We start from the raw sequence: 570,850 nt of genomic DNA on the forward strand, positions 1-570,850 counted from the left end.
GCGGATGGCACCGTGATTCAGAAATGCCACAGGCCCTTCTCCGGGGTGTGGCAGCCTCCCCAAATTCCACGCGGTCTTGGATCGAGAACTGAGGTAGCTTCTTTTCTTCTGGCCTTGCTCCCCTCTCTTACTGTCTCTCCCTTCCGCTTCCCCAGCCCCGGCCATCTCAGATCAGTTATGTCAAGCATTCCCAGCAATCAATTCTTTGACCCTCAGTTTCCTCATCTGGAAAATGGGAATAATAATCCAGTGCTGCTGTGAGGGTTAAATGCCTGGCATGCTGCCTACCACATAAATCTTGGTTGGGTAAATGGTGGGTACACGTCCATTTTCCTTTCTTTTTACCTCCTTCCCACTTGACCCAACAAGTATCTAGAAAGCACCTACCTTAGAGGCCAGGCTGGCTTCTTGGATGAGTGACCGGGGCTGTTCCACCAGCCTCGTGCTCAGATGGGCCTGGAGCTCGGCTTAAGTTTCCGCCATCACCGTCTTGACCTTCTCGGTGTGTCTGAGCACAGGCCCTGCGAATTATTTAGCTGGTCCTGCCGCGGCGTCTGGCATGTCACTGTTTGATTGGATGGCCTGATGGTCAAAACAAGCCACTGAGTCCACATGTTAAAACCAGGAGAGTTCCCATAAAACCCTGGCCTATTTTGGAAAATAAGAACATCTTGCTAACGTGGGTCCATGATCTCAAACGCCATCAACAATGGGCTGCAGCTGGGTGGGGGCTTCTTCCTGCTTCAGCCCATCCGTCCTGGGGCTCATTTATGGTGTGTCTGTGATGGAGGCTGGGGGTCTAGGCTTTGCAGCCAGGTCTGTTTTCAGCTATTTGATCTTGGACAAGGAGCTCTTTGCCTCAGTTTTCCAGCTGTAAGATGGAGACGATGATGATAATGATGATGATGAAGATAATGAAGATAATTCCTCTCAGGGATGTGAAGATCATCCTAGCTAATATTTGTAAAGCATCTAGAACAGATGGTGTTGTTACTGCTATTCTCTCTCTCTTTTTTTTTTTTTACCCTCGCCCGGCAGCCAGGGATCAAACCGGCGCTGCAGAGGCTGCGGGCAGCCTCGCAACCCAGCGCTCAACCCCTGCGCCACCAGGGAGGCATAACTGCTATTCTCTTATTTTGCCTGGTGCAGAGGCAGACCCAGGTCTGAAGGCTGCCCTTCCAGGAGCTGGAAGCTGGGCCTGTGGTAGCTGGCTGTGAGGTCACTTCCTGCTGCCGTCTGCAGCAACATCCCTTGTCATGGTTCACTTTCTCTCCCTCTCTTTGCCATGTCGCTCTTCATGGCTTGGCTCTGCTTTCTACTAGTTATGGGCATCATTTAGAGGAAAGGGTCTTCTGCTCCTTAAATAGGCCACATCATTCCTGCCTCAGGGCCTTTGCAGTTGCTGCAATTCTGCCTGGAGTACTCTTCCCTTGTATATTTGCTTGACTATCTTCTCATGCTGGTCCAACTCAAATGTCATCTCCCCAGAGATGCCTTCCCTGAGCACCCTAAGAAAAGTGGCCCCTGCTCTGTTCCCTTCAGTCACATAAATCCACCTAGATTGTTTTCTTCCCAGAACTTGTTTGTTATCTCTCCTAGAGGGCCTGGTTTGCCTTAATCATCACTGGATCCTAGCACCTAGACCACAACTCTGCACCTGCTTAATCATTACTGGTTGAATGAATGAATGCCTGAACTTATTAGCGCTTCATGATTACCTGTCAAACAGGACAGGAAGGGAAGAGATAGCTCAAGGTAACATAGTCAAGAGGGCGGGAAGAGAGGTAGGACCCAGGTTTTTTGCTTCAAGCTTCCTGTGATCCCCAGGTAGGAACAGGATAGAACATATAGACCTTTGGACCTACCCAGCTACTCAGAAGGGGTCAAGTGTGGAATAAAGGCCCAGGGAACAGCTTCTGGGAATGGTAAGAGGGAGCCAGCCAGGCAGTTGGGAGGAGGGACTGTTTACAGGAGCTAGCAGCCGTCTCCATGACAACCGGACAGCCTACAGCTTCCTGCGTCACGGAGGAAGAGGGTTTGTGCTTGACTGGGATACAGTGAGGACAAGGGGGGTGGGGGCTGACTGGAGAGTGGGCACCCTGAACAGCCATTTCTGGGGGAAGGCAGATCTCATTTCTGAGAGCTGCCTGAAGTCTGGAAGGGCCTGGTGATACTAAATAAGTTTATGTGCATGTGCGTGTGTTTGTGTGTGTAAGCATCTGTGTGGGGCCAGGGGTCTGGTTTGATTCATGGCTTTGCCTTGTCTGCACTGTGGCATCTTGTGCAAGTGAATTGACCTCTCAGGGCCTTAACTTTCCTCCCATGTGAGTTAGGAACAGACAGACAGAGTACTTTAGGGGCAATGAAAAGAGATGACATCCTTATAACTTAGATTGTACCTTGTGTTGTTACTAAGCTCTTGAAATCAACTTGCATCTGACTCTAGGTTGCTTTCCTGCTGGGATGGGGGAAATATAGTCTCAACCATACTTAGGGATCCCTATTTCCTTGACTTTTCCCATTCAATTAGCAAATATTATTTTGAGCACACACTGTGTGCCAGGCAATGTTCTGGAGGCTGGGAACACAGCAGCGTACAAAGCAGACAAAGATCTCTGCCTGCATAGAACTGACATGCTTGCAGCGTAGATAGACATTAAATATGATAGAAGTTAAAATACCCATTATGTCAGATGGTTACAAGTGTTAAGGAGAAAAACAAGACAAGGTATGGGATACAGACTCTGGAGGGAGGTTGCAATTCTTGGTAGCAGTAGGAGGGGAGGGTGTCAGAATTTCACTGAGAAAGTAATCTCTGAACATAATTTGAAGGAGGTTATGTGGTTATTGATGTAAGAATACCCCAGGCAGTAGGAACAGCAAATGCAAAGGTCCTGTGGCAGGAAAGTGAGCATGTATGAGACTGTACTGTGTGGTTGTATTTCCTGGCATGTCTGCATGTGTGGTGTATGGTGTTTTTACCACTTTCGGTGCTATATGGGTGGTTATGTATCTGTGTGGGAATGGAGATGCGTATTCATGTTTGCTCATACATAGGGCTGCTGTGTCTTAGCTTGAATACTTTAGGGGGTGTTGTTTATGCAGATAACAATGGAATAGGACTTCTGGAATTGTGCAGTGCTGTGCCCTGTGCATCCATGTAGGTAAATGTAAATAGACATGTCTGTGAATATGTCCATAAATGTGTGTGTCTGGGCATTTGGATATAAGCAATAATGTTAGCATTTTGTTTATCATGGATTTTGCATTACTGTTTCTTTTTAAAAATTTGGTTTTGATTGCTCCATTTCTCCCATGACCTTTTCCTTATTCCCCCTCCCCTGTCCCCCCATCCTGGCCCTGCTCTGCCCCAGGGATGGAAAGCAAAAGCAGAGGAGGTTTGCCTGAGGTGAGGGAAGCCTTTGCTTCTGGTTTCTTCCAGCATCTGTGCTCATCAGCCCATGACCAGAATCCAAACCCAATTCAAGCACCTTTTGTTCCTCTAAGACAAGATTTATTGAGTGCTGACTGCTTGCCAGGGACTTGCATACATTATATTTTTTTATCCTTACAAACATCCTCTTGGACAGATATTTGTTCATTCGATTGAACATATATTTATTTAACACCATCTGGTATTCTGGCTGGTCCAGCGTTGGTTCCTTATTTTTCTGCTAACAGTTCCCCGGTTTTCCTTTGGGGAACCTAACCTCTCCTCTTCACAGTCCAAGTGGTTCAGTCTGGGCTTTCTGTACCCCTCCCCATAGCTCCAGGCATGTGTATGTGATCTGGGTGGCCCAATCAGCATAATCCATCCAATCCATCCCTCTGGCTCTAGAGGTTTGTTATAGGATGAGTATATGATCCAAATTGATCCAATCAGAGTGAATCTAGGGCTTTTGCTGCCCTGTTGGAAAAAAGAAGCTATCTTTCAACCAAGATTTGTAGCTGTAAGAATGAGGTAATTCTAAATCTCCTAGTAAGGGTTCATGGGATAGAGAAAAGGAAAAAAAAAATATTGAACCATCATTACATCTATAAAGCCCCTGGATCAAGCCATTACTGAAGCTATTAACCTAAGACTTTCTAGTTCAAAAAGTTCACAATAATAAAAAAAAAAAATAGGGCCTCCCTGGTGGCCAGGTGGTTGCGCGCAACTTTGTGAAGCTGTCTGCAGCATCTGCAGTGCTGGTTCGATCCCCAGATATTGAATAAACATCTGTGGAGTGAGAGGGCATCTGAAATCCTGTGTTTGGGCCATACATACATTATCTCTTTTAATTCAGAGCTGAAACTGTGGAGAAAGACCTGACCTTCAGGGAGGGAGGCAAGTGACCTGACCAAGGTCACACAATAGGTCAGTAGTTGGAGCTTGGATTTGAATCCATATCTCCTGATTCTTCCATTACAGAGTCTGAGCTCTGGACACGAGAGTCTGAAGGGGTAATAAACAAAAGATCCAACTCCATTTTTGACCATTGTTTTATTGTGACCTTGATCAAGTAATTTCTGCAATATGAGCCTCTGTTTCCCCATCTGTAAAATGGGGGGAACAGCAGTGCCTTCCCCATCAGATTGTCATGAGGGCTAGATGAGATCAACTGTGTAAGTGAAGTGCTTAGAACAGGGCTGGGCAGGTCGCAGAGAACACGAGCTATTATTATGATAACTTTCCTCCCTGCATGCAGCTGGCATGCTCCCTGCCTCACTGCTGGTCCCAGGCTCCCAGAGGCCCTTGGGTGGTGCCTCCATCCATCTCCTGCCAGGCGGAGACCTGGCTCACTTACCCGGGAAGCGGGCACTTAAGGAGTCGTTCCCCTAGTTTCTCTTTTAATTTTCATTACATAAATTTCACATTTCCTGGAATAGAGATCTTGAACGGCTGAACTCATTTGGAAATCAAGTCAGCAAAGGACCTCATTTATATTAATGGGCCCAGAATCTGGCTAGTGAGGAGGCGAGACAAGGATGGATGGTAGAGATTCCCAGGGTGAGCCGTGCCGGGCTGAGCTCGGACGCCGTCTTGGATGAGCAATGCCTCTCGATTTAGGCTGGGACCATTTTCTTTATGTGGGAGGCTTCTGGATGCAAGGACTGTGCAGATTCCTGGGTTAGACCCTCCAACGGCTGCCCACTGCCCTCAGAGTCAATTCTATGCTGTTCATTCACCCTGCCTGACAAGCTGCTGCCTGTTGGAGCCCGTTGACTTCTCCCGCTCCTGCCCACTTACCTGCCCACTTACCTGCTCACTCTCCTGCTCACTTACCCCTCTCCAGCCATGCTGACCTTGGGAGTGCACCTGCCTCAGGGCTTTTGCACTTGTTATGCCCTTGCCTGAAAGGCTGTTCTCCCAGTTCTTCCCGAGGCTACTCTGTTAATCAGATCTTGTCTCACCATCACCACCTCTGGGACACCTTCCCTGTCCATCTGGAGTAACACTCCCCTGTCACCCTGTATCAATACCAGCTTCATTCTCTCACAGCACTAAGCAGTAAGTAGACTTCACCTTCTTCGGTACTTATTTGTCAATTTATTGGTGCTTCTTTGATGAGACTGTAAATCCCACGAGTGCGCAGTCCATGTCTATTGTGTTCACCTTTGTCTCCCTAGGACCTGGCACAGAAAAGGTGCGCAATAAATATCTGTGAAGTGAATGCCTTGATAATTCACACCCTTTTTGAGTGCCTACCCATGCCAAACTCTGCGCTGGGTGCTTTAACACAGTAAGACATGTTGTCCTCGTGGAGTTCACAGTCTCGGGCTGAGAGGGGCAACCTACAGTAACTAATACTTACTGACAATGAGGACTTGACAAGCGACAGCTCACTGAGTCCTCACTACAGCCCTTAGAGTTAGCTGTCACTACTTCCAGGTCACGAGGTGAAATAGCTTGTTCCTGGTCACACAGCTAGAAAGTAGAAGAGCCAGGATTTGAACCCAGGCCTTCTGGTTGCACTAGTGCTGGGTTAACCAGCACTGAGGTCAGAGGAAGTTAGACCCTGGTGCTATGGGGCTGCAGAGGGGTGAGTGGAGGAGGCTGCAGGAGGCCAGAAAAAACCCCTTCCCCTGCCTGGATCAGCATAGCCTCCTTGAAGCTGTGGTGCCTTAGTCATATCTAGAATTCATTTCGTTTTAACTTTACATTATAGTTTAAGAGTTTTTAGTCTTTACTCTCCCCATGTCATCCACAGCTCAAATGCTAAGCAGTGCATTATTCCAGTGAGGGACAGGCTGTTCACTTTGGTTGGGCTGTTGTGCTCTTGCTGGTTTTTTTTTTTTTTAAAGATTTATTTTATTTATTTATGCATACAAGAACTGGTGTGTAGGCCAGAGGTGTGGGGGGCAAGAGGACTCACCAGAGACAGAGTGGGGAGCAGAACAGGTGGGTCTACTGAAATACACTGCTGAGGGGAGCAGTGGGGAGACAAGAGAGGTCTGCTGCGCCATGTGGGTCAGCATCCTGGCCAGGGACCAAACTCATGCCACAGTGGCTGATGATGGTTTGATAGCGCTGAGACTTTAACCCCTGCGCCACCAGGGAGGCCCTGCTCTTGCTGTTTTGCGGTTCTCCTCACGCTGCCAGGAGAGCTCCTTGAGCTTAGTGGAGTGAGGAAGAGCTTACAACTTTGGCTCTGGACCTGCGTGAGAACCTCAGCTACTCCCCTTGGCTCCAAGGGTTCTATTTGCCTGGACAAGGGACAAGGGTTTCCAAAGTCACTAAAGTGGTTACACAATAGATAACTGATGGCCTTGTCCCCTCTCCCCCCTTCACGCCTTGGTGCCAGGTGAGACATAGGTCCCCAGCCCCATGGGGCACTGAACTGACGTTCTCCCCAGCTCAGCATGTCCTTGGAAATGAAGCTGGTTTAAGAAAAGAAGGAAATGTGATATTTCAACAGGCAACTAGTCACAGCGGTTGCCCCTGGAGAGGGAAAGTAGGTGTCTGAAGGATGGGGTGCCTACCCTTTCAAACCTTCCCAACTAGAACCCCATGAAATGATTACCTAGTAAATAAATAAACATTTTCAAAAAACTTAGAAGAAGAAAATGGATTATTTTCACCTTTGTGTCTGTGGACTAAGTTTTATACAATGTATTCATTTTCTCTGTTCACCTCAATAGGGTGGGAAGTAGTTATTATTGCCCTAAGGAAATGGGGGGCTGGTAGCGAGGCAGTGTCTGGTCACACAGTGAATTAGTACCAGAATTGAGGCTCCAATCCAGGCATCTTCACCCACCAGGTGCCTCTTTCTTCACCAGCACCAAGGTGTAGAATGAGTGGGTACATACATAGTGTAGTTTACACATCACACTGGTGTCCTATGGTCTGGGTTCAAAGCCTCACTCAGTCACCTGCCTACTGTGTGACCTAGGTAGCTCATGAAAGCTCTGAGGTCTCAGTTCCGTGGTCATCGGCCTCCATTATGGCTGCCAGGTCACTGCCTGGTATTTACTTCACTGTGTTGTCCTCTTGCGTGGTGAATTGGGCTGTCCTGTGTGACCAAGAGGTTATTGTAGATGTGAGAGTGTGTGTGACTTCCAAGGCTGGATAATAAAAAGACAACGTGACCATGGCATATTATTCAGCCTTTAAAAGGAAGGAAATTCTGATACAGATTACAACATGGACCTTGAGGATGTGACACTCGAGGGAAACAAGCAAGCCACAGAAAGATAAACACCCTATGACCCCATTGATACGAGGTACTGAGAAGAATCAAATTCACAGAGATAGAAAGTTGACTGGTATTTGTTGGGGGAGGCATTGGGGTGGGAGGAGAGTGGGAAATTATTGTTAACGGGTTTTAATTTTGCAAGATGGAAAAGTTCTAGAGATGGGAGGTGGTGATGGCTTCTCAACAACGTGAATGCCTTTAATACCTCTGAACTGTACATTTAAAAATGGCTACAGATGGCAAAGATGATGTTATGCATATTTTGCCAAAATGAAAAAACTTGGGGGACATAAACACATTGTAGCATTTCTTCCTCTTGGATCACTCACTCTGGGCGGTAAGCCGTAGGCCATATTGTAAGGATATGAAAGAAACGCTGTAGAGGGATTCCTGTGGTGAAGAAACAAGGCCTTCCGCCATTTTCTCTGCCTCATGGCTACAGACATGTGAGAGAAGCAATCTTCCAGCCCCACTCAAGCCTTCAGATGAGACAGCAGCCCTGGTTGACATCCTCATCAGAGAGTCACTTTCAGAACCATCCAGCTAAGCCACTTCCAAATCCAGAGCCACGGAGAGTGTATAAGATAATAAATGTTTCTTGTTATTTTAAGTCATTGAGTATGGCAGTAATTTGTTATACAGAAAATAGCTAATGAATACAGTTTCTCATCTGTAAAATAAGGATGGTGATAATCTCCCAGGTTGTTGATGGTGTTAATTTCACAGGTTGTTTGATGATTATCACAATGATAATTTCATAGGTTGTATTTCATAGGGTTGTTGCTAAGAATTAATCTCAATGCCTGTGAAGTATTTGGAACAGTGCGTTGCACACAATAAATGCTCAATAAATGTTGACTGGTATAATTTTTATGTTCCTCTGATTTCTGGCATTGTGAAGTGCTCAACCTGGACAGTTGATCTCCATTCAGGGGCAGACATAGGGTCTAGGTTGCTGTGGGAATAATAATGGTGGTCACAACAAAACCTGCCATTATGGATCATGGGCTGCATGCCAGACCTTGGGCTAAGTAAGCTCTGCATCTCTGTTGAAGCTGTCCAGCAGCCCTGCACAGTAGATGCTATTAGTTCCCCCTTTCAGATCAGAAAACCAGGATTCAGGGAGTGAAAATGACTTGCCCTGGGTCAAACAGCAAGGAAATGGTGTAGCTAGAATTTGAACTCAGGTTCTTCAGACCCCAAGTTTCTTCTCTGAACCTCTAGACTGAGCTGTGGCTTAAAAGCCCATGTTTCCCTTTTACAACTTCCTATTTATTAGCATGGGGTTCATTGCCCATCAAATTATCTGCTCCTTCTTGTCTCACCTGCAGTGTCAAATTCCCTTCCCTTTGGAAGACAGGAGAGTAGATTCTCTTAGAAGTTTTGCTTTTCTGATTCTAATATCTTCTCCCAGACTCTCTCTTTTGATACTCAGGGATGGAAATGAGAAAAATCACACACACACACACACACACACACACACACACACAGAGAGAGAAGCACAAAAATACCTTCTTGGCATTGGTTTCCCACAGTGACTCTTTAGAGAGGGTTGAATTAGCCCCAAACCTTTGCAGAGCGGAACCTCTAAATGCCTCCAGTTGGCTCTTCATGATCAGCTCTGCTAATATTTGGGGTGAGGACGCATGTCCAGGTCACGTCCCCAGACAGGCAATGAGCTCAGGACTGGGGCATCGCCACACCTGCTCCTCTCCCGGAGGAGGGGGAACAGTTGCACAGTCACTGACAGCACGGCCTTTTTTGAGCTTGGGTCTGTGTGATATTCATGAGGGCAGGAAAGAAGACAGGGGCCAAGCCAAGGCTGATGGGAGTCTGAGGGGAAGGAGAGAAGGAAGTGTGCTCCTGAAATGTGGCAGTGCCTGTGCCAGGCCTGCTTCCCTTAGGCTATTGCTTCTCAGAAGTTTTGTTTTTATTTTATACATTTTTTACATCATTTTTCATTTTTGCACAATGTATGCATTTTCATCTTGGTTATATTCCCCATACAATTCCTACCCCCCTTGTTTTGATCCTACTCCCTCCTCCCCCACAATAGTGTGTCTCTGGTTTATAGTTGTTTGTTGATTTTGATTTTTACTTTATTATAATTAGGTTTTTTCCTGGTCCCTTATTTAGGTTTTCTAAATTCCTGCTATGAGTGAGCACATTGTGGAGATTCCTTAACCTGTAAAGATGGAGCTTCCACATGACCCAGCAATTCCACTCCTAGGTATTTACCCAAAGGACAGAGAAACATTAATTCAAAAGGGCACCTTCACCCCTATGTTCATAGCAGCACTATTTACAGTAGCTAACCTATGCAAACAAACCAAATGGCCACAGATAGATGACTGGCTTCTCAGATGTTTTTGACTAAGACTTGTAGACCTGTGAAGTGTGCTTGCATGCACACACACACACGCATGCACCTACTGAAAGTTTCACAAATCTGTGTTCACCTTATATGAGCCATACATGCTGATCTAGTCTAGTCTAGTCTACTCCATTATAGATTGTTCTTTCAATGAAGAAATGCTAGTTTGTCAACTACTAAAAAGATGAAATGTTGTCAATTACATAACATGGACAGAACTTTTATCATTAGAATCTTAAAAGATTTTAACTTTGGGGTTACATTTTGGCTCTTCCATATGTGCACATGTTGCATTCACCCTCCACCAAACCACCTGTGCCAACACCCCCTCTTTGGTCCCACCTCCACCCCTCCCCCCATTCATTCTGGTAACCTTTAAGTTCTTTCACCAAGTCCAAGATTTATTCCTGCTGTGTTTTGCCTGTGTGCGTTTTTTGGTTATTTATATTCCACAGGTGAGCACAATCATGAACAGACTTTGGGGGAAGTGATGGTGTCTGATTTCTGAGACTGGGTCACAGAAACATGCTTCTTTGCTCTAACTCAAATCACTGACACTGGGGAGCTGTCTTCCTCCGACAATGACAAGCCAGTGGAGAGGTCCACATGGTAAGGAATGAGCTTTCTGAGCTCTGTTAGAGCAGGTCCTCCACCCCCAGTCAAGTCTTCAGATGATGGCAACTGAGGTCTTAATTCTTGATTGCAACCTCACAACCTCACAACAACAACCTCACAAGCAGCTGAGGTCTTAATTCTTGATTGCAACCTTAATAAGAACCACTCTGTTAAAGATGCTCAAGAACACCTGACCCACCATGCAATGAGGTGATACATCTTTCAAGCTGCTAAGTTTTCGGGTAATTTGTTACTCAGCGATAGATAACTATTACCAAAATCATCAAGCCCCATCAACCAAGGCCAAGATCACAAAAGGTTAGCCTATGGCTATTGTCTGCCCACAGAAAGGTTTCATTGAGTCATAATAGGACTAAAAGCAAATTAGAATTAGTTACTAACATCTAACAGTTGGGCTATTTCCCTACAAATCCAGATTTCTGACTTCTCTTAAAAACTCAGTAGATCTGGGTCTACATTGCTGTGCGCAATGACCAATTGGACAGGTAGTGTGTTCTTCAGTTGGCCATACTCGTGACCACTCCCTTATGTCTCTTAGTAGATTGCCTTATTCATTTATGTTACCTGCTTGGCTCCTGCAGGCATTTGAAGTTATAACTTCTATTGTGAGACATTCTTATGAGTGAGAGCTATTAAGGTCATTAAGGTATTAAGGACTCTCTAGGCATGGTTGACATGCGAACCAAGTGACCGGACTTTGACCCATGAACACAGCAAGGGTTGGGTTACCTCTGCTTGCATATTGGAGTGACAAATCAGTTCTATTTTCATGCCCCCTCTCTTTCAGGCGAAGAGCAACAGCTAGTGCTGACCTTCCAGGTTCCCAGGCTCCCAGATTCATGCTCTCTTACAGATCTTCATGCTCCTACCTCCCTGTGCCCTCCAGAAAATAAAACAAACTCTGCCAGGCTTGTTTTCTCCATACCTTTTTATTGAACTCTGCAGACTTCATTAAGGGACCATTTGCTTAGAAATTCTTAAACATTTGGACGTATTTTACAAGACAGGACAGCAGCTGGAGGTCACAATGTCATCTTATCACATGCATAAAAAGACACTCTTTTTTTGTTGTTTGTTTCTGTGTGTGTGTGTATGCACAATGCTCATTTTCACCTTTACAGGAAGGACTAGAGACATGAACTGACCAGAGAAGAACAGGACCCACGAATGTGACCCAGGGAAAAGAGAGACTAAGGACATTGGTCATTTATGGCTAATGTGATTGGCTTGGCCCCCATCATGGGTGGGGTGATCAGAATGGCTTTGCTGGCAGAAAAGCCCCAACTTCACACTGTGGGTTCCTGGGAGAGACAGAGGGTCTTAGCTCATGGGACTGGAGCGCATGCTGCCTTGGAGGGGGCTGGGCTCAGAAAAAAAGGAACACCGTGGACTCTAAAAGCCAGAGGACAGGCTGGCTCTCTTTTCCAGCTGGATTCCCATGGCTCAGGGAATGCGATCCAGTTTCAGATGTCAGCTCCACATCCCTGCCCCTAGCAAGTCCCAGACCAGGAGAAACCCTTACTCCAGACTCTTGGCTTAACCCATTGGAAAGCCACTTCGTGGTCTCCCCATAGGTTCCGTGTGAGCTAAACTAGAACATGAGGCTGAAAAGGTAGGGTGGGAGAGTAGGAAGAAGGTTGGGGGTGCCCCAGGACCCCCTAGAAGGGTAGCTCTGAGAAGGTTGTGGCCTTAGGGCAGACAAGTGTCAACTTTGGATGAGATCTTGGCTCCAGAATGAGTCAAAGATGGTCTTGGTGTGGCTGTTACCGGCTTCAATGGGAAGAGCTTCCCATTTCGCCTTCCTTCAGTTATCCAGACCTCAGGTCTTGTAAGAACTAATGAACTCCCCTATTCATTCACACATTCACTCATCCACTTGATCGCTCAGTAGTCAATCATTTGCAAGGTTACTCACTCAAAGAAACAGGTTAGGTGAACGCCATGTGCCAATGGCATACAATGGGGGATAACCCTGAGTTTCTGGTACACTGAATGGTGTTTCCAGCCCTTGACCTTGGATTGAAACTAGGTTGGGACTGGACAGCAAAGGGGCCAGCTGCCCAGCCCAGCAGCTGCTGACCTACTTCTTCCCCACCCGTCATGCACTACGCCGAGTTTAAATGTCAAGCGCATCTAGAGAAAATCCCAAACTGCAGTGAAGACCCTTGGGGAGGCCTATATCCTTTGGGCGTCTTCTGTGATTACCTGTTTCTCTCCAACCTGGACTAGCTCAGGGAGGCAGGGAGACGGGTATTATGCACAACTCGCGAGAGTGACCACAGAGGCCAGAGCTGGGAGTCACCTGCTTTCCCAGAATTGTCATGTCATTGCAATCACTCACTTGGGCTATTCCTGCAGGACAGAGCATCACAGGGAGATTTGGAAACTGGGTTTTTGTTTTGTTTTGGTTCTGGAGGAAGGCAAATGCTCAGTCTATCCCTCCAAACCTATTGCTGTAGTAAAACCACCTGCAATTGCCTGGACTTGGGGTTGCTCTGAGGATAGAGTGCCACCTGCTTCGAACCCACCAAACACTGTTGCGGGGAGAGTTAAGAACTTTTTTGTCAAATGCTTTCCTTAGGGATTTCAGTGTCCAGGTCCCCTCTGGAAGGAGCTCTAGGTGTGGCTGATGGCCGGGATCCCTCCTGGGGTAGCCAAAGACTTGTTTTGCTGTAAAACTCAGTCACTTCTTTTTGGGCCTTTCTGAACTTACTTCACTGGGTGGAGACGTTACCAAGGTCTTGAGTGGGTTTCCTGTTTTATTTGCCAGAAAAAAAAAGCCCTTTGGAAATGGTGCAATTTGCTATTGCCTGGGCAGTTTGTTCATTAGGCAGCTGGCTCGTGAGTAAAGGATAATTGTGTCTCTTGTACTGAAAGCATCGGGCCTGTGAGGGCACGGGGTCTGGCAGGAGGGCCGAAGCACCGTGAGATGGCCAGCCAGAGACAGGATGGCTCCTTGGCTGGCCTGGGGGAAGGTAACCAGTGTGGCTCCTATTAGGGCACTAGGGAAGGGTTTATTGGGTGGTCAAAAGGGCCATTTAAAGTGTCCAGGATGAGGAACAGAGAGGAGAAGGGTGACCGGCTGCCAGTTTCCTTTCTGACATCCCCTCTGAAAATTCCAAATCTTAGAATTTGAGTTCCTATTAACTGCGCTCCTTGCCTTTGCGTCAGGGGGCTTACATCTGTGCCCAAGTATTCAGTACACACACACACACACACACACACACACGCACGCACGCACGCACGCACGCATGCATACACATGCCACAACAGAAAGAGAGAGAGAGAGAATGAGAGGATTTCCCTGGTTGTTCAGTCCAGCTGCATGCAAAGCCAAGCTCCCTCTGCAACATCCACTTCCTATACCTTCCAGACTCCCTCTACACACTGGTGGTGTCAGGGAACCCATGACCAACATGACATCACGTTCCATGGTGAGGCGGCCCCACCTCTTAGACGTGCTTCCTTCCTTTGAACTGAATGGACTCCTTGCCCATCACATGTGAAAGAAACATCCTAAGCCTTGCAAGCAGCTGGTTTCTTTTGCAGATAAACTGCCCCCACACCACCCCATCCTGGGTAGCTTTGGATCTTTGCAAGAAAAATGGGGAGTTAGAGGTGAAGATGAGGTGTGGCTTGATGATCAGAGCTCCTTCCAAATCTATTTCTTCAAGTTGGCATTTTGGGGCTTTCAGGAGAAATTCCAGGTTAAGATTGTGTCAGGGAGAGTGGATGGAAACCCAAATTATACATTCCTTCTAGATGAAAACAGTCACAGGCAAGCAAGCGTGTTTGCTAATCTGGGCATCAGACCTAGCAAACCACTGGGAGACAATTTTTATGTTGTTCTTGTGCAAAAGTTAAACAAAAATTCTCATTTGTTTTATTTGGCTCTGCTTCAACCATATTACCAGGAATTTGGGGGTGGGAGAAATAAGATTAGGGTCTTGGTTCACAATAATAAATTCATACTTGGGTTGGTTTCCTCTTGAGGTGGAGCCAATGGGATGCCATGTGGGGGTCCTGATTTGGTTCCTGTGTCTGATCTGGGCAGAAGCCAGAGCCCAGTGAGGCAGAGGGGATCGGAACCCCCCACGTAAATGCAAGCAGGAGATTCTCTGTCTTGTCTTCACCCTCCTGCATGCGTTGATGGATGGAGAACCCCTCTCTGCTGAAGATCCTGTTGCATGAGGTGTCCTCTGCCTGTCCAAGGTTGGAAAATGCCTGGTGGAATTAATTATCAGGACGGTCCAGAAACTCCCCAAGGCCTGGAGTGGTGGAAGATGGAAAAGTACTGCGGCCCCTGCGTACATTCTGGCTGCACAGAGCCAAGCAGTTGGGAAGGGAAGGGGGATGAGATGGCAGATTCTGGACACGTCTTCTTGGGGTTTGGCTGGGTGTCTGGCCACTGCTTTTTGGTGAGCTGTTGGAAATGGACTGACATGAGGAACTGATGAAAGGTTGATGAGATCTGAGGCCCAGCATGTTCTACCAGGTTTGCAAGAACCTGAAAATACTCTGGCCTTCAGGGCCTATTAATGTCACAGGGCAGGGGGCGCTGGGCCAGCCGAGAGAGGCTCGGGTGTGTTTTGGACCTTGGAAATGCCAGCGGGAAGTTTGCTTCCATGAGATCTTCGGTTGTGAGATCGCTGGGGATGAGAAAATCAGCCCCCTTACAGCCCCAGCGAGGTGTAGGGAAGGCACTGAATAGGCCCCCATCCTAACCCGATTTCCAGGGCCTGTGTCCCTGGTCCCGCTCCTGCATCTGAGCCTTGGATTCTTAGAACAAGTAGGAGAAACACACAAACAGAACAAGGAAGGGGACAGTGCCAGCAGACGCAAGGCCTACGGTCAGGAAACACCTGCCTGAGAGAGGCAGGCCCCCAAGCTCCCCCCTCCACCCCCCACGTTCCAAATATCAGAATCAAAAGGAGGAGGAGAAAAAACAGCTCAAGGGGCAATAGGAAAAAATGAAAAGGACCAGAATATACCAGCTGTGATCATGACCAACAATAAAACTCCTAAGATGTTATTCTGTATTACAAAAGAAGAAATTAGACTCAATGCCCTATTATAAATTTGCTAAAAATACATATATTTATATTGTATCTAAACAGAAAAATAGACTATTCTGAGATGCATGGACATTCTATGACGTAGTCACGCATCCGATAGTTCTAGAGCCAGAAAAATGGCAACAGAAAATGCAGAGGTAACTCTTATTTCTGGGTGTCGTCAGGGCTGGTTAGGGTCCCCCTGGCTGAGTGAATGCATTTGGATGCTGTCATGTAAGTAGTGAGAGGCGAGGAAACTTCAGCTCAGGGCTGGCTGGAAGCTCTCTGCTGGCCTGCTAGAGGACTCAGAAGAGCCCCTTCGTCTTCCTGCCAACTTTGAAGCCACAGAAGTCCTTTTCCAGAGGATGGTGTTCTGGAGGTGTTTGAGCACGCTCTCATTTGATTCAAAGTTATGCGACTGGAGACTGGAGCCTGGGGTTATATTACTTAGGACGAGTTGACAGAGAAATATGGAAAGGAGAAAGAGAGAGACCTGGCTTTAGCGACCCTTGTCTGTGGTGACTTAAAATCTTCCCGTGTCCAGACACTCCAGCCACGATTTGGAGCAAGACAAAAATAGACAATAGTTAACAAACATCAATGCCGCATCACTGATTTACAGAAGAGAATACTGTTTGTTTTTTTCTCCTTAGAAATGTGGATCCGATGAGGAGAGAGGGCAGGAACGAGGCTACAGTTACTAAGACACAGTGGAGGAGAAGCTGAGTCAGTCTGAAGACGCCTTGGTCGTCAGCAGTCCTCAGGGGAGGGTGGGCTGTAAGAAGTGGTCCCCTCAGGATTTTTGCTCTTTCTCCTCTGCTGCTGCTTCTTTCTCAACCCCCGATGCTTTTAGGAAGGGGCTTCATGGGCACAAATGTGCTCTCCTCTTAAATCTTTCCCCATGAAGTGTGCTTAAGATAAAATCCTTAAAGAAGGCACTGAGAAATCCACTGCACCGAAGCCCTGTGGTTTTTTTCTTCACCCAAAGATGAAAAGGTGGAGAAAGTGTCTTTTCTATAGCTTGCCCACCTCTCTCTGCTGGTCACACTCTCCCCTGGTGCTCAGGACACAGAGGCCCCGGGCCCCTCATCCTTTCTGGTAATGGTGGAAGTTGGAACTCAAGTCGGACCCGATGAGCTTCGCTGAATTCATTCCAGGGGCCAGGGATGGCTCCACCGCCAGCCTCTCATTCTATTTCTTTGGGTTGACTTGTGTTTTTTCTGCTTTCGCTGGTTCAGGAATGGTTGGGACATGGACCACCAAGTCAAAGCAGTATTTGCCTCCAAACCATGGCTTTCTTCTTCTCTATCAAGACCCAGCTATCAAGCTTAGCATCTCAGTGGAGACTCTTGGGGAGATTTCCCAGTGCACGTCCTGGGAGGGCGTTCACACGTTAAAAATCTGGGTATGTTCCTTTTTGGCAGGTGGGGGCCTGGGAAAACTTAGAATACTCTATTTGGAATGGGGCACAGGGTAAAAGCTATTTTCCCATGATACATACACAAGTAAAAGAAAAAGCCAAAACAAAACACAATACTTTCTAAGCATAGTATATGCTGAGTTTCAATTATTCTGTTTCTATAAGAACTCTATAGGACTCTGGCTATTAAGCCTGAAAGGTAGGTTCTCAATGATACTTCTGAATTCGTCCTTCAAAAGTGACTCAGTGAAATGCTACTTTAAGGTCAGACAAAAATACACGAGAAATGAAGGGCGAGGTCCCGCATGACCACACAAGGCAGAAAGGGCTTTGGTTACAAGGAGAGTTGCACCAATTGGTTATTGTTAAAAAAAAAAAAAGAAAGAAAGAAAGAAATCATTTCCAATCTGTACACTGCTCGTCTGCTTCAACCAACAAATGAAATGCTTTGATTTGAAGAAGGGGTGGTGAGTTCCTTCTCGCTATATATGGCTATATTTAAACATATTCACTTTCCTGATATGTAAAATAGACTATATTATTATTATTATTATTATTAATTTTTACAGATAGCATCAGCTCTAAAAATATCTGAATCGGAAATCACAACTACTGACTTTTTATCAAAAAGCTTTTGTTTTCCCTGAATTGTCACATTTGTGCTGATGGTGGATGGAAATGGCAATGAAAACAGAGAAGAGACACGGGAGAGGCCCGGGATGGACTGTCCCCTGGCCATTCCTCGCAGACCCCAGCTCGAGCCGTGCGCTCAGCCAAGTGCCCCGGAGGCGCTCGCTGCTGCTGCCTCTCGGGTGCCACTGGCCCAGGATGACCTCACGCTGTCCCTGCTTCCTACAGGCCCTTGCGTTTGCCGTGAGAGCCATCTGAAGACACCTCCAGAGAAGCAACCTACTTCGGAGCTCATTTTCCCCCTTGGTGGGATCTGTGATCCTCTGTGATGCTGAGAAGCAGTAGGAAGTGGGCGGGTGTAGGCAGCAGTGCATTTTAAGGGTGGTGGAAGGACCCCATGTCATTACACCCATGACAGCTGGCCCAGCCTCTGGCCACAGTACAGAGGGTGGGCAGAGAGACTTGGTGATAACTGTGAACCCACAGGTGGTGGTACTAACAGGCAGACCAACAACATATGGTATGAAGAACAGGCGAATCCAACCGTGTTTTGTTCCTTCAGGAAGACATATGCCTGTCACTGTGTCGAGGATCAACACGTCTACACTACTGTACTCGGGACATCATCCATCAACATTGTATTAAGAGAATGACATCGTTCCATTGTGCTAAAGACAGGCAGATCAATAACGTGCCAGCTCTACTGACAGATGGGCCCATGGCATACCATCGGGCTCAGCAGTGGCTCAACCTGATGTCACTGAACTGAGGAATGGCCAACAGCTTGTGCCATTGGACTGAAATCAGACAGGCCCACACCAGGTCACCAAGTTAGGATGGGCAGGACCAACGCTGGGGCCGCTCATGATGCACACAAATACTTATTGCTTTTGTCTGTACTGGCTGCATTGATGGCTGCAGAAAGGAGAGCTGAGCTTGCAGTACAGACAGTGACACTGAACACACACCAACAGCTGGTTGACAAGAAAGAGAACAGAGTAAAACACCCAACCGTCTACTGCAGTCTGCTGAGATGTTTCCTGTACACGGGACTGTATGAGAGGCCCCCTGCAAGGGCCAAGGACTCTTCCCGAAGCTTCTTATGGGAAGCTTCTGGGGCAGGGAAGGAGACTCTGAACGGCGGCCAGCGATACCAGCACAGCCTCCCTCACGTGGCCAACACAGGCACACAGCGACAACCTAACGGTAGCTCCAACAAGTGGCCCCCGGGAAATAGAGCTTGTTTTAAAGTGCAAGATGTTGACACTGTCCCTGGTAGAACCTATTTTTGAAAAACATAAAGTGCTTTTTATTTTAACTTTTTTTTAAACTTGAATACCACAGAAACAAAAAAGAATTTCTATTATAGTAGATGCTGTCCCTGCCACCGCAGGCAGTGTTCAAAAGTCTGAACTGGGCATTGCAATTGGGGATTTCTTTTTTCCTTTTGTTTTTGCAGGTAAAAATAAATCAGATTTTATTCTGTTCTTCAGGAACATACAGTCTCTTTGAATAAGCTATATCTTTTGCATATTTGACACTTGCATATCTTTTGAGTCTACACTAGCGATGTACAGAAAGTGTTTTCCTCTTACCATCCTAAAACAGTGCTCAGAGTTCATACTGCCTGCTGAGCGCCCACCTTCTGAACCCTTCCCAGATTGCCGGGGGCAATTAGAATCGAGTACAAGTGGTGCAACTCACCCTGATGATATCTCAAAATAAAATCTCAGCTACTACGGAATACTGAAGTCAATGAAGACATTTGAGCAATAAGGGCTGTGAGCTGGGATCGTGGCTTATGGCGCAGAGATTTCCCCATGACACAAGCATTCCCTGGAGCCTTCCGGGAGTGGGTTCGACCCAGAAGGTGATGGCAGGAGTTCCTAGAGGCATCCAGGCAACACCCAGTACCAATCGGTCAACCCCCTCTTTCAACAAACACAAGCCACTGTTCCAGCGTTCTTCTCCAGCTGAAGCCGGGAGGGGTGGAGATATTCCCCTGCGAGGCTGTGACGGAGAGCCAGAAGCAAAGACTGGGAGCAGGTGGTCTCGGTTATGTCTAGAATGTGGAAGTGGTGGCTGTGAGACCTGCTCATGTCATCTCCCAAAGAGGGCAGTAGAGTTGTGACAAGGAGGTGCCATATCCGATGACTCGGCCAGCTTCATTCTGGTGGACCTGTCCTTGGCTCTCAAGGTTCTGGGGAGCCTTCTTTGGAGTCTCTCTTCTTTCTGGGGGCTTGGCAGAGCCTTTCTGTTTCAGAGTTCATGCAGAAAAGCTCTGTGGCAGGTAAGCTGAACAGCATCCCTCTCTGGACCTCACCACGAGTCTCTCCACCACGTTGGGGAGCTCAGATGCCCTGATCTCGTGTGCTTCCATGCGCTCCTCCCCCGGGCAACACGCGGACATCGGGGGAGATGTGGTTCTCGAGTTTGCACTTTTCCTGACCACTGGGGCCTTTTCCAGTCAATGCTTCTGTAGAATAAATACAGTTCTGCCTTAAGAACTTAGGGGAGGTGGGCAAGGGGGAGCTTTCAAAGTGGTTCTTCTCTGATCTTGTCCCAACGCTGAACTTGGGACTGGCACTCCCGTGGAGGCTCTTGGGAGGGCTGGAGTCCACACTATAGAGCACCTGCCCCTCATCATCTGTGTCCGCGTCAATGTACTGGTGGATACCTGCTTCGAAGTTGAACGCTATTGCTGTGTGTTTCTCAGGCGACCGGGGGGGTGTCCTAGCACTTGCTGTGGTATAGATGGAGGATTCTGGACTCAGCACAGGCCTGTCCAAGAGTGTGGCACACTCCAGTCCAGCAACAGCAGCTGCAGCACCCCCCCGGTTCCTAAGAGGGTCGTGGTACATCCCCAGAACGGGGACCAGTGGACTGGGATCACCCTCCATGAAGTTGACTTTAAGTGCTCGGAGCTTCAAGGGGTTGTTGGTCTTCATGGAACTCTTGGGGCTTTCAATGAGGAAAGCAGAGTGGTGGCTGGCCTCGGGGATGGGATTAGCCTCCACAAATCTCCCACCGCTGGCGCCCAGAGCTCCCTGCCAGCCTATCTCTGGGGCTGTCCTGCCCCCAGTCTTGCTGGGGAGGGATGCCAAAGGGCTATGGGAGAATTTGGTGGCATCAGGGAAGTCTGTGGCACAGCTAATGAAGCTGTCAATGCTCGACATGCTTCGCATGTCAATGACCCCTTCTGTACGAGTGGGCAGAGGGGCGATGGGGCTGGGGATGCTCTCCATTTCAAGTTCTTCCTTTGGTTTGCTCTGTGTTGCTGACTCCTTGGTATTGAGGATGGGTTGAGATTGGGTCTTGGCCATCTTATTGTACATGTCTTCCAGCTGCTGGACGTTCAGGTGCTGAGGACTGGAAGATGATCTGGCCTTTTCAGGAGATCCCTGCTCCTTGGTTTCAAAGGACTTACTTGAGCTGGTTTCTGACAGTGTCCTCTTTGTCCATTTCCATTTGTTGGGAGACAAGTGGTTATCTTGCACTTTGTCCTTCTTACCCATATTTTCTCCATTTTTCTCCACCACGATGTCCATCATTTCAATGCTTCGGGCAAAAGCATCCTTCATGTTCATGGATACGATGCTACCATTTCTCTTGGCTCTCTCGAGCGCCTCCCTCCGTTTGATTGCTTTCTCTTGCCGCTTCTGCTCCTTGTAGAACTCAGAGAAGTTATTGACAATGATGGGGATGGGAAGAGCAATCACCAGGACCCCAGCGATGCAGCACAGTCCCCCCACAATTTTCCCTAAGAGAGTCTTGGGGTAGATGTCGCCATACCCAACGGTCGTCATGGTGATGGTGGCCCACCAGAAAGAGGCTGGAATGCTTTTGAACTTGGTGTCATCCTCATCTTTCTCAGCAAAGAAGACCAGGCTGGAGAAAATCATGATGCCCATGGCGAGGAAGAGGATGAGCAAGCCTAGTTCATTGTAGCTCCTGCGTAGGGTAAAGCCCAAGGACTGGAGGCCAGTGGAGTGGCGTGCTAGCTTAAGGATGCGGAGGATACGCATGATGCGGAAGATTTGGACCACACGGCGAACATTCTGGAACTGCAGCACACTCTTGTTGGATTCAGTGAGGAAGATGGTAACGTAGTATGGTAGAATGGCCAACAAGTCAATGGCATTGAGTGGGCCCTTGAAGAACTTCCATTTCTTGGGTGAGGAGAGGAATCGCAGCAGGTACTCCATGGTGAACCAGGCAATGCACACAGCCTCCACATGGGCGAGCTGGGGGTTGTCTGTGGTCTGGCCAAACTCATCAAGGCTCTGAAGCTCCGGCAGCGTGTTGAGTGACAGGGCAATGGTGGAGAGGACGATAAACATGATGGAAATTATGGCAAGGATCTGTGAGGAGAAGAGAGTAGGATTTAGTTCTCAGTCACCAAACAGATGGTCACCTTAATACTCTGGGTCTACAGGACGCTCTTCAAGACATAAGAGCATTTTCACTTCCTGCTAACCACTTAATAACTGGATGTTTGAGCTAAAAAATATTGTTTAAATCCATTTATTGTACAGATGTGGAAACAGAGGTTGAGAGGAGTGAAATGATTTAAAGATAATCACCTAGTTCAGGGGTGCGCAAACTTTTTCTATAAAGGGCTGGATAGTAGGTATTTTAGACTTTGGAGCCCATGAGTTCTTCATGGCAACCACTTAACAGCAGTGGTGGCATGAAGCAGCCTTGATAATACCTGAGCAGAAAGGTGTAACTGTGTTTCAATAAAACTTTACTTACAAAATAGGTAGTTGACTGAAATTGCCCTGTGAGCCATCATTTGCTGACTAGTAACTGATACAGGGGGGAGGCACTGTTTTCTGGAAGATGATACTCATGATCACAAAAATCATTACCTTTTAGGCAGGAATTGTTCTTAGTATGTTATTTATCTTTTTTTAAAGATTGACTTATGCATATAAGAACTGGGACATAGGCCAGAGATGTGGGGGGTTGGGAGAGAGGATTCACCAGAGGCAAAGTGGGGAGCAGAACAAGCAGATCTACTGAAATACACTGCTGAGGGGAGCAGAGGGCAAGACAGGAGAGGTCTGCTGTGCCATGTGGGTAGCTCCCTTGCTGGGGATCGAACTCATGCTTTAGTACCTGGTGATAGCTTGTTAGCGCTAAGACTTTAACCCCTGCACCACGAGGGAGGCCCTCTTCTTTATCTTTATCTCATTCTTATAACAATCCCATTAAGGGCCATATCTCTATTGAACAGATGAGGAAAACTTGGGCTTCCAAAGCTAGTACGTGGCAAGGCTGGGATTTTCACCCAAGTCTGTCTGACCCCAGAGCACAAGATACTAAACTGCGTTAGAATCAGATGACAACTTGGAACCTTTTGCTGGACAAATAAGATTTTGCAGGCTATTTCCAGGGAGGCAGAGGCATCTTGGACCCATGTTCTTAATTCCCAATTGGAACTTCATGCTTTTGAGTCTCAGGATCATGACTTCACTAACTTTGAGTCCCCTGGATCAAGAAGAGAGCTTGGCTCAGAGAAAAGGCTTACTTGGGTGTTTGCAGAAATGAATGGAGCCTCATGGACTAGCCTGCAGCTTATGCAGAAATGCAAGTGGTTGTAATATATTGCTCTGGAGGTCTGCTCTCACAACAACAAATCCAATCACATCACTTGGAAATTAATAAATTTCCAAGGTTCTTAAAGACAAAATCTAAACCCCTAAACTTGTCTATTAGCCTTCTCCCTGCCCTACCCCAACATCTGTTCTCTTCCCAGACTTGCCCCAGCCCTTCTGCTGCCCTTGCTGGGGCTGGGCTGGCCACCAGGCTGCTATCATTTAATGCTGACTGTTGTTGATTGGCCCAGAGATGGACAGAGAATCCAAGCTAGGCTCAGTCAACCCACATCTGAAAATCTGAGTTCAGGCACCTAGAGGTCGTTAGTGGGTGACGGGACCTCTGAATTCAATGATCAAGTACAGTCTAGACTTGAACCATCAGGGCTGGCTACTCCAGCCTCTGGGTTTCTTCATTGTCTTGCCAAACCTTGGGATACTAAATACCCTATTTACAGGTATATGTGTGTGTGTGTGTGTGTGTGTGAGCACACGCGCGTGTGTATGTGTGTGTGCGAATGTGTCCACCACTGCCCAGAATCTCAGAGCTTGGGGTGAGGATAGGCAGGGGTCAGTTCTGAGCTAGATCTCTGCAGCCCCCAACCCCTAGCCCAGGCTGGTGACCCAAGGCTCTTGTGGCCGTAGCTCTGTGAACTGCAGGGGAAGGGGCAGGGTTCAGTTTTCAAAATGGCAACTTTATCATCTTCTACCTGGAGGCACCATGCTAGGCACTAGAGATGCCACAGATAGTAAAGACTGTGGTGTCTCTCTAGGCCAGCTCAGAAAATGGAAAGAAGCATCTGATGATGCAGGTTTCCCCCCCATCTGGATTGTTCTACCAGCTTGATTTTTTGCTATTGTCATGTCTGCCTTATCTCATGTCTTTAAAAAAAGACTTCTGAGTTTTATTTTCTTGATTTTTTGAGCACTGGAAAACAAGAATTTTGTAAATGTTTTATAAGATGATCTAATATGTGCAGAATGACATCTAATTTATATGTTTTTAGTCACCATAATCAAAGACCCAGCCAGGGTCTCTGTGAACCCACCATCCAGGTGGAGAATCAGAGGGCATTATGATAACACTGGCACGGGCTGTGGGTCCCTCATCCAGAAAGAACCAAAATTATTTTGCATCCCTTTGCAAAATTATATTAAGAAATCGTATGATCTCTAAACAAATGATCGGTTCCTTCTGCTCCATTTGGACATCATGTAGTAAGTGTTCTTTTGCTTCTTGTCCCACTCTTGCTTTAATAGTAACCACCCCCAAAAGCAAAAACCCACTCACCTACTTTGTTTTATTTTAGCCTTATCCTAAGAAACAATACTTGCAAAACTACTGGTTTTGCTTCTAGGGATACATGTATCAAATACTCATTAAAATAAATAGTAGTTATTGGGACAGAACATGGCGGCATACTTGGGGAACTCCCACATGAGGGTCGGCGGGGAGGTCCTGGAGGTAGGTCTAGCTTTGTTATTTCCTGGGTGGCTGTGGGCATTGAAGCTTCCATCTCCTTATTTGTAAAATGGAGATATACTGGTCGTTTTTAACTGGGATGATTTTGAGTCCCATGTCAATTTCTGTGGAAATTTTTGGTTATCAAAACTTGGAGGTGGGGTGTTTGTCACTGGTATCTGGAGGGGGGAGGCCAGGGATGTTGCTAAACATTCTACAATGCTCAGGACGGCCCCTACAATGGATTGCTTAGCCCACATGTCAACAACACCTAACTTGTGCTGCCTGGGATACACCAACAGTCAGGCCCCCACAGGTTGTAGAACAGAAGGAAAGGAGATTACACATGAAGAGCCACTAGCCCAGGATGAGGCACAGGGTGGGTATGACTTCATGAGATGGCCAACCAGGCCTTGGGTCCCCACTCCGGCCAGCCTGAGAAGAGCAAATTCCTGGGGAGTTTGTTTCTTTAAGAACTGGGCACGCCCATTTCTCCCAGAGGCTGGCAGGGGAAGCCTGCTCCAGTTTCTAACCCGGACAACTCCAGGGAAGGCCCACATAATTGATGTTCTGCCAACAGACCCATGAATAATGTACCCTGCTATTGTACGGTCCTTGGGGCCTGTTATTCTAAGGCGGGTACCCTCTCCATACGGGAGAATATGTCTTTCTCTCCTTCTCTCAGCCTGTGGATGTCCAGGAAAGAAGGAGAGGTGGGCAGAGGCCTCACTGGATCTGGGGGGGGTGGGAGCCCACTGTTCAGACTTGTGTTGGGAGGGTCGGAGCTCACCCACTCTTCTCCCTGAGGTGCTGGTGTCAAATAGGGAGAGGGCCAAGCTGCAGAGGGTCTCGGGCCCGCTCACGGGACTCTGTCCTCCAGGGCAGGGGGCTTTAGAGTCAGGGTCATGCTTCCTGGCTGGGGAAATGTCCTGAGCTGAATCCTCTGTGCCTCAGTTTCCTCATCTGTAAGTTGGGGGAGAGTTGTTCATTGCATTGCAGGGTTGCAGTGAGAATTGAATGCGCTCACTAAAGGCCCATGGGCACCTTTTATTGCTTCTGTTACTCCACAGCCCTACGTTCTTTATCTGCTGGTTCAGGTTTGGCTTGGGCGTGAGCCTCCTGCTGTTCCTCCTGGTTCTATGGCCAGGGACAAATCAGTCCCGCTGAGCAACATCCCTGGCCTCCCATTTCCTTATCTTTAAAATGGGGGTGAAAGTAATGGAGCCTTTACCACACAATAGTCACTTAATAATTTTGTTAGTAAATTACTATTTGGCAATTTCTTGTCATTCCTACTTCTAGGTCTAGTCTGTCTGCTTTGGGAGGCCCAGGGCCAGCGCTGGGGCTCTCACTGGCCGGCAAAGGCAGCAGGCATCTTCTAAACAGCTTTGAGCCCAAATGAACAGTGTTGATCTGGTGTCTGGGATGGGGTACTCCAGAGGTGGGGCAGCAGTTGACACCCTGAGACCTCTTGGCCTGTGCTCAGGTCCCCAACAGGGTCCCTGTATTCCTAGCTTTCCCCAGATCTAAGTCCAGCTGCATTTGGGCAGGATTCAGGAACCTGGGGAGCAGAGCAGGAGCCAGGACCAGGAGCTTGGTATTGTCTCATTTCCTTCCCAGCAAGGAGGTTCTGGATCCTGGAAGCCCACCTGTCTGCAGGGAGAAGACTTCGGTCCTCCTGGAGAAGAGGGGACCAAAGTCCCCTCTTGGCAAGTGGGGGAGCCCAGGGTGGGACTTAGGGGTGCTGGAGCCAGGCCTTCCTCATCCTCATTGTTGGCTCTGGTGGTTATTGCAGGATGCCCACTGTTGGTTCCAGCAATACAGTGTTATTTCCTCCGCACACTCCCAGCTCTTCCACGTACATGGAAGAGGTGCAGAATACCCGAGCAGGAAGGGCCCAAGCTCTGCTCTGGAAAGATGGAGAGACTTAAGCAGAGAGGGATGGCCCTCATCCACAGCCACACAGCATGTGAGGACAACTCTGCAGGGTGACACTAGACACTCTGGCAAGCTGAGCACTGCCCTTGGTGTGTAGGGCTCGCAAACTTGCTTCTCACACACAGGCACTTTCACGCAGTGTTCATCACAACGGCCGGAAAATGGACTCAACCCAAATGTCCGTCAACTGATGATGGGTAAACAAACTGTGGTCTAGTCATACAATAGGGTTCATGCATAAAAAGAAAAAATATACCCACGTCACAATGTGGATGAATCTTGACAACATGGTACTAAGTGAAAGAAGTCAGGTCTGAAAGGTCACGTGTCTATTCCACTTACGAGAAATGTCTAGATAAGACAAATCTGCAGAGCAGAAGGCAGATGAGCGGTTTCCAGGGTGGGGATAGGGATTCAGTTAATGGGCACGCGGGATCTCCCTGAGATGATGAAATAGTCTAAGACTGAGCTAGGATATGGTTGTACAACTTGTCAAATCACTGATTACATACTGGAAATAGGTAAGTCATATGAAATGTAGAATAGACCTCACTAAAGTTGTAGAAAAAGTTGCTTTCCTCAATTCCACTCCTAGGTATTTACCCAAAGGACACAGAAACATCAATTCCAAAGAGCACCTGCACTCCTATGTTTATAGCAGCACTGTTTACAATAGCTAAGCTTTGGAAACAACCCAAATGCCCAAAAATAGATGACTGGATCAAGAAGATGTGGTACATATATACCATGGAATATTACTCAGCATTCAAAAAAGATAAACACATGCAATTTGCAGCAACATGGATGGCACTGGAAGGGATCATGCTCAGCGAAATAAGCCAAAAAGAAAAAGAAAAATACCGGATGGTCTCACTCATAGCAGGAATCTAGAAAACTTAAATAAGGGACCAGGAAAATGAATATAAGAAAGTGAAAATCAAAATCAACAAAAAACTATGAACCAGAGACACTTTTTGGGGGGTGGGGGGCGGGAGGGGAAGGATTAGGGTCAGAATGGGGCGTTTGCAATTGTATGGGGGAATATAAAAATAAAATTTAATATTTAAAAAAAAAAAAAGGAATAGAGAAAATTAAAAAAAAATAAACATATGGTATCAGAATTTTGTGGTATATTTCATGGTGAGTTTACCAATTGTTTTTTTTTTATTTGTTGCCATTTCTTTACTTATGATGTTATAACTGATTAGATTTTTAAAGAGTGTAATTGATTTCATTTGAAAATAATAAATGTAAATTCTTTATTTTTTTTTCAATCTTCAAAAAAAAAAAAAAAAAACAGTTGCTTTCCATAAAGGGTATCCTGTTGCCTTTAATCCTCACAACCACACAGGAGAGAAGCTGAAATTTGAGTAAACTACAGCCCAGCTGGAAACCCTGCCATGGTCCCCAAGTCCAATTCCTTTGCATGTGGTTGCATATTTTTATTGGGCCATTACTAAGTGTTATTCCAGTTACTGGAGATGCAGCATAAGAAAGCTAATTTCCCTAGTGTCAAGGAGCTGGTAGGAAGAGACAGACATAAACTAGTAAAGAAGCAAGATGATATCAAATATGTTATGTGCTACATGCTACTGAGAACAATCCAGGGGATCAGCAGAGTGGCACTGGGGGTGTCCACATGAGCTTAAGTGGTCAAGAGAGGCTCTCTCAGGAGCTGTCCTCATGACTGATACTTAAAGATGAAGAATGTTATGGAAGCTCTGCACATTCCAGGAAGAAGCCATGGCATGTGCAAAGGCCCTGAGGTGAATGAACTTGGTATATTAAGCAACAGAAAGGAGCTTTGCATGATTGGGGTGGCGTGAGAAAGGAGTAAGTGGGAGGAGATGAGACCACAGAGATAGAAGGACCTGATGAAGCATGACAAGAAGCTTGGATTTTATATTAAGACACCTTCCTTCTCTCTCCAAACCATTCCCCCCATAGCTCACTGCATATTGCATATTGAGTCTTGGCAAAACTATTTAGAGTTCCCAAGCCCACCACCATGGTGACGCATGTTTCCAGATTCTTACTCTTCCCTCTGTCTGCAGTGTCATTACTCTCTCACTTCTCCTGGCTTATTCCTACTGCCTGTCTGGGCCTCCGCTCAGAGGCCACTTGCTCCCACGAGCCCTCTCTGACCCCCAGCTCTGGCTGGGTCATGCCCTGGGTGCCCCGTGCGCTTGAGCTTCTCCCATCACAGCACTGATCTGGCTGAACTGGAAATGTTTCCCCTCTAGGTCTGCAGTGGGAAGTCAGCCCCATGAGAGGCTGGGCTAGGTCTGTCTTGTTCACTGGTGTATCCCTAGATCCAGAAACATTTCCTGACAAAGACCAGATGCTCCCTAAATGGATGATCAATGAATGAACAAGTAAATGAAGGCTCAGACAACAAAGTGACTTTTCTAGGGCTGCACAAGTTGGAAGCAATAGATCTGGGACTCAATTTCAGGTCTGTGGGTCTCCCCAAGACCATTTCAAGGATGTGGCTGGAGGTGGTTTCTGGACCAGTAAGCCTTTCGCTCTTTTTATGGTGCTTCTGCTTCCCCTAGCTTTAAGAGGGGATTACAGCTGGGAGTTTTAATTAGAAGGGTCACTGGTCCAGATCCGATTAAGGGAATTGGGAACAGGCTGAATAGTTTTGCCCCCTCCCCTACAGGTGGGGACCCCTGGAGGGGGATTATTGTGAAATTGGAGCCCAGAGCCTGCAAGGGGTGCTCCTGGGCAGGAATGCGGGGATCCTGTGCTTGGGCAGCAAAGCATGAAGACAGAGGTTTTCACCAAGAGAGCGCAGGAGTCATAAAGCAGGAAATGGGGAGCAGGGGCGCTGCTGGGCGTATTAGGCATTATGAACTGGAGGCCTTGGGGCCGAGCATCTTATTTTTACTTATCTGTACAAGTTTCAAGATTGTGAGATGTCACATAAAAATCCAGATGTTCAGATTCCCTTGGAAACTCAGATAAGCATCTACACTGAGCCTTCATTCCTGATGGCTGAAGGAGCACCTTCCTTTTAGATAGGGCACAGCCTCCCCAGTTAGCCATCAGGTCCTTCACTGCTTTCATTATCTGTCAGGTCTCTGTAGGCAGGCACTGGGTTTGCAATTCTGGACCTACCTGATGCTATACTGAAGACTTACCAACCTGCTTCTGCATTTGAAAAGCTTTCCAGACAAGATCTGCATCTAACTGCTCAAGACAGGAACCCAGGGGTCACACTTGCCACACTCTGCCCCATCCTTTGACCCTATATCCAACCCATCACCATGTTTTGTCAATTCTGGGCTCACAAACAGCTTTGGATCTTTCTCCACTGTAAGCCATCATCCTGCCCCAAGTCACCTGTTATCGGACCACACAAACAAACCTCTTTCTGATCTCCCTAAAGTAACTCTGGTTCACTGGTATCTGTGATATCTATTTTTCTTTTCTTCCACTATAGAGTTATAGCTATATTAGTTTTTTTTTTTTTTTTTTTTTTTGCACTAATAGAGTTTTAGCACACTACCACCAAGAATAAAGACTACATCTCCCAGCTTCCCTTGCAGGTAGATGTGGCCATGTGACTCCTTCTTGTTGGCTGGAAGGAAAATGTGTTGGACAGAGCTGGAGTAATTATCTTGGATCCCAGACTTCGACTGACCACTTACTAAAAAAGTTTACCAACTCCTGGTCTGCCTCATAATTTCTACCTTGTTTAAGCCACATATTTCAGGGTCCTCTTACAGTTGTTAGTCAATACCCTGCTTAACTCTCCAGTCTCATCTTGTTCCACATTCCCCTTTGCTCTCTCTTCTCAGGTACATTAACCTTCCATATGTCCCTTCTAGTCTCCACCATCCTTCTTGCCACAGGGCCTTTGCACATGCTGTTCTTTTTGCTTTTCCCTCCATTATGTCTGGCTAACTCTTACTTATCCTTCTTTGTCAGCTCAAGCATAACTTCCTCAGGGAAGCCACCCCTGACCTCCCAGACCAGGTCAAATCACATCATAGTACAACATCACTGTTTTCATAATGCTGCCCAAGTTGCAATTTTGCAATTATATTCACCTCTGTAGCATGTAAGCAACTTGAGGGCAGGGGTTGATTTTTCTCCATCTTGAATCCTTAGATCTCATAATAGGTGCTCAATAAATATTTGTGGAACAAAGTCTCTCATTTTGTCCCATTAATAATCTGCAGGTTGTGCTGTATCCATCCCCCCACTTTATAAATGGGGAAACTGAGGCCTAAAAAAAACAATACCCAAGGGTGGCCTAAACAGGATTTAATTCCTTGCCAGGTAGACTCTGAAGTCCTTTGTCTTAGAACACCTGAGGACTTCCTTATCCCAGTGTTCTGGGGTCTGGGTTTTTTTTTTTTTTTTTATATTGTACCTCACTTGACCCATCGCCCTTTGGTGATCTGACTCCCCTGGGTTCAGCACCCTTTTCCTAACAGGTCAACTAAGTTCCCATAAGATTTGTCAAAGCAGAAATTCTGGGAGCTGTTAGCATTACAACCTCTTGCCCATCTAAAGATAATGGGATCAGGGGGAATTGACTTTGATTTTTGCAGAGCGGGAGTCTGGGGTTCGGGGCATGAGACAATGCCCTTCCTGCCTGAGTGATCCCTGTTCCCTTATATTTGTTGAGGGCCTGAGGGGCTGAGGGAGGAACTGTTTGTGGTGACTGTGATGAATGGCCTGGGTTCATCCCTGCTGCACAGAGCAGTGCAGTGAATAAAAAATGAGAAGAATAGGAGACATTAGGCAAGGACAGTGCCCACAGGTTCTGCTGAGCCACAAACTTAACCCCTTAACCCCTGAGTCTGGAAGCACAGGCAGTGCAGACGATATTCTAAGGGCTTGGCCAAGGTGGCTGGGGTAGCTAAGGAGCTGAAGATCTTAGTGTGGTGCTGGGATTGGGTACCATTTTCTGGGTAATGTCAGAATGATGGCTCCATGATTGGGCGTTCCTGACAATAACCAGATTTGCTGGTTAATGTCCAATATACATTTAGAAAGAGGCATTTGGGTAGCTTAACAATAGCTCTTTCTCATCCAGTATTTTAGCCTCACTTGAAATTTCATATTGAAGTGAAATAGGTGTGTGTGGGAGGTTGAGAGACCTACTTTCTAAATCTGGCTGGGCACCCTTAGGTAGGGAGGTATCTTCACATCTCTGGCCTTTCTCATGTAACATCCGCTGAGAATATGTTGGGGTTCTAGCATAGTTCCCTTCCAAACAGCGACTCAGGGATCCAGTGGCTCTATCTTCTCAGTATGTGGCCTCCAGGAAATGAAGGGACAGCATGGAGAACTGACACTCGCCTGTACCCAGAAGTGACTCGTCATTTTCTCTCAGATAGCGATCTATACCTGGCATCCCTTGTGAAGATTTGTACATGCTCTGAAACCTCTAAAATGCTCATAACGGGCTAAGGAACTGATCTTCAACATGGGTATGTACACAATAGGGTGGACTGGGGTGCAGAAATAAATGACCCTCATCTGATGAATAAGTTCCCCAGACCTGCTACACTACATGGTACCAGAGTCAATCACACTGCTTTGTGCATTAAAACATTCGTTAAGAGGGTGGATCTCATGGTGAGTGCTCATCCCACAATAAAATTAAAATAAAAAGACCGGACTAGATAAAACAAAAAGCATTCACGGCAGACAAAAAGAAAGAAATTACTGGCAAATTAACTTTTCAACATAGGAAAAAAAGAAATCAAATTTTACTGATATTTAGTCCATTAAGAAATGTTGACATCCTGCTCATTCCCCTCATCACACAGCCCTGGGGATGGAGAAGTGCCTTGAGGGAATATGGGGGTCTCAACTCCCTTGCGTTTGCAAGGGTCTCCTCACATCTCTGTATGATTGCAGTAATGCAGTATATTTATGCCTGGTGTGAAGAGACATCTAGCACTAACTGCTGTGCAGTTGTTTTCTTCCTGGATGCACAAGAGGACTCTATTTCCTCTCTGCAGAACCATGTGCCTACTTGTGGCCAATGGCCATGCTTGGAGCAGTTGTATATCACTTTCGGCTGGACACATTTAAGAGTGGGTGTGAGTTCTTCACACTTTTCCTCTCCCCCAGCAAGAATGGGAGTCTCGTGTTGAGATGATGGAGTTAAAAGATGCCTGAGTCACCATGTGGAGGAGAGCTGTCCTGGATTGCTACTGGGTCCTTCCTGGTAATCACAAGTAAGAACTTTTGATGTGTAAAGTCGTGAGTTTGTATTTGTTTGTTATTACAGTATAGTGTAGTATATTCTGGCTCATTCATCTGGTTGAGTTGAAAATTCTATCCTTTGGTTTTAACCAAACTAGTCCTTGCAGACAGACACGTGGCTTACAAAGGTCACTACAAAGAAACAAACTTGGAAGTAGTATTAGTAGTGCAGGCACAGGTAAACATCAAGACAATAGTGAAACTGAGCCTCCTCCAGGTATGAACCCCCTAAATGGTGACAGCATGTAGTTAAAAACAATGATGATCTCATCAGATCTGACAAGAAGTTGACCCAAGAAAGGGTCACCTTGATCAGAAAGACTCTTTGTAATGTGGATTTTCATCTACTTTCTTTTACAATAAAAGCATAAAGGTCTCTTTTCACTCATCAAAACAAGAAGAAAGCAGAATAAATGAATTGAAAAAAGAGCGAACAAACTTCCAGGAAGAAGGAGACACCAGAAATTGTTGGTTAGGAACATAGACCCGCATTTTAATCCTAGTTTCCTGATTTTCCGGCTGTGAGACCTTGAACACATTACTTAACCTCTCTGAGTTTTAATTTCCTCATCTGTGCAGGGAGAGGAGTCACCATGGTTACTACCTCACAAAGGATTCAGTGAGACGACGTAGGTGGTGACTGACACATGATGATGATCCAGTGACTCACGTGTTTTAAAATTAGGAGGAGACTTCAGCTCAATATAAGAACTTTCTACTGGTGGGAGCTGGTACAATGAGCTGTTACTACTTTTCATTGGTGGGAGGTTGATTAGAAGGGTGGGGTCAGCAAGATGTGGGTTCAGATCTTGCCCTGGAACAATATTCACTGTACCCCTTACACATTATGTACCCCTGTGTAAATTTACACAAGGAACTTCATCTCTCTGAGTCTCAGTTTCCTCATCTATAAAAAGGAATAATAATACCTACATGGTCAGGTTTTTATAAAGATTAACTTCATTCATTCATTCTTCCAGGTGATGTGCCAGGTGCTATTTTAGGTTGTGAGGATGTGACAGTGAACAGACGAGATCAAAATTCCAGCTTGTGTGCAGCTGACTGTCTTGTACAGGGAAGGGAGACACAGTGAACAATAACAAGTCAACAGGATACTTGGGGGTAACATGAATAGTGAAGAAGTGAAGCAGATCAGTAAGAAAGAGAATGACTATGAGATGTGTTTACTTTAGCTAAGGTTGTCATGGAAGGTCTCATGGTGGAGGTGACATTTGAACTTAGACCTGATAAAAAGGAGCTGGTCATGTGAACACCAGTCGGGAAAACATTCAAGGCATGGGAACTGAAAGTGCAAAAGCCCTGAGGTGGGAAGACATTGGGCCAGGAAGGTTGAAGTAGAGCGAGTAAGGGGAGAATAAGAGGAGATGAGGTGACACAGTAACAGGCCACACACACTGAGGGTAGAAGACCCAGTGATTAGCATCTGACTCCCTTCTTCATGCTCCATTAAGGACTTGCTTTAGGACATAAGGACAATGATTCTCGTGTCCCAGAAGCATTTCTCAGATATTCAGATGAAATCACTCATGGCGGAAAAGCAACGGGTTCTTGGTTCAACTTTTGAAGGGGAGACTGTCTCATCAAAGTGCAGGGAAATAATCTGCACTAAATGGAGAAGGAAAGAAATGAAATGGCCTGGAACTCTGGGCATGGAATTCTGAGCTTTGGACTTGTGACTCTTGGGAACTTCTCTCTGTGACCTCCATCCCCTCAATTCTTGGGACTCAGTGGTGACTTCTCCATGGGCCCTAGGCTACTTTGAAGAAAACTATGTATACCAGAGACTGCAAGGTATTAACTTTCTTTTCTTTCAAATTAAAAGAATCCTGATTTTCAATAGACTAATATGGCTTCTTAGCTTAAAGATTAGTTTTCCTAGCCTTTCCTGTGGCTAGGTGGAGTTATGGGTTTGTATCTGGCCAATAAGATGGAAGTAGAAGTGTTGCAAGAGACCCTAGAAACCTCCAAGAACAAAGGCATAGCCTTTAAACTGGGGAAGGCTGACTCCTTTTTCCAGATATTCCTTCATTCTGGTACCAGGAAGATCATGTGATGGCTGGAACACTGGCAGTCATGAAGAGCCATGAGGCTAAAAGACACACTTGAAAATGGTAGCACAAAAAGGTAAAATGAGCCCAGCTAGGGCCAACACAACTTTGTAGAACTACCATACCAACCCTGGACTATGTAATCTGCACTGCTGAGAGACATGCCCTTCTCTCTCTCTCTGGGTCTCTGTTTCAGGAGCCAGGCCTAGACTCTAAGCAAGGTAAGAGTGGTTGGCCTAGTAACGCTACAGTATGTACATTATTATTTATACATTCCTAGCAGCTCATGCTGCATTTGGAGTCAAGCCCAGTCTCTCCCCCACTGTAAAAATCCCATAGCAGTGGGTCCTGATTGTCCCGAAGAAAGTCTGCCTTACCATCTTTAATGAGTGTCACTGTATTTTTTTTCTTGACACTTCCCTTTTTGGGATCCTCTGTGGCCTCTTATTTTCCTGTTACAAAAGAGGAGTCAACAGAGCCTGTGACACCTTCTTATTTGCTATCCCTAGGCCGGGAGAGCCCTTCCCCACCCCCTCTTCCCACACACAGTTCTCTTTTTTCCCTCTTTCAGGATTCAGCAGAAACCTCACTCCTTAGAGAAGCCGTCTCTACTTTCCCAGACTGAATTCAGTGCCCTTCTGCTATGTTCCTCCGCCCTTTTATTGCCCTGTCATGAGGTTCTTGGAGGAGGAATCATTTGGGTTGGGCGTTGAAGGCTAGAGATAGACTCCAGCTGGCAGAGATGGGGCGAGGAGGGGTTGTGGGAAGAGGTAACTACAGTTGCAAAGGCTTGGGAGTGGAGAATGACTGTCAGCCCAGTTTGGGATAAGTGGGCATAGAAAAGAGAAGGCTGGCAAGCATGGCAGTTACTGCTTACTGAGCACCTACTGTATGCCATGTCACAAGGTACTCAGCAACCCCAGGAGGTAGGTCCTCTTATCATGTTTTTCAGAGGACCACTCTGAAACTTAGAGTAGCTAAATAACTTGTCAACAGTAGAATTAGGATGGAACGCAGGCCTGCCTACCTCTGGGATGGGTTTGCTGGGTCAGCTTGATATTTAGCATTCCAGGAGGGAGAAGACAAAAGCCAGCTGTTCATTGAGCAAGTCCTGAGAACTGGGCATAGCCCATTACCTTATTTGATACTTATAATTACCCAGGAAGTGGGTATATTGTGGTGGATGTTTTTAGACTGTCTAGCACTTTTTTGGGGGGGAGTTGACCCTCTTTTACTCTCATGTATTGAGTGAAATTGATCTTATTCCCCAGTCCAAGAGGGATCACTATGAGACCCAAGCTGAACAGTTAGGAGAATCCATCTCCCTGGCCACAGCAATTGATTTAGTAGAGTGGGCATGACTCAAGTTGGTCAATCAAGTTTCATCCTGGGACTTTTTCCTGGAATTATTAGCATAGAAGTATTCTCTTTGATCAGGAGCTGCTGAGTTCATAGGATGTCAATGTGAAAGGGCCAGAGAGTCATCTGCAGTCTTTTGGAAAGCATCTGTGCAAGAATAGAGCCAATGCAGAGGGACTCTGTGCCAAGAGACCAAGGCAGATTTCTGGTGACATTAATTGAACACCTGGATACAGCCATTTCTGAAGCTGGTACTCTGAGCTTTCCAATAATATGAATCAATCAATAGTCTATTTTGACGAGGCCAATTTGGACTGTGTTTCAGACACTTGCAAATACAAGGTGACTTGGATAACAAAATTCTCTTCTCACTCAGGTGAGATAACTGAGATCCATAGTGGTAAATGACTTGCCCAGGACCTTACCAGCAGGAAGTGACTGAATCATACTGCAATATCACATAGAAAGTACCTGCACCACCAGATCCTCCAGAAATGCTTATAAGAGCTCTTAACTCTTAGTTTGGAAACTCTTTATCTTTTGGGTCATGCAAGTGAATTCTAAAGAAAGGTTGAGCCCAGGCAGGTATAGTCATGTCATCTCTCGGAACCTCAGTTTCCCTCATCTGTAAAATGGGGGTCATAACAGTCCCCACCACACAGGTGTTTGAGAGGCAGCAATAAAATCATGGGTGGAACATGTGAACCCCAGGGCCCGGCACTTGGTGCCAGTGAAGAGTGTGTGGCCATGGCAAGTATGAGCTGAGGCCACCCAACTCCCAGCTGGAGGGCTCCACCTATCCAAGGCAGTGAAGTATTTGCCAACATGTATTTCCCCTATGAGTCCAGATTTCCGGCTTCTCAAGAAAGATCTGAAACCCTAGCTACTCTGGGCCCATGATTCTCTGTGGCATCCCCCACTGGACCTGAGTAGCTGCCAGTCCTGGCCTGCACTCTCTTAAAGTTTCAGTCACAGCCTGGGTGGGTTGTTTATGAGGCCTGCTTGGCTTCTGCAGGGATCTGGGTTTGCAAGCCTTGGAATAAATCACTGGAAGTGTGGCCAGCGATGAGGGAAAGTCTTAAACAGCGCCAGAGAAACAGTCATGGCTTCCCTGGGAAGTGCTGGGCCGCAGCTGGGCCCTTGGGTGCTGTGATTCAGGGATGCAGGGATGGAATCCCGGCCTGCTCTCATTCCTCCTCCATCTGTAACGTGGCCTGTAGGGAAACTGGGCTGTTTCTTCCATAGAACCTCTAGCTGCATCTTTCTCCCCTGCTTCCTGACTTGTCTGAAGCACTCTCCCATTCTCTACCACCCACTCTGCTACCTCTCAAGAAAACTAAGTGATGAGATTTTAAAAAATGAGGTAGGAAGGGGTGCCTACTTTAGCTTAAGTGGCCTAGGAGGGCCTTTCTGAGGAGGCAGGTTCTGAGCGGAGATCTAAGGGATGTAAAAGAGCTCGGCATGTGAAGATCTGGGGCCAGGGTGATGTAGGAAGAGGTAACAGCAAGTACAAAGGTCCTGAAGCAAAGAAGAGATTGTCAAGTAAGAGGAAGAGAAAGGAGAGCAGTGTATCTGGAGTTGGGAGGAAAATGAGGGGTGTTAGAGATGAGGTCGAAGAGAGAAGTGAGAACCACAGGAGCCACAGAGGGCTTCTCAGCAGACCAGTGACAGGGCCTAAGGTAGGTTTCCAGATCCTCTGGCTGCATTTGCTAACAGTTATAAGGCAATTGGAATAGAAGCAGGAATCTAACTGAGGATGCCTGGCAGGTATCCAGGTGAGAGTGACTGAGAACAGAGAAGACAGATTTGAGGCATATTTTGGAAATGAAACTAACCAAATTGCTGATGGCTCAGGTGTGTGGGGTGAATGAAAGAAGAATCAAGGAGGAACCCCAGGTTTTGTCCTGAGCAACAAGAAGGGTAGTAGCGGTTCTTCCTGAGACAAGGACTGGTGTCCCAGGCGCTGGAGATAGAAAAGTGACAAAGATGGTCCTTACTTTGATGGAGCTTGTAGAGGGGAGGGCAGGCAATCAGTGAGCCAATAAAGATTTTAAAATTCACATCAGCCTAAAGCAGAGGATGGAGAAGGAGGGGAAGTAAATCCACGGGTCAGCAGGTGAGAGGCAATGGGGAGCTATGGGAGCCTTTTGAGCAGCAGCAGAATATTCACTTAGTCATTCAATAAACATTTATGCAGAAAAGCTCTTTTCCAGACAGTGAAGCTCTCACAACCAGCTGTGGGTTACAGGTGGCGGGTAAGTATCAGGCTTTTCTGCCCTCCCACCATTAGGATGGATGATGGATCCCTGCGGTCCTGAATGCATGCCTGATGGCGGGCACCTGGAGTGGGGTGTGGGCATGTGTAAGTGGGTACACCTGGGCTGAGAGACTGAACTTATAAAGGCAGCATCACGGGGGCGCCAGGAGGAGCAGAACCACGAGAAGAGCAGAGAGCAGGAAAGCCCTAAAAGAGTGAAGACTTGCTGGGGGCTGGGAGGCCTGCCAGCCTCCTGGCCTCCCAGCACCCCTGACCCCCAGCACCCCTGCCTGCAATGTACTTGGTAAATCCCAATAAAAGTCTGCAAAAGCCACTGAGGGCTCCAGGACTCTCTCCTCCTCTACCCCGTCTGCTCGGATCATAGAAACCTGCCCTGTACCCATTCCTGCCACAACACAGGGCACAGACCATCTTCCTGGGAACAGGGTGTGAATCAAGGAACTCTCAACTGCTGACCGTGGGTCCACCAAGGGTCTGCCAAGTACCAGGTATCTTTGACCTCTGCCATCTTTGCAGGGATTGCCCTCTGAACTACCCCACCTGCCCCTTGCCTTGCACATCTCCTTGCATTGAAAACACCACCCTGGCCAGCTGCAGCTTCACAAGTGATCATGTAATCCAGATTGGTCCAGTCAGCAAATACTCTCCCGCTCACAGTGATTGGCTGAGGAATAGGCATGTGATGCAAGATGGACCAATGAGAGTGAATCCTGGAACTTTGGCTTAACTACTGGGGAGGAAAGGTTCTCTTTTGAGGGGGGCTGTCTTGCTGGGAGATTGCAAGCTTAGAAGAGTGCAGAGTTTATCTGCAGGTGAAGTCCACCCAGAGGAAGGCAAAAGATAGCAAGAGACTGAGTTGCAGGGACAACTTGCGGTGATATGGTCCGAGGGCCTGTGTGTCCAGGACAGACGTCAAAGCCACTGCTGTACTTTCAAGTTGTTTGAATCAATAAGTCACCCCTCCTCCCTTTTAGCCCCCTCTAGCTTAAGCCAATTTGAATTGGATTTCTGTCATTTGCAACTAAAATCAGAACATTTTTTTCCATCTTGGAAAGGCATCCATTCCCTTCCATCCTGCTACCAACAGTACATGCGTACTCCTGTCATGACTACAACCATCACCGCCATCACCATCACAATTACCACTTTCACTAATTTTTCTATTTCCACTGTGAGCACAAGGACTATGAACATGAGGCCACTATAGCACCTATGATTGATGCTGTTGCTACCACTATTACCTTTATTAATGTCACACTCCCAATCTGTAAACATGTCCCCAGTTTACAAAGCACTTTCATTATCTACACTGGGCATTGTTAGTTCCATGGTAGGGGTAAGGAAACTGAGGTCTGCTAAGGCGATGGAATCTGCCAATGGCAATGCTGTCATAGGCAATGCTGCTCAGACTTCTATTCATTCATTTACTCACCTACGCATTCATTTTTTTTTCCGCTTTCATTTTTGAAGAAATGTCATCGAGTGCCTTGTGTGTGAGGATGGGCTCCACTAGGTGCACAGATCTAGACCCTGCTCTCACTGAGCTGCTAGTTTGCTGGGCTCCAGGACAGTCCCGGGCTCCAGAACATTCCCAGGCTCCAGAAGAAGCCTGGTCAGGTTCATTCTCTAGTGTGAGAACCTATAGCGGGAGAACTCAGTTTGCGGGCAGAATGGAAGGACTTCTGCTTTCATCTGCGCTGCCTTGGCTAATGGACTCAGCCTCTGAACCTTTCTCCCCAACCAGATGGTAAATTCTGTGTGTGTGGGGGGGGGCGTTACTTCCCTGTTTCTGCCACACTGCCTAACTTGCCACAGTGCCTAACATGCCAACTGCTTCACATGTCACAGTGCCTAACATGACACACTGCCTAACATGACACACTGCCTCACATGTTACAGTGTCTAACATGCCACAGTGCCTAACATGCCACAGTGCCTAACATGCCACAGTGCCTCACATGTTACAGTGCCTCACATGTTACAGTGCCTAACATGCCACACTGCCTAACAAGTCAGCTGCCTATCATGCCACAGCGCCTAACATGGTACAATGGGCATCTCACCCAGTAAATGCTTTGCAATGGGCTGGTTCTCGGAGGTAGAACTAGGCCTTCCTTCCATCTCTCCATCAATCCACCGAACTTCCCACCCAGTCATTTCCTTCCCTACCCCTCCCTCCCTCCCTCCCTCCTTGGATCAGCCATTTCCCTCCCACCCTCTCTCCTTTCTCCTTCTTTCCACCCATCCAGCCAGCCTCTACTTTCCTCATTCCTCCCTCCCATGATTCCTCCTCCTTCCACTCAGTCTCCATTTTTAAATGAATCCATTTCTATCCACTTATCCAGCATCCAACATCCTTCAGTCTGCTAGCATCCATCCAGCCTTTCTTCTCTCTCTTCCTGCATTTGTTTTCATCTTTCTTTTAATCAATTATTTATTCAGCCTTCAAGCATGTCTGGCCCCGTGTCAGCTGCCACAGATGAAACAACCACCTTTGATCCTCTCCTCAAAGAGAATCCATTGGAGCAGAACAGTGGTCTTTTCGGACCCCTTTTCTTGTCCTTATCGTCTGTCTCCTGCATCCTTCAAGGACCCCAATCTGGCACTCAATGCACTCCCTGCTCTTCAGCCATTGTTTTTTCTTGCCTGTGTTTGGAATTGATCCTAGAGTTCCAGCTCACAGACAGGCAGAGGCATAAACACAACCTCGTTCTCTGGCTGTTCTCGGAGCTGTCAGTCCTGCCTTCAGAGAACACAGCCTGGGCAGGGCCAAAACTATGTACAAAACAGCGCTGTGTGAGTGTCCGCAGTCCACTGGCATCATCGGGGGTGTAATGAAAAGATGATCTAATACTGTGAGCCCAAAGGATCCTTCCAGGTTCAAATCCTTCCTGTCCCTCATTCTGAACTAGGAAGCTGGGAACATCCCAGAGAGGGGAGAACCACCTCAGGTACCAGGCCAGCCTGAGGCACAACCAGAACTGGCCTCCTGTTTCTTGCCTGACTCTCTGGGCCCCTGCCTGTCTCCTTGGGCAATGAACGATTAATCCAACCTCCAGATTTTAGCCCCTGCTATGCCTTCTCTGAGGTTCCCTTCCTAGAAGGTTAACATTTTCTGAGCGCTTAGCAATTTGCAAGGAACTTGTAAGATTGAAAAACAAACAAAAAACCCTGGTTCTCTCAGCCACTTTTTGAGGTACTCTGAATTCCTACAGGACTTCTTATCTTCCCTGACAACGCCCTCGCTTCCTCTTAAAACCCTTCCTTCCGGTCCTGAACAATGCACTGTCCCTTGCCCTAGAAGTCAGCCAAGGGTGGAAAACTCAGTTGTCTACAAGGCAAGGCAGGAAGTGTGAACCACTGAAGCCAGCTGCATGTAAAACTGTCCCTCACCCCTCAGAATAGTTGAAGGTACTAGGGGTCACCTCTCTCCACGTCTGGGAGGGTGAGCTGGCAGGGGTGGGGTATGCAAAAGAGAGGTGGCCCAAGGATAGCCTCATTTTCCAACTTCTCTAGAGAAACAAATCTTTGAGTGAAATCTCCCAAATTGTTAATGTTGCAAACTAATTAAAATATGTAAATGCAGTCAGTTCAGATCGCTCCATCCCCCCTTCACAACCTCATCTGGTAGCTGGTTCCCTCCTCCCCCACAAAGTGCCACCAAAGAGCTCAGCTCCCAGAAGAGCTTATGGCTTTGAATACAAATGACATAATAATAACAGTAGCAGTTACAACAAATTGGAAATCCAAACATTCAAATTACCCCTAGGAGATATTGTTACTGTCATTTTTATAGATAGAGAAAAGGAGAGGCTGGAAGAGGTTAAGCAACTTGCCTAAGGTCACACAGCTAGACACAACCTGTGTTTTAGCCCAGGCCTCTGTGACTCCAAACGTGGTCTGGCCCAGAGGTGGTGGCAGTGCCCTCTGGGAGGCTTTTTGAAAATGTGAGGGTGGGCAGGTGATTCCGGTTGTCACAGTGATGGCGGGGGCAGAGGGAGGGGCTGGTGGCACTCAGTGGGTGGTACCCAAGATGGGACGTCCTGTGACGCACAACCAGTCCTGCGTCACCAAGTCTTGTCCAGCCCCCAATGCCAATGGCATCTCCAGTAAGGGCAGCCAATATTGAGTGCCAGCTGTTTGCCGAGGACTTCAGATCTGGCAGCCACGTGAGGTCAGTGCTATTAGCATCCTCATTTTATAGATGGGAAAGTGGCAGCAGGGCACAGACTCCATGAAAAAAATTAGGGGACAAAATTTAAAGGACTCCCCCAAAACTCAGTCATCAAGAGAAGCAGTATTTTAATGCAATATTTAAAAATCAACCTTCATGCCCAAAAAAGAAACCTACATGGATGAACACGATATCTAAATTTTAAATAAGGACAGCCTCAGTAACATGGTTGTGCTGAGCCTTACTGGAGTCTGAGGGAAAAGGACAACTGAGTCACACGGATCCTGGATTTTTGGGCCTCCCTACTCCCCCTAATCCTGCCCCTGAGTGGCAGAGTGGGGTTCAAATCCAAGGCCTGCTAATGGTAGCCCGCCTCTCCATCACTGGTCTCAATGAGACTGGGAGTGGGGAGGCCAGTCTTCCACCCTCAACTCGCCAGGCCCTGATTGTGACTGGTTAAATTATAGGCCCAGAAAGCCATGGTTTGTAAAGCGGAAGACAGACAGGCCTTTAATTAGAGCCGGCCGGGTGGGAGGCTGGCTGGCTAATACTAAGTTCTGTAATAAGCGCTGTATTTTTGAATTTGCTGGCTCGATCACACACATTCTGGAGGCCTCTGGAAACCTGTTCATAGAATATAGGGTAAACAGCTATTTCTACCCCGAGAGAAGGAAAATGACTTTGCAGCAGGGCGACTATAATGAGGGCCCCGAAGTAGCAGATCTGGGGCAAACCCGTGCCACCAATGACCCGCATGGCAGCTCTGGGTAAGTCTCAGCCCTCTCTGAACTTGTGTTTTCTCATCTCCAGCCTGGGTATGGGGACTCCAACCCTGCAGGTGGCAAGGGAGATTAGAAATAAAACACTGTAGGGTCATATTCCGCAAGGGTTCCGTGCCAAGGATAACCATGCCATAAGATGAAAACCTTGACTTTTAAATTGTAAGGGCTTGAAATCTAGAAGTTCAAATACCAAGGAATGATGCACTTGACATCAGAAGTGGTCTCTCTTGGAGGCAGGGAGGTACCTGTTGAATGGGGCAGATGGTTGGGGAAAGGTAGAAAGGTGAGGGAGCAAATAAAGAATTTTCCTCTTTCTATTTTCTTCCTTCTCAAGCAGGAACAATTCAGTTCTTGCCAGTTAGATACTTAGTTAAGAAACTTTGTTCGAACTCAAAGTCTTTGGTCCATGCTCGGGATGGTTCTAGTTTTAAGAAGCAACCGGCAGGGATTCCAGACTTCACGAACTGCCAGTTTCTGGCTGTGACCACATGTGAGAGCTGGCTAGTGTCCACACCGCTAGTCTGGAGTGGCTGAGAATCCACAGTGGATTGCAGACTTCTTGGGTGTTCTCCGGCAGGCAGGGGAGTCGGCAGCCTGGTTTGGACTGGCCAGGAGTTCATTTGGGCCGGCAGCCTCTTCACTTCCAAGGAAGATCACCAAGGTCATGTGCAAATTGGAAAAAAAAAATGACAAGAGACCTTGCTGATGGCAGTGCAAATAAACAAGCCATTAGCTCGAGAATGGAAGATTCACAGACAGTAGCGAGCTCAGGGCAGCTGCTCAGGGGCTGTTAGCTAGGGGAGGATCCAGTGATTCTCAGCTGGGTGGTAGTGCCCAGGGCATGGGCTGGAAATTGGTGAGGATGCCTTGAGGATGGGCATTCCAGGGTGGGGTGTGTGTGTGTGTGTGGAGACCAACAATGCACGAGACAGCTCTGCTTATCATTCCCCAAGCCTGCACTCTGACTCTTCTACCAAGTTTCTAATATATCCCGAATTTTCTAGAAATGTACCCATTGGATGAAGCAGGGGGAAGAACTGTACTTGCTTCTGTTCAGAACTTTCCCAAGAACTCCTCACCATTCGGGAATATTGCGCAGCTGACGCGGGCGCTGCTTGTGAGGCGGGTGCTGCTGGTGGGGCCGGAGCCCCAGGCACACCTGTGGCTGTTTTTGTTGCTTCACCTCCCTGTGCTTCTATGTATAGAGTGAGCACCTGGCCCTTCCATGGTATTTTTCTGGCGTCGTTGTCGTGACCAGGCTTCTGCATATAAATTTAATATAAAGTACTTTTCTTTTCAGTCTCCTTTCTACTAAAGTTAGGGCTTTACATTGATTTGGGGGGTTGTGTATTGAGGGAAGGTATATTGTCTAGGAGTGTTGGGGTGAGGATCTGAGGGGCAGCCAGCCGAACCAGAACACCCAGCTGGGTGGTCTTGGGCAAGTGTTGTCACCACTTTGGGCCTGTTTCCTCATCTATAAAACGGGGAGTCACAGGGAGGTGTTGTGAAAGTGCAGGCAATTAGAAGGCCCCTAGCCTGGGGGGCCCACAGTTGGTGCTTAGTAAACCCAGTTTACTAAACCCACTTCACAGCTGCTCCCCAAGAGCTAGAGAAGAAGAGTTAACACACACGTTGGTTTGTCCCAGACGCCGCTCTTCAGCACAGGGCCCAGGACAGAGTAAATATTTTATGCTCTGAGGGCAATGGGTCCACCAGCGCGCACAGGCAGCCAGAGTCAGAGAGAAACCAGCAGGGAGGAGAGGGCTGTTTCAGGAAAGCTTCATGACACTGAGATGTGAATTTCATGCACTTTTCACACGTCATGAAATGATATACATATTTCTGATATTTGCAATGACCTAAAAATGTAAAACCCACTTTAAGCTTCCAGGCCATCGAAGAATAAGGAATTTTTGTCCAAAAAAAAAAAGGGCTCGATGTGGCCTGGGGGCCTGGTTGTTGACCCTGTTCTCCACACTTGGTACCTACTCACTCTCGGGACCCTTACGAGATAGGAGTATTATTGTGACCCTATTTTGGGGTGAGGAAATGGAGGCTCAAGGAGATAAGACCCTGTTCAGGGTCCGTTTGGTCTCTGCGGTGAGAGGTGATGGTCAGTCTTGAACTTGGACGGAGCTGGGTTCAGAGCCGGTGGTCAATTGCCATGTGCACCCGCCTGGTGGAGGCCACACACGTCTCAGGAATATACACACATTTCAAGAGCCAGCAACCTCTCCTTATTGAGTGAGAAGAAGCAACTGATATTGTTTAAGCCATTGCTGTTTGGATCTCTATCATAACAGCCAGATCCGTGGCCTAAGAGTGACTAGGGGGCATGCTAAGTAGGTGGTCAGTCATGGCCTTCCTGGGAGATGTTCGAGCAAAGATCTCCCTGTGGGAAGAAACTGCCATGAGAAGAAGCCCAGGCAGAGAGCACTGTGGGGAGCACTGCAGAGGCAGGAGACATTGCAGGGCCCTGGGGTGGGAGGACCCCTCAAGGGCTACCACAGCGTCCCATCAACACCCCATCAACAGGCTGTGCTGTGGCCATCCATGGGCTCTCCTCTTGTGGCAAGTGGCTCGATCTCTCTGAGCCTCAGTGTTCTTATCCAAGAAATGGGATAAGGCTCTCTATAGGGCTTTTGTGAGAACTGATTTAGTTCATGCATGTAAGGTTTTTGGATGGTGCCTGGTGCATAATGGTGGTCAATGAATGGTGGAACTGTTCCCTGCTTTCTCTGAAAAGAGTTTGCTTCCTAACTGCATGCTTCTCAAGGTCAGAGGGGAGCCTCACTGAGAATGTGCAAGAGTGAATTAGAAATTTTTTTATCTTTCACACTGTTCTTACCTCGTTTTCTACTCCATCCATCCATTCATCCACCCACTTGCCATATATTATTCACCTATTACCCAACCATGTATCACCCATTCATCCATTCAACCATCTACTCACACACTTGTTATCCATCCATCCATCCATCCATCCATTCATCCATCCATCCATCCATTCATCCATCCATCCATTCTGCTAGCCAGTCAGCCAGCCAGCAAGCATTTATGGAGAGCTTGTGCCACACTATAGAGATGCAGAAACGAAATAAACTCAGTCTGTGCCCTTGAGGAATCCAAGGTTTCTTAGGCAGGATAAGCACCTAAGTTGCCTTATAAAACATGACAGAGATAAGAGTTTGAATTTCCAGTCTGCCACTTTTGTAGTATGACCTTGAGATAGTGAGTTACCTCCCTCAACCTTAACTTTCTCACCTGCTGAACAGAAGTGATAATCTCTACTTCCGAAGATTAGATGAATTCAGAAAGATAAAGTCCTTTTAGCAGGGCTTGACACATATGAAATAAAGTTGCTATTTTTCTACGTGGAAATCAGGAAGGTTTCTTAGAGTCTTCTGGGCTTGACATAAAAGGACAGAAAGAACCTGGAGACGTGAGAGGAGAGAGGAAGGGAATGCAAGGCCGAGGGCACAGAGAGAGCAAAGGTAGACAGGCAGGGAGATCTGGGACCAATGGAAAAGGAGTGGCCTGGTTTCCCTTCTTCACTGATCTTGGGGTACCTGGGTCAGAGAACTGAAAGAGGGGCATGGTCTCTTAGGTGTGAGGGCCTGTGGTCCAGGTGATCCAGATGGCCACAGGCAGCAGAACTGGGTCTTGGGAATTGATCTCTGCCACAAGGTGGGCTCCCCAGCACACCCCACCATCTGGCTGCTAGACCAGGCTCGAGGGAGGAGGCTTGTTTTGACACTGAGATGTCTCCTGGGCCTCTTAGACGTAACAAGGCCAACCTGACCCCTTACTACCTACTCCTTACTTGGTTTTTCTTGTTTTGGCAAATGGAGCCTCTGTCCTCCCAGACTCTCAGGCCACAAACCTGACACCCCACCTCAACTGCTCTTTAACTGTCAGCAATTCCAGCAGGCCCCACCTTTAAAACGGACGCAGAGTCTGATCATTCCTCCACCCCTCCATGGCCACCACCCTGGTCCAGGCCATTTACATGACTTGCAAAGTCTATTGCAGTGGCCTCCTGATTGGTATCCTTGCCTCTTCCCTCACCCTAACAGTCCATTCTCCATTCAGGCTGTTTTTTTAAAAGCATTGATTCCTCAGTGCCTATCTGGTCTGGCCTGGGCTGCCTCTCCCACCTCACCTTCACTCCCTTGCTTACACAGTGTACACTGGTCTCCCTGCTGCTTCTCTAATATCGCAAACTTATCCGACCTCAGGCCTTTGCGTGTGCAGGAAATGCTTCTCCCTAGGTCTCTGCAGGTCCCTTTTCTTCTCTCTCATCAGATTTCAGCTCAGATTTCACTTCTAAGGAGAGGCCCTGCTTGGCACCTTGGTAAAGTAGTCTCCCTCCCCACTATCCCATACTCTCTCAGGGCTTTTAAAGCACTAATCATTTCATTTTTGACTTGTTAATGTTTCCTGCCTTAGAATGTAGGTCCCGAAGGGGGCAGGGGCTGTGTCTTTCTTGATTCCTTATGCATCCTCACTTCCCAGGTACATAGTAGGTGCTCAATAAATGTTTGTTGGATAAATGAATACACTGGCCTTCCCTAAGTGGAGAATTGAGGTTCGTTCCAGAATCAGACGCATGGGAGCATTTTGAAACATCTGAGCAGTGAGGCTCCTAAAGATTGACAGAGCCTTCCCCGCCCCCCACCCCAGCCCCAGCCCATTGCAACTTGGGCAGGATTCAGCCCTCAGACACGTGGCCCTGGTGCAGCAGAACCAAGGATGAGACTCAGGCCTCTGCATCTCAGCTGGGGGCATGTTTTGGGTCACGGGCTCATAGAATCTTCCCCACAGGTTCCAGAGTCTGTACACTCTGCTCCACTGGCTGCCCCTCCTCACAGATGCCCTCTCTCTGGCCTGGATCCTGCCAGGCCCTGGCTGCCCAGAGCCCTCATTACACCATTAGCAGCCAGATGATTATCCCCCAACCTCCTGCAGATTCTAGGTAGGGGGCTGCCTGCTCAGGCCTTATCACGCTTGTTCGCTTGCTGGCTTGCTCACTTGGGTGTGCAGTTCAGCTTGATGGGGTGGCACCTTCTTTCACTGAGCCTTAGTCTCCTATTTGTAAAATGGGACAAGACCAACTGACATCGCAGGGAAATAAACAGGAAATCTTTTCTTGCTTGGCAGCCGCAGTCTGAACACCTAAGGTAAGAACTCCCCCAAGCGCCTTAATTGTAGCTTTCAAGCTCTAGACTGGGGCTGGAGAAAGACGCTTTGACAAACAACCTAGAGAGGCCCCCCCCTGCCCCCCATAAATGCTCTGCCCACGAAGCAGAATCTCATAATAAAGCGCTCTGACATTTTTGTTCTTATTTTCTCAATGGTGGTTGTGACCCACTTAATTGATTTTATGACCCTCCGTTTGAAAAGCACCGTCAACTCATTTAAACCTCAATAATTCTCCAAGAGTGGAACTAGGAAAACCCCCATTTTACAGGTCAGGAAAGGGCTTCAAAGAGTAATGTTTGCCAGAGTGAGAGATGGAGCTTAGGGACCAAGTCAGCCCTGTCTTTTTAACCTAGTAGGCAGTGCTGTCTGTCCCTTTAGGACCCGCCTGCAGGGAAGCTGGCGGGGTGGGGGGAACAGAGAAACCTTTCCAGGATCCCCAGGCAACTTTCCTTCCTAGGCCCCAGGCAACTCCTCTTTGGGTTTCCTTAAGTAAGATGTCAGGTTAGTAAAAACAGTTTCCGCAGTTTAATTAAAATAAGGAGCTGAGCCAGAGGAAGGGGTGGGGCCGCCTAGAGCCCTAGAGCGGGGAGGGCGGAAGATTCTGTTTTTCTAGGAAGAGGTGGGGAGGGAGGGAGGGAAGGCCAGTGCGGGAGAGAACCTGATCGGAGAGGAGGGAAAGGAAGGCAAGCAGAAAGGTGACAGTAGGGAGGAGAGACAGCGAAAGGAGGAGGCAGAGGAAGAAGGAGAGAGGGGGAAAAGGGAGTGGGGAGAGTCTGCAGGACACTTCTGATAATGTTTCTTTTGGTTCTTATCCCATTCTTGCCTCCTCTCACTCCTCCCCCAGAGAACCCCAGATATCGGTCTATAACCCTTTGCTTGCAGCCTTCTATGGTTCCCCAGTGCCTCTGGAATGAACCCAGGATCCCTAGTTGGGCCCCCAAGGCCTGGCAGGCTCCTCTCTCTTCTCCACACCCCTCCTCCCTCCCTGCAGACCTCTGACCCCTCTTCACTCTGTTCCTGCTGCCACTCTGGGGCTGTGTGATCGAGCTACCTCCTCTGCTCCAGCTAGCTCCAGCTCAGCCCTCAGGGTCTCTGTAAATATCACACTGGATACAAGACTGAACCCCACCGCAACACCCCCTTCCTGAGCTCACAGTTCAGAGGGGAGATGCATCACATGCAAGAAAATGAATATAAGGATTGAGTATTTAAGGCAGGGATGGGTATCAGGTGCAAGAGCAAACTACTGACCTGTGGAGCCAGGCCCGAGCAGGCTTTCCCAGCATTTTCCTGTTGAATTGCCTTCCAGATCTACAGGGGGGCACACCCCTAGGAGCAGTGAAGCATCTTCCTGAAGCCCATTAGGGGGCAGAGCCCACAGGCAGGCAGTCTGGCTTAGAAACTACTAGGTTTTCTAGTGGCTCCAAAAATCGAGGACAGGAGCAGGGTGTATAGGTGGGAGGCGGGGAAGGAGTAGGGACCACTTGAGATTTGGTGGCCTGAGAAGGTGATATTTGACTTGAGACAGACAGAAAGGCTGGCCACATAAAAATGGAGGCAAGAGTGTTCCAGGATGGGGAATTCTGAACCCAATCACCTTAGTCCAAGTTCCTATCCTTCCTAAAATGGGCTTGGCCCAGACCAGAGCCAAGTGCACTGAAGCCTCTGTGGGTTCTAGCTCAGTGACAGGGCCCTGGGCTCTTTCTCCCTGTTTGTAACTTTGGGGAAGGATTGAGGGATCCAGGAAGGGAGGGGACACAAGTCTTTCCAGCAACCAGCAATCAGGGAGGGCTGTGGGTCTCAGAACATAATGTCTTTTCAATTGTCACAGATGTGGCTTTCTTCATTTACTCCCTCCTGCTTCACCACAGCCCACTTGCCCCCTGAAGTCCTCACTAACCTCACCTCTTCTTCTTTGCCTCTCACATGTTCTGCTCCAGGTACAAGATCCTTCTTGTTCTTCTAATATGCTAAGCTCATTTCTGCCCCAGGACCTTTGCATTGCAGTCCCCTCTGTCTGGAATGTTCTTCCCCATTGGGTGATGGTTGCTCTTAATCAGGTCTTAGCTTCCAGGAAGGGATTGTAGGTTTGTAAAAGGGGGACTATTCTGCCCATACCTCACAATCCTTAAGGGTCTAAAACAAGAGTTTTTGTGATGTAACATTATTCACTACACACGGTTTATGAGATGATAAAATTTGTAAACAACCTCAGTGTCCATCAATGGGAAAAGTTAAATCAAAAGTGGGTCATTCATGTAGTGGAATATTATACAGCTATAAAAAAGAATGAGGTGGTTTACTATGCATAAATAGGGAATCATTCCTTTGCACGAAGAAAACCAAGAACAGTATGTATAACCAGCTCCTGTTTCAATAAAACGAAGACAAAAGACTATACACATACAAGGATTTGAACTGACTTATATGTGAATATATTCTTTCTAGAAGGAATCAGAAACCATTGACAACAGTGGCTGCCTCTGGGGAGGAGGACTAGGGACAGGGGTGGGGAAAGAACTTCCCTGTGTGCCCTTTTAAACACTTTGACTTTCATATTAGGAAAATATATTACCTATTCAAAACACTGACATTTAATATTTTTAGAATTTTGACCTTATCCTTAAATGGTCTAAGTATACAAACAGGGACACAGCAATAGTGGTGAAAAAAGACTGCATTCATCAAACCATGCTACCCTTACACCCCATTACTGGCTTGCTCCTACAGAATACCAGCTATTTAAAATATAAAGAGATAAACAGATAAAACAAATCTTGTGGCTACATGGTGAGTCTCATGCTCATATTGTATTGTAATTTCATGCATGAATATGCTCAATTTCTTATTTTTAATATACCATCACTTTAGGTAAGTCTTAATTTAAAAAAAAAAAGCTTAATATTTTGGAGGTTGCAAAAATAGAAGTCTCACAGGTTTCTCTTGACCTAAAAGCACCCGGTCCCAGTTGTCCTCAGAGAGAGACCCAGGAGGCTCAGAGGACAGGCATAGCCCAAGTTAGCTGCTCCCAGGGGACCAAAGAGGTCACCAAGCTGGGTGGAGAGGCAGGGCCAGGCGTAAGTAACTCAGGGAATGAGGCTCCCGGTGAAGCTGGTCTCACCATGAATTAGGGGCTGTGTGGTTTTAAACTGCTGCTTCTGGAAACAGCACCTCACAGTGCTTAGCTAGAAGCCCCACCTTGTTTGTACCAACTTAGGCTATTAAGCCACTGTGTTGAAGCGAGAGATGCTGGTTTAGCTCGGGTTGTGGCCTGCCCTGAACAAGGTCAAAGTTCCCCAACTGCCCACTGATGGGAGAAACCACCAAGGGCGCTGCTCACCATCTACAAGTGCTTCACCTGCGCGCGACCCCCTGCGCTGCCTTCAAAGCTCAGTCTGCATCTCACCTCATTCTCACAACCATCCTCGGAAGTAGCCAGGCTGATTTCATAATTCCCACTTTACAGTAGGGAACTGGAGAGTCAGACTGGGCAAGGACTTGCCAGAGCCCAGCGGAGAGTGTTATACATGCTGGGGGTCCCCAGACCAGAACTATCTGTGAGACAGGCCACCTGGGGGAAGCCAGGGTGGGCCCACCTTGGAGCCATGGTCCCCGGCACCTGGATGCAGGGGCTCATTCTTGCCAGATGGGTAGAGCACTAGGAGGGGCCAGAGACTGTCCTGCTAGGCCTGAGAGGGATGTTCAGCACCAGCACAGGGAATCTCAGAATATCTAATGATCAGCGAGACTAGTCAGTCTGCCTTTAAGAGGTATCTGGAACTTGCCTACCTCTCACTGCCTCTACAAACATCTCCTCTACAAAGGTCACCATCCTTTTCTGCCTAGACTGTACCAACCATCTCCTTGTTCTCTTCCTGCTTCTATTCTGGTCCCCAACAGTAAAACACAGTCCATCCTCCACATTTGTCCAGGGGATTCCATTAGAACCCAAGCCACATCACATCATTCTTTGCTCAAAACACACCCACGACTCCCAGTGCATTAAGAGAACAAAAAACAAAAAGCTTACAATGGCCCACGAGGCCCTGCATGGCCTGGCCCCTCCTGACCCCTCTAACCTCTGCTTCTATTCCTCCCCTCAATTATTCCACTGCAGTTACGCTGGCCTTGGCCTCACATTATATGTCCATCTTCTTTCTTCACTTCTGTCAGGTCTCAGCTCAAACAAATGTCACCTGTCCAGAACCACTTTCCCTGATCACTGTACTTCAAATGACACCTCTCCTCCATCAATACCTGTCCTCTTCCTCCTGACATGTTACATCTGTGAGCACAGACTACATTTTTAATTATCTTTTTTTTTATTAGTTATAGAATTCCAGTTTCATGCACAATGGGGTCTTACTCTTTTTTCTTGATTGCTGTATCCTCAGCACCTATCAAGGTGCTGGTATACCCGTAGATATTAAGAAAAGCTTTGCTGAAGACAAATGAATGAATGAATTCCAGGTCTCCAAACAGACTCTTCAGGATTCTGGCTAGCTCAATGGGCTCTGAATTACTTCCTGGATCTTTTTCTCCAGGAAATGCAAACTCAGCTTCCCACTGGGCTTGGGCAGTTTATCTGCTGGCCATAAGTCCAGCTACTGCAGGGACAATACATGTTCAGTGTGTCTTTATGATTGGAGGGACAGCACACTCAGGGCCATCAAATAAACACAAAGAGAACTTCTGGGAGCCAAGGTAGAGTGAAAGCTTGCTCCAAATTCATGTGACACCCACATGCAGAGAGGAAACAGGGATTGATTCTTCATAAACAGCAAATGAGATTTTATACCAAGTTGGCTTTCCTTGGGGTTTTCAGGAAACCATTACTATGCAGAAAACAATCATTCATAATAATGCTAGTGAGTGTTAACTGAACAGCTATAATGGACAAGGCACTGTAGAGTCATCACCTGCATTGTCTTCCTCCTCACAACATTCTTGAACAACATCTCTGCCTACCAACAAAGGAAACTGAGGCTCAGAGAGGTGATTTGCTTGAATCCAAGGAAGATCCTCAAAAGTCACTGGCACAGGAATTTGCTGCCTAAGCAGCCTGCAGATAAGCACTGACTCACTGATCAGGGCCTGACAAAAATAAGGACTTTAGGCCACACAAGTGACAAAGGTGACCAGCCATGCAGCACCCTGAGTGTAGGCGGGGTGATGACTCATTGAATACTGTGTGTTCCTGAAAGACACCTAGAGAGCTCTGGCCATCTTCTCCCAAAAGCTGGGGTGGGGACCTCCTTCACACTTGGCCCACAAGGCAAAATGAATTTGGCCCAAACTAACTTTGGCCAATATGAGTGGAAGGAATGTCTTGTTCTGGAATGAGCTCTCATGGTTTACTAGTCCTATGGAGCATTTTTCTCCAAAATGGGTGACATGCCAAGAATTTGTAGGTCACGTGAGTCGTAAAACTTCACCCCCACATTCTTCCCCACTCCTCCTTCAAGAGGTGAGGGTTAAGTTCCTTCCTCTTGAATTTGGGCTCTGCAATTGCTTGCATGGTATCACGTAGATCATGGCAGAAATGAGGCCAGGCCAGTTTCAGGCCCCAGATCTTGAGAAACTGGCATCTTTCATTAGCTGCTTCTGAGCAGGATCCGTGTTTTTGGAACCCAGAAGTCATGCTGTGCGGAAGCTCAAGCTACCTCATAGAGAGGAACTGAAACCCGGAACAACTCTCTGGCCTGTGAGTGAACCCCAGTTGAGCCATCCCAACTGAGCCAAGCTAGCACACACCATGAACAGAGCAGAAACGAACTACCCCCTGTCCCCCGCCCCCTGCAGACACTGCAGATTCAGGAACAACAACAGCAGCGTCTGATTTAGTTTCAAGCCCCTTGATTTTGGGGTTACTCAGTGAATTAGTGGTTTGCTACGCTGCAGCAAACCAGATACCTTCCCAAATTGGGAGGACTGTCTGGGGTCCTGCAGGAAGCCAAAATCTAGGTGTAGGACTTAATAATAACAGAGAGACCTGGTTATTTGAAGGGAGGCTCATAAATCAGGCTAGAAAGCTTCTTTGGCTGACTTCCCCCATCTCTCCCCAGTCTCATTATTAACCAGAATAGCTAAGAACAAGCTTGGATTCTTCTCTTTTTGAGAATGAATCCTCTGTTAATCAAACAGACCTCCAGAGCCTCAAGCCTCTGTGGTCAGGGATAAAGGTGGCAAAGGTGGAGAACAGAAGGTTTCCCTTAATTCAAGATTTTAGATATTTTTCATGGAACGTGGAATTATCTGGTAGCTACAGTCCTATTTGGAATATCAAAGGGTATGAGACTGCTATATAGGAAAGCACCAGAAGCCTCTCCCTCGGCTCTTTTCTTTCATTTATTGTGTGGGGCTGCCATGGAGATGGATCTGGGAAGACGTGGGGGAAGCTCAGCCTATGCAATCTTTGTGAATACCTCTTTTTCTAGGGCTTGGACTAGCTCCACGGAAGTGGGTTTACTTGCTTTTCAAAGAAGTGGTTTTATCATGTGACTTCAACAGTGTCTAAAGCTCCATCTGCCAAACTGTCCCTCTCTCTTATTTTAAGTTAGCTAGAACACCCCAAATGGCCATAACAAGAGGATAAAACCCAAGGAATGCCAATACAATGCTCTGGATAATAAGAGTCAATGTCTGCTGTCATGGACAGCACCCAAAAAGCTCTTATCAGCATTGTCTTGGGAAATTCTCTTGGGAACCCTGTGGAGGTAAATGGATCCCATACAGAAGATTATCACTATCCTTGATGGAATACCCATAAAAAAGAACATTATGATCCTTCAGGATATTTGCACAATGGAATATTACGCAGCAATGAAAATGAATGGAATACAGACACACGGTACACCATGGATGAACCTCAAAAACATGATGCTAAGTGGAAGAAGCTAGGCGCAAAAACCACATGCATGATTCCATTTCTACAAAATGTCCAGAAGAGACAAATCCATAGAGATGAATGTAGATCTGTGGGTGCCTGGGGCAGGGTTTGGCAGTGGGGAGTGAATGCAAGTAGGCACAAGGTTTCTTTTGGGAATGTTCTAAAACGGGTTTAGAGTGATGGCTATGTGTCTCTGTAAATTTTCTAAACATTATTGAACAATTAAAATGAATGGACTTTATGGTATATAAATTATTCCTAAGTAAAACTCTTAATAAAAAATAAAGAACTGTGTGAAGTCAGAGGAAGGAGATGGGAGTAAGGACTGAGATTGTTATTTATTTATTTCTCTTAGAACTTTTTTTAATGTAGGTAACACTAAGCTCCTTCCAGTCAGGTATCACCACCGTAGTGCACCCACCACCAAATCCCCCATAGTCCACCACCACTGTCCACTGTCCTCAGTCCCTGGGGCTCAGGGTGTGCAGGCATCATGAGGCAGAGGAGATAAATTGATATGTCCTGGTCAGAAAAGACAGAAGCTGTGATTTCCTTAGTCACCCAACTGGGGTTAAGTCGTGGAGCAGAAAGCCTCTGACTTCCTACACGTGCAAAAGAGAGTCTATTATCAGAGGGATAAGAGCTGAGAATAATAATGATAATGCCTAACACTTATTAAGTGCTTATTCTGTGAAGATACTGTGTGAAGTATTTTATACGTATAAACTCACTGGCTCCCCCCAGTTTACACATGCGCTGGAAGAATAGTCTTCCCAGGCCTCTCAATGTCTGCAAGTCTTTCAAGCAAGAGACGCCAATCGTTTTGGTCTGTCTGCTCAAGGGGGCCTGCCGAGCAAACCAGCAGAGGGAAGAGCTGTTTCCTAACCAGTAGCAAATGTCTACCACTGGAACAAAGGCTGGGCAGGTTCCCAGCAGCCCCTTCTAAGCCTGGGGGTTTCTTGAGCCTGGGGATCCTTAGGCAGTGAGTTAGCATCGCTCCGGTGCTTGGAGACAGTGACTCCATCAAGCAGGAAGCTCATGCAGCTGCTGTGTGTGAGGAATGAAGTCCTTTGCCTCTGAACCAAGGGTCTCCCATCTCCCATGGCAGGATCCCGTGTTAACTTGCAAGCAAGTGAAACCTCAGACCCTCCACTGTTCTTGCACAACACCCATTTTACGGATGAGACTCAGAGGTCCAGAGACCTGAAGTGTCTCGTTGAAGGTCACACAGTTATCAAGTGACAAAGCCAGGATGGAAACCCATAGAGCCTGGGAAAAGCAGGAGATAGGAGCTGGGATTGTAGAGGCAACAGCTGGGAATGATGGGAGCGGAAGGCCCCCAAGATACACAGAAGGTCGTGCCTCTCAGCCTCCCAACCGCACACACCCCCAGATGCTGCCTATCCCCACATCCGGCTGCTGGGGCTGAACAGCCAATTTGGGACGGCCGCGATATATTTAACGGTGAGTCACGCTCTCCCCCAGCAATCAGCAGTGGCAGGCTCGGGAGGATGCAGGGAGCATCTCTGGGAATCCAGGCCTGAGGGTCGCCATGGCAACCCCACCCAACTCGCTTGCCAGCAGCTGGGATGCCAGCGCCTGAATCTAGGCAGAAAATAGTCTCATAGGCCGAGTGCGGCCGAGGACAGGAGCAGGCCTGTCACAGGCCATAGCCAGTGGGTTCACCGGGAGCAGCTGGGGTAGGTGGGGATTGTGGGGACTTGGGGATAAGGAAATTTCAAAGGCTTGCTGTTCAGCTTAGAGTCCCCCATGGGAGCCTGGCACCCTGCCTTGCTGGGATGAGGGTACTTAATGGGTATTTTGGTGACTGCCATCTTTTCTACCTTGGCTCCTCTCAGTTGGTCTGTCTCTTTCATACAGATTCTCTCTCATGGAGACCCCTCTCCATCTGAGGCTTCTAGCCAAGTGCCATTACAGCAGCTAAAAACTGTTGGCAACTAGGGGCTGTGAACCACAGACCCATCTCCCAGGATCATTGTGAAGATGTAAAAACCTAGGATGAGTCAGCCACCCATAAGACAATTCCAGTGAAAGCAGTTTGGAATCTATTCATTCATTCATCAATTTGTCCCCTCAGTGTTCATTCTGAATTAAATCAGGGTTCTACAGGCCCTGTATAATTCAGAACTTGGCTCTCTCTCTTCTCACTGTCTCACCATCTCTAACTGCAATCGAGCCCACCAGCCTGGTGTTTTTCTAACATATACAGCACTTTCCTGCCCCAGGGCCTTTGCACCTGTTCTTCTTTCTACCTGGAAAGTTCTTTCCTCAAATAGCCACAACGTCACTCCCTTTAGGTCTCTATGCAAATCTCATCTCCTCAGAGAGACACCCCCAAGACCACTCTAGGAGAAAGCACCCACTCCAGTCTCTGGGATAAGGCCAAATACATAGCATTGATGACATAGACTGTGGCTTAGAGTCTTCTATTTGTATCAAGGAGAGGAAAATTAAAAATGGGTGACCTGTACATTGAACCCGGCTCACAGATGTTTCATTTGCTCTACATATTTTTCAAGAAATTAAATTCATTGCTAGCATTGATAACATTTGGGGCATTTCATTTTAAAACCCCAAACTTTAACTGCTCTTGAAAAACTGGCTGATCAAGACACGCATTCCTGCCTGTGTAACACAACCAGTGGGCTGAGTGGCGGCCGCCTGGTCAGGCAGGGAGCAGACATTCGTGCACTTGGTCCGTTTCACTTATTTCATTTATGTGGTTGGGTTCGTGTTTGTGCTCACCACCTTGGGCCTCCAGGCCGAGGTGTCTAAGGGCGTTTGATTTGGGATGGAGGGAGAGAGCAGTGGTGAAGAGCCAGCAGGTGGGGGTGTAATCCTTGCCTGTTTCTCCCATCTCGGCTTCAGTCTCTGCATGTATAACATCACAGAGCCTCAGAGAGTTGCCTGCAAGTTGAGCAAAATAATGCACCGGTAAAATGCTTGATACAGAGCCTAGAAAAGAGGACACACCTGCTTAGCAGGCATGAAGGAAGGAAAGCCATTTGCTGCCTTTGATGGCGGTCACCCCTGGCAGCTCGCAGGTCTCTTTCTCAGAGGTGGGTGGACTAGGAAGGGCTATTCTGTTGCCATTCACTTTATGTCAGAGCAGGAAAGATGCGAGACAAAGCTTCCAGTCCTCTTGTTCATTTCTCAGATGAGAAACCCAAGACCCAGAGAGGCTAAGTCTGCACAGAGGGTGTGTAGCCATTCTTCCCCTGGATATTTGCATCCCAGTGAAATTTGTTTAAAGTTGGAATTGGGGCCTCCCTGGTGGCCTAGGGGTTAAGTCTCAGCACTAGTACAGCCTGAGTTCCAACCCCGGCCAGGGAGCTGACCCACATGGCACAGCAGACCTCTCCTGTCTCCCGCATTCCCCTCGCAGTGTATTTTAGTAGATCCTGTTCTGCTCCCTACTCTGTCATTGGTGAATCCTCTCCCTTCCTCCCCTGCACCTCTGGCCTACACCCCAGTTCTTCTACGCATAAATAAATACATAAATCTTAAAAAAAAAAAAAGTTGGAATTGGGCTGAGTGTGGACAAGGGATTTGGGGATCGTGGTGGACACCAGTGGTTTCCGGACGCTCACCACCTTCTCACTGTTTATCTGTAACTGTCTCCTGGTATCCTTCCATGAACCATCCCTCCCCGACCCCCAGGGAATGGTTGAGGTGCCAGCACGTGGCCCAGCCCTGGCTGATGAGAACCTTTCGTTGGTGACCACAGCGCCTGGCACAGGGCTGGGCCTCGCGAGCAGCCAGGCCAGTGAGAGGCAAGTGGGGTGCTCAGAAGTCCTGGCACCCACTGACTCTGTGCTGACTGGATGCCAGCCTGCGTGTCACAGACATCTTTGCTATCTGACAGTGAAGCCACACAAAGGAGAAAAGGTAAGAAGACGGAAGGACGGAAGCCTCACAACATGGTCGGAGCACCTAGATTTAGTGGGGCCTGGAGAGGCGCACCCTGCCCCCATCCCACCCTCCTCTTCCCTCAACTTTTTTGCTTCAACCAGTAAGAACTGAGTTCCTGGACCAATTCAGGCATTCTAGGTGGAGGCACTGGATAAGCAAAGGTCTGCAGGAGAGCGTAGGACTAGTTCTTGGCCTGCCCAGGAGTAGCCTGGAAAGGGAAGAGGCCAGGACTGGAGAGCCTTGAATGCCTTTCTAAGTCACTCCAACTTTTTCTGGGGGTAGTGGGGAGCCACAGAGGACTTTGGAGCAAGGAAAGGGCAGTGGTCTGGGGAAGTGAGGTGAAGATCACCCTCAATAGCAAGTCTGGTTCAGGGTTTTCTCGGGGCCACATCCCAGTCTGGGGTGCATGCAGGGATGAGTGGAGTGTCGTCTTCCACCAACACCCTGTGCTCCCAGCTCCCCCCTCTGACTATCTTCTAATAACAGTGTTTTCAATACAGACGTTCTGGGTCCCCTACCGCGGATCACTCAGCCACCCTTCCAAAGAGCAAACAAAAAGCGGTGTTTTTCCGTGTCTATTTTAGGCTGCTGCCTACATCTTTGTTCTTTGTGAGGAACACACACTCCCGGGGGGCCCCTTTCTCAGCTGTGGCCCGGCAGCCAGGTCTGGACCACCAGGCTGGATTCTGTGATGGGAAAGAACTGGCAGATGTGATGGAATCATGCCAGTTAGGCCGGAAGCTCATGGGGTGTGGGTACCATTAAGCTCCAGAGATGTGCAGGTGAAGAAGAAGATAGTTCGTCTTTGCTTGTTCTGAGTAGCTAGGAGAAGCCCACCCTAGCCCCCCAAATGTGCTGCCTGGAGTTCAGAAGTCACCAGGCATTGGATGGTGCATTTGTGCCCATTTTACTGGCAGGCTAGAGGAGAGAAGGGACTCTAATGTCCTTGGGTGCATCCAGCCCATCCATTTTACAGGTGGTAAAACTGAGGCCTGAGAAGGAAGCACAGTTTGCTCAAGATTATATAGATGTTGGCCCCAATATGACCAAAAAGAATGAAAAATCTCATTGGACATGGATTTGTCTCCATCTCCAGCATGTAACATAGCACCTGGCAAATAACAGGACCTTGGTAGATAGATGCTAAATGAATAAATAACAACTTGAGCTGTTTTCAGATTTTGCACACAGTTCTCACATTCTCTTATTTTGACTGCTGTGATTGTCGTTCAAGTCAGGAATGGAATGCATTTCATTTTGCAGGTGAGGAAATGGAGGTTCAGGGTCAGCCACCCGCCTGAGACCACACAGCTTAGAAGTGGCAGAGGCAGGCTTTGGATCCACAACATCTTACTGTGGACTGGGCATCCCTTAGAGTCTTCAGGTGCAGGATGGGAACTTGGAAATGCTCAGTCAGGAGGTAAAAGGCTTGATCCACAAGAACAGCCCTAACCTGAATTAAACCACAGATTCTGGGGGAGTAGGGAGACCAAAAAAGCAGCTCCTTAAAATGTTAAGCAGAATTGCCATTCTACCCAACAATCCCACCCCTAGGTAGATACCCAAAAGAAATAAAAATCTATGTCTAACCTGAAAACTTGTATATGAATGTTCAGAGCAGCATTAATCACAGTTGTGATTAATTTAATCACAAAGTAATGTAATTTAAAAAAGTGGAAACAATCCAAATGTCCATCAACTTGATAAAGCATGGTGTACCCGCACTATGGAATATTATTCACCCATAAAAAAGGGAGTACTGACACAGGGAGTACTGACACAGGCTACAACATGGATGAGCCATGAAAACATCAAGCTAAGTAAAAGAAATCAGTCACCCAAGACCACATAATTCCATTTCTATGAAATGTTCAGAAGAGGCAAATCAATCTATAGAGACAGAGTAGATGAGAGGTTGCCAGGGGCTGGGAGGAGGGTGGAATGGTAATGTGCATGGGGCTTCTTTGGGGGATGATGAAACTGTTCTAAAATTAGATTGTGGCAACAGCTGCCCAATTCTGTGAATAAAATAAAACCACTGAGCTGTACATTTGAAATGGATGAATTTTTTGCTATGTGAATTACATCTCAACCAAACAAACAAATAAACAAGAGAAGCATTTTCATGACAAAGAAATTTTAGATGGGGGAACATACAAATGAAGAAGTGGCCCCAGCAATGGGAAGCCCCATGCTGTCTTCCTGTATGTCTCAGGAAGGATTTCCCAAGACAAGATTTCAACCTTAAGTCCTAAGGATTTGTCTGAGGGCTTATTCCCAGAGAGTTCAGAATATAAAGGACACCTACTCCCGATAGTCTTCCCAGATATCCTAGCCAGTAATGAGAAAAGGGACTGAGAATAATCACTGGGTACCACTCAGTGTCCAGCTGTTCTATTTGTGATAGCTCACTGAAGCTTGCTTAGTGTAAGGGAGTGTCCTCACCCCCCCTTCTCCAGGCAAAGAAATATTGGCTCAGAGAGGGAAAATGCCTTGCCTAAGGCCACACGGCCAGTATGTGAATCTCAAAGCTAACTTATAATGCAGCTGAGATTCTGGACTGGCCCAGATGGGAACCTGGGGCCATTTGCTAGGGGACCCAGGAAAGTTCCTTGCTTTCTGTGGGGCTTGGTTTTCCTATTTATCCCATGAAATCCCAGCTTACTTCTTCATTGCCCTGGTGGGGGCTTCAGCCAGGGCATGCCCACCTGCCACTGATATAAGGATGCTCCACATTTCATCTGAACAGAGACAGACATCTTTTCTCAGGCCCCTCCCCCTGAATTCTAGGCCAGGTGTGTGCCTTTTTCCTCATCTCCATCCTTGTAGTGCCCAGCCTGCTGCTTGTGTGTTGTGAGTTCTGGAACCACTTCTCAAATAACCCTGATAGGCCCAATAGGAGTCAAGGAAGAAGATAAGTTTGCTGTTTTGTGAAGCATCTGCACAATGTGATTTCCCCAGCTTTTTCTCCTTAGCACTAAGTGAGATGCTTTTGGGGGTCTTCCCTTTACTTCTGAAGCTTTAGGATTAGCTTTGGAATTTGTGGACCTGAGAATTTTCTACCAAGTGCACAGGCAAGCCTGCAAACACATGCCCTTTCATGTCTCCATCAATCGATCCATCCAATTCCCCATGGATGGGGAAGGGATGCATCCATTTACGTCACCCATCCATTTACTTCATTAAAAAAATATTTACTGAGGGGCTACTATATACCAAGCATTGTGTGGTACTATCTGTTGCACACACTGGGTACAATAGAAGAAAAGATAAAATAAGTCCCTTGTCCTCAAGGAGCTCACAGTGTAGTGGAGGAGAATAGATCTTAGTAGACACACAAAATATCAATATAAATTGGAATGAATATTACCAAAGAGAAAAGTTCAGAATAATAAAGAGATTTAATTTTCATTGAGAAAGAGGGCTGTCTGAGGAAGTTGGCATGTAAGATAAGGTATGATTTATGACTTACGAGGAAAGCTATTGGCTTAAGAGGTAGAAATGCTGAAAAAAGAAAACTTAACAAGTTGGGGATTTATTATTGCATATAACAAGAAGTTCTGAGACAGGGTTACCCCATCATTTGAGGACTCAATAAATCCTCGAGGATCCAAGTTCTCTATCATCTGCTCTACCATCCTCAGAGGATGGGTTCCTTTCCCAGGGTGGCTAACCTCATGGACCCAAGATGGCTGCCACACTCTAGCCATCACATGGAGATGTGACCATACCCAGGAGCAGGAATATTATCCTCTCATCCTCTTATCACTTTCTAACATGGAGGAACCATCCCAGAAACTCCCCAGCAGATGTGATGGGTGGTATCACATGTTGATGCCCAAACCACCACCACTGGCAAAAGGAGTGGGGCTGCCTTGGTTGTCTCAAACTAGCAGTTCTCACCTAGAGGTGATTTTTCCCTCCAGGCGAAATTTGAGACATTGTTGGGGTGTGTGTGTGTGTGTACATGTGGGTGCACACATTTGGGTACACACACATGCATGTACATGCATGTTATTGGCATCTAAAAGATCAGGGATGTTGCTAAATATTGGGCAAAACCTTGTCGTTGGGGATAGCCCCAGACAACAGAAATATACAGATGTCAATAGTGTTAAAGTTGAGAAACCCCACCCTTAGAACAGAGCTGAGGGGGCATCAGGTGGAAGGGGGTTTGGAGAATTGATTAGGGATGGTGTCTTGGAGGCTGTAATAGCTCAGCTGAGTCTAGAAAGATGGACAGTGGCTACACTAAGCCAGGAGTCAAGCTAACCATCTGGCCATGTGGATGAGTAGAAATTCAATGACTCCCTTGATTTTTTCCGCCTCTTGCAGGGGGATGTAAGCCCACGTGGGCAGGGACCTCACCTGTCCTACTTATTTTTTTTATTCCCATTCCCAGTTCAGTGTCTGTTGCCAGTAGTTGCTCAAATTGTCATCAGTAAAGGATAAGTGAATGGAGTGGGGGAGACCCACTCTGACAGTGAAACCCCAACTCTGGAAGTTCCTGGGCCCCATATAGAGTGAATGATTCTAGAGTAAACCTGGGCGGGACAGTCAGCACCAGCAATCTTCCAAAAATGGTTCCACCCCATCATCAGACAGATGGGGAGATCGAGGCAGAGAGAAGGGGAGATGGTACTCCAAGGTCACTCAGCTAGTCGGGGACACATGCAGGCCAGAACCCACGTGCCCACTCCTAAACCAAAGTATCAACACCAACTGGCAGATTTGGAACAATCCTTTAGAGACATATGATCTGCCTGATCATAATTTCTAGTTCCTGAATCCAAGTCTATTTTGGGAGTTTGGGCACTCCCTACCTCTCATCTACTTACAAAGCTGTCTTCCTGGATTCACTTTCTTCATGACCCCAAAAGGGCACCGAGAGAGGCTGCCATTTTGCCAGTGAGGAGAGTCGTGCTCAGAATACAAAATGGCTGCCTAATTGGCCAACCAAGATGGCTGGCTCATGACAAGTTTGGTTTGGCCCGCACTGTTCTTAAAAAATATTTGTCTGCATTCTTTGCCAACAGTAACAATAATTGGGACAGCATGCCTATAATCCCAATTTCTCACTTTTCCTAGATAATCAGAAGGTTTGTCAAACCTGTGTCCATTTATATGGCAGCCATTTACTGGAGCTGGGTTGTGGGGGTATCCCTTCAGGATACAAGCACCCTATCCCACCCCAGCGCCCTCCTGCATGTACAGACCCGTCTGGCCCAGAGGTGTTCTGAGACTGCAACCCATCACAGCCGATGGGGCATGAGTGTGAGTGGGTGCCCTGAGGCAGGACGCTCTCCCCCTCTCTTGGAAAGAAGCATGGCCGGTGACCATGGCAACGTGCTGCCTTTTGTAACACATCTTCCACCTGAAATGGAGAGATGACAAGTACGTCTTTCTTCTCAGCTCAGGCACCATCAGCTCCTGGTGCCCCCAAGCCTGATATCCAGAAGAAAGGTGGGGAGTGTGATCTTTCTTCTCCAACTGGGTCCCAGATGCAGATGCCCCGAACACCCCATGTGTTCAGCCAACCCAGAGATGCGACATTGGGAAGGGCTGACTGAGGTTCCATCTTATATAAAAAGACCAGAAAAGGTTTGATTAGAGATAGAGGAAGGCGTGGGTATCTGCCACAGGGGGCTGCTTCTGGGCAAATGTACACATTCCCTGATGCCTCCCCCCATGGACCCACCCTGCAGCTCCACGCAGTCACCTTCCCTGGGCCATGACCCCAGTGCATCAGCCCTGCCCTGGCGCTGACAAAGCCAGCAGGAAAGAAGGCAATGAACTGGAGAGCCATCCAGAAAGAAGGCGCTGCCTCGTGCAATTTCCCTTTGAAAGGAAGAGGCTTCCTCAGAACAGCAGAAATCGGAAGCCTCATTGAGAAGAGAGGCACAGAGAGGAGTGCCAATTAGCACCCAGGTCCCCTCCTGGGAGTGTCAACCATAAATATTAATGGCCATAATCATCTGGTATTAGTCATAATGCCTTGTAAATTAAGGTCATTTCACTGGGAGTAAATAGCAGAGTTAACGGCAGCAAAAGGTAACAGCGCCGCTGGCTGTGAGCCAGGTGTGGCCTGGTGGCGTGTCAGAAGAGACAGGTCCGCTCGTGAAGTAGGCCGCGGCGCGGAGGGCAGGCGGGGCGAGGGGGCGGCTCCCACGCAGGGCCAGAGAGCAGCATCAGGCAACTGAAGTGTGGGAAGATTGAGCGCCCGGGGGGAGGTGAGGGGCCAGGGAGCGGGGGTTTGGGGAGCAGAGGTTACAAAGAGGGGTGACAGGGGAAGCAGGAGGCAAGTAGGGGGCTGGGGGAAGCAGGAAGAGCTGGTGTCAGGAGCGGGAGGGAGGGTGTCTTAGGAGAAGCAGGGGGTGATCAGAGATCAAGGGTCTCGGGGAGGCAGTGGGGGTTCTGAGGGGGGTAGGAAGGGGCTTGTCAGGGGAGGTAGGGGCAGGAGTTCAAGGCTTGGGCTGAGAGCTGCCGCCATCTCCCACAGCAGGCCTGGGTGACTTTGTCATGTGAAGCAGCCTCTGCTCTCCCCCCCTGCCCCTTCTCTCCAACCTCCTCTTCTCCTCCTGCCAGGCCCAGCTTCTCTGGGAGGCACCAGACTTCTCGGAGCCCCTCCCCGATGCTTGAATTTATTTTATAATTAGAAGGAAAAGAAAGAACTTGCAGATCACAGAAAATGTTTGGGTATGTGATATCACTACACTTGCCTTGCTCCCAATGCAGCCATGAAATGAAAGGTTTGGATTTTCTGTGGAGAGAGACAACGGGCCGGGCCCACGTATGGCACAACATGGAGGCTTTCCCTCCGCGCCTCCCACTGTCCTCCTCCTCCCGCTGTGCTCTCCAGCCCCCACCTCCTCTCCCTCTTCCCTCTCCTCCTACTACCCAGAGGATGGCAGGCAATCAGCACTGGCGCCGGGTATGGAGTCTCAGCTTCATCCTCTGCAAAACAGGCGAGTGATGATGAAAGCTTTCTAACAGAGTACTTCTCCAGCACCCCTTCCCTGCCTTCCTGGAGCTTCTGGGATCCTGGGAGACCGTGCGATTTGTTTGAAGATCTCAATGGACAAAGTCCCTGATAACGTGCCCCCCACAATCTCTACCCCCCCCACCCCGCTGCCACCTCCCCTTGCTAAATACGCCATCAAGCCCTAGCTCCCAACTTCATGGGCTCTCATTTCCTCTAAAGGGTAAATGCTTTCCTTGAGCATCTGAGAACATTCACAAGGCACTTGATTAGACTAGACAGATCAAATAATGCCTCTAAATTTCAACACAAAGCATGCATTATGGCTGGCTCGGGTGAGGGAGGGGTTCCCAGCTCCCAGCTCCCTGTCGTTCAGGACAGGATATATATTTGAGACCCAGTGCAAGATGAAAATGGGCCCCCTGGTTCAGAAATTATGAATTTCAAGTCAGTGACAGGACAGCATGAAACAAAGTGGGGGGCCCTTCTGAGCGGGGAGTACAGTGCTGCCTGCCGCATAGCTGGCGTACAGATGAAATGCCCGCTAGCTTGAGGGTCCATCAGTGTTTCAGCGTGGAAGGCTGCTCACCCCGATCCACATCCCTCCCCCAACTTTGCCGACCTCACCTTTTACACACCCCTTCAGTCACTGTGCCAATATGTTAGGGGGAAAAGGATGTCCTAACAAATACACTGGCCTCCCACTGTTCTTAGAATCTACCGAATGCACCCCAGTACCTTTGCACTTGTTGCTTTCACTTCTGGAAAGCCTCACTGCAGTTTTTCATGTGACTCCTTATTTTGAAGGGTTTATATTCAAGGATCAAAAAGCATGTGCATGGGGGGAGCATGATCTGTCTTCTTGGTGAAAAAGGGGTTTCTCTGACAACCTGACAACCTCAAACTGGTACAGTCACGAGCCACATAACAGCTTTATCGCATATATGACACTGGACTCTCTAAACAGTTTGGGTGGATGGTGGCCTGTACCATCGGTTTGAGTAATTATGTTTTAGGACATTAGCACAACAATGCATTCACTTAACAGTGCAGTTCTCAGACTGCATCTGTCGCTAAGCCGCACGTGGTTGTATTACGGGGGGAATATGGTGCAGCCACTTTGGAAAACAGTGTGGCAGTTCCTCAGAAGGCAAAACAGAATTAGCATTCCTAGGTAGACAGCCAAGAGAAATGAAAACAGGTCCACACCAGAACTTGTACACAAATGTCCATAGCACCATTATTTATAATAACCAAAAGTGGAAAACAACACAAACATCCACAATTGAAATATTATTGGGTCATAAAAAGGAATGAGGGACCTCCCTGGTGACGCAGGGGTTAAAGACACAGTGCCATCAAACTATCGGCAGCCACCGCAGCACAAGTTCAATCCCTGGCCAGAGAGATACCCACATGGCACAGCAGACCTCTCCTGCCTCGCCCACTGCTCCCCTCAGCAGTGTATTTCACATGATCTGCCTGTTCTGCTCCCCACTCTATCTCTGGTGAATCCTCTCATCTCCTGCACCTGTAGCCTACACCCCAGTTCTTGTATGCATAAATAAATAAATCTTTAAGAAAAAAAATAAATGAAGTACACAGGCCTCAACATGGGTGAGCCCTGAAACGTGATGCTAAAGGAGAGAAACCAGTCTCACAGGCCTGTATTGTAAGGCTCCATGTGTATGAAATGTGCAGAATAGGCAGATAGACGGAGATTCACTTAGTGGTTACCGAGGGCTGGGGTGGGGTGGGGAAAGAGGAGTGAGTGCCCACGGGTGTGGGGTTTCTTTTGGAGTGATAAAATGCTCTAAAATTGATGCTGGCAATGATTGCATCACTCTCTATCAACTAACACCCATTAAGTGTACACCTTAAATGTGTGGATTATCCGGCCTGATAAATTACCAAAGTTGCTGCCCTGTGGATGAATATCTGTAAGGACCTACATGAGTCAGGTGAGCAAAACAAAGCCCTGCTCAGGAAGCTAACCAGGAGGCGACAAGGGGACAAGTGAGACTAATTTGATTCTGAGTGACAAGAAAAATCAAGAGGGAAGGGAAGAGAGTGTTGAGCCAGAGGGCTTTGGATGGTGAGGGAGAGGTGTGGCTCAGAAAGGCCACTCTGAGGAGATGACATTACATCACAGGCCTAAATAAAGAGGTAGAGGGAACCTCATCTATCTGGGGGGAGAGCAGCAGGAGAAGCAGCTGTGTTAAGGCCCTGGGGCGGGAGACACAAGTCAATGGGGCTGGAGCCCCAGGAACCAGAGGCAGCGTGAGGTCAGAGAACTGGATCATGGTGGCCTGGTCAGCCATGCTGAGAACTGTGGCTTCATCTGAGTGAGGTGGGAGCTTGGGAGGATTTTGAGCAGACAAGGGGTTTTTCACAGGATCCCTCTAGCGGCCAATGTCGGTGGCCTGGGGTGGAGGCAGGCAGGATGGAAGTCAGGAGCCCAGGCTATGGTGATAATCAGGTGAGAGAGAGAGGGGCCCTCAGCCCGAGGGTGGAAGTGGAGGTGTGGAGAAGGGGTCAGGTGATGGGGTGTGGTTTACAGTCCTTTCCAGTCTACTGGAAGCTCCCCACAGCCTGGAGAGGAAGAGTCCTACTTAATGAACAGTCTGAACATCTCATAATCTCCAAGGTCAACACCCGATCAACCCACAGCTCCTAGCCAGAACTCAGAAAACTCCCATGGACTCAGCATTCTTTCTGCCTCATGCCCCATGTCCAAGTATCCTGACCCTGTCTGGGTCCACTGCCTATTTCTTTAAGAAACCCAATCCGCCAAATATTTTATCATTCTGACAGATTTAACTGGAGACTCAGCTTCTTCATCTATCAAATTGGGGGCAATAATAGCAGGCGCCCTGAACGACTGTTGTTGGAACTAAATGAGTATATAAATCTAAGTACATAAAATCACTTAGAACAGTGTCTCCTACGTGTTTGGCGTTCAATAAATGCTGGCTGCTATTACTATATGACTGAAACATGATGCTAAAGGAGAGAAACCAGTCTCGCAGGCCTGTAAGGTTCCTTGTATATGAAACCTTAGTAGTTGTTGTAGTTGTAGGTAAGGTAGTTGTTGGTAAGGGTGGTGGGATTATTTGTTGGGTGGTGGGGGGAGAGAGGGTGGTGTCATATCTTCAGCAGCACTGACCCAGAGCTCATTCTCTTCCCTCACCCACTCCCACCAGCAAATTTCTCTCTTTGTCTCACATAGCACAAACTTACTCCCTTTCCAGGAAGCACTGGTCCCAGCCACCCACATCCCACAAGACTCACTCATTTCAAAAAGTCTATCAGAAGCCATCCCCAATAGCACTGGGCCCCTGGGAGGAAGTCTCCTGGTTGCTGCTGAAAGCATACAATTATTTGAATACCAAATGATACAAGTTTATTATTACATATCCTGGAGGAAACAGAAACCCAGGAAGATGAAGAAATATGCCCAAGGTCACAAAATTGAGATGTGGCAGAGTTGGGAATCTAATCCACATCTGATGCCAAGCCAAGTGATTAAAGAAAGACAACCAGTTCTACTGAGAACCCTAGGATGTTTCAGGCATTTTATATGCATTGTCTCTTAAAAATTGTGTTTTTGCACAATTATGCTTTTTTTTTAAATAAGAAAAGGTAATGCATGCATATGGTTTGAAAACCAAAAAGGTACAAATGGGTATACAGGTAAAAGGGGTATGTCCCTTCTGTCTCTGTTCCCTGTCACCCAGCTCCCCTAAGCAGAGGAAAACCCTGTTCCCAGTTTTTTATGGATCCTTCCAGACATGGGAATGGCAGACCCCGCTTGCTTACCCAATATCCACCCTCTACCTTATTATTAACAGGACCTCAATTTTGTTCAGATGACAATGCACCTAGATAAAAACACTCATGTTCCTGGACTCCCTTGCAGCTAGGAGCAGCCATTTCAGCAATGAGAAGCAGCTGGAAGTCTCTGGGCAGGACATTCACTCCCTCCCTGCGCGGCCCCTCTCCCCCACCAAAGACAAAGCATCTGGAAGAGAAGGTTTTTGTCTTATGATTTTCCCTTTGCCCTTTAGCTTTTTTTTTCTTTTTTTCCTGGAGATAGAGCAGCCATCTTAGGACTGTGAGGATATAACCACATATTCAGGATGGGAAAGCAGGCAGTGGGAAGAAGGAAGGTGTCTGACTTCCCAAACAGCTATCCCAGCACTGGGATATCCAGCTCCAGGCTTGTGTTTGTTCAAGCCATTGTTTGTTGAATTTTTGATTCTTGCAGCTGCAGGCTTTCCTAGATGGTGTATTGTACATACGCAAGCGTTGGTATTGATCTATATTCTTTCTTTCCTGCAAAAAAGGTAGCATGTACTACACCCACTCTTCAGGATCTTACTTCTTGCCTGAACGATATGTTTTGGAGGTTGTTAGACATCAGTATACGCAGAGCTGCCCAGCACTTTGTGTGACTACATCAGGGACTTTGTACAGATGCCCAGAGATCCTCCAATCAGCCCTCTCTTCATCCACATTTGCATTGTTCTCAATTTTTTGCCATTGCAAACAATCCTGCAAAGAGTATCCAGGTACATATTTCATTTCCCACATACAAAACCACAAGAGTAGAATTGCTGAATGACAGCTCAGGTACTTTTAGATATTCCTAGATGTTGTCACATTGCCCTGCAAAGAGGTTCAGTTGATTTGCATCCTACCAGCAGTGTGCTGAGGACCCACACGTCGCCTCCAATCCCTTCAACAGCAACATATGGTTATGCCCACTAGGCTCAGGGAATTGTACGTGGCCTGCCCAAGGTCATGGCAGTGAACTGCTGGAACTGGGACTTGAACCAGGGTCTGTCCATTGTCAAAGCCATGCTTATAAACACTTGCATGACACTGCTCCAGGCAGGCTGGATTCCAGAGATGCTCGGCAAGAGGGAAGAGTGAATAGGATCCAGCTGCTGGTCTGGGCCTGATGCGGGCTCTGGGAGGCTCTGTGAGAGAGCCCTGTGTGACCTGAGCTGGATTCCAGCTCATACCTGTCGCTACCTTTCTGTGTAAGCAAGTCCTGCACCTCTCTGGGCCTCAGTTTCCCCATCTGTGAAATGGATGGTTTGGAGTTTTTCATGCTGAATTTCTTGAAAACCCCTATGTTGAGTGTCTCCTGGGAACAGTTTTTCAGCAGTCCCCCCAAATAGAAACAGGCAGCTGAGCAATTTTTCTTCCATTCTTTTTTTCATTTTTAAGATTTATTTATTTATTTATTTATTTATACAAGCACTGGGTACAGTCAGAAGCGCGGGAGGGTGAGAGAATTCACCAGAGCCAGAGGGGAGAGCAGAGCAGGCAGACTGATGAAATACACTGCTGAGGGGAGCAGCGGGCGGCAGGAGAGGTGTGCGCGCCACGCGGGACCCTCCTCCAGTGGCCGGGGAGCAGCCGGGGATTGAACCGGTGCTGCAGAGGCTACGGGCAGCTTCGCAACCCAGTGCTCAACCGCTGCGCCACTGGGGAGGCCCTTTCCTCCATTCTTGACCAAGCAGAGGTCAACAGTATCCAGGGGTTTCTATTTCTGTCTGTGGACTGTGGTCACACTCCCTGGGGGAGGTGGGGCTGCGGGAGCAGAAGCGGCCTGGCTGCCCGGTTCTTTCCAGAGCACACTCTCCCCAGCTCTCTCCGACACCAAGTTCTGGGCAGAGATTCCAACCATGGCTTCACATGCTGAGAGCCTGCCATAGGTCAGGCACTTTCCACGGTGCCTTGCAAATAGAATCTCAAAGAGAGAGACTGTTCCCTGCACCCCCACCATCACCCCTTATAGCCTCTTGCCCTTTTCTCTCTCCCTCCCAAACCCCTTTAACCTCAGAGCCCTCACAGTGTTTACTTATGTCCACCAGTTTTGGTAACTATTTTACTTTATCAAATTGTCTGCTATGGAAATGTCTGTATTTATCTTTGTTGTTTTGACCTCATTTATTACACACAATTCCCTCAAGTTCCCTCCACTGTGTTGAAAATGGCTGCATTTCACTTCTTTCTGGCTGAATAGTAATCTATATCTTGGTTGTATCACTTCTTCTTGATCCATTCATCTACAGATGGACATTTAGTTGGCTTCCCTGGACTAGCTAGCATCAATAGTGCTGCAGAGACGGACTATTCCTTTTTCCATTTTACATATAAGGAAAAAGAGGCACAGAGTGGTTAAATAACCTGCCCAAGGTCACTCAGCCAGTAAGTGGCAGGCCAGGGTTTGGCCCCAGAAAGTCTGGTGCCAGAATCTGTGCCTTTAATCTAGTTTTTCCACCACAGCACTGTAAACATATGAGGCTGGATCATTCTTTGTCATGAGGTAGCATCCTTTGCCTCTGCCCACCCCCCAAATTGTGACCATCAACAATGTTCCAGACATTGTCAAGTATCCCCAGGGGTCAAAACTGTGCTGTCTTAACGGTAGCTCTGGAGGAATGGGTTGTGGGTCCATCTGGGGTCTCTTACCCACTTAAGCCCAGCTCAAGCTCCTGGGAGGCACTGCAAAAGGTGGAGAGAACTTACCAGAGGACCACGCCCTGTGCAGGTGGGTGATGGGAAAACAGTGAGTGGCACACTTGGGACATGCAGTGGGTTTGGAGTGAGCTGTGTGACCTTGGGCAGGTGACTTAACCTCTCTGAGAATCAGTCTTCTCAGCCAAAATCAGAGACAACCACTTATAGAGCTCAAGTGTGAAGCTTAAATAAGGTTTATGACAGGTGAGGGGAAACAAAAATCAGAAACTACCACGTAGGGTCTTTAGTAAATGATGGTATGTCCACGGTAGGGTCTTTAGTAAATGATGGTATGTCCACGGTATAGACAATTAGCCATTAAAATGAACGAGGTAAATGCATTTAGGCTGATGTGGAAAGATCTCTAAGATTTATTAATTTATTAATAGTTAAAAAGAAAGGTACAGAACAGTATGTATGAAATAATCCCATTGCATTAGGAAAAAGCATTGATTGCAAATCCTTATTGCAAACCTACTATTTGCCAGGCACTGTTCTAAGCAGTAGGGATACAGTAGTGAACAAAAGAGACCAAAATCCCTATTTCCCTGGAGCTGACGGAAGGCGAGTATGATTATACAAACACATGAAGATTACATAAGGATGTACAAGAAAATGGTTTTCCTGAGCGTGGCGATGTGGGGGTGAGATGCCTATCTTTCCATTGTAAACTCTTCGGTATTGTTTGCATTAGCCTTTATCATGTGCGTGCATTCATTTTAATGATCAGTTTTAAAAAGATTGCATCAAAAAAAAAATGAGAGGGAGGCAAAGCACAGTGCCTGGCCTGCTGTAAATAAGCCTGCAAAACTGTAAATCCTGTCACCTATTCAGGAACTGGCTCTTGAGCACCTACTAGGAGCAGGTACCTACTATGTGCTGGGGACACAGGGGGGAGCGAGAAGGGTTAGACATTGGTCCCCAGGGAACATATATTATAGTTAGGGTTACACAGACATTGGAGAAGGCGCTTCCACTGTCACTAGTGTTACAACGATGACATCTGGGGGACTGTGCAGGCGTCAGGACCTAAGAGGAGAGGCCTACAGGTCAGGGGAGTTGGCCAGGGATAACTACAGAGCGGATACTATTTTTATTCCCATTCTAGACAAGCAAGCCAAGGCCCAGAGAGGATGAGTAACTTGCCCCAGGTCACACAATGAGAAGCAGAAGCAGCAATGAAACTCAGGTAGTCTGCTATCTGGTTAACCGCACCTGTAACTACCTCCTATATGACTTTCTTCTCCTCTCCCCAACTATGAGGGGCATTCCTCTGCCTCCAGTCCACCCCCTTGTCACAGCTGAATCCTGATCCTGGTCACACCTTGAGCTTGAACTTGGTCTCATAGGCACAGCCATCTCTAAAAGCTACTGTCCACTGTCCAGGGATCCCCAGAGCTCCCCAGACCTTTGTAGTAGTTTCCCACTACTGATGCAAGGAATGTCTAGTTTGCCATCTCCTAGAGTCAATCTGGGAGGACCTGGGGAGTCCCAAGAAAGACTAGGAAAGCATGAGTTAAAGCTAATTCCTGGGAGAGTCCTTTCCATCCAAAAGCTCCCAAAACTCCTCTTCTTACTTCCTGACCATTTCCCCTGCTCATGCATAGATTTATCCTGAAATAAAATTCATCAGCAGAATTGTGTCTTTAAGGAAGGGAGGTCAGACAGCCTCCCAACAGCGGGGCCAAATTCTATTATCGGGGAAGTGACTCCAGCAGGAAAGGGCTGTGCCCTCTCCCTCCCTGCAAAGATTACTCACCCTCCCCTGGATGGCTTCCTTCTGAGGGGCTGGGGCGTGCTGACAAAGGGAGTCTGTCCTCCCAGGGGGTGGCTATCTGTCCCTCAGATGGCCTGGGTCAGCCCTGGGCCTGGAAATCCACCCTAGTGACTGAGCAACAAGGTGGAAGGATTTGAAAAGGGTCCCCCAAGGTGCTTGCAAGGGTGACAGGAACACACGGTTCATCCTGCCTTCCCCACTCCCACGGAGTGCAAACATTTGAAATCGAGAAGACAGAACAGATGCTGAGTTTTCTAGCCAGTTCCCCTCCCTCCTCTGGCAGGGAAAGAACTTTAGCTCCTCTGGGTTGGCCCGTGGAGGGGGAGAGAAGCATGGCTGCCGACGTGGGTGTTCCAGATGAGCATCCCACATGCCCTACCACTGCTTGGGACAGCCTGTGGTGCCCTGCTTGGGAGCCAAGAGACAAATATCCAGCAAGCCAGTTGGAGAGACATGGAGGTGGTGAAACAGCCCTTCAAGTTGTCAACCATCTTGTCAGCCAGACCCAGGCAAACGGTCAGTCAGCCACTCACCCATTTGATCAGGTATACAGTCAGACAACAGTCAGACAGATGGACAGTGGGTCAGGCAGGCAGTCAGACAAGAAGATGAACAGAGTTTCTATCATCATCCATTATTCAGATAACATATACCCAGCAGACAGAGAGACCACCAACCAGCTTGCCAGTCAGGTGTGGAGACAGCTAGTCAGCAGTCAGAGAGGAGATGGAGAGAGAGGTTCAGTCATCCTCACCCTGGAAAACAGACAGCCAGACAGACTGTCAGCCAATCAGACAGACAAGCAGACATCAGTCAGCCATTTTGCCACTGGGCAGACACCCAGGGAGCCAGACTGATGGTCAATCAGCCATCCGTTTAGCTGAGGTTGTGACAAAGTAGTCAGTCAGTTATGCATTTACTTATTCAGATAAAGCAATTGCTCAGTCAGACACGGAGACAGACAGATAGACAGCGGATCGCTCATTCAGTAAGACACTGGACGAGTCAGCCAGACACCCAGGTGGACAGACAGACACAGGCAGACAGTGAATCAGCCAGCTGGTCAGCCTGACTGGGTGTCAGGCTGTTGGGTGGCCATCAGGGTATCAGGAGGGCGGTCGGCCACCTCAGCAGTCCCTCAGACACTGGGTTGTCCAACCATGATGTGCAGTGGGTGAGACACACTCAGTGACCCAGTGGCCAGTGACCCAGCTGGCCATACAATGATATCCAGGGTGGGCAGAGTCTGGACGGCTGTGCGGGGTGTTGGAAAAAGGCCCTGCGCTCACAGACTAACAGGGAGTCTGACCCTGACCCAGCCCCAAGTAATCAGGGAAAGGTGCCAGGGAGAGGAGGGGGGAGGACCAGGCTCAGCAGGAAAGAACAAAGCATTCTGTGTGGGCCAGCTGCTCAGGGGACCCCCCCCAGATTTGCAGCAGCTCTCCCATTGGGGTTTCTTCTGCCCCTAACCCAGTTCACTTTAGCTGTGGGGATGGGGTCCATGCACATTCCTGAGCCTGTTTACCCTCATCCAGCCACCCCCAGGGTGGAGCTCCCCCCTTCCTCCCTCTGAAGCACATCTAACACACTGCTGGGCCTAGGAATACCCCAAAGGCCCACTACTTAACCGCAGGGCAAAGGAAGGGGTATGTGTGGTGGGGGTGGGGGAATGGTGTGTGGAGTCACTTGCTCAGCCCCCTCCTTTTTCCCAACTCTGCCAAGTTCTCCCTTCCTCCCTCCTCCTCTGGAGCTGGGAGCCAGGAGGCCCTCCCAGGCCACTTCCCATTTTGGGAATCAGGCTGAGAACTATGCAAGGAGACAGAAATAATTCCTTTTTCGAGCCTGTCCAGGGCCACAGCAGCCCAAACATTGGCACGAAACCAGTGCTGGGGAGGGGCCTAAGTGGGGGCTGTTGAGGGTGGGGCTGAGCCCTGGGGCCCCAGGAGACAAAGACCGGGTGTCAGCAGAACCTGGAAAATTCAGAGGCTCCCAGTAGGGGAGTGCCAGGCTAGAAAAGGGGGGGGGGTTGGAGATGAGGAGCAGAGAGACACAAACAGCAGACAGATATAGAAGGGAAGAGCCAGAAAAAAGCCACAGAGATTCTATCAGCAAAGACAACCTGAAAAATAGTCCATTTCTGGAAATCAAGGGGTCTCCGCTACCTACCTCCAAAGACCACACCCCTCCTACAGGCAGACAGGGTGCCGGATCTACCCAAGGACCACCCAAGTAAGAGATGTTGGTTGGGAAGCGCCCAGCACACAGTAGGTACACAATAAATGCAAATGTCCTTCTGAGTGGACTTCACACAGAGTGAGCTTCTCACCCTTGCTCATGCTGCTAATCTTGACCCTGAGCAAGCCACCTTGGCCTCACAATCCACCCTGTAAAATGGGGGCAGCGACAGAACCCACTTTCCAGGAGCTGAAGGGAATAAATGTCAAGAGGGGGAAGAACACCTGCACGCAGTAGGTGCACAATGCATCTAGTTGGTCCTACCTTGTCTTTTCTATCCCCCTAGATGAGTGGGGTCTTATGGGCACTCAGCCAAAGGCAGACCTCAGCCCACATTTTTTCACCTCTATTGCCAACCAGCCTCTCCTCTCTGAACCTCAGTTTTCCCTTGTGTGAAATGATGGTGAGGGCCAGAGATGGCCCCAAGAGCCCTTTCATCGCTGTTATCACGAGTCTGGTACGCTATGACATCATGCCCAGCAGCACTCCACAGAGACCCCAGCCAATCAGCCACTGCACCCCAGAAGTTCAGGGCATCCCCTAGCACACTGACTGCTCAGAGATGGAGGTGCGTCCAAAATCAGGTCAATGGGATTGATTACTGGGACTTTGCTGGATGCGGGGAGCTACTTTCCTTCCAGATGGCGGGGTGTGCGCAGGTGAAGCCTTGAAGGCTTTGTGGACTCGGGTGAGTGGGAGTCCAAGAGCGAAACTGAACCACAAAGAAGGGTGAGCCGAGGGAGTCCTGGACATGGCTGTTTGGGATGCCACCCCCACCCTGCGGCACAGCCACCCAGATTTTTCAGTTACATGGTCCAATAAACACCCTTCATTGCTTCGGCCAGTTTGGTTTGGCTTCTGTTTCTTGCCCCCGAATGTGCCCTTACAGACAGAGCTCCTTTACCAAAGCCTTTTTGCCGATTTTAATCCTTGTGTGACCACTCTGAAGTCACTACTGTCTTCCCATTTGAGAGGGGAGGAAACTGAAGCTCAGAGAAGGGAAGTGATTTGCCCCAAATCAAGGAGCCAGAAACAGCGGAGCTGGGATTTGAACCTGCAAATGTCTATGTTCCTTTAATCCACCTCTGAGCAAGAGAGAGGGAGAAAGCAGGGACAGCTGTGCCCCCAACTCAGTAAGAACTGTTCCAGGGACAATAGTTAGAGAGTGCCTGGCAAGTCTCAGATCATCAGAACCTGCAAGTTACTTCGAGATCACCCAGCTGAACCCCCTCAAGCTCCTCTGTGTATGGGAGGGACTCAGGGAGCAGGAGGGGTGGGGAGCCAGGGCCCCAGGGCCAAGGGCTCATCTCCTCGGGGCTTCCTTCTGGTACAAATCCTCCTACCCTGTTGGGGAATGAAGTCAGGCCTCCACTATGGAGACAGGTGGCTTGGGTGAGACTGACCTTAGCCTTAGGTCCAGGCCTGACCAATCAGAGCTATGCATTCCTCTGGCAATAACCATGGGCTGCATTTTTGTTCCGACCCAATCAAGCCAGTTAGAGTGACCCCTGGACTAGGGGGTGTCTAGGGTGAAAGCGGAGCCCCCCAGTTCTCACCAAGCTAGGTTTTTAGCTCAGAGGACATGCTCCAGGTTTAGAGCTGGTGGCAGACCACAGCGGTCAGCACAAGTTTAATTGTCTGGTTCATTTTCATGGCTTTCACTTTTAAACATGCGTTCCATTTGGGGGTAACCAACTCAACCCAGTTTGCTGGAAACTCCTGATTTTAAAACTGAAAAGTTTAGTGTCCAGGGAACCACCTGAGTCCCAAGCAAACAGAAACAGGCCCAACTGATCCCCATACTTCAATTTCTGACTATCAGATATTGGTTTTCCTTAATGGTAGGTCTTTAAAAAAATAAACTCACTTAGAAAATCAAAATCAACAAAAAACTACGAACCAGAGACACTTTTAAGGGGGCGGGGGTGGGAGGGGAGAGATTGGGGTCAGAATGGGGGGGCTGCAATTGTATGGGGAATATAAAAATAAAATTTATTATTAAAAAAAAATAAATAAACTCACTTAGATTTTAATAGGGAGTTGTTGAAGGGGAAGTAGCAAAAGAATAGTCTCTTTAGCAAAAGGAAATGGTAAAAAAAAAAAAAAAAAAAAATCCTGAAAGTTGATGTGAGCACCTGGGAGTGTCGGAGCCACACAGAGCTTGCAAGTCTGAGTCAAGGTCAGGAGTCTGTCACTTCCTGGTTGTTTGGTCCTGGACAAGATGCTCACCCTCTCTGACCTCCCCACACCCCCAGCTCCCAAGGCCGTGGGCAGGACAGAGGCAGGGCTGGAGTAAGCTGGCAGGCTCTCTTCACACCCTTGAAGTGTGGGCTCCTCCCAGTGTAAAACCTGCAGGCAAGAGCAAGCAGCTTACAAACCCAGGGAGGCCCGTCATCGCCCTGCTGTCTTGGCTGATGGGGCCTTGTCTGCAAATTAGCCACCATTCAGTTGCGACGCCCTTTAGAGATGCTAATTGCCTGGTGCCCGTGAGTCCCCACCCCTCCCTGGCACTGGCAGCTGGCTGTCGATCCCCTGCCATTACTGTCTGATAACAGGGCTTGATTTGCCTGCACAGCAGGGCCCTGGCACACCATTCGCATGTCAACATGGCCGGTGTGTGGGGTGTGGTCCACTGATGCCAGCGCATGTAGCGCCCAGGTGCCCAGAAGACTCCCCACTGTGGGCTCAAGTGCATCCTCACATGGCCTGGGCAGCCCCCGAGGGTGGGAAGGAATCAGCACACATGGGTGGGGGAACCACTCAGAAGCCTGCTCAGAAAGCCGCAGACAGGTACACATAGGGCTGTGTGCACACAGATGTGCTACCTGGGCTGCTTTGAGGCTTAAATGACAGCTGCCTGATGACAGATATCTGGAAGGCACCCAGAATGGTGAGCAAGTGTGCACAGCCACAGACACTGGTGCAGAAGTATGTGGGGCTTGTGGACATGCTCGGGAGCTGTCAGTGCCCTGAGGTCGGTATTCAGAGCAGCTCAGCCTCTCTGGCTCCAAGGGCTAAAGGGGGTACAGGGGCTCCCTGCAGTGGGTGCAGACCATCAGGAAGCCCTGTCCACATCTCCTGCAGTCCTTCTGCTGAATGACCTCAAACAAGTGCTTAAAATCTTAGTTTTCTACTCTGTAAAATGGGATAATGTTCACCCCAGAATAATCGTCCCCTGAATTGACCCCTTACTATGTGCTGGGCACTATTCTAGGGTACAAGTCCTAACCCACTCTCTCCCTCCAGCAACCTTAGACTCTAGATACAGTTACCACTCCCTTCTGGGTAAGGAACCTGAGGCACAGAGAGGTCCAGCAGCTGCCCAAAGTCACACAGCACCTGGAAGAGTGTGTGGCACATGCTCAGCACCCTGTAAATATTTTGCAAAAAATGAACATGGGGGGAGCTGGGAGGAATCACCCACTGCCTTCCTTTCCTGTTGGGGGACCTTAGCTCTAGGGGGGCCATGATTTGTCCAAGGTCACGCTGCACCTTAGCATCGCTGAGTCGATGGTTTTCTCCCTGGCTGGCTCACCTCCCCTTCCAGACCTGAGAAGGCCAAAAGATTGGGAGCCCCTGAGGCACTCTCAAAGGCCACATTAATGGGGGGTTGGCCCGGAGCCGCTCCAACTTCATTACGCCGGCCAAGGTCAGCGGGGAAGGCTGCCAGCTAAACCTCAGAAAACGCCGGCTGAGGGGAAACAAGGCCCATCTTGCCAGGGCTTTCGCGTTGGGGACGGGGAGCATTCCTGGCAGAGAGGGCGGGAGGCCTCTAAAAGCCCGCTGCGAACAGACGTTTGGCCTGTGGGCTGCTCTGGCCATTGTCCCCATTAAGTCAGCAGAAGCAGCAGAATCTTCAGCCCAGCAGGACGGTGGGGAGGGGCCTGGCCTGCCCTGGGACGCGGGGTCAATGAGAGCCTTGAAGCAGAGGGAAGTGGGTGAAGGTGGCGATGCCCTAGATGGACAGGTGTGTCACTTGCAGTTGTCAGTCCCTGGCATGTACCTGTGTGCGGCTCCAAGTGTTACCCACGCTGATTGCTTCCCGTGGGCACTGTTGGGCGGGTGTCCCCAGCAGTGGGCCCTGGAGGAGGAGACCCGCAGAGGACGCGCCTGGAGGAGGCTCCAGGGAAGGAGGCAGGGCCTGGCTGGCGGGAGCTGAGTCGTGGTCTGGTAGGACCCAGGCTTGGCCGAGCCCACGGGGCATGCTGGAGTGTGAGCTGTACCCTGCGTTGCTCTTGCCCTCAGGAAGGTGAACTTTGCACCCTGTCTCTGTGCGTTCTCGGTTCCCAGCTGCCTGGCGCAGGAGGGTGCTGCTGTAGGGTGTCTTGTCCTGGGCAGGTGACTCCCAGGTGTCAAGGGCAATTGTGGGAGGGGGTGTTGTGGAAACGGGCTGGTACTCAGCCTGTGAGGTGAGGGGGTGCCAGCTCAGGAGAGGGCTGTGGGTGAGCACCTGCAGCATCTACCGCACTGGTACGGACTCATCACCTCCACTCCCGACTTAGGGCAACCATGGAGGGGAGACCAGGAAAGTCTGGCTTGACCTGAGGATTAGTTTCCAGCCCCTCCATAGGGCCCCGCAGGTCACTGAATCCTGCATGTGGAAAACGAACAATAAAGAACTAAACGGCCCTGCCCTGCCACACAGCGAGGTGAACAGAGCACGGGTGACCTGTCACACTGGCGGGACCTGGAGTCCGGCTGGGAGGAAGAATGTCAGGTGGAAGTTTTCAGATGCTCTGAGCTGACGTGCCGGCTGCGGAGGCCTCCCTGAGAGAAGACAGGATGGAGATGGTGGGAAGACCGGGCTGAGAGGATGGAGTTACAAGGTGATGAAAGACAAGAGGCCTGGCCAGGCCTCAGGGGATGCCCCGGGACAGCCTTGGGAGAACTTGAGATCCGCTCTTGTGAAGGTTGGGGGTGGGGGGCAGGAGATGTGAGACAGCAGGTCCTCGGGAAGGTGAGGTCCTGGCTTGCAGCCTGCCCCCAGCTGAGGAAGCTACAGGCCCTTCAGCCACGACAGGGACATTGCCCGGGCATCTCGTCAAGGTAACCCTTCTCCTCAGTGCGCAGAACTCTACAGTGACCAGAGCAAAGCACTTATCACTCAGCATAGAGGTGGGGGAGACAAGGACTAAATTCTACACAGGGGGAAACTGAGGCTCAGTCCGGAGACTTCATTCATTAACAAATGTTGGTTAAGCACCTACTGTGTGCCAGGCACTAATTCAGGCCCTGGGGATACTTCAGTAGCAAAACAGAAACCACAGCTCACATGGAGCATCTACTCAAGTGGCTCAGGAGCAGGGCAGGGAAGAAAGTAATAAATGTTATGGAAAAATGAATATCAGGAAGGAGGCTGAGTGGTGGGCGGGGCTTCTGTTCGACAATGATGCTCTGAGGAGGGAAGGGAACACCAGTTGGGCAGTGAGGCAGGTTGAGCTTTCGAATCCCAGCCCCACCAAGTACTGTCAGAGGCTTGGGCAAATACCTGTCCTTGCTGAGCCTCCATTTCCCACCTGTAAAGAGGAGGCTGCTGTGAGGAGGGCAAGGCTGTGTGGCTGGATCTCTGGACAAGGACTTGCATGGCGGGCTCTCTGCATCAGCCGCAAGCTTTTCAAGTGCACTTGGAGGACCATCTTCATTCATCAGAATCAACTGAAGTCCTTGCTGGAATGCAGATCCAGGGCCTGGGGGTAGACCTGGGAATCTGAATTCTGCTGGGGTTTGAGAGCCCTTGACTGAGGGCTCGGGTGTGGGATTAAGGAGTCTGTGGCTGGACTCTGAAGAGACCCACAGGTCTCAGACCCAGAGTGGAAGATCACACAGCTCAGCAATGCGCTCCCTGTATGCAGATGAGGAACCTAAGACCAGAGAAGCTGAGTGACTTGCCTGAGGTCACACAGCTGGCAAGAAGCAGAGCTGGCTCTGGGACAGTTGCCAGATGGACAGAGAAGTAACAGCCAGTACAGGTAACAAGCAGATAGTGAGGGCAGGATCCCCGTGAGAGTTGGATTTCATCCTGGAAATTGGATCCTTCTGGACTGCGAGATGCAGGTGGCTTTCCTGAGCATTTGAGAGAGTTAAATGACCTCCTTGGACTCCTGCTGGGATAATTCCTTGGAGAAACAGGTGCCTGCTCTCCAATGCATGCTCACCAGCCCTCTGCCCCACATCTGCCAGTGGGTCCAGTGGACCTGCTGAACCCGTGTGTCTCAGAGTAAGACACACAACTGGGTGCACCGCAATCTGGATTTCTCAACCTTCATGCTCACTGAATCTCCCTGGGAGCTTTGAAAAATACCATTCTCTGGGTCCCACCCCCAGACAATCTGATTCATTTGGCGGGTGGCCTGGCAATGGGGTTTCTCAAAGACCCTTCGAAGGCTGTCATGCGCAGTCAAGACAGGTCTCCCCACATGGACACAGGCAGCCATTCAGCCTGAGAAAGTGCTAGCCTTTTCCATCCTCCTTGAAACCCTCACTCTCCCTTAAGGGGAAAGTCCCTGTTTGAAGCTAATGGGATTTCAACACCTCTCTAACACACCTACGCCTCCCCTTTTAACCCAAAGAGAGCAGGTGTCAGCTTCCAGCATCTGACTGGAATTTCATAACAAGATTTATGGCAAATGGTACCAGATTCTTCATGGTAGCAAATTTCCTCTTAAAACAAACTGATTTCCGTAAAGTAAATGGATTAATGTAAAGAAGAAAATAGTATTCCCCCCATCTGAAATGTTGCTTTCCACACCCACAGGTAACCATGATCTGAACACATTATGCATAATGGGAGAGATCACATTATTTCTATTATGGCACAGTGTTCTATTTGATGATTAGTTATTGCTGTTCATCTCTTACCTAGTTTATAAATTAAACTTTATCATAGATGTGTGTGACAGGGAAAAGGACAGGGAAAATAGGGTTCAGTACTATCTGCAGTTCCAGGCACCCACTGAGGGTCTTGGAACATACCTCCCATGGGTAAGGAAGACCACTGTATTAAGCAAATCCCATTCCACATATTGCCCCTGGGCTGGGGGTAATCTCTGCCCCTGGCTGGTCCCCTCCCTTCTGCCCTTCTCTGGCTGAGGGGATTGTTTCAGAGATGAGCACATAACCCAAGTTTCGCGGCCCCCGCCATCTCATTCAGAGAAGGGACCTTCTCTGGAACAGCCAGGGAAGATGGCCTCTCTTTCTGTTGGCTTTGCGCTAGAGGATGGAGCTTGGGGAAAATGTTATCTCCCCCAGGCTGCAGGCATCAAGGTGCAGAGCAGGGACTTGAACCACGTCCCCCTGCTCCCAAAGGTAGCTAGGCTTCCAAGTCAAGTCAACCCTATTTCTGGCAAATTTGCTGGGCTCCTTCATTTGAAAACCTCCCTCAGAACTTCTGTTTTCTGAGTTTGGAGGCTTCATATGTGACATTTACTTAAGGAAAATTCAATACCACTCTATAAAATAAAACCCAAGCAACTACCTCTAAAAAGCAAGAGAAGATGCTGTAATTGTCATTCACCATGCTCTGGGCACCAGGGAAGATACTGCAGTTAACAAAGAACTGGTGCCTTTGTTGCTTTCATTTCTGGGTAATAAGAACCTTCTGGTTGGAGCTTCAGCTGGACATTGCAGACGCTCACCCACTCCCCATCCAAAGGAATATGATGTTTGTTTTCTGCCAACTGTGATGAAGCTCTAAATTCACCCATCCATTTATCCAAGCCATTCTACATAGTGCTTTTACCAGGTAGCCGCAACCATAGGTACAGAAGAGACAGGTAAACATGGCATACAGGCCTCACATTCGGGGAGCTGGAGTGCCACACATGGTGGGGGAAGGCAGGTTACTATCAGATAACCACTTAAACAGATGTGAAATGACAATGGGAACAAGGGCCAGCAGAGAGGTACACAGAACTCAGAAAACCATAACTGGGGGGATTTGACTTATTCAGAAATTGAGGAAGGCTTCCTGGAGGAGGTGACTTTTGATCTGGGCACTTCAGGATGAACAGGTACTACCTGAGTGAAGGACAGAGGAAAAGCACTCCAGGCGGAAGGAACAGTGTGCAAAGGCAGGGAAAAAAAGTATGAGATCGGTGTGGCTGTACACGGGGAGCTTTGAGATCAGGGCAGAAGAGGCAGTTAGAGAGGTAGGGGGCTTGGATGTACTGAGCCTTGCAGGCCACTGGGAGATTTACACCTTCCAGCAAATGAAGTGGTAACGCCCACCCCCCTCCTCCTCCTTGCTTTACACCAGAAAGATATGCAGAAGAAAATCACTGCCCCTATGATTTCTGCAATTTAAAAAAATACAACAAAACATCCCCACAGTTAGGGCTGTTTAATAACTAGGGGAGGCTGAGTTACTTAAGGAGAAAAGGGAGAAGAACATGGGGAAAGAGCAAAAAGAGTAAGGCCAGAAAGCTGGGACTAAAAGGAAGAAGCCCTTTCGGGGAGGGATGGGGCAAGGAGAGCTGTGCTGGCTGGACCCGGGGCTCTGGGACAGGCGCCTGGGCTCACCATGGCCCTCCACCTCTTCTGCGTCCTGGGAGGTATTACCCCACCTCTCTGTGGCTCATTTTCCTCCTCCGCAAAATGACCGAACCTTCCTCTTAGGACACTGATCTGGGAGAGCTAACATCTGTAACATTTGGGGTATGAGCAGCAGCCATGTATGAGACAAACGGGCCCAGGGCGGCCTGGGCTCAGTCTGCACTGTTGGAGGGTGAGAAGTAATGAGGGGACAGATGACCCCCAGGGATGGGGTAGTGTGGCTCAGGCGTGGGGGGCAGCTAAGCCATTTCCCCGGGATACCCAGAGTCCTCTTCCCTTGAGTGAGAATGTCTGTATCTTGGAGGAAGGTCTAGGTTCTGATTTATTTCTGAGTGAAAGGGAAGGGGCTGTGACCACCTGCCTCATAAGGAACCTTCAGTTCAGGAAAGATTATTCCCACAGTGATGACCTTTGGAATCCAAAAATAGTGCCAAGGAGGTCTGAGGCTACATTTCAGAGGAAATACGAGGGCCCAGAATGAGTTCCAGAAGGACAGCAAGTTTGGGAAGTGAAGGGAAAGGTATTTAAACAGAGTCACAAAGGGTGGTTGAGGAGGCGAAGGGGGTTTGGGAGGGATAGCAAGTTTTTCCCAAATGACACAGCATGTGCAAAGGCCCTGAGGCTTGGCTTGAACTGGTATTTTGAGGATCTGAGAAAGGAGATAAGAACCACAGGATCTGTGTGTAATTCAAAGATGGGGCGGTCCTTCTCATGGGGCCTTCGTGGTCAGATAAACACTTCAGAAGTTACCTTGAGAGCAATGAAAAGTCGCAAAGGAGTTCACGCCTTTCTCTACAGCCACGTCCCCTCACCCCCCTCCAAGATTCTGTTCAGAGCTGAAGGGGCAGTCACTTATTCATTCATTCATTCACCTATTTATTCAACAAAAGTTTATTCAGCAATTCTATGGCAGGCATGGGGTTAGCAGTGGATGATAGAATTAAGTCCCTCTCTACTATTCTACTAGGACTTATACGGCAGTGGATGAGAAAAATAAGAGCCAGATAAACGCATAACACCCCAGGTGGAAAAATGTGGATAAGGAGAGACAGAGGGGTGTAGCATGAAGGCTGGGGGAGATGGGAGGCTATGTTCTAACCATTTTCTAGGGACGTGACCCAGCAAATCATCTCTGCCAACCCCTTCCCACTGAGTGTCCAATATTTGCACCATTGTGAGTAGACTTTAAAGATGACTTTTTCACACCTCTCCACCCCATGATCAATGAAGCTGGCCCTCAGCTGGCACCAATGGTGCATTTGTGGTGACCACAGTGACCAAACCTCTCACTGCCTCAAGTGCGTGCCAGCCGCTCACCTCCCGCTGGGTAGCCACAAGACCTTGGCACCTGGCTCTGCCCCTTGCCTGACACCATTTGCCTTTCTCTGGATAACAGGTTGGGGAGAGCATCCAGGTGCCCCAGGAGGTTGGCAGGGCTTCCTCCCTGGGCTTGCTCCAGGTCAGCCAGTAAGAGGGTTTAGACACAGTTGACAGCGGGCTCCAGGGCCCTTGGCAGAGTTGGGACATGGGGGCCACTCTTTAGTGGCCGCTAGGATCATGTCAGCTTTCCTGGCACCTCCTGAGTGGATGGGTGTCAGAAACAGGAAGAAAAAGAAGCAGAATCCCACTTCTAAATGGGGGCCTGGAGGGCTTTCTGTGGTTTGCATTTCTTCAGGTGCTGCTGTCGGGCAGGGGGCAGCTGAAAGATGAAGCTGATGCCAATCACATAATAGAGGCAAGACCCCTGAAGTGACTGGAGAGCAAATGTTTCGACTCCAGATACCCACGTTCTGACGGTGCCTGCCAGCTTCCTATTATGAACGCCACCAAACTGTCTTGACCTTGAACCTCAGCATTCCAGCTCTGAACATGAGTTCCAACCTGGAACATCAGCATTCCAACCTTGCCTGCTAGAGTTTCCACCGTGAGTAGAGACACTCTAGCCACGTACTCCCTGGGTCCAGGTACGGGTTCGAGGATTCTGACTGCAGACAGACGGTGGGCTTCTGATCTTGAACCTCAGAGCTGTGACCTTGAATGGCGGAGCTCCAACACTGAACACCATGGCAGTGATTTTAAAATGCAGAATTCCAACCTTGAACACCAGACTTTCAATCCCAGGCACCCCAATCTCTATCGAGAATTTCTGAACCCCCAAACATTCTACCCTGAATTTGTAGAGCTGATATTACTTCACAAGACTATAAAATTTGATTCTACACAGTAAGCACCTCCTGGGCCCACAGCCCCGAGAAATAAACCAAATGCACGGATGACGAGGTAAGTGAAGGGTGGAAATAACAGTCCGGATAATACAAACACTTGGCTGAGTACTTCACGTCTTTCATCTCATCCCCTGCACCACCCTGGGGAATTCGTTATTCCCATTTTACAGATGAGGAACCTGAGGTTCAGAGTCATCTGGTTTGCTGACTCTAAATCTAGTGCCTGTTCTAACTGTTCCAGTCACATTTTCCTCCTGTTCTTGTTGGATGTCGAGTAGGCAAGCGGATCCTCTTAGCTAATAAGTTCAGGATTTGCCCATTAACTTCCCTAACTTGAATTGGTATCCACAAGGGATGAGCTGTCTTAAGTTTTGGAGCCAAGTTCCACCTGCATGGGGCATTCAGTGACGCTGGCCGCTCTGTTCTGTGCTTGACGGCAGGAGAAAGGAAAGGGGTGGGGGGCTTTGTGGCTTCTGCCACCCTTTCCTTCCAGACGGGAAGACCTCTGAGGCAAGAAATGACTCCCCCTCAGCTGCCATTTTTAGTCCTCTAAGGATCTATGCTATAAGGGTCAAAAAGTAGAGCCCCAAAGGCTGAATCTGGTCCCCAGACGTGTTCTAGCGTTTGGTCTATTCAATTTTTTTTTAAATTTTTTAAAATTATTTGTCAACATTTAAAAATTGGAATATCTCACATGAAAATAAAAATTTCTGGCTGGGCCCAGAACCTAGCCTACGACTGAATATCAGCTGCCTCCTCAGATGGAGATGCATGCCTTGAGTTTGCCACAGTCTCCACTACTCCCTCCTGCTTCCTTGACACTAAGGCTGAATGTAACTGGCTTCCTCCCTGAACTTGCCTTACTGCAGCTCTTCCATATGGCTTCTCCACCACCTATGTGGCCCCTGTAGCCATCTGAGTTTGAGATGGGCCCCCCATTGTCCCTAGACAGGGAGCTTGGGGAGGCACTTTTTCCTTGACAGATTCTCTGGGACTGAGGGGCCTTTCTCTCTACCCATAGGATATCTGACTCATTCCTCACAGTGGGCAGGGTTGGTGACTTTAGAACACAGGTTGGCAAAATTTTCCTGTAAATGCCATTGTTACCGAGAGCAGCCACAGATGACAGGTGAATCCACGGGGCAGCTGTTCCCACAGGACTTTCTACACACAGCAGACAGCTCACTCCCTGGGCTCTAGAAACAAATGTGAGTAAGCTATGATGAGGGCTTTGAGAACTTCCTGCTTTAGTTGGGGTCATAATACACATTCAGAAGAAACCAGACTGTAAGAGGGAGCATGTGAAACGGTACAGGAGAGACAGAACCAGTGAGCTGGTAAGAGAGCGATCAGTTCACACACAGCTCGGGAAGGAGAGTCATGAAGTCCAGGTTCTCAGAAGGAGCCATCCACGCTGAGAGGCCCTGGTCAAATCCACTTCCTTCTTTCCTTCACATCTTACACCTTGAGATGACTCTTTCATTTAATTTGTGTTTGATGCCCACCTCCCTCTAGCACGCCGTAAACTTCGTGATGATTCTGGGTTACTTTTGCCAGTTTCCATTCATTCTCCCCTCTCATGGTACCAGTACTTCATTTTTCTCTGGGGATCCATCTCTTTCCCTTTCTCTGTCTCATCCCAGCTCCAGCCAGACCAACCTGTGACCCAGACCAACCTATGCCATTGGCTCAGGGGTGGGCAAATGAAAATCATCCCTGAGATTTGGCTGGAACTACTGGGAAAGAGACTGGCTTTTTTTCCTCCAGGAGGGATGCCTGGAGTTACTGGAACTTTCTAGCCTGCTAAGAAGTCAACATAGAAGAGAATGTAGAGTCATTGAAGACCAAGTTTTAATGACATATTTAAGTCCCTGGATCCAGCCCTACCTGAACCCTTAACTAACACAGGACTTTTCAATCACATTTTTTGCTTAAGTCTGTTTGAGTTGCATGTTTGTCACCTGAAACCAAAAGAATCCTAATAGTTACACAAGTGCTTTCCAAGCACCCCACGGGGTGACTGGCATAAAGAAATATGCAATAAGTGTTTGCCACACAAAAACACTGAAGCAGGACCTCAAAACATGCACATATATCCACACAAAGGGATAAGGACCAGAGAAGCCCAGAAAGGAAGTTACCTTTGAAACCAAAGGGATTGTTCCCAAGAACAGGAGGGAGTGACTAAATCCAATTTGTGGTCACTATTTCAAGGAACAATAAAGGATGTATAAATATATCCATGGTATAGGAGAGAAGAGAAAATTGATCTGTTCAAAAAGACACGATAATCCTGGACATGATAAGCAAATGAAATATCATCTCATCTCCACGTTCCTTTGCTTCTCACATGCCCCTGGCAGGGCAATCATGTCTTTTTGGAACAACTGGGTCTACAAGTATTCCAAGAAGCAGAGCTGGCCAAGGTCAAGGACCCCAAGGATCACAAAGTCCTTGGAAAGCCTTAGGAGTGGGCCTTATGTAGCAATTAGTGAAATATGATGGTCTATTTTTTTTTTTTTAGTTTCTTTTTTTTTTTTGTAGAGGCATGTTTATTTATTTATTTGTTTGTTTGTTTGTTTCTTTGTTTGTTTATACATGCACTGGGTACAGTCAGAAGCACAGGAGGGTGAGAGAATTCACCAGAGCCAGAGCGGGGAGCAGAGCAGGCAGAAGACCGAAGTACACTGCTGAGGGGAGCAGCGGGCGGCAGGAGAGGTCTGCGCACCATGTGGGACCCTCCTCTGGTGGCCGGGTTGCAGCCGGGGAATGAACCGTCGCCGCAGAGGCCGCGGGCAGCATCGCAACCCAGCGCTCAACCGCTGCACCACCGGGGAGGCCAATGATGGTCTACTTTTAGAAGCTGCTTGTGTCCGGGTCCATTACCTATGGATGTGAGTGATGGCGTGGAGCTGGCAAATGCAACATCACTCTCTCAAAGACGGTGTCCACCTGCCAGGCCATGTGGGCAGTGCTGGTGGAGGCCAGCCTTGTTGCAGAGCAAAAGTGAGGCCATCGGGGCAGGGTCTAATGTAACTGTTTCTCCTCATTGTGAAGGGAAAATAAGTGGTCACTTCTCCTTGGCCCAGGAAGTGTGGGGATGGTAGCAGGCACATAGAGACAAGGAAAGTGGCAGGAAATGGGGGTTAGACCTGGTAGACCCTTGAGATCCCCCCTGATCAGTTGTCACACGATCGTGCAAGTTTGCTCATTGACTCACTCAACAAATGTTTGCTAGCGCTTCTCTGCAATAACAGCTAATGTGGATGGAACACATCACTGTGTGCCAGGCACTGCTCTGAGTGCTTCATGTAGGATTGCCACAACCTCCCTGGTAGCTGTGAGGCTCCCCAATTTGATGGATCAAGAACCTTGAGTTCAATGCGGTTAAGTCATTCCCTGAAGGGGACACAGCTCAAAAGTGTCTGAGCGGGGACGAACCCAAGAAGTTGGGCTTCGGAGCCTGTTCTCTTGAGCATTCCAGTCCCTGGGGGCCTGGCATCCACAGAACAATCCACAAGCTGACCTCACAGTATTTCGAGAGACGAGGCTATGAACATCAGCTCTCTGGAGCATAGAGGAGGGAGCTGTCAGTGCTGCCTGAAGGGGGTGTGGGTGGTGGAGGAAGGGAGAAACTGGGCCTGGAAGGGTGCAAGGAGAGAGGCTGCAGGCAGACTAGAGGAAGAAGGGGGTGCAAGGCAGAGGAATCAGCTTGGGCAAAGATATAGAGCAGGAGCAGGGAAGGAAGGGGAATTTGGGAAAAGCAGAAAGGTGGGTGGAGTGTGAGTGGAGTATAATGAGGAGGAAGAGAGGCAGGTGGAGAGGTTGGCTGGGTCTTGATGGTCAGGCTAAGGAAGTTGGGCTTCGCCCTGGGGCAGTGGGAACCATGGGAAGGTTTGGGGAAGGGGATGAGTAACAGGATTATATTGCACTTGAGAAAGAGGACTCTGGGTCCCTGCAGGGGACAGAATGGAGGGAGGAGGTTGGAGACAGGGAGGCCAGTGTGGAGGCTCAGAGACTCAGAGGACAGGTCAAAGTTCAACAATGAAAGATAAAGTCATCAATGTCCGACTGTGCTCCAGCCACACAGGCCACCTGGTTGCTCCTGGTCGACCCCAGGGCTTTAGCATGTGCTATGTTCTCCACCAGGAATACTGCCCCCCTAGGCTGACATGCCTTCTTCTCTCCACTCCTGCAGGTCTCTGCTTAATTGGTTCATCCTAGTAGGGCCTTTTCTGACACTCTGGTAAAACCCTGAGCTCTCCCTCCCTTTCCCTGTTGACCTTTCTTCCCAGCCCCTGTCATCAACCCCAATATCACATACTTATTTGATCTTATCATTTCATTCATAAGTTCTTAAGTATGTATCTCCAAAAGTAAAGTTTTTAAACATAATCGCAACAGCATTATCACACCTAAAAAACAGCGTTAATTCCTTAAGAACACCAAATACTCAGTCACTGTTCAATTTCCTGTCTCATGATTTTTCTCTGACAGTTATTTTGCTCCAGTCAGTATCCCTATTTATTTTTTGAATGTCCCACTCTCTCCACACTCCTGTCACATCAGTACCATGGGGGCTCATGTCTTTGTTTAGCTCCCAGGCCAATGCTCAGCACACAGTAGGTGCTCAATAAATCTCACCGAATGAATAAACATAACCAATCATAACAATAACAGTTGTGATTGACCTTGTGGGTATTATAGGCTTCTTGTTATTTACGATATTATCTCATCTAATCCTTACTTCCTCTTTAAGAGTTAGGGGCTATGATAGAGCCCATTTTACAGATGGGGGAACTGAGCCACCTCGTTCAAGGACTCATGGCTAGAAAGTGGCCAGTGTCCCATCACACAGACCAATAACTGTGGCTGCAGGTGGAGGCTGAGCCACGTCCGGGAACGGCTCCACATCCCACATATATCTCCAATCCAGCCACTTTTCCTTGACTCCCCAGCCATCACCCTCTTCCAAGGCATCATCTCCTCTTGCCTGAAATACTGCAACATCCTTCTGACAGCCATTCATGCTCTATTTCGCTAATGCCCACTCTCCATGCAGCGTTTAGTGGGTGGAAGCCAGGGATGCTGCTAAAACAATGCCCAGGGCAGGCCGCACAACAAAGAATGATCCATCCTCAAATGTCAATAGTGTTGAGCTTGAGAAATCGACTCTGGTTGAAAAACCAGGAACATTTTGCATCCAGAGATTAAAACCCCGAGACATGGACGAGAGTCGGACTTCTAGAAATGTGTTAATAATAATCATGAAAGTCCCAAAGTTTGCAAACAAATTCCTTTTTTCATCAATTGGTATGTATTCTGTTATTTCTAGGATAACATCGTTCATTCATTCAACATTTGTTGAGCGCCCACACTTTGGCAGGCACTGTTCTAGGCACTGGGGACACAACAGTGAACAAAACTTGCCCTTTGAAGCTTGTATCCAAGTGGGGAAGAGAAAAAGTCATTGTGTAATTAATTGTTTGCTGTGAATGGCGGAGCAAAATTAAGCAAGACAGGAACAGGGAGTACTGGGGGAACGATTTTACATAGGATATCATTTGACATTTGAGCTGAGATCTGGGTGGTGAGTCTTATCTACGGGAAGATTGTGCTGGGCAGAAGGAATAGCATGTGCAAAGGCCCTGAGGTAGGAGAACACCTGGTGTGTCTGAAGAAAAGCAGAGCTACTCCCGTGGGTGGAATGGAGTGATGGAGTGGGAGAGTGGTAGGAAAGGATGCTGGAAGGGTGCGGGGGGAGGGTGAGACGATGCCAGACATGGGCCCTGTAGGTGGGTGGGAGGTGAGAACTTTGGCTTGTTCTCTGAGACAGAACCATGAAGGATTTTGAGCAGGGATAGCGAGCTGTCCGACTTACAGAAGTTCCCTTGGCTTTGTGTGGAGGACAGACTGAGGATGGAGAGTGGAAGCAGCAGATGGGAAGATTCCTGGAATGGTTGAGCTGGGAGAAGGGGGGGGGCCTGGGTCAGGGAGGGGTGGGGAGAAGCGGTCACATCCTGGACATGTGTCACTCACCCTTGAGTTTCACTGTCTCACTGCCTTTCAAGCTTTCATGAGCGCAAGAGGATGTTGGGGTGAAGCTGGGTATGTCAGAAACTGCTTGCTATCCTGCCAGCAATTACAGTAACAATTGTCCCCAGCAAGGGGCACAGGCTCCATGCTTGTTAGGGTTCAGACCCCACCACCCAGGGCCATCCTCAAGACTGGCTTCCTGCCTCCGCCCCCCACTATGAGTCAAAATCACCCACTCTTACTTCACAGAACTTACAAAGATGAACGCAACATGGGTGTAAGATTTAAACAAAAGAGCTAAAAGTACAAAACTCTTAGAAGAAAACAACAGGGGAAGCTTCGTGGCATTAGACTTGCACAGTGATTTCTTGCATATGACCACAAAAGTAGAAATAGACAAATTGGACTTCATCAAAATAAAAAAAAACGGCTGCAAAGTGAAAAGGCAACCTGTGGAATGGGAGTACTTACAAATTATTTATTTGATAAGGGATTGATATCCAGGATACATAAAGAGCTCATACCACAAGGAACCCAATTAGAAAATGGGCAAATTACTTGACCAGACATTTCTCCAAAAAAGACATGCGCGTGGCCAATCAAGAGAGGGAAAGGTACTCAACATCACTCATCATTAGAGAAACGCAAATGGGAGCCCCAACTAGCTACCACCTCACACCCACAATGAGGTTACAATCAACAACGAAAACCAGAAAATAGCAAGAGCTGGCGAGGATGCGCGGAACTCTGATTCCGCGTGCTGGGTGGGAATGCAGTCACCGCAAAACTGCGTGGAGGTGGCTCAAAGACCTGAAAAATAGAATTGTCTCTTGTCCAGCAATCCTGCTATTGGCCATAGACCCCAAAGCTTTTAAAGCAAGATCTGGAAGAGCTATTTGTACACCCGTGTTCATAGCAGCGTTGTGCACAGCAGCCAAAATGTAGAAGCCATCCAAGCTTCCACAGACAAATGAATGGAAAATCCAGAAGTGGAGCATAGGTGCATATGGCGACGTATTATTCAGCCTTAAAAAGGAAGGAAATTCTGTCACCTGATACAAAACAAAGGAAACTGGAGGACATTGTATTAAGTGAAGTAAGACAGACAAAAGGACAGAGACTGAAGGATTCCACTTGCCTGAAGTCCCTAGAACAGTCAAACCCACTTAAAATTCTGTTTTGCAGGATAAAATTGTCGTGGAGATTGATTGCACACTGATGTGAGTATACGTAGCACCCATGTGAATATACTGATGTAAATTAGGTAGACTGAATGGTACACTGAAAAGTAGTTAAAATGGTGAATTTTATGTCATGTAGTATTTTAGCACAAATGAAAGACGCCATCCCCCAGGGGCTCTGTTTCGGAAGTGAGGTTCCGTCATGCATGTTTTTCAAAGGTCAGAAGATCGGTAAGAGCAGCTGGGGTTGAGCACTGCTGCCCTATTTGATTCTCACTTCCTGTCTCTTGGAGGTGAGGAGCCTCCTGCAGCTCGCCAGCCAGGAAGCGGGGGTGGTGGGGCCGATCTCAGGCCTGCATCAAGGAATATGCCAGGCATTAGTCTTATTTGTTATTTATGTCACCAGGGGAAATGTTTCAGGAGAATTGGTGCTCAGGATATTAACAAGGCTGGCTCCCTGGCTGCTTCCACTCCCGTTCCCCGGGGGCTGGCTGTACAGCTCCCTCCCCAGAGCACCTGGGCAGGCCACTTCTAACAGAGGTGCCAGAAATCAAGCCTCTCCCACCTCAGGGAGACAGCAGGGCCTCATCGACTAAATGATCTGTTAAAATAACACTCAGGTAATTGCAGCCTTTGGAGACAAGTTTCCATGGATCTGGAGCCAGGACCAAGTCAGGTGGGAGACAGGAACACAGGAACACGGGTCTCACCTCCCAGCTTTTCAGGTTCCGCAACAAGAAAAGGGGAAGCTGGGATGGTGTCCAGGAATCATGCTCCCTTCCCCAGGGTCATTGGCACCGCAGAGGCCAATGTCAGGGAGCCTCTGCCGGCTGTGTGACTGGGGGCCAGTTACTTCACCTCTCTGGGCCTCGTTTCCAGGGCTGTCAGATGGGGATAATCCTGCACGGTGACTGTGGGAACGAATGGACCAGACCACTGTGCCAGGCGCCCGCACAGTGAACACCAGACAGCCAGGGGTGCTGCCACTGTTGCTATTTTCCCAGGAGCTGGAGCTGTGGCTGCCTGAGTCCAGACAGACCTAGAATATCTTTTAAGATGATCCCTGTAGGATCTTTGTTGTAAGATGCCTCTTAGCCCATAATTCAATATCGAGACACTGATTAAATGAGGTTTCCCACAGATCTTTGCGATCCAGAACCAGATTCTGAACAAGGATCAGAGTACAGGTGGATTAGGTGTGAAATGAATGATCCCAGAAAATACTGATCAGGAGGAGGGGAGGGACACTAGCTCCGGTCCTGGGTCCTGGCTGGACTTCCCTGTGCAGCTGCAGCCTCTGTGCGGCTGCAAAGAGCTATAGGGTTTGGCAGCAGGGGCTGGGCTGGTGGAGCTGAAATACTAAGGGCTGAGAAGGTCCCCATGGCAGGGACTCTCTCGTGCTTCAGGGTTGGTCTGGCCCTGCCCCACTGGCCCGATGAGCAAGTTCCTTAAGCTCACCTCATAATTAGCATGTTTCTTTTTATATGAATAATAGCTTTGAAGAGGAGCTTATTTATCTGGCAGGATTGTCAGGAGGATTAAAGGAGGCAAAGACAATTAAAAACAAAAACAAAACCCCATAACGGTTATTGAGGGCTTTCTCCACGCCAGAACTACTCCAAGTGCTCTGTGTGAATTAACTCACTTAATTCCATAGTGATTCAGTGAGGCAGGCGCTGCTACTGGCCCATTTTATGAAAGAAGGCACTGCGATGTAGAGATAGACACAGAGTGGTGCAGTGGCTTCTTCTCAAATCACGTGGTTAATGGGGAGAACCAGTGTTTGAACTTGGGGATCTAGCTCTCAAATCATCTGACCGCTATCACATTCAGGAAGTACACAGAGTGCTGGGTATGGAGTTGGTGCTTAATGCATGCTCGGTCTCTTCCAGTTAATTAAACTTTGGCCAAACCGCTCATTTGGCCGGCACTTTTGCATTGTAAGCACGTTTCACATTCTCCAGCCTCTTGTAACCTTTCAGAACCCCTGAGTGACTAGCTGCCAAAGTCCCATCCTGGCCAAGCATCCTGGAACAATGGAAGATCCCCAACCCTTGATGAGGGCAAGAGAGGGACCGAAAGACCTAGAAAAGGTCCCTGATCTTTCCCCAACTGTTATGTGGCCCAGGAGTTTGCTGCAGCAGCGCTATGCTTTCCTTTATCAAAGCAGGATACAGGATCGGGAAGCAGGGCTTCAACACTTAACATGCACTGGCACACTGATTCATAGGGGCAACCCATGGAGGTGGGCTGCGGTGTCATCCTCATTGACAGATTAGGAAAGAGAAGTTATAGGAGGTGAAATCATTTGCCCAAAGTCTAGAGCTGGGAAATAATAGGGCTGGGACTCAAACTAGGTCTATGTGAGCCACCGCAGGATTCTGGATCTTTGGCATTTCATCTCCCAGGAATAGGTACAAGCACCCAGGATCATAGACCGGGGACCAGCAAAGTTTCTCCAGAAGACTCAGAGCACAGAAGGGGCCCCATGTGTTCTGAGCTGGTTTCCCTTGATTTTCTCAATGTAATACATGAATCCCCCTGACTCAGGGCAAGGAAGCGGAAGCATTGTCACATCAGAAGCGTGAAATCCCAAAGGGAGAAACGCAGTGACCCTGCACTCAGCAACACTGTAGAAGACATGGCCAGCCAGGGGAGTAATAAATTCAGCAATAACACCAAGAATGGCCATTGTCATGACCAGTGACCATGTGCTGAGCTCTTTATGCAGATGTGTGATAACCCCATTTTCTAGATGGGGAAACTGAGACTCAGAAAAGGAACTTACCCAAGGTCATATTCCTGGTGGGCCAAGATGGACTTGAGAAATGAACCGTATCTGTCGGACTCCAAAGGACACGCTTTCATATTATAACAGCAATAACAATAATAACGATTCGTATTTACAAAATACTTTCCATTGGAAATGGCATCGCCTTCTGAAATCTCACTGAATCATCAACACGGTGCCAAGAGGCTGGCTCTTATCACTCAGCAGACAAGTTCCCTGGAGCTCAGGGAGCTTGAACCATCTGCCTAGGATCGAGGATGAAGAAACTCAGGCTTGGGGTCCAGACCAACCTAGGCTCAAACCCTGACTCTGCCATTTTCATCCGTTGACAAATATTTACTGCGCACTTAGCTGTGTGAGCTTAGGCAAGTGCCTTCACTGCTCGGAACCTCCATTTCCTCTCCATAGAAAAGTCTTAAGACCACTCATAAAACCCACGCCCTCCCTGTCTGAAAATGCCAGCCACCCGCCTTCCAGGGCTTCCTTGCAGCTAGTGCAGGAGCACAGGACCTGCTCCAGGATTTAAGAAAAGTCTGTTCAGGGTTCCTGGGAAAGTGGGAGAGAGTGGGGTGTAGGAGGAAATGCCCCTTTCCACCGGCTGGACACCACGTGTCTACATTAGAAGACTGGAACTGTGGCGCCATCGTGTAATAGGAGGCGTCCAGCCTGAACCCCAGCCACCTGCAGGAGCTGGAGGAGGGGAAAGAAGAAAACAGCCTGGAATCTTGGAGGTAGCCTTGAGCCATTAACAGAAACCTTGGAAAGTCCTGTTAAATTGAAACTGAGGGAAATGGTCAGACCGTAAGAGCACAAAGGAGAGCAAAAAGAGGATCTAAACTCTCTGAGACGCGCTCTCACGGGGACAGCAGGGCCCAGAGGTGTATGGGCTAAGGCTGAGCTGAGCGCCAAGGCCAGCTGGGAGCCGGAAGACACAAATATAGAGGAGGGGGCTGCCTAGAGGCGAGGGGCCCCCAGCAGAAATCCAAAACTGCAGTTAACTGAAGAAAAACCTCTTCATCCTTCATGTATGAAGTGTCCAGGGACGAGCCAAGAACTTCAGCCAAGTCCGCATTTCTTTGCCCTTTGCCTGCTTCTCAGCCCAAAAAATTTAACTCCTTTGTTCTCAGCCAGCCCTGGTTGGAAAAAACCTCGATGCCCTCATTCCTTTTCTTAACGGGGGAGGCAGGTTTGCATTTCCCTCCTGCCTCCTTGTCCACAGACGGACGATGAAGCTGACTTCTTTTCTCAAAAGACATGACGTCATTCTCTGATCTAGCGACCCCATGGCTTGGTAACAATGTGAGACAATGCATCTTCCTCCTTAGAGAAGCAATTGCATGTTTTCTATTCTGTTACTTGCAGCCCAAACTAGCAAATACCTGTTGAGATAGCTGAAGGAATTGCAATGAGATGGTGGATACCAAGTACTGCTAACCCATGCCTGGCACCACAAACAGCAGCTACTTTGGACATTAGGAAATTATCACAGGGTTTTATCCCTGAGACTGTTTCAGGGAACACACAAATTCTGGCCTGGCACATCAGTTCCCTCTCTTTCCTACCAAGATCAATCTGCAGAGTCTTCAGAGAAAGCAGAAGCCCAGTGGTAGCCCAGCACCCCCACCCTTGTCACTCAGGCGGGGCTGACCCAGGCTTCCAAACAAGAATCTATCACGCTGCCTTTTGCCTAATGGATTTTGATTTCCACTCCCCTGGCAGTGAAGGCAAGGGCCTGCGCTTTGGTTTGTCTCTGAGTTGCCATCAATTATTAACAGCGGCAGCTCAGTCTCCCATACCGCAAAAGAAGTGTCTGCTGCAAGCCAGCCCACCAGCCACAGAGAAAGGACTCTGTCCTTAATTTTTTTAATAATAAGCCCTATCTTCTAGAAGCTATATGGCTAGGATTTCATGATCCTGCAAGATGGACTTTTTAATCTCAATTTTACAGGTGGACGGCCAGAGCCTGGAGAGGTGAAGAACTTGCTAGGATCAGAGGTGCGGAGGTAGTGGTGCCAGGCCGAAGCTGGGTCTCTTAAAACATAAGCAATATGGCCATTTCTGTATCTCACAACCACCCAGAAGTGATCCTCTATTTGACTCTCTCACTGTGTGACCTCTAAGAAATTTCCACAGGCAAGGCTGGTCTGACTTGACATTTAAGTTGGGGGGGGGGGATTCGAGCAGGGTGGGCGAAGTGCAGGTGACAGAAAGGGAGAGAGGACGGGAACTGGGTCGCAGGTGGGCAGCGAGAAAGGAGTGGCAGATCTTTGAACCCTGAAACACCAGCTGACTGATCCATCCTTCACTCCACATCATTATTTGGAGCATCTCCGCACCAGGCATGGTGCTGGGAATAGAGCAGTGCATGCAGCTCCGACACTCACTCTTGTGGGGGAGAAGCAGAGAAACACAAGGAGGCAAATAGAATCTCAGATGGTTCGTAAGCTTATTCGGGAAAGATGCTGCACGATGCATTAGAGAGGATGGAGAAGGAGGCTACTTTAGACAGAGGTCAGGAAAGATCTCTCTGAGGAGGAGAAATGTAGGAAGGAACCTGCTCAAATGAGGAATGAGGCTAAATGGCTAGTCCTGGGGCAATCTGGGGAAGAGCATTCCAGGCAGTAGGAAGAGCAAGTGCAAAGGTCCTGAGGCAGGATAAAACCTGAACTGTTCAGGGAACAGCAAGGAGACCAGTAGGTGTCCTGAGTGAACCAGAGGAAGCAGATGTGCTCAAAGAGGTCATGGGGGCTGGGTTCAGCAGGAACTGATATAACACGGTGAAGGGTTTGAATTTTATTCTGAGTGTGATGAGAAACCTCTGGAGGATTTTAAGTAGATGAATAATGGGATCCAATTTACATTTTGAAAAGCTCACTCTGGCTGCTATGTGGGCAATGGATTGCAGGGGGCAAAAGCGGAATGGAAGCAGGGAGACTGGGAGGAAGCTGTGCCACTTATCATTGTAGAAAGAACAGGGTCTTCAAAATCACACGTGGGTTTGAATTTCTGGATGTGCCTGTTTGCCTGCTGTGTGACCTTAGACAATTTACTTAACTTCTCTGAGCTTCCCTGTTTGTGATAGGTGGGATAATAACAGAGTTGGGGTAATTCTGTTACATCCACACACAGTAAGCGTTTGATCGAAGGCAGTCAGGATTTCACACTGAGGCCCAGTGAGCCTGCCTGCCTCCCTGTTCCAGCTCTGGCTGCAGAATATCCTCGACCATCCATCTGCCAGGAATGTGAGCCGGCAGCTGGAGCTTGGGATCATGAAGAGGTCATGAAACTCGTCCCTGGAAACGGATTAACCCAAGAGATGAAGCTGTTTATTCCCAAATAACGCCTTTTGCAAGCCTGAGTTCCCTCGCCCTGCTGCCAGACAAATCCCTTTGCCAGCTTCTTCTCTAGCAGGGGGACCTCCCCTTCCCTGCCCCTCACTCTCAAGTCTTAGAGACAGGACAGGGAAGAGGGAAAAGCATGTTTGGCCATAACAGGAGGTATGCATGGGAGGAACCTGTGTCAGGCCTGGAAATAGTAAAATAAGTCTGTTGATCCTCTAAGCCGGTTAAGGGTAAGTGACTCTGAGTTAAGAGGGAGGCTTTTTAGACACAAAACCTGGGACAGGATTATGGCCAGAGGTAGCGCACAGCCTCGGAAGAGGAAAACAGGCTTAGGAATCTCTTCATCCTCTTTAGGGTTGACAGGGAAGAGAGAAAACACTTGGACCTCCCTCCACGCTCCTACTAGCCACCTGCTCCTGCATCTGCTCTCAGGGGCCTCTCCTTGGGCAGCCAGATCTAGGGAAAGGACCCCCACAAAGTCTCCTTCAGACCCAGCCCTTCAGGGGGGCCTTGAGCGAGGCCTTGAGCCTTTCAGGGGGGCCTTGAGCTGATACATCAGGACCTGTTTGTGGGCTTCTTCACACCCCTACTTTGACCACGAACACATTTACATGTCCCCCCACCTCCTCCCTGCCTGCTTTAGGCCAAGTGACTGTCAGAGAGGGAGTTATCTTTCCCAGCATGGTCTTCCTGGATTTGGACACACCTCTCTCTCTGGCTCGCCCTGGGCCCACACGATCTTTGTTTATAGTGCTGAGTAGTTGTCCTTTACTCTACGCCTGGCTTGCTGGGCTGTGAAGACAGGCCCCCATCTCTCTGAGGCATCCCTGAATCCCAGCCTGTCACAGAGAATTTGCTCATCAACCTGGGACCTCCTGCCTGGCCTGCCCCAGCCCCACCCCTGCCCCAGCCCAGGCCTTCCCAGCCCCTTGCAGCTTGTGTCTTTGCCCATCAGAGCACAGACCTCCCTGGCCTGTGAACCTGTCCTGCCTCCTTCTTCTGCTTCCCTTCTCACGTTGTCTCGTTTTTCTCTCCTATTTTGAAATTCGCATCCTCTTCTCAGCCAAAGCATTTTTATAAGCTGCACCAAACCATTCTTGGAAGAAACTCACCACATAAATACAGAAAGAACAAACCAGGGGGGACCCTACGCCCACTGGCATCCACAGCCTGCTGCCAGCGACAGGCGAGCACACTCCCCCCGCCCCCCAAGTCCCTTTATATACTTATGTTATGTTAAATACTTATGTTAAAGCTGCCTGCAGTACCTCAGTGTCCTCCAGGCATGTCTGTAAGCTGTTTTCATCCCTTCCTCGGGGCAAAGTGAGGGTATAAATATAGGGATAAGCATTAAAATCCCAGGGTGACGCACCTCCAGCCCAGGCAGGGACTCCACAAGGAAGCCTCATGTAGAACAGACCAAACTCAACCCTGCTCCAGCTCTGCAAGACTTCGAGTCCCTACTCGCTCTTTCCTATTGTCCAGTGTCCATGCTCTTCCGGTGGGTTTGGTTTTTTTTTTTAAGTTTGTGTGGATTCTTTTCTTTGGGGCCACAAAGTGTTGGATAATAAAAGCACGGGATGATCACTGCCACCTAGGGAAAGTCTGGAGTTGGTTCTCACCTCCCAGGACTGGTCATAGCTACTCCCCCTTCCTGGTCTTCATCTTTGGGAACTAAGTGAGTCCCCCAGCCATGGGGCGCACAATCTGGGCACGCAGACAGTGCCCCCAGCCCCCAGATTCCAGACTCACCTTGGCAGCCACAGAGGAGTTGGGCTTCTCCAGCAGGTCCCAGAGCTTCTTCCTCTTCTCGGCGCAGCACGTGTTATCGAACTCCTCGCCCTCGCGCTCGCGGAGGGTCTCGGCCTCACGCTTGAGCTCCTCGTTCATCTGCTCCTTCTTCTGGTGGTAGCGGGCCTGGCAGCAGGACTCCAGGTAGATCTCGTCGATGCCCCAGTAGTCGAGCTCCTGGCTGAAGCTGAGCGCACACATCTCCTCCATCATGTGCAGCCGCCCGGTGCGGTAGAAGTTGAGGATGGAGGTGAAGGCCCCGGGATGGCGGTCAAAGAAATACTCGTTGTCGTCGAGGCTGTAGTCGTCGCACACCTCGAGCAGCGAGTCGTGAGTGTTGCAGTCGCGGAGCTTGCCCAGCCGCGTGCGCGGCAGGCGGTCCAGGGTGCGCCACAGGACCTCGTGCGCCAGCCCCCCGACGTTGAGGCGCACGCGCCTGGAGCACGCCTTGCTGCGCACGATCTCCATGGGCTCGGGCGGCAGCGAGCTGGTGGAGCGGGAGCCATGCTTCGTCATGCCCGCCGGCATCGCTGGTCCGGCCGCCCCCGCCCCCCGCCCCCCCAGGCCGCTGTCACTGGACGGCGAGGCTGGCCGCCGCGGGGGAGGGGGGCAGGGAGCGCTGTGGGCAGCTGGGGGTGCAGGGGCCCGCGCGGGCGCTCCTCACGGCCGTTTTCTCACCTCCATCCCGAGGGCTGCGAGGCAGAAAGCAGACGCAGGTCAGCAAGCGGGGACCTGGGGGGCGCCCCGCCCCACCTCGCTGGGGCCCCAGATGGCCCTGACCTTCCCCAGCTTAAGCGGCTCAGGTGGGGCCGAGAGGCCGGGCGCTGTCCTCTCCGCTGGTGCTGAAGTCCTGCCCGCCCCGCGGATGGGAGGAGGGGCCGCCCCTGGGGAGCAGTGAGGGCCCCCAAGGAGCGCCCGGGGGCCCGGGAGGCCCCACCCCGGCCTTCCAGGGCCAGGCCCGACCCTGCCGCTCGGGGCGCTGTCCGCCCCCCTCGAGTGCTGAAACTCGCTTCTCTCTGGGTCTCCCCACCAAGTCCAGAACCAGCCCCCGCAATAGCCAAAGAGGGGTGCTCCCTGGAAAACTTTTTTTTTTCTAAAAAAGACTTCTCATCTGTTCCTCCTCTCACTCCAAGAGAATTAGGATTTGAGGGCGGGGGGTGGGTGGGTGGCAGTGATGTCCCAAGATTTGCAGGAAATCTTGGGGGGTTCAGTGCCAACCTGTCGGGGGTCACCACAGATGGGGGGGTCACGACAGCCTGGCTGTCCTGGAGCGACCCCTCTCCCCTGGCTGCGGGTGCATCCCCGGAGGTGCTTCCGTGAGGAGGTGCGCTCAGAGGACGCCAGGCCACGCTCCGCGCGGGGTCCCGCCCTCCCTCTGCACCTGCCACCCCAGCGCAGGGGGGGCGCGCAGGGTCTTGAGGGTCCACCAGCTTTAGCCTCCCCTCGTTTGTTCCCCGCCCCTTCTCCTCCTCCTCCTCGCCTCCCTTCCTCCTCCTCTTCCTCCCCCCGCCCCCTCTTTGCCGCTCTCCTGCGATGGCTTTTTATAACTCTGGGTTCTGCGCCTTTCCCGGGGCTCGGAAGGGAAGGGGTGGGGGAGGTGGGAGGCGGGGAAACGAGCTGAATTTTCTGGCCTTTTCAAAATGTGCCCTCCTCCGCCGCGCACTGGTGATTTCCGGGGCTCCCCTAAGCCCCCCTGCTTGCGAGGCTCACGCCCTCTCCCCTCGCTCGGGATGAGGGAGCGCGCGCGCCCCAGGCCCCAGCCCTCACCCCACCTCCCCGCCCCCCGCCCGGGGCTGGAGCGGCGGAGCCCACAGGCCGAGGCGCGGCCGGCGAGCCTCTCGCCCGTGTCCCCCTGCGCCCCCCTCGCCGACCGCGCGCCCCAACACTCACCCCCAGGACGGCCGCCTCCCGGGGCCGGGGACCGCGCATCGCCGCGGCTGCCCGGGCGCCCCCGCCCGCGGGCAGCGGCGTCCCCGGGGCGGGCTGGGCCCGGCCTAGCCGGGCGGGCAGGCGACGCGCGGGGGCTGCAGGCACCGCGGGGCTGGGGTGAGCTTCGATGTTGGGGGAACGGGCGGCCGCTGGAGGCGCGGGCGGCAGGACCGCGGTCGGGCGGCGCCTCCTGCTCCACCTCCTCCGGCTCCGGCTCCGGCTCCGGCTCGCGCTCCCGCGGCGGCGGCTGCTTGGGCGAGATCAACAAGTCGGGGCTGAGCTTCGGCTCCGCGCTCGCTGCGATTCTGTCCCGCACTTCGGGGCGCCGGGAGCTGGGCACCGAGGCGGGACGGCGCCACCTGCGGGCCGCGAGCGCGCGCGGCTTAACTCCTGCGTGCCCGGCCCGGCCTGCTGGCGAGGCCCGCTGGGAGTTGGGGCGAAGGGGGAGCACCTGGCGCTTGGCCCTCCTCACCCGGCTACGTCCACGGCCTGTCTGGCAATCCCACCTTCTTCGGTTGTGTCCACACGTGGGTTGAGTGCCAGCACGCGGGCGTCTGAGATACGGCCATTAACCAAATCGACGCAAACTTTGGGGCCCTGGTGGAGCTGGTTGGAGACAGACCACAAACATGAAAGTCAAAGAATATGTCGGCGATAAGCGCTGGGGGATGATGAAGCAGAGGAGAGCCGAGGAGGCAGGCGTGGGAGTGGGAGCAGATTGCAATTTTAAATACCTCTTGATTTCCTGAGCTTCCGTAGTAGATTCAAAAATCAAATTCTAGAATGGAATGCCAGATTCGAGTGGGAAAAGGTGGACAGTGAATACCTCAGCAAAGACATGCGATTTGGCAATGGGGATCATTGATGGAAAGAAAAATAAGGCGAGGTGAGGAGAGAGAGTGAGGGGCGAGCTGGTTGATGTAGCCTGATGATTCATTCATTCAAGCTGGACAGCTGGTGATGGGGAACCCCCTGTGTGCCAGACCCTGCGCCAGGCGCAGAAGGGCCATCCTCCCTGGAGTAGCCTGTCCAGTGGGGGAGACAGAACCAATCAAATAATCTCCAGAAATGAATACAGAACAGAAGAATTAACTGAGAAAACAAACCCCCCCGGGATGCATAGTTGGACCCCATGTTTACTCCTTCATTTCTTCATATATATATATTTACTGCAGGATAAGTAAATTGGTGCTGGTGAGTCGCCTGTTCTGGAGGAGAAGTACTGTGAACAGGCCACGGGGTCCCAAGGTAAGGACCTTCTCCTCTCTGGTCCTTTTCTTCATTTCATTAAATCAAAGGATTCATTTCTACAGAGTGGCACATAATCTGCATTTTCAATCTGTTCACTTCTCGTCACCTCCATCATAATCCTTGTCCAAGTTGTCGTCACCGCAGGTAGAAGCCAAAGGTTCTCTCCCAATGCACAGGACAGACCCCCACAACAAACTATTCTCCAGCCCAGATTGCAAATAGAGTCAAGGTTGAGAAATTCTAAGTCAATTTAACAGAAGACAACTATGTGATGTTCTGAAGAAGGAGGTGCAGGCACGGGAAGCCAAATAGAGCAGATTCCCAGGTGAAAATGAACTTGAGAAGGGGTGTTGGAAAAGGGAATGGGACCAAATATCTTAATCCAGGCCACCTGGCCCCTCCTAGCCCAATCACTGGCAATGGGATCTTTCCCATAGGGATGGGCCCATCACTGCACTTACAACAGTGAAATTTGTTTAACAAGGAAGAAGTGGAGATTGAGGCTGGGTAGGCCACCAACAGTGTTTTCACAATGATCCCACAGTGCCCCACACGAGGCCAGATACAGAGTAAACTGCTCGAAAAATGCTTGCTGAATGAATGAATAAATACTGACTACATATAAGAATAAAGAATGAATAAATTACATATAAGAATAAAAAATGAATAAATAAATAAGAATAATGACTACATATAAGAAATTCATATATAAGACACACCTCTGATTTCAGGAGTTTCCAATCTCTTGGTTGGACTGGAGGCAGAGTAGACAGAAATTAACTCTCTTATTTCCCTCTGCCCTGGCTCCAGTCCACACTCTCAAGTCGCCTAACTGATTTTTGTAAATATTTTTTAAAAGAAATGGCTAGTATGTGCAGAGTTCAGTCCTCTGGACAATCCCTTACGTTAAACAGCGGAAGTCACAAGCTGGTGACCTGCAGACCCATGTTGTTTGACCATCACGATTTTTTAAAAATTGACTTAATATTTAAATGTTAAAAAAAATCTGGATTTCTGGCTTTTCTTGAAAAAGTAGAGAAATTGATGAATACTGCGCCCATTCCTGTAAAACACAGCAATCATGCACAGAATAGTGGCTCCCCTTAAGTCATAGCTGGCCCCATTAGGTAGGATGTGCTCTCCAGTTTGCTATGGTCTCTCATTCTCCCTCAGGTCCCCACTCAAGTCACTTTTTCATTTACGTTACTAGTGTGGGCTTGGCAAAAATGTAGGCCTGTGCTTCTTGCATACAAAGGCCAAGGAAGTCCAAAGAGGCATCTTGTCTCTGTATCCCCAGGCTCTGCACAGTGCCCAATTTTTAAAATTCCCCAAATAAAAAGACTGTATGTTATTTGAAAGCATCTGGCCTTCATTTCTTAGAATATTCTGTCTTCGTGACAGAGATACTATTTAGAAATAAAGTCAATACAGGGGAAAATAGACCCCAGAGATTGAGATACTGAATCTTGCCTATGTCATTAGAGCTCCTGGATCTAGCCATGCCTGAAGCCAGTAACTATGGGTTTTCCCATTAAGTAAGCTAGTAAATAGGGCCCCCTTTTTATTTAAACCTAAGCCAGACAGAGTTGTCACTTTGTCATTTATCTACAAAAGAACCCATCTGATGTAATTGTCTCTTCACTAACCAGAAGCTCACTATCTCCTTACAATATACATGAAAAACTGGGCAAAAGAAAATGAACGTACTTGAAGCAGGGCAAAACAAATAGTAAAACTCAAACGTTCTATTAAGGAGCCTCCTCAATAAGAGTTCAAGTGTAGCCATTTCATTTTACAGTTGGAAAAACAAAAAAGCTTGTTGAGGGACACAACACCCCATGGTTAGGCAGCAAGTGAGCACCAGCACCAGGACCCCCCAGCCGCCCAGGCTGAAAACCTTTCAGAATGTCTTCTGTGCGCACGCCTTTTAGCATACCTCCAGTTGACAGGGGTTGAGATTTTTCCCTGAGGCTAAGTGAGGTCAAGTTGGCCCAATATGTCCATGTAAATACAAGTGAATTCCCCTCTAAATTGTGCTGGCAAGAGATGTGTCCATTTGAAGTCAGATTTTTTTCTTGGATTCCAGAATACCAGCCATCATTTATTTATGATCCCACTGAGTGTCCTGCTCAGGTTTCTCAGCCCTCCTGGGCACTCTACAGGACTAATTAATCCCCTCTTCCCTCTTGCCCACAGACGTCTGGGAAGGAATAATTGCTTTATGAGGGTGCTTGGGGGGGTACCCCAAGACTCGAGGGAAACCATATACATCTCAGAATGGCTGTGACTCAGGGTTACTCTGAGTGGATGTTGCTCTTTGCCTTGGCCTTGTCTAGGATTTTTCTCCCAGCTTGGACTTTCATTTTCTAGGCCCTTCCTCTTTTGATTTACCCAATCATAATAGTAATAATAATAATAATATAATCATGAGCAAAATGGGGTTTCTGGCATAATGTACCTCACAGGGCTGCTGGAAGGACTAATGAGATCATACACATAAAGTGTTTAGCACCATGCCTAAGGCTGGTATTTACTCACTATTGTTGATTGTGCATTTACTAAACACCAGGCACTGTGCTAAAGGTTTTGCCTGTGACTGACTTCACTTAAGATTCTTTCTAACTCTCTCATTTTTGGGCTGAAGATTCTGATATAAAAACCTATTAGCTATTGTATGATCCTTGAGTGACCAGATGTCTGACTCCAGTGCCTGGTCTATATACAAGTCTGATTACCTTTATCAAACCTTGGGGGGTTTCCTGGTCCACATTCCAGGTAAATGGGTAAACCTAGTTTTCTGATCAATGCAAACATTTAAATTTTGTTTCCATTTTTTACCCATCCCCTACCCACCAATTCAACCACTGATGCCTTCATCCATATACTCAGCCATGAACTGTTCAACTACATAGCCACCTATTTATCTACCTACTCACCTCTCAATTCATGTACTCTCTCATCCATTTTTCTTTACATTCATTTACACATTCCACCCACACCCATCTTTCCACGCACATTTACCCTCCTGCTCATTTAACCGTCCATCTACCCTCTGACTCTCCAACCACCCATCTGTTTATCTATTCACCTACCCATGCATCTACCTGCTCATCCATGTGCTCACTCAATCATGCATCAACCCCAAATATTCATATTTCTGTCCAACACTTGCCTATTTATTTCTCCATCCATCCATCTGTCCATGAATCTACCCATTCACCCAGCCATCCCTATACATCTGCCACCTAACATTTGGAGTATTTACTATATAGAAAGTTTGGACTGTTTTCTATATTAAATGTTTGGTGCTAACCCTTGGCATATATCCCTGCACTCCATTCCAAGGGAGGAAACGTTGGTGCCGCCAGAGGGTCCCACAGAGGGAAGGAGGTGAACTTCATATAGTCCAGTGAACTTGTTCATGGCCCAGGCTTTGCCAGAGCCACTGACTCCCAGGATGAGGACTGAGGCTTGGAGTTCCAGCAAGCAATTAGAAGTAAACTCATATTTCTTCCCCACAGAGAAGTCTGGGTACTCCAAGATGCAATGGAAAAGGAGCAAGTCAGCGAAAGGAGGAAATAAAAGCCACAGAGATCAACAGCTAATTAATTGATGCTCCTAAGATAATATTCATTAAAGTCCAGCTCCCCTGCCCTTTGGGGACTGATGTCTTCCCTACCTCCTGTCCATTGCCCTTGACCACCCCTTCCCGATCTCATCTGCCTCCTTTCTTGTCTCCCTCCCCAGTTTTATCCTTCCTCTAATCCAGCTACCTGAGTAGACTTTTAAAGGCACAAGTCTCACCAAGTCTCTCCTGCTTCCCATCCTCATGACTCCTCATCGTCCAGGATAAAGGACTCCCCCAAGACTCTCCCAAGACCAGCAAAAGACCATTCACTCACTTTGCACATATTTCCTGAACACCTGCTAGGCACCGAGCTCATGTTGCATGCTGGGAACGCAGCCTTGGTGGAACTCGCATTCTAATGGAGACATAAACAGAGACATTGAAAAAGAATCTAGTGTGATCTTTGCTGTGAGGGATAAAAGCAAAAGTAGGAGGGGGCAACGAAGACTCACGTGAATGGTAAACCAGGGTAATCAAGCCATGAAATTGTGGGGAAGGGCTTTCTGACTAAAGGTAGAAGGGGAAGGAGGTACAAAGGCCCTGGGGCAGGAGGGAGAGTTGACAGAGATGAAGACGGCAGTGTGGCCAGGGTGGAGTGTGTGAAGGCAAGAGTGGGCGGAGAAAGGGCAGAAGGAAAAAATAGAGGTAAGAGAGAGAAATCATGTAGGTGAGGCCTGTGGGGAGATGTTTGGATTTTATGTCAAGAGTGTTGAAGGGTTTTAAACAAAGGAGGAGTTGATCTAATTTTTACCTTTAGGATGTAAAAGACTGGAGAAGTCTCAGTTTCTGCTCTAGCCTCAGAACTTCCAAGCTGAGGACAATGGCTGAGAAACGCCCTCCTTGTAGGGAAGATACTGCCCCTCCAGTGCTAGGCTTGCTAAGGGCTCCTCCCGTATGGGCTTGGAAGCCTCTACCCATCACTCCCTCTAGGTAGATGGGAGACAACTGATAACCTTTTTTTGGAAAGAGTTGCCAGAATTCTAGATTTTTCCTTCCTTTGCATACAAGTTCTCCTATATATAAACCTAGGATTGCGGGCACAGAAATTTGACTGACCCTGGTCCTCTCTATTTCCCAGCATCATCATCACCTACTGCTGCATCCCTGTATTTCAGGCAAAGACTTACCATTCTCTGGCCCAATAGTAGCTGGTACCCACCTCCTGGCCATCCCTGTTGTATAGTCCCTTTCTCACTGAGTCCAAGCCCAGCCTTGAGACTCCCGTCTACTGCAGAATGTGCCAGAAGTGAGGCCAACTCCAGACCTGAGCCAGCAGAAAGCTGCACAGCTTCCACTTTTGGCTTTGGGGAGCCCTGAACCACCTACAGTCTTTCCCACTACCCTGCTGGAGAGGCCACAAGGAGAGTGAGACGCCCCAAAATTACTCAGAATGAGAGAGCAGATGCCACCCGTCCTGGCTTTGCTGTCCCATCTGACATGTGACCGTGGCTACTTGAAAGGCCCTAGGTGAGACCAGAAAACCCACCCAGCTGAGCCCCATCAACCCACAAAAGCATAAGAAATAATAAAATAATTTTTTAGTTGAAGCAGCATAGTATGATAGCATTCTATAAGTAAAATCATTTTGTTTGAAGCCACAGCATGTTGGGGTTCTTTGTTACACAGCAATAGGTCATGGACACAGGGTCTTCGCTCCTGCAGTTCTGCTGCTTAGAATGCACCCCAATCATTTTCCCACAAGGTGGACTCCTACCCACCTTTCTAAACCCAGATCCAGTGTCACTGCCTCCCCATGATCTTGGCTCGTTTCTCTTTCTTTTTGGAAACTCTATTATGAAGCTAATTTAAAATGCCAGCTGCGTTACTTTGAGATGTCTGTCACTCCCAACCAGGCCTAATCCCACCCATTGTACCTCCACAAGCCTCACAGATGAGGAAAACAGTGGGAGGGACATTATTTTCACTCAAAGTTTCGAGAGACAAACCAATTTCCTCTTTTTAATTTTCCCCAAAGTTAATTTAATTGATTCTGCTCCTTTTTTATATTAGAACAAATGCATACTTGGCGAAGGAGAAAGAACATGCAGTGAATTTTGAAGAGATGGAGTCGTGACCACTTCTCCAAGGTCCTCTAGGGGCGCCCCCCCCTCGGAAAGATCCTGAACAGAGATAGGGCCCGGGGCCAGCTCTCGGGCCCCCCTGAAGCACAAGCCCTTCACTCTGACCCCAGTTTCTTCCTCTGAAAATGGAGACAATGATAGATGACTTGGGGGTTGGCTGGGAGCGTGACTTGATTCTGTTCATGAAAGGACAGAGGCCCCAGGGTCAGTGCACAGTAGGGTATGGTGGGGGGGTCCCTCCTCAGGCACAGACCTTGCCACTCCCAACCGACCAACCGTGGACTCTCGCTCCCAATCACACTCAGAGGCAGTTCCACAAACAAGATGGTTTAATATATTTCGCACATTTCCACTTGTTAATATTATATGAAAATAAAACTCTTTGATAAAAGAGAGAGGCATAACAATTGCTGCTACTCACAAAACACCGTCTTTATTGAAAACAAAAGCAAAATCGATGACTTTGAACAAGACACTTCAACTCTCAGAGTCTGGTTCCCAACCCGCAGGCAGAGCAGGTGGGAGGAGATGGCCTGGCAGTTCCAGAGCCAGGCGTGGGGCCCAGTGGACCCCGGGGAGAGCATCTCACTCCCTCTCTCTCCCTCTCACCGGGGACAGTCAGCCAGGACACCCTGGGTGGTACCCGCCTGGCTTAAACGCCACTGAACGCTGGCCTGTTGCATTTTGTCACCGAGATGACAGCCTGGAGGCCCCTCCCCAGCGGATTTCGTTTTCACAGCTACTTTCTATTTTTGGCAGCGAGTGATACATGTTGTCAGTTACTGGCAGCAAAAAAAAGTTCTCTTTCTAAACAAATTTACGTTGAAAAAACGAGTCTGTTTAAAGGAAAATGCCTGGTAAACAACACTACAAAATAGAACCCCCCAAATATAAGGGATGGTGAGGGAACACGTCTGCAGGGCAAACTAAGAGCGCTTCTAAGGTAAGTCCTGCAATTTTGTGATGCTAAAGGAAGGCATGAATACAATGGCACGGGTGCCTCCCCAACTAACCTGTAGTAGGAGTTCACTCCCTTGGCCCCCACTTTTCTCCATAGCTTATATTGCTTCAAAGAAGAAAGAAAAGTAATAAAGGTGAAAACAAGGGGTGGGGGGGTGGGTAATCATGGTCTCCGAAGCTGTACTTCAATATCTCCAGTCCCAGCCCAAGTTGCCTGGTGGAAGAATCGTCTCTTCCTAATGACCATAAGGGGCCGCCTTAAAAAGGAATTGGCACTTCTGTGAATGGAGGTGAGACTCTAATCTCGTGGCCCAGGAGCCCTGACTAGGAAGGGGACATCCCGAGGGCTCCCCGCAGCACACCAGGGAGGCAGCCATGACCAGCGATCTTCCTGCAGCTATATCTGCAGCCTTCCCCCTTCCCTTCGGAGCCAGGATGAGGCAGCAGAGGGTTGCCATGGAAACCGGCTCCATCCTCCCAATGGAGGCTGCCAGCCCTGATTTCCCGCAGAGTTAAGAAGCAGGCAGCAGCGGGGGTCACCCAGGCGTGAAGATGGGTTTCCCTGGGGATATCCCGCCTCCTGCCAATCACAGTCTGTCTGGGAATCCTGGGGGTGCCTGGAGGCTGAGGCCCAGGGAAGCCCCTAAGCCCTCCTGCTGCTCTGAGAAGAGACTAGTCCCTGGAACATTCAGAGATCTTCTCTCTTCTCCCTCCAGCCTAAGCTACAAGGACCTAGCGATGTGTGTGCCTGCGTCTCATGAGATCACCCACCCATGGGTGCCTCTAGCTCTGTCAGCTCTCCGAAGCCAAACAGAACTGCCTCTCCACTCCCAGCCCCTGAGCCCAAGCACTGTGGTGTTAGCGTGCGGCCAGTTCTACCATCTCGGCAGCTGTGCCAACCTCGGGCAAGTTGCTTTACCCCTCTGGGCCCATTTCTTCTCTACAGTGAGGACACAGTCATCCTCTCTTTACAGAGATGCTGTGAGAAGTAGAAATACTACGTCCGCTGTGCCTGTCACGGCCTGTAGTGGGTCCTCCATTGATGGGCTCTAACATCAAAACCAGCGCTTCCCGTCACAATAAAGGTTTCAACGCAATTTCTCTCTGAGCTGGTTTCTTTTTCTAAAGCGAGATGCCAAGACATGTTTTCACCATTAGTCTGCGTGTTCAAAGGTGGTGCACCCGGAAAGGGACAGACCACCGGTCTGAGGACCCATCAGCAGGGTCCCCCCACCTTCCACAATAGCACATCTAAGAGTTACAACGAGGCTCTCAAAGTCAAATGGCTTCAGGGCCCAGAGGGTACTGTGCATAGGGGAGCAGCCCAGCGGAGGCCCAGGGGTCGGGGCACCTGTCCACGGAATGGAGGCAGCGCTTCTCAGCTCTCGCCAATGGCTGCCCCTGGCACTAGGTTTTGCAAATGCTCAAGAGAAGCTGGACATTTTGAACTAACTCTCTTAAAGAGGATATAACAACTAATTTTTTTAAAGTGTATGCCGACAAAAGCAGGGCTGCAGGCTGGACGTGCCCGCAGCTAGAGCTTCTGAGCTAGAAAACAGGAAACCAACGCCTCCTCCTTCCTTCGCTTGACCAGTGCAAGCCGTCCTGGTGCTTCCTAACATGACCGGTCCCGTCAGGCTGGTCTCTGCTTAAGTCTCAGCCCTGGGGAAATCCACTCTCTGGTGCGCCTAACTCGAACAGAGAACCCTCCCGCTCCCAGCCCAGCGTCGGGAGGAAGCTGGTGTCTGCACGGCAGATGCACCAGCCCCGGGAAATCCCACCTGCATTTTCTCAAGCATCAGTGAGAATGAGGCTGAGGGAGGTGCCCGCGAAAGGGGCATCCAGAAGGCCAGATGAGATGGGGCGTCTTTGCTTAATAATTCGGAAGCAGAGCTTATTTCAAGGGACATGCTGCCAGGTGGGATGGGCCTTTCTGGGGTACAGCATCTGCGCCAGCTGGTTCTGGCCTGGAGCCCACCATGAAGGACCTGGAAGGAGCCTCTCCGGAGCTGGGGCACAGGAGCGAGGGCTCTTATCCTGCCATGTCTGCCTAGATTTTGTGGGTTTCATAAGGTGAGAAGACTGAGGTGAGCTGGAAGCAGAAGAAGCCTCACTTTGGGCATAAATCCTTGCGGTGGCCAGTCCACAGAGCGTCTGGTGTCTTTTCTTTGTTCACTTTCTCTTCACCCCCCTACCTCCTCTCCCCCCCACAGCCTCCTGACTCAGCCTTGCAGGAAAAAAAGCAGGGAAGCAGTGAGGCCGGCACCAAGGGTGTTAAAGCTCTGCCCCCAGGCCAAATGCGGACACTGAGCCTAGAGCTGCGGGGCGTCAGGCTGGCTGGAGTGGGCCTGGCCTTCCCATCGGCCTTAGCGAAGGCGGTAGCGGATGGTCACGTCATGTTCCGGCTGCATCAGCCCGAAGCCGTACCTGCTGAGGTCAAACTCAGGGACCTCCGCATCTGGGTGGGTCAGCTCCAGGTCCAAGTGCGTCAGCACCAGCAACACAAATCTACAGAAGGCAGAAGAAGAGAGGGTGTGGGGGGCTGATCCAGAATTGGTCAGGAAGCTCATGGCTTCCTCCTGATCCTGATTCCGATACTCACTCTGGGGAGGGTGGGCCAAGGAGAGAGCAGGACACAGGAGTCCACAGCTCCCCAGAGGTCCAAGTTGTCCCCACATGTGCTAGACCCCCAACATGCTAGCCCCCTGTGGGTAGTCCCCCCACTGGTTCTGGCTGGCAGTGCCAATTGTACACCAAAGCATTCCAGAGCAGCCTGCCAGCTCTTTCTTCTGCCCCTTAGCTATGCGGGCCTCACGTGGAGCTGGGGAAGTGGGGAGATGGAAAGTGGGAGACGGAGACAGCATGACTGTTGAGTTTCTGCATGAGGGGGAGGAGCTCCCCAAACCCACAGGCGAGTAAACCTCTGATATTCCAAGGCGCTGAGACTTGGGGGTGGTTTGTTACAGCAGCATAGCCTGGCCTCTCCTGATTAGACGGACACCCCCCCTCCAAACTCAGGGCACCCTTGCATCTGTCGCTGTCAAGGCTGCTGCTAACTCGCAGGTGTCTTTGTGGGATGAGAACAGGCACCTTCCCTGGAGACATTTTCCTGGTGTCTGTGGGGAAACTGTCAGAATAGACTGACCTTGCAAGAAAAGCTGTCTTCACTGCCATCTTCTGGAAAACTGCTAACAAGCATCTACTGTGTGCATGATGTAATCGCTCTGTGTCCCACCGCCACCCCCCGCAGAGACCCAGCAGCACTGAGCACCCGGCAGGGTTCTTGAGTCTGAGGACAGAGTGAAGCCGTGCCCTGGACACTGAACTGGGTGTAGAGCTGGGCTCTGCTCCTTCAGGGTGCGTGCATCTCGGTTTCCCCATCTGCTCAAAGGGGCAGGATGGGTGCCTGCCAGCTCTGAAGCTGGAGGGTGCTGGAGGGTGAGCTTATATGGGAGGGGGGCTCTGCACATGCCTGGATTTGGTCCTGGCATCTCCATTTACCGGGGGCATGACCATGGCACAAGACTTGACCTCTTTCGAGTCAGTATTAGGGGGACCCTCTACCCAGCAGTCATCATGGTCATTAAGTGAAATGAAAGTGACAAGAAATTAGCTGATTTATTGCAGCACTAGCTGCCCGACACATGCAAGCACCCATTTCTCTTTTCCTCTGTCCCCAGGTGTTGTGAGGTAGGCGCCAGGGTCAGGGCCCCCTCACGTTTGTTTTGGACACTGAGTGGGGTCCAGCGTGACTGATATTATCAGGGTCTGGAGAAGCTGAGCAAAAGTTCGCATTTTCTTCTGTGTAATTTCACCTACAAAAACACAGGAGAAAGTGAACCCTGGGCCTGGCTGAACTGAGCTGTGCAGGGACCCACAAAACACACAAATACACCCTCATCTCTGCCCAAGGGACCTCAGCACCAGGCAATGGTGGGAGGGGGGTGAGCCACACCTGCCCATGAGGTGTCAGGCTCCAGGTAGCCCTCCCTACACCCGCCTCAGTGGCAGCCACAGCCCTTCCGGCACCACTTACACAGCAAACACCATCCAGGTCGTTGTCAAAGCAAAGCCCCGTATTTACTGTAGTACGTTGGTCTTTCTTACATGTTTTACGTTCGTAAGCCTGTGCTAGCATTTTTTTCCTAGTTATCTTTTTTTTATGTGTCACAGGTATCTGTGAGGTCTAGTCCTATTTCCCCTGAAACCTCTGCAGTTTAAAAAAAAAGTACTTGGGGTGATTTCACCCAGCACAGTGATTTTTAGAACATACAAGGAGCATGAGAGAGAGAGAGCTGGCTGTGTGATGGTCCCCGTTTCACCACCGTGAAAACTGAAGCCACGAGGTTAGTGGAATGTGCACGTTACTGTTTGCGTGTAAATTAATAACAAACAATGTTTACTAAATGCCTACAATGTACTAGGTTGTGGGTTAAGTACTAAGAAAGAGCCGATTCATTTGTCCTGACACCCCTGCAAGGCAATGATAATTGGCACCGCCATTTTACAGTTGCTGAAGTAGAGGAGGTCACTCATCTTTTGATTATGCAGGGGCTGCACAGAAGGACAGAGCAAATGTCATAACCCCTGCCTGTCCATCTGTGATCCTGGGTCCAAGATCTTGGGGTCCAGGGAAGAAAACTTATGGGGTGTTCCATCCCACCAATGTTAAAATAGCCAAGGTGGGGACACTGATGGTCAGCCATGCCTGCCGTGGGGCTTGGTACATGCACAGGAGCTGCAGACAGAGAGCTGAGCGCTGCAGGGGCTGTCAGTGTTTGGCATTCTGGGTGTTTAGGATTTGGGCACCAGGAATGGAGAGAAAAACCTGTTGCCAGATTTGATCATTTCAAAAGAAATCAGAATCTGGCTTTTCGTGTGAGCACTTCTGATTTTTAAAAGATAGCATCCATTTAAAACAACACAAATCATAGATCTGTGGGCAAACTGCCCATGGGCCCACCCTGTGAGTTTGGAGACAGGCCTGAGCCTTTCTCCTGCCTGAGCCCCTCCAGCTCCTGGGAGGGCTGTGCCAACCAGATGGCTGGGGGGCCTTGTCCCCCCAACACACTCACTGTTTGATGCTGCTGATGGCGTAGCCCCGGCCCAGGCACTGGTTGTGGCCTGCACCCCAAGGCAAGCTGTAATTCTTCAGTCTCTTCCCGTCCTTGTAAAAGTCTTTCTTCTCTGATCCATCGGGGTTCAGGAATCGGTTGTATTTAAATACCTGAAACGGGAATAGGGCCCATTTCTGACTTCCTGCCTCCCCAGACATGCGCGCACCAAGAAACATGTTCGTTCATCACCGTCTGGCTTATAAGAGGGAAACTGGAGCCAAGGGGAGGGTCAGCAGCTGGGGAATGGGCTAGAAAACGGTGACCACTATCTAGAAAAGGCTGAGGCTGGTCTGTGAGTGCCAACACGGGGAGAGCTTTTCAGATTGGTACTGAGCGAGAAAAAGCCAGCGTTGGACTAGCATGCATTGCTTGATCCCAGAGACACACCCACCCACCTACTGCGTGTGTGTGAATGTGTCCAGGTGGGTCTGTAAAAGCAAGAGAATGACTTAAAGGCTGGACTCCAAACCAATAACAGGGAGTATTGTGGGACTGGAGAGGAAGGGAAACGGAGAAAAAAATTTACTTTTAAATAGAGATGTGTATGTTATCGCGTAGATCTATTTTACTTTCATCATTTAAAATCAAAGAAATTAAAATTATTTTTTAAAAAAGAGAATGCCAACTTCCTTGGTTTACACTGTAGAGTGTTAAGGTGAGGATGCATTTTAGCACAGGGTTTGGCACAAAGTAGGTGCTGAAAGGTGGGTGGAAAATAAGGTAAATGGACTAATAAACAGACGGAAAGAGGGACTGATGGATGAATGGCTAGATGGGCAGAGAGGTGCATGGATGGATGGTTGGGTGGCTGGGTGGCTGGGTGGGGGGATGGGTGTGTGCATATAGCACAGGGCCTGACACACAGTATGCACCCAAATCTGTTAGAAATTGTGAACATTTGTCCTATCTCAAAGTTCAGGGAGAAGGAAAAGTATCGAGAAGTTGACATGATAGCATTCTGAAAAAAGGAAAATTGCTCAGCTATCACTTACGAAGCACTCAGGGCGTGCCAGGCACTCACAAGGGACACCTGCCTTATTGGGATCTCATTTAATCTTCCTAATGATCCTGGAGTAGCATTATTATGAGGCTCTTTTCACAGGGGAGGAAGCAGGCAGGGAGGTGAAGTGATCTGGTGACGCAGCAGAGAGCAGAGCTGGGCTCCCCTTCAGACCAGGCTGGTCCCGGGGGCTGGCATGCATTTACCTCTGGGTCCGTATAGATTTCCGGATCCTTCTGGGGACTCAGGAAGGGAAAGAGGAGGAGGCGGTCGCCCCGTCGCAGGGTGAACTCCCGCCCGTCAGCCATGGGCATGGCCAGGTCCACCACGACCTCTCGGGTGATGAAGGGCACGGCCGTGAGCCTGAGGGTCTCGCTCAGCACGCTGTCTGCACGGGACGGGCACAGGCAGGGTCGGCCGCTGTCCCCCCACCTACTCGAGTGCCACCCCGTCCTTATTTTACAGGGAGGGTGGGAGGCTCAGCAGGGTTACACCACCTGCCCACATGGCAAGAGTGGCTGAGAAAGGCCAGAGAATAAGGATGAGGTGGTCACTTCCAGCTCTCAGAGACCTCGGACACAAGGGTTTGGGTGTGGCCCAGAAGTTATGAGGGGAGGTGGGAGTCAGGAAGATGTCCGAGCCAGCCATCCACAGCAGTTGTTTCTGCCTTTCCAGCATACACGCCCCTTCTGGAAACAGTTCCTGACTTCGCTAACACCCCCCACCCCACTCTGAGGGGGTGGGCTGTTGATTTTACCCCCAGCTCCTAGAATTGGATAGTGATGGCAAGTGAGAGCACCTCCACCTTCTGAAGCCCGCAATTGGTTCAAAATGGGCATATGACCCAAAGAGTCATATGAGACTTTGGGTAGGAAAATCAGGGCTGTGGGTCAGATGCTGCAGAGAAGTGCACCTCACTGGGCAGAGAGCTCGGCAGCTGCAGGTGTTGGCAGCCGTCATGCCAGCCAGAGTCTGGAGCCAACTTGGCGAAATGGGGCCGAAAGACAGTGACAGGCTGGAGTCCTGATGCCATTGTTAAAGCACCTTGATCCAGCTGTGCCTGAAGCCACACAGCTTCTGAACCTTTGGAAGTATGAGTTCCATCCCCAAATAAAGTCACTTTTCTGCTCCAGCCAGTTTTAAGTTCAGTTTTCTGCCACTTGTAACCAAAATGTCCCACTGAGACCTTAAATCATGGGCAGCTGAGACAGGGGCCTGGAGATAGATGTTGGGGCTGAGAGAGGAGGCTCAGGGAGACCCTGGGCCAGAGGGCACTGTTGGACTCTGGATGATGGGCACCCATGTTGGGAGGGCTTAGGGGGTCCATGATGACAGAGTCGGCGGGCTCTCTCAAGGGGCTGGCAGCTTACCAAGCACGGGCATGCTGTCCAAGACCTTCTGCGGGAGGGCACTCATCTGCGAGGCAGGCTGCTCCTGCTGCAACAGGAAATGCTCCACCTCTCCACGGACAGCAGCCAGGGCCTCAGGAGTCTTGAGCAGGAAGAGCAGGAGCCAGAAGGCAGCAGGGCCCATGTTCCCCTGCCATGAGAAGCAGGCCCGTTATCACATCAACAAGGCAAACCTGGGGCGTGAGCCACGGACACAGTCCCGGTGAAGGCACTGGGCCAGGAGGTTCCCACCCCAGCCAACATCCAGGCATCATCCAAGTCTAGCTGCAGCCTCAGGATGCAGACAAATCTGCTTTGTGGCTTTGGCCCAATGCCCACTTCCAGGCCTCTCCAGGCATCCCTGACCTTGAGCAAAATCGCTGATCTGAGATCATCCAGGTCATCTTCAGAGCTAATCAGTGGAAAAGCATCATGGTAGGAACAAAGGATGACAATTAGGATTATCGACTGTATCCTGCCCCCAATCCTTTACTCTTCTCTGCTACCACATCCTTGCCAAGTGGCTTTGTGCTTCCTCCCATTAGGGAGGCTCAGCATATTTCCCCACACCCTTGAATTTGGGCTCAGCCACTGACTTGCGTAGGCCAATTGAGAGAGGTGAAATGAACAGGCCAGCGGTTCTAAATCTAGGCCATCAGGGACTGTGTGTGTGTGTGTGTGTGTGTGTGTGTGTGTGTGTTACTCCTTGTCTGGCTAGCCTACCTGTACCTAGAGGAGGCTAGGAAACACATGGAGCAGAGTTGAGGGGTCCAGCTGAGCCCAGTCTCCCCAGCTGACTTCCAGTGGACCCATAGAGGTGTGAGTTAAGTTCTTGACAGTGTATGCCACTGAGTTTCTGTAGTTACTACATAGCAATAGGCAAACTGGCACAACATATGAATATCTGCCTTCAGATATATACACATTCTGCATGTATAAAGCAAAGCAGCAGTAATCAAAGATGGCGGTGATTTCTTGAACAAAAATAGCTTAAAACTCTCAAAAGTGAAATTATTTTATTTTTTCCAAAAGTGAAATTATAAAGAAAATAGATGGAATTTCTTCCTCTGAGACGTCTGCCTTGGCAGAGCATTTTAATAGTCAGGCATGTGGCTAAAATGCATATGGAGTACCCTTAACTGAGCTCCAGACATGGGTGGAAAGCCCATAAGCCTTGGTGTAGGGGAAGATTTTTGTCTATCACGAGTGACTATCCAATCGCAATGTGGAATATTAGTCATCCAATGTTTACCCAGTCGTTCTATCACTGACGTAATTACACACAGACAAAAGGGCATTTGCACAAGGATATTTGTCAAAGTGCTGACGTAACAGCCGAAGACGGGAAGCTACCTCCACAGCTATTGAGATCAATGAGAGAAATAACGATCCATCGTCATTTATAAGATGATGATACAGGGAGTTGTTAAAAATAAGCCGTCTCTGGGCTTCCTGTTGGGGATGGTACCCAAGAGGCACTGACGCATGCAGATGGCAAGAGGCACAGCGGGGGTCGGGGTGCAACCATTGCGTTTGCGCTTAGAGGGATTTTCATGAAAAATCACAGATCCCATCTCTAGAAGGAGACAGAAGAAGCAGCAATGGAGGCTGCCTCTGGGCAGAAGCTGGGAGCACAGAGGGTGGGACAGGGGCTTTCTCTGCATCTGTCCTTTTTTTTTTTTTTTAAGATTTATTTATTTATGCATACAAAAGCTGGGGTACAGGCCAGAGGTATGAGGGGTGAGAGGATTCACCAGAGACAGAGTGGGGAGCAGAACAGGCAGACTGACTGAAATACACTGCTGAGGGGAGCAGCAGGCAAGTCAGGAGAGGTCTGCTGCGCCATGTGGGTAGCTCCCTGGCCTGCTAGGGGATCGAACTCATGCTGCAGTGGCTACGGACAGCCTCATAGGTTGTGTCTTAACCCCTTGCGCCACCAGGGAGGCCCCTGCCTCTGTCCTTTTTTTAAAAGGAATTTTTTTATGTGGATGCACTATTGTAACATGAAACAAAGTAAATGATTTTTACAACAATCTCCAATGGTGTGGGGAAATGCCGAACACAACATTAAGTAAAACAAAGATTTAGATTTTAAAATCAGCATGATTTTCATCACAGATAAAAAAAAAAAAAAAAAGGTAACAGAGGGTAAAAAAGCACCATTGCATGAAGGATGGTGAGGCGGTTTCTGACTTTTTCTTTAGCTTCTGTGAATTCAAGGCTAAGGAGGTACCACATTCCCTTGTGCCAGCCGCCCATCAAGCAGGCCCCAGTATGGCACTTTTTACTGACGAAAAGGAAAAAGAAGCATTTGCTAGTCCCGACCCACTGCCCAGCACCTGTGCCCGGGGCCCCGGGCAGCCTAGGAGGTAGCCCACAGATTCCTGGATGGGACAGGACAGAGTGGGTTCAACTCCCAGCTCCCCACTTTCTGTGACTGTGAACAAGTCAATCCCCCCACTGGGTCTCAGAATCTCCCTCTTGGTCAAATGGGGCGGCTATTAGGACCCACTGAGACCCCAAGCCAGTGAACCTCACATGTTGGGCTCAGAGATGGGCTCCCTCTCCCACCAGCTCGCCCAGTTTTGAGAACAGGTGAATGCCTCAGACTGCGACTTCCCCGGCACCTCCAGCCCGGTGGATGTAAGCAAGGTCACCTGCTGTTCATCACTTAAATAGCCAGGGGGATGGAGGCCATAAATAATTCAGCTTTGGGTTAACTCAGTGCCAGGGCCATTTTATCTTGCTGGATGGTTAGATGGGGGGTGACCGCTCATTAATTACAAAGCAGGAGGCTACTCCCTTCTCTCTGCTTTCAGGAAAAGCCGTGGCAAGTTAGGGAGGGCACAAAGGCCGCCCTGGCCCATTTGCAGAGATGTGTGTGTGTGTATGTGTGCACCACCCAGTGACCATAGAAACCCTGAACTCCCTACCCTGGGGTGAACTTCCTCAAGTGGGAATTTGACTCAGTTAACCCAGGAGGCTGTTTCAATGGAACCTCATTCCCTTCACAGAAGCCAAAGGCCATGACAGAGCAGTGCCTGTCCAGCCTACCTTCTCAGCGCGTGGAGGTACTGGCGTCCAGGAGGCACGCTATGTGCCAGACTCGCATGTGCCATCCTGTGGCATCTTCCCCGCAGGTGGGCGACACCTGCAGCCCGGCCTGCCCCTCGCCCACCCCCTCACCTTTGGGTAACAGCACCCGATTTTGCTTTTGAGAACTACCTCCACTTCACTCCAAGTCCATGAGAGTCTTCTGGGGCTGACCCACCCCCTCCAGATCTCCATGAGACCCTCCGGCCCCTCAGCCGTGATGGGCTCCAGGGACACGTGGCATGTGTGCTAGAATTTGCAGGACAGGAGGCTCCCCACCTTGCACTGACAAATTGTCAGGCTCCCCTGGTGGGCCCCACTACCGCCTGGGGAAGCACATCTGGGGCTGGAGCCATCAGAGAAGAAAAAAGAGCTGAGGGATTAATTATATTTCTTTTCATTTTTTACAATTAAATAAAGTGTTTAAGGGAATTAAAAAAAAAATACCTGAAGAAGACAAATAGCACCTCAGTGAGGGAAATCTGAATAAAGTATGGCCTTTTAATTCATAGCAATGACCCATGCTAATTTATTGCTTTTGATAAACGTGCAGCTGTTAAGCAAGAAGTGAACACTAGGAAAAGCCGGAGGATGGGGCTTGGGGAGAGGCCCAGGGCTCAGCCCTTTCCATTCACCCTCCCCGTGGTGCCCAGGTCAGCGGGTTCATGGCCATCTCCACGCTGGCAACTCTCAATCCTCTGTCTCCAGCCGGAACTTAACCCCCAACACCAGACTCTTCTTTGCTCCAGGGTCCCGCCCCAGTCTCCACCTTAAATTCACGTGTCCAACTCAAAATCAAACTCCTGATTTTCTCCCCCCAAAACTTCCTCCTTCCACCGCCTTCTCTGTCTGTTTACAGCAACTTCATCCTTCCCGTTGCTCGGGACCAAACCTGGAGTCATCTTTGATGAAGCATCTCCCAATATCCCACCCAACAGCAACTCCAGCTGCTCTGCTGGAAGTAGGCCCCGAATGCCCTCCGTGTGTTCCCTCCCCGGCCCAGCACCAGCCTCTCTTGCCTGGATATTGCAGTGGCCTCTCGCCTGGCCTCCCTGCCTCCACTTCCACCACTTCAGTCCCTTCTCAGCTGTGCCCTCCCAAGCCAAGGGAGGACCGTGTTGTTCTCTGCCCAGAGAGCCCTCAAAGGGATCCCATCTCAGAGCAAAAGCCAAAGTCTTCCCCAGCCTGCAGGGCCCTGTGTGGTCTGGCACCTGTTGCCTTCCTGCCTTCACTCTCAGCCCCACCTCAGGGCCTTTGCACTTGCTGCCACCCTGCGGGGCCACCCTCATTCGATCTATTTACAGATCCACTCATCGCTTCCTTCCAGTTTCTGCTCAATGTCACCTTCCTGGTGAGGCCTTCCTTGGCCAGCCTGCATAAAGTAGCCCTTTCCCATGGCCCTCTGCCATTCCCTCCCTGCTTTAGTAATTCTCCATAGGACTTACTACTTCTAATATATTTGATGTGCTGTCACGCATCACTTGATGGCAGGGACGCCTTCGGAGGAACGCATGGCTAGGCGGCTACATCGCTGTGTCCATCACAGAGTGTAATGCACAAACCTGGCCGGTCCAGCCCCCTGCACACCTAGCTGGTAAGGTGCAGCCCGGTGGGGCCACCACCTTCTGTGCAGCCTGCTGTTGCCCACACCGCGTTAAGCAACGCGTGATTGTGATTATTTATTTACTGATTGTCTTCTGCTGCCACAGTGTCAGCTCTATAAGGCTTGCTCACTGCTCTGTCCCCAGCTCCAGGGTGGAGCCTGGCACTGGGGCCTCACTCCATCTGCACTGAGGGCGCTGTTGAGTCAGGGTAGCCTGCCAAGCATGGTTAGGGATTTCGCCTGTCCCACTTCTTTCATCCCTACGACGGCATCCTGAGTAAACCGAGGCATGGGCAAGTTAAAACTAAAGGACTAACTTGCCAGGAAGTGGCAAAATCAGGACTCAGATCCAGGCCACAGAGCCTGTGCTGAAACGACTGGTCACCCAGGTGTTGGCCCTGCTCTCTGGACTCAGGCTCCGAAGGGCCGCCCCACCTGCCCGAACTCTGGACACTGCCAATGACTTGACCTCAGAGATGCCACCCCAGCTCCCGCCCCTCCCACCCCCAAAGCTGTTCCTTGGATATTTTGCCACTTGAGCCCCCAGGCCAGCGTCCAGATCAGCTGACAGGTCACTTCCACAAGGGATTTGGGGGACAGTCTGGAGCTCCAAGTCTCTGCCCATAAATATGTTATTAGGCACTAATGGGGCCCCAACTGCTAATTAAACCCAGCCCCCACCCCATACCAGCCTCTGCCTGCAAGAGCAGTTAATGGATCTGAGAGAAAACCAAAAATAAGTTCAAGTCGATGGGAGAGGAATTACCCAGAAATGTCGGCCTGTGCAACTGTCATGACTCAGGTGAGGCCAAGAGAAGGAGGAAGCCCCCGGGCGGGAACCAGGCCTGGAGACAAGCCTCCTCACACCTGCTTTCTCTCCCCCAAACACTGATCCACTACCAAGGGAAGGTGAGGCCTTCCCTCTGTTTCCAGAATCGATCTATTCCATGGCTTCCACCGGACACGCTACCACTGTCTCCCCACTGGTGACCCTGCTTCTGCCCTTGCCCCTCAGGTCCTGTCCCTCCTCTCCTTGGAATCCTTGCAGGGCTCCCGCCTCACCAGAGAAAGACCCCAAGTCCTTACTGCTGGACCCACAAGTGATCTCGGCCCTTAGTCTTACTTCCTCTCCTCATGCTGCTCTGGTATCCTGCTCCTTGCTGAAACCAACCTCAGGGCCTTTGCACTTGCTGTTTCCTCTGCATGGAATATTGAATGCCTCACATCTTCCCCAAGTCCACAAAACTAGCTTCTTCTTGTCCTCCAGGCCTCAAACATCTCCTCCACAGAGAAGCCCGAACCATCCTGGCTAGCATAGACCCCAGAATCTTTCTCTGCACCACCCTGTTTTATACCCTGCATATCCCCATCGAAAATGACCTTGTATTTGTTTCCTTGACTTCTGCTCCACCCCCCGCCCCCATCCTGACTGAAACATAAGCAACAGGGTCTTTGCAACAAAGCAACATAGGCAGCAGTGAAGCAGAGTCTTGATGTAATTTTCAAGCAATGCTTCAAAATAACTGGTCTGCACATTTTAATGTCAGGATCTCTAAAGGCACAGAATCAGTTCCATATTAGAGAAAACTAAAAAGGCGGAGGGACTAAAGGCACCGTCGATCCTGGATTGGATGCTGGACCAAGCTGAACCATAAAGGACGTTACTGGGACAACAGGCAAAATGGGAATAAGGGCGGCACATCAGATAATGCTCCTGCATCTGGGGTAATTGTCCTGAATCTGATGGTTGCGTTGTGGTCACCTAAGAGAAAATTCTTGCTCCTAGGAGAGGCCTGCCGGAGTAATTAGGGGTAAAGAGTCATGATGTCTGCAGCTAATTTCACATGGGTCAATAAAATAATACAGTAGGAGAGAGGGAGACAGAGCAAGCAAATGTGGCAAAAGGTTAAAATTTGAGCAATCAAGGTGAAGTGTACATATGAGTTCATTCAACCATTCCTGCATTTTTCTAGGTTGACATTTTTCCAAATTTAAAAAAGAATATTGCAGGAGTGTTCCTGGACGTATGCTGTTGACAGCTGAAAACGCCTGGACTGGGCCCTGGAAGCACTTGCCAATGCACACCCGTGCACACACATGGACTCCTGCACACACTCGTGCATGCACACTCATGAGCCTGTGCGTGCCAACAACACACTCAGATGCACACCTCCCATCCCCACACCCACACTTGCAGGTGCCGCCAGCCCGCTGCGCCCACCTGCGTGGCCCAGAGCTGTAGCACCAGCGCCCGAGCCTGCATCTCCTCCGACGCGCCCATCTCCTCCAGGTGCAGCAGGTAGCTGTCCAGCCAGCTGCTCCTGTGCGCCCGGGTGGCCAGCCTGGCCGGGGCCAGCAGCTTCCACAGGCGACCCTTGGCCCTGCACACATGGTCCTTATCTCCTGCAGGGACAGAGCACAGAGGTGGGGGTTACAGGTCCATCCCCGGCCCTGACCTCCCATGAGGCCGAGAATGCTGAGTGTCACGGCAGAGGGGTGGGAGCTCCGATGGGAAAGAAGCAACTGGGACAGGCCCCACCACCAGGTGACTCCAGCAAGAGCCATTTGTATGCTGGCTCCCTTGTGACCTCTCACCCCCAGGAGAAGGAGCAGGGCCTTGTCTGGTTTAGTCCCAGGGCCTGACTCACAGCAGGTGCTCAGCTAATACGTGTGGAATGTACGGTGTTGTTTTACGGCAGGAGCGAGCATAGGAAACAGCTAGTGGACTCAACATGGCTTCACTCAGGAGAACCCAGAAGCAGCAGGGGACATCAGGAGGGTCTGGGGTCTCTAAGACCTCCAGGGAAGCAAGGAAAGTCCATGAGGGAGGAGCACCAGTAAGAGTTTGTGAGAATTCGAGCAAAAGTGGGGTGGCCCCTGCCTAGCCCCCACAGATACATCCTTCAGCCCGCTGAGAAGGCAGCCAGCCTGGCCAGGGAGCTGAGGCTTTCGGAAGCTGGAAATCCAGCTGTTCATGGGGAATCTTTGACTTTGTCAAGGTTAGCAGTTAGTAAATGTTTATCACTGCAGAGGTAACAAAAGCATCTCTGCAGGTCAACGGTGCTTAAGGTCACTGGGTCTCAATCCCCAGGAAATAGACAATGTCGTCTGTCCTCAGGGCAGACAGCAGGAGGTGGGCCTGTCTTTATGGCCGGCCAGAGGGGCCCACAGGCCCTGACTTCAGGGAAGATATGCGTGTGCTGATGTCCTGTGGTGCTAATGCTCAGGACGATGCAGTGTTGATATAGATAGATATTCACAAATACAAGATTTGCTTTTTCCAGAATCACTTTGGGAAAGCGGGAGTTCCTTTGGATTACTAATTCAAAGTACCAGAAACTGCCGCATTGATTTTTTGAACCACAAAGCCGTGTTTGCAAAGGATCCAGCGGTTCTTACACCGCCACACAGTCCAGTGTATCTGACAGCATGAACAATGCAGGCTCAGCTTCTTTGTCTTAAGAATATTAGGGACAGTGCTAAATAATATGCTTTTCTTCAACCTCCTAATAGTTTTTTGGGTGACATGCTTCTCAGTTTAAAGTGATGAGCCCCTGAAAAACATTATTTTCCTGTTGCCCAATTTTTCAGGCACTGGACAATCCTCCTGGAATGCCCAGGTCCCACCTGAGATCTTGTCAGACCTCTCGGGAGGCCCTGCCTGCAGAGATCATAAGCAGGTGAGTGTGGGTACAGGAAGTGTGGAAGCCACTGCAGTGAGGTGATGTCTGGATGCATCCAGGAGCCATGTGAGGAGACAGCTAAAATGGGAGGTGGAACGTGGATTCTGAAATGACTGGCATTCTCTGAGGCCTGACAGTACAATTGACCATCATTGTAAACACGACTTTTAAGGAAGACTTTAAAAAGCAATGCAATATGAAAAAACAGTCAGAATGGGAGAAAGTATTTGCAAATCATATATCTGATAAGTGTCCAGTAACTTGAATATATAAAGAATGCCTAGAACTCAACAACAAAACAACCCAATTAAAAAAAAATGTTCAAAGAACTTGAACAGATACTTCTCCAAAAGAGATATACAAATGACCAATAAATACAAAGCATCGTTAATCACCAGAGAAATGCAAGTCAGATTCACAATAAGATATAACTTCATACCCATTAGGATGGCTAGTATAAAAAAGTGAAATAACACATTTTAAGAAAAAACAACACATCCAATGTTCAGCACCTTTTTGGTAAGAGGATTTTATCCCCATAGCAGTATGCTGCAATCTGTTTTACAGCTGCACACTTTTCCTTTCTATGAACACATAATTCATTTCATCAATCCCTCCTGGCGGACATTTAGGTGGCTTCTAGCATTTGCTACTTCAAGCTATGTGGCAAGGAAATATCTTTGTGTATCTGTAGATATGTGCAAGCATTTCTATAGGATAAATTCCTAGAGGTGGAAGTACAGGGTTAAAGGAACATGCATTTTATATTTTCATAGGTTCTGCCAATGTTTTCTTCCAAAGAGGCTACAAGGCTTCACCCACCCCTCAACAAAATCATAAGTCTCTTTGCCCCCCAGACTCTGGTTCCAAGATGAGAAACCTTTCCTAACACCGCCACCTGCTGCCCACACTGGGAAATGCTGCCTTCCTACACCCAGCCATGCTGCTCCCTGAGAGTCCCTGAGTCGGGGCTCTGCATCTACCCAGACTCCCCTGGAGGAAAGGCTAACAGGGAAACCACTGTCTCCTGGAGAAGCAGTCGCAGCTGTGATGTTTCAGGTGCTCCAGGCACAGGATCTTGCAATCAGATAGACCAAGTTTCCATTTTGCTGATTCTGCCACCTACCACGTGGTCTATGACAAACCTGTCGGAGCCTCAGTTTCCCTGCCTGCAAAATGAGCACAGTAATACCAACTTTCCAGCACTGATGGCAGGACTCAATGACTGGATGAACTGCCTCTAAAAAGACATTAGGAGACACGAGTAGGCAACTCACAAAGAGAAAAAGCAAATGGCTGAAACAACAACAAAAAAGTTTCCTCACAGCTGTCAGGGAAATGCCCATAAGCCAGAGGCCCTTTTTTGCCCATCATACTGGCAAGGATTTAAAGGCTGATAACTGCATGTTGACAATGTTGTGGGAAAATGCAAATTAAAACAAATTACCCCGCCTCTGCCCATCAGATTGGCAAACAAGTGGAAAGACTGATAACATCTGGCAGGGAAGGAGCAGATGCTGCCTTGGGGAGGCAGAGGAACTCCTCCGTGGTTGGACAAGATGCAGCAGCACACAATAAAAATTTTAATGGTTATGCCCTTTGATCTGACAAACCCACTTCTAGGAAACTGTCAAAGAAAAATAAAATCAGCAGATGGTAAAAGTCATACAAGAGCAAGGAAATACTATACTAGCCACACACTCAAAAGAAAACAGTTATACAAATTTATTGGCGAGGAGGGCTAAAGACAGACAGGGAAGGGCAAGAGAGTCATCTGAATTTGTTAGTTTTCTACCCTTCCACTTTGCTAGATTCTCTCCTGTGTGAATTACTTTTTTCATTGATTTTTCTAGGATTTTCCAAGTATAGTATCAGATCCTCTACAGATAGGAATATTTATGTTTTCCTTACCCATTATTATACCAGCTTCAACTTTCTCTTATTTAATTGCATTGGCTAATGCCTCTAGAAAATATATGTTCTGACAGGAGAGAAAGTACAGCTATGCGAGGTTTAAAAAACACAACATGCAAAAAGGAAATAAAATCCTTTTTTCATAACTATACACAGACATGCTCCTGATGTACATACTCATCTCTGCAGAGTATCCCTATAAGATGCTTGACGGGATATGTGTCATGGTGTTAGCACTGGTTTCCATAGGAAACTGTAATAATTGTAAGCAGGAATGTTTCTTAATTTAAACAATCAAATGCATTTAAGTTTTGTTTTAACATATAAATAAAGGAAAAGAAATGAAGAGCTATTGTGAGCATGTTAAGAGACAACTCTTAACCTGGTAGCTGGCACATAGGAAGTGCTCAACTAACAAGCTCTTCTCATATTTCCTCTTTAGTCCTAATGGTCACCTCTAAGAAGATCAGACTGTTCTCCCAGTTTACAGATGAGGGCACTAAGGCACAGAGAGAATACAGAGCACAGGCCTGAAAACTAAGAGATGTGAGAGCATGGGTGGACCACAGACGCAGGTAAGAATGTGCATGACAGGCCCAAACTGGGGAATGGAGAAATTGTATTATAGAGCCATGCATCGTTTAATGACGGGGACATGTTCTGAGAAAGACATTGTTAGGCAATTTCATCTTGAGACCATCATAAAAGGGAAACCCACAAACCCAGAAGGTACAGTGCATTGCACACCAAGGCTGTGTCCATCGTGGGCTGAAAAGTCTATGCAATGCATGACTGTATTCCCCTGATGAAATATTATACAGCAATGAAAAACAACAAACTTTGATACACACAGCAATCTGGATGAATCTCACAATTATGAAGTTGAGTGAAAGAAACCAGACACAAAAGGGCACACACTGTATGATTCTATTTATATGATGTTCGAGAACAAGTAAAATGAATCTAAGGTCAAAATAACCCATTCAGTGGCCACCTCTGGAGGGTGGATATTAGCTTGGAAGGGGCATGAAATACCTCTGCTTAAAAGCACACATTTAGGACCTGTGTGCTTCTGTGTATGTAAATTATACCTCAGTCAAAAAAGAAATACCAATCCTTAAAAATAGAAAATAATTATTAGAGAAGTACACTACTCTGTGTGTGTGTGTGTGTGTGAGAGTGTGTATGTGTGTCTTTAGAGAAGGCTCTGGCAGGATATAGTCCAATCTAGTAATAAGGGTGACCTCTGCGAGGAGTGTGGTGAGGTGGGGGTGGAGGAAAAGTAAAGAATTCTTATTGTTTCTTCTGAAATATTCTACAGTGCTCGAATTTCTTACAACCAACTTTAACTACTGGTAAACAATTTAAAAAATTAAAATCTTAAAACACAAAATTGAACACACACGTCCCCAGACCCCACTCCAGCTCTTATGACTCAAAATCTCCACCGGAGCCCTCGTCTTGGCCCAAGCTCGGCCGCCCACTGCTTGCCTGGCCTCAGAGTCGGGTCTTACTGGCCCGGGGCCGTGCAGTGTCCTTCCTCCCAGGGCCTGTGCCCTTCACTTGAACTTGGACTCCTTCCCCGTCCCCTCCGCCCCCGCCCCCAGCACCCACCAGTGCCCCAGGGTGCTCACCCACAGACAGGGAGCCGCGCGCCAGCTTGGGGAGCAGCAGGTCGAGCTGGCGGAAGGTGTGGAAGACGTCGGCCGAATGCACGCGGTCCTGGGCCTGGCTCTGGGGGGTGCGTGGCAGGGCCTCGACTCCGTACAGGGTCAGGTAGCCAGCTCTGGGGGCAGCAAACAGCAGGTCAGGGTCCCCCTCGGACACTTAGGCAAAACTCCTCGTGGCAACTGGCTTTGCTTTTCCTATTCCGTGCCCCAGTCTCTTCCAAGCTGGGGAGTGCAGGCCCTTGTGGGGTGGACACGTGAGCACGGGAGACAGACAACACAAGAGACACCAGGGCACGAGCATGACATCGGCTGGTGCCCGGAGGTACAAGAAACAGGAAGTGGAGCCCAGGAGGGGTAAGAGGGGATGCTGACTGTGAAGTGGGAACCAGAGGGATGGAGGCCAGCATAGGGAGATCAAAGGGAGGGAATCCAAGGCAGAGGAAGGGCAAGTGCAGTGCTGACATGTGCAGCGAGGAAGGCCATGGAGTGATGAAGAACAGCAAGGAGGCTGTGATGCCGAGCAGAGTGGGGTGGGGGTGGAGGGGCAGTGGGAGAGGTGGGAGGCAGGAGGAGCAGTCAGGGCAGGCTCCCTGGAGGAGGCAGCATCTGAGCAGAGGCCTGCTGGATGAGGTCTGGCAGCAGGCATAGCTAGAGTTGAGGGAGCAACCAGGGCTTGAACAGAGAGCTGCCTGAGATCACCTGCCCAGTGCTGGAGCTGGCATGTGAGGCAACAGGACAGAGCAGATTTGGAGTTGGCAGGGCACACAGGGCAGGACAGGGCAGGACAAGGGGTGCAATGGTGAGAAGGTTGACCTGAGGGACCCTGAGGATCTGAGCAGGAGAGGGACAGGGCCTGCAGGGCCAGGAGGAAGGATGAGACACAGGAGCCAGTGTGTACCCTTGCTGAGACACACCCACACGACTCTCACATTGACATGCACACGCAGGAATGGTCCCGAGAGAATGTTTTTACCACCAGCCACTTTTGAATGTTCCAGGGGCCCAGCCCCACTGGCCTCAGTCCTGAAGGGAAAACCACAGGTTTTCACTTTTTCCATGTTGGGGGAGGGACGGGGCCTGTGCAGAGAGAGGCCACGGACACCCTGATCCGTCCCTGCTGAGCAAATCTTAGACCCTGACTCTCCCAGGAGAGGAATTTACCAAGGAGAGGGTGGAGGCAGGAATGAGGGAGCGTGGAGGCCGAAAGAGGCCTGTCCCATCCCCATACTGCCCAGCATCCCTCAGCGCAAAGGCAGAGTAGAGCTGCAGTGAAGGTCGGGTTTTATCTGGTCAGTAGAGTTTTCCTAAAGACATGCTGAACCTACCTACCAACTTCTGGGGAATGTATACACAACCTGGATGACCCCCTACATCTTGAAAAAACCGGGAACTGGGCCACCCAGGCCTCCCAGGCCCACCTACTGAGCCGGGCCAGAAGCTGCCCCACGGAGACGGCCGTGAGCTGGCCGGGCCACCCAGTGCCCGCCGGGCCCTGTGGTCTGTGTGACGTGGTCAACATTTGTCATCCTACTTGCACTGTTTCTTTTCCCGCACACATATTTCTACCAAAAATAGGCAATGAAAAACAAGCCAAAAATAAACCCAAAGCCAAGAAGCTCACGAGGTTTTACAGCGGACCTGAAGGCCCTTCCTGTGCCACCTCCACATCAAAGTTACACGCAGCCAGCTGGAGACAGACACGTGCGAGCACACACAGGCCCTGTAGGTGGCGCTAGGGGCCATAAAGACAAACACAACTGGCCTAGGACCAGGCAGGGAGAGAAGGCTCCGCATTAAATGGGTGCCAGGAAAGGCCTCTCTGAGGAGGTGACCCTGGAGACGAGACTAGAATAATATGAAGGGGGAGTTGTGCAGATATGTAAGGAACATCATTCTTGGGCAAGGGAACTGAAGCTGCAAAGGCCTCGAGGTGGGAATGTACCTGGCCTGGTAGGGGGGCAGCGAGGAGGCTCCAGTGTGATGAGAGGGGAGAGAGTGAGGGGCACAGTGGACGGGGATGAGGGCAGAGGGGTTCTTCTGGGCACTACTAGTGTCTAACCCAGGCCCAGAGTGCTGGGGTCCCCTCAGGAGAGTGGGGGCTGCATGGGCTCACCTGAGCAGGAAGCTGTAGGAGAAATCCAGGAGACCCATCTCTTGCCAGCCACTGCCCGCCTCTGTGGTGTCACCCAGCAGGACAGTGCAGAGGTTGGTATACATGGCTTCCGTCAGCGCCTGGAGGTCTCTGTGGAGGAGAGTCCTGGGCAGGGAACAAAGGCTGAGTGAGAAAGCAGCTTCCAAAGGGAGATGTGCCCACTCAGGGCGCCTCCTTTGGAAGACTGGCTTAGGTAAGGTGACCTTATTAAATGGTTAGCAGTGGTTACCATTTGCTAGGTTGCGCACAATCATCTTCCAACAGCTCTTTCAACACCCATTTCAGTGGTGGAGAAACGCAGGGACAGAGAGGAAAGTGACCTGCCAGTGATACGGTTGGGACTGACACCTTGACCTGTTCGACTCCAGAGCCTGAACTCCTAACATGGCAGAAGCCCCTCCTGGGCATGTGAGCTTGAATAAGGACCACAGACTCCTGCATGAGGGACGACGAAGAGGTCAACACTTTCTCCCTGAGACCCAGAGTTAGGGAGGCCTGTTTGGAGAGTTAAAGTGTCCCCTGGCCAAGCACTGCTAGCCAGTAGCTGGACATGAGGAACAGGGAATCTGCTGTGGCCTGTCTCACCCTGGGTGCTTAGGGATCTGGGGAGAGAACCAGTTGTGGGAGAGTGTGTGGCTGAAGCATGGCGCCTCCAAATACAGTCAGCCTTGAGTCATGACTAAGCTCTAATCAGAAGTCAAGAAAGGTAGGCTCTCACAGCCAAGGTTAAGGCCCCGCTGCTGGCGGGGAGGGGAGCCCCTCCGCAACCTGCACAGGGTCCTAGGCTGGAAAGGGTCCGCCACAGCAAGCTGACAGGGTCCACGGAGCGGTGCAGCGTTGTTCAACAGCGACACCGTGTGGCAGCAACAGAGCTGGTGTTCTGCTCAGACTTCCGGTTCCGTCTCCACCTGTCTAGATCCCTTTAGATTGAGTAAGCCTTAGGGTTCCTGGACAATTCCAAGGGAGAACCTCTAGAGGGATTCCCTGAGCTTCTAAGTAATAGGAGCTTTTGGATGCTCAAGTTGGGTAAAAACAGACATGACGCATGAGAAATAATGGGTGTGCTAAATGTGTTCACGTGTCCTCCCATTGATCTAAGTGCTCCTTGTAATTCAGAGCCTGCATTGCTCCCCAGCTGTTACCTGGGTTCTCTGAACTCTGAGCCCCAGTGTCCTCACCTGTAAAGTGAGTGTCCTCACCTGCATCGCTCCGCAGGACAAGTCACCTGGGTTCTCTGAGCTCTGAGCCCCAGTGTCCTCACCTGTAAAGTGGCGCTATGAGCTACTGGTCCTCCAGTATGGTGAAGACTAACGAGAGCATCCTGATGCCGGCAGAGTACAGACTCAGATCACCCCACCCACCTCCTGTCGATTCACAGATGAGGGAACAGAGGCTTAGAGAGGGGAAGTGATTTGTCCAAAGTCACAAAGCTAGGATATGATGGAGCTGGGATTTGAGTGAGTGTCTGGCTGTCTGAAAGCCTGGTCTTTCCTACTAAAATCAGAGCTGCCCCTCAAAAGCCACGAGCTCTTCTTCCGCCCAGTTCTTTTTGGATTGTTTGTGTTTCACTTTGTTTTCTTTAAACAAAATGTCTTTACTGGACACTGGCTGTGGAGACCAGCACGGCCTCCTGGGGCTTGGGCTACGCAGGTAGAAGCCTGGCCCACCCCCAGGTGTCATCTTCAGCTACTCACGGTTTCATCTTGGCCTTCTCATCACTAGGGTTGTAATGTGGAAGCTGCACGTCGAAGATCCGCTCCATGAGGAAGACGGCGTAGGCGTGGAAGTCCAGCTTGGTGCGTGGCTCCCACACCACGGCGTCATAGGAATGTGGGTCCAGGAGGACAGTGACATACCTGCCCCCCACCAGCACCTGTGTGAAGTTGCAGGGATGGAGTCAGGGGTACTGTGATGAATGGCTCTTGGGGTTCCTGGGCTTCCTCTGCACCAGGTGCCAGCCCCCCCAGGCATCTAAAGGACAATGTTCTCGCATCTATCCTCACAACCACCTGTGAGGTAGGAGCACCGTCTGTCCACACACAGCTGAAAAGTGAGGCTTCAAAAAGGCATATAATGTGTCCAAGTCACATAGCTGAGAAGAGGCAGAGCTAGGACAGGAATTCAGGGTTTTCTTGAACTACCAAACTCTTTGGCACTTACCATTGCTCTCCGAATGATTTAAATATCTCGGCAGTCAGGAACCTGCCCACACAAGACAGCAGGTGGATGCTGGGTGTGTCTGTGATATTGTGATTCACAGGAAATATATACTTAGTCATTCAGAAGATCAAAATATATTTCTTATATATATATTTGGTTTTCATCCAGGGTCCTGGTTCACATCTTCCCAAAACCTTGGGATTTCATAAGTGTTATAAGTGATAATGGTGTCTATTCTTATACTAATGATAGTAAACTTTGGAAAACACTAAGGGTTGGGGGTTAGATACCTGGGACACCAACTTGAATAAAGGGCTGGAACTTCCAGCCCCACTTTGCTGACCTGAGTATAGAAGGGGTAGATGACTGAATGTTGGGTGGATCGTGACGGATGGATGGAAAAGTAGATCTATAAATGGAAGGATGGGATCAGTGGAAATTGAATATATGATGGAATAATTGATGGAAATTGGATGGATGTTAGTTACATGAGTGGAAAAACTCCGGGTAAATTTAGGTAGATAGATGAGAGAGATGATGGCTAAAAGGAGGGATAGATAGTTGAAAGCTAGATGCATGAGTGGACAGGCGGTGGTTTGATGAAAATGGAATCTATGAATGAATGTTGAGTGGATATAGGATGGAAGGATGCTGCTTAGATATCGGGTAGACAGGCAGGAGAACAGATGTTAGTTGAATGTACGCATGGGATAGATGGAGGTTAAATGAATGGATAGAGGTCAACTGCATGGATAGACAAGTATCGAATGTTGGGAAGATGCACAATGTTGGGAAGATGCCAGAGGAATAATGAAGGGTTGGGTGTTAGATAAGCATTGGCTGTATAGTTGGAGGGACCGATGGACAAGAAGTTGGTTGAACCACAGCACAGATGTTGGATGGGCAGGGTCGTATATACAAATGTTGTAGGAGTCAGTAAACAATAGGTCTGACAGGCCCAGTTGCTCATCCCCACCCATCCCTAGAGGCACAAGAAGTACTTACAGTAAAAATGTCCCCATGCTTCTCTTTCATCCTAGTGAGGAAGCTGGCAGCATCTCTTCCAAACTCCAAGGCATGGCCCAGCCAAGGGATAGTGCCCAGGTCCAGGGGAGGCTCGCCTGGTCGCCTGCAGAAGGCACAGAACTTAATACCATTTGATAAAACAGGGAAAAGGATAAAGAGTATGGGGCATGGGTGTGATTTTTAGATGGTGAGGGTAGGACAGACTTCCCTGAGGACACACTGGAGCAAGGGGTGTGGGGAGAGAAGGAGCCATTTGGATATCTGGAAGAAGAGTCTTTCAGAAAAGGGAACAATTGCAAAGGCCCTGTGGTTGGATCATGCCTGGGTTGGATCATGCCTGGGTTGGATCATGCCTTCTTCAAAGCCCTGGAAGAAGTCAGTGTGATTAGATTGGAGGGAGCAAGAATAAGTAGAGAAAGTTGGTGTTAGAGAGATAAGGCTCTCTTGCTCTTTCTCCCTCTTTTTCTTTTTCTCTCTTTGATTTATTTCTCTTCAGTCTTTAATCATTTTGGAACTCAGGGATTTCTGCCACATGTCAATACACCAGGCTATAATGAAATTACCTTTTGTTTATTCAGACAATTCCTACTTAAGAGGAAGTAGAATAGTTAAAAGCATCTTCAGAGGCTAGAAAATGTAACATTTTGTTTTAATTAATAACAAAATCTTTAAAATTTTTCATTCTTATTTGCCTATTTTGATAATAGGCAGAGATAAATCCCTAGAAGACGGATTTTAACTAGTCTCTTCCATAAAATATAACTGTAAAAGTTCCAAATGAAGATATTTCAGGGGGTGTGGGAATGGAAAAAGAATAAGGAAATGAATTAATATATCTTCAAATTGGACATGGTTTAATACTGTCATTTATCATCAAGTGTCCTGGAATAATTTAAATTCCACTGATTTTTTTTTTTATGTTGGTTTCCAAGTTTTTTTTTTCTTAAGATTTATTTATTTGTTTGTTTGTTTATACAAGCACTGGGTACAGTCAGAAGCGCGGGAGGGTGAGAGAATTCACCAGAGCCAGAGCGGGGAGCAGAGCAGGCAGAAGGACCGAAGTACCCTGCTGAGGGGAGCAGCGGGCGGCAGGAGAGGTCTGCGCGCCATGTGGGACCCTCCTCCGGTGGCCGGGGAGCAGCCGGGGATCGAACCGGCACCGCAGAGGCTGCGGGCAGCTTCGCAACCCAGCACTCAACCACTGCGCCACCGGGGAGGCCCGGTTTCCAAGTTTTTTATGTTCGTCACAGTTGGGAAGCAGGTTGTATATATCCCTGACTATATAGAAAAGATAGGCTAAGAATGACAGTTACATACAAGACCATCCAGCCTCATGGGTTAGCTGAGCTAACAGACGGGCGTGGCTCTCATCCAAGTGTGTGATGATTTGCTACCCAACTGAGATAGCCAGTGCACGCCAACGTCCATTGCACTTAGCCTGGGCCCTGCCCTTGATATCAAAACACTCATCTCATCCTCCCCCCACCTGCTGGGGGAAGGGCTGTGAGCTTAGGAGAGCGACATCAGGACCACCCAGTGATCCTCTCAATATCGTGGGGATGGTGCTCTTAGCAGGTGCCTGGTTGGTCCCTAAAACCAGGCGAGCACCCCTGTCTTAGAACGATTAGAATCTCATGGGGGGCAGCGAGGTCCCAGTCTATGCTGAACGAGGGGAAGGTCCCAGCTCCTCTACTCGCGTGGACTAGCCCCTCATTCACCAACTTAAACCACAAAGGAGGCATTGTAACGGGGTGGTCCCCAGAAAAGGGGAAGGTTCCAGGAGGGAGGGTGGAGCTGAGCAGGAAGAGAAGAGGCTGCAGAGGAGACTGAGGAAGAAAGAAAGCAGGATGCAAAGCCAGAAGGAGACCTGGAGGAGGCGCATGGAGCCAAGAGACAAGTGAAAAAACTGCGCTTGTCTTTTGGTCATGGACTGGGTGACACAGATGTGGGTGAGACCCGTGGGGAGGTGACTATGGCGGTTTTTGTCTTGATTTTGGTTTTGCTTGTCTCCTTCCAGATTTGTCTGGTTGTTTCTGATGCTTTTCTGTGGGTCCCCACTGGAGGATGCTTTAGACTTGGGGCAGGCTTTGGGGCGCTTTGGGCCAATCCTGCTTGGGTGGACTTTTACCCACGAGGGATAGGTAATTTTGGGTACTTGATTGAAAAACTATATTCTTTGCCTTTCCTGTATTGTTTCCTAATTGTATTAAAGTTCCTTTTCATTAAAATTTCATGTTTTGTGTTGATGCGGTGGATGGCAGAACCTACTTAGAGCAGGCAGGTTTGCGGGGTCTGGGCTGCCCCTCTCCCTGCCCTGGAACAGCATCACTCTGGGTGCGGGAGCTAAAACTACAGCAGTAGACACGGCAGACAAGGCCCCTGACTCCTTAGGGGCCCACCCACTACTAAGAAGATGAGAACCAGAAAGTGAGAAGTAAAGAAAATAAATGAGACACAGGTGGACGATGGGAAGACGTGCCGAGACTGAGTGGACCATTCTCCAAGGAGGCCAGTCGGCTGGCCGGCGAGCACTGGGAGAGCTCTGGCACTTAGTCACCGGGGAAAGCAAGTGGAAACCACAGTGTGGTGGCGCCCACCCCCATGAAGATGCCAGAACTAACCAGAAGAAAGAGAAAGAAGTGTTAGCAAGGAGGTGGGGAAATTGGGAGCCTCCTACGTTTCTGCTGGGGATGTAAAATGGTGCAGCTGCTTTGGACACTAGCCTGGAGTTCCTCGAAAGGATAATGACTTACGATGAGACCAGGCAGTGGACCCCAAAGGATTGAAAATGTATGTTCGGACATAGACTTGTTCACAGTAGCGTCTAGCCACAGCGGAACCCGCGTGATAATCATACAGTGGAATATTACATGGTCACAAAAAGGAACGAAGTTCTGCTTCAGGCTGCTTCAGGTCCCCAGAGATCACCTATGGTGGGATCAGGGATGGTAGGTGTCAGACACAGCCTGGAGTTTTCTAAATGTTCCCTTGCTTGGTAATAATGGCTAAGTCCATTTTACATCGGAGGAAACTGAGGCACATGGGGCTGTCACTTTCTTTAGGCTCACCGGTGTGGATCTGGGTTCTCACCCAGTAGAGTCCACACTCACTGAAGCTACCCTGGCCCCAGTCACCCCAAGTGGATGTTTGCATCCCAACTTTGCAAATGAGGAAATACACAAAGAGGCTGCAGCAAGTTGCTCAAAAGCAGAACCTGATATTCTACCTCCCCCGCCATCTTTGCAAGGGGCTGGTGGGTGGGGGAACTGGGGCTTCCTTTCTTTGCCCTCTGTGCTGAATGGTGCCAGAGCTCCCCAGCGAGCCAGCTTTCATCTTTCTCCAGAAAACTCCCGAGGAGGCGCAGACAAAGGCAGGAAGCCGGGAGCCCAGGCACTGACCCTGGACTCTCCCAGGCTGAGGCCCGAATCCTGCAAGGACCCAGGCCACATTCCAGGGTGACTCAGCAAAGTTGGCTCTGTGTGGAGCCTGGGGTCTCTAGCCTCACACTGACACTATTTTGAGGCCCTTCTAGAGCTACGGGGCAGGGACGCAAGGCCACCATCCCCAGCTCCTGCCCACGTGCCAATTGTCACTTGCTCTTCCTGGTTCAGATACCAAGTCACCTATTCAGATTCTACCCCTGGAGTTTTAGTGCCCATCGTGTGGGGTCCCACCGAAGTGCCTGTTCCTCTTCATCTACCCCACTGCCAATGCCACCACCTGCCCAGCCTCTTAACAGAGGCTGGCGAAGGCAGTTTGGGATGGAGGCATCACAGGACCAGAAACTGGAGCTGAGGGTAGAGATGATGAAGCTATAGAAATGAAAAGCCCTCGAGCCTGGCTGGGATGTAGGGGTGTGGGACTTTCAGCCGTTACAAAGGCCTGCTATAAAAAACAGCCAGAGGCCTGGACCAGAGATGGGTGTATGGAGATTGAGGACTATTCTAGAGAATCACCAGTCCTTACAGATCAACCTGAACATACCCTAGAAGTAATTAATTTCACAATACGTAACAATTCCAGCTGGGCGCCTTTCCAAAAGAATGCTCTAGTACAATTTCTGTCCTGGTAAAATGCAGCTCTCCCCCTAGGACACGGGCCTGGGGCTACATAGGTGCCTTTTTCCTTCTGCTTTTCCTAACAAACCTGCCCTTTTAAAATGTACCCTGGGGAAACTCACCACCTGTGGCTGAAAGGGGAACTCTGCTGTAACTTTTCTCAGAGGAAACCCCACGAACTCTGCACACTGAACCCCATACCTCATCTGAAGGACATCACTTTCTTCTCCCAATCGACGCTTTGCTAATCAGGGGAGAGCAGCAAGGGCGGTAACCCACCGTTGTGCCCCTTTAAGTATCGCACCTCTGCTGGATGGGGTGAGGGCAGGGACTGGGTGACCCCTCACCTAGAACACTGCCTGGCACAGAGTAGGTGCCTCATAAATGTGTCAGATGAGTGAACCATGCACAGCTGCTCGATGAGCAGCACCCCTCGGGGTTGCTAAGAGGGTTAAGGGACTGGTCCAGGTCACATCCCTGTCCAACTCAGCTTAAGGCCTCAGTCCTGCAGCAGCCACACAACCCAAAGAGGATGAGCGATGCCAGTTGAAGAGTAGGGAGCCTGGGAGACCAGCTGAGCACAGACGGGAAAGCAAGGCCCCAAAGGGGGATGTTCCTAATCGTCAGTCTCAAGGGCACAGAAGTCAGAGTTCAAATCCCCAGCAGCAGGCCTAGCGGCTCACTGCCCCTCCCAGAGGGAATGCACTCATGGGTATCCGGTATGGAGCCAGGCTTCAAAATCCCAGCCATAGTTGCAGAAATTTGAATTTGCCCTGCGAATGAGAGCCCATTAAGAATTATTTTTTTTAGTCTCAGACAGGATCAGAGAATTGTGATCTCTTTGGATGTACATTCCGAGACATGCAGCGGTGAGATGTTATGACAGCTGTCATTTCAAAGACAATTAACTGTCAAATCAAGGTGATAGGTCCAGGGAGTGTTCTTACACTATTCTTTTCTGTATAATTAAAGTCATTTTTTAAATTAAAGAAACATCAGTTACATTTACATAGCAGGTAATTTGATCATATAAAACCCCTTGCAAAATCACTGGACACCAAGGAATATCCTGTGGGCTCTGAGGTGAAGGAGGCTGACACAAGGGGGCCCGAGGCAACACAAGGGAAGGTGGTGGTGGGGGAACTAGAAAAAAAAAGTCATAGGTAAAGAGTTGCTGATTGAGGGCCTTCCTGGTGGCGCAAGGGGTTAAAATGCAGCACTATGAAGCTATTGGCAGCCACTGCGGCCTGTGTTCTATCCCCGACATGGCACAGCAGACCTCTCCTGTCTCCCCGCTGCTCCCCTCAGCAGCGTATTTCGGTAGAACCACCAGTTCTGCTCCCCACTCTGTCTCTGGTAAATCATCTCACCCCACCCCCACACCTCTGACCTACACCCCAGTTCTTGTATGCGTAAATAAATTAAATACATCTTTAAAAAAAAATGAGTTGCTGATTGAAGTGCTAAAGGTTGCTTTGTTTTGTTTTTTAACTGGGAAAATCATGGCACTGGCTAGACATGGAGTGTCATTTCTGCAGCCAATAGGTAGTCCCTTAGCCTTTCTAACCTTGGCCATGAGATGGGGTGATGGACATTCCACCGGGGTGGGCAGGAGAAAGGAATGAGCCAGGGCAGGTGCAGGGTGTGGCTCTGACCCAAGCTTCAGGTCACTGTTTACACAGCATCAGCACCATCCACCCAGTTTCCAACACTCGATTTTTGTCCTTCTCGAGCATCTGCCGGTAGTAACTGCACGTCTAACTTTCTTAACATATTGTCCTAAGACCTTTCAGCATTCAGATCACAGATATAATGTGTGTGGGGACCCAGAATTCATTTTTCCTGGGAACTGAATATTCTTACAGCCCAGACTTACACCGCAGGCCGACCCTGGGGAGGTTGCTGGGCCTTGCTGAGTCTCGATTTCCTTCTCTAGAAAATGGGAGTAACAAGAGTTACCTAAGTTGGGGCTCCCAGGGTATCTCCCCAGGTCCACACAAATGCCCCTCAGCTGTCAGTGACCCCCCTACATCCACACTTCTCTCCAATACCCCCTAGTCGAACCTCCTGCATTGCCCAAGGCTATTAAAAAAAACTCTCTCAAAGATAAGTTAGCTCTCTGGATCCAAGGCCAAAAAAAAAAAAAATTAGCTAAAGCAACATAAAACTGGCATCTTTTCTAATCCAACAGCTCACTCTCATCTATGATCATCACCCCCATTTTAAAGATTGAGGAACTGAGGCGGAGAGTGATTGTTCATATTCTGAAGGGCTTGGAATTGCCATATATGGAGTGAATGCGGGGCCCTGCTCCCAGAAGTCACGCATTTATGGCCGTCCCAGCAACCCCATCCCTCCCAAAGAAAAGCGCAGGCCAGGAGGCTTCCACAGGAAGGCCGCAGAGCACATTGTCTGAATTCGCAAAAACACTGGAAACAACCTAAAAATCTATCAATGGGAACAGGAATAAAAAGGGGAAAATCCTACTGCTTTGTCATACTACAAAATACTACAGAGGACGGGAAGAGGGAATTAAGCTCTGTGAGCAAGGAGGATGAGGTCAACATTAAAATCCGCGATGAAAATAGCAAAGGCCCAGTCTGAAAACATCTCTATACAGAGTGTCTGTCCCCCACACCTGACAGGTTAGGAAAAATAATTCATTTCTCCATAGGGAAATTTCTTTCTTGCCATTTTCATTTTCTTTGCAGGCAAATGACTGAATGCATGGTTTTTCTTTCCACCTGGAAAGGTGTCTAGAGGTTGAAGAAAAACATAGCGAGCTTATGATTTCGAAGTTGAACCAACATGTTATTTAAAAATAAAAATGTCCCCGATGTTTCTGGAATTTCCAGGCACTGATTTACACACACACACACACACACACACACACACACACACATAGACTACCCTATTATCTACTTGTCTGTGTAAGCAAGAGTGATTAAGAGTGATTTTAAAAGCAGCTGGAAGACCGAGGAGGTATTACCACTAGCAGGAACGCAGGGCCTGGACCGGGGCCTGGAACAGAGAGAGGACACTAATGGAAAAACATGAAATTCAAATCAAGCCTGGAGTTTGGTTAATAGTAACAAACTTGTGCTGGAGTTTGGGTTTTGACCATGAAAATGTGAAGGTTAACAACAGCAGAAACTGGACGAAGGGTATTTGGGGACCCTTTGTATGTCACTGCGACTTTTCTGCAAACCTAAAAGTGGTGGAAATCAACGAGTGCACTTAAAAAAAAAAAAATCTGGAAGGTTTCCTTCAAACTGATGAACAGCAGAGGCCAGGAATTGTGAGGAAGGGTGGGTTAAAAGTCTTATCTAAAACTGGATAAATATTTGTTTGAAGTGAAAAGAATTCCGTTATTCCTGTGCAATTCAAATTCATTTACAAATATTTTATAAAAGAAACAGACTCCTGCCAATCTCCTTGACTGAAGCGTATGAGTTTTACTTTTCCCCCTAAATCGCTGTTACATTTTCTCCTAAATCTCAGATTCTCATGAGAGCGGGACCACCTTGGGCACTGGGAGGTTGAGACCTTCTCCAGGCGCCCCCCCAACCGCACCCCCTGCCCAGGCTGTGGGGCCTCAGGGGAGGGAGACCCCTGAAGGTGGACACGCCCAGCCCACCGCGCCCCCTCCTCCAGGTGGGCGCAGGACTGATCAGAGGGCGACACGCAGCGCCTCCGCCTGCCCCAGCTTCAACCCTCCCACCTGCGCAATGGGTGGGCCTGACACCTCCTTGGTGCTGGAGCCAGGTGGAGGCTGAAGATCCAGAGAGGAGGTTTTCTCACCCGGCAGAAAAGGGGGTGGGGGTGTCACCACGCCCCTCGGACCTGCTTGGCAAGTTCCTCCCTTCGCGCGCTCGGGGCCAGGCCTCAGCCCGCGCCCCTGAGGGTGTGCGCAGGGGGTGGTCAGACCCGGGGGCCCAGCCAGAGCCTGCGACTCCCCAAGCCCTTCCCTTGAGATTTCTTTGCAGGGGCTGCTCACCCTCCCCGGGTGCAGTGGGGGGGCCCCGCGGGCGCCCCTTCTTCGAGGCGCCTGGACTCCCACCTCCAAGGGAGGCTCGCCGGGCCGGGGCGCTGGGAAGGGTCCCCTCCGGCCGGGGACTGCGGGCCCCGCGCCCCCGGCGCGCAGCCCCGGCGCGCAGGAGCGGAGACGCCCCCTTTGTCTAGCGGGGCGCAGCGCCCGGCGCGGGATCGGGGGTGGCGGTCGGCGCCGGGCGGGAAGGGGGGACACTCACCGCGAGCGCCGGCGGCTGAGCAGCAGCAGGAGCAGCAGCGCGGCCAGGAGGCCGAGGACCAGCGCCCAGGACATGCCGGCGAGGCGGGCGGCGGGCGGCTCGAGCGTCCCGCGGCCCCAGGTGCCTCCCGCCCGGCGCCTCCCTCCGCCCCCGGCTCCCGGCCCCGCCCGCCCAGGGGCGGCGCAGACCCGGGGTCCCCAGGGGTCGAGGAGGGGCTCCGGGAGACACCCCTCCCCTTGGCTGGACCCGACGGTCCCCACCCCTGGGCCGGGAAGGGGGTGGAAAATGGGAGATGAGAGACGCGGCTTGGGGGGGGGGGTGTGAGGAAGGAGCAGGGGTGTTGCGGGGTGCGGGAAGGGGAGAAACTGCAGGAGCTGGGGGGGGGTGTCGGGGGAGGGGATGGGGTTGGGGAGCAGGAGGATGGGGGTCGGTGAGGTGGGGGGTGAGGGTTGCTTCCCAGCACCTTCCACCCAAACTCTCACCACCCGACCCCTTCTCAGCCCCGACCCCCGCATTGGAAGCCGAGAGTTTTCTGTCCGGCGGGGCACTGGGCTGGGTGGGGTCCGCTGGACTCGACTATGGGGCGGGAGTCAGCGCCACCAGGAGTAGCTCTGAGTCCCCAGGAGCTCAGCCGGAAGGCACAGGCCAATGCGGGCCAAGCACCCACACCTGGAGCATTTAGGGGTGCAGTTGTGTGGGGCCTCAGGTGCCAGCCGCCAGCGCTGGTGACTCTGCAGGAGACCCCTCCTGGGTGCTGGGGAGGGCCTGGGCTCCGATGGGAAGGCCTTGACCTCATTCCAGGTCTGTTTCCCCCTCCCCACACCCTATACCCCTTTATCCTCTCTGGAAAGCCGGGAAGAGGAGACAGTTACCCTTCACTTCTGAGCTTGTGAGAATTAGTGAGAGCTCAGCAACAGGAGCAACTTCAGTGCTGGGCAGTAAGCTCTGTCAGGCACTGGGTGGCTGGGGCCTCCTCCCTCATCTCTCCACAGTCCTGTCTCCACAGAGAACTAAGTCAGATCATGGAACTAAATCCTCCATCTCCCCTCGCTCAGAGCACAGCCTTGTCCATGCCAGATCCCACAAGAACCAGCGTGATCTGCTCTTCCGCCTTCCCCATTTCATATCACCCCATCCTCTCCTACACCCCCTCTGCTCCAGGCACACTCATCTCCTGTCCTGTCCCAAATATGCCAACCTCAGGGCCTTTGCACTTGCTATTTGCCATTGCTGGGGCTGCTCTTCTCTCAGGGACTCAGGCAGCTGGCTCTTCCTATCAGATCTCTTTTCTCTCTGTCTCTGTTCAGTTGTCACCTCCTCAAAGAAGCCTTCCCTGACCACTATAGCGGTCATGCCATCACGCTCTATTGTCTTAAGCTTTTCCCCCCTGACAATGCCTCTTGCTATCATGTTAGAGACTCATTTATTTGACTGTTTAATGTTGGCTCACAAGGCAGCTGGATGACTCTCACATGGCCTCAGCGGGTTCAGAACATCAAGAGGCAAAAAGACTTTCCTAAACCTCTTGTTTATTTATTCAACTTAGCCGCTGGCAAAGCCAACAATCCCAAAAAGGCTATATAACAGGCCTGGAGGGTTTTCCAAATTTGGGGGGCCCTGTGGAGCTGCCTTCTGGCAGTGGGGTTCACAGCCTGACTTAGCCAGCACTAAACTGTGTGAACCTGGACAATCTGCTCTGTCTCCCTGAGCCCAGTGCCCCCCAACGGGAGGAGATGAAGCTGAGGAGCAAATGACCCAAACCACACCCCTCGTCCACAAGTGAGCCAGGTGGCAGGGAGCTGCTTCTTCGGTTCAACCTCTCACCCGTGTGTGATCAGGACGAGGTCTCAGTTTTCTCATTTGAAAAATGGGAACAAAAGTTGCTTCTTGACAGGCTGCTGTGAGGACTGAATTCAACGATGAGGGAGCGAAATCACCAGCTCACACGTCAGGTGCTCCATAAATGCCAGCTCTTCTACCCCACCCCCGTTTGAGTGCAGACTGGCATCACCTCACTTCAAATCCCTCCCAAATAGCATATCCCTCTTTCCCCCTCAACCCAGGGAAAAACGCACGCCAGGGAAGGAGCCCACCAAGAGAGAGGATGTGTCAGGGCCCCTGTCTTCTAACAGAACGGATTTTGTTGCTAACAGAACGGATTTGTTCCAGAATCCGGTGCAGTTGGGAAGGCCAGCCCATTTCCCAAGGAATGAACCACTGCTGGTTGGAGCCAGCCAGAGCAACCTCTCTTTGTGGGCATGGTCCAGACAAGGCTGAGCAGATCTTCTGGATATGTGTGGGGCACTTAGGGAGATTTTTGCCCTCCCTATTTGCCTCCTCTTCTCTGGGGGCCATTGTGTGAGAATGTGATGGGTGGGGGGAGGGGGGAGAGAAGCTGAGGAAAATTGCACAGCCCCAAATCTAGCCCCAACTGGATGGCTACAGAGTAGCCCTCCCCGGATCCACCTACCTCTAAACTTCTTGTTTCGTGAGATAATCAAATATGTGTGTGAGTCAGATATTCTCTCACATGCAGCCAAAAAACATGTCTGGTTAAGATGACCTTCCACTTACGGACTGTGGTGAGGACAATATGACCTAATAATGCGTCCCAAGCACCTTACAATACTGGCTCATGGTGAGCATTCAGGACTATGACTTCATCTTATTATTTTTATTACAGCTCTAGCTTTCCACATTATCGTGCTTCTAGGGCGTCCAGCTCTCTGGCTATAGCATCTTGCAGGCATGGGCAGGCTCTGAAAAGTAGCCCAAATTCCTAACTCCCTTGACCTTGGGGACTGACAGGGCCCCGCTGAAATGAGGGCTGGTATGGCCTCAGGAACAAAGATGACAATGAGCCCAAAGGGATTCCTCCAATTGTGATGGATGAAAGGGCTGGAATATATAAGAACTTGAAAGCTAAGTTCAAATCCCCATGTGCCCATTACCTGCCCATGACCCTAAACAAGTGACATCATCTCCCTGAGCCTCACTGACCTTATCTGTGCAGTGGGCATATGCAAATAGTGCACAGCCAGGGGGAGTCCACAGCCAGGCTCTCCCCCAACCTCTAGGTCTTCATCTGGGAAGTGAAGCCACATGTCAGAACTCTCTGGAAATTCCTTCTTCATTTAAATCTGGCAGGGGCTTCCACCCAGTGTCATGCAGACCCATGGACCCCTGTAGGAGTCTCACTGTGTCCTGATGTCACTGTCCAGTACAGAATTTTCTTTGTATGGGTTAAATACAGAATAGGCTACTTTTTACATATTGAGCTTTGGTTTTCTCATCTACACAAGGGGAGAGTTCAAGATCATGTCTAGCGCATCTGGCTTTTCATAAAAGGATGAAGTTCAATATTTCCAGCACAGGATCAAGAAGATGTGGTACATCTACACCATGGAATATTACTCAGCATTCAAAAAAGATAAACACATGCAATTTGCAGCAACATGGATGGCGCTGGAAGGGATCATGCTCAGCGACATAAGCCAGAAAGAAAAAGAAAAAGACCGGATGGTCTCACTCATAGCAGGAATCTAGAAAACCTAAACAAGGGACCAGGAAAAAGAATAACTATAAGAAAGTGAAAATCAAAATCAACAAACAACTATGAACCAGAGACACTCTATGGGGGGTGGGGGGCAGGGAGGGGAGGGATTGGGGTCAGAATAAGGGGGTCGCAATTTTATGGGGAATATAAAAATTAAAAAAAAAATTATATATATATAAAAAATATTTCCAGCACACACTAGCCGAGTGTATACTTACTGTACTTGTGGTAGCCTCTTTATCGAGACTTTTAGAGAAAGAAGGCAAACTTCCCCATTTGGTCATTTTCACACCAGAGTAGAAAAAAAACATATGTGGATCAGAGGTGAAGGGAGGAAGGAATATAAACAGGCTTCATTGGTTATGGAAAGAATATTTCCCCGGAATGGATCACAAAGCAGAACCTGATATAATGTTGTCTATAGGAGACTCACTTAAAGCGAAGTGATTGAGAAAGATTAAATATGATAGGGGGAAAATATATAGGAGGCAAATGCAATCAAAATGAAGAAAAGAAGAAGGAGCTGTGATCTTCTGTGAGCTGGAAGCAGAGTGAGAAAGTGTTTAACCAGATGTGTTCTTTATAGCGCTCAGGGCACACTTGCCATTGAGAGAGCAAGCTGTGAGTGTCCCTGCACCAGGAACACAAAGAGGCAGGACAAGGAGATTTTAAGTCATTCTCTCTGCCCTTGAAATAGCAAAGGACAGAAGACTATTGGAGGGCAAACAACACAAGACACAGTCACGAACGCTGACCATATTTTAGGCTGCAGAGAAAGGCTCAGTGATTTTTTTTTTTTTAAAAAGATAAAGCACTACAGATAATAGCCTCTTATCGCAGGGGAATAAAAATTAGAAAGAAATCATAAAATAATTGAAGAGGGCCCATTCAGCTAGAAATTTAAAAAAGAGCTATCACTTACCTTTTTCATTAAAGAAGAGAGAAAACCAATGTTGAAGAATTCTTAAAATAATGATAATAGAAATGCTACATATCAAAACCTAGGGACTGAAATGAAAAGCGTGTTCAGCCATAAATATTATCAACTTTACATAGCACAAAAATATAGAAAAAATAAAGCATTTTGTTCAAAAATTTCACGAAAAGGAATTACTGAACAAAATAAGCTGAATGGAAACAAAAGTAGTGAATATGAATAACGCAAGATCAATGCGTATAAAACACCAACAAACAGACTAATAAGTCCCCAAAATTGATTCTTTTGATGATGGCAGAGAATGGAGGAAACGACAATAAAATAAAACCACTAACTAAATAATTCAGAAAAAAACAGACAGTGTGTGTATATAATAAGAATCATGAAAGAAGTAACCACAGAAAAAGAGAAATGTAAAAGGATCTCAAGGGTCCTCTTCACTCACCTCTCCATAATTAAAATGGAGAATCTGAATGAAAGGCTGTGTTTTCAGGTAAACAAATTTATCATGTTTGGTTTCAGAACATGTTTGGTTTCTCCAACTTTAATGGACATACAAATTACCTGAAGATCTTATTACAATTCAGATTCTGGTTCTGGGATTTTGCCCAAGACCCCAACTTTTAGATTTTTTTTTTAATTTATACAAGAACTGGGGTATAATTAGAGGCGTGGGAGGGTAAGAGGATTCTCACAGAGCGGGGAGCAGAACAGGCAGACGGACTGAAGACACGGCTGAGGGGAGCTGCGGGCAAGACAGGAGAGGTCTGCTGCACCATGTGGGTATCTCCCTGGCTGGCCGGGAATCAAACCCTGTGCAGCAGAGGCTGTGGACAGCTTCAAAGCACTGCACTCAAACTGCTGCGCCACCAGGGAGGCCAAGACCCCAACTTTTACAAAACTTCCTGATGGTGCTACTGCTTCTCCGGATGGGTGAGAAAAGCATACAGAAATGGTGGTGGTTGTCAAAGATCTGCCCACTAGAAATACCTAATGCAGGGAGCTTCACTGGGAAGTCCTATACAATTTTTAAAGAGTAAATCACAAATGTCTACATATTCCATTTTTATAAAGGTGCTGTGGTGTAAAAACTTGGGCTCCAGAGTCAGACTGTGTGGACTCAAAGCCTAGCACCCCCCAATTAAATACTGTGTGACCTTAGGCAAGTTTCTTACTCACTCTGTGCCTCAGTTTTCCTATGTGTCAAATGGAGATGATCATAGAAGCCATCTTATAGGGTGGTTATGAGGATGGAAAGAGTTAACATCTAGAAGTACTGGAAGTGCTAGATAAATGTGAGTTGTCAACTTTCTTATCACAACCCTCCATCCTTCCTCTTCGAATAACAAACACTTCGAAGGGGAATAGAAGCAGTTTCCCTCCCTTTGGTCAAGTAAAATGTTTCCTTCTTTGGTGATCAGAGGAAATGCAGCAGTGATTCCTGAACTGGGAGGATACTAGGGTCACCTTTGTCCCTGCCTGGAGAGATCCTATCTGAGAATGAAACCAACTCATAGGCCAGAATCAAGAAATAGAGAAAAACTGATTTCTTAATGGGTACTCTGAATCCCTGGATCCAGTCATGCCTGAAGCTAGCTTGTTCCTGACCACATTAACCATTACATTCTCTTTTTTTCTTAAACCAATTTGGGTGGAGATTTTGTCCCTTGCAATTGCAAAAGTACTTTAAAAAAAAAAGCATATGAAAATACCTGTTCCATATTTGACGCTTAGTAGGTGAAACCTATTGTTACATTCTACCTTGCAATACTTCCTGAACAAGGTGTTATAGGGCAGCCCCGATACAAAACGGGGTGCCTGACTGTGGGTCCTCACCCGCGCGCTTAAAAGGACTTATCAATGCTCTCCTGCAGGCACACGCGAAAGGTTCATAAAAGGTTTATTGACAAGGGAAGGGGAAATGAGGAAATGTACAGCTCAGGGAGAAAAGTGGGAGACAAAGTCTTAAATGAGTCCTACCCGATCCGCCGATCAGGAACCCCAAATGGTGCTCTGAGAGCTGGCCGCCAGCCAGGAGCCGTGAAGCCGGGAGGCGAGCGAGAGAGCGAGAGAGCGAGAGAGCGAGAGAGTGAGAGAGGCCCCAAGGCCCACGTGTTTGGCTTTTATACCCAACCTGGCTGCTTAACTCCGCCCTCAGGTCCCAGCCACCTTCCCTTTGGTGGTGACGGGGTTTGTCTTTCCCAATGTCCTGATGGCTTTGGTCTGGAGTGGGGGTGGCGTCCACAAAGCCTGTATGGGATTAGCTCAGAACATCCTTTCCCCCTAACAAAGGGACCCCACATTTTCCACTTTGCACTGGGTTTCACAAATTATATAACTGGTCCTGATAGTGTTAGCGTCATTTCCAGATGAGAAAACTAAGGCTCAGAGAGGGAAAGCAAGTAGTCCAAAGTCACACAGAAAGAAAGGAATAGAGCCAGGAACCAAATTCTGATTCCAAGGCCCAAGTTCTCAAGATCTTTGTGCCAGAGCCTGGATAATTCTCTGTGTTTGGGTGGTACTTTACAGTTTACAAAGTCCTGCCTTACACGCTAGTGTTTATCATTTGATCCTCACACCAACTTAACTTTTTTTATTCATTTATCTACTCACACTGACTTTAGAAGCAATGGTTCCTCAGAGCCAAACAGAAACGAACTGTTTAATTTAAGCAAAAAAGAAAAAAGGGAAGCATGTTGGAAGGTGAAGTTGACCGGCTGGCACTTGGAAAGGACAGAAACAGGTCAGCCCAGGGGCCCGGGAAGCAGGAGCAAAGGGTAGAGGGAGGGGGATCCAAAGGGCCGGGACTTCAGAGCACCATTTCATCTGAACATTTGTTCCCCCAAGTTCCTGGTTTCCTCAAGAGAGAATCTGACTGGCCGAGTCTGGGTCATGTGCCACCCGCCACCATGGGTGGACACCCCAAAAAAGGTGGGAAAGGTGACCCCCCAAAAGAGAATCAAAGCATTGGGTGGGAGGCCTGGGGGGTGGGGTTGGCCACACGCACAAGTTACAGGTGAGGAAAGGAAGCCAAGAGAGGGGCGAGGAGGGTCAAAGCCACAGAGCCCAGGGGTGGTGGACCCTGGACCTCAGTCTTCCCTTCCGGGGCGACCAGCAGGCAGGGGAGCAAGAGGGCACAGGCTCTGGAGGAATGAATGACTGCTCCTGTGGATGCAGCGACCCAGACGAGGCCTCCGGGGGGCAGGAAACAGCTTCAGACTGAGCTGCATTCAGGGGTGAGGCCTCCTCCTTCCCATCCTGCAGTCATGGACAGAACCCCCTTCACATCCTGCCAGCCCCTCAGCTCCGGCCCTGTGTTTTTTAAGAAAAACCAAAAAAAGAAAGTCTGTTTTTCCAAGTTGGAAAACGCTGTATGGACCAGATAAAAGACGCCAAGGTCTGGCAGCAGCCCAAGGATGGCTGGTGGCAGGTCTGGCTGCTCCTTTTTGCACACGAATCTGAAGGTGCCATTTATACGGGTACTACCGGGGTCGCAGAGGGTGGCAGACGTCCTCACTTTGAATTTGATAGGTAAAATAACAAGAGCCTTTAGTGTTTTCCACAGAGGTTGTCTAGTGCGATGACTGGAGCAAATGGTTTGCTGGAGCCGGAGGACCAGGGTTCAAATCCCAGCTCTGCCACTTACTGTGTGGCCTCAGGCAAGTCATTTAACCTCTCTGGACCTCAGTCTTTCCTGGGTAAGCACAGGTCACTGGTGTCTGATGAGTAGTAAATACCACAAACAGCTCTGCCTCTGTTCGCTGTCCCTGACCTGATGTTGCCATGACCCCTTCACAAAAGACAAAAGCTGTTTGGGGAGAGGAGACAAGAGTGGGTGTTTGGGTCACCCCAGAGACAGAGCTGGGGCTGAGGGCCAGTTTCTGTATGTCCTAGTACTCCCCGTGGGGTGTCAAGGCCGCCCTTAGCAGCCCTTACATACACCAGCTCAGCAGACCCGGCCAAAGGAGACTCTCCCGCATTCTGTAGCAAAAGCCGAGGGGCTGCCTCAGGTGGGCCTTATTTACAGTCAGATGCAGATTCCTTTCCAAACCCTTGCTCCACTGGCTAGGCCTGGGTCCTGCCCACACCTGGAGCGGGAGGTGGAGACTGGGCCCGTTTCGCTGCCTGATGCTCCACTGGTCTTTGCAAAGTGGGTTTAGTCCACACTCTCTGGATCGGGCCGGGCTTGAAACTGGCTCTGGCCAGGAGAATGCAGGGGCTGGTGCTGTGCCTGTCCCCACCCACACCCCCAGAGCTTGCAGTTTCTACTCTCCCTGCACCCTCCATAACCACCGTGAGAACAAGCCTGAGGTAGTCCAAGGAGTGTGAGAAACCACGGGAAAGAGCAGAGGCTGCTCTGGACCAACTAACAGTCAGCGCCCAAACCCCAAATGGGAGCGTGCCCAGCCAAGGTCAACAGGGCCTAACCCCACTGCCCACAGTCAAGCACCCATGCCCGAGACCAGCTGAGACCCAGAGTTCCCGGGATGACATTGACTTGTGAGCAATAATAAATACTTACTATTTTAAGTCATTCAGAGTTCTGGAGCCTGAAGGTCATTTTCTCAGGGGAGAAACTTACATGTTCCCTCTGGAGCCTCTAGGAGAGAGTCATTCCTCACCTCGCCCACCTATGGGTGGCATCAGGCATTCCTTGGCTTGTTGACACTTCCGTCATCTCACCTCTAACTCGCCTTGCCCTCTCCCTTCTGTGTGTCTGCCTGTTCTTCCTCAGTTTCCTCTTATGATAACACAGGTGTTGGCATTTTGAGCCCAGCTGGATACTCCAGGATAATCTCTTGACCTCAAAATCTTCAACTGAATGACATCCACAAAAACTTTACCTTATAAGGTGATACTCATAGGTTCCAGGGATGAGCACCTGATATCTTGGAGGTCGACCAGTTAGCCCACTGTGCCTCAGTTTCCTTACTGTAAAATGAGTAGCCCCCTCACTGGGTTACTATGAGGACTGAAGACATTGAGCTCATCAAAGGGGGATCAGCACATGAGGAGAGCTTTGTCAGTGTTGGCCTTTACTATGATGAAGAGTCTTTGGTCCATGACTCAAATTCCCACAAAGACAGTGTCCTCTTCCCTGTTCTGTTCCCCACTGTCTTCCCAGCACCTGCCATGGGAACTTGCACATAGTAGGTGCTTAGTAAATATTCACTGCCTGCCACAGATGACTGTGTGGCTCTAGGCAATCGTTTCTCCCCTCTAGACCTCCGTGTCCTCTTGCCTCCATGAAGGGCAGCTGGTAGTGAAAGTACATTTGTCTCTGGTAGAAAGCTCCCGGTTCAGGGCCCGACTACAGCTACTTTCTCTCTGAGTCATCAGATTTCTCAACTTGAGGCCAAGTGTCTAAATATTATGAGCAAGCTAGTAGGAGATAAGGTGGGGGAACACTGACTTAGTCAAAGTAAGTGTAGCCAAGGCGCTAGGGCTGAACTTCCCTGGAACTTTCCAGCAACATGACCTAGTACTTAGTCCCTGCCAGGAAAACAGGCTTTTGACCCGAAACCAAGCCTTCTCTACCCGACTCTGTTTGCAGAGCCAGCATCCAATCAAATCTTTGCAGTCCACGTGGAGAAACCGAGGCCCAAGGACAATGAAGGCCATGCCCAAGGTCATATTCTGTGACCTCTGCCCGATGAAGCAGAGACCCAGCAGTTTTAACTTCCTGCTTAGCACATGCAGGAACCAACCAAGCAAAGGGAGAGGAAGGCTGCAGGCAGGGATGCAGCATGTGCAAATGCCCAGGGGTGAGAGGCCCAACACAAACAAAAAATTAGGGTGAGAAAGAAAGGACTTTGCACGCAATTCTGAGATAATTATCTCTACAATCGAGATAACCTTCATATTTTTTTCACAGGTTCTTCTAAGGATTAAGTAAGAGAATGTGCATAACCAGCTCAAGACAGATCTAGAACTTACTTAGTGTTGGGGAAATGCCAATTATTGGGCTGCAGTAGTGTGAAGGGGGCCACGGAGGGAGGGAATGAGCAGGGAGGCGGGAGACCAGTGAGGAGACCACTGCAGGACTCCAGGCCAGGGGCTGAGGCAGGGCTATGGAAGTGGGGACCAGCAAAGTGTTCTCCTTGCACAAACCAGGGGAGACCATTCAAGGATGCTACACTGTGGAAGATGCCTGGAGTTGTGCTCAGGGATGGTCTGGGGTCGGGGTCAGCAGAGAGGTGACAATGATCCTCTGGTAGCAGCCATGGCGAGCACATGCCAGACCCCACGGTCTTGATTTACACGGCAACCCTACGTTGGAGGGGGTGTCACTGTAACCAGAGGTTTCTCAACCTCAACACTTGAAACGGGTACTGGATAATTCTTTGCTGTGGGGCTGTGCGGTGCCCTGTACCCACTCGATGCTTCCAGTACCTTCCCCAACATGACAGCAAATGTCGCCCAGGGGGCAAAATCACTCCCGCTTAAGACCTGCTGTTGGAGCCTCATTTTAGAGGGGGCAAGGGGGGAACTCAGAGAGCCAAGGTCCCTTTCCCGCGATCACATAGCTAAGAAGCAGCAGGGTTCAAATGCCGGCCACACAGAGCCCCAGATGTTACTCTCTGCCATGAAGGAGGCCAGGCCTTTGCGGTGGCAGCCCCAGCTGTCCACATGGAGGGGCTTCGGACAGCAGCGTAGACCAAAGGGGCAGCCGCGTAAGGAGGGGAGCTGGGCTAGCTTCAACTGCACGCTTATTGGAGTGGCTTTGGAGCAGGGGTGGAGATTCCTCACTGAACACCATCACCACCATCGAGCCTCCTCTAGGGGCCCCCAGAGCCTGCAGGAAGGACCAAGATGACGCCATGGGGAGAAGCTGTGAAGCTCCAACATGGTTGCCAAAAGCCTCCCCAAAACACCTCCTAAGACCTTCAGGCTAAATATTTATGCTGTGAATTCTCTTTTCCTTCCTGTGTGGGCAGATGAAGGTTTAGAGCTGGGTCCAGGAGATTTGGGGAGACAGATTAATTCTTCTTTGCAGAAGGGTCAAGGCCAGAGGCCGGTTGTCCGGAGAAAGTAGTTGGAGGCCTGGAGTGTCTGACCCCTGGGCTTGGGGGCAGAGCCCTCCAGAGCAGACCCAGTGCCAACCAAGTCCTATTCCGAAGGGGGGCGTGGAATTCCCAAAGGTTTTTGCTTTCTTAGATGCGGAGTAAAATGATATGTTTCTCTTGCCCAGTTCTGATGTTTTTAAACATGGCAGTTGGAGGTGAGGGAACAATTAAGTAAGAAAAAAAAAAATCTTGCCCAGAGGAAAAACCACATTTCTTGACTCCTAAATGCTTTGTTTATACAGATAGTTTCTATAAAAATCCTGTTTCTGAGCCATTAAGGAAGATGGGTTCTTCTAAGGATTAACTGGGCCTCCTGGGGGAGCCTGGTCACTCAAGTGGAGTCAGTTTCAGTGCAGCGGGCTCTGCTCTCCATCCAGAGTGACCGGTCCCCCTGGCGGGCTCTTCTCCAGGTGATGGGGAACAGTGAGGCCCCACTGCCCAGCTTGTTCCTGCTGCCTGGGGCTTAAGTGTCTCCACCCCAAACCCCGGGGTGGGTTGACCCCAGGGCTTGAAAATCCTGGGGCTGAGTGTCATGCACATTTCTGGTAGGAAATGGTGTTGACTAGAGCGATCCGGCCCTGCTTCCTGCCAATGTGCATCCACTCTTGATGCACAGAGGATAAAACATGCTTCTGGATGTTTTTAAACCCAAACTGGTTCTTCTCAATCTTCAATGTGCCTCAGAAACACCTGACAGGTCTTGTCCAAATGCTGACTCAGTGGGGGCGGATCCTGAGAGTCTGCTTTCCCAATAGGCCCCCAGGCCTGCTCTTGGGGTGGCCAGGCCTGAGCACGCAGCATGCCACTTGGGGCTGTGGCCAGAGATGAGCCTCGTCATTGGTAGCTGAGCCCCTGAGCTTGCTGCTGTCCCCAGACCTCTGCTCCTGCCACCCCTGCCCTCCCTCTCTGCTAGGCCTCGCTGTGAGCGCCTGGCCCTCTCAGAGGGCACCTCCACCCCTGGTGTTTGCCCCCCTTAGGAATTCAGAAAAGGTTTGAACTGAAAAGACCTTTGAAATAATCTTGTTCCATTCTCTTTAGAGCTCCTAGGTGCTTTTGTGGCTAGAACTAAAATCCCAACTTAACCCATTAAAGTAAAATTAGTTAATGAACTAGTTCATTAATTATTGACTTGTGGAAATGAAAATCCAAAAGTACTTTTCAAAGGCAAGTTTGTATCATCAAAAACTGGAAGCAGGGCCTCCCTGGTGGCGCAGGCAGTTGAGCGCAGCACTGTGAAGCTGTCCGCAGCCTCTGCAGCGCAGGTTCCATCCCGGCCAGCCAGGGAGATTCCCACATGGCGTGGCAGACCTCTCCTGTCTCGCCTGCTGCTCCCCTCAGCAGTGTATTTCATCAGTCTGCCTGTTCTCTTCCCTGGGCTGTCTCTGGTGAATCCTCTCACACTCTGGCGCATCTGGACTGTACCCTGTTTCTTGTATAAATAAATAATCTTTAAAAAAAAAAAACTGGAAGCAATCTAATGTCAGGCAGGAGGACCGTTGTTCATACTCTGGAATATTACACTGCTGTCAAGAAGAGTGTGGAGGTTGCTCTGCTGACCTGAAAATCTCCACGATTTATTATTAAGTGGGAAGAGCAGGCACAAAATGATATTTATAACAATGTAATTTTAAAAAGCCACTAATAAAAGCCACTAATAAAAAAGCACACTAATAAAAAATATTTTCTACAATTCTGTATTAATACATGTGACTGCGTAGACTAAGGCAGGATTTCTCCACAGGGACACGATTGACATTTGGGGCTGGTAATTCTTTGTTGGGGGGCTCTCCTGTGCTTTAAAGGATATTTAGCAGCATCACCAGCCAATTAGATGCCAATAGCTCGCCACTCCCCTCTGTGGCAACTAAAAATGCCACCAGACATTGCCCCATGTGTCCTGGGGGCCAAATTACTCCTGGTTGAGAGCCGCTGGAGGATGATTTAGAAGATCCCATTCCAAAGAGGTCAGATCAGCCACCTCTGGATGAACATGGAGGGTTTTCATTCATTACTGATTCCTTCATCTATTTCACACATGTTTATTAAATACCTACTAGGTGCCAGACACTGTTAGGTGCTAGGGATGTGGCAGGAAAGAAAATCCCTGCTCTTGTGGGGCTGGGGTGGGCTGGGCTGTTGTGGGGACTTCACAGCCTCACGCATAATATTCTAACTTTTCAGAGAGTGGATGTGTTGAATGGTTTTAAAATTCTTTATAAACTCTGCGTTAGTTCAACCTGGCTCCCCGCAGCTGGGAGAGCCTTCAGGGAATGCACTCCGGTGCCTGGTGGGGAGCTGGCCTCAACCCCTCCCTCCTTCCCAAATCCCCCCAGCTTCAGACAATAAACTCCTTGACAGATACCCTCAGCTGGCCACATGCACACAGTTCGCGGGGTCTAGTCCTGCGGAGTCCTCCCTCTGCCTTTGCGGGCTCCTCCAGTCCCTTGTCGTCCAGTTCGTCCAGCCACCATCCGTCCGTCCATCCATCTGTCCATCCAGCCACCCATCATCCACCTGTCCACCAGCCAGCCAGCCACCCACCCGACCTTCACTGCAGCTCTACTCTGCCCTTGCACTGAGGGATGCCAGGCAGTGTGGGGGCTGGACAGGTCTCTCTCGGCCCCCACGCTCCCTCATTCCTGCCTCCACCCTCTCCTTGGGAAATTCCTCTCCTGGGAGAGTCAGGGTCTAAGATTTGCTCAGCAGGGACGGATCAGGGCGTCCGTGGCCTCTCTCTGCACAGGCCCCGGTCCCTCCCCCAGCGGAAGTAGTGAAAACCTGTGGTTTCCCTCCGGGACTGAGGCCAGTGGGGCTGGGCCCCTGGAGCATTCAAAAGTGACTGGTGGTAAAAGTATTTTCTGGGGGAGCATTTGGGTGGGAGCAGGGAGGGAACGGGAGAGACAGAGGAGGAGGCAGACAACACACGTCGTGAGGTGGGGGAGGAAAGACAGAGACTCACAGACACCCAGGCTGCGTGAGAGGGACAGAGCCAGAGAGAGAAAGACGCAAGCAGACAGAAACAAATAGGCATGGAGGAAGGCAGGACAGAGAAACAAGAGCGGGCCAGGAATCCGCCAGGGATGGTGAGAGCCTGCGCTGCGGCCTGCCCGCCCAGCCGCAGACCTCCCGAGATGCCCACTGCCCTCAGGATGAGCCCAACCGCCTCCACCCTCAACGGGGGCCCCCACTGTGTCCCCTCTTGACCCTCCTGCCCCTCTCCCCACGCTGCAGCTCCAGCAGCCCCCTGAGCAGGCCACAGTCTTCCCTACCTCCAAGCCTTTACCCAGGCCCTGCCTCCCCTGGAGCCCCTCTCCTCTTCCCCTGCTCCCCTGAAGACCTTGACTCAAACCCTGCCTCCCCCAGGAAGCCCGCCCTGATTCTGTCACCAAGACCAGGTGCCTCCTTGGGGGTCCTGGAGCTTCTGGGCTTCCTTCCCCAACCTGGCTTCTGTGTGTGGGATTGTCAGTGCCTGTGTTTGTCTCCCCACTTGTATGGCAGCTCCAGAGAACAGGGTCCAGGGCCATCCTGTCCCCCGCTGTGCCCCAGGGCCAGGGACATAGGGGCATGAGGGAATGAGGGGAAACTCGAATAGGGGTGCCTTTTCTGGGAAGCTCAGGGCATGTGTTCTTGGGAGAGAGGCGGAAAGAAGGGGGTGAGACAAAGAGACAATGTTCAACAGAGGGGGCACTTACAACCTATGGGGTACAGTGTCTAGTGGGTCAGGCAAGGTTTCCCGCCCCCCAAACCCTTGAGGCCATGCGGAGGTGGCCGCAGGGCACACCCAGCAGGAAAATGGCAGCTTTGCGGTATTCGGGCAGAAGCGGCAGGGGTCCTGCTCCCCTTCAGCAGGGACACTGGAGGCCGGTGACTTCAGGGACCTTTGGCTTCTACCTCCTCTTCTTCCTCCTCAAACACCCCTGTACCCCCAGGCTGGCTGGGTTCAACCAGGGCCTGAGAGCTGCACGGCGGCCCTACGCAGCCCTGCTCTGGTGGAGAATTCCTTTGGGGTGCACCCAACCTCCCCAGGCCTCCAGGGATGGACACACTGGTCTGTGCAGCTCTTCGCTCTCACCACAGCCTGCATCCCTGAACTCCAGTGGCCCAGGCGCCTGCGATCTGTCATTCATGTCACGCTGCCGCTGCACCCGGTATGGTGGACACTTGTGTCATCTCAATTTTACAGACTGGGAAACTGAGGCACATGTCGGTTAATCCCATATCCAAGGTCATGCAGCGGGGAAGCAGCAGGGCTGGGAATTGCACCCAGGAAGCCTGGCTCCAGAGCTACAAGTCACCTCCTCCTCGCGGACAGCTAGCTCTCAGAGCAGGCCCGGCGCCTCCCAGCCCTCTGTGAGGTGTCCTCAGGGGGCACGAGCAGAGGACAGGAGACAGTTCCCCAGGCCCCCCAACCTGGTCCCTTACCCCCTGTGTGCCCACCCCTCTCCTGGCTGAACATGGACCAGTCCAGGTCTCTGATGGCTCACTTTGGCTCCAGAACCACAGCATCAGCCCACAAGATTCTGGTTCAGGTTGGCTCTGGTTCTGGTTCAGGCCAGGAGGGGGCCCATGGTAAGAATTCAAGAAATTTTAGGCAAAACCCATCTGGATCAATTATCAATTGATCTGTCGGTTGCGACTCAGATGCAGACCCCACCACTGACTCTGACCTGAGCAAACCACATTCCCTCCCTGAGCTCTCCTTTCCTCCCCTATAAGGGGGTGCTGTGAGGCTGCTAACTCCCTTCTGCATGCAAGGAACCCTCAGAGAAGGTCTGCTTCATGAATGGATGGGGTCAGAGCCGGGATCGGTAAGTCAAGGGCTCCAGCAGTCCTGGCAAGAATCAGAGATGAGCGAGAGGGCTGGGTGGGGACTGTAGTAGCTATTACTCAACTGCAGTCGCCAGCTGCCAGATCTTCTATTTCTCAAGAAAAGCCAGAAATCTAGAAATTTCCAAACTTTTAAGTGTTGACAACTAATTGAAAACTCTTAAACACATCTGTGGGCAGGATGTGGCTGCACGTTGTCGGTTTGAGATCCTTGATTAAAATGATCTCTTGGGCCTCCATGGTGACGCAGGCAGTTGAGTGCAGCGCTGTGAAGCTGTCCGCAGCCTCTGCAGTGCCAGTTCTATCCCCACCAGCCATGGAGCAACCCACATGGCACGGCAGACCTCTCCTGTCTTGCCTGCTGCTCCCCTCAGCAGTGTATTTCATCAGTCTGCCTGTTCTGCTCCCCACTGTCTCTGGTGAATCCTCTCACCCCCCAACCCCGCACCTCAGGCCTGTACCCCTGTTCTTGTATAAATAAAATAAACTTTAAAAAATAAAATAAAATGATCTATTGTACCTCAGATGTAGAGATGGAGCCCAGAGGGGTCAGTTACCCAGCCCAGAGCACGGGGAGAGGAGGTAAGATGGCAACCTTCTCCCACTTCTGCCCCCTCTCAGTTATCTAAGCTCTGGTCACAGGCTGGGTTGTTGGGCCCTGAGCCCAAGAGAGGGAGGGTAGCTGTCTCCTTGCAGGTCTGGAAATTCCAGGGAGAGCGAGAGGGTGTGCTACCCCTGCCCACAGTGTCTGGACCGGGCCATAGCAGGCACCAAGATGCAAAGAATCATTCCTAGCAACAGGCTGGCCTTGGAGGCAAGAGGTGGGAGGGCGTGAGGTGGGCACATTCCTCCCTCACTTCAGCAAGTGGAGAGGAAACCACAGTAGCCAGCCTGGGCAGAACTGGGAAAGGGAAAGGCCTTGATTCGGTTCCTCCTTGGAGAAGCATGCTCCGCCGTTGAGGCTGGGACCTCTGGCCCAGCACATCTCTCGTGGAGCGACTCCACTGTCACCAGAGCTCATTTGACCTCCCCTCCCCCATGATAGTCCTGACTCCAATCTCTTTCTCTTTCCACCCCTCTCCCCACTCTGCCCCAGTCACAATGGCTTGAACACACCAGGCAGCTCCCACCGCAGGGCCTTTGCACTTGCTGCTCCCGCCAACTGGAGTACTTGGCCCCTCTCCCCATATGGCTCAGGTCCTCACCTCCTTCAGGCATCGTTAGATGTCGCTTCAGTGACGCCCTCCCTGCTTGTTCACCCTGCTTAATATTGCAAACCACCCCAACATTCCCTATCTTCCATCTGGTTTCTTGCCACAGCAAATCGTCTCGTTGTGGCAGCCCAGACGGCACAAAGGTTCTCTCACAGCTCCAGAGATAGAAGGTCAAACCCTCCCCGTAGGCTAGAACCAAGGTGCGGGCTGCGTTCCTTCGGAAGGTCAGGAGAGAATATTGCCTGGCCTTGTCGGGTTTCTGTGGGCTGCCCGCGTGCCTGGGCTCCATCCTCCATGTCCAAAGCAGTGTGTCCGGTCTCTCGTCCCTCTGTCCCTGACCCTCCTCCTCCCTCCTGGACTTAAAATTTCCCTTGTAACTACATGGGGTCCCCCAGATAAGCCAGGACCATCTCCCCAACTCCAGGTCAGCTGATGAGTATCCTTAATTCCCCTTTGGAGCTTCACAGCTTCCAGGGGTTAGGAGTGGACATTTTAGGGTGAGGGTGGGCATTATCCAAGTTCACACACATACCATTAAGTGGCTCAAGGGGGTGTGAATCACTACACTTGTAATTTGCCATCTTGTGCCAGTGCCTGGTGCTGGTGACTGGGATGGGTGGGCGGGGCAGAATGTAGTGGCTGAAGGGGAGGGAGGCATGAGAGGAGATTCGGGAGTCCCCCCTCTCACTGATAAGGAGATCGGATGCACACCCGATATGCTGAGGGCTGATGACCCAATAGGCCATGGTCTTACCACACTGACCAGCTGCTTCCCGCAAAGAGAGGGGGGCGTGGGTGGCTCCCTCCCTCGTCACTTAGCTCAGCCCATTCCTGGAAGACACCAAGCTTCTCATTTCTCTGACAGGCCCCAGGCTCGTGGATCAAAGAAAGGCTAGCCCCACCCCTGAACCCTGTCTATGTGTCCCCCCAAAACCCCAGGAACTTCCTTCCCTGTGCCAGGCCATGCCAGGCTGTGCTTTCAGACACCTGCCCAGGCCTGGTCTCCCTGTCTGGGGGCAGCTGCAGGCGGGGGTCCAGCAGGGACCGAATTAGTCACATAGCAGCCCGGCTCTCGCTGCCCCAGTCCGGTGTCTTTCAACTTCAAAGGAGGCAGGCGCGGGGCCCAGGTTTCCTCATGTCTGAAAAATGTTCCACCCAAAGGACGTGAGCAAAAGGCCTGCTGGAAAGGAAGCAGAAAGAAGTGACTTCTCAGCCGGGGGAGAGATGCTCAGCCACAGCTAGCCGTAGGCAGAGCTCTCGGAAACTGACGTCGAGGCAAAGAAGTGAGAACAGATGGAAAACTCCTCTGGACGTTTAAAACACCGCTGCAGAAAACGCTACTACTCGTTTGACGGAAACACACGCGCACCCAGGGACCTGCATCAGGGCTTGGGCATCCGGGATGGAGGGGAAAAATTAAAATAAAATAAAATGAGGGGGACCCTGCCACAAGCCAACGGCAGCAAGTTAACTCAGCACGCAAAAGCTGCCCCCCCTCCATTCTCAAGGTCAAAAGGTCAGACCTGCGGTCATCCAGCAGAGGGACGATAAAAATCTGGAAGTGTAACATCATGTCAGCGAGGCTGTGGGAGAATAAATCGGGATCATCGCTACAGGGTGCAAGTGAGGAGTGAAATGTACAAAGCTGCCAGTAAATCTAATTTCCAGGGATTTCTTCCAGACACACACACACACACACACACACACACACACACACACAGATGTTGACGTGAAAGGCAATGATCACAGTATTATTTGTGGAGTGGGGGTTCACTGCTGTGAAGTTGGGGGGAAGCGATGATGACGATAACATTAATGATAACAATTTGCAGCGCATTTTGCATGTGTTAAATCATTGAATCCCCAAATTCCCACAACCACACGCCACACAGGTACTGCCATTCCCATCTCACAGAGGAGACAATTTAGACCCGGGGAAGCCAAGCGACTTCTCCGAGGTCACACAGCTTGTGTAAAATGAAGAAGGCGGGACAGCCACTGAGCCATAAGAAGCTCCCTTCAGCCCAGAGCCCTAAATCCAACGTCCACCTCTCCTGCCTCCAACGCCCGGTCACTAGCAGCAGTGCTGCTCCCCTCCCTCCCGCACACACCCAGCTTCCCTGTTCTGCCCTCTTCAACCCTTCTCCATGCAGAGAGCAGAGTTTCAGCTGGGGATAACAGCGACCACAGCGATTTCATTTATTGAGCTCCTGCTGTGTGCCAGGCTTCGCTCCATGAGCTTTACACGTGCTGCGGCATGTTTCTTAAAACCACCCGCTTTGTCATCAACATTTTACAAGGAGGAAATTGGGATTTCGAGAAGGCAAGGAAATTCCCTAGCTCACAGAGCATCTTAAGCAAGACCCTATCAAATGAAAATGGCAGACCCGGAACCAAATCAGCTTCAGCCAGAAAGGGAATAGAGAAATAGATCTGAAAAAAATAGATAGATAAATAGATCTGAAAAAGCAGGGGCTGTATAGGCTTCAGGTACAGTTGGATCCAGATGCTAAGAGGCTGTAATGCCCCAGGTTCTTGTTTCTACTTTCACCCTACCTGGGCTCTCCTCACCAGGCCACCAGGCTTCCCCCAGCAGCTTCAGCCTTCATCCCACCAGCTCAGCAAACCCAGAGAAAAGAGAACAACTCTTCCCAAGTCCTCCAGAACAGGGTCTAGAGCAATGCTGCTGAAACTTGAATGAGCACGGGAATTCCCGGGGCCCTGTTACAATGTAGGCTCTAGCGCAGTGGGTAGGGTGTGGACTGAGATGCCGCTTTTCTAGCAAGCTTCCAGTGCTGCTGGTGTGTGGCTGTGTTGTGGAGGCCTTTGCAAAAAGCAAACTGAGAGCTTGCCATTTCTCTCCATTAAAAAGCCTCCTGGCCACACCTAAAACCCAGTGCTGTGCCCAGCACTCTGCATCTGCTAATTCATCCATCACAAGTACAGCAGAGGTAGAAACGGTCGTGAACCCCATTTATCTGCCAGAGACTGTCCCAAGGTCACACAGCCCAGAAGCAGGGGAGCTGGCATCTGACCCCAGGGGTCGCCTCTCCAGAGGGAGGAGCACCAGTCCCCACACCGTCCCTGGGGGTGGCCCTAGCGGTCTCTCCCGCCACCAAACGCTGCAGGAACAGTCCCCTGGATGTGTGTTTGTAAGCATATCTGTGGGACAGATTCCCGGAGGTGAAGTTACTGCAACAAAAGATGGGTGTGCGTTTCCGTTCCTGTCGGGCGCCACCGAGTCAGTGAGATTGCTCATTCCTGCATCCAGGCCAGCCCTGGGTGTTGCCTCTTTGTCAGCCTGGTGAGTGAGAGTTGCCCTTCCTTACGGTCCTAGGGAGGTCGTGGTCACTGGGGAGGGAGTTCGATCCCAGCCTCAGGCAAGGAGCTTCCCTCCTAGATGGGCAGCCTGGCAGTGCCCAGGGTAGCTGGCCTCTGGGCATCCAGACGTAGGCCAGGACACGGCCCCATGTCTGCATCAGCCCAGCCACTCGGCCTCTCCAGTCAGGGGCTGGCTGTCTCCTCCCAAATTCACGGGTTAAAGTCCCACTCACAGCACCTCGGAGTATGAGGGTGTGTGGAGACTAAAGGAGGGGTCAGGGCGAGCCTAATCCAGTCTGACCTGCTCAGGCACAGAACAACAGCCATATCGTAGGACAAGCAGGCCCAGAATGGAGTCGCTTATGCTGGGCCTCAAGCCATCAAACGGAGTCTTAATTACAGTCTTGACTCTCCCAGAAATGGAGTTGAACACTGGTGGGTCGGGAGCGCTGCCCAGCACAAGCGAGGCCGTCTGTGCCCAGGCCAACTCACCAGTCCTTGGATGAAGCTGACCGCATCTTTAGCATTGGCTCAGTTGAGTTTTGTTTTTTTTTTTTTTAACAATGTGAAGCAGCAGCAAGAGGGTGGCCGACGGCGAGACATAGAGACCTCAGGAGAAACCAAATTCGTGACTCCTTGAGCTTGGACTTGCAGCGTCCAGAACAGTGAGGAGGTTTTCTGATGCTTAAGCCACCCAGTCTGTGGCCTGCTGTCATGGCGGCTCTCAAAAACTAGCTTCTTTCTCGACATGCCACAGAAAGTCCCAGGAAGGTGCCCACTGACCCGGCTTATGCCACCTTCTATCTGCCACCAGGGCCGTGGCCACGGGATGCTGAGCACCGACTGGCCAGGTCTGGTGGGTGTCCAGCCCAGCCCAGCCCTCTGGGTCCAGTTACCCTGGTGTATCTAGTTATAAATCCAAACTCACTGCCGGTGAGGACAGGCCCTTGGGCACATCTCAAAGGTCGATGTTTACCAACCTGAGCTCAGGTTCATACATCCAGGTCAGAGACTTTTCTAATTTCCCTGTTGTGGAGAGTAAAAGTCTTCAAGGGACCTTAAGGCTCAGTCTCCATTCCCTGCAGAGGACAGTGAAATACACACCCCCAAGGAATGCTGCGTTATAGAGGGACATGGCAAATTGCAGAAAAACCTTTGTTTACCTTATCCAGGTGATCACAGTTGACATCGTGAACAAATGATAAAAGTCAAAAGTTACTAACCATGAACAGCTGTGCCTCCTGAGAACATGCACCTAGAAGGACCAGCATCATTTCTGTGGTTCCTGACAAAAGTCTGTCACCAAGTGTAGGGTAAGGAAAAATATCAGGCTTTTCTGCCCTCCCGCCATCAGGATAGATGAGGGAACCCTGTGATCCTGAATGCATGCCTGATGGCGGGCACCTGGAGTGGGTACACCTGGGCTAAGACTGTGCTTTTAAGGGCGGCGTCACGGGGACGCCAGATGAAGCTGAAGCAGAAGCCAAAGAGAAGCCGAGAAGCAGCAGAAGCCAGAATAGAAGCCGAGAGAGAAGCAAGAGAAGCAGAAGCCGAGAGAAGGCCGGAGAGCCCACAGAGTGAAGACCTGCTGGGGGCTGGGAGGCCTGCCAGCCTCCCGGCCCCCCAGCATCCCTGCCTGCCACATACCCGCTGAACCCCAATAAAAACCTGCAAAACCACTGAGGACTCTGACTCCTCCTTTACCCGGTCTGCTGGATCAGAAAACCTGCACTGTGTCCCTTCCTGACCTTATACCAAGTGTCAACATTAAGAAATATCAGAGAGACCCAAACAGGACAGTCAATTGGGGGGGGCGCAGCAGCTTCTCTAAAACGGGGGAGAGGCAGCTCTCCAGCCCCCTATCACTCTGCAGGTGTCTCTTTCACACACCTTTTCCCTTTGCAAAGCAGCAGCGGCAGCTCTCTCACCTGTGCCTGTGTGGGTGCCTCTCTTTTATTTCTCCTTTTCCTAGTAAGCCTGTCCTTTTAAAATGTAATACAAATAAAAATAAATAAATAAATAGAACTGGGGGACGCTAGCTCCAGAACAGAGCAAGAGGTAGCAAATGTAGCAAATGTGATTGGTAAATCCAGGTCAAGGGTTTTATTAAGGTTCATTATACTGTTCTTGCAATTTTTATTTATTTCAAAATAAGTCTTTTCAAAAGCCTGGAGGCGCCCACCGGTGGTAGATAAATCTCTATGGCCTTTCTCGACCTAATGCTTCATGCAGTTTCCAGTTTCTCTTTGTCACACCTGAGAGTTTCCCTGCCATTCTGTGAGCTCAGCCACCCATCCCAGGCTGCTCACCAGCTTGACCCACAGGGCCCCTTTATGTCCTGGTGGTGCTTTGGGGGCAGGAATGTGTCTGTGTCTCTTGCCCCTGTGGTCTGGGCCCTGGCATGGGCTCAGGGATCTGCAGTGTTTGTTGAATGAATAAACAACCTGTGGGTTCAAATCACAGCTCTCATTCTCCTGTGGGGATGCCACATCACTCGCTTTATGTGAACTCCCTGTGTCTGAGACTCCAGGTGAAGAAACAGAACTGGCCGCTGCCCCCAGAAGCCCCCGTGGGAGCCAAGATCTGCTCACAGCCCCTCCTTCCTTCCCGCCTGCCGTCTGGGCCATCACTGTGTGGACGGTTTTGTCACCTCTGTGATATCCAGGGACACTGTATTTTGTCCTGCCCATTTTCCAAAGTATTGGTATTGACGTCACGATGCCCTCTGACATCATCACGTCATCATGTGTATTGGTGCATTTCATGCGTGACTCGTGACAAAGAGCTGCATAAGTTATACATATGCTCGTCTCGAAAAGTCCAATTCCACCCTCACAGGCGATGACTTTCTTTAAAAAGGTGCTAACTTTTAAATCTCTTTCCACTTCCATTGCCCCCCACCCCACCCCGCCCCGGATCCCTTCCTTCCTCACAGTTTATCTGGGGCAGAACCTGGGCGGGAGGGCTGGTGTTTTGGTTCAACACGCTCTATTTCCTGCAAAATGGCAGCCAGGTCCAGAGGCTCAAGCAGGGGTATTGGGAGGAGTGAGGACAAGAGGAATGTCCGGCCTGGCAGGGCCACCCCCAAACACAGTGGCTGAGGCTGTTTGGGGCGTCCACGCGGTCTGACCACAGCTCGGTCAGGCGAGACATTCCGTCTCGATGGTCCCTCCTGGCTTCTCGCCCCGACTCAGACCCGGTCACCCCACCTCAGGAAAATTCCAGAGCCTCGGCCAGCTCGTCTCAGTGGGAGCTGGCGGCAGAGAGGCCTGTAATTTTAGCTAGTCCTCTTCCCTGAAATTATTTCTCATCTGGAAATGGTTTTCCAGACCCTGCCCAGGAAAGAGTTGGTGGCACAGGGAACATTTTTCTATTCAAAACAAAAAAGTAAGACCAAGCCCTGAAGGCAGAATCGCTGCAGCCCAGGGTCTGGAGGCCTGGCTGAGCGCCAGCTGTATGCACTGCCTCGAAGCCACCGCCCAGGAGGAGCAGGGGGTGAGAGGGACAGTCGAGGCTCAACTCCCAGGGCCCCCTACCCTCGGCAGGGGTGCCAGGTCTGGACGCAGGACCTGGGAGGAGAGGATGCCCTGAGCAGAACGACTGGGCCCCGCGGCCTGTGGCTGCTCCGCCACCAGGAAACTCAAGGTCCTTGGCTGTTCTGGGTCACATGGGCTTTGGGGTCACCCCAGACGGGGGCTCTCTAGCAGCTGCTCTGTCTCAAGGAAAATAGTTCTCTTCTCTCTGGGCAATTCAGCCCACCGCTCTGAACCTCAACTTCCCTGTCTGTAAAAGTGGGCTGCCGAGATCTCTTTGAGGTTCCTGCACAACCTGTGTCTGACCCCAGTGCTCTGCCCCTTCCCCCAAGTCTCAGCCAACGGAGCCCCAACTCTGCCTCATTCTGCCATTTTAGCCAGATTTTGCTATTGGGGTCCCCTGAGCCACCCCAGGACCTTTGTACACACTGCCCCTTCGGTCTAAAGTGTCCTTTTGCTTCCACCTGGGCATCTATTGCTTCTCCCTAAAAAATCAGGTGGATGGCCTGCCCTGACCCCCCAAACTCCCCCTGAGGCTGGGTGCAGCCTCACCCAGCTAGCTCCCCAGCTCCCTGGCATTTCCTGATTCTCTGACAGGAGGCGTCAGAGAATGTTTTAAACAAACGATGGCTCCGGTACAGTGCACCCCTGTGGGTGCAAGTGTCTATGGGCCTTTCTTAGCACCAGATACATGGAAGCAGGTAGGGCCCCGGGGAGACCACACAGATGTCTAACACAGTCACAGCGCATGATGTGAAGGCAGGAGATCCGCCTCCACAGGCCCAACACCAAGGGGAATCACTGCCCCTGGCTGGTGACCTCACCTGTCCAGCTCTGAGTAATGGGGCAGTAACGACCCTGCCTCCTTCTGGCCGTCACGGAGTTCAGTGGCTTAACATTTGTGCAAGCTCTTAGAACAGTGCCTGGAGGAGCGTAAGTGCCTGGTGCAGGGCAGAGAAAGGTCATCTCCTGTGAGGACGGGGCCTCTCATCCTGGGGCCTCTCATCCTGGACCATGATGAGGCAAACCAGATGCACAGGAGCAACATTTAAGGAACTGCTGATGGCAGTGCAGACCCTGGTCCTGCAGCCAGCGCCATCTCAGAGCTCCGCTCGCCCCCTGCTGGTCTCTCGGCAGAATGACAGCCCTTCCCTTGGGACTCCCTCTGGTCCAGGACCCTGTGATCCCACCCCAGTGCCCTCCGGATGGACACCTCACCAGCCTCCAGGTTCAGATCCTGCCTCTGCCCTTGTGAGAGCCTCAGTTTCTCCACAGGTATACTGGGCAGGAGAGTGTGCTTTACAGTGCACGGCAAACACTAGACATTCCTCAAACATCCATGGCCTTCCCACTACACCAGTAATTAATGAGCACCTACTATGTACAAGAAACTAAAGAGATGATAGAGATATGAGTCCTCCCCTTCAGGGTCTGAGGGGAGGGCAGGGGAGGAGGAAGGGGCTGGAAATGCTGACTGAAGTAGGACACTGTCCCCAGAGCACCTACTGAATGCCACATACTGCTCTAAACACTTGTGGGTTAATACTCTGATAACACAATGATGTGGGCGCTATTTTCATTCTGGTTAGGAAGCTATTCTGGTTAGGTTGCTCAGCCCTGAGAGAGGTGAACTAGGGCCCAGGAAGTTCTGTTGCAAACCTGGGAGGGGGGAGTGGTATGGACCCATCCATTCACTCAGCAAATATTTGTTGCACACCTACTGTGTGTCAGGCTCATTGAAAGGCTGCAAAGACATCAGTGACCAGACAGACAGGGCCCCTGCACCCAGGGAGCTGTTCACATGGAGGAGATAGATAAAAAAGATAAATAAGTAAAGATTATGTCATTTGGTGATTCTTGCTGTGTATTAAAAAAAAATTACAACAGAGGGCAGAAGGGGGAGAAGTCACACAGGAGTGTGTTTCGATTTTAAAGAGCGGTCAGGGGACGGCAGGCCATTCAGGAGTATTGACTTTCACTGTGCATGAAGTGGAAATGAGGGGGTGCCTGCACAGAGGCTGGGAGGGAGGAGCTGCCCTTGGGCCCGGGAAGGCTGTGGGGTGGAAGGTTGGGGCAAGGTTAGGAGTTTGGTTTTAGATGTCCTTTCTGCGTTGCCTGTCAGTGTGGATGTGACATTTGGGTCTATCCTAATAAAACACCTCTCTGTTCACCTGTCACACCGTGAGCCAGAGGTGAGGGGGTGATGCCTTTAGTGGTCTTCTTACACCAACCCTGGGGGGCCATTTCTGGTCTGGGAGCCTCCCGGGGCTACCGCAGTTCCCGCCGCTGCCAGCAGGTGGCGCCAGAGCACAGCGAGCCTGTTCAAGGCTGGGCCTCTGGTGGGGGATGTTCTGTGCATCACAGGTAGTTGAGTTTAGCAGCACCTCCGGCTTCCATTCACTCCATGTCGGTGACATGCGCCCTCGGCGCCCCTACCCCCACCCCCAGACCCCAGTGGGACAATCTAACTGGTCTTCAGACATTGCCAAGCGTCCCTGGGTTGGAAACTCTCCGGAGCCCTCACCTGGATGCTTGCTCAACCACTGAGCACCCGCGGGTGGGGTCCAGAGACCAGAGGACCAGCAGGCATCACAGCCAAGACAGAGCTGGCCCCCATCCACGGCCAGGCAGCCACTCGGGGAACACCAAGAGTCGATCAAATCCATCCACCCCGTGGGAGAGGAGAGTCCGGGGTTCTGTCCTGAATTTGCATTTATTAGCTCTGGGACCTTGGCAAGTCGCAGCAGCTCCCCGAGGCTCAGCTTCCACAAGATGTGGAATTAGCTAGGAAGGCGTCAATTTCAGAACCAGGCGCCTTCCTGGGGGCCAAGATCTGGCCTTGGTGAGGCCACTGTCCCTCCAGGAACCCCCCGACTCGGACATCCAGTGTATAATCACTCACCAGGGACTCCGGCTCTCCCAGCGCCTCCCTGCCCAGATTTTCTCGCTATCATCGCCTGACATATTAATCATTTTACTCATTTCTCTGGTTTGTCATCAGGTTCCCAGCTCAAGAACATTAACTCCTCAAGGGCAGAGACTTTTGTCAAAGTTATTCTCTGCGGTGTCTCCAGTGCCACAGCGAAGCCTGGCACACAGTAGGAGCTCTGTTAGGTTGGGTGAATAAATCCCTTCTTCCATTTTTGCCCTCATGGGGTCATTTTCCAAAAGGCAGTCTGAGGGAGCGTGTGAAATGTCACATCAGATTGTGTCCCTTGGAATTCTTCTCAGAGTAAAAGCTGAAGTTCTCCCCATGGCCTATACATCCCTGCATGACCTACCTCCCACCAGGCTCGTCTCTCTGACCTCACTGCCCCCCACTCTTCTCTCAGCCACTCTGTGCCAGGCGCACTGGCCGCCTCAGGGTTTCTCATATACACGGGCATCTTCCTGCCTCAGGACATTTGCACTTGCTGTTCCTTCTGTCTGGAGCTCCCTTTCATCCAGGTGTCTGCTCAAATGTCACCCCCTCAGAGAGACCCCCCCTTGCAAATGTGCTTTTCCCAGTTACCTGCATATTTTCATAGCACAAATCAATCACTAGCAGAAAAGATCTTGCTGAAATAGCAGCTTCTTGTTGTTGGTCTCACACCAGGCAGATAGTTCTTGCACTCTTGGAGCTCAAGGTCCAGTAGAGGGATGTCAGCAAGAGCTTCTTGGAAGTGGTGACATCTGAGCTGTTGAAGAACGGGAAGTTGTGGGAGGAATTGAGGAAAGGTGTTTCCTGGCAGAGGGAATAGTAAGTGCAAAGGCCCAAAGGCTGCTCAACCCCCAGAACCTGCCTCAGAGCAGGTACATCTAGGCAGGCCCTACTCTGTCAGCCCTTGGGTTCCAGGCCAGACACAGGTGCCAGATGGGAGGCCCTCAATCACCAGAAGTTTCTCTTACGGACAGAGGCTGGGCTAGACCTGGCTACAGCCTTACGGAAAGGGCCCCAGGCAGCCCAAACAAGCAGACTCCTTCCTGTCAGCTCCCAGGAAGCTCTGTCTGGGAACAACTGACAGGCTGGAGCTTCCCAGGAGACTCATGTTTCCTGGGATGGGGGATAGAAAGACAGGCGGCCTGTTTACACGACCCGTTTACACGGCCATGTAAGGGAGTTCCCAGGGCTCCGCTCTGCACCCAGCCCTGCCCTGGCAGCTGAGTGAGCTTGGCCACAGCGCACTCTGAGCAGCCAGAGCTGTCCCCCAGGGAGTGGAAAATAGCACAGAGGTGGTAGCCTGGGCCATGGCGCCTGGGGAGGCCCAAGGGAGCCAGCTGCACCCAGATAAGCCAGAGCAGGTGGGCTGAGATAAGAGTGTGGACTTCGGCCGGCCGGTTGATAGGGAACTTGAAAGGCTTGGGAATCGAGGGTTAAGCTGGCCTTCCTGGGAAAGCTGGCACACCCCGAATAGCCAGTGCCACTCGGCAGTGGCGACCTTCATGGCTCTGTCCTCGGCAGATGGCCAAGTGTGCCCATACCCTTTCTGTTCCCTGGGCAGTTCCAGCCACCTCTGCCTGAGCCAAATGCCCCACCCAGGACTCTGAATGACAAGCTGCCCCAGATCTGCCCTCCTCCGCTTGCTGTGTGGTCTTGAGCAAGCCTCCTGCCCTCTCTGGCCCCCGTTGATTGATCCCATCTGCCTCTGATTGATCCCATCACCAGTCCACGGTGCCCCACCCTTGGTTCTGTGTGGAATCCCGACCAGTTGCTGACACTGAGACCAGGCTGGAGGGCCTAGGGCAGGACAGAGAGATGCAGGCAGTCAGGAACCCCTGCAGACCCCATAGCCCAGGCTCTATGGGTGTGGCCAAGGTTAAATCTGCCTTGTCAGACCCAGGGGCCCATGCCACACCCAGATAGCAGGGCCCTCGAAGAGACTCCAATGCCACAACTTGACTTGCACAAGAGAGAGCAGGGAGGACGCAGCAGTGCATTGAGCGAGCGCTTACTGTGTGCTGGACACAGCTCCTTTAATCTTCATCACAGTCCGTGGAATGAGGATGGTGATACCCAATTTGCAGAAGAGAAAATAAAGACGCAGAGCATTGGCGTTCTTGCTGAGTCTCCAGCCAGGAGTCGCAGTTGGACGGGAGTGGATGGTTCAGGACATGTCTTGGGGAGGAACACAATGGAGGCATCCAGAACGGTGCCTAGCTTGGGTGTCACCAAGGAGCAGAGACCGGAGGCTGGGGGAGGGCATGGGGGGCCAGGATCAAGTCCAGGTCTGTCTCATTCCAGAGCCCCTTTATTGGGCCTGGTGCCCCAGAATCTAAAGCTCTGACTTTCTCCCCAAAAGCACAGCCCTCTGGACTGTGCCCCCAGGGGCTGGGTGCAAACCTGAGCACAGGGCAGGGTTGGTCAGCGTGGCAAGATGGACCTGGGGGATCCTCGTGGCCCCCACCGGACAGGCCAGGATGACCACAAACTGAGGGCTGCTGGCCGTCAAAACTGCCTCCCCACTGGGGTCTGCTCCCTCCCACCCAGGAGCAGGCCACCTCAACATACAAGTCACTGTGGGCCAAGAATTTGGGGTCTCCGCTGATGATTGATTCTTAAATAGATGGGACTGGGAAGGGAGAATCTGGCTTGGAAAAATCTCCACTGTGAATCTTGATTTTGTTACTTTCCAGCTCCGACTAGAACAAGTTGCCTGCCCCTCATTTCCTCACTGAACTTCCTCATCTGTAAAAGTGAGTACAAAAAGAAGCAAAAAAATGGGCCAAAGTGTTTCTGCATAAGAGGGACTGGTGACCACTCTGTCGAAAGTGGGGGTTCAGGGTTTGTCCTGAGGCTGTTGGCTTGGCAAGCTCACTGCCGTATGCTGTGTGTTTACCTGGAGCGATTTTGGAAGCACTGCAATGATGCGGAGGTACCCAGGCAGCCCCCTGTGTCCTGAACCCTTGATGGAAGCAGCTACCCGACCCCGAGCACCAGGACAGCACCCCTGCCTGATAGGCGTTCCCGGTGTGGCAGATGTAATACTGCCTCCTGAGCCGGCCCCCGTGATGCTACAGCGGAGCGGGGGTGAGCCTGATGCTGAGGATCGCTCAGTGGTGATTCCTCTTCACCATCACCTGCGAATCAGCTGTAAGGACAAACTGTTAAGGGGTTATTTATGTCCCTGGTGTAGTGAGTTCTGCTAGCTGCTGGCAGAAAACGGCCCTGGGAGGGTAGGAGCTGGGCAGCTCGCTCCTCAGAGCTCAGCCTGTGCCATCGTCCATCATCACACCACAGGCAAAGCTCTGCTCCGCCAGCTCACCCTGGCGCTCAGCCCCTGCTGCTGGGCACAGCGCTGGGAGAGGCCGCTGGGTTTACTGCCAGGACAGTGGGTGGGTGGCTTGGTGAAGAAGTCAAATAAAAAAGTGCCCCCACTTTGCAGGGAGGCTGGGAGTAAGGAGAGGGGGCGGGGTGGGGTGGGATATGAATCTTCTGTTCTTGATTCCAGAAAGAACAGGGACCAGAACTCCAGAGCCTGGGGACATCACTTTACTTCTCCGGGACTCCAGTTCCTTTACAGTCAGATAAAGACAAATTAGGTACCACCCTGGATAGTCCATTTCTTTGGAAGGACACATTGAAAAGCAAGAAACCTACGCAGACTCACACGCTCGCTCCCTCCCTGTATTTCAGCACCATCTTTTTTTAAAAAAAAATTATTTATTTATGCATGCAAAAACTGGGGTATAGACCAGAGGTGCGAGGGGCTAGAGGATTCACCAGAGACAGAGCGGGGACAGAACAGGTGGATCTACTGAAATACACTGCTGAGGGGAGCAGCGAGCGAAACAGGAGAGGTCTGCTGTGCCATGTGGGTCAGCTCCCTGGCTTGGGGTCAAACTCATGCTGCAGTGGCTGGTGATAGCTTGACAGCACTGTCTTTAACCCCTGCACCACCAAAGAGGCCCCTTCAGCACCATCTTCTGCAGACACTGCTGTGGAGGATGAGGAGAGCTGACTCTTGCCTCTAGAAATTTACGGTGTAGATGAGGAAGAATAGATATTGAGCCAATAAATGAACAAGTAGATTTGTCTGGCGATGTGGAGAAAAATTACAAAGAACTGGATGGCCACCTATTTCAGGGTCAGATAGTAAATTATCTTAGACTTTGAGATCCTTTATCTGTATCACAGCTCCTCCCCTCCTCAGTTTGGCCATTGTAACTGGAAACAGACAAGAGGAAAATGAATGGGCGTGGCTATGTTTCGATAAAACTTTATTGACAAAAACAGACAGCTGCCGGCCCACAGTTCCCAGCTCCTGAATCAGGCTGAAAATTAATAGGACTATCAATGGTGAAAGAGGATCACAGAACAAGGAGCCCAAGAAAAAATTAAACCAACAGTGTGTCCTGGCTGGGTTCATCACTGTGCAACGCATCTCAGCAGTGACACGGAAGGAAATCAAGAGGAAAATGGGCCAACAAGCCAGGCTCTGTCAACACAAAGGAAATAGCAACAGAGAAGTCTGGTCACACGGAATATGAGAAAAGAGCCCAACCGGCAGAGACGGGCACCCACAGGAAGGACATGCTGATGACAACGCTCAACTGTACCTTCTCTGATCCTGGCATGTGGTGAAAGAGAGGCACCAACCAGGAGTGGAGCAATGGGACACGATGTTTGACATCCTGCCTGAACAGATGCACAAAACCAGAATGGAAATAAAACGGGTTTTTGGTTTTTAAGATAATTTAAGAATTAATTCAACAAATATTTAAACAGAGCCCGTGATGTCAGGGGTCACTGAGCTGTATAGTGACCATCATGCCGGTTCCTATTGGAGAGGGTTGTTGAGTAGGAAGTCATTATTTTTTTTATTTACTTATTTATTTTTATTAATTTATGCATACAAGAACTGGGGTGTAGGCCAGAGGTGCAAGGGATAAGAGGATTCACCAGAGACAGAGAACAGAACAGGCAGATTGACTGAAATCCACTGCTGAGGGGAGCAGCGGACGAGACAGGAGAGGTCTGCCTCACCGTGTGAGTCAGCTCCCTGGCTGGGGAACGAACTCATGCTGACAATAGCTTGATAGTGCTGAGACTTTAACCCCTGTGCCACCAGGGAGGCCCAGAATGTCATGACTTTTAATTGTGATGAAGCACACGTCATATTTACTATCTTAACTATTTTTATATGCGCCAGTCAGTACTGTTTTGTTTCCTGTCACTTTTGGGTTTTTTTTTTTTTTTTTTGAGGTTAGCATTGGTCAACAATACCGTGTATGAGTTAAGAAAACAGGTTCTCACATCCTCAAATGGATGTCACCACACCACCCCCTCCACCAAATTATAGTTGGATCGCGTGAAGTAGGCTGTTGTGCGGCTAATCTCCAGAACTTTCTCACTTACAAACATGAAATTCTACGTTCGTTGAACACCACTGCTCCATTTCCCCTCCCCGCCAATCCCTCACACCACCATTCTACTTTTTATGATTTGACTCCTCTAGGTACTTCATACAAATAAAGTCTGCAGCGTTTCTTTTTGTGACTGACATGTCACTTTGTCATCCATGGTGCAGCCTATGTCAGAATACCCTTCCTTTTCAAGACTGAAGAATACCCCATTATGTGTACCCCCTTGTATGGGCCATTCATGCATGCATCAATAGATACTTGGGTGACTTTTACCTTCTGGTTATTGTGAATAAAGCTTTGAACACATGGGTGTGCAAATATCTCTTGGAGACTCTGTTTTCAACTCTTTGGGATGTATACACAGCAGCAGCATGGCAGGGCCACAGGCAATCTCCCCCCAACCCCTGGTGATTTTCATCTGAGGAAGCTAATGACAGATAAGAGGTCTACCAGAAACCCTAAGGCAAAAGATCAGGAGTAATTACAATTTATGGGTTTTTTTAAAAACATGCATGTACCTATTTCCCTACATACACATGTAGGTATGTAGGTACACGTACAGACACTAGCCAAACTGCTGACATTAGATGGGAGATTTAACTTTTTGTCAGTGATCATGTGCTTGTGTATTACTTTTATAATAAAAATACTTGTGAATTGTGTCGGTGGACAAAAGTTATAGAATAGCACATGTGTAAAAAAGCGAGATCATAGGTAGCCTGGGGTTCAGAGCCTTTACCTTGGTGTGCACATCCCAGCTGCCTCTGCGTGTAAGTTTCGTGACCTCAGGCAAGAGGTGGCTTCCTTCCTAGGTGCAGAGCAGGGTGACTGTTCTGGCCACAGGGTCATCTGGCCAGCAGCGGGTCAGCAGTGGCTGTGGACAGCTTCATAGTTTTGCCTTAACCACTTGTCTGGATAATTTTGGTTGTCAAACAAGGAGGGACAGGGGCGCGGCTGCTGACATCTCGGGGGTGGAGGCCAAGGTCACACTCACAGGATCTCAACCCATCCCGGGACCAGGTATTAGCCAGCCTCCTGAGTAAGAGGCTGAGAACCGTGGTCTGGAGAAAGGGGTGAGGTTTTTCCTGGAGTGCAGCCCGCCTGGGGAGTGGAGGCTCTGTCAGCACAGCCACAGGCACAGAACGAGTGCTCAGTAAGTGGGAACTACTATTTTTAGGATTGGACTTCTCCAAATTTAAACAAAATTTTGAGTGGGGAGGAAGCGGTAGTACCGGGAATTGAGGGCACGGAAATCCAGTTCAGGGGACCTGCTGGAAGGGAGACGAGATTTTAGCAACACTGGTCGTGTGAGGATGGTGAGAAGGGCAGGTGGAGAGCCCCTAATTCCTCCTGGGCTGTTGGGTTTCTGATTATTCCTTGGCTGTCGTGTACTCAGCTCTTTCTGCTGGACATCTCCCTGCAATTGGAAACCACACACAGCTTCCTCTTATGGGGAACCCAACCCCAAGCCCTCCCTGGGTTTCACAGTCTTGCTCAGTGACCAGCCTTCTCTTAACCTCTCCCTGTGAAACTCAAGCATCGCCTCCTCTCACGGATACGTCATTTCCTCCTTTCTTGGCCTATGCAGTTTCTTTTTTTTTTTTTTTAAAGATTTATTTATTGGGCCTCCCCTGGTGGCGCAGGCGGTTGAGCGCAGCGCTGTAAAGCTGTCTGCAGCCTCTGCAGCGCTGGTTCAATCCCAGCTGGCCTGCGAGGTTGACCAGCACATGGCGAGGCAGACCTGCCTTGTCGTGTCTGCTGCTCCCCTCAACAGTGTATTTCAGTCAGTCTGCCTGTTCTGTTGCCCGCTCCGTCTCTGGTGGATCCTCTCACTCTCCTGCGCATCTGGCCTGTACCCCAGTTCTTGTATAAATAATCTTTAGAAAAAAAGATTTATTTATGCATACAAGAGCAGGGGTGCAGGCAAGAGATTCGGGGGTGGGGGGAGGTGAGAGGAGTCATCAGAGTGGGGAGCAGAACAGGCAGCAGGCATGAGGGGAGCAGCTGAGGGGAGCAGCAGGCATGACAGGAGAGGTCTGCTGTCCTGAGAGTCAGCAGTGGCTGCAGACAGCTTTGTAGCTACGTCTGAACCACTTGCGCCACCAGGGAGGCCCTCAGTTTTTTTTCCCACCCACTCAGCACTGAGGCCCTTCTCGTGACCAGAGCCCTCACCCTGCTGGCCACTCCTCTGCTCATTTGCAGTTGGCCATCTCTTTGGTCATTTTTCTTGACATTTTTGTCCTGTTCACTCCTGTTCTCCTCCACCCCTTCTGGCCACCTGCCCACCCCCATCCCCCTTCTCAACTATTTCAAATAGAGTTCCCGGAGGCCACCTTCTCTCTGTGCTCTCCGGTCTGTGCATCATACCCCCACCCCGCCAATGTATCTTCCCTTATCTCCTGCACCCCAATACTTGCAGATCTACCATGGTCCTCACCATCCCTTTGAGTCCTCAACCCAGAATGTGGACAACTGCTTGGTTTTCCCCAAATTCCCTGAATTTAACGTGTTCACCGGTGACAGCAGAGCCTTCCCCAAGAACCTGGTGCGGGTTCAGTGTGCCCACCTCAGGGAGCGCGCTGCCACCCGTGCAAGCGGGAGCTCATGGCTCCGAGGATAAAACCCACTCACCTTGGCTTACAAGGCCCTGCACTGCCCTGTCCATCTCCACAGCCTGGCAGGGGCCCCGTGCCACTTTGCCCTGTTCCAGCCTTACTGGCTTTCTGTTCCAGCAGCTCACCAGGTGCCCTGGCGAGTCTCCCCTCAGCTCACCCACCACCTGCAGGGACTCGCCCGTCGCCTGCAGGCTCTTCTCTACAGCACTTATGGTTGAAATCTTAATCTCACCCTGACGGAGGTGGAAGAGGTGAGCGGAGAAAAGGACAGTCAGCTTTATGAGGCCACTGACCTTGTCTCATTTCACGAACACCCGTAGCAACTGGGCACAGAAACTCAAGCTCAGTAAAAATCTGGATCAGGCAGACAGCAAACTCTGGAATAGCCCCAGATGACCTTCTCGAGCCACTGCTGACACTCACCCTCCCCTTGCCCAGGCATCTTATTCAACTCAAGGGGCATCGCCTGGACCAACTCTTGAGAGAAAACCCAAGTGTGGGTGGATGCACAGTGGGTTTCAGTGCTTCAGTGACGCCGGCTGAGCTGTCCACTCGCTGGCCTGGTTGTGGGGCCGGGTGGCTCGCATCCTCTCAGGAACCACCCGAGGTCAGGGCAAAGTAGAAGCTGCTCGGAGGGACCGCCCAGGACCTGAACTCCCACGAGAAAGGAAAGACCCCAAGAAGTCAAAGAAGTCAAACTGTACCAGACAGAGGCGACCACCAAGGTTTGGTTCTTGAGTATGTATTTTTTACTGAAAAAATCATTCATAAATTAACATACAAAAATGTACAAACACATGAGAAATAATGTAATGACAAAGGACTATTCCTGTGAAAAGTGTTTTTTAAAACATTTTGATTTCAGTGCAAAAATGTACCCCAGGCACCTCTTAAAACATAATACCAAGCTCAAAACAAACGTAGTGATGGGAGTAAGCTAGCTACGTTCAGTGCCATCATCGAAGAGATCGTGGATGCATCAGTACGTACGGCTGTGGCTCAGCTATTCGTGTCTGTGGTAGAGGAGCTCTAACAAGAGTCCCTGTAATGTCAAAATGAGTATTTTTGCAAATAACTCTCTTCCCCAAGAAATAGGCTGAAACGAGACACTTGGCCCTGCACACAGCAATCAAAGCCGAGATTGCCTGAAGGGTCAACCAGCAGTAGCCTCAACGAATTTCTGCCGCCCAAATACGCACAAGGTCACATTTGGTTCTTATTATTCCTTTTCTTGCCTTTAACGTGAGAATTTCACGCTATTAATAGCACAAGGGCCTGGTTGTGTTTTTAATGTTGATATTTCTCACACGATACCCAGCTTGGTGGGTAACAAACAGTGCACGTTACTGCATTTCACGCTGACGATGAACTTATTTATGGGACCCTACTTCTTCAAGCAGCAGAGAGCGCTTTGCTTTTGGCCTCAAATCAGCATTTTCTCCTTAGAATCGGCTGAACCTTTGGCCGACATCTCATCCTTAGTGGTAAATGTTAATAAAAAGCATCAAATGAGACCACGCAGCAGCAATTTCCTATAACCTATCACCTGTAACCAGAACTCGGTCTGCAAACTCTTGCCAATGAGAGTTGCGTCACGCTGAGAGCAGGCCCCAGCCTTCAGTGACGAGAGGACAGGACAATGACAGGGCCAGCTGAGGCAGGGTGGGCGGGGAGGGTTATTGCTTCGTGCACCATACATCCAAGGAAACCAATGAGCTTGTGTGTGTGCTGTTCCCCATGGAGGTCCTTTAAAGCATGAAATGCTCAAGATTCTTTTAAAACCTATGATACAACTTACCAGCATTTTCAAGGGCAGGAGCCTGCTCTCTCATATGAGCTGATAAGAGCTTTGCAAGGTAACTGGTTTTCTAAATACCATTCTACTCTTCAAAAGAACAAAAACAGAAACAACAAATAGGGCCTGGCCAATCACTCCCACAGCTCGTGGGGATCATATGTCCACGGAACCAACACATGCAGCGGAAAAAACCCCAACCCACACACATATACACAAATACCCGCTGCACACGCATCCATGTAAACCATGAAATTAAGAAAGTCGAAGGCAAACAAGGCAATTAAAAAAAATATGAAGTACTCTTCAGAAAGTCCTCCTAATCACAATATATAAATATGTTTTATGGAGGAGGAAAAAAAACTGGCTTTTTTTTTTTTTTTCCAGAATTCGGCAGAAGCCAAGAGGGACGCTGCATGAAGGGAACTGTCTTAAGGAAAAACAGGCACAAATTCAAATGCAGTTTCGTTTAGAATGTGACTTCAAAAAGCACACGGGGGCGTGAGCGGAGCACTCAGCTCCCACGGCCCACGGCCCGGTCGCCTCCCGGCTGATCTGTCTCACCCGGCTCCCGGCGGCCACGGCACGCTGGCCCCCAGCTTCATTCTTCATGATTCAATTGCTCACTATTTCTATGTAGAACTGATAATGTCAACAAAGACTATTTCTAGGAATCAATGAAGCCAGTTGGTAATTTAGGCACAGGTTTTGGAGAGTGTGGCCGAGTTCCATAAGGGGGAAAGAGAAAAAGAAAGAAGAAACCAAGAGCTCCTGTCTTCATAAAGATGACAGGACAAAAAAATAAATCAAGTCCAATGACCCAGGGGTGTGTGCGGTGAGCCCCCCGGGGAGTCTGCTTCAAGCGGGAGGGCAGCGAGCTGGAAAGCAGCAGCCTCCTTTCAGCAAAGGGCTGGGGTCACAGAGCCTGCGCCCAGCAGGGAGGGAGGGGAGTCCGGAGCAGAGTCAAGAAGACTCCAGGAGAGGGGCTGGAGGAGGGGCGAGGCGGTGCCAAGGACGCAGACCGGGCCCCTCTCTTCTTGCGAGACACGTTCCGCACTCCACTCCCTTCCAAAGTGACAGCAGTGGTGGAGATGATGTTCTTCTGTTGTGTTTTAACTGAGTTCCTGAATTTGCCAACCAAACGCAAGTGATCTAATGTATAAATCCTCAGTTTGAATTGGAGCCAGCTATAAAATTAAATTTAAAAAAGGCATTTTACATGGCTTATTTACAATTATACTTCTTCAAGAAGTGATTGTTATGTGTCTATGTATCTTCCCCAGTCCCTCCCGCTCCACCCTCCATCCCCACCCAAAGCAGGTAATTTTGTTTGTTTTAAATGAAACCAAAGATGTGGAACACCAAGATGTAGACGAATGGTGCGTGGAGTTTCATCTGCTTTTCCTGAAACACAGCTGCCCTGTGGTGGGTCTGCCTCTTCGCCCTGAGGCCAAGAAGCCCCCGCGGCAGGACCGCGGCAGACCCCGGGTCTGGGCTGAAGGTGGTGGCTGAGATGGGACACTGGGGCCGGAGACGGTGGGAACAGAGCAGCAGGACGACGTCCGTCTCGTGAAAGTAGAAAGCCAGTCCTGATGGGGACATTCCCGAGCTCACTCCTGGGCCCGGGCCCGGCGGGCCAGGCGTCTTGTGCGTGTATGCTTCACATTTGCCCCTTGAACCCTGTGATCCTTCATTAGACGCTGTATTTCCATTTTCCTCCTGGGGAGAGCCCCACGACCCCTCATCAGGCTGCTTTCTGGGTGGCGGTGGGCAAAGTGGACACACACCCTCTCCCCATCTCAGTACTCGGTCACCTGAGCCAGCTCGGGTGTCAAGTTGACGGTAATGTTTTTATACAAGGCGTCGTACGTGACGTTTGCAAAGTAGTTCAAGTTGTTGAGGCCGTCCACCCCTTGCCGTTCCTTGGACTTCCTCAGCAGCGCATACCTGTTTAAGCAGAGAACAGAGGGGTGGCCCTGAGTGAAGTCTGAGCTCAGGGCAGACAGGACGGTGCCGAGACACATAGGCCCCACCCAAGGTGGCGCTTCTGGGCCAGGGGATGGCAACTGGCCCATCCAGCTACTCCTGGTCAAACGCTGTTATTATTACGAACTCCTGCCCCATGCCAGGCACTTTACTTATTATTTCATTTCATGTGAACCAACAAGGAACGAGAGGCTGGCGAGGCTAGAGGACAAGTCCGAGGTGGGTGAGTGGCAGGTAAGAGAACAGGTCGGGCGAGGACGTCAGGGTCTATGCGCCTCTCCTGGAAGACAGGGCCCAGGTCATCAGAAGCAACTGTTGAGAGAACAGTCTCCCCCAAGCTCCCCCGCGCAAAAGACAGAAAGAGCCACATTCCCGCAGAGGCAGGCTCGTCCCTGGACTGGTCCTCACTTATCGAGAGGGCAAGAAGGCAACCGCAGCTGCACAGACAGGAGCACAGGGACCCTGTTCCAGAACCAGAGTTTGCAGGACGGTACCAACACTGTCTGGTCCTGTCAATGCAAGTCACAGCACTTTTATCCAAGAGGACTTTCCTCTAATACAGGCTGCAGAAGACTATAAAGGCTCACATAGAGTGTTCCGTAAAAGATCTTAATGATCAAGTTTTTCACCAGTGGTCTAATTTCACCCCAAATGTCTACCCTCTCCACGAAAAAAATAAAAGAGTTTCTAGAGCAGGACCTTGGAGTGGGCAGGGGCTGGAGTCAGGGCTGTACCATCTCTAGGACACCTGGAAATGCACAGAGACATTTGCAAGAGGAGTGAACAGATGCACCAACCTTCCGAGAAACTGGACTTCCCCTCGATGGTGATGAGGGATGGACTTGTATTTCCCTGTGTCACCCTCCGGCCGGCTCACAGAATAGCCTGCGTTCTGTACTCTGTCCGGGACAAAGGGAGAGAGATCAAGTCCCGCAGAGGGCCATGCCCTGACAGCACACGCAGGCTCACGCTCACCAAGAAGTGCAGCCAGAGCCTTCCCAACTCACCCCAGGGCAGTTTTGACTCAGCCGCTAACTTAATCAAGATTCTAACTACGAAACCCAATGGGCGACGTACACTGCCTTCTGGGGGCTTGGGGCTGAGTGACCACCTCCGAGGCCTGTTCCGCTCCATTTGCACTAGAGCAGCCGACGTCCCCACCCGGCAGCTGCGCATGATTCAGCCCTTTTTGCTGCCTGCCCTTGGGATCGTAGCTAAGATCACTTTAAAGCCATTCTCACGCTACTCTAAGGGATGTTTGGGACATCGTGTTTGGGATCTCAGCAGAAGCGATGGAAGAGCTAAGAACAACTGCACCTATTCAAATTGCCTGTTGTCTGGATAAATTCAGAGTTTTAGAAAAGAAACCTGTAATATCTAAGGCCTTGAGAAAAAAGAAATACAAAAATTCTTGAGACCAAGGTCTGATGCAGGGGAGTGACCCTGCTCTGTCACCTGCCGGGCCTATCGAAAACACTTCTCCCTGATGGAAGCGCCTGTCCCTCACGCTGACTATGAAGAAAGTGAGCAGCTAGAGCCATGGGCTTCCCAGAATTTGGAGTTGTAAGAGGTTTGTTCTGAACATGTTGAAAATTTACCCAGGTTTGCTGGAAACTGGACAGGGCCCTAAGAAATAAGACCTAACCCTAACCCTAAGTAAAGTTTATAGTGGGTTTTATTTTAAAAATGTGGGAGAATATTATTTCAACATCCTCCCCTAGAGTCCAAATTTAACTCGTCTTATATATAACATATATATGTAAAATGCTTACTGTGTGCCTGGAAACGTGTGGGGTCTGGGAAACCAGTCATAGCCCCTGACTCCCCGTGGTCCCCCCTGGCTGGGCTGTGAGGTGTCCTGGGAGAGGGCAAGTGGATTCAAGGACCCGAAAAGAGTGTATGGAGAAGCTGTTCATCCTCATCTGGCTCCTAAGAATCCCAATGAAAAGGGTGAGATGCCATTTTTACCCATCAGATTAAGAAAGAATTGTCTGGCACTGCTCTGTCCAATGCCGTGGCCACAAGCCAAGTGTGGCTACCGCAGGGTGCGGTGCAGCAACCGTGTAAAAGGCTGATCTTATGTAATGTTGGTGATAGTTTAAGAAAATGCTAACAGCACGTTGGGGAGGGGATCTTTTTGCAATCAGTTTTTGAAGGAAAATTTGGCAAGAACTATCAACATTTAAAAGTGCAATTACTTCTTGTCTCTGCGGCTGCACAACTAGGAATAAATCTACAGAAATATTTCAGACGTGACCAGAGGATACGGTAAACAGTACCTGTTCCACAGGTCGTCATCTTCACCACCCCAACCCCAGAAAGCATTAGGAAAGCCATTGATTTTCCGAAACTGTTCCACTGTCAGGCCACTCACTCCGCCAAAGAACTCGGCATAAGGAAGCCTGAGAAGAGATGTATAGCATCCGTCATCCGTGTATTAAGGATGAACCCCCCCACTCCCCCTGCCCCCCACAAAAAAAAAAAAAACCAAAACAGGCATTCATCTTTATTGGAGAACTAAGTCTTAAGGAAAATAGATCTGTGTGCTACTATCTGAACCATCTGAAATGGCTTCCCCATGCGACCTGAGCAGTAATTCAACTTTCTTCTAATAGATTTTTTTAAATTTTTATTTTATTTTAAGATTTATTTATTTATTTAGTTAGTTAGTTAGTTAGTTATACAAGCACTGGGTACAGTCAGAAGCATGGGAGGGTAAGAGAATTCACGGGAGCCAGAGCGGGGAGCAGAACAGGCAGAAGGACCAAAGTACACTGCTGAAGGGAGCAGCAGGCACGGCAGGAAAGGTCTGCGCGCCATGTGGGACCCTCGCTGGCGGCCAGGGAACGAACGGGTGCTGCAGAGGCTGCGGGCAGCTTTGCAGCCCAGTGCTCAACTGCTGTGCCACCAGGGGAGGCCCTCTTCTAATAGATTTTTTAATAGCTTTATTGACACATAACTGACAAACAATTCATCCACTTAAAAGTGTGTAATTCAATGGTTTTTAGTATATTCATGGAGTTGTGCAAACATGACTGCAATCAATTTTAATACAATTCATCACCCCTCAAAAGCAGCCTCATGCCCATTAGCAGTGACTCCCCACTTCTCCTGTAACCTCAACCTTGCAGAACTACTATGTTTACTTCTATCCCTATAGATTTATCTATTCTAGACATTTGATATCAACGGAATCATACTTTTTAAGTGGTCTTTCATGACTAGAGAAAGAGTTTTTAGCATAAAGTTTTCAAGATTAATCCAGGTTGTCACATATGTCAACACCTGATTGTTTTTTATTGCCAAATAATATTCCATTGTATGGACAAACTACATTGTGTCTATCCCTCCTTCAGCTGGCGGCCATCTGGGTCAGAGCTAATTGGATTTGGCCATCTTCGCATCTCTCACTATCCGTTAGGACTTAACCTCTTTAATTAGGAATAGATGATACTCACAGATACATATACTTATCCAATTTAGTTGCAAAGTGCCTTGGCATCTGTCCACAGCCGTAATAGTTACGGTCACTTTCTGGTATATGATCCACATCATGAAAAATCAGACAGTCCCAGTCCAGGTCTTTCATGGCTTCTTGAAACCCAACATTGAAAAGCATGGCTCGGTTAAAGGGTTGGGTGCCAACCTAAAAGAAGTAGAACTTATTTTTAGAGGTTCATTTGAAGCAACATCTTGGCCACCTTCGCCTTGCCTGAAGCAGAGCTACTGAAACCGTTGGCGTGAGATCACTGGGCCAGAGCGAGATCAGCCCAGCGCCACTCACCACAGACTTCAAGTCACTTGACCTCTGGACTCAATTTCTTTAGAAATAAGAGGGGTGACAAAGATAAGGCCAAGCTCCTCTCTCCAAGGCTATCATAAAGGCAGATGTTAGGTCACACAGCAGCACGCAGAAGAGAGCCCAGCCCCGTCGGGGAGAAAGAACACCATGTTACATGACTCACAGCTCCTTATCTTATGGGGAATTTCCTGGGTCTAGAGCCTAACGACACCATCCACATAGCACTAGCAAAAGCAACATACAAGAGGCCTTTGTCCACAGGTGGAAAAAAAAAAAAGTTCCATCCTGGGTGAGAATCTACCAATCTTGAGCAGCATCTCAAACCATGAACCAAAAATGCTCTCTGCTTCTCTTCCCACCTGGGGTGACTCAGTTGTAAGGTTCCAGTTTGGCTCTTCACACCCAAGATGGATTAGCTTGAAACATTCGAAACTGCTGTCTCAGAAGAGAAAGAGGGAAGAAAGAGCCACTCACCTGCTCCACCACATAAAACGCAAACCGCAGGCGCTGGCGCTGAAGCATGGGGATCAGGTGTCTGAGCAGGACAGGGAGGTGCTCGTGGCGGTTCCGGAAGGGGACGAGGATCGCCACCTGGGGGAGATCACAGACAAGAAGTCACCAGATTAGTCCCCTCAGTGTTTGCTTTGTAGCAAGACAGTCCTGCAAAATGGGCTATCAGCTGCTGGGGGGTTCAGGCTGCCTGGTCCCGGCTTCCTCTAAATGAAGGCCTGTGTGGGCAAGTTGATCTGGATGTAAATGGGCTTGGTTCTGCCACGCACCACGCCTTGCACACAGTGGGCCTGCCACGCACCACGCCTTGCACACAGTGGGCCTGCCACACGCAATCACTCTAGACCACAACGAGAGACAGACCTTTGACACTGCTACCCAGAACACAAATATCCAGATACAGGATGGATGTATCCAGAGAACCAGGCATCGTACCCATCCACACAACAGAAGTAAGCTTCACCCTCAGCACTTCCTCTGTGACAGACAGGCCTACCTGGTCTAACTGCACTTCACAGGTGCTGTGCTCTGTATAGACGCAAGGTCTGCGGCCACCCACACGAAGCAAGGCCATCGGCACCATTCTCCCAACAGCATGAGCTCACTTCCTGTCCCTGTGTCCCATTTAATTAGGACACCTACGCTGTTTATTTGGACAGGCTGCCCCTGCAGCACAGTTAACAGATGACAGTGTAGTGTAAACATAACTCTGTTATGCACTGAGAAACCAAAAATCCGCGTGACTTGCTCTACCGTGATACTCGCTTTATTGGGGTATTCGGGAACCAGCCCACAGCCTCTCTGAGGGGTGCCTATAGATGTTTATTTCCTAACGTTGGTCACTACAATGACTTTCTATCCTGGTAGTGGCTGCCCTAGATCTGTTGTCCCAGATCTGCTATCATCATTGCTGTCCACAGCATCTCGCAGGCTGGTACAAAACAAGCATGTCAATAAAGACTTGCTGGAATATTGGGCTTCAGTCATTGCTAAAAGCTTGATCCACACCAGCAATGCTTCCTGATTACAGTCACACATGGGAACATGAAACAATTAGGTGTGAGGCTAGACAATGCCACTTTCCACTCTGCCAAACTCAGTGGCAAACAGGGCACGAAGCATGGAATTTATGAAGTTGGCTCCTGCAAATGTGTCGTGGGAGACCTACCACCCCCCCACCCCTGGCCTTCTTGAGCCAATATTCCTGCAAGGACAACAAAAGCCTCCTACTCTCATCAGAATGATGCAAATGTCTGTGGCCGTGAAGAGTCCTTAGAGAAGCCCACTCCTCCGAAATGCTCCCCTCAAATGCACTCACTGCACCAGGCAGGACAAATCAGAAAGTGCCATGTTGGTGCTGGAGTCCCACCCGCCTCAGAATCCCACAGTGGCTGGGAATGATAGCCAGTGCCCGGCAGGCTGCCCAGCACCTGGGGTCCGTCCGACCCCACACCCTACCTTCCAGCGAGGCAGGCAGTCAGAAGGCTTCCAGTGACCGCCAAGCTTGATGGCTGGGTCTTTGGAGAAGAGTTCATGAATGTCATCCATTCCGATTTCACTCATGTTTATATCTATTGGGCCCTCTGAGCAGAGATAGGAGGGGAAAAAGAGTTAAAGGCCAGAAAACGATGACTCCTTTCTTTATGTCCAGGGTAGTGGCTGCTGGAGCAGTTCAATCTTTGCCAGTGGCTGTGGGTGGGGGCCCCCTCCCCTGCTTTCCAGCTCACTGCAGTTCAGTTTATCACTGTTACTGGGTAAAGCAGCAAATCAAGAAACCAAGACTTGAGCTTCATTTTTGCCAAGGCTGCAGAAAGAAATGGGGACTAAGTAAAACAGCAGCTGAATCCAGAGGGGAAGGCAGAGAGCAGCTGCCCAGGGCCTGGCCTGGGCAGTCGAGGCAAGTATAGACAGGGTGTTCCAACCAACTTATCAGCGACCCTGACTGTGACGTCTGAGCTGCAGACATGCGTCATCGCTGCTTCACTCAGGAAGTGGAGCTATCTAAATGCCCAGCAGCAAAGAAAAAGTGTAGCTGTTCACTGTCATTGCTTTAGATTACACCTGGCATTCCAGGAAAGAAAAGGAAAAATAGAGAAAGAAAACGTGAGAATTTTAAATACCACGCCGTTAAGAAACCAACTTCTCCATAGTAAACAAGTTAGAATCAGTGTGAGATTTACACTGAAAGACAAAACCGTCTGCCGAGACTTTCTCTAGGACATCCTAATAGGCTCCAAATCACACCGGCGGGGGCAGGTGCAAAGGAAAGAGGGGCAATGTGGGAAACAGGCCTCTGTGGACAGGCTGGGCAGGAGCGAGGCCATAGCGGCTCCATGATCCTGGTCTCCAATGTCGGAGGGTTTTGGAATCAAGAACACGCTCCCTTTTACTTTACTCAAGTTAGAAGCCAGAGCTCCAAGCCGAGGCGTGCGAGCGAGGGGAATACTCACTCATGGAAGGGAGCCTTTCAGGGCAGGTATGGTTTGCGAAGTAGGTGAAGTCTTCAGGGAGAAAGGTTGTGGTTTGTAGGAAGGTTTCACTGTGGTTCAAGTCAAGAGGGTAATCTGGAGAGGGAAGAGAAAAGGCAGTTCAGACGGGCACTCGCAGGGTTCTTAGACAGTTCACAGGGGACCTGGGCTCAGACCCGCTCTTTAACATAGCTACAAATCCGAACCCACAACGACGACGTTTGTTGTGAACCAGATGATACTATTTCAGTCCCCATTTCTGCTTACTGGTATCACAGCCCTTTATGTCCTCAGTTTAGAGTAAATTGATTCTACTGTACAATTAAAAAAGGCATCCCTCCCCCATTTTCCACCAAGTTTTACAGGGAAAAATGAGAAACTCAACACCAGGCCCTCCTCTCCACTTCCCCTCGTGCATTCACAGGCACCAGGTGCTCCCTCAAGTCCATCTTCTCAAGGCTGCCCAGCGATGCCCCCGCTTCCCTTTGTACCCCCTGAGCCTGTGCTCCTCAGGGAGGCAGGAGGGAGCATCCCTGTACTCAGTCCAGTCTCTCCCCCTTTTTGTCACTCAGTGGAGAACGTTCTCCAAGTAGCTTCCTGAGAAGGCGGGATGGAAAACTGATCTTGGGACCTTGTGTCTCCAGTTGTTTCTGTTCCTCCTCACCTCATTGACAGTTTGACTGGTTTACAGAATTCTAGGCTGGAAATAATGGTCCTCAGAATTGTGAAGGTGCTGTCCACAGCCTCCTGGAGCCAGCATGCCTGTCGTGTCTGAAGTCATTCCAATTCCCGACCTTTGTAAAAGCTGACTACTAATTTCTTTCTGGAAGTGAAAAGGCCTTTTTCTGTTTGAGAAATTTCACACTGGTGTGCCTTGCTGGAAGTCTACTCGATCACTCAGTGGGTGTTTAAAATCTGAAAGTCCATGTCCCGTTCTGGAACTTTTCTTTGGGGGAGGGGAGGTATGGCGGTGATTTCCTCCCTTCTGCATTCGCGCTCTTTCTGAAGAACAGAGAACGTGACCTAGGGATGCTGGTCCTCCTTCCATCCCGCCATTTTCCTGCAGTACCTTCCAAGAGGTTTCCCCAATTTTACCCAGATCTTCTTCTAATGATCTTTTCTGTATCATATACTTTGACTGTCCAACAAGAGCCCCCTTTATTTTCGTATGTTCACTTCTTATTTCGGGTTTGTGCTCCTTCTTCTTTCCCCTTGGGAATACAGGTGATGGTCCTTTTAAGTTTTCTTCTCCTAGCATAGTCTGTTCTTCCAGGTTGTTGCTTCTTGTTTGTGTTGACCTGCAGCACCATGTGACGCATGGTCATATGCTAATTAGCTAACTGGAAGGGTCTGGACTGTAGGGTATTCTGGCCAGAAGTCTGGTTTGTTGGATCAGATTGGTCAGAAGTCTATGCAAATCTCCTTCCAGAACAGGACTGTTCTGGATGTAAGCATCCTGCAACCAAGGAGGAAAAAGGGGCAGAAGACACCCTAATCTAAGCCAGGTCCCCCCAAACTGAGGGACCCTCTGTTTTAGCCTCTCTGGAGGTTATCAAGTCTCCAGTTCTTTGTCAGGATGGGAACGGGGATTTGGGCATCTGAGCATCTAATGGCTTTTTAAGTAGCTTTCAGCCCAACTTAGATGCCACATTTATTCTTATCTCCAAAAGTACCTGATATTGCTAATTCTTAAACTTCTGGGAGATTCAGCATATAAATTAAGGTGGTTGTTGGTTTTTCCTGCTAGGACACGAACAGTTTTCCCGAGTCTATTAAATCCTTACTACTGGTCTACCTGCCTTCCAACTTCCAAAGTTGTTGCTGTGGCCTCTCCTTTCTTCTCGTCCCTAAGGGTTCATGCCATTAAATACACACACACTCTCTTTCTCTCTCTCCTCACTGTCATTTTAGTGGCATTTTAGGAGTATGAAGCAGACTATAATGGGAAGGGGCCCCCAAACTCCTGGCTGGTTTTTAACAGATGGAGACAAAGGACTGAGCCCCCACGTGGATAACTCATAGGAGGCTGGTGCGTGCTGGCCGAGCTGCAGTGAACTCTGTGGTAGGGATCTTTCTGTGCTACTGCACTATTTTTCAGAGTATTGAAATCTCCCACCAAACCTTCTGGATGCATGCTAATTCGAAGAAAATTAAAGCATCCTATTTGCATCACTCTGTACCCTGGAATTCAAGAATCTTCAACTCAGGTTTTTGTTTTTTTTTTTAACTCTTTTATTATTTTTATTATAAAGGCTACATTCATTTACAACACTACATGATTTAGAGTTATAAAATCACAGCCCTCAGTTACATGTTACCACAACACCCCCATCACCGCCAAGGTACCGACGGTCTTCCCCCATAGCCCACTGAGCAGGATCCCCACTTTGCTCTTTCCTTTTTTGTAAAGGATTCACTGAACCAGCCATTTGGTTCTTGGAGTTCAGTGAATCCTTTTATACAGACACGTGGCGAACAGTCTGCAAGTTCTCAGAAAACAAACCTCAACGAACAGCAACTTGGAGAATTTCAAGTCTCCTAAGGGGAGAGGGAAGAACAGCCAAGAACACCCTAAAGAACACTAAGAGTACATTTGCATTTATGTAAAGACGGAAGGAAACTAAGTCAACAGGAACCATAAAAGTGGAAACTGCATTTAAATTGGCCCGAATGCAGTTCACACATGCAAACCTGTCTAAAGTTGAGCCTTTTCTGAAGGTATTAACACTTCAACAAGCTATGTCAAGAACCGACAATGCTCACTGTTACTCTGGACAGTTCTGATTTTTCTTAATATTAGTGTGCATATAAATGTATCATACAAATAGTGCTTCATATACATTTTTAATACATAAATGATTCTCTAAGAAAAAAATCAAAAGTTTCATGTGTACTAAAGACGTTTATGTTGTGTGTGAGGAGGGAGTGAGAAGCTGGTGGAAAACAGCATCATGGTAATTGCATTTGCCTAGAAAATAAGAAATTTCCAAAGGGTCACCATAAGCATTTTCATAAGCAAATCAACAAAAACAGAAGAGAAAAATAATTCTGGGGCAGTGACTGAACCAAGCCTTAGAGGTATACTCTGAACAGGAAGTAAGGAGGAAAAAATGCAGGAAATGAAACAAGACCCTTTCTAACCTAAATCATGCTGCTTTTGGGGGGGGGGGGTTAGTTTGAAGGCTCTGATAAATTCCTTTCTAAGTTCTTCAAACACTGATTTAATAATAAACCGTAACACCTAGCATGAATCAAAACAAAATGCAATTTATCTTTTCCTTCCGATTACTAAATTAATAATGACTCTTCTAAAAAATCTTTCAAACAGCTCCTAAGTAGAAATCCTACATAACCTCACCCTATTACTTGGGAGGGGGTAAAAAACCAATTTCCTCAGGTTTCACTCTTTACGTAAAAATGTAAATAAAATCTGCTGTCTCCATATCAATGGAAACCCATGGAAAGGGCAGAAGAGACCCTCCGTGAAGACTCACGACCAGTAAGACTGCCTGGTGACTGCGGATCCTAGTTCTCCAGCTGCCTAGCAAGGGTTTATGCCACACTCTCTCCTAGAGCTGCAACACCCACCTCTTACTTTTCTGAGGCATGTATCTGTTATGGGACAGGGAGAGGGGCAGCCCAAACCCCGCAAACCTGCCTATTTTAAATGGGTTCTGCCATCCGCTGCATCAACACAAAACATATGAGACTTTAATGGGAAGGAACTTTAATAAAACTCGGAAACAATACAGGTAAGGCAAAGAGTCTAGTTTTTAAATGAAGCACCCAAAGTGACCCATCCCCTCGTGGGTAAAAGTCCATCCATATGGGATCGGCCCAGAACAAGGCCCCAAAGCCTGCCACAAGTCTAAAGCATTTCTCAGTGGGGACCCACAGAAAAGGGTCAGAAACAACCAGACAAGCCCGGAAGGAAAAGAGCAAAATCAACATCAAGATAAAAGCTGCCATTGTCACCTCCCCACGGGTCTCACCTACATCTGTGTCACCCAGTCCACGACCAAAAGACAAGGCAGTTTCTTCACATGTGTCTAGGCTCCATGCGCCTCCTCCAGGTCTCCTGGCTCCATCCTGCTTCCTCCTTCCTCAGTCTCTTCTGCCTCTTCTCCTCTCCCTGCTCAGCTCCACCCTCCCTTGGGTGGGGCAGGGAACCTCCCCCTTTCCTGGGGACCACCCTGTTACATATCTGCTGAATGAGGGAACTGCTGAGAGAAAAAGAAACTTACTGACCTTCCATGGCTGATTTTCCCATTTAATGTAAATCTAATCTACTTCAAATCAGGATCTATTCTTCCACAAGGGACACAGAGCAGCAAAGAAAGTGGCTGCTCTTATATTTATGAAACAGGAGCCCACAGACTCCCCACCAACAATCAGACGGCCACGGACTCCACTGGTCTCCTGTGCTGACACTTCTGTCTACCAGCTGCTGATAGTTTGACATTACACTGCTCGGCATCCTTGACCCATGAGAATCTCATCTGGGAAGCTTTTAAAAATCCTAATGCCCAAGTCACACCCCGGACATCTGGGGGTGCAGGCAGTGGTATTTTTTTAAAGTGTCCTCCCACCCCTCGCCACCAGGGATGCCAAGGTGCAGCTACTCCAATGGCTACTCCATGGCTACTCCAATGCAAGTGCTCCAAATGTGGGTGAGAGAGACTGGAAAGTGGGGACCATAGATTCCAGCGGGGGGGGGGGACCTCCTTCTCCTCCCATTTGAGAAAAGACCAAACATTGCCTCTCTGCTTGAAAAATGTGGAAATTTGTAAATATGAGAAAGATATCGCAGGGGCAGGTATGTATAAAACAAAGACTAGGCATTCCTGTGAGTTAACACGGACGCACGCATGTCTACCTGCCGAGAGCAGATGGAGACAGCAGTGAGCATCACAAGAGGCGGAGGCTGAGAACATCTACCCTCCGACCACACCACCTACCTTGCTGCAAGGACTTCATCCATCTTACTTTCCTGTCACAACAGGTCTGCTTTGAAGGCTGTGACAAGTGAACATTTTCTGGAGTGTGTGATGAGGGGGAACTGGGGTGCGACCGTGTGCGCAGGAGGTGTGTGTGCACGCGTGCACAGGGGTAAGAGAGCGCCTCTGGTTAGCACTGACTAGGTATAATGGCACCTGGAAAGTCTTATTTAAGGATGAGAAGCACCAGCACTCAGCCACTCACCTCATCTATAAACTAAGGGGCTGGACCTGATGGATCCAGAGAATTTTCTCTGAATGCCAGCACGCCTTTGGGTGCCCGACCCCCTGCAAGTGTTTTCGGGCTTCACAATCACTCACAATAATAACTTTCAGGGACAACAAGAAGCTTCTCCAAGTCATCACTTCAGGCTTTAGGCACTTTAGACTCACAGTCCTGATCCCCAAAAGCAGATTCTTAATAAACAATCAGCACTTCAGCTTTCAAGGAAAGAGAAGGCAAGCAGGACAGAAGCATCGAGGCGGGGGGAGGCTCTTCTTCCAGGGCTGGTCCATCTGGCTATCAGCATCTTCAGGCCAAAAAACACCTCGACTCTGCTTGGCAGAGAACTGATTTGAAATGGATAAATATGATGGGCTCTTCATCAGAGATGCTTCCCAATGAAGTAATTCTTTAGTCACCAAGGATGTGCCAACAACACAAAAGCCAATCAAGATGGTGAGTAATCTCAAAATTATGCTGCAATACTTAAAATGTGTTTTCTTGTTAGAACTATTCACTCACACCCTCAAAAAGCATTTACTGCGAGCATCCTACATGCCAAGCAGTGCACAAGGCGCTGGAGACACGGAAAAGACAGAGGCCGTGAGGGTATTGTAGGGGCTTGGGGGGCAGGTACCGTGGCAGAAAATCAGCAGATCCCAGTGCCCCCACCGCACCCAGTGCTCTGTGCCCAGACCCATTCACCCCTAAAGCGGGACACAGTAGCTGCCTTACTGAGTTCTCCTGAGGATGCCAGGAGATAATGCAAGTAACACAGTCCCCAAAGGCAGAGGCTTCCCCATTGAGGGAAACAGACACATTAACAATGAAGGGAATGAGTAATTACTCCATGGGGGTGGGGGGCGTGGTATGGACAGGGGATGCCAATGAAGAACTACTTTGGCTATGGTAATTCCAGAATAAACGCAGGCAAAGTAGTCAAAAGATAATGGGTCATTGGATACGCCTCCCACGGGTGCGCAACTGGCTTCTGTGCTCTGTTTGCAGAGATGACAACCCCTCAGGGAATTTGTGCACTCCTGGGAGCAGAACTTCCAGGGGTGTAGGGATGGTGTCCTGCCATGCACCCCTCTGACTTCTGAGAGAGAACAGTCTTATCTTACTGAATGCCCAGAAAGATGTTCTAGCCTCATCAAGGACATGCGGACCGCGGAGTCAGGCCACTGCAGTCGTCACGAGCAGCTCACAGGGCCCCCAGCTCCCACAGTTCGGCCAGGGGTAGGTGCGCGGCAGTCAAAGCCAGGTGACCGAGCCACCACGACTCTCCCAAGATAGTGTTCAACACATGTGAAAGTGGAAGTAACATAAAGTCCTGTCCACCCAACTGAGCCACATGCGATGCGAGTGAGATGAGGAATAGTCTGCAAAACCTGTCCCCACATGGGTGAGGAAGTTCAAGTGTGCTCGGCCCTCCCCAGGATTTGGGGAACCGAGGAAGTCCTCGCAAGGTCCCGTGCAGAGCATAGAAGGCTTGTCTGGGAGCTAAAAAAGCTCAGAAGAGCCCATGTTTGCTCTGCAAACATGAACAAAGGAAGTCCGCCTCTAGGGCGCTCACCCCTTGCGCTGCTAAGCCGGCAGGCAGAGGAGAACAAGATGGTCAGTTCTTTGAAGGATTTCACTTCCCTTTGAGATCCCGAACAGCACAGAATAATTCTCATTTGCCGGTACTTGCAAAGCAAATTCAGATTCTGCAGTGAGCTTCAATCTTTGAACTTACTACAGAGTAAGAGCAGACTGATTTGGGCAAAAGAGTATTTAAAAATACATGCATAGTTTATTATTCTAGGGTGGGTGACATCAGCAAGGAGTCAGTGAAGTGCTTTACTCCTCAGTAAAAGGAATAAGAAGCAAATTGTGAATGCCTAGCAAGATGAAATCTCAAAGACCATCCCAAGTCAGATGGCAGAAGTCTCATGGCGGTCCCATTTAACCGTCTGGAAATAAATCCCTATATTCAGTTTTGGAAAAGTTAAAAAGAGAGGGCCTCCCTTGGTGGCGCAGGTGGTTGAGCGCAGCACTATGAAGCTGTCCACAGCCTCTGCAGCACGGGTTTGATCCCAGCCGGCCGGGGAGCTACCCACATGGCACGGCAGACCTCTCCTGTCTTGCCCGGTGCTCCCCTCAGCAGTGTATTTCAGTTGGTCTGCCTCTTCTGTTCCCTGCTCTGTCTCTGGTGAATCCTCTCACCCTCCCATGCATCTGGCCTGTACCCCGGTTCTTGTATGCATTAATAAATAAATCTTAAAAAAAAAAAGTTATAAAGAGAGAGATAAAGTGAGAAAGACAGACATAAAAAAAGACAGCCTTCTCTCAAAGGTAAAGAACTTGCCATGAATATAGTCTTTTATAAAAACATTAAAAATCACATTTCAGGAACAAGCTCTTATCTGACCTCTGTGCTTTTTTCCTTTTTTATACAACTAGTGCTAAGAAGATAATAAAAGCCACGGGTGAAAGTTTCAAAGGCTGAAGCAGAAATGTCCTCCCCTGTGTCCATCACGCTGTGACTGTCACTGCCATGTTCAGCTGAATCATCTGAAAAGTTTTCTTCAAAGCTGAGAGTCTGACCATCAGACCCAGGCATGCAGCTGGGACTAAACCGCAGGAGGAACCGCCCCGGCGGGAAGGGAAGCCAGGGAAACTTCCAGGAGCTCTGATCTGTAGACTGTCCCTGACCATTCGATTGAGATGGGGGGAGAGTTGTTCAGTTTCTCTAGAGCACAAACAACCAGGTAAACAAGGCCCACTGGGTTGAACAAAGTCAGGAAAGGGTCGGAGCAGCTCCTCCTGTGTGTCCCCCAGGGCTAGATTAATCCCAGGGGAGTGGCACCAGCTCCACCACCATCACATGTAACTCAAAAAACAGCAAACAAGCCCCATAAAATAAAAGTAACAGGGCCTCTCCGGTGGCGCAGCGGTTGAGTGCTGGGCTGCGAAGCTGCCCGCAGCCTCTGCAGCACCGGTTCAATCCCCGGCCGCTGGGCGAGGGTCCCACACGGCGCACACACCTCTCCTGCCGCCCGCTGCTCCCCTCAGCAGTGTATTTCATCAGTAGTCCGCCTGCTCTGTTCCCCGCTCTGGCTCTGGTGAATTCTCTCACCCTCCCGTGCTTCTGACTGTACCCAGTGCTTGTATAAATAAATAAATCTTTAAATAAAATAAAATAAAATAAAAGTAACACATTGATCCAGTTGGATACAAATTATTTCCAGAACAGCTTTTGGTGATCCTGTTTTTGCTGGTTCCCAAATAGAGGCTTAATCTGCTTTGAGGGGGTTCACTACTCCAAAAAAAGAGGTTTTGAAAAATACTCCTAAACTCCCCCTCCCTGAAAAGTATGAGGAGTGAAATGGAGTCAGCTAGTCACCCTAAAATACTGTTAGCAGGAGGGAAGGAGGGGTGAGGGTTAAAATAAGGGGGGTGGGAATTGTATGGGGAATATAACCAAGATGAAAATGCACACATTGTGCAAAAATGAAAAATGATGTAAAAATATATAATATAAAAGAAAATAATATACTGTTAGCAAACACACAAGGACTGGATTTGCCAGAGCTTCTACTTCAGTAGTGAGACTAGCCAAGCCTTCCCTCTTTTTTTCCCTCAAAAATAATTACTCAAACCAAATTTACCACTCCTGGGAGGAGAAATTCTAATCAGACCACCTCTTTACTAAAAATATACCTGAGTCATTGACGCTGCTGTTCCTTTTGGCGTAGGCACTCCGAACCACCTGCTCGTACACCTGAGCACCTATTGTCCTCATGTTGTCCCGGATTAGGATGCCCTGTGCTTGCATCATGAAGAGGTAGGTGTTCACTGCAGAGGACAGAAAGGAAGGGAAAGAGGTGAATTAAAAAACAATCACTAAAACACAAGTAACTTTGTTTTCCATATGGGGGCCAATGTTTTCTGGACACCAACATCCCTGGGGTAGCAAATGGACTCAGGGAAATTTCTGCACTTGTCAGTAGTTTTAGGAAAACCATGAATTTACTTCTATTAGGTCTTTGATACCCAGTCTATGTGCCATCACTGTGATTATCGGAAAGAACTTTACAGATCAATGAAAAAAAATTTTTTTAAAGATTTATTTATTCATTTACATAAGAACCAGGGTACAGGCCAGATGCGCGAGAGGGTGAAAGGATTCACCAGAGACAGAGTGGGGAACAGAACAGGCAGACCAACTGAAATACACTGCTGAGGGGAGCAGCGGGGAGACAGGAGAGGTCTGCGCGCCATGTGGGACCCTCGCTGGCCAGCCAGGATCGAACCGGCACTGCAGAGGCTGCAGACAGCTTCACAGTGCGGCGCTCAACCGCCTGCGCCACCAAGGGAGGCTCACAATGAAAATATTTTTAAGAAGACTTCTGCTCTAAGACCTCCTCCTTGGTGTCCATGGCTTACTCAGTGAAAGGAAACCAATGGCCGCTCCACCTGCTGGGGACACAAATCTAGATCTGGTGGACCTATTGACTAAGGCTGCAGCTGCTTTTCTTTGGGGGGTGTTGGAAAGTAAAAGAAGATCAAGAATATCAACAGAACTCACTACCCACCCAGCTCAGCCCCAAAGCCAAAAGCAAAGAGAAGCAGCGGGTGGCATGACGCTGGCGGGAGCTGCTACAACACTTAAGGAATGTTTGTTTGGGTTGGTCCAGCACTGTTGTCTTTGGAGTGACCTCCAGTTGGATTTTCTGGAAGTCTCTCTATGATTCAAAGTAGGAGATCTCAAATAGATCAAAATATAATTCTTGTATTCTACTTCCACTCTCAAATACTCTCATCTATTTCCAAGCAAGCTTAAGGTTTTAAAAACAGCTTCCGAAGCAGCCACACTAAATTACTCACTTTTTCTCTCACTGTAAAAGAGGGATGACTTACAGGAGGGACGCATTCACCAATCTTATCTCTGGTATACACTAGGGATCACCTGAACACTTGGCTGACCTCCAGCCAAGCCTGGGCAGGTACATGACTGTGACCTGGGACGCTCCTGCAGACTTAACAGACTCAGCCTTGGGCTGTCCGTTCTGGCTCTCCAACAAGACAGGTTTTGTAGACACTGTTTCCTCATTATTATCACACTGTCCTGCACATGATGGGCAGTGAACAGACTAAATGGATGAAGCTCAGAAGTCAGTTTGCTTCAAGCTCTGTGTCTGGGACTTACACTGGGGCCGGGTGTGGGAATGGAAACAAACCAAACGGCACGACTGTCCGTGATGGAAACCCGGGAGGCCGATGTTCAACAGGGACATTAATTATCTTTCAAAAAATTTCAAATCATCTTGTCAAATCATCATGGTAGAGGCCAAGTCATAAAATAATTAACAAAAAACATCAATGGTCAGAATGCTTTCAGGAACGAGACAGGCGTTTCCAATGACGCCTTGCCTGGACCGGGAGGCGGCCACACACTTAACTTCCGGCACTGTCAAAAAATGACCAGGTACAGTGTTTAGTCTCTGTAACCAGAACAGGTTACCAAAAAAGAAAGCATCAAATCCTTTGCAAAGTGTCAATCTGGGAAGCCACTGAAAACAAGAGCTCTTTTCTATTTCGAGCGGACAGCACAGCCCCTATCACAGCAGACAGTCCGGAAGTCTCTGCAGAACATAAGAGTTGAATTTTGTCCAATATCAAATTTCTAATGTGGTTCCATGGTATTATCATCATTTGCTATTTTGATCACACATATACGGAGATTATACATAAATGCTCTGAAATCTTCATCCCACCCCCAAGGTGCTACTAAGTCAGTTGTCTTCAGTAATATTGTGATACTGTGATTTATAAGATTCAGATGACCAAAATATATCTCTTATATATATCTGATCTGGACCCACGGTTCCTGGCTCACAAAAGCCTTGGGTTTCCCTAAGTTGAGAGTGGTAAGACATGTCTCTTGCTATGTGAATGAGATGACTTCGGGGGGAAGTACCTAAGGATGGGGTCTGGCTACCAGGGAATTAATCATGGGATTAAGATGGGTCTCCCACCCCCCCGTCCCCCATTAAGAACTTTCAGATCTCCCCCAATTACCAATGGCCAATGATTTAATCAAATGTGCCTGGGTACTGAGGCCCCCATTAAAAATCAAGAGGAGGCCCTTCTGAGAGATTCCAGGAGGGTGGACACATGGAGATTTGGGGCAAATGGCACTCCTGAAGGAGTGGAATAATAATAATAATAATAATAATAATAATAATATCTTGTCCAAGCATCTCCCAACTGGCAGTTCCTGAAAATACCTCATGGGTAAATGGGTTTCCTGAGTTCATAGTCTTCCAGCAAACTAAATGAACCTGAGGAGGAGGTCGTGGGAGCCGAGGTTGGTCAGAGCGCAGGCAGTAGCTGGGGCTGGAGACTGGCGTCTGAAGTGGAGGCGGAGGGGGCCCTAGGAGACCCAGCCCTTAGCCCGTGGAGCCATCGCTACCTTCTGGTAGATGGTGTCCACACTGGGCTGAACTGAGCTGAACCCGTGATACCTGCTGGTGTCCAAGAACGGCTTGTGTGGGGAAGTCTCCACCACACTCACCCAAAAAACCCCAAATATTTGTTGACTGCTGTGTAAGAGCTACTAGTGGGGCACTGCAAAGAATACATTACCGAGTCTTACAGTTTACACCATACTTCATTGTCCACACCGCAGGGGGCACTGTTGCTTAGTCCCACCTTGAAAAACTTTCTTTCCGAGACAGTCCACCAATCCTCCATGCCAACTACAGGGTTCCTTAGGAGATGTCGCAAACACTTCCCTGCAAACAGCCGGAGAGACTGCTTCCTAGGCCTCACCCCTCGAGTCGCCAGTCTGTACACCTGGGAGTTGGGATGAATCTATAGCTGCAGCAAGCCTGCAGGTGAGGCCAATGGGCTGGTCTGAGGCCCACATTTCCAGAAACACTGCCCTAGGGAACCTCAGCTTCACAGTAAGTAAGAATATTAGGTAACATTTATTGAGCACGTAATCACATAATTCTTTATTTCATTTACTCCTCATAATTATCCTACGAGGCAAGTAACGCTATCCAATTTATAGTAACGTCTAGGCTATGGTTTCTTCGCACAGCTTCACAAAGGTCAGCTGAGGGCTGGTTTTAAATCACATGTACCTGTGTTCTTAACCACCAGGTGGTAAGACCACGTGCACTGTGTTCCAGCTATAACCTCTCCCTCAAAGATTTCATGCACCCACAAGGTTTAAATGATTCTCACAGAAAGATAGCTCTCAAATCTTCATCTCCTCTGCAAAATTGCCAGATGGCTCTTTCTTAATTACAGATTTATCCATGCCGCTCTTGCTCAAAAGCCTTCTATGTCCCTTGCCTTCTTCACCTACGGTCTCTGCTCTCCCAGGTTCTGCCAGACAAATCTTATTAACCCTCCAAACTCCCTAATCACATCTCCAGCCATCCCCTTCTCAAATTCCTGCAGTACTGTTACTGATTATCAAGAATTTGGCTTTTGTTTCTATTTTGTCTTAGTATGCTAACAATTATCTCACGTTAGTCTTATCATTCAACTAATAAATTTACACTGATACTAATGCTGTTTCTAATTCTCCACAGGAACTCTGACAATGTTGCAAAAAATAAATAAAAGGCTGAGGAAATAAAAAATAGTCAAACAAAAGAAAATCATCACCAATTCATAAACTCGGGTTTGGATGAGATTTTCGAAAACACTGCAATATCACTGAATGTTTCCACACCACTGAAAAACTTTATGCCTTCCAAGAACACAGCCAACTTCCATTCTGCTTTGGGTTGGGCCCAAAATGTTTTCCAGTCACTCTGTTTCACTGGTTCCCATCTTGTCCCTTGACAGAACAGTCAAATCGTTTCCCACACATCAGCATTTTCAACCCTTCCACCTTCACACCTCTATCCCACCTAATTCCCCCCCACCCCAGCTAGACAGCTTCCTTTCTTCGTGTACCACCCAAGTATCATCACAGCTCCCCTCGCCATCCTGGCTGCTGTCCTCTGCACTGGCCGATGATCCACACTGGAGAACGGGCAGCGAGCGCCATGCTGACAGCATGGTCCAGGCAGCAGTGGTGGCCCAGAGACAAGCAGGACCAGCAGCCCTGACACCCCGACATCCCTCCCTGCCCCTGTTACCAAGGTACTATTCCTCAAGCCCACTCTTGGAGACCCACATGCATAGCATTACCATGGATATTAATAACAGAATTGAAGACTCCATTCCTGGTAAATAAGCAGTATTAGCTGAATGTTGTGGGTATAACTAGCAGTCACACCCTGTTATTGATTCATTCTAAACTTGCAGGAGACAAAATCCTCTTAATCTTCGTAGATATGTTGCTGCTAAGCTGCCCTTCTGTTCTGCGCTCATGCAGCTGGTTATACAGATCAAACTGCAGGACCTTACAAGTATCGCTATGACAAGCCTCGTTACTAAGTTTAGCTCATGGCTCTGGCTGAAACAGGAAGGGTATATGCACACATACATTGCTTTCCATCTCAAGTGCCTCATTTAAAATTCACATGTCTGTGAAGCAGATATCTTGATTTACTATTTTAGGTAAGAAAGTCTTTCAGAGGTCATTTACTCAAGGTCACCTGGTTAGGGAAGTCAAAAGAGAGGCGTGAGGTTGGGTGTTCCCTAACATTTTGATAAGTTTTAATTTGAAAAGCAGTGCTTTCCAGTCCTATGGTTCCTGACCAACAGTGGCTGAATCACAGCTGAAAGCCAAACGTCAGTGGGTACATGGCTGTTCAAGCCTCCATTGCGTCACCCCGCACCCGCTGGGCACCTACCTCCCTGTGTGAGTTTTTACACACAAAACTAGGCCTCAGTGGCCCAAGGCAGGACATGCTACAGGCACAAAATGATGAGGGTAGTAAAAAGTAAAACATTTACTTTACTTTAAAGTCAGGTTCACCAATCACTTCTTTACACTTTCAGGAGCAATCGTAATCACTACCCAGCCCCAGTATCTACGTTGAGGAATCACTTATGTCTATAACGCAGATGAGAAAAATAAGCCTCATCCAGTTTACCCAAATGGAAATTTCCACCCAGACGCCAGAGTTAACAGCCGTGGGCCATGGTTTTAAAGGGAGGGTTTCCGGGAGCAAAATGTTAGGTCTCCTACCCTCTGGTCACCTCTCAGTCACACAGCAGAGTACTTTTTCCCTCTTGTCCCTTAATAGGAAGACATCCTCTCCCCGTCCATTAGCATTCCAGTCAGCCTCCATGTCTCTCTGAATCAAGTAACACAATTTTTCCCTTGAACACAAACATTTATAAATGACTGACTCATAAAAATGCCTCACTAGATAATGAAATCTGACATTGCAGATTAGGAGCAAAATAATTTGACACAATGAACCCAAAAGGAGAAGACAGAAACAAAGGTTTTATAAGGTCCTACTTTTTTATCTGACCATGTGTATTCTCACCATTTGCTGCAGTTACTTGGTAAGCAACAGGGAATTTAGTAAAAAATGCTATTCCTTTCCTGGCCACTCATTAAATCGCCCCCCACACACATACACAACCTCTTCTATTTTCCTTTTTAACATGCTTGTTTCTCCTGTCTGTTGTCAGCTCCCTCAGGAGAATGTGAGCCCAGGAGGGCAAGGACTGCTGTTTGCTTCCTTCAACGCTGTGTCCCCCACCCCACCCTACCCGAAGAACAGGACACAGAAGATGCATAATAAATATTTGAATAAATGAGTTATCTACGTCAGGACAATAAACAATTGAGTATTCTGAACTCAGCTGTGTCAAAGGAGGTCAGAATATGGGATTTCAAGACTGTCTCTAAATGCTGCACTACCCCGATCCTTTATGAGAGGAAACCAAAATGTTCTGAGTTAGCCGGTGTCCCTAAGAAAAGCTTAGCAGTTCCTTTTTACTGTTTGAGTAGAGCTGCCCAAATAGGTTACTTCTTCCCAAAATATGTTCTCATACTGATACTCTTATTCCTCACAAAGTTATTCAGTTGTTTGTGTTTTTTTTAACATTCCTAATATAATGCATAATTTTATTGAAAATCTTGTGCAACATAATTCATAATAGGAATAGCAACCAATGGAGATTGGAGGGACACATGGGTGGAGTACTATGAGGCAATAAAAAATGACCAATCAAATAGCTCCAAACTGGAAAGAAGCCAAAAGTCCGTCCATACTAGAATAAAAAAAAATTTGTAGTGTTGACTGAAAAGTCTCAAAAATAGTTACAGAATTTATTAAATCATCAGAGCAAGGATTCAAACTCAGGAAGCATCTGACAGATATTCCCTGTGAGAAGTGTCCCAGCAATCACATTTGAGTTTAGTTTACACAGATAGGACAAGGAGTAATTTTTCTCAGGAGGGATGGGAATTCTGGATTTCATCCATAGGCTCAGCTCTTTCCTGTTACCTAGGCCTGAAGAAGTACTGACGACATCTAGTTCAGAGGGCAGATGCTGGGACTGAAACACTTCCCTGATTTGGAAGGACACACTGAGATGTCACGCTAGGCACCCGTTATTTAAATCTTCTTTATCTGGCTACTTGGTTATTAGTGGGGGCTGAAAGGCTGGCAGCACATTCCTCCATGGCTGCTTCACCTGCTACCAGCTGGCAGCACATTCCTCCATGGCTGCTTCACAGAAGAGGAAGTGAGCCAGTTCTGACTTAGCCCATGCAGATGGTTCTGTTATCCTGCCTTCTAGGCCAGGGCTGGGGTTATTACCAGAACATTCACAGCATGTTCACAGAAGCTACTGGATTGAAAGGGGGTGTCTGGTTTTCTTTCTCTCTTGACCTGGGTATTGGTCATTTTGTAAAAATGAAAAAAATGTACCTATTGTGCATGTTCTACTTCAATAAAATTTACAAACCGCACCCCCCCAAGGAAAACCAATGAAGTTATTTCCAGAACATATTATTAAATAAAAAGGTTTTTAAAACAAAAAGGGGGGGATAAAGAGCAATTTTGTGATCTGTTACTTATGGTTTAAGAAATAAGGTGAAATGTTATATATATTTATATATATACATATACATATTTTATAAAAAGAAACACTGGAAAGGTGAACAGCTGAAACATGGAATATATACCTATTATTAGCAGGAAGTGCTCCTGCTCTACAGATAAAAAGACAACTGTAAATAGCATTCAGCACTGCTGTCTTTCATGGAGGAGCCAGCAAAGAATCTCCTAACTAGTCACGTCAGCCAGGGAGCACAGGAGAGCAGCTTCAGAAACATCGTGAGGACGAAAGTCAGCAAGCCACTCTGAGGAAGGCAAAGGGGCATAAAGCAGGAAAACGCATCTGAGGAGCTACAGGCACGTCGCATGGCTGCAGCGGAGAATATGTGTAGCAAAACAACAACAAAATACTGTGAGAAGAGGCTAGAAGGATAGAGGAGGGAAAGGTCACAAGGGCTTTCTGTGCTGTACTCGGGGGCCTCCCGTTAAAAAATTCATGATCCAGGATCACATGTCAGGTGGGCCAACTCATAGGTATCATCAACAAGTAAATTCTCCCAAACTCAAAACTCATGGCTCCAGATGAAGGACTGAGCTTTTTAGAAGCTGACTTCAGTTCTTTAGAAGGAAGAACTTCTTGGGATGGCCCGAATAAGGTTCTGTATGAGGAGCCCCACATGCTCACTGCAAGCTGCATGTCCAAATCTTACCCAAGGCAAGGATGTGTCTCCACATGAAGCAGCAGGAGGAAAGTAACAAGGCTGCTGACCAGAGCAAGCAGATGGAGCAGAGGGGAGATGTCAAGGAACACAGCGGGCTTCTCAAGACAACCTTATAGCCAGGAGAGGGGCTGGGCCAGGCAGTCAGCAGGGGGCTGGCTCAGTGTTCAGGGGGCTGTCAGAGCAGGGTCGTCCCCTGGACTTACACATATCGGGTATCTTTGTTCTGAACACCCCCACAGACCAGACCACCTGTGATTGAGAATACGTCAAGTTTATTACAGGAAACTGGTATCAAATCTACGAATCAAGGTTTATACCTCATTCACATGCCTGTGCTTTCGAAATAAAATGAAGAATGGGGGAGAGGGAGAGGATACAGGGGAACAGAAGCAGAAAAGGAATAAACACCAGAAAATGGGAAGGTTGTGTGGTCTTCCCCCCACATATAAGGTATATATGTAAGATACGATCAAAATTAGGGGAAAACAAATAACAGGAACGTGTCAGGAATGGCTTGCTATGCTAGAATAGCTGCAAAAACAGCACTACCTTTGGACTAATATTTTCTGAGAAAAAAACAGAATCTGAAAAATAATTCATCTCACCCTTCAAATCAGAGTTCATTAGAGTTTACCACTTTGCACAGCAGGTGTTCTATGCAGTATGAACCCACTTACTCTGCTATAAAGAGATGGAGTCTTGCATCCCTGTGTGCCAGTGCCTTTCCAAGTACCCATATACACTATCTCATTTCACCCCAAAATAAACCGAGAGGCAGGACATCACCCTCATTTTATAAAGAAGTAGACAGTGGTTTGGATAAGTAACGTTGACAGTGTGGAGCCAAGATTCTGCAACCTGTCTTTGTCTGTAGGGTTCAATTTTTTCTGAAATGCTTCATCACCTCTCTGGCTGTCGACACCTAGGAAATCCTTGAATCCAGGTCTCCCACACTTTGCTTCCTGATTGCTTTATCTGGATCATCACTGTCAATATCACATACACGACTGGCTTCTAACATTCCACTTCAGCAGTGGGTGCCAGGTTCATAATCAGGGCATCCCCCAAAATTTTATTAAGTTTCCAAAGATAAATTTGAAGTCTTGATGTGAATTCTGAATTTTTACACTCAGCTCTGCTTAAAATGTTGGATACTTTTGCTACACATGGAGAGATTAAAATTTAAGGTTGTGGGTGCACAATGACACACATTTAAGGGGGGGAAGCTGTTTTTATTTTTAAGATGCATAGAATTTTTTGACAATAAAATTTACACCCTTTGACACATCTATTTAAATATTCTGGAGCAACTGTGTGAGAATTTTCACACAAAAAGTGCTTAAAGAAACTCTGTGTGGGTGTGTATGTGGGGCGGGGGGAGGGGGGAGTTAGTTAAGAGAGTAAAGAATTCCAAAATTTATTTTGGTGGGAAAACTTCATATGATGAATCTTTTGCTTTTCCACTCCTGCCCATTTGGGGCAGAAAAATGACCCAAGTTACGTTTCCCACCCCCTCCAATTATTATTCCCAGCTACTAAGGGAAGAAAATAAACACAAAGTGGTAAAAATTAACAACTACTAAGCACCTGGCAAACATTTCCACAGACCTGTTAGTTTATGATCTGTTAAATGATTAAACTACATGAGGTTAGAAATAAAAATGTGGTTGAAACAGATACTGACCAGCTGAATAACCCATGGTGACCACTTAGCGAATCTGAGCTTCAATTTTGTTTCTCCAAATACTCTCAGTAGCATCACCACTGCACTAACTTGAATGATGGGTCAGAGAAAACTGTAAATTACTTTTCTGGTGCTGCTTGCAGAAAGCCTCATCTACCCAGCTCTGCCCTGGGAGTAAAGTCCGGTGGCTGAAGACATGTCACTGATGAGAAAAGTGCTGGAGACGCAGACCAGCAGAGCAACACAGGCAGGTCCTGCTGCCCTCTTGGGCCCAACCTTCTCCAGCTCCAACTCTCCCAACCTTCCCCTCTCCCCACATGATTTCAGCCTCCTGCAGCTGCAGATGCCTTTCCTCTGAAGGAATACTCTGGCAACACCTTCATGCTAAGCTTAAGGGCACTTTTCATGGCTTTTCCAGATCCCGACACAGCGCTGTATGGGGCTCTTTCCCCGCCAGACAAAAACGCTTGTCCACCACCCCTGTAATCTGAGCGTGTCTGTCCCAGCAGCCTACAAGCTCCTTAGCAGTACAGACTGTCTCTATTCTTTTTTCCCCCCATCTACAAAGTCTGATAAATAGTAGGCACTTAGCTATTTATTAAATTAATGAATTAAAGCTCAGCACACAGCATGCTGTTAACTGCCATTTGCTGGAGCTGTCTTACTTTCTCAAGTCAGAAGCATACTGGTTTTTCTTTCTGTAGCGACACAAAACAGATTCTATAAGGCAGAAAAGAGGATAGAGAAACGGATACTTTCCTAACTGTGCTGGTCTAAGTGTAAATTGTTATAAGCCTTTGGGAAAATCATCTGCAAATTCAAGAAAACCATGAAAATGTTCACACACTTTGATCTAGCAACTTCAAGAAAACTATTCCAAATATGAGGGCTTTCTATGTGCGAAGTTCTTCATTGTGTCTAACAGCAAAACTTGAGAAGCAACTCAAAATTAATAAAATAACAAATAAATTAACTAGCACATACACTTGAAAGAATCTTATAGACCTTTAAAGACAAAAAGCTATGAATGTGAACAATCATAGCCCGTTTAGACCAACACCCGCAGCATGAAAACAGTTCTGTGTGATAGTGATTACTGCTGAAAAATCAGCACAAGCACGAGACCAAAAATACGCGTGCACACACACACATGCACACACACACAACTATAGAGCAAGCAAGGTATCAGTAATCTGGGTTGACTTTTTTCCATCTTTTTTCTGTTTCTCCAGTTTTCTTTACATTAAAAAGACATATGTAATAGGGAAATAGCAGAGTGCCGCGGACCAGCAGCAGCAGAGGGTTCTGCCGGCCAGACTGCAGCTCTAAAGCAATAGTCAACACCAACCCGCACTCTGTTCTGGAAAGGTGACCAGTGATGCTCCACATTCTCCTCACGCCCTCCCGGCCCTGAAGCCCAGAGGAGCGTCTTAGCAGCAGAAGGCCTAGAGATCCAGGCAGCAAGCGCCAAGAGGGCCCGTGTGTGGCACGAGGACAACACGATGGCTGGGGTAAGAGCCTCTCGAGAGTCTCCCTCCTAAGGAAAAAACGGGGAGGAGGTGAACTTCTGGACCCCAGAGGCCAACAAGTTTGACCCGAGTCCTGTGCCTGGCGGATGCAGCCGCGTCTGGACCACGGCATTAGTGACCGTCTTCTCAGTCCTTGACACCCTACCCCAACACACCGGGAACCCACAAAAACCATCCAGCTCTTGGTATATTACAAAAAGGTTTCCAAAAAAAAAAACATTAGTTTATATTCCCACTGAATGTTTTCAAAATATAAATTACATGGTACTGAATGTGCTTTATAAACGATACAGCCCCTGGAAATTCTCAGTCCTCTCCCTTCCCTTGGACCTGGAGAAGCACTAGACTGCAAAGTCTCTTTCAACCCCAAACCCCATAATTATAAAATTCATTGTTTTCTCTTCAACGGGCTCACATACACTTCAGATGAACACTCGTCCGCCCGCCCTGCCCTCCCAGGCCGCAGGAGTAGGGCTTCACTGCCCTGCACCGGGGGCCTTCCTTTCCAGAAGGGCGATCTTCAGCACTCAGTCCCCTTTCTTGATAAAGTGGGGAGTGAAACCTTAATTAGGTGGAAAAGCACATTCTGGGAGCCCCTCCCCCTGTGCAAATGAAAGCCAGCAATGACCCTGCAGCCTGCTGGAAAGAACATGCGTCTCAAAAGAGTTTCTCATTTCTAGATTTCCTCTTACTCTCTTCCATTCAATGTGAAAACCACATTTTAATTTTTGTCTCTTTGGTCTCCATTGTTAAATTCCTCTTGATTGGTGATGATTTAAAAGAATGTAATTATCTAACAGAATCGAACTTCCTCAACTCTGAAATGCTATCTGCCAACAACTTCATTTCTTCTATGCCTTTGCAAATATGTAACGTAAGATTTTAGCATGAAACTGGAAATTGTCTAAATGACTCCTGAGACTGATAATAAAAAGGTCGGTAATGCTGTGAGGGAACAGGTACCTCATACCTTGCTGACAGGCACATAATAGGTGTTAAGGGACAGAGGGCAATTTGGCAAATACAGAGCAGAGAGAAAAGCTCATGCTCTCTAACCACAGAGCTCCCACTTTCAGGTATTCATCCCAAAGAAGTAACAGGACAAATAAGCATGTTCAAGGATGTTCACCTTATAAAAGCAAAATTGCAAACCTATCTAAATGTGAGGCCTAAGGTGCTGGGGAGAAAAGCATGAAAGACATCTCGTGAAAAATGATTTCATTTTAAATGTCACTATTGCGTGCCAGTGTATACAGAACATCGCAGTCCACGATCAACTGGCCTGGAGCTTCAGAAAGTTACCCCAGTGGGGAGTGTGGAGGGTGGAAAGACAGCAGCTGACTCTCTGTGATGGGGGCAGAGCACAGCTATAGATCGCTAAGACATGAGCCCCACTGTGGAGATTTTTATATGGACGAGATAGGAGATTTCTTAAGAAAATACTCTTTTCTCGGTTGCAATAATGGCATTGTGACTATACAGGAAAATATCCTTCTTTTAAAAAAAGATGTAAGCTTATTATATTAAGAGGTCTTGACCTTTATTTACAATTTAATTTCACAAGGCTCTGGGAAAAGAATAAAACAGAGTTAAAGCAAAATGATAATAACTGTTGACCCTTGCAAGATAATGAGTTCCGTGTGTTATTCTAACTTTCTGTATATTTGAATTTTTTCATAATAAAAAATTGGGAGAGAAGTTTGATTTGCGGTGTAAATGGGCCAGAAAATACAGTACAGGTTAATACCCTACTAATGTCCCCCTGGGAAGCAGAAGCAGAAGCAGTGGCTTTTCTTTGCTTCAAAGTCTTTACTTTGCTTTTGGAAGCAAGAATTGCATTTACTCATTACTTATAATTTCATAGAAGAGCTTAAGAGAAATTAAAAATAAATCTTCCTGTTATTTTCTCACCTAGTCCTTGAATGGCTTTTCTGTTTTCAAGGTCAAGTTCAAACTCCTCATGCTTAGCATGACTTAGAAGAGGCCATAAAGCCTAGAACCCGTCTCTGCAATTTCAGATCTTTCCACTCCCCAACTCCAGTCACCACGACAGCAGCAGAGATTGTTTGGAGCCGCCAACATAGCAGACAGAGATGCTCCTATTTTCAGAATGTAAATACAAAACCCCCGAGATTTAGAAAAAGAAAAACTCACGGGAAAAAACCACCACCACCACAACAAAAGCATGAGCTGAGAATGAAAAGGGAGGGGAGAGAAGAGTCCAGTGAAGCTCACACCCAGCTGGACTCCCCTTGGCCCTTACACGCAGCACCCTAGGGCTGGCTGCTCTGGGGTGCTCTTCAATTACATCCATGGGTTCAACCAAAGAAATATGACTAATTCCTGACACTGGCCTTACTCTCAGACTAAAAACATTTCCTAGGCCTACACACCCCTAGAATTGAAAAAACTGAGGCAATCAAGAGCTAACACTCAGGAAACCCAAAGGCCTTAGAATACTGACCCTTTCTAGACACCCATATAGCACTGAAATACTACAAAATTAAATTAGGGTGTTTCGTAATAGATTATGCACTTTATTTTTAAATATTAACAAGCTTGCCAGAGGGAATAAGTTTATCAAGGGACAGGAATCCTAACAGAGTTCCTATTTCACTCAGAGGCCAATTAACATGTCCCACCCCATCCATCAACTCTCTAGACACTCACCTTGGCTTATGACCCTGTGGATTTGTCTGCAGATGCTTCTGCCCGATAAGCTATTAAAATCAATACACTAAGGGTTCAGCGTATGGGAAGGCAAAACCTGAACTAGTCTAACTACCCAAGCAAATCTAATGTGACTGTGTTGCTTGGCCTCTTTTGGTGTCTGAAAATCCAAAACCTAACGTGGCTATTTGATTTTCAGCCTCTCTTCTCACCTTGCTTTTCCTTTCTCACAGTTATTTTTAAAATCAGCAAATGCTTAACATTCGTAAACTGTCAGTATCCATCTGTGCTTTTCACAATTAGATCACTGTTAAAAAGGAGTGAAATTCTCAGCTCTAGACTTCAACAACGATCTGGCAAATCATGAAAGGCTGAGTGACTTCATCCGTAGGGCAAGGTCACTGCACTTGCTCTGGGGCCATCCTAAAATAAATGGAATTCTTGAACTCTAAACTACGGAGCCCCTGAGTCTTCAGGTTGAGAGTTTTATTATTGCCTCTTCCCTCCATCCACCCAAGTCCAGCCCCAGCCTCTCCACCACAGGGATTGGCATGTCTGAATCCCAGCCCACTGATAGGGTAACTGATAAATGACGAAGGGATTAAAATATTATCAGACAAAAAGTGACTTTTTAAAAAATGTTACAGGAAAGCTGTGAACTACGTAATAAAAGAAAGAGGAAAAGGCCACGTGGTTTCAACTCTAACCTTCTACCCCAACAGCCCTTCTAAAGTGAAGTCACAGAAAGATTTTCTTCTCTTCAAGTGTCTTGTGCTAATTTGTGGTCACAGCACCACACTCGAGAAGAGGTGGCTCACAGCAGGTCACCAATACTAAGTAAATTTATGAGATTATTCTGCATTTGAGCTAAATCATTTATGCTGGGAGCAGCAATAATAGCAGAGATGAATTAAGCTACCGACTGAAGACTACTCACCTTGTCCAAAAAGAGAGAGAGAGAGAGAGAGAGAGAGAGAGAGAGAGAGAGAGAGAGTGAATAAGCACCTTCATGAGCCGGCTCAAACACCTGCCAGTCATCTCTCCCTTACAAATCTTCTTGCTTTACGGGCAACACTTTCTGTGCTCCTGGGCAACTGAGCCATGGCTGTGAGTGTGGGAAGGCCACATGGTACCAGGGTTAGAACAGGTGCACGCACAGTGAGCAGGCAGCCAGCTGGAGGGAGGAGGGCCCAGCCAGAGAGGATCAGTGAAAGGCCTGTCCCCGCCGCCCTGGGGGAGTGGGGAGGAGAAACTACAAGCAGTAGTTTTCGGTTCTTTCGAGAACATGGTTAAGTAACTTCCTGCTCTGGGAGGATACTGACCAGGACTGCTGCTCTTGGGGGGGGAGGGGGGATATGGAAGGGGAATCAGCCTGAGAGCAGAGAATTCTGCATTCTTCTGCTTGCAGAAAGACATACTCACTCCAGACTTGTGGGACTGGAGGTGTGTTGCCTATCTTTTACAGCGTGCAACGGTTTTGATGACTTCTTTGCTCCTTGGGGTATTTCTGTAGTCATTTCAGAAGAACCCTAGCATATTAGCCAGAGAACTACAACTTTCTAGTGGCACTTGGCGTGTAGAGACCAGAAAGGAAACCACCAGTTTCACAGATAACCATAACTACACTACTTTGTGCAAAGACGGTCCACACGCAACTAAAATACAAGTTCATCTTGAATTATGAAAAGTCTTAAAATAATCTCCTCCCACAAGTCTGGTCCTAAAACACCGCCACAGACCCTGCGTCTGGGGAGATGCTCTATCATCTCCTCCCGCCCCCGCGGCCCCCTCAGCACCACGCCTCTGCTCCAGCTCCCTCACTGCAGCATTTCCAGGACGACACAGTTCTTTAATCCACTGACAACTTCAGCGCTGCGAAGGCATCCTAGGATTTTTATTTTTCGCCCTTTCACACCGGTTGGCCTGTGAACACACAGATCTCTGATCCCAAGTGCAAAGTGTAAACACTTGCTAGTGATTATGTTTTTGCTGCTAATGCTGTTTTTAACCACACCTTTCTTCTGCTTGCATGATGGATCTTTGAACTTCAAATGTGTCTTTTTTAAACAGCCTATGTGTGGGTTTGCTGAAGAATCTCTTATTTGGGGATGGGAAGCAAGGGTGGAGGGGGCCCACTGGACTGTGGTAAAGGACCAGGGGTGCTCTGGGTGGTGAGGGTGGTGTGGTGGGGGTGGCGTGGTGATAACACACCCAAACAGGTCTGGACTTACTCCCTTTAATCACATACGGTGCTGTAAACCAGTGTCGCCTCAATAAAAAAGAAAAAAATCCACCCACAAGTAGTATATACAGATGTTGATTTATAATCATGAACACCTAAGACCTACCTATGTAATGTTATGTTATTTCAATTAAAAAGAAATTTTATTTGGATTATTATGTGGATTGTTTACTACAATCACATTTAATATAATTACTGAATACTTTTATGAAATGTACTTGCTTTCTCTAGAGTGCCTGCTGTAAATATGCCTAGGGTATACTATTTGGAGTATGGCTCTTTGGAAAATGTTACATAAACTGTGATTTTTGGTGTAACAAGTTACCACATTCCATGACCTCAGGCTTTTGTATGTGACAGTCCCTAAGCAGCATGCTAAATCACATCAAAATAAAGACTTCTTTCATTCTATTTGGTCTATTTCTGATTTCTGAAGCAGAACTCTCTGCTTAGAATAGTGGGAATTGCTTTTTTTATTACACAGCTGAATGATAAAGCAGAAAATATAGCCAGAAATTAAGAGTCACACTCTCCATAATTATTACATATGGATTTGGCTAATGTGATTGGTGGAAATATCTTCTTAAGTCAAGAGCGTAAGACATTTTCCACCTTAGGACACAAAATAAACAAAGTTTATTTCTTCAGAGTAGAGGAGAATGGCAGGGCAGAGAATAGATGATGCTGGAAATGAGCCCAGATCTCACACCTTCCTGACATGCCAACCACTTTCAGTCTGGGGCTCCTGGGCCAAAATAAGAGATGAAGGTCAAAATTGGTCACTAATTTCCCAAAGACAGTCCAAGAAAAACAAGACAGAAAACAGAAACACACCTGGAACTCAAAGAGAACTGAGTGCATGTCCAGGACAGGTGGATAATAATTTGGCTGGACAAGAGCTGAGGTCCTTTCTTGAGTCACTTACTGTCTGTTCCAAGAATGCAGAGGCCCTGAGTGGATACACCTACTGGTGTGGGTATTGCCTCTGAAGGGCAAGATTTATAATCAGCTGGCCATGAGGCCTTTGAGGGAAAACCCTACCAGTGCATGCTTGATAAGAGATATAACCACTGAACCCTGGACACGGGCTAAGAGCTCACCTGGTCTCTGGGAGGAAAATGTGAGACAGATCCACAATGACACACTCCTCTCAAACTTCCTCCTTGTGCAAGACTTAAATCAAGAAAAAAATTAAAAGTTATGGGGTGTCATTTGATTTTAATGACTTAGGTAGTATTACTTCCACTGTATAGAAAAGTAAGCTGAGAATCGATCATTACCTTGGCATTACTTAAAAGCTCCCTACTAAGCTTGCTACTGAAACCCTGGCGATGCCTGGCCTCTATGTACACTTCACTACAGACATTGTTACTGCAGTTACTGCTAACAGAGGACAAGTAAAGTCCTCAGGGTTCCTGGAGCCCAAAGCAATGCCTCTTCCAATCTCCCAGATAGAGTGTCTATTTAATCTTATGCCCACTAGATTACATAAAAAGGGAAAACAGAAAAATCTGACAACCTAGGGACCAAACCCAAAGCCAACCACGATTCAAAAGGAGAGAATAATGGACACTTAGATCTTTTTCCACTTTCAAGCTGCTTTTTGGCGCTGCTGGGATGACTCAGTGAATTATGGGGAGTGACCAGGAGGGCCTACTGGAAAGTAAATGAGATGAGTACTGAAAATAACCTCTTGCCTCTATTTTTCTTTTCCTCAGTTTTTTAACATGATGAGGTTTTTAGGGGGGGTTGGTGTTTGTTTCATTTTTTTCCCCCACAGCTGGTCCTGCACTGACTTCAAAACGTTTCACTCTATCCCTCAACATTCTCTATCACCACAGTTAAGAACATCACTGAATCCTGCTGAGGAGACCTCGCAGTGGCTAAACAAACACCTTGCTCAAGTACTGACTGCTTGGGGGACTTAACTCCTGAACCTCAGAGAAGACCCAGGGTTTCCCTCAGTGCCCATCACTGCCATAAACCGGGCTGTGATGAAGCAAAGAACAAACAGGTTGTTTAGGAGATGGGACAGACAACACCACTGCTGCCCAGAAGAGGGAGACCAGCACTACAGGGCTTACCTCTAAACTCAGCTGTCCGCCAAGTGAGCAAGCTGTAAGACTTATGCTCCCCAAATACCTCTCACCCCATTTCCAGAAGTAGCTCTCTATTCTAACCCAATTGCTATCTTCAAGCTGCACACTTCTCAGGTTTTCTATGCAATTTCAAATAAAACAAGCTTATTCTTTGATTAAAAATGCCATTTAGTATCAGAAAATCCAGCAAATCACGTTAGCTAGAAAGCAAATCACTCAGCTACTTACAATCACTGTCATCATTTTGCTAGTAGCAAAAGTAAGAGGACTGCAAGAGCCACTTGGACAAATTCACAGGGCTTCCAGAACACAGACCATGAGGATGCTGGAATACAGGCTTTGTTACGGAAGCCTCCTGCAGCAAGGCATCTCTCTTAGATAAAGACTCATTACAAAAGGTTTCTATTAATTATTTAAAGAAGTTTAAACAATAATAAAAGTATTGATACATCCTACAACATGGATGAATCTTGAAAAATTATGCTAAGTAAAATAAGCCACATGAAAGCAGAAACAGTGCATGATTCCACTATATGAGGTGCCTAGAACATGCAAATTCAGAGACAGAAGAAAGTTGAATGGGGAAAGGAGTGGGGGACTGTGGTTTTATGGGTACAGAGATTCTGCTTGGGGTGATGAAAATTCTGGAAATGAACGGTGGTGATGGCTGCACAGAATTATGAATATACTTACTGTCACTAGATTGTACACGTAACGTTATCGAGTTAGAGCTTAATAAGATGACGGGGGCCAGTAATAAGCTTAACCCAAGGGGCCTGATGGTTCTGGACTTAATCCATTTGAGTCTCGCTACATGCAGCGATGAGCAGAATCATCATGAAAGTGTCAAAACCATCCAGACAAAGCTACTCTCACTCTTCTCTCGGCCACATTCAAGACCTGAAATACCAGCTAAAGATGCCAAGTGTTCAGCCCAGCCCTGACTTCAACCCCAGAACAGTGGTCTCTGTACCAACTGCATCCTCCACCTCTCCACCTGGCTGGCTAACAGATTGTCTCAAACCAAATCACTGGCCCTCCCGCCCCAAAACTGCTCTACCTAGCCATCTTCCTGTCCTGGTTAACTTCCTGTCCTGGTAACTGCCCCGGTCCTCATCATTTTCAGACATTCTCAACCAGGAGCCAGCGGCATCCTTTTAACACAGCTCTCAGATGACCCCACTCCCTTCAACTCAAACTCCTCCAGGGAAATCTCACCACACTCAGCGTAAAAGTCACTCTGGACAGTGGCCCACAGGCTCTAAATCAGGATGTAGCAAACTTTAAGTGCCAAATCCTGCCCACTACCTGTTTTTTAAACAAGTATTACTGGAAGACGGCCACAGCCACCTATTTATGGATGGTCTGTGGCTGCTTCAGAGCCACAAGCTCTCCACCAGCTGTGAATTGCTGGAAAGTGTCTGCAGGGCCTAACTTGTTCATGGCTGGCTCTTTTAAAAGGAGGTTCAACTACCCCTCCTCTAAATGAGTGCACCTCCTCATCTCTTTTCACTCTGAACCCACTTATTCTGCTCCAACCAAAACCAGCCTCACTACTGTTTGATGGACACCGCAAACAAGCCCCCACCTGAGGGCTCCAGCCAGGCTGCTCTCCCCCAACAACTGCAGATGCAGCACTGCTCAGTAAATACAATTTTGATGTAACAATACTAATATAAATGAAATCAACCCAGAAACAAACATTAGTTTATATTTTAAAAAGCTTAGAAAAATAAGCCCCATGCTGCTTAGTAATACTTTATATTCCTTTGTAAGGGAAAACAGAGAAATTATAAAGAAGAGTGAAATAAATTGTACGCAGCAGAAATTTTTTTTTTAAAGATTTATTTATTTATTTATTTATTTATTTATTTATTTATTTATTTATTTATTTATACAAGCACTGGGTATAATCAGAAGCGCGGGAGGGTGAGAGAATTCACCAGAGCCAGAGCGGGGAACAGAACAGGCAGACTGACGAAATACACTGCTGAGGGGAGCAGCGGGCGGCAGGAGAGGTCTGCGCGCCACGTGGGACCCTCCTCTGGTGGCTGGGGAGCAGCCGGTGATCGAACTGGCGCTGCAGAGGCTGCAGGCAGCTTCGCAACCCAGCGCTCAACCGCTGCTCCACCAGGGAGGCCCCCGCAGCAGAAATTTTTAACTAAGAAAGACAGATGAGTTATGTTAGAGAGAAACTGTTTCGCGTTCCCAGGGAGTCAGGATGAGAAGTCTAACTGTGTGCACATCAGGTGTCTGACCTATCTGTGGTCTTCTGGTTTTCCGCTTAATCTCTTTAAACTGCAAATTAATTGCCAGGTAAATGGTACGGTGACTGAAAGTTATCAACTCTGAAGAACCACCCAGGGTTAAAACCTAGTCGGCTGCAAATCCTTGGACAAATTCCTGAACCATTCATTGCTCAATCTCCTCATTCATAAAAATGGGGATAACACTTCCCCTCTCTCATTTTGGATAAAATAAGTTAATATTTGTAAGACACCAAGAAAAAAGCTTGCACATAATATTTTCATTTAAAGGTTTGTTATTTTTATTTAAATATTTTTTATTGTCATTCACATTAAAAGCTTCTCTTGAAACACTGGCCATTCCCCAACAATGGGCATACAGCCCCGCCTGACTCAGTCACCAGGCGCTGTACACCTGCAGGCTGTCTTTTTGTCACACAGCACAATCACCTTAGCTGGCTGATCCTTCCGGGGGTGGCCCAGCCTTTACCGCTTGTTTATGCCCTCTGATCTAAGTGAAAAAGGAAAATACTTCATAAAATCAGAATCTCATTGCTTCCACAATAAGAAGTTGCTTTTATATTCATTAGCATATTGATCTAACCATCTGTCAACATGTGTCTATTATGTTAAGCAATGGGTATCTAAAAACATCAAAATGGGTGGGAATACATAAAAATTTTATGAATTAATGAGTGAATAAATGAGAAGATAAGTAAGTACATAAATAAATATAGCTTGCTGGTTCAGAGCGTGGCCTTCAGAATAAGACTACCTGGACTTACATGCTTTTATTTAGACTCTCTTTACCTCAATTTCCTGACTTAGAAAATTAGGAAAACACCTAACCTCATTGGGTTAAGAAGGTAAACAACACATGTTCAGTTCTAAGAACAGGACTTGGCATTGGTTAGCACTAACTCACATGTTGGTTCAGAGTGCATTTAATAATGAAAGAGAAAAAAAGTTGGTCTCTGAACTGAAGGAGGCCACATACCAGGAATATAAGTGTGCAAATCAGTAAATGCTGTGCACCATTACTGGTGCTCGATAACGGAAATCACACGTGTGTGGAGACTTACATGACACAATGAAACGTCACCTGTTCAAAAGGTTCTACCCTCACCTGGCAAGAGACAGAAAGGAAGCACAAAGGGTAGGGTGTATTAGCCTTTCAGCTCAGACCAAGGTCTGAGTCTGGACCAGCTCAGCTGTGTGCTCTTGGGCTCCTAACTGAACTCTTACGTCATGTGAAGGTTAGAATGAACAAATGTCAACCCCAGAAACAAGTGATTGCAACAGAGTGGGCCTCCAGCCAGTCAGTTATTCTTTAAAAAAAAAAAAAAAAAAAGATTTATTTATTTATAGAAGAACCGGGGTACAGGCCAGATGTGCAGGAGGGTGAGAGGTCTCACCAGAGACAGAGCAGGGAACAGAACAGGCAGAATGACCAAAATACACTGCTGAGGGAAGCAGCAGGCAAGACAGGAGAGGTCTACCAAGTCATGTGGGGTCCTCGCTGGCCGGCTGGGATTGAACCCGCACTGCAGAGGCTGGGGACAGCTTCACAGTACGGCGCTCAACCACCTGCGCCACCAGGGGAGGCCCCAGTTATTCTTTTATTTTATTTTTTTAATAAACACTTGCACTTTTTTAAAGATTTATTTATTCATACAAGAACTGGGGTACAGGCCAGAGGTGTGGGGGTGTGAGAGGATTCACCAGAGACAGAGCAGGGAACAGAACAGGAAGAATAAGTGAAATACACTGCTGAGGGGAGCAGCGGGTGAGACAGGAGAGGTCTGCTGCGCCATGTGGGTAGCTCCCTGGCCAGGGATCAAACTCATGCTGCAGTGGCTGCGGACAAATTCATAGGTTGCATCTTAACCCCGTGCGCCACCGGGAGGCCCCAGTTATTATTTTTATAAATTTTTCTTTTAGAATAATTTTAGATGTATTAAAAAAATTGTGAAGATAGTACAAAGAGTTCCCGTAGAGTTATTTTTATCCCTATTATTATTCTGATTGTGAAAAAGGTAAGTTTCTAAGTTAGCTTTAATACCTACAACGACAACAGCGAAGGCTGTGACTCTGGGAAGAGGCTGATTTAAGCACGGAGACACCCCACATCACATGGGTGACCCAATGGGACGAGGTTGCGGAGATGTCTTCATTTACAGTCAAACGTGACAAGAGGCTGTAATGGGTGCAGTGGGCACCCTCTCAACTCATACCATAAGCCCAACAGCTTCAGAAAGTCCTGGTTTTCTCCCAGGAGAGAACATATTCACCCGTCACAACACAGTATTTCCTGACCAACCAGAAAACGAAGAACTCCAGCCCAGAAAGAAGGGCAGCTGCCGAGCTCCTGAAGGGCGGAGGGGCCATCCAGAAGGCAGAGGGCTGGCAACGGCTGGGGGGAGTGGGGGGGGGCGGTCAGAGAGGGTGCTGGCTCCCAGCTGCGATCTTAATGCTCAGCCAATCATGCAACAATTCATTACCTGTCCTTCCCTCGTAGCTGCTTGACTCTGAGCAGCTGCTGGTCATGAAGGTAATGTGAAAATATCATTTAAAATTTTACAAAATAGGGCCTCCCTGGTGGTACAAGGGGTTAAGACGCAACCTATGAAGCAATCCGAACTTCTGCAGCACGAGTTCGATCCCCCGCCGGCCAGGGAGCTACCCCACATGGCGCGGCAGACCTCTCCTGTCTCCCCGCTGCTCCCCTCAGCAGTGTTTTTCAGTCAGTCTGCCTGTTCTGTTCCCTTCTCTGTCTCTGGTGGATCCTCTCACCCCCCACATCTCTGGCCTGTACCCCAGCTCCTGTATGCATAAATAAATAAATAAATAAAATTTTACGAAATAGAAACCAAGGACTAGAGAGAGACTTATCCAGACAACCTCTAGAAAAGTGAAAAAACAGCAGCTATTGTGCCAGAAAACAAACTCAATTCATACTAACATTCAGGGCAAGTCTTTTCTTCTTTTTTCAGACCCACTTTTAAGAGCTCTCAGAAATCTCATGTCATAGACCTCTCTAAAGTTTTTAAAACCTTATTCTTTGAGGGTTAAAAAAAAAAAAAGCATCCTCAGACGGAAGCTTCAGAGTCAGACGGAAAGACTGCCAGGAGACAGGGCACCAGACAAGCGGCAGCACTAGTGCTGCAGAGGGACACTGGTCCTGAGCTTCTCTGACTCAGCACCTGAAAGGCACGATGGGAAGGGAGCACCATAAAGAAGCCATGTATTATTAATAAGAACCTTGGCATCAAAGCAGAATGATTAGGAAAATGTCTGCCGAGTAAGAGAAAGCATACCAAGCCCTGAAATCATTTTTGGCAGTGTCGTACCATTCAGAAATGTCTGCGCAAGTCATTTTTTGTCTAAGTTGTCTTTTTCTCTTTTAACCCTTAGTTTATAGCCCAAGTTCTGATCAGCTGCTGTCCTTCCCACATTTAGTTTCAAATGGTTATTTATGTTCTCGGGGTGGATTTCTGTGTTAAGCTGCTCTAGTCAGCTTAATTCAGTCACAGTAACCACTGACAGGAACGGCCCTGCTCTGCAGAAGCCCAGAGAGACACGGCAGCGGCTAGAGCAGGTACCAGCAACTGGAATCAAGACTGTCTTCTCCACCCAGACCGTGAACGAGTGACCTAAGTTCCCAATTCACACCAGGCACACTGATGGTGGAAAAGCCCATCTGCTCTCAAAACCATTTCAGGTCACTCCCCCCACCCCACCTTTCCACCCCCATCCCCACCATCTACCATCAAAGGATCAGGCAAGAATGAAGCTGCAAAATAGTCCAATGGTGAAAAACAATGACTTGAGTAACTCAAAATCCAATTCCACTTCTCGGGTAATGTATCAGGTTAGGAAGAGGAATCCCTCCCCTTAGTGGTTCTCAACCAGAGGTGAGTCCCCTGGGGGGACATCTGGAACGATCTAGAGACTGTTTGGGTTGTCATTACTGAGGGAGATGGGTGTTTTTGGCATCTAGTTGGTAAAAGACCAGGGATGTAGCTAAAAACATTTTATAGAGTCCACAGGATAATTCCCAACAACAAAGAATTACCCAGCCCCAAACTGTGAAACTCTGCCTCAGACAAATCATCTAACTTCTCTCTACTTTTTGTGCTAATACTTTCAAGTTTACCATGGTGTTATGAGACAAAAAGCATAGCTGTAATGTGTAAGTAAGTTTATACTGGCTGGTTCATTTTTAGGTGAATAAATAGATCGTGTTTCTTTTCAATTCCCTTTGGACTGAACATTTCTTCCCTGATAAGTGGAGCAAACACTAACACCTTTCCACAACATAAAGAACAAAAAAACACATGAGCAAGATTTGTACCGAGTAGCTTTTGCTTCTGCCCAGGCCTGAGCTGCTTGCTGCAGACCAGGGGTCCCCTCAGAGAACAACCGAAGACTTCAGAGGGCAACTGAGGCAACCAGGACTTGAAGGGCCAACATCCTAGAGAAGGGCAAACCCCGAGGAGTGAACCCACACACTGCAGCTGGTTTGCCCCTCGGGGCATTTGCTGATTCTGAACACCAACAACAAGGCTGAGGAAGCAGGCAAGAGGTCTGGGCACAGGGCTGGAGCCACTGCTAAGGGGCAGAGAAACCAACGGAGCTTTTGGCAGAATCTCAGGACCGAACAAACAAAAATAGAGACAGAAGGGGTCAGGATCCTCGTGAAAAGAACTGAGCCAGTTTTTCCTCTTCAGAGACTCGTGGGATCCCAAAGCTCTGTAGGTCAGGAGGCTAAGGAACCAGGCGGAAAGCCTCTAAAGAGCACAGCAGAGTCTGCATCAACCGCAAGGGTTGGGGGGAGGGGGGGGTCCTGGTGAAGCCCCAGGGTCTCATTCAGATCTCCCCCAGAGCCTTCCCCCTTAGAGTACAGGCAAACCTGACGTAGATGGAGCCTTACCAAAACCACAGCCTAGCTTTGGTCAGTTCAGTCCCTGATTAAATGGGATCAGTCCCCATCCTGTTTGCCTGGCAAACTGAGTAAGCCCTCTCCAGAGGAAGATAAAATCTAAGGGGCCGCCCTGGTGGCGCAGGGGGTTAAGACGCAACCTATGAAGCTGTCCACAGCCTCTGCAACATGAGTTCCACCCCCAGCCAGGGAGCAACTCACATGGCGCAGCAGACCTCTCCTGACTCGCCCGCTGCTCCCCTCAGCAGTGAATTTTAATCAATCTGCCTGTTCTGTTCCCCACTCTCTCTGGTGGGTCCTCTCACTCCCCACACCTCTGGCCTGTACCCCAGTTCTTGTATGTATAAATGGATGAATCTTAAAAAAAAAAAAAAAAATCTAGGGCTGCTACAGGTTTTTATACACAGGATCCATCTTTCAATCAAAGCTAGCAGACATGCCAGGAAGACAGGATCAAATGACTGAGTATCAAAAGAACAGAGTACACAGGCCAACGGGGGATGCAGATATTACAGTCATCATTCATGAGCTTTAAAATAACTACACTTAAGAAAACAGAAGAGAAAATAAAGTCAAAAGACGGAGAGAAAATGGATAACCATTCTGTAACAATGGAATCTAGTTTTTTTCAAATATCAAATAAATGAGTTTCAGAAATATGGTAATTGAAATGAATTTAACAGACTAGAATTTGGAGAGTAAAGAGAATAGGAAAATAAAGTTTTACCAAGTGTCTTGTCTTACCAAGTATCCTGGCAAAATCGTGTGCATTCAATACTGTGTGTATCAATGAGTGCAGCTGTTACCTCTTTGCCAATACTCTGTCACACATCTATTCACTCATCAGTCACCCTGTTCTTTCACGCATTTCCAAAGAAACTGCAGAAATCACTATAATGTCCTCTAAATATTTCAGTGTATAATGCATTCATAAGAAATGATGTTTACATAAATTGTCCACCTTTTGATGTAAATTTCACAAGAGAAAGTGTTACATTTGCTGAGTTTTGACAAGTGCATGCACACTTGTGTAAACCAAATCCTTATCAAGATGTGAAAACAACCATCTCCCATGGAGGTATTCCTTAAGGCCCTTCCCCCAATCACTCCCTCTTTTTAAGTATTTATTTATGCATACAAGAACCGGGGTGTAGACCAGAGGTGGAGGTGGGGGATGAGAGGATTCACCGAGACAGAGTGGGGAGCAGAACAGGCGGACCTACTGAAATACACTGTTGAGGGGAGCAGCGGGGAGACAGGAGAGGTCTGCTGCACCATGTGGGTCAGCTCCCTGGCTGGGGATGGAACTCATGTTGCAGTGGCTGCTGATAGCTTGATAGCACTGAGTCTTTAACCCCTAATCCACCAGGGAGGCCCCACAAGTATTATTTTTAACCGACTCTTTTTCTGTTGCTTTTTGAACACTCTAAGTCTTTTTGAACAATCTTTAAGTCTCTGATGTAAAAAGTCAATCTCACAAAAATAGTATTTAAAAAGGATAAGCATTTTAATTATAAAATAGTAAATGAAAGCCCATCCCTGAAGTTAAACTTAATTTGCTTATGTATGTACAGTAGGAAAAAAATTCCTAAGACCCATCTTTTAATATAATACTTAGTTCTACAGCAGTCACAATGAGTTATTTAACAACTATTTTAGTTCCTTTTATGAATTTAGAGAAGCAAAATATTCTAGGGAAGAACCCTCACCCTCAGATCTCAGCTTCACCTATAGTATCACTTGAGCATTTGGCTTTCTTTTCTGCTGATGACCAAACGGAATCCTATCTTGGCGAGAATGGATGGCTCTCTCATCAACTGTAGTTACCTGGCTTTATCCAGCATCCAGTTAATTCAAGACAAATGGGCAAACTAGGCCTGCACTCTGGTCCTAGAGTACCATTCAGCAGAAAGCAGATAAGAACTGTAAGTGATCGAAAGGGTGCTTGTTGAAATGGACAAAACTTCCTTGAGGATTAAACAAGTTGTTACTGTTTTAATTTCTAAGATATATCTAGATGGGAAAGTGTAAGTCAGTATGATTCTGATCCACTTTGAAGGTGCAGCACAATTAGGGGGCTCCTGGTGGTCTGCACTGCCACTAGTTTCTCAAGCCACTGCTACTACTGATATAAAACACACTCCAAACAAAGAGTCTCCTAGACGACAAAGTCATATTGTCTTACAGCACTGAAAATCTAGATGACTAACGTCTTCAGTTGGTGTTCATACAACAGGAGCACAGTTATGTTTCTGAAAAAGAACAATGCAGAAAGCACTAAAATATTAATAGCGAATTCTTTTTAGATTATTAGGTTTTAGTCTGCCTTTGTTTTCTTTATGCTTTGCTGTATTTTCCAAATTTTATACACTGAATATATTACTTTTATAATCCAGAATAAGAGTATTAGAGAAAACAAACAGTGCCGACCTGTAATGATCTCCATCACCCCTGGGCTATGGGGGACAGTGCCCTTTGCACCTGTTTCATTCTTCCTGCACTCCCCAAAGATGCACATAACCTGCTTCTCCCAGTAACACTGTAACATCCACTCCCCCTCCTGTGTAAGGACAGCAGAGAGTAATTCAACTGTCTTAAACCGATGTCCTCTATAATCACGCTTTCTCGCTAGCCTCTGCACAGTCTCACCTGCCAAGTTCTTTAATTATCCACCGTAGTGCACATTACATCTGTGTATGTTGAATAGGCTCTTTCTATTTATACACATGCCTCCCTCTGCCTCAGCCCAGCCCAAAAAAAATGTTCTGGTATCATCATATCCTCATCATCATCCAATGCCAACTTTATAAGAATCCCCGATAAACCTCTGACCATCTTTGGCATAACAATAACCTCAGTTCTATTGCCTGGGGTTCTATATTGCCTGGAGACTAACAAAATCCTTTAACAGCTCTAAGATTCCATTTCACCATTTGTAAAACACAGTGGCTGCTCTAGCAATCTTGAATTTCTCCCCCTACTCTTTCATGTTGTGATTCTTGAGTTCCTGTTATATACCAGATAGGTGAACTAGTCCTGAAAAATCTATCTAAGACTATAATCTCCCAATAACAGAGCATCACTGATAGTAGGCTGACATTTACTGGGTATGTTCGCCATTGCTATGGACCTTGCTGGCCAGCACTTCACTAAGAGGTGGAAGCTATTATCATCCCAGGGGAGGAACTTGAAGTAGGAACAGAATGGTTCAGTAACTTGCCAGGAGTCACAAAACCAGCAAATGCAGAGCTGAGAATGAGCCCAGAGCGCATGGTGGTTTGGAACTCCCAGCTGCAGGCAACTTCCCTTTGTCCTATATAGAGCACAGCACAGTATAGCAGAACTTGATTGTAAAGTTCTGTAAGCCAGCAGTGGGAGGGAGAATGGAGGGGAAATGGATAGGGTGGGTAAGTAGGTAAGAGATCAGAGAAAGAGGGAAAGAAAGCAGCCTTCTACGAACTTCTGGTTTCTAGGAGTCTGGGAGTTCTGAGCATGAATATCCTTACTCTTCTCACGGTTATGCATTAGTTATGCATTATCAAGAGACAAGCTTACTTTCTTCACCACTTTCAAAAAGTCTAGCTGACAGTGTGTTTACGCTCAGACATGATTAGCTCAGCTCTGCAGTTAGAGGACCGCAAATGAGCTCCAGGAGCCAGTCTGACTCCAGGGCAGGCTTGCAGCTTTGCATAAAGAACAATTCTGCATGAGGAGCAGCCTGGGGGAAGTTCTCCAGTCCCAGACAGCTCCCCACATATGCCTAACACAAGTCACTGGGAAAGCTGATGTGAAAATAATCTCTGCACCTGGAAAGTAACTCCATCCACTTTCAACAATTAGCCACATCACTCCAGCCATTAAAAAAAAAAAAAAACAGCACAACTGCCAAGCAGTGAGCTCAGAAGAGACTTAAACTGTTCTTCCTTAAAAAGCATCAGCCAACAGAAGTATACTTTAAGATCTTAATTTTCACATAAGTTTCCAAAGTTAAGAAGTTTTGATCCTCCTACTTCACAGTGTCCTTTCTTTCCCAAAAAAGGAATTGTGCCCAGATCAGAAAAGAAATGGGCATAGCTGGGCTTCCCGCCTGCCACCCCCCGGGGCCCACTCCGGTAATACAGTCATTCAAAAGCCAGTGTGTCTGGACAACAGCATCTATTTTTCTTCTTCCAACACTTTTCAGAAGAGTTTCCCCTTCCTCTTCCTAAATCAAAAGGAATCAAAATCAATGACTTTAAAAAAAAAAACAAAAACACTTGATCTAATCGATTTGATCCTCCTACATTAAGGGACCAGGGAGTGACTTACTCAAGAGCCTAGACTCGGATAAAAAAGCTCAAATTCCATCTCTACCCCTTTATAAGTCATGTGACTCTGAACAAATGAACCTGTTCAAGCTTTGGCTTCCTCATCTGTAAGAGGTGTATATCTCAGCACTGGAATTTCGTTAACGAAATAACTCATGGGGGCCTCCCTGGTGGCGCAGGCGGTTGAGCACCACACTGTGAAGCTGTCTGCAGCCTCTGCAGCACGAGTTCGATCCCCGCCAGCCAGGCGAGAATCCATCATGGTGCAGCAGACAGACCTCTCCTGTCTCGCCCGCTGCTCCCCTCAGCAGTGTATTTCAGTCAGTCTGCCTGTCCTGTTCCCCGCTCTGTCTCTGGTGAATCCTCTCACCTTCTCACACATCTGGCCTGTACCCCAGTTCTTGTATAAATAAATCTTTAAAAAAAAAAATAGGATAACGCATGGGAAACCCTTACAGGTAAGCTCAGCTGAAGGAGGTGACCACATCAGGCATGCAGACAGCAGGACGGGCTATGAGCTGGAAGGGGAGAAGGACATTTCAGACTGAGACAGTCACTGCCAGGAAACAGGCCTTTCCAAACACGAGTCATAGGAATGACTGAAGAGTCGGAAACGGTCATCATCATTATGTGAGCTGAACCTTTCACTCTGTCACGCTCTGGCCAGCTAAAAATGTGCAGGCCATAAGAAGAAATCAGTATTATCTTTGCATCAAGAGACACAGAAAACAGTCTAAGAAGGATTTCTGCTAGGTAGGTACAGCGACTGTATTTGCAGAATGCAAAACTAGGTGGCATGGTCAGAACAAATAATCTTCCCCCCAAAATATCAACATACTTCTCAAAGAGTTTATATACAGTCCCTTTATCTTCACCTTTTCTTCCCAAACAATTTAGCCCTAAAGCCACTAGGTGGGGCCAAGTTAGGTAGTTGTCAGTGTCAGAGACAGAAAGGTGACCGGGTGTCTGAGCAGAGGATGAGGGCTATCCACCAGGGTGGGGTTCCAGAGTCCGAGCAGGGGTGAGAGGAGATCTGCATGGGGTGGGGGGTGGGGGAAGGTGGAGGGGAGAGGCAGCCTGGTACAGGCTGTGGGCGCACAAGCTGGGTGAGGGGCGAACTGAGCTATGTTACAGTGAGATGGATGCCCAAACAAGGACCGGGGACAGAGCAGCGCAGTCAATGATCAAATAAGTAAAAATATCAAGGAAAATGCAGCTAGGGGTCTCACTGTCAAAGAAAGGAGTTACACATATGGAAGAGGAGGAAACTGAAACGAGCCCTGGGACGTTGGATTTAAATTGGTATTGAACTCAAAGTCCTCCGTGATACACACGCGGATGTGGACAGACGCGTCTGTGTGACATCAGCGGGAGAAGCCACCTGCGTAGAAGCCACAGCACTACACCATGAGAAGGCTGGGAAGTGGCAACACTTCAACAGCACCCAGATCCTGGCGCCTAAATGTCCACTCCACTAGAAAGACCCACAGTTCTCTAGGGAAACAGCTAAGACCAGGAAAGCACAGAATATGCCTAGAACCCCTGGCCATACCAGGAAGGAAGAAGTGTTCAAGAATGATGGGACATGTCAACAGGACAGATGTCTGGGCAGGGGGACCGGCTGACCTCATCAGCACAACTGAGCGTGAAAATAATGATCAAGAAAGTTTAGTTAAAGCCAGAAGGCAATCGATAAAAACAGATTTTGAAAATTACAAAGCTTGGGGCCATACTGATAGTGATAAACAAACAGAAACATACACACATTGGACCACATCTCATAAACAAGACACTGACACAGTTTTAAAGTACCTCCCCATCAAATACTGATTAAAAAAGGGACAAAAGTTACTTTATGGTAGAAAAATCCTGAATTAAGTGATAAACACCATCAGAAAGGGACAGAGCACAACCCTGTGTCACCTGAGACAATTTGTTAGGAGGATATGACATCACTTCTGTGACTTTGCTGCCAAAGACCAGAACCTGAAACTAAAAACTCAAAAGTGAGGAACACGCTACAAAATAGCTGCCTGGTGACCTCAAAGCTGAGTCCAGAGAGCTGAGGAGGAGGAAGACGAGGAAGACTAAAGTAACCACTGTAATAAACACAGTGGCTGATTCTGAATTGGGTTATTTTTGACATAAAGGACAATATTGGGCCACTGACAACTCTGTAATCGGGGTGGGAATTTAGGATGGTCATAAGGTCAACTATTCATGTTAACATCTTACCTTTAGTGGGCGAGTTGTTCTTTGGCATCATGTCACCAAATGGTTCAAGGAAAAGTCACTGTGCTATACTTGGCAACTTTCCTACTAACTTCAAGGTTTCAAAACATTTTAAAAACCATTTTTCAAGTTTCACCTATTTATACAAACTACATCATATTCTGTCTTCTAGATGTATGTGTCTTTTTCTTTGAAAATGAACTTCTGTTTCAATACAATCCATCTATCCGGCAACAGTACGAGCATAACCAAAATTCCACATTTGTTTCTGTGCAGCTACACCCAGCTGAGCAAACACACACCTATACCCACACCTCAAACATGTACCGGCCCAGTCCGTTCCCTGGGCAAACATACACGACAGTATCACACCTCAGTGCCACTTCAGATAGCCCCTCCTCCACCTGCACAATAAATCACAAATGACGATATTTCTGATGCCCATCTCCAAAGCAAACGTCAAGTCTTTTTCAAAGTAAACCACCCAGGGCCTCCCCTGGTGGCGCAGCGGTTGAGCGCTGGGTTGCAAAGCTGCCCGCAGCCTCTGCAGCGCCGGTTCGATCCCCGGCCATCAGCAGCGAGGGTCCCACATGGCGCGCAGACCTCTCTTGCCGCGCCTGCTGCTCCCCTCAGCAGTATATTTCATCGGTCTGCATGTTCTGTTCCCCGCTCTGGCTCTGCTGAATTCTCTCACCCTCCCGCACTTCTGACTGTACCCAGTGCTTGTATGTATGTATGTATGTATGTATGAATAAATAAATAAATATCTTTAAAAAAAAAAAAGTAAACCACCCAATTTATGGTTTTTCATAACCACTAAACCTGAGTAAAAACTGTGCTACTGTTTTCATTGGGCTCTTTATTTTCAATGTGTCCCTAATAAAGTTTGTGAGTGTTGGGTCCCTAACCCCACTGTCTCCATAAGATCAATGACTTTTACTCAACAATTTTATATCCTGTGGTCATTTTAGGAACACTTATGTCATTGCAGAATTAACTGTATTTAGAATTGCCTTTACAGAAAAGAATAAATGGCACATCATGGAATTCTCATTGTGTGTGTGTATACCAAAAAAAAAAAAAGGTGGAAAGAGAAAAGGCCACATTTGGTTTCAACCTAAGTATTTCCAAAACTCAGAAGCAAAGGACCCCCTTGAGTTTTTGTTATGTCAAATATTTCCAGGATGGATCTTCCAAGGTTAGGAAGCACAGGTCAGTCTGGAGAAAGCCACACAAAGTAACTTTAACCTCATATTTAATTCCTTTTAACTAGAGATTTAGATGGCAAGCTGTGTCTCACAGTTATAGCCAAAAAAGCAAAGGAAATAATTGTGTGTGTGTTGGGGGGTGGGGGGGGTGGGTCTCTCGAGTCCAGGGTGGGTCTCTCGAGTCCAGGGTGGCTCAGTCTATCATCTTTGGTCCCAGATCTGATCCACCTCTGAATAGCTCCTCAATCATTCAAAGTTTACTTGCTAAACTAGAGAAAAAACACCAGACTGCAGGAAACCATCACAAAGTAAAAACAGGTTTCTGAGAAAGGTTTTACTTCAACTTTGTACGATTCTACCAAAGAAAGAGACAGGTCAACTATTACACTTCCACATTCAATTAGCCACCAAGTAAATGTTACCACATTTAAAGAAATTTAAAGTTCTTCTATTTAATTTTACTAATAGTATTCAGGAATAAGATTGACTTGAAATGACAGGAGCTAGAATTCCCCATCATGTTTTCCATATATAGGTAAAGACAGCAAGTATGTTTTCTTCCTCTCAAGAGTCCCTTGCCAGAATAATCGCACATCAAGGTACTATTTTGTGAGAGAAACACAGAACCAGGAAAAGGTTTTACAGCAAAGAGATTGTCAAAGGTTATTCAAGCACAAACACAGCATTTAGTAAATTGCTGCCACCCTGCTAAAATCAATTTTCTCAGCCTAGCAATTCCTAAGGTACAAATTTTTCAAATATCTCTGTGTATAAAGATGAGAGGGAAACAATGAAATGAAAACACTTGTGATGAAAAGATGATTATGAATAAATTATTGTAATTTCCTTTTATCATTCTTAAAGTTGATTTAATAGTTTAAAAATATTGTTCAACAGAACAAGGGTGGTAACATTTGTTAGATTCTAATTAAACATGATTCATTCTGGAATGCTTCTGATGACACAGCTTACATAAATAATCTACTGCTGCGTTTTTTCAAAATTCACAATGAGAAGACTCAGTTTTTCACACATGCAATATGACCTGAAACGAGCCCTTCAATCTATAGACCGTTTCGTTATTGCACTTATAAAAATTAAAAAATTAACACTCCTGATAACACTAAACTTAAATTGACATTGTTGTGATTTTAATTTGTGGCTACTGGGAAATGTTACTAAACACAAACCATGGCATCCACACCAAAACAAGTGCTAAAAGAGGAATTTTCGCCATTTTTGCCGTTGTCAGCTTTGTTCTTGGCTTTGGTCAAAGCTGATGTAAATAGTTACAAAAATTAATGACAGATTCTCAGACAAAAAGGCCAAGGGACAGGAAAGAAGACAGGTGCACACACGCTGCAGTAATTGTCTGCTCCCAGGACGCCCGGGCGACTTCAGCTTCCCCCGCTCAGCACCTGCTCCTCATGCTCAGCCCAACCTTCCAGGTAACTCTGCCACCTGGGAGGTTCATCCTTTGCAAATATATTCACCCTTGTTCCCCCACCGCTAAATTTCAAAGGCTCCAATGAAGGATGGGATCATGGAAATAAAGAAATCCTCTGGAAACTTCACTGTCATCAGCTGCTTTGCAGGTCAGCTCACCTGAGCTGCTAGCACCAGCCACAGGGGTTCGAGTCTGTGAAAGGGGAAGAGGGCATGTTTCTGCTGAGAACCTAACTGGGACCAAGCCTTGCAAGCATCTGACAAACATTCGCTCTTTTAATCCTCACAATAATCCTGTGTTTATATACAGTTTGTCTTCCCTTCTTATATATTAAGATCCTGCTATCATTTAGGTAAAAGGATCAGCAGGTGCCTAAACAAAAATGGGATTCGATTATCCAAAAGCTTTAAAGTCTGGGCCATTAATCAACCTAAGCTTCCTGGGCTTGCGCTTGGTTTTACTTGGGTGAGGAAGCCTATGGGCCCTTTCACCTTATAGTATCATAAATATAAAGGCCACATGAAAAAATTACCTTTATTCATGGGGGTCAATTACAGAATTCACCCCACTTTTGTGTACGTCTGAAATTTTCTGTAATAAAACAAATAAGGGCAACATTATCTTAAAGCCCACCCAAATGGCAGTTAATTTCCTCTAGTTAATTTCCTCTAGAGCCAAATGAAATATAAATAAAACCAAGTCCTCTCATTCACACAAGTCTTAAGACTTCTGAACACATTACCAGCATTAAAAAAAAAAAGTCGGTATATGCCAAGGCAGCATTGTAACACAGAATCCAGTCAACACTCAAGCTTTCGTTGAAAAAAACCATCATGGCAACAGCGGCAGGAGGCAATCGGCTTCCAAGCCAGTAGCGGGGATGCCCAGGAGTAGCTGTTGATTGAAAACAGACTCACTTCCCAAGGCACCCACATGGACCTCCATTTTCAGAAAGTGTTTCTTCCTCATCTCTGCTTGGAAGAAGTAAAATATAAAATGATCTCTCATTTCCTAAGCAAAAACTGCCTCTCAAATTAAAGGCTGGGAAGCATATTGGAGACATAGTGCCATCGCTTTCATCACGGGGTAAGAGAGTAAATGTCTGTTCATGAGTTTCTTTAAAATCCTCTCCTGTCTGAAACATCTGTAATTAAAATATGTACACTATCATTCCTGACAATGAGGGAATGTTAACACCAGCTGAAACTGACCCTTAATTAAACATGTCCATCCAGGAGTATAAAAATCACTTAAAACTGATTTTTTTTAATTAAAAGTGAAACTATGCTCCCCAGCTGAAGATTTAATAAGTAACAACTATGGGCCTCCCTGGTGGCACAAAGGGTTAAGATGAAACCTATGAAGGTATCCACAGCCACTGCAGCGTGGGTTCAATCCCCAGCCAGGGCGCAGCAGACCTCTCCTGACTCGCCTGCAGCTCCAATCAGCAGTAAATTTCAGTACATCTGCCTATTCTGTTCCCCACTGTCTCTCACGCGCCCCCCCCCACACACACACCTCTGGCCTGTACCTCAGTTCTTATATGCATAAATAAAATAAATCTTAAAAAAAAAGTAACAGCTATGGTCACTGCACCCCCTAAACCTAGCACACTACATGGGTGTAATCAGAGGTTAAATTAATAGAGTTAGCTCTCAGAAAATAGCCAAGTGCAAAGTCAAGTTTATAATTCTTCCTTTATCACGGGTCCCAAGATAGAGAAATTTTCTAAATACCCACCTGTCTTGAATCACTACCATTATCACTCACATTGAGATAAATATATCTAAAGTCCAACTGATACCAGGAAAAACAAGTCAAATTGCCTAAGTTTACCAAGTCAGAATTACAGAAGTCCAGCAGTTTACACAGGAGGTTTTCCTATTTCCTCATTCTTGAGCACTCTCTTCATTTTCTGATAATGAAGGAAACAGGGAAGAAAAAAAATCCTGTGCTCACATCACACGCCTTCTTAGTCATCCCAGCTGCCTGTCACTGAGCCTATGCTGTGGACCGGGAGGCATGGGGAAACAGAATACTCTAGTGAATAAAGAATTATTAATATTTAAAGAATCTCAAAATTAAAAAAATCAATGCCAAACAGAGTCAGGCCTCTGATTCTTTACTCTAACCAGCACCACTCATTAAATAGCAAAATATAAAAGGTGCTGGTTAATAGAGATTTGAGGCCCATACTATGCCATGAAATGTATTTTCCCAATGTTGAAAATCATTTTAATTCTGTATGGGAAAAAAAAAATGAATCCAGTGTTTCAACTATGCTCACCATAATTATCGTCTAAATTTCTCTTCATATCATATATTTAAACCAGTAAACTAGATAGTCTGCAACACCAAAAATCTGGTGTCCCAACATCTAGACCTGTCTTAGTGCATTTTCAGAGAACTGCAATTAGCAAGAGAAAACATTTAAACTGAGGTTATATCTCAGTCCTATAGAACAAAATAATCCACAGACAGAAACATCAATGAGATGTGGACAGTCCTCCTGTCATCAGCAGTGGGCACAGGACTCTTCAAATACTTGAAATATTTGTTGGAATTATCAGAGCATGTCAAGGTTAGCAAACAGACCAATCCTTTTAAATTAAGACAAATGATCGGAAATCAAGAAACCAGCATCAAACTTAACAGATGCAAGATAAGCCAAAAGGCCTTGGATCCTGATTTCTCAAAAACCAAATCAGTAATAGCTTGTATAAGAAATGCCCACAATAGCTCATAAAGACCTTAAGGGCAAAAAGGTGATGGGCACCCTACAGACAGCAAAAGTTAAGAGGTAATAATTATTATTAAGAGGTAATAATTATGTGAAAGCACAAACCAAAGGAAAAAATAAGCCAATTGGACTTCGTTAAAATTAAAAACCTCTAGGTACCAAAGAACACTATCAAGAAAGTGAAAAACCCCATGGAACGGGAGAAAATACTTCCAAATCATGTATCTGGTAACGGTTTGATATTCACAATATATACACAACCCCTATCAACGCAAAAAGAGACAAAAGTGGGCAAAGGGCCTGAATAGCCATTTCTCAAAATAAGATACACAAAAGGGCAATAAACATTCGAGATGTTCAACGTTATTAGTCATAAAGAAAATGCAAAGCAAAACCACAGTTATCATTTCAACACCTGCTATTTGTCTTTCTGAAGGCTGTACATTAAAAAAAAAAAAAAAAAAAAAAAAAAAAAAAAAACAGAAAACAGCAAGTGCTGGCCAGTATGTGGACAAACTAGACTACCACATTTGCTGGTGGGAATTAAAATGGTACAGCAGGGGAATGGAAACATCTGGCAGTTCCTAAAAAAAGTTCAATGGGATTACCATCCCACCCAGCAATTCCACTCTTCAGTACAGACCCAGTACTTGGCTATTTTCACAACAGCGTTACTCACAGTAGCCAAAAGGTGGAAACAATCAAGGCGTTCTTCAACAAATGAATAAAGACAATGTGGTTCTATGCATACAGAGCAAAATTATTCAGTCATGCAAAGAATATAATTCTGACACATGCTACTACATAGATGGACCTTGAAGACGTCAAGTTAAGTGAAGTAAGCCAAATAGGACAAATACTGTAAAACTCCATTCACATAAAGTATCCAAATTCAGAGAGTAAATTAAAGGTCACCAGGGGTGGTGAGAGGAAGAACAGGAGTCATTGCTTAATGGACAGTTTCTTTTTGAAATGATGAAAAATGTTGGAAATAGTGGTGATGGTTGTGTAAGACAGAACATATTCAATGCCACTGAACTGCACACTTAAATTACTAAAAAACACTACAAACTTTATATTATGCATTTTAGTATATTAAAAAAACAGCAAGAACAAAGGTAGAATTCGTTTGGGGCAAAATGACCTCAAAGTCCCTTGAAATCAGGATGAAGAGAAGTAGCATTCCTTCCCCTAGAGTAAATGCAGTACAGCCATGAAGAGGCTGGCTCATCCAGATAACAGATTTTTTTATTCATTTCATCAAATATTTAAGTGCATACGATAGGCACTAACCTGGGTATGCGGATGTGATTAAAATGGGTTTCTCTTAGTTAGGAAACAAAATGTTTTTATTTAAAATACACAGATTCTGAGCCTCCCCGGTGGTGCAAATGGTTAAGCATCAGCACTGTGAAGCTATCCACAGGAGCCCTGGTTGGCCAGGGAGTTAACCTCATGGTGCAGCAGACCTCTCCTGTCTCTCCCGCTGCCCCCCTCAGCAGTGTATTTCAGTAGATCCACCTGTTCTCCTCCCCACTCTGTCTCTGGTGAATCCTCTCACCCCCTGCACCTCTGACCTGTATCCCAGTTCTTGTATGCATAAAAAAATAAATATTTTAAAAAATAATAAATAAAATACACAGATTCCAAAAAAGCACATCAGGAACGCTAAAGCCAGTCGACTATCACCTTTGGTCCATCTGGTTTAACTTCCCTAAACTGGCAATTTTATCATTTTTTCGGATCTGGAATAAAGGACTTTGCTTGAACTACACAAACATGGCCACAACACAGCACCTAGGAAAATTTTCTTTTCTGCCCTTACAAGTCTATGATCTACCCGTCAGAAAATACACATCAGTACATGAATTCCAGTTTGGTGCCTAAAAGCAGGACTCCTCAGAATGCAGTGAACAGTTCTAAAAGGAAAAATTAATCCTGTTTTTCCAATTTTAGGTGGTTTAACTCATAAGAACTAGCAAAAAGTTTAAATGCCTATTAATCATACTTTTAGGAGCACCTGAAGGGTGAAGAGGAACAGTTCCTTCTTCTTTACTGATACTTTTTATAGTTCTTTAATAAAAAACAATTAGCAGTTGTGCTCAGAGTATATCCTAGGTTAAGCTTTCAGACAATATGGAGCTCTCCTGTAAAGCTGACTTCCTGGATCTGATCCTCCACAACCTTTTTCATCATCATAATCTGGCAATTAAGGGTCTCCAAGAACTGTTCATAATTGATGACAGTAACTAAGGTAACTCAAGCAATGGCCAGGTTCCCTTCCAGGGGAGGCAAAGTGCGTGGGTCTGTCTGTAACCTGGAAGAGGAGCAATATCCAATAATTGCTTACTCAAACTGAGAAAAGGGAGGTAAGAAGGGGAATTTGAGAAGAGACAGGGCTTTAAATTATTCAGTGTGATTTCCATGCTTGGGGAAACACTTACTCCATGGGACCCGCAGGAGGTATGAATGTTCTTCAGCAGAAAGCCACAATATAAAAAGAATTACTGGGTAAAAATACAATATTCATTTTCATTTAACATCCAATTACCTAGAGGATTGAGGATGGGGCAGGAGTTAATGAGTCCAGGGCTCTCTTTCATGCTTAAAAGCAAAAGTGTGAAGCTGGAGGAAGGAACTGACTTAGCAGATTAAAACTTAAAAGGATTACCCAGAGGACAAAAAAGAGAAGGGAGAAAAAGGGGCTGGGGGGGAGTTGGATGGTCTTAACATCTCAAAGATCATTCCATAAAATTCTTTTAGTTTTTTTTCCTTTGAGCAAGTAACACAGCTTTTTTTTTTTTTTTTTCTCCTTTCTTTATCAGGATGATACCAAAGATCGGCTTCAGTATAGAAATCCGAAGGCCTCTTTTTATGGCAAACGCCCTAAAACAACAGCACCGTGCAGTGTGAACATCTCCATTCACCCCAAGGAGTGAAATTTGAAGTCTGTTGACTACACCCAAACACTTCACCATCCCAACATCAGCACAGAGCGATGGCCCAGTATCTCTTTAAGGGTAGGAGCGCAACTGAATTGGGAAATCTGAATTTTTGAAAGTGGGGTGTCTTTACTGGACAGAAGTCACTATTCCTTCTACTTCAGGGTTCAACTCTCACGTTCTCGCAATTACGGAGCTTGTAGATGTGAGAGGGACACTATATTCTGCACTACAGTTCAATTTAGTCTGTTTACAAATGAGAAAACTGAAGAAGTTTATAACCAGCTACTGGTCAAGTCAGAATGGAGCCCTAATCCTCCCAGGTCTCAGTTCAGTCCAATATGAGAACAAGAGGACACCTCCCAAGGTGGTAAGTACAATCATAAACATGGGGCTTTGTGTCAAGCTCTGTGCTAAGCCCTTTTACATGCACTTAATTCTCACAACAACCCTGAGGACAGCAGCCTCCATCTGGCGTGTAAAAAAAACCTGAAAATAATTCGCCACCAGGTCAGGGTTGATTCATGCCCAAGTTTGGCTGATTTCTAAGCTGATGACCACTCCGATTTTACATCCTTCCCAGGGCCTACAGGGACCTGCTTGGTCTGCCCCCTCCCACCTTTGTGAAGTCATCTACCTATCTCCGATCACTCCCACAAATCCAATCAATCTTCCCTCAAGCTCATCCCTGCCTGGAGCCTTACCTGTACTGGGTGCCTCCCTACCCCACCCAGGAGACAAGCAAGGGAGTGATTTGATGCCCTCAAGTCAAATATCACCTCTTCAACTAGGCTTTTAACCATTCTGAAACAGACTCAGTCGCTCCTACCAGGAGATCTGAAACTCTCCTGGGTGCGCTGTCTCTCCATTACAATTAAAGCACCACAAAGGCAAAAACCTCCCCCCAGAATGAAAGCACTGTGACAGAAATTTCCCGCCTTCTTCATTTCTAGACTGCCCAATACCCAAGAGTATCTGACAAGAGCAAGCATTCAAGTAATCTATGGGAATAAATGAAGACGGCCTATATCTGAACAGGCCGTATCACGAAGGGCCAGAAAGTATAATACAATTTAGCCACGGGTTATACTATCTTCTGTTTTTCCTCTGGTTGTTTCTTGTGATTAATCCTGTCTTTTGAACCATATATCTCAGGGGTATCTTATAATTCACAACTTCGGACAAGTTAATAGTTATTCAACCTGGGTATATCTATAAAATGGAAGCAGTCATGGAAAGTCTGGAATTCATCTATTTTCCATATGACGGATAGATACTCAGATATTTTATTAACCCACATCTTAAATCCTTTAATTTTTTCAGTTTTCTATGAAGGTACACGTAGTGTGACAAGGATGGCAGGCCTGTATTTGGCTACTATTAGAAACTAAGGAATAATTGCCCTTTTTCTGATCGCACACAAGACCTGCCTCCCCAAAGGACAGCTCCTTTAACTTCTTCTAAGCCAACACCCAATCTGTTTGCTTCTGATTATCCTCTATCTTGGCCCAAGTTAACCTACAGTTTTCTCTAATTCACAGGTCTCAGCAGCATTACATGTTACTTACTTCTAGCCTTCTAGCACTGCTAAAGTTTTGTTTGCTGTATAGACAGCTTCGATGTGCCCAGCTATCTTCCACCATCCGACACACTGCAAAATTAGGGAAGCAAGTCAGTGGCATTCTGGCCTTGTACAGGCTTGGAATTTCTACTCTTCTGAAGAGCTGCTAAGAGTCACGGCAACAGAGACTCTCCTTCCAGGTTATTTATTACACACAGCTCCCACTGGCCTGTCAAGCTCAGGGGGTCTATGTCAGGATGAAAGCAGAATCATCCAGTGCCCAGATCAGTAATGGAAACTGTGAACCAAAAGTCTGTCCAAGACTTGCAATTTTCACTGCTGAAGACATTTCTATTCCCAACACAAAAGCCTGGTTTCCAATCCAGCAAGACTTAGCAGAGAGGATATGAACCATCCCCAAAGTTCCAGTCAAAAGGGGTGCCGTTAAGTTTTATAACTTCAACCTGTTTTCCAAATATGGTTTCTTTCTACGAAGATCAACATGACGCAATACTCAAGGAAATTATCTGAGAGCACACAGGTGAGAATGGGGAGGGAGCTGTCTTTAACAGTATGAGGCTTTTTAATATTCTAAAATTAAAAAGCCCACTTTCATCATATGTATTTCATCTCAAAAAAGTTCAGAAGTGCACTGAAGTATTTAGAGAGCATTGAGTGAATTATCAACTTTCTATATGTAAAATCATCCTGCTAAAGTTTGGTTAAGATGTAGTTCTCATCTTTCAAAGTTTTGTAGGTGTTTTGTTTTGCCAAGTATAAGATCAGAGAATCAAGTGACTTGCTCAAAGTCATTTGGTCAAATAGGGTGAGATTAGAATTACTGATTTCCTGCCTTCCAAGCTCAGCCAGCAAGCAAACTTTTCTTAGTACTAAGCAGACCAAAAGGGAAAAATCACTCCCCATTTTCTTCAGTAATCAGACGACAAAAGAAAATTAGTGCAAATGATAGAATTTCATCAATGCTTAGACTATTAATTCTAACCATGCACAGGAACTTCTCTCAAATGGTGTTTTTAACGATTTGCAAAAAGTCCACAGCCTCTACACAACCTAAGCATATGATGGCACCATAAAATTAAGATGTTTTAAATCAACATTTCATATCTACATCTATAAATAGTTAGCTTCTGTTATTCTGAAAGACCTAATCAGACTGGAATACAGATGTACCCTGAGCTCTTAGACTTGAAATAAAGGATCATAAATAAGTTCAAAGATTTCTTCATGTCCCTGAACAGGAAGAGTTCAACAGTGCAGGTGAAACAATGATTAACCCTTTGCACTCCGAACCATTCTGGACATTGGCTACCAATGTCCCCTGAGAGGGGACAGCGGAGTGCAAAGGGTTAAATAAACTAGAATCACTCAGGCTATGGAGAGAGGGTCAGATCACAGAGGCAGGTATGCACGTTTATCACTTTCTTCCTTTTTCAAATCCACCACCCCTCTCATACTCTACCCCATCCTTTTCATTTCTACTTTCAAACTGCTGATATAAAACACTACTTTTGAATTAATAACTAAAACATTTTCCAGTGGTGAGAAACATCGTCAAACACACACACCCCCCCAAATGTCACTGCATTGGGATGTGGAAATTAAAAGTAGCTGTGCGCACTTAGCACTTGTTATCTTGTTACAAAGCCACTATATTCACATTCAGTAATTTTCCTCACATCCACTTTTCCAGATCATATGGTAACAGCACTCCCATTTCTGATGACCCTCAAGTCCAGGAAAGTTTTCCTTTTCTCTTAGAAATGATGGATCACCATATGAAGAACTGGCATCAGATCTCAAAAATACTAATAAGTTCATGGATAAGTTGAAATTGTGGCTAGATTATATTACACTGAACACTTTCAAATTATAACGAATGTGATTTTTCTCTTATCTCAAAATTCAAGTCTACCTATTTCTAAATATAGTTCTAACATACACTTGGAGCGATGACCTCTTTTGCTCAAGAAAAACGTGGCCACGGGGTATACAAATCAAAAGCAAGGACTGGAAAAAATTAAACCTGGAAGGAAACACAAGTCTGACATTTTCCATTATGCCAGAAAACAGAATTGTCATTAGGAAATGTATTAGACTAAGCTCTATCAAATTGCCAATACACAACTGTTTTTGACCAGCAAAAGTGGTAATTTCATACGGTTCAACCTAATATTATTTTAGAATAAGCTCATTTTCAGAATTGCCTCAAATAAGGTCTTCCCATCCCCAAGCACATAAAACTCTATTTCTCTAGACTGCCTTAACCTTTTGAAAAGGTTTGCCATCCCACCATCCAAAGCTGGCCACTTGAAAAATGAAGTTCATTAATAGGAAAGCTAAGATAAATAAAACCACCAATTGCTGAATGCAACTGCACTTGCATAACCCTAAAACTACTCCAAATCCTTTTTACTGCTTCCCTCTCCCACTAACAGAAGGTGAATGGTAAGTAGCTCTCCCTTTAGAAGACGTACATCGAAGGAGAAACTAACACAAACCTGAGTGCTTTGCATCCTTTTCAGCTATTAGTGATACAGGAATCTAAGCATGGTAGTGGCCCATGGCTTCACACTGGGGCTCTACTGACCTAAAAACCTACCGTTGAGGAATTTTCATGAAGTTGATAAGTTCCATGAATGTTGGCGAATCTGGCTTCCAGCCTTTATAATCAAATGGGTGATTACTATCCCAATGGGACACACTTTTCCATCTAGATATGGCTGATTTGTGTACCCACACCAGAAATAACCTGTCACTTCCACAAAAGGGCACCAAGATTGCCTCCAGGTTCAAACCCATCATTTCACACCCATTTTTATTACAGCCTAATATCCAATTTGCTAATGAACTCTTTTCCTCAATTCCACTAATTCCTCACCTGTTCTTGTTCTACCAAAAGTCCTATCCTTTTATCATCTACACATTCCATCCATCAGACCACATAACTGTATCCACCTAGAGAGATGCTTTTTCTAAGACACCTCATAAACCGTTAGGTCAATTGGATTCACCTGTTCAATCTTCCTGCAGCTACTTCCCAGTACAAATCATCAATATTAACCAGTAAGTAAAATATGCTCAAATCACACACCCCCACAAGAGAGGATCTGGTCTCTCTGGAAACTTCTCTCTTCCGCTAGTTCAGTGTGGGCTGGTCCATGAGGATGGCACTAGCATTAGCACAGTCCATTTCCCTACAGTTAACCGTCCTCTCTGCCCTAACATCTAAATAACTCACAATTAGTAGGGCAGAATTTACTCTCCTGGCCCCAGACCCAATAGCATCTTCTAATAATTTTTCATCCTAAACAGTTTTTCTCTAGAACCCCTTGGTGATGCCAAGTCAGGCAAACAAATTCCTTAAATCTTCCACTTACTCCCCTTTCTCTAAAGTTACAGAAAAAACTGCTATTTTTTAAGTCCCTCTATGCATCAGGTACAGTGGTAAGTGCTTAAAAAGGAAACATACCTACTTCCTTCCTTAAAGCCCTGTGAGGTCAGCATTAGCATCCCCATTTCACAGGGGAGAAAGCTGAGGCTTAGGAACTTGTTCAAGGTCAAAAAGGGCAAGGAGCTGCCTCCAAGTCCGACTTCAGTGTCCTCCACCGTGTCACCCTCAGGCTGCTGCTCCTCGGATCTCCCAGCCCGGGATGCGGGTTCCGAGGTCTTGAAAAGGCCCAGCCCGGGCAGGGTTCGGCGCGGGGGGACTGTCTTCCCACCAAAGGACAAGCCCGGGGAGGAGCGACTGTCCCCCACCCTCCTCGGGCTCCCCCTGGCCACTGGCACCGTTTCCAAGGCCCTTATCAAGGCCCCTCTCTTAGGGTCCATTTAAATTCCCCCTCTGGTCCCCAGAGCGGCCCGCAGACCCCGCAGGGCCCGACTACCCGGGCCGGGGAGGGCGGGCGCAGACGGGGGGCGGGAGGGACCGGGCGACCCGCGCCCCAAGTCCTCATTCAAGAATAAACCGAGGCTCACCCCGAAGGGGGAGAGTCTGGGGTCGGGGCTGGCGGAGACGAGGGTGTGTCCTGGGGGCGGGGTGGGGGCGCGGAGGGGCGGCGGCGCGGGACGGCCCAGGGCTTGCAGATGGCGGGGTGGGGGGTCCCCTCCGGGCGGGGGGGGCCCCCTGGGGGGAAAGGCCCCGGGCACGCGGCGGGCGCGACCGTGCGCGGCGGGCGAGGCCGGGGGTGCAGCGGGAAAGTGGAGGGAAGCGAGCGGGGGAGGGCGCAGGAAAAGGGGGGTCGCCAGGGCGGGCGCGCGGGGGGCGGGCGCGGGGCCGGGGCAGCCCCGAGGGCCGCGGGTTCTCGCGCCAGCGGCGGGAGCGGGGAGCCCCGCGGGGGGAGGGGCGCCGGGGCGGCCGCGGCGGGCCCCGGGGCGGGGGTCCGGCGCGCAGGGGCGGCGGGGGCGCCGCGGGGGGCGGGGCGCGCGGGGCGCCCCCGGGCCGGGCCGGGCCGGGCCGGGCGTCGGGGGTCGGGACCCGCCCGGCCGGCGCGGCGCGGGGTGGCGGCGGCGGGGTCTCCGCGGGGTCTCCGCGGGGCGGGCGCGGGCGGGGGCGCGGGCCGGGTCCTACCTATGCCGGGCGCCACATAGACGAAGTAGAGCAGCGAGGACGACAGCGAGAAGAAGAAGAGCGCGGCGAGCAGCGAGCGGCGCGGCAGCCGCAGCAGCCCCCGGCGGACGCGCATGCTGCCCGGGCCGCGCGGGCGCCGGCCTCCCCGCCGCTCCCTCGCCGCCGCTGGGCCTCGGCCGCCGCCTCCCGGGCCTCGCCGGCCGCCGCTCGCCGCCGCCGCCTCGCAGCTCCAGCCGCCGGCCGCCGCGGGCCGGGCCACAGGAAGCGGGCGCGGGCCGGAGCGGCCCCGAGCGAGCGCTGCGGCGGGGGCGGGGCGGGGCGGGGCGGGGCGCGGCGGGGCGGCGAGGGGCGGGGCGAGGGGCGAGGGGGCGGGGCGGGGGCGGGGCCAGCGCCGCCGCGCTCGGGCGGCGGAGACCCGCGCGCGCGCGTTCGCCTCGCGACCCCGCCCGGCCCCCGCCGCGGAGCGCGGGCCCCCAGGGACCGTCGCCAAATGGCGACCGCCCGTCTCCCGCCTCGGCCACCGCCCAGGGCGGCCTGAGGGGAGCGTCGCTCAAGTCACGCTCGGCTTCGGGCTGGGGCGCCCCCAACCCCGCGCCTGGGGGCGTTTTTGCCGCTGCTCGCCCGCTGCGGCAGAGGAGCGCGGGTTGCGGGCTCGGGGGCGCCCGCGCCCGTTCACTCAGCCGCTCACGGCCGTCCAGACGCCGTTCCCGGCGCTGAGGGTGCTACAGAGCAGACAGGAGCTTTGTCTTGTTGGAACTTAAACAAACCAGCTCATAATAGCGGAGTCCGAAATGTAACGCGGACACAATGAGACGGGCGCGTGACGGAGGAAGGCCCCCCTCAGCGAGCGGCGGGCGCTGAGGCCTGGAAGGGTGAACGGCAGGTGCAAAGGCACTGAGGTTAAGAGAGCGAGAAGAGGCCTCCCTGGTGGCGCAAGGGGTTAGGACGCAACCTGTGAAGCTGTCCGCAGCCACTGCAGCACGGGTTCGATCCCCCGCCAAGCAGGGAGCTACCCCCATGGTGCAGCAGACCTCTCCTGGCTCCCCTCAGCTGAAATCCTCAGCAGTGTATTTCAGTCAATCTGCCTGTTCTGCTCCCCACTCTGTCTCTGGTGAATCCTCTCACCTCCCTGCCACACACACACAGAGCTCTGGCCTAGACTCCAGTTCTTGTATATTAATAAATAAAATAAATTTTTAAAAAATAATAAAAATAAAACCCTACAGGGAAGGCTTCTCAACTAGGACCTCCCTGGTGGCACAAGAGATTAAGACGCAACCTATGAAGCTATCTGCAGCCACTGCAGCACGAGTTCGATCCCCCGCCAGGGAGCTACCCACATGGCACAGCAGACCTCTCCTGACTCGCCCGCTGCTCCCCTCAGCAGTGTGTTCCAGTCAGTCTGCCTGTTCTGTTCCCCGCTGTGTCTCTGGTGAATCCTCTCACCCCCTGCGCCTCTGGCCTGTACCCCAGCTCTTGTGTGCATGAATAAATAAATATTAAAGAGAGAGAGGGAGAGAGAAAGAAGAGGCTTAAGCAACCAGCAATTTCTATTCAGACAGATGCGGACTCAAACCCCGTTTTGGCAGGACTCAAACCCCGTTTTGGCCGCAACTGGCTGCCTGACCTTGGGCAAGTCACTTGCAACCCCTCTGGGCGTCTAGTCATTGCCTAAAACATATTGCCCACCCACCTACTCCACATCACACTCCACATCGATGTGACACGGAGGGAGACAGCACAGGTGAGGCCCTGGATCAGAACTCCCAAATAGTTGGAACAGTCTGACCCGCAGCTACTTTTCCTCTGGCCCACAATGTCCCTTCCCCACCATGTCCTTGACAACATTTTCAAACATTCAGAAAATCTGAAAGAATAGTGGAAGGAACGCCTGTACATTTACCACCTAGGTTCAGCCATAATTATCATTTTTCCAGGTTTATTGCTATATATTCATATGCACACTTTATTTTTCTGAATCACTTGAAAGTAAATTGCTGCCTTGTTCATGCCTTAATATTCAACATCAACCCTAAGAAAAATTACTTTCCCCTATACAATAACATTATCACACCTAAGAAAATGAACAATCATACCACGGTATCCTGTAATAGTCAGTCCACGCCCAAATTGCCCCTTTTGTTTAAGGAATCTTTTATAGCTGTTTTTCCCCACAGTATCAAATCAGGATTTACATATTGCATTTGATGTTATTTTCACAGTATCTTTTTATCTACAACAGCTCTGTGACCTTTTTTTTTTCATCATTTGCCCTAATATTTTGTTTAAATCATTTTTAAGTCTATAGGGAAGTTGGAAGAATGAACACCCATATAACACCCCCTTGCAATGTTTTGTTTCACTGAACTAGTACTAAGTAAATTGGATTTCCATGTGGAAAATGGATTTTCCACCCCTTCCTTGCACTTTTCACAAAATCATTTCAAGAGAGATGGTAAATCCAAATGATATGAACATAAACAAAGAAAAGCTTTTAGACAAAATCGTAGAATATCCTCATGCCCTTGGGATAGGCAAAAATTCGTCAAACACCAGCCAAAAGGGAAAAATTTGATAAATTGGGCTACTTTAAAATAAGAATTTCTCTTCATCAAAAGATACCATTGAGGGAAGCGATACTTCACACCATAAGAGAAGAAACAGAAGTATATCACTGACAAAGAACTCATATCCGAATATTATTTTAAAAGAACAATACAGATTTAAGGAAGAAACAAACAAAAACAAGCAAAAGACTGGCTGAAAGTCTTTCAGAAAAGATCTCCAAATGACCAATAAATACAGAAAAAAGGGTCTTGCCTCTTTAGTCTCCACAAAACGCAAATCAAAACCACACCAGGGGCCTCCTTGGTGGCACAAGGTTTAAGACGCAACCTATGAAACTATCCGCAGCCACTGCAGCACGAGTTCCATCCGGCCAGGGAGCTACCCACATGGCGCAGCAGACCTCTCCTGTCTCCCCGCTGCTCCCCTCAGCAGTGTACTTGGGTCAGTCTGCCTGTTCTGTTCCACACTCTTTCTCTGGTGAATCCTCTCACCCCCTGCGCCTCTGGCCTGTACCCCAGCTCTTGTATGCATAAACAAATAAATCTTTTAAAACAAAAACAAAACCCACACCTCCATTACTGTCTGTGGGCCCCAAGTTCCAAAGAAGGACGAAGGGAAGGAGCGCGTGGGGCCCAGCCTTGAGGAAGTCCAGCTTTGAGTAGAGAAGCGCCACAGACTTCCTAGAAGAGGGCGAGCTAAAGGGGGTGCTCTGGAAGCCAAGGGAGGGGGCCTCTCAGCCTTGTGACAGAGGCCAGTGGTGGTTCCTCATGGTGTTATGTGCACCTTTTGGAACCACTTGCTCCCTCCTGCCACCCCTATAAAATTGACTCATAGGACTGACCTCTCATAGCACTGACAGTAAAGGGACAATTCGCAGCTAGAACAGGGAAAAGAAGCTCTGGCCCCACTGGCTGACACAAAATGGACTCGAATTAGAAAGGAAAGATGGCGACCAGCGGACTCAAAACAGGGGCCTCTCGGGTGGAGTTTCCTCACTATCCACCTCTACCCTTGCCCGGGTAGTTGAGGAACCTCCCTGTTCCTTTGCGTAAAGACGGGGCGGCCTTCCTACAGCTGCACTATATGCCAGTGACCAATTTCAACTTCAAGTCCCTTCTGAAATAACAGGACATTGGAAATGATTTTTTTTTTTTTTAATGGAAGGGAAAAAGAAAAAAACTGTCAGTGGGGAGGGTCCCTTGGATGCATCGGTTTCTTTGAAATCCTCCCTCCACATTCACTTTTCATCTCCAACTTAAGCTTTCAAATCACCGAAGCACCACACACTCATTCAGTCAGTCAGTCACGAGTTAGTCCTCCAGGCAAAGGAGCTCACTGCATCCGGCTTCTGCTCGCATGTCACCTCCTCTAAGAGACTTTTCCTCTAAAATAGCTTCCTTCTCTCCAGCCCAGAACTTTCTACCCACCCCCCCCACAGTCTTTTTTTTTTTCCTTCATAACACTTTTTATCCAGTGATAGCATATCATACATTCATGTGTTTGTTTGTTTTCTATCTCCTATGTCAGAACATAAGCTCCATGAAGTCAGGGATTTTGTTTCAGCCTCTGTTGAGGCCTTGGCTCTAGCACGGTGCCAGACACCCGGCAGGTGCTCAATAATTGTGGAGGGAATGACGAAAAATAGCAGATGTCGCCACGCACAGGCTGGCATAGCAGATGCAGAGATGACTAAGAGCAGGTTCTCGAAGGCAGGACTGACAGGAGCGTGAGTAACCGGCATCATGCAGCGAGGGTGGGACTCGTGTGCTCCGTAGTCCGGGAAATGTCTGTGAGAGTCTAGATGGTCTCAGAAGGGTGGGAGAGAGTAGAATGGAGTAGGAGGGGCAGTGAGAGGCAGTCAGCCTGGCTAGAGAGGCTGGTGTCTCCAAGTAAAAGAAAAAGGGGAGGGGAAAGACAGCTCAGCAGGGGTCGGGGAGTCAGAAAGACCTAATGACCAACCTGTCCTGCCTCTTCCTCCCATCACATCACACTTGCAAATGACCTTGCAAGTCATTTCCCTTCTCTGAGCCTCCATTTTCACATTTGTAAATTGGGGGTCATACAACTCTTCTTCCTGGAGTTGCTTTGAAGACCTGAGATAGTAGCTGGGGTGTCTGGCATGTAGCAGGTGCTCAATCAACGGGAGCTGCTGAGTTACACTTTTCCCTGTGGGCTCTTGAAGGTTTTAGAGGAGGGAGTGGCCTAAAGTAAGGGAGGCCCTTGGAGAAATCCCAGGAGAGCACAGGTTGGGCCTCCGCGTGCCGGTTAACACCCATGACAGGCTGACCCAAGAAAGGAACCACAGCCTAAGGTAAGAAGTCCCAAGGTAACAGTGCCCTGCCCACCCCTTCAGACTTTACTGGTTCTGGATACTTCACCTAAGGAAGGCATTGCACAATCCATCAATAGTAATCACCACAGTTTGATACTATCACAGAAAAGTGACAACCCAAGTCAAGCTCCTAGAGGTGAGCAGATAGAGATCGCTGCATATCCACGAGTGCTCTCCAGGTACCCAGTGCCTGGAACTCATGTTGACTAAGCATGGACTATGAGGTCACCCTGGTAGCCGCCACCCAGGCAGTTATCAGCCCCTTTTAGGGAAACTGAGGCTCAGAACAAACGTGACAAATTTTTACTTCCTGCCAGCAGCTTTTTGAGCCAGTGCATTGTTTTACTCTCTGCTCTTCCACAATTACCATCAATGATCCAGAGATCAGCTGCCCTTCCAGATGAGATCCAGAGTGAGGAAGAACCTCCTCCCACCCCATCAGGCCAGAAATGAACATGTAGCACAAACAAGACTTAAAATGTTGTCCTATGCCTCTGAGATATAGGGCTGCTTGTTATTACAGCATAACCTGGCTTGGTCTAACTCATCTCGAATATACTCTTCTACAACTTGCTTTCTCTCAATGCTATTTTTCTTTTTTTTTTTTTAAGATTTATTTTATTTATACAAGAATTGGGATACAGATCAGAGGCACGGGAAGGGGAGAGAATTCACCAGAGACAGAGTGGGGAGCAAAGCAGGCAGATGGACCGAAAACACTGCTGAGGGGAACAGCAGGCGAGACAGGAGAGGTCTGCCGCACCATGCGAGTATCTCCCTGTTGGGCTGGGGATCGAACCCGCACTGCAGAGGCTGCAGACAGCTTCACAGAGCTGCACTCAACCCGCTGCGCCACCAGGGAGACACCTCAATGCTGTTTTTCTAAGATAGATCCACAATGATACTTGTAGCTTGAGTTTATTAATTTTCACTGTTGTGTAGTATTTCATCACATAACTAGGCCACACTTTTTAAAGTCTTTTGTCTTCATGAGGTCCTGTTAGGTTGTTTCCAATCTTTTGCTATTACTGTTCTGTAGATTCTTAGCCACAATTCAAAATCCAAAAAAAAATAAATCCTAAAAGTCATTTCATCATCTAATTGGCAGTGAGACCTAACCTGTCGTGAACATCTTTAGTGGTAAAACCTGATCTTAATAGCTGGCATAATCTTTATCCCACTTCATGTGAGTATTCTTATGTTCCACTAAGGAAATCACTGGATTTTTAATTTCAGGGTGACCTAACCATCTCAAGGGTGTTATATAACATTCAGGGTTTATACCATTATACCATATTAGCTTCAAAATTCTAAGATTTTCTAGATTTCAAAACCCATCTTGTTCCCAGAAGCCCAGATAAGGAAGTTGGCCAACCCAAACACTACTACAATGAGCATTTGTGGCAGAATGTATCTTCCAAAGACGGTGTCAACAATGTTTTCCATCCCCATGCTCTTCTAGAACTTAAGTTCATTCCCCTTCTTTGAATCTAGTTGACATCTAGGTGGGACTGTGAATCACTAAAGGCAATAAAAAGAAGTGGAAATGCACTGACAACCTCTGAGCTAACACAGCTTCTTGGGTGATTTGTAATGTAGTAATAGTTCCTGTTAACAACATCCTTCTGTATGTGTCCTGTGCATAAAGCAAGAGTTTCTCCAGAACACACACTCACGCGCGCACCCACACACACACACACACACACGAGTGGATTCACTGAGCAACAAGGTCTGCACAACTTCAGCTTAACTTTTTCCAAGTTGTTCTCCAAATTTATGCTCCCAGCATCAGTGAATGGGGGTTCATGTGCCTTTCTGTCTCACCCGTATTTGCCTTGACCAGACTTTTCCAGGGTTCCATCAGCAAACCCCTCTGAAGAGAGAAAGGGTGAATTACAAGGAAGCGGAATGTAAACGTTGCAAAAATCCTCCAAGAGCATTGAATTCTACAGAGAGCTGTCAATTCTAGAGATGATATCCTGTTTCTTAATTCTGGTCTTTTCTATCCTGAACCCAGAGTGAGGTGATAGCTTGTGGGTTGTATTAGCTGATAGAAGTGAGCCTCTCATTCCACCAACACAAGTACCAAACTAGATGCCAGGTATTTTCCTAAATGTTAAGAGAAGATGGTGAGATGATGGTGAGATGGTGAGATGGTGGTGGTGAGATGATGATGACGATGGTGGTGACCATGATGTGTAGGTACCAGACATTTGCTGAACTTTTTGAGTCACTTCCCACCCCTTGTCTTCCACAGCAGCTCCATTTTCCTTCTCTTGCTTTCAATCTGTGTTGTTCTCTCCCGTTCTGCCTCGACTTGCTATATGAGCCGACCTGGTCAGTCAGAGCATTGGATCCCTCTAATGGTTGGTTCAGGGCTGGACATTCTGATCAGCAATTCCAAGATTTTTAAATCTGTGTTTCTGGGGAAGTCAGCTTTCTCTTTTATGCCAAACATAAATATGTGATAAAGATCGTGAGGCTGGAGCAATGAGCACCCTCGTATCAACATGTGAAGCTTGGGAATGGAGCTGACGTGTGAAGAGATTGGGGTACAAGCAATGAAGAGAGACAGAATGCTCTTGATTCCTGCACCCACCCGTCCTGGCCTGCCAGCCCTTTTACTCCCTGTCTTATGCCCACTGAAGTTTCTCTATTTTGTTTTGCTATGTTTTGAACCAAAGTATAACATATATGCATCCAGTGCAGGCAAGCACAGGGCTGGTTCACTATCGATTTGGGCAGACCAATAGAGTCCTGGAGGCCTTGGTGGGTTTTTCAGGCTTTAATGCCCTCTCAGGGAACCAGGTGCAGAGACACACCAGGCAGGGAGGCTGGCATGCAAAGAGGCAGGCTCAGGCAGGCCGGGCAGGGGAGCCAGGAGGCAGGCAGGGAACGGAGTCTCCCAATCCCTATGAATCTTTACACTTTTTCTACTTTCTCTGACCTCTCTCTGGTGTGTTTTCTCCCCCCTCTCCCTCGCTCTCTCAACTCTTCTCGGTTTTCCCTCTTCTGTAGTCACGCTGCTCATCCTCCCTCTCACTGCCACTGCTGCCACTGCTTTTAGCCCGCCTCTAGACTCAGGTACACACTCCCATGCTCCAGGTGTCCACAACAGTCATGTGTGCCCCATGCCCACACTCCCAAACGTCTTCTGCATTAACACGATCAAGGCCACAAGTGATAGCCACAGAGGCTAGTGGCGTAAAAAGCCTGATTAATTCATTTACCCTACAACACATCACAAGTGGATAGCTCCCTGAATTTTAAAAATTGAATACACCTGTTTAATAAGCACTCAGGATAAGAAATAAATTATCACCGGCCCTCATTTTATACAAATGGAATCATAGCATAAGTGCTCTTATGGTTGATGTCTTTCTCTCAGCATTGTGTTTGTAAGATCCACCCACATAAAAAGTGATAGTCACTCTAATTGCTGGGTACTATTTCATTGTGTGAATATAACAAAGTCTTTGGGGCCTCCCTGGTGGTGCAGGGGTTAAAGACTCAGTGCTATCAAGCTATCACCAGCCACTGTGACCTGAGTTCAATCCCTGGCCAGGGAGCTGACCCACATGGCACAGCAGACCTCTCCTGTCTCGCCCGCTGCTCCCTTCAGCAGTGTATTTCAGTAGATCCACCTCTTCTGCTCCCCACCCTGTGTCTGGTGAATCTTCTCAGCCCCTGCACCTCTGGCCTGCACTCCAGTTCCTATATGTATAAAAAATAAAAATAAATCTTTAAAATATATATACCACAGCTTTTTATCCAATCAACTGTTTTCAGGTATTTGAGTAGGTTCTTGTTGGAGGCTGCTGTGTGAATAATGCTGCTATAAACTCTCTAGTACAGTGACTCGTGCTACTTGCTTGACAGAATGTATTAGTCAGGACTTTCAGCTCAAACTGGTTAAGCAAAAAAAAAGGTAATTTGCTGACACAAATGACTGTCATGCCTTGAAGCAAGGCTACACAGCCTCAGGCGTAGCTGGATCCAAGGGCTCACATGACATCGGGAGTGCTCAATTTCTCCCCATAGCTTCATATCTCAGCTCTGTTTTCCTCTGAACTGATTTTATCAGATTTACCTGCCTCCCCTAACCGGATGGTTGCCAAGTCCTTCAGGCTTTGCTCCCCACAGTTAAAGAAGCCCCAGCAAAGAGAGCTTTTATAAGCAAACCTAAGTGACTTGACTTGTCCATCGCTGAACAGTCACTGTGACTAAGGGGATGGAGTGTGTGGACTGGCCAGACCTGAGCACATGCCCATGCCGGAACCACGTAGCAGGACAGGCTTCATGTGAACAGGACAGGCACAATATGGCTGACTATGGGGAGAGATGGTGCTCCAAAGGGAAACCCAGTTGTGTTCACTCTTCTTCTTTTTTTTTTTTTGGAAAGATTTATTGCATAGAATAACTGGGGTGTAGGCCAGAGGTGCAGGGGAGAGGGAGGAAGAGGATTCACCAGAGACAGAGTGGGGAGCAGAGCAGGCAGATTTATTGAAATCCACTGCTGAGGGGAGCAGTGGGCGAGACAGAAGAGGTCTGCTGTGCCATGTGGGTCAGCTCCCTGGCTGGGAATCAAACTCAGGCCATAGCAGTGATAGCGCTGAGACTTAACCCCTACGCAATCAGGGAGGCCCTGGTGTGGTTATTCTTGAGGAATAGATGCTCAGCAGGAAAAAAAAAAAAATAGTCTGATTGTATTCTATGCCACACTTTGTTTTACATTATTTATTTGTTTGTTTTTTAAAGATTTATTTATTTATACAAGAGCTGGGGTACAGGTCAGAGGCACGGGAGGGTGAGAGAATTCACCAAAGACAGAGCGGGGAGCAGAACAGGCAGATGGACCAAAGAAACTGCTGAGGGGAGCAGCAGGTGAGGCAGGAGAGGTCTGCCGTGCCATGTGGGAATCTCCCAGGTCGGCTGGGAATTGAACCCGTACTACAGAGGCTACGGACAGCTTCACAGCGCAGCGCTCAACCCAATGCGCCACCAGGGAGGCCCTATTTATTTATTTTTATTGCACATTTTGTTCCTCTTACCTGGGTTCTCATTTCTCCTCATCCTCTAAGGCTCATTTCAAAGATTTCTTCCCACCATAAAATCTCCCAGAATTCTTAGTGTGGATACCTACGTGGGTGTTCTTAACCTCCATTTCACTCTCCTGCCACCATTAGAGGCTTAAAATGACATCCCTAGTTCTGCAACTAGTAGGCCAGTGATCGATTAAGTTCTGTCCATTCGATGATTTGCATGAGGTCTAGAGGTGGCAACGGTGCTGGCCACCCTGTTCCTGTGGTTTGGCAGCTGGTCAACCAGTTCTGGCATCTGGAAGGAAGTGTGTGAGAGAGTACACTTTCTAGTCCCCAATTTGAAGGTGTGAGGCCCTAGGTGTGGCAGTGGTGATGGCAGGAGCAGCAGCAATTGGATGACCTCAGAAGATGGCGGTGGTGGAGGAACTTGAAATCAAAATTCCCAAATGCCTTCCACTCCTTGACCTCCACTCCTCCACCCTTCCCAATGATTCTGTAAGCACCTAAAGCTCTTATTAAATCCATTTTTGCCTAAAACACCCAGAGTGGTTTCTATTCCTGAACTAAACCCGTGTACCCTAATAGTAGACCTCCCTAGTGGACTCTAGGATGTTTTGCTCCTGTGCATGAATGTCGTAGGCAGGTCTGGATACATTTAAACCAGCACTTACTGTGTCGAGCACTATTCTAAGCCCTGTACAAAGAGTTACTTACTTAATTCTTACAACACTTTTTTTTTAAAAAGATTTATTTATGCATACAAGACCTGGGGTACAGGACAGAGGTGTGGGGGGTGAGAGGATTCACCAGAGACAGAGTGCGGAACAGAACAAGCAGACTGACAGAAGTACACTGCTGAGGGGAGCAGCGGGCGAGTCAGGAGAGGTCTGTTGCGCCATGTAGGTTGCTCCCTGGCTGGCTGGGAATTGAACTCGTGCTGCAGTGGCTTTGGATTGCTTCATAGGTTGCGTCCTAACCCTTGAGTCCCCAGCTCCCTGGCTGGGGATGGATTTCGTGCTGCAGTGGCTGCAGACAGCTTCATAGGCTGCTTTTAACCCCTTGCGCCACAGGGGAGGCCCCAATTCTTACAACAACACTTTGAGGTAAATGTTATCACCATTCTCATTTATAGATGAAGACGTCTACGAGGAATTAAAGAACTTGCCCACACTCGCAAGGCTGGTTTCTGATAAGTTATGTGATAAATATGATTAGGTTGCATTTCCTTGAGGACAAGTCCTGTCTTTTCTCATCTTTGCAACCCCAGTGCCTATATAAGGGCTCGGCACATGAGAAATCCTTAGTAAATATTGGCTGAATGGATGAAACTATGAATTCAGCCAAGTCTGCTGTGAAGAAACAAACAAACAAAAATCTCAAAAATCTAAACATTAAAAAAAATTCAGAGTTTTTCTTTTCCAATGAGAACGTGAGTAAATGAACTTCTTTTTTTTTTTTTTTTTTTTTAAGATTTGTTTATTTGGCCCTGGTGGCGCAGGCGGTTGAGCGCCGCGCTGTGAAGCTGTCCTCAGCCTCTGCAGTGCCAATTTGCTCCTGGCCGGCCGGCAAGGGTCCCACATGGCACAGCAGAACTCTCCTGTCATGCCCACTGCTCCCCTCAGCAGTGTATTTCGTCAGTCTGCCTGTTCTGTTCCCTGCTCTGTCTCTGGTGAATCCTCTCGCCCTCCCACGCATCTGACCTGTACCCCAGCTCTTTAGTATAAATAAATAAGGGATACAAGAGCTGGGGTACAGGTCAGATGCGCGGGAGGGCGAGAGGATTCACCAGAGACAGAGCTGGGAACAGAACAGGCAGACAGAACAAAGACACTACTGAGGGGAGCAGCGGGGGAGTCAGGATAGGTCAGGATAGGTGCCACGCCACCTGGGTTTCTCCCCGGCTGGCCGGGAATTGAACTGTCGCTGCAGAGGCTGCAGACAGCTTCACAGCTCTGTGCTCAACCCACTGCACCAATGGGGAGGCCCAAATAAACTTCTTTGTAAAGGACCAGATGATAAATATTTTTTGGTTTGGCCAGCTATACAATCTGTATGTATCACAAACACCTAACTCTGCAATGGTAGCACAACCACACACTATATATAAACAAATGTATGTGGCTGTGTTTCTTTGTTTCAGAGAGCCAAACTTGGCTATGTTTGTAGTTTGCTGATCTCTGCACTAATGAATGAGTCTTTATCAAATACTTCCTACATATAGATGATTGCACTTAGCCGAACAAATCTGTACCCCAATTTTTGCTTTGCCTTGAAAAATCATTTTAAGCCCCCACTCTTCAGTTTATCCCATTTGCTTCCATCACTTTATTAAACTTCCTAGAAGATAATTATTGTCATGTCACTCTTCTAATAAAAAAGTTGTCTCTCTCTAGCTTACAGAACAAAACCTAATGTTCATTTGGCCTGTAAGACTCTCCATGACCTGATCATGACCCTTTGCATTTCTTATGTCTCTTCAACATGGACGTAGTGATGTAAACATTTCAAGTTTTATAGTGAGGCATGTCCATGATTAGTGGCAGTCCATGATTCTACACCACGGGGGGTTCAGTTAACATTCCATGATCCAGCTAACATTCCATGAATCTATAAAGATAAGGAAACTTTGAGTCAGTCAATAATGATAGGCAAATAGATTCTGCAAAATAGTTGATGGTTTTACATCCTGGCAGGTGTGCGGCAAACAGTTTAAGAACCAAGCCACAAAAAGAGCTCTACAAAGGGTGTTCCTCCAAATAGCATAATTCTGTGTACAGGAAGAAAGACTGTTCTAACACCCTAAAAATCTGCACAAGGAATAGCCTGTAAATATTCTACAATATGATACCTAGGAGATCTTACAATTACTACATGACTCTATCATAGGAAAGGATTGTGTTGACCTTGATTTTCCAATGTGCTTTGCAAACACTTGGTGATACAGGAGAGGGCTCTGCAAACAATGATTCCACACAGAGGAGGGTGTTCATTTCCCTAATGGTCCCCAGAACAAGATTACAAATTCCCTGGTACTAAAGATGGGAAACTGCAGCAGTTAATGATGCTACAGATAGGAGAGTGTTCTGTAAATATCCCTTGACTTCCCACAAAGGAGGGGGCAGTGCAAGCAGGCATGACTATACACACAAGATGGTGTTCTGCAAATATCTCATGATCTGGTATGTAGGAGAAGCTTCAGACCACATTCCCAGATTTCTCACAGATGAAGGGGCCCAGCAAATATTCCTCGACTCTGCCAAGAGAAGAAAGACTCTGCAAATATTCCTCGAGGTTGCATTCAGGAGGGAGATTTGGAAGCAGTTCCTGATTTTATACACAGAAGGTGCTTGGCAAGCCTTAGTGATGCTGTGGGCGGTCACAGGCTTGGCAGATCTTGGTCTGATGAAGGGAAACAAATGCGGGGCAGTCTTACCAATGGACACCGGAAGCCAAGGCACGGAGTCTCTAAATATTTCAAGTGCCAATAAAGAGGTCTGAAATCTGAAAAAAATGTTGACTCCAAAGTATCAAAAGGAAGCTGTAGAATTTAAATTTACCCATGTTTCATTGAAATGTCTACAAAATATAATGTTAGGTCAACTACTTGCCTGTCTCTCAATGCATGTGATTACATCTAGTTGTATCTATGGGTCAGGGGGATTCATTTTCTCATGCTTTATAGGATGTGGATGGAGCCTTTAAAAGTGACCAGGGGCCTGGGAAGAATCTAAAATGGCACTAGGTGGGGAAGTTGCTGGAAAGATGCATGGAAAGGCCAGAGGACTTCTACCTCCAAGCCACCTGCTACCCCATTCAGTCCAGTTACTGAACGGGACACTGACATTCCAAAGCTGGGCTGAGTTCAATCCTGCTGGGGTAAGACAATATCCCAACTCCCAAGAAAGGGACAGGGCTCCAGATATCACCCAGAGACTGGAGGGGAGCTTGGGAGAGTCAATTAGTTAAGGACATTATGTAGTGGCAGGTGTCTGGAGGAATCAGATACTGTCATGGTCTCAGGAAGGAAAAACAGCTGTTTCTTCTTCTCCATTCCTCCCACCCCCACAAGTCCCCTGAGTCCCAGGGGAGGAATGTGAGCCAACTGCATTACTTGGAGCAGAGTAATAGGAGCCAGAGGCAGGAGCTGTGGCCTTCACTAAGCCCCAGGGTCACAGGCAGGAATGAGGAGTGTTGATCAAAGACAGCGAGAAAAAAAATCAGAGTTTAGGGTCTAAACACCCTAGAGCCCGGCCACAATCAATCACCCAACATGACAGCTGACGTTATATTGCCCCGAGCAGAAGACCACAGGATGGCAGAGGTTAGAGCTATGTTTCTGTTTCCTCCATCCTAATACCCTTTGGGGTGAACCTAAAGCACTTCAATCTCCTTTGGCATCATTTTATTTTTTTCTAAAGATTTATTTTATTTATTTATGCAAACAAGAGCTGGGGTATAGGCCAGAGGTGTGTGAGGGTGTTATGTGTGAGAGGATTCTCCAGAGACAGAGTAGGGAGCAGAACTGGTGGATCTACTGAAATACACTGCTGAGGGGAGCAGCAGGGAGACAGGAGAGGTCTGCTGCACCATGTGGGTCAGCTCCCTGGCCAGGGATCAAACTCAAGCTGCAGTAGCTGCAAATAGCTTCATAGTGCTGAGACTTAACCCCTTGCGCCACCAGGGAGGACTTTCTTTGGCATTATTTTAAATTTAAAAACATTTTTATTCAAAAACCCCAAAATGATTAAAGGGGCACATCAAAAAATATATATATGGTCTTGGAGAGAAAGGGATTCTCTAAACAAGGCACAAAAAGTTGAAAGTATAAAGGAAAAGATTAGTATATTGCTCTACATTCAAATGGAAAAGCTCTTTATGACAAAGGACCTCACAAAAAGACAAGTGACAGACAAGATGGGAGAAGATACTCACACCAACATAACCAATATAATTTGAATTTAGAAAGCTCTTCTATAGATCAATAAGAAAGACAATCCCCCCCCCCCCATGAAAAAGGAGTTACAGCATCTGAAAAGGTGTTTAAGAGAGAAGAGGAATCCAAAGGGCTGGAAAGTTTTGAAAAGATGCTCAGTTGCAGAATTAATCAGAGAAATGCAAATTAAAACCAGAAGCAGATCCCCTTTGTCATGGAGAGATTGGCAGAGATTCTACTTTTAGATCGTGAGCCAAAGGAGTTCTGGCAAGTGATTACAAGGGTGTTCTCTAGCACACTGAATGTAATAATGAAAAATGGCAAGCAACCTTAATTCCATTATCAGGGAAATAGACAAATACAAGGTAGTGTTACTAGCAGCTCAAAGGAATAAACTAGAGTTTCTCTATGTTTCAATCATAATTTTGTAAGAAAACAGCAACCTATGATGAGAGACATACAGTAGGATAATATTTGACTGAGTTGTAAAACATAAATGATGAAACTATGATATAAGAAGAACATGAAACAGGGTTTCCTATGATTCAAAGTTCAGAAGTTTCAAAAAAAAAAAAAGATAAGTAAATTTGACCACATTAAAACAAAGCTGCTTTACAGCAAAATATAGGGGGAAGGGTGGACCTCCCTGGTGGTGCAAAGGTATTAAGTCTCAGCACTATGAAGCTATGGGCAGCCACTCCAGAATGAGTTCGATCCCCTGCCAGGGAGCTACTCACATGGAGCAGCAGAACTCTCTTGTCTCGCCTGCTGCTCCCCTCAGCAGTATAGCTCAGTAGATCCTCCTGTTCTGCTCCCCACTCTGTCTCTGGTGAATCCTCTCAAGCCTCTCCCCTCTGGCCTACACCCCAGTTCTTATATGCATAAATAAATAAAGTAAATCTTTTTTTTAAAAAAAAATGGACAGGGCCTCCCTGGTGGCACAAGGGGTTAAGTACCTCACTATGAAGCAAACCACAGCCTCTGCATCACGTGTTTGATCCCCGGCTGGCCAGGGAGCAACCCACATGGCGAAGCAGACCTCCCCTGTCTCACCCACTGCTCCCCTCAGCAGTGTATTTCATCAGTCTGCCTGTTCTGTTCCCTGCTCTGGCTCTGGTGAATTCTCTCACCCTCCCGCACTTCTGACTGTACCCAGTGCTTGTATAAATAAATAAATAAATTTAAATAAATAAATAAATAAAATGGACAAAGGGCACCTCTGGCCTACACCCCAGTTCATCTACTAAATATTAAAAAAGGAAAAAAAATGGACAAAGGATATAAACAGACAGTTCACAGAAAAGGAAATTCAAATGGCTGTTAAACATATGAAAACTACTCAGCCTCTCTCACTCTAGAAAAATGTGAATTAATACTATAGAAACTACTATGCTCCATCCTTCCCATGGGCAAAATTCCAGAAGCTTGAAAGCATACTTGGTGATAAAAGTTTGAGGCAACAGGCACCTTCGCCATTCCTGGTGTAGTAATATAAATTGGTCCAACATCTCTGGAGGGCAATTTGGCAAAACCTAGCAAAATGATAGATGCATACATCTTTTTGATCCACCAATTCCATTTCTAAGAATTTGTCCTACAAAGAATACTACTTGTGAGAGATGACAGTTGATGGAATTATTTATCAAAAGCATGGTTTCATAATAACAAACAAAGTTTTTTAAAAAATCATCCTTATTGGGCCTCCCCTGGTGGCGCAGGCAGTTGAGCGCTGGGCTGCGAAGCTGTCCGCAGCCTCTGCAGCGCCGGTTCGATCCCCAGCTGCTGGGTGAGGGTCCCACATGGTGCGCAGACCTCTCCTGCCGCCCGCTGCTCCCCTCAGCAGTGTGTTTCGTCAGTCTGCCTGTTCTGCTCCCCGCTCTGGCTCTGGTGAATCCTCTCACCCTCCTGCGCTTCTGACTGTACCCAGTGCTTGTATAAATAAATAAATAAATAAATAAATAAATAAATCTTTTAAGAAAAGAAAAGAAAAAAAAAATCAACCTCATTGTCCATTAAGAGGAGACTGGTAAAATAAATGGTAGTTCTATAAATAACAGAAACTAGGTAGCAGTAAAAAGAGGATGACGTTCTCTGCAGGCCTGTGAGTATGTCTCTAGAACACATTGTTATGTGAAAAAGAAAGTGTGATACTATCTACCTGATGTAAAAACATAGGAAACCAGAAAGTGTGTTGGTACTTCCTTATGCACACAAAGAAGATTCTCTAAATGAATACATAAGAAAATGAAGCCAGGAGCCTCCCTGGTGGCACAATGGGTTGGGTCTCAGCACTTTGATGCTATCTGCAGCCACTGTAGCAGGGGTTAGATCCAGGAAATGCCAGGGAGCTGACCCACATGGTGCAGCAGACTGCTCCTGTCTCGCCCGCTGCTCCCCTCAGCAGTCTATTTCAGTAGATCCTCCTGTTCTGTTCCCACTCTGTCTCTGGTGAATCCTCTCACCACCACCACCCCCACCCCCATCACTCCCCCACTTCTGGCCTACACCCCAGCTCTTGTATCCAAAAATAAATAAATAAATAAATAGATAGATAGATAAATAAATAAATAAATAAATAAAAGAAAATGAAGCCATAGTTGCAGGTGGAGGGACCCACATGAATTATTAGCCATTTGAGGATTAAATGTAAAAATAATGAAGGTGTTGGGGGAGGTATCATGTTTTCTGCCCCCACTTACATGCAGTCCTCTGGGACTCACTACCAGGCATCCAGACAATGGAATATAAATCAGTGATTAAAAGAGCATTGAGACCTGCAAAGACACGATGGAACCTTAAATGTATGCTGCTAAATGCAAGAAGCTAATCAGAAAAGGCTGCAAACTACATGATCACAACTATGTGATATTCTGGAAAAAGCAAAATCATGGAGAGAATAAAAAGATCAGTGGTTGCTCAGAGTAAAGGCAGGGGAAAAAGGAGTAGGCAGAAGACAAGGGATTATTAGGGCAGTGAGAATACCCTGTAGGACATTCATTCCATAGGTTATGTGTCATTATGCATTTGTCCAAACCCACAGAATGTACACCACCAAGAGTGGGTGGGCAGCCCTAAGTAAACTATGGACTTTGGATGTTTACGATGTGTCCAAATAAATTCACCTTTGGTAAAAAAAAAAAAATTACCGTATTTCCAGTAGGTGCTATTGATAATGGAGGAGGCGATGCATGTGTGTGGACAAGGAGTATATGAAACTCCTTACCTGCCCTCAATTCTGTTGCAAATTCAGAAATGCTCTAAAACACTTAAACACACAGCTCCAGAGGAAAAAAAAGATACTCTTTTTTAAAATTTTCATTTAATGATTTAGTGATGGAGATGAAAATGAGGGTCACCTGTAGCCAAACCAGATGGCAAACCATGACCAGCAAAGTGTCCCAGACACACGGAGTAGCCAAGGGAAAAGCAAATCCAAATATGTCCTTCCTTTGCTCAAAACTTCCACAGCTCCCATTTGCCCTCAAGAGAAAACTGAAATGTCCTCACAAGTTTGCAGATCCTGCATGAGTAGGTATTTGCTCTCCCTCTTCTATCTCTTAAGCTTACATACACCTACGTACCCTGCCAGGCTCAGCTCAGATCTCACCTCCCCCGGGAAGCTTCCTTGATAGAGGTTTAGGCTCAAGGAGAGACCAAGCTGGGGAGGAGCCTGCTGGCTGGAGTGGAGTGATGGGGAGAGGGGCTGAGAGCAGAGGAAATAGGGAGGAGGTGATCACAGAAGGCCTGGTCCATCATACCAAGGCTGTCATTCCCAATGAGGTGGGCGCCTTGGGAGGTTTTAGCAGAGGACAGGTGTGGGTCTGCTACTCCTAAGCAGCCTGTTTGACCACCGTTTTGTCATCTATAGTTCTAAATCCTAAGCAAGGTCAAAATGGCCCAGTCAGTTAGGTACAGGAACCCAATCCTTCAAGGTGCCCTTCAAATCAAACAAGAGCACAAAGCTGGATCACGCTGGGAAGGCTATGCATCACGAGGTATGACCGGGAACTCCTGGGAGGCTGAGGACCAATGTATGGCAAGGGACCCCAGAAGCTGATCAGTGGAACGCCTTATTGAAGCTATCCACAGCCACTGCAGCACAAGTTCACCCCAGCCAGGGAGCTACCCACATGGTGCAGCAGACCTCTCCTGACTCGCCCGCTGCTCCCCTCAGCGGTGTATTTCAGTCAATCTGCCTGTTCTGTTCCCCACTCTCACTCTGTCTCTGGTGAATCCTCTCACCACCACCCCCACACCTCTGGCCTGTACCCCAGTTCTTGTATGCATAAATAAATAAATCTTTAAAAAAAAAAAGTCACAGAGCCAATAAGCGGCAGAGCCAGCAATTGAACTCAGGTAGTTTCCTCCAGAGTTGCATGTCCAATTTCAGCTGTCCTCATTTCTGTCAAACTAGTCTGACAGAGGAAGAGGGGCTTGTGCCAGTGTCCATGCAGTTATGGGTCCTCCCCTTGCTAGGGGGAAAGGTTATATTGGGCTTGCCCTGTAACACCCTCACAGGATGAAACTTGTACCCCAGAGATCTTTTTTCTGGGCTAAGACCCTGGGCTCCTCAGTTTAGGGTAAGACACACATCCTAGGAACCTTTGGGGCTGGGCCAAGCTGCCATTTGGGTCTATCTGGGTGGCACTAAACTGCTGACATGGCCTGTGTCTTGCCCCTTCCCCCAGCAGGCCCCATGTCTTCCTCCCTGGCCAGTGAGCTCAGAAAGGCATGGACACGAGAGCAAGACAGAGAGGGTGAGCGCATCAGGAGGACTTACGCAACTCAGTGGAAAGTGATACAGGAGGACTCGCTGATTGGAAACAAACAGAAAAAGAGTGAGGCAGAGCTTCCTGGAATCCAGGTCTAGGAGCTGCCAAAACAGGCCTCCTCTGTTAGGAACAATTGAATGTCACTGGGGTAACTGAACACTACTGAAGAGAGAGGCTTCCTGCCCACAGCTTCACAGAGCAGCCTGTGTGAACCAGGCTGGGCTCCAGAAGAAAAAGGGCCTGGAGTGGTGCCCTGGAGGCCATCTGAGGAGACACTGCCATCTCTCACACTGGACCGGCTTCTGCTGTAATCCAGCTGCCAGGCCCTCGCCCGGGGGCCTTCCGGAACAAGTGTCAGGTACACAGACAGAAAGGAAGTTTCTAGACCAGAGGTACAGTAAACTGAAAGCAGACAGCCAGTAAAAGGTAGAAGCAGGATTTGAACTCAAAACAGTCTGATTCTAGAGCCTCTGACCTTGGCCACCACCCTATAATAGCATAGCTTTTCCTAGCACCAGCTACCATATCACACCCTGTTCAGGGTATGATAAATCCTTGTTCAGAGACATTTAGGTTGTGTCTAGTTTTTAACCTCCTGCTGCAAAGCACATCTTCCGTTTCAAAGATAATTCCTAGACCTGGAATTTGCAGGTCAAAGAGCATAAACCTGGGGATTATTTTGATGCTTATTATTTAGGCAGGTATTGTGGCCTGGTGTATTTCTTTTGATGAGCATCATGGTGTGGATAAAGATCAGGCTTTATTTATTTATGCATACAAGACCTGGGGTGTAGGCCAGAGGTGCAGGGGGGCAGGGGGTGTGAGGATTCACCAGAGACAGAGCGGGGAGCAGAACAGGAGGAGTCACTGAAATACACTTCTGAGGAGAGCAGCGGATGAGGCAGGAAAGGTCTGCTGCGCCATATGTGGGTCACCTCCCTGGCTGGGGATCAAACTCGTGCTGCAGTGGCTGCGGATAGCTTCACAGTGCTGACACTTAACCCTTTGCACCACCAGGGAGGCCCCCAAAGATCAGGATTTAAAGTCATATAGATTAGGATACAAATCCTGGTTCTGCTCTTCATTGGATAGATAATTTGGGGCAAGTTCCTTTACTGTTTGGACCGCAGTTTCCTCATTGGTAAAGCCCTGCCTTCATTGATCCCCATTTCACTTCTGGTGAATTACAGTATCTCTTTATAGGACAATTGTGATGATTAAAACTGGTGAATGGGACTCACCTGGTGGTGCAGGGGTTAAGTCTCAGCACTATGAAGCTATCCGCAGTCACTGCAGCACAAGTTCGATCCCTGACCAGGGAGCTGACTCACATGGCGCAGCAGACCTCTCCTGTCTCACCCGCCGCTCCCCTCAGCAGTGTATTTCAGTCAATCCACCTGTTCTGCTCCCACTCTGTCTCTGGTGAATCCCCTCTCCCCTGCCCCGTACCTCTGGCCTACACCCCTGCTCTTGTATGCATAAATAAAGTTTTTAAAAAACTGATAAATGGGAGTTTCCACTTCCCTTTTTCCCAGGTAGTTTCTCAAAGGAGAAAGTCAAGAAAGGTAACCAAGGCCAGAAACCTGGAACTTACAGAGTCATTGGGAACGCCAGGAATAGAGGCTCAACCCTTAGTCAAGCTACAATGTTAGAATGTAAAAAGGAGGATTTCATTGTAAGGAATACTAGTCAGTAACTTTATCATTGTAAGTGACAGAAATCCAACTAAAATTGGTTGTAAGCAAAAAGAAATGTCAATTAGTTCCTGTAATTGCAAAGAACAGGACAAGTGCCAGCCGTAAGCACAGTTGGGTCGAGGGCTACAATGATGACCCAGGGCCACTCCCTCTATCTCAACAGTGGGCAAGATGGCACCAAGGCGCCAGTCCCTCAGCAACTGCGGCCCAAGAGGTTCTATCTTCTCACTGCTGTCGACAGACAAAAGGTCCCAGAATGGAGTCCCACTGGTTCTAACTGGTCACATGTCCATTTCTGAATCAATCACTTATCACTCTCCAGGCATAAAATGCTGCGGGTGCACCAGCTTAGCAACAAGTGGGGATGGATTCAGCCTTGCTGGAAGCCGTGGACAGAAAGCACAAGAGAAGTTGTTTCTCGGGGGATATTAAGGCGATGTTTCTACACGATGGAGGAATCGACCAAAGAGCAAAGACACCAGGAGTCAACTACACCACTTCATTGTCCTAGTGTGAGAACTGCTGTTACCATAAGAGACACAAGGGCAGGAAGTGACTACAGACATTTTTTCACTCGTTATTTTATTTTATTTTATTTTATTTTATTTTTGTTTGCAAAGGTTTTATTTTTTTTATTTTTTATTTTTTTAATGGATCATGCTTTTGGTATAATAAAATCTCTTGGCATAAACCAAGTCATAAAGATTTCTCTCATTTTTTCCTCAAAGTTTTATAGTTCTGCATTTTGCTCTATTACCCATTTTGAGTTATTTTTTATAGAAGGTGTGTGGTTCATGTTGATATTTGAGTGGTGTTTTTGCTTATAGATATGCCGTTCTGACACCACTGTTGCAAAGACTCTCCTTTGAATTGCTTTTGCACCATTGCCAAAATTAGTTGGTCTCTTTGTTCTGTTTCTCTGACGTGTTCTATTCATCACTATGATATTTTAGTTTTGGGGTTTTTTAGACTTTAGATTTTTATTTTTATTTTATTTAAATTCTATGGAGAGCTGTGTGGAGATTTCTGGACCTACTAAACATAGAGCTTCCATATGATCCAGCAATTCCACTCCTAGGTATTTTCCCAAAGGACACAGAAACATCAATTCCAAAGAGCACCGGCACCCCTATGTTTATAGCAGCACTGTTTACAATAGCTAAGCTTTGGAAACAACCCAAATGCCCAAAAATAGATGACTGGATCAAGAAGATGTGGTCCATATACACCATGGAATATTACTCAGCATTCAAAAAAGATAAACACACGCAATTTGCAGCAACATGGATGGAGATGGAAGGATTCACTCATTATTTTAAATACACAATGTTTTTAATCCTCACAATGTTACAAGAGGTAGGTATTTAGTCTACTTTACAGAACATTTGTTAAATGGATTTGTTACAGGGCAGGGAGAGGGGCACCCCAGACCCGGCAAACCTGCCTGTTCTAAATGGGTTCTGCCATCTGCTGCATCAGCACAAAACATATGAGACTTTAATGGGAAGGAACTTTAATACAACTAGGAAACAATACAGGAAAGGCAAGGAATATAGTTTCTAAATCAAGCACCCAAAGTTACCCGTCCCCTTGTGGGTAAAAGTCTACTTAAGCAGGATTGGCCCAGAGCAAGGCCTGAAAGCCTGCCACAAGTCTAAAGCATCCTCCAGTGGGGACCCACAGAAAAAGGTCAGAAACAACCAGACAAGTCTGGAAGGAAAAGAGCAAAATCAATATCAAGGCAAAAACTGCAATTGTCCCCTCCCCATGGGTCTCTCACCCACGTCTGTTTCAAGCAGTCCACGACCAAAAGGCAAGTGCAGTTTCTTTACATGTCTCTTGGATCCATGTGCCTCCTCCAGGCCTCCTCCTGGCTCTCCATCCTGCTTCCTTCCTTCCTCAGTCTCCTCTGCGGCTTCTTCTCTCTCCCTGCTCAGCTCCACCCTCCCTTGGGTGGGGCAGGAAACCTGGAACCTCCCCCTTTCCTGGGGACCACCCAGTTACAGATTTATGTGACTAGTCACTTAACCTCATTTATTCAGTCACTCACTCTCTGAAAAATTATGTATGAATGCTGACTGTGTACTGGGTATTGGAACCACACAGCAGAGTAAGAAACAGTTTACCCTCATGAAGGTTACAGGCAAACACTGGAGAGTTGAAAGATGAGTAGCCATTCATTAATCAAGGAGGGAAGAGAAAAGCATTCTAGGTAGAGGGAACAGCATGTGCTAAACCCTGCAGGAGGAGGGAATCTGTGAACCAGGAGTTACCCAGGTGAGCCACATAGACAATTTGCATCTGCTGACTCACTGAAACCTTACACCAATCATGTGAGATAGCTATTGTTCTTAATATCATTTTGATGAAAAGGAAATCGAGGTAAGTAACTTGTCCGAGGACACACAGCTCCATCAGCAGGCGCAGAGCCAGGTGAGCAACCGGGCCTCTCCAACCTAAATACCAAGCAATGCTAGTCTTTAAGTACAGGAGGGCCGGAGAATTGCATGCACTTGGGGGCAGGTGTGTAGTCTAGGGGCCTTCCAGGAGCACTTTCACTAGCAGCTGTAGCTGCAGACTTTGTGGTTTCCATAAGAGAGAGGCAAAGAGTACACACAGCCCTTTGCAGCCACAGACAGAAGTTCTTTCAGGCAGTTATTGATTCAGCCACAGGAGATGCCACAGCATAGGCAGCCCAGGAGAGGCTTTTACTCCTGAAGAACTCATTTCCCTTCCCAGCTGCATTAGGAGCCAGTCTGTTAGAAGGGGAGGAGCTTGGACTTGGGCCAGGTCAGGCGCCTTTCAAACTGCAGCTCTATTACCTATGTGCTACCATTTGACCTGACGCGAGTTCTATCCCAGCCTCTGTCTCCTGGTTCAAGCAGAATAAAAGTATCCAGAAAAAGAAAGGCTCTTAGTCCTTCTCCCACGGAGTCCCTACCTCCAGAATGCAGACACCGTTAGTAGTTTCATACCTCACCTTCCTGGCAATGTTTACATAAGATGACAGATAGATAAAGACAGCTAGCTAGATAGCTATTAGATAGATGCATGTATTTATATGTATACATGTACCTATTTATAATATATATATATATATATACACCTATTCGTGTACACATAATTATCTCTTGGATGCATTTAGCTGCAAGTACAAATAAAAAAAACACCTGCCTATCAAGATGTCTGAAGATAACGAATGCCTGTCTCACATGTCCAACTGTTACCTATTAATGTATGATAGAAATCTCAAATTTAACATAGTCAAAATTGAACTTTTGATTCCTGACTTCCCAAAACTTACTTTCACTTATTTAACACTTATTTAACTTATTTCACTTATTTAACACTTCCCCTTATTTAACACTTGGTTGCTCAAATCCAAAAGCACATTAGAATCACTTTCAATTTCTCTCTTTCACTCACTTTTCCATCCAGTCCCTCATCCAGTCCTGTCTGGTTTCCCTTAATTTAGATGTTCCTCTGGCATAAATCAATTAAGCAAGAGGTCAGGAATCCTCAACTGCACAACTTTTCCAACGTGTGCAGGGAGTCATCTGACTCAGTGATATCTACAAAGACAAGGTATTTGAACTGCGATCAAGACCAGTGTCTCCAACCCCCCTGCATTCATTGCTGTTTCATCAGTGCTACTGGGGAATTTGGGTGAAGATGTTGAATTGGAGAATCCATTCAGGGTGGGTTTGTAATGTGACCCTGGACTTCAACATCACTTTTTTGTATAGTGAACTTTCATCGACTTCAAAAAACCATTTGACAAGATCCAACATTCATTTATGATTTTAAAAACTCTCAATAGATGGGAGTAAGTGGAACTTACCTAAACACAATAAAGGCCACATAAAAAAATTGGCTGTGGTGGCCAATGGGCTGCCCAGAACTCACCCCCTCTTCAACTGGTGCTGCCAAGGCTGTGGGCAAAGTCATCCCTGAGCAAACAGGAAGCTGGTTGGATGACCTCCCGTGTCCACACTCCCCAAGCATGCGCTGTGGGTCTGACCTGATGTCTGGAGAAAGCTGCTGCGTATGATGACATCAAGACGGTGGTGACACAGGTGGCACAGGACCCCTGCAAGGGCCTCCTGGGCTACACTGAGGACCAGGTCACGTCCTTCAGTTTTAACAGTGACACCCACTCCTCCACCTTCGATGCTGGGCTGGCACTGCCCTCAGTGACCACCTTATCAACCTCATTTCCTGGTAGGACAATGAATTTGGTTGCAGTAACAGGGCCTGGACCTCACTCCACACGGCCTCTAAGGAGTTAAGAGCCTCCTGGACCACCAGCCCCAGCGAGAGCACAGGAGGAAGAAAGAGAGGCCCTCAGAGCTGGGGATCCCTTCCCCTTACTCATCCACAGTGAGAATCTCCTGACCTGTCGTGGCTTCATCCCCACCCTGGAGCAGGGAGGGCAGGGGCTCAGGGAGCCCTGCCTCATCCTGTGCCATCCATGAAGTACACTGTGCCCAGCCAAAAAAAAGGGATGAATAGTGTTTCTGAGAACCAAATGGATGGACCTTGAGGTGATTATGCTAAGTCAGAAAATGAAAGACAGATATTGGATGGTTTCATTTATCTGTGGAATAAAAATAACAAAAATTAGTAAAGCAAAAATAAATGGTGGGCTTGAAAAATGTGAAAAATATGCTAGTTACCAGAGGACACAGGGGGAGGTGGGAGGGGGCAGAGGAAGGAGGGGAGAGCGTGCTGGCCCGGGGGTTTGGTGGAGAGTGAGCGGAGTGTTCGCTCATGTGAAGGAGTAGAGACATCACCCCAGTTACGCAGACATGTAAATAACTGACAGATTTAATGTAAAATAAAACCCAGTTTACCTGGAAGGAGATTTGCAAAACTGGGTGGGATGATGCCTCTGGGAGGGGGCCAGGAGGCTGTTTGAGGGGATGAAAGGGAGACTTACTCTTTCTAGATATTCTGATTTGCCTTGAATTTTGTTTACCTTGGGTCAGCTTTTACCATTTCCAAAATAAGAAAACAAAACTTCAAAAGTCAGTGGAACAATTGAATTTTGCATTTCTTTTAAGTGCATGAAATAAATAAATCTAATCTGGCAGACCCAGCCCTGGCTGAGGTCTCCTCAGAGAGGACAATCTCCCTTGCCGAAGGCTTGGAAGGTGATCTGGGAAACTCAGCATCAGAGCGCAGGGACATTCGGCACCTTTCCTGCCTGCTTTCCTGCCACGGGGCAGCTGGGCCGGGCCAGCCTGAGGTTTCAAAGGATTTCCAAGAAACTGGCACCAGCTAACTGCACTGCCTTGAAGTCTACTTCAAATGTGCCCACCTGCCTCCTTGTCTCCAAAGATGGTAGAGAAAACGCTGCGGGCCAGCTAACGGACTCAAGGCTCGTTATGTCATTTGTTTTACAAGTCAGGAAGTGGGATTTTTTTCAAGGTCGCGCAGCCCATTGGTGACAGGGTGGCGTCCACTGGGCAGCTCCCGCCCGCCCAGGGTTCTCTTAGCCTGGCCTCTTCGGCTCATCCAGGCTGTCCTGGCTGGGGTCTCTCTTATGAATCAAATGACCTTGTCATCACAGCCCCTAAGTCTGGGGAATGTTGCATGTTATAGTCCCCTCCTAGAGGGGAGCATGTTGGCAGAGTAAAACTCTAAAAAGCCCTTCTTTAAAGCAAACGACTTGAAAAAATGGACCCCCATTGCAATCCAGAGAGATGCTGCCAGGCAGGTGAGAGCAGGGCAGGTACCAGGAACTCTGTGCCTCACTGAGGAAAAATAATTAAACATGGACAAAGGAGATCCCAAGGAGCTCATGTCATCACATACGTTCTGTGCAGACTGGCGCGGAGAAGCACCCAAGCACCCAAGCACCCAAGCACAGAAGCTTTAGTCAGCCGCTCAGCATTTTCTAAGTAGGGCTCAGTGAGGCGGAAGACCGTGTCTGCTAATGGGGAAGGGAAGCTTGCCAAAGGCAAACCGGACAAGGACCATTAGGAAAGAGACATGAGAACTTACATCTCCCAAAGGGAAACAATACAGAAGTTCAAGGGTCCCCGTGCGCCAGACAGCCTTGTTGGCCATTTTCTTGCCTTGCTCCAATTGTCACCCAAAGGGGAACACCCTGACCCAAAGGGGAACACCCTGCTCTCTCCATTGGTGATGTCACGAAGAATCTGCGGGAGATGGAAACCAAGGCTGCTCAGATGATTAGCGGCTGAAGGGATGTTGGGCGTGACCAGTGAAAGGAGAGGCTGACAGGGCCTTGGCAGTCACTGGCAAGGCTGAAAAAGGTAAGACTAGAACGAAGGTGAGGAAGATGAACATGACAACGACGGTGATAAACATGTCGGTCCAAGCATTTTTTTTCTCCTTATCTATAAAACATTTAACTCCCCTGTACAGAACTCCCCCCTTGCAAAAGGAAATTTGACATGGAACGCTGTGTAAGATTTGTTTAACAACAATCAGTTTGCTAAGGTTCAAATGCTCACTCTCCTGCCTCCCTGCCAAGTGACTCTGGGCAAAGCCCAGATGGACGCTAAGCCTCAGTTTCCTTCTCTGTAAGCGTAATCAATTGTGCTCAAATGCTGAAACCAGTGTTTCAAAACTTAAAAATGTTTAAATTTTAGAAAAGTAATATGGTTTCTATGTCATATATTGATGTCTTAGCAGATTAAAAGTTCCAGAACTCTCCAGAGTGAAAGAAACTACTGGGAAAAAATTGACACCCCGCCCACCCCCCCTCCAGTCCACCGAGCTCCATAGAGACATGAATATTCAAAAGAGGTATGAAAATATGAATAGTCACACTAAGGGGATTCAATGAGACTATAAATAACCTTAGATTTCTCAGGTCAGGGCTCACTCCCTAGTGAGTTTTCACTGCAGGCTTTTGGGAAACTGTTGATTTTTATAGTTTTTAAAAATTTTACAATTATGGATTAATAGCTAATATTTACTGAGCATTTGAGGCAGGCAGTGTTCCAAGCACTTCACATGGATGAACTCATCGACTCCACAGGACGGGTCCATGTGGATGATTTCTTGTGTCTCCCCACTAGGCAGATGGGCAAACTGAGGCACAGAGGGGCCAAGGAACTCACCCAAGCAACAGGGCTAGGATTAAATGAGATAATGAACCAGGCACACAATCATCACTCCAAAAATCTTAGCTATTATTATCCTCCTCATATCTTCCTCATCAGTGGTGGAAGATTTATGACTGAATTTTGTCTTCTGTGTGCATATATGCAATTTCTAATTTTACTATAATGAAAATATTCTAAGTGTGGGGAAAAATGTTCTAAAAATGAAACTCAATTTCTGAATTGAGCCTAATCAATTGTTTGTCTGACTCCCTCTGTCAACCCAGTGCTAGCTGGGGCAGAAATGGATTTGTCATTTCAGAATGGATCCATTGCTTGGGCACAGTCTGGCCAGACACTGGGCACCCTATGGCTGCCTTGGCAGGATCCAGCTTCAAGAAAGAACTGTCACAAGAACAGAAGCAGGCAGTATCTTTAGAATCTGCCTCAACTTCCAAGCCAAGGTCACACTCTTCCTGAGTAGCCCACAGCCAGTCAGAGCATGGTGGGAATTAGGGGTTATCTAGTTCTGCTCAACATGGAGTGGGGGTCCAGTTTAAACTCTGAAGCTCCCCACTGATTTGCTGAAGACCTTGTCAGTTCTGCCTTGAACTCTGTGACCGCCTTGATTAATTCTGCATTTTCCCCTAATTATCTTTCCCAAGGACAGCCCTTCTCCCAGTCCCTACACACCTCTGGCACACCTAACTCCTTCCAGTGACCTGAACATTGTGCCTGGCTACGTGACAGCCTTTCCTTTCCCACCTCCACGTCTTCCCTGCACAAAGAACTTTGATTTTGGACTCAACTAAGGGTCAGAAAGTCCTTGATCTTTGGAGAGTAGTTGCTTTCCAACCCCAGCAGATAACTCATGATCCATTTAAGGAATAGCAGCAACTATTGGTCCAGAATAGGCACATGACCCAACACTTAGCCAATGAAAGGGGAAATCTGGGGCTTTACTTTGTTGATAAGATAGAGCTTCATAGGTGAAAGTTACGCCCCTCGCCTCCTCCCTGCTTTGATATGGAACATGCAGCACCTGTTGTGGCTGATGAGTCTGAAACCAGAGACAACTGTTAGCAATGACAGAGCAGAAAAATAAGAGCTTGGGTCCCTGAGAACACCACTGAGTCAATGCAACAACCTCCAGACATTTTTGCTGTAAACCATGGTTACATTTCTTCTTTGCTTGGGTCTCTGGCAGTCAGACATGCTGTCGCTTGCATTTGAAAATATCATTACCAATGCTAACATCTTCCCAATGCCCAGATTGCCTTCTGAGTCACTGAGATAGACCTGAGACTCCACTTTGGAACAAGCTCTCCCAGAGCAGGTGGTCTTGCACACCACGGCCTGAGAATCTATGACCCTGGGAAAGGATGACCTACTAATTCCCCCAGGGGAGGGGGGCAGCGGAGAAAGAAACCCAGACCTTTCAATCACAAAGAACTGGCTACCTTCTTGGCAAAGAAGAGAGGAAATACTTTTCATTCTTTCCCAATGAGTTGAGAAAAGGGAAAGCAGTTGATGTCTCAATGAGTTCGTTCTGTCACACTGTACTTTGGTAACTCTTGCTACACAGTGTTGCTGAAGCAATTAAGGTTGATTCAAGCAGGAACTGCTTCCTGTTCAAACCCAGAGACTGCAAACCCTATACAGCCTTCAGGGCCAGGGAGGGCAAACCCGGGAAGCAGCAGGGACTAGTCCTGCTTGTGGGGAACACAAGTGTGGGATGTCCCAGCCAAATAAAGACTTTTTGAAAGATTTATTTATTATTCATGCATACAAGGGGTATAGGCCAGAGGTGCGGGGGTTGGGGGGTACAGTGTGAGGATTCACCAGACACAAAGTGGGGAGCAGAACAGGCAGATCTACTGAAATACACTGCTGAGGGCGAGACAAGAGAGGTCTGCTACACCATGTGGGTCAGCTCCCTGGCCAGGGATCAAACTCGAGCTGCAGTGGCTGTGGATAGCTTCATAGTGCTGAGACTTAAGCCCTTGCACCACCAGGGAGGCCCCAAATAAATGATATTTTAAGTTATTTATACACTTCCCTGGAACCAAGGGTACACAGAAAGTCACAAGGATCTGATTTCTCTTTTTTGCCTCACAGTGTTGTCCTCTGATGTGGCTTCATTCTCAGAGAACGCAGGCCCACAAACCAACATCCTAACAGTAAATCAGGCACATGAAAAATGCTTATTGTCTCTTACTATCAAGGAAAAGCAAATCAAAGCCACAAAGAGAAACCACCTCATAGGCCTCTATCAAAAAGATCAGAAATAGTTATCGGCAAAGGTAAGGAGAAAAAGGAACACTGTTAGCGGAATGGAGACTAGTCTAGCCCCTATGGAAAATGGTATGAAGATTTCTCAGAATATTAAAAACAGATCTGTCATATGATCCAGCAATCCATTTCTTGGGTATCTACCTGCAGAATACGAAAACACCAATTCAAAGGGATATTTGCACTCCTATGTTAATTGCAACACTATTTACAATAGTTAAGCTACAGAAACAACCTACATGCCCACTGACAGGTGAGTGGATAAAGAAGGTATAGCCTACACAATGGAACTCTGCTATAAAAATGAGATGAAATCTTGCCATTTGCAACAAGGACCAGAATAGTCTAAGTGATCCAGGGCTAACCTGGCTTCCCAGTGTCAAGAACTTGCAACTCTACATAGTTGCTCTGCTAATGCTTTCTTTAACATGTGGTTTCCATCTTTGGACTCATGGCCTGTGCTCCGTGGGGGGCAGAGGGCATGGCATGTGGTGGGGCCTCAAGAAACACTCTGTAAAAGACCTCTAGGGCTCCCCTTTGGCTTCCAAGTGATCTCAGGGATGACTTGACTTGGCCCAACAGAATTCATCATGTCCACCCCACCACCCCCAGAGGGCTGGGGTGGCATTTAGACCCTCAAAACAAGAACATGCTGATATAAATTGGGGTTTTCAATATCTACACTATTGGCATTTGGGGCCAAGTAATTTTTGGGTGTGGGGGGTGAGCTGTTCTGTGCATCATAGGATGTTGCTACCTACTAGATGCCAGCAGCCACCACCCTCTCCCCCTGCCCATTGTGCCAATCAAAGATGTCTCCAAACATGATCACATGTCTCCTAGCAGACAAAACCACCCCTGACTGAGAACCACTAATTGTTGATATTTGCTTAATATTATGTGAAGTGTAGCAATAAGCAACTTTGGGAATTGGTCACTTTGACCTGTAGGTACCACCAGCAGCAGAATCTCAAGCTGGCTGCACAGATGCAGCTGGGAGAGAAGGCCCTGGCAACCCAGCTCCTCTGCTGCTTCCCCCCAACCCCCCCACCCCAGGGCTCACACACAGAGATTCTGGCACCACAGGCCACCCGCTCCCGCCCCACCCCCGCCAGCCCTCACCCAGAACAATGGAGCTCTCTCTCCTCCACACACCCCCCTCCCCCACTGGATTCTGTTTTCCTCAACTGGGGAAAGCCTTGGAACTGTGGGCAATTTTGTTTGTGCTAAAGCCATAGAAGAAATCTCCTTGGCCCCCACCCTCCCCTGGGCATATGCCACACTGATACTCTCACCCCAAGTATCTCAACCTTGGCACTAGTGACCCTTGGCGTTGGATACGTCTCTGTAGTTGGGGCTGTCCTGTGCATCATGGGATGTTTAGTCACATCCCTGGAGCATGTCCCCACAAGATGCCAATCAACAGATAAGAAAACAGGGGGCCTGACTGGACAATGGCTGGCCCAAGTGGGCAGGGGCAAAGTCAGAGATAAGATGTAATCTCTAAAATTGGTGATTCCTGAATTCTGTAGCTAATACAGAAGCCCCAGCCCCTGCCCAGCCGCAGCCCAGCCCACTGCACCTGAACCTGCAGGGAAGGGGTCGCTGTTCTGTTTCTCCCACATGGCTCTCCTGCCATCAGCCATTTCCAGGCAGCAGCATTTCTCAATATTTCCCAGCCCACATGCCCTGTCCTTAGAGTTTTTCATCTTATCTGCAGCCCCAGTGTTTTAAAATTATCTTGCTTTATGGTAGTAATTCACACATCATCCAAATGGGAGTAAATAAAATAATGGTCACTCCCTTTGCCTTACAGGACGTCCTCCGACAGACTCAGCCAGTGCTGTTTGTCTAAGAACCATTACTTAACCCCTGCTGTAGGTTGAGCTGTTCTTTTTAAGGCCCACAGCAGATGGAACACAGGAACCGTTGCATTTTATTTATTTTTTTAAGAATTATTTTTTAAGATTTATTTTTATTTATGCATATAAGAACTGGGGTGTAGGTCAGAGGCACAGGGGGTGAGAATACTCACCAGAGACAGAGTGGGGAGCAGAACAGGTGGACTGACTGAAATACACTGCTGAGGGGAGCAGCGGGCAAAACAGGAGAGGTCTGCTGCTCCCTGGCCTGGGAACTCATGGTGCAGTGGCTGGCGATAGTTTGATAAGCACTGAGACTTTAACCCCTGCGCCACCAGGGAGGCCCCACCATTGCCTTTTAAAGAACAAACTAAGGCACAAGGAGATTAAGTGATTTGCCCAAAACCACATAGAAATGTGAGGATGTCATTTTATACTTACACCCACTGCCAGCAAATGGATGTTTGGATCACCATGATCCACTTAGACTATATAAGATTTACCTGTGTGTGCACATGTGTGCACGCAGAAACGCACGACCTGTGTGCACACACCTGGACTCAGAAGCGCTCCAGCTAGGGAGAAGGCCCAGTATCCCCTTAAACACGTGGCCACTCATTGACCTCCACCCCGAGCTGAGGTTCTGTTAGGAAAAGGCCCCACAGCTAGATTATTGGCAGGACTAGACTAGGAGCCCACTCCCTGGGCCAGCAGACTTTCCACACCACCTGTTATAACAGGAGGCTGTTTCCCAGGCAACAATAATCCACCACTGGCCACCCAGATCCACAGTAGTGAACTTTGGACAGTGAACCCAGAATCCACATGCTTGAGGAACAGAAGGGAACCCTCTGGTCAATAGGGGATTCTTTATCCTTGAAAATCCCTCTAAGTCTCCTAGGCTCCAGGGAAAAGAGATTCCCAGGCAGGGGCCATCCCAAAAGAAGTCAGATTTTGGTCCAGGGCCCAGACTTTCAGGGAAACCAGCTGGCCTGCAGGGGTGGGCATGGGGTCACCTTGAGCTGAAGTCTCTCTGGGCAGAACTGTTTGCTTATTCAATCATTCACTCATCAACTATTTATGGTAATGACATTTGTTTTTTTATTCAACAAATATTTATGGGAGGGGCAAGATAAATTTCACTTTTAACTGTATACTTTTGAATTGTTTATATTCATTATTACAAAGAGCATGTGCTGCTTTTGTGTGTTAAGCTTGGTTTCTAATGAATTTTTTTTTCTCTGCCAGTAATAAAATATTTTATTTTTCACAGTAACAGCATCTTTCATGGTAAAACACATCAATACATTCTGGTTATACTTGCTAACTTGTAGGGATACAAAAAGGAATACACATATAAGTGGTCTCAGTACCACAGGAACAGAGGAGTCAAGGGAGCCACAACTGCAACGATCACTTTGCTGCCCTCTCTAATTTTTAATAGCAAGGGATATATCAGAGAATTCCCCTTGTAACCACTGTGAGGCAAGGCTGCTATCTTTCCAGACTTTTTTTTTCGCGTGTTCATTTCAACACAAACCCAAAGAAAGTTGTAGAGTTGTCTTGTGTATATCTGCGTATGTGCTTTCATGAATAAGTTTGTGATTTTTTTAAGGAATTAAAATTGAATTTCTTGAGGTGCTATTATGTTCCAGGCATGCTCACATGCTAGAGACACAGCAATAAAGAAGCTTCAACTTCTTTCTGAGTTTCTGATGGGAGAAATAGCCAGAGATATCAAGATAATATAACCTAACAAGTGCAAAGAAAATGAAGGAAAAGGGTTATGTGAGAGCCCAGAAAGGGAACTGTCCCCAGTCCGAGTGGATATGGGGTAGGGAGTAGTGGTCAGATGTATTTATGCTGTTAGTAATACCCACCAAGTCAGTGGGTGTCCAGAAATAAATAATAAAGGTGGAGGGTGACTTCTTGGTTTATGAGAAATAATGAAGTTGGGGCCTCCCTGGTTGCACAATGGGTTAAGATGCAACACGATGAAGCTATCCGCTGCCTCTGCAACACAAGTTCCATCCCCGGCCAGTGAGCCACCCACGTGGTGCATCAGACTTCTCCTGTCTCCCCGCTGCGCCCCTCAGCAGTGTATTTCAGTCAATCCATCTATTCTGTTCCCTGCTCTGTCTCTGATGAACCTTCTCACCCCCACACCTTTGGCCTGTACCCCAGTTCTTGTTTGCATAAATAAATAAATCTTTAAAAAAAAAAAAGAAAGAATGAAGTTAAACTGCCTTCAGGCATGAATGGATCCAGCAGCTCAAATAATGACTACATATATATGTCTCTCTCCTCTCTCTTCATCTTTCAGTTCTGCTTTCCTCTGTTTTGGATTTATTTTTAGACAAGCTTTCCCCACATAGTAGCAATGAAGGCCAACAGAACTTCCAACTTGATTTGTTCTTGGAACTGGGAACTGTAGCTAAAAGAGACATTTTCTTTCCCCTCAATTCCAAAAGTCCCAGGAATAAGTTTCATTGGCCCAACTGGAAAGACATGGCCAGTCAGGCACTGACCACAGTGGCCAGGGGGATGGAATATGGAATATGCTGATTAGTCAGGCTGTCCCAGGAAGCTACACCCCTATACCTGAACCCCAAGAGAACAGTGAGATGGATAGTGGTTCCCTAAAGGGAAATTAAGGTGCTATTTTCTGATCCAAATAAAATAAATGTCCACAGGCAAGATGAAAGATCCCCACTATGGAAAGTTTCCTGGAGACATTGACCCCTAAGCTGAAAACTCAAGGGTGAACTGGGCTGTGCCAGGTGATGGAGAGGAGCAGAAGGGTGCTCAGGGCAGGAGAAACTGTGTATAAAGGTCTAGAGAGTGCTGCTGTTCCAGAAAATGTGAGTGATTCACTCTGACTGCTAGGCACTGCAGGAAGAGTAGAGGAAGTGAGAAGGTCAGAGAGAGGTGGGATGCCCTTAAGGAACTGTCATTTGTCCAGCTTCATCCCACTCCTTCCCCTGCCTCCCCACTGCATCCCACTGCCGGGACCAATACTCAGTCATGAGGTTTTCACACTCCCCTGCTGCAAGCTCCACACAGTTCATGTCTCAGCAAATGTGTCATTCATCAGCAGATCAAGTCACCCCACTGATCCTCCCTGTGGGTTCTGAATGTCAGCTGATTCTCACAGATTGAACCACAGATCTTCCAGGGTTCCATAAGGCAGAGCAATTCCAGCTTGAAAATCAAAGGAGCATTAACACACATGGTGCAGTGGGGCAGAGCACACTGGGTACAGGCCAGTTTGTGCAACTGAGAAGAGGGAACTATGTTATAACTGGGTCAATGGCCACCTTTCATTGAGTGCCCCTTGTCTCCCACAGCTGAGTCTCCTTCCATCCTTAGAAGAACCTTATGCAGGGCCTCCCTGGTGGCGCAAGGGGTTAAGATGCAACCTATGAAGCTGTCCGCAGCCTCTGCAGCCTGAGTTCAATCCCCTGGCCGGCCAGGGAGCTACCCACATGGCACAGTAGACCTCTGCTGCCTTGCCCGCTGCTCCCCTCAGCAGTGTATTTCAGTCAATCTGCCTGTTCTGTTTCCCACCCTGTCTCTGGTGAATCCTTTCACCTCCCCACACCTCTGGCCTGTACCCCAGTTTTGTATGTATAAATAATCTTTTAAAAAAAATTAAGAAACTTATGCAGAAATGCTTGTATATCTCCATTTCACAGATGAGAACCAAAGCACAGAACTTAAGATATTTTCCCCAAATCTCATATGCATGATCTCTTCTTAATCTTCATGCATTCCCATTTCAGATATGGGGATATTAGGTCCCAGAGAGTGGAAACAACTTGCCAGAGTCACACAGCAAAGTGAGGTGTTGGTGGGGTCAGGGGGGATGGGGGATTCAAACGGCTAGTGGGGGGTTCCACAGCTAGTGGAAATGTAAAGAAATGATGCAGCCACTTTGGAGACAGTTTGGCAGTTCCTTAACCATAACTTTGCTGTATCGCCCAGAAATTCCACTCCTAGGCATAGATCCAAGAGAGGGATACATATGTCCACACAAAAATGTGTTCACATAAGATTATAGCAGCATTATTTATTATAGCCTAAAGTAGAAACAAGCTTAACGTTCAACAGCTGATGGATGGAAAAATAAAATGTTATATCCATACCATGGAATCTGGTTCAGTGATAAGGAATGAAGTAGAAATACATGCTACAACAGGGTGAACCCTGAAAACATGTAAAGTGCAAGATCCAAAGGAGTACATATTATATGATCCCATTTACATGAAATGTCCAGAATGGACAAATTTATACAGACACAAGGTAAACTAGAGGTTGTCTAGGGCTGGGGATAGAGGGGGTGGGGCTGGGGCATGAATGGGGAGTGAGTACTAGTGGATACAAGGGTTCGCTGTAGGGTGATGAAAATGTTCTAAAATTGATTGTAGGGACAGCTATATGACTCTGAATATACGAAAAAACAGTGAACTATACACTTTAAGTGGGTGAATTTTCTAGTATATGCATTTAATTCAAAATATGCATTTTAATAATAAAGTTATTTAAAAAAATGGTCAAAGGAATAAAAATAAGGGGATGGACTGTGGCCATCACCTAAACCACAAGTGATGCTTGAACATCTACTCCTACTAAGTGCTTACCTAATTTGAGCAAAAAAAAAAAAAGAGTTGGGATGAGGGATGGGATCTATATAATGCAAAAACCCATGGCATTTCAGGAATGGCTAGATCCAGGAGCTCCAGTGACGGCAATGGGGTTTTCTTGTTTTGCTTCTCAGCTCAGATTGTCTGTGTTGCTGTCCTTCTCAAGCAGATGATAAAGATGGCCCGGATCCTCCACGCTGCTTAACTCTGAACATCTCAGGCCCCTTTCCATACCTAGAGGTGTGAGAGAGGGCTCTCACGGGGCCACCTTTTTTTTTTTAAAAAAAGATTTATTTATTTATGTATATAAGAGCTGGGATTCAGGCCAGAGATACGGGGAAGAGCGGGGAGAGGGGATGTTGAGAAGATTCACCAGAGACGAGTGGGGAGCAGATCAGGGAGACTGATTGAAATACACTGCTGAGGGGAGCAGCGGGGGCACCACAGGAGAGGTCTGCTGTGCTGTGTGGGTTGCTTCCTGGCTGGCCAGGGATCGAACTTGTGCTACAGAGGCTGCGGATTACTTCATAGTGCTGTGCTTAACCCCTCGCACCACCAGGGAGGCTTTAATTCAGAAAATTTTTCAAGGTTTTTGTACCTTTTAGAGATTTGAGTGAATATATTTGGATTCTACAATGTCAGTCACAAGGTCTGAAAGTCTCATCTCCTGTAATCCAAGGGCGTTTCCCTATGTCATGACCAGATGCACTCATTTTGGCCCACTTATCTAGTTCTTCATCCAGATATGTTTTAACCAACTTTGGTTGAAGGCCAAGAGAATTTCCCAAGAAGTAGATGGAGTTTTCATCCTTATTCACTAAAGATTGGAGGTAGATCCCACACTTTGGGAATATGAAAATACTCCCTGAAGTGTCTCAGCTTATCTTCTTCATCAAGGCTCAGGGCAACCCGCTCATCTGTTGCGTGGCATCTAAGCTCAGACACTATGCGTTGCAATGTGTCAGCCGGTAATTCAAGATGTGAAGGTTCCATTACAAGGCGCTCTCTGCTAGAATTGCAACGGTGTCCACAGCTCCCACTCTCCCTTAGGAAAATATCAGACAAAAGCTCTCCACAGTTCCTTTGTGGGTTCTTCTGGGCTGCCAATAGTCAAACAAGTTTTAGACATATTGCTAAGAGGAATAAAAAAGTCAATATTGTAATAATATGAATAGCACCTCCGGTAAGAGGAAGTAACTCACTACAAGGCTTCCCTTACCCCACTTAAACTCAGAAGCTAAAAGACTCCAGGCCAGGGTCACCTTTGAATGAATCATCGCGAGCAGAACAATTTATTGCTCCCATGGGTCCGACAGAGTGACATGACTCACTTTAGAGCTGAGGATGTAAGGTTCCACCCCAACTATAAAATCTGAAGTGGATTGAATGAGTCCCCAAAAGAAAACTGGGGTTCTGGGCAGGTGTGAGTCTCTGATATTCATAGTATTTGGTAGACTAGGGACTGTGTGATGTTGGCCAACTACTTTTCATGTTTCTGTATCATCATCAGGAAAATGGAGGTGATAATACTATGTCCCTCCTGGGGTCATTCTGAGGCTTACGGGAGATGTCTGCAGGAAAGGGCTCAGAGTGGTGACTGACACACAAGGAACATTCCTTCGTTTATCTAACATTAGCACACTCTTGCTCAAGAGCCATGGCCAGTTCCCAGTGTCACCTCGGGGACAGCAGGAGAGCAGATAATAAAAATATCAGTTGCCGTCACGTGGGATTTTTGGAGACAACTTCAAGAAATGGAGCAAGACAGACTTGGGGCCTCCTAAGTGACTGGATGGGGCCACCCGTGTGCCTCTACTTCCCCCAGCTGAGGGCTATCACGGTGTTGTAATTGCTCCCACTGGATGTGGCGCTCCCCCTTGGCATCTTTCTGTGTAATAGAGGCCTGGACCAGCAGGGTTTAGGGCTCTGGGTTCCAAAGTCCATGTGATTTTCAAAAGAGCATACAAAGCTATAAATGTGGACTAGGTTAAAACGCGAGTATTTGCTGCCAGGAGAAAAGCTTCATCTCAAAAATGATTGGACACTTGGAGTCTGGACCCTTTCTTCTGAGATCTCCTTAGTTTACTCAGAAAGACTCCCTGACTGTGCCCTAGCGGTCCCTCCCCCACCGCAGGACACTCCAGAACTCCTAGCACCTCTCAGCAGTGGTAAGTCATAGTAAACCTGCCATGAAGTCCTATAAAGATTTTCAATAAACGTTGAATGACTAGTTGGTCAAATAGCTACACCCCAGATTAATTTTCAACAAGGACAGTCACACCCACACAGCTAAGAGCCAGGTGCTCTTTTCCCTCCCTTTAAACAATGAAGTTTTGAGAAATCTCCTTTGCTTAAAGGTAAACATCATGCCCAACTGATGTTGAGGTCTCTGAAAGGAGACTCTTCTGGATTAATCCGGGGTTCTGGGCACCACTGTGAAAGAATCACCTCCCTTCCCTGAACCTGCTTCCTCTTCTACACATCAGCTCAAGTGTGTAAGTGGCACAGTGCCCACAGTCCGTATGTAGTAAATGAACTTATTTTTTTGTTCCCTTTTTTCGTGTTTATTTGATTAGATTGTACTTCCAAAAAGTATGAAAGGGGTGGAACATGAGTCTCCTTTCCTCCCTGTTCCTTTCCTACCGTTTATTTTTTCCAAATCATTGGGAATAGATTATATGCATATGTCCCACTTGCCACTTAATATTTCAGTTTATATTTCCTAAAAACAGGATATTATTTTTGTAACTACAGCATGTTACAAAATTCAGGAAATTTATCTGTATTCCAATTTTGTTGCAATGATGTCTTTTACAGCACATTTTCTCATCCAGTAAGATATAGCTCAGGATCATATTTTGAATTTAGTTACTAAAAATTTAGTTTGCTTTCATCTGTAAAGATTCTTCAGCTTTTATTTGCCTTTTATTACATTAACTTTTTTGAAGACTATAGGCCAGTGATTCCACAGAAGGTTCATCATTTAGCACAGCCCAGTTCTTTTATGCATAAATAAATACAATAAATCTTTTAAAAAAGGGGGGGCCCTCCCTGGTGGCGCAGGAGATTGAGTGCCGTACTGTGAAGCTGCCTGCAGCCTCTGCAGCGCAGGTTTGATCCTGGCCGGCCGGCAAAAATCCCACATGGTGAAGCAGATCTCTCCTGTCTCGCCCGCTGCTCCCCTCAGCAGTGTATTTCATCAGTCTGCCTGTTCTGTTCCCCACTCTGTCTCTGGTGAATCCTCTCACCCTCTCGCACATCTGGCCTGTACCCCGGTTCTTGCATAAATAAATAAATCTTAGGGGAAAAAAAGGTTCATCATTTAGGATTCATCTACTTAACATTGCTGTGTAACAAAATTACGCCAAATTCTTATAGGACATGAATTCAGAAAGGGCAGAGTGGAGATTTGTATTAGCTGAAAATTTAAATGCTGGGGTGATCTGAAGCCTCATTCACTCCTCCATCTGGCACTTGACGTTGGCTGCCGGCAAAACACCCACTCAAGACTTCTCTGTGTCCCAGCACCACCCTGGGTCAAATGATCGTCATCCCCCAGCTGGGTTATCACAGCAGCCTCGTCACTTGTCTCCTTGCTTCCAATTTCTCCCCTGCTAACTTGTTCTCAAAATAGCAACCAGAGTTAAGAAAACATTAGATCTTGTCCTATCTCTGCCCAGATCCTGCCAAAATCCCCACTCTGGCGCACAAGGCCCTGTGGGATCTAGACTCCTGCAGTGTCTCTGACCCCAGCTCCCTCACGCCATCTCGCCCGCTTGGGTCACCCAGGTCGAGCCTTTCTCTTGTCAGAAAATGCCAGGCACTGTCCTGCCTCAGGGCCTTTGTATTGACTGTTCTCTTTGGCTAGATTGTTCATCCCCCCGTCCTCACATGGTCACCCCTCTTCTTCAAGTTTTTCCCTAAATGTCACTTTCTCAGGGAGATCTCCCCTGAACACTTTATTAAAAATCAAACCTCCCCCCAAGCATATTCCCATGTCTGCTTCATTATTCTCCGTAACACTCGTCACCATGTCACATACTGGGATTTACTAATTTATCTATTATCCATTTCCTCCCCTCAGAAGGCAGGCCCAGGAGAGCAGGTGCCACAGAGAGGCACTCTTGTACCCAACACAGTGCCTGGTAGGTACTCTATTAATACCTAGTGCATGATTAATTGAACACATGAATGAATGAAGTATCTTTGTAGCAACCATGAGCCTTGTCTAGAGCTACCTACATAATCAGCATTCAAAAAGTGTTTGATTTGGGCCTCCCCGGTGGCACAGCGGTTGAGCGCTGGGTTGTGAAGCTGCCCGCAGCCTCTGCGGCGCCGGTTCAATCCCCGGCTGTTCCCCGGCCACCGGAGGAGGGTCCCACATGGCGCGCAGACCTCTCCTGCCGCCCGCTGCTCCCCTCAGCAGTGTACTTCGGTTCTTCTGCCTGCTCTGCTCCCTGCTCTGGCTCTGGTGAATTCTCTCACCCTCCCGCGCTTCTGACTGTACCCAGTGCTTGTATAAACAAAACAAACAAACAAATAAATAAATAAAACATGCCTCTATAAAAAAAATTTAATTAAAAAAAAGAATGAAAAAAAAAACAAACAAAACAAAAAGTGTTTGATTTGATAAGCTAACGTATGAATAGCACCAATCTCCCTTGTGAGATCAAAGAGCTAAGGTTGTAATCCACAACGACTTATCAAAATTCCTTATTTAAACAAGTCTCTCCCACAATCCAGGAGCTGATAACATGGGCAGTTGGACTGGCTGGCACCAGATTGAACCCGGATGTGGTGATCAGGCCACATCACGGGGGCAAGGGGAGCTTTGTGGCCAGAGACTCCAAGGAGGGATGGGCACCAAGCCGAGCATTCACAGAAAAGCTGTGCCTGCCCCTCGAGCCGAAATAGAAACTGGTGGCTACAAGGAAGGATGCCCCCACCTGCCAGCTTCTAATAACCACAGGTGCTTTCTGGAGGAAACTTTCCATTGAAATACAGCAGACAGACAGAAAAGGGCAGAGAGAAGAATCAGCAAAGGCAACACCCTAGGGTAACCAGCACCCAGACCAAGGGACAGGACTTTCCCAGCTTCAGCAGCCCTTCCAGTCTCTACCCCCACAGCGGTGAGCACGACCTGATGATGTCCAGCACCAACAATTGTCTCTGACATCTTTAGAACTTTGTGGAATGGCCTCGTTCTTTCGTGTATGACGTCTTTGCACAACACTGTGTTTGCAGCAACCTGCAAATCTGACCCTGTTCTTCCAACAACCTCAAAGTGGGAACGGGAACCTAATAATAACTCACTTGGTTTGACTGGTTTCAGTGAGCCAGTCACTCCTTGGTGCTTCAAAACTACCTAGTGGGCTGGGACTGTTACTGCCCCCAATTCACAGCAGAGGGGACAGGGCCCTGAGGGACTAAATAATTTGCCCAGCTAGGAAGCAAAAGAGTCTGCTAGGAAGCGAACCTGGGGTTCGCCCAGGTCTGTCTGGTCTCTGAGCTCATGTTCTTACCCACCACACACTTTTCTCACCAATAAAATGACCATGTATTGGGCACTTTCTTTGAACTGGCACTGTGGTTGACTTATATGTCCATTGTCTTATTTGGTTTTCCCAGCCCCTGCCTGAGTAATAAACTTTTATCCCTCCTTGACAGATGACATAAGCAGGATGCAGAGAGGCTAAGCAACTATGGAAGGTCACACAGCCTAGAAGGCATGAGTTGAAGCTCTAAACCAAACCATTCATTGCAAGGTGGTATCAGCACCCAGCACATTATGTGCATTTTTAAATATCCTTACTGTGTTTTTCAAAGACAGTAAGAGAAGAAGAGCATTTATCTTTCATGGAGCTTCTCTGAGTCAAATGCTTTGGGCAAAGATTATGAATAATCCTCACAATATCTTTCTTGCCTCCTAGTTCATAATACGAGAACATTTGACTCTGAGCTGAGCACAGGGCTTCCCACTGCTTTACCACATATTCCAGCCATCCTTGCTGCTGCGTGGAGCCACGTGACTGAGTGAGAGCCTCATATAGCCTCCAGAGGCCTGCATATCCACACGACCCCCTGCCCTTCAAGAGGACCAGACAACGCTCCTCTCTTCTGCTTGCTGCTGGCTGCCATCATAGATATGGTGTCGGGGAGCCCCCAGGACCACGTGGACAAGAATGTCTCCCTAGGGATGAAGCAGCAACAAGGTGGAAGGAGCGGGAGGCCCCAGCGGCCTGGCCCTGGCACCCTGACACCCACAAGTTCTAAGCCAGATTTTATTTAAGAAATAAAAATGACTGCCTTGCCAAGTTGTGTCTTTTTAAATGGTTAAAATGATGGATTTTATACTATGGGATTCTTTTACCTCCATTTGAAAAAAACAATGTTTGTTCTGTTACGCGACGTTTACTCAGGTCTCTGGTCTGCATTCTGAGACCTACCTCCTCCCATTCATGCTCTCATTTCTCAGATCAGCCTCATGAGAGTGGGAGGGCGGCCTCTCCTTTACTGTGGATGGACTGAGCCCAGCGAAGAAGGGGTTTGTCCAAATCACACAGCTCGGAAGTGCCAGCTGGAGCCCACGCTCTGGGACACCGGCTCTTAGTTCTTCCGAGACACCAGGTTTGGCAGGCTGCTGGCCCTTAGTGAAGAGCGGGTTTACATTTATAGAGGGTTGAAGAGAGACAGAGGAGAAGGCAAGGGAAGAGGAAGAAGGACCAAGGAGAGGGAGGCAGGAAGGGAAGAGCAAGCCACGGAGACCCGTGGGGCCTGCAAAACCTACAATATTCACTCTTGGACCCTTTACAGAGAGAGCTCGCCAGTCCCTCCCTGCATCAAACCGCCCCCACCCCACCCCACCTCTCAGTATCTCTACCTGGAAAATGAGGGTTTAAATATTTGTTTAACAAAAGCAGGAAAATTTGTGAAAAAGTCATAAGGGGTGAAGATCAAGAGAAGTGGGAGGCTGGGAGACCCTGAAAGGGGGGGGCCTCTGTTTGGCAGACCCTCGGTACTCGAGGCCAATGCTCCTGGGGGGGAAGATGCGGGGCTGCGCTGCTGGTGTCTAGCTAAATCATCTTAAGCAAGTCCCCTTCCTTCTCTGGGGTGCTAGTTCTAATCGACATGTGAGGGGTTTAGACCACACCTGTCCTCATGCCTACTCAGTGTCAATTCCCTCTCCCTCTGCTAACAGCCCAGATTTCTCCAGAAACCCTCTTCTTTACTTTCTGCTTATGTGAGGTATCTGGGGCTAACTCCATCCTTGGCTCCAGGGGAGGCCAAATGCCCCAAGTGGGCCAATCAACACCTCATCCCTCTGCCCACAGGGATTGGTTCAGGGAAGGACATATGTCCCAAATAGACCGAAGAGTCAACCCCTGGGTTTTAGAATCCTTGCATTGCATTATTTTCCTTTCACTGTGCTAGACTAGGGTGGCAAGGTTCTAGAACTCAAAGATGGACCAGCATTGACAGAGAAGGAGAGAGACAGAGTCCTGAGAACTTATGAGCCCCTTGATCTAACTGTACCTGAAACCAGATATCCCTGAACATGTTATTCTCCATAACCCAGCGTGGTTTCTTTCTTTGCTTAAGCCACTGTAGCAGAGGAAGTTGGTGTCTGGTTTTCAACTCCTGGCTCCTGTGCTGTCAGTCTGAGGTTTTTGTCTCCCCATTTACAGTTAGCACAAACAGACCGAGGATGCTGGGGCTCGCCTTCCCTAGGAGCAGTCCCACCAGGGATTGACAGGCATTGGTGGACAAGAACCTCTCCTTTTCCACTTGAGTGGACAAGCCTGAGGTGTGTTCTAGTCTGTGTCCTGGAATTCCACAGTGGGGAGAGCCTTTGCTGCCCAGAATGATAATCCACTCAGTAGCTCTCCTTATACTGGCTTTTCTAGCTTCCTTGTGTCACCTCCCACTTCCCCGACCCATGCTTCCTGGGGTCAACTCCCAAAGAAACAACTTGTACACAAATCCTTGTCTTAGATCTACAGGAACCCATCCTAAGCATTTCCTACGACTGTCTTTCCTTTGGCTATCCACGCTTTTCAGCTGAAAAGCAGTGCAGGTATTGACTTACTGGTGGACCCCACAGAAAGGACCTCAATAAGAGAACCTACCCACCCACCCCCACACTGCCCATGGTCAGTCAGGGATTCACATTGCCTCTCCTTCTTTCTTACACATCAACCTTCCCCCAAACCCATTCAATCCAAGATTCTAACCAGTTCCCCCACCGCCCTAGGAAACAGCCCCAGTCCCTTCCTGGAACTCTCATCTGCAAGGTCTCAGTGTTCTATGCTGCCAGTGATGAGATATTCCATGTCATCTTCCTGTCCTTGGCCTTTGAAACAACTCTACCCATCCGGGCCTGTAACATTACTTTTTCAGAAGAAAAGCAGTACAAATAGGGAGATTCCTAAGTGGTCTGTTCATATACTTTCAAAATTACAGACAGCGGACTCAAATAGAATCAGTTTAAGCAAAAGGGATCTTATCAAAGGTATGAGGTAATACACCAGGTGTTAAACAACCGCAGTACACCCTGGAACATCAAAGCCAGGAGAAGCGGCCACCTTTGCTGCTGCGCTAACTGTCCAACAGAAATATCACTGCTGCTGGCACCAGTAGGAACTGGCTGCGAAGCCTCCCCCACTATTCCCTAGAAGCACCAGACAGCTCTACCACTGCACTTGCCAGAAGATTCTACCGATTGGCAACCGCTTGCTTCTGCCTCCAAGACTCCCTAGGAGACCTGACCACGAGTCATGCCTGCTTGTAAGAAGTCTGGGAAATGTATTTTCCCACTTTCTAGCCATTAGACAAGAGTCATTAGACAATCCCCATTACGGGGATTGAAAGAGGACAGATGGGGGCCTCCCCAGTGGCGCAGTGGTTGAGCGCTGGGTTGCGAGGCTGCCAGCAGCCTCTGCAGCGCCGGTTCGTTCCCCGGCTGCTCCCTGGCCACGGGAGGGTCCCGCATGGCGCGCAGACCTCTCCTGCCGCCCGCTGCTCCCCTCAGCAGTGTACTTCGGTCCTTCTGCCTGCTCTGCTCCCCGCTCTGGCTCTGGTGAATTCTCTCACCCTCCTGTGCTTCTGACTGTACCCAGTGATGTATAAATAAATAAATCTTAAAAAAAAAAAAAAAGAAAAGAAAGAAAGAGGACAGATGGGTCTGAAATGGCTGCCGTAGGTGCACAACAATGATGACATCAGAAAAGTCCCCAGATTTCCAAGAGTGCTCAGTTGAAGGGGGAGATTAACCCTGAAGAAGCATTTATAGGGAGGATAAGCCTTACTTACTGAAGGGAAACTGGAGAAAGCTCTAAGTCAAACCAGGCAGATGTCATCCAGTCCAGCTGGGCCTCCTGAAAGAGGTGTCAATGTACATGGCTAGCAAAAGTATTTAAAGACTAAGTAAGTAAAAGAAAAGCAGGCAGGAACAGTATTTCAAGCAAGGGGGATATCATGTGCAAAGGGCCAGTGGTAGGGATGGTGAAGGGTGTGAGGAATTGAGAGAGCAGTTCACTGGAGAATAAGGAATATGGGAGAACAGGGAATATGGGTACAAGGGGAACCAACTTTGACCTGCAATGCATGTGGTCTGAACTATCTCCTAGAGCACTGATGTGACCTTGGAGCCTAGGAGCAGGGCGTGACAGAGTAGCAACTGCTAATATTTATTAAGTGCTTAGTCAGTGCCAGAACTTCCCTAAACTGTCAACATATATCATTTAGTATATGTTTGCAACAACCCTAGAAATTAGGTTCTATAGGCCATGAACAAATTTCTCAGCCATCCGCCTTAGTTTCCACGTACTCACAAGGGGAGTGATAATAGGACCCACCACCAGGGGTTATTAGGGCATCACAGTGAGTGCCTAGCACAGGGGAATCAAGATGTATGTATTGGCTTTTGCCACTGTCATACCCACATGCCACATAGCCACAGTTCAGTCAACAGAGCTTATATCCAAAGGTGGTCCTGGTAGGCTCCACCAGAGTCCTGTGCAAGGTAGGCTGGACCACTTGAGTCTGTGCAAGTATACTTTCTTTTTTTTTTTTTGTTTTTGTTTTTTTGTTTTTTGTTTTTTCTTTTTTAAAAGATATATTTATTTATACAAGCACTGGGTACAGTCAGAAGTGCGGGAGGGTGAGAGAATTCACCAGAGCCAGAGCGGGGAGCAGAACAGGTAGAAGGACTGAAGTACACTGCTGAGGGGAGCAGCTGGTGGCAGGAGAGGTCTGCGCGCCATGTGGGACCCTCGCCCGGCAGGCAGGGATTGAACCGGTACTGCAGAGGCTGTGGACAGCTTCGCAACCCAGCCCTCAACTGCTGCGCCACCAGGGGAGGCCCTGTGCAAGTATACTTTCTGACATTTGACATTGACTCTCCTAACTACGAATTTCTCAGAGCATTTCCTCATCGTTAAACGATGCAGTCCACCTTACAGATGTAGAACCGAAGCCCAACGTATCCACAGAACATGAAACCATCAACACAAAAACCACAACGTTCACAGCAGCATTATTTACAATAACTAGGACATGGAAGTGGCCAAAATGTCTATTAGCGGATGATTGAATCAAGAAGATGTGGTGCAGTCACACCATGGAGTATTATATAGCCGTGAGAAATAGTTAAAATGCAGCCATCTTCAACTAAATGGAGGGAATTTGAGAGGATTATGTGCATCGAAGTAAGTTGTGGGTCTGCTAATATTAAGAGGCCTGTTTGGCCACCGTTTTTGCTACCCACCGTTCTGCATTCCTATACAAGGTCAGAACTGGCTCGTCAATCAGTTATAGGAGCCCGACCCTACAAGGTGCCTTTCAAATCAAACAAGAGCAGAAAGCTGGATCACCCTGGGAAGCTGTGTATGACCGGGAACACCTCGGGGCTGTTGACTGATGTATAACAGGGGATGCCAGAAGCTGATCAGTGAGATGATTGAAAGCATGCCTGGGGATCTAGGCCTTGACTTCAACCTCAATACTGAGTCATCAAGCAGAAGTGCCTGGCGGGAGACTCACGACCCCTGAAACTATAGAGGACAAAGCACATTTTCTAGTTCACCCCTCCCTTTTCTCTTTGCCTCCTTCCCCACACAACCGATGCTGTATGATTATTCTAGAAATAAAAAAGCCAGACTCTTCCTCTTTCAGCAGCATCCTGCATTGTGTAGCCTGCCCCACAACTCCTGATTACCAGTGTGGTGTTGCCAATGCAACGATAAGTCAGGATGGTAACAACAGATAGTGGACATTTATGTAGCAGGCAATTCCGTGTAAAATGCTTTCAAAAACCAGTGGACGCTGATAAACATCCTGAGGGCTCTGAGGTGAAGGGGAGTGCAGGAGAAGGGGACATAAGGGATGGTGTGGGGGGAATTAATCAATAAAACAGAGAAGAAAAAGAAAAACTGACGCCCAGAGAGATGAATCAATTGCCTGATGTCACTGAGCTAAGAAGCAGGAGAATGGCCAGGACGGGGTGGGGGCTGCTGAGCATACAGAAGCCACATCTGTATCTTAGGAGTAACGTGCCTCACCAGCTGGGACGCATGTGACCAGCCTCTGTGCTGACTGGCTGGTGCCTGGATCATGCCAGTTATTAAATATGTCACTATAGCCCCTGCTGTGTATATAACATTGTTTTGTGGCTTCAATATTTACATAAAGGGTATCAGACTAAGAGTCTACTTCTGAAAGTTTTTCACTCAACATTATAAACTATTCACATCTAGTTTTTCTCATTTTTACTGCTCACTGTTTAAAATTAAATTGAAGCTTAATGAAGAGCCGATTCAAAGAGAGAACAAGCTTCAGGGGCTCACTTTCCCAAACCTCCTGGCTCAACACTTCCGCAGGGTTGAAACAAGATCCAAACATTTGCAACTTCAGGATTTCCTTGTTCCTATTCCCACCCCACTCCCTTTTTTTGACCTTTGTCTGCCCTTGACTTTGAATCATAAACTTGCACGCAAAGCCTCAGATCCATAAGCACCTCTGCTAAATAGCCTCACCTCCCCAATAGATGTTTCTGATTCACAAATGGATATTAAAAACTCTTGGGCCTCCCTGGTGGGTTGAGTGCAGCGCTGTGAAGCCTTCCGCAGACTCTGCAGCGCAGTTTGATTCCCGGCCGGCCAGGGTGATCCCCACATGGCACGGCAGACCTTTCCTGTCTTGCCTGCTCCCCTCCGCAGTGTATTTCAGTAGATCTGCCTGTTCTGTTCCCCACTCTGTCTCTGGTGAATCCTCTCACCCCGCACACCTCTGGCCTGTATCCCAGCCCCAGCTCTTGTATAAAAATAAATAAATCTTTAAAAAAAAAAAAAAACTTTTATGGGGCAGGGTTGTTACCAGGACTCAGCATCGTACTGTTTAAAAGCACCCAGCAGAGGGAAGGCTACTACTGTTGAGGCCCATAACATGTGATGAGTTTGGAAAGAGACAAACTTTGGATCAAAACCTAACTCAGGGCCTCCCTGGTGGCACAAGGGGCTAAGTACCACACTATGAAGCAATCTGCAGCCTCTGCAGCACGAGTTCGATCCCTGGCCTGCCAGGGTGCAACCCACATGGCAAAGCAGACCTCTCCTGTCTTGCCCACTGCTCCCCTCAGCAGTGTATTTCAGTCAGTCTGCCTGTTCTGTTCCCTGCTCTGTCTCTGGTGAATCCTCTCACCCCCACATCTCTGGCCTATACCCCAACTCTTGTATGCATAAATAAATCTTTAAAAAACAAAACAAAACAAAAAAAAACAAACACCTAACTCACTGTGTGACCTTAGGCAACCCAGTTGATGTCTCTAAGCCTCACTTTCCCCATTTTAAATCCTTTTTTAATCCATTAGAATAAAATGTCTTTTGCTAGAAAGAAGAAAACTCGCTAATCAGAACAGGCTCTCCCAGTTCCCCTCACAGGATGTTCAGGTCAGGACAGAGGAGTTGGTGACTTGATATCCATTCCAGTCCCAAGCCTGGGCACCTGATTTGTTTAGGCTGGTTAGTGGCAGATCTAGAATCCTGTTTCTGAGTGTCCTGAGAGGTCAGATTGCCCTCAAACATGACCTGTGAACATGTTCATAGTGAAATGGACCTTCCAGATTATAAACAATGCAAGATAAAAGAGACACCTTTAGAAATTGTCCAGGAGAGGGGGCCTCCCTGGTGGTGCAAGGGGCAAAGTCTCAGCACAATGAAGCTATCCATAGCCACTGTAGCACTACTAGTTCGATCCTGGCCAGGGAATAAAGCCACATGAGGCAGCAGACCTCTCCTATCTTGCCCACTGCTCCCCTCGGCAGTGTATTTCAGTCAATCTGCCTGTTCTGCTCCCCACTCTGTCTCTGGTGAATCCTCTTACCCTCCTATCCCACACCTCTGGCCTATACCCCAGTTCTAGGATGCATAAATAAAATAAATCTTGAAGAGGAAAAAGAAATTGTCAGGAGAAACTGGCTAGGCAAGGATTAGAGGATCCACTGGCTACAGTGAAGCATGACATTACAAACCACATCTCTTTTGTTGGTGCCTCATTAAAAGGAGTCAAATAGGGATTTACTGCATTTGTGGGAGCTGTGGGAGCTGAATATTGTCTGGAGTCCCAGAATAAAGATAAGGAGCATCACTGAAGCTAATACCTGGAAGTATCTTAGTGACTTCTTAACTCCTAAAAATACATTCCATCACTGTAACCTATTTAACCATACATCTGTCCCTTAAAGAACACTAGTCAGATTTAGGAAAGTATGAAAACATGTAAAACAAATCAGAAAAGTCTCTGGTTTCTTGTTATCTCCCTGCTCTGCTGTCCACAGTACTGGCTTCATACTTACACTGCTGTCCTCGTGATCCCGGGCTGACTGCCAAGGGCTCTTATGGCTACAGGCCTCCTCCTCTTTCATGTTCAGTAGGAAATTAGGTTCATTTCCAGACCCTCCATTGTAAGAATGAGAAAGGACTTTCCCAGAAATCACCGGCAAGTGTCTCCTCACTTCTCCTTGGCCAGATGTGGGTCATATGTGCATTCCTGAACCAATCTCTAGAAAGGAATGCAATTTCACCATTGACTTAAACAAATTGGGTCCCCTGGCTTGGATATCCAGCAATCACCTACTCTGTCCACACCCCTGCCTCACAGGCTTGCACACAATAGCCAGACTAAGACATGAGTCTCTTACTCTAAAAGGACCCAATAATTTTTGCATCAGAAAACTCCTGTTGCAGGGGGGATGAAGTGAGATCATGCTGGCAGAGCTTAGCATGCAGTAGGGGCTCAAAAAATATTAGTTCTTATTGCTATCATCATCACCATCAGTTGGGTGCTTTAGCAGCAGACAGACTTCAGTGAAACACCAATTCCTCCATTTCTTAGCTATCTGACTTTATGAAATATCTTTCTAAGGCAATAGATGTGAGGCTGCCTTGATCTTAGAGGCGAATGCACGAATTCTGTTGACTGAAAGGGCTGTGTCTGTTTCTCAACCCTGTTGAATGGCCCTGGATGAAATAAATGTCAAATGATCCAGGAGATAGTGAGTCAACACTGCCTTCTCTGCAACACAGAGTAAGGCAAAGGGAAGGTGAACCCATCTAGCCTTTAACAGGCTCATCCTGACTCACAGGGAGAGGACTTGAGCAAACATGGGTGATTTTGTCTTCTAGCAAGAATTTCTTTTTTTTTTTTTTTAAGGTATTATATAGTTGCCCTCAGCTTTTCTTTTTTTAAGATTTATTTATTCATTTATGCATAGAAGAATTGGGGTATAGGCCCGAGGTGCAGGGGGTAAGAGGATTCATCAGAGACAGAGTGGGGAGCAGAACAGATGGATCTACTGAAATACACTTCTGAGGAGAACAGCGGGTGAGATAGGAGAGGTCTGCTGCATCATATGCCACATCAGTGATAGCATGACAGTGCTGAGACTTAACCCTTATGCCACCGCAAGGGTTAAAATTTCAGCACTATCAGCTATGCCAGCCACTGTGGCATGAGTTTGATCTTTGATCCCCCGCCAGGGAGCTAACCCACATAGCACAGCAGACTGCTCCTGTCTCACCCGCTGCTCCCTTCAGCAGTATTTCAGTAGATGCACCTGTTTCGCTCCCCAATCTGTCTCTGGTGAATCCTCTCACTCCCACACCTCTGGCCTACACCCCAGCTCTTATATGCATAAGTAAATAAAATAAATCTTAAAAAAAAAAAAAGTCCTCCAACATACACAGTTGTAGCCAGGCAAATAATGCATGACTGTTTCAACACTGCCTCCACATGTCTATTAAGGTCCCATCCTCAACTTAAAATTTGTTTTCTGATTATACAAGAAAAGCATGAGAAAGACACTGAAAAGCAGTCATCGTTCTAAGGCATTTTAGAAATTATCTCATATTTTTTTAATGCATAGACATACTTTTAAATGCTAAAGTGAATTTGTGCTATTTCTTATTCAGTGGTAAAAGCTAAGGTTTACTGGTACTTACAATGCATATGCAAGTTGCTTTCTGTGTATTAATTCATTTTATCCTAATAGCTATACATGATAAGCACTATTATTAACCCCTTTTTACTGATAGGGTTACCTGAGATATAGAGAGGTTAACTGACTTGGCCAAGGTCATAGCTGTTGGTGGCCAAGTTGGGATGCAGACGCAGGTCATCTGGCTTTAGGGCTCATGACCTCAACCACTACACCACACTGCCAAAGCCCGACCCAGGGGCCTTTCCAGAGTCAGCATCCACAGATAAGAGTCATCATTTCAGAATCTATTTACTCTTGTACTAGTGGATAATTGGGATTTTTCTAATTTCCCTCTGTTAGGAAAAAAAAAATTCCCTTTTGGTCTTTAAGAGCCATAAGGAAGTTCATGGTCAGATGAACCCCTACATGAGCTCTCCCAACCACACTGCAAGGAACCAGACTGAAGAAGAGCAACTGCTCCCTAAGCCAGAAGAGGAGGTGGCACAGAAGAAAAAGACATCCCAGAAGAAACTGAAGGAACAAAAGCCTATGACCTGGAAATACATTCAGCATAAGATAAATGCAAAGAAACATTAAAAAAAAAAAAAAAAAGACCACTTGCACTACTGCAAAGTAGCAGGTAAGCAAGAATAGAAGCAGAAAATGTTACTGAAGCCCTTTGACACTGTGCCTGTCACTGGAAACCTTCCGTGGCTGCCAGTCATCTTTCATAGACTAGAAACATGCCAGCTCGTCATATTTATTTAAACACAGGAAGTCAAGGCCACGGTGATTTGATATTTTTGTCTTTGACACGACTTCACCTCCCTTTTCTGAGTCACCAAGCCCTGTCAATCCTGACTCCCCAGCCCTACCCGCCATGACTTCTCTGTCCTTTCCCATTGTCCCCACATCAAGATCTGTGACAGATGGAAGCACTGGTTTCTAAGAGGCTCCTGCCCTTACCTTTTTCTTTCTCTTTTGAAAAAATAAATTTTCCTCCCACATTTGACACCACACATCATTTGCAGGAAAAAAAAAAATTAAAAATCAGAAATAAGTCAAAAGGAAAAACAATGCCCATGATGCACACTTCAGAGGCAAATGTGATCACAACAGCATTTTACTATGTTATTCTTGTCTTTTTTCATTTGGTTTTAAACTTCAACTATATTCAGGTTATGCATGCACATAAATTGAAGAGTCAGTTTCTAAAATCACACCTCCCTACCCCCCTCGCGCCTTCCATTTTCCCCTCCCCAAAGACAACCTGATGGGGGGTGGGGGGTTACTTAATTCCATGTTTTTAGATAACAAGTTTCAATTGCCACTGCCAAAATTTTCAGTTTTCCATATAATCTGATTTCCTACTACAGCATGAGGATCCTGCTCATTCCTTCCCCTCACTTCTACCAGCACATGTGCACACTCTTCCCATCTCCCCATTCTCTCAAGAATAGTTATGTGATTATATTGGTAAGATCAATATTTACTATTTACTTAGGTGTGCCTATGTAAATGCCACTCACAGCTAAGTTCCATGGTAAATGACAATACAAAGTCCTTTGCTTCCCTGCATAGCTTTTCATTTTTCCTTGAGTTAATAATTGTCTTATTTCCTACCCCTACCACAAGCCATCATGTTTTTCTTGGCGTTTGTTTTCAGTTCAACTCCAAAGTCTATTTTGGTGGTCCCAGTGCCCTCTCAACAGCTTCTAACACATCAGAAAGTCTACCTGTTTACCTTCTTGAAGAAATCTCCCCAGAGCCCTCAAACCAGTTGGCATTTGGACTAGTTACTCCTTCTGGCCATCATGGATCTCCCTTCAGCATCCTCTGGGAATTCCATTTACTTCTCTCTTGTGCTGGTTTTTGTTTCTCAGGTCATGTATCTTTTCTTTCTCCCTTGCCAGACCCATCCCTGCTCCAAACACTTTTGGAATTCCACAGTCATCAGTAGCCCTTGCAGAAAGGGTGTGTGGGAAGAGATTTGAGATTTTATTCTATTGGCTTCTTTGATGTTGTTCAGCTAGGTATAGAATTTAAGTTGGAAATCATTATCCTTCAGAATTTTGAATACATGACTCCATTATCTTTTTGGTTCCAAGTCTTTGCTAATAAGTCCAAAGTTATTCTACTCTTGAAGCTTTAAATGTGATCTAATTCCCCCCACTTCTAGAGGCTTATTCTTGGTATTCTGAAATGTTATGATGTTCTCACTGTCAGTCTATTTTTATTCAATGTGCTGGGCACTCAGTAAATGCTTTCAATGTGGAAACACATGTCCTCTTGTGGGGAATTTTTGTGAATGATTTTATCAATGATTCCTCCCTCTCAGTTTCTTAATAAAATGCCCTTTCTTAATAAAATGCCCATTATTCAGATGTGGAATTTTTAAGAAAGTTTTCCATAAGTATCTTGTTTTTCCTATTTTCCATCTTCATTTTTTTGTCTTACAGTCTGAGACAAACCCTCAAATTATCTTGCAGCCCTTAATTTTTTAAAATTTATACTGTCATGTTCTTAATTTTCAAGAGCCCCTGTTTTTAAAATATTCCTTTTTTTATAGCATCTTATTCTTGATTCATGGTAACTCTATGAAAAGTTGTTTTTTAGTTTTTTCCTTGGTATTATTTCTGTTTCTCTCTCTTACTTTTCTCTATTTGTTTTGGTCTCATTTTTTATGTAAAAGGGTATCATCAGCTGTCTACGATTTCTTGGTATTCTGGTCATATTTAAACATAGAGAACCAGGCCTCCCTCGTGGTAAAGGGGTTAAGTCTCAGCACCATGAAGCTATTGGCAGCCACTGTAGCACAAGTTCGATTTCCCACCAGGGAGCTAACCCACACGGCTCAGCAGACCTCTCCTGTCTTGCCCACTGCTCCCCTCAGCAGTGTATTTCAGTCAATCAGTCTGTTCTGCTCCCCGCTGTCTCTGGTGAATCCACTCACCTCCACCCCCACCCCCACACACTTCTGGCCTATACACCCCAGCTCCTGTATGCAAAAATAAATAAAATAAATCTTGAAATAAATAATAAATAGAGAACCAAGAAGCTGACCATTGCATGTGTTGGAAAGAAGGCTGTTGACTTTGAGCACAGAACCTCCTGACGTTAAAGCATCCTTATGTTATTCCTTTCAGTCTAGTCAGGTTTTCCAGGAGACTCTTGCAGTTTCCTGCCTAGCAGACCTGGTTCTGAAGTAATGTGAGGAGAGTCACTACAAACAATTTGCTTGGCCCCTCTGCATGTGAGCAATAGGGCCCGCAATAGGGCCCACAGATGTGGGAAAGGACTGGAAAGGGAGATCTCAGCATGAGGCTAATAAACCACCCCAAAAATTATCCATGTAAAGTCCTTAAAATGTGTGAATGTTGCCTCATTTGGAAAAAACACTTTGTTGCTGTGACTAAGGTAAAGATCATGCAATTAGGAAATAATTCTGGGTTATTAAAATCCAGATGGTACTAATAAGCTAAGTGCTTAGTCCTTAAGAGAGGTAGAGGGAAATCATAAACACAGAGGAAATGACAATATGAACATGGTAAAGGAAGAGAAACAGCCACAAGCCAAGGAATGCCAACAGCCACCAGAAGCTAGAAGAGACAAGGAATGGATTCTCCCAAATATGCTGGGACCCCCAACTCTAGGCACACCCTATTTTACTGTCTCCAGGTAAGTACACAGTCACTTAAGCCAAGTGGTGGCTGGGAAGATCTGGAAATCTGCTTCTCAAACAGACTTTCAGCCCATTTTCTTTATCTTATACCCTCCTCTCACCATCTCATTTCAATTTTACTTTCAGAGTTAAAATTTCTGAGCCTTGGGAGGAATTTCTGGGGGTAAATCAGGGTGATATTGGCTTTTCCTAAGGCTGCTTGAGGATTTGGTTTCTTAGATCTGTTGAGTCATTTACCAATTAATCCACTTTATGTTCTCCAAAATGTTCTTACTATTGTTCTCCAAAAAGTTCTCTAGTCCTTGAGGGTTTATATATATAAATATATATATCACAATTTTCACAGGATTTTCAATAGGTAGGAAATTCTAAAATACTCCCTGAATAAATGCTGTTTCAAAGGAGAAAGTATAAAGAGAGCTTCATGCTTCAAAACCCATGACCCTCAAAGCAGATTTTCAAAACAAAGTCATACGCCCACCTGTTTATATCATCCAAGAAAGAAAAAATATGCTTAGGTGTGTTGTCAAATGAGTCAGCTTCAGAGTCTCCCCTGCTTAAGAATTCTGGGGAACTGTTTAGGTCATGCACCTCAGACTTACCCTGCAGAGGGGAGGGGGAAGGGGGACATTTATCCCGACTCCTGCCATTGGTTGAGGGCTGTTCTGGGAGCACCCCCAGTACAACTGGCTTGCTCTGTGCTGAGAAGCAGCCCTGGGGCAGCAGCAGTAGGACCTCCAAGAGGTAAAATACAGATACAGCAGAGTTGGCTATAAAGGAGGCGCGTCAATGACAAATTTAGATTCCCAGGCCCCATTCATAATCCAGCAGATCTGTGATAGGACTGGAATCTATATTTCTATTTTTTAATATAAATTATTTTATTTTATATAATTCTTACATCATTTTTCATTTTTGCATAATGTATGCATTTGCATTTTGGTTATATTCCCCATACAATTCCCACCCCCCCCTTATTCTGACCCTAATTCCTCTTCTCCTCCCCCCAACCCCCACTGTAGTGTGTCTCTGGTCTATAGTTGCTTGTTGATTTTGATTTTTACTTTATTGCAATTAGTCTTTTTCCTGGTGCCTTATTAAGGTTTTCTAACTTCCTGCTATGAGTGAGACCATCTGGTATTTTTCTTTTTCTTTCTGACTTATTTCGCTGAGCATGATGCCTTCCAGCTCCATCCATGTTGCTGCAAATTGCATGAGTTTACTTTTTTTGATTGCTGAGTAATATGGAATCTGTATTTCTTAACAAACTCTGATACAGCTATCACACCTGACTCAACTGAATTCTACTAGCCCAACTTTTACATTCTACCTGGTAATTCTGGTTCCTCTTGTCCACTAAGTGGCCAGGGCCAGATAAAGTCCACAGACATTAAAGGCTCATTCCCAATGCTACCCCATTGGGAGTAAATCAATATGAAACAATACTAAGTGGTGTTTTTTAAAGAGGAAGGAGGCCAACAATGATCTTATTTTTCCCCATGGTGTGGTGGTTAGAATAATGTTCCCTCCCAAGATATTCACCAGCTAATCCCTGGACCCTGAGCGAATGTTTTATTGCACAACAGGGGAGAATTAAGATTACTAGTGAGCTGACCTTGAGATAGGAGACCAGTGACTACAACCAGGGGCGTTCAACATAATCACGAGACTCCAGTGAGTCACGTCTGATAGCAGAGTGGAGGTTGGAGTCATACCCTTGCTGACTCTGAAGAGAAAGGATGGGGCCACAAACATGGGCGGTGGCAGCTTCTAGAAGCTAGAAAAAGCAAGAAGACTGCTTCTTCTGTAGAGCCTCCAAAATGAACACAAGTATGCCAACACCTTCATTTTACTCCCATGATACGTCTAACCTACCTAGCTATAAGATAATAGAGTTGTGTAGTTTTAGGTCAACTCCTTGCAATAACTTTTTTAAAATGATTTATTTATTTATGCATACAAGAGCCAGGATGTAGGCCAGAGATGCGAGGGGTGAGAGGATTCACCAGAGACAGAGTGGGGAGCAGAGGAGAGGTCTGCTAGGCCATATGGGTCACCTCCCTGGCCAGGGATCGAACCTGTGCTACAGTAGGTGCGGATTGCTTCATAGTGCTGATGCTTGCGCCACCAGGGAGGCTGGTAATAAATTTCTTAATACACACCTCCTACTGGTTCTGCTTCTCTGATTGAACCCTGACTGATATACCATGTGGATTCCTTTAAAAAAAAAAAAAAAAGAAAGAAAGAAAGAAAAGAAATGTCAAATTCTTTAAAAGTTTTCTTGGTGCTCTGGTTTTGTGGATAGCTTTGGCATTTTCTAAGCTCTGGGAAAAGAGTGGTGAAAAAGACTTCACCTTTCCACATTTGTGAAAACTGGGCTTATCGGAGTACACCTTGTAGGGTCATTTTAAGTGTTAAATAAATTCCTGAATATAATGCACTTGCAATGATGTCTGGTACACAGTAAATGTCCCAGGAACAGTAGCAGAAATGAAGGACTGCTGAAAGGCAGGAGAGAAAGCTCCCTGCCAACAAGGAGCTTTTGGACTGGAGGAGGGAAGGGATGATAAAGTCAGAATGGAAGGGAAGAGGAAGAGAGACTGACTTACATGATGGTGATAAATGCCTCCAATGCTTGTTTAAAGATTTCTTTTAATATCCAAAAGGGCAGATTTATTATAAAAAGGGAGAGAAGAGTAAGGGACGCTTGCTGAGACACAAACGGGCAGAAAGCTGCCCTGCAAGGGACAGGTTTGTTAAAAGAGAGGCCTGCATAGTCACAAGTAGGCAGGCTTGAGAGAAGAGCTGCCTCTGCTGCTTTGCGAAGGGAGAAGGCTGGCAAAGAGGAACGCCTGCACAGGCACAGGCGGGCAGGAGGGCTGCCGCTGCTGGTTTACAACTTTAGACAGGCAGTGGTTACCAGCCCACTGACCAAATTCAGCCTGCCATCTGCTTTCACGTGACTCATGAGCTAAGAATGGTTTCCACATTTTTAAAAGGCTGAAAATAAAATCAAAAGAATATATCATGAGATGGGAAAATGACGTGAATTTCAAATTTCAATCTCCATAGAATTTTTTTTTTACCATTTTCTTTTCTTTTCCTTTTTTTTTTTTTTTTTTTTAAAGATTTATCTATTTATGCATACAAGAGCTGGGGTACAGGTCAGAGATGTGGGGGGTGAGAGGGTTCACCAGAGACAGACTGGGAAACAGAACAGGCAGACTGACAGAAGTACATTGCTGAGGGGAGTAGCGGGCGAGTCAGGAGAGGTCTGCTGCGCCATGTGGGTTGCTCCCTGGCTGGCTGGGAATTGAACTTGTGCTGCAGTGGCTGTGGATTGCTTCATAGGTTGCTTCCTAACCCTTGAGTCCCCAGTGAGGCCCAATCTCCATAGAATTTTATTGGAATGCAGCCAGGCCTATTTAAATCATCTGTGGCAGCTTTGCCACTATAGCCTAGGAGCTGAGTTGTTTCAACAGAGAGCACAAGGCCTAAAATACTTCCTGGATCTTTACAAAAGTCTGTTACCTTGCTTTAGACTGAGTGTTCAAGGAGAGCTTCCCTGAAGAGGTGGCTTTTAAGCTGAGAGCTGAATAAAAAGAAAGCTTGGATCTAGGAGAATAGGACAAGAACTAAGTAAGAGCTTTCTCTACCCCCTTAACAGCCTTTGAAAGAGGGGCTCTGTAGAAAACTTTGGGGCCCTGAGACTCTAAGGGTGCTGGGTTGGGTGTCTAAGGTTACAGAGCCTAAGGTCCTAAGTTAGGGCAGCACAGGGCTGCCTGGCACCAGAGCATGCAGTAATCTGTGCCAGACCCAAATCAGCCTAGCACTTCCCAGGAGCCCAGGAACTGCATGTTAAGTGGTTTTATTTGCCTGCCTCAGGGCAATGACTGGGGATTTTGCAATAGATTCCTTCCCGGGAATAGGTGGGAAGGACCTGACCTTGCCCATAGGCTTGAGAGCAGGTGCTCTGCAACTTCTTGATTGGCTGCAGAACCATGACAGCCACAAAGGCTGGACCTGACCCTGACAACAGGAGCTATGACAAGGGCATAGCAGGAGCTATGATGGCAGGCAGAACCAGGCAGCTCTTGGAGAACGAACGCAGGGTCCAGCTTTTCTCCTGCCTGGCCCACAGCCTGCACCCTGAAGTGAAGAGGCTCACCCCCAGCCCATAGGGGTCTGACCCCAGCTAGGTGGGGCTGTCTGGGCTGGAAGATGAATAACAGCCTCAAGTTCTCAGTCAATGTCTCTCTCTGAGAGAACCCAGCTCTCCATCCTCTCTGGGCCAGTTCATTCCTGACAGGCTCTGCGTTACAAGCACAAAGTAAGCTATGAGCCCCAATTTAGAGTCAGAAAAATTACGGGCATCACGAGAAATAGGGGGGACCAAAGAGACAGATTCTGCACCTGAATCGCAGGCTCCACTTGCCAGTTGTGTGACATCAGGAAGGTGGCTTGACTTCTTGATGCTTCAGTTCAGGACTCATGATAGTATCTACCTCAAAGAAATGTTAGGAATTAAGAAAACAATAGCCAGCACCACACCCCAGGAAGGGCTCAATAAACACTGAGTAATCCTAAATACTTTCTCTCCGTTAGTTTTGACAACAAGAGATACTGGAGTGGCAGAGGGCTCTGGGTTTAAGCCAGTGGATCTCCACCCACTTCCTCAGGGCCAAAATCTTGACAAGCTTGATTTTTCTCTTTCTTCTACATGCCACAGTCTAGCAGGAAACCTGATCTTTGAAATATGCACAGAGCCCAAACATTCCTGCCACCTCCGTGGTATCTATCACCTTAACCCAAACTGTCATCTGCTCTCATCTAGATTTTTGCAAAGATTTCCCAGCCCATCTGGGGACTTTCCCTTCCCCCATCACCTCCAATCAACTCTCCACAAGCAAGCAAGCCCTGACAAAAGTTGGGCTGTCCAACTCTTCAAAAATCTTCTGTTTCCTAATACATTTAGAATTAACCAACTTCTTTATTTTATGATCATGTACTATTGAGTTCCGACTCCATGTGTTCTAGGCTTTCGCAATAAAACAACAAAACATATAATCATATGTTGGATGTTAAGGAGAAAAAGAACTCAGGGAGGGGGGAGAGCTTGGATTATAAATGGGCTGGTCAGAGAAGGCTAAGGGATAAGGAAAGGGTTAAACAAAGGCCTGAGAAGTGGGAAAAGTGGTAGCCCAGTGCCTACTAGGAGTAAAGCGTTCTAGATAAAGGCTCATGAGTGCAGAGATGTTCCTGGTGTGCTCCTAGCGCACTGATGAAGCCACTGCGAACACAGTGCAAAGTGTGTAAGAGGAGGGAGGGTGATCGGTCTCTGCTGGGAAGAGGCCCGTTGAGTCTGTAGGTGCTCTCAGATATTTTTCTCTGTGATTGGAAGCCAGTGGAGGTTGTGAGTGGAGTGACAGGGCTTTTAAAGGATCACTACAGCCACTGTGTAGAAAACCATGAGGAACAATGGCAGAGGGGAGAGACCACTGGAGCTGCAGTGACAGCTACACAGAGGAACTAGGAGGGCTTGGACCAGGAAGGGGAGGGAGCAGCAGAGGGGGGTCTTACCATAGGGTGCCAGCCTTCCTGTTGGGGTCCCTCCTATCCCTCCAGTGTCACCTGGCTCCTCACCGTCTCCCCAGCAGCACAGACCACTGCCTCTAACAGATACCTGCTGACTGAATGAATAGACGAAAGGATGATCCACTGTTAGATCATCGCAGCGCATTTTAATGACAAAATTCAATAAATGTTGGTGGTCAGCCCTCTTTACGCTGAGGGACCTGCGGCTCTGCTGGGAAAGTGTCCCCTGGGGACCCTCAGCATGGCCTAGGCCAGAAGCTTCTTTGCCAACTTTTGAGAAGTCCTGGCACTGGTGGAAAGATTGCCTTCACGTGAGTCACAGTTACCTCACAGGAGTTTCCCCCCAAACGTCCCCGCCTTGTGGTGGAAAAGCCAGCATATCTCGGGGGGCCAGACGGTCACGAGGCCCCGGGCACCCACCCGCGGTGAAAGCGCCCCGGGAGCATCCCCCCCTCGCTCGGGCCATAGAGACGAAAGGACAGAAGGGTCGCTCTCCGCAGCCGAGGCCCCGCCCCCCGCTCGCCGGTCAGCCCGCATCTCCAGCGGAAGCCGGAAGCAAACACGGGCCCTCCTAGCCCCGCGGCTCCGAACTCGGTGGTCCTGGAGGCTCCGCAGGATGGGGGAGAACATGGCGGAAGAGGAGTGAGTGGGCTTTTCCAGGGCGGCGGAGGCGGCAGGGCTGGGCTACGGCGGGTGACAGCGAGCGCCACAGGCCGCCCTCCGGCCCCGGAAGGCGGAGCTCCCTGTGCCTTTTGGCCTGGACTGGAGTCCTGGCCCCTGCCAGGAGGGCGGGACGGGAGGGCCTGGGCCGCAGCGGGCCTCGAGCCCCCTGGAGAGCAGAAGCTCGGGCTGGGGCTCCCGCCCAGCGCTGGCTTCAGAAGCCGTCTCGCGAAACCGCAGCCTAAATTTCGCTTTCCCAGTTTTCGGTCATTCTATCATCCAGGAAGTCCCGCACCCCGCATTTTACCAGCTGACTTCCTCTGCTGAAACCATCAGTTTTCGCTTCTGTCTCCACAGTTTCATTCATTCACTCCCTGCTGGCCGTGCCCTTGGTACATGGTAGTGAAGCAGGCTAAGCAGGAGCTGCCCTCAGGGAGCTTGCATCCTAGTGGACAGAGCATAAATAGACAAGACGATTTCAGTACTTTGAAGGAAATGCACTAGTGGGAAAGAGGGAGAGGCTGCTCAGGAAGAAGTGACATGACAGCTCAATCTTTAGCGACCAGAAGGGATAGGAGAGGGAACAGCAAATGCAAAAGGTCTGAAGTGAGAAAGGGACAGAAACAAAGGCAGAAGCACTGGAATATAGAGTACCAGGGGACTGGTTGTGCAAGATGAGCTAGAGAGATGGGGTCTGTATCTTGCAGGTACTTCTGGGTGGGGACCGTCTCCATACCTGTGGGCCATAGCCTTGCTTGTCACAGATGCCCAATCTATGTTTGTGGAATGTATGTAAGAATTACCAAGGAACCCTTGCTTGAAATTTGACTCCCTTGCGGACTTTTCAAATGGGTCTCTTGGTCTGGTGGTCATTTCATTTAATCACCTTACTTATTGAGTTCCTACTTTGTGCCAGACACTGAATCAGGGCCTCAACAACACAACAGCACAAAGCAAAAGAGGTTGTATAATCTAGCGATTTCAGGTTTGTCACAAAGCTTGATTCTACTGCTGGCTAACTGAGATATTGACAAGTTATGCAACCTTGCTGAGACCATGATAATACCCACCTCAGTCGTGTTATATACATTAAATGATAGAGTGTATGTTACCTAGTCCCTGAAATGAAACAGTACTCAATAAGCAATAGCTGTTGTAATGACAATTGTGATGATTATCATGTCAATATTGTACTAAAATATTCCCAACACAGTGTGAGGGGAGAATGGAAGCGAGGGATAGAGTGGGGTATTGCAAAAGAAGTTGCATTTGAGCCTTGAGAAATCTGAGACTATTTGCCCAGATCAACAGTTGGGCAAATGCAGGTGACTTCTTCACCATGTGGAAGTAATCCAAGGAAAAGAATGTAAATTGGAGAAATAAAGGCATCAAAAAAATAATGTTGGACCTTGGAATGTGACAGGACACCCCTTTGCCTCTGTTTAAAGCCACATTAAATGCCAAAGAGCAGGCGGCATTTTGTTTATGGCCCAGCCTGGATTTCCTCTTGTTCTTGTCTTCTAAGTGGTTGTGTTTTGAAGCACTGAGGCCTCTTGTATCCTCCTGTGATGGCAAACAGAACTTTTCTTAAATCAATTTCTTTCCTATGCATGCCTATTCATTGCAAGACTTCTGATTCCCCTAAAGCTCTATGCCAGGTTCTCCTGAGGGTTGTATAGTGTGTGTGTGTGTGTGTGTGTGTGTGTGTGTGTGTTGCACTGATACCCAGGGCCCTTTTTTCCTTTCTCTAATTCCACTGCTTTTTATGTCCTCCAACAGGTTCCCCAATACAACTCATGAAGCTTTCAATGTCACCCTCCACACCACCCTCCTTGTCACTACGAAACTGGTGCTCCCCACCCCTGCCAAGCCCATTCTCCCAGTGCAGACGGGGGAGCAGGCTCAGCAGGAGGAGCAGTCAAGCGGCATGACCATTTTCTTCAGCCTCCTGGTCCTAGGTGATTGCAGAGACACCATCATCTGCCATCTTAAGTGTCTGTGTGGGCTGTCTGTATGGTTAATCCTGTCGTTTAAACCTCTATTTACCTTGTCAAATCTTCCATTTGGTTTTCATTTCAAACACTAAGGGACAATAATCATTTCATACCATAATAGAGTTACTCTTTAGCAGTTCTGACGTGACCTTTATGTAATAACTTAGATATACTTTGAAAGCAAGAATGAAAGAATTTTTGACTTCAAAAGAACCTTGAACATCTGGTAGTTTAGTGGATTTCAAACTCTGCTCATAAGAGAGAGTGAGAGCTGCTAGTGGTTGCAAGAGGTGGAGGGGAGTCAAATGAAAGGGCACACAACTTTCTGACCAGAGCTGAGTTATGTCTATTGTAGCTGTTACTTGGCTTCCATATAAAGTTTTAATGAAGGGTTTTGCTGCCGATCAAAAGATCAGACACCTTTTCCGTGACGCAGTCGCCCTTAACCTCTGCCATTCCCATTAGCCATTGTCATGACTTGACAAATCTATGTACCACCTGTGCTTTTCTTTCAAAATCTCATTTTATCAAGGCACCTCCTTTAGCAAGGAAGGAGATTTAGGCCCAGAGAGGTTATGTGATTGGCATGCCTTCTTTTTGGGAGTCTAGACATTGATCCAGGTTGCCCAATATCAGAAGCTTAGATAAAAGGCAATAACTGAAATGTTTCCCAGACACTGGAAAGTAAATAAAGTTCTACACCAAAAAAATCCAGTTGAAACTGCATAACCACTTTGGATTAGCTGACTGAGGAAGAAATAGCTTAGAAGTTGACCCAAGTCCAAGCTCACGTAGACATAGTGAAGTCGGCATGTTGACATTTCCTATTCTTTAATGATACTGAGTCATATTTCTAATTAGATCAGATCTTTTCAGAAGAGTGAAAGGTACAATTGGATTACAAGGTGCAGGAAATTCTCTGATGACTATGAGGACCGGTTTTGGTTTTTGGTTTTTTTGGGGGTTTTTTTTTTTTTGGTTTGTTTTTGAGGAAAAGTGTAGCCTCTTTTACATTTATATTTAGACTATTAATGGTCAAATAATTTTAATAATATAATTATTTTAAAATATAATTTTATTTAAAATCCTAGGACTTAACTCTCATAGGCTTTTTAAATCTTTTACATTGATTATTGATAAGTACTCAAGATGTACAAGTTTCTAGTCAACTCTTTTTTTACTAGTAGCTAAAAGACTGATCTAGGATTCTTTCCATTCATGGGACAAAACCAATTCAAATTGATTCAAAGAAAACAAACTGTAGGGGTGGAGTTGCATACTCATTGGCAAATGGAACCCCAAAACTACCAGTGGCGTCATCTTCAGACTTAGCTGGGTTGGGTCTCCCAGAAAAGGTACTCAGTGCACACGTCGCCGTGCTCAAGTGTAGTGTCCCACCCAGATTTATGGTGCCCAGGCCATTGTTTTGTCGAAAATGTAGTTGAATTCTATTTCTAAGGGATTATTTGAACAATCAAGAACATTGTGTTTTCCTTTTTGTCATGGTAGTTAAACACAAAGAAGAAATGCAGTTCTTTTCTTGATCAAGAAATATTTACACCTGAGTCCTTAATCCAAAAGGAGTATGATTAGTCTGTTTACATTGTTGTTAACTTGATATTTTAGAGAATATAAAAAGCAGCTCTGGAAAAAATCTTTTATTTTGTAATCACTTTTTTTAACGGGAAGATGAAAAGAGTAAGACTTTTCAAAGCAGTTTTCAGGGTGTGGAGTATTTAAGATTAGCTTGTGCCAGAGACTACAAAACAGGTTTTTATAACATGCTTTTTAATCTAGGCAAAATCCTGCCTAGTGTTAATACATGTTTGTGGCCAGAAAGGGCTGACCTGTATTTTTTCTCCTGGATTGTCTTTTCTTCAAAGAGATCATAAACCTATACTGTACAATCACATTAAGGTGGTTTCCTTTTCACCTAATCAGATTCTGGACAGTTTGAGTTGGTATCTCAAGTTTAATGTGTGGGTCAACATGCATAACAGAATGGAATGAATTTGAAAGCATTTTTTTTCCTCTGATCTTATATATTATCAACAAGATACATGTATCTTGTATTTTTGTTCCCGATTAGATGTCAAAAAATGTAAATTTGATAAAGTAAAAAAAATTATTGTTAATAGATAACTTTGGTGAATTGAGGAAATCAGTCCACCGTTCATTGCAGATTTTAGGAGCTCCTGGCCTGTAACACAGTCACTGCCACTTTTATTTACTATTTCAGTTAAGTGAAATGAAATTGTAACTTTCATGTCCTATAAGCATGTCAGAGGATTACAATGTGTGTCCCTTTATTTTATTTTTGTGTAGAAGAACTGGGGTGTAGGTCAGAGGTGCAGGGGGTGAGAGGATTCACCAGAGACAGAGTGGGGAGCAGAATGGGCAGATTGACTGAAGTACACTCCTGAGGGGAGCAGTGGGAGAGACAGGAGAGGTCTACTGTGCCATGTGGGTTAGCTCCCTGGCCTGGGATTGAACTCAGGCCATAGAGGTGATAGCGCTGACTTAACCCTTGGGCCACTAGGGAGGTATTCCCCTTTGTCGAGAAGGATTCCAAAGGTCAGTCACTTTGACTTTTAGAAGCTTGAAATCTTCTGACTTTTAACCCTTGCGATCTTTGACTCCATAGAAGGAATGGTGAGTCACAGTTATTGACTTACACTAGAGTTAACAATTAGTATCATTTGACACAAACATTTTTGCAATGGGCTATTAAATTTAAGTTATTAAAATTGATGTGTCTGTTTTAATATAGTTTCCATAATTATTACCTCAAACATGAAAAATTAGAAGCATATTAATTTGCGCTATACCTTACAAGAGGGTTTTTTTTCCCTTCTTGCTCTCTTTTTCCAAGTGTATTTGAAAAAAGATGTATTGACAATCATATTTGTAAGCATGGGCATTTGTTTTAATATGTACGGAGCCCTATACCTTGCTTTTTCATCTCACACAATGTCTTTGACGTCTTTCCATGTTAGCGTTTCCTGTATCTAATGTTTTTTTTTAAAGATGTGCATGTGGTAAAATAAATATAACATTAGAACCATGGACCATTTGGAAGCGTACAATTCAGCATCATTTAGTATATTCACAATGTTGTATAACCATCACCACTGTCTGGTTATTGACATCACCAGAACATTTTCATCCCTCCAAGAAGGAAACCTAGTGTTATTAAAAGTAGTCACTGCGCTTCCTCCCTTATCCCTCCCCAGTCTCTGGTAAATACTGTTTTCTGTCTACCTCTAGGAATTTGCTTATTCAAAATATTTTATACAAATGGAATCATACAATCTGTGGCCTTCATATCTGGCTTCTTTCACTTAGCATCATGTTTTCCAGGCCCATGCAAGCTGTGGCCTGTGTCAGAATGGCGTTCCATTTTATGGCCAAATAGTATTCCATTGTATGGCTCTTCCACATCATCTGGCCATTCATTAGTTGATGGACATTGAGTTGTTTCCTCTTTTTGGCTATTGTGAGTAATGCTGCTGTGAACTATTATGTGTAGTGTGTGGACCTGTTTTTATTTCTCCCAGATATATACCTAGAGTGGAATTGCTGGGTTGAACAGTAACTCTGTGTGTATCTTTCTCAGGAACTGCCAGACTTTTTACAGAAGCTGCACCATTTCACATTTGTACCATCAATGTGTTTGGATTCTAATCTTTCCACATGCTTGCCAACACTTGTCTTTTTCCCAATTTTGTTTTGCTTTTTAGTTATAGTCATCCTATGAGTATGAAGTTGTTTCTCTTTTTGATTTTGACTTGCATTTTTCTAATGAATAATAACGTTGGGCATATTTGCATGCGCTTATTGGCCATTTGTATGTCTTTGGAGAGATATCTGTTCCGCTCCTTTGCCTCTTTAAAGTTGCATTTTTGTTGTTGAATTATACGAGTAGATATTCTAGAAGCTAGACCCTTACAAAATGTTATTTACAAATATGTTCTCCCACCTGTGGGTGGTTTTTTCGGACCTCATTGGCTGACAATTCCCTGACTCTGACAACCCTGTGTTTAACGGTCTGTGGACAGTTTTCCCCTTTGTTTTTTTACTTAGGAGCAAATAGTTGTTTGCTGTATGTGAGTAAATTTTTTAAGTTAATTTTTTCTTCCAGCTTGATGCAAAGAAAGAGAGGACACTGATTCAGCTTCCTAGACCTTTTTATTTCTCTTCCCTTTTTCTGCCCCCTAGACCGTAGGCCTGCTGGCCGGCCCTGTGTTATGCTTATACATTGGAACTTTTTTCTTGCTCTTAGAATATAATGTAGAATTTTTCTAACTGGGTTAAATATTTATAATAAAATAACACTACAGATTGATAGTTTAAAGCACAGAATGAAAGGAGGACAAAATTTCTATATTTATAACTGTTTCCTTTCTCTGCCACCTGGTACTTTTTGGTGGGAATAAAGATACCCAACTTGTCAGTGCTGGCTCTGAGGGTAGCCAGTTAACAGCTCAGAGATTGTTGAAACATTTCCTTTTCCAAAAAAAAAAAAAGCAAAATTATTTTTAGTACTGTTAAAATAATACTGTGATTGATGCAAAGGTTTACCAGGTGCCTAGTGAGAGAGAGAGGCATGCACACTAACGTACATTTAGGAATTATTTATGTGAACATACACATTTTTATTTTTGGTCCAAAAATACTTATTCCTTTCAATAGTTTTACATCCATTTGTTTCCTTTCTTTCATGACAGCACCCATGAGCAGAAAGTCAGATATTGTGCTTATTTTTAATTTTTCAAGATGTATTTATTTATGTGTACAAGAACTGGGGTATAAGCCAGAGCTGTTGGGGAGTTGAGAGCATTCACCAGAGGCAGAGTGGGGAGCAGAACAGGTGAATCTCCTGAAATACACTGTTGAGGGGAGCAGCAGGGAGACAGGAGAGCTCTGCTGTGCCATGCAGGTCAGCTTCCTGGCCAGGGATCAAACTCATGCCCGCAGTGGCTGGCGATAGCTTGGTAGTGTTGAGACTTTAACCCCTGTGTCACCAGGGAGGCCCACTGTGCTTATTTTGGTGACTGAGGAGGGAAGGCAGCTGGGCGGTAAGCAGTGGGTGCCCATGCTTCCGGCCCTGCATGGGAATGGGCCTTCACACTGCAGTACCTACCAGTGATGTGACTTAAGCCTCAGTCTTCTCACCTCTAATCAATGGACACAGTGGTGATAATAGCTAGTGCAGAGAGGTGCCAGGGGTCCAAGGAGCCATTATTTGGGAAGTGCTTGGTGCAGCGCCTGGTTCACAGGGATCTCTCAACTAGTGGGAGCCCCAATACCTATCTGGGGAGCAGGAACCCCATCTGTAGGTCTCTGATGTTATCATCAAACCAGGGGTGTTCTGTGGTTAAAACTTCCTCATTTCCTTCTATGGTGGCAAAAGACTTTGTGTTAACATATTCTGTTGGAGTTACATTTACATGAAAGCCAGTGACTTCCTTGACTTTCTCCTCACCATTTAGAGTTTTCTAGTTGATTACTTCTAAAAAGTTGAGGAACATTTCTCAGAATCAGGGACATTTGAATAATTTTATTTTTTTTAAACTCCTTTTTTGAGGAGTTAGTTTATTTTTTATTTATTTATTTTTAAGATTTATTTATTTATTTATACAAGCACTGGGTACAGTCAGAAGCGCGGGAGGGTGAGAGAATTCACCAGAGCGGGGAGCAGAGCAGGCAGAAGGACCCAAGTACACTGCTGAGGGGAGCAGCGGGCGGCAGGAGAGGTCTGCGTGCCATGTGGGACCCTCCTCCGGTGGCTGGGGAGCGCTGGGAATCAAACCAGCACTGCAGAGGCTGCGGGCAGCTTCGTAACCCAGCGCTCAACCGCTGCGCCACTGGGGAGGCCCACATTTGAATAATTTTAAATGGTGATAGAAGGTTTAACCACTTAGGGAAAAAAATTAGATGTCTGTTGCCCTTTCTAGAATCACTGGAAAATAAACTAGTTCAGACATGAAAAAAAAAAAAGAATGGAGGGCCTCCCTGGTGGCGCAGCAGTTAAAGACAGCACTGTCAAGCTATCTCTAGCCACTGTAGCATGAGTTCAATCTCCAGCCGGTCAGAGAACTACCCACATGGTGCAGCAGACCTCTCCTGCCTCGCCCACTATTCCCTCAGCAGTGTATTTCAGTAGATCCTCCTGTTTTGCTCCCTACTCTCTATGGTGAATCCTCTCACCACCGCCCACCCCCCTCCAACACCTCTGGCTTACAGACCAGTTCTTGTATGCATAAATCTTAAAAAAAAAAAAAAAAAAAGGGAGAAAATGTAATGTGTTCTGAGTCTATGTCCAGGTTTAGAAATAAAAGACTGAGAATACAACTGAAGTTTTCTATGTCATTGCCAGTTTCCATTTCCCTGGGAGCCTCCCAGTAGTAACATTGAACTTGATGTTTATCATTCAAAAAATCAGACTGTGATAACAATGTCTCATTTTTCCCTACAGCTATCTGCATCATATTAGTGCATTTACTGATCCGATACAGATTACATTTCTTACCAGAGAGTGTGGCTGTTGTTTCTTTAGGTAAGTGCTTATTGGTAATTCTATAATAAAAGTAGTAACACTAACTACCATTTTTTGAGTGCCTCCTTAATGCCCCAGGAACCACAAGAAATTAAGTACATACCTGATTTCATTTAATGCTTACTGCAGTCTGGACAAGGGTGTTATGATCCCGTTCTACAGATGAGGACACAGGCAGTGACCTCCTAAACGTCACACCTCATGGCTCAGTTCTCCTAGAGCTACCCTTGGGGTACACTGACCTCTGGGTGGGAATGGGCTTCTAGGAAGTGCTGATACCCAGCTCAACTAAGGCAAGTAATTAACAGTTCATAGAATTGATGATTTTGCAGGCAGAAGTGTCTCTCACGTAATAGTTGAGAAATGGCTCGCTTTTATGTCAGTCAGAGTTAAAGTCTCTGAGAGCATTTCATTCTACCCCAGTTACATTTCTCTTTTGTTTCCTGTGGCAATTAACTGTTAAGGTAATTAGCCTCTAGAGGGGATGGATGAGTGTAATAACAGGTGTGAGCTCACACACTGGTTCATTGAAGTGGTTTGTGAAGAAGCAGGGACCTTACCACATTTTCAGTATTAAAATCAAGACTAAAATGTGGGTGGGAATGCTTCAGGCATAGTAAATAAGGTTTTAGTAATGTCAGCTAAGCTTACCTTCATTTTTTATATTGTAGTTGTGTTTGCTAGTTTCCACTTGCCCACTAACAACGTTTAATTTTTCCTTATCGCTGCTGAAGCTTTACAAGGCTCTTTTCCTTGTCGATCTTGTTTAGTATATTTCATGATTCTTTCACAATATAGTGATGGTTTAGATTAGCTTTGAAGCCGAACATTCAGACTCTCCCCGTTCACCTTCCCCCATTACCAGCTGTGCTCCTACTACCCTGGTTCAGCACCTCGAATTGGTCTGGACTTCATGATACTAAGACGTGCCAGATCCTGGCCTGTTTTCATATTGCCATCTCATTTAAACCTCATAATCCCTAGGTAATGTTACATTTTAAGGAAGAGACTCAACCAGATAATATTGACTTTCAGTAAAGAGAAGACAGTTTTGCTCAAAGAGTCCTTGCTCTGTATTTAGGAGACCCTTCAGCTGCACATCTTCGTGAGTGTAACAAACTTAGCCAAGGAGATAGTCTGAGAGCTCTAGAAATGGGAGGATAGTTCATTAACATCTCTTTCTTGCCGTTAGGCTCATTGAAAATAAGCTGCATAACTAATACTCATTATTCTGGGGCATTTCTTAAAGACCTGTAAGGAATACTCCAAGGAATTTAAAGGCTTGCGGTCAGTTTCCATAATTCCTTAAAAATAAGAACTAAAATTATTGTGCACTTAACACAAATGGAAATTAAAATGGTTTGTATCATTTGGTCTAGAATGTCAAGTTCTTGGCTGTTTGCGTGAATGTTTGGGTATGGATAGCTTAGTGAATACCAGTGCTTGTATTGGAACTTACAGTAGACAGTGTTAGTTGCCTATCCAAGAGCCACCTCCCCCTTCAGTAGACCCCTAATTTTGGTCAGGTGTCTTGCTAGAGACTCAGGGAAGATGGGCCCCTCCGAGTCACTTGGCCTTCACCCTCATGACTCCACTCTCCTTTGATGGTGAGTAGTTGAGAAGAACAGAGGCAGCGAGTCAGAGTGAGAGCAAGGACAAGTGGTGGGTTTTGAACATGTTTTTCCTCTCTGATAAAAAGAAATTTCCCGCGTATTAGGATGTGAAGCTTGGAGCACAGGTAGCCATCTTGCAATCACTGTGATTCCGAGACAGAAGCCAGTAGAAATCTGAGGATTGCCAGGGTGAAGACAACCCGGTGGCTTGACTGTGCTGTAGTGTGGAATTGATAGTTCTGGAGCTCCCTGTCCTGGAGCTGCCTGTTACATGAGAAAATAAACATCTTTTGCTTAAGCCATTTTTTAGTCAGGTGTTCTTTCACTTGTAGCTCAAAAACTGATCTAGGACTTTTTCCATTCATGGGACAAAACCAATTCAAATTGATTCAAAGAAAACAAACTGTTGGGGTGGGGTTGCATATTCATTGGCGAATGGAACCCCAAAACTACTAGGGGCGCCAGCTTCAGACTTAGCTGGTCAGTCTCCCAGACTCGGTTTTTCTGTTTCTCAACACTGTTTTCCTTTGTTTTGGCTGCACTCTCAGGCAGGCTCTCTCCATGTGGGAAGTTGTTATAGCTTCAGGCTTACTGTTCTTACAATAACAATCCCAGTGGGAAAGGTGACCTCCTTTTCTCCTTGGTTGCACCAGAAGTCGTAGGATGAACTCTGACCAGATGGCCACCCCAGAACTGAGCATGGGGTGGAATGGTGAGGGCTCAGCCAAGGCTTTCTGTCCACAGGATTCACTTCTTGACTGATGCCGCAAAAATACTGATGTGTAGCTAGTCTAGTCAGGTCTTGGGAGGGGTGATGAGAAGGTAAGTCTTGCTTTCGAAACATACCTGCTAACTCTGGTGACTGCAAAGCTAAGAGCTCTTCCAGGGCAAGAGTGCTGGGGATCCAGAGGTATTTTTTATTTTATTAGGACATTTGGTTAGAATTTAGAAATGCTGACAAAGCTATCAAAATAATTCTGTATTGCATGGAAATTTCAAGAAAGCTTTTTTTCTCCTACTGGAGCAAAGTATAACAAAATATTGAGAGAGCCACCATTCAAGAATTTCTAACTTTTGTGCCAAAAAAAAGAATCTAGATGAAGGTGCCAGAGAAAATGGGGTTTTCATCCGTTCTGGGATAAATTCCTAGCCTACCTCTTCTAACCAAAAGTTACTTTATAGTCTGCAGTCACTTAGAGATATTATCCGCCTTTTGTGTTACAAAGCAGATAGAGCTTAAGCAGATAGAGCTCTTAAGAACTCTTGGTATGGAAAAAAAGATTATCTGTGCTCTAAAAGAGCATTCCCCCTTCCCTTCTCTTTTATTGTATTTTCAAATTACAAGACTTTGTTTATTCTTTATAAAAACATAATATTAACATGAAGTTCTAAAGATGTTTCCTTGGCCTTTATTCAAAGCTTTGAGATACTTGCTGTACTTTATGTATTTCTGTAGTTTGAGCCTTTTGGGGAAACAAAACTTTTTCATAACAGTTACACAGAAAAAAAAAATCATCTTCACAGACAACTTCAACTATTTTTATCACGCTTCATTCTTTTCCAAACCATGTGTGGACATTTACATAAGGATCACATGACTTGCTTTGAGTTTATATTATTTTTTGTGTTTTTATTGTTCTTTTCATGTATTAGTTAAGTTCACATATTTATTTTAAAAATATTTTATTTATTTATGCATACAACAGCTGGGGAACAGGCCAGAGGTGTGGGGGGTGAGAGGATTCACCAGAGACAGAGTGGGGAACAGAACAGGCAGACTGACCGAAACACAGTGCTGAGGGGAGCAGCGGGCGCAACAGGAAAGGTCTGCTTTGCCATGTGGGTTGCTCCCTGGTGGGCCGGGGATCAAACTCATGCTGCAGAGACTGCGTATTGCTTCATAGTGCTGTGCTTAACCCCGTGCACCAGCAGGGAGGCCCCTAAGTTCACATATTTATTTTTACTGGCCATCTAGTGCTGATTCACTGTGTATGTATTTTGGATTGAAATTTATAAGGAACAAAAATGAAATAATCACAGTGCCCACTCTCCTCTGTTGTATATACCAAGGACAGGAGCAGTGTATTTGGCCCCAGGATCTGAGTGAGGAAAGGCCAGAACAATGTTAAGTAAAGGGCTGGAAGTTTGACTTTGAAATGTCAAGGTCTATCCTGAATCTGCTGATCATTAGAAAACCTGCTGATGTGTTACCTTGTCAACTAGATTTGCTTGAATCATTAAGTAAATTATACAAAAATGCTCCCCTACCAAAGCTGAAACTATGTTCGTGTTTTTTTTTGTTTTTTTTTTTAAAGAACAGTGTTGTTTTTGTCAATGGTGGTTTTGAGTGGAAGATGAGAAAAAAAAAAAATTAGTTCTAGAGTTACTGACTAGGGCCTCCCTAGTAGCCTAGGGGAGTCTCAATGCTGTCACCACTATTGGCCCAAGTTTGATCCCCCAAGTTCCATTGCTGGCCAGGGAGCTAGCCCACATGTGGTACAGACCTCTCCTGTCTCACCCACTGCTCCCCTTAGCAGTGTATGTCAGTAAATCTGCCTGTTCTGCACCCCACTCTGTCTGATGAATCCTCTCACCACCTGCACCTCTGGCCTAAACCCCAGTTCTTCTATGCCAAAAAACCCGCAAAAACAAAGTTACTGACTGAAGGTAATTCTGGGAAAAAACAGGTAAGTATAATTAGAACATTATTACTGGAAGTTCTTTTTTTTTTTTTGAATGTTTAAAACTTACCTAGGGAGAATCCTAATTGTAGCTGAACAGCTCTCAGTGCCTTTTAGACTAACAGACCCTGACCAATGCTGACACTGCGTAAAATGCCCTGTGGACAACTCTCCCTGAATCTTAGATGCTTTGCTTTTTATTATAGAAGAAACTGGAGCTAGTGGGTAAGACTAGATGAGAGGAACTTCTGAGTGAGAGGGAAACTTGTGTCCCTGCACAAAGAGGCTCCTCTGCTCAGCTGACCACTGCTTTATGCAAAACACCTGCCTTTCCACTTACCGTTGCCTGGCGCCAAAACAGAGGCAACCTCCACTCCATGCATGCCTGCTGTCTCTAACTAGAGTTAGAAGCACCTCGGCCCTGGCCTCAGGGCCAGGCTGAACTGACTCAGGCCAGGTCTTCATCCAACCATAATTGTCCCCTTCCCCAGTGCTAACCCCCAAGAGAAGGGGGGGTTGTGTCTGGCCACCTGTTCACACATCTGTTCACAGGGTACCTGTGGTCTCTAGACCTGCACAAGCCTAATCACTAACATAGCACTTCCACCTTATAAGGATCGCACACTTGGCATAGTGTACCAACTATGAACCTGGCTGCTGGGCACTTGCAGTCACAGCTTAGATGTGGTCTCTACTAGGGCCCAGTAACATTCTGGGAGCAATTTCGGTTTTTTTCCCATTAGAGTTTTATGGATGGTGTATAGTGTTTTCCTGCAGATGGCATGACCTTGCTCTAGAACCCTAGAGATCTAAGCTGAGCCACCCTCCTGTGGGGCTTGGCGGCAACGTCAGCTGCCTACTGCTCTCCCTTCAGCCCTCCCAGTGCCATCTGAGTCGGCCAGATCACGTGGAGCAGGCAGCCAGCTGCTTGCAGCTGGACCTACCCACGACCAGCCTCCCACCAACCCTGTACACAGTTGAAGTTGCCCTGGGGTGAAATCCGCTGCCTCCAAAACCTGGAGGAGGTCGACCCAGCCCCATCCTCCATCCTAAGGAGGAGGTGGAAGGTGCAGGTCTTGCCCTTTACTTGGAGGGAATGTCCGGGCATGTTCCAGGCTACTTGATCCTTACCAGCATCACTGATGGGCAGGACCCTGAGACTTCCTGTCCCGCAAAGCATGTGTCTTACTTACCAAGTCATCTACTGGCCACTTCTTGCCTGTCACCAATCTAGCACGAGGTCAGCAGCGTGGGGTCCCTTGGAGTGCCTGTGTGGTCTGGGTTCTTTGGCACGATGTTATACCAGAAGGCAGGAGCTCCTATAAGGCACTAGCCTGATTTGGGCTTTCTATGTGATCTTGAAAAATCCAGGCTTTAATGCTCTTTCAATGACAGTTGTTGTGGAGCAGGTCCGCAGGCTGGCAAGCCCGCAGCGCATCTTTACTCTTTCCCTTTGGGCATTCTCTGGCATCTTCTCCTTCGCGCAGCCGTGGCTTGACCTCTAATAGCTGCCTCCACTGCATCCATCCCCTGAGTGAAGCCGCCTTTATAGCCTCAGCCTCCAGGCTCAGGTGTGCCCACTCGCGCATGCCCATACCATACTCCAGGTGTCCACTCTCAGGCACGGGTGCCCTGCGCCCATGCTCCCCAGCGCTTCCCGCATTCAGGGCCACAGGTGATAGCCACAGAGGCTAGAGGCGTAGAAACCTGACCAGTTCACTTACCCTACAAGCTCCAACATCAGAGATGTTGGTTAAGCCCTGCGTCTGCCACCAGCATCCCGACCCAGGCCACCCGGGGGACAGTCTCAGTGGTGGCGCTGCTGCCCCTGCTGCCCCAGGCAAGAGGCTGTCAATACTTTCCCTCGTTACTGACCAACTGCTGAGTGGTCCAACAGCAGAACCCCACCCTTGGTGTTGGCTTCCTGTGACCACCCCTCTCCATGAGCGGTTGACACAGGGGCTTAGGGTTGAGCAATTGAGCGTCCTCTTGAGGAATAACCTGTAAGGAAGGACGTAAAGCAGACTAGGGCAGGAGAAAGCCAAACATTTGGAGGTGATCTCAGGCTAAGTCTGCCTGAACCTCAGAAGGGCTCTGGGGCAAGAACATAATCAGAGTTGTCCCTCAAAGCAAGTGGGCTGGACTCCTGTAACCCCCACCCTACCCCATCATTAGCCATTTCGGGGGCGGGGACAGCCGTGAGCCCTTAGCAGTCAATACTCACAGCAATTCACACAGATGGGCCTAGTGCAAGGAGACAGAGGCCTCTCATCACCTACCACAGAAACAAGTGGTAAGCAATTAGAAATGCCTATACCCCTCTTTCAGCAGTTTTCCTGTGGCGCCCTCACACAAGTGAACAGGTTCACGCATTTGGGAGTGGCAGTGGCAGCAAAGCCTGGAGAACGCAGGAGGGCCCATTACTGGGGACGCGTTCCCCGGGGCATGTTACTGCATCCGAATACACTGCCGGCACAAAAATCGGGGAGCCCTTTGTGTATTGATGGGGAATGGTTTCCGTGATAGTAGGGTAAAGAAAATGTCAGGCTTTTCTGCCCTCCCACCATCAGGATAGATGATGGATCCTTGTCCTGAATGCATGCCTGATGGCGGGCACCTGGAATAGGGTGTGGGCATAGGTAGATGGGATTCAGCTGAGCTAAGACTGTGCTTTTAAGGGTGGCGTCACCGGGACGCCAGCAGAAGCCGAGAAAGAAGCCGAAGAGAAGCAAAGAAGTGGAAGCAAAGAACGCCAGAGAGCCCAGATAGAGTGAGGATTTGCTGGGGGCTGGGAGGACTACCAGCCTCCCAGCCCCCCAGCACCCCTGCCTGCCATATGCCTGGTGAACCCCAATAAAAGACCTGCAAAAAACCACTGAGGACTCTGACTCCTCCTTTACCCGGTCTGCATGGGATCAGAAAACCTGCACCATGTCTATTCCTGCCCTTACAGTGATGTAGTGGGAAGTTAAAATCAAAAGACTATGAATATTGTGCTACCATTTGTCTTAAAAAGAAATATAAATATTAAAAAATAAAATTAAAAATGAATTATTCTTCAGTACATGCTTATATCCCTGTGACTTTAAATGTATAATTACAGAAAAAATGCATAGTGTAACCAAGAACCTGGCAACACTGATGGCTTCCGGGAAGGAGAAAAGGAAACAGGGGTGAGAGGGACACTTAACCTCTTGTACCCTTTTAATTTTGTTCCATATGCATCTGTAAGGTCAGGAAGGACCACAGTGCAGGTTTTCTGATCCAGCAGACCAGGTAAAGGAGGAATCCTGGAGCCGTCCGTGGCTTTTGCAGGTTTTTATTGGGGTTTACCCGGTACACGGCAGGCAGGGGGGCCTGGGAGCCAGGAGGCTGGCAGGCCTCCCAGCCCCCAGCAGGTCTTCACTCTGTCTGGGTTCTCCGGCCTTCTCTCTGCTTCTCTCTCGGCTTCTGCTGGCATCCCTGTGACACCCCCTTAAAAGCACAGTCTCAGCCCAGGTGAATCCCATCTACCTATGCCCACACCCTACTCCAGGTGCCCGCCATCAGGCATGCATTCAGGACCGCAAGGATCCATCATCTATCCTGATGGCAGGAGGGCAGAAAAGCCTGACATTTTTCCTTACCCTACAGCATCTCTTACATCATCAAATGAAATTATAATAATTCACTTAAAACATTTCTGGGTCTGTTGCTGTAGGGGGAGGACAGGACACAGTGCAGGTTTTCTGATCCCATGCAGACCGGGTAAAGGAGGAGTCAGAGTCCTCAGTGGTTTTGCAGGTCTTTTATTGGAGTTCACCAGGCATATGGCAGGCAGGGGTGCTGGCTGGGAGGCTGGCAGGTCAGCCCAGCAAGTCTTCACTCTATCTGGGCTCTCTAGCGTTCGTTCTGCTGCTTCTCGGCTTTTCTTTCGGCTTCTGCTTCGGCTTCTACTGCTGCTGCTTCGGCTTCTGCTGCTGCTGCTTCGGCTTCTGCTGCTGCTGCTGGCATCCCCGTGATGCCGCCCTTAAAAAGCACAGTCTTAACTCAGCTGAATCCCATCTACCTATGCCCACACCCTATTCCAGGTGCCCGCCATCAGGCATGCATTCAGGACAAGAATCCATCATCTATCCTGATGGCGGAAGGGCAGAAAAGCCTGATATTTTCTTTACCCTACAGCTGCTTACTAACTAAGCGATGCTGGACCGTAGCCTGTTTCCTTATCTGTAAAATGTAGGCAGCAATGCCTTCAGGTCATAGGATTGAAGATATTAAACAAGATATTGCATGCACATCACTTAGCATAATCCGATTACCTGTCTGCTAGGTAATCAATGGCTATTGGCTACTGCAATTAATATGGTCGTCTATATTATCATTGTTTATTGCCTTGTATGGTAATTGTGAGGATGAGCTAAAATAATGCATATTGTATATACTAGCACAGTGCCAGGCACTGTGTGTGTTTTTTAACAGTGCAGAGAAATGTGATACACCAGCATTGCACTCTGGGAGCGATGTGCTTTGGCAGTTCCTGGCTTAGGTGGTGGGACTCAGCGTGGACCCTCCCTATGTCTTTATTTTTTTATTTTAATATCTATTTATTTATGCATACAAGAACTGGGGTGTAGGCCAGAGGCACGGGGGGTGGAGTGGGGTGGAGCAAATTCATGAAAGAGACTGGGGAGCAGAACAAGCGGATCAGCTGAAATACACTGCTGAGGGGAGCAGTAGGCGAGACAGGAGAGGTCTAATGTGACACATGTGGGCCAACTCCTTGACCAGGGATTAACTCCTGCTTCAGTGGCTGGCAATAGCTTAATAGTGCTGAAACTTTAACCCCTGTGCCACCAGGGATGCCCCCCTCCCTGTGTCGTTAGTATCACAAGACAGCCAAATGCACCAGGAGCCAGCAGTCCAGTGTCCTTTGCTGGACCCTGAACCATCAGATAAGCAACTTAAAATCTGAACTCTCCTACCTGCAGCCTCCTCTTGAGTGACAAATCCTGGGAGGAGGGATGCAGCAAATAATTATTAATTGCTCCTGAGATTTTGAATTAATCCAGTGTTGTCCATATACACAAAGGTCCATTGGGGGCACAAAAAAAAAAAATTAAAACTTGCGTTCCTATTTGTTTTTATTCTCTCTTTCACAATCTCTCTTTTTCATGAATACACAGCAGCATTTTGTATAATGGTAAAAATAATGTAGCATGAGGGTGCATGCTCCAACCCTCTTTATTGATAGGAATGTTCAAAATTATAGTTACAGTACTACTTCCATCTGGCAGTCGGCTGCCTGGTATAAATTACTTTCTTCTGTTGACCTGACTTTCAACCTCAAATACAGAAGATAAAGGAGTAGTTTACCAGCTTAATGTACCATAGTTTAGACCTGGGAGATCTCAGAAAGGATTATTCAAGTATTGGTAGTAGTAGTAAGTAGTAATAATATCACATATATTTTACCAATTTCCTAATGCATCATAAATAATGGTATCAAAGCAAAGTTAGGCAATACCGTTATTGAGGATTTTCAAATATAACTGTTTCCTAAGCACAGAAGTGTTCATCATGGCAGTAAACTTGGTGTACATTTACAAGAGAAAAGAAAGTTGAGTTTTGGGTTGAGTGGAGAAAAAAAATACTAGCTTTAAACATGAAATCTGAAACAACGAAAAGAGGTTCAACTTCCCTAGTAATCAGGAATGATTACTGATTGCAGACTGCCTGCAGATGCAAATTGAAACCTTAAAGTAAAACTCCTTGCCCGTCCTTTCAGCAGAAATGTCAGTCTGATGATTGCCCAGCATTGGTGGGATGTGGCATCGCTCTCCTGTAATGCTGCAAATCAGCACAGCATTTTGAAGGACAATTTGGCAACACTTTTGGAAATAAAAAAGGCTCCTGCCATTCATTGGCTCTGGATCTGCCTTCGGGAAGCACTCTTACAGGGCATGTACAGCCTGCTCATTGCAGTGCCGCTGTTAACAGCAGATAGCTAAAGCTGTTATTAGGGGAGCGGTTAAAAAAACTGTGATAAAAAAAATATATATATAATTCACATGTCATAAACTTCACAATCTTGAAGCGTGCAATTAAGTGCTTTTTAGTACATTCACAGGGTACTGCAACCATCATAATTGATTTTAGAACTTATTTATCACCCCCAAAAGAAACTCTATACCTTTTAGCTGCTGTCACAAAACCCTTCCCAGTCCTAAAGTAATTTCTATCTCTATTGCTTTGCCTATTGTCGATGTTTCATATAATTGGATCATAAAATACCTGTCTTTTTGTGTTTGGAGTCTTTCACTTAGCATGTTTTCACAAGTCATCCATGTTGTGGCATGTTAGTGCTTCATTCCTTTTTGTTGCTGAATAAAATTAAATTATGTATCTAGGTAAACCACATTTAGCTTGCCCATTTATCGTTAATGAACAGTTGGGTTTTTCCCTTTGACCTGTTATGACTAATACTGCTATGAACATCCATGTACACGTTTCTGTATGACCATATTTTTTCACTTCTCTTGGGTATTTGCTAGGTCAGATAGTAACTTTTGTTTCACTTTTTGAGGAATTAACCAAACTTTCCTACAGCGATTATACCATCTTACAACCTTGCCGGCAGTGTGTAAAGGCTCCAATTTCTCTATATCTTTGCCAGCACTTGCTGTCTTCCTATTTTTTTAGAATTCTATACATCCTTGTGGGGATCAAGTGGTATTTTACCATGATTTTGATTTGTGTTTCCCTAATGAATAATGGTGTGAGTGTCTTTTCAAAAGCGTGTTGGCCATTGTGTCTTGCAGAAATAATTGTTCAATTTAAGGCATTTTTATGCTGTGCTGTAGGACTGATAAAAGGGATAAGGCAGATGTATATGTAATCATCGCTGATTAGATCTCAAAGACAATACTGAGCAAAATAGCAAGTAGTACAATGATACAGTACTGTCAGTTTTATAAGAATACACACGGGCATGCCATATGTACAAACACACACACACACACACACACACACACACCAGTACTGTGTGGTTAAATATAAATAAATATGTAAGAGGATAGAGAATGGTCTGGTAAGATGCTTGGCTACCTTGGGACAGGAAGAGAGAACTAAGAAAGAAATGGGTGTGAGATCTTACCATATGATTTCACTTGTGTGGTATAGAGAGAAAACAGATGAACTAAATAAAACAAAAATAAACTTTTAGGCTGTAAGACCAGCTAGTGGCTACCAGAAGGGGAGGGGGAGAGAGAAGGAGAGTGGGTAAGTCAGAGAAAGGGAGACAATGATATAGGGAAGGAGAGATTTGGACTCATAGCGGTGACCTTAACCTGTAATATATACACATGTTGGTTCTTGATGATGAGCTCTTGAAACGAATATGATGCTATAATGCAATGCTTTTTTGATTAAAGAGGCGAGGGAATTTTGGTTTTGCTTATGACATTTTACAAAGTACTTGTGAACTTTTTGCTTGGTAAAAATGTGTATAAAAATTCCTCAAAAGCATTAGGGGGGTTTCTTCCGCTTTCTGCTGTTGGTGGAGAAAAGCTCCTTCCTCGGAAGGGAACAGGGAAAGACTTCCCCGCCAAGCGTCCACAGTGGTCTTTGTCCCAGATCAGCCCTCACCAGAGACTGTGATTTAGGAGGGCTCTGCTCTGGTGTCTTCCCCAAAAGCCCCCATGGTGATTCTGATGAGCCAGCAGGGTTAAGAATCATTTATCTAGTGAGTAAAGCAATTGTCTCCAAGGTGCTTCCTGGGGAATTATTTTTGGTAGGTCCTTTATGAGAGAATAATGAACCTGTCAGCTTTATGGAAACATGCCTGAACTTAGATGGTCTGTTTTGCTCCAGGAATTTCTCAGATTTTGCACTTGAGATGATTCGCTGCCTTTGGGTGTATCTCTATGTAGTCTACATAGTGCAGCCTTCCAATCCCGAAAAGGGGACCTGGGATTCTTGATTGAAAATAGTAGGACTGAGCTGCTTGAGGCAAACTTAGCTTGTAAGCCTTTTGCCATTTCACCCTGGAGATGGGTGGCGACAGCAAAAATGCCAGGTGGTGAGTCCACGTACCAGGAGGGCTACCCATGGGACTCGTTTTGTGAAGCTTTTTCTCCCTGCCACCCCTTGTTGATAGTGTTTGCCTGAGATGTGAGAAGCTCATGTGACTCACAAAACTTCACACTAATGTCCACTCTTCTTTCTTTTAGACATAAAACTTGCAGAAGTCCATAAAAACCATTTAGAGACCTACTAATACCATTTCTCTAAATAATAAATCTGAGTAATTTTTCCTCATACCTTGTATTTATGTTAAACTTCACATTTTCTCTTCTAGGTATTCTCATGGGAGCAGTTATAAAATTTATTGAGTTTAAAAAACTGGCAAATTGGAAGGTAGGTTTGCCTAAATGTTCTTGTTATCTTAAATGCAGCTTTTATTGGTTTTTCTTAATTTTAGCAACACTGATGGTTATGCTGACTTTCTTCTATTACTTCACATCAGTGAAGTTGCTTATATTGTCCTGTTAATTTTTTAACATTCTGTTAGAGTTGCTATCTTTACATCTGAGGTTATTTATCTTTTCTTGAAAAAGTATAAATTCCAGTTTCAAGTGAACATGGAAATACTCAATGGCATAGTTTTTTTTAATTTGTGTTTTTATAATCCTAGACTAACTTGCTATATAGGGGGAGGTTGTAATTAGCATTAAACATCAAGCAATGTTAATTGCTCCCAATTTCATTCTGACATCTGACGTGAGGATAATAAAACATTTGTCCAGCACTGTAGCACTTACAGGATGCTGTAACTCCTTTTGTCCCCATGACAACCACATGCTCTAGCTCCACCAGGTGTCATCATCCCCCTGGTGTTTACCGATGAGCAAGGTGACGCTCAGAGAAGCTAGGCCCAGGGCAACCTCACGGAGCTAGAAAGCGGCTGAGCTGCATCTCACTCCAACCCGCTGGTCCCACGTGCTCTGTATTTTCTCCACCTCATCCTGCCTACCTTGGTGCGGGGGTGCTTCTGCCCCGTGTCTACACAGTGGTGATGAGGGCAGGAGCATCATCTTTGGTCCAAGGACTAACTGGAACTCAAATTTCTTTCTTTTTTTTAAAAAGATTTATTTTATTTTTTTATGCATATAAGAGGTGGGGTATAGGCCAGAGATGCAGGGGGTGAGAGGATTCACCCGGACAGAATGGGGAGCAGAACAGGTGGATCTACTGAAACACACTGCTGAGGGGAGCAGCCAGGGAGACAGGAGAGGTCTGCTGCGCCATGTGCTGGCTGGGGATGGAACTCATGTTGCAGTGACTGCCGATATCTTCACAGTGCTGAGACTTAACCCCTTGCCCCACCAGGGAGGCCCCTGGAACTCAAATTTGAACTTAAACTTGAACATGCATTCTGGAAGAGAGGGATTAACAAGTGTGTTACAGAATGGATTTTGTGAAGGGAAGAAAGATCCATTTCAAAAAATGAAAGAATCATAGGGTTGAAATGTGTCACAGCTGAGCACCTCCTACTGGGAAGGGGCGCCTCCATGCTGGGACCCACTTACCTGTGAAACCAGAGAGTGTATAATCGCAGAGCAAGCCTCATAGTCTGACCTAAAAGAATATTTGAAACTGTTGTAAATATTATTCAGGAAAACTTGTATATATTAAATGAATCCTCAAATGTATATTGAACTCTAGTTACTTCCAGAGCCCCTCAGCTGTGGAGGGTTGGGGAGGGACTTGGGGAGACCCACTGGAGCACACTATGGGTGACAGCTCTGCCTCCCTGCAGCAGGCCAACTTAGCCTCCTCATAGTGGCTCAGGCTGGAACCTTCTCTCTGCTCCTAGGCTGGATGTAGTCTGATGTGTAGATACTGCCCACCAACACATTTGATTTGGTTTGGTTTAAAAATCAACAGATCAAATGGAAATTGGTTTTAAAGCAATTAAAATTGTTAGTTTGATTTAAAAATGTTATTTATCTATATAAAATTCTGGGAAATTCTCATAAAATTCTGAACTTCTAGCTTCTCTTAAAGAAGCAGAAGCTCTTAATACCAGACCCACATTCTCCCAGCAGGGGCCCGAGACACTGGGCTGTGGCCACTCCCAAGGTGATGTTGGGTGGGCCTGGGAAGCCTGTGAGTTGGTGGGTGGTGAGGAGGTTGCCCTTCACTTTTAGTTTTATATGCCTCAGTGAATTAATTTTTCAACAGATGTTACTTTTTAAATTAAAATAATAGTAATATGTTTAATAGTGCAGACAACTGAACTGGGAAATGAATGTAATTAAGTGCCTGAAGCGCCATCCCTGCAGCCAGAGCATGACCTCAGAGCAGGATGGGGCTTCCGGGCTGGGATGATGAGGACAGGCTTCCCGGAGGAACAAGTGTTCTGGAAAGCCAGAGTGGGAAACAGGACACCTGTTTGGAAACTGGCTGCTTCAGGGAGCAGTGGGAGTTAAGAGAAACAGTGAAGGAGCTTGTTTTCTTTCCATGAAGTTCTGTGTCCAAACAGTTGTGCTGGGCCTGCCTTTGGCTGGTATGGTCATGTTTAATATGTCTTCAAAGCAGCTTGCTTTTTTAGGTATGTGCATTTTTATAGCCTTTTTTTTTTTTTAGGAAAAGCTCTGGTGGCAAAATACAGATAACATAAAATTTAAAATTTTAGTCCCTTCTAAGTGTACAATCAAATAGTATTCACTACATTCCCAGTTTTGTGTAGTCATCGCCACTATTTCTTTCTAGAACTTTTTCATCGGCACAGACAGAAACTCTATCCCATTAAATAACAACTCCCTAATCCCTTGGGCCCCACTTTCTAGTCTCCTTTTTTGTATCTATATTTTTTTCTTTTTCCTTTTTTGGTAGTTCCTGTTCTACTTTCTATCTATGAGTTTGCCCAGTCTGAGTCCCTCATATGAGTGGAACCATGGCGTATTCGCCCTTTTGTGTCTGGCTTATTGTACTTTGGTTGGTGTTTTCAAGGTTCATTACGGCAAGTGTCAGAACTTCCCTGCCTTTGAGGCTGAATAATTTACTCATTGTTGGAATAGACCACACTTGGTTTGTCCATTCATCGCCGGTGAAGGGAGCTGTCTCCCCCTCTTGGCTATGGTGCATAATGTTACTATGAACATTGGCATACTGGATACATCTATGTTAAAGGAAACTTCTTAATATCGTGCCAGGTAGAAAACTGATTTCATAAATTTGATAAAATCAAAGTGTAGTACAGATATCTGTGGTAGCCTCTGAGGCCAAGCCTGTTCTCTCAAAAAGGGAGACGAGCACATTGGAGAGAGGCGCTCCTTAGGCAGCACCAGCTGAGGTGTCTGACTTAATTAGGATTGAAAAGCGTCAAAGGGGGGCGGACTCTCAGTCTGTGGGGCCCATGGTATTTGACACGCACTGTTCAGGTACCCCTGAAATGGTATTTGGTGACTTTAGGGGGTACCTGAATGTTGCCAAAAGGAACCTGGATCTCTTTCTAACACTGTACCCCTGTGAGGGGTAACAGAGTCCCCTGTGGCTTTGTCACACATCACCACATGCTGGGTAATGAAAGCTCCAGGCTGTTCTCTCATTCTGGAGGCCAGAAATCTGAAAGCAAGGTGTTGGCAGGGTTCCAGGGAGAGTCCCACGTGGCTGCCCTGCTTCTGTGTGCCCGGGTGTTCCCTGGCCTGAGGCAGAGTAGCTCCTGTCTGCCTGTCTTCACATGGCCTTTTGTGTCTCAGTGTCCTTTTCTGTCTCTTAAAAGGACGCTCTCAGGGTTAGGGCCTGCCCTATCCAGTGCTATCTCACCTGCATTCTTCCTTAATGACCTATGTAGAGACCCTATTTCCAAATAAGGTCATTTTTGGAGAGTCTAGGTGAACACAACTCAGGTCTGGAACTCTTGTGATCCCTGGCAGGTGTGTCCTCCTCCTCCCAGGGAAGGGCTTCATTTCTGAGATTCCAAGAGGAACTATCTACTGCCCAGGTCCTGAGAGTAAGTTCCACAAAGCTCAGAAATCGGCCCATTTCTCTTCACCTGGTCCCAGACTGAGTCATGAGCTTGTTGCACAGGCAGTTATTTTAAGGCTTAATAAGGCATTTTCAGAAGCCGTCATTTGCTCCTATTTTGAGCCTTTTGGAGCACTGTTTTAGTCTTTATGGTAACAGCTGTATATTTGTAAGACTACATTTAGTCACTCTTTGAAATAGGAATTTTGACAAAAAACCAGTCTGTCAAGATTGTGGCATGGAAATTTTCATCAGAAAAGGGGGCCTGCTCATGTGATATTAGATAGACTGTATCTTACATCTTGTCTTTTGGGCTTCAGGACAAATATTTATTTTTCCCAAATCCACCAACAAAGAGAGATGTAGCGATAGAAAATGAAATTATTTCATTTCCCCAACAATGGCCATATTCTAGAACTATCTTTCATAATGATACTTAGTATTTGGATCTGAAAGCGTGGCAGAGGGCTCACTTTACAGCCATGTCCCCTGTCATAAGGCCCTCGGGTGAGTTAGCAAAGCGGCCAGAGGAAGGGACAGTTGTCGCAAACCTGCGTAGGGTTTGCTTTTCTCAAAGTAGATTGTTTTAGGGCTTCCCTTTATCTTTTTCCTGGAGGATTCCAATTTGTCGACTTGTTTTGGAAAGTGTTCTGAATTATTTCTGTATTGAATCAGTTTTCTTTTTTTTATTTTTAAGATTTATTTTTATTTATACAAGAGCTGGGGTACAGGCCAGAGGCGCGGGAGGGTGAGAAGATTCACCAGAGACAGAGCAGGGAGCAGAACAGGCAGAAGGACTGAAGGCTCTGCTGAGGGGAGCAGCGGGCGGCACAGGAGAGGTCTGTCTCGCCATGGGGGATTCTCCCTGGCCGGCGGGGAATCGAACCAGCACTGAGGAGGCTGCGGACAGCTTCACAGCGTGGCGCTCAACCCGCTGCGCCACCGGGAGACCCTGAATCAGGTTTCTTATCCTCAGTAAAGAACAAAAGCATCCTGCTGTCTGTTTGGAAGCAATTTGTTCTGTTCTGTCTTCTGCCAATCACCTTTTGAAATATTTGTCCTACATTTTATTTTTTTTAAAAGATTTATTTATTTGTGCATACAAGAGCTGGGGCACAGGCCAGAGATGCGGGGCGTGAGAGGATCCACCAGAGACAGAGTGGGGAACAGAACAGGCAGATTAACTGAAATACCCTGCTGAGGGGAGCAGGCGAGACAGGAGAGGTCTGCCTCGTCATGTAGGTTTCTCCCTGGCCAGCCAGGGATCGAACTCATGCTGCAGAGGCTGCAGATTGCTTCACAGTGTGGTGCTTAACCCCTTGCGCCACCAGGGAGGCCCTGTCCCACATTTTAAATGCAGCTTTTGTTTTTGTTTTTGATATTGTTTTGTTTTTGTTTAGTTTTTTCCCTCCTTTCAGTTTTACTATCAGACAGTCATTTAAGCATCATATATTTCCACCAGGCCAGGCTCTAAGCGAAGAGTGACTCTGGCTCTTCATTGATGGATTGATTTCTTAATTATACAAATTTCATGCCTCTGAAAATACCCTTTTTATGTTTTCAGGAAGAGGAAATGTTTCGTCCAAATATGTTTTTCCTCCTGTTGCTTCCACCTATTATATTTGAGTCAGGATACTCGTTACACAAGGTAAGACTCAGGCACAGGTTGTGCTTTGGGGCCGCATGGCTCCCCAGGTTGGTAAGGCCAGTTCCCTGGCAGCTTGGGTATTAATTTAGCAGCGTCTCCATGTGAAACCCTGGGGTGCTTAGTGGCAGCTGGACTGCCCAGCCTTGCTGGTGGAGAGGAACAAGCATGGCCACTGGGCTGCTTTTATGGGCCAGCAGTGTGGCTTATTAAACTGGTATTTTTCATAGAGTGCCTTGCCCGGGGAAGATTGCCAAAGTGACAATACATTGACTCCTCTTGTTGGACACAGACTGACACGTGTTAAGAGGACAGGCTGTCCTGGAAGGAGAGGAAGGTGTGTTCCAGGCCTTTTGAGTCTCTCAGCTTGCCCGGTGGGACCTTGCCTTCCTTTTAGACCCACCCATCCTCACTGTCTCTCTGTTCTGCCCTGGGCCTCAGCTCCCAGCCAACAGTCCCTTTACCCCCAGTCTCCTTTCTCCACACCCTCTGCCTGGCCTAGCTCCTTAATAGGTTAGAGCCCCATTTTCCTCCTAGTTTTTCTAGCACCTTCTGGCCCATTCATCCAGTTCTATGGGTGCTCCACCCATGGTTCCTCAATCCTAGAAAGCAGCCTTATTGATTCCTGCCTGGGCAGCCTCATTTTTTTTTTTTTATTCTTTAAGATTTATCTTTTTTATATAAGAACTGGGGTACAGGCCAGATGCACAGGAGGGTGAGAGGATTCACCAGAGACAGAGTGGGGAAGAGAACAGGTAGACTGATGAAATACGCTGCTGAGGGGAGCAGCAGGCGAGTCAGGAAAAATCTGCTGCACCATGTGGGATTCTCGTAGGCCGGCTGGGATCAAACCAGCGCTGCAGAGGCTGCAGACAGTTTCACAGCACGGTGCTCAAACACCTGCACCACCAGGGGAGGCCCTGGGCAGCCTCATTGATATATGCCTGGGCAGGAACATCTCACTTTAAGCCAGTTTGTGTATACACTTGTTTTTTTTTCCCCCGTCTATGAGTTTTCTTTGAATATAAATGAATTTCAGTTTTAAAATGAAAAAATGATTCAACGTAAACTAAAATATTAGTAATACACGTTGTTTTGTGAATGTGGTTAAAAAAGCATAAAGGTTAGAAGGACTAAGCTTTGGCCCATCTTAGGAGAATGGAAAGAGCCGGGACTTGGGAGCAAGAGACCTAGATCTGATCATGTGCTGCCCCCTACAGGTTCCTCTTGGGTAGAATAGAAATTAAAAATCAAAACCAAAAAAAAAAAAAAAAAAACCAAAAACCTCCAAAACTCTACCTCCCAGGTTGTTTTGAAATTTATGCTAAATGAAAGAATGTATGTAAATTACCACCTACCATGTTAAATAAATACTAATCCTTCTTGTTGTTATCAATGTTATCTATTATTATCTATTATTAATATTGCTAGTACTACTGGTAATAGCTTATTAAACTTGAGAGTTAAATTTGTCAAGAGAGTTTTGGTAAAAACATACAAATTAAATCTTTAATCTTCCCCTGAGTACTAAAGCAAATATATTCTAAGATGTTTTATGCAGATTTCCTTGTTTTATTATGCATCTATCCACAGAAAAATTGAAAAATAAGTCCAATAAAAAATAAAAACACAACTTCCACATCTAATAAACCATAACTAACACCAGGTATTTGTTAAAAAGGAAACAAGCAAGAAGAAATTAAGGGTCTCCGTGTCTTTTTTCATTTTGTAAACACGTTAAAAGAACTATAAGCTGATTATAAAAATATCTCAAAATAGTACAGAGGGAGCTGATTTGATTTGACTTAAAAACATGACATTTCAATTATATCAGGGCACGCAAAGTATCTTCTAACATTTTGGAGGAGGGAAAATAAATGTACTTGTTCAAAATCTGGGGGAAATAATATTTCCTTAGGAAAACATTTCTTGGCACATGGCTTTTCAGCAAAGAATGTAACAATTTATGTGAAAGTGTTTAATGTGAGTTGAAAATGCCAGTTCAGAGACGTCTGTCCACTCCTCGTCCTCCCCCAAACAAGATAGGAAGTCAACTTTGATATTTTAATATTGCCGTGTTTGCTAATGTAAATTTGGACTGAGAATAAAAAGATTAGTAAGATTATTACCAGTTGAAACCCAGAGGACAAGGGGGAGCATAGTGCCCGGTGAGTGAGAGTTCTTCACGGGGTCAAACCTTCGAGACTTTGGCTGGCTTTTAGCTACATTTCAGGTAGAAGTGGGGGTCATAGTGAAGCCAGCACAATCAGATTTGTCTTTAGCAAAGATTTTTCTGGAAGTCCTTGGAGAATGGAGAGCAAGAGGCCAAGAATGGTTGAGACTAATTAGTCTTATTAGAGTTGTTATTAGACTTATTAGTCTCAACTTTTAGCTGTTGCAGTGGTCCAGGGACAGGTGATGGCAGCTTGGGCCAGGGTGGTGGAGATGACAGTGGAGAGAAGCAGGAAGATGTGAGTGATGTAAGGAAGGTAAGAGCCACAGGATTTGGCTCTGCATTAGATGTGGGGGTGAGGGAAGACTTCCAGGTTTCCAGCTTACCAAAGAGGGTGAATGAGGGTGCCCTTTACAGAGTACCAAGGGTGAGATTAGGCCTAGGCCAGGGGTCCCTGCCTTCACCAACTGGACCAACTTATCTAATCATTTCCTTCTTTCAAACAGGGTAACTTCTTTCAGAACATTGGTTCCATCACCCTGTTTGCTGTTTTTGGTACAGCAATTTCCGCTTTTGTTGTAGGTGGAGGAATTTATTTTCTGGGTCAGGTAAGAAAAACATCTTTGAAAGACTTGGCACATCTTACATTCTTAGAGTGAGTGCAGGCAGGCGGGTAGGGACTCTACATGGGACCTGGATTTCATGTTCAAGGTAATGTCATCCTTGAAGGAAATTCAGTTTCATACGAAGCATAGTAAAGGCATGCCAGAATTGTTCCTAAGTGTCCTCGAAGAGGTTTGGATCTGGAATTGAGTGAACTTTTCCCATAACCCTCCACAGTATTTGATCTCACTTGCAAACCAACATTGTCTTGTCGGAATTCCTAAAAGTAAAGCAAACTAGATGCCATGAAGATCTTCAAATTACAAACAAGTGTACATAGTGTTGTTGAAGAGACTGGATCAGGGATAAACGCTGTTAGGCTTTTTTTTTTTTTAATAAACATTTGCATTTTTTAAAAAATCCAAGATGATCCTGAATGTGTTCACTCAATTCTTACCTAGACCCTGTGGAATTAGAGATATTCTCTGCATTTTCTGCCATTGCTAAACCACCTCCTGGTATCATCACCTGGGTGATCTGTACTTTGGGTTCAAATTGATTTGAATTCATTTTAACCAAACCTCCATAGGAAGGTAATAACAACGTAGTTTTTGCATTCTGCGTGTTTGTGCACGCCATAGCCCTTTTCCTTCATTGTCAGTTGCCGGAAGCTTGCCTGCCCCAGTTCTGGAAACTAAATTTGAGGTTCAGGCATCTCAGTGAACAGCAGATTTCTCTTATATGTGTCAGATGCATTTGCTTCTCCTAGCTGTAGGCTAAAGCCCATTCCATCTGTGGCAGCGATGGCACCACAATAAATCTGTCATGCAGCCCTCTTCATTGCTTTGCTCCTAGTGTTAAACAGCAATGAACATAAAGAAGAAAACTGTAGTTCATTTGGTCTGGAAAACCCAGCCTTCTTTTCCATACTTCTGTGTTTGGTGATGGAATGCATGCTTCCACTAAAACTTGGGGATGTTCTTTACTTTTCAAATGGTTTGGGGACTGAAGATTAATGTCCCTATTAGTTTATAATGATGCACTAATGGGCATTTTAATCTTCTTGGCTGTTCTCCAGGGATTGTTTTTGTGTCTGTGTGTTTGTGTGTTTTATTTTACAGGCTGATGTAATCTCTAAACTCAACATGACAGACAGGTAAATCTTTCGCTTTGTTAACAGCCATGGGACTCTTTTCAGCCTGGGGAGAACTTTCTCCACATTGATTCCTGGGTGTGGTACCTCTGTTCTGTCTCTCTTTTTATTTTGCTAATGATTTCTGCTGTAGAATCTATTCTGAATTAATTTGTGTCTGTGAAATGAATCAAAATTATATTAAGGAATTTCAAAGCTCTCCAGTCAAAACATTACTGGCTGAAAGGATTGATTTAATTTAAACTTTGGAGGAAATAACTGTGGTCCATTATCTGACAGCCCCTTCCCCAACACGTACACATGCTCCCCCACGTCTTGGTATCCTGCTTCTTGTCATATAGCTCCAGTAAGTGTCATATCTCCAGAGAGGCCTTTCCTGGTCCCTCAGTCTAAGTGGCACCGCCACCCCTGCAGGGCACTCTTTCTCTCGGCACCCTGATGTCCTGTGCAACCCTTGCTGTTTTCCACATTGGTCTTCATCTCTGGATGTTGCTCTGTCCAGTGCCATGGTCAGATGCTGTCCCTGAGCCACATGGCCCTCGAGTGAGTTTTGGCTCGGCCACTTCCTAGCTGTCCAACCTTGGACAAGTCACTTAAGCTCTTCGCCCCTCGATTTCCTGTGTAACTGGGACAATAGTGCCCTCTCAGACGGTCGCGATGTGGGTTGTTGTGTTAGTCTGTGTCCTGTACTGAGGACAGCTCCTGGGGCGTGGTAAGTGCCATGTAAATGCTGCGGGATTATTAGCCTTAGTGCCTGAAACATATATTAGGCAGTTAATAATCTGACCTTTGTGGGTGCTATAGGCAAGAGCCGCTGGCCTGGCCCCCAAAGTGCACTGGAGTCACTGCCAGCCTTTGGTAGTTAGATGTGGTCAATGTGAGTGGGGCGGGGGTCCATTGCAGGTGGTGGCACGAGGCAGAGCAGAAGTCTGGTGCAGGAGCTCATGCGCCTTTGCGGGGAGACCCCCAAGCCATCACAATTCCAGCCACTCTGACCAAGCAAGCCAGGAAGTCTGTAACATATTTAAGTCAAAATCTTCCAGCACTGGTCAAAATAAAGCCTCTGGACTTAAGGGGTGAGAGCTCCTTTTAGAGTAGGCCTGTCACTGCCCCGCCCGCCACACAGCTGGGGAAGAGGGAGAAAAACCCCATCTCCCTTCTCTCCCTCAGCTGCCATGTGTGCTTTTATGTCAAACACAGCCTTTGACGTTGGTGTTTTAGTAGGGGGGCCCAGAGATAATCATCACAGAACTTCCCCCCCCTTTTTCTTTTTGTAACAGCTTTGCATTTGGCTCCCTCATTTCTGCCGTTGATCCGGTGGCTACTATTGCCATTTTTAATGCCCTTCATGTGGACCCTGTGCTCAACATGCTGGTTTTTGGAGAGAGTATTCTCAACGACGCAGTCTCCATTGTCCTGACCAAGTAAGTGTGTTTTCCTCAAGTGACAGAACTGAGGTCCTTGTGACAAAGGGACCGATGTGTCCAGGCAGTTGCATGTGAAGCGGCTGGTCCTGTGAGTCTTGCCTGGTTCTCTGCCATCTGTCCTGACAATTCTCGATGTGCTCAGGAGTACTGTCAGGGTTCAGGGTGACAAGGAGAGGAGAATCTGCCTTTCATGACTTACTTTTTAGCTGTGGTTTTGGGCTCAGCTTCTCATCAGCAACACCGGGGGTGCTTATTAAAGTGACACTAATAGGTGCCCGTCTTGGGATACTGTTGCATGTAAGTAACTTCAGAAGCTGCAAATCTTTCCCAGTTCCACTGGTTTCACTGTCCTTGTTGACAGGATCTCAGAGATTAAAGATGAATCATATATTGTCAATATGTCAGTGGGAAAAGGAAGTAAGTTTAAGAGAATAGAAATGCATTGATGGGATGCACAGCTGTTTCCTTGAGTTGTGGGGTTCATTAGCAGGCATGAGCTGGAAACCCAAACAATTTTGCTAAAACACAGAAAAGGCACTCACAGAGAGATTGGAGGAAAGAGCCCTGGACATTGCTCCAGAGATGAGCTGAGAGAATTGTAGGGCTGAGCCGTGTGAGGATGCAGTTTCCATTATGTGAACTCTGTCTTGTTTTGTTTGTTATGGATTCTTTGTCAAGCATAACAACTCTTTGGTGGTTAGCATTTTCCTAAAGCTTTAGTATAGCCTCTAACATTCAGAATTCTTATATTGAAATACAACAATGTTGTATAGTGTGAAAAACCCAAGTTTGGGAGCCAGGCTGAATTCGGTGCAAGTTCATGTGATATGACTCATTGCTGTGTGACCTTTACCTCAGTGCCTTTACCTCTCTGAACTGCAAGTTTCTAAAGAATAAAGTGAGGACGTTAGTGACTCAGTTTAGGATTGGATTTGAGGGTTAAATATTTAAATATGACACTCTGTGAAAAACATCTGACCTCACTTAATGTGAGTTCCCTTCCTATTCACTCTGGTCCCCAGTTCCTGATTCACTGTGTGCCCTGTTTTTGTCCTTTTACAGGAAGAACTGGTTGCTTAATGTCAAGGAGTACTCAGCAGACCTTAAACAAAATTTAAAATTTTCTGTATTCTAAAAGTAATATATATTCTTCTATAAAATTTAGAAAACATGTAAACAAAAAATAAATTAAAATTACATGTATTGTTACTACCCAGAGATAATTACAGATGTCAGTTTGATAGATGTCTACAGTATTTTATTTGAGGACTTCTGTTCCATAGACTCTTGTAACTTTTCCATTGAACAGAGTTGGTAAGTCATTTTCTATAGCATCATTTTACTGGTTACAGATTATTCCTGCCTATGGATTCAATGTGATCTGTTTAGCTAAATCTCCATTATGGGCTTTTTCATGGCAAAAATTCCTACAGCTTTATTAGTAAATTATATATCATGATATTAGAACTTTTTTTTAAGATTTATTTATTTATTTATACAAGCACTGGGTACAGTCAGAAGCATGGGAGGGTGAGAGAATTCACCAGAACCAGAGCGGGGAACAGAACAGGCAGACTGACGAAATACACTGCTGAGGGGAGCAGCGGGCAGCAGGCAGCAGGAGAGGTCTGTGCGCCATGTGGGACCCTCACCCGGCGGCCGGGGATCCAACCAGCGCTGCAGAGACTGCGGGCAGCTTCGCAGCCCAGTGCTCAACCGCTGTGCCACCAGGGGAGGCCCCATGATATTAGAACTTAAAAAAAAAATCTTACTTAAAATCTTCTCTGAAAGCTTCTTAATGTTCTGGTTTTCACTTTTATCTTACGTCCTGGCTGCCCATATTGAACATTTGTGAAAGAATCTTGCCCAAATTGGAAGTGACATCATGGGTTATTTTTATACATTAGGAGCTAAACGTGACTACTTTGTCTTTGTTTTTTTTTCCTTTCTAATGTCAGAAATAGGACTTTTTCTGAGCTTTTCCAGGTCTCTTTGTCATAAAAAAAGCCAAAGATTAGGAGATATAATCTTTTTTAAATGAGAAATGATGGAGCCAGTATAAGTAGCCCAAGATTCTTCCTTGGAAAAGTACTTTTGAAGGCCAAATAACCTGTGACATCTCCAGAAAATGGGTCTCTGGACCAGGTGCATGTAGTTTCCAAAAGCACCCCCCACCCCGCCCCCACCTTCCCCGGTCCTGGTACACAGGCTGGGGTAGTAAGATTCCCACCTCTCTGACTTCCAAACATGCAAAAGCTGGTCATCTACTGGCAGCATTTGGTGAGGGCCCTCTGTGCCAGACTCTGCCTGGAGACCAATTGAATTCAACAAACTTGGGCCAAAATGCAAGAAAGATGCTTCTAGAAAAGCAAACACAGTGCCTTGGGTACTAGGGGGAAATAGCCACCGTGCAGATTTCCCAGACGGTTGTCCTGTGAGCTGATCAGCATTTTCAGATAGAAGAGAGAGAAGGGGGCCTGGTAACCTTGCCTTCTTCTGCAGTACAGAGGGGCCTGTGGTCAGCTTTCCTTAGTTGTAAGGCAGAGTCTCATCTTGTTTCTAAGGAGTGTTCTTTGTAGATGATGGTTTTCAAAGTGATCTGACACATTTATCTTTGCAGCTAAATATGTGAATGAATTACCCCCTTTTAATGTTTTTACTTTCTTAAGTGCCAGAAAGCTAAGTATCTTCTGTTTTTTTATTAACTTTAATTAAATTATTTTTAGCATTGATTTGTTACTATGACAATTTATTCTTAAAATAATTGCTGTGGCGGAAACCTTTTGTTCCCTCCAGTTATAGCTTATGCTCATGAAATGGATCCTGGAGCCGCATTGTCTTTATTCTTTAAGATGTAAAAAACGTGACCTAGAAAAATAAAATGTAGAAAATTACCAGGCCAGAAAGAGTTCAGATTCTATTTTCTTTTATCTTCAGCTCAGAATTCATTGGCCTCTGCTGTTCACCTTGGTGCGACCTCTCCCCCCACCCCTGCCCCCCTCCCACCTTTGGGCCTCAGCCTCCTCTGCATGGAAAGGAAGCAGTGATGCCAGCCTGAGTGCAGGGATGGTAGAGGCATGGGGGGAGGTGGACATCTGGCAAGTGTCCAGATCCAAGGTGACCTTAGCCTTCAAAAGCACTTTCCCAGTAAGAGCCTTTGCTGGCGCCTAGCGTCCCTGAAGGTGGGATGTGACTCTAATCTGCTGAGAGAGAGAGGGCATGGAAGATCATGCATTCAGTTGAGTTTGGAAAATTCTTGTGTAAAAACAGTTAGATTAACTTTTGGCAAGACTTCTCAGAACCTTTATTTTATCACACTGTGCTATGACTCCATGAAAGACAGAGACACCCTTTTATCAGAGATTATCCTACTAAAAAATCACACCAGGTCACGAAAGGCCAATGACGCTCACTCTTACTGCTGACCAGTCTTTGTATCATTTACTGATTCTGCAGAATCCATTGGGTGTCTTTTGTGTGCCAGCTCTGCCCTTGGCCTTGGACATGTGGCAGTGGACAAGGGAGAAAAGGCTTGGTCCTCCTGGAGCGGTTCATTAGTTTTCACGCACTGTGGAGAAGTCAGGCAACAGGAGAGCCTGTCATTGAGCTGACGGGGTCAGGGTGGGGGTTCCAGAGGTAGCGACATGGACCCTGGGTTCTCAGGGACAAACCAGGCAGCTAGCTAGGGTCTGGGAAGATGAGCTACAAGGAGGTGTCCGTAACAGTGGGGCCCCACCCTGAATGAGGGAGCGAGATATGGTGTGGAGGGGAGCCAGGTCCTGCTTTGAAGCCTGGGCTTCTTCCTAAACTGCAGCAGGGAGCTGTTGATGGGTTTTTAACCTGATCAAATGTATCTTAAAGGGGTCATTCAAAGCACAGAGTGGAGGATGGGTTGGTCAGTAGGAAGACAAGGATGCTGAGAAAGGGGGGAGCAGAGCATTAGCCCTGCCATGAGGGGAGGGTGGGGGAGGGGGAGGAACAGACATGGATGGATTTGAGAGATAGTCTGAAGGTAGCATCAGCAGGAGGAGGATATTTAGCGAGAGTAACTGCATGTTAATGGCACAATGACTTTCCCTTTGGGGATAAAACCAACAATTAAATTTAATGCCTCCTGATGTTTTACTTTGCCCTGTTACTATGAAAGGAAAGTTCTTTAATTCTTCCTCTGTGATGCCTTAAATCCACCCTCCCATTTGGTACCCGATAGCACTTCTTTAGGGGGCCTCATTCTAATCTGACTTCATGCCATGACCTCAATTTCCTATTTTATCACAGGACCATACCCCTTCCCAACACACACTTCCCATAGCTCCCCAGGGCCTCCAGGGTGCAGCCCCAACTCCTTAGCATGGTTCATCACAAGTCTCCCACAGATCCCACTGCCACCTGATGCTCTCTGCCTGATCTCTTGCCACTGTCCTCCCCACCCGCATCTCAGGCCCCCCCCCACACCTGTTCTGTATTTTATCCATGCTCACCTGTGTATGTGAATGCCTCCAGAATGTGCTGCATGTTCTTGGGCTCCCTGCCTCTGTGCATGCTGTTCCCTCGGGGAAGATGCATTCCCTCTTTTCATCACTTGATTGACACTTTAGCCTAAATCTAAACCCAGCCCATATGTCACCCAGAACCTTCCTTGACCCACACCATTCCGAGTTAGCTGCCAGCCCTGTGCTCCTACTGGTCTCCACCCTGACCCCTGATGGTAGTTAGTTCCCAACTTGGTTTTCTCCCTTGTTAGACTGTGGGAGCTCCTCGCAGGCAGGGACTCTACTCTCATATCTAACCCCCCAAAAGCTAACACAGTGCCTGGAACAAAGTAAGTAAACAAGCAGATGTTATCCCTAACCAACTAAATGATGGAATGAATGAATGAAAGAATAAGCAAATAATAATTTTCAAGTTCTAAGTTAATTTTGAATAACTGTCTATAACATTTTAACTTCTTTCTGTTTTGTTTTGTTTTTTCTTATTTCCTAGCACAGCTGAAGGTTTAACAAGAAAAAATATGTCAGATGTCAGTGGGTGGCAAACATTTTTACAAGCCCTTGGCTACTTCCTCAAAATGTTCTTTGGCTCAGCGGCGCTCGGCACCCTCACCGGCTTAATCTCTGCATTAATATCCTTTTAATATGATGAACACACATGGCTGAGAAGCTGATTCTTAATTACATTCCATCTTTAGCCATTTTCTCTTCTTCTTTAAGGGGGCCAATTTTCATCTGTGGCTTGTTTGAAGAAGGGATTTTCATGTTTAATTTTGGTTTGAGCAACACTTTAAACTCAAAGATACTTTTTATTTAGCATATAAAATTTAAGATGTCATTTTTCAAAGCCCAAAAAGCTTGAGTGCTGCTGGAAATCAGATCCGTTTGCGGTGGGGGCTCCTCAGTTCTCAGACTCTAACTACAGTCAGATGATTTTCATTTTCATGCTGCTTCATTTTTCACACTCAGGAAATTGAGATTTAATTTCCATTGAAAATGTCAGGATGAGAAAATCTTTACCCCACTGAAAGTGTTCATCTGGGAGGCCTGGAAAAGAGACTTTCAAGGCGAGTGCCATCTAAGCTCTTGGTACTGATTTTGTTGCCTGACAGCCCATAAGATTTTCCAGTCAGAGAAGGAAGGTGGCCTGTTGATGAGCCAGTGACACATTTATTGCTGTAGGAGAGTCTTCATGACTAACAGAGGAACAGACACTGTTTCTACGCCAGCCTCAGACTGCATTGTACAGAGATGGCCACCGGCCCCCCTCCACACGGTTTGCTTCACAGATGGCCGGAAAAGCCTCTTTGCCTACGAGAGGCATGTCTGTCTGCCATCCTGTTGAATTTTCCTTCAGCTCCTTTGTCCAGAAGTCTAAAGGCTCACTTGAGTTGGCTGACAGCTTCTCATGTTGTACCAATAAACAGAAAGGAGTCGACTTTCTTCCAATTCAGCATTTTCCTCCATATTTCTATTTTTAGTAAAAAAGAGGAGCAGCATTGGGACGTAGCTGAGTAGACAGGTGTACACTTAGGCATGTGAACCGTGTTTGAACATGCAGAAGGCTCTCGTCACAGGAATGTGAGTTTAGAAATTTCCAGGACAGGAAGAAAGGTCCTTACGTGGAAACCCCATTAGTGATCTCACCCCACGTCTTCGGAAGAGGTAAAAGATTGGTCGGGCCCAGCTCTGCCCCTGCAGCCCCTGCGTGTCCCCAGCCCAGCAAGTCAGCGTGTTAAAGTGAACTGAGGCGGGCTGATTCTCGTTCCTCCCCTCCCACTCGTGTCGGGAATTTATGTTTTAAGCTTAATACTTTGTCAGGTTCCCTTGTTCATAACAACAGTCTCCCAACCAAGAAAAATTTCCTAAATTCTGATAAATGTTCAGTTGTTCCCTGGGATGCCCCAGAATCTCTGTGCTGGGAGGCCGCAGGCTTGTGACTTCTCCAAGCTGCCCGTCCACTGTCTTGGGGTTCTTTTGCCTTGACAATTGTCTTCTACGTGCTAAAGCATATTGACCTAAGGAAAACACCTTCCTTGGAGTTTGGCATGATGATCATTTTCGCTTATCTTCCCTATGGGCTCGCGGAAGGAATCTCCCTCTCAGGTGAGTGTCAGAGCACACGGAGATGTGAGGGCACGGGCCCAGTCCCAAAAGTAAGTTATGACTCAAGAGCTTAGGCAGTAAAGGGGACTCCCTTGTGCCCCAGGATACACCTGGGGGTAGACCTGCTTGGATCCAGGAGCTCAGTGTGATTTCCTCTTTACCAACCACCCTGCAGCAGAGATCAAAACACCACATCCATGCTGCCTCTCTCCAGAACAAGGCCTCTGAAGGACCTTCACTCAAAGGTCGGGGCCAAGGGCACTCAATCCCTGAGCCCTAGCGCCCATTCATCTGCATTCTGTCACCATAGTTTTGCCTTTTCCAGACTGTCATAAAAAAGAAATCATGTAATATGTAGTCCTCTCTCTGAGTTATAGTGTTCTTGAGAGACATGTTTTTGCACATAGTCTGTATTTTAGCTGTTGATCATTTGAAGAACATTTTGAGGTTTTCCAGATTTTAGCTACAAATATTTGTGCAAATCTTTTGGTTTATCTTGGATAAAATACCTAGGAGTGTGATTGCTGAGTCAAATGGTTAATATATATTTTACTTTATTAGAAACCACCAAGTGACTTCAAAGTCTCTAGACTTCCTTCCCAACAACTCCCTTCAACTTTTACTTTCAATTTTAAAAGTTCAGTCTTGCTGATAGCTGTGTGGCAATTTGATTTTGATGTGCCTTGATGTGGTTTTCTTGGAGCTTGTTGAGCTCCTTGGGTCATTTATTTAATGTGAGATTATAGCTTTTTGTTGAATTTGGTCAATTTGTACCCATCGCTTTAAGCAGTTTTTCTGTTTTCCCTCTCCTTTCAGAATAACATGTCATCACCTCACAATACACTTTGCCTTAATTTTAAGACATTTTTCTCTGTGCTTATTTTGACTACCTTCTGTTGCTGTGTCTTCAAGTTCACTAATATTTTCTTTGGCCCTGCTCAGTCCTGCTACTCTCAGCAAGTGCATTTTTCATTTCAGATATTGTGTTAGTCATCTACACAAGTTCCCTTTGGGTCATTTTTATATCTTCCATTTTCTCTCTTCATGTTGTCTCCACATTCCTAATCATATTTCCAATAGCTGTTTAAATGCCCTTATTTGCTAATTCCATCATCTCTGTCAATTCTAGGTCTGTTTATAAGTCATCTTTGCCTGCACTTTGTCTGTTAATTTACAATGGAATGCCAGTCATTGTGAACTTTTTTGTGTTGTTCAAACTAGATTTTATGGTATTCCTTCATAGAATTCTGGGCTTTTTCTGCCATGTATCTAATTTGCTTCAAATTTGTTTAATTCTTTTGAGGTTTACTTTTTTTTTAAGATTTTTTTAAATTTATGCATACAAGAGCTGGGGTGTAGGCCAGATGCGCAAGGGGTGAGAGGATTCATCAGAGACAGAGTGGGGAGCAGAACAGGCAGATCTGCCAAAATACACTGCTAAGGGGAGCAGTGGGCAAGTCAGGAGATATCTGCTGCGCCATGTGGGTCACCTCCCTGGCCAGGAATTGGGAATCAAACTCACGCTCCCAATAGCTTGATAGTACTGAGACTTAACCCCTTGCACCACCAGGGAGGCCCCTGAGGTTTACTTTTAAACGTTGTGCAAAGGGCAAGTCCAAAGTAGCCCAGGAAACCAAGGCAGTGGCCTCTGAGAACTCTGCCTCGTGGCTATCATGTATTATAAGGTCAGTCCACTCGGGCTGGTGAGAACATAAACTGTTCCCAGTCCTGTATCTGCTTTGGGCATTGTTCTACCTGTTCCCTTTTAGTGGTTCTCTCCCCAGCCCATTGGGCTGTCACCTGACCTGTGTACCAGATCAGTATCAAAGGTTCAAGAGGCCCCTTCTGCCACTCTCTGTAGCTCTCCTGTGCCACGCCGCCTCGCTGGTATTCCAACTGCTTTGGCCTCCTCCCCCAACTTGCTGATCTCCTTGACACTGGGACTGCAAGGTTCAGTTTGGGTTTTGCTTCCCTAAGCCTCAGTCTGGAAACTCCATCTAGGCAGTGCACTGGGCGGGGGCTGGTGGGAGGAACGGCCACCCTGTTTGTTTCCCTTCGGTCAGAAATCACAGCCCTCCCCCTTCTATCAGGCTTTCTAGTTATTTATGACTGGACAGCAGTTTGCGTAGCACTTATGTCTTTATGGGCAAAGTGGAAGTCCCGGTGGTTTTTAATGACTCTGTTGAATGGAATTCTCCTTCCCACAAGCGCTATCTGGAGCAGCACAGGGTTCCCTGGAGCGTATCTTGCCAAGGAGGAAGCACAGAGGCTTCTGGCCATTTTCATGAGAGAACCCTTTGTAAACCTCAGGGTTACTTTTTTTTTCATCCCAAGCCAGTTCTCTTGGATAATCTCATCCCTGTATCTGCCATCAAGTCCCCTCTCTTATCATGCATGAATTTTGGCACGGACATGAACATTACCTGTGAGTCACTTGGCTCCATTTACCTGTTTTTCTAAATTGTTCCCTACTCCTTTGAAAGGAACAAATAGTGCCTGGTGGCAGAGAGATATTTCATGTATCCTTTTGGAATTTGTGACTAAAACAAGCAATTGTTCTTCTCATTTTTCTTTCAGAGAGGCCATGTTTGGGGCTGTAGGGGTTTCATTTCTGGAGGGGGTCCGGCTACCCATGCTAACGGGGTGAAAAGAGCAAGAGCTGGTGGGGAGGGGAGGTAGGGCAATGCACATGGCCTCTGGGTGATGGGTGCAGCTGGGCCACACTTTGCTGCTGGGATTTTTGTCATGCGTGTGTCCAGAGCAGCATGTACAGGCCTGGTGAGGCCCTCCAGCCCCAGTAGGAATGTGGACAGGAGCACTGCTGCCTCACCACCTCCTCTTTTCATTCCCACCAAGGACAGAGTGAGTGGTTATAAATGCCAGTGAGCTGGACATGCACCCCACAAATCATTTACTGCGCCCCCTTCTTCTGAACATTGCGGTTAGACACCAGACAGACCTGGTGTGAGCCCTCAGCCCCCTTCTCATTCGTGTATGACTTCAGGCAGCACTCAGCAGCTCTGAGCCTCTACTTCCTTTATGAAACAGACCTAAGAGCCACTCTGAGCTGTGGTAAGGAGGAAAGGTTGTGTCAGTGTGTCGCTAGGGGTGACCATACATCCTGCTTTGTCCTGTTTTCCCCTTTTGTCCCGTTAAGAAAGTTGGAAAGCCATTCATTCATTCATTCAATAAATACATGTTTTCCCTGTATGGGGGTTTGGGAATGCTCAGAAAATTCTATATAAATTAATGGTAATAGCTTTCCCAGACCCAAAAGTAACCTACCAAGTAATACCAAATAGCATTCTACTTTCAGATAGTGGGGGAAAGCTGTAAATATTTTATCAATTGCCTACCCCGTGCTGAGAACTATCCCTGCGATCAGGGTCAGGTAGCAAACAAGAGAAGTCAGGTTTGCGCCTGCAGAGGGGAGACAGTAAGCAGGTGAAGAAACCCTTAGGATCATTTCAGGGCGGGAAAAATGATGTGAAGAAAGTAACTCCGGAGCAGCACGAGATAAGGGTCAGAAAGATGTCCTCTGAGACCTGTGTGGCATGCAGGCCCGGCCATGGAGAGGCTGGGGGAGGGGTGCCTGGTAGGGGAAACTGCAGATGCGGATGCACAGGGGCCCAGGCCTCATAGGCCTAGGTGAGATGGGTTCAGGTAAGTGCACAGGGAAGTGTTGGAAGCCTTTCAAAAACCATACTGCTGCTAATCCAGAGCAAGGATGCAACAGATCCTGTTTATTAACTTTTTAAACATAGACTTCATAACAGCGTGGTGAAAGAATTAGTATCTGCATATCAAAGTGTTAATAATAGTTAACGTCTGGGCACCTGGTATCAAAGGAGATTCCTTGTTTTACTCTAAACCTCTGAGTCTGGGTGATTTATAACAAAATATGTTTGTAATTGAGTAATTTACAAGAAAACTCACTAAGAGTTGACTCAGCCTTTGCCCACAGCCTGGTACAGCGTAGCGGAAACCATCCTGTGGGCCCCTTTATTACATTTTAACACAATGGCTTTAACAGCAACTACAATAGGAATAGATTTCCTTCCCCCTCCCTCCCTCGCTGCTTTTCTTCCTTCCTTCCCAACGGCTGACCAAACGTTTTGCTGGACTGCAATCTGCTTCCTTACATGATGTTGCCTTCTAAAAGCAGTAAATGTCTCAGGCATTCTTCCTCACGGGCCCTTTCAAAAATACCCATGCCTTTTATCTCCGGCAGGAGGCCTGATGGCGCCACTTACGGGTGGTGTTTTTACAGCCAGTGCCGGTGGCAGCTGCAGCGGAGGAGGGTTCTCTGGGTGGCAGAGAAGTCACCTTTGCTTCGGGAGGTGCTAAGGCTTTTGCCCCCACTCCTCGCCCTCTTTCCCTCGGCCCCCAAAACTCTGGGATGCCCACCCAGACCAGCCCTGGGAGGTGGTAGGTAGTGGCTGGCAGTGCACCTGCGTTAGGCAGACCGTCATCTTCATGCTGCCGAACTCAGCCCCCAGCAGGGGTTTGTTTATCCATACAGGAAATTTTCCAGCATTTGAATTTGTTGCCATCATTACAAATTGGGTGATTTCCCATAAAAAACAGATTTTTGGCATCTCTCAAACGATCAGAAGGAAGACTTTTCAGCACCTGGTCCCATCTCACGGGGCTGCTGCCAGCACTTTGGTGGGGGCGAGGTGGGGGAAGCTTGTGCCTTTTCCACCATGTGCTGCTCACCCACTTATTACTTTGATATTTACTGTCTGGCCCCTAAGGAGTCTGAGATTCGCACCCCTGTTCTAGTGAAACCGGCCAGCCAAACCTCTTCCGCACTCCACCTGCCTCCTGCAGAATGCTGAGGAGGACAGGCCTGGGCGCCGGCAGGCAGCTCCCTGGGGCTCTAGCAGGGGCTCTCAGGACGTTCGGTCCCAAGGGAATGTCCACTTTCCACTGTCAGACACGACTGCCTGCGTCTTTGGCTCTCTGGAGTGGTTGCCTCATGCCGGGACACCCGTGGGCTGTGGAACGACCTCTCTGTGGCAGAACAGCCACATGGATGGGAGGCCGCTCACATCACAACTTAAATGTGGCCCCAGCTACTCCGGGGTTGACTTTTACTTCAAAGGAAGAACTACAAAGTCTCAGCTTGGCCAGCAAATCAATAACCCCTCTCAAAGCAGCCCGGTGAAACTAAGCCCTTGGAAGCTCAGGAGCCAGAAACTTCCAGCATTGAAGTGCAAGTAAGGAAGGGAGCACCTTAAAATCAGTGCCATCCCAGCCTTCCTGCGGTTTGGACCCCGAGATGAGCTCCAGGCCCAGGTCCTGGTCTCTCCCCTTTTGTCGCAGGGCCATCACCACACAGCTTCCCAGAGGGGCATCCACAGTCCTCCGGGTGGCAGTGACAACACAGACTGTGGTCAGGAGCCCTCCACAATGCCAGTCATCGTGGGTTAGTAACCTCAGAGAGGGGCCAAGTGGTTGGTGGTGCAGGTGTTGCTAACAATCTTGAGGGAGTTGTTTATGCCCATCACAAACGTGGGGGCATCAGCAGAAGGGGCAGAGATGGCCCTTGTGGTCCCACCCTTCAAGTGAGCCCCAGCCTTCTCCAAGGTAGTGAAGAACCCAGAAACCACATCACCCTGTTTGATGTCAGTGGGCTCTCACTCTTGGAAGGTGGAGGTGGGCATTCCCTTGGTGACAAGCTTCCTCTGCTCAATGAACTTGCCATGGGTGGAGTCATATGAAATGTGCACACTGGGTAGCAGAGGTCCTCGAAGGGGTCACCAATGCAACAATATCCACTTTGCCAGCGTCAAAAGCAGCCCTGGTGACCAGGTGCCCAGCCTGGCCAAATCCGTGCCCACCCACCTCCACCATGGTGTCTGAGGGCAGCTGTCATCAGACTGGGAGAGCAGAGTGCCTCCTCCTTGTCCTCAGAATGCCAGCACTGTGGGCTCCAGGGCCTGTGGCGAGAGGTTCTTGGGCACCACACGGCAGTGTTCCTCAGCCCCGTTCATGCCCATGTGCTTTGCGCCCCCTCTAGGTATCATGGCCATCCTGTTCTCGGGCATCGTGATGTCTCACTACACTCACCATAACCTGTCCCCGGTCACCCAGATCCTCATGCAGCAGACCCTGCGGACCGTGGCCTTCTTGTGCGGTGAGTTCTGCCTCTGTGTGGCTCCCCCACCCCGACCTCCCCAGCATGAATCGCTGTTTCTTGCCCTGTTTAAGGAGTCAGTTGGGATTCTCCCCGGCAGACAGGAAGCCGAATTCCTCAGAGCCAGATACTGCACTCATTTCTCTTGCATTTATCACTCTGGTGTTCTGATTCCATGGAGGAAACGGAATACCTAATAAATAGGACTTTTGACACCTACAGTTTTAAGACCGAAGACAGTGAGAACTAATTATGAACATCTGAGATGTATGCATTTTCAATGTATTAACTGAATCTTTCCAAAAAGATATTCTCTGGAAGACATATTGATGGTTAGGTGAAAGTAGACTCCGTAATCAAAGTAGGTGGTGAATACTGGGGGTAATAATATTTAACAAGTTCTTGTCAGCTAACATGCATTGTAAGTTTCTGAGAGAAGGATGTAGTGGCAGCGTTTCCCAAACTGGTCCACAGGACCTTTCACAATCGCACCTTTGAAGGGCAGCACTTGCGGAGATTTTTTATGAGGCTGGTTGGTGGGCCATGGTCTGCCATGACAACCATTTCCTGTAAGCAGTTTCAGGGTGCGGTCCTGCTCCCCCCACTCCAGTGACCCTGCATACTTCTCCCTCATTTATACCCAGGAGCGAAGGACCCACTCTCTCACTGGACCCCAAGTGCCTGTGCCCTCACTGTCGCCTGTTAGCCCTGGCATTTCTGTGGGGCTTATCTCATTTTAAAGCCCTAGTTACACACTGCCGTGCCCTAGCAAGTAGGGCAGGCTGTGCAGAGACTTCAAGAGGCAGGTGCCCACAGGCTCACAGCTACCAAGTGAGACTGTAGCCAGGGCTTGCCTCTTTCTGGGCCCATGTGTGTTTTTCCCACGGCACTGCTCTCAGAAAACTGTGGCTGAACACTCTCCCCCGACCCTCACAGTGGAAGGAATGTGACGCCAGACACCATCAAATTCTATGTGGTGCCCATAGACTGGCAGATTTTAGGTCTGGTAACCCCGCTCTGGCAAGGGCGTGTGCAAGGCAGACCCTGTGGACGGCGGGTACCAACGCCATCTTTTGGAGTCCTTGCAGAATCGCTCTGCATTTAACAGGCACAGGTTCTCCGACCCAGCAGTTCTACCACCAGGAACTTAGCCTGTGACCAGAGGTGGAACAGTCTAAATGTGCATCGACGGGACTCGTTAGTTAACCATGACATATCCATGGAATAGAATCGATGCTGGCCTGGGAAAGCGTAATGCAGATCTGAGTGTGCTCTCCATGAGCTGACTCAGATCACAGAAGTATTATTAGATAAGAAAAAGTTCAAGGGCAAGGAGGGTGAGTATACCGTGCAGACTGCAGCCTTGATCTGAAAGGACATGTTTGAAGCAAAAACATCGCCTCACCGATTCATGATCTTCGCCTATTTTAAAAGACAGTCTTTGTCTCCCTGGGTCTTGGGCTGTCCTGGGAGGACACCACAGGTTAAGCAGAGGCCCAGTGCTGGGAATGCAGAAGGTGCCTCTTCTTAGGCTGCACAAGCGACTGCTTGTCCAGTGAGAGTAAATGCCAGCCTGTTTGGACCGTGGCATGGAGCCAAGAGTGGGAACGTGTCTCTTCCTGCCAGTCCTGCTGGGAGTGAGCGTCTTCCGAACCTGGCAGTGGCATTTCGGCTTTGTCCACTCTGGCAGGACTCTTAACAAAGGCCCTTTCACACTAGCCATGAGGCGCCTGCAGTGATTTGCTCTGAATTTTTGCCACTTTGCCACAGTCGGGATCCTCGCTAATCACAGTGTTCAGCAAATGGACAGATTCATATATTTATCATCATCTCCAGATGGGAGAGTATTTATTTGCAAGAGTATTTGACAGTTGACTCATTAATTTAGGAGATTCTGCATAGCAAGCACATGTTGCTTGTATGATAAAAAAGAATGAGGGAATCCAAGTTTGAACAAGGTGTTGGCTGTAGAATCTTCCAGAAAATAAGCAACGTGCAGTATCGAATTCTGGCTTACTTCTGAATGTTTGCTTGCTAACAATTTAGAGCTTTATTGGAAAAAAATAGTTGGGGCTGAATAATCCATTCTTTGGTTTGTTTCAGAAACATGTGTCTTTGCATTTCTTGGCCTGTCCATTTTTAGTTTCCCTCACAAGTTTGAAATTTCCTTTGTCATCTGGTGCATAGTAAGTATTTTCCTTGATTTTTATTTACTTACTTATCTGTAGCTCAATAACCATGTGTTCTGGATCCATATATGTAACTGTTAACGATTCAATGTCAACAGCTACATAGACACTCTTCCGTTTTATAATTTCTTTTTAAAAAAATCACAAACATACAATAAAATGAAAAGGGATGGAATTAAGTGAATATCTCTGGAAAAGATATTCTTGGTTTTCTCATTATAAGTGACTTTAAATGTTATGATCATCTTTAAGAGTACAACTTGGTGTTTCTATGTTAGGTGATAAAAGCAGATTGCAGGATTACATATGTAATTGATCATAGCCATGTAAAAACATTACGCATAGAAAAAAGAAGTATGTAAAGAAAATACAGCCAAGTGTTCTCAGTGCTTGTAGAACTGAGGATGATTTCTTCTTTTTTTTCTGGATAATGCATAATGCATATGCTTCTTACTGTGGTTTCCTTCAAATGTTTCCATCTATAAACATGACCTTGAACACTTGTTTAAAGATTACCAGTCTCTTCCTCCCCTGGAGATTCATCCAGAGGAATCATCCCAGATGATTCTTCCCATAAAGAAGGTTTGGGAAACAGTGTTATATAAACTTGGGGGGTAGCAGTAGGAGACTAATTAAAAATAAACTTTAAAAAGGAAAAGGTAGCTTGATCATTTGCAGTAGAATCAAATCCTTTTTGGGAATGGCATGGAGGAAATTATTTAGCATCTAAAGGAAGGTCCAGCTCCCTCAGGCAGCTGATCAAAGTAACTCAAACACTTCAAGCACCCGGGCATTCAGCCTGGTGTCCCCAGCTCCCTTGTCTTCCTTGGGTCTCTGTCCCCACTGTGTGAGCTTATCCCCTTTTGGCTCTGTTGCTGATTCATACTCTGGTCCCTAACTTGACCTCTTTCTTGTCTTTTTAGATCCTCTTAATTTAAGGCACTTAAGAAGTGCATCTTGTTGAATCACCATAACCCATCTTCAGTTGGTAACTTTCACTGCCAACTGTAAAACCCAGCCATTGAGAGGCAAGCTTTTTTTTAGCACTGTCACCTATGATGTGTAAAGCAGCAAGGCCTACCTACCTCTTAGGTATATGGGGAAACTGAGACAGAGAAGATGCTTCTCCTTGTAATCTGAGCACTTCCACTTCTTAATCAGCAAGAGCACGTTGCTTTGTCACTGTTACTGTCCTCCAAGAGAGGACGAGAGAACAGCAGCAGAAGTCTTTTGTGGAAAATATACTAGTTTTTAGTGTGGCACCAGGTAAATGGGGCCACATTTGGTCAAACCTGAAACACAAGTGTAGGAATGGAAGATTCCATTTCAGTGGGTGGAGCAGTGACTGGCTCAGCTGTGGGTTGGGAGAATGTGTGTCTGTCCTAGGACGGTTACTCAGTTGCCCTGAGCACACGGTCGGGCGGGCTCTGCCCGCTCGAGGAGCTCTCAGGCAGATTATGCATCCCGCCCTTCAGACTTGGCCTGGTGGTCAAGGCCATGGGCTTGAGGGATTGAAGTGGGTTTGAGGCCTGGCTCCGCTGCTTCCTGCCTTGGTCAGCGTGGACCACTAAACCTTTCTCTGTCTCAGTTTCCTCGCCTCTGAAATGGAGACAGTGACACCTACTTCATAAGACCCTTGCAAGGACCAAAACCTGACAAGGCAGTGTGTACAGACCCTGAGCATGCCGCCCAGGACAGAACTGTTGCCTGAGTATGAGCAAGCATTGCAAGACTCCCAGGCTTGCGGTGCAAAGCGCACTCAGCTCAGTGTGCTTGTTCAAATAAGCCGAGAGCCTCACGTCCGTTCCTTTTCTCTACTTAGTTATGGTGAGAGCCAGCATGAAGAAAGTGAGAGTAAATTAATAAGTAGTTCTAAGAATCCACTTAGATAATAAAACTTCACGTGATGCTCCAGATCATGCCCTGGAGAGGGCTAGGCCGAAAGCCCTGCTCAGCAGCTGGCGTGAGTGTGGGCGGGGGCTCTTTAGAACCTGCCCAGCGTTCTTGCTCCAGGAGCAGCATTTATGTTCATGTTCATAGCAGGTAGGCCCCTCTCAGCCTCTCTCCTTCCCTGGGCAGTGCCCTCCCCCACCCCCAGAAGAGGCAGAACACCTGACTCTCCACCAGAGCAGGCCAGCCAGCTGGCGGACTGGTTAGCACAAGCCTGCCCCAGGCTGGCCACACCCCGGGAGGTGTGAGGTTACCCTTCCCAGAGGTCTGGGTAGTCCTGCCCCTCTGCTCTGGCTTCTGTGCACTGTCACCGCTTTGCTTGTCCTCCCTCTGACTACTGAGCCACAGAGCTCCATCCTTTCCCAGACACAGAAGTACCCCCAGCGGGCTCTGAAGCCTTGTGCCCAGGGGAGTGCTGCCCACGGGTGTTGCCTGAGCTTCCGCGGGCTTCCACACCAAGAGCCGGGTTTCCGTCTAAGACTTTGTTTGTTGCTTCTAACAGGTGCTTGTGCTGTTTGGCAGAGCGGTGAACATCTTCCCTCTCTCCTACCTCCTGAATTTCTTCCGCGATCATAAAATCACACCCAAGATGATGTTCATCATGTGGTTTAGCGGTAAGTCCCGTCGGAGGGGACCTTGAAGGGAAAGCACCCCCGCAAAGGCACCAGCGCCTGTGCGGAAGAGCGAGGCCCTTCGCTCAGCCTTTGAAAGCACGTGTTCCTCGTGACCCACGCACGCCACCAGCCCCACTTACCAGGCAAGGACGGTGACCAGGCCCAGCAGGCCCTTAACAATAGTAGCTCAGGCTCGCTCCCCACAGTGCTGCCACAAGGGGGTGGCATCTGCGCTGCAGGGGAGGAAGCTGAGGTTCCAGGGCAAAGGGCTTGCGTGTTGCAGAGCCAGGAATTGCCCTCCTTCCGTCCACCCTCCTTGACGACAGGGCAGCCTGGCCAAGCGCTCCCTCGCCTGCAAGCTTTCTAGGCTGCAGATAAAGGCTCAGCGTTTAAACTTCTCTGTCTCCAGGCCAGGCTGGATGTGTCTCCTCTAGGCTGCTTGAACATTTCAGTTCCTCTTCAATGTATTCCTCTACTTTTTTAAAGGCTGCCAGTGATTTCCTAAATCTTTGGCTCCAAACACATTAGATCCTTAGGCATCTTTATTTTTTTTTCCTTAGGCATCTTTAAATTTATTTTTGAGCAATACATACAGTTCTTTGTGCTTTCTTAAATAGTATAATTAAAATATTCCCATGTGGGTTGGGGTATAGCAATATGTTTTAGAAGCTATTTCCTACCTAACATCATATCTGTAAATCTCTCAGAATTCATTTTCAAAAATATCTGTTCAAAATACATACATATGTCAGTGGGGTACACGAGTGTGTGTTGTAAGGGAAACCTTTCGTTCTCAATCTTTTTTACCCATGAGAAAAACAACATTGCTAAAAAAAATTGTAAAGTGCTTAAGATCCAAGGTCTTGAAAATCTCAAAGTCCAGGACCCACATCAGGTGTGGGTAAGATTGCAGAAGCTCCTTGGCAGGGGGCATGACCCGAGCCCTCCATGGGGAAGGGGAGCATTTTACACAGTGAGGGCTCCTGGCCCGAGTATCCGCTCCCAGGCCCTCCTGAGCCTCCCTCCCCTGGTGTCCAGCTCTTTCCTGGATGCCCCACCCCTGCTGGCTCCTCCCATTATCATTTAAACAGGTGAAGATTCTCCTTCCAGCCAAAAAACAACCACCTCAACCAAATCCTGCCCCACAGCCCCTCCAGCCGCTCCCTCCCTCACAGTCTGACTTCTTTGGGCTGACCTCACCCACATTCTCCACTTCCTCGCTGCCTGGCTCCTGGGCAGGACTTGACCTGACCGAGGTCAGCAGCAGCCTCCTGCGGCCAGACCCGCCGGGCCCCTGGCAGCCCCGTCCCGCCCACCTCCTTGGCTTTGGGCTCCTTCCTCCCCTGCCCTTGTGCCTTCCAGCCGAGGCCCTCTTCCCCGTGTCCTTTGCCCCGGGCCTTTCCCCTGAGGGCTCCTGAGGCTCCCCCCAGCTTCTCCTCCTCTTCTCCTGACCCCTCAAACACTGGCTTCCTCAGGAGTCAGTCCCAGACCTGCCTCGGGTCTGGGGTTCTCACGGACCATCTGTCCCTCGGCCTCCACTCCCCTCTGGTCCCCACACTCCCGGCCGGGCCCTTCCTCAGAGCCACACTCCTGTTCCTGAATCCTCCTTGGATGCCGTGCAGACACTTTAATCTCATTGTCTTGACTGAACTTGGTACCCTCCTGCCACGAGGCTTCTTTGCCGGCACCCTTCTCCCACAGAACACAGCAGTGGGTGTTGTAACCGAGGGGCCGCCGACTCGCTCGGTGCTCGCCACGTGCGTGTGCTGCGCCACGCCGGTCATTCACCCGCAGGCCCCTGGGTCAGGCTGAGTTGAGTCACCCACCCCAGCCTGGGAGGTCCCAAAGAGAAGGTAGGGGCAAAGGTAATCCGGGCACCAGTCTTCATGCTCAGACCATTGCTCAGCAAAGCCTCCTGGGACGCCCTGCCCACCCCAGACCTCATCCCCGCTTCCCTCCCGCACGTGTCCTCAGCTCGGTCTGGACAACTGCGGCGTCCGGCCCCATCATGCTGTCAGGCTTCGGCGCCCATGTCTGGGGCAGGGCCTGTCACTGAGTGCTTGACCCACCTCCCTGCTGACACTCACCGTCTCACAAGGCCGTTTGGTATCTCCTTCGCCGCAGCTCCGGGAGCTCCCCAGGGGCAGGACCCCCATCTCCCTTCTAGTGGCAGCCGGCAAGCCAGGGAGTTTCCCAGCTCAGTTCAGGGCCCTGGGTTCAGCCTGGGAAGGGGACAAAAAGGGGAGTGAGCAAGAGGCTACGCTGTCCGCGGCCGCCTCCAGCCACCACCAGAGGTCAGTGCTGCGGGGCCTGTGCTGGGCAGCATCTTCAGGTAGGAGAGGGGCAGGGCCAGCCGCCTTCTGTACTTTGCTGGGGGGACACCCACTTGCAGTCTGGCTTCCTCACTTGGACATTGTAGGGGTGGGGGGCCTGTCTGTTCCCGCGAGCTTTCTGACACCTGAGCCTCTGGCCCAGTAAAGCCTCATGTGCGGCACCTGGAGCTTCGTGGCCTGGACAGGCTGCCTCACTGGCCGCTGCTGTGTGACAGGGGAATGGTGGGGGGCGCGACCACAGCCCCACTTCTCTCCAGCAGCTTCTCCCTCAGAGAATGAGTCCCAGCTATCCAGGGGGTTGGTGGGGGGCCTCTCCCCACCCTCCCCCCTCACTTCCTTCACTGCCCCCAGGCCTGCGGGGGGCCATCCCCTATGCCCTGAGCCTGCACCTGGACCTGGAGCCCATGGAGAAGCGACAGCTGGTCGGCACCACCACCATCATCATCGTCCTCTTCACCATCCTGCTGCTGGGTGGCAGCACCATGCCCCTCATCCGCCTCGTGGACATCGAGGACGCCAAGGCCCGCCGCCGGAACAAGAAAGACGTGAACCTCAGCAAGACGGAGAAGATGGTGAGTGGGGACCGGGGCAGCCACGGCGGCCAGGCGGGACGTGAGGCTGAGGCGCGCTGTGAGGATGCCCAGGTCACCCCACCTGAGGAAGTGGAGCCCAGGTTCAGAGCATGGCTCTTTTGGGGCGTGGTGTCTGGGTCATGGCCTGGGGAAGCAGTTCTCCTCCCCTGCCTCCCACACCGCCCCATCAGGACCAGGACTGGAAGGTTCCAAGATCACATCATTCTCCAACCTTTACTGAAAGCCCCTTGTTAGGGGCTGGGGATGGAGTTTGTAGTGGCTTTGAGGCCCACGAGAGAGGGGCCTCCACCCAGGACAGACAACAGCCCACTTGGGACTAGAGGCTCCTGGGCTAGGGCTGCAGGGAGGCTAAGACCCAGACCCCACCACCTCTGCCTGCAGCCGCCTCTCCCGGGCAAGCTGTGCGGCCACTTCCTTGCCTGGGCCACCCCAGGCATGGCTGAGCCAGGCTGTCTGACGGGAGCACAGGCCACGCTGGCCTGTCATCCCACCTTCGTGCCCCTCCTCCCATCCATATCCGGAGATACATTTTTTTTGTTCCCTTTTCATGTGGTCCCTCTCATCCCCGCTCCCTTTCCCTGGAGATTGCGCTCTCCCCGCTGTGTGGACACGACCTGCAGATGGGACTGGAGCTATTGCAGCCACAGGGAAAAAGCAACAAAAGGCGCCTCCCTGTTCAGCGCCCTGGTAATGTGAGCCGAGCGTGCCAGTTCCTGCTCCTGCCTACACACTAGAGTCACCTGCAGAGTTCGCAGTTCTGGCCCTGCCCAGACCTTCACCTTTCTTTACACTGGGTGGGGTCCGGGGTCTCCATTGTGTTTTCACTGACCGACCTCCTGTGGGCATTCAGGGGGCTGCTTGCTGACCACAGGCCCCTGCACTGATGGGAAAATACAGGTTGGGGGCCCTGGTGGTCCGGGGTGGAGGCCGTGCAGTGTGGGGGCTCCAAGAAGGCACCCCCTGATGGCCTCTGCTACCCCACAGGGCAACACCATCGAGTCGGAGCACCTGTCAGAGCTCACCGAGGAGGAGTACGAAGCACACTACATCAGGCGGCAGGACCTCAAAGGTTTTGTGTGGCTGGATGCCAAGTACCTGAACCCCTTCTTCACACGGCGGTTGACCCAAGAGGTGGGTCGGAGATCCTTTGCCTTCCCTGCTCAGATCCTGCAGAGGCCCCCAGTCGGTGGGCAGGGGGCTCACGGGGTGCCTTAGGCCAGGCCGCTGCCTCCTGCCGGACTCTTCTCCTCCTCAGACTCGTGTGCCGGCGGAACTCGGCGTCTGCCGTTCCTCCTGGGATGCCAGATCTAGTGCTGCTTTACTAATAGACTTGTTAGCATGGTTTGGTCTTCCTGCCTCGTAGACTCACAGGACAGGGATCAGCTCCCGAATCTGAGCTGAGGAACTTCAGACCCCCTAGGCCCTCAGGCCCTGGCCCGAGGCTGGGACACCCCTTCCTCCCTCCAGGCACAGTTGTCAAAGGGACAACTTGGGTGGACTTTGCTGAAGTCATGCTCATGCCCACCCAGGCCTTCAGGGTGCTGCCCCCTCTGTTTCCGAGTCCCTTTTCTCCCTCGGCCGTCACGACTGCCGTCAGCACCGCAGCTAAGAGCAGGCGCTGTGCCAGGCGCGTTTCATGATTACTTCCTTTCATTTTCCCACACCCCAGGGCAGGAGATGCAGCCGTTACTTCACGTGACAGCAGGGGAGACTGAGGCCCGGGGAAATGAGGTGCCCCCACCCTGGGTCACGCAGCCAACATGTGGCAAAACTATGAGCAGAACTTGAGTGTCTGATTCCAGAGGCCACATTTTTAATCACCCCATCCTGCCTCCTGCTCCTGTTTCCGAGTGACAGCCTGTCTCTGTACCCCCACAAAGCCCAGGGCTGGCTCAAGTTAGTCAGTTAACACTGAGGTTCCCAGTGGCCGGCCGGCCTGCCTGCTGTCCCCCCGCAAGGTACAGAACAGCTCTCTCCTTCCTCGCCCCGACCCTGTCCTGACAAGGCTCGCTTGTGTCTCCTGCCCAGGACCTCCACCACGGGCGCATCCAAATGAAAACCCTCACCAACAAGTGGTACGAGGAGGTGCGCCAGGGCCCCTCTGGCTCTGAGGACGACGAGCAGGAGCTGCTGTGACAGCACCGGGTGCCACAGCCTCCACGGCGCCCAGGATGGACAGCGAGGACGGACATCTGGCAGCCTCTGCAAGGGGGAGGAGGCGGAGTGAAGTAGAGGCTGAGAACTTTCACCCAGAACTTTCCAGGCCTTGGGAGCCAGCTGGCTTCTGAAACTTGTCATCTTCCCACTCCACCCTGAGCCAGTCCTCTGCTCTCCATGTGCTTCTCAGCCTTTAGATGGAGGCCACCTGTCCAGGTAAACGTTTCCTTCAGCTTCTGCCACCAGACTGAGCGGCCCTCCAGCCAAGATGCCTGAGAGGAGCAGCTCTGCGTGGAGCCGCCATGGCTGGGGTGCGCGAGGGAGCCCTGGCTTGCCATTCCCGCCATTCCCAGCCACTGCCTTCCCCACCTGCCCAGGAGCTGCTGGGGCTGCCCAAGTGGGTGCCTGTGCCAGAGCACCAGCTGCGGGTGCCCGTCCCGAGGGGCCTACCTCCAGGTGCCTCTAGCCACAGCGGCAACAATCCCAGCCTAAGTGGCAGGCCCAGAAATCTTGAAAACCTCACTCCCCTTTGTGATGGCGCCTGAACTCCCTCGGGAAAGAAAAATGGAGGCAGCTTTTTTGTGGTTACTCTCACAGGTACCTCGCTGGCTGTGGCCGCACTACAGTCCAGCCTCCCGGCAGGGCTATGAATGTTTACACGGGTGCCTGGCGGGCGGGCGCAGGCTGGCTCTAGAGCCCCTTGGAAGCTGCACCCCTAGGTTTCTTTAAGGTGGTTGAGCCCATTCTGTGGGGTCAGAGCGCCCTCTAGAGGGAAAAGCTAGAGGTACAGGGCTTTCCGGGGCCTGCAGTTCAAGCACTTTCACACTGGAGAGCCTGGCCTGGCCAGCCTCCTAGGCTCTGGTTTGTCTAGAGGCCCTTTTCCTGAGCCCCAAGGTGTCTGCCCTCCACTTACCTGCTGCCCCTTCACTGCTCATCAGCATTTCCTTTCCCTCTCCCAGTTCTTTACTGTCCCGAGTGCCATTTGTCCCCCATGCCAGGGTCCTGGCTGGGGCCAGAGCAACAGTGCCCGCTGCTCCTCCCTTCCCACTCTACTGGGGACTGCAGCGACCTGCACCTGGTGCATCAGGAACCTGCCTGCCTGCTTGCCCTGAGCAGACTGCCGGCTCACTGGCTCGTGCTCTTTCTCTCTCTCTCTCTCTCTCTCTCTCTTTCACACACACACACACACACACACAGAGTCTCTCTCTCTCTGTGTCTGTCTCTCTCCCTCCCTCCCCCCACTCCATCCTAAAATCCCCATCACGAGGCCATCGCAAGGTGAGGAGCTGCCAATCATGTCCAGATGAAATGGAATTACCGATTTTTGCTCCTTCCTGCCCCTTAACAAGCCTCCTACCTGCTTACCTTTGCTCACCTACAGCCGCTGGCAGTTCTCGTAACGCGGCTCAGGTCCCAGCGGGAGCCTTGGGGGTTCAGCAGCCTCCAGATGGTTTGATTCATCACGTGCATGTCCTTGGTTCTCCATGGGGACACAGTGGGCCCATGTGGGCAGCATGGCGCCCAGGCTGGTAGCAAGTAGGTTCCATCCTGTCTGCCTCAGGCAGTGTGGCTGTGGACCCTCCTGGACCATGTGCCAGCCCACGGGCCAGGCCCCTGCCCGCACACTTCCCCTTTGCCCGGGAGTGTCACCGTGAGGCCAGGCAGGCAGGAAGCATGCAGATTCCTTTTTATGCATGAAAAGTAAATTTGAAATTGGTACAGCTACAATATGACCATTGTTCTCTTTGTAAGCCCCCTCTTAACCCCATCATGGGAGCCAAACAGGGTCATTTTACTCCGCACGGAGGAGGAATGCAATGGGTGATTCTGGCCCCTGTCCTCTCCTTCCTTTTAGTGGAAAAGGGAGGCTTTGTCAACACCTGGGCGCGGGGGCGGGGTCTGAGGCCCCCTGCACGCTTGGCCGTGTCCCCAGCGGGCTGGCCAGAGCCAGGTTCCCACTCTGCTTCGGTGGGAAGCGGGAAGGGGGGTAGGGTGATGGGCAGCTTCTCCTCAGCCAAATCACGGCCATCAGAGATGCAGGCATGACTTGTCTTGTGAGAATCTTAAGTGCACAAAAGGAACAAGCCTCCCTGGTCCTTCTCCCATCCCTCCAGGATGCAGGAGAGACATGTTTCTCCTGCTGCCTGGTGGGTAGGAAATCAAACCCGAATGTTCCTGATACAACAGCCAGAAGCACAAGAAGTTGCTGCAGCAGGAACCCAGTCTCCGAAGCCCCAGGCAGTGTGTTTTAGTGAAAACACCACTGTCAGAGTCAAGGCTGAAAGAGAGTGAGTAGCCAGACTCCCTTCTGCCGTTTCTCACACAAATGGAGTTACAAGTCCAGGGAATTTCATCATCACTGGGCATGTGACAGAAGGAGGCAGGCTTTCTTGTTTCTGCTGGTGCACCCCACCCTTCCCCTTCCCCACCCCGCTGACAGAACCCAGAAGGGAAAAGGCCTTCCTTACCTGTGAGTTGGTCTCTGCTGCTCTGCACAGCTGCCCTGACCGCAGGGTGAGTGAGGTGCTTGGATGCTGCTGCGGCCCCTGGGCCTCTGAGGTTGCACGGGGATGTGTGGATGGGTGGCCAGCCCGTGGGACGTGGGCCCAGAATCTGTCAGTCACGTGGAAGAGCCGCCTTCCTGGTGCTCACTCTCCTGCACCAAACCGACCTGCCGTGATGGCTCCTTACAAACCAGATGACTTTGGGTTGCAGACTTACTGAAGGATTTTTTTTCAGTACTGCTTTTTTATTTGCTTTAAGGGCCTGTGGGAAGACCAGGCACATCCTTTTGCCCTCCCCAAGTGAGTGGTGGGGGGCTTGTCAGGTGCCGACTCCTGAGAAATGATTAGCTGCTCTCTTGATGGGGCTTCAGTGGGGAGGGCCAGGGGGCAGCACTGGGAGGGGGAGCTGCTGAGCCTGGGCCCTGCTTCACCTCGCTGGACTCTACAGAATTCAGGGGAGGGTGGAAACTGCTCTAGAAATAAAAGTGAATGCTCCTGACTTCGATCAGGCCTCGTTTGTGTTCAGGAACTTTGTGAACGTGTGGCCACAGCCCTAGACCCTGCCCCTCCAGGCCAGCGGCAGCCATCTTGCCAGCGAAGCATTGCCCAGTGGGTAGGAGCCAGGGTTGACTCCCGCCTGTGCCCCTCAGTGAGGAGTAGGTGAGGCTGAGAGGCTGGCTCAGACCAGACCCAGCCTCCAGCCTGCTTTTCCTCGCAGGTGCTAGGGGCCCACTTCCCCAGGGCTCTCCTGGGGTGCAGATTCGCCCCTGCTGGGCCTTTGCCTGTGTGTGGAACCAGGAACCCACTGATCTTCCCAGGCACAGCCACCTGCGCTGGGGGCTCCTCCACAGCCCCTGGTCACCTGTGGAAGTCTTAAGCGGGTCTACCCGCTTCCACTTCCAGAGACCTCCAGAGCTGCTCGAGGTACCAGGTGCAAACAAATGTGGGGTAAATCAAAACCAGGCAGGATCCACCTGACCCCAGGCATGAACCTTCTGGCCCAGAGGCAAGAACCACACCTTAGTCCTTCCAACCCCGAATTTCATCCCCGGCCCCTCCCCTTCAGCCAAAGAAGTAAGGGGCCGGTGGGAATAACACCCAGACTCTAACTGTATCAGGGCTGCCGAGCCAAATGTGGAGCTAAGGGCTGGACGTGAGGCCCACATGGCCCTCATCGACTCCCCTTTGCCACCTTTGATGGCGACCTGGGCTCAGAGGGAAGACTTCTCTACCATAAGAAGCTGCAGGGGTGATGGCACTGGGTGATGGGAACTCTGGCAAATAGAAAGCAGAATCTTCCCAAGGCCCCGCTTTCTGCAGAGGGTGCTGGCCATGGAGTTGCGCTGAGCGAAGCTGAGTCCTGGTGGTGGTAACGGGAGGATGGCTTCCCAGTGGGCCCCCAGTGGCACCTGTCACTGAGCGAACTGGGGCTTGTCATCCACATTTCAACCTTCTCACTCCTAGAAAATGTTTCTAACCCCTAGATAATGCTCAAGGTGGTGGAGCAAGCAAGGGAAGAAGTCTTTTCCTTAGAAGTCAGAAAGCTGGGGCCTCCCTGGTGGCGCAGCAGGTTGAGCGCCACATTGTGAAGCTGTCCACAGCCTCTGCGGTGCGGGTTCGATCCCGGCTGGCCAGAGAGAATCCCACATGGCGAGGCAGACCTCTCCTGTCTCACCTGCTGTTCCTCTCAGCAGTGTCTGCAGTTCGTCGGCCTGTTCTGCTCCCCACTCTGTCTCTGGTGAATTCTCTCACCCTCCGGCGCCTCTGACCTGTACCCCAGTTCTTGTATGAATAAATAAAAAAATCTTTTTAAAAAAAAGGAAGTCAGAAAGCTGCCTGGACAGGAGGGCTCACACCAGGTCACTGGCCCCAGTTGGCCTGCAGGCCTGGTGGAGCATCCCCCACCCTAAGAGATAACATGGCTCTCTGCCTTCCCCTGGAAAAGACATTTGTTCAGGATCCAGGGAGGAAACACAAAGGGCAGTGGGAGTCTCAGGGCAGTGAACTCGGGGTCCTGCAGACAGGGCTCCATATATGGGAGTTCTCTTCATGAATACTTGTGGGCCTGCAGGAGAGCAGGCAGGCATCAGCCAGGCCCCTACCCAGCTGGGGGACGCCTGGGGACCTTCGCCTCAGCCTGGCCTCACAGGCACCTCTGGTAATACCCTGATGCAAATGGGGAAGAAAACAGGTCTTTGCTCACCAAAAAAAGACCACAAAAGTGTAGTTGGTTCACCTGCCGGCAGAGTTGATCTGTGCGCTCCTACCTGCTGGCAAGAGGGCCAGATGGTTCCAACTTTTTGGAGGCCAACATGGGGACATCTAGCAAAAGCTAAAGTGTCCTATACTTTGACCCAGCAGGTCCCCTCCAAGGACAAAAGGAATGTGCACAAACATTTAGCTCCAAAAATAAATCATCTTTGTGATACCTGTCAGGAGGAAAAATTGAAAACAATCTCTGTCCATGGATATGGGGATTGGTGAGATGAGAGAATATTAATCAGCAATTCAAGACCTAAGGACACGGAAGTGCTCACAGCTTACTAGGCCAGCATCTTGCCACCTTTAGAGAGAAAAATTTCACCCTCTTCTTAAATGCTGAGATTTCAAGACAAGTAAAATGCAAGGAATAGAGGTTTTAGTACAGCACGTCCTCAGATAACATTGTTTTGTTCAACATTACGTCATAACGTTGGGAAAAAACAATCCTAGCCAAAGCCACGTTATCTCAGGACCTTTGCTATCGGTTGTGTCACTGCAAGTTGCTGTTTCTAAGAACCCGCAGACAATGCTAAGTGAGGACTCACTGCACATGCTTTTTAAAACACACAAACCCTTGTTCAAATACATATTAACCCCAAACAGCAGGTCAGGTTGCCACCTAAGCACCATTTCCTTCTACCCATGCCCTGCCATCTTTGCCAGGAGACGCCATTTTTATGTAATGGGTGACCATGCACTTCAAGGGGAAGCGGGGCCCATCCCCAGTCCATGCCACACCTGGTCATTCCACTTTCCTGCCCGAGGCTGACTGTGGAACGGGCCTATGATGTAATTCTGACAGGAGGATGAAGCAACATCTTGGGGAGTTTCTAGAGCTGTTTCCTCAGCGTCAAGGAGACTGTCAAGGAGAGTGAGGATGTGAGCCTGGGCCTGCTGCAGCCAGGGAAGTTATCCACCACATGCCAAGGAGGGCCGAGCAGAGACAGGAGGCCTGAGAGCTCGTAGTGACACTGCCGGACCAAGGGGTTAGCGGCCCTGGAACTGTCCTCCCTCCGGCTACCACGGGAGACAATGCATGTTCTAACTGTGCCGCTTCTGCTTAGCTTTTATGTCAGGCAAAACAAAAATAATACCGACACAACTTCGTGAGGTAAGAAAAGCATATTTTAAAACAACATATACAGCAATAGCCTCTAAAATTTAAATTATGGTGTGTGTGTGTGTGTGTGTGTGTGTGTGTGTATATAGGAAAAATTTTGGATATGCCACGTTTCAACTTTGGTATAAAGAGCACCAGAGAAGGAGTCTCAAGAGCTCTGATGAAAATCCAAATAAAAAAGCCACTTTGCAGAGCTTCTAGCAATGCCTGTTGAAGTCAGAGACACCCATGACCCTTCACCCCAGCAGCTCCTCCAGGGCTTAAGCCCTAGACAGCAGGGATGGGCAAAGACCGCCTTGGGCTCAGTCCAGTCTGCCTCCTATTTTTTTTTTAAGATTTATTTTATTTATTTATGCATATAAGAGCTGGGGTGCAGGCCAGAGATGCGGGGGATGAGAAAATCCACCAGGACAGAGTGGGGAGCAGAACAGACAGACTGACTGAAATACACTGCTGAGGGGAGCAGTGGAGAGACAGGAGAGGTCTGCTGCGCCATGTGGGTAGCTCCCTGGCCGGGGATCGAACTAATGCCGCAGTGGCTGCAGGTAGCTTCATAGTGCTGAGACTTAACCCCTTGCACCACCAGAGAGACCCAACTGCCTCCTATTTTTGTACTACCAGAGTGCTGAGGTTTTTAAAGGGTTTCAAATGGTTGGGGGGAAAAAAATCAAAAGAAGAGTGTTTCATGACGTGAAATTCAAATTCCAACGCCCATAAAGTTTTGAAATTTTTTCATAACAAAATTATGGAAATTTATTTTCTCTCATTATAAGTACCTATATAATTTTTTTTTCCGGTCCCTTGGGACATAAAGCCAAAAATTGGCACATAAAGCCCATTTGCTCACCCCTGCCCTTACTCATGCACAGCAGACACCTATGAGGATGTTCGTAAAAGCAAATCATGAGAAACCACCTGAATGTTCCTCGCTGGGAGAACGCATAAGCCACGGCACAGGAACCTGGGGACACGACTCCCCAGTGATGACACCAAAGCGCAGGCATCAACGTGGGTAAATCTACAATGTGAGGGAGCCGGGAAGCAAGCTGGCAGAAGGCAGTGGAAGAGGTACCCATAAGCCCGTGTAAACAATGGTTCTTAGGATGTGGACAAGCGTGAAGCCAGGCTGGAGGATAGACACCAAGGGCCCCCCTGGGGAGGGGAGACAAGGGAGGGTTTGCACTTAAACTGTGCTCCCCACACCCGGCTTCCCCTGTATCTTGACGCTTCTTTTCCTAACATGGCCGCAGGGAACCAGTTCATCATTTGTGCCAATTTGCAAATGCACCTCTGTCCTCCCTGACTCTGGTGGAGGGGGCGGAGTGACTAAGCCAGCTGGCCCTGACCCTGACCCCAACCTACCCATCAGGTAAGTTTTAGTGCTGAGTGGTAAGATCAAAATTGGTAATGGCATCCCCGCAGGCCTTGAGAGCCAAAATTCTTAGCACGGGTGGGGGAGGGCAGAAATGAGGGTCATTAAAAAGGCTATGGTCCTGAATTTTAAAGTGTGTGAACTTGTGATTATTATTTTTTAAATGTAAATCTGTTCCTGGCTCTACCCTTTGACAAGACCTAGAAACAGTGAGCAACCCGAGACAGGGATCATCCCTTGCTCTCAAATACGTAACTTTGCAGTAAAGGACCCAGGACTCTGGGGAAACACTTGGCTCCAGGACCTGGGCAGGAAACACACAAGATGAGCCTGGAGCCCCTCGTCATGGCGGAGAAGGAAGAAGCAATCGAAGGTTCCAGGGCCATGTCAGCAGGACTCAGGAGATTTGCGTCCTTGAAGCCTTGAGGAAGCCACAGACAGGAATTTGAGCATCAATAACAACAATAATGCAATGGGCAGGAATACTTAAAATATGCTGAAATCAATGAGTTTGTGACACTTCCAAACAAAAAAATAGTCACTGTTGGCAGATTCTAAGGCATTGATTCATTATATTCAGTGAAAATAAAAGGAGAGAATTGAGCGCTTGCCCTCCTCAAACCATACCACTGGCAGCCGAATAGTAGATAGGCGTTTGCTTTGACTTTTTCAAAATAGAATCATAGATGTATAGGAAGTGGAAAAAAAAATCCAGTCAGGCCCCCATGTAGCACTGCACCCAGTTTCCCCAGTGTGACATCTGGCACCACTAGAGAGCGCTGCCACAACCAGGAAACTGCCGTCGGTACCATCCAACAACCCTGCCCAGATTCGTGTGTGTGTGTGTGTGTGTGTGTGTTCACACGTGCATATGCTTCTGTAACAATTCTATCACATGTGCAGACTCACATCCCACCACCATGGGGAAGTTTCCCACCTACTTCTCCCACGAAAGTCCCTGCCCCACCAGGGAGAGTCCTCAAGCTGGTTTCCTATCCCTCCACTGCCTCAGCCTCAGTCACCGGCTCCCCAAAGTCAGCTAGTGGCAGGTTTTCCCAGGGAGTCATCACTGGAGGTTCTTCAGGCCGCGGGACTTCTCAGATACAAGGCTCTCTCCTGCAGTTGAATTTCAGTTTCCTTCTCTGCGAAGATCCAGGTTCACCTGGTCCCGCCCACACCTGTCTACTCAGCTGGCTCTGACTGGCCCCACCCACTCATGCCTTCTCAAAGTGGACATTCCCAATTGCCTTTTCTGTTTACGAACATCAGTGGGGCTGCCCAGGGTGCCTGGCTAAAAAGAGCCATGCAGCTGGGGAAGCAGCTGAGCTCCAACCATGGCCATGACGTGCATCTGGCTGACCGTGGTGGTGGTGGTGGCTCTGGCCAGCGCAGGCCCTGTCCCCACTTCCAAGCCCATCACAAACAGGAGGAACTGCCACATGGGCAGATTCCGATCTCTGTCGCCGAGGGAGCTGGACGCCTTCAGGAAGGCCAAGGATGCCCTGGAAGAATCGCTCTCCATGAAGAACTGGAGCTGCACCACTCGCCCCTTCCCCAGGACCAGGGACCTGAAGCACCTGCAGGTGTGGGAGCGCCCTGTCGCCTTGGAGGCTGAGCTAGACCTGACGCTGAAGGTCCTGGGGGCCCTGACCAACTCGTCCCTGGGGGCTGTCCTGGACCAGCCCCTTCGCACCTTGCGGCACATCCACTCGGAGCTCCAGGCCTGCGTCCCAGCTCCACCCACAGCAGGCCCCAGGCCCCGGGGCCGCCTCCAGCACTGGCTGCACCGGCTCCAGAAGGCCTCGAAGGAGGAGTCCCAGAGCTGCCTGGAAGCCTCTGTCACGTTCAACCTCTTCCGCCTCCTCACACAGGACCTGAAATGTGTTACCAGTGGATACCAGCGAACGTGAGAAAACCGGCCCAGCCCAGCCCACCTGGGCCCTAGACTCTATTTATGCGCCAAGCCCCGTGTCTGCTTAAGTTATTTCTTCTCACCTCTTATTTATTGTATCTATAAGAAACGTTTATTTTTCTACCTGTTTACAATATGGACAAATAAGCAATAAGGAATTGGGGCGGGGGGGGAGACGACCTCCAATCTTCAGATGAGAGAACAACATGCGCAACAACAGCAGGGACCCTGATCAGCCATTTCAGGCGGGCAGATTCTGAAGGACAATGTGGCCGAGTCTTCGATAGACACATGTCAAGGAAGAAAAGAGTGTGTAAGGCGGGCCAGTAGAGTAAAAGTGAGTTAAAGATCTTTAGAGACTTGATTTAGGCCCTGATACAAACTTCTCAAAATACGGGTTTCTAAAGCAACTGGACATGAGGAGCACGGAAATATCTGCCGTTAAGGAAATGTAATAAAAATGTAATAAAAATTGTAATAAAAATGGTGTTATCCTATTTTCAAAGTCCTTGTCTTGAAATGTATATAGTGAAATAGCCGGAAATGAAACTGATGCTTGGAATGTGCTTCCGAGGAATTGAGGCGTGGGGAAGGGGATGGACGGGCAGCGAGGAAATCAAGTGGCCACAAGCTGGGCACGTGGACTGCTGAAGCTGGGCGCAGCACGCGTGGGGCTCATCATACTCACTTCTTTGCCAGTGGAAGGTTTTTTAAATAAGCAAATAGAAGAGGTATAGCTTAAGCAAGTTCCTCATTTCTCTCTGGAGCCAGAGAGGAAGGCAGCCTGGCAGTGATGGCAGCCTCCTAAGCATCAGGGACCCAGCCCCTTCCTGCCACCATCTCTGCATTCATCCAGCCGCCCATTCCAGCCATCACAGCCGGGAAGGAGATGGAGGGTGGACGAAGGACAAACTCCTTCCCTTGAAGGACGTGTCTCCGAAGCCCCACAGGGCACTTTCCCATCCCAGGGAGCAGTCAGTCATGCAACGGTGCTGGCTGCATGGGAGGCTGGGAAAGGCATTTTTTCTGGATGGCCTGGAAAATGGTCTGAAAATCAGAGCTTCTATTAATTAGGGAGGAAGGGATAAATGGAGATTGGGGTACGACCGGCAGTGTCTGCCACCGCTCTCGTCCCACTGAGAATGGTGATCAGGTGTGCAAGATACCACAGATTGGCACTCCGGGCTGGCAGCAGAGCTAACGTGCAGCTGGTGGGCCTGCCGCGGTTTAAATATGCTTGTCATTTACATATACAAATCAAGCAACCTGCTCTGAGGTCTCAGCTCGCTCCACCTCAGATGCGGAGTGAGCCTCTGGCTTCCCCGGCTCTCCCAGGCTGCGTGTTCCTCTCTAGGAAGCCGCTGCTCCAGGCCCCCAGGAAGGCAGTGCCATTTCCTGTGCCGGCACTGACAGCAAAGCTCAGCATCTGGGCCCTGGTCTGGCCCGAGGCCTGGTCATTTGGCCAGCCAGTGCTTGCCATGCAGAAACCTGTAGGGTCTCTTCCCGGACAGCTGGACCACCTCGCAGGGACAATCCCAGCGGTGGTCAGCATCACAGGCACAAAGGCCTAAAAGCAGGGCCCACAGCTGCTCTCCACCCTTAAGAGGTAGCCATATTTTGCTTTTAAGTCAGCTTTCATTTTAGAAAACACCTCAAACTGATTTTTAAAGTGATTCTTACAATTGCTGTAAATGGAAAAGAGGTATGGCCTGCCTTAAATAGAAGTAACTGGAAACTCAGCAAAGATTCTGCTGAAGCCTCTGAGCCTGACGCCTACTTTCTCTGCTGAGACAAGCTGGCACTGAGCTGACTTCCTCCTTGAGGCATTACAGGGATTGAAAAAAATTCAGAGTGGAGTTAATTTTTTTCATGATGCTCTTCAATGTGTATTTTTTTTTTTGACTAGATCACAAATACTTTATTAGGTAAAATTACAAATGCCAATTATAATTTAAAACACTAAATGCAATTTGTTTTTCCCAGTGTTATGTTTAAAAGTCAAATATAAATAATGTATAACCAAAGCCCTAAATGTATTTAGAATTTTTCCACTATGATAAACTCCAACAAAAGTAGAAACTCTACTTATTCTAACAAAAATGTTTACCACTATATACTTAAGAAATATAAAACACACACATGCAAACCAAACCACCGAAAGTGACCGTGAATGGGCTGCAGCCGGCAGGCCCCGCTGCCACTGAAGGGAGGGGAGTCCTTCCTCACGGTGGTCAGACTCCGGCTGTGGCAACATTCTGTGTGGGAAGGTCTCTTAAAAAGAGAACTCAAGGGCCTCCCCGGTGGTGCAGCGGTTGAGCGCTGGGTTGCGAAGCTGCCCGCGGCCTCTGCAGTGCCGGTTCGATCCCCCCGGCTGCTCCCCGGCCACCAGAGGAGGGTCCCGCATGGCGCGCAGACCTCTCCTGCCGCCCGCTGCTCCCCTCAGCAGTGTACTTCGGTCCTTCTGCCTGCTCTGCTCCCCGCTCTGGCTCTGGTGAATCCTCTCACCCTCCCACGCTTCTGACTGTACCCAGTGTTTGCATAAATAAATAAATAAATCTTTAAAAAAAAAAAAAAAACAGAACTCAATTCATGACAAGGAACATCTCACCGAAAGCAAACTTTTAGGCATGTAAGTACCCAGTATCCTGATTTTGTCTTCTGGTGTCACTTGATGAAACCCCACTGCCCCGGTCTTGACATGTCCCTGGGACAGTGAGGACGTGTCAGCGACGAGACCACCAGCGAGAGCGCCAAGAAGGCCTGCAATGCCCCTGACCGCCTGCCAGCTGCCCCCATCATCTCCCTGCAGCACGCAGTCTCTCTTGGGAAACCTGGCTGATCTCTACACACCTCGTCTCCCCAGCTGTCGGGGGAGGTCGTAACTGTCCCTCTAACAAGAGGGTGTCACGTAGGAGCACACGCGTAACATCTGGGCGCCGAGAGCGCCTGGCCCCCAGAGGCGCTCAAATGCTATTTTTGTCAGCCCCTCAGAAGAGAAAATGTGAGTTCTGCCACTAAAGAACTAAGAGACGGCCCAAGCAAACACCCTCTCCCCACCCCCCGGCCTCCCCCCACCGCCATCCAGGCAACCCAAAATTCAAAGCAGTGGGGAGAATGGACATAAAACCCCAAACATTTCATTTAACAATGGAAGACACTTTATTATTTTTAAATCATCTCTCAACATTTCAACGCTTGGTATAAATCAAATGCAAAACATTTGCATTTTTAAATTAGCATATATTGAACTATCTCAATCACAGCAACCTCATACAGTAAGATACACACCAAGACGAGCACGGCCATAGCATTTCCTACTCCAGTCCGCGGGCGCGGTGTTCTGTGACGACACGGACGCTGGACGCGCAGTGCACGCGCTCCCCCAGGTGACCGAGTCGGTCCTGCTTTTGTTCGCTGTATAAGTTAAGTTACGTGGCATCACGGTTAGTTAAAAGATTTGTTACTGTAGTGCTAGAGCGATCTAGAAATGGAAAACTAGAAAACTAGAGCTCTCAGGAGTGGGACAGGCATCGACACTTCTGAAACGTGAAAAGGAAGAACATCAAAGATGAATGCCCCAGAATGAGCTGGTCTTAGTAGTAAAGTTGGGTGAAACTCAGTTTCATTTACACAGTGAGTATCTACACGTGATCTACTAGATATATAAAAAAGAGCAGTAGAAGATCTGGAAAACCTTAAAATCACTCAACTGAGTTGGAAGAACATCAGCAAATTCACAGTGGCCTCAGGATTCAGCCAGGTTTAAATCTGCTCAAGAGCTGAATGCCTCCAGAAACCCACTGCACGGAAATCCCTTCAACACTCTGGACATCACAAACACTTATGGCTAAAATATATTAATTCACAAGAAAGCGGTTTTATTTTCAAACTCTTGCCCCACTCCTGCTCTGCACCCCAAAAGGAAAATCCAGGGTCAGTCATTCACATGAAGAGTGGAGGGGCGAGCTGGTTTGGAAGCGCCGAGGCTCAGCGAGGATCTCAGGAGAGGTCTGCCGGGTGGGTGCACGCCGACTCCAGCCCACTTTTAGTGCAAAAAGATTGCAGAAGTTGCAAGGAGTCCTGGAAGCAGGTGACGAGAAGAGAGAGGACTGAGATGGAGGCTGGGCGGGGGGAATCCCAAACGGTGCTCTTTCGGAAACAAGACTCAGGAAGTTCGGAGCGCCAGGCCCCGATCCGGCAAGTGGCAAACACCGGCTGCAGCTCCGAGGGGTGAGGTTCCCGAATCGCCGGCACTAGGCTCTCACCGTCCACAGGGGCCCAGACGCAGGGCCCGCACCGACCCCCAAAGTGCACACTGGAGGTAGGTGTGTAGAGGTTTCCTGGAGGGGAGACGGTGGCTCTCCACCAACCCGGCGCCATCGGCTCTGTGCCTCCTCCGCCCCCATACTCTGTTCCAGCCTGGAACTGTGGTGAGCAAGGCTACCAGGTGGAAGGGCATGGACTCCCTCCCCTTTGGAAGACTAATGAACCAGGACATTTTTATAAATAGCTACATAATTAACCTCTTAACCACTCTGAAACACATGGCAAGTTGGATATTTATTTAAAAATAAATCTCAAAAATATCTATTTACAGTACAGTAAAAGGGGCGTGTGCAAACAGACTGGGGGAAGTCGGGCCTGCCGTGGAAGGTCCACCCTTTACTGAGCCGAAGCCAAGGTCACAACCCCATGGGCTAAACTGAGCTGTGGTGCCGCAGGACGACACTCAGCTAACACTTGTCTCGGTTCACCTCTGGAACCCAGAGGGGAGGGGAAGTCAGGGTGCAGGACATCCAAGTGGGGGACGCTGGTAACTGGGAAGGGGGCAGCAATGAAGGGCTGAGCCCCTGGAAGAGGCCGGGTATGGCAGGAGGGCTCATTTCACAAGCCAACAGGCCTCTAGCTCGCCGCTCCAGGTGGGTGTTTGGAGGTGACCTGGAAGGCCCTTCCCAGTCCAAGTTGGCTTTGGGGTAGGAGTGGGGGTAGACGTGGCAAGTCGCAGAGATAGAAATGCTCTTAAAAAACAAAACAAAACAGAACAAGAGAAATCCAGAACGGGGAGTGGAGTGATTAGCAAAAATGAATCTGAACTGAAGTGCCACGCTCTCCCTTGTCAGGCGACGGAAGCAGTCACCCGTTAAAAGCTCTGAATTGCTAAGTGAACTCCTACAGGGTACAGCCAGCCCCAATCCCCACCCCTCACCCCGTACCCACAGGGTCAGGGGCAGGTCTCTGCTTCTGAGATCAACGCATCACACTTCTTCCCCATGACACTGGAAAGGTCAGTGGTGTAGCCCTTGTAGCAGGGAGGCGCATGGTCAAGTCTATCTGTACACGAGATGGGAGAACTGGGTGGACTTGTAGTTCAGCTGGTGGTTGGGTATGAACTTGTGCAGCTCACTCTTTTTGCAGCAGGGGTCGAAATGGTAGGCGCCGAGGCAGGCGTCGCAGGAAACTTTAGAGCACTGCGTGCAGGTGTTGGTGGCGCCCGGGCGGTTACAGAAGCCACAGCGGGAGGTGGCTGTGGTGGAGGAGGGTCTGGATTTTGAGTGGAGGTGCGGCAGCCGGTCGAGGCCCGGAGTCTGGCCCACATACTTGTCCCGCAGAGATGAGCCCTGGGCCAGGTTGTCGTGGGAGGAGGCCTTGCCTGGGAAGGCGCCCGGCTTGGAGGCCGGGGGACAGGTGATCAGGCTCTCGCAGCGCTGGCAGAGTGAGGAGCTGCTGGGCAGGCCGCAGTTTTGGCACTTGCACAGGGCCGACTCTTTGGCGGGGGGCGAGCGCTTGTGGTACAGGGGGTGGGCGTCGTTTCTGACCAGCCACACGTCCGGCCGCAGGGCATCTTGCCTTCGGTATGTGGCCCTGGGTTCCGAGTCTGTGTACAGATCCACGTCATCCTGAGCCGAGAAGTACGTGCTGCGCAGCAGGCCCTGGCCGTTGCTGGGGGATGGGGAGGGAAGGTCATCGTGGCTGCCATGCGGGGAGCTGGACATGGCCAGCAGTGAGGGGGATGGGCGGATGATCTCGTCCTTGAGGTCGTCCCCCAGGTCCGCCACCACCGGCTCCTTCCGCAAGCTCAGCGAGGCCTTCAGGGGCGGCTTCCGGCTCTCCCAGTAGCTGTCATAGGCGTCCACCGACCTGGAAGGTTTGGTCACGCGGGGCTTGTAGTAGTCCTTGGCCGCCCGCTCACTGGCCGACTTCTGGAGCGCCACCCGCGCCATGGAGGCCGTGAGGTGTTCCCGGCCCTCAGCCCGCCGCCGCAGGGCGTCCGAGCAGCCACGCACGTCCTCGGCGCTGCTCTTGCGCTCGCTCACCACGTCCAGCTCGGAGTAGCCCTTGTCCTTGACTTGTGAGTGGATTTCCAGCATCTGCTCGCACTCCACCTTGGCCAGAAAGAGTTCAAAGGAGACCATCTTGACCTGGAGGGTCTCCACGAGCTCTTTGAGCTTGTACACGGTCCCCAACTCGGGCACATAGCCCATGTAATTCAGGATGGCTCGGATGTCCTCTTCCAGCAACGTGGACTTGACGTAATAAACGAAGGGGCCTGTGTAGGTCTAGAAGAAGCAAGCGGGGCAGAGAGAGAGAGAGAGGGGTGGGGTTTCTCTCAGACACGCGCGGCGGAGGTGTCAAAGCAAAGACACTCAAGTCTGAAGCCAGCGTGCAGGGAGAGGGGCGGGAGGGCACGACCACAAGCGCCCCTCATGGAGGCGGCCAAGGCTCCAGCGCCCACCGCTCAGCAGCTGGGGCGCGGAGGGCTCCACATCGCTGCTTTCTTACGGGGAGGAAACCAAGCCACTGCCGCCTGGATGCAGCGGCTCTGCGGCAGGGAGGAGGGAGGGGGCGAGCACAGGTGACGGGAGGGGAGCAGAGCGGAACCCCAGTGAGCAACGTGAACACAGCCACCAGTTTTACTGCACCTCCAGATACTGGGATTTTTACACCCCCCGAAAAATTCCAACTTGCTGAAGGCGCAGATGATAGCATTATTTTTAGCAATCAAGTTTTTCAATTCTGCACAGTCTTCCAGACACACTGCGGTCCGTGCTCAACGGACTGCGCTGCAGCGGGAACGTAACCGTGACAGGCAGTGGCAACCAAAAAGGTCTACGACTGGCTTTACCGTGTGCTGGCTTTCCTCACTGCGGAAGTCTAGAACCAAACCCATCGGCAGCTGTGAGGTGAGGCGGGCCTGTCTTCCTTTCTGACACTTCTGCCAAGGTCTGAAGAACAGGCTCGATTTAAGAGCCTGGCCTGATGGAAACGCCCAGCCGTGACTGCCACCATACCAGTTCTCCATTCTCTCTCAACGCCTCCTTCCTCCCCTGTTACCACTTCGTCCAAACTGTCTCAGCGAGTGCAGACATCTGTGGCAGCCTCCTAGCCGCGCTCCTGCCCCACTCTTGCAAGTGTAAACCTGACCCTGGTCCTAGTGAGCTTTGCAGCCCGCGCAGAATAAATGCGAGCCACGGGCCCTGGCTGTCAAGGCCCTGCATAACCAGGATGCCGCCTACCTCTCCGACCTCCCCACTTGAGGTGTGAGCTACCGGGGCAGAGACCCAGTTAAGAGACATCACTAGACAGACAAGGAAGGTGGGGAGCCTGGAGGAAAATCTGGTGGTTATCTCAAAGCGGGGAACCCAGGGTTGTCCAGGGGCAAACGGGTACAATCTCAGAACGGACCGGAGGGGTAGGACGGGAGAAGGGAGGTCAGTGCGGAGGGCCCTTCCCTACGCCTTACCTTGATGCTTCTGAATTCCTTCTTCCACGGGTAGAGGAAGAGATTGATGCCCACTGTTTCCAGCACGCTGAAGGCGCCGTGCAGAGCTTGCAGGCTGGAGGAGCGCAGCGAGCGCAGGGAGCTCTCCACCACTTCGTAGAACTGGATCAGCCGGAATCGATAAAAGGGATCCACATTGTGCAGGCTGAGCAGGGTCGAGGCGGCTGCCCGCAGGTGCTCATCACTGCCAGGGCGCTGCGTGCTGGGGGTGGCGTCCACTTTGCCCTCATGAAACTGCACGTACTTCCGAAATAAGTCATCCTTGTATTTTGTATCCATTGAACTGGGCTTCCCCATCCGAGCCAGGAAGGGGGCTACCTTATCTCCTCCATAGCTTCTGGGTCAGAGGCAGGGACATGGCTGCAAGCCCTGACCTGTGGCCCTCCTGGACCAGCGGAGTGCTCTGGAAGGAGAAGAACAAGGACGTCATTCCTCAAACCGCTCCAGCCGGGCTGCTGAGGCAACACAAAAACCACCACTTGTCTGAGCCACACTGGGCACACCGGGTCCCTTTCTACTCTTTGTTCAATACAGTTACTGAACACGTACTACGTGCAAGGTTGCGGTGGACAAGACAGAGGAGATCCTTGACTTTGTTGAGCTCACTGATGAAAAATATGATTAGGGGCAGCTAATCTCCTGTGGGATGACAGTTTTATAAAAGCCCCCCCATGGGCAGGGAAGGTTAGAGAATGAGGAGTTTGCCAGACAAAGACACAGGCAGAGATGGCAAGATGTAGCAGGAGGAAGGCCCTGCGCTAATAATATCAGCACTTTCTACAGGCTGCTGCATCTCTGTACTGGCATGCCCATCTTCCAGATATAAAAACTGAGGCATGGAGGCTTTAAGAAACTTGCCCAAAGTTACTGAACTATTAAGAGGCAGGGCTGAGATCAGAGCCCAGGGAGTTTGGCTCCAAAGTCCATGCCCCTAACCACCACACCCTGCTTTCCTGGGGCAGGAAGGAGGTTGGCATGTGAACAGAAAGAAAGCTGATAGGGCTGAAGTGGTGAGAACAGAGCAGAGCAGGAGACCAATCTGCAGACAAAAGCAGGACCCCAATTCCCAAGGATTTTGCATTTTATTCAAAGAGCCATGAGAAGCTACTGAGAGCAGAAAACAAGGAGGAGAGTGACATGATCGTATCTGCAATTTTAAAGTTGGCTGCTGAACCCCAACAGAGGGCTTTTATCCACCTCTGGTGGCCTGCAACCCCGTCCTTACACACACTTCATAGCCCCATACTGGCAGGGACACACAGGACTTATCCACTCATGCTGTCTGCTTGGCCACGTGTAGTGGAGCACGCACAGCTCCAGCAGTGTTCTTGGAGCCACAATGCGGGAACCAATCTGGACTCATTGCAGGAGGCTGCCAGGCCTAGGGGAGGCAAAACAGCACCAGGGCTGCAATGGCAGACTCCAAAGTCAAGCCGCCAGGCAAACTTTTCCACTTCTCCAAGCCTCAGTTTTTGCTTCTGAAAAAGGCGGCTGGGGGAATATTAGCAGTACCTGGAGGCCAGAGTAGAGATGGTGGATTTTATGCAAACTGTAGCTAAAGTTCTTGGCAGAGTGCTGGCCCAAAGCCAAACCTCAATACACCGAAGCTATTCCGAGTGTCTGAAGGGGCAGCACCCCCCAAGATGCCAAGCATTCGCAAGAAGGTACGGTGAGAGGGGAGCCAACCGCTCCGGGTGGGTGGTGGACATGCGCTCTCGCCCTCGCCCGGCTGCCTTTCCTGGCCCCAGAAGCACAGAGTTCGTCCCAAGGGCCTGCGAGTCCGGCATGAGTCAAAGTCATCGGCACCCCAACAAGTTACTGTCTGGCCTCACAGGAGATGCTGGGGATCTTCACTGTGGGGTAAGATGTGCCAGAGAACTAGGGACAGAGCAAAGCCACCTTCTCCCACTGCCCTGCCCAGAAAGCCGAATGCCTCGGAACAGTCTGAGACGCCCACAAGGCCAGATCCATTTAGGATAAAAGACAACATGTGACCAAGGTCAAAGGCTTGCCGTGGTCAGATCCCTGCTCACCCCGTTCCCTCTCGCTTCCACGCACACGGGCATGCCTTTCGATTCCTCCAACACATCACGCTCACATCGATCTCAGGACCTTTGCACTAAGTTGCTCCTTGTTCTTCCTCCAACTCTTCCCACAGCTGACTCATCTTATTGTTGAGCCTCAGGGCCAAAGTCATCCCCACAGGGCCTCCCACAGTCCCGCGCAGTGACTCTCATCTTCCCATCCCTCACTAAGGCATATCCTATAATCACATCTGAAATTATCAGCTTCACTTATTTACTTGCTTCCTGTCTTCCCCATTACCCCATAAGCGCCACAAAAGCACTTTTTTGTTCTGTTTTGTTCACCAGGATGCTTAACACAGGCGTTTGATAAAAACACACGAGACGAAGGGTGCAAAGGACGCAAGCACTCACGCCGCCAGCCGCTAGCTTCTCAGCAATCCCAAGAACACTGGGGGATCAGGTGGAGAGGAGGCGCCGGCGCCAGGACACATCGTGCTGTGAGCAGCTCAGGGTCAGTGGAAGGTGGCCTCTGACTTGACCCTGTGTTCCTCCCACCACCCCGTGTCTCCTCTGTTCAACACACACTTCTGCAGGCCTGACTGGGTACAGCAGGGGGATGTGGGATGAGCAGGGGGCAGCAGTAGCGGAGACACGGCCCCGTCCGGCCCTCAATTCTAGTGGGACGTGCTTACTGTTTAGCATCAAAGTACCCACATGTGTTCCCTTTAAATATAAAAAAGTGTTGCAACCTGGAAGACACGCCTTGCTGTCCTTGCTAATAAAAGCCCACATGCATTTACTGTTTTATTAATCGAAGAGAAGCTTCCATCCTGCCGCTGGCCCCAGGGAATGTTTTTTGGCACATCTGAGACCCATTTAAACAGAGGAATATCAAGCCTTCTAAACTGCTGCGATTTTTCTCCAAAGAAGTTATCCGAGAGCCATAGGGGCTGATTTTTTTCCCCCCAAAGACAGCCACCCTCAAGCTCAGCATCTGCTGCTCTGTAATCACGCCACAGTCCGCACCCTTGATTGTTGCTGGCAAACACAAACAAGGAAAAGGGATCTAAGCAGCCAGCGGGTGTTCAAAATCCTGAAGTCAAGGTGGGAAACCCATCTGAGAAGAATCTTGAGCTAACCTAGGCGGGTGAAAGAAATGAATGCTAAAAGATAATTAAGGAACGTAAGTGAGAAGGAAACAAACACTGAGGTTCTGCCGTGTGCAAAGCCCTGGACTTTCCACCTGAACTGCATCATCCTGTTTCATCTTCACAACACCACTGCGAGGAAACCACGGTTCAGTCATAAACAGCCTGCCGACAGAACTGAAGGGGGTAGAGCTGGAATTTGAACCCAGGTTGACAGACCCTGAGACCTGTGCTTCTTGCCACTCAGCTCACCCACTTACTGTTCCAATGGGTGCCGTTCACCAAGGGAGTAGTCCCTGAGGACCCTCTGCTAAGTGCTGGATGAAAATCAGTGAAATGCACACAACAGCCCCAAGGTTAAAGAAGGAAAACAGGCTCAGAAAGGCCCAGGAGCTTGCACTACATCACAAGGCTAGGAGAACATGGACCTGATATCAGAACTCAGGCCTAATGCCAAACCCTGACTCCAGCTCTGAGCCACACCACTCCGAAGCAAAGCTGTCCGGCCGCATCTGGACAGCTCTACTTGAAAGCACTCAACTAAGAAGGCCCTGTGGCAAGGAAGGCAGCGTTGAGTTCCAAAAATTCCTGTCGTAGCGAAAGTCCCATCTTCCCGCACAGAATGAGGCTGGAAGAACCACAAATCTCTTTATGATGTAAACTCAAGGGCCAAGGGAAGAGGCTGGCCTGACAGTGGCCAGTGGGGAAGCAGCTGACATCATCCCTGCTGAATACATTTTCTGAGAATACAGGCTGCATTGTGGCTGGTCAGAGCCGGTGTTTCTGCTGAGCACAGAGCCAGCAATTTATTCCCAGCACTCTGCAAGAACAACAAAAAAACACACTCTCTGCAAAAACAGCGTGGTTACAGGAGATCAAGACAGCACAGTGACAGAAGCCATTAATTTCTCCAAGCAACCCAAGGACTGGGACGCCAAGATGTGCCAGTCTGGCAGGAAAAAAAAAAAAAAAAAAAGCACAGTGAACATCCCTCACAGAGCCAGGCGAGTGCCCAGAGCCAACAGTCCTGGTCAGCTCCTCCTCTGCCCACAATCAATGAAGAGCCTAACACATGGCAGTCAAGGAGGCAGTGACTTTAACTACAATTTCTTAAACATCTCAAAGGAAAGCTGCATCTGCTTAAAATCGAAATGAGTCCGGGCAGCAAAGCATTCGCCTGGCTTTCCCTCAGCTGGCCCATTCAAGCAGAAATGCTCCCCAAGCAGCATTTGAAGGCGCTCCCACTGTGCACAGGCAAATGCTATTTTGGTCCGCGCCGGGCCCTCGTCCGTAGGTTTAAAGCTCTCGGCTCTACCTTCAGCCTCTCAGAGTCGCCTGAGCCTCCAAAAACAGTAAGAGGAGCGCATGTCAACCCCCTCCACCTCCGCACCCCGTTCCTTCGCACTCCGTCCAAGTTGGAGGCTCCTGAGACACATCCCAGGCACCTTCCAAGGGCCGTGAAAGACCAGAGAATCCCTGCACCCCAACCAGACTCCAGAGAAATTCAGAAAGTCCGTTCCAAACCTCTGAAAACCCCTCGGCGGCGCCGAAAGCCCGTCTCCCCCCGAGCAGCCGTCTGTCTGGGGGGGCTCTGAAGGAAGCGGTTTCCCCTCCCTGCGAGGACAGAGGCTGGAGGCTGCACCTCCCAGTTTCGTAATTCCTGCCGCCGCGAGGGCCACACCGCCTGTGAGGACACCCCCGCCGGGGCGCGGGCGCTCCCCGGGCTGCGGGCGAGCCAGCGGCAGCCGCCGCCCGCCGGGGCCCCGCACACACCCTCTCACGCCGTGCCCGCCGCGGGCCTCGGAGGCGGGCTCGCTCCCGGTCAGCGAAGCAGCAGCGGCGGCTCCGGCGACTCGGCCAAGGTCACGCGGCGAGACCAGAGCCGGGGCCGCCGCGGCGTCCGGGCTGCGGGGTCCGCGCGGCCACCGCCTCTCGGCCGAGCCGCGGGAGCCCCCCGCCCGCCGGCCGCGAGAGCCGAGCCGCCCCGGGCCAGCGCGGGCCAGCGGCACCGGGGGTCCCGGAGAAGTCGGGGTCCTGGGGACAACCCGGGCCCCCGACGCCGAAAAGGCGGGTCCGCCCGCCGGCCGCTCCCGGTCCCGCCGAGCCCAGCCGAGGCGGGCGCCCCCTCCGCGCGGGGAAGTCCCGCGGGCCGTTTCCGCCCCGGCCGCCCGCACTCACCCCGGCACCGCCGCCCACGCCCCGGCCGAGGCAGGCAGGGAGGCGCCGCGGCCGCCGCCGGAGCCCGGCCCGGCTCTCCTCGCTCCGGCCGGCTGCAGGGGACCGAGACCAGTACCGGGGGCCAGTGGCGACCCGGAAACACTCGGCTAGGAAGTGACGTCGCTCGGGGGCGGGTCCACGGGGAGGTCGGGCCGCGGCTGTGTGCTGGGCCGGAGAGAGGCCGAGGCCTGCGGGCGACGGGGCAAGAAACCGGAGGCAGAAAGGCGAGCCGACTGCCCCGGACATCCCTCCCTGGGCCCGGAGGACCGGCACAGCGGCCGACACCGGGACCCGGAAATAAAGGGCACGGAAGTGACGCACGCCGTCGGCCCCGCGCTGGCAGCTGGCTGGGTTGTCATGGCAACCGGTGGAGGCGGGGCGCGGCGCCTTCCGACCCTGCGACCCCAGTCGCCGCTGCCCGGCCAGCCCCTCGCGGAGACGAATGTTGGGCTGCGCTCGCGACCGCCCGAGCGGGAGACCACAGTTGGGCCCCTCACCCCCATTTTACAGACGGAAATATCGAGGCTCCGAGACAGCAAATGAGATGCTCGGGGTCACGCGACGCCGAAAGAAGCCTTGAGAGTCTGGTGGATGCTGAAGCTGAGCTTCAGAGCGGGGCTTTCCCAGCGTTGCACTTGCTGCTTCGTAGCTGTGTGAGCTGGGACGAGCCAACTAACTCTCTGAGCCTCACCTTTCCCGCCTGAAAATGGAATAATCATAGTTCCACTTCCTGGGATTCATGTGGAAATTGAGTCAATCTGTGGAGACCGCTTATGACACTAGTTGGCATGTAATAAGTCTAAATGCATCTTCTTTTTAAAATCTGGTTAAGTCAAAGGAAATGACCTCTCTTGGCCCTCAACTTCCCTAAAGCGGAAGCCAGAGTTGGGGGAAACTAAGCCAAAATCTTGCTTCCTTGCTCTGCAGCTTTTCACCAGGCAACTACAATACCTGCATAGTTTACCTGGCATCAGCCTTGGTGGCTTAGCATATCAGTTGGTGGATTTGTCTGTACTCCCACCCACCACATTCAACATGAGTTCCCTGAGGACTAGACTCTTGTGGTTCACCACTCACTGAAGCCCTGGTGCTGGCAAAGTGCCTAGCACATATTCAAGACTGTTAAACATATTTGCAATCAAACCTTTCATTCTACCTCTATAACTCAGCCCAGACATTTACAGAAGACTCAAAGCCCACTCCATGCCAAGTTCTCTTCCTACCACTTAACACACTCTTCTACCAATCTGTATTCCATGCCTCTGTAGGGCTGTTCCCTCAGAGTAAATGTTCTTCACATGTCATCTTTCCTTCCTTGCTTTCTTGGCTTCCAGCTCCAGCTTGGTCCTTACAGCCTTTCTGAAACTTCCTCTGATTTCTCCAGGCACAGGCCTTCCTTCCTCTGGGTCCCCACAGTGCTGTCTTTCATAATCGTATCAGCACTCTTATAATGGTGAATTATAGATATATTTTAAGCCTGACACCCCCACGCTCTCTTATTTGTCCCTGAGTTCTGCACATGTCTGGCCAAGAGGTGTCCAACACATGTTCCTTGATTGCTGGATTCTCTCTCTCAACCTTGGCATCCCCTAAAGCTGGTGGATCTTGTCTCCGGAGTCAATGACATAATATATGGGGAAGCAACAACCTGCTATTTGAATAGCAGCAATTACTATGTATAATCTGTACTGTCTGGGCACCTCTCAAGGTCTTTGTGTACTTCAACCTTTATAAGCTCATGTTTAAGCTCCTCTCTTAATCATTTGCAAGGTAATGAGGTATACAGGAAATCCAGGGAGGCTAAGGGGGGTGGGCTGCCCATCTGCTTTTGCAACAACTCTAAATTCTCCTTGGGAAACTGTTACAAGACTACATTTTCACATGAAGCTGCTAATAAGTCCCTTCCAGCTCTGTAGTCTTTGACAATCAAACAGGAAACAGACCTTTAAAAAGAACTTTACCAGGTCTCCCTGGTTACACAAAGGGTTAAGCACCACACTATGAAGCAATCCGCAGCCTCTGGAGCACAAGTTCGATCTCCTATCCCTGGCTGGCCAGGGAGAAACCCACATGGCGCAGCAGACCTCTTCTGTCTCACCCGCTGCTCCCCTCAGCAGGTCAATCTGCCTGTTCTGTTCCCCACTCTGTCTCTGGTGAATCCTCTCACACCCCCCACCCCCTGCATCTCTGGCCTGTACCCCAGCTCTTGTATGCATAAATAAATAAATAGAAAAAAAATTAAAAAAAAAAAAAGAACTTTACCAGTAGGAAACCCTGATCACTGACACTTGGTGACATCTCATGTCAAAAAAGACCCAAAGTCTCCCAAGAGAGCCGTGGAGCAGCCCTTTCAAATTTTATTACATAATGATTCCCAGATTATATAATGAATGCTCATGTGACAATGATCAAGCACCTCTACTTCCTCAGAACCAACAATGTGAACAACCTACCCACTTCTTTCTATTTTTTAGGTTTTTTTTTTAATCATAAAGTAACACATGAATTTCAAAGGTACAGTATGGAGGTATATAGAACAAAACTACACTGTGACCTAGCAATTTGATGTATTGGAATCCACAAGGGAAAAAAACATAAGTGGGCTGTGAGTTGAACACATGAGAGCATCATGGTACTGAAAAAGAAAACCCAGCAATATTCTAACTGTCCATCAACAGGGAAATGGTATCTCCACAATAATAGCTACCGTGTATCACTTTAAAAGGATGATATAAACCTATGCAACTCTGCAAGACATAACTACGGAGTGAAAAAAGAAAGACATACCTTGAAATGAAAAACAAAATGTATAACATGCACACACATGTCACTGGGAACAATAATACAGATCTACATAACAGTTTACAAATGCGTGTTATGTGATATTTATTAATATCTTTCTCCCCCAGAAGTCAGTACACTCCATGACAGCAGGGCTATATCTGCACACAATTACATCACTACCACCTGCCACATATACATACTACCCAATATACAATAGGGGGTTCAACAGTATTTCTGATGGGAATTTTCATTGAATGCATGCAATGTGGTAGGCTTGATTTTAGATTTAAGGGGCATGACTGTGAGCAAGACAGACACAGTCCCTGCCATCAAGGAAGGTATGGTTTCTTTAACAGAAAGAGAATATTAATAAAATAGGAGTAGGCTGTACTAAAAGACTGTAAGGGCTTCTCTGGTGGCACAAGGGGTTAAGCACAGCACTCTGAAGCTATCCAAAACCTCTGAAGCATGAGTTCCATCCCAGGCCTGCCAGGGAGAAACCCATGTGGCACAGCAGATCTCTCCTGTCTCGCCCGCTGCTCCCCTCAGCAGTGGATTTCAATCAGTCTGCCTGTTCTGTTCCCCACTCTGTCTCTGGTGAATCCTCTCACCACCCGCATCTCTGGCCTATAACCCAGTTCTTGTATGCATAAATAAATAAATCTTTTTAAAAAAATATAATTCAGGACAGAACATGGTAAATGTTATGAGAGGGGTTTAGAGCTCAGAGAATGAAGAAGTGACTTTTGGCAGGGCAAACTTATGATGACCTCAGGGAGGAAGTAGCATTTGATCTGGGCTGTGAGTTAAACATTTGAGATGCCCAGCTTTCCTTCCAGCTGGAGGAAAGAAAGCAATCAAAAGCAAGAACTAGAAATTGAAACTCGACTGCCTACATGAATAGAAGGGGGCTGAGCAGGTACTTCATTTCCATAGCCACCTTCTCCACCTTCTAGATTGTACTGGCATCAGCAGTAACGTAGCTAACATAGTACCTGGCTCATAGTGAGCGCTCAATAACTAATTCATAGTAAGCACTGAAATATTTTAGTGAGAAAACACATATTGTTGAACACACCTTGCTCCTACTGATTGTCAAGTTCCCAGCTGACGGTGACCAGATCTTCAGGTGTCTGTAGTTCAAAGCTGGAAATTGAGATTTTTGCATAACATTTCTCAATTATAATAACTGTACTTCCTCCTAGCTGGTATGAGAGCCTGCAAGTAATGACATCCCTGTAGCAACAAGCACCTAGCAGCCAGATCTTGCTTTATAAATACCATTCTTCACTAAAAGAAACCAAAGCTTCTTAGAGAAAGGACTGCTTCTCTGGGCTGGGGAAGGGAAATTGCAACGTGAGCCTAAATATCTTATTAAGTAAGGAAGTGGCGAAGAATAATGGGACCAGTCAAAAGGACCCAAAAGCCAGCTGAGAGGAGTTCCTAATTGGGACTATTTAAGCATCAAAATAAATAAATAACGATAGTACCAAGTTCTAGTACTAGTTTAATGGAGGCGGTGGAGAATCTATGATCCAATATTGATGCTAAACATGAAGACGTAAAATAACCTCATGTGGCCAGAAGAACACATCTAGGGCCGTGTATGGCCCTGGTGCTAGGGCCACTGTACTAATGATGCCTCCTGCACTAATGATGAATGAGGAACTAGGGGCTGAGTGCACACAGGGAGCTGGGTATTGGGGTGATGGGAGATCAACCAGCCTCTGAGTACCTCGAATTTTAGACCTAGAGTCCGGATTTGACCCTGTGGGCATGTGGGAGCCACCGAAGGTCTGTAAACAGGAAAGGTAGACCATCCATTGGTCTCCAGACCATCTGTTGGGGTGTGGACTCAACAGAGAGGGTGATGGACAAGAAATCATCATTAAAGTCATGGAATGAGGCCTCCCGGGTGGTGCAAGGGGTTAAGTCTCAGCACTATCAAGCTATCGGCAGCCACTGCAGCACAAGTACAATCCCAGGGCGCAGCAGACCTCTCCTGTCTCCCCTGCTGCTCCCCTCAGCAGTGTATTTCAGTGGATCCGCCTGTTCTGCCCCCTACTCTGTCTCGGGTGAATCCTCTTACCTCCTCCTCTCTGCACCTCTGGCCTATACCCCAGCCCTTGTATACATAAATAAATAAAATAAATCTTTTAAAAAAAAAAAAAGTCCCTAGGGAATATGTGGTACAGTGGAACAGACCTGCAGGGTCTTACTTACAGATCCCTCGTAGCCCCAAGGGTAGCCCCAACCTTTGTTACGCTCTGGCACCGGCATGCCTACATTCCACTTGGATGCTTATTACATAAGACCTTGGGCAAAATGATCTAAACTCTGAGTACCTCTGTTTCTTCATCTGTGAGACAGAAAAGATAATACTACCTACTTCCATAGAGGTGAAATGAGATAATCCATGTGAGTACCTGGCATAAGCACCCATGGAGCATTAGCTAGTGTCAATCTTTTCTCCATAAGTGGAATAAAGCACCCACAGTAGGGCCTCCCGGGTGGCGCAGCGGTTGAGTGCTGGGTTGCGAAGCTGCCCGTAGCCTCTGCGGCACCGGTTCGATCCCCGGCCACTTGGTGAGGGTCCCGCATGGCGCGCAGACCTCTCCTGCTGCCCGCTGCTCCCCTCAGCAGTGTCCTTCGGTCCTTCTGCCTGCTCTGCTCCCCGCTCTGGCTCTGGTGAATTCTCTCGCCCTCCCGCGCTTCTGACTGTGCCCAGTGCATGTATAAATAAATAAATAAATCTTAAAAAAAAAAAATTAAAAAAAAAAATTAAAAAAAAAATAATAAAGCACCCACAGTAAGTGTTACCCATGATTAAAAGTTTTGTTGTGCAACTTAGATTTGTTGAGGGCTGAGGAATCTCTCTGGTTCTCAAAGCTCAGAATTCATTCTGAACTCCCACGGGTGGAGGCAGGGCAGGGGAAGGTTTGTAAGCCCGAAGAAGGAACATCTTAAACCAAAACCTGCCTTCTTCATAATCAGGAAAAAAGACTTTCTTCCTCCTCGTTCCCTAAATATAAACTCAAATGCCAAAGACTGCAATATCCTCATGTCTGCAGTGGGAGCCACCATAAGTCCAACTGTAACCCAACTAGCTGGGGGCTGTTTATAACAGGATCCACCCAGCCCCACCCAGCTTCAGAAGACAACAGTTCATGGGGTTGGATATGTCTGATTCAGCACCACATGCACATGATTCTAAATTGCTCCCGAAAAGAGTAACCCAGAGTTTACCAGTTCCAGGTCCAGGACTGGTCTCTTAAAGTATTAGGTTTCTAAGGACTGTTTACTGAAAGCACAAACAGGGTGTTACATAGCGATGTTCATCCCAAGGCAGGAAAGCAAAATAGACTCTGGAGCCAAAAAGACTGAGTTCAGATCTCAACTCTGCCACTTTCCAGCTGTGTGATTTTGGACAAGGTTTCTAACCTCTCTGGCCTGGGTTTCCTTACCAGTCAAATAGAATTAATAGGATGAATGAAAGACTAAATGAGCTACTGCATGGCGCCAGTACAGAGAAAGCACTCAATCAAGCTCGTCGTGCTGACACTTGACTCAGAGTCACACAGCTTGCCAGCGCTGGGGTGTACCTTCAGCCTCAGATAAATGGGGACATGATTACTCGATGTCATTGTAGTCATTGTGGGCACCTTGCATTTATGCTGCTCAAAATAAAGAATTTTCTAGAGCTCCTACAACAACTCAACAACAAAAAGACAAACCCAATGTAAAATGGGCACAGGATTTAAGCAGAAATTGCTCCAAAAAAGATATACCAATGAGGTCCTCCCCTGGTGGCGCAGCGGTTGAGCACTGAGCTGCGAGGCTGCCCGCAGCCTCTGCAGCAGCGGTTCGATCCCCGACCGCTGGCGAGGGTCCCACAAGGCACGCAGACCTTTCCTGCCACACCTGCTTCTCCCCTCAGCAGTGAATTTCGTCAGTCTGCCTGTTCTGTTCTCCGCTCCAGCTCTGGTGAATTTTCTCACCCTCCTGCGCTTCTGACTGTACCCAGTGCTTATATAAATAAATTAATAAATCTTTAAAAAAAAAAAAGATATACCAATGACCACACAACATCGCATCATTAGCCATTAAAGAGATGTGAATCAAAAGTGCAGTGAGGTGCAACTTCATACTTAAATGTGTTCTTAAAAATGAAAACAAGTATAGGAAAATAAGATCTGGTGAATTGGAAACCTTGTTTATTACTGGTCAGGATGTAAAATGGTGCCAAAATGAGGCTCCCCGCCCCCATCATGGGTCCCAGTTTCCCTTCCTGATAAAAGCCACTATTACTGGATTCTTCAGACTCCTACTGGTAAGGTAAAGATTAACTCATCATGGTTTTCCCAGGACTTCCCCAGCTTTCACACTAACATCCTGGGAAACCCTCAGCCCCAGACAAGGCAGGATGGCTCATCACTCTACCTTCCAGAAACATCTATTCATCACACACAAGCACTCACATTAGTTGTACTACTCAGCATGTTGGTGGGTTTTTTTTTTTTAAGATTTATTTCATTTATTTATGCATACAAGAGCTGCGGGGGGGGGGGTAAGCCAGAGGTGCAGGGTGTGTGTGTGTGTGTGTGAGTGTGTGTGTGTGTGTGTGTGTGTGTGTGTGTGTCTGTATGAAGATTCACCAGAGACAGAGTGGGGAGCAGAACAGGCAGATCTACTGAAATACAGTGCTGAGGGGAGCAGCGGGCAAGACAGGAGAGGTCTGCTGCACCATGTGGGTCAGTTCCCTGGCTGGGGATCGAACTTGCATTGCAGTGGTTGCTGATAGCTTGATAGCGCTGAGATTTAACTCCTTGCACCCCCAGGGAGGCCCTATTGGTGTTATTTTAATTAAAAATATATCTTGAAGATCATTCTCTAACGACTGTATATTCATTTAACAAATATTTGTGAAGTTCTCTAAGAAGCACTAGGTGCAGTTAGAAACTAAAGATACAGAAATAAATAAAATGTATAAAAATTCCTGTCCTCATTGAGTTCACCTGCCAGTAATTATATTTATTGAATTAATTTGTTATAATTGTAAGTATATGAAGTATATGTTCCACATTTCCCACATGTATGAGTAGGTCTATAGCAGCACTGCCCATAGAACTTTCCACATTGATGGAAATGTTCGATATCTGCTGTGTCTAATACGTAAACTCCAATTACATGTAGCTATTAAGACTAGAAATATGGCTGGTGAGACTGAGAAATTGAATTTTTAATTTTGTTTCTTAATTCTTTAAAGTTTAAATAGCCACAGTACTGAATGGCACAGGTCTATAAGAGAAAGTCTTACAAGTAGACAAGGTAAATCAAAGGGTATATGCTCTTACAACTTTGATAAATTGCTCACTAACAAGGCTGTATTAGTGTCTGTGGCTGTGTAACAAATGAACACAGATTGGTTATCTCAGGATGTCTGTGGCTGGGGAGAGAGGTCATGGCATATCTGGCTCCTTTTCTCAGGTTCTTACCAGGTTTCAGTAAACATGCTGACTGGGCTACAGCCTCATCAGGAGGCTCAACTGGAGAAGAACCTACTTCCAAGCTCACTGAGGTCAATGGCAGAATTTGTTTCCTTATAGTTGTAGAACTGAGGATCCTGGCTTCTTGCTGGCTGTTGGTCTCCCTCAGCTCTTTACTGCATGAGACTCCAATGTGGCTAACTTCTTCGATGCTGTAGGGGGCAGGACTGGGCACAGTGCAGGTTTTCTGATCCCATGCAGACCGGGTAAAGGAGGAGTCAGAGTCCTCAGTAGTTTTGCAGGTTTTTTATTGGGGGTTCACCAGGCATATGGCAGGCAGGGGTGCTGGCTGGGGGGCTGGGAGGATGGCAGGCCTCCCAGCCCCCAGCAAGTCTTCACTCTATCTGGACTCTCTGGCGTGTTCTGCTGCTTCTCGGCTTCTGCTTCGGCTTCTTCTGCTGCTTCTGCTGCTACTGGTGCTGCTGGCGTCCCCCCGTGACGCCGCCCTTAAAAGCACAGTCTTAGCTCAGCTGAATCTCATCTACCTATGCCCACACCCTATTCCAGGTGCCCGCCATCAGGCATGCATTCAGGACAAGGATCCATCATCTATCCTGATGGCGGAAGGGCAGAAAAGCCTGATATTTTCTCTACCCTACAGATGCCATGGAGGAAGAGAAACTCTAGAGAGTGACAAGCAAGAGGGGAGCTTGTGTTATGTAGCATAATCATGGCAGTGATTTCCTCGGCTGGGAACTAGTCTCTCTTTCTCAAAGGGTATCCCTGGCCCCCTGTTTGGCACACAGTGATCCCACGGGGACTCTCTTACCTGAATGGGGAATCTCACTTGTTAGTAAAAATCAAGTTATCGAAGGCTTTGCACAGGACAGTCCCCACTCCAGGGTCACATCAGAATCCTCCCCTGCCCACTACAAGAACATTTTGGATGATGTAGGCCATCTAAAGGAAAGGAAGCGACTATTTGGGAAATAGTTTCCTCAAGGACATTAAGGGGAAATGGGAAGGAAAAGTTTCACAATCTGACACACTGTATTAGGTTGACTGTTGTTGAAAAACAAAAGTATGAGTATGGGAGAGCTAGTAATATATTTGCAAACTGAGAAGGGGGCATTTTCATTGAGAATGCTTAGAGAAAATGATGGAACACACTCAATCTAGTCTCAGCATTGAATGGGAAGAGGAAAGAGGGGCAGAGCAAAGACTGGTGGTTCTCCAAGTAAGGTCCCCATCCAGCAGTATCAACATCACCTGGAAAACTAGTCCAAGTGTAAACTCTCCAACCACACCCCATACCTACTACTGACCTCCTAAATCAGAAATGGAGGTAGGGCAGCAATCACAAGCCTGTAAGTCCCACTGCCGCCTGGTGAAGCTAATACATGGTAGACTTTACAAATGACTGAAGCTCTTAAAGTGCACAGGGGCCAAAGCCTCACTCCATGTGTTCGAATCCTGACTCTCATTTTCCGTCTTTGTTTAAAGGGAATTTAATCCCTCTGTGCTTCAATTTACAGAGCTGTCATGTGGGAATAATAATAGAACCTAAGTCACATGTTCCGGTGAGGATTTATTCATGTAAAGTGCTTAGACTAAGAAGGACAACAAGCTCACTATTAATATGATTTCAACCCTCTCTTCTGCTTTCTGTGACTAAGCGTATTAACTTTGTGGAAAGTTAATTTCCAGATCCCCAAAGGAAGGCACAGGTGCCTGGGTAGGAACAGGGAAAAGTAACCATGAAGTGTAAGCATCTGCTCTCTTGGGCTGCTACTCACAAGCCCAGTCACTTGTTGGCAGAAAGATGCCCACATCAATGGCTAACAATAATCCTTCTGCCACCAGCAAAATCAACCTAGCCTGGGAAATGGCACCAGGGAGGAGTAAATTTGCATCAATTAACCTGACTTAACAAACACACTTTATCTCCCCTAGACTCCTTACTCTGGGGCCTTTATGACCTCATAAAGGGTGAGGTTTAATTAATCATTGACTTTCCTCGTTAAAAAAAACCCAAGAACTTCAGTAGAATATATCTTTTACAAAGAGTATCCTTTGTTAAGTGAGCTGTATGCAAGAGCCCAGTTGGTGCAGTAGAAAGGGAGAAAATTGGGGTTCTGAACATGTAGTCCCCGCCTTGCATTGAGTCTCTCTACCAAGCCAAGGCTGGAGCCCACCGCCCAAAGTCATGTGGACACAATTTAAAGAATGTTGACTCACTGAGGGAGACAGTGTCACCTTACTTCTGCTTTCCCTGGACAGTCTCCGTGGGCAGATAGCCCGCCTCTGACATCTCTAGTAACAGTGAATCTTCCTTTCCAGCATAGACATTAGCCAGAATGAATGAATAATATTATTTTCTCTCCACATGTTTTACAGTGCCCTGGTAGAAATGATGGGATCTTTATTTACAGCTCAGATTTCTCTTCAAAATTTGTTTGCTGGGCTTTCCTGGTGACTCAGGGGTTAAAGTCCCAGCACTATGAAGCTATCTCCAGCCACTGAGGCATGAGTTCCATCCCCAGCCAGGAGCTGACCCACAAGGCACAGCAGACCTCTCCTGTCTCGCCCGCTGCCCCCCACAGCAGTGGATTTTGGTAGCTCTGCCTGTTCTGCTCCCCACTCTGTCTCTGCTGAATCCTCTCACCCTCTGCACCTCTGGCCTACACCCCAGTTCTTGTATGCATAAATAAATAAAATAAATCTTTAAAAAATATAATAAATAAAATTTGTTTGCTTAAGTTTAAAGAAAAGGCAACTCGATTTGAAGAGAAATAGTAACCAATAATGCATAAACAAATATTAAGTAATAAACGGTTTTAGGTTAGGAAACAGAGGCCTAAGCACAAAGCCCGGCTCCATTCTGTCAGTCCCTGAATCTGGTTTCCGCATTTTCCAGATTTCCTCGGCCTCTTCCTCTCTCCCTCCCGTTGGAAAGGCAAGGGGGCGTGGCCCGCTCGCTAGCCCCGCCCCTCCAGGGGGCTCCCGAAGCAAGCCCCGCCCCTCCCAGGGGGCTCCCAAGGCAAGCCCCGCCCCTCCCAGGGGCGCCTGGAGTAAGCCCCGCCCCTCGCGCGCGTCGTTCGCCTCTTCGGCCCCGCCCCCAAGGGCTCCTCCTTCTCGGCCGCCGTTGCGCTGCGTCCGCGGCAGCAAGATGGCGGCGCAACAGCAGGACCGCGAGAGCGCTGTGCAGCCGGCGGGGCCCGCGGCGGAGGCCGACCCGCTGGGCCGCTTCACTTGCCCCGTGTGCTTAGAGGTGTATGAGAAGCCGGTGCAGGTGCCCTGCGGACACGTGTAAGCGACGCGCCGGGGCCTGGCCGGGGGGCGCCTGACTGGGCGGGCGGGGAAGCCCGGGAGCGAGGCCCGGCTGAGGGGGGTTTCGCGGGGGGGGGCCGAGGGCCTCTCCGTGAGGCCCTTGGGGACCCCGGGAGGCCCGTGGAGGCTGCCCGGACGCTCTTCTCTGGAGCGCCGACTGTATCCCGGCGGTTCGTAGGCTCCTCACTCGCGGTGGCGGTGTCGCATCCCGCTGGCAGCCAGGTAGGCTCCGAAGTCCGCCCTTGAAGAGCCGCGGTTTCCCTGAGTGGGCTGGGCTTCATCTCTCGAGTATGTCGAATTGGGGCGTCGTGTGCCCAGCCCCGCTTCCAACATTCTGATATGCACTAAAGTTGGAGGAAGCTGAGCTAGGCTGACAGAACAAAAGGGAAGTCCATGTCGAGATAGAGATCTGGCCAGTCGGCCCTTCGCGGTGAAAGGGGGCAGGAAAGGCAGAGATTGTTAGCATTCCCGCTTGTACGCGCAGTTTGTCTCATTCTCTTTAAAATTAAGCCCCCCTGTTGCTAATAGACTGGCTGTGACGACCCCAGGAAATATGTGCCCCCGGACAGGTTCTGGGCTGTGGTAGGTGCCTTGAGGTTGGCTGGACTTGAACCTAAGCTTTGTGCCAGAAGACCCGCACCCCCTAAGTCGAGGAATTGTAGAAAAGGTGGTCACCTGCTTCTTGCCCCGGGAGCTGGTATTTCTTCCATGGCCTTCTTCCTCAGTGCTTAATGTAGACACCACCTTGGCATTAGTCTTAGGACCTCTGTACTGATCCGTAGGCACCCTAGGCACTTGCTGGGCCGCCCAGGCATTCTTTTTTCTGCAGGGCCAGAGGGTTGACAGCCCTGGGGAGGGACAGGTGATGAGGACTGAGCTTAGTTAGGGAAGGCTCACCATGGGCCACCTCTTCCCAGATGAATTTCAGGTGTCCATTTGCCAGCCCAAGGAACAGTTGGCACCTGGCCAGGGCTCCCCAGCGGCAGGGACTGCTTTTTACCTTGAGTTCTGAGCTCTTCCTAGCTTCTGGCTCTTCCTGCTGGCAAGTTCAGTTAGCCTGGAGCTCTTCCTGCCCTTCACCCACTATCCCAAATCCTTTTCATCCTTGAACTCCCAGTTTGATTTACCTTTCTGGTCACCATTCCCATCACACCTCCACTTCTCTCCTGGGGCTTCCCTTTCCTTTCTTGCTCAGAGCAAATTTAGGGGCATTAAGGGCAGTGACCTTATCTGTTTTGCTGCTCTCTGTATCCGCAGTGGCCAGCTCAGTGTGAGCATCTAATTTCCAGTCTTACAGTTAACTGACTAAAGTATTAGTATGTCCACTATGCCATACTCATGTGGCATGGAAGGAAATAAGAGGATTCTGCCTTTGGAGTTCACAGTCCAGTAAATTGATGATGAATAAGTACTAACAAATGTTCCAGTGACCACAGAAATTCATTGTGTAGTGGGAGTGTATTACAAGTATCAAACCTGGTGTGTGTTAGTGGGGAAGTGATCAGGTAATGGATGAATGAACTAAGAAATTAGTGGTGCAAGCAGACTGTGAGAGTTGAAGTCTGGGTAGCTCTCTCAGTCCTCTTCTTGGATCAGCCTCATTTCGTTAACCTAATTTTGGATTAAGTCAGTGGATTTTACTTACAGTTAACATTTATAAAGTGACTTCACCCAGCATAGTTTTGAGGTTTCCTTGAGCCGTAGGAACCTTTCTTAGGTCAGAGGTCAAGGGGCATTACTGGGATTCAAATGTTGTCTCTTTTCTATACTTACCACATCCGTTCTTCATGTTCATCAGTTCAACACTGAGAGATGCCCTTCTCTGAGGGCTGCAAACAAATCTCCCATTGCTCCAGCCAAATGCTTTTTCACTCTGGCCAGTTGAAATTTGCAAACTTGTGTGCTTGGACACTTGAGCATCACTGCTTTCTGGCTGGGGCATTGGATTTTTATAAGATTTTATTTCAAACCCTGAATGACTACATCCTTCCCTAGTCCAGTGAAATATAGCCAGAGAAAAGCAGATGGTGGGGTGCTCAAGGAGGGACTTTCCTCACAGTGCTCTGACAGAAAGGGTGGAGCTCTGAAAGGCAGAACTCGGAAAAAATCTGTTAAGTAGGAAATCGAATCTGAAAATCAGCCCAAGATGTAGGGACAGTTTAGAAATGACTTTCATTGGGTGTGACACTGGCATGAGGTGACTGGTGAACTTTTGAATGTGAGCTGTAAACTCTCTGTGTGTGCTTGAAGGCAGGTGTTGAGCTGCTTTATCTGCCGGCTGGTTTCGGTTTCATTTTGCTCTCCAGTTACTCTTGCAGTCTGTCTTTGAGAAGAGGTACCAGGAGTGATGGCCACAAGCCTCTCCGACCTTATCACTTACTCTTCTGAGGTCTAATACATCATAGCCCAGAGTCCTTCCTTTCTGCCTCTCAGACACCCCTTGTATTTGGTATTGTCTCTGTGTGGAACTGTCTCCATAATTTTAGGTCTTAACTCAAATGTTATCTCCTTAAAGAAGTTTTCTGTAATTCACCCCAGCTGGTCTCTGCCTGAGATCATTTATTTCTTCATTTAATCACGATCTGAAATTAACATCTGTGTTGTTCTCCATGTGAAATATAAGCATCATGAGGACAAGGACTTTGTGTAGCTCACCACTGTGCCCTCAGTGGTGAATCAGTAGGCCCCCTTATCTTCTCCCAGCCTGGTCTAGAATTACGTAGCAGCATTAACATCTAGCTTAATGACAAAGAGGAAGAAAATTCTTAGAGACAGTAAAAAATTCTCAAGTGCACAGATTATCTTTGATTATACATCCTGAGCTCTTCCTGGTAGGTGTTATCCTGTCTTCAGTCTGTCAGATTGGGTATTTTCTTGCCTTATTATCTATCCATTTTTTCCAGAGTGCCTTATCTCAGCACGGCAGCCTGCCTAGGCTTCAAGGTAGAAACTTGGGTCTTTGACTTTGCTTCTTTTCTATTTCAGTGAGTTACTAAGTCCTGTTGATCTGCCTCTGAATCATTTCCTGAATTAATTCTCTGTAGCCTTAGGCCCTCACGGTTCCTTGCCTTTATTCATCTGTTTTGTTTCTACTTCAGTCTCTTCTCATCTTTCCTCCCCTAAAAAAATTTTTTAAGCCAATAACCCTGTTGTCCATGATAGTCCCAGAGTTGTTTTTCTAAAACTTGGACTTCGATCTGGCTCCCTGCTGCTTATAAGGATAAGTCTTAGACTTTTATTTCCTCAGATGCAGCATGAATTTTTAAGTCTAAAGGCCTGGAATATTCTTTCTTCCCTCTGCCAACTAAACTCTTTTTAAGGCGCTGCCTCTGAAGTGTTACCACCCTGTCCTTCCCAGGCACGGTCAGTTGTTGCTGTTTTGCCTTCCCATAGTACTTTGCATACATCTCACATGATCGCAGCTCCCATTTGTGGTGCATTTCATGCCTTCTAGACACTGTACTAAGGTTAGACATGCCATCCTGCCGTCAATTCTGGAGATGTAGGTGCTGCTCTCTCCACTTCAGGAGGAGAAACTGAGATTCAGGAAACCCCACCAAGACCCCTTAGTGCATTCTAACGCTGTTCACCGTATATCGTGGTGGTTTGCCTTTGTTTCTGTTGCCTGTGTGTTCTCTGCAGCCGCCTCCCTGCCTGATCCCATTTCTCTGGCTTAGGAGGACCCAGCATTTGAAGTAGAGAATAAGTTATTTTTAATTCATTATACATTGATACCCTTTTAAAGTTTACTCATTTTTGTTGTCTTGTCTCCACAATGCATGACGCAGGTTCTCTGTATGTCTTGTTCTAGCTTTTGCTCTGCATGCCTGCAGGAATGTCTGAAGCCGAAGAAGCCTGTCTGTGGGGTGTGTCGCAGCGCTCTGGCACCTGGCGTCCGAGCTGTGGAGCTCGAGCGGCAGATTGAGAGCACAGAAACTTCTTGCCATGGCTGCCGTAAAAATGTATGTGAAGTAAAATGGAAGAGTCCATGTCTTTCTGTGATATGGTGGGGCTGGACCTAGAGATGCTGCCATGTTTCTGAAACTAGAGCATGACTGGTGGCTGGCGGCACGCGTGCATGCACATCTATGGTGTGGCCGGGCTGTTTCATCCTGGTGATCTCACTGCTGTGGCTTTTTTTTTTTTTTTTTTTTTTAAGAGATTATGCATTTTAGCTTTGAAAGCCATAGAGATTGGTTATCCCAGTTTTTTCCCTATAAAAGACCCATTTTTCTAAAACATCATGCACAATTTTAATTAGAACATAATGACAAAATGGTATTTCCTAATTTTTTTAAACATAAAATGAAGTCAGTGACTCAGTTACCTGCTCCAGTGAGCTTGAAGGGAAATTTTATAGTTTATATCATTACAGATATAAAATTAAATGGTTCTACATTTTAGTGTTTGACAAGAGGATTCATGAGATATATATAAAGGTCAGTGTGAAATCTTTTGATTTCAAGAGTAAGAGCTAATATTTGAAGTGCATCCTTATTTTTTTTTTTCATATAATCCTATCAGCGTAAGGTATATTTAACATCTCTTATAATTGCTGCTGCAAAGGAGAAGTGCTGTTGTTGTATTTTCTAAAACATATATCCAGCCTTACTGGTTTTAAACTCATGTTTTGTTAATTCCAGGCTTCTTCCCTAACCCTCACTTCAGAGATTGGCTTAATTTAGAAGGCTGCAAGATATTTTGCACCCTTTGACAAACTAGATGTAGGACTTCTACACAGTAAGATCTAAGATTATAACATGATATTGTTTCTACACCTTTTTTTCCCTTAATGGCTCTGGACAGCCTTGCATGTCAACGCTAGGGTTTGAACATGGTGGTTGGGGTAGCCGGAGGAGGACACATCCTCTGACATCTCCTTCAGGATGAGTTAGCACCAGGGCACGCTGTGGCGCCAAGTCCTAATTTCCCTTCCTTTTCAATGGGAGCGCTTCAGTTGGCAGCTGAAAGTCAACATGTTCTTTAACTGGAAGTAAGACAGACAGAAGCACCATGGTAAGCTGGAGCTCAAATACGGGATTTTTTTTTTTTTTTCTTTTCCTTGCAGTTTCCTTTGATTTAGAAACTGGTGATATTGAAGTAAAATTTCCTCTTACATCTTTCTTCAAGCATGAGCAATGTGGTCTTTTTTTTTTTCCCTGTATTTTGATTTTCTCCATTTTTAAGAGTAATGATTTTTGTGTTATACTTCCAGGTGTATTATACCTCCAGATATGTGTTTCTTCCCCGTACTTGCCTTCTTCATTCTTTATACTTTCTTTTTAGAATACCCGCGGTGAAGCACTCTCCTCTGGGTTCTCTTGTCTCTTTACATCTTGCAAAGACTAGATCCTATAAGTGAAATAGAATTCAGGTTTTGGGTTTTTTCAAAAGATCATTTATCATAACCTGGGGATTACTATTTAACTAGGGTTACTAGTCTTTACCCATTTTATGTGAGTGAGCCCTTTGCTGCACAGAATGAGCTGACTGGCAGTAAAGAAATTAGTTTAAATGCTAGTGTGGGAAACTTTTAAGCTTCCTTGAATTTGGAGTGTCCATGAGCAGAGAGCATATCATGAATAAAGCAAACTTCTAGGGGAATTACTACGGAGTAGAAGCAGATGTCCTGACTAAAAAACATCAGTGTTGGTTATTAACAGAAACCCTGCAATAAGTAGTCAGGGTTTGAACCCCATCGGCACAGCCAGGACTCTGGTGCGATTGGTTGCTAGGGCCGTGCGGGTGCAGTGTTCACCTAGCCCTGGCTTTGGACTAGGTTGGATCTGGCCCAAGATCCTTACTAACTTGTGGGCTCTGATTCTTCTTCTCCAAGTTCTTCCTCTCCAAGATTCGGGCCCATGTGGCTGCCTGTTCCAAATATCAGAATTACATCATGGAGGGTGTGAAGGCCACCACCAAAGATGCATCCCTTCAGCCAAGGTAAATGACTCCCTTAGGTGGGGGGTCAGCTGTTGCTTACAGGGTCTTAGTTGCATGATTTTGGAAAGTGAAGGTGTAAAATGTTGGCTGAAGCTGATTGTTTTTGCTTGGGGCAGGCCTGGGGTGAGGTATATGGAGAACAATTTTCTGATGTTTGCTTCAGATATTAACTGTGTTGTTGTTTTCAAAATGCATGACCTGGTTCTGAAGATATCAGAACGCCAGTCACAGGTTTTCCGCCTACCTTTCATCTTCCAGAAATGTCCCAAACCGTTACACCTTTCCTTGTCCATACTGTCCTGAGAAGAACTTTGATCAAGAAGGACTTGTGGAGCACTGCAAGTTGTCTCACAGTGCAGATACCAAGTCTGTGGTAAGGACGCCTTTTTTTTTTTACTTTTCATTATGGGAAAGAGTCAAACATACAGAAAAATTACATCATTAGTACAGTGAATTCCTGTGTACCTTTTACCCGGATTGACTAACATTTTACAAACTTTACCCTACTCTATGATACGTATTTTTTGCTGAGCTATTTGAAAATAAGTTACAGATATCATGGCCCACTGTCCCTAAATACTTCAGCACTTATCACACTGGGGAAATGTAACATGGATACAACCTAATATCTAATGTGAAATCCAAGTTTAAATTTTAACAGTTGTGATGTCCTTCCTGGCTCTCTTCCCCCAGAGCCCCATCCTGCATCTGTGTGTCACGTTTAGTTGTCATGTCTCTTTTGCTCTTAGCCTTTCTTTGTCTTTCATGACTTTGACGTTTTTAAAGCGGACAGGCCAGTTTCGTAGATTGTCCTCAGTTGCATTTGTCTGTTACACATGACTAGATCCCAGATACTCTAAGCCACATACATGTCCTCTCTCTGCCATAGGAGGCGTCGTTTGATGTCTGTGGTCCCTATTGTTGGTAACATTGACTGGGGTCCCTGGGTGCCCACCAGGTTTGTTCTCCATCAACCTGCTGTTTTCTTTTTGGGAGTGGCTGCTTGATACCTGTGGGGAAAGAGAGTTTAGATGAAATTTTTAGGAAGTGCTGTCAGTCCTTTAATATTTAAGTATCATTCACCTACAAACTTTTAAGTGTGGATTTGGTCTGTCTCAGCAGTGCTACCCTTTTCGGTTATTGACAAACTAGGTCTTTTTCTTTTTTAAGATTTATTTATTTTGGGCCTCCCCGGTGGTGCAGCGGTTGAGCGCTGGGTTGCGAAGCTGCCCGCAGCCTCTGCAGCACCTGTTCAATCTCCGGCTGCTCCCCGGCCATTGGAGGAGGTTCCCGCATGGCACGCAGACCTCTCCTGCCGCCCGCTGCTCCCCTCAGCAGTGTACTTAGGTTCTTCTGCCTATTCTGTTCCCCGCTCTGGCGAATTCTCTCACCCTCCCGCGCTTCTGACTGTACCCAGTGCTTGTATAAATAAATAAATAAATAAATAAATAAATCTTTAAAAAAAAGATTTATTTTATACAAGAACTGGGGTACAGATGCATGGGAGGGTAAGAAGACTCACCAGAGACAGAGCAGGGAACAGAACAGGCAGACTGACGAAACACACCTCTGAGGGGATCAGAGGGCGAGACAGGAGAGGTCCGCTGCACCATGTGGGATTCTTGCCAAATCGAGCCCGCGCTGCAGAGGCTGCGGAAGCTTCACAGTGCGGTGTTCAACCGCCTGTGCCACCAGGGAGGCCCAACAGACTAGGGCTTAATACAACTTTCTCTGTAGCATTGTTTCTGTCTTCCCATTTGTCTCCGACAACTTCTCTTGAACTCTGTGCCTGGTTTTATGGGTGGTCTTCAGCTTCATTGCTTTAAAAGGTGAACAGGCTTTAGGATTTGCACAGGTTTTCAGAAGTGTAGCACCAGTGTCATTGCTAATGGTATTATGGGGCCTAGTGGCATTCTTTCTCTCTCTGCCCCAAATTTTAAGATACAGCTGATCAATTCAAGAATACCTACCGTGTCTTCTCTTGATTTGCCAAGTACAAGTTCTGGTTAGGACAGCCAGTTTTTACACTGGACTCCCTGGGCTCTGAATGTTGTGCTGTGACAGATTCCACCGATGGATTCCCTCTCTGGTTGCTTTTCTCAACTCTCCAAACTAGGGAACTGAGGTGGTTCATTGTGTACCTCATTTTCAGCCAGACCCTCTTGATACTCAGTAAGCCCCTCTAGTGCTGTTCTGGGCTCTCTACTAAACTCCTGGTTTGAGTGTCAGCCAGGCTATGGTCTTGATCCTCTGCCTAGATCTGAGAACGTAGGTAATACTGAACACAGATAATACTGAACCTTTGCCTTAAAAGCTAAGTTCAAAGTGTCAGGTATGTGTCCTTTCTTCTCTCTCCTATCTGTGTGAGGAGTTCTCTGATCTACCTCTGAGATCACAGACTCGCAACCTATGGGATATGGTCTGACCCCCACGTGTTCATTTCCTACCCTTTAAAAGTCAGATTTCTCAATCTATAACCTACATTTGAGAAATTGGAATTTTTGGCAAGTCTGCTGGCTTTGCGGAGTCACTGTCCTTTCTCGATGGGGTGAGCTTACACCCATCCTGCTTCACTTGTTTGCTTTGCCAGCCTGGTTGCCGTGAACACTTGAATGTGCAGCCCTTGTTCCTTTCCCCACCTTGTGCTGAGGTAGACTCTCCCCAGATCTCCATTCCCAGGCTAACGCTTTAATTACCTACGTTCTCAGATCTAGGCAGAGGTCCAAGATCACAGCTCGGCTGACACTCAGACCACCTCCCTGCTCCTGAGGCTTTGCCCATTGTGTGTCTTCTCTTCCTTCAAATTTTCTTTCTCTGCTCCTTACCTTCGTTTTCCTCAGGCTTGCCCAGGTCTTCCCTGTCTTAATTGGGAGGAATATTTGATCCAGTACTTTCTGTAGATAGCATTCAGCTGCTCTTTTCCCTCAAGCTTGTGCTTGTTCAGCTCTGCTGTCTTTTCTCTACCTTCTCCTTGTTCCCATCCAGAGTCTGGTTTTGCACTCCTCTGACATCACAGTCCCTCTGCTTCCTGACGGGTCTTCTTGGGATTCTTGTTTTCTTTCACCTTCAATTTTTAAAATTTATTTCTTTGTATGTGGCATGAAACAGTTGTGTAAAAATTGGATGGTAGGGCCTCCCCGGTGGCGCAGCGGTTGAGCGCTGGGTTGCGAAGCTGCCCGCGGCCTCTGCGGCACCGGTTCGATCCCTGGCTGCTCCCCGGCCACAGGAGGAGGGTCCCACATGGCGCGCAGACCTCTCCTGCCGCCCGCTGCTCCCCTCAGCAGTGTACCTCGGTCCTTCTGCCTGCTCTGCTCCCCGCTCTGGCTCTGGTGAATTCTCTCACCCTCCCGCGCTTCTGACTGTACCCAGTGCTTGTATAAATAAATAAATAAATCTTTAAAAAAAAAAAAAAAAATTGGATGGTAAAAAGTGTCTCTTCTGCCCCATCCCCTGGTTCCCTTCTATACCACCTGTTCCCAGTATTTTGTGATAATTCTTGCAATGATACTGTGTTCAAATATGATAAATGCAGTTACCACTTGCTACTTTAGTATAATAGAAATAACCCCAATATAAAATAACACACTACACTCTTTCCCGTCAGAGCTGCTCTGTCATGCAGCTGCCCCACAGCCATGTGGCAGGCTGGCCTTGGAGCCTCCCTCCTCACCTCCCTGCCCCCCACACACACAGGGCAGGGGGCCCCTAGAGCTGCAACTCCATTTGGCACCATCATTTGGTAACTGGACCTTCGCCTCTACCCTGTTGGTTAGAGTAATTTTTTTTTCTTTTGCTGAAACAAAACAAAACACTACACTATGGCGGCCTCCCAGACTTTTTTGAACTTTCACAAATAACTGATTATTTTCACTCAAAAATTGGCTTTATCTTTCTATTAGCTCTGTCTCCTGATCCATAGTCATATGCATGATGATTATCCATTGCACGCTTGACCCAGACCCTGTGTCTGTCACCTTGGTGACTGTTGAAATTTCCATTGCAGATGCAATCTGGAACAGGGATTGCATTTTGCTTTTTCTGTGATTCCAGAATAGCTGCACAGTACACATTTATGCAAGATAAGAGAGGTGTCCTATGAAAAAGACCCAAAGCCAAGTCTTCAGATCCTCCAAGATGTTTTATGGCTCTTAGTAACTTACTCTTTCGTGTAAATGAAAAAGAAGTAGAAACAGACACAGACACCACCCGCCAGCCCCCACTCCCCATTGTTCCATTTTAAAGTTAGCCGAATAAGCACTCTTTCGGCACTTAGGAAAATTGTAGTTGGGTAGTCAGTAAAATGATAGCTACTGTAGTTCATTTCCTACCACCATCTCCTCTGCACTCGTTTTTAGAAGTAAATAAGGTAAGAGGCCAGAGCGCCGTCAATTTAAGTGAACCTTCGCTTAGTGGCAGCACCAGGACTGGAATGTGGGTGTCCTGCCTCCTGAGCCAACTGTCTCTCCACAACACCAGCCATGCCTTGGTTCATGCTCGTTGGCATCTGGGCTGCATGTGCGGAGAGACACAAAATCGTGTGGTCAAAATGTCCTTCTGAGGTTCCTGTATGTCCCCTTTTTTACGCAATGACACCATATTCTGTGCACTGTAATCAGTGTTTTGGGCACATTCCATATCAGTATGTGTTGATCTGCTACTGTTTCTAAATGAAAGACGCCAGTTTACCATTACCTGTCTGGACCATGATTTAACTGGTTCCTTAATGGTAGACATCAAGGCTAGTCCCAGCCAGTGTCAAGAAATTTAAGGACTGGATGTTCCATGCTTTTAAAAAATCATTGTTGATTGATAATGAGACTGCATTTGTAATGAGAAATAATCCGTTTTTAGGATTATAACAGTAAGTTGTGTCTTATTTTAAAGTGCTTTATTTTTGGTAAAATAAATATGTTGATCCTAAGTCTAGGTTTTGGGGATAAGGGATGGTTTACCTGCTTTTCTGTAGTTTTGAAGTTTCTCATAATAAACTTTAAAAGACTGCCGTACATGTTAACATCTTTGTGTATGTCTATCAAATAAAGCCTTAGAGGTGAATTGATTGGAGGAAATGTCAGGTGCACTCATCATGGTGCTAGAGCCCACGAAAGCACCTGTGGCTTCTGGTTCTATGACCTAATTTTCTCTCCCACTGCTTCCCATCCCCTTCAGCTTCCTGAAATCCTTCTGATTATTTGTTCTGCAGCAAAGCCTTTTCTTTTCAGCCCCTGACCCTCTATTCTCATTCCTCTTCTTCTCAGAACTCCTGAATTCTGATTATTCTAGCCCGCCCTTTTGGAAGTTGCCTCCTTCTCAGTCTCTAGTCCTGACCCGAACTCCACTTCCCACACGAACCCCGCAGCTCCAGCTGCCTGCCTAGTTTTCCGCTCAGGGAATCCTCCATTGCCTCAGATTCGTCTCTTGCAACCCCCTTTATCTATCACCATGTCTTCTCCTTAGTCCCATCCCCAAGCTGGACCATTTGTGCCCCTTCCTCCCATTTCCTCAGCTCCTCTCTGCTCCTCCTGACTTCTCCATACTAGCCAGACCAACTGCCTGCCTGGAGCACTGCCTCCTGGCCTTGTCTCTGGACAGCTGCCTTAGTTCTGGGGCACCCTTCATGTTTTGTATACCTCTCAGTCTTCAAAGCCCAAACCAACTTCTCGCAGGAGGCCTTTTCAACCCAGACGTTCTCCTCGAAGCATTTACTCTGTAAACATAGCACATAGCCTGTGTTTTACTTCCTTGGGACGTTGCTTATCTGGCTGTTGTTGACTTGATCATCTTATGTGGTGGGTCAGAATTATGGTGTAGGCCCCACTGGACTGACACTGTTTTTGACGACAGGGAAGGATAGAAAAAGTTAGTATGGTGACTTGAGCCTTTCCCCACCCCCACGTCTCCTCTGACTCATGGGGAAGGTGGTCAGTGTTTCTCTTCCCAGCATGGAATGACCAGGTGAGATGTAGGCCAGAGGCCCAATCAGCTCAGACTTCTGGTACCTAAGACCTTGCTTCTGTGTTTAAAGGTTTGTCCGATCTGTGCCTCAATGCCCTGGGGAGACCCCAACTACCGCAGCGCCAACTTCCTAGAGCACATCCAGCGCCGGCACCAGTTTTCTTACGACACTTTTGTGGTGAGTTTGGGACCCGGGGTCTCATTGCTCCCCTGGGAGGACAGCACAGCTCCTTCCCGTCTCACTGGAGAGCGGTGGGCCCTGTTGCTGAGCCCTGTCACTGCTGCGATAGGCTCTCTGTGGCCTGTGTATGTGTGCCAGGTGAGCGCCAGAGCCTTCTTTGTGGGGGACTACAGAACCGGCCAGCCTTCTAGGCTTGTTTCTCACACGTTATAGTTAGGCCATAAAGATGAATGTGGTTCCTGTCAGTCACTGCCTCACTTGTTCCACTGTGGTCACTCTGAGTTTGTGTCAAGCTCCATTTGTGCGTTGCCTGGTCCTCACAGTCCCTGACTAAGAGCCATTGTTATTTTTATCGCAAGGACGTGTCAGCAGACACATGGAGAGATTGAGCAATACACCCAAAGTTACGTGACTAGCATCGCAAACCAGGGCGCTGGACTGCTCCTCAGCAGCCCCCCAGAGCCCAACTACCCTGTTTGCCCTCTGTAAGTGAGGCTTTGCAGCTGCGCCACTGCTGGGGCTGAGTGTCTGTGTTTTGCTGTTAGGATTACGACGTCGATGAGGAGGACATGATGAACCAGGTATTGCAGCGCTCCATCATCGACCAGTGAGCAGAGTCTGCTGTCCGTCCCGTGCTCCAGAGCTTCCATTACTTGTTAAGCGTGAAACCTGTGACTCCCACACCTTCAATGTACACCAGACCTGGAAGTGAGCCGTGGTTATTGGGACAAGGCCACTTCCCACAGGGAAACAGATTCTAGGTCAGAGCCCTCCCTTCCTTTGGGCTCTTTCCCCTACCGTTAATCTTGTCTGCCTCCTGGTCTAGTCTTATCATTGCTCCTCAGCTACTTCCAGAAGCTTCTGCCACCTCTTCTGGAAGAGATGCCAGTTTCCCCACTTGTCCTTGTTTCAGACTTGTTCCTCCCATCCAGTGTTCATCTCTCAGGTCCTCTGAGCCAGCCAGGACCTTTTCTGGGTCATGAATAGCACAAATGAGACAAGCGTCTCTTCTGTCCCTGAGTTGTAGAGATCCAGCGATAGCGCATCTGCTCAGTGATTAAGTGAAAGTTCCTGTTAGGGAGCCCTGACAGCAGCTGCCAGAAGCTGGAGTTGCCATCCTGACACATTTCAAGTCCTAATGGGTGAGTGTCCTGGGTTTAACAAGGTCGAAGGCTGAAAGTTTTAGTTGGTATTTTGCTACTACTCCTGCTCACCCTTAGAGTTAACTGGTTCAGTCTTAATGCCTGCATGGTGCCTTTTTAGGATAAGGTGTAACCATATATTTTTAGTAAAAAATAATGTTTTCTAGGTTAGGAAAGTGAAATTCCATTTATCCGTCAGTGGGGAGGAGAGTCAGCTAAGGGGATGGGGGATGGGGGGCATAGCCTTTTGGTTTTGGCTCTCAAATTCATAAAGTCACGTTTCCTTCTCTGTGTGAGAGCCTGCTTACGTTCTTGCCCTTGAAGCACGGAAAGGAGCCCTCAGAGGAGTGAGAAGGGAGACCTGGGGCTCCAGTGGATACTAGTTCTTTTGTCTTTTACTTGGTGACTTAGCTTAAACTGAGCATTGTTTTTCTATCACAAATGGTTTCCTTATGAAACTGGCTTCTGCAGAATAGGTGTGTGAGAACCAGCCTTCCAAAGCCGAGAGGCTGTGGGAAGCCCGGCGCCGCAGCCTGCTTTCTCTGACAGGACACACTGTTCAAAAGGCCCAGCGTGGCCCTGGTGGCCGTTGTTAATGGAAACTGTCTCTTAGAAACTTATTTTGGTATCAGCTCAAAAAGCTTGATGTTCACTGTTTCTTCACAAATATTAATGCATTGCTGGGCGCTACCAGACTATCTGTGGAAGCAGAACATCTGAGCAGCTGGAAGGCATCTGGGTTTCGGTTGTTTGTTCGTGTCAGGTATCTAGTCTGAATATGGAAATTGAGCAGCTGGTCAGTGACTGAGGTTGGAAGTGACAGAGGATTTTGGGCCTGTGCGCTGCTGCTGGGGCCTCTTCACACCTGCCAGTGAGAGCTGCAGAGGCCTGGTGACCAGCAAAGTTGAGGCCCTTCGGGGGCAATGTAATTTTTTCTAATGTGCTTTTGCTTGGGAGGGCCCAAAAGGTTAAGGTCAGCTTCTTCACTGTAACTTCTAGAAAAAGTTCACTCAGACCTCCCTCATCTCAGTCCAAGTTGAGAGGGAAATTTGACAAAACCTGCATTGGAGGGAACTGATGAGAACATGCCAGGCTCATGGGTGGTACCAAGAACTGATTTCCTTGTATTAAGTGCACTTCATGTATTTCTAATAAGATGACTTTCCAGAAAGTGAAATTTGTTATGTTCTGGCTTTTAAAGGTGAAATATAAATAAATTTCATAATTTATCCAACCGGTAAGCTGCAGTGCTTGTTTTCATTACTCACCATTGGCCATGGTATGGACCCCGGCACCTCCAGAAGGGTCTTTCCAAGGGGAAGTTCTCGTCTGTCATGTGTGAGCCCCATCTGTCTCTGATCTCAGCTCTGGCATTTCCCCGGCTGGGCCTCGCTGGGCCTGCCCTCTTGGAAAATGAACAGCACCCCCGCTTCTCACCGTTGGGAGTTTGGGTGAGAAGGGACCGTCCTCCACAGACCGCTTGGGCTCTGTCCAGACGGCTGTGGGCAGCCCCCAGACATTGAGATCTAAGGTCACGGGCTTGGTTAAGTTCTGCCCTCTGCCACGGCCATGAGATGTCTGGCAAGTATTTTCCCTTTCTGAACCTGATTTTGTACAATAACGCAAGAGTAATTTTCTGGCTTCTAGTTTATGAAGCAGGAGGTATTTATTCTTTCTTAATCCTTTATCAGTTTGTAATTATATCCAAGTAATGTGTGAATGCCCAGTGCCTGGCACTGTGCTGACACACAGTAGGTGCTTAGTCGATGCTGTACTTGCTGGAATATAATAAATTGTTTTCCAATAAGGAAATTTCAAGGTTTTTTTTTGTTTTTTTTTTTTGCCAAATAGATGGTGAGCTTTTACCTTTGCAGATGAAATACTCAAATATCTACTTCTGTTTAATTACATATAATTTGAAACAAATGTAATATCAGTTGCTCTCCTCTCCTGCATCTCAAGGAGCAGCCCCCTCTTAAGGATGCTGGGATTCAAGGAACAACTACACAAAGCCCTGGCACAGTGCCTGCTGCCTTGTGGGTACTGCCTTCAGCTACCCAGCTGGTCTCCCCGGCTCCTCATAGGAACTCCACCCCAATCCCACAGGAACCCTAAGTTTGATAAGGCCCCAGCAGAGCCCGGCATCTCCCTGATGTTTCATTCCCTCTCACCTGGCTGTGCCAGTAACTACCCCAGCCAGAGGCCCAGGACCTCTCTCACCCACATCCATACAGGCCACCTCTGCTCACGGCAGTTAAGTCCTGGACTCCAGTTACTTGGCAGGAAGACACAACTCGTGCCTGTTTCCTTCCACACACAGGGCTGTTTTGAAATCTCGTCAACCCAAACAGGTTGTGAGAATGACATTTGAGCTGAGCCCTGAAACTGGGACAAACCCATTGACCGTGTGTGGAGGAGCGTTTCCCACAGGGGACCCAGCTCAGAGCCCCCAGGGTGGAGCTCCATCGTCAGCCCATTCCGCGCCCTTGCTCCTGCCCTGGAACAGCTGCTGCTGCTGGCTTGTCCAGCCACGCTGTCCTGGTGTCTTCCTACTTGGTCACCACATTCCCCCTCTGCTTCCTTGGCTGCAGCCTCCTCTCCTGGTCCCCTTCCCTTAAGCTGTGGCAGTTTCTCAGGCTCTGGCCTAGTCTCGTCACTCACCACCGTCCTTGGCTTTCATTACTAGCCATGTGCTGTGGGTCAAGGCCCACGGTTCCCGAGCACAGGGCTCTCCGGAGCTCCAGGCCATGGAACCTGCTTCCTGAAAGACCGGCACGCCCACGTGACTTACAGGCACCCGAAGTTCATCCTGGCTCCTGCCACCCACACCTGGTACAAGGTTCTTTCCCCATAGATGGTACCACTGTCCTTCCAGTTGCTCAGGAACTCAGCATCACCTTTAACGCCTTACCCGCTATTACCAAATCGTGGATTTAGCACCCTCACAGACGCAGTCGTGCTTTCTCGCCATCCCACTGCCACCCGCATCTCAAAACCACCATGATCTCACCTGAACTGTTGTCAGAACTTTCCATCTGGCCTCTCCCTGGTGCTCTCTAGCCATTTCGAATCCATCCTCCACCAAGCAGCCAGAAGGATCCTTTCAAACCCTTCAGCTCCAGTGACTCAGAAAAGTCCCAGCACCTCACCATGGCCCTCCAGGCCTGGGGGTTCTGCCCCTGCACTGCCTACCCCTAAGGGCCTCCCCACTGGCACCGAAAGTCCCTCTGGGGCTCGCCTGGGCTGTGAGTGCTGGAATAACCACAGCGACAGTTTCTATCATGGTTTCTGACGGGTTCCTCTGGGAAAGTCATTCTCGTGAGTTCTCTCAACCAGCCCTGCAGAAGGCGCTGGTGGCAGCCCCAGCACTCAGATGAGAGTGGAGGAGAGGGTGGGATTTGCCCAAGCTGGACACCATCAACTTAGGGGTCCAGGACAAGTTATATTTTTGCTTTTTGAAGTCACGTTGCACTGTAATACATGTTGCGTCCGTCGTGGAAACCCGGCTTGTGTAGAGAGGGCATTAAGGTCACGGCTCAAAGTCCGAATCTACCCTTCACTGCACCTAGTGTCCTCCCCCGGCTGCCTCCTCCTCTGAGTTACTCTTACATCTTTGTGCCTTGGTGTCCTCATCTGTAAACTGGGCTTAGTAAATGTCCTTGTAGAATTTCTGGGACCTAGTGAAATAATCCGCTTAAAGCATCAGGATGTGGCACAAAGTAGGTGTTAGTCAGTGTGAGCGGCCACTGGCACTACTCTTTTCTCATCCACTCCTGAGACCTCCGGCGCCCTGCCTCGCCCAAGCAGGCTAGCTGTCCATGTTTGAAGACTAAACACTGTGTTATTAAGTGATGGGTTTCCCAACAAAATAGTTTCAGGCCCCTGCCTTGGAGATTCAGACTGGTAGATATGGGTGGGCTTGGGGATTTTAGAAAGAGCCTCAGATAAAGTGCATCTTTAACTAGTTTAGGAAACCCTTTATAAGGGAGAGGTGGACCAATTTACTGTAGCTGGGGGTGGGGCAGCTAGCTTGATGGTTAGTTGGATCAGTTGGAGAAGCTCAGTCCTTGCAGGTTGCAAGACTTTAAAGCAGTGACACCTTTTCTGATGATAAAATCATCTAGGCAGCCTATATCCCCTCCGCAGGGACTGTTCTATGTTCTAGGTGACCAAAGTGATGCCTTCTGGAGTCCAGGGTGTCTGGTGAATAAATAGTTTCCAAGGTGCCACCAGACAGCTGAAGAAGGCTGCCCCCAGAGCAAGCCCTCGCTGCTGGACAAGTGTCTGGTCTGAGGCTGCATCTTCACGTGGGAGCCGGAGGGGGAGAGGGGGAGAGCTGAGCTGAAGGCTCTAAACAGGGCACTGCCCTTCCCCCAGTGCCCTGTTTAGAGCCCCAAGTAAGGAGAAGTGGGTGCCCCACTCTGTATGTTAAAGGGCTCTCACTTAAGAGACTTGGGAGGAAGGGGCTTAGGACTCTGCTTCCTGAGCTCACTGAGGCACCCTAGATCTAGGCCTGGGTTCCACATGGACCCCTTTACTTTGGGCTTTAAAACAGCAGCAACAACAAAAGCTGAGGCCACGAGGCCGTTTCCTGCCGCTGCTGGCTACCAAAATCGAAGATTCCAAGTCTTGGGGTCTTCAATTTACCATCCAGTGGTTCAGAAAAAAACAGTATATGCTGGTGTATAAATATATAAATATGGCTAGGAGATGAGAAAGCAAATATGTACAATCTCACAAATTATGACTTACTTTATTTATTTTAAAAGATTTATTTATTTATACATGCACTGGGTACAGTCGGAAGCACGGGAGGGTGAGAGGATTCACCAGAGCCAGAGCGGGGAGCAGAACAGGCAGAGTGATGAAGTACACTGCTGAGGGGAGCAGCGGGTGGCCGGAGAGGTCTGCGCGCCATGTGGGACCCTCGCCCGGCGGCTGGGGATCGAATGGGCACTGCAGAGGCTGCGGGCAGCCTCGCAACCCAGTGCTCAACCACTGCGCCACCGGGGAGGCCCTGACACTTACTTTTAAAAACAGAAGACAGGTAGGGCAGAAAAATATGAAGAAGGGCCTCCCTGGTGGCGCAGCGGTTGAGCGCTGGGTTGCAAATCTGCCTGCGGCCTCTGCGGCGCCAGTTCGATCCCCGGCTGCTCCCCGGCCAGTGGAGGAGGGTCCCACATGGCGCGCAGACCTCTCCTGCCGCCCGCTGCTCCCCTCAGCAGTGTACTTCGGTCCTTCTGCCTGCTCTGCTCCCCGCTCTGGCTCTGGTGAATTCTCTCGCCCTCCCGCGCTTCTGACTGTACCCAGTGCTTGTAAACAAACAAACAAACAAATAAATAAATAAAACATGCCTCTATAAAAAAAAAAGAAAACTATGAAGAAGGAAGCGGAAGGCTCTCCTCATTGCACCCCTCCATCATTCCTGCCATGTCCTTGGGCCACCAAGATTTGTTGAAAATTCAAATAGGCAGATGCTTCACCCTGTCCATACCTGCACTTTTCACTCCGTGATATATGGGGCTCCTTTCCACGGCAGCATGGTATTTATTTTAATTTTGTGTAGAAGAACTGGGGTGTAGGCCAGAGGTGTGGGGAGGAAGGGGCGGAGAGAGGATTCACCAGATTCAGAGTAGGGAGCGGATCAGGCAGAGCCACTGAAACACACTGCTGAGGCGAGACAGGAGAGGTCTGCTGCGCCATGTGGGTCAGCTCCCTGGCTGGGGATCGAACTCAGGCTGCAGGGGTGATAGCACTGAGACTCAACCTCTAGGCCACCAGAGAGGCTGCAGAGTAAGTGAAAAAGTATCAGGCTTTTCTGCCCTCCGCCCCCCCGCCCCCCTCCTCCCTCATGCCATTAGGATTGATGATGGAACCCTGTGGTCCTGAATGCATGCCTGATGGCGGCCCCTGGAGTGGGGTGTGGGCATGCGGAAGTGGATACACCTGTGCTGAGAGACTGGTTTTTATAAGGGCGGCGTCAGGGGTACACCAGTAGAGCAGAGAGCAGAGACCCCCAGAGAATGCTGGAGAGCCCAGATAGAGTGAAGACTTGCTGGGGGCTGGGAGGTCTGCCAGCCTCCCGCCCACCCCCCCACACCCCTGCCTGCCGTGTACCTGGTAAATCCCAATAAAAGCCTGCAAAAGCCACCGAGGGCTCCAGGACTCTCTTCTCCTTACCCTGTCTGCTCGGATCATAGAAAACCTGCCCTGCGTCATCCTGCCCTTACAGAGGCCCATGTGGTGCTCTTTTTTAATGGCTGTGTAATGCTTCGCCTGAGGATGCCCCGTCTTGTCAATGGATGTTAACGCTGTTTGCTCGGTTAGGGACCGAGCTGGAGCGAGCACCTTACAAATCCCCCTTTGCCCACTAGTCTGAGTATTTTCCGTGCAGAGCTCCGTAGTCAAAGGCAGGGAGGTAGAGAGAGGCAAAAATAGGGAGAGAGCCAGGCAGAGTCTGGGGAGACCAAGAGTCCCACCCAAGCAGGACGAGAGCAAGATGGAGGGACTGGAGAAGGAAGGGGTGGCTGCGGGGAGACAGCAGGCCTGTTCCAGACAGTTCCCAGCAGCCTGGCCTCAGGAATCCAGACAGAGAAGTGACTAAGCGCCTGTGAGGATCACACCCTCCAGACACAATAGCGATGAGATCAGAGCCCTTTGTGCAAGGATTTTGTGCGACTATTGTTCCTGGAAAGCGAAAGATGAGAAGCAACTGGATTGCCCATCGGCTGGGGACTGGTTCTAGATGGTGCTGCACGAGCAGACAGGAGCCAGTCTCCAGGCAGGACGGTCAGAGGGAGCCATAAACACGAAGGAGGCCTGCTAAATTCCAATTTTAGGGGGAGAATTAGTCTGTCCCTTGCAGACTTAAACTTGAAGTTTGTTTGTTGTTTATCTGAAATTCAGCTTGAGCTGGGAGATCTGCGTTTTATCTGGCAATGCTAACGCCAGGACCAGTGAGGACAGCAAGGGGAAGTCAGGATGGGTGTGTGTGTGTGTGCACACACATGTGTAAGGAGGGATTCTGAGCCGGTGGGGAGATTCTAGCTCCTGGCCTGGGTGGTGTTTGTAGTTAAGGGGAAGGGACTTAGCCAGGCTCCCCCCAACCCCTCACCAGTGGTGGGGTTGGGCTCACCCCAAGCTTTGTGCTCTGCAGTCTTTGTGTATATGTCTTAGAAGCATCCATGTATTAAATAAAAGTATTAAGAAACCACAATTTTTGAAGCTTATTTAAACATTTTTTTAAAGATTTATTTATTTATGCATACAAGAACTGGGGTACAGGCCAGAGGTGCGGGGGTGAGAGGATTCACCAGAGACAGAGTGGGGAACAGAACAGGTGGATCCACTGAAATACACTGCTGAGGGGGGCAGCGGGCGAGTCAGGAGAGGTCTGCTGCGCCCCTGGGTAGCTCCCTGGCTGGGGATGGAACTCCTGCTGCAGTGGCTGCCCATAGCTTGACAGCACCGAGACTTTAACCCCTGCGCTGCCGGGGAGGGCCCCTGCATGCATCTTGAATCCAAAAGGAAGGGCAAATTTGACCTAAGCAAACAGTTCTCTCCCTCACTTCCCCTCCTTGTCAAAGGGGCGAGGAGACCCCTGGGGCTTTTCCAGGAGAAGGTTCTGCCTTCTGCTAGGAAGGAGGAGATAACAGGCTCTATCAGTCCAATCCCATGGGGCGAGGCTTCCAAGGCTAGATCTCTGCAAGTGTGTGAGTGAGTGAGTGTGTGTGTGTGTGTGTGTGTGTGTGTATGTGTAAACTAGTTAAGACTCTTCCCAGATCTCAGGACCACCAGGTTTTATCTAGTCCTTGAAACCAGGAAAGAGCCCCAACTGCAATGTGAGAGCGCAGGCATGCAGCTGTGCTCCTCTCGGGGAGTGACAGCCCTTTTCCCTACACCCCTCCAGAAGCTTGGGTTTCTGTCCACAGAGTGGAGACAGTCTGGGCCTGTCCTGGGGATGTTACCTCGTTTGTTTACTTCTGTACAGAAGGCAGCCTATTGATAATGCTGTTCACTTCAGCTTTTTCACTTGAAAGGGTACCAGCTCGCCCATTCATTCAGTCAGCATTTATTGAGCACCAGCTGGATACCAGACCTGCTCTGGGTGCTTAGGTCACGGCTGTGAACAGGGTTCTGCTCCAGGGAGGTGCCCACAGCAGGCAGCTCATATTTTCTGTTTTGCGAGCCTGTATTCAATATCTGGGATATTATGTGGATACGCATTAACAAGAGAAAGTAAATTTCCACAAGTTTTGGATGAGACTCATAATATAATATTTAAATACTTTTTTTTTGTCATACAGGTCTACGGATGAGAAGAATGGAATTCTCTTTTGCAATTTAACATTTGTTGTTTTTTTTTTAAGATTTATTTATTTATTCATACAAGCAGTGGATACAGTCAGAAGCGCGGGAGGGTGAGAGGATTCACCAGAGCCAGAGCGGGGAGCAGAGCAGGCAGAGGGACCGAAGCACACTGCTGAGGGGAGCAGCGGGCGGCAGGAGAGGTCTGCGCGCCATGTGGGACCCTCCTCCGGTGGCCGGGGATTGAACCAGCGCTGCAGAGGCTGTGGGCAGCTTCGCAGCCCAGCGCTCAACCACTGCGCCACCAGGGGAGGCCCAACATTTCTGTTTAATTTGTTTTCCAAGTTAGGGTTCCCTATCCTCCAACTGATTGCAAGTGTCTGTTTGTAAAAGCCATTCTTAGTTCAAGGGCCATCCCAAACAAACCCTTGGTCAGTTCGAGCTTTCAGGCTATTGTTTGCCAACCTCTGGTCTAATGGGCAAAGTAAGTAATATATAAAATAAATAATAAGTTAAAAACATAAGCAAATTCAGTAAAGCATCACTAGATCTGATCATGGTGAGAATGGAGGAGAAAATCAAGGTGGGGAGGGGTGGAGTGGGGGTTGCCCTGTGCCATCTCTGGAAGAGCCGCCCTGAAGACTTGGATTCCCCGAGGCTGGGACTCGCCTGGTGTGGCCAGTGGGGGCTGCCCCTCCCAAGTGGGGTGCACTGCAAGGGCCCACGTGGACCTGGGTCCCACAGGACCTGGTGGCCATTAGGTTTTTTTATTATTATTTATTTATTTTTATTTATTTATTTATTTATTTATTTATACATGCACTAGGTACAGTCAGAAGCGCGGGAGGGTAAGAGAATCCACCAGAGCCAGAGCGGGGAGCAGAGCAGGCAGAAGGACCGAAGTACACTGCTGAGGGGAGCAGCAGGCGGCAGGAGAGGTCTGCGCGCCATGTGGGACCCTCGCCCGGTGGCTGGGGATTGAACCGGTGCTGGAGAGGCTGCGGGCAGCTTCGCAGCCCAGTGCTCAACCACTGCGCCACCAGGGAGGCCCTGGCCATTGGTTTTTCTTATGAGATGGGAGCCTTAGGGGGTTCATGCATCCACAGACGGGCTTCCACATTTTAACAGCTGCAAAATATCTCATTTATTAGACTGTTACCTATTTAACAAGTCCTCCACGGTGGACTTTTGCTACCCTTTAAAAAAATTAATGTTTTGATTAGAAATACCCGTCTTTCTCCCTCTCTCTGCAAACACTTTCACCGGCAGCCTGCTCTTCCCTGGTCTTTACCACATCCAGACATAGGCAACTTTCTCTCTCTTTTTTTATAAAGATTTATTTCATTTATTTATGCATACAAGCGCTGGGGTGTAGGCCAGAAGTGCGGGAGGTGGGGGGGGGGTGAGAGGATTCACCAGAGACAGAGTGGGGAGCAGAGCAGGCAGATCTACTGAAATACACTGCTGAGGGGAGCAGCAGACAGGAGAGGTCTGCTGTACCATGTGGGTAGCTCCCTGGCTGGGGATCGAACTCATACTGCAGAGGCTGCGGATAGCTTCATAGTGCTGAGACTTAACCCCTTGCACCACCAGGGTGGCCCAACTTTCTCCTTTTTGACAGGTGGGTGATGTGACGCACTGTCACACATGGACTGGCCCCCACAAGGGCTTCAGCTGCCAGGGGACTTAGAGGGCTACCCACGAGAGAGAAGCTCCAGTGCAGATGCCAGGAGGTCAGGAGGAAGGGCTCATGCATCTGATGCCCGCAACACTGGGCCACACCCAACCCACCGGGATTCAGAAACTTCCCTGGAAAGCCATTTACATCCCGGGTGGCATCCTTGATTCCTTCCCAAGGTTCATGCCCAAAGCTGAATCACTGCTGGTTTTCAGGCAAGTGTGAGACACTCAGTTATGTTTTTTAAATCAAGGAGAAGGGTGGAGGTTGATAGAGCCTTGACTCAGGTGCTGAATGTGCCATAGACAATGTCTTCTTGGGGTCAAGATTAACTCTCTGAGATTCACTGACTGATAAATGATCTAATCACCTGGGGCCAGTTAGCCTAATATACAAAAAGCCCTTAGCAATTAAGAAGTTCATGCACTGGGTGACCCGCAGGACCTGAAGGAATGGTTCAGAACACAAAGAAACAGAAATGGCTTTGGGGAATGGGAAAACTCTCCACCCCTCATGCAAAGTACAAATTGTAACTTATCAGATGGGCAAAGATAAAAAGTTAGACAATAACCCTGCGGAGGACAGGGGACCCTGGGCTCCCTGCTGGTGGAAGTACCTTTCGTTTAACCTTTTTGGAGGACATTTGGGCAAAGATGTGTGTACAAGACATTCATTGAAACGGCCCCCTTATTGTGGCAGCAAAAGGTTGTAATCTAACCTGAATGTCCATCAAAAGCCCCCCTGTGGGCCTCCCTGGTGGTACAGGGGTTAAAGTCTCAGCGCTAACAAGCTAGCACCACCCACTGCGGCCTGAGTTCCATCCCCAGCCAGGGAGCTGACCCACATGGTGCAGCAGACCTCTCCCCACTTGCCCACTGCTCCCCTCAGCAGTGTATTTCAGTAAATCTGCCTGTTCTGCGCCCCGCCCCCACTCTCTGGTGGATCCTCTCCCCCACACTTCTGGCCTACACCCCAGTTCTTGTATGCATAAAAAATAAAAATAAATCTCCTTTTTTAAGTCCCTTGTTAGAATAGTGATGCTGGCACAATTCATGCAATGAAAAAGGCTGCAGCCTCACAAAAGACTAAAGGGAGGTGCGTGCAGAGATAGGCAACAATTGTCAGGACAAAGAATGTTGTTGGGGAGAAAAGCAAGGTGAAGGTGGTGTGTAGGCGCCCATTTGTGCTCCATAAAGAAGGGCCCGCATATTAATATAAGCGGACACATATCTCCTTGTCTAGAAGAGCATCTGGACGCTCACACACGACAGCTGTCGGTTCAAGTGCGGTTCAAGTGTCTTTGAAGAGAGCAATGGGAATTTGGGGTGGAGGGAGATTCTCTTTATGAGTTGGTTGGTTGCAGATCACACTTTTTGTTTATTGGTTTTACTTTTATTTTTTTTAAGATTTATTTATGCATACTGTTGTGCCCAAGGTCAGCAGACTCGGCGAGCATAGCCTCCAAGAACCCAAAGACAGCTGATGCAAACACAAAAGGGAGTTTATTTCAGACTCGAGTCCGGGTTCACGGCACCTACCAACGCCGTGGCAGATACCAAGAGCCCCGAACAAAGGAAGCAGGGGTCTTTTAATAAGGTTAAATTGTGCTGGCAGTTACTCATTGGCTACAAGGATGCGTTCTCCAACTTGGCCCGGCTATCATTCTAAGCTGACTGGCCAGGCCAAGATGCAGCTCCAACATGCAGCTCCAATGACAGCAAGTTCGCCCTCATTGGTGACCGGAGAGTAAGGGTGGAGTGAGGGTCCAAACTGTCTCTGGAATGCAGTCTTCTCCCAGCAAAATGGCAGTTACACAAAGCAATGGCTAAGAATACTTATGCTTGGTTCCACACATACAAGAACTGGGGTACAGGCCAGTGGTGTGTGGGGGGTTAGAGGGTTCACTAGAGACAGAGCGGGGAACAGAACAGGCAGACTGACTGAAATACACTGCTGAGGGGAGCAGCGGGTGAGTCAGGAGAGGTCTGCTGCGCCATGTGGGTAGCTCCCTGGCCGGGGATCGAACTTCTGCTGCAGTGGCTGTGGATAGCTTCGTAGGTTGTGTCTTAACCCTTGCGCCACCAGGGAGGCCCTATTGGTTTTACTTTTACTTTTAGTAGGGGATGCGGATCTGTGGGAAATGCAGGCTTCCTCCCAGAGCCCTTTCCGGTAACCCCCACCTGCTTTCCAAGGCGGTGGCAGCAGCTCCCACCTCCACTCAAGGAGGCGCAGGGAGCGCCGCGGCCAGCAGAGGGCGCCAGAGGACCGCGCCCCGAGGCGCTGGGCGGGGAGGCCGGGTGGGTCCGGCCCTGCCCGCTGCGGTCGTGCAGAAACGCCTGTTTCCGAGAAGACAGGACACCGCGGCATCAAAAGCGTGCGGGGTGACCGGAAGCTGCACCTCCGGGACGGAGAGGAGACCGCGGGGGCAATAAGAATGGGACAGCCCAGGTCTGGGTGCCCTCCCCTGCGGTGGGCTCTCTTCCTCCAGGGAGCAGGTGCCAGCCAGGCTCCTGGAGTGCTGCTTCAGGCATTAGCCCCCTCTGAGCTTCTGACCCATCCCTGCATCTCCACGAGATAGGACCCAGGCCCTCCCCGTTTACAGCGGGGGAAACTGAGGCTCAGAGGGCCCGGAAATCACACAGGGTGACCTGAGAATCAGTCACCAGGTTCTTGACTGACTCACACCTAAGTGCTTTGAAGCAAACCCAAGGAGAGTAATGGGATTAGAGTGTAGCTGGCGTGATCAGGGAAGGCGCCCTTGAGGTGACTCCAACTGTTTTGTGTTAAATAGATCCTTCATGCCAAGTCTGACTTCTCTCCATACACTCTGCAGACTAATAAAAAGCTCTCTCCGCCCTTAGGAAACAGGTTCCCAAGAACTCTAGAAGCCCCTCGCGCCTCAGCAACCACTCTCCAGAAATTCGTATTAAACAATTTCTTGTTTTTCTTTATAGTTTACCACTTCCAAACACAACCCTAAGCAACACAGGATTTTATTTGTCTGCTTTTGAACCTTCCTCGCATTGTCTGTGAGCTTGAGGCTTTTGTTCAACATTATGTTTTTGAGTTTCATCCCTGTTTCTGCGTGGGGCTGGATTCATTTTTATAGCTGTAGTGTTTTCCATTATGGGATTATGCCACCGTGTATTAATCCATTCTATTGTTACTAAACATCTGGGTTGCTTCCAATTTTTTTAGTCTTTGTTTTGCTTGGTTCTGTTTTGTTGTTAGGAACAAGGGTGCAAAAGAATATTCTCTTGTTTCTCCCTAGGTTTAGGGCTAGGCTACAGTTCCCAACTTTGGCTGCTGGTTAGAATCACCCCCTGGGGAAATCTTTAAAATGCTAATACCCGTATCCCCACCCAGACTAATTCAATCAGGACGTCTGTGGGGGTGGGGCCGGGGCAGATAGGGTGTTCCCTAGGGAATCTAATCTGCTGCCACCTCTGAGAACCCCCAGGTTGCAGCTGGTTTGAGAGCAGAATTGCTGGGAGCGGGGAGTCACCTGCCACTCGCTGATGCCTAACTTTTCCAACAGGGCTGTGTCTGTTGACACTCCTGCCATCGTGGGACAGAAGTCCTGCTAGCCTCACATCCTCATCAGCACTCGATATTGACCAAATTTCTACTTTCTGTCCCTCTGATGGGTGTGAAGTGGTATCTCACTGCGGTTTTAATTTGCATTTCTGTCATTACTAATGAGACTGAGCAGTTGGTGAGGTTAAAGCTGAAACAAAGGAGCCAGCCAGGTGAAGATCTGGGGGAGAGGGATGGGGGTGGGAGCAGATGAACAGCAGGTGCGAAGGTCATGTGGTAGGAAAGGGCTGGGATGTTGGAGGGACAGAAAGGAGCAAGAGGGACAAGAATAGCTCAGTGCAAGGTGGCAGGGGTCAGATCCGCAGGGCTGAGCACTCTGGGGAGGACTTGGGCTTTGATTCCCAGAAAAATGGGAGCAAAGGGACAACCCTCCCTCCGGCTGCCCTGTGGACAATCATGATTAGAAATAAAGACTTAGGAGAGGGGTGTATTCTTCATAATGACTGTGTATTCTCTCTCCCTCACCTCCTTTACCTTCTACTCACCAACCAGAAGAGACTAAGGTGGATGGTTTTGTTCACAGCTGTTATCCCCAATATCTTGGGATCCAAACAGACACTTGTCCCTGCTCATTCTAGGTGGTGAACGGAGGGATTTACAGGTTTTCATAGTCCTTGATTCTCTGATGGTTACCAAGTTGGGTGGGACCTGTGCATTTATTTCTGTGCCTCTACCCCCACTCCAGCCCTAGTTGCCCAGGTGAGTCCGGGATGAGGAAGCTGTCCTTCCCCTGGGCTCACCCCACAATGAATCAGTGGCCTCTGTGGAGCCCCGAGTTCAGCCCCTTAGAACAGTATTGAGAGCCCACAGGCAGGTGAGGGTACCCCAGGGAGCCCCGCGCTGTCCTGCCTCTTCACCTGCCCAGAGTGCTCTTTCTCGCCAAAGTCTAAACAGGCCCCTCCTCGGCTGAAAATCCCTCTTCGGCTCCCCAGTGTCCTTGGGGCAAAGTCCAAACTCTTCCAGGCCCCGGAGGCCCAGCGACCTGACCCCTCCCGGCCTGCCCACCCCGCCCCCACGCCCGGAGGTGCCTCTCGGGCTCTGAACTAGTCACCGATTCTTACCTCGGGCTTTCCCTTCGGTGTTTCTTCACTTCCTCCGGGAAGTCGCCCCTGACCCCCTGTCAGGTGACCCACTTCTTCCTGGCACCGCGCCCAGGGGTCTTTCCCCAGAGAAGCGCACTTCCCTTTGCGTGGCGACCGTCCGGCTCCCCCGCGGGAGCGTCCCCCTTGGGCCGGGACCCCTCGAGCTTAGCCCGGGGCGTGTCTCGGGGCCGGGGCCGGGGGCTGCGCGCGCGGGCGCTCGGGGCACACTTGGCAGCGAGCGGGGACTCGCGCGCCTCGCCCGACGGGGCGGCACGTGCGCAGAGGGGCGGCGGCGCCCCACGCCGCAGCAGCCCCGCGGGGCTGTGCGTTTCCCCGCGCGCCCCCGACACGCATCGGGTCCCCCGTCCGCCCCGTCGCGGGCCCGGGGGGCGGGGGCCGCGCCCCGGGCGGAGGCGGTTTCGCGCGCCAGGTGCCCGGCCCGGCGGGCTCAGCGCCAGGGGGCGCCAGAGGCGGCCGCCGCGCCGCGCGGCGCTGAGGGGTGCTTGGGGTCGCCAGGGGGGCCCCGCCTCGCAGCCCCGGGCGCCCCGCCCCCCGCAGCGCGCCCCCGGCGGTCGGCGCGGCGGCCTGGGAGCAGCCCACGCCCGGCCGCGGCGCCACGCGGCAGAGCCGGGCCGGCCCCCTGCGCACCTGCTTGGGGCGTGGCCGCCCGCGGGGGCGCGCTCCGATTGGCCCGGGGCCGGAAAGGGGCGTGGCCGGGCAGGCCCCGCCCTTTCCCGTGGCCGGCGTACTTAAGGAGCCGGCGGCGCCGCTCCCCTCAGAGCCGACCTGGACGCCTCGCGCGCGGCCCCGCTGCCCCGCGCCCGGCCCGCTGCCCCGGCACCATGCCGCGCTCCTTCCTCGTCAGGAAGCCCGCCTGCTCCCGCCGGCGGCCCAACTACAGCGAGCTGCACGACGCCTCGCCAGGTGCGGGCCGGGCGGGCCGGGGCCGCGCGAGGGGCTCCCGGGAGCGGGGGGCTCGGGGACAAAGTCGGGGCGAAGGGCTCGGCGGGGGGGCGCTGAGGGGACGCGCCCGGGGGCAGGTGCATCAGGGCGCCGAGGAGGGGCCCCCGGGGGCGGGCTGGGGCTGGGGGACCTCCGGGCCCCCAGAGGCAGGGACCCCGAGTGTGGAGGCGCTGGGAGGCTTGTGCCCCAGACGCCGCGGAGGCCGGGAGAGTCCGGAGTCCAGAGGGTTTGGGGGAGGGGCTGGGAGCAGAGGTGTGTGAGGAGGGGGATTGGCAGGGGTGGTGCCGGGTGAGCTGGGGGGATTAGGGGCTGGGGGCCTGGCCTCTGGCCGGGCCGGGGCGGGGACTCAGGAGGAGGGAGGCCTGGGCATGGCTTTATTGAGCGGGGAGTGGGGGATCCCCGTAAAGTCTGGACGTTGGGTGGGCGAGCCAGGTGATCCTGGTGAGGATGAGGCGCTGCCAGGGCGGGATCCTGTCAAAGGCCCATCACGGGTCTTGTGCTCATCTAGTAAATATTGAGTTTTCCTAAGTTTGTTGACTGACTCAACAATCCAATGTCTGACCCTCCCTAACCCTTTTCTGTCTCCCCCCAGAGTTTACCTTCCAGCAGCCCTATGACCAGGCCCACCTGCTGGCAGCCATCCCTCCTCCTGAGGTCCTCAACCCCACCGCCTCACTGCCCACGCTCATCTGGGACTCTCTCCTGGCACCCCAAGCCCAGCCCATTGGCTGGGCCTCCCTTCTGCCCCAGGAGATCCCCAAAGCTGTGGAGCTGACCTCCCTGTCAGATGAAGACAGCGGGAAAGGCTCGCAGCCCCCCAGCCCGCCCTCACCAACTCCTTCGTCCTTGTCTTCCACCTCAGCCTCCTCCCTGGAGGCCGAGGGCTTTCCTGCCTTCCCCGGCTTGGGCCAGTTGCCCAAGCAGCTGGCCGGGCTGTCTGTGGTCAAGGACCCCCAGTCTCGAAAGGCCTTCAATTGCAAATACTGCAACAAGGAATATATCAGCCTGGGCGCCCTGAAGATGCACATCCGCAGCCACACGCTGCCTTGTGTCTGCGATACCTGCGGGAAGGCCTTCTCCAGGCCCTGGCTGCTGCAGGGCCACGTCCGGACCCACACAGGTGAGTGCCCCGCGGCCGCTGCTCTTCGGGCCCACCGCCCTCTCTGCCGGCTATTTTTTGGACGGACTGCACTTGCGGTTGTTTTCAGCCTGTGGAAACTGAGGCCCCGAGTCTCCTGCCTTCCAGCTGGAGAGTTCAGGGGCCTTGCTCTCGGAAATGTTTGGTAGGAACATTCGTTCATTCGTGGCTAAGCAGATGGGCGAAGTCGGTAACCTTACAAGTTCCTTTGCAGTTGTGGTTTCTCAGCCAAATGGATGGGAGCTGGGTATGGGAAAGGTGCAGCTAACACCTTGCTGTTGGGGCCAGGTGTGAAAGGGCCCTCCCTGCTCCTGGGGCCTCCCTCAACCCACCTATCCCCACCCCCAACCCCAGCCAGACAGGATGTTGTCAGACCCCCCACCTGGCTCTGAATCCTGCTTGAAGGTCTCTCCCTCTAACCTAAGGCCCCTGTTTCACCTCTCTGAGCCTCAGTTTCCTCTTCTGTAAAAGGATCATAAGAACACTTTGTGGGGTTTCCGGGCAAGTTAAGGTACATACAGAGAGCACCCCACGTTGCTTGGCACTTAATAAGCACTCAAAGAAAATAGTTGGTATTCTGCTTCCAATGCTGTGGGACTTGAGACAACTGACTCAACCTCTCTGGGCCTCAGAAGCGTGCTAGCATAATTATTTAGGGTGGGTTGTGATAGCATTATATAAGGTGGTCATCAAGATTAGTGGTTCTTTAATCTGCTTTGTCATAATCTATTCTCCTGACGGCTTTCGGGTCTGCGCTCCCCACCCCCACTGGGGAGTAGACAACTCAATCCTATTGCGCAGGTGCTGGCAGAAAACCGTCTTCCCTTGGTGTTTCAGCAACCCTGGACTTGTAGAAAGCTGTGAGACGGAGCCTCTCCCATCCTTCAGCTTTCTGGAAGGGGGGGAAAGGTAGCCGCTCACCTTTTTAGAACTGGATCTTGGTGGCCTGCTCTTTGGAGAGCCACTGACTGTTGAGGGAGGAGGTTCAAAGGTCATGACAGTCGGCTTAGGGGTCAGGCTGGCAGTTGGCGTCTCAGTTCTGGCACTTCCTGGGCCTGGTGGGGCCCGACATTTTGCCGATGTTCTTGGTGTCGCTGTTATTCCTATGAAGTCCTCCCAAACTTGGGGACCTGTGCCTGCTTCTTTCACTCTGTGCACAAATAGCCCTGGTTTTAAAGGAAAAGACCCAACTGCCCGGCCTCTGTCCTGGGTGCCTGCCCAGCTGATGAGGGCCCTATTTGTGGGGAGGCGAAGCCCTGGGTACCCCCTCCCCTGGGCTTCCCCCCCAGCTTCTCCCCTCCTATCGGGACATTTTAATGTAAAGGCACGGGCTCAGACACAAAAAGCCTGTTGAAATGCACCATTGCCGACCTGACCTCCTCAGACTCCCATTGTGTGCCTTAATGGTGGGCCCGGTGGGTGGGGGCGGGGGGCGGAGCAGGTGCATGGGGCAGTGGTGCCCAGCACCTGTTCCAGGCCGCAGCTGCTGGCCCGCTTCGTGTCAGGCCCCTTTAATCCGGGGGATATCGCATGTACAGTGCCCCCCTTGGCGGCCTTTGTCCCCGCCGGCCTGGTGCCGATTTCACACTCGCCAGGAGCACCATGAAGACGTCTGGGCAGGAGATCTGTGAGGGGTGGAGGTCTGTCCCTGGGTTGTGTGCACAGACCTGCACCCCGTCACACCTCAGCCCTAGTACCCCTTTGTTCTGGTGTACATAAAATCACACGTCACATAAAAGTAACCTCTACGTGTGGGATGTAGGGCCCGCAGAGCTGCCCTCACCTGTGATAACCGGCAAATCCACCAGCAGCCTAGGAGGGAGGTGCCTCACAACCCCCATCTCACAGATGAGGAAACCAAGGCTTGGACAAGAACGTTCTTTTCCCAAGTCACAGCGCCTAAGGCCTGCCCCAGGCCTGTCACCTAGGCCCAGGAGGGAGAAGGTGGTGGCGTTCAGGGCCCGGGAGAATCCGGGGCTTCCTCCCCTTTTCGGTCCCTGGACTGGAAGCCTTTAGTTCCCCAGGGAGTAGATGAGTGAGGAAGAACTTCACTTGGACCTTGTAGAATGCAATCATCAAACCCTCGGGACTGTAGGCAGAGGGCGCTCCTAATGACCGGGGAGCACATTGCTCAGGCATCCTCCCCAGGCTTCTGGCTCTGTCCCCCTCAGAGGTCTGGCCTGTTTCCTCTCTCTGCCCTAGAAGACAGGCCATGGAGAGATGGTCCCTGGACCCCGGAGGACCAGTGGAATTCACTCCTTCCCCGGCTGCTTGAGTGCCGGCACTGGGCTTTACGCGTGGGCTCTGGCTTCGGGGCAGGTCGGGCTGGGAGTGGGTGGATAGAATTGTATTTGGGGGCACAGGATGTTATAGAACAGTGCCTGGCATGTAGCACGAGCTTAAGAAGTATTTTGGTGAGTCAATATTTGACTTTATTTAGGAAGTGCTGCCTCCTCTGCCCACCTGGGGTGTGGGGGAAACAAAACAACCTTGTCAATGCTTTTGGGAGATGAACTACATCCTCTTAGTTGGGGCAGGAATTAGGAAAAATGAACAGGGTTGTCTGTGGTGATTAAGGGGTCAGGCACTTGAGGCCTTTAACAAAAGCAGCAGACTTATTCATTCTGCAAACACTTATTGAGCACTTGTTGTGTCCCCAGCCTGATGTGCAGCACAGCCGCTGCCTGGCAGGAGGGGGGGGGGTGGGGGGGTTAAACATGCCACAAGATAACAGGTTTCTGTATCTTCTTGGGGGCCCTGGCCCGGAGGCTTGGAATGGACCCTGGAGACCCCCTCTCGTGGGACTCAGGCAGTTGAGGGATAGACAAGACTTGCAGTTCCCCTGGGTGTGAGCAGCAGTGTGTGATGGGAGGCTGCCCGGAGATGGGCCTGGCTGCGGGGGGAGGGGCGGGGAGCTTGCAAGGCCGACTCTTACTTAAGCTTTGGCCCCAGACCAAGTAAATCCAGGAGTGGGAATGAGGAACACCCACCAGATCGCTCCTTCCCCCCACCAGAGGGCCAGTCGGGGTAGCCGTTCAAGTCAAGGACTCTGGTTCCTGCTGGGTGACGCTGCATACGCTGCTTAGCTTCTCTGGGCCTCGGCTTCGTCCTCTCAAGCTGAGGATGCAGGGCGGAGGGGGGATAAGGGAGAGCTGCTGTGTCCCTGGCACAGTCCAGCGTCTGCGTCTCCGCCGTGGTCATCGATGCTGGTCGTTGAACCCTGGGCTGCCCTGGGGCGGGCGACTCCTTCATTCTCCCTTCTCTCCACTGCCAGCCCCTGTGAGTGGGCGGTGAGCGGCCCCATTTCACAGAGAGCGGGTGGAGGCTCAGAGCAAGGCAGGCTCGCCCAAGGTCGCAGGGTGAAGGGCAGCAGAACTCCCGGTCAGGTCCAGGCCTCCCCACTGGGTCTGTGTGTTGTGTTGGGTCCGTGCGTTTATACTGGCCGGGGCTCTCGCTCAGGGCTGGGGGGGAGCTGGGCTCTGACGGAGGAGGGGAGGCTGGATTTCAACCCGGTCCCCGGACAGCTGGTGCAGCCTCACTCCTCTTGCCTCCCCGCAGGTGAGAAGCCCTTCTCCTGCTCCCACTGCAGCCGCGCCTTCGCCGACCGCTCCAACCTGCGGGCGCACCTGCAGACCCACTCGGACGTCAAGAAGTACCAGTGCCAGACGTGCTCCCGGACCTTCTCCCGCATGTCCCTGCTCCACAAACACCAGGAGTCAGGCTGCTCTGGGGGGCCCCGCTGACCCCTTGAGGCTCCTTCCGCCTCGACAGAACCCTCACCAGCGGTCTCCCCCTTCTCCAGAAGGAAGGACCCCGCATCCTTCTCATGGCCATAGAATTCCCTTCTGAGCTCCTGCTTCTGGCTGTGTTGACCCCCACAGGACTCTGAGGACCATTTTCCAGGTCCTTCTCTCTGCTCGGGGTGCCTCAGAGGGCTGAGAAAGGAGGCCTTTCAGTGGACGGCTGATGGCAGGGTGCCTTGCTGCAGAGACCCCTCCTGGCACCCACTGCTCCGGAACATTCTTGAGTTGGGGTTTGTGTATCCAGAGCTGTTTGGATATAGCTGCTTTCGGCTACAGGACAAAAGCTGACAGACTAGGGGGCTCCCACCCCACTCAGGGGACCCCACTCCCCCCAACCCAGGAACCCTCAGGCCACCCCGCCAGGAGGTGTGACTAACTATGCAATAATCCACCCCCAGGTGCCAGCGGGGGCGGGCGCTGACACAGGACCTGTCTAGACCCCAGGATGCCCTGGCCCGGCTATTTCAGCCTCCTGTTTGTCTTGGTGGCACCTGTTTCACGGGCAATTTAACAACCTCTCAGAGGGGACTGTGAGTAATTGCTGTCACTTGTCAGGGGCCCGAGTGGGGCGCTTTGGCCAGACCGATGTGTCGCCCAGAACTATTTTTGGGGCCCCGACAGGTGGGCCTGGGAAGATGTTTACATTTTTAAAGGTACACTGGTATTTATATTGCAAGCATCATTTTGTACTACGGAAACCTTTTGTATAGTTATATTGTACAGTTTATTGATATTCAATAAAGTGGTTAATTTATATATAAAAACCTTCGTTTGGCTCTAGAGAGGAGTTTGGAAGCGCCTTCAGGAAGGGAGGAGAGGCAGGGATTCCTGACCAGCTTTAAACCTTGTCCTCTTAAACACCACGTGGTTGCTGGAGGGACCTTGCTTTGCAGATGGGGTTTCTAACTGGGAGGTGGGCGGGGCTGGCCAAGGGTGGGGGGCAGGCCCGTGGAGCCCCTGGAGCCCTCTGCGTGGCGGCTCTTTCATTCTCATGCTGCGTGTTGAAGCTGACCGGGCCCAGGGGGTACAGAGCTGGCTTCCTGGGTCTTATCTAGACAGGCTGCATGCCTGTGCCCCAGCTCTGCAGGTCTTTCCGGGAGGGACTGGCTGCTTCTCCCCATGAGGCGGTGGAATGCAGTGAGCAAGAAGGACAGAGGATGTCCTTCCTGTTTCCAAGGCTCTGGGCCCCGCTCCAGCCTCCCTGTCGGACCCACACCTCTGTCTGGCTGCTGGGTACCAAATGGCCTTTGATGCAAGGAAATTGGCTGGCTGGAGCCAGGAGGGTGAGAAGCCAGGCCAAAGGGTAGGGGTCATTCAGCTTCCTGCTCCAGGACAGGACGGGAAGACGGTCAGCTTGCGTCCTGGGCTGGGATAATCCACTCCACTGGCCGCCCGTCCCGGTGACCTCACCTCGGGGGCCCTCCTGGGGCTGCGAGAAAATGAGTGGCCTTTTTTGAGCACAAAAGGTGCTGAGGTGCCAGTTTCCTGCTGAGCTGAGCAGGCACAGGCTCCAGAGCTCAGAGCCCCGGAGTCAGGCCGGGGGTGGGGGAGCCTCATGTTCCAAAGGAGAGATGATTCTTTCTTCTAAACAGGAAATGGTGACCCGCAGGCCGGGAGCAGCCCTTAATGACTTGCAGCTTTCCTCCCAAAGAAAAAAAAAGTTCTCTAACAATCGCCAAATTGTAGCTGGCCTCCCTGAAGGGAAGTTAGGAAGTTGTGGGGGTGGGGGTTGGGCACCAACTTGCTGAAGTCCTACTGTGGATCAAGTCCCTGGGCTGTCATTTACATCCACCCCACGGTAGGTGCTGGCACTGACTGCAAATGAATAAGTGACAGTGACTTCACACATTCCTGGTGGGAAAGGATCTTGGCCATAGGCCATGGGCCTTCTGCTCCCATCAGCCTGGAGTCAGGTGTCTCTCATGGTAACAGGAGCAAGAATCCCCCCTTTATCCCCCATTTGCTGTCTCTACAAAGTGGGATGACTAGTGCCTGAAAGGGGGTGTTCATGCCGTCAGTTTGGCGAGCACCTTGTGTGCAGAACCCATATCTAGGACCTGGGGTGACAGCTGTGAGCTGTGGGATACAGTTTGGGCTCTTCGAGAACTTCAGTTCTGGTGGGGGAGAGGGAAAACAAGTGATTAAATAAGCAAACCACTTTCCTGCGGTGATGCAACTAAAGAACACCAGTGCTAGCGAGTCACGGGGTGGGGGTCCCTGCATAAGGAAGGCCCAGATAGAGCGGAAGGGCCTGGGGAGACTGGACCTCCCAGCTGAAACATGGAGAAGAAGGATCTAGTCTTGGAGGGAGCAGCAAGCACACAAAAGCTTTGAGGCCGAAATGAGCTTGTCCGGAACTGAGAAAGCCCAGAGGGCTGAGGGGCTGAGGGTGGGCAGGGTGGGATGAGCTGGCAGGCCCAGACCCTGCAGAGCTGGTGGTGAGGTGGAGAGTGAGGAGTCGGGATTTGAGTCCAGTCCAGAGGTGGCGGTGACCTTGGGAATGGAGATTAGCAAAGGATTGAGGAGCCAGGCACACCCCAGTGCAGGTGAGAGTAATTTGGGGTCATTAAAAGGGGATGGTGGGCCTGGTGGGGGATGGGAGGCCATGCTGCTGGAAAAAGAACTAGAACCTTCCTCCCCTCGGATAGGATGCCTGTTGTGGAACAGCCCCACTCAGTCGCGTTGCTAAGAGAAAAAATAACACGCAGAACTCGCTGCCTTTTGTGGGGAGAAGAGAGGTGGGAATGAGCACATCATTCATGCTTGTTTGTGTTTGCGTGCGGAACTCTGGGAGGACTCACAGTAAACAAAAGCTCTTCTGGGTTGGAGGGGGAGGAACAGGATGATGGAGACAGGTGGGGAGGAGCAGGCAGTTTTTTAGCTTTAAAAAAAATTGTTTTTAATTTTGAAATAACATCAACCTGACAGGAAAGTACAGTAAACTGGAATCCTTCCAGATTCTTCCAAATGTTAGCGTCTTATCCTGATTGCGTCTTCTCCTGCTCTGCATCCACACATCCACAGACCCACAGAGTATTTTTTAAAGATTTATTTATTTATGCATACAAGAACTGGGGTGTAGGCCAGAGGTGTGGGGGCGGGAAGGGGGCATGAGAGGACTCACCAGAGACAGAGTGGGGAGCAGAACAGGCAGATGTACTGAAATTCACTGCTGAGGGGAGCAGTGGGTGAGACAGGAGAGGTCTGCTGTGCCACGTGGGTAGTAGCTTCCTGGCCGGGGGTCGAACTTGTGCTGCAGTGGCAGGTGATAGCTTCGTCGTGCTAAGACTTAACCCCTTGCGCCACCATTAGACCCCCCCACATAGTATTTTTTTTCCAGTCATTTGAGAACAGGTTGCAAACTTGATGTCCCTTTACTGCTCAATAGTCAAACATGTATTTCTTAAGGACGGGAACTTAAAATCAAGGGCTGACATCAGAATCAGGCAAGTTTGCCTCGGTGCAATGTGTGTGGAATGCAGTCCTGCTCAAGTTCCTCCAGCAGTCCCAGAGTCCTCCTGGGGGTGGGCCCAGCGCCAGGACCGCCAGGACCACCACGGCACCAACTTGTCCCACACGAGTAATCGTGTCGTATTGGGGGACAGCTCTTTTTTTAAAATCTTGGTAACTAGATATTTTTGAAAAGAACATCCAGCTATTTTGTAGCATGTCCCCCATTTAGGACTTTCCTGATGTTTCTTCCTGATTAAACTGGGACCGTGCGCTTTTGGCAGGACCACGGAAGTGGGGCTGCGGGGCCTGGGGTACACGAGATGGTCTGTTCCCACCACTGTGATCTTGGCCACTTGGTCAGGCAGGAGCTGCCTGGTCTCTCCTGGATGCAGATCCCCTTTTCCCCCTTTGTGCTTAATCCGTATCTTGTGGGGAGACATTCCCAGACCGTGTGAATATCCCGTTAATCCTCAAACTTCCACCCACGAGTTCCAGCCTTCACTGGTGACTTTGGCCCAAATGAATGATTATGATGGTGGCCGCCAAATGGCAGTTTTTGAGCTCCTGCTGCCCTCCCACATTTACTGGTTCGCTTTCCCCTGTAGGGAAGAGCTTGCCCTGCTCTCCCAGGCAGCAATTCAGAATAATGGGGTCGGGAGAGATTGGGCTGTTAGAGTCTCTGCTGGGCTTTTCCAGGGAATCCAGTGAATAAACTCGCTGTTGAGCCGGTCCCTGCAGAAGTGTCCAGGCAGACAGGTGGGGGGCCAGGGCTCCTCGGGGCCCCCTCAGTGAGCAGCCACTGCTCATGGGTGCACCTTGAGCTGGGGTAGGGGAACTCTGGCGGGCAGGATTTGTGTCCCCCTCCCTCCTCTTTGTATCCAAATTGTCAGTTTCACAAGTATTACCAGAAATTGTTCTTTCATTAAAAAAAACGCAACCTTCATGTACTGTTGATGGGAATGGAAATTGGTTCAACTCTGAAAAATAGTATGGAAGTTCCTCAAAAAAATTAAGAATAGAACTCTCAATTCCACTTGTAGGTGTCTCTCTAAAGAATATGAAAACACTAATTTGAAATGCAGTTAAGTCCCCGTATGTCAGTTGCGGCACTGTTCACTACAGCCAAGACACAGAAACAACCTAAATGCCTATGGATGGATGAGTGGTTACAGAGGATATGATGGATACACAAGGGAATACTACTCAGCTATAAAAAAGGTGAAATCTTGCCATTTGAAACTACATGGATGGAAATGAAAGGGATGATGTGAAGTGAAGTAAGTCAGAAAGAGAAAGACAAATACTCGATGGTTTTTATTTATAGGTGGAATATAAAAAAAAAAACAACAAAGCAAACCATCAAACAAAACAAAATTTACCCTTAGACTCTGACAGCAAGATGGTAGTTACCAGAAAGAAGGGGTGAGGGGTGGGAGGAACCAGAGAGAGGGGAGCAATCGGGTGTTGGTAGATCCTACATTTGAGGTGTGAACCTGAAACAAAAAAAGAAAGAAAAGATTAGATGTGAGGGTCAGCTTATGCCCCACCAACGCTCTATCCCTGGTGGCCCTGGCCTAAACTTAGTTTATGTCTTTCTACTTTAGAAAAAGAAGCACATCAAGATGCAACATGGCTTATATCTCACTCACAGGAAAAACCCAAATGCTCAGCTTGAGACTGAGTCATCTGGCCCCATCAACTCTGCCTTGTACCCTCAGCCTCCTCACACCAGGCTCCCTGCCACCTCAGGGCCTTTGCACTTGCTATTCCTCTACCAGAGAATCTCAGCCCCCAGAGAGCGCCAGGCCTGGCCTCCCCAACTGCATTTCAGCCCCCTCCCTGTTGTTGTGGGGTTTTTTTTCTTTATAGTATTTGTCACAGTCTGACAAACTATATATTTCACTCTTCAGTTTCTCCGCTGACTATCTCCCCACCAGAATGTCAGCTTCACGTGGGTGGATTTGTCTTCGTTCACTGGCAGATCCCGTATGAGAAGCTCTTTTCTGGAACACTTAGCCAGCCTTCTCGAAATCCCACACGTCCTTCTCCAGCCAGGGAGGCAATCAAAGGGATGAGCAGATATGAAGGTGGTGGTGGAAGGTACCGCCGTGGCACCCAGGCAGAGTGGGACTATCCTGTGGGGATCCTGCAGACCAGGAGAAGCTCCCAGATGAAGAGCCCTGTGAGGGCAGGACCACCCACCTGGCAAGAGTTTGCTTCTCCAGACTCTCCTCTGCACCCCAGGCCTTGGGCCTACGCTGGATACCCACAGTGGGGTGAAATATTAATTTCCCAAGGTTGCCATAAAAAATTACCATGAATTGGATGACTTAAAACAACAGGACTTTATTCTCTCGCAGTCTGGAGGCCAGAAGCCTGAAATCAAGCGCCAATGGGCCGTGTCCCCCAAAGGCGCCGGAGGGAGGATGCTCTTCTGGCTTCTGGTGCCTCCTGGTCAGTGGTCGGCTTGCAGTTGCTCGGCCCCAGTCTCTGCCTCCATCTTCTCGGGCCTTCTGTGTCTGCCTCCCCACGTGGGCCCGCACCTCTCCAAAGAAGGACACGCGCGTTGAACTTGGAGCCCACCTAGTCCACCTGAGTCTGATCACATCTCCTAACACCCTACTTCCTTGATAAGGTCACATTTATAGGTTCCGGAGGGTGGGACTTGAACTAATCTCTCTGGAGACACCTTTAACCCTGGCAGGCTCCAGCCAAGGGCGTAGCAAGTCTTTTTCAGGGCCTGAAAGAAACCAGCAGCTTTTTTTTTACCCACCCACCCCTGAGGGGGACCCTCAGGAGGAGATTTGGGGAATCCAATTTGCCTCTGTGGTTCCTGGAAGAGAGAGAGGGTGGCAGGCAAAGGTGCCACCAACTCCTGATCTCAGAGGTTACTGTGAGCTGTAGGATGAGATGGGAGAGGTCGAGCCTGGGGCGGGGAATGGCAATTTTGGATTTACCCCCGAGGGCGGAGGTGCCCTGGGAGGGGCTGAGTGGATTTGTTCTCTACAGAGATTATCAGGGAATGGGGAGGGAGCCCGGCAGGCAGCAGGGACTCCACTGCCCTCTTGGTGGTGGATAAGGCGGCTGGAGGAGAGATATTGGGGTGTCTGGAGACTCCCGGACGGGAAGAGTGAGGAAGGGGGCTGGGGTGATGCCTTCTCTGGATTTTCCAGCAACTGAGGAAAATAAAGACCCCCTGAAATAAAGACCAACCAGTTGGGCAAATAATAGTAACAAGAATGATAACAATAACAGCAAACATATCCTGTCGCTCACTAGCTGTTTTGCACAGATTGTGTTAGTTAATCTTCGTAGCAACCCTGGGCCATGTGGGTATAAGAACCTGGAGTCAAACAGCCTGGGCGCACGTATTTCCTCCACTGCCTACGTGCTGTGCGTCCCGAGGTAAGTTGTTTAACCTCTCTGAGTGGCCTTTCCCTCATCTGAAGAGCAATCCCTCCTTCCCAGGCTGACTGTGCGGATTAAATGAGCAAATACTTAAAAATAGCCTGGTCTCGGGGCTGGCACACGTGAAGCCTCAGTAAACACGGGCTTTATTACAGCCATTTCACCTGCAGGAGAATCCAGGCTCTGGCAGAGCAGCCAGCTTTCCCAGGCTCACACAGAAGGTCGTCCCAATGTTTCTGACTCTTTGTGACCCCATCCCTTAAAGAAGCCTGGGGCTGCCGATAACTTCATAGTGCTGATGCTAAACCCCTTGTGTACCCCAGTTCTTGTATGCATAAATAAATCTTAAAAAAAAAAAAAAAGAAGCAGCAGCAGCAGCAGCCTGGGGCCCCGGGCTGGCGTCCTGTGTGCCCTGGAGCCGGGGCACCTGGGAGATTCTCCATGAAGTCTGTGTTTTCTGCTTCTCTGTGGCTTGGAGCCAGAAGGGCCTCAGGTGAGGGAACTGGGGCTTGCAAGCCCAGTTCTATTTAGCTGGGGCTGAACACCAGTAGCAATCAGAATGGAACCCCATGGGTTGCTCATGGGGGTACTTGGGGTGGGAATCCTCTGAGAAAATCTATTTTCACTCCAGAGAATGAACTGGGGCTGGGCAGGGAGTTACCTGAGGCCCTCGGGCCTTCCCTTGCCGGTCCTGGTGCCGCGAGCATGGTCAACCTCTGACCCAATAATAAAATAAAAAGTACATAAACACACTCCACCCAGCAGTTTTCAGAAGAGCAGAACGCTGTAAACAACCTGAATGCCCATCACCAGGGGACCGGACGAGTTAACTGGGGTCCTTGTGTGTCTGAGGTTGTTGCCGCTGTTATAAATGATGACACAGTCTTTAAAGAACATGTCGCGTTTGCAGCGTACGAACTGAGAAAGAACATGAAGAGCTCTCCAAGTGTTTGTTGAATGACTGAATGAACAAATGAATGAGTGGCTCGCGCTCAATGACTATTTATTGACAAGAAGGAGGAAAGGAGAGAAAGAAAAGCTAATCAGAGGATCTAGAAGAGAGACTCATACCTGATGTTCCTAGTGGTTTTCTCCAAGGGAGGGTAGGCAGAGGTGCAGGTGAGGAGGTGGGTATTTCATTGTATATGTTTACCTCTCCCACTTTGCACCATCGTTGCTTCCTCCCCCACCCTCTCTGCCCCAAGCATTCTTTTAGTTTGTAATCAATATTTTATTTTATTTTATTTTATTTTTTTTTTTTTATAGAGGCATGCTTTATTTATTTGTTTGCTGGTTTGTTTGTTTTGTTTATACATGCACTGGGTACAGTCAGAAGCGCGGGAGGGTGAGAGAATTCACCAGAGCCAGAGCGGGGAGCAGAACAGGCAGAAGGACCGAAGTACACTGCTGAGGGGAGCAGCGGGCGGCAGGAGAAGTCTGCACGCCATGTGGGACCCTCCTCCGGTGGCCGGGGAGCAGCCGGGGATCGAACCGGCGCCGCAGAGGCCGCGGGCAGCTTCGCAACCCAGCGCTCAACCGCTGCGCCACCGGGGAGGCCCTGTAATCAATATTTTAAAATGTTTTCACAGCGAAACCAGATGTTCAGGGCCTCCCCTGGTGGCGCAGCGGTTGAGCGCTGGGTTGCGAGGCTGCCTGCAGCCTCTGCAGCGCCGGTTTGATCCCCGGCCACCGGCGAGGGTCCCACAAAAAAAGAAACCAGATGTTCACATGTCGACTTGAACAGGGGCTGGCCCGTGCTGACAGGTGAGCCAAACAGCTTTCTGAGCATCCCGAGAAGATAGCCTGGCCCCTTCACATACACTGTCACCTCCATCTTTCTGCATACTTGCCTTCACAGAGGGAACCGTGTGCCCTGGGGGGGTCAGTGTGGTGCTGTTTGGAGGCAGGGTTGCTGGGGTTTTCATTTTCTTCCTCAAAACCTCTGTATTTTCTATGTAAGCATGTATTTTCCTTTCTAGCCAGACACATACGCTGAAACACGCTGTTCAAAGAGCAGCAAGGTCCCAGGGCGAAGGAATTGGCACTCGGCAGTCAAAACTGCCCTGTCATTTTCTCCACGGCTGCAGGTGATGCCTGGGGGGCACCTGTGCCCATCTTGGGCACTGCCTCTGTGTCTCTGGGCAGCCCATTTTCAGCCCCAAGGGCCCTTATTCCCTGAGAGTGTGAATATTTACAGTGCAGGGCTTTTGAAGGGCTGGAGTCTAATCCTGGTGAGTGAGGGCGCTTGGGAAGATGGGGGCTTTCCCCAGGACACACAGCATGGAGGCAGTGGCAGCACAGGAATTTTTTTTGTTAATGCCTTTCTTGAGCTCTAATGTACCATATTATACAATCCATCCACTTAAAGGGTACATTCAGTGGTTTTTAGTATATGCAGCAGGTTGTGCAACCAGCCCTGTGATCTAATTCCAGGACTTTCCATCACCGGGAAAAGAAACCCCACATCACGATCAGCTGCTCCCCATTTATTTCCTCCTCCCCTGACCCCTGTCAACCATGCACCGTTATTTCTATGGCCTCAGTAAGTGATCATACCAGTCACACATGTCCCTGGTGGCCAGCTTCTTTCATTGGCCTGATGCTTTTGAGGCACACTCACACTGGAACATGTGTCAGTGCTTTAGCTTTTTCCAGGCTCAGTAATATTCCATTGGTGGAGACACCACATCTTGCTTATTCTTCATCAGCTGATGGCAAGCTGGGTAGTTCCACTTTCCCACCGTTATGAACAGCACCCTGTGGACAGTTCTGCCAGGTTTCCATGTGGACCACGGCAACGTAGGGAGGTCACACAGTTACACATCCTTACTAGTGCCTCCTTGTCATCAGTTATTTTTTATCTTAGTAGAGGAGTGTGTGTAACGATTTTCTGAAGATGTAATGAATAGACAGTATCTTGATGGGATGCTGCCCAATTCAGGAATCATTTCATAAAGCCCTGTAGATTTCACAAGGGCGGGGGGACGGGAAGGATGTACAGGACAGACCATCAACTTCTATATAGAAAGTACAAATGAAGGAGTGGAATTTTGGGCTCGTGTGGTAACTCTTTTTAGGCACCAGGTTTTGAGCCAGGCTCTGTGCTGCCCAGGGCCAGGGTGATCATGCCAGTGGGGCCGCTGCCTGGGGAGGGAGAGTCTGGTGTGCCCTGATTTGGGTCTCTCCCCAGACAGAGGGCAGGTCTGCACCTCAAGCTGTGAGCCCCTGTGACTGTAGCTCAGCCCCATGTGCAGTCAGCTCATGTGCACTTAGCCCCACTGTGTGCCAGGCCCTGTTCAGGCCCTGGAGAGCATCAGTCCACCAACTGGCAAGTCCCTAACCTCAGGAAATTCAGGGAGAGGAGTGATGTTGCCTATTAAGGGTACAGGGTACAGTGGCAGGGCGCTGCCTTCCTTAGAGGGAAGGTGGGGGCAATAGGAGAAGCCTTCCCAGACACGCTGAAGGATGGGAGTTAGCCAGACGAGGAGAACTGGAGTGTGGGAGGAGGAAGTTCAGGCAGAGGGAACAGCCAGTGCAAAGGCCCTGAGGTAGCAAAGCGTGTCCAAGAGGCAGTAAGGGCGTCAGTATGGCTGGTGGGGGGAGATGGGAGATGGAGTGGGCGAGGGAGGTCCTACAGGATGTGGTGGGCTCAGCCAGGTGTTCGGATTTTATTCTAAGCCATGGGAAGCCACCTGGGGATTTTATGGGGAAGAGTGACTTCCCTCTGGCTGCGTGTGGGAACTTGAGGGGATTAAACGGAAGTGGGAGACAAGATAGGAGGCACCTGCAGGCAGTGGCATCCCCTGCAGAGTCAGGGGAGGAAGACAGGTGGTGGGGGTGGGGGGACGCGTCCTTGTCTGTGGGCTGGACAGGAGGTGAAGCCTGAACGGGGGCATGAGTCAGAGCCCATCCCCCGCGACGCACTTGAGCCGGGAAAGAGGGGTGGAGCTGATTGGCAAACGTGGGACCTTGGGAGAGGGGACAGGGAGGAAAATGATGAAACAATAGTCTTTATAATTCTCCTCCCCCTGGACCCGTCCTCAGAATCTCCAGCAGCCCCCCCACCCCTTCTGTGTTCAGCCCAGGCCTCAGGCCTGAGCCCTGACCTCTGACACTGCACTGAAATTACTGAATGGACAATCCCCTGAACTCTGCAGACCCCTTCCCCCCACTGCCTCCCTGGACCCACTGCGTCCCATACCACAGCCTCCCCCATCTGGTCCCGGGAGCCTGATGCAGGGGACACTCAGGAGGTATTTGCTGGATTAGTTAAGGAAGGTTGTGGGTGACCTTGGTGTAAAATACAGTCCCACAGCTGAGCTGTGGTTCTAGAGCCCAGGACTGAAGGAAGGTTATCACAATAGCCTTTGGGAGATGCACCCTGGTTACCATCACGTCCCCATTTCACAGCCGAGGAGACTGAGTCCCAGAGGGAGGAGGTGTCTGCCCAAGGTGCCCCCAGGGAGTAAAAACCAAGCTTTGGAACCCACACCTGCCTCACCACCTTATTCAACCTTTGTCCCCAGAAAGGCTTTTTTTAGAAAAATGAAACTAAGAAAGGAAGGACCTAAGGGTCAGGGAGGAATTGCTCTTGGCAGAATCCCTTCTAGAAGGTTTCAAGTATAAATACAGGCTTGTCTTGGCATTAGCATCAGGTGGCCTTAGCAGAGGAGCCCTGGGGGCTGGAAGGACTCAGGCAGGAGGGAGACCAACTTGTCACAGTTTTCTTTCTGGATTCTGGATTTTTTTTTTTTTAAAGAAAACTTTGAATGAAAATACAACACTGTGCAGAGATACACACATATCCAAAATAGTCATGGGAGCCTTTTTGCAAATTGAACACCCCCCACCCCACCCCCATGTGTGTCCAAATCCCAGATCAAGAAACAGCATTCCAAGGCTGTGGACACCTGCTCGTTTTTCGGAGCGACACGTCCGTGGGATTCACCCACATGGATGAATACATGGGTCCTCCTAGGCCCAAGGACCACTCCCCTCCCCGCAGGTTCCAGTTTGCTTATTCCTTCAGCCACTGATGGACACTTGGGCGATTTCCAGGTTTTTTGTGATGATGATTAAAGTCACTATTTGCATTCTCTCTCTCTCTTTTTTTAAGATTTATTTATTGATACAAGAACTGGGGTACAGTTAGAGGCGAGGGAGGGTGAGAGAATTCACCAGAGACAGAGTGGGGAGCAGAGCAGGAAGACGGACTGAAGACACTGCTGAGGGGAGCAGTGGGCGAGTCAGGAGAGGTCTGCTGCGCCATGTGGGTTTCTCCCTGGTTGGCTGGGAATCGAACCCATGCTGCAGAGGCTGCAGACAGCCTCACGGTGCGGGACTCAACCCGCTGCACCACTGGGGAGGCCTATATGCATTCTTATGGAGATTTTTGTGTGAACATGAGTTTTCATATCTGATGGGTAAATGCCTATGGATGGGATTGTTGGATTATGTCATAAGTATGTATTGAGAACTTGATAAAAACTGCCAAACTGTTCTCAGGGTTTGGTGCCATTTTGCATTCTTACCAGAAATGTACTAGAGAGTTGAGGTGACTCCACATCTTGTCAGCACTTAGTATTCTCAGGTTTTTCAGGAAGTCATTGCCATACAATAAACTGTCATATTTAGAGATCAAAATTTGATGTTTTGACACATGTATACAAATGTGAATCTGTCACAATTATGATATAGAAAATATCCATCATCTCCAAGCTTTCCTTATGCTTCTTCTTCAGAATTCCCTCCCTACATCCTTCCTCACACCTTGCCCCCATCCCTGGGCCATTAATGTCACTATTGATCAGTTCTGGCCTGTTTTGGTGTGAGTCTGGTTTCTTTCACTCAGCATAGTCATTTTAAGATTCATCCATGTTGTAGCATGTATCCATAGTTATTCCTTTTCACTGCTGCATGGTATTCCACTGTGCGCACATTTCTCTTGGATAAATATATAGGGCATGCAATGGCAGGGTTTTATAAAAGTATGCTTAACTTTGGGGCCTCCCTGGTGGCGCAAGGGTTAAGATGCAACCTATGAAGCAATCCGCAGCTATTGCAGCATGAGTTCGATTCCTGGCCAGGAAGCTACCCACAGGGTGCAGCAGACCTCTCCTGGCTTGCCCACTGCTCCCCTCAGCAGTGTATTTCAGTCCATCTGCCTGTTCTGTTCCCCACTCTGTCTCTGGTGGATCCTCTCACTCCCCACATCTCTGGCCTGTACCCCAGCTCTTGCATGCATAAATAAATAGCTCTTTTAAAGAAACTATCAAACAGTTTTTCAAAATGGCCGTCCCACTTTGCTTCTGACGGTGGTGCATGAGCGTTCCAGTTCCTCCACCTTCTTTGTATGGCCAATCTGTTCAATTTTAGACATTCTAATTGGTGGTTAGTGGTATCTCCTTGTCATTTTAATTTGCCTGTCCCTCCCTCAGAGCTAGTGATGTTGAATATCTCCCCAGGCACTTATTTACAATATATAATACTCAGATATTTTGTCCATTTTTAAATTGACTTTATTATTGAATTTTGAGGGTTCTTTATAGATTCTGGACACATCTTCCTTATCAGATATGTGTTTTGCAAGTAGGTTGTCTCCCATCTGTGGGACTTCTCTGATCATATCCTTTGTCCATGCTTTTGTTGGGCTGGTCAGTGGTCTTACAGATGTTTAAGAGGGCTTTGTATTTCTTCTGAAGTTCATTTCTGGTCATAGACACCATCTGTGCTAGCTCAGGAGACCGCGGCTAGGATGTGAAGGGAGAAATAGTCTCATCAGGGAGCAAATCCTATCTCTGTCCTTCACTGGGCTTCACACAGGCTCAGTCTAAGGGGGACAAGTAGGCATCCCTCTCCCACGCTGACTGGCAGTTTCATTACAGGTTTCCCCTGCTATCTAAAAGCAGACACTTACATTTGGTAGATTATTTCTTTGGGGTATGGGAATACCATTATCATTAATTTCCATACAAAATTTTTTTGAGCATTCCTAGACCTAAACAAATGGTGCCAAATAGAAACTGTTGACTTCCAGGGAGCAGGGGAAACCCGTACTATTGTTCCCATCAGTACTGTTGTCTAGATGTGGTGTAGAGTGCAAGTGCCAGGGTGCACAACTCAGTTCTGCCACTTCCTGACTGCATCATCTTGGGCAAAGGACTTCCCTCTGTGTCTCCGCATCCACATCCACACAGTGCTTGATGTGAGGGTTAAATACACAAATAATGCACAGAAAACACTCTGCGGAGTCAAGGCTGAAAACAAAGTTAAGGTACTATTTTTATTGCATGCATCTCCACATAGGGATGAGCCACAGGAGGAAGCTACCACTACTGGGTGCAGGGTGGGCATTGGTCTGAAATTCTGCCTCCCTCCTGTCCTTCTGGCACTGTCCTGGCCAATCCCTGCTGGGAATCAGCCCTGGGCTTGCTCATGTCACCTCAGTGGAGTCCTGTCATTGTGAGTGCAAGAGACCCTGGCTACTGGCCTTGTTGAGGTACCTTGGATAAGCCTCTTAACCTTTCTAAGCCTCAATTTCCTCAGCTGGAAAAGGGGAATTACAGGGTACAGATTCCTGCACCGGCAGAGAGCTGCAAGGAATGGGAAGAAATAAAGCCAGAGTGGTAAGTACCTACAGTACAGGAGTAAGGAATGAGCGCTCCTGCCTCAGGGCCTTTGCACCTGTGGTTTCTTCTGCAGAAACAGCTTCTTTAGATGTCCCTACCCAACCTTAGAGGGGCCTCCTGACCATCCAGGAGCCATGCCATGCCCTCCCCCCACCCCCCCAGTGCCGGCCAATATTCTCCCCCGCAGCCCCCACCCTCATCTGACACTACATTTTAGGTGTTTATTTGCCAGTGTCTGGCTCCCCTACTGGAATGTCAGCCACAGGAAGTTGGGGCTTGGGGTTTTTTGTTCACTGCCACATCCCAGCCCCTAGACCTGGCACATAGTAGGAGCTCTGTGGAGAGGCCTGAGCGGTGGTCAGACTCATGATCAGGCTCCCACCCCGTGCCGTGGGGCCGCGGGCAGTTTCTCTCGAGCCCGGAGTGTGCTTTCCCCGGAGGCCACCCTGGGCCTCCGCGGCGCCTTCCCCCCTGGGTTTGCCGGGAGGGTCTCAGGGCACCCCCTGCTCCGGCGCTCTGGCGACGCTTTCAGTGAGGCCCATAAAGACCGGCTGTGCATGTGTGTGTGTGCATGTGTGTGCATGTGTGTGCATGTGTGTGCATGTGTGCGCGCGCGCGCGTGTGTTAAAAATGTAAGTTTCAGAGGTGGAATTCCCAGCCTGCACCCCCGCCCGGCCGGGCTCCCCTCCAGGCCGCCCCTCCCCCGGCCAGCGAGACGAATGCAGCACACGGCGGCCTTTATGGGGCCGGCAGACAGCGCGTCGCCAGGCTAACCCTGCGTGGAAAATTCGGAGGTGGAAGGCGAGGCGCCGTAATGAGGGGGCCCGCCAGCGGCGGCGGCGGCGAGGGGCGGAGGGGCCGCGGCTGGGCCGAAACGTGAGCCGGGGCCGCCCCCCACCCCCCGCATTCCGGGGTCCCGGCCGGCGGCCGCGGGGCAGGTGGAGAGGCCGGCCCGGGGCGCGGTGGGCCCTGCGCGCGTCTCCGTGCGCCCCCACTCCGGCACCTCGCCTCCCCGGGCCCCGATTTCCTCCTTCTAACCGCCCCCCCAAAATGCAGCCCCCGCCCCCGGGCGGCTGGGGACCATCGCGGTGAATTCCTCGGCCGCAAGCCCAGGCTGGGGTGTGCGGGGGCCGGGGGCGCGCGCAGATTTCCGGGCCTTTCCCCACCGCCTGTGAGGAGACCTGAACCCCGCTGGACGCACGCAGGGGGGGCCCGGGAAGACCAGGCCAGCTGGCCAGGCTTGTGGGCCCTGGAGAGGGCAGAGCTGCGCGCCCAGCCCAGCCCAGGACTGCCATGGCGAGGTGGGGCTCAGCCCAGGTGTCTCTCGGAGCCTCAGTTTTCTCATCTGTGAAGTGGGCGGGGTCTCGCGTTTTGGGGTGCACGGGAGGGTGGACTGTGTGTGCATGACGCACCGAGGCGGGAGGGTGGGGGTGGCCGGTGTGTCTGTGTGAGCGTGTGGGCCAAGCACTGTGCTGGAGGCTGGGGGAAGAGCAGGGAGCAGGGACTCCCCCCGTTTCTGCTCCAGTGCAGGGGGCAGTGGGACTCATTTGAAAGAGGAGAACAAAGAGGCACAGCTGGGCTCTTGGGCTATGGGAAGGAGCAGTGGAGAATGGCTGAGGAAGGGCGGGCGGGTGCCCTCTGGACCGGGGGAGCTGGAGCGAGGGCAAACTCCCCGAAGCCTCATTTCAGACTTGGACTCCAAGGCCAAAAGCAGAGCTCAAGATCAGACAGCAGTCTTAGCACTTGCTGTTCCTTCCAGCAGTAACACTGTTCCTTGCCTTTGCGACCACTGTAGCTCTCTCCCTCACGTCCTGCAGGCCTCTACTCAAAGGTCACTTCTTAGCTACAGCTTCCCAGGTCACTGCCTGAACACCCCCCTCCTGCTCAGGGCCTTTCTCTTTCCAGACTAACCCTGAATTATTTCTCTTTATTATGCGCTGGTCCCTAGACCCTTGGAAGCCAGTTGCATTCCATGCAGTGAAAAATCTGGGCATAACTTTTGGCTCCCCAACATTTAATACCTATTTGGTATGTCCTATGTGTTCGATCCTGTATTCTTACAACAAAGTAAGCTTGAGAAAGAAAATCATATGAAAAAGGAAATACACTCTCATTACTGCACTGCATTTAGACACCGTAAGTTTCTGCCATCTGTTTGTAAGAGAGTTGGGGTGTAAGTGGACCCGTGCAGTTCAAACCCGTGTTGTTTCAGGGTCACCTGTGTCAGCACCTTTCCATTCAGTTGGGCTCATCGGCATCTTCCACCTGCCTGGGAGCCCTGTGAGGATGGGGACTTTGTTCACGGCTGTAGCCACTGCTCCCAGCCTGGCGCACAGTAGGTGCTCAGTAAACAATTGAGGAATGAATGAATGGACAGACAGAGCCAAACAGTGGAGGATAAAGAAGGTGCCCCCTTTTTTCTGGTGACCTGTTTCTGGCTTGCAGGAAGACAGGTTTCCTGAGCCACTGACAGCAGAGGGTCAGGTGACTAGAGGGGTCGGGGACAGGGCCCAGGGCCCACCAGCTGTTCCCTCTCTCTGGGACCCCTGCAGCGGGAAGCTCATTTTCAATGTGCTGCAGCAGCCCCAGTGGGTCAGGCGGGCCTGCGTGCTGGGAGCCTGCTCTGTCTGTCTTTGCCACTGGTGAGAAATCTCACACGTTGTAAATGCAACTCGGCTCCCTCCTGACTGGGGCAGCAGGCTGGATCCGCCCCGGGCTGACCAGGCAGATTCCAGGTCCCCAGGCTGGGCGGTGAGTAGGGCGGGGCTTCCTAGGCCCCCGGGGTGGGGCATGACCCTGGGTTTCTGCAGACAGCGTAGCATAAACCTGAAGAGCCTACCTGGGTTCAAATCCCGGCTCAGCTATTTGGAGCTGTGTGAGCCAGGCAAGCTACGCAACCTCTCTGTAGCCCTTGCCATCAAGAAGTATAATAGTAGTGAAATAGTAAAAAATGTGAAATAATATAGTAAGTGGGCTTTGTTAAAGGCTCTTACTACGTCTGTGCCGTAGACCTGTTTCATGTTCGTAAATTTAAATTTGAACTTATAAACTAGAACACACGGGATTAAAAGAAAACCACTTATAAAAAATAAAAAGAAAAGAAACCCAATTATATTGAACTAGATTTCCTAAAACAGATGTTTGCAAGTGTGGCCGCTGTGCTGCTTTGTTAACACATTTAATGATAAGATCTTCAGGGGGCCTAAGAGCTGTGACAATTCCAAATCAAAAAGAGGATAAACGCTGTTTCTGTGACCCTGCAAAAGGGCATGGAACGGCCTGTGATGGGAAACAGTCACAGCCCAGCTCCTGCCGCTGTAGTTTGGTGCCCACCAGGGAAAGAAACGCCAGATTTCAGCTGGAGGTGGGTGAAAAAGTCAAGATGGGCCTTTCTTTCCTCGTCCACGTTCAGGGGGTCCTGAACTCCACGGTGATGCCCCGGGGGAGGTGCTGGGGGGGTCTCTTTAGAATGCTGCGCACAGAGACCCCATGGCTTGTGCCAAACTCAGCAGACTCCAGGTGACCTTGGCCTGTAGCTGCCGGTCCCCAGGCCTCCCTGGCACCCCTGCTCCAGGCCACTAGGAGGCAAGGAGGATGGGGCAGGAAAGCAAGTGTCAGACACCTGGCACAGGAGTCCGGGCCCTAGAAAGCAGGTTTGGAGGAGGCAGGAGACATAGGGCAGGAACCCGGCTCTGAGTGGGGAGCACCCATTCTGTGCCTGGTGGCCTCCTGGGCCTGTGTGTGTTGCTACTTTGTGTTTGTGTCATCTGGATGACTGTAGGTGCAGCCAGTGTCAGAGCAGGGCTGTGTGTGTGTGAGTGGGTTTGGGGGGGACTTTTAGGGCGGGTATGGGTGTGTGCATGTCATGGGTGGGGAAGCATAGTGTGTTTCCCTGACTGGCTATATTTTGGGGGGGCGTCCGTTCAGGGAATGCTTTGTTCTAGGGGGGAGGACTGGGGGCCTCTGGATGTTTGTGGATGTTTGTGGTGAGTTGGAGGTCTCTGGGGTGTGTCATTGGTAGGGTCTTGTGTTTTGGGGTGCACGGGAGGGTGGACTGTGTGTGCATGCACGCACCGAGGCAGAGAGGGTGGGGGTGTCCGGTGTGTCTGTGTGAGCGTGTGTGGCCCTGTCACCGCCAGCTCCAGGCCCGGCCACATAAACTTCACACCCCTGCGGGCGGGCTCCGGCAGCCCCGCAGTGCCGCGTCAGGCAATGGGAAGCAGATGGGCCTGGGATGCAGGCCATATGGGGCTGGGGGCGGGGGCACATTCCTCCCTCCCTGGAGCCGCCAGGAAGCCCCCTGCCTGCCGGCCCCCATCAGGGCGGGAGCTGGAACTGACACAGTAACAAATGTCCCGCAGCCAGCGTGGAGCCAGAGGAGGCGGGAGAGGCAGCCCCAGCCCCCCCAGGGGACTGTGGGGGTGGGGGGGGCCAGGAGATGCTGGCTCGAGAGGACTCTGCCCTGAGAAACCATGGCTGACCCCAGGGCTGTGCAACCTTGGCCGCCCACCCCCATTCCATGCCTCAGTTTCTACAGCAGGTTGGCCGCTGGGGATGGGATACTGGGGTGTTTGGGCCTTTTTCCCAGCCCGGGGCACCCTAAGTCCAGAAAGCCTGGCAGATACCAACAGTAACAGGAGTGGCAGCTAGGCTTGACTGCAGACCTGGAGACGGTTAGGAGGAGACTCTGGAATCAGCCTGGCCTGGGTTCAGGCCCTTGCTCTGCGCCTTCCCAGCTGTGTGACCTCAGCAGGTCACTTCTCTGTGCACCTCAGTTTCTCTTTTGTAATACGAGGGGATTATACAGCGCCTCCCGCCTCCAGGCCATCAGGAGGATTGAGGAAACCTGGGTGAAGTGCTCCCTGCAGAGCACAGGCCAGGCGTGGGCCCAGGAGTGGGCGGCACAGCTACTCAGTAGGTGTTAGACCCTCGGCTCACAAGAGCCTCTCGACAACCCCAGGGCGCCTCCTGGGCTCCGGGTAGTTTGGCAGGGGAGACCCAGAGGGTCAAGACCCCCCCCCCCCCCGCAGTCAACAGGATTTACCCACAGAGCTGGTACAAACCCAGGCCTCCTGTCCTTAGAGCCCACTGTCCTGAACACCATTTAGGGGCCCACTGCCCCCACCCTTACCCTGGCCTGGCTGGTGGGAGCTGAACCTGTCCCCAGGTCCCAAGTGGAGTCAGGCCGGGAAGAGAGTGGAGGCTGGCTCCCTCTTCCCTGCTCTGTGACCCTGGGCTAGTGGCTGGACCTCACGGAGCCTGGGATGGTTGCTCCTCCCCCAGATGTGGGCAGGAAAGGGACACACCTGTTCTCTCGGGAATGTCCTTTCAATCGTCCCTGTTACTTTTCCTCTGGGGGGAGGCTGAGGATGGCGGCGGCAGTGTGGAGGGAAGGGGACAGGGTTTAGGGAAGGGCTCAGGAGCTCAGACCAGCTCTGGGTGGCTTAGGCCCCCTGTTCACCCGCTCTGAGAAGTCCCCAAAGGGATATTTCCTAAAAGGGAGTGTCAGGAAGCCGAAAGGATCGTGTAAATACAGGAGCACATGTAGGTGCTCAACATGTGTTAAGTCCACCTTCTCTGGAATTCTTATCCCTCGAAGGCCCCTACAGGGGACATCTGTTGTCGCTTCCCACCGGCCCAGCACTCAGGGGCTTCCTCTGAGCCGCTGTCTGAGGGTTCTAGGTGGAGCCATCTCCAATCTAGGGGGGCACGTGACCCAGGCTGACCAATCTGAGCGCTGCAGCCTCTCAGCCAACGAGAGGCAGGCCTGGGATTTTAGCTGGAAGGGGAGAAGGCGGGCAGTACTTCCTTTCTCTTGGGGTTGCTGTTTGAATGGAAATTGCAGCTTAGAATTCTCTTGCCTTAGAGTAGTGGGGGGTTTTGACCCCCAAAGATAGAGAAAAAGCGAGTCATGACAATGAAATCTGACTACCAAGGTGTAGGCCTGCCGGGTCGCATTATCAGTCCCTGATTTGTGGGTGGGAGCGGGAGCCAGGAAGGGCAGAGCAGGGATTTGAACCCAGGCTGACTGGCGCCCAGGGGCGTGCCCTGAGCCTCCAGGCCCCACAGAGCCCTTTGGTGTAAATCCCTCCGCTAGCCTGGAATCCTCTCACCCAGCCTAGTTTTTTGAACTCTGCTATTTTGGAGCATCCCCAGGGAGAGTGTTTCCTGCCTCTGGCAGAAAAATCAGGGGAGAAATGAAGGGCCTGTGGTCTGGCCCTTAGCTCAGCTTGGGCAAGCTTGGGCCAGATGAGAATTCTTTCCTTGCTCTCCACGTTTTTCTCTCTCTCTCTCCTCTTGCCTCTCTCTGTCTGCCCTCCCCCGCCCCACATATATCGTCCCCTCTCTCGCCCTGCTTCTCCCCCTGTGTTTTCTCTCTTCTTTCTTCTCTTCTTGTTCTTATCCTCTTTCTTCTGTTCTCCCTCTCTGCCCTCTCTCCTTTCCCTCCTCCTTCTTACCCAGCCCCACCCTTCTGTCTGAAATAAAACACTGCTGCTCTGGGCCACACCCCTGAGTTGTGGCCTCCCTCTGCCTCCATGGCAGCCCCAGCCCGGCTCCAGGCCTAGTTGGCTCCATTAGGCCCCGGCGCAGCAACCAGCAGAAATACTTATTAAAACGAAGGCTGCAAGGCTCTGCACACACGGAGGCACATCTAGAGCGGGGGCGGTGGGGATGAACACCCGGTGGGAATGTGGATGCAGGTGGCTCTGGGACACTGCATGAAGATGTCTTTGTAGGGCCTTGAAGATCAAGGTTAAAAGTTGTGCCTGGGGGGAGCCGCAGCTGGGAGCTGGACCCCTCTGCACTGGAAGGGATGGGGGAGGGGGGTTCCTAAAGGAGAGGCCCTCTCAGTCCTTTGCACGACTGGGTTCAAGCTCCAACTCAACAGTTTTTCATGCTAGGCAAAGGACTAACTTCTCTGAGACTTACTTTACTTGTCTGAGAAGTGAGATTAAAAAGAAAAATACTCACTCTGTGTTGAGCTGGTTGGGCTCTGTGCCCAGCGCTTGACATGGAGAAATGTGCTCATAACCTGATGATGTGGATACTGTTATTTTCTCCCCCAGAAGAGAAAACTGACTCAGAGTGGTCAAGTTACTTACCCAAGGTCACACAGCTGGCAGGTAGCAGAACAGGGACTTGAAACCAGGCATCTGGCTGCTGACTTGAAACCTGTGTGCTTACTAGTAGTGTAATAAAGTCTTAGTTTTATTTTATTCACTACGGGGTCCATCCACAGTGCCCAGGACATAGTAAGCCTAGTAAATTTTTGTTGATTAAGTGGATTGATTGTCTATGAAATAAAGTTTACTCAACAGATGCTTCCTAGTGGTTCATTCTCTCTGAATGTGGGGAAGATCAGAACAAGTGCTGGCCCTCACAGTGCATAGCAGAGACGGTTACAGTCCTGCCGAGGGGTGCCTGGGCCCTTGCTGCTTGGATCAGCTTCCTAACCTCTCTTCACTCTGGTTTCCTGCCGGATCCTGTCAAGGGCACAGTAGGGGTTTTGGAGGGAGGGCGCTAGGTGAGCACTTGCTAAGTGTTGGGCTTTCATATGCTCAATCGTTTGATCCACTTTTCCCTACAGCCAATACAAGGAAAGGACCCAGGCCATGGCCCGGAACAAACCCTCCATAAATGTTTGTTGAGTGACTGAACAAAATACGGAGCTGCTTGCTGTGGTGGAGTGTGTCTCGCATAAACCCTGCCCTCCACCCACTGTCTGCCAGCTCAGAGACAAGCCTGGGTTTCCACATCTGCTGGCACTGCCAGGAGGTGAACAGGCCTTGGGGGAGGCAGTTCCCGGCTGTGGAGCTGGAACTATCGGGAAGGCTGCCAAGGGGAGAAATTTCCCTCTTGAAGTTCAGCCTGAGCTGAGTAATTCCTTGCTGGGTCCTTGTCCAGCAGTGGCTGGGAGGGCAGGCGTGGGGCCGTGGGACTCACCAGTTATAGCTGAGCCTGGAGTTCCGCCAGCTGCGGCTTTGGGGCTTCAGGCTCTGTCCCGGGGTGAGGGCACTGTCCAGGAAGGCACTTGTCCCTTTGGACAAGTCACACCACCTCTTTGTTTCCTCGTGGGCATCTGGGGAGCTGTCCTAGCCTTGTGGGGCTGCTCTGAGATTCAGAGGGGTCACACACAGAAGCTGAGGTGGGTTTTATTGTCCCCTGGAGGACGGGAGCTGCCTGGGGTGTGGACGGCCCAGCCTCAGAGGCAACAGCCCGGAGGGCCTTGGGTGAGTCATTTCCCTCTGCAGCCTGAGACAGGAGAGAGAATGTTCTCAGAGGCAGGGGTTTTTGAACCGTAAGTGAGAAAACAGTGACAGCCATAATGATGATGAATTCTTTCAGTGAACCTCACTCATCACTTACTTCATGCCAGGCTAAGACAGCCAGATTCAGTAAACAGCAAAAACAAAAGCAACAAGACAACAACAAAAAGCACCTTCCAGGATGCCCGGTTGAATCTGAATTTCAGATAAACAGAGCATTTTTTAGTATAAGTCTATCCCGTGCGCTGCCTGCTAGTATAAGTATATCCCCCAGAGCACTGTGGCAGGCCTTCTGCTCGGCTTCCTCCTGCCACGGCTATGGGATGAGCATTATCGCCCACTGTTACCCTGAGGAGTGGGAGGCTCAGAAGGGTGAGGTCACCTGCCCAGACTCTGCGGGGCTGGTCTTGACTGAGTGACACTGGCGCTGTCATCCCCTGCTGCTTCCGGGGTGGCACTTTTGGGACCAGCGTGACAGCCGCCAGCACTCCCCCCAATCCAGCCCCCACCTGTCGAGGGATGTCCCAGTGGGTCACCCAGAGCAGGGCTCAGACATGGACTGGGGAGCTGGGTGGACAGATCCCCAAACTGTATGGACAGAGAGGGGGGGAGACAGATGGGACTGTGGTTGCCATGTGGCCACATAGCTTCTTGCCTGCCCCGCAGCCCCTTGTCAACGAGCAGTGACATCCCAGGTGAGGCTGGGGCCCTTGGAGCCGACCTTCCTCACCTGTATGCCTTTGGCAAGTCTTGGCCCCTCTCTGGGCTGACTTTGTTCCGCTCTCCCAAGAGGCATTCATTCATTCACTCACTGACAATTCACTCATTCATTCATTTGTGCTTGACCTCCACTGATACTGCTTGAGCGCCTGCTGTGTGCCCGACACTGTCCTAGGCACAGGACACCAAGGACTCCACAGGGAAATAAGACAAAAGCCTCACAATTGTGGAGCCGGTCTAATGAGGAAGACAAACAATAGTCACGTAAGCTGATTTCTGGTGGGAAAAGCACAAGGATGGAAATAAGGCAGCGGGAGGTCCCCCCTTGAGAGGGGGCAGTCCAGGAGGACCTCCATGAGGAGGTGAAATTGGAGGAGAGATCCAAGTGGTGAGAAGAAGCTGGTCTGGGTCAGATGTAGGAAAAGGACTCCTGCTGACGCGAGCAGCAAGTGCAGCGGTCCCGGGGACAGAGCCAACTGGACACCTGCAGGAGAAAACGTTGCTAGAGCTCAGTGGACGAGGGGGGGCCTGCTGCGGCCGAGGGGGTGGATCGCACAGGGCTGAGGTCACAGAGAGAAATCCTGCTTGGTTTAGAACTTCTGCTCCCTGAATCACGTTCTCCGAGGAGGCTTCCCTGACCAAGCTGGTTCAACTAGCCCCTCATGACCTCCCCGCGTGGTGCCATCATCTGTTTATTGGGCCTACGGGGCTGTGGTAGCTTTCCTTCCACACAAGGACAGTGTCGGATGGGCCGAGTGGCCCTGCGTTACCTGTAGGCTGCCACCTGACGAGGAAGATGTGCCCGCCAGGACCTGGCCACTGGTCCACTGACAGGTGGCCCGGAGCACGCGATTCTTGCTTTGCGGAAGGCCGCTTTGAGTGCGTTGCCTCCCACGCCAAGATTCTCCTGAATGAATGATGATGGGTCACGGTGAAGTCTCATTAGATGCTGGCCGGGCCACGGGGCACTGTTAAGCACTTCTTTGGTGTGGCAGAATACACATAAAATTCACCACTTGAACTATTTTCAATTGTGCAATTCCGTGGCATTTAGTACATTCTCCGCGTTGTGCAATCATCACCTCTCTCTCATTCCAGCACATTTCCAGCTCTCCAGAAGGAACCTCTGTCCCCGTGAATCAGTCCCTCCTCTCCCCCAGCCCCTGGAAACCACTACCCTACTTGGATTTGCCTTCTCGGGTGATTTCATATCATGAAGTCACACAGCACCTCGTATGTCTGCCTTCTTTCACATGTCTGTCCTGTGGTGGAGCCTATCAGGGCTTCGTTCCTTTTTATGGCCAAATAATAGTCGATTGTGTGGACAGCCCACAGTTTGCTTATCCATTCATCAGTCGATGGGCATTCGCTTCCACTCTCTGCCCGTCGTGAATAGCGCTACTGTGAACACTGGTGAACGAGTGTTTGCTCAAACATCTGTTTTCAATTCTTTGGGGGATATACCCAGGAGAGGAATTGCTGGGTCATATGGTAATTCTATGTTTAACTTACGGAGGAACTGACAGCTAAGCACTTCTTAAAGTATCCCTGATCTTGGGGAGTTCTTACATCAGGGGGAAGAGGGAGGTCGGTTCTGCGTTGCCCCCATTCTGCAGATGAAGAAAGTGAGGCTCAGAAAGCAGAAGTCAAAGGTCAAGGTCATATGGTTAAGAAGGACTGTGGCTGGGTCTGTGGGTTCCAAACCACTTTGAACCTCAGCTGAAGAGCGAGAACAGGCTCCTAAGGTCCATCCTCGGCGTCTCGAGTCGCTGTCTACGGAAGCAGCCGAGGAAAGAAGAAATCAGATTTTCTCTATCAGACTTACTTTGGTTACGTTCGCCCTTGCTCCGTCCCGTCTGTGTGGCTTTGGGCAAGAGGGTCGCCCCTCTGGGCCTCTGCTTCCCTTTATGCGGTGCTAAGGAGAGAGACGGTCACAAAGCCCAGGGATACAGGCAGCCTCCCCTGCTGTAATCCTACAGCGCTGCCTTTTCTGACACAAGGGGAGGAGGTGTCTTCAGCCCTGGAATCCCAGGGCAGGACAGGGTCAGCAGGGAGCCAGGGATTTCCAGAATCTTCTGTCGAGAGGGGTGGGAGGGTAACCGGCCCTTCCAGGACTGGAGGGGATGGGCAGCCGGCGGTGGAAGTGACGACCACCTCAGAGGCTCATGTCCGTGATGACGCTGAATGTTTTAGTGGGAAAACAGCATCTAATTTTCCAGAAATGCTTGGACACCACTCATGAGAAAAGAACGCAGCCTGGCTTCATGAGTCCCCCAGAACCACACCGCACTGGAGGCCAGGAGTAAGAATAACGATGGCTTAAGCGGATGCCAGAGAACAGAAATCTAACCTGGATGTGAACCTCTAAGGAAGGGACAGAGGGAACTAACTAGAAGTTTCGCAGATGAGCTTCCAGTGTGGATTGGGGTCTGGGGTCCCTTATGCTCTCTGCTGAGCTGGGCACAGACTTGGGCTTGCAAACTTGTATTGAACATGTATTGAGCACCTGCTGTGTGCACTGACTTATCCAGCACAAAAACCACCCTGGAAGGCGGCACTATTTTAAGTTCTACTCGACAGATAGGGAAATGGAGGCAGGAGAGGAGGAGGCACTTGCTCAGGGGGATCTGCCGGGAAGTGGGTGAGCAGGGCCTTGAAGCCCGGCAGCCGGGACCCATATGGGGCCCCCGCTCTGAACCCCCACGAGCCTTCCTCAGGGAGGACCAGGAAGAGTGTCTCTAGATGTCCTGCAGAAATGAAAGCGCCTGTGTGCTTGGCTGAGGTCACTGGCTGATGGGCGGGAGGCTGCTGACGGGAGGAAATGGGGAGGGGGTGAGGGCACCCCAGGAAGAGCCCCGAGTCACATTTGCTGGGTATTTTCCTTCCTGGACTCTTGGTCAAGTTGTTCCTTGGGAGTGTGTGGGGGGCGGGGTTCGTGAGAGAAGGGAGGCGCCAGCTCGAGGCAGGGGGCCTTGGGGCCCAAGACCAGGCCTGCCGCCCGGGGTCCCTCCCGCCCGGGCAGTGCTCCAGGGAGCGTGTGGTCGTCTGCATGGGTGAAGCTCGGCCCCACCCAGCCTGCTGCCCTGGACTTGCCAACCGGGCGCCACCCCTGCCAGCACCGCATCCCCAGGGTGCCAGTTCTGCTATGTGACCTGGACAAGTGTAACACCCTCGCTGAGCCCGTTTCCTCCCCTGAAAAATGGGGATCACGGCAGCCTGCTGTTGGGAGGTTAGGGGCCTGGGGCTTCGCTCTTATACCTGCTGCCGCCGCCGCCAGCAGCGTGCACACGGCGCCTGCTCTGGGAGGGGCCTGGTTGGATGTCAGGCGGGAGGTCCAGCCAAGACAGGCTCCTGCCGGACGTGGGGGGAGGAGGCCCGAGCCAGTCAGGCTCCTGAGTCACAGCTTCCCGTTGCTGCCAGCACCGGGCGGGAAAAGGGGGAGCTGGGTGGGGGCAGGGGTGAGGGACTAAAACGTGGGGCGCGCAGGGGGCAGAGCTGAGATCCCAGTTTGGGCAGTTTTGGGGCAGTGCAGGCAGAAAACCACCTGTCGGGAGCAGTTCAGATGCAAAGAAGATCCTGGGATGTCAGTGTGGGAACCTTATACCCCTGGGCTACAGGCAGCAAACTCACCCGCCCTCCCCCGATTTCCTAATCCCTCCCACACCCCACATCCACATCCACACACATGGCATTCAGCTTCATGAGCTTCTTTTTGTTCTTGGAGTTTGCCGATCACGTTCCTGCCTCAGGGCCTTTGCACTCATTATTTCCTCTGCCTCAAACACTTTGTTCTCCACGGAAGGTTTCCGCTTACATGTCTGTCACTTCCTCAGAGAGGCTCTCCTTGACCACCTGTGCAATAACGTGTGCTCTTTCTACTCCCGCAATTCCCTTAGCTCATCCGCTAATTCCTGTATCTCCCCAAAACATACTGAGCATCTACTGAGGGGCCCACCCTGTTCTGGGCATGTGGAACAAAGCAGTGAGCTGAGCAGACACCCTCTCTGCCCTCAAGGAGCTGCCATTTTACTAAGGGAGACAGAAAAGCACTTGTGACTGTGCTACTGTGTGCCCAGGTGAGCGGCAGGAGCAAAGATTCAAGGTCACTTGGGGGAGTCGTGGTGCCAGAAGGAATGGTTTCCACGTTGGGTGAGAGGCAAGGATTTAAAGGAAGGGAGGGGGTCCTCCCTGGTGGTGCAAGGGATTAAGCACCGCACTATGAAGCGATCCGCAGCCTCTGCAGCACGAGTTCGATCCCCGGCCGGCCAGGGAGCTACCCACATGGCGCAGCAGACCTCTCCTGCTTCACCTGCTGCTCCCCTCAGCAGTGTGTTTCAGTAGATCTGCCTTTTTTGTTCCCAGCTCTGTCTCTGGTGAATCTTCTCACCCCTCGCACCTCTGGCCTGTACCCCAGTTCTTAAATAAATAAATCTTTAAAAAAAAATGAAGGAAGGGAGGAGGCTGTGTGAGTAACTGGGAAGTAGGTTCCAGGCAGAGGGAACAGCAAGTGCAAAGGCCCTGAGGCAGGAATGTGGCTCAATAATCAAGGAGCAGCAAAAAGACCAATGTGACTGCAGCAGAAGGGGGAGGGGGGCCAGCAAGGGACCAGGGTGGGCAGATCCAGAAGGTTATGGTGAGGATTTGGTTTTTGCTCTGTGTGGGTGGGGAGCCCCTGGAGGGTCCTGAACAGAGGGACAACAGAGGTGGCGTGATGTGGTCAGACGCTAGGAAGGTTTAAGGGAATACTTGGCTTGTCTCAGCAGTGGATTGGAGTGAGGTGAGGGAGGGATTAGTGCTAGGATAATGCTCGGCCTGGACTTCCTAACACTGCAGGCAGACAGGCAGGATCCTCCCATCTTGCCCTGCCCTGAGATGAAGCCCAGGTCTTCAGCCAGGACCCCGTCGCACAAGTGGGTTGGGGTTTCCAAGGTCAGCCCCGAATCTATATTGGGTGGGTTCAGCTTTCACTGGTCTGCCTTTGCCCATGAGAACTAAATCTTCTTTGCTTCCTTTTCATGACTAGCAGGTCAGCCAGGCCCGTGGTGAGGGTTAGGAGGTGGCTTATAGGAGGAGACCAGATTCTTTTGGAGCCATGACAGGGTGCAAGTAAAGCAGAAGTTACCAGCTAAGGGGGAGAAGCAGCCTGTGACCAGTCCAGCACCCCCCAGTTCTCATGTAGACCTGGTGTCTCATCCCTCTGGCCATGGCCCCCTCCCCCAACAAGATCAGCCTCATGGGATCCTGGCCAGAGCTGTGGCGAGTGACTCAGCAGGAATCACCCCAGACAGGAGCCAGGGCCCCGGTGCCCAGACCAGAAACCACCCCTGAGCTGTCCAGCTGGACAGGGACTGAGTAGGCGGGAGAACTCTCAGGCCAGGATAGCTGGGCAGGCAGCGTGGGAAGACCCCCAGTGCTAATGCAGCATGCAGCCACCTGCCCTGGATGGTGTCCAATGGGGCCTGGGTCACAGCTGAAGAGGGGATTCTTGGCTGTCCGTCCTGTTCTATTGAGGCCTTGGATGCCAGCCTGCTTTGCTGAATTGCCTGGGATGTCATCTTGTATCATGTCGCATCCCAGGGTTTGGCTCTATCATGTTCTGGTCTGTTCCAGAACATCCCATTCTTTTATATTCTTTTGCATTTATTTGTTAATTTATTCAAGAGATGTTTATTGAGCATCTACTACATGCCAGGCAGTGTACTGGAGTTATAACTTCGAATAAAGTAAGATTCCTACCCCAGCCAGTTCATGGAGAGACTGGTAACAAGCACTGTGGTGAGAGCTTGGAGAACAGGGGGGTAGCAACAAGACAGACTAGACAGAGATAAACAGGGAGGGGGGTTGCTTTCAACAGTGGGGTGCAGTGGAATCAGGAGTTGACATTTGAGCAGATCCTTGAAGGAGGCAAGGGAGACAGTCACATAGCTATGAGGACCAGGAAGAGCATTCCAGGTAGAAAGAACATCCAGTGCAAAGGTCCTGAGGCAGGAATGTGCTGGTATATTCAAAGAACAGCCAGGAGGCCAGTGTGCCTGGAAAAGATGACCAAGGTGAACGTAAGAGAGGAGGTAGGAGGACAAATCTCCTGGCATCTTGAGCAATTTAGGATTTCCAAGAATATTTTTGCCCTTCCCACCAAATTCAATAGTAAGCCCGCCCAATGGAGATGTGCCGGCTGGCGTTCGTGCCCTCACTGTTTGCAGTCTAATCTTGCCAAATGATCTTCCTGCTGCCAGCTGCAAGAGGTCAAGAGATTGGTTCCTTCCTGCCTCTCGTCATTCATACATTCATTCATTCCACCAGCAATTGCTGAGCTGGAATAGTGAGGAGCAAGACATTCACTATCTCTGCCTATGGGGAGCTCAGAAATCCAAGTGGGGAAACCCAGATGGGCGAATCCCAGAAAGCTGGGATGAAACTCAGGAGACACTGACTGCCCCTGGGGAGGCACGTAAGACCCACTCCAACCCCACACAGCACACAGGTCTGATCCCCAGGCAGAAGGCTGAGCCCCTGGACCACAGCCTTTCCCACACGTCACCCAAGCAGCCCCAGAGCAGCAGAAGGAAGCACGAGAAAGAGAACCGGGGAGGGGCCTAAGAGTCACTGCCCTTTCTGCCCAGCTCCGCAGGGTTCCTGTGGGGTCAGAAGCCTCCTGGAAGTCATGGAGGCGGAAGGGACAGTGAACATTTGCACGCCTGGGAGTAGGAGTACCTGAGTGTCCAGGGGGCCAGAAGACTGTTTCAGTGAGCTGAGGCCCTTTCCTAGGACATCCTGCCAGGAAATGGCAGATGCAAGATTTGAATCTCCCCAAAGTCATTTGTGCCCCCTCCCACTTCCGCAGAGGTGCGTGTTGGGCCCAAAAATCTGCCTGGGAAAAGCCCAAGGCTGTGCATGCAACCACATGCAGGGCCCTGCAGCCTAAAGGCTCCAGGTCAGACAGCCCAGAAAGGTCAGAGGGAATGTTCCCCTCCCAGCTAGGAGCTGCAGATTCCAGTGTCTCCAGGAGCTGTTTTTGCTTTTTCCTCTGATCCCTGGCTGAAATTCCACCGTTTGTTCTTCTTCCCCTGCTGTAAGTAAGGGTCAGATAACTCTAGGGCCTACAGATCCTTGGCAGGGACTTAGATGAGCAAAGGATGGGGCAGTAGGACCTGGGTGGGGCCTGTGGTGGGCAGAATTCATGGTTGTGCAGGAAAGTGGACCCACTTCCCCGTGGGAAGAAGGAAAGTCTGATATATTTTTTAAGATTTATTTATTTATACAAGCACTGGGTACAGTCAGAAGCGCGGGAGGGTGAGAGAATTCACCAGAGCCAGAGCGGGGAACAGAACAGGCAGATTGACGAAATACACTGCTGCGGGGAGCAGTGGGTGAGACAGGAGAGGTCTGCGCACCATGTGGGACACTCGCTGGTGGCCAGGGATCGAACCGGCGCTGCAGAGGCTGCGGGCAGCTTCACAGCCCAGCGCTCAACTGCTGCGCCACCAGGGGAGGCCTGGAAAGTCTGATTTGGATGGAAATCTGTGGGCAAGGAATTCCAGTTGTTTCAAACCCTGTGGGGGCCAAAATAACTTCACTGTCTCTGTGGTGTCTGGCTTGGTCCAAGGATTCCACTTTATGCTTTCTGCTTGTTGGTTGAGGGCAGAGGTTAGAAGCTTGCTGTATGCCTCAGAGAAGTCCCAGGCTTCTCTGTGCAGCTTTCCCATGGCCAGGCCTGGAGGAGGACATCCAGGGTAGTGATCTGGGACTGCCCAGAGAGGCACTGTCCTGGCTGCAAAAGTCATTTCTCACCCTACCTCCACCCTTCCCCTCTCCGGCTGTTGGCCAGGATCTTAATGGATAAAACACCTGCCAGGGCCTAAGCCCTCTCTCCATCCTGAGAAGGGTGCCAGCTCCATACAAGTGGCCCTGGGCACCTGTCAACAACCCCCAGGTAGGTGTTATTGTCTCCCATTTTATCTTGAGGCACAGAGTGGTTAAATAATTTGCCCCAGGTCACACAGCTAACAAGCAACCAGGGGTTGAAATCCAGACCTGTCTGCTGAGCTTGGTGCATATCACTTCTTGAATAGATCAGTGTCTGTCTCTCCCGTGGACCTGTAGGGCCAAAAATTGGAGTTTATCTATTTTGATCCCTGTGCCTCTATTTGACCTGGCACACAGCAGGTGCTGAATAAATATTTGTTGAATAAGTTACAAAGCCCTTGTTTGAGTCCTCAGCCAAGTCACAGTTTCCTTATCGGTGCAATGGGCATACAATAAATACTCAGCTCGGGCCTCCTGGTGGCGCGAGGGTTAAGCCACAACCTATGAAGCAATCTGCAGCCTCTGCAGCACAAGTTCCATCTCTGGCCGGCCAGGGAGCTACCCACATGGCGCAGCAGACCTCTCCTGACTCGCCAGCTGCTCCCCTCAGCAGTGTATTTCAGTCAATCTGCCTGTTCTGCTCCCCACTCTGTCTCTGGTGAATCCTCTCATCCGCTGAGTCTCTTGTATGCATAAATAAATAAATCTTTTCTTAAAAAAAAAAATACTCAGCTCAAGGGCTGAGAAATGAAAGTGGGATTTGTGGCGGGGGAAGGGGCATCGTAGCTGAGTAGAAAAAAGTTCCAGCATCAACAGCACTGGAATCAATTCCAAGCTGCTCACCTCGGGACTCAGTTTCTGTGTTGTTGGTTTTTTTTTTTTTTTTTTTAAGATTTATTTACTTATGCATATAAGAACTGGGGTGTAAGCCAGAGGTGGGGGCGGGGGGAGAGGATTCACCAGAGAGAGTGGGAAGCAGAACAGGCAGATCTACTGAAATACACTGCTGAGGGGAGCAGCGGGTGAGTCAGGAGAGGCCTGCTGCGCCATGTGGGTCAGCTCCCTGGCCGGGGATTGAACTTGTGCTGCAGTGTGTAGCAGTAGCTTGATAGCGCTGTCTTTAACTCTCGCGCCACCAAGGAGGCCTCTCAGTTTCTGTTTTTGTGTGATGAGACAGTTTGGATGTTGGGAATCGGATATCCCAGGCCCCCGTCTGGGTCGGCCCTGACTGGCCCTCGTGCCTCCCCCACCCCACATCTTGGGAACTGAAGCTCCTGAGCAAGTGACTAAAGCTCCAGGCAGCAGCTCGCTCCTGCAGGTAGGCGGACAGGTTTCTCTCCCCTCTGAGCCTTCCAGAGGTGCCCAGCAGGGCTGAGCTTGCCAGGCAGCAGGCAGCCACCCAGCAGGTTGGAGCTTCTCTGAGCTGAGGAACGCCCACCCCACGGAAGCCTATTCGAGCCGGCACCTGCTGCGAGCCTGGCCCCTCTGGAAGGTGCTGAGTGGCCTGCTGAGGGCGGGGCAGGCTCTGCCCATTTCACAGATGGGGAAGCTGAAGGTCACCAAGGGCACCAACCACCGAGAGCTGACAACCAGTTCCTTCCGCTCTGCTCTTTCCTCTGCCTGACCCTGCTAACATGAGGGCCCAGGAGGGTCCCCCCAGGGCAGGAGGGGGCCCCACGAGGCCACGGGCAGCAGGGATGGCCTCTCTTACTGAGCTCTTGAAAGGCCCATGGTCTTTTTGCAGTCTTGGGAGCAGGGACGAGGAAAGAGGCGAGCCTGCTTCTGCCGTGAGCTCCGCCAGGGCCCGACTGACCCCCCCACAACCGTCCAGTCGTCCCCGCCTGTGACTCCATGCTCTGTCCACAGCTGCTGACGCCCAGGCGCTCGCCCGCCTCAGGGTCCTTGCTCCCCAGGTTCGGGTCCCTGGGACGCCCTTTCTTCCTCCGGGCCCGCAGCCCCTTCCTCCTCAGTGTCGCCCGCGCCGGGCCTCCCGCAGGCGGCATCCCCCCCACGTCGGTCATCGAGTCGGTTGCAGACTTTGCTCGCCGGCCCTCTGTCCCCTGCGGGCGTGGCGGGCTTCTCTCCGCTGCCTGGTGCCCAGGTCCAGGGCGGAGCCGGGCAAGCCGCGTCTGCTGCGTGAAGTTCGGAACGGACCAGGGGGTTTCCAGCAAAGGCTGATGACAGCGACAGCCCGAGAGGGCCGAGGAGGCAGAGGGCGGGGAGAAGCTCACACGCGGGGCTCCCGGCCTGCCGGCCGTGTGACCTCGGGCAAGCGTCTGCCCGGCCCCGGCCCTCCGTCATCTCAGAAGGGAGGACCGCGGACTGTCTCGGGGTTGCTGAGAAGCCTGGAGAATTCCGTGAAAACAGCACTGGCCCACCCCCCGCAGGAGCCCCCCAGCCCTCCTCCAGCCCCTGCTCTCCAGCTGGCCGAGAGTGAGAAGGGCTCGTCCGTGGCGTCTCCCTCTTCTCCCTCCCCAGGCCTGAGGTGGCTGTGCACCTGCCCAGGTCACGGAGCACTGGAGGGGCTGGGGGGTGGGGGCAGCGCCCTGGGGGTCTCTGAGGACAAACTGGCCATTGTGGTCTCGTGGGCTTTGGGGGACTCCAGGGCCTGAAAGAGGCTTCGGAGGCAGGTGTGGGAGCAGGTGTCCACTGCATCGCAGGTGGAGGGGGGGGCCGCAGCAGCGTGGCGGGGAGGGGGGTGGGTGGGAGGGTGCCCCAGAACCGGCCGGGCTGGTCTGACACCTGTCCTCTGCTGCTTCTTGCAGGAACCTTCACAGGATGAGCTGGGCCTGGGCTGAGGGGCAGAGAGGGCTGGGAGTGTGGGAGGTGGAAGCTGGGAGGGGGCCTGGAGGAGGTGGGGCAGGGGCTGCGGGAGAGACCATGGGGTCTGGGGCAGAGGGACCCTTCAGGCTGGGCACACGTCACTTCTCTGAGCCTCAGTTTCCTCATCCACGGAGTGAGGGTGAAACCCCAGTGTGAATGCCCAGGTCCGTGAACTCCCCAGGTACAGACACACCTGGGTTTATTGCACGTCACCTCACAGCGTGGTGCAGATGCCGCGTGTTTACAAGCCCCTCCAGCAGCAAAAGATGACCTCTCCTGGAAGGCGCAGGGGATGGCTACCAATTTTTAGCAATGAAGGATTTTGTAATTAAGGAATAGCTGTTGTTTCAGACACAATGCTGTTCCACCCTCAGCAGACCTCGGTGGAGTGTAAACATGACTCTGATACACACTGGGAAGCCAAAAACTCGTGTCACTTGAGGCTTTATCCGATATTGACTTGATTGCAGTGGTCTGGCACCAAACCCCCGAATTTCCCAGGGGTGCCTAACATGTGAGGGGTGGAGTTGAGGGAAGATCTAAGAAATGCTTTGGGGCCTCAGGCTGCCCACAGCTCACCTCCCCAAAGAGTTTATCACTCAAGAAACATTTATGGGGCACCTACTATGTGCCAGCACCACACGATGGGGTGGGGGCACAGGCATGTGGGAAAGACGGGGCCCCTGTCTGGGAAGAAGGCAGAAAGTCCGCAGGAGGAAGAGTGAGCAAGAAGATCTGGGCAACGAAGAATTAGCTTAAGGCTGCGCTAGAGGGTGATGGGGGGCAGCTGCTAGCTCAAGGTCAGGGGTGCCTCTCTGAGGAGGTGACACAGAGTGACCTGGAGCAGCAGGGGAGCAGCAGAGAAGAGCATGGCAGGGGCAAAGGCCCTGGGGTGGGATCCAGCTTGCTTTGCATGTGCAGCACTGCAGGGAGGGCCCTCCAGGAGGGAATCTGGCAGGAGATACTCCCTCCCCTGTTCCCAGGGGCCGAGGCCAAGGGGCAGGGCACCGACCAGGCTGGAGGAAGTGGGGCCAGGACCCCGGCCAGCGGCAGACTCTCCTGGGACTGCTAATATCCCGAGTGCCGGTGACGAGACACAGTCCCGGGTGGGAGGGGGTGGCGGCCCCGGCCTCCATAAACAGCCAAAGCTTGTAAAGTTGATCAAAGCACCAGGCCTGTCCTAACCCTGGCCACTTCCTGCAGAGCCCAGGCCCCCGCCCCCCTCCACACACACACTCAGCCTCTAGGACTTGCTTTGGTGTCTCCATGTGGCTCAGGACAGGTCCCCGAACCTATGGTGTCATCACTTTTCCCATTTGTCTCACAGGGAGCTGACTGGCTCCTGGATGTTTCGTTGTGTGTCTTTGAGAGCTGGACTCTGGGATCTCAGGGCTGGGTATTCGAATCCCAGGGCTGCCATCATGTGACAAAGGCAGTGACCACCCCCCGCCCCCCAACCCCAGACTTTGTCCTCAGCTCTAAAGTGGGGCTAACACTGGTATCTACTTCTGCACCTTAGGCCGCGGAGTTTATTCATAGGCTCTATAACTAGAGTTGGCTGCCTGGCTAACGGTCATGGTGATGGTCCTCGGGTAGCCTGGCGGAGGAGTTGGCAGGACGGGCTGTGGTCTCTGGGCCAAGGGCAGGGGCTGCGGGCAGTGTCAGGGCCTCACGTGTTCCTCCTAGGCAGATCTGGGAGGGAGCATTTCAGGTCAGGAGAGGCTTGTCTGGGCCAAGCCTGAGGCCTAGGTAAAGTGGCACTTCCAGGCCTCTGGGCTCCTGGGCCTGACTAACACTGGGCTCTCACTACCTCTCTCTGAGGCGGTTTCCATTGACAAATGGGACAAAAGTCCACTTGAGGAAGACCTGAGGATGAGAACAGGCCCAGTTTCCACCTGTCCCCCACTCCCCAGCCCCCTCCTGCCTGGTCCTGCGCCCCTCCCTGCCCCTCCTCCGCCATACTTTCCTCTCCTAGCCTGGCCCCTCTCTCCCCTATAAGCCCTTCCTTCCCCTTTCTGCCTCCCTCCTCCCTACCTGCCCCTTCCTTCTGCCGGGGCTCTCTCTCCCTCATCTTCCCCTACAGTCCATGCTGGCCCAGAGACCCTAAGCCAGGCCTCATTGGCATCCTCCGGTTCTCAGAACCCTCCAGGCTCAACTCGCACAGAGACCTTGTAAGGTAAGTGAATTGCTCAGGCTTATGCCGCTGGCCTTGTGGCTATTACCTGCGGCCTGAATGCAGGAGGCGCTGGGGAGTGTGGGTGCAGAGCACGTGTGCCTGAGGGTGGACACCTGGAGCATGGTGTGGGCATGCGCGAGTGGGCACACCTGAGCCTGGAGGCCGAGGCTGTAAGGGCGGCGTCACTCAGCCATGGGAGAGTGGCTATGAGAGGAAGGGGCCGCGAGAGATTGCCAGAGAGAGCCCAGAGAGAAAGAGTAAAGATTCTCGAGGCCCGGGGGTGGGGGAGGCCGGCCAGTGTCCAGCCCCCGGGCCTCCCTGCCTTTCCAGCCAGTGGGCTCGTCCCACAACATTTGGTGCAGAAAGAGCATTAACGCCTGAAAAAGCCACCGAGGGCTCCAGGACTCGCCTTTACCGTCCGCCCCGATGCCTAGAGGACCTGCCCGTGCTGGGTGGCTCTGCAGCCCTCCAGCCCTCAGCCTGCCCATCACTCAGGTTCAACCCACCGAGTAAAACAACTTCCCCCTCCCCCAGCTCCCACCCCTTTCCCTGCTCTTATCCTCTTCCAGCACCCCCATTTAAAATGCCAGCTCCTCTGCCTCCCCAGGCAGGTCCGCGCCACGAGGGCAGCTTGGTTGTTTCTGTTTCGTCCCCCACTGAGCCCTAGAAGGTGATTCCTGACACGTGCTAGGCGTAGGCGCTTGGGAAGCATGTGTGGGTGCAGGGATGGGTCCTCCCCGGCTCCGGAGGCAGACACTGCAGCTATTTCCATTTTGTGAGGTCGGGGAAAGGGAGCGAAGGGAAGTTGGGGGGGTCAGGGCCACGGCCACCACCACAGCTACAGCTGAGACACTGAGCCCCTGTTCTGCGCCCACTTGTGCGATGCTACAACCTGCCCTTACTGCGTCAGTCAGTCAGTCAGTCAAAGAACGGGAGAAACAAGCCAGGCAGAAGAAAGTGGGAAAACTCGAATCCTCAGTGGAGTGCCTGCCAAGGGACTGCTAGCCCCACTTTACAGACGAGGAAACTGAGGCTCACAGATTCAGTAGCAGGTCACTGGCGATAGTAACTGCGTCAGCCCCGGACCACCGCGTGTGCGCCGGCTGGGCGGGCGCTGTCTCGCGCTGCTGCGGTTTCCATCATCTTGGAGAGCAGCGAGCCCCAGCTCAGAACCTCATGCCTGTCGGAAGGCGTAAAGAGCCCAGGGCCAGAGTCCAGTGTTTTCCTGCCCCAGGGCAGGCAGACGGGCCCAAAGACAGAAACCCATCGCACATTTGGAACCTCAAAGCCAGGGGGCCCTCCCTGGTGTCTTAGTCGCCCCGAGGCCTGGCAGAGTTCGGGGGCCCATGCTGCCAGGTGGCTTCCTTCCATTCATGCTTGGCCTCCCACTTTCTAGGGAGGGGCTGGAGAACTCTGCTGTGTGACCTACCGCAAGTCACTGTGTCTCTCTGGGCTGACCGCCTCGACTCACCCCATGGGGTCACTGAGTCATGGGGGTGGGCTGAGGCTCTGGTGCCTGGGAGCACCTGCACCTGCCTGGAAGGATCACGAGGAGGAACTGCCGCCCTCACCCCCGTCCCAGGCCTGCTTCTCCTTCCCTCCCCGCCCCCATTAGTGCTCTGTAAGCTCCCAAGGATGGGGGCCAGTCCTGTCCAACTGCCCCACCTCCCCCTTTCTGGCCTGTTCTTTCTCACGAGGACAGAGAAGTAAATAACCAAGAGGCCCCACTTCATGCGCTGAATCCATTCCACCTTCTGCCAGCACCACCTGCCGCTGTGATCGAGGCAGCCAGGACGTCCTTCCAGAAGACCCCGGGAGCTCTCCGAGGCCAGCCTTCCCAGCACGCCCTTGTTCACTGGAGCACACGTGTGCACGGTCCAGGTCCCCACTGCACAGGTGACGAGGCTGGCCTCAGAGGGGCGGTCGCCTGCTGCACCACGCAGCGGGAGGTGGCTCTGTCCCCCCCAGAGCCTGCCGCTGTAGGGGGAAACTGAGACTCAGAGAGGGCGAGGGCCTCGCCAGGGTCACACAGACCCAGGCAAGGCTGCTGGGAGGCCTGGACTCCCAGGCAGAGGCTTCCCGCAGCTGAGGGGAGAGGATCGCCTGCTGCTTCCTGTTTGTTTGGGCAGCACCAGGGCACGACCTGGATAAGGAGATGAGGGGGGCTTCCTGTAGCCCCTCCGCACTCTCAGGAAAGGACCAGACTGGGGATCCAGACCCTTATTTTCCCCCAGGATGCAGTGAGGGGCAGGGGCGGGGGCACAGTGTCCTGAGTCCCAGCTGCTTCTCCCCCACCCCCACCTGAAGCCTCTGCATCCTGGGTGACCCCACCCTTACCCTTCCGTGGGCGCACTGTGCCGAAGTGCCAGGACTCGGGGGACACCCAGAGGTCAGGACCTTGAATGTCATTTCTCCCCCTGAGCCTCGGTTTCCTCCCCTGTTGGTGCCCTTGTGAAACGAGAAATGCCAGCTCAGTCCGTGGCAGGAGGCTCAGTCACCGAGGGAGGGTGTCATCAGTCCTGACGCTGACCTGATCTTCAGTTTCCCAGACAGGAACTGAGCCCTTGCGGTCAGGGGACCCACGTGAGGACATGTGCACTGAGGCCTCTCACTGCGGTGTCCTAGGAGGCAGCTGTGAAGAGCCAATTGGCACATAATAGTGTCAGACACCCTGAGTTCAAATCCACCCCCCAACCACTCCCTGCTGCGCAGCCTTGAGCTGGTCACTCTACCTCTCTGATGCTCGGTTTTTCTCTGCAAAATGGAGAGAAATCCAACCTGCCGGCCAGCCGTAATGAGCTAATCAAGCATGTAAACCACCAGTGGCTGAGCCTGGCACCCAGGTGGCCTTCAACTCATAATAGATCTTTTCAGAGAGGAGGCTGTGTTTGCCATCTTGGCACTGGTGGGGGGAGGGGGAGAGGGCCCCGGATGGAAGGTCAAGAGTCCAGCGGAGCTGCGGAGAGGGCGAGGAGCAGTCTCCGACCCACAGCCCTGGGTAAACAGACGGCTCTTCTGCACCTCGACCCTCCTGGGGGTTGGCCACACCTCTGCGTTCAATGCATGGACTGTGCCCGCCTCGCCCCACCCCCTGGTCCCCTTTAGCCACCGGCTGCTCGGTCCTGATTCCCAGTCTTTGCCCCTGGCATGCACTTTCCCACCACCCTCTCCCCACATCTCCCTTTCTTTAACGTAGATGTTACTTTTATTTATTTATTTTTTTAAGATTTATTTATTTATGCATACAAGAGCTGGGGTACAGGCCAGAGGTGTGGGGGGTTGGTGAGAGGATCCTCCAGAGTCCGAGTGGGGAACAGAACAGGCAGACTGACCGAAGTACACTGCTGAGGGGAGCAGCGGGCGAGGCAGGAGAGGTCTGCTGCGCCATGGGGGTTGCTCCCTGGCGGGCTGGGGATCGAACTCGTGCTGCAGAGGCTTGGGACATTTTCACAGTGCGGTGCTTAACCCCTTGTGCCACCAGGGGGGCCCGATGTTACTTTTATTGATAGAATCAAAACCAGACCTCGAATATGTCTGGCACTTCGCAAACATTTGTCCAGTGGATACTAAAAGGATTTTGCTTTTTGATCTAACCTGAGAGCCTTTGTTTCTGATAGACCCCATTCAGCCCACTTACATTTACTGTTTAAAAGGTTGTATTTGGTCAGTGTCTTCTGTTTTCTGCTGAATGAGTGAATGAAATAAGGAAGGATGCAGAGGGACTTCCAGGCTGCTGGGGTGGGCTGGAGACTGGGGTTCTCTGGGTCTCCTGAGATAGGACATAGGGACTGACTCTGGACCCCTCATTGTTGCAGTGACTTGTTCTATGGCCGCTGGCCCCCCAGATGAGGGCTGACCGCCAGCCTCTCCCAGGCCTCTGGCCCTCATCCTTCCACGCCTACCCCCACCCTTCCAAGAATCCAGGAGATTCTGCTTCTGGTGTCTGACCTGTGTTTGCATCCCAGCTCCCCCATTAAGCGGGAGCCTGGCCTGGACTTAACACCCCGTCTTCATTTCTTCGCTGGCAAAACAGGACATAGCTTCAGCCTGAAAGGATGACATGAATGGGCTGTTGAAGGGTGGCCCGGCTGCAGTGGGTGCTCAGTGAGCACTAGGCCTTATTGTTGTTGGTGTCACCTCCCTCAGTCTCCTGTCAATGAGGCTGCTTGTCATTTCCTTCTCGGCGCCTCAGGGTCCCTGCTCAGAGCAGCACAGAAGACAGGGAAGCAAAACCCACCCACCCTGCGGGGTTTCCATCCAGGGCCTTGCCATCTGACATCACCAGTGTTGGCAGCAAGCAGAAAGTCAGCGCCTCCCAGGCAGGGGTGCCTCTAGCCCTCACCATTCCCCCCTGCACTAGCCCTCAGCCAGCACTTGCAGATGCTGCGCTAACGAACGAAAAGCTGGATAAATGGATTGCAACGCCTCCCTCCCTCTCTTTCTTCCGTCCATAATTTATTAAAGCACCTATTACATGCCAGGCACTGTGCTACCTGGCACTGGGCACTGGGCGAACAAAACAGGCAAAGATCCCTAAAAGGCTCCCAGGGAACCTTCCCGCATCCCTGCCTAGCAGGGAGTCCCACGCCCTTTCCTAAAGGAGAAATCCCAGCAGGCCAGTGGGGCTTTACGGAGGAGCCACCAGCTTCCGGGGGTGTGGCAGCCTTCCTGCCTTTGCGGGTGTCCCTGCTGGGAACATTCTTCCTGGGCAGTTGCTGGGCTCCCTCCACGTCCGTGTTCGGGGCACTGCGGGCGTCACTTCCTCAGGGACCCTTCCGGCTGGGAAGGCGAGGTCAGGCCCTGACACCCTAGCTCAGCGCCCCAGGGCTTCCTCTTTTGGAACCTGCTTCCTACTTGCCCCCGTGGCTCCCAGAGGGGGCACAGCCTTTGACACCTCCCTCCCAGATACCTCAAGGTGGCGTCCTCTGGCGACCCCAAAACTCCCTGGACGCCCAGGGCTCTGCTCCAGGTACAAACAGCCTCTCCTGGCCAGCTGTGAGTGTGACACTTCCTTTCCTGGATGATTGCATTATAGATGGGCGTCCTTTCTAGAACATCAGCTCCATGTGGACAGGGATCTTCGCCTGTTTTGTTTGCCCAGTGCCAGGTAGCACCGTGCCTGGCATGTAATAAGTGCTTTTATAAACTATGATGGAAGGAAGAGAGGGAGGAGGTGTTGCAATCCATTTATCCAGCTTTTCGTTCGTTAGCCCAGCATCTGCAAGTGCTGGCTGCGGGCTAGTGCAGGGGGGAATGGTGAGGGCTAGAGGCACCCCTGCCTGGGAGGCGCTGACTTTCTGCTTGCTGCCAACACTGGTGATGTCAGATGGCAAAAAGCACCATGAGGAGGAGGGGACGGAGGAGGCGGCTGGGGGAAATGGAGAGAGGGGGTCTAGGAACCTTGGCAGGCTGCCTGGAGGAGAGGTCAACTGGGGGAGGCAGGGCCTCAGGTTGCATGCCCCTCTCCAGCAGTGCCCCCACTCCCCTACCCCCCCCCCACCGCCCCCCGTCTTGCTGGCAAATGCCGGGGCTGTCGTAACTGTGGGCAGCTGGGGTTGCCAAACGCCACCACAGCTGCGTCACAGAGAGCCAGGAGGCTGGGGGGGGGGGCCCAGAGGGGCCCCCACACCCAGGCTGGCTTTAGCCCCGAGTCAGACAGGTTGGGTGAAAGGCCCGCGCTGTCAGCTGTTGCCACCCCACATCACGTGGCCACCCGGCTCCTTGCTCTGAGGGACTGTTTTTGACTTTCAGAAAAAAAATTCAAGATCGTGCCCGAGGGTCCGTGTTCCTGCTTCCCGGGGAGAATCCAGACGGGACAACCCTGTGCCTCCCCACCTTCCCTCCAGACGTGACTTCATCCCGCAGAAACGTGTCCGAGACCACGAGTGATGTCAGGACGTTCCCCGCCTGGGTCTGCATCGGTGTGTCCCGGGCAAGCACTTACCCTCTCTGGGCCTTGCTTGCCGCATCTGTAGGATGGGGGTGAGACCGGATCCCTCAGAGCCCCGGGGAGGGCTAGAGGGGCCCATTTGTGTAAAGTCTCCGCCGATGGCGGGCGAGGGATACACTGTCGCGATTGTCACTGAGCGCAGACTGGGGAGGGCGGCAGGCCACCTCCCCGGTGTCAAGCTTAGAAACAAGCTCACCCTCGAAGGGGCCTCAGTCACACCAGCACAGCAGCCACAGAGCTAATGGGGCACCGCCTGATTCTAGGTCATTCTGTTCCTTCCACTTCCGGTTGGGTTTGCCTCTCCAACAGGCTCTGAAAACCCAGGCTCTGTGCCCTGCTGGTTCCCTGCTCCCCCAGCTGCCCTTCCCGCCCACCCCCCCCAATGCCCAGGGGTCTGGAGGCTGGTAGAAAGGATGGTGGGGGGCGTGAGGGGGCTCAGCCTCCTCAGCGGCACCGCAGGATGCAGGAATGAGAAAAGACCTGTTGTTTGAAACCCTTGTGTCCTCTCCCTTCCTCCCTGCCCTCAGGCCTGAACCCCCCTGTCCTCGGGGCAGCCTCTTATACCCGTAAAGGGGCCTCCGCACTCATTCACTCACTCGGGCACTTGTTCCCCAACACTGGACCCCACTCCAGGCTCTGGAAACACAGAAATGAGCGAAGCTGGCAAACCTCTCTCCTGGGGCCTGTGAGGAGAGACAGCAGTCCCCAGGCAGAGGCGGTACCTGCCTAAGCCAGCCTGGGGCTTGGGGAGGCTGTGAGCTCAGACCAGAGAGAGGAATCAGACGGACGGAGGGTGGGGACACGTTCTAGACAGAGGGGCTGCCTATGCAAAGGCCTGGGGCTGAGGTGGGCACGGCCATTTAGGGGTGCCGGGCAGGGGGTGGAGGGATTGGACCTTATTCTGAGGGTGACAGGAATGAGCTGGGAGAGGCCTGACTTGATTTCGGTTCTATACGGTTCGTTCCAACTGCAGCATAAAGTCGGGCCTGGGGGGATAAGGTGGCGTATGGAGACCAGAGGGGGACTAACTGCCATTCTGTCTACCCACCAAAGCCCAGGCACTGGGGTGAAGCAGAACAAGGAGCTGAAAACCCCAGATGTGCTGGGCAGGGCCTGAGTTTCCCTGGAAATAGGCCCAGAATGTGGCAGCCGAGGCTTCCTCCCTCCTCCACAGAGGCTGGAGCCGGCACCCGCAGGACCTCCGCCACCAGGATCCAACAGACAGCAGAACATTCCAGAGAACTCAGCAGAGGCCGGATGGCACAGCGGTTCAGAGCACAGACTGGGACCCTGACAGCCTAGGCCAGTCCCAGCTCTGCCCACCCCACCAGGCAGCCCTAGGCAGGTGCCTCCCCTGGCAGTGCCTCAGCTTCCCCATCCACAGAGTGGGCATGATGAGAATAATGCGCCTCCAGTGGGGTCACATCCCCCTGGTTGATGAACACACCCAGGCAAAGCCTGTGGGGCTGCACCCAGCACCCAGCGGGCCTTATGGAAGCCTTTGCTGCTGCTCTTAGTATTGACATTATAATTAGCAGCAGCAGCAGTGGTGGAAATGGGGATACATCCAAGGAGAAAAAAGAAAGGAAGATGGAAGAATGTCACGTGGGCTCCCACTCATAGAAAAAGATGAGGGACTTAACTACATTTCGGGGGGGGGAGGGCTCACACCATCTCAGGAGACCCAAGAACCTGGCAACGGTGGATTCATGGTGGGGGCACTGACGGATCGCTGAGGCCTGTGTTTCCCGCGCTTGCATGTATATTCAAAACCAAACATGCCAGAAAGAAATCCTGTAAGAGGCTCCTCAGGGAAGGCCCAGCTCTCCACCCCCACCCCCTCCCCCCCGCCCCCGCATCCTGGCCTGTGTGTGGCCCAGTCCCCACGCTGCTGCCTTTCAGAGCTCTAGGCCTTGGAGCAGGTCCGAGCTAGAGTGCCCTGCAAGAAAGGGGGCTCCCTGGGGACCCCCAGAGCAGCCTCAGCTCCGGGTGGTGCAGGGTGTGGGGGCTGGAGGGGGGACCCGACCCACTGATGAGAACTCCAAATGCTCCCCAGCCCCAGCTGCTAATCGCTTCCAGATTGGCCGGGTCAGGGCCAGGGCCACCGCCGCCCGGCTCCATAAACAGCCCGTCGCTCCAGATGGCGACTGGCTCCAGCCTGGCGAGCAGGTTCACAGGGGACTGGGGGGGGTGGCAGCAGGTGGAGGCCCCCACCCCACCTCGCAGGGACAGGGAGGCCCCTGCCAGCCGCCCAGCCCTGGCTGCCGCTCATCCCTGCTGGACCGAGTCGGGGGCCCTGGGCCGGGCGGTGGCAGAGGTTGGACCCATTGCACGGAGGAGAAAGACTGGGCTCAGGAGGGTCGAGAGGGGCCTCCACGCTGGCGGGAGGCAGAGGGAAGGGGGGTCCTGCATGGAGTGTTGAGAGTTGGGTTTGCTTCCTCCCTGCGGGTCCAGCACACAGTGGGGCTGCGATCAAGACTCGGGGAGGAATGGATAGAAGGACGGGATGGAGGGAGAGAGGACGGAGGCATTGTTGCTTTCTGCATTCAAGTTCTGCCTCTGCTTTTACTCCCTGAGCAAATAAATGACTTTTCCCCTCTGGGTCTCAGTTTCCTCGCTTGTAAAATGGGGGTGTGGCTCACACGGGTGGCTGGGCGATGCGGGGACTCGCCCCTTGCAGACACTGAGTTCGCCTCTGTCTCTCTGACATTCCTTTGATTCCTGCTGCTCTTCCTGAGAGCACCACGGCCTCCTCCTCCAGGAAGCCACCCTGACTTCTCCTTTTGTGCCAGGCGCCGTGACTTTCCTGGGGCCAGGCTCATGGCATCTCCCCAACACCCTGGCAGGATTGCCCCACAGATGAAGAAACGGGGGATCAGGGGGTACTTGTTCTTCCCCCCCAACCCCATCCCTGCATGAGTTCAGTTTCTTTAAGAGTGACATCTCAAATAACTGTGTATCCTTTCCAGAAACAAAGTACACACAGATGAGAGCCTGGGACAGTGGTTCAGAGCGCAGCCAGTCAGTCAGGTTTGAATCTTAGCTCTGTCCTTTACTGAGTGACATTAGCAAGTGACTGAACCTCTCTGAGCTGTTTCCTCAGCTGAAAAATAGAGACAATGAAGAAACAGGGAGTGGGAGGGGCGTGTCCCGGAGGCAGTGGTGCTTGCTGAGGGCCCCACTGCTGGAACAACAAAGCCGGGCGCATGAACTGCTTCTGCTGCACCCACCAGCCCCAGAGCACAGGAGGTCTGCAGCCCTGAGCTGGTCCCGGGTCCTGATCCACAGGATGGGGCTGTGGAGGCTGATGGCCCACTCCACGTCCCGGCTGGCCCTGGGTGCCCCTCGGGTGCTGGGCAGGGGTCTCGTGCCAGGGGAGCGGCCTGCAGGTCAAGGTGGGGGGCTGAGTATTCTCAGAAGTTCACGTTCATCATCCCCTCCGGCTCAGCTGAGCAGGATGCAGCTCCTGGGGTGCGGGGGGCACTGAGCCCCAGTTTTCCACCATCTGAACCCTTGCGCCCGGCACAGCACACCCTCAGGACAGCTTTGCAGAGGGAGTGATCAAGCAGCTGCAACAGCAGGCGCTGCGGGCATCCCTCTTCTCAACAATTACCTGCCGCTAACACCTGGATCAGCCCGGTAACCTGCAGGGGGCGGGGCTGTTATAGTGCCCATTTTACAGGTGAGGAAGTGGGCGCCGGGAGGGCGAGGGCCTAGCCCAAGGTCACACAGCCGGAGCTGGGGTTCGAACCCCCTCTTCCAACCCCAAGCACACATTCTTAATCGCATGTACCCACCCCTGGGGGGGCCATGGTGACCTCAGCGCCGGCCCTTCCCCCACCCCACCCTCACCCCAATGCTGGATCCAGCTTTTGCTCACACTTGAGGTCAGCAGGCCCGTTCTGCCCTAGGCCGGGAGGAATGTTCGAGGTGGCCTCAGCCCGGGTCCGAGAAGAAAGGCAGCCTTGTGGGCGAAAGGTGAGCCGCTGGGTGGGCGCGGGCGTGTTTACCCAGGGCCGGGCGTGTGGCGCGGGGTGGCGCCGCTGTCAGCCGCGCCGGCTGCCCCGGGCCTGTGCTGGCCTCCAGATGTGAGCTGGCTCCAGCCGGCCGGGCCCCACCACCCCACGCACAGAGGGGCTTTATCAAAAGCGGCTGTGAGGAGGCCCGGGAGGCCGCCTGGCTCCAGCCTGCTGGCTCCGAGCCCCGGGCCTGCAGAAGCCAGGCCAGCCGCACTGGGGCTTTTGTGCCCCGGTCTTCATCTGCTCCGCAGCCCAGCGACTCCTTCTGCGGGCTCTCTGGGGGCCCAGATGAGGGGTGAAGCTCCCTTCCCTGGAAACCCAAGCTGGGGGAGCGATGTAGGGTAACAATGCAAGGAAACTTTTGCTCTTAAATGTATTTTTCTATATCCCAGCCCAGAAACAAGAAGTGCAAAACTCAATAAAAGTCAAGGGGTGCTAAGTGCAGACACCTGGGGGGGAAGGAGAAATTGCCCATGCAGGATGGTATTTCCTTTGAGCTGAGAGGAAGGAATTGGGGAAACTTCACAGGGCTCAGTTCTCTGCTTGATGTTTTCTTTTGGGGGTTGGATGCTGGGGACATTATTCTTTATATTTTCCTTGTTGGCCTGAACTTTTGAATGAATATTTCGTATTCATAAATAATACTAGCTGGAGATTTTAAAAGGGAAAATCAAAGACTCATTCCTGCTCTGGACTCTGTGTTTAGAGTATCTGCTGATACTTTGCAGAAATGGCCTGAGAACCCCCAAACAAATTCACACACAATCCCTGTCTTATTTTGTTTGTGTCTTACACACAGTATCAGCACACACTGCTCAGCACCTGGCTGTTTTCCCTCAACAATACTTCAGGGGCCTCCTGGCAGCCCCTCTTTTTCATAGCTGCGTAGTATTCCACCACACAGCGCCAGCACAGCTCATTCTTGTTGGCCTTGATGGACACTTAGGTTGCTGCCTGTGTTCACTCTCACAGACACGCTGAGGTGAACCCCCTCTTGTACACAGCTTTGGGGACGTAGGCAAGTACTTTCTAGACTCTGATGATCAAGTCTTAGAAATAGAACTGGAGAAAGTGCGTCTCCTTCCGAGAGCCATGCTAGCTCGCCTTTCCCAAAGCCCGTGTTCTTCTATGGCCTCACCAGCTGGAAAGAAAACTGAGGCTCAGGGCCTCCCCGGTGGCGCAGCGGTTGAGCACTGGGTTGCAAAGCTGCCCGCAGCCTCTGCAGCGCCGGTTGGATCCCCGGCTGCTCCCCTGCCACCAGAGGAGGGTCCCACATGGCGCGCAGACCTCTCCTGCCGCCCGCTGCTCCCCTCAGCAGTGTCCTTCGGTCCTTCTGCCTGCTCTGCTCCCCGCTCTGGCTCTGGTGAATTCTCTCACCCTCCCGCGCTTCTGACTGTACCCAGTGCTTGTATAAATAAATCTAATAAATAAATAAATCTTAAAAAAAAAAAAACCAAAAAAAACTGAGGCTCAGAGACCGTTGGCTACTCTTAAGAGTAATGGGGGCCACTTCACAGAGTGTCCCCTAAAAATGAGCACAAACTCCCTTTTGGGTTTATTCTTTCTGAAGGCACAAGACAAACATGTTTGCTGCAGATACTGTAGAAAACATAGAAAAATGCAGTTAGGAAGTAAAGCCTCCCCACCCCACCACTCTCCACCAGCCTCTCAGGTTGGATTCTCACTCCTGTACCCCTACCACTGGTGTCCCACTTCTAGCTTGACTCCCCAGTAGTCCCCCTAAAGACTAACAGGACATTTGCCCCCACTCCACCCCTGGGGGACATGTGGCTTTATCTGGGACAGTTTAAATTGTCATAACTGGGGGAGGGGAGCTTCTGGTAAGGTCCAGATATTTGGGCAGTGGCAGGGGACAGAGATCCAGATGTTGAAAGCTGACCACTGGACTGGAGGCCCAGCAGGAACAGCATGCCCCCAAGGCCACCAGCTGGCAGTCTCCATGTCCAACCTCTTCCAGCCCCTGGGCCACTTCACCCAGGTCCCCCGTGACAGCACCAAGGGCTCCCCTCACAGGGGACAGCAGATGGAGGCATGGAGGAGACCCCAAGGGCAGCTCCCCACCACCTCTAGCATTTATGGAGCACCAGCTGTATGCCCACTCGGGGGTGGGCACATGGAAGTGGTCCCTCAGTGAATTCCCATGGACCAGCGGTGGTGACTTCATCCTCCCCCTTCCCCAGGGCCTGGCACTGGCTGGCTCAGTAATCACATGTGATGGCGCGCCTGCTGTGCACCCGAGACTGTGCCTCTACCTGCCAAGAGCTGGTTTCCAGTCCATGGAGAGGGCCAGTGCACTTTTTGTTTAATGCTTTTAATGTAACTTGTTTTTTGTCTACAATCTTTTTTAAAGAGATTTATTTACGTATGCATACAAGAACTGGGGTGCAGCCAGAGGTGCAGGGGGTGAGAGAATTCATCAGAGACAGAGTGGGGAGCAGAACGGGTAGATCTACTGAAATACACCACTGAGGGGAGCAGCGGGGAGACAGGAGAGGTCTGCTGTGCCATGTGGGTAGCTCCCTGGCTAGGGGATCGAACTCGTGCTGCGGTAGCTGTGGATAGCTACATAGTGCTGAGACTCACCCCCTTGTGCCACCAGGGAAGCCCTGTTTACAATCATTTTGTAAAGAAACTGGCATAAACAAATCCCAAGTAAGAAAAAATACAACCTTCTACCTACCGATGCTGGGAGGAAGTTCAGGGGTCCTCGGAAGCCCAAAGGGGCAGCCATGGGGTGACGGAGACTTCCAGGAGGAGGTGAGTGGTGAGTTGTGAGCTGAGGTTCTGGGGCATGAGGAATGGTGAGGAAGAGCCCCCCACAGACCTGGAGAGGGAGCTGACCAGCTGGTCAGGGGTGGCTTGTGGCTCTGCCCAGCCAAAGGCCCCACACCATGCGCGTCTCTGGCCCCAGAGAGCTTGTGGCGCTGACCACAGCAGCTTACTGTCCCAGGGCCTGGGACAAGCACAGCAGGGGCTTGTAGTGACTTGAACAGTGTCCTCCAGATCCATGTCTTCATGTCAGAAGAAGTGAAAATACTGTCTTTGCAGATGTAAGGGGTGAGCCATCATCCTGGACAGAGGGGCTGAGCCAAATGGCCGCTGTCCCTCGAGAACTGGACATGAACACACAGGGGAGGCCGACTGGAGTCCTGTGCGGACAAGCCAAGGGTGCCAGGCGACCCTGGGAGCCCCAGAGGCTGAGCAGGCAGAGGACTTCAGAGGGTCACAGCCTGCGACACCTTGCTGGTGGAATTTTCCAGAATTGTGGGAGACTACAGTTCTCCGGTTTATAGTCACTCAGTTTGTGGCCATTTGCCCCCCTAGACATGGAGGATCACAGAGATCTCACTCCTGTGGATGAACGAGTGATTGAAGGAATGAATGGACAGTGTTAGTGGTTTCTGGTGCTGCGTGGCCAGGCCACTGGCCCTCATCCCTTATGACAGCGTTGGCTCAGCTGTGGGTGGGGGGAGCTGCAGGGGTCCAGCCAGTGGCCAGGGGCGGGGTGTGGGAGGTTAGAATTTCCAACTTCAGATTCTCTCCCCGCCCCAGACCTGTCCGGTGGCCTCAACCCCCCTTCCAAGGAGCCAGTGATGTTCAGAAGGACCAAGGCTTGGGTTTCATGCCCACAAAATGCCTGAAACCAAAGCAGACATGAGGGTTTTAAAGTGGCTCAGGTCTGGAGGGGGTTGAAGTTCCCTATGGTCTGGGCCCCCTTTGGGACCCCCATAAACAGGGGACCCTGGCAGAAGGGTGGTGTCTGGGTACAGGGGCATCTGTCATGTAGCAATGACCTGAATTCCATGTGAGACTTACCTCAAGTTATAGAGAAGACAATAGACAGAATTTGACCCTAAACCCCCATCCCTATTTTTGGGGGTACAGCTCCAGGCCAGCAGGCCCCCTTCATCCTTGGGCCTGAGGGTTTCTCCTTCATGGCAATGGAACACACAGGCATGCACCCCGGACGCCCCACACACCCGCTCCTTTGAGGCAGGAGGCAGCTCTTCTTTCCAGCATCAGTGATGGAGGCAGAACCCCCTGCGCCTCACTTCCTTTCAGGGAACCTCGGAGGCATTCCCATCCTCACCCCCACCCCTGCCATCACTGAGTCTATTGCAGTCACCTCTTTGCTCCCCTACATCCACCTTCACCCCCAAAGTCTGTCCTCTGTACCCAGCAAGAGGGAATCTGTGAAAATCTTAGTCACATCCGGTTTCATCGCCCTCAGAGAAAAAGGCAAATCGGCCCCAGACCCTGATCAATCTGCCTGACTCCTGCCCTCAGCCTCCCCGGGCCTCCTCTGCTCCTGCACCCCAGTCCCTCTGGCCTCCTGATATGCTCCTGCCTCAGGACCTTTGCCCCGGCTGTTTCCTTGGTCTATCCCCTTACCCTGGCTTCAGGTCTTTGCTCAAGTGCCATCTTCTCAAATACCTGGTCTTCTCTGCCCCAACCCAAGTTTCACCGCCCCTGCCATCACCTCCCCATTGTTATCGCCACGCCAATCACCCCACCCCCACTGTCACCACCCCACTCCTGCTTTATTTCTTCCGCAGTGTTTATCACCAATATTCTACATAACTGAATTTTATTTATTTATTGTTGCTCCCCACCCCCCTCCGCCGCCCTGCCGCTCCTCAGTTTCAGGAGGTTGGGACTTTCTGCCTGTTTTGTTCTCCGCTGGATCCCCCGGGGGGCCTAGGGCAGTTCCTGGCACACAGTAGGTGTTCATTACACACTTGTCGAATGAACCCAGTGTGAATGCTGCTGTGGCTGGGTTAACTGGAAGGCTCTGGGGAGTGCTGTGATTTGGAATTACCCTGTCAGTTGTCAAGTTAAAGCCCTCTGGACTCACGGCTGGGTCAGCATGTTCTCAGTTGGGGTTTGTGGGAAAGGGGCCTGGAGGGGCCTGGGTGTTTACAGTCGGATTCCTTGACTGGTCCCTAAGCAGGGGCCAGGGCCAGAGGGGGAGGTGAGGGGGCTTCTGGGTCTGGCTTCAGGCCTCTGACCACGGTGTCAAGTTTGTGGAGTGAAGGGTCAGGGAGGCAGCGAGGACAGCGTGGCCGGAAGTGGCTGGCCCAGTCTTCTGGCTTGAATTATCTGGGAAGAAAAATAATCACATTCCAAGGAACCCAAGGCCTGGGAGCTGGAGCCGCAGTGGGGGTGGAGGTGGGGGGTGGGGCAGGGGGCAGGTGGAGGCTCTGCCCCAGGCAGACAGACAGATGTGTCCTTTCGCTGTGCCACTCAGGGCAGGACATGCCAGCCAGGCCGCCTTTTACGAGAGATCTTATTTCATCCAGGCTGGACTCCTGGCCAAGACCCCAGATGGGTGCAGGGTCCTCTAGCCCCAGGTCGCTGCCTTCCTCACAGGACGGGCCTGGTGTGGCTGGAGCCTCAGGCCCACCCTGTACAGAAAAGCCAGGCATGGGCTCAGCTCCCCTCCACCCACCCCAGACAAGGCGCCTGGGCTCAGAGCAGTTTCTAGCCTGTAGAAATGGGGGATCAGGCCAGATGGGGGCGGGGGGTATCTGGGAACGACATGGGCCCTTCCAGCCAGAAGTGAGGCTGGAAAATCACTTCCCAGCTGAACTGTGCAAGCGGCCAGAACATGGGTGGGGAGAGGCCCAGGATGAAGCTGGTGAATTCTCCAAGGGAGAACTCAAAGGTAGCTCAGAGGTGGCAACTGGTAATTAAACATCAGAGATTTGGGCCTCCTTGGTGGCACAAGGGGTTCAGTTGCGGTACTATGGCGCTGTCTGCAGCCACTGCAGCACGAGTTCGATCCCCGGCCAGGGAGCTACCCACGTGGCGCAGCAGACCCCTCCTGCCTCCCCGCTGCGCCCCTCAGCAGTGGATTTCACTCAGTCTGCCTGTTCTGCTCCCCGCTCTGCCTCTGGTGAATCCTCTCACACGCTTATCCCCCCTCCCCTTGGCCTGCACCCCGGCTCTTGTATGCATAAATAAATGAATCTTAAAAAAAAAAAAAACACCCTAAGAGTTTTAATTCATGGTGACCATGAAAACTGAGATGTCTTACTAAAAGCTGACGCCTGGCTTCTCTGGAAAATGAAAGCGCCGGCCACCCCGAGCCCGCACGGTGGAGGCGCACCCGCTGGCTCACCTGCCGGCCCCGGGGGGCTCGGGACGCGCTCGCGCCTCAAGCCCCGCAGCCGACGACCCTTCCCCGGCCCCCTCCCCGCGCCGCGGGCCTTGGGCACGTCCTTCCCGGGCCTCGGCGCATCCGGGGTGAAAAAAAAGGGGGGTGTTGGGGACGGGGGCTGAGCCTCCCCTCCCCGTCTCGGGCAGAGACCCCCGTCTTCCCGAGCGCCCGGCCCCGAGGCCCCGCCCCGCCCCGCCCCGCGCCCCGCCGCCCCGAGCCCCACCCGGCCGGGCCCGCCGTCCGCGGCGCGCGGGCGCCCCCTGCTGGCCACGGCGGAGCCGCGCGCAGGCCCCGCGGCCGGGAGCGTCGCTCGCGCGGAGAACGGGGTGACCGCACGAGGTAGGGGTTTCGGGGCGCTTGCCGCGTGCCAGGGCGGAGGCGTCGGTCCCCTTCACACAGCCCCGCGCGGCCCGAGGAGCACCTGCGGGGCGGCGCCGGGAGCGGAGGCGGGTGGACCCCGCGCGCCCGGGAGGGCAGGACGCGCCTCGGCTCGCTCGCGCACGGGCTCCCCGGCCCCTCCAGACTTCGCGGCCAGGCGTCCGCGTCCCCCCTGCCCCCCCAGCCTGCGGACTGTCACCCTCGCGTGTCCACGGCGGAGGCGGCGGGAGGAGCCTCCCCGGCCCGGCCTCCCCTCATCGCCGTGAAGGCGACGCTGGCGAGGAAGCGCCGGGCCGCGCGGGCGCGAGTTCAAGCCCTGGCCCGGCCCTCGCGCCCCGGGCCGGCGCCGGCGTGGGGCGGCGCGGAGGGCGCGCGGGAGGGGCGCGTGGGCGCCTGTGACTCCACGGCAGGGAGCCCCGGGGCCGGCGTGGCCGGGCTAGGCGGCCGGGAAATGACCGAATTCAAACCGCCCGTGTCCCTGGGTCGGCGAAGTCCACTTCCAGGCCCGCCGCAGATGTCTGCGCGCTTCACACACGCGCCCGAGGCTGAACACAGAAGCACGATGTTGTCGTTGACCGCGTGTGCGGCGGGGCTCAGGCAGACGCCCCTTCTCCCGAGAGCCCGGCCCCGAGGGGGCCGCCCAGCCCAGGTGCATCCGCAGGACGGGCCGGGGCACCCGGGTGGGGCCGGCCTTGAAACTACCCGGTAGGCCTCAGGCCGCTCGGCAGGGACTGGAGAGGCGGGAAGGGAGCAAACTCTGAGGAGCCAAGCGGAGGCCCCCTTCCTGGGTATGTTATGAAAAGCAGTGGGGGGACAGGAGCCAGCAAGGCCCGCTGACGGGCACTTTCGGAGGTGACCCTGGGGGGACCCCTGACACAGGCAGGGAGGGACTTGAGGGCCGGGATGAGAAGCAGGAAGGCGCCTCCTCTCCCATTCTGCTTCCCTCCTGGTGGGTGAAGTCCTTTCTAGGTCCATGCCGTGCCTACTTAGTAAATATAAAAACGGGGGCTCGGGCGAGTGACTCTCCTGCCTGCCCTGAGGGATGGGGTGTGGGCAAACACCCCTGCTTCCCGCCAACTCTGAGATGGGTACCGGAGGGTAAGTGAATTGCTCAGGCTTTTACGCTGCTGGCCTCTGTGGCTACCACCTGCGGCCCTGAATACGGGAGGCGTTGAGGAGCGTGGGCGTGGGGCACGTGTGCCTGAGGGTGGACACCTGGAGCATGGTGAGGGCATGCGCAAGTGGGCACACCTGAGCCTCGAGGCCGAGGCTGTAAGGGCCCCGTCACTCAGAGACAGGAGAATGGCTATGGCGGAACAATTACCAGAGGAAGAGCCACGAGAGAATGCCCGAGAAAGCCTGAAGAGTAAAGATTCCCTGGGGGTTACGAGGCCTGACAGTCTCCAGTGCCCCCTGGCCTTCCTGCCTTGCCAGCCTGCGGGCTCACCCCACAATTGGTGTCTCAAGAGCACTAGAGCCTGAAAAAGCCACTGAGGGCTCCGGGACGCCCCTTCACCCGTCTGCCCGAGTCGACAGACCTGCCCCATGCCTTGCTGGCACTACAGTGTTTCACATCTTCACTTTTCTGGAACTGGGGTCCTCTCTCTGAATGGGAGCAATGGCACGGCAAGAACTGGGGTCACTCACTGCAAGGGCAGCTCAGCCTCATGAAGGTGGGACTGCTTCTCTGCATCCTGCAGCCACTTGCACCTGGGCCAGAGCTGGTGCTCCCTGTACCCTGGAGAGAGCCTCCAGGCCCACAGGCCTCCCAGTGGTCCCAGGTCCACAAGACCATCTCCAGCAGACCACGGTGCATCTAGTGGCAAAGCCTTTCTGGACAGGCCTCACCCATGGCCGGCGAGCTGTGCTGGCGCTTTGGTCGACGTGGACAGTGAAAGAAGATGGTCAGGTGACAGTTAGGAGTTGCCTTTGCAGCTTCTCTTGGAAAATCAGAACCATCAGGCATTCACCAAGTCCACGTCCCTGGCAACTGCCACCAAGCAGAATCCCAGCGATGGGCCCAGCAGCAGCAATGTTGGCTTCACCCTAAGTCCTCCCTTCTTCTGAAGTCGCCTTCAGCCAACTCGAGACAGCTAAAAACAGCCCAGAAACTCCTGTGCTCCCTGCGGCTCAGAGCTGTGTAGTCCACACAGCCCGCCCCAGCTTATTTCTCTCCAACTGGAAAGAGGTGATTTCACCAGCTGCCCTGCCTGAGAATTTCCCCCTCTGTCGAACGAGACAGAGCCATTCTAATGCTATTTCCAGAGTCCTTTGGGAGGTTCGGGGATGAGGGACTAAAGGGGAGCAGGGACAGCGGAGAAAGGATGCCAAGTGTCCACTCCTGGGGAAGGTCCAAAGGGCAGGAGGGTGTCCACCAGGGGTTGGACATTGTACACCAGGGTCTGTGCCCTTTGTCCCCTCCACTCCTAAGTGTACACCCCACCCAAAGGACCTAGGAACCTGGTCAGAGGTCACTGGGCAATGAAGACCTATTGCTGGTTTGATGCTGGTCAATCAGAAAGGGTCTTTTTAATGCCCACTGCCTCCCCCGACTTAGTCAGGTCACTATGGGACCTCCTTACACCCCAAAGTTCTGCAGTGAAAAATAACATTGAACATATCTTCTCTCAGGAGCGGACTTGGCAGGCGCTGGGATTTCCAGGCAGGCACCAGCAAAAGCCGCCTTCTTGTGAACCTCAGGTGAGACTCCTCCAGGGTTTATTTAGGTGAGGCCTAAGCTCCAGCCATAGACGTTAGGCCCCCGTAAACCCACCACCACCAGTGAAAGCAAATGACACAACCGCAGGTCGTAATAACCACAGACCAGAGATTGAGATGGTTGATCCAGGAAGGTTCTGTGTTTCTCTGAAGCCCTGATCCCCGCTCCACGTAGGCACGAAGACTACACGGTGCACGCTGGGGTTGCAGACAGGCCGCTTTCTCCCTTCCATTTAGCTGAATTTGCTTTGGGGTTTTCCAGCAGCATTTTGAAGTAATTTCAGAGCTTCATCCTTTCTCTCGAGAGTTGATTGGTAAAGAACCCAGAAAAGTCCCTGGTCCAGACCCCTTTCAGGGGGCCTGAAAGGCACCAATTCATTCCAGAGGACTCCTCAGGCCACTGGGCAGAGGTCTGGACGGCACTTTCAGGAAGGGGCCTGCTGGAAGGCCCGACGACACGCGCTGAGGTGCTGACATCTGGGCGGCCCCAGCCACCTCCAGGGGACAGCCTGGCTCCTGCACAGGGCACTGGGACTGTGGCCCCGTGACAGGAAGTTCAAACCCTGGGTAGGAACTGCAGAGACGCTTCCACTCCTTACAGAGTAGATGGCAGACGAACTGTCAAGCAGCAGATCAAAATTTTTGCTTCAAACAGCAGAAATGTATGTGGAAACCCTGTGAGTTTGCCCTCCCAACAGACCACTCAACCCATCGTCCTTCTCTAGTGGAGACTCAAGAGCTACAGCCCCACAATCTCCTCAAGTCACAGGAGGGACAGCCCTCTCCTTCCCCACTTCAAGCTTTCAGGTCGAGGGTGGGCACCACGGTCCACTGGCCCACTGACTGTTTTCACGTGGCTCCTCAACAAAGATTTTACAGATGAACATTTGTGACTGACTTGCTAACAGGGAAAATGGCTGTGAATCCCAATTAAACAAAATCTTATTCCCTAAACAAAGAATTCCTTTCTTCTCTTAGTAGGCCTGTATGTAACATTACCCAAAAAGTTGCACTCACTTCTACTGTTTCATCACTAAAAATGTGAAAATCTCGTTAGAGAAATACTTACCGAATACCTTTGATTTTTTACCTCTTGGCCCACAAAGCCTAAATATTTAAATATTTAAGTCCTTTGTAGAAAAAGTCTGCCCTTCCCTGCTTTAGGACGCCAGCCCGAATCCCAAGGCATCTAAGACATTGCGTTCTGTTCCTAAATTATATTCCAAGAGGAAGAAGAATACAGCTTCTTAAATATTAACGCACACTTTTTTTTATTATATTAAAATTAGGCAATGGTCTGACAATAAAAAGGCTGCTTATGGAATACTGTTAATCTTTACTTATAGGATGTTAAATCCTTAAAACTAAGGTTTTCCCCAGAAAAAGATTAATGGAAAGATCAAATGTTTTTCAGATTGGATAGTTGCTGCTTCAAAAGGTGATTTTACATAAACACTAAATTGAGGGAGAAAAAAAAAAAAAAAAAACCCTTCAGAACACAATGAATTGCTTTATTTCGGTATGCATCCACATCTCAGCATTTAGTGGTCCTAAACAGAAAAGTGGAAAAACGCAGCAATTTGCCAGGAAGTCAAGCCCGCCAATTTCGGGGATCTGCCGTGCACACCGAGTTCTTTTTTAATCCCTGCTGAGGACCGTGAGAAGCAGCAGCACCAAAACCAAAGTATGCACCGAATTCAAGGTTCTTTTTGTTCCAGTTGTCAGATTCCAAACTAGACCCCAAAGGATCGCAAGGATGACCAAATAAGAGCCCTGTTTTAAAACTTCATTTTTTTAAAAGCAAAAGCAATTACAGGAAAAGAAAACAATTCAGTCAGAGGGATCGTGCATGTGCTTACAAGTGTCTTCCTGTGGTCTTTCTCCACGTTTAATCACCAAGGACTTTGAGAGTGGGCAGGTCTGAGTAGCCCTGGGGACTGTTCTTTTACCTTAGCGAAACCTGAGCTAAAAACCCATCAGCTGAGGGTGACAGCAGAGGGCGGCAGGGCTGAGGACCCGATATTCATTTCCCAGGCTGGTGGAGAGGAAACAAACGTGGTTCCAAAACTAAAGGCGGGAGGTCAGAGACTTTCTAACCTTACCTGATGGCTTCTGGCCAAAGCAAGGAAGTGTCATGGAGGGTGGTGGGTGGTAATGGTACAGAAAGGGACTTGAGGAGGACGGGAAAAGCAGCACCCCTCGATAAAGGTGGGGGAGTTATGGGGAAAGCCCTGAATTCCTCACCAAAGGCCAATTTCAGAGGGGAGAAGAGGGGGTTACAATCTATGCTTCGGCCAGGGGCGATAGTGGAGTCTGGGGATGGGATGATGGCTTGGAAGGGGGGCTTCATTTAAGACTTAAGAAAGGAAACCAGGGGTGCAGACAAAGCACCCCACACACCCAGCAGGAGTCCCACAGGCTGTGACCTAAAACCTTCACATCGACTCTAACGAGCCACCCCGAGCTGGAGGGCTGTTGCAGGAGCGAGGGGGTGGGTGGGTGGAGAGGGGAGAAGGCAGAGACCCCAGGCCACATAATCAGCAGCAAGGTGATTGTGTGATGTGTTTTCACAGTTGAGTTAGATGTGCCCCACCAGTTACGGCGGGACTCAATTTCAATATACTTTTTTGATCCCAGAAGTTCGACTATGTGGACAGTGGTTACACTTGACAGGATGGTGATTGGTTAGAGCACGACTTATGTATTTCAAATGGACAAAAAATTAGTATCATTTACAGTATCTTAAGATAAACTGCCTTTGAATGGAAGCTTCCTTTCCAGTACTTTGAGGTCTACAAGACGTATCTAGAAAACTTACTACTGTGGAAAATGAAGACTGCTTAAATTGAATGGGGAGGGGCGGGGGGTTGTGGTTTCTCTTTGTGATTAATTGCTGTAACACTGTCCTTCCGGCGGCTGAGGGAGTTTCATATTTTCTTTTGACATCATGAGGCGCCGCAGCTCCTGCAGGATGACTTTGATGCTATATGAATTCTGCCATTTTGCTAGCACGGATATGGCTCTTGGGTCCACCTACAAAAAGGGAAAAAAACAAAAAAAAAACAAAACAACCCACCCCAATTATTTTCAAGCACTCTAATAAAAGAACCGCTGTATCCCGGAGCTAAGCAACAGAACAAACTTGAAGACAACGGACTTTTTGAGCTGAACATGCTGGCCGCACACCAACAGCTAACGTGAGGAATGCCTGCACGGCACCTCCCTCGGAGAGGTGGCCAGACCCTCGGCACCCACCCACCTGACCAGCTAGGAAAGGACCACCTGCTCCTGCACCAGCCGCCCAGCTGGGGACTCTCCACACAGTGGGGGTGTGCCAGGCTGGCGGGGTGGCTGGGAGAGCGAAGGCCGTGGTGGCTCTCACGACAGGCGGCACCTCCCAGCTCTGGGCTCAGGATGCCACCGTCCCAGAGCTCACGTGTACAGCAAGGAACACTGGACACTGGCAACAAGTCTCATGTCTGTTCACTTTTCTTTCAAGTCATGGGAATAACTCAAAAACAGGCCTTGTCCACGTGACGCTCACATGAGAAGCACCCTGTAACACTAGCCCCCCTGCAAAGGAGAGCAGGCAGCAAAAATGCAAAGCTTTGAGCCAGCAACGTATGAAGTCAAAATGCTGGTTAACTGCTATTTACTGCCATCATCACTGTCTTCTTACAACGAGTGGGACTGGTTTTCCAGGTCTGATGGTGAGCATGGTACTGATACTAAGCTTAAAAAAAAAAAAAAAAAAAAGCATTAAAGGAAAAAATATTACGTACCAGTGGTCCACAAATAAGGCCCATGAGGTGAAAGTGTGACCCTGGGCAAGAACTTTCACTCCTGTGCCTCTCTCCTCACCTGTTCTCATGGGGACTGAATGAGCTCGTTCCTCAAAGCGACCGGCACCGTGTCGCCCAGATTATAAACTGTGCCAGTGATGGCTGAATACAGCCGGGAAGCGGGCCCCACCCCAAATCTGCATGTGTGCACAGCAAGGTATTTTATATCAAGTAACCAAGGGAGAGAGAGAACATGGCTTAAAGTGCCCTGATGCTAAATACAAAGTAATTTTCAACAGCAAGAAAAAGCAGGACAGAGAAGCCAACTTACCACTCCATTAGAACTATTAACTCCATTCATATTAATTTTTGTTACAAATCTTACAAAGGGGGGTGCTTCTGGGTACTTGGGTCCACATTCTATTTTAAGGCTGTATATTCGGTTTTCATAAATTGTCTGGAAAAAAAGGGTACAGAGATGTCAGGCAGTTACAAACAATGAATTAAAAGAAGCAGAACTTGTGAAGGCCACTAGTTCCTGACTACAGGACTGGGGTGCCTGCTCCCCAACACCACCTCTACCTGGTACTTGAGAAGTCAGCAGCAACTATACTCATACACAGGCCTTCTGGTTGGGGTGAGGGCAGGGGGCACAGAGCATTTAAATGAGGATCACTGAGGTACCTCTGCCAAGTACCATCAGGCCCAACCAAATGGACTTGCGTCCATGTTATCTCCTCCGCAGGCCCGCCCTGTGCTGGGGGTCACGGGGTGGGTGAAAGGCATTCTTATTCTGGGCGGTCTCGGGGAATGTCCACTCACGCCAGGACTGTCAGCCGGTGCCTATGTGCCTATGTGCACAGCATACAACAGGGCACTCTTTGGAGAATGTCAAAACCAAGGAAGGGGGTGCGGTACAGACGCCCGACTTCACCACGCGGTGGCCGTGCACTGCACAAGGGTCTCAAATGGTGTGTAGCGGCTCGGCCTGCTGTTTTTGTGCCGATGCGAGAGATCACTGGCATTTAGTGGGTGAGGCAGGAGGCCAAGGACATCAGGCCTGCATTGGAAGAAAAAGTCCTTCAAATACCAAGCATGCCTTGGGGAGCAAGGCTGGAGAAGTCCCCGTGCCAGTGACCCGCTCACCATGGCGGCTCCCGGCCGAGCGGCACGGCATGTGGGCTTTGCCTGCCCTGTGCACACCACCACACGGCTGAGAATCAGTGTGAAGGCCGCGCAGGGCAAAAGGCTGGAGCACAGCTTTGTCGTGTGTCAAGTTGCCTTGTTATCACTTGTGTGTCCGAAGGCCATGCTGAAGAGGGACATTTCCCAGCTAGACTGGCCCCTCTTCTGTGGGCTTCCCTTTGGGCCCCAGCGCCCCTTCCTCAGCGCCTGCTGCATAATAACTGCGCCTGTGCAGCAACATCCGGCACTCTTGGGGGGAGTAAATTACAGAGGATGTGATTTAAACCCCCAAAAAGGTTATGTCTACAAAACTGGAATACATTTTAACATGCAGAGGCATTCATAACACAAGCCTAAGGGCCTTTCACATCACTTACCAAAGACCCCGAACTCTTAACAAAACCAAAACTGTTCTCAATTTCTACCCACCTCAGCCCGCACCTGCTCTCTTCCATGCAAGTGGCACCACAATCTAGCTTTAAAGAAGCTCAAACCCAGTGCCCAGCGAGACCCCCTTTTCTCTCACCCTACCTTCTAATCATCAAGGGCTTGGCATCTACCTCCGAGAGACCCACGCCCACACACCTGCCTCCAGCACACCTCACTAGTATCACTCCTGCTTTGTCTTGCTCCCTGACAATCTGTTCTCCACAGCAGCCCAACTGACCCTTTAAAACCAGCAAATCATGGTGCGGCAGACCTCTCCTGTCATGCCTGCTGCTCCCCTCAGCAGTGTATTTCTGTTGTCTGCCTGTTCTGTTCCTTGCTCTGCCTCTGGTGAATCCTCTCACCCCCCAACCCTGCAACTCTGGCCTGTACCCCAGCTCCTGTATAAAAATAAATAAAAATATTAAAAATAAAATAAAATAAAACCAGAAAATGCTCTGCCAAGTTACCCGCCACTGGCTTCCTAGCGACCCCAAAAGGAAACCCCAGTTCTGGACCTGACCCTCTGTACAGGCTCCTCTCCCTTCCCCCCAGGTGCCTTATTACTCTTCAAACTCGCAGGCTCTCCCCACCCCAGAGACTCTTCACCAGGTGCCTGGCCTCTGCAGCTCTTGGGTGCCAGAGGGCTTTCCTTCCTGACCTTCTGACTGAAGAGCATCACCCCAACTCCATGGACCTCCCTCTAAAAGCAGAGCGAGGGTGGGGCTCAACAGAGCTGGTACTCAAATGTTTGTTGAATGAACAAACTTTACTCTTGACAGCTTTTATAAAATGAACACCTTGTTACAATGAAGGTGTTTCCTCAAGAGGAAAAAAAATTCACCCAGTAAACAGAAGCGCAGGGACATGACTGCCATTTAGATTTATGGAAAATATCCTAAAAGGTCTCTCCTCAGCATCTAACAGTCTCCATCACTAACTACACACTCAGTATCTACTGACAATTCACCTCTGGGTGTGTCCTGCATTTATGCTCAGTGATTTTGTCACACAATTCAAAGAATTTCTTACATAAAGATGTCTTTAGGGCACAGGCTCATGGTAATTACCAAAACCACAAAGTCTTGAAATACTGAATTTCAAACCACTGATGTTCAACTGGCAACAGAAAAAAAATCACCTCAAACTCAAGCAACAGATGATTTGAAGGGTCACATAAAAACCCAAAGCAAGGCTTTTGTAGGAAACAAGGTTCTGGTCTTTTGTTTTGCTGACCAGTGCTCCATGGACCTGCTAGAGGCTTCACTGAAGAAAGATATGCCTGAAGTAGAAATGCTAGAACATTCTGTCTCCATGAGGAACACTGCTCTGAAGGCTTACTACTTCTCACAAATGCTCTGCGCGCTGATGTGGTACAAGCTGTGGGGCAACCCGCGGAACTGAGCAAAGTGGGAGCACATTTCCAGGAACGCCCAGCAGCTGGGCTCATGGGAACGAAAATATGATGCAAACAACCCATGGGACTAAACAAACATGGCGTATTCATGGAACTGGCTACCTTTCTCGAAGGCACACACTGAAAGATGGCCAGTGAGCTGCAGAGGATTGTGACCCTGCAAGAGCAGACAGCACCTCCTCAGTTCTTGGGGGGTTTATGTGCCTTCGGGCGGCTTCACCCATTATGCACCACAGGCCCAGAGCCTAGAGATTAAACTTTTCCTGGGCCTAAAAAAATGTCTGTGTAAAAAAGATAACCCCAGCCTGGTCATGATAAAATACCAGACACATTCCAATAGAGATTCATTCTCCAGGGACAACGAAAATAAGAAAAACCTTAAACTGTCGCAGCCACAAGGAGCCCAGGACATGAAGACAAAATACAACGTGCTATATCATGGAGAGGCTTCTGGAACAGAAAATGGACACAGGAGAAACTAAGAACACCTGAATAAAGTATGGACTTAGCTCATAATGACGTATCAGTGTTGATTCACTCACTGGTGGTGACAAAGGTACCAAACTGATACAAGGTGTGCAAAGCAGGGGAAACTGGGGTAGAGCATGTAGAGGAACTCTGCAACTTTTCTATAACTCTTAAAGTGTCATAAAATATACGAGGAAAGGAAAACATGGGCAGCAAACATATGCAAAGAAAATCATAAATAACCTAAATTAATATATAAAAAGGCAACACTAGGTCAACTACTCAACAGCTACTCATTTAAAATCTTGGGGTTAAATACGGATTATGTTTACGTGCAGTGTGGGCCCGTGCTGCGTCGGCACCAAGGGCGGGCCCTCCGCACTAGAAAGCGGGGCTGTGCGGAGCCCGAGAGGATTCATGCATGTAGTGCACCTGGGGAGGACAGGGAGGACACGACAGGGAGGGAGAAGCAGGACAAAGACACCACACTAGATATTTTAACAGAGAATTTAATGTGTGTGGGGGGCTGTGAACAGGTGTCGGTGGGCTGAACAAGCAAGCAACACCTGAGCTAATAGGGCATCACTGAAGGAAGAAGGTGGTGACCCTTAAAGCTGGGGCAACAAAGGCAAAGGCCTAGAGGCTCGAAGGAAGCTCTCGCCAGACTCCAAGGGAGTCCTCTGTAGGCGCCCCAGGCTGGCAGCTGGGACACCCCCTAGACTGGCTACAGGGAACGGTGCCCCTTCTCTGGCCTTTCAGGATGTCTCCTGAATCTGACAGGGGAAGGTGTGGAGCTGGCTGACGAAGGGACACTGTAGCCTGCACAGCCCCAGCCACAAGAGACAGGTGGGCTCGGAGCTTCGCAGCACCTGCCCACTGCCCTCTACACACGAGGATACCCCTTTCCTCTGTCCTGATCGCTCTGCTCACTTCCCAGGGAGCCACAGGACTCACCACAGACAGTATCAATTATTCATGCCTCTCACTCGACCCCCGGGCCACGTGAACACGGTACAACTGAAGGCCAAACTGTCAAGTCAACCACGTGACCCAAATACTAAAACGAGAAAGGTACTCACTCCTCTCATTTGCCTTCCGTTCCTGTCAGTGTCACCTCAGCAGGGGCCTCTTATCTTGGCAGCAAGAGCTGCTTCTGGTCTCCAGTATCTGATCTCGCCTAGCCAACCTCGCTGGCTGTGGCAGGGACCAGCTACGGAGGGTACCTCTCCTCCCAGCTCTGCGCCTAGCCTCCTCCCATGCCCCAGCCCCAGGGGCCGCGATGGTTCCCCGCAGTATCATCTGTGTGTGCCCGCAATGTGCCTTTGTTGCTTATCCCATCTCACAGCTCTGCCCAGCTGTGATCAACTCCCTACACTGAGTGAGCTCTGTGGAAACACCTAGTAGCTCTCTTTTCCTAACACAGAGTGAAAGGGCACTTACTCCAGACACTCTGTATGGTTTCAAAGTTTTTACAAGAATATAGTCATGTATCAGACATGTAACTTAAAAGAGTTTTTTAAAAATACACTCATATGCACGGATATAGACAAGTATCTACCTGCTAAATAAAAGAGAAAAAAAAGTTGCAAAAACACTGTGCATAGAAGGGCGTCACTTTTATTCAAAAGAATATACAATTATGTCTGCGGCCACAGTAAGAGCCGGAAGCAGCACACCAACTGACCAGTTTTCATTCTGTGGGCAGTTTAATGAAAAGGAGAAAGGGTCACTTTCCTTTTACTTCCCACTCCCAAACTGATTTCATCAAACACGCAAACAGCACTTCTGGACACACCCCAGAACACTGTGGTGGAGAACCCCAGAGGTCAGAAGTGCTTGTCAGTCAGGTGGGAATTAGGCCAAGTCCAGAGACACTTCCGGGGGTCACAACTAGGGGAGGGAGGCACTAGCCCCAGTGAGTAGAGACCAGGGGTGCTGCCTAACACCCTACGCTGCCCAAGGTGGCTCTACAGCAGAGAATGACCCACAGTCCAGGGTGTTACTAGAGCCAAGTATGAGAAACGTTGTTCTCCCCCCGGCTCTGGGACCCCCTCTGGGCTCTGCTTCTGGCAGTTAGCTGTGGGCAGAATTTGCCAGAATTCTGCGTGGGCACTTAGATGGGAAGCTTAGCTTTTAGATTTGGAGGACTTGCTTTCCCTTAAAAAAAAAAAAAAAAAAAAGGTATATGTAAATAGTTAACACACTCATGATTAAAGCACACTCAGAGAATACAAAAGGTATATAGTAAAAATAAGTGTCCTTTTCACCTGGCCCCAGTCAGCCAGATCCATTATGAAGAAAGCAGCTTCTGTTATGATCTTCCCAAAGTATTCTAACCGCACAGAAACAGCCATGCACAAGCTTTCCCTCTCCCTGTGCGCCCCACCCCAAGTGGCAGCATTTATTCTTTATGCTGCTTTGGACCTTACTTTTTTCACTTAAGTATCATGGACTCATCCACTTCAGCACACATATATATCTCATTCTTTTCAATAGCTGAGCAGTACCTAATATTTTGCTATTACTGAAAATGTTATATGGAATAATTTATACATGGTAAGCTGCCTTTGGGCACTATGTTCAAGAAAAGCTAAGTAAATTCCTAGCAGAACTGCAGGATTGTAAGGTACAGGCCTTTTAATTTAGGTGGAGGATTTTCTTTTAGTAACAATAACAAAAATGTTCTGGGGAGATGAGTTACTCAAGTGCTGTATTTACAGCTTTTATAATTATGTCAATATTCTAGAGGCACAACATATACCTTGTATCCTAATCATAAAACAGATTAGTCACGGGAAGCATCTAGAAGTAGAGAGCTCCTTTGATGACTCTTTGCTTTTTACCTTGGGGAACCAGGGCAATCAAATCAACTACAGGGATTCAAAGGACAGATAGTAACAGGTATGGGGGAGGGTGCAGGGAAACCTAAATCCTCATGCACTGCGGGTGGGCATGTGAAATGGTACAGTCACTTTGGAAAACAGTTTGGCAGTTCTTTAAAATGTAAACATACAGTTACTACATGATCCAACAATGTCTAAGAGGATGGTAACATGCCCACACAAAAACCTGTATACAAATGTCAGAGGCATTGTTTGTAACTGGCAAAAAGAAGGAAAAATCCAAATGTTTACCAGCTAATTAAATCTGGAATATTCAGATGATGGCATATTATTTGGTCATAAAAGAGGAAGAGCTACTAAGTGCTATCCCATGGATGAACCTTAAAAACAGCATGCTAAGTAAAGGCAGTTGGTCAAAGACCACAAATTGTACAAGTCCATTTCCATTAAATGTCCAGAACAAGCAAATTCAGAGACAGAAAATAAATGAGCGGAGGTCACGGCTGAGGAGCTGGGGGTAGAATGGCAATGACTGCCAGTGGTGATGGGGCTTCATTTTGGGATGATGAAAATGTTCTGGGATTGATGACAGTCATGTAATTCTGAACAATGAAAACCACTGAGCGATGTGTTTTAAGGGGATATTCTATGGTAAATGAATTCTGTGGCATGTGAGTTCTATCTCAATAAGGCTGTTACTAAGAAAGAAAGAGAAGGTATGAAGACAACTCACATATGGTAACTGCTCACAGAAGCGGCCCCTCTGGAAAAGTAGAGAAACTGACACTTGGGCGCAAAGTGGCTGGGGTGGAATGGAGGAGCACTTTCTCCAGAAGCCAACGGTTCCCTCTGTGTGCTCGTTTCGGGTTATACTCAGAGGCACCGACTGCGTTCACAGGCTCTGCATTGGTTCGCCCTTAACTTGTTAGAACCTAAAAAGGCATCTGTTGTGATCACCTCTGTTAAACAGCTACCCTACTCTGAGTCATTTCCAGGTGCTGGGAAGAGCAGGGAGGGACAGCTTTCCTCCTCAAGACACCTAAACCACTCCCAGGAGGAGAAGGGACACAGCGAAGGAAGCCATCACCACACAGACTTTCAGGGAGGGCAAGAAGAGCGATCTCCATGAAGACACACGCTTTCCAGGCCAGGTTCCCGTTATTTCACAGACCCAGAAAAGCCTGGTTTTCACAGATTAAAAAGAAGGGAAAAAAACCAGAAGAAAAACAGAAGAAGTTTTAAAAACCTGAAAACAAGACAATAGGGTCAGAAAAATGAGTCAAGAAGGAACACTAAATGGTAAAGCCAGCCACTCACCACATGGGTTTATGACTGAGCGTCTCGGGGAAACCAGCGAACGGCCCTTGGCAGCCCGGCCCGGGAGCCGCCAGAGCTGCCCAGCCAGGGGGATGAACCTGTGGCGGATCCTTCAGCACAAGCAGCAGAGTCCTGAGAGTCCCGCTGCTGGTCTGAGATCAGTGTCAGCTGCAGGACTACTCTACTCCTACATCAGCTTACTCCCTCTCTGGGGAATCCTCTAGCTGAGGAAAAGTCAAAATACAAACAGGAGGGAGAATATAGGTGATGGTTAGGAGCACAGGCTCGAGTCAGACCTGGTTTGGGAATGACCAGTTATATGACTTTGGGCAAGTAATCCATTTGTCTGAGTCTGTTTCCTCATCTATAAAATGGCAGTGTCTAGCAACAGCTTCTGTGAGCTTTAAATGACATTTCCTGGTGGTTTTACTAGGTGTCCTGAAAAAAGGTTAGCTGCTGTTATGGAGACTGGAAACTCGCACCAATCACCAAGCTCTAAAAGACAGGTCATTTGCCCAACCCCATTGTTTCTGTCTTCTTTGCAAAGGCCTCTGGGCCTAAGAGTGCCCTGGATAGACCGGAGCTGAGCAGGGAGGCAGTGCTCTGCTGGATCAGGTGCACGACCAAACTGGGTTAAGAGTGAATAAAAACCACAAGTGTGAAGGCTTCCCGGAGTTCATCCGGACACTTCAGGAACGCTGGCTCTACCTGGAGCCTTGTTCTTCCACAAGCCCAGGAGTTTATTCTAAACAACAACCCTCACTGTCTACATTGTCATGCTAATTCACACTATGAGTCTAAACAGGTGTTTGCTTACCATTTAAAGGGATTAAACAGCATCAGAGGAGGTTCAAATATATAAACTGAAACTGGTAAAAGAATAGCCACATTTCAGAAAATATACCATTGGTGAGCTTTTTCCGTGATAAGGCTAATATTTTTTAAAAGGAGGCACAGTGAATTTAAGACATTGACATTTATAGCCGCAGCTCGACGCTTACTCTTGGAGGCCCAATTATCATCCCTGTCCATCTTGTAAGTGTCATGTCTTCGTCATCTTCTAGACCCCAGCTAACTGTGCCATCTCCTACTCCTTTCTGGCCTTCTTCGAGTTCTTCCAACAGTCGGAAATTGCGAGGGACTTTTACTCCTAAAATAAATGGAAAGAAATTCAAGATACTAGCAACTCCAGGGGAACCTGTAAGCCTAGAGCTAGCTGCTCATTATGACTACCTGGGGATAAAGATGCTAACATGCAAAAAAACTGCTGAAACAGGTCGCACCTCAAACTTGCTGCTCACAAAACTATCTATACCAACCAGCACAGCCAGGAGAAGGGGCGCGCGATTCTGTTACAGGCGAAGCGATGACTAACCAGGGCCAGACGACAGAGCCTAGCACGACACCCCACTGCCATCCCTGAGCTCTGGCCAACTTGGTGAAGGATTCACATGTCTAAATGTTGATTAACTTGGGTCCACAGTTTGGGATGAAAATTATCAATATCAAGACCTAACAAAAGTGCCTTGGAAGAGCAGCGGCCTCTTTTCCGTTTTGTTCTCATCACACTTTTCTAAGGATGTGCTCGCTTGTGGGAATGACTGAGTACCTTAGGAGGAATGGCCTTCACGAGTGGATCAAATAAAGATGGTGTCTTCTCGATCAACCGAGTCAAATGAAGGCACCCAAGATAACATTTTCAATTACTTAAGCCATAGTTTCTCTCTTGTGAAGAAGCTGAGGGTAGTCAGAGCTCTGATTTGCTTGTTTCCCCAAATCCCAAAGCCTGGCAAGTATCTCACCAAAGCTATCACACTGAGACTGTGGGAGGGCAGGGACGTGGGCTTTTCCCCTGTGCTTGAGCACAGGGCAAGGCTCCTAGGGTGGCTCTCTCAACACATTCTGCCTCTGCTCCCCACTCCCACCCCCCAATTCCCTGACATGTGGACTGTTTTGTACAGAAAAAACTCAGGATCCAAGCAAGTTACAAGCTCTCATTTCTTTGAATGCTAAGGCCCCAAATGGTCACTCTCAGAGGCAAGCAGCACTTACCAGGTGACTGTGAGAACAGATCCACTGGAGGGCCTCAAGACTACAGATGTTCCCAGTATATCAGCATTTCCCAAAGTGTGAGACACGTACTACACTTCATTCATGCAACTGAAATAAGTATCTGAGTATCTACTATATATCAGGTACTTTCCTAGGCACTGGGGAGTAAGTAGAACAAAAATGCCTGCCCCATAGAGCTTACATTCGTGTGGGATACATCACTGACAAAATATGCAAATTATATACCACGACAATGGCAGTGTTCTGAAACAAGAAGTAAGGGGAAAGAGGAGGCTGCTTTTTGAATCAGGTATTAAGGAAAGCCTCATCAGGGTTCAAGACTAAAGACTTGAAGGTGAGGGAGTAGGATTTACAGAGAACTGAGGGGAGCGTCTTCTGGGCAACCGGAACAGAAAGTGCAAAGGCTCTGAAGTAAGCCCCTTGCGCTGAGTGCCAAACAGCAACAGTGCCCATTTAACTAAAACCAAGTCAGTAAGATGAAGAATAGCAGGAGACAAAGAATTCCAACTGTTACTGAGTGACCTGAGCTCTGACCAGAGGAGCAGTGGGGCCTGACTACTTTTTCACAGGCTTGCGGGCCACCCCACCCCCCTCCCGGCCCCGGGCCTGCTATGTGAAGAAGGCAGTGAAGGGAACAAAAGCAGAAGCAGCTAACAAGCCACTGCACTAATCCCAGCAAAAGATAACACTGGCTCGGACCAGGGTAACAGCAGAGGCGGTAGTGAGACAGCGTGAGTGTAGGTATTTTAGAGATCTGAGCTGATAAGATTTGCTGTCAGGTTGCCAGTTATATACATACGTGTACATACCTACATATGTATGGATGTGTGTGTGTGTGTGTACATACATATTTTCTCTTAAGTGGGCATCTCAATGTTATTCCCTAAGTGGCCCAAGATTTTTTATGTTACTAAAACTTGTTCATATCAAATCAACAATGGCAAAAATATAACTGTATCCATAGCTAAGTCCTTCACTGTTGAATGGAAGTTAAATATGTGACCTCTAATTTGAGTTGCTCTTTTTAGCAAAATAAAACATGGGTGACTTTCTTTTGTCAGGTATTTAAACCAGGTTGGGCTAACTACTTCTGGTATGACTATTCCCAAACTAGGCCTATGGCTAGAATGTTACATCATCATCTCACAACCAGATCAGGAAACCCTAATTGAAATAATCACAAGTTTATTGCTGTTCATTTCAAAACAGTGAATGCAAGTTACACTTTTCTGATGTTTGATTTTAACCTGTGAAATTGGGAGAAATGTTATATTGGTAATTAATCCCATACTTCTAACAGACATTTTCATTAGACTAGACATTCAATTACTTAAAAAACAAAGTGTACAAAGCCCACATGTCCAACAGAACCAAAGAACTAAAGAATCAGGCTTATTTTAGGTTAGTATTTGGAACAGTGAGCACAACAGAGGAAAATGTCAGCTTTTGTCGTTACTGCGGTACTGGCATTATAGGAATATTCAATTTGATTCAATTATAAAATAAGCATCAAAAACAATTTAATAAATGAAAAACATTGGACTGATCAATATCTGTTAGGCAGTTTAAAAATATTCCATGTAGAAGTTGGGCTACACTTACAAATATCAGAATAACTGTACTATATACTGATTAATACAGTAGTCATTCATTCCATTTGAAAGCAGTTTTCAAATTTCTTTTGGTCTCAAGATTCCTTTACACGTAAATATTATTGAAGACTACAAAGAACCTTTGCTTGTGTGGCTTACAGCTACTGATATTTTAGAATTCAGAATTAAAACTGAGGAAATTTAAAATTATTTAATTTTAAATAATTTAAAATTATTTAATTTTAAAACTAATCATAACACATATGTAACTCTATTTTCCAAAGAACAAAAGAAAATTAGCGGGAAGAGTGCTCTGGCTTTGTAAATTTCTTTAGGTCCGGCTTAAATGTCAGGGGGCCTAAGAATTAAGGTAAACTGGAGGACACAGGTCCTGACCGAAGGACACCCACCCCTTCACCTTAGTCATATGTCCGTAGGCCAGATACTGCTTAAGGAGCACCACTTTGCAAACATCTAGGGTCACCCAACTGCTCTCAAAATTCCCTTTGAGCCCTTGTCCGAGGTTTAGTTCAGAGAATAATAAAAGCCCCCCCCCCCTTTTTTTGTTGGAAGAGTAAGGCTGATAAATGTGCTAATCTGGCATCCGCTGGTTAAGTACTCTGTTAAACTTTAGTCAGCTAAATCTTGAAGAATTTAAGTCCACAAACTGGATAGCTTTTAAGCAGAACTGTTACTTTTATCTTCACTCAAAAACCAATTAAAAGCAAAGTTCAGGGGCCTTCCTGGTAGTGCAAGGGCTTAGTCTCAGCACTACTGAAGCTATCACCAACCACTGCAGCATGAGTTTGATCCCTGGCCAGGGAGCTGACCCACATGGTGCAGCAGACCTCTCCTGATTCGCCCGCTGCTCCCCTCAGCAGTGTATTTCAGTCAATCCACCTGTTCTGCTCCCCACTGTGTCTCTGGTGAATCCTCTCCCCCACCCCCGCTATAACCTACACCCCAAGTCTTGTATGCATAAATAATCTTTTTTAAAAAAGTAAATAAAAGCAAAGTTCAGGAAGAATAACAAGCAGAATTCAGGGATTACAAAAAATTCAAAATACGAAGTGTCTCACTGAATTCCCTGCTATATGAATAGAAATGGCAAGGTACCACCTGGTAAGCGGGAGGAATGAACAGGTGAGGATCACCCTGAGACTTCCTAGGTTTAAGTGTACAACACTGAGCTTACACCACGTTTATAAGCGAAAAAAATCCACACATTTCAGAACTGCAATGCCTCACTGTCTAAACAAGATAGACACATACAAAGTTCAATAACAAAAACAGTATTAAAGCATATGGGAGAAATATAACACCACAGGATACTTTCTTGGCCTTTGCGGGGGTCATAGGGCCCCCAGAATTTGATGAAAGCTAAAGAAGTGGGGCCATGTTATTGCCACCAGCCCCCCTTATTGTGAGGGTAATTAGTGGGGAACTGCAAAAGGCTCCCAGTAGAGCAAGAGATAAGGCAAATCTCCTGGGTAATGTACAGGAAGGGCTGGATGGGTTAGGGCCAGGTGAGGAATGTGTTTCTATCCACATCCCAGGGCAGAATGCAGCAGCATTTGTTTAGAGCAAATACCTTGAGGCTCAGCAAGCTTCCTACAGGGCGTGGATGGCTGGATGGCGCAGAGGAGTTGTCAAGATAGTTAAGGCAGTGCTTATTAATTTGCATGACTGGGGCGGTAGTTCCCGGTTTGTTTTTTTTTTTTTTAAAAAAACAATGTGACTTAAAAAAAAACCCGACTGGCCTGTTCAAGGCAAGCTTTTGATAAATGTTTGCTGAAAAACCCGAAATTGTACAAAGAAGGCTAAAAATATATGAAACTCCATCTTATCAAAAGTAAATAGAAGGTCAAGCCGGGCTTCCCTGTCAGGGTGCACTCACATAAAGGGTCCTGAGCTGCCAGGGACGCAGAATCATGATGTGAGGGCACCCAGCGTACTAACTCTGCTGACAAAGGCTGGTCAGAATAGTGGCTAAATTAACAGTGGAGTCTACTTTAGAGAAAATTCTGCCATCTTTCAGCAGATGTTTAGGAGCACTGACCTGCCAGCAAGTCCCGGCTCGATAACTTTTCAACAATCTAGCTGTGAGATATGCGAGTTACATGGAGCCTCCGCAAAATGGGGCTCCCAAGACCCCCACCGCTGTAGGTGGCAAGGAAGAACAGATGAGGCAAAGCAGTAAAGCCCTCCATGTAATGCCTGGCTCCAGGCAAGCTTTCTGCTGAACCAACTGCGTCAGCACATTGTATTAGTAGCCACACAAATGTCTGGGCTGTACTTTTTCTTTCTTTCCTTTTCTTTAAATTTTCTTTTCTTTTTTTATTGTCTGACTCACTCTCTGAGCTTCTCAAGTTAAACCTGTGACTCATTCAATCCTGCCTCCCCAGAATCTGGTATGTTGCCTGGCATATAGAATGGTACTCAATATTTCCTGATGGAAGAAACAGCAGTTTCTTCCCTGTTTCTTCCTTTCCTGCTGCAAATCTGATGGGGCCAAAATACAGGACACTGATACCATATACCTGAGATACCTATGGTTTTAAATTTTGTTCATTCTAACTGGATAATTCTATTTTTTAATGAGGTGTGATTGAGACTTCTAGAGAAATTCACATTTTCTTTAAGAAGTAAACTGTTTGTTTTACCCAAATAACAAAATCAAAGGAGTCTTCACTACAAAATGAATTTTGATAAAATATATGAAAGCATGTTACTTATATTCCAAACTGTTTAAAAACTACAGACAGAATTAATACATTAGTATTTTTCACAGAGCAAGAGTGTTACACTCCAAATGGCCTGACCACACCATAATTCTAGAACTTCAGGACACAGCTCTTCAGGGACACAAATCCAAATATTGCAGAGTTCCAAGATCCTTCAGACCCTGTAAGCCTATCAGTCAGTGAGGACTCATCCTATCCGCAAAGAAAAGCAAAACTATAAATTTAATCCATGAATTTAAAGAAGATTTCAGTGAATATACTAAAAAAAGTGAGTCCAAACATGGCAAAGATCAGAAGCATAACAGAAAGGAAAAACTCAAGGCTACTTGAATATGTCTTATTCCTATGGCATTTTCATATACTGAATTGACCTAAATTTTAAGATTCTCAATATTATTGTGTAAAACAGATATCTAAAAGGCAACTGGAGGAGCAGCTTCAAGTGACAATAAAGTGGCCGTAAATGCAAACTCTTCTTAACATAACATCCATTAAAACGTTAACTGAAAATGTAAGGATAACATCACCAAGGTTCTAAAATATCACAGTAGTCTAAAGCTCATTTAAAAGAAAATATCTGTTCCTGTTATTTTAGAATTCTTCTTTCCAGAAGGATTTTTCCTGGATCTGTGTCAGTATCAAAAGTCAGTTCTTGGCTAAATAGAAACTGAAAAGTAAGCAGCTGCAGAGTATGACAAAGGAGATATGACAACCAGGTTGACTAAGTGTGAATATTTGATAGGGTTTTATACCATGTCACAGTAAAACATTTAATGTTGTAATTTGAAACACGGCAACATATTAAAATATTTGTGGTACAAGAAGGATTTGGAAGCCCTCTGAAACATCTTTTGGGAAAATCACGGGCACAAAGCAGCAGCTATCACAGCACGCCAATCCTGGAAACCCTGAGCTGGCCCAGGTCCCGAAAAGAACGCTGCTGGTTAAAACTGGTCTGGATGCCCACTCAAGGAAAACAATAAACTGAAAATAAGGTGGCCTGGAAGGTGATGCACATGGATTCAATGTTCCTGAAGACTAAATATAAAGTCAAGGGCAGGTAACGCTTATTCCTGAGCACCTGGCAAGTGTAGCCTGGCTATGAATTGCCTGCCCAGAGGAGCAAATGCATTCTCTCCCTCACAGCAATGGCTCTCCAAAGATGGACCCTGTCCTAAAGGACTGCTGGAGAAGCAACTTAAAGGTAATTCTCAGGTCATGCACCCAAATCAATCCAGCATCTCAGCTTGATGTAGCCAAATTGCAAATTTGATGTATTTGGAGAAATACACTGCTACTACTACTATACTGCCCACCACCTTGAATCTGAAACTCTGAGGGTGGGGCCCAACAACTGAACAAGCATACAGGTGATTGATTCTTAAGCAGGTTAGTTTGGGAACCACCCATCTAGGGAGAAACAGCAGCCACCTGTCATCCTTTACAGTCCACATAAAGTGACAAGAAACAGTTGGTGACAAAATGCAAGACCCTATATTTCTCTGCTGCTAGAGTGACCAAGGCCAAAGATCGGATTGCCTCAGACATGGATGGAAACAAAGAATGAGACATGGTTAGCGTGTCAGGGCTATTAAGGAAAGAGAGGACAGAGTCAATTCAATGCTAACCTCTCCATAAATAACAACTAATCAGGACAGGAGCTTTGTGCAAGGTGCAAGGTTGTTTCTGCCCTATCAGACATTGTTTCTTCAAATACATCAAATTTACAATTTAGCTACATCAAGCTGAGAGCTGGATTAATTGCAACATTCAACAAATATCTGTAGAGCATCTACAGTATGTCGTGGTTGGAAAAGGGCAAGACCAGAAGAAGGCTTTTGGAGTGTTGCAGGTGAGAGAAAGATGATTAGGGTTAGGCAAGAATGACAACAGTGGAGATGGAGAAAAGGAGGATTCGACATGACTTTGGGGTTACGTCCATGGGCTTGTGATGGGGTGAATGTGAGAACAAGGAAAAATTCTATTGCTGGTCGCTCAGTATTCTCTCCCCATGAAGGAGCTAATCAATCAAGGGAGAGATCCACCACTGGCTGAAGGCACTTGGGGTGCCGCACTGGAAAACTGGCAAAGGGCCAGAAGAAAAATATGGCCAAGTGCACGTGACCTGCAGCAGGACTGTCCTGGTCCTGCCAGCCACTGGCTGTGCGTCTCAGGCAAGTCAGCTCTCCTCCTCAGGTCTGTTTCCTCACCTTCCCACAGACATCCCGCCCAAAGGGCTGCTGCAGAAGTGAGACCATGCCTTAGCAGCAGTTAGGCCACAGGAAGCCCCAGAAGTGCAGCCTGAAGTCTGAAAGGTTCACAAGTAAGACAAGGACCTATTTTGTACATGACATGAGGGCACCACTAAGCCAACGAGTGTGAGTTATCAAGTGTAAGATACAAGTAAGAACTTCCACAGAAACGAAAGTCACTCTCCTGGACTGTGGTCTGCTACAGAGACTGTGGTCTCTACAGGTGGCAGAGACTTCCCCTTAGCCCTTTATCGCACCAAGACTAACTGCGCCGAGGCTGAGACTTCGGAAGAGCAGCTGCTTAGAAGCAGGCCTTTCCAGGGCACTTCCTGCCTAAGGTGTCAAGATGGTTGGGAAGGGTGCTGAGCGCCAGTGTAGGTGTCACTATTCCTCAGTCAGCCGCACCCCCCAATCCTAGGGGTCAGCACCTCCAGTGCTTGGTTCACTGGGTGGTGGAGAATAAAAGGAGCTGGGAAACGCCAAAGCACTAACATAATATAAAAGTACTGGCATTAAAACCTCCATGTCACCAAAAACACTGTTCTGCGCTTCCCTGGGGCCTTTCAGTACTCAGCAGGATCCCCAACTTCACATCTTGTCTTCCACTTTTATTAAATTACAGAGAGACACAATGCAGGCGATGGAGGGAGGGGGAGAGGGGCCATGGGGGAGAAGACCGGGTTTGAGAGCCACAGGAAGGGAAATCATGACCAGCAAAATTAACTCTGCCAATCCCTGAGGAGGGCATCACAGAGCAGATGCTGTTTTTCACTGGGCCCTGAGTGAGGCGGTTCTCCTGAATGCACGTACAAAAGGTAATTAGCTGCCACTGGCACAAGAGACACAAAGCAATGAGAACAACTAAGAGTCGGCAGGTTCTCTTCTTCCATCTCCAGTGCTTTCCGGGGGACACCCTAGAATGGAATGGAGGACTACTTACCCTCTGCTGCCCATACGGTTAAATTTTCCTAAGTTGGATGTGGGTCATGAGGCCACACCAGTGAACACAAATTTAAAACCATGCCTAGCCAAGGCTGACCCTCCTGGCACTCGGCTTCTGGTTAACGTCAAGAAAGCCTGTGAGACGCCGGGTGAGAGGAAGGACCTGGCAGCCAAGGGCTGCTCATGGAGGTCCTGCAACCTTGGTCAAGGATGGAAGAAGTCACCTGACAGAGTAAAGATACCCTGAGGTTTTCTAGTGAGCTTCTCACAGTTCCATCCTCTAGGGTCTATGCAGAGATCACACACTGCAGAGCTAGGGGAGGTGGGAAGGTGTGGTAACCATGTGTTGAAAGCAGGGACCATAAAAAACTAGGTTCAGCCCTCAGAGGAACTTGGAAGCTGTTTCCTGGCAACCAAGGGGCACAGATTAAGAGGCTTGTTCTAACCCCAAGGAAGGCCTCAGGGCCCTTGACTACACCTGAAATACTCCCCTGGCTTAGAAAACAGGCCTGAATATTCATTTTAGTTTAATTAAAAAGTCTTTCTGGCCTACTCTGCACTCTTTTTACTGCCCAGTGGCAAAGATCAGATCTTGTTATTCTCCTCTTTTTTAAGACTCATTCATTCATTCATTCAACAAATATTTACTGAGTGCCAACTTCATACTAGGCACTCATTGGATGGCTTCCCTTCACACTTAATAAAATCCAAAGTCATGTATGTATCTCCAGCTCATCTCTTTAATAAGCCTCCCTTGCACACAAGGCCTTTATGCTGTTCTTTTAACATTCCAAGCTTGGTCCTGCAACAGGGCCATTGCACTTACAGCTATGCCTGTGACATAGCTGTACAGTCAGCTCCTTCCATCATTTTTCTCAGTACAAATTCCACCTTCTCAGAGAAGCTTTCTCTAAGCATCTCACCAGACACCCTTTATCCCAACAGACAATTTCCTTCATAGTACTTACTGCTATCTGAAATTATCTTAATGACTTACTCATTTAATGGTCTTCTCTCTGATTAGAATGGAGGCCATGCCTATATTTTCTCAATCCACACTGGGACATAACAGGCCCTCAATAAATAAAGGATTTTTAAGAACCCATTTTAGGATACCTCAAAGCCTGTTCTATGTTACCTAAATCACACCAAGTGTTCTTGACACTACACAGCAGCTGACACATTTTATCTGACCACCACAGCATTTATGAAGCACTCTTCTATTGGCAGGGCATCAAGAAGTTAGAATTAAATAGCTGCTAAACCGGATTGTAGGTAGCCTATCTCAAGTGACTGCAAAGCAGAGCTGAGCTGCAATACTACAGAATGCTGCCTGCCCCGGGCACATTGTACCCCCTACTTCATAGCAACCTGGCAGGGGTTATTCTAGTGAGAAGTTTCCCCCAGCAGTCTGGTCTGACTCAGCCTCTCTCTTCTGAGTGCCCATAAACATATCTTGGTAAATTGACTCAGCGCTGTTCCAGTTGAAACCAAAATCTACAAAAAGATGTGTAGTCTCCTCTAGCCTTCAGGAAGACCCCCACTGCTTTAAATGGAAAGGCAGCCTGAGGGAGGACTAGACACCCAGATCCTTCTTCCATCCCCACCCTAACAACGAGAGGCAAAGATGGCTCTTTGGGGTCCAAGGGGAGCAACATCCTGGAAAGATGGATTCCCTGACCCCGTTCCCTTCATGTCACCAACCTCTCCTAACAGTGCTGCTGTGGTGGCTTTAAATAGTCTGAAGACTTCAGTCCCCAGGATGATGACCCTGTTTGTTTCTTCCATCAGAGGCCACCCATCATCACTCCATCTGATAGAACCTCCTTGGCTAACTTCACTGCCAGGCACCTCGGGGTATAGCCTCCTCGCCAAACGTGGAACATTCTCCCCCAAAAGCCTGCAATTCCAGAGTCAAACTCTCACCTCATAACCTCCCTTTCCCCACCCCCATCTTTCTCATCAATGCTCACTCACTTCCTCATGAAGGCCATCTGCATCTGCCCAAAGCTAACTCTGGACCTTTCAGGATCTCACCCTTGGCCCCATCTGAGGAAACCCAACCTCCAAACAGGTGATGCTTCCCTCATTTTCTGAGGACTGGAAGACCTTCCCCCTGCTCAATGTGTAGCCCCCACATTTCCCTCTTGTCCATCTAAGAGAAGTGGGGATTTGTTATTCTTCTAAGAGTACCCACTTCATTTGTTCCTCTGTCCATGCCCATCCATTCCCCACATCCAAAAGAATGGGCGTGACAGACTCCATAAAAGGTACTTCCAGTGTGCATCCCTCACCCAATAAAGAGAAGTCTTTTCTTCTCTAAAATGAGTATCTTTGAAACCTGACCTTTTCCAACTCCGACCCACTCCATGGGGCTTCCCTAGTTGACCCTCCCTGGCCCCACCAGACACACATCTCCAGGATTCCCAATTCATCCGTTCTTCACCCGGCATCGGAGGGTTTCACAAAATGTCCCACTCCAGCTTCTCTCCTAAAACCTAACCTCGAGAAATTCATCTGTCTTCTCAAACAGGGACCTGGTATGATGATGGGTCATTTCACTGCCGGCTGCCCCAACCGGATCCCTGGGGAATCTGAGATCCTTGCCCCCTTTTCATCCCATGGAACTGTCCTTAGCCTTCCCACCCCAAGCAACCACCCCCAAACTTCTTTCTAATCAATCCAGAGATTTCTTCAGTTAACCCATCCCCAACACTAACGCTGGAGCCGTACCCTTAGCCACTGGGGGATGCTCTGCCCTCAGTCGCTGCTGGATCCTGTGTCCTTCTCCCATCCACGCTGAGGAACTTCTCTTAAGTCCCCTCCCAAAGGACATCCCACCCGCATCTCCAGCACCCAAGAAGGGCTTTCCCGCGTTTGGGGGCGCCTGTCTTCCAGGGGGCTCCCGGATCTCCCCCAAAGAGCCACCAGCCCCGATCTCTTCAGGTGTGTCTCGGGGCTCGCCCCTCGCCCCCTCCGGCCGTTCAGCAGCGCCGCAGGGCCCGACCCTTCCTCTCAGCCGGGCCCCCACGCCGCCCCGGGGAGCCTCTGGGCCTCGCCGCGCCGCCCACAGGCCCCTCCGGCCCCCGCCCGTGCTTCCGGCCACCGCCTGCTCCTCCTCCCCCATCAGGCCGCCCGAGTCGCCGCCGCGGGGCCCAGCGGACAGAGGCGGCGCCGAGGCCCTGGTCTCGCTGCAAGGCCCTCTGCGGGTCCCCGGTCCCCGGCTCGAGCCCGCGCCCCCTCGGCCGGCCGGGCCCGGCGCCCCCGCTCACCCGAGCCCGTGGTGGCTGCCATCTTGCGTCGCTGTCGCGCGAAGGCCGGCCCCTTCTTCACCCCCCGCCCGCTCCCGGGCCCGTCTGCGCAGGCGCGCGCGCACGCGCACGCGCAGACGCTGCCGCCGGCCCGCGGACCCGCTCGAGTCGTTGCGGGAAATGTTTTTTTCTTTCCTTTTTAGAGAGAGCAAACATTGGCATGCGCGAGGGCCGGCGACCTGCAAACCTCTGCCGGCTCGGGTGCGAAGGAGGTATTGAGGTGCTCGGTGAGGAAGGCAGGGGCGAGCAGACTTAGGAGGGCGCGATTGTGAAAGCAAAAGAAAAAAAAGAAGCTCTGAGTAAAAAGCACCTATTTCGCTTCGGACGTTTTCCTGTTGGTTGGAGCCTCACGACATCTCTTCCAGGTCGGGCTGAATGTGAGAAATGAAGCTGTTAAGTGGCTGAGCTAGAATGTGAACCCAGGCCAGATGTCTTGCTTCCAGGGCCAATGCTCCCTGGCCAGAAGAGGCTTGGAGGACAGATAAATGACTTGGAGGGCATTTTGGTGCTAGGGAAAGCACTTATTCATTAATTCAATCATCCAAATAGTAAGCACCTATTATGTGCATTGTGCTGTGCTAGGAGCTGGGGATAAATATACATTCCTGAAAAAGCAAGTGTCTGCTCATATGGGCTTACGTTCTAGTCCAAGGCAGAAAGCAAGTAAACAAATAGGAAAGAACATATCTAAGACAGGACAGGGAATAAACCAGGGAAGGGGTAGCAGGGGATGCTCAGGAAGGAACTGCTAAGGTGATCATATATTTTTTTAAAGATTTATTTACTTATGCATACAAGAACTGGTGTACAGGCCAGAGGCGTGATGGGTGAGAGGATTCACCAGAGACAAAGTGGGGAACAGAACAGGCAGATCTACTGAAATACTCTGCTGAGGGGAGCAGGGCTAGTCAGGAGAGGTCTGCTGTGCCATGTGGGTAGCTCCCTGGCCTGGGATTGAACTCCTGTTGCAGTGGCTGCAGGGATCACCAGGGAGATTCCAGGTGATCATATTTCAGTGGAGACCTGAAAGTGATGAGAAGGAGGTAGTAGAACAGCATGTGCAAAAGCCCTGGGGGCATGCTTTTCAGATATATGTTAACTCTAAGAAGCAACTGTCCTTTATCATCAATAGGCTGAGGGTCCCTTATGTGGATGTGGAAACAGCCTGAGAAAGGTAAGGTACTGTCTCAGGTACTTCACCTAACACTTGCAGAGGAATAAACAGGACATTCATTACCAGGGAACAAGGAAGCTGGAAGCCCTCATCCAGCACATCCAATTCATCACCTTGTTCTGAGGGCAGTGCCTCCTAAGCATCTCAGCTCTATCCATTTCTCCCACTCTGGGTAGGCTGCTCCTTGTTTCTCAGTTGGATGACCCCAGCAGCCTCCATTCTTGCCCCTTTCCATCGCATTCCCTCCATGCTCCATATCTCCTCAAAATACACCTCAGCTCAAACTCACTGGCTCCCCATTCTTTTAGGATAAAATACAGACTCTGAACAGCCACAGAAATATCCAAGAAAGGGCAATCATCAGACTGAAAGGGGAACAACAGTATAATTTTGTGGGACAACAGCAAACACCAAGATTGTCCAGGGCAAACCAGAATTGATGGCCACCCTAGCCTCAAGGCCCTTCACCTAGAACAGGTATAGAGTCAGTGAGATGTCTAGAACATCAAATTGAAGGAGGCTCAGCACTTGCACTGTCCTGTGAGTTAGGTCTCCTTAGAATTTGCACATTGGGCTCCTGGCTTCTCTCTTTGCCCCCCCCCCCCACACACACACTGCCTGTACCTCTGCGATTTGCTGCACCTCTACAGATCTTTAAGGCCTCTGAAGCACACGTGCTCTCTATCCTCAGGACCTTTGCCTGTTATGGAAATTATGGAAGCCTTCCCTGATTTCATCAATCAGTCCAAATTCAGCTATAATTGACTCTCAGAGTTCCACATACATCTCCTTCCTACCATTGGCACGTAATTCAGATGTGCCTTGAAGATCACAGAAAATCTTTGCTCTGGATTCTAGGTTACTGTAAAGTTGAGCTAACAAGTGGGAAGCATTTAGGTTTCCAAGGACCCATCTCTGGAGTGAAAATTCTCTGGGTTTAAGGCTCCTTCACCATTCACTTTGCTGTATAACTTCAAAGACTTGAATCTTTCCTGGCATCAGTCAGACCCCTCGTGAAAAGAGAGGTGACAGTGTCAACCTCACGGGGTTACTATAGAGATGCAACCCTTTGGTAAAACCCTTTGGCACAGAGGGAGGAGGAGACACTAGAAAAGCTGACATTCACCAAGGCATCACCAGTTTTTAATCCTCATAACAACTCGAGGTGGCAACCCTCAGGGAATGTCCCTAGCGTAGGTCCCTTGGTTCTCGTAGGGAATTCCTGACAAGCAAAACTGACAATAAAGCGAATTCCTGAACAGAGCAGATCTCAGGAGAAAGGATAATGGGGCAGCCCGGGGCATGCCGGTTATTGTAGTCTAGCCGCGTTGCCTGCTGGGAGTTGTAGTCCTGCCCGCGCTCTGCTTCCCCAGCAAAGGCTCGGCCCCACCTCTCCGGATATGACAAGTCCCAATTCCGCTCGGCGCTCGAAGTGGTAGCTTCAACGGGTGGGAGTAAGAGATTCTTGTTTTATCGGATTGTTGGGAAGATTAAAATGGTTAATACAACCAGAGATTTTAGAAAAGGGCTTGGCACAGAGTGAACGCTGTGTAAGTATTCGCTTTTATTATTTGGCCCTCAGTGACTGCATATTATCGACTCCATGTGTCAGATAAGGAAACAGAAGAGTTAGATAACTTTCCCAGGGTCACACAGCAAGGGAGGTATAAAAGCAGGTTTGGAAACCAGTTCCCTTAACTTTGGGGCACCTGCTCTTTCCTGTGGGGTGAAGTGGGTAGTGCCTGGGAGGGATTAAGCAAAACGTGGAAAGGCTTGCATTTTTACAAATGCTGCCTCGAGGAGACAGAATTCGGCGGCTGCAAGATTGGAGACCTTGCCGCCAAAGAGTGTCTGCATCGTGACTGCCTGTCCGGTCACGACGGTTTGCTGTGCTAACAAAAGCCTGTTTTTATTCAGGAGGCAGAGCTTCCTGCTCCAGGTGCGAACCCAAGCTAATCACAAGCATTGCCATTTCCTGTTGCCGGTAGTTGGCCCACTGGTGTGCCTGTAACCTAGTTTCTTCTGATCAGTGAGTCAGGGAGGGGGTTTGTTTGGAAAGTTTCCATCTCCCGACTATCGTTGGGGAGAAAGCCTTTTTTGCCCCCTTTCTTCCTTCCTGTAATATGAGGCTGCGATGGCTGGAACGGTGGCAATCATGAGACCATGAGGCACAGGTGTGAGGCCAAAAAGCACAATGAAGATGTGAGCACAGAGATGGAAAGAGCTAGGACTTCAATGATTTGATTGAACTGCTGAACTAATTCTGGGGGCTGCTTACTTATAGGTGTCTTAAGACTTGAGATAATAAGCTTTTTTATTGCTTAAGTTGTACTTAAAGGTAGGTTTTTGTTATCTATAGCCAAAAGCATACCTAATAGATACAGGAAGGTGGTGCAGTGCTCCATTTGAGACATAGCTGCGAACTGTTCTACAGCCTTCATTCAAAAACTCTGTTCTCAGCATGAAGGGAAGCTACCCCTGCAGTCTTGGGATCGCTGGGATGTGAAAGGCATGAGTAGTTTCCAAAAAGTATATTTGAAATGTGAAAAATGCAATGCTTTATAAAATCTGCAATATTAATTTTACAGCAATACTTATATCTAACATGCACACAAATTCTTAACAGTGCTGATTCTGATTCCAGGGGCGTGGGGGAATCCTGAGATTTTGCATTTCTAAAACTCCTAGGTATGCAAATTTGGATCCACAAACCACACTTGGAGCAGCAAGGTTGTGGATTACATTATATAATTATGTATTTTTATTTCTAATTTATAGCTAAGAAAACTCCCAACCTCATGTAAAGCTTTTATAATACAAACTACAGAAAGTAAAACTGTCTTATTGTTGACAGGAAGTGTCACAGTCACCCAGAAGACTGAAAGCAGAATCCCTGGGAAGGGGTCTGTGGTCCATAGGGTGTGTGACTCACTTGCTAGTGCCATTTTATGGCACAGACATGGAGTCTCATCTCCCTCAAGTGTGCCTGTAGCATAGCATTAAGAGTATATTAAGTCATATACTGTGTTATAAACCAAGATTACCTCTCTCTTTATATGTATGTATGTATGTATATATATGTGTGTATATATATGTGTATGTGTGTGTGTATATATATATATATATATAATGTTTGATGCAGTTGTATCAAACCAAATAGGGAAGGGAGTGGGTGGATGGGGGGTCAAGGTGTCATTGATTTACTTCTTCACTAATGGTTCATCTCGGTTGTTTCCATTGGCTTCTTCCATACAATTATTTCTGTGATGTCTGGATTGTGTAGCATCTGTTACCTTTTATATCACCTATTACTTTTGTATCATTTTGTTTCATTTAGTCAGTAAAAAGAAAGCCAGGAGACTGGAATTGGTTGGAAAACAAAAAGAATGAGCTTCCTTAATTTATAGAGTGTTGGTGGGGAGGGGACCCAGTGGACTATGGGGGAGAATGATGGGGCCTTTGGTGCTAGGTGTGATTTACACAGCTGAAGAGGTGTGAATCTGTACCCCTAAGTCATATACAGTGGTGTAAACAGTCATATACAGTTGTTTGAACAAAAGCAATCCAAATAAAGTAAAAATAAATGGAAAAAAAATTTTTTTTGTATTTGAAAGAGTAGGTTTATAAGAAAAAGGGACAGAAGAGTAAAGTACACTTGCATAGACACAAGCAGGCAGAAAGAGCTGCCCGGAAGGGGACAGGTTTGCTGAGAGTCCTGAGTGGTTGCAGGTGGGCGGCCTTGAGGAGAGCTGCCCCTACTGAGAGAGATCAATGAAGAGAAGTCCAGGCATGGTACAGGTCACCGGCAGGCAGGAAGGCTGCTGCCCGGTGGAGGGAGCAAGTTGGTGAAAAGAAGCACCTGCATAGTCACAGGTGGGCAGAGGACTGCTGCTTTTTTTTTTTTTTTAATGATTTATTTATTTTTATGCATACAAGAACTGGCGTGCAGGCCAGAGATGTGGAGTGTGAGAGGATCCACCAGAGACAGAGTGGGGAACAGAACAGGCAGACTTACTGAAATACACTGCTGAGGGGAGCAGCGGGCGAGACAGGAGAGGTCTGCCTCGCCATGTGGGTTTCTCCTTGGCCAGCCAGTAATTGAACTTGTGCTGCAGAGGCTGAGGATTGCTTCATGGTAAGGTGCTTAATCCCCTGTGTCACCAAGGAGGCCCTGGAAAAAGGTTTTAAAAAGAGCATTGCAACTCATTAAGAAAAGAAGATAAACCACTCAAAAGAAATATGAGAATCATAACCAACACTTATGGAGCATTTACTGTGGTCCAGGAACAGAGTTTTGCATAGTGCATTAGTTTTTATGACTCCCCTTCATGGCTGGTCATCAGCCCTATCTTTTAGATAAGAAGTCTTAGAACAGAAAGGTTTAGTAACTTGCCAAAAGTCACAAACTTACGTGACAAAGCTGGGATTTGAATCCCAGGCTCTTAATCACTGCTACGCTCTTTCTCAAGAAAAATAGGAAAAGACCATGTACAGAGTAAGGAAATAGGACTAGCTGCCCAGTATGTAACATTGGATTCCAGTGATTCTCAGATGCAAAGTTTTACATTCAAAAACCTCTGAAACTGGGTTGCCTCTTACTATCAATCACATCTTAGATTCAGTGAAATACTGTAAGAGAAATGCAAATTAAAACCACCTATCAGATTGGCAAAGAACAAAATACTGGCTAACACACCTTGTTGGCAAGGGTGTGGGTAATCAGGCTGGCTCCAAAGTTGCAGGAGTCTAAATGGGCCCAGCCTCGGTGCAAGGCTGCCTGGCGTGAGCTGTCAGAATGTAATGCATAAACACCCTTCACCCAGCAGTTCCACCCCTAGGAACTGACCTTTCGTGTCTTTTGGCCTTAAGAGCAAATGGACATAAATGCACACTTCACAACAGATTGCATTACACAAGACTGAATACAACCCCAACATCCAATGAGAGACTGAGTTAAAAAAGGTCTGTCCTGGAGTTGAAATGCTACACAGCTGTAAAAAAATAAGGGAGCTTTCTGAGCATTGTTATGACACTCTCAAAATACAGAAGAGGAAAAAGGCAAAGTGCAGAGGTCAGTGTGTGTTGTTTTACCTTCCGTGGGACAGCAGGGGACAGCCAGGCCTCTGCCTGCATCAGGGACTTGCAAGGGGCTTAGTCATGGCCTCTGGGAACTGAGGGCTTTGGGGAACATGAGTGGGGAGCAATTGTCTCTTCACTTTAGACCAGGAGTCAGTAATTATTTTTAAAATTTATTTATGCATACAAGAACTGGGGTGTAGGCTAGAGGCGGGTGGGGCAGGGGGGAGTGAGGATTCATCAGAGACAGAGTGGGGAGCAGAACAGGCAGAGCTACTGAAATACACTGCTGAGGGGAGCAGGGGGCAAGACAGGAGACGTCTGCTGTGCCATACGGGTCAGTTCCCTGGCTGGGGATCAAACTCATGCCACCCTGGCTGATAGGGCTGAGACTTTAACCCCTGTGCCACCAGGGAAGCCCTACATTTTTTTTCCATAAAGGGTCTGATTATAAATATTTAAGGCGGTGTGGGTCATTTGATCTATCAGCTCCACCACTGTGTTGATAAAGCAGCCATGAGCAATAATAAGCACATGAACGGGCGTGGCTGTGTGCCATCGAAAAATACACCGAAGTTTGAATTTATTGTGTTAGGAGATAATCTTTTTTCCTCCAACCATTAAAAAAAAAAATGCTTGTGGGTCATTCATAGATAAACAGATTGAATTGGCTGTTTCGTAGCATTTGATTCTTAATCTTTACTGTAAGCATGTTACCTATTATACAATGTTTAACGTGGTAGCTTGAAATGTTTAGTTTTCACAAGTGCGGTGGGGTTAAAAGCTGGGGGCAAGTGTCCTACCTGAGCACAGTGGGGCTGGAAACCCAGTTTATCTGCCTGCCACTGCCAGCTGCTCTGCTCTGCCACCAGATAGCAGCACAAATCCACCTAAATCTTTTTTTTTTTTTTTTTTTTTTTTTTTTTTTTTTTTTTTTTTTTTAAATTTTTCTAGAGGCATGTCTTATTTATTTATTTATTTATTATTTGTTTGTTTGGTTTATATATGCACTGGGTACAGTCAGAAGCGTGGGAGGGTGAGAGAATTCACCAGGGCCAGAGCGGGGAGCAGAGCAGGCAGAAGGACCGAAGTACACTGCTGAGGGGAGCAGCGGGCGGCAGGAGAGGTCTGCACGCCATGTGGGACCCTCCTCCGATGGCCGGGGAGCAGCCGGGGATCGAACCGGCTGCAGAGGCTGCAGGCAGCTTCGCAACCCAGCGCTCAACCGCTGCGCCACCGGGGAGGCCCCAAATCCACCTAAATCTGGGCCATCCTGAAACTGCTGGGAAGTCTTGGGCAGAAGCTGGCCTGTATACCTAGAGCCAGCATGGAATATCTGGATTTCTGGCTCCTCTTTAATCAGCTGATGTCTTTGGGGCCCGATGTCTCCAGGGTCCCAGTCCCCAATGTCAACTGCTGTTTCTCATCCTGTTGTTGCTGTTTTCTCAGCAGGGACCTGTTTCTCACTGGCCGCCTGCTTCCTCATCTTCCTGTCACCTACCAGCTGTTTGATCTTGGGCATGTTATAGGCCCTCTGTGCCTCAGTATTCCCGTCTGCAAATGGGACTGAGTGTACTCAGAGATGGAGATCTGATACATGGAGCCGGCACTTGGTGTTTGATAGATTTCCCCCTGCATGTTTGCATTTTCTTGAAACACCCCATCTCAGAAATGGCCCAACATTCCCAGACCTGACACATTTCTTTCTTCTGGTTTTGAAAAGGATTTTTTCACCCACCCTGGAATGCAGGAGCAGCAAGATGGTCTGAATGTCAGATGGTCTGAATCTTACTAGCTGTGGGAACTTGGGCAAGTCACTTCACCTCTAGATTCAGGCTATTGTTTTTTTGCTGGCTCCAGGGGAATTAACACAGTTTGCTGGGCCCCAGCAGGGCCCAGTCCCAGGAAACCAGAGACTATAGTCTCAAGGCTGTTCTTGTGGCCACTGTGAAGAGTGCCCCACCACGGCTTCAGTTCTCTTTTGGGAACCCTCCTTCCTACCTATTATCCTGTTGGCTGACCTAGGCCTGCAACTCCAGGTAGACGATCAGAACTCTTCCCTTCATTAATCCTGCAAGGTGATTGGTTCACACATGACCCAATCCAAAGCAATGAGAGCAAGGAGCTTTTGCTGCAACTCTTGGAAAGTGGAGTTTCCATTGGAATTGCTGAGCTAGCTAGCCAGCGCCATTTCAGAGCTAGCCAGAGACCGATGAATCTTGCGAGCCCTAGGGTGCTGGCAAACCTTGTCCGAACCACTTCTGAACTTTTCAGTTATGTGAACTAATACAACTGTTTTATCTATTAATTTCTGCATAAGTTACAGTTTTCTGTCATTTGAGTTGATAAATTCTAATACTTCTTCAAAAGTCTAGTGATGGGCAAACTTTAAGGAAATGAAGTTATATGTCAGTTTTAAATGCTGTATGACTAAAGACTCTTATCCTTTCTTTGTTCCCAGGAGGCTTTCTTCTTGTTTTCTGGCTAATATTGTAGAAACTATGTAGCCCAGACTAAGTATCAGTTGTAATGTCTGTAGTATTCACTATTGAATCCCAGTGTCTGGCACACAGATATCTGCCTTATAATTGAATAAATGAACAAGATACTCATTTGTCTGTACTGTCCAATGCCTGCCCACTTGCCTCAGCCTGTGATTCTGTAACTAGACCCTTTTTTCCCCAACATCATATTCTACTTTCCCTTGCCTACTCGAGTCCAGTCACACTAGCTACCTGTCTCTTAAAAACCCCATGCTTGTTTCTGCCCCAGGGCCTTTGCACTTGCTGTCCCTGCAGGAGTCCTATTCCTTCATTTCCTTCCCCAGCAGCTCCATCTCCTCCTCCAGATCTCAGCTCAAATGTCACCACCTCAGAGAGGACCTCCCTGACCACCCTGCCCAAGCAGCCCACCCTGCTTCCCCGGTGTGGTTCCATCCTTTACAAATCAGCATCTGCAGGTCCATGTGCATTTATTGATATTTATTGTCTCTTTCCCTGGTAGGTCAGCTCTGCCAGGGTTAATCTTTGCCTGTTTGTTCACTGCTGTGCCCTAGTGTCCAGGTGAGGCCTGGCCTACAGCAGGTGCCAGTCAATACTTGCTACAGGAATTCACCAATAGGGATCTCCCTTCATGTCTCATGACCATGATCTCCTGAACGAAAAGCATGCCTCATCAAATCGTGGATCCCCTCCACGATTTGTTAACATTTATTCACTGTCTCAGGCAACAATTCCATCCTGAGCCCAAGGCTGGAGGGGGCGTTGGGAGTGGAGTGGGGGCCTCACCCACCAGGCTCCTTACCACCCCTCCCCCAGCCAACCAGCCAGGAAACACCACGCAGCCAAGGTTAAGTAGACTCTTGCTGCTTTGTTATAAATATATTATGTACATCCAAAACATGACATTAAAATATTACTCCGTGTTACAGAAAAGATATTAAGGCTTTCTATTATTTACATTAAACAAGCAAGCACCTTTAAAAAAAAAAACCAGTCAAAACAAAAAAGCCCCTCTTCCTTCTCTGACATACCCCTGGCCAGAGGGGACAATGAGTCCCCTTGCAAATTGCAAAGACCCTTTGCAGGGGCTCCCGTTAGAGGCATCAGCTCTAGCTGGAATCATGGACAGCTGGGGGAGGGGCAAGGGAGGGTGATCCAGGGGAAGGCCGGCTGCCCTTAGATGCTGGCTGCACTTCATCACCCAGGGTAGGCAGGCTGGGGATGCCCACCCACCCAGGCCTGCGGGGTCAGCTTGAGTGCTGTGGCAGGGCAATGGTACAGGGGCACTGGGGTGTACTTAGCAGCTCCAAGACCAACTTGGGCCAGACAAGGAGGGGCAGATAAGACGACTCAGTGGCCCCAACACCAGCCATGCTGAAGGGCTGCCTGGTGACACAGGTTGTGGGTGAGTGTCCCCTCTGACCAAGGGGTGGCTGGCAGATGGGGCTCCTTTTTCTGCAGAGTCAGGCTTGGTAGACAGAGCAGCTCAGGTGGCTGGGCAGGGGCCAAGGAAACAGAAAAGGAAGGAAATGAAAAATCAGTGGCTCAAGTATTCTGTGTCACGAGGGGTGGGCTAGGGGTGCCCGGGCCCAGCCCAGGAGGCATCCTCTCCACTCGGAGGGGCCAGCGAGGAGGCTGGAATTTGGCAGATGGCTTCGGTTTGGGAGGGGGACCGGGGAAGGTTGGCAATAAGGTGACAGGCTTGGAGGAGTTATTTGATCTTCTGGGCCCATTTCATGTCATCCGCCCGAGGCTTCTCTCCCGTCAGGCCCTGGATGAGGTCCTCCAGCCGTCGCCAGAAGCCCATCTTCTCCAGAGGGTAGTTGAGCCAGCCTGCAGCGGAAACAGAGCAGGGAGGTTGAAAGAGCAGCAGTCAAGGGGAAGTAGGGAGGGAACTGGGCGTCCCTGGCGCCCACAATATGTGTGTGTGTGTGTGTGTGAGTCTATAGAGGGTGGGGACAAGGACTGACTGGGGAATCTGGGGTTTGGGGCCTCCCACCAATGGCTTGGGGGCGGCTCTGACATGCCTCCATCCCTTGACTCATTCCCTTTCTTCCTGGGTGCTGACTGGATGCCAGGCATGTTGGCAGTGGTTCTTATCACTCAGCTCAAATGCTACCTCTTCCGGGGAACCTCCCCTGACCACAACTTAAGCAGAACTCCATGCCTGTCACTTTGCTTTTATTTCTTTATGGCCTTTCTGATAACCAGCAGCCATTCCCGCTGACTCACCACTTCCCTGTTCTGTGTGGGTTCCCCCGCAACTAGAATGCCAGCGCTGAGCAGCAGAGCTGCTGTGTCCTCAGACCTGGAAGATGCTGGTCTGTGGTGGGGTTCGATAAACGTGTGTGCCTGTCCCGCTGTGACCTCTGCCCCCCCAACCCTGACAGGAGCAGCTGCTGGGTGGGCCCTCCCAGGCTGCCCCAGAGCCGCACCTGTGGTGATGCAGAAGTAGGTCTCGTGGGGTGAGACGTGGTGGATGCGGTGGTGTTTACGAGGCAGGATGATGTGCCAGTCCTGCAGGAGTGTGACCCAGCGTGGCAGCCCGAAGTATGTGTGCGACCACTTGTGGATCTGGTTGGTGAACGTGCCGAAGATGATCAGGCAGAAGACAAAGCACTCCCAGGGATACAGCTGCTCCAAGGCTTCTGCAGGGTGGGGAGAGGGTGTCCACAGCTGTCACGCGGGGTGGAGGCTGCCACCAGTCTAGCCCTCACCACTCGCCTGTGGCCAGCTCTCGTCTCAGGACGGTACCCGGGCCTCCTGCCAACATCCCAGAGAGACTCCGGTGGGCTCAGACATCCCCCTGGGCAGGCAATGCACATGAGCAAGGTTGGCCAGGTGTAGGGTAGTAAGTAAGTAGTAGTGAGGACTGCGGTACACTAGAGAGCTTGCGTCCTGTCTAACGGTGGCAGCCACGCTCAGCTCAGCTCTGATCCAGTGAAGCCAGGTGGGAATAAAGACCCAGGATGGCCAGATTGGATTGTTCAAGAGAAGCTGGAAACACAGGCCTTTATGTCAAATATCCTAATTTTGCATGAAGAGAGCTAACATTTTTTTGTAGTATCCTGGAGGGACACACACGCACTCACACCACAGGAGGCGCAAGGTGGTGGGGGGTGTCTGCGTCTGGCAGATCCCTGCCATCGGGGCACACACGCTCACCAGGGGTCTGGGTGCGGAACTTGTAGGCCATGTTTAGCAGTGGCAGCAGAGTCACCAGGCAATTGTCCCCGTTGGTCTCAATGAAGTCGTGTCGCGTAATGGCTGTGGGGTCGATGTGATGCTCCCGGAATGGCCGGATGAAAGCCTGGGGGGCAGGGAGGGAGGTACGATGGCCAGTCAGTCCATGATGCTCAGCAGCTCTCCACAACCTTGTGCAGGCCCATCTCCCTGCCTTTGGGGTGCTGGAATATTCCACGTATAAACCCAGGCTCCAGCATCTAGTCTAGCAGCTACAGCCCAAGGATAGGTGGAAATGACCTGGCTGAGACCTCAGGCCGGCACTACCTTCCTATGGGTCTCAGCCTTGCCACCTGGGCTGGAGGGGGTTTGGAGACCATCTCTGCCTTTACCCCAAGACAGCAGAAGAGGTTCCTCATGGTAACAGACAGGACCCTCAGCTGCTTGGCTGTATTATCCAAGCCCCTGCCTAGTAACAATCTTTCCCTCTTAGTATAGGCTGTTTCCAGAGGGGCTGATACCACCACACCTGAGTTAAGCTAGGTATCAGGACCCTGACCTGGACAAACAGACTACGCCCCCCTGCTCCATCCCACTGACTGGCTGAGGGATGCACATGAGACCCAGCTGAGCCAGAGGGTGCGAGCCATGGCCTGGCTGGCATGTGGGAGAGGGGTGTCCTCCTACCACTGGGGAGGACGGGGTCCAGAGAGCTGGGATCCAGCTCCACCAGCTCAGCAGGCGGCCTATATAAGCGAGACGCCAACAGAGAGACAGCGGAGAGGCCAAGCCTGGTGGAGGTGGTCTAACGTCTGGGCGGACCCGGCCAGGTCTTAAGTGTCTCTATTCTGAAATGTTCAGTAACAGCAGTTAGTACCTCTGTATTGGGATCCAACCTTAAGCCAGTGTGCAGTAGATTTTCTATTACAACCCAAGATGATACAAGGTGACGTTTAGTTAAATCATTTGAAGGTCAAGGTGCAGCAGGGCAGGCAGAGGAGAACAAGATGTAGCCCCCAATTCAAGGGGTTCCAAGGAGGTGGGCACCTCTCAAATCTCTCTGGCTGTCCCATGCTTGGTGGTTTTGCTTCTAGCACCCGCAGGGGACCGCTGTTCTAGTCCCAGAGTGGTGTGTGGGGCTTTGGCAGGACTGACAGTTCGCGTCTTTCGGAGAGGGAGACAGGCCGGGAGAGAAGGGTAATGGGTTGGGTCCACATACGCACCTTCCCCACGATGGGCAGCTCCACGGAGCCCCACGTGTCGGCTCCCCAGTGCACCAGGCCAGACAGGAAGTCAGCAATGAGAGCCCCTGCAACTGGAGAGGAGGAGGTGAGCGGGGGTGGGGGACACACAGAGGGACCTCCTGTCCAGCTCCCACCTTGCATCAGGGAGTCAGGCGGCCATTCACTCCGTGCTTGCTCATTCATTCATCATTAGCAGGGAGGGTGTCCCCGCGTGGGGCACGTCTCCTCCCCTGAATGGGGCCTTAGGAATGGGCTCAGCCTCGTTCTGTCCCTCTACTTGCTTTGCTCCAGGAGATGCAGGACTCATTTGCACCATGAGTCTCAAGAGAATACAATGGGCATGCTCAGGCCAGCCTGTTGCTTTTCTACTCGGAGCTGAGTGTCCCTTCCTCTCAGAGCCCGTACTGCCCCCACAGGGAAGCCCACTGTGCTCCAGGGCTGCCGGTGACAAGATGGGAATGTCCTGCTGGGGCCTGGTGTCGGGAAGTGCCTTAGTGCAGAGAGAGCCGCGTGCCCTCCCGACCTCGCTTTCACCGACAATAAACTGGGGATTTGCTCTCCAGCATCCTTTCATTGTGTTTGCTCTCAATTTGTTCTGAAGAGGACTGGGGGCCTCTCAGAGGCCCCAACACAAGCTCACTTGAGGGATCAGTATAATACAGAGCTTAAAAACTTGGATCTGGACTCAAATTCCAGCTGCCGCTTCTCACTAGCTGTGTGACACTCAGTGTGTTACTTAACCTCTGTGTGCATACTCCAGGATGCTGTGTACACGCTGCCTTGTCTCCACAAGGAGGCCGTGACCAGGAGCTAAGGTGCAGCTAGGTCCAGAGTTGGGGGTCCTCAGCACCATACTGCCCATTCTGGGCCACAGCAGCTTTACTTGCATGAGGCCCACCTGAGGCCTGGTCCTCACAGCGCCAGCGATGCCTCCACACGCTGCCTTCCCGAGAAGGGAGCCCCAGCAGGCTACCTCCTGCCCCCACTTCCTCCCCAACCCTGCCCCGTGCAACCACTATCTGCTTCCCAGCATCTCAGATTGGGGTGGCCTGTTCGAGAACATTCTATAGATGGATGCATGTGGCTTATGTTCTTTCTGAGCCCAGCTTCCTTTGCTAGCATTGTGCTTCTAGAGGCCTCCACAGTCGCCCCAGTTGTCCATCCTCTGTACCCCAGGAACAGTCCACTGTCCAGATACACCACTGGGCGTCCCTTCAGCTGGTGCTGGGTGTCCCGGCTGTTGTGACCCAAACTGCCATGAGGTTCATATGTGGCCTGTGAGCACACACGTGCCCTCACTTCCTCCGCGTGAAGACAGAGTCAGCTGTTTACTTATTTATTTACTTGACATTTATTGAGCACTTATAGGGACCAGGCCCTGTGCCAGCCCCTTAAATGTTTTATCTCTTTTAATCCCTAAATTGTACCAAGGCCAAGCCTGAGTTGGTTTCGTATCTGATCTCCTTCATCGTCCTAAGCATATAATCCTTTCAGATGACTAGGTGACAATAATAGTATCACAGAAACAAAGTTTGTGAGAAAGGTTAGCACGGGAGCACTTCCTGCTGTAGCACTTCCCGGGGCTCTGACGCCTGAGTTAAAAGGTGCATCATCGGGAGTTACTCGGGGACAAACCCTACCTGGCCAGGGGTCAAGGTCAACATCACACTGATACGTTCTGTTGGTAGCACACACCTGCCTCCCTAAGAGGGGGTCAAAATGGCCCCCTTAGCTCTGAGCTCTTCCCAGAACACATAACCCAGTGGAAGAAAACACCAGACAAGTGTCAACAGAGGGTTATCCTGTGAAACACTGGCAGGCCCTAAAACGACTGTCACCAAAAACCAGAGTGTGCAAAACCGGCACAGCCAAGAGGAACCCACAGGGACGTGACACAAAATGTGTGTGGAATCAGGGGATCTGGGAACGGAATAGGGGGCGGTGTCCCAGGAACGAGGAAGGGACACTGGGTAAAACAGAGGAAAGCTGAACCACCGCTGGACTTGAGTTCACAATAATGTATCCTTAGCACATTCACTGTAACCACCGTGTGACACTAACGCAGACATAAGATGTTAATAATAGAGGAAACTGGGGGCAGGGACATATAGGGAAATTCTTTGTACTTTCTGCTCATTTGCTCAAAATGTAAAAAACGGTTCTGAAAAATAAAGTCTATTTTTAAAAAGCGTGTTCTCGCACTTCTTGACCAGAGTGATGGGCCCTGCCATGTCCTGATTTCCCAGAGGGGAAATGAGACTAGGAAGAGGACTGCCCACGGGACGTGGGGGTGGGGGTGGGGGGGCCAGGGCCTCGGGGAGTGGCCGCAGACTCGCAGACCATCCAGGGTTGTTCCTGGTGACACGGGGCCTTTGCATCAGATCTGGGAATGGGATGTTAATACTGAGTATCCGCTGCACTACAACCCGCCAGTGGGCTGAGGCCGGTGGAGCCCCCGAGACACAGCCAGAGCTCCTGGTGGGACGCGAGTTAGCACTTTAAATACCAGCCCCGCTCGGAGCCTCAGTCTTGTCACCTGTCAAATGACCTGAACGATGCAGCAAGCAGGAGGTAGCAGGAGGTATTACTTTCGGAGAGGAGCCTGCCCTCGAGTTGAGGGGTGGGGGTAGGGAGAAGGATTGGCTCTTCATGGGCAGGTGGCTGCTGCCTGTGGCTGCTTCAGTGGGGGCAGGGGTGGCAGAGGCCGAGACATAGAAGCTTCTTTGTCCCGGCACTGGAGGCAGCAGCTGGTAGCTGGCTCACTCTGGGGGTGGCTTTGGCCTGGTCACCACCCTGTCTGCAGGACACTGGGACAGGATGGCGGATGACTCACTGCAAGCTACTCTGGTTCACTGGGTGACCTTGAGACAGTGTCTGGGTCCCTTGGGGCCTGTTTCTCCAAGGATGCCCCAGCTGGGACTTCTTCTTCGCCCCTGGCCACCCCAAGGCCTGGTATGGAAAGAGAGAGTGGCTGGACAGAAGTGGGTGCTGCTGTCCACCGCCGAGGGCTGGTCCCTGTGGTCCTGGGCCCCAGTCCTGTCTTTACTACCTTTCAGCTCAGACTCTCATGGAAATGCCCCACCTGGCCCACCAGGCTAGCATGACCTGAGGCTGTGTGATCTCTGACCTCACTGCTGACCTTTGCACTCAGTGTCCCCGGCCTGGAACACCTGCCTCTCTGTTTGCCAGAAAGTTCCTACTCCCTTCTTCATGGTCCAAGTCACTGGCCCTCGTACCTTTCCTCGTACCTTTCCTCTACTCCTCCCAAGGGCAGCAAACAGCTCAGTGATCCCAGGGCCATCAAGACAACACTGCTTTTGTCAAGGTCGCTCGTGACCTCCATGTGGCTCCATCTTGCAGGGCAGATTGATGGCTGCTTCTAGCTGATCCCCAAGTCCTCTGGAAACATGTTCTTCTCTTGGCCTCGCCTCTTCACCTGGTTCTCCCTCCTCTGCTGAAAGGGACACTCTGGAGGCCTCATGTGCTTTCTTTTCTCTGCTCCCACAAGGCCCTGGGGACACTCTGGCATCATCTGAGCACCAAACACTATCCATCTATATCCACCAGCTGCCTCTCTGACTCCAGACTCAGCCCTCAGATTTGCAGTTTCCTGCTCCACACCTCCCTGGGCTCTCAGGCAGGTATCTCAAGCATCTCCCCACATGCCAGCTCCTGCAACTGTTCCTACCTTCCAGCACTCAGGCCAAACGCCTGCCTCCCTTTCTCGCCTGCACAGCCAACCTGGCAGCACATCCCGGCAGCTTCCCTTTCATAGCTCACCTAGAATTTGACAACTTTTCACCATCTTTGCTGCCCTACATGGGTGTGAGCCCCTGCCTCTGCCTCCTCCTGTCTGGTCCTCCCTGCCCCCATCCATCCAGATCATGTCAGCTCCCTGGGAAACTCACCCAATGGGGCTCCTCATGCCCCATAGAATAAAACCCCGAGTCAGGGCCATGACCTCCAGCCCTTCGTGACTTTCCCCACTGTGTCTCCACGCTGACACCAACTCCTTTTCCTTTGATCAGTTTTCTCCAGCCACAGTGGCCTCCTCTTTAGTCCCCAAGTGCATGGGGCACATACCAACCACAGGGCCTTTGCTCTTGCTGTTCCTTTACCTGGACTGCCCTTCTCTGAGCTATCTGCTTGAGCTTGTCTCCTGACTGCCTTCAGGTCTTTCTGTAAACGTCACTTTCCAGCGAGGCATTTCCTAACCTCTCACCTCTTTCCTGCCTAGTCCCTTATCTTTGTCTTGTTTTCCAGCATTGCATCATCTCTCTGCATTTATTAACCACACATCTTTTAATGCTTCTACCTCTGCTGGTTTCTAGGGCCTGCCAGAAGCACCAGGACACAGTGCTGGGCCACGGACAGGTTCCTCAGGTTGGCACGGTGCCTTACCTCCTGCATGTTAACACACAAATCAGGGCAGCTACTTAAATCGATTAGGGACTGAGCAAACACCGAGCAAACACAGTTATCAGGAGATTGTCTACTCTTATCAACCCAGAGACAAAGGAGTCTGATGGCGAAGCTGGCATCACATGACGTGGCTGGATGGTCAGAGATCTCCTGGGCCCAGGATTGGAAACTCTGACCCCAACCAGGGAAGGGGGTTGATGACCTGCCTGAGGGGTCTCTGCTGCTGCCTGGGCATGGGCAAGTCATGGGACTTCTTGGGCACGGTGATGGGAAACCCTTAGTAGGTGGCTACTGAGAACTTATAGTGCCCAGGAAGGGTTTGCACAGAGCATGTGCCTGGGAATAGCCACTGTCAGAATGACCACTGAGGTGGAAGGTTCGAGCCCTGGTGAGTTGGCGTGTCCCCTGGCAGTGTCCCCTCCCCATCGCTATCCAGTCCTGGTCCCTTTGGCGTCACAGACACCTGCATTCTGCCCTCACGACAGTCCTGGGAGGCAAGTCCTGCAAACTAGGCTCACGTTACAACGTGGAGAGACACAACGACCCTTGCCCAAGGCCACACGGCCAGCAGGTGGGGGACTCATGTCTGCAGGGTCCTGCTTGCAGCTGCCCCCCAGATGGAGCTTCAGGGCTCACACTTCACATTCCTGCCCTTGAACGTGGTGCTCTGTGACAGAAAGGCTGCAGGTGCAGATGGTGGGGGGCAAAGTGGAGGCAGGGAGGCCACGGAGGAGACTTCCATGACAGTCCAGATGGGTGAGGATGGTGGCCGGACCAGGGTGAGGACAGTGGAGATGAAGAGAAACAGCTGTATTTTGGAAGCATCTTGGAAAGTAGAGTCAAGAGCATTTACTGATGGTTTGGAATGTGAGCAAGAGAGAGGAACCAAGGGGGGCACTCAGATTTTTGGCCCAAGCTACAGGAAGGGCAGAGGTGCCCCTGACTAAGACGGAGGGCAGGTTCCCACAGCCGACCTGCGTGCGCACACAGTGCACACACACACAAGCCCACACACCCACACACACGTCCACATGCCTGCAAATCGCCATAAGAGCGGTCAGACAGGGCCTCCTCAGTGGCGCAGCGGTTGAGCGCTGGGTTGCGAAGTTGCCCGCAGCCTCCGCGGCGCCAGTTCAATCCCCGGCTGTTCCCCGGCCACCAGAGGAGGGTCCCACATGGCGCGCAGACCCCTCCTGCCGCCCGCTGCTCCCCTCAGCAGTGTACTTTGGTCTTTCTGCCTGCTCTGCTCCCCGCTCTGGCTCTGGTGAATTCTCTCACCCTCCCGCGCTTCTGACTGTACCCAGTGCAAGTATAAACAAACAAACAAACAAATAAATAAATAAAAAACATGCCTCTTAAAAAAAAAAAAAAAAAAGAGCGGTCAGACATGGGGTTGGTCCCTGGCTCCTGGGGAAACCAAGGCAGGTAGCAGGCTGTGGACACTCACCGACACCCAGCATGACGAGGGGCGTGTGCTCCCAGCGGGCCAGCAACAGGAGATGGGCCAGGTTGTGGGCAATGAGGCTGAAGCACAGGACCACGCAGCACCATTCCTGGAAGCGCTTGCCTGCGGGGAAGGGGGCCAAAGATGAGTGCACACGAGCAAGGAGCAGAAAGTCAGCGACCCCTGGGGCCTCCTCAACAGGGCTCCATGAGTCTATGGCGCTAAGACAGGCTGAACTCACAGACAAGCCCCCACTACCCATTTCCTGGGTGTCACGGGGGCGCAGGGCAGAGTAAGTGCCAGCCGGTGGCACAATCTCAGGGCTGGCTGCCATTATAGCAAGCAAAGGGCTCTCCCCAAGGGGCCCCTGTGCACAGGTCACAGCCCAGGAAGCTGGCCTGTGCCCACCAAGCCTTTGACAATGGGGATCTGAGCTCTGGACCCTGTGCAGCTCTCTCTGGAGATGGCTGCGGAAGGTTGGTGAGCTTTTCGTAACTCATCACAGCATTGCTGGTTCCCATTTGCAGGTAATTATTTGGAGATGGAGGATGCAAGCAAAGTTTAATCCCCGAGGTTCAGACTCTGCCCAACCTCCATCAAGTAGGCTCCAGGCACCTAGTCAAGCATTTTGGAGCACCAGGTCCTCCCGTTTCCACTCTGAGGGCAGGAGCAGTGGTCTGGGATTCGCCATGGGGGACGAAGGGCTCGAAGTTAGGTGAGTGGAGGGAGGTGGGCTGGGTGGGGGCAGGGGTCATGCAGGTGTGTGCCCTGTCCCAGGGAGGGGTGACAAGCTGGCTCACTGCCACTAGGCGGGCATGAGGGCCAGGAGAGGCTGGAGAGTCTCATTCTCAGGAGATGCCAGGGACCGGACGTGGATGTGCATGTTGCCACATTTTTGAAAGGTGTGTGAGGTAGGACAAACTGCAGCTTTGTCCAGGGTGTCAGGGCCTTGGGAGTTTAACCTACGAGCCCACCGCCTGGCGGATCGGTCAAATCAGCCAGGGCTGAGTCACGGCCTACACAGCCAGGAAAGCCTGGGCAGCTGTTTCTCTGCGGTCCCCACCTGGGGTAAACAGTATCAAGCCCAGCTGGACCTTCCCCTTTCTGGTTCCTGTCTGTGGCCAGGACCTGGGGTTCAGAAGCAGGAAGCCCAGGGAGGGGGGACACAAGGGAAAAGGACAGGTGACTCCTCAGTGCCAACCTGCTCTCCCCTCCCCAGCCTGTGGGACAGCAAGGGGATCAAATGACAGGAACAACACAATGGTCTACACCACTCAGGCCTATGGTGCTGGGGGCCCACATCAGAGACACATGGGCTCCCTCGGGCAAATTTTGCTTTCGGTTTTAAAATAAATTAGCCAAGCTTCAAAAAAGAAATCACATAAAATGTCTAGTTTCCTGCTTCCCCTGAGAAGACGGGGCTCCGGCCCCCAGTCAGCAGTCGAGCTGCCCCCATGAGATAGGTCACGGCCCCTCCCCGGCCCTCCCTGCGCGGCAGCTGATGTAGGCGGTCTCCTCGATGGCACTTCTGGCCAGGCCCTGCGTCATCTTGAATGCAAGGCACAGTCCCATTCAAGCCCAGTCCCTCTGGAAAGAACCCTGTGATTCCCTTTCCCAGAGGAAAAGACTGAGGCTCAAGGGTAAGAAGGAAGACCTGGTTTGGATGCTGGGCCTGTGAGCAGGAAATGTCAGTCTGGATACTCTGGACGGTCCTGTTCCCAGTCACTCAGCACTCCCCCCTGCCACGGAGAAAGAATGTCCCCGAATCTGAATATTTTCCCCTCTGGATGCCATCTCTTTGGCTTCTGGATCCTTCTGCAGACCATGTGCCTCAACTTGGATCCACAAAAAATACGTCTGTAACAGTCACATGGAGCAGCCTACATGCCAGGGAGGATCTGGCTCCTGCCACACCTGAGTCCCAGACCACTTGCCCTCCTTGGGGAGAGAATAGGCCTGGAGAGCAGTTTCCTTACAGTCACTCTAAAATGATTTTGTCCAAAGTCACTTGAGGGTCACCAAAGTCATAGCACGGACAGTCAGCCTGGTAGGGTCCATGGGCCCCGTGGCCTAAATTATGTCACTTTACAGATGAGCAGACTGAGCCCTGGGGAGGGGAGGACTTGGCTTGGGACACAAGAGGCCCAGGCCGCCCTGGATGGCGCCCCTGGCCTGGCCCAGCTCTGGGATCTGAGCTGAGTTACAGCAATGGCAGCTTGCTGGCCTGGGAGGAGCCAGGCTTGTGTGTGGTGGGCTTGGGGAGCTGGGAGGCACAGGGGAGGCGGGGCGCCAGGCGAGGGCCAACTCTGCTTTCCTGGGGCAGGCGGCAGCCACAGGCTTGGCATGAGGCCTGCCCTTCTCTTCTTGCTTCAGTCAGACAAGCCTTGAATAGCCTGACTTCGGATGTACCTCGGCCACTAGGAGACCCTCAGCCTCGGGATGGGGGGCAGGAGGTAGGAGAGGGCAGGGGCCAGAGAGAGACAGAGAAGAGTCAGACATACAGAGAGATGAGAAACACAGAGAGGAGAAAAAGGGAGAGACGGGGAGAGATTATATGGAGACAGAGAGACAAAAGAGAAGGTGTAGGGCCCAAAAGGAGAAAGGGCGGGAAGGAGAACTGGGTTGAGGGAGAGAGGATGCTAGGCTGGGAGTCTGGCTGGGACCAGGCCTCTGCCCTCTGCCCTCAGGCCCACTGGGGGCTCTGAAGCCAGGCTCAGCTCTAGGACTACAGCCTATACTCCTGCCCAGGACCCTGGCACACTGCTCCAGCCTTCCCAACCCCATGCTAAGAACTTATGTCCCCAACACAGGAGGCATCGTAGTAGGCCAGGGTGGGTGAACAGCTGGCCCCTGGAGTTGGGCACCTGAGACAGTCTTGCACACCTGTGCCTGGTAACAGCCAGCACCTGCTGGGAAGCCACGTCCCTGCTTCACCTCTTGATTTGTCCATGAGGCAGAGGAGGCCTGCCAAGCCCTCTAGGCCCTTCACCACCCCTGATCCCTGATAGGGGGTGGACCTAAATCCAGAGTGAGACCCTCTATGGCTCCCAGAGCCCAGGCCTAGGGCCAACTCCTGGCCAAACACCAGGGTCCCACAGGAATGGCTGAGGCTGCCTCTCCCCTCCCTGGTCCCTGTGCCCCTGAGCGGCCTACTCACAGCTCTCTGCAGACACTAGGTCCGCTCTCTCTGCTGCCGGCCCCGCGCACATGCCCCTCTGCTGGCCTGGAACATTGGACCCTCCCACACACCTGTCCTGGGCTGGTTCAGCCCCAAGGTGAAGGCAAAGAACACGGAACCCAGAACACCCCCTGCCAGGTTCTGGTTCTGGCCCTGTTGCTCATTGGCTGGGTGACAGCAGGCAGGTCACTACTCTTTGCTGAGCCTCAGGAAATGTCTGGAAGATGGACAGGGCACCAGGCACTTCAGCACAAACAGATGTGCTGATCATCCCCTGGTGGGAGGGCAGAGGCAAGCCAGACCCCAGGCAGGATGAGTGTTAGGAAGAACACATCTGGGGTGGGTACAGGGGGGGACTACGGGGGCCTCGGTTTCTTCCTCTTAAAATGGAATCAATATCAGGATGCACCACAGACAAGTGTGGGGGGATGAGACAGAGCATGTGAGGACACTGGCCGGCACAGTCAGTGTCCAGTAACTGCCCGTTACTGCCTTATTGCTGCCAACTATCAGGGTGCCACCTCTGGCCCCAGGAATCTCAGGAATTCAGCCCTGAAACCCATAAACTTCTATTCTCCCCTCACTGTTTGAGCCCACAGGCCTCCTGGGCGTCCCGCCAACACTCCAGGCATGCTCCCACCTCAGGGTCTTTGCACGTGCTTGTCCCTGGTCTGGACCAGTCCTTCTTCAAATAGCTTCACGCCTCCCTCCCTGCAGGTGTCTGTTCAAATGTGTCCTGCTCTGGGAGGCCTTCGCAGCCCCAACATTTCACCTCCCCTTTCCTAGTTTATACTTGTTCCAGAGAGCTCGCCACCATTGGTAAGTGTGCTATTTTCCTTATTTATCGTTTTGCTAAAATGCCATCTCCATTTTTCCTTTGCTGCTTTTCCCCTGGGAGCTGGCAGGGGGAGCAGGGTGAAAAGTGCCCTATATGTACTGAATATGGTCCCTCACTTTGCAGGTCAGCCCCAGAGAGGTCAAGAAAATTTTCCAGGGCCACAAGGTAAGGGGGCAGAGGCAGACAAAGGGAGGCCTGTGAGGTGTGGAGAAACTAGTCTGGCCAGTTTCCCACTCTTTCATTCTCCCCCAACCCCCAAATCCAGGTCTGGAGGCAATCAGGCCTTGACTCTGGTTTGGGGCAATAGCATCCCTAGCCTCAGATTTCTGTGTGGCTGTTCTTTAGCGTGAGGCACACTTGGGGAAACCAGAACAGGACAAAGACGCAATCACATAATGGGGAGACTGCGGTCCCTTGGAATGGCCTCAGATGACTTGGTTGAAAGGGGGTAGGGCTTACATGAGAGGGCAGAGCTAGACACCAAAGGAGGATCTCGAAGGAATCTGCCTGATTCCCAGCTGGTAAATCTGAGGACCAGAGAGGTGAGGCAGTTTGCTGGAGACTTACAGGAAAGTCAGACTATTAGGCTAACAATAAGGAGTGCCTGCTGTATGCCAGGCACTGCAAACAGTAGATGATCTCATTTCATTTCCTCATCCCAATGATACCAAGGAACAAATAAACTCCATCTTGTACCCACTGTCGATGGGAGGAAGCTGAGGCTCAGAGAGGGCCAGCAGCCCGGCCCAGGTCACACAGTTAGGTAACCCAGTAAGGACACCAAGTATTCGCGTCCCAGGGATGGGGATTTTAAATCTACTGGCTGGGTGTTTGGGCTGAAGAAACCATGGCAGCATGAGTCAGGTGCCCAAGTCAGATTAGGAAAAACATCACACCCAGAGCATGGAAGTTGAAGCCAGGAAGGCCTCTGGTCATGCAGAAAACAGCAAGAAAGCAAATGGCCCAAGGTCATGCAGCAAGTTGTGAGAGAGATGGCAGGCAAGCAGGGCAGACCAAAGGTGGGACCCGAGCCCACTGCAGGTACAGGCTGTGCCGCTGTCCCTTGACAAAAGGAAAGATGCCCGACTGATAAAGCTCCTGGTTCAGGCAGAGTGGGGCCTCTGGCAGCTCCCCATCACCTGACTCTGGGCTCTCTCACAGGCACTTCCTTAACTCCTAGGGGAAATTCACCTTTCCCGTGGGTTGGTAAAGGGATGCCAGGAGTTCAAGTGAAGTCAGAGAAAGGAAGGGAGGGGGTGGCTGGTGCTTGCTGGAGAAAGAATGGTAGGCACGGCAGGAATAAGCCAGGGACCTTGGCTTGAGGACTGAGGTCTCTGAGTTGTGGTCTGGGGCATCGTGGGACTCCAGCCAGAAGTCCTAATGAAGGGGGATAATATAGGCACACCAGTAGGGGTGCTTGTGTGGGGGAGGAGCTTAACCTGGAGGATGTGCAAAGCCTTCACTACCTGGGATTCCTAAATACAGGGTGATGGCAGGGGAAGCAGGGGAAGGGTAGGAAGGCTGGGGTGTTGGTCTATAGTGACTGGAGCTTAAAGTAGGATGGGGTTTTAGGGGTAAGGCTTCTGGGGCACTGGATAGTTGGGGCCTGTGTTGAGATGCCAGGTTTTGGGGAGTGAGGGCCCTGAGTGAGGCCCAGATGGGGTCCCAGGGAGTGAATTCAAAATCTGGGAACATGGGGTGGGATGCGACTTTTAGGTGGGGGGGGGGGCAGTGCATGTAGCTGAGAGGCTGCCTCTTGGGATCGGGTCCTGGAGTTGGGGGGATTCCTAAGTCAAGGTGCGCCGCTTGCAGCCGTGGGTGTCCGGTGGCTAGGATCCGGATCTGGGGTTCAAAGGGGAGCAGTTTATAGCAGTTCCCAGATGTGGGGGGCCGCTCTGCACCCAGCAAGTCCTCGGGCCAGGGATCTGCCTTGGCTTGGCAGGGGCGCTGGGTGGGGTCCCCGGGCTTGGGGAGCTATTTGCAAGTTAGAAGCTGAGGTTAAGCTCTGCATCGGGGCCTGCGGCTGGGGATCCGATCGGGGGGACCCGAGCTCGCGGTCTGCAGCCCGGGCTGGTGACTGCAGGCCGGAGGGGCCCCGAGGTCCTACCTGGCGAGTAGAGCGCGGCGAGCTCGCGGGCCCCGGCGTGCTGCGCGCCCCAGCGCCGGCAGGACGCCGCCTCGTCCTCGTCGAGTTCCGGCCGCTGGCCCGGCCCGTCCTCGGGGCCCGCCATGGCCACTCGCCCGGCCCGCCCGGTGCGCTCTGCTGGCGGCGGCAGCAGGGCCGCGGGACCGCGGCGCTCTCACGCCGCCCAATGACCGCCCGGCGCCCGGCGCGGGGGCGGGGCCGGCGGGGCCCTCGCCCGGCCGCGCGTCACAGCCAATCGGCACCCGCGCTGGGGCCACGCCAGCCAATCAGCGGCCGCGGAGCCGCAGCCAACCGGCGCGCTCCGGGGGCGGGGCCGCAGCTGGGCGCAGCTGGGCGCGTCCAGGCTCGCCCCGGCCCGGTCCGGCCCGGCTCCGCCCGGCTCCCGGCACCCGCCCGCGGACGCGGGTCGCCGCCCACCTCGGGCTTGCTTTCCCGGCAGGAGCAATGGGCTGAGGCCGTGCTTCCCCGGACCCAGAAATGGGCGTTTCCGCCGTACGCGCCTTGAAGCGCCTACTGTGTGCGAGGAGCTCGCGTGGACGGCGCCAGCTGGGCCTGGCAGCGAGCACTTGATGGGGCTTTACCAGGGCGCCTCAGCTGGGTGCTGTTCACACTGGACTCCATCACCTAGCCCTACCGTGCGCAGAGCTCACGAGGACTGTGCGTACACCTACTATGTGCCAGCTGGCGCTGTGCATCTGGGGAGGAACGGGCTGTCTGACCCCCAGGAACGCATATTCCCCGGAGGGAGAGGACAGCAAGCGGATGAAAACGACCCTAAGAGACACTGAAAGATTTATGGAGCGTTTCATATCTGCCGGGCGCTGGGCGAAGCGCGAAACGCCAGCCTCCCTTTTACTCAGAGGCCCCTCCGGACCACCCTGCTCAAAGTTGCCCCCCCCCTCCAGGCACTGTGACATCACCCTGTTTTGTCTTCACAGCGCTTGGCATCGTCAGTGAATGTGCAGTTCCTGTTCTCACCCTCCCCCCAGAAAACTAGCTCCTGAGGGCCTGGTTTGCCTTGTTGGCTGCTGAACCCCTGTGTCTGCATCTGCATAGAGCACATAGTAGGAGCTCAATGAATATTTGCTGAATGAACGCAGAGTAAGGATGCTCTTACTCTCTCAGCAGGCAAATGCGAGGGCCAGGGTTTTACCTCTGTGTGGAGCTGACTACAGAGTCCACAATAATTGCTCTCATGTACAGTGTCGCCAAATGGGGGCTGCCTCCCAGGCCTTGGAAAGACCCTTCAGGCGCCCAGGGAAGCAGGATGAGAGGTAAGACAACTTCCAAACGCGGATGACATTCTGAGGCACCATCCTGCCCTTCTTCTCAGGGCATTTAAGATCTGCAAACTCAGCTGCTGGGAAAAAACAGTCCCTTTGGCTCTGTTTCCTGAGTGTCCCTGACCCAGGTGGCCACTGTGCCCTGCAGGTCCCTGCTCCCTCCTTCCAAATTTGCTTCCATGACTGGGACAGATTGCGGCCCGAGTTTTGATGAATTCTGGAGGAAATAGCTGATCTCTTGGGTCATTTATTAACTATACAATTGGATTTTCAACCCCGGAGCTAAGGGAGGCGTATCTTGGTGGGGACTGGATTTTAGATTCCAGGGGAACACACCGCAAAACTGCATGTGTGGCAGACCTCCCAGCAGTCTGGGGGTGTCTGTTTTATCACTGGCATCTGGAAACCCCCTAGTGGCCAGCATGAGATGGGTGAGGGACAGATGGCCTGAGATCATTCATTCACTCAACACACTTTTATGAAGGCTCATTCTGGCCCAGGCATTGTTCTAGGGAATCATGGAACATGACAGCATCCTCTGGGATGTGTGTGTGTGGGAAGGCTTCTTGAAGAAAGTGACATTTGAGACAAGACCTAAAACGAGAGAGCTGTTGTAAAATTTAGGGGTCAAATTGTGCCATACTGAAAGAAGAGCAAGTTCAGAGGTCCTGAGGCAGGAACATACTTGCCAGGTCCAGGAAGAGCAAAGAGGGAGCCAGGAGCCATTGAGAGAGAAAGAGGGAAGCAAGGGGGCAGGTCAGAGAGGAGGGGAGAGAGGGACTAATGGGGCAGGGACAGGAAAGGGTTTAGGGGGGTCTTGTTTTTTTTAAGATTTATTTGTGCATACAAAGGTTGGGGTACAGGCCAGAGGTATGTGTGTGTGTGGGGGGGGGTGAGAGGATTCACCAGAGACAGAGCGGGGAACAGAACAGGCAGACTGACTGAAATACACTGCTGAGGGGAGCAGCGGGAGAGACAGGAGAGGTCTGCTGTGCCATGTAGGTTTCTCCCTGGCTGGGGATCGAACTCATGCTGCAGTGGCTGCTGATAGCTTCAAAGTGCTGAGACTTAACCCCTTGTGCCACCAGGGAGGCCCCCTCTAGGGTTTTAAACACAGGAATCACATGACCTAACTTACATTAAAAAAAATTTTTTTTTTAGTATTTAGGAAATTCACATGCTTGAAAATAAAAATTTTATACTATTATTTATACTATTTTATACTATTATTATACTATTTTATACTATTATACTATTATTATACTATTTTATATTATTTTATACTATTATTTATACTATTATTAAATATAATAATATAGTAGAATCAGATAATATGTGGCTTTTTTTGGGAGGGGTGTCTGGCTTCTTCCTCTGAATATCACTTTTCAGGCTTCACGGTGATGTAGGACTTCCTTCTTTTTTTTATGGCCAAATAACAGTCCAGTGTATGAATGGAGCGCATTTTGCTTTTCCATTCAACCGATGGGCATTAGAGTTTCTGTATTTTGGCCACTGCTGGTCATGCTGCTGTGGGCATTCAGGTACAGGCTTGTGTGGAGATGTTTCACGTCTCTACCTAGGAGTGGAACTGCTGGGTGAAACGGTCACTGTGTTTAACTTTTTGAGGGACTGTCAAACTTTCCGCTGCAGCTGCACCCCCAGCATTGTCTGAGTGTTCCAGAAGCTCCACATCCTCACCAACACAGTATTTTTTGTTACAATCCCACAATTAGTGTGAACTGGTATCTGGGGTGGCTTTGATTTACATTTCCCTTGTAACTTTTCCTGTGCTTAGTGACCATTTGCATGTATTTTTAAGAGAAGTATCTATCCAGACTCTTTGCCCATTTAAATATTGAGTTATCTATTAGTTGTTGAATTATAGGAGCTCTTTATATATTCTGGATCTGATATATAACTTGGCCAATATTTTCTCTGTTGGTTGTCTTTTCACTTTCTTCAGAGTGTCCTTTGATGCACAAATATTATTACTTTTTTTTTTTTGTGGGACCCTCGCCGGCGGCCAGCGATCGAACTGGCACTGCAGAGGCTGCGGGCAGCCTCGCAACCCAGTGCTTAACCGCTGCGCCACCAGGGGAGGCCCACAAATATTATTACTTTTGATGAAGTTTAATTTATTCTTTTTTTTTTTTTTTGGTTATTTTTGCTTTAACTATCATATTTCTTCATTTTTCCCCCTTACAACTTCATGGTATCCCATGGTGTGGCAGGACCACGATTCATTTAACTAGTTGCCCATTAATGGACACTTGAGTTTTTTCCTGCCTTTAGGTGTTATAAACCTGTACACAAGGTTTTTTTGAGTGTGAAGGTAGATCAATAGGACACACTCTTGAAGTGAAGTGGGGTTGCTGTGACAAATGTTAAATGTCTTTGTCATTTTGGCAGATATTGACAAACAGATCAATAGGTAGGGAGACACTGACATTGGAATCATTTGCCAATTGACATTCCCACCCGCTGTGTTGGAGAGACTTGTTTCTACCCAACTTGCCAACAGAGAGCAGCTATGAAAGTAACAAAAAACGAAGAATTCACTTCTTTGGTTGCACGAAGCACATCTAGGGGCTGGGGAGTGATCTGTGGCGTGGGGATGGCATGGTGCAGACACAGAATCGTTCCGCCCCCACAGATAGCCCAGTGACCGTCTGGTCAAGACTTGTACAGTGACCTTGACTTTACCTTTTAATAGGATTGCTTTGGCTGTGGAGGATGGACGCAGGGGCTGGGTGGAGGCAGGCGGCTGGGGAGCAGGTGGCTACCATAGTCCAGGTAGGGGAGCCAGCGGTCAGTTTAGGTCACCCTGAAGGTGGAGAAGCGGCTGGTTGATTCCGGATGCATTTTGAAGGTGGAGCGGCCAGGATTTACCTGCGGGTGGGTGAGGGGGGAGGGAAGGAGAAGCCCAGCATCATGCGGAGACTCAGGTGTCTGGCCCCAGCCCCTGGAAGGAGAGAGGTGGCATGGCCTGAGATGGGGAGGCTGCTGCCTGAGCACGTTTGGGGAGGGGGACGTCCGGGGTTCTGTTTTGGGTGCACTTTGTGTGAGATTCCAGCGGGACATCCCAGGCAGAGCTGTCACGTGGGCACTGAGTCCTCTGGTGGAGAAACGTGGTTTCTGATGTGACTTTGGTCACCAAGTTACAGCAAAGCCAGCGGGGAGGGAAGAGGTGCGGCTGAGCAGAGGTGGATTAGGGTGGGTGAGCCTAGTGAGAGATGCTGCGGGAGAAGGGACCAGAGTGATGGTGGTAGCGGTGGAATCAGGGTGAAGGCGGGATGAAGGCGGCTGTGGTGAGGACTCCCACCTGCAGCCCCTCCTCCACCTGACAGTGTGTGCCCCTGTCAGCGTTGCTCTTCTCCAGTGCCATGGGGTGGGGGTGGGGGATAATGAGGGGAGAGCAAAGGGGCTGGTGGGGAATGGAGTGTGAGTCCTGACATCTAGAAGAATGTTTAAGATCCCTCTTCATGCATGTTTATGTATGTTTCAAACAACAAAGTTGCCGGCAGAAATGAACATCGCTATCATTTCATTTTTTTGCCCATTCATTCATCTAGAAAATATTTACTGAGCATGTGCCGTGTGGCAGGACATTTTTTAGGTCCTGAAAACGTAGCAGGAGCAAGAAATGACAAAGGCCCTGCCTCATGGAGCTGCCCCTCGGGCGTGGGAGGGAGGTGTACAGTCAGCAGGAGATAAGCTGTGGCATGCTAGGAGGTGATGGCTGCTTTGGGGAAACGCTGGGCAGGAGAAGAAGCCCTGCAGGTTGGGAGGGTGGCCAGGGAAAGTCGTGTGAGCAGAGATGTGAGCAGACTTACAGCAGGGAAGAAGGGAGCCAGGGGAGGTTGTGGGAGAGTTGTGTTCCAGCCAGATCGTGTAGCCCGAGCAAAGGCCCTGTCTGGGGAAGGAGCCTTACTGACTTTTAATGTTTTGACTGAATGTGTGGGAGGTTGAGAAAAAGTGGGTTCGGGGTCCTCGGGGAGCTAAAAGACCCAGGTCATAGCCTGGCAGAAGGACCGTGGGCTGCAGAGAGTTCCCAGCTGCAAGAATAGTCAACTTGCCCAAAGAGGAAGTTTTACCAGGGAGAAAAGGTAAAGCAGGGTGTGCTGGACAGTATGGCAAGAGCAAAGGCCAGGACGCGAGAATGAAACTGGCGGGGGGCGGGCGCCGTCCCAAGTCCAGGGGAATTAGTGGGTAATGAAAGATCAGAAAGCCAGGAAGGGCGGGGCCTGGCTCAGTCAATATTGGTGGCTGTTGGCATTGTCATTGTTGTGTTAGGGCCACGTGCATCAGTTTTCCTATTTGTAAGATGGGGACACGAAAGGACACTGGCCTGGACTCAACGTACAGCGGCTTAAACTCAGCAGACATTTCTTCTCTCACGAGCTGTTGGTGACCAGAGGTGGTGTGGGGCTCCACTATCACCAGGCCTTAACAGGTGGCAGCTCTACCATCCTTAACAGGTGACTGCCACCTCAGGGTCCCAGGAGGTGGCTCATACGCCAGACATTTGTCCTATTCCAGCTGGTGGGAAGGAACAAAGAGGGCACCATTTCCCCGCTTCTCTCCCATAGGTTGGAACTCAGGTGCATGGTGCTCTTTGCTATGCAGGGCTGGACAGTGCTCCCCGCCCCCGCGCCCCCCCCCCCCCCCCCCGCTGTTCCCCTTCCCCCAGGAGACTAACTAAAAAGCGGCAGTTCTGTCAATAAGAATTTTTCTTTTCATTTGATATCCAACAGCCTCAGCCACAATGGCAAATTTTATTGCTTTTTGGCCTCTAGAATCTGAACTGTTTTCTTAGGTTTTCCAGCCCTTGGTGTTCCTGAGAATTTCCCATTATTCTCTAGTAAATTCCCTGTGTGTTTATCACAGTTCATTGCTTGCTTCCCACCGTAAGCCCTCCTAGTGCCCCTCCACCTAGGAGTGATCGGCAAAGGTGACAAGAGCAGAAATGTATGGTCAGCTATGACCAGCACTTATTAGGCACTTACTGCATGCCAGGTTATGTTATCACCTCCCTGAATCTTCACATCCATTCCCCAAATGGTTGCTGAAACAGCACTGATGGATTTCTTTTACAGTTGATTTGGCTGGTGGCGCCTCTGCTGGCTCTCACAGCTGCGGGCTGCGCTGGAAGGTCCGACGGCCTCTGGCTGCTGGCTTCTCAGCTCAGTTCATGGCCTCTCATTTCTTAGGCCAGCTTCTTTGGCCTTCTCCGGGCAGCATCAAAGAATCCTGGACTTAGAAGTCTCATAAAGTCACCGTCTAGCTTTTTATCAGCTAGACGCCTTGCGTCTCATTGGTCCTCTTACATCGCGTGCCGATCCCTGGATCAGTCACCAGAGGGAGATAAGATTACCCTTTGACCCACCAGGTCCTCCCAAGGATTTGGGGATGCTTCACTTGCAGGAGGGACCTGGGCTGCCTGGGGGAGGGGTGGGGGAACTGGGATGGTGGAGGGGCCTTATAAATACTGTTAATGTGGGGTGGTATTTCTTTTTTTTTAATTTCTTTTTAATTTTTTACATCATTGTTCATTTTTTAAATTTTTTTTTAAGATTTATTTATTTATGCATACAAGACCTGGGGTTCAGGTCAGAAGCGTGGGCTGTGAGAGGATTCACCAGAAACAGAGTGGGGAACAGAACAGGCAGATTGACTGAAATACACTGCTGAGGGGAGCAGCGGGCAGGACAGGAGAGGTCTGCTGCGCCATATGGGTTGCTCCCTGGCTAGGGATCGAACTAGTGCTGCAGTGGCTGCGGATAGCTTCAGAGGTTGCATCTTAACCCCTTGCGTCACAAGGGAGGCCCCATTGTTCATTTTTAAATAGTATTTGCTTCCCCCCACCCCCTCAGGTGTAGTCCCCATAGAGTTTCCTTCCCCAATGCACCCGTGCACCATCACCTCAGTCCCCTGTGCTCCTCCCTCCCTCCCTCTGACCCCTCTCCCTCCTCCTCCCCTGCAGGATGTCTCTAATTTATAATTGTCTGTTTTCACTTTGTTGTGTTTTGTACTGTTACTATTTTTTTACACTGATGTCTTATTGGGTTCCCCTATATTCCTGCTATAAGTGAAACCATCTGATATTTTTCTTTTTCCTTCTGGCTTATTTCACTGAGCATCATTCCTTCTAGCTCCATCCATGTTGCTGTGAATGGCAAGAGTTTATCTTTTTTGATTGCTCAATAATATTCCATTGAGTATATATGCCACATCTTCTTGATCCAGTCATCTTTTTATTGGCATTTGTGTTGTTTCCAGGTTTTACCTATTGCAAATAGTGCTGCAGTGAGCATAGGGGTACAGGTGTTCTTTTGAATCAATGTTTTTGTGTCCTTTGGGTAGATCCCTAGTAGTGTTATTAATTGCTGGTAATGTGGGGTAGAATTTCTTTTCAAGCATTTAGGGACCCACGTAAAGGCAAAGGGCCTTCCAGCCTGCCACGCTTACTGTACCGAGAACCCTTTCTGGGAGTTGCTTGGGACGTGCCCAAATGGAGCCTGGATCCTAAGCTCCATCAAGCAGTGATTTTGCTTTTCCTAGGAGCAGGTGGGAATAACAGATTATAAAATAATAACCTGGTTTATGTTTTAAAAATAAGAGAACACAGGTGATAAAAACCCTTTAAATAGTAATTTCTAAAATAATGTAAAATGTGTAGAAAAGTTGTAGACTAGCGTGATAAGCTTCCACATCACCTTCACACTCACCCCCCACTCTCACCTCATGTTGCCTGATGGTTCATTCTTTGCGTGTTTGTTTTCTGAACCACTGGAGATTCAGTCCTGTGCCCGTTGTATCTCCTAAGAATAAGGATGACATGTCACGGTCTCTGTATCATTTTTGGAGTCAGGAAGCACTGTCCCGGTGCTATGCGCTAATGTCTATCCTCAGACCCTGCTAGTGATCCACAAGGACCGAAGTGCTTATCCTTGAACCAGGGATGAGTGAGGTCAGTGGACCCCTTGCAAAGTGAGAAGGCAGGTGTCTGCCAGAGGGAAGGTAGCTCTGACAGATCTGCTTTTGGAACGTGTGCTTGGAAACCCCCGACTGTAGGCTGTGTGAGTTCAGAGCAGTTGTTCTCAACTGGGGACGTTGGTAATGTCTGGAGACATTTGTGTTTGTTACATCAGGGGTGGTGATAGCACCGACCTCTGTCCTCTTCTGATGTGAATTCTCTGATCCAAAATGTCAGTAGGGTGGAGGTTGAGAAACTGATTTGTAGGTGAACTGGGGGGAGACACCTCCCTCTACCGCAGTTGGAGCAGCCCATGGATCTGCAGTTCACCCCAGCAATTCTGCTTCCCCAGCCACCCTAGGAAGCCATCCTCCTGTGTGCATCGGGAGGGCCAGCCATGTTCACAAGTGCCCCACCCTGGGGCCCCACTGGGAGGAGTCTGATGCAAGCTAATTCTTGCTGTGTGCTTGTTTCTTTTGTTTCTTTCCTTGGCTCCATGTGCTCCCCTGTAAAGTGGGGTTGGGGAGGTAGGATGGGAAGCATGCCAGGAATCCTGAACCCGGCAGCTACTTGGTGATTTATGGGCATAACTGCTTGTGACTCATGTGTGAATGATGCAGTTGGATTAAGAGCTGACATGTCTCTGAGCTTTTATTGACAGGAGGCTGTACAGGAATGTCTTCCCATTGGAATGGAGGGCAGGGCCTCTGCTGAGTCACCTCTGACCCCTGGGAGCCCAGCTCCGGATCTGGTTCACTTTAAAAGCAGCTGTCACTGCTTGCACGCACATTCACCTCTGGCACGCTGTGGGCACGAGGAGGTCTATGCTGACACCTGCTGGCAAAACATGGTACTGCAGGCCAGCTCAGCCTCACCCATGGGGTAGCCAGGAGAGGTTTGGGGTAGAGGTTAGCTTGGTTTGGGAAGCCACAGAACAGGGAGAGAGATTTGGAAGGAAGTTCAAGTTAAGGAAACCGGCCTGGGTGTAGAACACAGATTACACAGCTGGAATAGTGAGTTCCAGCTTCACTATTTTGTAGCTGGGTCAACTTGGGTAGATCTGGGACCCTTCTCTGAGCCTCAGAGGACTGGTGAGCATGTGCTCATTGATTGCTGGACCAGCATTGAGCACCTGATGGGTTGAGGATCACATTTGTGCACTAAGGATACACCAAGACCTGGGACTACCCACATGGACCTTACAGTTCAGTGTGGGGGATATAATGAACAAATACACGTATTGGGTCATTACAGGTATCGAGAACCCTACATAGGAAAGTAAAGCAGGAGGTGGATCTGTGTGGGGGAAGCATCATTACAAATAGGGCATTCAGGGAGGGCCTCTCTGAGGTATGTGCAGCGCCTGCCGAGCTGCCTCCTGGGCATAAAGACTGGGTCTGCAATGCCAGCGGAACAGCCAGTAGCACATAATAAATTCTCAGTAAATGGTGGGCCAGAGTCTCATCACACAGGGCAAAGGAATCAAAGGGGAGGTTGAACCCATTCCCCAGCATCTGAGAAGGTCACAGAGAAGACTCCTTGGGGCCTGGCAGGAAGAGGAGCAGCCCCGGCCCCAAGCCGACCCAGCTCTGGGTGGCCTTGGGCAAATCATCGTCTGGGCTTCCATTTCCTCATTTGGAAAATAAGGCTGAAAATGCCCACCTTGTGAGATGAGGGGTTGTAATGGGCTGAGTCGTATCCCCACAAATCCATATATAAGTCTCAAACCCTAGTATGTCAGCATGTGACTGTATTTGGAGACAGGGTGATTTATGGGCATAAAGGGGTGATTAAATGAAGTCAGATGGTGGGCCCAAGTCCACTATGACTGGTGTCCTTATAAGGAGAGGACATGGACACGCACCTAGGGAGGACCATGTGGGGACACAGGGGAAGGTGGTCATCTGCTGGCCCTGAGAGAGGCCTCAGGAGAAACCAACTCAGCTGACACCTTGACCTTGGACTTCAGCCTCCAGAACTGAAAACATGTCTCGGGTACTTGTTACACAGCTGTAGCGGATGAACATGGGGTGACTTGTGAACACAGACAGGCCCTTATAGAAGCTGGTTCCCTTGGCCCAGAGCCACTCGGTGCCTCTCAGCTGAGCTGGAGCCTGGCTCGGGGATCCTCAGCATCTCTGTGGACCCAGCATCCTGACATCCCTGCGGTCACTCTGTAGCTCCACCCACACGGGGCCTCCGGATCCGCCCTGACTTGGGGACCCAGCTCACTTGATGTCGGCCTCCCCCGCTGGGTCATTTCTCAGGCTGTCCACAATATCACATGTTACCACTCTGCCATTCTGTCCCCGATGGCGTGTCTGGTGTATCAGTTGGGCCCAGCGTGGGGAATGGAGACCACATAGACACGCCAGGGAGAAGGATGGATACAGGAAAGCGCTTAGACAGATGTTGGAAAAGCAGAGTCACCAGAGGGCAAGATGCCATCCCAGGATGCACTGCAGCTGGAGGCCAGAGGGCCAGGAGGAGGGTGTGATGCCATTAGATTCAAGAATCCCAAGCTCAGACCACAGTGGGGACAGCTGGTGGAAACTGCGACCTGGAAGGGCCGTGTCCTGTTCCTCTTTGTTCTCAGATCCATCCCCCGCCGAACTTGGAGGGACTGAGCTCTGTGGGCTGCAGTTCTCAGGTCCAGGCCAAGTGACTTTATTGGCCAACGGGAGGCGGTGGTGGGACACTGGAGGCTGGAGGGAGTGTTTCTGGCTCCTTACACCTTGGTCGGTATCTCTGTGAACTACTGCGTCTCCTTTGGGCTCCAGCTCCCCCAGGATGGCCCAGTATGTCTCTAGATTTACCGAGTGGGCTGCTGAAATGTGACCCCTGAGTCAGTCTCTCCAGCTCAGAGGTAGCTATGGCTCCCTGGTGTGGTCAGTCTCCAAGCCTCTTCTCCATCATCTCTGTAACCAGCTCCCCCTGAGAAGGTCCCTGTGTTCACATGCTCAATGGTTTCCTGGTTAAACACTGATTAATATGAGGGAAGGGCCCAGCTCCACAGGCCACGCCAGCCCATCTCTCTTCTTACAGATGAAAGCCCTGGGGCCTGCAGATGGGAGAGGCAGCTGGCTGCTGGGGATCAAGGTCGACCCTAGAGGCAGACTTGGCCTGTCCTTTCTCTGCCAGGTCCAGCTCTGTAGACTTGATCCATCGCATCCCTTTCCTGAAGCCTCGTTTCCTCACTGTTGTGTGGGAATAGGGAAGGTCCCATCGGCACAGGAGGAGCTAAGGATTCCAGGGGCCATGGCATGTGACCTTAGAGTAGAACAGGACAGGGGGGAACTTCCCCTTCTGGCAGTTAAAAGACATGCACCACATAGTAAAAAAGTGGGGTGCTGGTGTGAAGAGAAACATACCAGTGAGGCTGAGCAGTGGGGCCAGAGATGGACAGATGGATAAACACCAAATATACAACAAATGCAGCCCGTGGGGGAAAGGAGAGATTTCCAGAAGATGATACTGGGACCTGGCCGCCAATAGCACTGAATCCTGAAGTCACACTGCAAACACAGGTGGGCTCTAGATGGCTGGAAATCACAATATGGGGTGTGAAAATATAAATTCGAAGAAGCTGTAGATACACCATGGAATACTATTCAGCCATTCAAAGATGGAGTTTTGACACAGGCTGCAACATGGATGGACCTCGGAAACGTTATGCTGAGAAACCAGGTACAGAAGGATGCTCCCTGCAGGGTGACACTCGTGTGGGAACAGCCCCATTCATAGACACGGCAGAAGGGTGGGCGCCACGGGCTAGAGGGAGCAGGAAGGGGGCACCGGGGGTGGGGAGGGGGTGGTTGATGGGGGCAGAGTTTATGTTGGGGAGGATGCAAGGTTTTCGGGTGTAGATAATGCCGTTACATTGTGAATGTATTTCCTGCCACAGAATTGTAACCTTAAAAATGGTAAATGTTGGCCTCCCTGGTGGCGCAAGAGGTTGAGCACCGCACTGTGAAACAATCCGCAGCCTCTGCAGCACAAGTTCAATCCCCAGTGGGCCAGGGAGCTACCCACATGGTGCAGCAGACCTCTCCTGTCTCCCCGCTGCTCCCCTCAGCAGTGTATTTCAGTCAGTCTGCCTGTTCTGCTCCCCACTCTGTCTCTGGTGAATCCTCTCACCCCTGCACCTCTGGCCTGTACCCCAGTTCTTGTATGCATAAATAAATAAATCTTTAAAAAAAAAAAGGTAAATGTTGCACAACTTAAAAAAAAAGCTCAAATGGATCAAAGGCAAGAAAACACTTTAATATTTGTTTTGGTTACTTCAAAATAAAGGCATTCTGGCCAAAGGGTCCACCAGGGACAAAGGAAGACAGACGTCAGAGCCGGAGGCACTGCGGCGTCTCAAACAGAAGTGCTGGGAATACACACGCAAGGTCTGCAAATAAACAGCAGAGGCAGCGGCCTGATGGAAAGAGGGCGGCGGATGTGAAGTGCAATGGAGGGGAGAGGAAAACCAGCGCCTGGAAGGCGCAGGCTCCTTGGAAATGGGAAACGCATCAGCCCCCCAAGGAGGTTGGTAAACATGGAAAAGCTGGGGCGCGCCCTGGCGCTGTTCTCCACGGAAAGGGACTGGCCTTGGCCGAGAGGGAAGTAGAAGTCGAGCCTGGACATCTCCGTGTGCTCCCAGAATGATGGGGCCACGGTGAGAGGCCCCCGGATAGCTGAAAGGGGGCACCCCGGCCCAACGGGGCCCAGGTGGACCGTCGAGATGAAAAACAGGAGGAACCCATGGATTCGGAACCCCTGGAATGAAATCCAATCCATGGGACCCTGCTGAGATCACCGAGCGAATAAAGGGGTGTGCGTGGTTTTAAGATATATTCACCAGGGGCTTCCCCTGTAGCACAGCGGTTGAGCGCTGGGTTGCGAAGCTGCCCGCAGCCTCTGCAGCGCCGGTTCGATCCCCGGCTGCTTCCCGGCCACCAGAGGAGGGTCCCGCATGGCGCGCAGACCTCTCCTGCCGCCCGCTGCTCCCCTCAGCAGTGTATTTCATCAGTCTGCCTGTTCTGCGCCCCGCTCTGGCTCTGGTGAATTCTCTCACCCTCCCGCGCTTCTGACTATACCCAGTGCTTGTATAAAAAAAAAAAAAGATGTATTCACCAGCTCTGTGACCCACTTCAAGGGGTGCAGTGGAGTTGGGGCTGGACTCGGTGATTCGGTTCGAGGCGGTGGAATCTGGCAGAAGTGACGCTGTGTTGGAAAGTGAGGTCATAAAAGGCATCAGGCGTCACAGGCTGTCAGTGGTCACTCTCTGGGGGAGGACAGCGTCCATGTGGTGAGGTCACTGAAGGGCCTTGGGAAGAGCCCTTAGGGTGGGACCGTAGGGGCCGCAGGAGCGAGCCCCCCTGGGAAGTAGCCCCGACCTTGCTCGTCCAACCTGGAGTGGACCCTGAATGTTCAGTACACCCCGAATCTCAGCGCCAGCGTGACAAGACATGGCAGATATCTTGTTAAATTTTTATACCGCGTACCTGTTGAAATGAGAAGATTTTAGCTATTTGGATTAAGTAAAAGTTATCACTAGAGTGAATTTCATTCGTGTCTTTGTATAAATAAATAAATGAATCTTAAAAAAAAAAACTGAGCACATGGATGAGGCTTCTTTTAAGCTGCTAAGTTGGGGGGGTCACTTAATACACGTGATAGCTGATTGAGGATGGATGTTAAAATTGGTGGGTGAAAGTTGGAGGAGGAATTGGACAAACAGTTCAAAGATATCCCGCTATACTTCCTCGTTGCAAAGAGAAAAACAGTCGTGGAACAGTTGCCATATCATCGTTGCTGAGAGGCCAGTATTGACATCACAGTAAAGGGGACAGTCCTGCGAGGACACACCACTACCTGGGGTCCCTAACAGGGGTGCGTAGCCTGGTCCAACCATGAGCGACTTCAGGCAGACCCACGGGAGGGACCGTCTGTGAAGTAACTAGTCCATCCTCTTCAGCAGCATCAAGGTCAAGATTGTGGAGTAAAGACAGAGGGGTTGTTCCCAGTGAAAGACCCTCACGGAGGGCAAATAAATGCAGAGAAAGCCGCAGATACTGGTAGGACTTACCCCCAAATCCATCATCACACCCCATTAGCTAGATCCAGTAATTGTTTCACTGTTGGAGAAACTCACTTTCAGAGAAACACACAAACCTCAGGTGTCCTTTTGATCATTTTCCACAAATGCTTCTCCCTGTGTGATCCAGACTCCAAGATGCAGAGCAGTAGGTTGAATTGTGCCCCTCGGAAAGGTGCACCTGAGATCAGGGCCTTGATACTTGTGACTGTGGCCCTGCTTGGAAATAGGGTCTTGCAGAGGTAAGGAAGTGAGGTGAGCTCATTCTGGACCGGAGGGGCTCTAACTCCAAGGGGCTCCTTTATAAGAGTAGGGAGAATGGACGTAGAGACACGGGGGGGTGGGGAGAGGAGACCGGGAGGCAGCGGCAGGTCAGGCAGCGCCAAGGCCTGCTGGCACCCGCCCTGAGCTGGAGGCGGCAAGGAGGGATTCTTCCCCAGAGACTTCAGGGGGCGCATGGCCTGATTTCTGGTCTCCACAGCTGTGAGGGGTAACTTTACATTGCTTTAAGCTATTGGGTTTGTGGCACTTTGTGATGGCAGCCTTGCGAAACGCATACAGAACATTTACCATCACCCCCAAAAGTATCTCCTGCCTCTGCCCTGTTAGTCCCCTCTCCGAGGCAACCTCCTGTCCACTCTTGTCCATCATAGATTACCTTTGCCCGTTCTAGAGCTCTGTGTGCATATTTCCTCTGCTCTCTGAAGTAGAATGTTCCTATTTGGCGCGATTTGTTAGGTTGCTTTTGAGGCTTGGGGATGCTTTTCCATATTAGATGGCTGCATACATGTATAAAAGGCAAAAGGAAAAAAAAAAACCTTCGCAACCCTCCCCAAATAACCTAAATCATAGCAAATAGGAGTGTCCTCCCTTTGTCTCGTGGGGCAGCCCTGTAAATGTTCCTTGTGTCTTTCACTCCGTGCAGGATTTTGGAGATTCATCCGGTTTGCTGCATTTCTCAGTGGCTGGCACCCCTGTAACTGAAGGCAGCTGAGTCGAGGGGGAAGCAGAGTTTGAAGCAGAGGAGTGAGCATAAGGATGGGACCTTTCTCTTCGCATCTGGGCTTGGTACCCACTGTGCTGGGGTCTCTGACCTCCCAGAATCTGCCGGCAGGTGCTTTCCCGGGGCCGCAGCACCTGTGGAGGGTGGAGACCTGCTCTATCGCCCCCTGGTGGCCAATCTAGATAGTACACCAGAGAGGCCACACTGGTCCTGGGGGAGGCAAGTGTGTTGTTTTCCCTGGTCACTGAGCACCTACTCACCACCTGCATGATTGGGGCTGACCCAGATGGGGCTGACCTGTGGGGGCTCCCAGCAGAGGGCCACTTTCTGCTCTTTGGATTTACAACCAGGTGTGGACTTGCTGCATCATGTACCTCTTCGCTTCATTTTTTGAGCAACTGCCACTGTTTGCTCAGTGGCTTCATCATTTTTCGATCCCACTAACCCTGGAAAGTCTCATTTTCTCCACAGCGTTGCCAATTCGTGCTATTTTCTGCTTTTCTTGGTAGTGACCGTTCCCGTGGGTGTGAGTGCATCTCCCCGTGGCCTTGACCTGCATCTTCCTGACAATGAGCACCTTCTCAGGAGCCCATTAGCTCTTCTTAGATCTTCAGGAAGTGTGTTTTCAAGTCCTTTGCCTATTTTTAAATGGCAATTTTTGGTTGTTGAGTTGTACGAGTTCTTATATATTCTGGATTTTCACCCCTTACCAGAGATCTGATCTGAAGTACCCTCCCCGGTCCTGTGGGCTGGCTGCCTTTCTGGTCTGTTGATTATGTCTGTTGAGGCCCTGAAGTTTTAAATTTTTTTTTTAAGATTTATTTATTTAAACAAGAGCTGGGGTACCGGCCAGAGATGTGGGAGGGTGAGAGGATTCACCAGAGGCAGAGAGGGGAACAGAACAGGCAGATGGACCAAAAGCACTGTTGAGGGGAGCAGCGGGCGCGACAGGAGAGATCTGCTGCGTCATGTGGGAATCTCCCTTGGCAGATTGGGAATCGAACCCGCACTGCAGAAGCTGCGGACAGCTTCACAGCGCTGTGCTCAACCCGCTGTGCTACCAGGGAGGTCCCGGAAGTTTTAAATTTTACTGCAGGCCAATTTATCACATTTTTCCTTGTTGCCAGTGCTTGTGAGATCGTTCACCTTGGCCGGTTATTGCTGATGGAGTGGCGCATGCATGACCGCTCTGGCCATATAATTGGGTCTGTTGGCAGATCCTTTCAAAACAGATTCAGAACCTGACCACTTCTCACCAATTCAGCCACCACCCTGGTGGAGCCCGCTGGCTGCCCTTACCTCCTGTGTAGTCATCCATCTTCTACACGTGGCCAGAGGGCTTCTGCGGAATCTAAGTGAGGTCCTGCCCCTCCTCACTTAGAGTGCTCAGTGGCTCCCACTGGCCAGCAAAAGCCACTGACTTGACAGTGGCCCACAAAGCGCTTTGTGACATGGCCTGGGGGTGGGGTGTGTGTGTTCCCTTCAACTCTCCCTCTGCTCCACCCACAGCAACTACATGGGTCAGGCGTGCTGACCCATGAGAGAGAGAGTTGCATGGCCTGATCCCTCACTGCATTCTTGTTCTTGCTCAACTACCACCTTAATGAGGTCTCCCTGACTATGTTAATCTAAAGCTAAGACCAAATCTCCCAGCTCCCACTCTCCTGTATTTTTTCTCTGTAGTGCTTACTAGCATCTAACACGATGTATCGGTTACTCAAGCGCTTGTCCTCCCAAGGGGACTGTCAGCTCCATGAGGACAGGTATTGCTTCTGCCTGGTTTGTGAGTGTCTCTAGGGCCTGAGCCACAGCAGGTGCCAATGATTTGATGAATGACTAAGTGAAAGTGAGTGCCTTTTTTAGTGGTCTGTTCCTGATCTGTGAGCACTGATTGTACCCACAGTGCTGACTTCTCTGTATTCCAAAGTGAGACACCCAGTAGGTCCCCAATCAATAGGATTCATTTCAGTTAGTCCGGCACTCCCATAGACGGCCACATGGGGGCAGCATATACACAGGCAAGTTTCACCCGCCAGCTCCCCGGTCTCAGTCTCCCAGATCTCCAAAATTCCAGATCCCGGGACTCCGAAATTCCAGACCCCAGGCCTGGCAGCCCCCAGGGATCTAATTTGGATCCCATTTGGCATATGGAGAGACAACCTCAAAGAGGAGGCGTGGTGGGGTAAATGTCAGGCATTGGGGTTGGGGGAATCTGACCTTGCGTCCAGCTGTTTTACTGGTTCACTGTGGTCTTGGAGGAAGTGGGCTTTGGAGAGGTCCGAGCCCTCTCGGGCCTGTTTCCCATCTGTGAGGTGGTGCCTGGTCAAGCCCTTGGTGGGGCTAAGAGGAGTCTGAGTCTGATTCATTTCCACGCACTGGGGAGGCCAGAGTGGGGACGGGAGGCCCAGAACACCCAGAGAGAAGGGCCATTGCCCTGTTATCTAGACCAAGGTTTGGAGGGGGTGCAGCAGTGCCGCAGCCAGGAGGGCAGAGAGCGGCACAGGCACCCACCTGTAGCCTCCATGAGCCAGCCTCCCTGAATGCCCTGCTGCTGCGCTCTTCAGCCTCCTTCCCTGCCCGCTGGCCGACTCCTTGGCCTCTGAGGACACCTTCACCCCTCTCAGCAACGAAGTGGCGGGGGCTCCCTGCGGGCCTGAACATGGGGCTAAGACAAGGCTGCAGAGACCAAGAGGAGGCATTTGGGGAGTAGCCTGGGGGTGGGGGGCTGTGTGTTCCCAGAAAGTCAAGTGTGTTCCCTCTGCAGCCCCCACCTGGCTGCTGCCCACCACTTGCCTTCTCGTGGGCCCAGCCTACAGCTTTGGGTTTTAAGAGAAGCTGGAAATGGGGATTTTTTTTTTTTTTTAATTTTCTAGAGGCATGTCTTATTTATTTATTTATTTATTATTTGTTTGTTTGTTTGGTTTATACATGCACTGGGTACAGTCAGAAGCATGGGAGGGTGAGAGAATTCACCAGAGCCAGAGCGGGGAGCAGAGCAGGCAGAAGGACCGAAGTACACTGCTGAGGGGAGCAGCGGGCGGCAGGAGAGGTCTGCGCGCCATGTGGGACCCTCCTCCGGTGGCCGGGGAGCAGCCGGGGATCGAACCGGCTGCAGAGGCTGCAGTCAGCTTCGCAACCCAGCGCTCAACCGCTGCGCCACTGGGGAGGCCCGAAATGGGGATTTTGATGTTAGGTCTCCTGCTCTTTAAATGTTAATGATAAATTTATTAAAAAAAAAAAAAAGGCAAAATGGCTGTGGGTTGGATTTGGCTGCTGGTGGCCAGTTTGAGCCCCTTCTGCCCCCAGGTTCCTGCCATGGGGGATGTCACGGGAGAAGTCAGGGCGGTGATGGCAGCTCCTGGGGTCTGGCCCTGCTGCCTGTGGGTTGCTGGGGTGTGCTCGGGCCCGTGGCTGCCGTGGTTCAGGGACCTCCTTGGGCAAGGGCTGAGCATCAGTGGCGGGGCAGCAGGCCGGGCCTGTTGAGCAACAAGCTGGTGGAAGCGGGCTGACGTCACAGGTGACCTGTGTGGCATCGGGTGGCAACTGCTACGGATCTCACTGTTGGGCCAGAGTGGGGACTCCTGGGCCCGGAGGGTGGGAAGCAAAGGGCTCCCTTCAGAGTTTAGTGGGCAAAGTCCTTCCCCGAGACCAGAGGGGCATGACCCTGATGGGGCTGAACTGGTCCTTTGGGACTGGCCCCCAGGGTCTGGGCTGCCTCTTTTTTTTTTTTTTTAAAGATTTATTTATTTATTTATACAAGAACCGGGGTACAGGCCAGATGCACGGGAGGGTGAGAGGATTCACCAGAGACAGAGCGGGGAACAGAACAGGCAGGCTGACGAAATACACTGCTGAGGGGAGCAGCGGGCGAGACAGGAGAGGTCTGCTGCGCCATGTGGGACCCTCGCCGGCCGGCTGGGATCAAACCGGCACTGCAGAGGCTGTGGACAGCTTCACAGCGCAGCGCTCAACCGCCTGTGCCACCAGGGGAGGCCCTGGGTTGCCTCTTGACTTACTGTATGAATGGCCCCAGGACACCTGTCTCTGGGACTGAGCTTTTCCAGCCAGAAAATGGGGTGTACATTGCTATGCCCGCGTGATTTAGTAAAAACCTGAAGGGAAAGGTCAGCTGGACAGACTCCCCCCTCCACTGTGACCTTGGGAGGCACACTTAGCTCTGCTGGGCCTGCTTCCTCACGGTAAAGTGGAGCTAATAATAGGACCTGCTTCCTACAAATTATTGGAGGATTAAATGAGTTAATACATGCAAAGAGCTGAAAGTGTGGTTCAGACAGGGTGAAGATTGGCTTGAGGACACACACCAAATCAACTTCAGGTCTCCCGTCTAACTGCATCCCTGGAACCTTGAGAGGCAGGAAGGGGGTGCTGAGGCTCAGAGAGAGCAGCCATCTTGCCTGAAGTCACAAGGCCTAGCTAATGGGAGAATCTCACCGCCTTCTTATTCTGCATTCCCTGAGCCCCTTCCGTGTGCCAGGCACTGTTCTAGGCAGCACGGTAGCCGCGCTGAACAAATCAATGATCCCTGATCTGATGGGGCTGGCAACGGAAGGAGGCAGTGGGGACAGAAAGCAAAATGGGTAGGTGAGGAAAATTTGATTGTAATGAGAATGACGAAGGCGATAAAATAGGGAGTGTGGAAAGAGGGCCTGGGACTTTCAGTTGGGAGGTCAGGGAGGACTTTCTGGAGGAGGGAACCTTTGAGCTGCACCCTGAGGCCCTGCACTGGGCAGAACTGGGGCAATACGCAGCAAATGCATTCATCCCGTGGTGAAGTATGAGCATGCGTGGCCCAGAAGTTCCAGGATTTGAGGCCCAGCCCTCATGGAGGAGGCAGTTTGGCGGGGAGTCAGGTGGACAAGCAGCAGCAGCTGGGATCAGGAGGGCCTCTTGGAGGTGGTGACCTTCAAGTGTAGCCCCGAGTGTCCGACACTGCACAGTGGAAGGCCTAGCTGGGTGGCCCTGGCGAACGCAGCTGCACCCCCTTGGGTCCTGGATCCTTCCCCAGCCCAGAAAGCCAGTCTGGGCTGTTGGGAAGGCCCAGAAAGCCAGTAAGCTAGGCGGGTGTTTCATCTCATCCCTCCCCACCCCCCACCCCCCAAGGGCGCTGGGAGATGTCATTTCTCCAGTTCTCCAGGGCGGAGGTCACCCCAGCTCAGCAGATAACGCTGAAGGTTGAGCAATGCCCGCCTGCCCGCCAGGGCCAGGGCTGGGGTCAGTGGGCCGGGGGTCAGCCCCAGGCAGTTGGGCGCTCCCCCCAGGATGGTCTGGGCAAGGCGTGGCAGAGGGGTGGGGCCAGGAGGTGCCCCGATGGCTTAGGAATGGGCCTGGAGGGAGCAAGGGGGTGTCTCAGGCCTGTGTCAAATCCGGGGCGGCATGGCGGGCTCCCGTCTATGAACCAGGGGCAGCAAAAGCGTCTTCCCGGCCGGGGAGAAAGGGCAGCCTAGGTCGGGGCCCTCCCCAGCTACAGCCGGGCTGGGTAGAGAGCAGGGAAGTCCCTTCTCTCCTGCATGGCCCCAGCAGCGGCCACCTCATCACCGTCAGAAGCGGGTTCTTGGGCTGCGGGGTGGCAAAAAGCGCTTTTCTGTTGCGAATGGGGACGCGAGAGGCCTGTGACCGTGGGTGGACGCTCCCCCTCCTGGCCCCTCTGCGTCCTCTGCCGCGTGGACCTTTCTTTCTGGTGTTCCTCCAGAGTGGACTTGAAACTTCAGCCTTGTGTTTGGGCGTCTGGGCCGGCAGAGAACGAGGGGGCACGGCACCTTCACGGATGGGGTTCGACGTGAACTGAGCACGAGCGCCCGGGCCCTGCCTCCCGCGGACTCCCTCCCCCACCCGCGCCCCTTCCCCACTCGGGGCTGCAGGATGGGGTGGGTGGGGCTGGAAGGGGGGGTGGCGCAAGGGGGCGGGCAGGTGTGGGGGGCGGGGCTGGGGCGAGGCGCGCCCCGGGCAGCGGCCCCCGGGGGAGCGCGCCCCTCCGCGCCCCCCGCAGGGTCCTCATCTCGGCCTAAGACGGGAGGCGCCCGGGCGTGGAGTCTGTCCTCCTCCGCGTCGGGGCTGGGGGCGCGCTGAGGGGCGGGGACGCGCGCCCGGGCCCGGCCTGGACACGGTCACCCGTCGCGGAGCCGGGCGGCGTCGGGGCCCTCGGGGCCCGGCCGGCGCGGCGCCCCCGTCGAGCGGCGTCGGGGCGCGCGGATCCCGAGGCCGCCGCCGCCTCCAGCAGGGGGCGGGCCCGGCCGTGCCTGGAGCGGGGCCGGCGCTCGGGGCCCCTCCCGGCCTCTCCCGGCGCGGCCCCAGCCCGGAGGGGCGGGCCGGGGGCGGGGTCGCGCCGCCCCTCGTCGCTCCCAATCCCGGGGCCGCGGGGTGGGGGCGGGCGGGGGGCGTGAGGCCGCCCCCCCGGGCGCGGGGGACCCCCGGGGGCGCGCGCCGGGGCCGCCGCCGGGCCGCCGCCGCCCGCCGCCGCCCGCCCGGGGGTCCCCGCGGCCACTCGGGGGCCCGCGCGCCCCGCGGCGGGAGGGGCCGGGGCGGCCGCCAGGCGTGACGCAGCCGTTGCCATGGGCCGCCTTATAAATAACCGGGCTCGGGAGAAACTTTAGCGAGTCAGAGCCGCGCACGGGACCGGGAAGGGGACCCACCCGAGGGTCCGGCCGGCAGCCCCCGCACCGAGCGCGGCCCCGGGACGGCGGCAGCAGCAGCGGCAGCCCCGGCAGCGGCAGCTTCAGCCCCGGCCGCCCCGGCAGCAGCCCCGCGGCGGCAGTTCGGGGCCGGGAGGCCGCGCCACCTGCGGGCCGGCCGGAGCGGGCCGCCCCAGGCCCCCTCCCCGGGCGCCCGCGTTCATGCAACGCCTGGTGGCCTGGGACCCAGCATGTCTCCCGCTGCCGCCGCCGCCCGCCTTTAAATCCATGGAAGTGGCCAACTTCTACTACGAGGCGGACTGCTTGGCTGCTGCGTACGGCGGCAAGGCGGCCCCCGCGGCGCCCCCCGCGGCCAGACCCGGGCCGCGCCCCCCCGCCGGCGAGCTGGGCAGCATCGGCGACCACGAGCGCGCCATCGACTTCAGCCCGTACCTGGAGCCGCTGGGCGCGCCGCAGGCCCCGGCGCCGGCCGCGGTCACGGACACCTTCGAGGCGGCTCCGCCCGCGCCCGCCCCCGCGCCCGCCTCCTCCGGGCCGCACCACGACTTCCTCTCCGACCTGCTGTCCGACGACTACGGGGGCAAGAACTGCAAGAAGGCGGCCGACTACGGCTACGTGAGCCTGGGGCGCCTGGGGGCCGCCAAGGGCGCGCTGCACCCCGGCTGCTTCGCGCCCCTGCACCCCCCGCCCCCGCCGCCGCCGCCCGCCGAGCTCAAGGCGGAGCCGGGCTTCGAGCCCGCGGACTGCAAGCGGAAGGAGGAGGCCGGCGCGCCGGGCGGCGGCCCCGCAGGCATGGCGGCGGGCTTCCCGTACGCGCTGCGCGCCTACCTCGGCTACCAGGCGGTGCCGAGCGGCAGCAGCGGGAGCCTGTCCACGTCCTCGTCGTCCAGCCCGCCCGGCACGCCGAGCCCCGCCGACGCCAAGGCGCCCCCGCCGCCTGCTTCGCGGGGGCGGCGCCGGCGCCCTCGCAGGTCAAGAGCAAGGCCAAGAAGACGGTGGACAAGCACAGCGACGAGTACAAGATCCGGCGCGAGCGCAACAACATCGCCGTGCGCAAGAGCCGCGACAAGGCCAAGATGCGCAACCTGGAGACGCAGCACAAGGTCCTGGAGCTCACGGCCGAGAACGAGCGGCTGCAGAAGAAGGTGGAGCAGCTGTCGCGCGAGCTCAGCACCCTGCGGAACTTGTTCAAGCAGCTGCCCGAGCCCCTGCTCGCCTCCTCCGGCCACTGCTAGCGCGGCCCCGCGCGCGCCCCCCGCCGGCCGGCCCCCGCGCCCCGCGCGCCCCGCGCGCCCCCCGCGCGCCCCGCGCCCCCCGCGCCCCCCGCGCGCCGCGGCCGCCGAGACTCCGGGCAGCGCCCGCGCCCGCCCCGCCCCGGTGGCGCCGGCGAAACTTTGGCACTGGGGCGCTCGGCAGCGCGGGGAGCTCCTCGGTAATTTTAATATTTTATTATATATATATCTATATTTTTGTCCGAGCCAGCCGCACCTGCAGACGGGGGCGCCCGCGCGCGCTGCTATTTAAGGAGCCGGGTCCAGGTGTGCGGGGGGGGGGGGGGGCGCGCGCCCCTCTCCAGGCGCGGCCCCTCTCCAGGCGCGCCGGGCGGGCGGGCCGCCCGCGAAGTTGATGCAATCGGCCCAACATGGCTGCACGCGCGTGTCCGCGGCCTGACGCAACCCACGTGCAACTGTCAGCCGGGCCGGAGGAGTCGCGGTCCGTGCCGTGTTGTTGGTTTTTTTTGTCTTTTTTTGTATTATAAAAAATAATTATTTCTATGAGAAGAGGCGTCTGTATATTTGGGAATCTTCCGTTTCAAGCATTAAGAACACTTTTAATAAACTTTTTTTTTTTTTGGAGAATGGTTAAAAAGCCTTTTGGGGGCAGTAGTTGGCTTTTGATTTTTTTTTCCCCTTTAGTTGGGATTTATATGGCTTTGTTTTTGCTTTTCCGCGGTGGGGGGGGGTGGTGTGTGTGTGTGGGGGGCTGCCATGAGTTTTGCCTTTTTTGGGGGCGGGGAGGGGGTGTTGCAGCTGCTTTTTCTCCTGTTCGCTACTTCCCCCGGGCTGTGCCTGGAGACCGGGTGGGGGAGGGGCTGAGGGTGCTGGGTCAGGCTTTCAGGGTGACTCAGCGCCCCTGGGTGCTGGGGAGGAGTGACTGGGAACTCTTCCTGGGGAGGGGGTGCAGGGCCCCGGCTCGGTTCCGCGGGCCAGACTCGGGTTTGGAGGGCCGGGCGCGCTGGTCTGGGACCCCTGCCTGGAGACTGGGGACTAGGCAGGTCTCTGCAGGAGGAGGGCGCAGGTCTTGGTCCTGCTGAGCCCAAATGGGGGCAGATTCTTTTGGTCAGTGCAGTGAGTGGGGGGGGGGGTTGTTTAGGAAATACTTGGTGTGTGTGTATATATTTTAAGAGCAGGGCCCGGGTGTGTGGGCGAGTTTGTGTTTGTGTGTCTCTGTTGGTTTGCGTGTCCCTGGCTGGCTGTGGGGAGAAGCCGGCCAGGTGGGGGACCTGGGGGAGGGCTCCCATACTTCCACTCACTGGCCTTGACGGGGGAGACTTAACCACTTGCCCTCTTGGCCCACATGTGGACACAGAAGCCAGCCTCACCTGCTTGCTCAAGGTGGCTGAGCCTGGGGTTCAGCCTGGGGACTCGGTCTTAAATCTCTGGTACTGAGGGTCCCTGGCCAGGCTCCTGCTTCCCTGCCCCTGATACCCTCCGGCCCCTCGTCACCGCACCCCCACCCAGCTTCCAGCCCTGTCAGGCATTCCTGAGAGCTGAAGATAGAGACGGAGGGGTGTAGAGGGGTTAGTGGATACACGTACTGCGTCCCACGGTGCCTGGCACGCAGGAGGTGTTATATAAGCTTTGCTCTTGTTATTATTTTTCGCTGGGAGGCTCTGGCATTTGGCATCCCGGCCTTCAGTGTGGTGTGCCCTTGCCAGGGGCTGGGCGTCTGGTAAACTCTGAACCTGCCCCATCTCATTTAAACTTCACGACAACCTTGGTGGGGGGGGGGTTACCATCATGAGATCTGTTCTTGGGGTCGTGGAGCAGCGTGCTGACTGTCAGATCCCTAGAGGAAAGAGGCTACTGTGGGTTTCCCGCCCTGAGGAATTTAGGGGCGGGAGTAGAATGGGGGGGCTTCAGAGATTGCTTGACCGAGGGCCTGGGGCATCCCGGGTCTTGGGAACGGCTGCTGATACATTGGTTGGAGAGCAGAAAATGTGTTTCCCTTCCTTGTCTCTTGGGGATGCGGGGCTGGGGGGCTGCATGTGCTTTCCCTTTGGGAGTCTGGGGTGTGTGGGACAGATGCACGGTCTCCACCATGATGGAGTTGAGGGTCCTGGCAAACGCCATCCTTAGTGCTAGCGTCTGCAGTTCGTGGTAAAGGGCTGTGCAGAGCACTGGACACAGATAACCTCAGGGCAGCCCAGGTCTCTGGTGTGGCCTCAGACAGGTCTGCTTGCTCTGCGAGGTCCGTGCTGTGGTGGCCATGCCCCGGAGCCTGGGACTCAGTGCAGCACCTGCTCAGCCCTTCTGCCAACTTTAGGATTTACCTGCTGCTGGGCAAAGGATGGGGTGGGGGGCTGCACCTGGGGAAGGGAGTGGCTCAGTCTTAGGCGCCGGGTGGAAGACTCACAATTGAGGAACGGGTCTCCCCAGTCCACTCTCTGCTGCTCTGTGTCACTGAGAGTTGGCTGGTGGCCACTGCTCACCTGTTTTGCAGAGGACCCAAAGGAGGGGAGAGGGGAGCAGCCTGGCCAGCGTCTCCGGCCTGTGCCTCCGCACATGCCCACGTCCCACTCGACTGCACGAGTGCCCATGGAAAGGATCACACCCACTTTGTAGGAGTAAACGGAGACCCACAGAAGTGGGGTGAGGGCTCAGATGGAAGCAGGGGAAGCCGATTCCAAAGCTCAGTCTGATCTCAGTTCCTGCCCCAGATCTGGGGCCTTGCCTGGGGGGCTCCTGGCCTGGCCCCCAAGTTCAGACACCCCAAGTACTAGTTTGGACATAACAGTTTGGAAGCAACGGGGGATTTGAACTTGAGCCCATCACACAGCCCTTGAAGAAGGCTGGGAAACAGTTAACAGGTGGGAGGCTTTGATGGTGGTCTGGGAGCACTGAGGACAGAGCTGTGCCCAACGGACTCAGGGGGACATTGTAGATGGGGGAACACGTGCTCCAAGGTAGCTTAGGAGGACTAGAGCCTTGCAGGGAGGAGGAACCAGAGCATCAAAAGCTGGGAAATGAGAAAAAAAAGCTGGGATGGGGTGAAGGGGTGCACAGAAGCCCAGGAGGCCAGGGAAGTGCCTCGAGGGAATAATAACAGCAGTGGATTGGAGTTCAAGGTTTACGATGTGCAAAGCACCCCTCCAAGGCCTGGCACATAGGACTTGCTGGATCCTTCCATGTGCCAAGGCGGCTAATCATGCTGACCACAGACCCAGCTAGTGAGGCTGACCACCAAGGCTAGCCGGAACCCCAACCCAGGCTTGCACGGGCCAGGAGAATTGACAAAACACCTTTACACCTCATAATCTTATGCAGTCACCCCACTGCCAGATGACTTTACCCCGGAGAAAAGTAGGTGTCAGAACGGAGAGCCAGGCTCTGGCCCTGGCTCAGAGGAACTCTCCAGTGCGATCTGCTCATCGGCCTCGCGGAGTATTCCCGTGCAGCAGCCGGGCCCGGCGAGGCAGGGACGTGCCCGAGTTTGCACAGCTGAGAAGCCGCCTCACCTGTGCGAGTTGGGGGCGGAGGTTGGGGGGGGACAGAGAATGGGACATTCCCATGGAAACACCCAAGGCATGTTTCCTCCTCCCCCTACTAAAGTCCTGTCCAGACCCCCCGAGATGGTTTTGTTCTTATCTCTGAGCCATTCACTTGTCCTATTTTTTTTTTTTTTAATTTAAAAAAATTTCTTCCAAAAGCATTTATTGGGCACCTGTGTGTGCCAGGCCCTACGTGGGTTCTGGGGACATGTGACCAAGCTGGAGGGTGATACTTGTGGAAGTGCAGACACAAAGTATCCGGTAACTAGAACAAGTTAATGACAGGTGGGGCCGGGAGGTCTGGGAAGGCCTCTCTGAGGAGGTGGCACCTGAGCCAGGTGAGGCAGGAGTGGGGAGGAGCCACGGTGATCGAGCGCTCATTCTGCACGCGGGGTACCTTCCTGCCTTTCCCCTTCTGACAGCTGATGACGTGGGTGCTGCTTATCAGCCCTCCTCCCTGGTTGAGGAAACTGAGGCATAAGAGGTGAAGTCCCAAGGGCTGGTGAGTCAGATCTCACTCTGTGAGACTTGAATTCACACCTTACACCTGAACCTGCGAGACCAGGTCTTTCCACCTCCCCCTTTCCTTTGCACCCCTTTGCTCTGCTCTCTTCTCCTGTCCTGTCCCCCACCCCAGCCTGTGTCCTTTCTTGGCCTGGCTGACCCACCGGGTGGCCGTGACAGAGTCCCCCTGGCCCCAGCCGGCTGCCTGGCTGCCCCTCCTCGGGGGTCGATCATGGCCAGGAGCAGGGGCTGAAGAGGCCCGGGTGGGCTGGGGAGGCAGGCGGCTGTGGGGTTGCAGCCTGCTGAAGTTGGAGTCCTCCTGGCTGTCCTCTGAGGTCAAGAGCCAGGAGTCTGGCATCACCGAGTGGGGACCTCAGAGCTAAGAGGGAACATCTCCTACCCAGAAAGCGGAAAAGTTGGGGCTCGAATCCAGCTCTGTGTGTCTGTCCCCCCGAAGCACAGGGACTGGCGGCAGGAGAGCGCCCCCCCCCCCCCCTGCCCTGCCCTCCCCATTCACCCTGGCAGGCTGGGCGAATCCATTTGCTGGGCGACTTGAGACAGGATGCGTGTTCCTTTTGGGCCTGGCCCCCTCACCTCTGACAGAGTAGCACTGGTTTCCATTTATGCATTTAACGGGTGTCAGGTGAGCACCTACCGTGGGCCCAAGATGGTTCCTGCCCTCCCGGAGCTGACATTCTGGTGGGCGAGATGGATGATGAACAGCCGGCAAATTGGCAAACTCACCTTAGATTGTGATAAAGACCTTGGTGGGGAGGTGGTGGAGGGTGACCAGGGAGGGTTTTTAGAGAGCGTGCCAGACTCAAGGAGCAGCAGGTGCAAAGGCCCTGTGACAGGACTGAGCTCAGTGTGTTAGGGAAAGATGGAGGAGCCAGCCAGGTGAATGGGGAGGGGGTGCAGAGGGGAGGCATCGTCCTTCACCAGGGCCTTGGAGGCCGGGGTGCTGCTAAGAGAGGTGGTTTTGAGGAGGAACGCGTGAATGCCCCTGCCAGGGCATGGCACCAGGAAAACCCTTGACAAGGTTGTTGATGGGACGAAGCAGGCCCCTCGGCCCTGAGGAGGAGGCAAAGTGCAATGGGTGAAGGGCACAGGGAGACCACTTGCCCGGGCCTGGGAGTCCTCGTGGGTGAGGAACCTCTGACCCAGGGCCTGGAGCCACGAGGAGCTGTTCATCGGGCAGGAATGAGGAGAAGGGCATGCCAGGAAGGGGTACTGGAGGAGCAGAGGCTGGGAGCCAAGAGAGGGAGAGTTCTTTGGGAAGCTTACACTGCAGGGGAGAGGGCACTGGGGAGGGAGAGAGGCAAGGCTGGAGAGGGAGGCGGGGCCAGGCCTCCCTGAGGCTTCAGGGGTGAGTGTGGTGGGGCCTGGGGAGCAGGCTGGACCCTGCAGGGTTTTATTTCTTTTTCCTTGATTTCCTAAGTATTGCACCATTATGGTGGAAGGGCTGAGAGAAGGTAGGGTATCCATAAAAGCAAGCACCCATAATTCTACTACCCAGAAATAAACTGTGTCAACACTTGCTGTGTGTCCTTGAGCAAGTCCCTTTACCTCTCTGTGTCTCACTTTCCTTGTTTACAAAAATGGAGTCATAGTGTCTCCCTCCTAAGATTGTTGTGAGGATTAACTGAGTTAATCCCTGCAGCATATTTAGGGCAGTGCTTGCACACAGTCAGGGTTAGCAATTGTCATCATTATTGGTAACCTCTTTACCATTTTGGTGGGCTAAGGGTCCAGATGCTGCCTGCATTCTGGTTCTGAATCCACCTTTTCTTGGTTGTGTAATTTGGCACAAGTGACTGTATTCCATTCTGTCTCCATTTTCCTACCTGTAACAAGAAGTTAATAAAATTCCTCATGGTGTTTTAATGATTTGACAGGTTAATTCATGCAGGGGGATTGTAGAGAGAGAGTTCTGTAGGGGGGCAGTTGTTACTTACTTCCCAAATTTCCATGCCATGTGCTTTTTTTTTTTTTTTTTTTCATTGCAGCTAATGTTGCCTATTTGGTATCCACCCATTCCCTCCTTTCCTAGCAATGAGACCTCTCTATTGTTGGGGCAAATGTGTTACTAAGAGACTACATTTCCCAGCTTCTCTTGCAGCTAGGGATAATGAATGGGGTAGATAATAGAAGTTTAGGTGAAACTTCCAGGAAAGCTTTCTAAAGGAGGTTGATTCAACTAAGGGTATTCCTTCTTGCCTCCCTTGCCTTCAACCCTCCCTACTTCCCACTACCTTTGTCATATTCCCTGCCTGGAATTTAGATGTGATAGCCGGAGCTCTAGGGGCCATCTTGAACCATGAGGCAAACAAGGAAGCCTGAAAGCCACCTGCTGAATGTGGTGAAACCAGAGGATAGAAGGCACTTGGGTTCTTGATGGTGGTGGAACAGCCACACCTGCCCTTACCTGCCTTGCTCTGGACTTGTGTACATGATGGAAAAATAAAGCTCTGCTTATGGCTGTCTCTCCTTGTAGCTTGTCACTGCAGCTGAGTCTATTTCTAACTGATACATTTGCCAAAACAGAATTAACCTGGATGAGCTATTTTGTGACCTGCATTTCTTGGTGATGGCCCAGTGCTTCCTTGTCTGAGAATGTCCTATGGACAGTGTTGTAATGAGTGCAAAACGAGGGCTTTTCTCTTTGCATAGGAAGAATAACTGCCATCAGATGTGGTGGGAGAGTTTTAAAAAATTCATGTGAATCTTCTGCCATAAAAAATCTCCACCTGTCCTCAAGTGTCCTACCCCAAGACTGAAATCTCAGTGACATCAGGACAGGCCCTTGGGAGAGGCAGAATCACTTCTGCTCACCTCACCGAGCTCCAATCCTGTTCCCCCTCCTGCTGTGACCCAGCACCGAGGCCCTTGGTGTGGAAACGGAGAGGCACTGTCCTATGTGGCTCCAGAGTGGTTGGCAGCTACGGTGGGACCGATACCCCATGCCACCCCGAGTAACCCCTTTGTCCCACGCTGCCTCGGCTACCACCTGCTCCAACAAGCCCTCTGCCTGCCAGGGTTGGAGGCAACTTTGCCAGCCTGCCTGGGAGCAGCGCAGCTGGGAGCTCTGAGAGGTGAGTCTGTGGGCCAGGGAGCCGGGCCGGGAGAGCTGTTTTTGTTTTTTTTTTATAGATATTACCAGATCACAGCCTGGAGCCCTGGTGGGGACGGAGGTGGCCAGGGAGGAGGAAGTCTCAGAGAGCCCAGTGGGTGGGGGTCACTGGCTGTGGAGAAGAGAGAACCGGGCCAAGGGGCAGGCTGCCTGGGCTGCTCGCTCAAGCCAGGTTGCAGCCTTCTCTTGCCAAGTGGGGCCAGCCATGAAGCTTGCCTTTCCCACCCTCTAGGGGGTTGAGGGAGACGCATACAAATAATGGGGACCCTTTCCTTCATTTAGTCCTGAATCTCAGGTGCGGAGCATTAGCTACTCATCGCTAAAATTTCTCAGAATTCAAATTTCTATGAAGTCTGACATCAAGTTGCTGGCAGACTTGGTGTCTGATGAGGGCGGTGTTCTGATTCATAGATACTGTCTCCTCACGGGCCAGAAAGGCCAAGGGAGATCTCTGGGGCCTCCTTTGTGAGGGCACTGATCCATCCTCATCACCTTATCACCTCTCAGAGGCCCCACTTACAGATACCCTCACAGTGGGTTATTTCAATACATGAATTTTGGAAGACACAGTCAATTGCACTTTTTAAAAAAGATTTATTTATTTATGCATACAAGAACTGGGGTACACGCCAGAGGTGCAGGGAGTGAGAGGATTCACCAGGGACAGAGTGGGGAACAGAACAGATGGACTGACTGAAATCCACTGCTGAGGGGAGCAGCGGGGAGACAGGAGAGGTCTGCTGTGCCATGTGGGTAGCTCCCTGGCCAGGGATCGAACTCATGCTGCAGAGGCTACGGAGAGCCTCACAGTGCTGTGCTCAACCCCTGGCGCCACCAGCGATGCCCCTTATTGTTGCTATTCTTTATAAGCTTAAATTTCCCACCATTTGTCCCTCTGTGCCCCTTTTGACATGTTCATCATTTCTTGAGCACTTGTTCTTGAGCTCATTATTATTATCGAGCACATTCTTCTTTCCTGACCTAAGGTATTCGAGGTTTATCTAGTGCTTTCACTGCCGCAGCCAAGAAGCAGCCATTTCTCCAAAGAACTCTGGCTCCACTTAGGGGAGCATGGTGTTTGGAGACCCAGATGTTGGCACAAAGACCCAGATGTTGGCACAAAATGCTGGGATGTCACTACTCCCAGGCTCTCAGTAGACAGAGCTAAGGACTATGTGCACGTATGTACTCATGTCTGTATCACTTCTGTATCTACTTATCTATCTTCTGTCTATTATTTATCTCTTTCATACACCTATCAAACATCCATCTGTCTATCAATCATCTATCATCTATCTATCTATCTATCTATCTATCTATCTATCTATCTATCTATCTATCTATCATCTATCTAGGAAATTGAGTTTCCACTGGTAACTCCATTTCCAACCCAGCACCACTGAGTTTATTTTCTCTCTTTTCTTATTTGAAATTCTCTTTTCTGACAGTAGAAATTGGCTTGCATGTTCTGCATCTATCTGCTTACTCAACCAATATCTTGCCTGGAACCAATATCCCATCCCTGTCCCCTGCTGCACCACCTTTCCTGTGGGTGAGCTCAGTTCAACCTCCCAAGGCCTCTGTGCATATTTCTCTTACATTTTTATTTAATTTGACTACATACTAATGTGCTCACTGTCAACAGGCCAGCGCATGAGTGGGTTTATAGGGAAAGTTGGGCCCCCTGCCGCTGCTGCCCTCCTGCTCGCAGCCTCTTCCCTGTCCAGCAGCTTTCCTTGTGTCACAAGCTAGCACTTTCCACACTGGTCTGTACTTTGTTGTTGTCATTCAACAATGGGTATCTCAGACGTTGCTCCATCGTTTGCCCTGGTGCTGTGGCATTCTTTTAGTGATCACAGTCATCCATTGCACGGAGGCGCCGTAGCTATTTAACCGGGCCCCGTTTGATGGACACCTAGGTTGCATCCAGTCTTTCTGTCTCACACAATGCTGCCATGGACAGGTGTCCCAAAGAGGGCACGTTGTTTCTTGCAAGGGTGGCACATGTCCCCGCAGGCTGTTTTACAGCTCTCACCATGTTTGCTGTGTCCCTTTAATTCATTGTTTTTGCCCAGAGCTGTGCTCTTCGTCTGTATCAACCACATTTTAAAGACTGCTTCCCTCATAGTGGATACCACTGTGACCTCTTAGTCCCCACAACCATAAACACCGTTGTAACAAACACCACTGATGGTGCCGCTGTTGCAGGTGAGGGTCTGGATAAATCAGATGGAGTTTGGGGAGACTGTGATGGAGGAAGGGACTGAAGTTGATTCTCTGTGATCCCCCTGCCGACGTAAGACAGCTTCTCCTGCGCTATCTCCCCGTGGGGTTCATGAGTCAGTGGGTGTGGGCTCATCTGGCTCCGTCTCCAAGACGTCTGGCCTGCAGCGAGGGACCTCCTCCTCCTGGGGTTCAGGGCCCCTCTCTGCAGGGCACTCATCACCTCCCTGAGTTCTGTCCTGCAGCATGGGCGTGTCATGGGCCTTAAGGACCCCAGGGCTTTGTGGCGGAAGGCTCTAAACACTTTGTACTTAGATTTGGGGACACAGTCCCCCCAAGGCAGTGGGGGCTGACCTTAAGAAGGGAAAGGGGCTGACCTTAAGAAGACCAGAGAGTCAGGGGGCCTGAACTGATGTTGCAATACCCCAAGAAGAGTTGTAACCAGACTTTCAATTTAGTAGTATTTAAAGGAAAAATGCTAATCTACATGGGGACTGAAATCCATTCATTCAGTCATGCTCTTCTTAATAGTCTGTAATTTTGGGCAAATGACTTAACTTCTTTGTATTTGTTTCCTTTTCTGCAAAATAGCAGTAATCATAGCTACCTGACAGGGTATGGTAAGATAAAATAAGATGATACCCACAAAGTACTTAGAATAGGCACATAGCAAATACTCAATAAATATCAATTTTCATACTTCATTTAATCAACAAATCACTGAGACTCTGCTTTGGGCCAGGGTTATTTGTCTCTCTGCCTGGAACTAGAACTACCTGGAATCTCAGATTCTATAAAATCAGAGCCCAGAAAAGATGGCAGATTCTCAGAGTATAACCTGTAACCACCTCACCAGCAATCTGGCTGCCAAGGGTGTTTTAAGATCCTCGACCCCCACCTGCACGGCCAG

At 49.6% G+C, this 570,850-nt stretch overlaps 11 protein-coding genes and 2 long non-coding RNA genes across 16 annotated transcripts; 6 read left to right on the forward strand and 7 right to left on the reverse strand.

Moving 5' to 3' along the window:
- Positions 1-11,599: 11,599 nt before the first annotated feature.
- On the reverse strand, positions 11,600-103,839 carry KCNB1 (potassium voltage-gated channel subfamily B member 1). The gene is made up of 2 exons (XM_037500171.2): positions 103,109-103,839; positions 11,600-22,151 (listed from the first exon to the last, which is right to left on the reverse strand). Exons 1-2 carry the CDS (start codon positions 103,673-103,675, stop codon positions 20,142-20,144), a joined length of 2,577 nt encoding a protein of 858 aa, XP_037356068.1. The 5' UTR covers positions 103,676-103,839; the 3' UTR covers positions 11,600-20,141.
- On the forward strand, positions 103,812-110,337 carry LOC129146288 (uncharacterized). The gene is made up of 3 exons (XR_008552854.1): positions 103,812-103,863; positions 106,252-106,324; positions 109,849-110,337. It is a non-coding gene; the product is annotated as an uncharacterized LOC129146288 (long non-coding RNA).
- A 2,009-nt stretch (positions 110,338-112,346) lies between these two features.
- On the reverse strand, positions 112,347-146,197 carry PTGIS (prostaglandin I2 synthase). The gene is made up of 10 exons (XM_037500181.2): positions 146,111-146,197; positions 137,782-137,905; positions 136,311-136,489; positions 134,578-134,721; positions 132,429-132,580; positions 127,419-127,600; positions 120,484-120,652; positions 119,320-119,501; positions 118,072-118,223; positions 112,347-115,504 (listed from the first exon to the last, which is right to left on the reverse strand). The coding sequence occupies exons 1-10, from the start codon at positions 146,182-146,184 to the stop codon at positions 115,363-115,365; spliced, it is 1,500 nt and encodes a 499-aa protein (XP_037356078.1). The 5' UTR covers positions 146,185-146,197; the 3' UTR covers positions 112,347-115,362.
- A 36,016-nt stretch (positions 146,198-182,213) lies between these two features.
- B4GALT5 (beta-1,4-galactosyltransferase 5) lies at positions 182,214-308,280 on the reverse strand. 2 transcript variants are annotated; one of them, XM_054698181.1, is made up of 9 exons: positions 308,224-308,280; positions 201,010-201,144; positions 192,067-192,180; positions 191,075-191,199; positions 189,581-189,697; positions 188,763-188,950; positions 187,584-187,706; positions 186,102-186,203; positions 182,214-185,265 (listed from the first exon to the last, which is right to left on the reverse strand). In XM_054698181.1, the coding sequence occupies exons 2-9, from the start codon at positions 201,125-201,127 to the stop codon at positions 185,118-185,120; spliced, it is 1,035 nt and encodes a 344-aa protein (XP_054554156.1). In that variant the 5' UTR covers positions 201,128-201,144; positions 308,224-308,280; the 3' UTR covers positions 182,214-185,117. The 2 variants fall into 2 exon arrangements, with proteins under 2 accessions (XP_054554156.1, XP_037356089.1); XM_037500192.2 differs by lacking the exon at positions 308,224-308,280 and adding an exon at positions 247,440-247,570.
- A 1,691-nt stretch (positions 308,281-309,971) lies between these two features.
- SLC9A8 (solute carrier family 9 member A8) lies at positions 309,972-368,851 on the forward strand. Its single transcript, XM_037500220.2, has 16 exons — positions 309,972-310,047; positions 311,845-312,023; positions 318,538-318,618; positions 331,251-331,309; positions 336,489-336,572; positions 339,249-339,350; positions 340,467-340,501; positions 341,779-341,922; positions 346,909-347,047; positions 348,416-348,521; positions 354,547-354,663; positions 356,767-356,849; positions 359,305-359,416; positions 362,101-362,321; positions 363,327-363,473; positions 364,371-368,851. Exons 1-16 carry the CDS (start codon positions 310,022-310,024, stop codon positions 364,476-364,478), a joined length of 1,743 nt encoding a protein of 580 aa, XP_037356117.1. The 5' UTR covers positions 309,972-310,021; the 3' UTR covers positions 364,479-368,851.
- Positions 368,852-372,357: 3,506 nt separating this feature from the next.
- On the forward strand, positions 372,358-373,743 carry LOC119254552 (interferon lambda-1-like). Its single transcript, XM_037521668.2, has one exon. The coding sequence runs from the start codon at positions 373,092-373,094 to the stop codon at positions 373,665-373,667; it is 576 nt and encodes a 191-aa protein (XP_037377565.1). The 5' UTR covers positions 372,358-373,091; the 3' UTR covers positions 373,668-373,743.
- A 3,079-nt stretch (positions 373,744-376,822) lies between these two features.
- SPATA2 (spermatogenesis associated 2) lies at positions 376,823-386,854 on the reverse strand. Its single transcript, XM_037500230.2, has 3 exons — positions 386,803-386,854; positions 381,411-381,852; positions 376,823-380,226 (listed from the first exon to the last, which is right to left on the reverse strand). The coding sequence occupies exons 2-3, from the start codon at positions 381,744-381,746 to the stop codon at positions 378,997-378,999; spliced, it is 1,566 nt and encodes a 521-aa protein (XP_037356127.1). The 5' UTR covers positions 381,747-381,852; positions 386,803-386,854; the 3' UTR covers positions 376,823-378,996.
- An 11,421-nt stretch (positions 386,855-398,275) lies between these two features.
- On the forward strand, positions 398,276-412,932 carry RNF114 (ring finger protein 114). The gene is made up of 6 exons (XM_037500241.2): positions 398,276-398,420; positions 402,253-402,403; positions 404,278-404,384; positions 404,643-404,757; positions 410,410-410,517; positions 411,066-412,932. The coding sequence occupies exons 1-6, from the start codon at positions 398,281-398,283 to the stop codon at positions 411,129-411,131; spliced, it is 687 nt and encodes a 228-aa protein (XP_037356138.1). The 5' UTR covers positions 398,276-398,280; the 3' UTR covers positions 411,132-412,932.
- A 14,227-nt stretch (positions 412,933-427,159) lies between these two features.
- On the forward strand, positions 427,160-433,001 carry SNAI1 (snail family transcriptional repressor 1). Its single transcript, XM_037500251.1, has 3 exons — positions 427,160-427,250; positions 427,882-428,409; positions 431,986-433,001. The coding sequence occupies exons 1-3, from the start codon at positions 427,169-427,171 to the stop codon at positions 432,168-432,170; spliced, it is 795 nt and encodes a 264-aa protein (XP_037356148.1). The 5' UTR covers positions 427,160-427,168; the 3' UTR covers positions 432,171-433,001.
- A 56,252-nt stretch (positions 433,002-489,253) lies between these two features.
- On the reverse strand, positions 489,254-512,141 carry UBE2V1 (ubiquitin conjugating enzyme E2 V1). Its single transcript, XM_037500285.2, has 4 exons — positions 512,071-512,141; positions 500,197-500,345; positions 491,871-491,996; positions 489,254-490,790 (listed from the first exon to the last, which is right to left on the reverse strand). Exons 1-4 carry the CDS (start codon positions 512,090-512,092, stop codon positions 490,644-490,646), a joined length of 444 nt encoding a protein of 147 aa, XP_037356182.1. The 5' UTR covers positions 512,093-512,141; the 3' UTR covers positions 489,254-490,643.
- A 9,125-nt stretch (positions 512,142-521,266) lies between these two features.
- PEDS1 (plasmanylethanolamine desaturase 1) lies at positions 521,267-537,483 on the reverse strand. Of its 2 annotated transcripts, none has more exons than XM_037500271.2 (6): positions 537,277-537,483; positions 531,157-531,276; positions 525,267-525,358; positions 524,026-524,170; positions 523,296-523,508; positions 521,267-522,693 (listed from the first exon to the last, which is right to left on the reverse strand). In XM_037500271.2, exons 1-6 carry the CDS (start codon positions 537,398-537,400, stop codon positions 522,572-522,574), a joined length of 816 nt encoding a protein of 271 aa, XP_037356168.1. In that variant the 5' UTR covers positions 537,401-537,483; the 3' UTR covers positions 521,267-522,571. The 2 variants fall into 2 exon arrangements, with proteins under 2 accessions (XP_037356168.1, XP_037356171.1); XM_037500274.2 differs by lacking the exon at positions 537,277-537,483 and adding an exon at positions 534,311-534,438 and having other exon boundaries at positions 521,269-522,693.
- A 5,911-nt stretch (positions 537,484-543,394) lies between these two features.
- Positions 543,395-551,075, reverse strand: LOC129146329 (uncharacterized). 2 transcript variants are annotated; one of them, XR_008552898.1, is made up of 4 exons: positions 550,973-551,075; positions 550,696-550,846; positions 545,340-545,419; positions 543,395-543,940 (listed from the first exon to the last, which is right to left on the reverse strand). It is a non-coding gene; the product is annotated as an uncharacterized LOC129146329 (long non-coding RNA). The 2 variants fall into 2 exon arrangements; XR_008552896.1 differs by having other exon boundaries at positions 550,959-551,075.
- An 8,435-nt stretch (positions 551,076-559,510) lies between these two features.
- CEBPB (CCAAT enhancer binding protein beta) lies at positions 559,511-560,563 on the forward strand. The gene is given in 2 exon segments (XM_037500263.2): positions 559,511-560,243; positions 560,246-560,563. Coding segments are annotated over 2 exon segments (1,032 nt in total). The 5' UTR covers positions 559,511-559,513; the 3' UTR covers positions 560,548-560,563.
- The last annotated feature ends 10,287 nt before the right edge of the window (positions 560,564-570,850 follow it).

Source organism: Talpa occidentalis, unplaced genomic scaffold (genome assembly GCF_014898055.3).
Source record: "Talpa occidentalis isolate TD23 unplaced genomic scaffold, MPIMG_talOcc4v2.1 talOcc4.10, whole genome shotgun sequence".
Taxonomy (NCBI): Eukaryota; Metazoa; Chordata; class Mammalia; order Eulipotyphla; family Talpidae; genus Talpa; species Talpa occidentalis.

Excerpts from the sequence above, each read along its gene's own strand:
- KCNB1 (XM_037500171.2), bottom strand. The coding sequence starts at position 103,675 with ATGCCGGCGGGCATGACGAAGCATGGCTCCCGCTCCACCAGCTCGCTG. Across the intron at positions 22,152-103,108 it reads ACTCCTCTGTGGCTGCCAAG|ATCCTTGCCATAATTTCCAT; the intron begins GTGAGTCTGGAA and ends TTCTCCTCACAG.
- UBE2V1 (XM_037500285.2), bottom strand. The coding sequence starts at position 512,092 with ATGGCAGCCACCACGGGCTCGG. Across the intron at positions 500,346-512,070 it reads GGCAGCCACCACGGGCTCGG|GAGTAAAAGTCCCTCGCAAT; the intron begins GTGAGCGGGGGC and ends CATTTATTTTAG. Across the intron at positions 491,997-500,196 it reads TGATAATTGGGCCTCCAAGA|ACAATTTATGAAAACCGAAT; the intron begins GTAAGCGTCGAG and ends CTTTTTTTCCAG.
- B4GALT5 (XM_037500192.2), bottom strand. The coding sequence starts at position 247,554 with ATGCGCGTCCGCCGGGGGCTGCTGCGGCTGCCGCGCCGCTCGCTGCTC. Across the intron at positions 189,698-191,074 it reads ACTGCCTGCCTCGCTGGAAG|GTGGCGATCCTCGTCCCCTT; the intron begins GTAGGGTGTGGG and ends GATCTCCCCCAG. Across the intron at positions 188,951-189,580 it reads CGTTTTATGTGGTGGAGCAG|GTTGGCACCCAACCCTTTAA; the intron begins GTGAGTGGCTCT and ends TACTTCTTTTAG.
- RNF114 (XM_037500241.2), top strand. The coding sequence starts at position 398,281 with ATGGCGGCGCAACAGCAGGACCGCGAGAGCGCTGTGCAGCCGGCGGGG. Across the intron at positions 398,421-402,252 it reads CAGGTGCCCTGCGGACACGT|CTTTTGCTCTGCATGCCTGC; the intron begins GTAAGCGACGCG and ends GTCTTGTTCTAG. Across the intron at positions 404,758-410,409 it reads GTGCAGATACCAAGTCTGTG|GTTTGTCCGATCTGTGCCTC; the intron begins GTAAGGACGCCT and ends CTGTGTTTAAAG.
- PEDS1 (XM_037500271.2), bottom strand. The coding sequence starts at position 537,400 with ATGGCGGGCCCCGAGGACGGGCCGGGCCAGCGGCCGGAACTCGACGAG. Across the intron at positions 531,277-537,276 it reads CGCCGCGCTCTACTCGCCAG|GCAAGCGCTTCCAGGAATGG; the intron begins GTAGGACCTCGG and ends CCTTCCCCGCAG. Across the intron at positions 524,171-525,266 it reads AGCTGCCCATCGTGGGGAAG|GCTTTCATCCGGCCATTCCG; the intron begins GTGCGTATGTGG and ends CCTGCCCCCCAG.
- SPATA2 (XM_037500230.2), bottom strand. The coding sequence starts at position 381,746 with ATGGGGAAGCCCAGTTCAATGGATACAAAATACAAGGATGACTTATTT. Across the intron at positions 380,227-381,410 it reads AGGAATTCAGAAGCATCAAG|ACCTACACAGGCCCCTTCGT; the intron begins GTAAGGCGTAGG and ends TGCTTCTTCTAG.
- PTGIS (XM_037500181.2), bottom strand. The coding sequence starts at position 146,184 with ATGTCCTGGGCGCTGGTCCTCGGCCTCCTGGCCGCGCTGCTGCTCCTG. Across the intron at positions 132,581-134,577 it reads TCCTACAGCTTCCTGCTCAG|AGCTGGCTACCTGACCCTGT; the intron begins GTGAGCCCATGC and ends TGCTGCCCCCAG. Across the intron at positions 115,505-118,071 it reads GCCATCAGCAGCATCAAACA|ATTTGTGTTGCTGGTGCTGA; the intron begins GTGAGTGTGTTG and ends TGCCTTCTGTAG.
- SLC9A8 (XM_037500220.2), top strand. The coding sequence starts at position 310,022 with ATGGGGGAGAACATGGCGGAAGAGGA. Across the intron at positions 339,351-340,466 it reads GAATTTATTTTCTGGGTCAG|GCTGATGTAATCTCTAAACT; the intron begins GTAAGAAAAACA and ends TTTATTTTACAG. Across the intron at positions 356,850-359,304 it reads CCTTTGTCATCTGGTGCATA|GTGCTTGTGCTGTTTGGCAG; the intron begins GTAAGTATTTTC and ends TGCTTCTAACAG.
- LOC119254552 (XM_037521668.2), top strand. The coding sequence starts at position 373,092 with ATGGCCATGACGTGCATCTGGCTGACCGTGGTGGTGGTGGTGGCTCTG.
- SNAI1 (XM_037500251.1), top strand. The coding sequence starts at position 427,169 with ATGCCGCGCTCCTTCCTCGTCAGGAAGCCCGCCTGCTCCCGCCGGCGG. Across the intron at positions 427,251-427,881 it reads GCTGCACGACGCCTCGCCAG|AGTTTACCTTCCAGCAGCCC; the intron begins GTGCGGGCCGGG and ends GTCTCCCCCCAG. Across the intron at positions 428,410-431,985 it reads CCACGTCCGGACCCACACAG|GTGAGAAGCCCTTCTCCTGC; the intron begins GTGAGTGCCCCG and ends GCCTCCCCGCAG.